At 37.2% G+C, this 576,716-nt stretch overlaps 3 protein-coding genes across 5 annotated transcripts; all 3 read right to left on the bottom strand.

Moving 5' to 3' along the window:
* Positions 1–7,842: 7,842 nt before the first annotated feature.
* Positions 7,843–202,901, bottom strand: LOC150090710 (leucine-rich repeat flightless-interacting protein 2-like). 2 transcript variants are annotated; one of them, XM_090379575.1, is made up of 13 exons: positions 202,885–202,901; positions 145,304–145,466; positions 142,724–142,810; positions 135,186–135,260; positions 129,983–130,081; positions 121,820–121,990; positions 114,276–114,368; positions 101,882–102,050; positions 73,812–73,861; positions 65,964–66,084; positions 35,533–35,612; positions 17,603–17,707; positions 7,843–8,389 (listed from the first exon to the last, which is right to left on the bottom strand). In XM_090379575.1, exons 2-13 carry the CDS (start codon positions 145,388–145,390, stop codon positions 8,282–8,284), a joined length of 1,245 nt encoding a protein of 414 aa, XP_090235701.1. In that variant the 5' UTR covers positions 145,391–145,466; positions 202,885–202,901; the 3' UTR covers positions 7,843–8,281. The 2 variants fall into 2 exon arrangements, with proteins under 2 accessions (XP_090235701.1, XP_090235692.1); XM_090379566.1 differs by having other exon boundaries at positions 202,687–202,893.
* Positions 202,902–239,489: 36,588 nt separating this feature from the next.
* LOC150090709 (26S proteasome regulatory subunit 8) lies at positions 239,490–362,368 on the bottom strand. The gene is made up of 11 exons (XM_090372340.1): positions 362,284–362,368; positions 338,423–338,494; positions 325,659–325,728; positions 293,039–293,136; positions 287,989–288,114; positions 279,209–279,370; positions 265,647–265,810; positions 260,218–260,371; positions 245,117–245,215; positions 240,961–241,158; positions 239,490–239,740 (listed from the first exon to the last, which is right to left on the bottom strand). The coding sequence occupies exons 1-11, from the start codon at positions 362,320–362,322 to the stop codon at positions 239,687–239,689; spliced, it is 1,236 nt and encodes a 411-aa protein (XP_090228466.1). The 5' UTR covers positions 362,323–362,368; the 3' UTR covers positions 239,490–239,686.
* A 22,058-nt stretch (positions 362,369–384,426) lies between these two features.
* Positions 384,427–548,766, bottom strand: Eaf (ELL-associated factor). 2 transcript variants are annotated; one of them, XM_090379546.1, is made up of 7 exons: positions 548,639–548,766; positions 458,045–458,139; positions 440,766–440,902; positions 434,102–434,424; positions 432,522–432,674; positions 391,502–391,585; positions 384,428–384,721 (listed from the first exon to the last, which is right to left on the bottom strand). In XM_090379546.1, exons 1-7 carry the CDS (start codon positions 548,742–548,744, stop codon positions 384,678–384,680), a joined length of 942 nt encoding a protein of 313 aa, XP_090235672.1. In that variant the 5' UTR covers positions 548,745–548,766; the 3' UTR covers positions 384,428–384,677. The 2 variants fall into 2 exon arrangements, with proteins under 2 accessions (XP_090235680.1, XP_090235672.1); XM_090379554.1 differs by lacking the exon at positions 432,522–432,674 and having other exon boundaries at positions 384,427–384,721.
* Between the last annotated feature and the right edge of the window lie 27,950 nt (positions 548,767–576,716).

Raw genomic sequence — 576,716 nt, 5'->3', positions numbered from 1 at the left:
CTACAGGGATGGGATACACTTAAATAGAAAGGGTGCAAGAATTTTTGCTGATGCTGTCGAGGCAGAGTTAGGTGGGTCGGAAAACTGCTAGTTGGGGAGGATACAAGGACTAATAGATTAACAGTAGCCACTGGCAGAGGTGGAAGTGATTCTTGCACTGCTTCTATTGAAATGAGCAGAAGCCTGAAAAACAAGATGCAGGATATTTCAGAGACTGATGGGAGTCATTGCAGTACAAGTAAACACATGGCTTGTGTTAGGGTAGCTAGGAATAGAAACAGGTGCATGTATACCTGCGTGTACACCAATGCTAGGAGTTTGGTAAATAAATTTGATGAATTTGAGGTATTGCTCAAAACATCAAAGGCAGATATTGTTGGGATATCAGAGACGTGGTGTCACACAGATATAAGGAATGCGGAACTGGAATTTGGGGAATACAATGTGTATAGAAAGGATAGACAGGACAGGAGGGGAAGGAGAGGTTATGCTATTAGTTAAGAAACACAAAGTCCAAGGAAGTGAAGCCAGTCGACATCGATGGACAGGGCAGTGTCGAGTCAGTTTGGTGTGACATAAGCATAGGGAAATCAAAATTGAGAGTAGGAGTGTGCTATAGGCCTAATGACTCTGATGAGTATAATAAGATATTGTACAGGGAAATAGAGTGGGCCAGTAAATCAGAGTCTTATAATGGGGGATTTTAATTTCCCAGATATTGACTGGAATTTGTGGGTTGGTCACTCGCACACTAGCAAGGCTTTTGTGGATTTATTGGATGATTGTTTTCTACATCAGCATGTTCGTGAGGCAACAAGAGGGAGCAATACTCTTGATCTGATTATCAGTAGTGATTCTTCATGCATTAAGAATCTGCAGATAAATGAACCACTAGGTGGCAGTGATCACAGTGTGTTGAAGTGGGATTTACTCAAGGAGGTAACTACCATCAGAGGTAAGGGGAAGGGTTTTTGTTTTCGTAAAGGCGACTATGATGGTCTGAGACAGTATTTAAATTCTATACAGTGGGACCAACTGATGATGTTACTAACAGCAAACTCAAAATGGGAAGCATTCAAGGAACTAATCTTGGAGGCTACCAGGCTTTACATACCAACTAAGAAATATTGTTCAAGGTTTAGGCCTAAATGGTTGTCAGATGAACTAATGAGACATGTGGCAGAGAAGAAAAATGCATGGGATACATACAAATTAACACGTGACACAGAAGCCTATGATAGATATAAGTTGGTCTGTAACCAAGTCGCAAAGGAGATTAGGCAGGCAAAGGCAGACTACGAAAAATCCTTGGCAAAGGATGCAAAGAAAAACAGAAAAGAGTTCTTTACCTATTTAAACTCAAGAAGGAAAGGGATGAATCAGATTGGTCCACTGGATATTGATGGTTCAACAGTTGAGGATCCTGCTCAGGTGGCTAACAATCTAAACGAGTATTTTGCATCGACATTCACACATGAGGAGTTATTCAGCAAGGGGAATGCCAGAGGTGTATTCAACTCTAGCAGTACGCTACAGAATCTTGAAATAACTGGGAGTAAAGTGGAGGAGAAACTGTTGAAGATAAACACAAGAAAGGCACCCGGGGTGGATGGGATCTCTCCAGTTATATTAAAGGAGGCAGCAAAGGAAGTAAGCAAACCCTTAGCCATAATTATGAGAGCTTCCTTGGACTCGGGGGAGGTACCCATAGACTGGAAATGTGCAAATGTGACCCCAATTCACAAAGGAGGATCAAAGGCTGACACAAGTAATTACAGACCTGTAGTTTAACTTCTGTTCCAGGTAAATTAATGGAGGCACTGGTTAAAGAAGCACTGCAGGATCATCTAGACAAGAATTCAGTTATAGCTCAGACGCAGCATGGTTTTGTTAAGGGCAGGTCTTGCCTGACCAATTTGATTGGATACTATGATGTAGTCACAAAAGAACTAGAGGCAGGGAATAACTTTGATATTATATATTTGGATCTTAGAAAGGGTTTTGATACTGTTGCACATGGAAGACTGCTGCACAAATTGGAGCAATGTGGCATTGGAGGCAAATTGCTGCTGCTATGGATAAGGGGATGGTTGAGTGGCAGAAGACAGAGAGTGGTAATCAATGGACACTGCTCAACGTAGACTAATGTTATTAGTGGAGTTCCTCAGGGTTCAGTGTTGGGTCCGTTGTTGTTTTCGGTGTTCATGAATGATACTGATGATGGGATATCAAGTTTAATGTCCAAGTTTGCAGATGATACAAAGGTTGGCAGGGTTGTTAAGGACACCACTGACGCTATGCTGCTGCAACAGGATCTGGAAAGGTTGAACAGATGGGCTGAGAGGTGGCAAATGAAGTTTAACATTGACAAATGTAAAGTACTACATATGGGAAACAGTAACCCCAGAGCAACGTATCAACTCTGCGGTACTACACTGACAGTGGTGGAGAATGAAAAGGACCTGGGGCTAATTGTGCCGGCAGATATGAAGTGCTCTGAGCAGTGCAGACGAGCTGCAAGAGTAGCTCATGGTGTCTTGTCAATGATATACAGGAATTTTTCTAGCAGGGATAAGGAGGTGATTATTCCCTTGTATAAGGCAATGGTTAAACCACATCTTGAGTACTGTATACAGGTCTGGAGGCCTCATTTCAAGAAGGATGTAGAGCTGCTGGAACGGGTACAGAGAAGGGCAACAAGATTAGTGAATGGAACAAAGGATTGCCCTTACGAAGAAAGGCTTAAGTTTTGCAAATTACAGAGTCTGGAGACTAGGCACCGGCGAGGTGATCTGAATGGTTTGAGTATGCTCAATGCCAATGGGATTCTTCATCTTGCTCAGAATAATCAGCCAGAGGGCATAAATTCAAATTGAGGAAGGACGGATGTCGGATAGATGTGTGGAAATTTGCCTTTGGCCAGCGGGTGGTTGGTTGGTGGAACCGACTTCCATCACTTGTTGTTGAAGTTGATAGCCTAAACAAATTTAAGGCTCAACTGGACAGGTATTTCGAGCGAACGGAGGGATGAAATGGGAGTGGTGTGTTATTTTTTTTTTTTTTTTTTTTTTTTTGGCTAATGTTGAATAAGCTTGCTTTCTTGCATCATATGCCTCTACTAATGCTAATGCTAAATCACGAATACAATCATTAATTGTATCTGGCAGTCACTGGCTTGAATTACTATCCACTCAAAGAGCATGTGCTAATAAACTCTTGTTCCTGACCACTCAGTTGCATCAGGCCTCATGTTGTCCATTTACCCAAGCCATAATGCTAAATGCTCTCATAAGTAGAGGAATTATGGACTTCTTGTAGAAGAAAATTTTAAGCCAACCAATGGCTGGCTATCCAGATGATAAACCAGAAATAGGAGTGTTTACAAAAAATTCCATGATTGAAAAAGAAGATGCAAATATACCAGCAGTGGATGAATGGATAAAAACAGTTGAAGAATTGCATAGATATTATAAGCCAGAGGATATATACATTACCGATGAGAGTAGTCCTGATCACTGAGCATTAGCCATATGCCATCAACAGTATTAACAGAGCAAATTAAAGACCAAAAGATTGGGTAACAGTTCTGGCTATGTGCAATATGACAAACTACTGATAATAATAATAATAATAATAATAATAAAAATATGAAATTTTCATTACAGGAAAGTCAAAAACTCCATCTTATTTTCAAGGTGTATGACTAACAAAATATTTTTGGAATTTTTTAAATTAATGTATTGGGGCAGGGAGTTAACTTTAAAGAAGCGGAAAACTGCTTTTCTTTTGGATAACTGCACGGCACATACAAAAATATGTCCAAGCAATATAAATCTGATTTTTTCCCCTGCAAATACAAAAATGTCATTCAACCATTAGATAAAGGAAAAAAAAAAAAAAAAACCACCATTAAAATTGTTTAAAAAAATGAATTTACTTGACGCAGTTCATATGTTAAAAAAGCATGTGATGGTATAACTGTACATACAGTTAACTACTTCCAAAAAGCAAATTTATCCAGGATGAACAAAATTATGAGAGAAAAATAGAAGAAAATGGAGATTTTGTAGAAATTACTGAAAATTAAAATAGATGAACATATAACAGCAACTATTATTTTTTCACAACGTGGTATAGCGTTTGATATTTTAATAATGACAAAAATGAGGAAGATGACCAGGAAGTGACACTGTTATCACTATCATCTTCAAAGTATGTTAGACAGGCTTTTGGTTATTTCAAGAAGAAATTTAAAAACATAATTCAAACAACTTTAGAATAGCTTGGTAATTATTATTATTATTTTTAACACATTACAAAATCATTAGACATGCTGTATTATGATTTTACAATGTATAAGATACTGTCTGTATTTTTTCATAATTTTATTTTATCAATTTTTTATTATTTTTCAGTATTGTTATTTTATTATATATACTTGTATTATTTTTCCTGATAATTCAATCAATTGTCAATTTCCAGTGTGATTCTAATAAATGAAATCTAACGTACTTGTATAAGCAAATACACAACTATTCATATAATTTTTTTGTATAATTCATATTTGTATTCCTAAAATATACATGCACTTTAAAATCACAGTGTAAAAATTCATAAAATTAGATTAACAGTAAATTATATGATAAAATGAAAACTACAGTCAGTCCTGCTATAATGCGGTACACGTGTTCCTAAAAATCTCCAAATTATGGTATTTCGCGTATTAAAAACAAACAGGGCTTATGGGAAAAATAGGGATGGGGCAGAGCATTCAAAAAAAATGTTCAGTCTGGTAAGTAAAACACCAAAAAAAAGTTAGAAACCCAATAAAATTGCTAACACAGGTTTAAACATCTTAAATTTCTAATAAATAAATAAATATTACAGTAAATATACCACTTTACCTTGACAAGATACGAAGTTTGTTTGACTGATATTTCTGTTCACTGCCATTTTCTTTTTGCATTGTAAAATTTAAAACAGTAAAAAAAAGATAAGCAGTCAATAATGATGAACATGGGAGACAAGATTATGAACACAAGGGAGACAAGATTATGAAGCTTAAAAAATAGAAATGAAGAGAAGATTCTAAAAATTTATTTACGTTTTTTATATGATTGAAGATTTCATGGAAGGGGAAACACATTTCACCATAATAAAGTAAAAACCCAGAGAATTCCAACTATTAGTATTATCGCAAATGCAGTAAGATCGAGTTTACTGCCCATTTATAATTAGATTGCACTAACTGAAAAGCCCAATAAACCAGGAACTGCAGACTGTTTTTATTGTTTTAGAGTAGTGACCTCCAGAAATGTGCTCCCCTGCTCATGCCTCATGAAATTTCTGTTCCAACAGAAAAATGTGAGCTCCTGAAAACATGAGTCAGCCTACAATTATTACATGTTACCTTGTGAATACAGCGAATGACAATAGTGTGTCTCCAATCAATACAACTACAGTGAATGGGAAATATAACTCTCACATATTTGACATCTGTAAACTTGTATGTACTACTGTGCAGGTTGCTATGTTCAGCTTGGTGCCGGGTTTCGTGTTCACCTAATGTTACTCACAGATGAAATCGTGCATGAGCCAACACGAAAATCACATTATACTCGCATTGTTCCCTAATATATCAGTCGTGTTGGAACAAATTCACATTGCGAAAATGCACATTATAGCAGAACTGATTGTATCTGATAAAAAAAAAATCTCTACTTAGCTTGAAAATTAAGCAGAATTTCTCAGTGTGATGTGATACAATATCTTTATTTTTGATATATCAGTACAGTGAGGCAGGTTTTTCAATTGCCTCTACCAAGATAGGAGAAAACTGTTACAATGTTACACAGAGCAAGTAAGTACATGCATTTGTTAAAAAAAAACCAGGACACAAGTTCAGTTTAAATAAATAGCACATTATTCTGGCATAATCAAAATTATTAGTATTAACAATCCCCCCTTCCCTCTTGGATATTGCAAAATGAACTTAAGAAAGTATGACCTCTGCTCTACAGAGTATATACATATACAGACATAAAAAAAAATAATAATTCAGGCAACAAACAATGGAAGCTCAGCATCCAGTAAAACAAACAATAAATGGCACATAAAAATGATGTGGATAGAGGAATACACATCCACAACATAACCTAAAAAAATAAAAATAAAGCAAACAGCCTTAGGAATTTCCCTTGTTCTCTATTTATAAAAGAATCCATGACTACTGTGCAATGTGGTGTTCAATTCCCTCCTAAATGATCAATCATATGGTTATATTTTGCTATCTTTATGATGAAATAACAAACTAAAAAAGCTGATTCAGAGTAAAATTTATGTATAAAAGACTTAAGAGGTTATTAACAAAGAATAGCAACAGTATTTCCACAGCAAATTTTAATGAGAAGTTAAACTAATATGAAAGTTTACCATATCAAAAAGAGAGGTGTTAAAAAAATAAACCTCCCTTGAGCATATCTTCTAGAATGAAAAACTGCTTTGTGTATTAATGAAATCTGCAACAATGTATTTTCATTCATTAATAACCAATCACATTCAGAGTTAGTATAAATCTGAATGTAACTAGCAGTCTTTACTGACTTTATCAAATGCAAAATGCTGTAAAAATATAAAAAGATTTTACATCGGGACATAAATATTACTGAGAAATCTTACTGATGAAATTCAAATGTTTCTTCTCCACAAAAGTTATATATATGCATATATATATATATATATATAAAAAAAAAAAAAAAAAAAAACGTTTTGAAGAGAAGAAATTGATTGCCAAAATTATTTAAATATCACAGATATAAAGTTTAATACAAAAGTTTTACACATTTTAAAGAAAGGTTTTAAAATTAGTGTTTCTCGTGCTTAAAGCTATAAACAAGTTACTGTAATCACATTTCTTATGTAAAATGAAATACTAACAAAATTTACTTTCAAGCAACATTTTTATATAAAATGCAGCACCATATCATCTTACATTATAGCTAAGCCCACTATTAATAGTAATACTGCATTGTGTCTAATTTTTTTTTTGTTTTAGATGTATCTCAAAAAAAATTATTACTCATAATCTTTTTTTTTTATAGAATTCATAATTTTGTGCAATCAAAGTAACTGTGGGATAAACAAGAAAAAGAGGATAGAATGGATTTTGCATGTACAACTAACATAGTTAACATTAAGCATAATTTAAGATTTTTAAACAATAGTTGAATTTACAGTATTTACAATATGCACAAGTAGCAAAAGATTTTGAATGAACTGAAACCAGAAATGTAATGAAAAAGTTGAAGGTGGTATTATCACAAAAATCTGAACCAATAAAACTACTCACTGTGTATATTACAATCCTGTAAGGAGACAGTGGGCAATAAACAAGCTGATTAGAGTTCAAGCTCTGTGTATTCAACATTCAACACAATTTATTAGGCACAATTTAACAAAAAAAAAAAAAAAAAAGAGGAACAAAAATTAAATTTATAAGTATTAATTTTAATGTAATAGCCTATCTCAATCCTTATTCTTAACAGCTTTTTGGTTATTATTACTGTATTAATGTATATATTTTTGATTGTACTCATTATTTAGGTTTATCTTACAAGCTTTTCTCTAGTATACAATGAAGAAAATATGTAACTACCCAACTTTTTTTTGTAATAACTAAAATAAAATAATGAAGAAAAATAAAATACCTTCAAATAGTAACAGTAACAACCAAGCAATTACAACACTCAAAGGTAAAGTATGACAGCCTAGTGAATGGATTAAATGAATGTTTTTTAAAAATAAATTCAGGTGGCTAAATATGTATGCTAAAGATATAGCATACTTATTTTTACTATTTCTCCAGTATTACTATAATAGTGTAGATTTTCACCAGTATTTTTAAATATTCATCCTTTGTTACAAAGGATTCCAAATATTCCACATGCATGTTTTCCCTCAACTTTAAATCAAATGTTCTGAGACTTTCAAAGCAGTGCCTTCTAATATTTGCATTATATACATTTTATAGCAGTTTTTTTACCCAATCATATGTGCATGTAGATTCACATACCTTCACATCTTTCTGCCTAAAGCTCACTTTATATTCACCAGATTCTTTTAAGTTTCTGGGAAGAACTATGGCCTATGTATTGATAGCCTCCAAATGGTCTGTCACAAGTGGATTTTTTCCCCACCCGTTCACCAATACTTTTGTTATAACAGTCGTATACTACATGTACCTGAACCTATAACTTTTTACAAAACCTGAGGGACTTAAGATTTAACTCTTGATTAAAGCATTTCTTGCAGATTTCAATTTATCTATTCTTTTCTGAAGATGAGCATTGGCTGTTTCTAGTTCCTCAATTCTTGACTGTGCTTCTCTCAACTAAAACAGAAATAAGATATTTTTAGGCTGATTGGCAACAATAGCAAGAATAATCATTGTGGGTTTAGGGATACAGATTTTTACACAGAACATTTGTGGCATTTATGTGTTTTAAAACAGTAGTCATAGCTGGGACCCATAGTGCTAATGGGTGACCAACACCACCACAAGTTGGCTAATTAACATTAAAAAAACTTCAAACAATTAGGATAGCAAAAAACACACACACATAAAATACTATTTAAGAATACAGGATGACAACTTTCCACACTTAGTCTATATCAACTGAAGGTATTGACTGGTCACCTGTCTTCTGGCAGGATGGCATACCACTGAAACACCTACAAAGGTAGTGACATTCATTTTATATGAACAGCAGATACTTCTCTTTTCAGATGTGGTGTTTATTAGAAAGCTGCACAACGCAGAAACAATTAACTGAAAAGGCAAGATAAGCTCCAATTTGAGAAAACTAAGTCCACTAGAAAACTTCTTTTCAATTTTCTTCATTTGGCTGAGGCCAGGAATGCTAAGAGAATGCTACTGTTCTAGGATACAGAGTATTTCAATTAAAAAGTACTGAGGTCTGTCTCGCTTACTTTTACATTTTGGCTATTTGCTGTTAGGAACTTGTTTTCAAATCTGGGCTGAAATTTTCGAATTTAATGTTAAAATTGGACTAAGTACTACTACTTACATTTTGCGATTTCAAAATTAAAGTTTTGCATAATCAAATGCATTTTTTTTTAAATGGGAAAGTTGTTCTGCACCCTTGGTTTAGCCTAGTAATGTCATCGGTGTAGTCCTGAAATGAACATAAACTGCTTTTATATAAAAATAATAATAAAATAATGATAATAATACAATGGTTTTACCATGAGGAGATGGGAACAACTGCAATCATATAGTTGGTATAGCTAAACATGTCCATACAATTGTTTGTTTCTTTGTTTTTTTCTTCAAATAAAATTGACTTACATTTGGCTCAAGAGTATATTGATAATGTTTGTAGACTAAACCAATGATGGGGATCAACTTTCCCATTGAGAAAAAAAAAAAAACAGCTAATTAGGCAAATTTTAAATTCAGATATTGTAAAATCTATATGGTAACACCTAGTCCAATTTTAACAACAAACTCAAAAATTTTAACCTAAATATGGCAAAAAATAATCTAAATATAAAAATATGCAAGAGAGAGACCCCCATAGTGCCTTTAAATTGAAACACTGTGTGTGTGAGTGAGTGAGTGAGTGAGTGAGAGTGAGTGAGTGAGTGAGTGAGTGAGTGAGTGAGTGAGTGAGTGAGTGAGTGAGTGAGTGAGAGAGTGAGTGAGTGAGTGAGTGAGTGAAAAGGTTACCAACAATATGCTGGAATGATTAAAATACAAATTGAACTTCACTAATTTGGTAATAAAGTTCCTAATATACTCCTTAAAAGCTGTTTTCAGATAGGAGGAAAACTAAAGCCATAACTCTATATGATGAGAAAGGAATATTTATTCCAGTGATGCGCTGTCTTTTCTTATTTGCAAATTGTGACCATATGTTTATGTATAGTATATTTACTTTGAATGAGTAAAATATTATGTTAATAACATTTATGCCACACATGGATTGTGCACCTATGATACTGTAACCCTCTTTCTAAGGTAACCTAAAACTGCTACAGTCAAACCTCCAAAATCTGGTAATCCATTATCTGGCACCAGCCATCTTCCAGTTATGCTTAGGAAAATGGGTGAATTCAGTAAAGTACCTGAGAATCAGAAACTTTAGTTCTTGTACTGGACATTCACCGAAGCAACATTACAGCTAAATGTGTAGGGTAAAAATTTTACCTCAGAGAAATTTGTTAGAACATGGAATTGTCTAATTGCTATTTGTGAACAAGAATAAATGAATCATCAGTAATAAGTGATGGATTACTCAGATTCAAGAGTCACAGATAAAGCATTAGGCTGAAATAACAATTCACTGAACAAGCAGTACTATATAAAATCAATTACAGTACAGAAGTGTAATATTTCATAAATGAAATATTTTTTACTGCATTTATGAAATAGACTTATTAGAAATTATCCTTTTAGATTTTGGGTGGTCTTATTACATTCAATAAAAAATACTGAATGTGACTACCCAAAATCTAAAATCCCTCTAATAAAAACACTAATAAATCTAGCAAGGATGTCTCAAGGCTGCTGGATTTTGAGGGGGTTTGTATGGTAGTACACAACAACCCAGTTATGTCAAACCAATTCTGCATTAATTACAAAATTAGTAAACCACACTTCTTTTGAAATGTATTCAACACTTATAAAAGTAGCAGTATTCTCCTAGGTTCCCTTTTGATATCTTTTTCCCTCTTAACACACATGCGTGCTCACTCTCTCTCAGCTGGTCCAATCATTAAAATTTGTGATACACATATGCCACAGTCTAATAGCAGCAAAAGAGTAAAATGTTCATTATAACATTTGGTGGGTATCAATTACTAAACATGAACACATACAAACATGGTTAAGTTTCCATACAATTTTGTCACATTACAATTCTAAGAAATTCTTTACAATGGTGTGAAATAATTTATTACATTTAATCATGGCATCTACTTTATTAAATGATAAATTGTGAATTATCTGAATGAATATTGCATAACCAAACTGAAAAGGCAAGCAACATTGATTTAATTACAATGATAATTCCAATATTGGAAATGAACACAACACTTAAAAACTCCTTTTCACATAGAAAAGGTAATGTCTGGTTGGTCATATATGTATATTACTGACATCTTAGTTATACAGGCATATTTTTTGTTAAATGTGTTTACAGTAGATTGCAGACTATGCTGCTCAAAACATTCTACGTTGATATTGTAAAAGAATAAGAGAAATTTACCTCAATATGATGATTGGCATTAACAGTCAGTGGATTTTTGGCTACTGTAAAGGGATAAGTATTTTGATACTTTTACCGTATTCTTTGTTAATTAACATATTACATTGTGTTTTTCAAAGATATTAAACAGGTTTAGTAGTGTTTGTTAGCTTCTTATTTTGAATTTAACTAGTGATTTTTGGAAGTTACGACTCCCGGTGTTGGCGCTAATATTGTTGAACTAGCTGCAAAATTGTAATCGATAAGAAATAGTGCAATGTATATATCTTGGACTGATAGTGTAAGCTATAATGTAAAACTAGATAACACAATAAGAAGCACTGTATTAGAAATCTGTTAGCTTATTATAGCATTATCAATTAATCAAAAATATTTATTAATCTTATTAAATTCCATTGTAAATTAAACTGTATTTAAACAGAAATCATGACCCAGACTAGAGTTGCGAAGCAAAGATCACAGACTAGCGAGAGTGCTGTGACTCGGAAGGGAGAAACAAAGGGAGTGATTCTCCAACACTTCACAGTCTCAAAAAATGTGCGAAATGTTTACTGAACTTTCTAAAATGGGACATGATCAAGCCAAGGAGGATGTCTTTGTGTGTGTGTGTGTGTGCTAGATGCCTATAGTGTCAAGAAATTTAAAGGGTAAGTGCCTTCGAAGAAATTAATATGAGGGCCAATCAAGCTCTCAGCTGCCCAGATCAATGGCAGAGCCGACTCCTGTGCATCAAGCAACAGAGGCAATCTCCAAGGCAGAATGCACTGATCCCAAAAGAACTAGTTATTGTTGGTGACACTATTATCAGGGAGACGGGAAATATACTAGGCAAGAAGGATAGGTGGAACAAGACCAGGGTATGTCTGCCAGGGGCAAAAGTTGATGATGTAGAGCAGATATCATCTTTTAAGGGCACAAAAGGTGATATTGTTGTACACATTAGAACTAATGACATTAAGAGTAAGAGATCTGCAGATTTCCTCAACAAGTACAGGTCAATTTTGAAAGAAAGTCGCGAGTTAGGGTTGAATGTGAAAGTGTCTGCAATTCTGCCCAAACACGATAGGAAGGAGTATATGATGAGAGCTTTATCGATCAATTCGGCCCTGGAGAGATTGTGCAGGGCTCAAGGAGTAGAATTTTTTTCAGGATGGTCTGTGTTTGTTGATGGGAGAGACTACTTCTACAGGGAAGGGGTACACTTAAATAGAAAGGGTGCAAGAATATTTGCTGATGCTATTGAGGCAGTGTTGGGGGGGTCGGAAAACTGCTAGCTTGGGAGATACACAGACTAAAAGTTTAACAGTGGCTGCAGGGAGAGGCAAAAGTGATTCATGCACTACTTCTACTGGAATGGGCAGCAGCACGGAAAGCAAGGCAATGGAGATTTCCAGGACTGTTGGGAGTCAGAGTGGAACAAATAAATACATGGGCTGTGTTAGAGTAACTAAGAGTAGAAACAGGTGCATGTATACTTGCATGTACACCAATGCTAGGAATACAGTTAATAAATTTGATGAGCTTGAAGTGCTAGTCAAGATATCAAAGGCAGATATTGTTGGGATATCAGACGTGGTTTTGGTTTTTTTTTTTTTTTTTTTTTTAGGAGCATTAGCAACTAAGGCCATATTGCTCCGTGAACATGCGGTGGTCATTCCTGACCTTTCCGCATCCTCCGTATTTGGTGGTGACGGGCTCGAACCCCGGTCTAATCAAGAAGCGTGTGCTACTCACTGCTGCTCCTTCCCACCTGGCTACGGAGGCGCCTATCAGACGTGGTATCACACAGATATAAGCAGTGCAGAATTGGAATTTGGGGAGTACAATGTGTACAGAAAGGATACACAGGACAGGAAGGGAGGAGGGATGATGCTGTTAGTTAAGAAACAGAAAATCTAAGGAAGCGCATCGAACTGATGTTGGTGGACAATGCAATGTTGAGTCTGTTTGGTGTGACATAAGCACTGGGAAAGAAAAAAATGAGTAGGTGTGTGTGTGTTATAGACCTAATGAATCTGATGAGTATAATGAACAATTGTGCAGGCATAGAAATAGAGTGGGTCAGTAAATCAGAATATCTTATAATGGGGGATTTTAACTTTCTAGATATTGACTGGAACTTATGGGTAGGTCAATCACACACTAGCAAGACTTTTGTGGATTTATTGGATGACTGTTTTCTACAGAAACACGTTCGAGAGGCAACCAGAGGGAGTAATACTCTTGATCTGATTATTCATGCATTAAGAATTTGCAGATAAAGGAATCACTGGGTGACAGTGATCACAATGTACTGATATGGGAATTACTTAAAGATGTAACTACCATCAAGGCTAAAGGCAAGAGCTTTTGCTTTCGTAAAGGTGGCTACAGAATTCTCGAACAGTTTTAAAATTCTGTTCAGTGGGATCAACTTATGATGTTACCAATGTTGAATTCCAAATGGGAAGACTTCAGGGACTTAATCTTTGAGGCTACTAGGCTTTTCATTCCAACTAAGAAATACTGTTCAAGGTTCAGGCCTAAATGTATGTCAGATGAATCAATGAGGATCGTGGCAGAGAAGAAAAATATATGGGATACATATAAATTATCAGGTGATACAGAAGCCTATGACAGATATAAACAAGTCTGTAATCAAGCCACAAAGGATGTTATGCAGACAAAGGCAGATTACGAGAAATCTTTGGCAAAGGATGCAAAGAAAAACAGCAAAAAGTTCTTTCTTTATGTAAACTCTAGAAGGAAAGGGATGAATCAGATTGGACCACTTAACATAGATGGGTTGACTATTGATGATCATGCTCAATTAGCTGATAAACTGAATGAGTATTTTGCATCTACATTCACACATGAGGAGTTATTCAATAAGGGGGAATGCCAGAAGTTTATCAAACTCTAACAGGGAGCTAAGTGATTTTGTAATAACTGAGAGCAAAGTGGAGGAGAAATTGTTGAAGTTAAACATAAGGAAGGCACCTAGGGTGGATGGGATCTATCTAATTATATTAAAGGAGGCAGCAAAGGAAGTACGCAAACCCTTAGCCATAATTATGAGAGCTTCCTTGGACTCAGGGGAGGTCCCCATGGACTGGAGGTGTGCAAATGTATCACCAATTCACAAAGGAGATTCAAAAGGTGACACAAGTAACTATAGACCTGTTAGTTTAACTTGTGTTCCGTGGAAAATAACGAAGTCACTGGTTAAAGAAGAATTGCAGGATCATTTAGACAAGACTGCAGTAGTAGTTAACACACGGCATGGGTTTGTTAAAGGGAGGTCTTGTCTGACCAATTTGATTGGATACTATGATGTGGTCACAAAGGAACTGAACATCAAAAATAATTTTGATATCATATACTTTGATACTGTTGCACATGGAAGACTGCTGTACAAATTGAAGAGGTATGGTATTAAGGGTAAGTTGCTACAATGGATAAAGAGGTGATTGAGTGGGAGACAACAGAGATTGGTAATCAATGGACACTGCTCTTCATGGACAAGTGTTATTAGTGAAGTTCTCCAGGGTTCGGTGCTGGGCCCATTGTTGTTTTGTGTATTCATCAATGACATCGATGAAGGTATATCAGGATTAATGTCCACGTTTGCAGATGATACAAAGGTTGGCAGGGCTGTTAACGACATTAAAGACAGTATGCTACTCCAACTAGATCTAGACAAGTTGGACAAATAGGCTGAGAAGTGGCAACTGAAGTTTAACATTGACAAATGCAAAGTACTGCATATGGGTAGCAATAACCCTAGAGAAACATACCAACTGTGTGGTACTACTCTCAGGGAAGTGGAAAGTAAGAAAGACATGGGGGTAATTGTGCAGTGAAATATGAAATTTGTTGAGCAGTGCAGACGGGCTGCCAGGGCAGGTCACGGAGTCTTGTCAATGACATATACGAATTTTGCTAGCAGGTACAGGGAGGTGATTATCCTGTCAAGGCAATGGTCAGGTCCCACCTAGAGTACTGTGTTCAGGTCTGGAGGCCTCATTTTAGGAAGGATGTAGAGTTGCTAGAACGAGTACAAAGAAGGGCAACAAGATTGGTGAGGGGAACAAAGGGGGTGCTCTTACCAAGAAAGGCTTAAGTTCTGCAAATTGCAGCACATGGAGAGTAGGCACCTGCAAGGTGATCTGATTGAGGTGAATAAGGCCTTGAATGGGTTGAGCAAGCTGAATGTTGATGGGATTCTTCCTCTTTCTCAGATTAAGAACCTGAGGGGGCATAGATTCAAATTGAGGAAAGACAGTTGTAGAATAGATGTGTGGAAATTTGCCTTTAGCCAGCAGGTGGTTGATTGGTGGAACAGACTTGCATCTTTTGTTGTGGAAGTTGATAGCCTAAATAAATTTAAGGCTGAGCTGGACAGGCATTTGGAACGAATGGAGGGGTGAAATGGGAGGGATTTTTTTTTGGCTAATGCTGCATAAGCTTGCTTTCTTGCATCATATGCCTCTACTAATACTACGTAGAACACTTTCGTATGATACTCTCCAGAAATTAAAACAAATAAAAGATTAACGCAAAAAGATGACAGTAAAAAATCAATTGAAAATAATTCAAAACACAATTAAAAAATTAAATAAAATTAATTATTATAACTGGCTATCTTGAAACTAGTCTGCAATAGATCAACACTTCATTATGTGCCATTTTCAAAGAAGCAGTAAGCAGACTCCATTAATTTTACTCAGAACTTCTTGTTTATTTCTAAATCATGGGTGATGTAACATTCCTAACAATTGATAGGTACTAGTCATCTATGTTTTATTACTAAATCACAGAGCAAGCCAAGTGTGATTTTGTAATAAAATATATAATTATTTTGTCTCTGAACTTCATACATCAAAATACAGCTTACAAAATTACTTTTAGCTTGTGCATGTGAATTTCTTAGTACTAGGTGAGTCACTAGTGGTTTGTCATATCTCAGGGTGAATGCTTTCCATCACTGGTATGCCCAAAACTATTTACCAGGTACATTCATCGTAAATAAAAATTATTTACAATAGTATACCCAAAATTAAATGTTTCTCGTAATGAAAAACCATTTTCAGACAATCTGGTCTCAGCTTGGGTTCTTAAATCTAATCCCCCAAACTTCCTATGCACCTTCTGCTAAAGAATTTTCAATGCAGAGATGATAGAAACTGAGCTAAGCTTCTCAAGACTTGATAGTCATAATTAATTACAAATCAAAGTCCATATTTTTCATTTCACAATTTTCAGGTGATAGTTTGAGTTTGTTGAATCAAGACCAAATTCATCTAAAACTGGAGTATGTATATTTTTATCATTATATATTAGCATATTACTAGTCTGAATGAAGGATTATTATTATTATTAGTAGTAGTAGTATATAGTATTATCTTATTTTAATTCCTAAAAATTATCTTTTATGGTGCCCAATTATTATCAATTAAAAGTCATTAATTCAGAAGCAAGAAGCATTTCTCCTTCAGATATCTTTCCACTACTGCTAAGTTAAAGGGAATACTTTAATTGATTAAAGACTACAACTTTTTATTTTCCCCAAGGTACTGCTAAAATCAACATTCAGTTTGAAACATTTAAAAATATGAATTTTAGCACTCAGAGAGCTGCACTTTCCTTTGCTCTCCATTTAAAAAAGATGGCACCAAATCATTAATAAATAGAATGAAAGGAATGAAATAAAATTTCACAGTGAGACTCCAAGTCAAGCAGTTTAAAATGTACTGTCTAACATATTTAAACTACTTGACTTGTCTTTTGGCATCTTGCTTTGACATTTTATTGTATTCCTTTCATTCCAATATAATAATTGGGTGCCTGTTCATTTTTAAATTGAGAGTAAAAGTTGTGGTAGTTTGTTGAGCACTAAAATTCATATTTCAAAAATTTTAAACTGTGTCGATTTTAGAATTACTTCAGGAAAAAATAAAGAGATAAGCCTTTCATTATTCAAAATATTATCAAATCTAAAGTGTACTGATCTTGTAACAGGTCTCTGAAACAGGCAACTGAAGGGAATGTATTCAATCATTAGCATAAATTTTTAATAATACTGCATGCAGAAATAGGAAAATATTTTCCTATTTAATTCACAATTAAAAGTTTGAGTTTCTGATTTTGTTATACTGGAATAACAAAAGTATGCCTAAAGTTTAGTTACTATTATAGGACTGAAGATCTCTGTAAAACATGCCATTGAAAGTCATGTTCTACACAACCTTTGATAAATAAATGCATATTGCATCTCATAACCAAAGGGCACATAGGCAGCAACATTAAAACATGAAATATTTAAAAATACTTACTTCTCTCTGAAGTTTTCTTTTTTCAGCTTTCAGTTCATCTTCTAGTTTCTCAGCATTATCTGCTGCTGTTTTATACCTTGTCACCTGACTTTCTAATCTTGACACCTGTAGAAATGAGCTTTGTTACTAAATTTTGTTCTTTTATTCTATTTTACTTTATTGGAATAAAAAATGAACATCTCAAGTAATGATAATTTGGCTCCACAACATTCCAGATGGCAGATAATAGCACAGCAGAACTAGTAGAATAGCAGACAAAAAAAAATTAAATAAATTAAAATAAACTATTCAACACAGAAAGTTGGATTGTTATTCACAAACTGAACACAAAATTTACTATGGTTACAAGTTTCAAATATATACTGCAATACTGTGTCCAAGGAGGAGTTAAAATTAGAGGTCAAAATTAGTTTGAAGGATTTACCTGTTAACATGATCTGGCCATGACCATGGAGTCTCTTATGGATTTTTCGATCGAATATGAAGTATTTAATAATTGTGTTGTACTGCTATTAAAATTAATTAAATTAAATTATAATGTCCGTATAAATTATTAAGATTATTACGATAATGATAATTATTAATGTTTGTTGATTAACTGCTTATTAAATTTAAGTTAAGGCTTTAAAATAAAATTTTAAATCTTGATTAGGACTCCCTTGATTTTCTTTTCTTTATTAAGAGGTTTGGGATATTCTTTTTCAGAGCACTTCTGGATATCTACATGGAATAGATTGCAGTAAACATCGTGGAAGTTAACTCCTTGCTTCTTGATGACTGCTGAAACATTTTATGAAATATGCCTCTAGAAGGTTTTTCTGGAGTTGGATGAATCTGTTGTTAGAACTGTGGTGTTGGAGAAATCTCATGTGGGATTTCTCTGACAAGCACAAAAGAGTATGTGCAGCTGTTTTGGACTTTTTGATTCTGTCAGGTTGAGTGTCTTGCTTATGTTCTCGTATCTTTTTGTTGAGTCTTCTATATGTTTTTCCAATGTAGGTTGAGTGGCATGAGCATTGGATAAGGTACACAGGACTTCTAGGGTTAGATAGTTGATGTTGGCCCCTGGTTAGTTTTTGTTTCAGAGATTGGGTTCCTGCATAGAATGCTGCTAACTCCTGGGATGTGTGGAATAACGAGGTTGGTCTTAGGTTTGCTTCTCTCTTCTGTGGAGGTCTGGAAACGTTTAGAGGTCTGTTGATGAAGCTGTCTGTTAATGCTGGAGGATATTGGTTCTTTAAAGCTACTGCCTTTTAGTTGAGATTTCCTGTTCCAGTAATTCCGGTTGGCTGCAAACGTTCAAGGATCTGTTAACATATGTTCTGATGATGATGGCTATTTTGGTGGAGAAATGATTTGGGGACTTGTAGTTTAGGATGCATCCTGTGTCTGTGGGTTTCCTATATGCTGTCATCTGTAGGTTGTTAGGGTTTCCTGAGATGAGGATGTCCAGGAATGGGAGTTGTCCGTTTTTCTTCTGTTTCTAAATTAAATTTGATTCTGTGCTGTTGTGGTTTTGGTGGAAGTTGGTTTTTTCCTTGATTCCAAATGAGGATGCCATCTGCACATCTGACCCAGAGCTTTGGATTGCTGAGTTGTTGATTTAGAAAATTTTCTTCCAAGTAGCCTATACACATTTCTGCCAGGAGGGGAGATAGGGTGTTGCTCATACTGAGGGCTGTGATCTGGATGTAGAAGGATCCATTATAGATGAAGTAGGATTACCTGAGAAATGGTTGATTAGATCTAAGATGTCTGATGATGTTAGGTGCTTGGTGAATGCAATGTTTATGTTCCTGTCTGGATTATCATATATGCTAGATTTGGTATTTTGCAGTAGGATCGTGGTATACATAGATCTGACATCAAAGAATACAAGGAAGTCTTCAAGTTCCATGGTTAGTCGTTGGAGTCTTTAGATGGCCTCTTCAGAGTTGTTTGTTTGTTTGTTTGTTATTTGGTTTTTAGGATCATTAGCAACTAAGGCCATATTGCTCCGGGGATATGCAGTGGTAATTCCCTGGTCTTTCCGCATCCTCCATATTTGGTGGCATGGGCCTTCAGAGTTGCTTCTGGGTAGTATGTTCTTGAAGAGCTTTGTTAATCACATAGAAATTTGTTCCCTAGGTGAAATCTTCTGTTAATAATGGGACTGATGAGGAATTCTGGTTTGTGGACTTTGTTGTTGTTGTTGCTCTGGAGGTTTAATGGCACATCAGCTGCTAAGGCTATAATGTGCCTATTCATTTATTATATTAAGACATGAGTTTTCCCTAAATCAAAAGAAAATCTGAAATCAGAAATAATTGAAAAGCCCAGTTTGCCTGAGAAAGTCAAAAAATTCAGAAATATTTGCCTTATCACCAATGAGATTTTCAAGAGTTATTGGTTTATGAAGTTTAACCAGTGAGATCAAGGATGAAGTTCTGGCTTGTTTATAATAGGGGCAGCCAATAAGAATATGTTTTACAGTCAAATTATTAGAACAATGTGTACATTGTGGTGGATCATCTCCTGTGAGTAAATGAAGGTGGGTCAGATGGGTATGTCCTATTCTTGCCCTTGAAAGGACTACTTCTTCTCGTCTCGATGTACGGATACTGGAGCGCCAAATTTTCGGATCATGTTTAAACTGAAAGAGTTTATTATTAGTCTGAGAGTGCCACAGTGCTGTCCATTGTGATAGATAGGCAAGCAGCATGAATGGTTAGTGCATAATCTGATGCTGGAACAGGGATATTGGTTAAATCAAAGGTAGTTGGATTTTTTGCAGCTTTATCGGCCAGTTCATTGCCTAAAATACCGGAATGGGCTGGAATCCAGCAAAAAGTGACCAGTTGGTTTCGTTCTTTAATTTGCAGTAATAAGCTTCTGATTTCATCTAGAACAGGGTGAACTTTATCTGAAGAATTACATAACAACGTGATTGAGCTGAGTGAATCAGTGTAAATAACTGATTTTAAGGAACTGTCAGAGCAGAGGTTTTCTAAAGCCAGTTTAACTGCATATAATTCAGCAGAAAATATACTAAAATCTGATGGAAGGGAAACTGATACAGTTGTATTCGGAAACACTGCAGCTGCTCCAACATATGAATTAGATTTAGAGCCATCTGTATAGATTGGGGAGAAATCAGAATATCTTTGAGTGTGAATTGCATGAATTTGTTTGACATTTGATGCTTGCAAAGTATTCTTTCTCCATTGACAGAGGTAAGTGTCACAGGTTGGAAGAGGAGGAGGAGTCCATGGTGGCTGAGTACATGTGGCTACTTGTTGTACGGAATGGACGGAAATATTTCAAACTTGCTCCAATTCAAGAAGGCGAAGACCAGCTGGCTTTACTATGCTATGTTTGTTTCTGTATAGGATTTCTAACGGTGGGTTGAAAAGGTATGACTGAACGGGATGAGAGGCACAACTTTGTATCTTGACAGCATATTTGAGTAACAGTGTTTTCCTGCGTAAAGTTAGTGGGGGCTCGTGAGTATCAATGTAGAGACTATGTGCTGGCGACGTTCTGAATGCTCCAATTGCAATTCTCAAAGCACTGTGCTGAATTGGATCAAGCCAGCGTAATACACTCTTTCTGGCAGAATCATAGATTGGAGCACCATAATCGAGACGGGATCTGATTAATGCCCTGTATAAACGAAGAAGGCAGGTACGATCTGCACCCCACCTTTGGGCAGATAAAGCTCTGAGTATGTTTAACTTTTTTAGACATGAAGTCCGTACATTTTTAATATGATCTAGGAAATTTAACTTGTTGTCAAGGATTAATCCAAGAAATCTGATGTTACTGGTAACCGGGACAAAGATGTTAGAAATTTGAAGTTCAGGATCTGGATGAGGTTTGCGTTGTCTACAGAAGTGGATGGCAACTGTTTTCTGCTGCGAGAGCCGACAGCCGTTCAGGCTCGCCCATTGTTGAATTTTATTAAGTGATATCTGAAGCTGTCTTTCAATAGACCTGATGTTTTGAGAATGAAAGGAGATGGAAAAGTCATCTGCATAAAGGTAAGTCTCAACTGTATTTGGAAGCTGCTTAGTGATAGAATCTATTCTCAGAGCAAAAAGAGTGGCACTCAGTACTGATCCCTGTGGAACACCTTCTTCCTGGATGAAAGTTGTGAAAAGGGCATGTTGGTATCGAACTTGAAATGATCTAGTATGTAAGAAGTTCTGCACAAATATAAGAAGATTGCCTCGTAGTCCGAGAAGGTAAAGATCACTAAGTATACCATACCGCCAGGTGGTATCAAAAGCCTTCTCTATGTCTATTGAAACCATTACTAGATGTTCATGTTTGACAAAAGCATTACGGATGGCAAATTCAGCCTTGACCATAAGATCTAGGCATGACCTGTTTTGACGAAAGCCATATTGACTATGGCTCATTAGCTGTTCCGACTCTATGATCCAGACGAGTCTTCTGTGGATAATTTTCTCAAGAATCTTGCTGAGGCAGCTTGAGAGAGATATGGGTCTATAGCTATTGGGGTTGGATGGATCTTTTCCAGGTTTCAGGAATGCCAAAACTGTAGAGTGATGCCAAGAAGTTGGAAAAACATTTTCTAAAAATATGCGATTGTAAAAGACCAGGAAGCAACGCAAAACTTGGTCATCAAGATGTTGTAGCATGACATAATAAATCCCATCTGGCCCGGCAGCACCATTGCGGGCGGTTTTAATGACATGTAAAAGTTCAGAATATTGCAGAGGTTTGTTATATGGGAAAAGACGAGCAGTTTGAAAATGAATAGGATGCTTTTCTTCAGTGTTTTTAATTCTTTGGAATGAGGTAGGATAGGCTGTTGTTGCTGAGATTTCGGCAAAAGTATTGCCCAAAGCATTAGCTATATCTGCTGGATTAGAGAGATCTTTCCCATTCCAAGAGAGGATTGGAGAAGGTATGGTAGGAAACTTACCAGAGAGCTGTCTAATTTTTTTCCATATTATTTTGGAATCAGTATTTCTGTGAAAACTGGAGGCAAAACGGGTCCAGGATTCTTTCTTTGCTTGCTTTTGTACGAAGCATGCTTTTGCCCTTAATTTCTTATAGTTAATGAGATTGACTGTGCTTGGACATTGCCGAAACAAATTCCAGGCTTTATTTTTTGCTCTCTTTGCTGTCGTGCATTTGTCATTCCACCAGTAATTATGATACTTTCGGCCCTGGGGATTTGATAGTGGTATTGTGTTTTTAGCCACATTTAGAAGATGCGACGTGATGTAATCTGTCGCATCATCAATATGTTGGAGGCGGATTTTTTCCTCATCAAGGTCGATTGATGATTGAAATTTTGCCCAGTCTGCTCGGACAAATTTCCACTTTCTGCAGGGTTGAATTGAAGGAGTCTTTGCTATCAGAAAGTTGCATACTATTGGGAAGTGGTCACTGCCCATGGGATCATTTATTACATACCACTCTATGGTTGGGACTAGTACTGGTGAACAAATTGAGAGATCTATTGCTGAAGTGTGTCCTGCTGGGAGCTGTACGTGTGTCGGTGCACCAGTATTCAGTATACTGAAATTTAGTGCCTCTAAAAAGCTTTCAATTAGTCGGCCACGTCTATCCAATTTGGGAGAGCCCCATAATGGGTGGTGTCCGTTAAAGTCCCCTAATATACAGAAAGGTGGAGGTATCTGTATAAAGAGGTCTTCAAGATCTTTTAAAGAGTAAGTACGGTTTGGTGGTAGGTAGATTGAGATAAGTGTTATTGCACTATGGAGAGTTATGCGAACAGCAACAGCTTCTATTTCAGTTTGGAGTGGGATATGTCTAGTTGGGATCTTCGATTGCTACACCACCATGGGCAGCATTAGCGGTATTTCGATCTCTTCGATAAAGGCAATAGTTCTTTATCGAAGGAGAAATTTGTGAGGTCAGGTAAGTTTCCTGTAGACAGAAGGCAGCTGGAGAAAATCGGTTAATTAGGTATTTAATATCGTCAGTGTTGCAACGAAAACCTCTGCAATTCCATTGTAAGATACTGTGGTTCATTTAGGTTTAGTTGAGGATGATTCATCAGACTGTTTTTTGTTTGAGCACTTTTTTCGGTCTTTTTTTGGGAAGCTGGGGAGCCCAGTATCCATAGTGTCATTTGCATGAAGTTCTAGTATGGGTTCTTCAAGATCTGAGTGTACGTCTACTTCCATACTATTGGTGGATGATTCAGGTTTCTTGTTGTCTTTGGTAGTTTTTAATTTTTCTTTATCATGCGAGAGTGTCCGAGTATCAGTTGGGATGCTGATTGGAGTGTTGGTCAATTCATTGGTTTTAGTTTGATGTGTGTCTTTTCCTGAATTAGATAACGCATTTTTAGCCCAATTAGCCATAGATGTGCTAGGGGGTATTGATACATCTGTTTGTACTGCTGTTGAAATAAAGCTTCGAGTGTGAGATGCATATGAACGACTGGGCATGGTCAACATAACCTGTCTGCGTGCCTCAGGGTATGTGACTTTGTGTTCAATTTTATATTTTTGAATTTTTTTCCCTGTTTTCCACATTTCACAGGATTTTGAAAATGCTGGGTGACTTTCTTTGCAGTTGGGGCAAATGGGACTTGATGCTGAACAGTCTGCTTGTGCGTGTTCCTTGGAACCACAAATAGGACAAATAGCTTCTCCTCTGCATGCTTGTTGGGAATGTCCATATTTTTGACATTTAAAACAACGAATGGGATTAGGAATATAAGCCCGAATTTGGAAGTTTAAATAGCCAGCTTTTACTGAGGATGGCAAATCTGGGGTACTGAAGGTTAAAATGATTGACCTAGTTGGGACGAGATTTCCATCTTTTTTAGTCATTATGCGTTTGGCGTTGGTTACTTTTTGATTATTCAGTTCTTGAACTAATTCCTCTTCTGATATTGTAAGTAGGTCCCATTCGGTTATAACGCCTTTCGAGGAATTTAAGGTGTTGTGTGGAGTAACAGATACTGGCAGGCCACCGAATGTCGTCGTTTTGAGCAGCCACTCGGAATGTTTGGAGTTGGATGTTTCAATTAATAGGTCTCCGGATTGCAGTCGTTTAACCATTTTTGGTGTTCCAGCAATCGATTCCAGAAATCTTTGGATGACGAATGGTGATAATTTTCTGACAGGTTGGTTGGAGAGAGAGTGTATCACCAGAAAGTTTGGCATTTCATTGCACTGCACTTCTCTTCGGAGCCTTTTTGGTTGGTTCAGGTCTTCATCATTTGTTTTATCTAGCCTTGAGTTTGAAGGCTCTAGAGGTGGATATTCATTTTTATCCATCGTTGCTCCTTTTAGCCCTGGGGGATAACTTTTCCCCCAGATTACCGGCCCCGCCACGGGGAGGCAGGAGCAGTGCCGCTCGGAGGCCAAGCGGTTGAAGTGTTAGTTGATTAGTAGAACAAGAAATATAGGAAAAAGAAAGGTGTGTTTCCTTTCTGTGTTCTAACTAGTGGTTTTCAAGTATAGAACTAGTTTTAAAGAAAAGCTGTTGATAGAAATGTAGGAACTTAAAAGGAAATAACTTCAATCACTTTACAAGAGCTCTCTATATATCACAAGAATATCGCTTGGCCTCGAAATACGCTTGGCACCCGGGGCCTTGTGGACTTTTATATTTGCAAAGAATGAGGGAGCTTTTGTTCTACATTGTTGGGGATGAGTCTGTCACTTTGACAGACTCATTCCCAGGTCTTGGTTGATCTTTTGTTCCAGAAGATTCCAGTAGTTCTGTCATGTCCTCGTTGATGTGTTTGTAGGTTTCTTGGTCTGATGTGTTCATCAATTTTCTGGTGGTAATTCTCCAGGTTTAGGATAACTGCAGCATTGCCTTTGTCTGCTTTGCTATGTGAATAGATGTGTCTTCTTTTAGAGCCTTGATAGCTGTTGCTTCCTGTCTTGTGATGTTGAATCTCCTTTGGATCTTCTTCCAGTATTTGAATTGCTTGAGAGAGTTGATGGTGGTGAGGTTGATATAGCCAACACTGCACTTCTCTCTCAAACCCCACAGAACAACAGAAGACAACAAAACACTTTTACAACAACCAACACCACATTCAAACCTTAAATTATTAATTTAAGCAACAGAACCCTTTCAACCTCTGAACAAAACTGAGGTTTTGTTCAGAGTGGGTTGTTGGTTGTGGAATTCCATAAGAGATGTAAATTTTTCATTGATTCTTTTGATTTTGTATAAGTTTAATTTGCTGTTGACGTAATTTTGTGCTTGTGTGATTTCATTCGGTGTTAAGATATTATTAAGCGTATCTATGTAAGGTTTATAATTGTGCATGTTGTTATAAATGCTTTTCCTAAGTTCTTTTATGATCCTAATAAGGAGTTTCCGCTGCATGTTGCAGATGATTTTGTTAAAGCAGTTGTTTTTAACAGGGGCTTTTAGGATTAACTAACTAACCCACAGACACAGAATGCACCCTAAACTACAAGTCCTCAAATCATTTCTCCACCAACATAGATCATCAGAATATATGTTAACAGAGCCCTGAAAGTTTGCAGCCAACCAGAATTACTAGAACAGGAAATCTAAACTATAAAGGCAATAGCTTTAAAGAACTAATATCCTCTAGCATTAACAGACAACATCATCAACAAAACTCTAAACAATGGCTTCAGACCTCCTCAGAAGAAAGACAAACCTAAGACCAATCTCATTATTCCATACATACTGGGAGTTAGCAGCATCATAACAAAAACCCTTAACATTCTCACATTCTATGCAAGAACCACCCTTATCCAATGTCACTTATGTGTACCTTATGCAATGCTCATGCAACTCAACCCACATCAGAGAAACATACAAAAGGATTGACAAAAGGATATGAGAACATAAGCAAGACACTCAACATGGCAGAATCAAAAAGTCCAAAACAGTTGCACATGCCCTTTCCTGCAGAGGCACATTGGATTTCTCTAACACCATAGTTCTAATAACAGATTCATCCTGCTCCAGAAGAACCTTCGAAGAAGCCTACTTCATAAAATGTTTCAGCAGCTCTGCAATCAACAAGAAGCTAACTTCTACGACATTTACTACAACCTATTACATATAGATATCCTGAAGAAGAAGTTCTCAGCAAAAGAAGATCCCAAACCTCTTAATATGGAAAACAAAATCCGGGGAGTCCCAGTCAAGATTTAAAATTTAATTTTAAAGTCTTAACTTAAATATAATAAGCAATTAATCAATAAACAATAATAATTATCATTATTGTAATAATCATAACAATTTTATACAAACATTGTAATTTAATTAATTTTAATTGCAGTACAACACACTCAATTTTTAAATACTTCATATTCGATCTAATAATTCATATCAGATTAAAAAGTTCAGAAATATCCATGGATGTACTCTCAAAAACCAGTTCTCAGAGCCATCCTAATCTCACTCCATAATATATCTCTGTACCCAAACTCTATCAGGTTTGCCATGCAACAACCTCCCATTGGCTACACCCTACCAATCCCAACCTATATAAACAGTCAACTCACTCCTTCCACCCCAGTCTTCCCCAAGAGATGCCACGTCTGGATCAACATTAACAGTTAAGTCCTTCTAACTAATTCTGAGAGTAACTCTAGTGAGTTTCATAAACTATATTTATTAATTTATGAGTTAATTAAATTATTCGCAAAAGTGTAATAATTATACAGCCATTATACATGTAAAGGACTAGACCATAATTAGAATACATCATAAATAATCAAATATCATTATCAAATTGAAAACTTGTAGGACCATTCCTCAAACAATATTCTATCTCCCAAGGCCTGAAGATGGGAAATAATGAGTTCCTGAAACGTAGCCATAAATAGTTTAAGTGTTTGGCAATGGGGGTGGTTCAATTCCTTTAAAATTGTATCATTTCGATAATAAATCAATTAATCTACCATGTGATATAATAGTGTAGTGTCTAACAATTCAATTACATAATAATGAACAATCACTTAGAGCCCCCCTTTCCAACCAACTATTCCATCTCATTTATCAACAACATTTTCATTAACCACTGTATTTCTTTTCAGAAAATAGATCCAATATTTACTTTATCTCATCCATATAAATATTACTAAAAAGAAACTGTGATTACACCACTTGTCACTCATTTTGGTCTGTGTTAATTGTTGGAGGGTGGAAAAATTCTTGAAAGCATCTTCAAATGGTAGTTAGCCAATCTCAAGGAGAGAGGAACTAGTCTCTCCACAAGTTATTCCAGGATTTTTAGCCCTCTCAACATGAAAACTGTCCAAGGAACAGATAAAATAGATTGGTATGACATGGATGCTGATATGTCATAAAATCAAAAAGAGCAGTAATGTAAAATGCACCAAAAGTGAGCTACCACTTGCACATCAAAATATTCTGAAATAAACAAAATGAAATTTTCCTTGCTGGCTTCTTCATTATTCTTTTGATGCTGCTTATCTTGATTTTTAATAAATCTACCTACTTGTAATGAAAGATGATATATTTCACTGCATATAGAAAAAATGTTTGTAAGAATATTTTTTGAGTTCAAATTTACTGCATGTGGTGATCCTCTGTGGAACTCTACTATAGCGTGTACCTTGGAAAAACATACAAAAAGGAATAAGTGAACCATTTAAAATTGGATACAAAAAAATTAATATTATTAAAATAAAATAAAATAGGTATTACTAAAGGCTGGAGATGTAACTCATGGCTTTTTACATCTCAATACATGAAGTTTCAATATATGAACAGCTCATAAACAAGCATAATTAAATACAATTGGGCCGTAATGCATTGCTAAGGCCCTCAAAGGTTCCAAAATACTATGACAATTTTTTTGATTAAATCACAGCTGAAAGTAAAGAAAGGAAATAAAAATGAAAAATAATAAAAAAGAAGAAAGTATTTTCACACACACACACACACTCTCTCTCTCTCTCTCTCTCTCTCTCTCTCTCTCTCTCTCTCTCTCTCTCTAATGATAAGAGAGAGAACTTTTCTCATATTTATTGAGTGAGAGATTTTGATATTAAATAAATGGAGTTACCTGCTTAATAAAAAAAAAAAAAAAAAAGAGAAACACTTCACTGCATGTAAAAAATTTAAACTTATTTCCAAAAATTAACAATCGCAAAAAACACATATACAAAACTCTATGTCAAGACCTCCTTTTTTTGAGAACCTCAACTGTAGTAGGAATAAAATGAAGACCAAAAACTGTTAAGCTGCTTACATCCCTTAATTTTAGCCAAAAGTTGTGCTAATCATTGCAAGATACAGACCACAAAATTATAAAACGAGAAATGACAGTTCAACCCGACAACCATAGATTAACCTAAAATACTATCATCAAGTCAGATTTCTCAGCTCCTGTGGTGACTATATTACAACCACATTGGCCAAGCCCTGGTTATAGTTTACTGTGAGTTAAAGAGACATAACTATATGGGATAAGCTGGTAGGCTCCATATTCTAGTATCATAATTGGAGTGGTGGTGGCTGTTTTCTTCTACACAAATTTTGCAGTGGTGTAATTTAGAATGCACAAAGGGCTATGTAAAACACAATTATGGATTGAGCCACTCTTTCTAGCTGAGTCATGTGGCGGGAGGCAGTTAAGTTTATATCTGATAAGTGTGTGGTACAAGTAAGTAGGGCATACTGACCAGCACTCAATGTTGTGGCTAAGGTTACTCAAGTATTGCTAAAGTCCAGAGTCAGACCTCAGAAATGGACACTCAGAGAGCATTATAGTACTCAGTCATAATTCTGGTTTAGATATGTTCAACTGTCAATTCCAAATCTCAGACCAAAGGTTACATTTTAAGGTGGTGTTCTGTGTATACTGAACCCAAACTGTGAGCTAAGAGCTGCTTCACCTGCTGTTTTTATATTTGGATCTGCTGTTTTTATACTTGTATAGCCTGATCTATGTGTCAACATAGTGTTACGTGCTCTAGGTTTAGACACAGTTGCTGGCTTTACTGGGAACCTTCATCCAAAGACGACAAGTGAACTAATACTTGAGAATAAGTCAGAATAGTTCAATAAGAAAGGGCTCCTGTAGAAATTGATGAATTTGAAGTGTTGGTCAAGACATCAAAGGCGGATATTATATTATGGGGATATCAGAGACGTGGTGTCACACAGATATTAGGAATGCAGAATTGGAATTTGTGGAGTACAATGTGTACAGAAGGATAGACAGGATAGGAAGGGAGGAAGTGTTATGCTGTTAATTAAGAAAAACAAAATTAAAAGAAGTGCATCCAGTTGATATAGATGAACAGTGCACTGTTGAGTCAGTTTGGTGTGACATAAGCACTGCGAAAGAAAAAATAAGAGTAGGAGTGTGTTATAAGCCTAATGACTCAAATGAGTACAATGAACAATTGTACAGAGAAATAAAGTGGGCTAGTAAATCAGAATGTTTTATAATTGGGGATTTTAACTTCCAAGATATTGACTGGAACTTGTGGGTTGGTCACTCGCACACTAGTAAGACTTTTGTGGATTTACTGAATGATTGTTTTCTGCAGCAGCATGTTCGAGAGGCAACAAGAGGGTAATACTCTTGATCTGGTTATCAGCAGTGATCATTTGTGTATTAAGAATTTGCAGATAAAGGAACCACTAGGTGGCAGTGATCACAGTGTACTGATGTGGGATTTACTTAAAGATATAATTACCTTTAAGTAAAGGAAAGGGATTTTGCTTCCATAAAGGTAACTATAGTGGTCTCAGACAGTTTTTAAATTCTGTACAGTGGGATCAACTGATGATATTATCAACAGCAAATTCTAAGTGGGAAGCATTCATACCTATTAAGAAATATTGTTCAAGGTTTAGACCTAAATGGTTATCAAATGAACTAATGAGACTCGTGACAGAGAAGAAAAATGCATGGGATGCATATAAATTATCAGGCGACGCAGAAGCCTATGGCAGATATAAGCTAGTCTGTAATCAAGTCACAAATGAGGTTAGGCAGGCAAAGGCAGATTATGAGAAATCTTTGGCAAAGGATGCTAAGAAAAACAGCAAGGATTTCTTTACTTATATAAACTCTAAAAGGAAAAGGATGAATCTGATTGGTCCACTTGGTTCGACCGTTGATGATCCTGCTCATATAGCAAACAAACTGAATGAGTATTTTGCATCTACATTCACACATGAGGTGTTATTAAGGTTTCAAAATGCCAGAAGGTTATCAAATTGTAGCAAGGTGCATAATGATTTTGTAATAACTGAGAGCAAAGTGGATGAGAAATTGTTGAAGTTAAACATAAGAAAGGCACCTGGGGTGGTTTCCATCCACCCCAGGTGCCTTTCTTATATCCAGTTATATTAAAGGAGGTGGCAAAGGAAGTAAGCAAACATTAAGCCATAATTATGAGAGCATCCATGGACTCAGGGGAGGTCCCCATGGACTGGAGGTGTGCAAATGTATCCCCAATTCACAAAGGAGGATCGAAGGGTGAAACGAGTAATTACAGACCAGTCAGCTTAACTTCTCTTCCGGGTAAAATAATGGAGTTACGGGATAAAGATGCATTGCAGGATCATCTAGACAAGACTGCAGCAATAATTCAGACACAGCATGGGTTTGTTAAGGGAAAGTCTTGTCTGACAAATTTGATTGGGTATTATTATGTGGTTACAAAGGAACTGGATGCAAAAAATAATTTTGATGTCATATACTTGGATTTCAGGAATGCTTTTGACACTGTTGCGCATGGAGGACTACTGTACAAATTGGAGAAGAATGGTATTAAGGATAAGTTGCCACAATGGATAAAAGGATGGTTGAGTGGGAGAAGACAGAGGGTGGTAATCAATGGGTGCTGCTCTTCGTGGACTAATGTTATTAGTGGAGTCCCACAGGGTTCGGTGTTGGGGCCACTGTTGTTTTGTATATTTATCAATGATATTGATGAAGGTATATCGGGCTTAGTGTCGAAGTTTGCAGATGATACAAAGGTTGGCAGGGTTGTTAATGACAGTAATGGCAGTGTGTTGCTGCAACAGGTTCTAGAAAATTTGGGCAGATGGGCTGAGAAGTGCCAACTGAAGTTTAACCTTGACAAATGCAAAGTATTGCATATGGGTAAAAGTAACCCCAGAAAAACGTACCAACTGTGCGGTACTACACTTAAGGTGGTAAAAAATGAAAAAGACCTGGGAGTAATTGTGCAGTCCGATATGAAGTTTTCTGAGCAATGCAGACAGGCTGCCAGGGCAGATCATGCAGTTTTGTCAATGATATATAGGAATTTTGCTAGCAGAGACAAGGAGGTGATTATCCCTTTGTATAAGGCAATTGTCAGGCCACCTTGAGTACTGTAGACAGGTCTGGAGGCCTCATTTAGGAAAGATGTAGAGTTGCTAGAGTACAGAGAAGGGCAACAAGATTGGTGAGAGGAACAAAGGAGTGCGCTTATGAAGAAAGGCTTAAGTTCTGCAAATTGCAATGGATGGAGACTAGGCACCTGCGTGGTGATCTGTTTGAGGTGTATCTGGCCTTGAATGGCCTGAGCACACTGAATTCTGATCGGATTCTTCCACTTGTTCAGATTACGAACCTAAGGGGGCATAAATTCAAATTAAGGAAAGATAAATGTAGAATTGATGTGCGGAAATTTGCCTTTAGCCAGCGGGTAGTTAATTGCTGGAACAATCTTCCTTCTGTCGTTGTGGAAGTTGATAGGTTAAATAAATTTAAGGAGGAACTGGACAAACATTTAGAGGGAATGGTTGTGTAAATTTTTTTTTTTTCGGCTGCTGCTGCATAAGCTCATACACTTGCTTTCTTGCATCACATGTCACTACTACTACTAATAATAATAATTGCCATATTCCAGTCATCTAAGTAATCTGTAATGAAGAAGTTGTACTTCTGGAAGGTGGGGGGGGGAAACACAAAAATAAAAAAACTACACTCAAAATACAGGATTTGAAAGAACAGTAAAATGTGAGGTGTGAATAGTGTATCTCTGCCTTTATGGTGTTGTTTATTCAGTTGCTACACGCGCGCAGCTTTGTTTATATGTATCAAGCATGCGTCCTCATTTTGTAATTGTGCTTTATTCCCTAAAAATGAGTAAAATACTTAAAAGGTGTGAAAAGGAAGAATCCTGGTGAAGACACTATAGATTCAGAGAGTAAAAGAAAAGAAATATCGATAAACAGAGGCGAACTGGGTCAAAAATTCTTACCTGGGAAAATTTGTAGTGGCCTCATACTAGCGTTTATGGCCAAAATCACACCGGCCTCCAGCACACCGGGGTTTCCCCGGTAATTCTTATGGCCAGTCCACCTCTCTCAATAGAGAAAAAATATGAAATTGTGAAACACTTTGAGTGAAATGAAAGACAATGTGATATTGCACATGCTACAAGCCTAAATGAGGCAACGCCGAGAATTACAAAGAATGCAGAGAAAATAAAAAATTTTTATAGCAGGAACAACTCAATGTGTAATTAAAATCCACTAGATCAAGACACAAAGAACTGGAAGAGATGGAATGGCTGTCATCTGTTTGGATTGAAAAATCAAACAAAAAACAAGTTTGCTTACGATAGAAGCAAAAGCATTAGCAATATTTTATTATGTAATAGTCATAATAAAATACGTAAGTATTTTATTACGATTATTTATTGTGTTTGGTAATGTTTTGGTTACAAATGCGTGTTCAACCTTGGGTGGTCGGCACCTAACCCTATTTTTCCCACAGGGCCTGTTGTTTATATTGCACGATTTTGCATTGCATGAGGGTTTCTAGGACTACAACTATCGTGCTATACGAGGACTGTCTGTACAAGCTGCGAATTTAGAAGTCCTTGCAATAACTCTTCACAGACCTTTGCAGCTAAACCTACAGATTTTATATAATTTTCAGATTTACCCGAATAGATCTTTCTTGATCAGGTATATCCTTCAGTGGAATATAACTTGAACAGCTTGATTCCATATCTGTGTGCTTTATTTGGGTATATATTGTCGGAATATCGGCCTGTCCCTCCAAAGAAAAAGAGTTTCGTCAATGACGAAATCTTGGTTGGGGAAAAATATTTTTTGATATTTCAGCTGCAAAACATCTATCAGGTGTTGTATCTTACTGAGCCTGTCCCTTGGAATAGCAGTTTCATTGGCTGAAAAGTGAATGAAGCACAACAATTCAAATCTGTTCTGAGACATAATTTTTGTTACTAAGTTATTCTTAAAGATAGGTTTGGTTGACCAGTAAGATGCAATACTCCCCAATCTAACTAGTCCCATCCACATAAGAAGCCTGAAAAACTTTCTTATCTCATCAGCAGTTGTTGGAACCCACTTTTTTAGATGACTGCCGTGAAGCTTGGGTACTCTGAATTTTCTATTCGGCATATCTGTTTGCTTCTGTTACAATAAGATTTATTACTTCTTCATCAAAAAATAATGAAAATGCCTCAAGATGAGTAATGTTTCTTGATACGTCTATTTGCAGTCTCAATTTGCCTGTAAAATAAAATCTTTTTTGGCATCCTTCATATTCAGTCGCTTCAATCTCAGGTTCCTTGGTCTTTTCAAATTGCTCATCAGTGTTTTCTTCTGCCATCCAGTCTTGAAATACTTCTTCAAGATTTTCCGGTATTTCGGTATCTCCTTCTTCATTCGAAGAAATAGCCCAGTCAGGATCTTTTACCGAATCAACAGAGTCGATATCTTCATCTTCAGAACTACTACTACTAAGATTTTAAGCGATTTCTCTCAGTTCCTCTTCTTTTAGCCATTGCTTTTTAGATTTTTTTTCTTTTTTTACAATACACTTGTACAAACTTGCGAGCGGGATTGCCATTGGTTGGCTGGGACTGTTTTAACTAATAAATATCAATGTACAAACTTGCGGAAAACACAACACATTAATAATGGGGATAATACAGTACCCTAACGAACTTGTTTTCACAAAATCTCTAACAATACTGACAAACTCATTGTGACATTCGAGTTTATTGTATGTATGCTGTAATAGCGTCACACGTGGCCAACATGGCTTCTCGAGAAATAAAGTAACCTACTGAGCCACATCGGCCATATATAAGCGATACAAAAAAAAGTCTCTTTTTTTGATATTTTAAGGGAAAAAAATGGCATAACACTGCAATTACAATATTTATTTTAGAATTACTAATCAAATTATTTACTAAATATTTTTTGGCCCTGGGGAATTTTTTTTCTTAAACTAGCTTGGCAGTCAACGTTGTTAAAAGACCATCAGCATCAACTTTATTTAGGACACAATCTCAAACTGAGAATCACTGCTTTGTTTTATCCGAGAAAGATCTTTGATTACCATGTACTCAGAAACAGGAAGCTATTCAAGTTAAGGATTGGCTGGCAACTGATGTTTCGTGCTCCATCCAAACTAACTTTGTCAGGTGGATTGAGGGAGTTCCAAAAAATATATCTAGGCTGTTGATAGCTGTAACATATTACACGGGAAGCCTGTGCAATTCTTCTAAAGCCACAATTTTTAAACTGTTTTCAGATAAAGGCTGTGAAGATTGGTTACATAGCACATCAGCTGTCAAAGATGCCAGCACTACCATAATGTTCAGCAGTTGTTGAACATTATGCAATAATGCACAGCTGCTCTGCAAAATCAGAACTATCTTGAAGATTTACACTTAGCTCTCTCTTTTGAACTTTCCTCAAATAATTATCATTGACTTTGTATCCTCTACTTCCTTAGCTTTGGTGAAGGCTGTATAAGTTGTCAGGATTTATGACAGATGCAATTAAAACCACACCATGCTTTCACGAACACTCGTTTCACTTTCATGCAATCATTACAAATAAATTCAGAAAATAGCAAGCAGTTGCATTCTTCAGATATTCACAACCTAAAAACATACAATAAAATTAACATATAATTTAAATTATATTAGAGAGAGATATAAACAGTAACTTACATTGCTCTGCAGAGTAGTTATCTCTTGTTCTGCCTTCTTTAATTTAAACTTATAGTCACTAATTTGCTTATTTGCTTCTCCTAAATGAAATGAAAAATAGAAGAAAAAAATCAATCAACTTTACATTCAGTCCTTAATTTATAATAATATTATATAATAAGAAAAAGCACAGCAACAGATTACTTATTTGAATGTGGAAACATTAAAAACCATTTTTAACTTCAGAAGTAAGGATCCACCTAGGATTGAAATCTAATGTAGATTTTTTTTCTCTCCTTTTAATTTCTGTTAAATTGGAAAATTTTAAACTTGTTTATGTTATTTGTAAATATAATAGATTTGTTATACAGACTTTATCATATGATATGCACACAAGTAGAGTAGAATCCAGTTATTTGAAACAATTGAGAATGAAGATATTTCAGATAGTTGATTTTTTTGGATAATCTATTTTAAATGTAATCTATCTAGATTATAAACAATAAGCAGGAAAATATCTAATGGGAGAAAATTACAGTAATTAGCATTTACAATTTACACATCATGTACTGTATGTGCTTACAGGTTTAAAATAATTACCAACATTTTGTTACTTGAATGATGTCAGCCACTTTTTCCACTGCAAGATTTGATACTTTTGTCAAACACATCAACTTGTTCACATTCAATTCTCCTTACGATTTGGCCCATACAGGACAATTTGAAGAGTAGTAATCACTTCACTGGCTTTTGATTTCAGTGGTACATATTCACCATAGTCATCCTTCTTCTCTTCATTTTCAATTCCAGTCTGATCTGGATTAGTATTTAATGATGAATCTCTTTTCTCATCCCTCAAAAGGTGCTAACTTGGATTGTTACAAAAAACAATCTAAACATAATGTGTAGTTCATGCTTTATCTACATTGCTTAAAATGGCCAAAGAATTTGTAATAGCATTCACTGAGCTGTACAGAGAAAATCTGTTTATGGAAAGTTAAACTGAGGAAACTATTTAAATAACAATTTAAACAATGAGGTATACCAAAAAAACTAAGAACACTGACAGGTCAGTGAAAAAAACTAAACAGCCTGTATAATTATCCATAAAATTGCTATACCAGCAGCCATGCTGATGTCACACACAAAAATTCTGTTTCAAAAAAATGTCTACAAATTGACTATTATATAATACTATGCAATGGTGAATTCTGATTTTTAAAAATTTTTAAACAATGTTTTTATACATCATATTAGTGTGGGTGTTATTATACAAAAGTAATTGAATGAAATTTACTCTTATTTGCTTCAATTATGTACAGGTAGTTCTCAATTTTACGAGTTAATTCGTTCCTAGCACGCACTCCCATAAAGCGGGAATTTATTTCCCATAGAATAATGTTAAAAATAGTAGTTACATTATCAACAATGAAATTAGTTAGCTAATTAGTTTGTTTAAACAATGATTGATTTATCCAAAGAAATGAAAACGTAGCCTGTAAAATCAAGCAAATTATAATAATAGAGAAATTATTTATGACTTACAAATGTTAAAGAATGTTTATTCTACATCATCATCATCGACTAAATGCACACTCGTTTATCACTCATTATTGGCTTGCCACTCGGTTTGTTGCACAAGAAGTCATCTTCTTCAGAAATGCTTCAAGAGGTGTTTATTTCCAAGATAATCTTCCCTTTTCTTTATAAATTTCAACAGCATGCATAAGTATTTTTTAACGGAACGCACAAATTTCAACTAACACGATTTTCGCAGAGTAACAAGTTTACGAAGTTTGAAAATTTCAATAAAGGGCAAACACATTTCACCATAATAACGTAAAAAGCCACACAATTCCAGCTATCGGTATTTTCACAAATGCGATAACATCGAGTTTACTACCCGTTTATAATTGCTTGCAGTAACAGAAAAGCCCAATAAACCGGAAAGTGCAAATTGTTTTTATTGTTTTATGGTAGTGACCTCCAGAAAAGTGCTTTAGAAAAATATCACACAAGTCATTCAAAATTGGTTCTTATAACATATGATAATTAGCATTAGCATTAGGAAAGGCACATGATGCAAGAAAGCAAGCTTATATAGCATCAGCCAAAAAGAAAACACTTATTTCACCCATCCACTCTCCCCAAATGTTTGCCAAGTTCTGCCTTGAGTCTATTTAAACTATCAACTTCTACAATGACAGATGGAAGTTTGTTCCAGCAATCAACCACCCGCTGGCTAAAGGTAAACTTCCGCACATCTATCCTACAACAGTCTTTCCTCAATTTGAATTTATGCCCTCTCAGGCGATTATTCTGAGCAAGAGAAAAAAATCCCATCAGCATTGAGCAAGCTCAAATCATTCAAGTCTTTATACACCTTAATCAGATCACCTCGCAGTTGCCCAGTCTCCAGACATGTAATTTGCAAAAACTTAGGCCTTTCTTCGTAAGAGCACAACAACCTTTGTTCCATTCACTAATCTTGTTGCCTTTCTCTGTACTCGTTCCAACAGCTCTACATCTTTCTTAAAATGAGGCCTCCAGACCTGTATACAGTACTCAAGGTGTGGTCTGACCATTGCCCTATACAAGGGGATAATCACCTCCTTATCCCGGCTAAAAAAATTCCTGTATATCATTGACAAAACACCACAAGCTACTCTTGCAGACCGTCTGCATTGCTCAGAAAACTTCATATCTACCTGCACAATTACTCCCAGTTCCTTTTCATTCTCTACCACTGTCAGTGTGGTACCACAGAGTTGATACATTACCCTGGGATTACTGCTTCCCATATGTAGTACTTTACATTTGTCCATGTTAAAAACTTCATTCGCCACCTCTCAGCCCATCTGCTCAACTTTTCTAGATCCTGTTGCAGCAGTGTACTGTCATTAGTGTCATTAACAACCCCATCATCCTTCGTATCGTCTGCAAACTTGGACATTAAGCCTGATATATCATCATCAATATCATTTATAAATACAGAAAACAACAATGGACCCAACACTGAACCCTGAGGGACTCCACTAATAACATTAGTCCACAAAGAGCAGTGTCCATTGATTACCATTCTCTGTCTTCTCCCACTCAACCATCCCTTAATCCATAGCAGCAATTTGCCTCCAATGTCACACTGCTCCAATTTGGGCAGCAGTCTTCCATGTGCAACAGTATTAAAGGCTTTTCTAAAATCTAAATATATGATATCAAAATTTTTGCTTCCAGTTCCTTTGTGACTACATCATAGTATCCAATCAAATTAGTCAGACAAGACTTCCCCTTAACAAATCCATTCTGTGTCCGAGCTATAACTGAAGTCTTGTCTAGTCCTGCTATGCTTCTTTAACCAGTGCCTCTATTAATTTTCGTGGAACAGAAGTTAAACTAACAGGTCTGTAGTTACCTGCATCTCCTTTTGATCCTCATTTGTGGATTGGGGTCACATTTGCACATCTCCAGTCCATGGGTACCTCCCTTGAGTCCAGGGAAGCTCTCATAATTATGTCTAAGGGTTTGCTTTCTTGCTTTAATGCCTCCTTTAATATAACTGGATAGATTCAATCCACCCCAGGTGCCTTTCTTGTGTTTATCTTCAACAACTTCTCCTCCACTTTACTCTCAGTTATTACAAGATTATCTAGGCTATGTATATATATTAAGTGCAATAACATCATTAATACACAGCCATTTCTGAATAAAAAGAATATTTATAAGGCAGCATCGTTTTAAGTTATATCTCATATTTTGAATACCTTCACAACGAGTTGCCATGATATTGCACTACTTCGAATAAGTAACGCTTCACCTTAGAAAAGCAAAAAAGTAGAGGGAAAGTAATAGTAGGAGTGGAAGAGGAAAAGAAACGGTGTAGAAGAATGAAAGGGACAGTAACTCCACCTCACACCACTCAGAAACTCCTCAAATAGGCAACGCTTCCCCAGTGGGGAAGACTGTTGTTACCTATTCTTGGAAACTCCAGACATCAGGAGAAGAGTAATGTTACTTATTCTCAGATAGGTACCACCACCACCACTCAGACGGCACCGTTTTAGGGCTATTTTGTATATGTGTGGGATAATAACTCGACTATCCACTTGTCCCTATTAGACTTAGAAAAGCAAAAAAGTAGAGGGAAAGTAATAGTAGGAGTGGAAGAGGAAAAGAAACAGTGCAGAAGAATGAAAGGGACAGTAACTCCTTCAACTCACACCACTCAAAAACTCCTCAAATAGGCAACGCTTCTCCAGTAGGGAAGACTGTTGTTATCTATTCTTGGAAACTCTGGACATCATCAGGCACCCCCTATTGCCGTTTCAGGGCTATTTGGCCCTTCTTCAGTGGGTGGGTAGGTACCCAAGTGATGCAATGATGGCAAAACAGTTATGAACTATAACTCCACAATATGAGAGATGCCTGATGGTATATGATGTATTTAGACTATGATGCATTTAGGGCTAAAGCCTCAAGCTGCGAGCAAATTTAGACTAGGTATATATTAAGTGCAATTAGCATCATTAATACACAGCCATTTCTGAATAAAAAGAATATTTATAAGGCGGCATCGTTTTAAGTTATATCTCATATTGTGAATACCTTCACAACGAGTTGACATGATATTGCACTACTTCGAATAAGTAATGCTTCACCTAAGGAGAAGACTAATGTTACTTATTCTCAGATAGGTATCACGACCCAGACGGCACTGTTTCAGGGATATTTGGCCCTTCTTCGGTGAATGGGTAGATACCCAAGTGATGCAATGATGTCAAAACAGTTATGAAGTATAATTCCACAATATGAGAGATGCCTTTTAAATATTCTGTTTATTCAGAAATGGCTGTGTATTAATGATGCTATTGCACTTAATATATACCTAGTCTAAATTTGCTCGCAGCTTGAAGCTTGAGCCCTAAATACATCTCAGTCTAAATACATCATATACCATCAGGCATCTCTCATATTGTGGAGTTATACTTCATAACTGTTTTGCCATCACTGCATCACTTGGGTACCTACCACCCAACGAATAGACCTGAAACGGCACCAGCCTGATGACGTCCGGAGTTTCCAAGAATAGGTAACAACAGTCTTCCCCAGTGGGGAAGCGTTGCCTATTCGAGGAGTTTGAGTTTTTGAGTGGTGTGAGTTGAAGGCGTTACTGTCCTTTTCATTCTTCTACACCGTTTATTTTCCTCTTCCACTCCTACTATTACTTTCCCTCTACCTTTTTGCTTTTCTAAGTCTAATAGGGACAAGTGGATAGTCGAGTTATTATCCCACACAAATACAAATTAGCCTGGAAATAGTGCCGTCTGGGTGGTGGTACCTATCTGAGAATAAGTAACATTAGTCTTCTCCTTTGGTGAAGCGTTACTTATTCGAAGTAGTGCAATATCATGGCAACTCGTTGTGAAGGTATTCACAATATGAGATATAACTTAAAACGATGCCGTCTTATAAATATTCTGTTTATTCAGAAATGGCTGTGTATTAATGATGCTATTGCACTTAATATATACATAGTCTAAATTTGGTCGCAGCTTGAGGCTTTAGCCCTAAATGCATCTAAGATTATTTAGCATACTGTCAGAGTTGAATACACCTCTGGCATTCCCCTCGCTGAATAACTCCTCATGTGTGCATGTCAATGCAAAATATTCATTTAGTTTGTTAGCTACCTGAGCAGGATCATTAACAGTTGAACCATCAATATCAAGTGGACCTATCTGATTCATCCCCTTCCTTCTAGAGTTTACATAAGTAAAGAACTCTTTGCTGTTTTTCTTTGCATCCCTTACCAAAGATTTCTCGTAATCTGCCTTCGCCTGCCTAACCTCCTTTGTAACTTGGTTACAGACCAACTTATTATCTATCATAGGCTTCTGTGTCACATGTTAATTTATATGTACAAATTTTTGTATACCATGCATTTTTCTTCTCTGTCACATGTCTAATTAGTTCATCTGACATCTATTTAGGCCTAAATCTTGAACAATATTTCTTTGTTGGTATGAAAAGCCTAGTAGCTTCCAAGATTAATTCTTTCAATGCTTTCCATTTTGAACTTGCTGTTGGTAACATCATCAGATGGTTCCACCGTATGGAATTTAAATACTGTCTCTGACCACCGTAGTCACCTTTACGAAAGCCAAAACCCTTCCCTTTACCCTTGATGGTAGTTACCTCTGAGTAAATCCCACTTCAGCACACTGTGATCACTGCCACCTTGTGGTTCCTTTATCTGCAGATTCTTGATGCCTGAAGAATCATTACTGATAATCAGATCAAGAGTATTACTCCCTCCAGTTACCTCCCAAACATGCTGCTGTAGAAAACAATCATCGAATAAATCCACAAGAGCCTTGCTAGTGTGTGAGTGACCAACCCACAAATTCCAGTCAATATTCGGGAAATTAAAATCCCCCATTATAAGATACTCTCATTTACTGGCCCACTCTCTTTCTCTGCACAACTGCTCATTATACTCATCAGATTCATTAGGCCTATAACACACACACCTACTCTCATTTTTTCTCTCCCAGTGCTTATGTCACACCAAACAGACTCAACATTGCATTGCCCACCAAAATCAATTGGATGCACTTCCTTAGATTTTATGTGTTTCTTAACTAACAGCATAACCCCTCCTCCCTTCTTGTCCTGTCCTGTCTATCCTTTCTGTACACATTGTACTCCCCAAATTCCAGTTCGGATAAAACGATAATGATAAAAGTGTAGTGCATTTAATGATTTGAATTGGTAACTAATACAATTTACATCATAAAAATGACCTTTTAGAGTTATATAGCGAAAATTTGAACTTCCGAGGTTGTGGAATGAATTACCAAAAAACAATGTGTTATTGGGTTCACATTACGGTATACGATGGTAACAGATTAATATCGTAAAGTGGAGTACACTGTATTGTATAACTATGCGCATGGTTTGAAATGCGGTATTTATGAATGTTTAACATTCATTTTTTTGCAATTAATGTTCATATTTTCGATTTTGTTGATACTTGATACTTGAAAAAAAAAAAACTCGTAAACCCAGGAACTCGTAAGGTGAGAACTGCTTGTATTACGTAAGTGGAACCTGGTTTTATTATATTCATATTATAGTTTTGTTTCTTACAGTTGAATATTAAACAAACCACTCTTCTTTCAGTAAAATCTGGGAAAATTTAAAAATTGAAATATTTGATAATTAATATTTCAGATAACTGGAATTTTCTTGTATACTTGTTTTGAACTATGGTGCAGCACAAAATGAATGATTAATTATATGTTGTTATTAGAATTCTAGGCATAAAATTTCTTTCACTTGCATTCAAAAATATAAATGATGTTTATTACACTACATAAGCTGAAGTTTTAATGCTGTTAGATCTGGTACAATGGCATTCCTGTTGACATTGTGATAGCATAGAGGTAATTACATGTTACCACCATTGGCACTAGAATGAAAATTAAAAGGTAAAATATGAAAGCTAGGAGTAACAATTAAATTTGTGGTAAGCTAGTTAAAAACCACCAAAGATGAATGTTTAATGTTAAACTTGTCTATACGTGACGCTTACATTTCTTAATGACTACTTCTGGAAGTTGGACATTTTTGTAGTCAAATTACCTGAAGAACCCTCTGCACCCCTATTAAAATTTGCAGATAAGCTTCTTTGCCTAGGTGGCATTCAAAATATACTGTAATCTCAAATGCACCCAATTAATGTAGTGCAGAAGTTATTTTTCATACCTTTTAACTTTAATAAACTTTACTTATCAGAATGTTTTATAATGGGGGATTTTAACTTCCAAGATATTGACTGGAACTTGTGCTTGGTCACTCACACACTAGTAAGACTTTTGTGTATTTATTGGATGATTGTTTTCTGCAGCAGCATGTTCGAGAGGCAACCAGAGAGGGTAATATTCTTGAGCTGGTTATCAGGAGTGATCATTCGTGTATTAAAAATTTGCAGATAAAGGAACCAATAGGTGGCAGATCACAGTGTACTGATGTGGGATTTACTTAAAGATATAATTACCATCAGTGGTAAAGGAAAGTATTTTTGCTTCCATAAAGGTAACTATAGTGGTCTCCGACAGTTTTTAAATTCTGTACAATGAGATCAACTGATGATGTTACCAACAGCAAATTCTAAGTGGGAAGCATTCAAGTAATTAATCGTGGAAGCTACTAAAAGTTTCACACATATTAAGAAATATTGTTTAAGGTTCGGGCCTAAATGGTTATCAAATGAACTAATGAGACTCTTGACAGAGAAGAAAAATGCATGAGATGCATATAAATTATCAGGCGACACAGAAGCCTATGGCAGATATAAGCTAGTCTGTAATCTAGTCACAAAGGAGGTTAGGCAGGCATTATGAGAAATCTTTGCCAGGGAAGGCTAAGAAAAACAGCAAGGATTTCTTTACTTATATAAACTCTAAAAGGAAAAGGATGAATCTGATTGGTCCACTTGATATCAATGGTTCGACTGTTGATGATCCTGCTCAGACAGCAAACAAACCGAATGAGTATTTTGCGTTGACATTCACACATGAGGTGTTATTAAGGTTTGAAAATGTACCAGGGTGCTTAATGATTTTGTAATAACTGAGAACAAAGTGGAGGAAAAATTGTTGAAGTTAAACATAAGAAAGGCACCTGGGATGGATGGGATCCACCCCAGGTGCCTTTCTTATATCCAGTTATATTAAAGGAGGCAACAAAGGAAGTAAGCAAACATTAAGCCATAATTATGAGAGAATCTTTGGACTCAGGGGAGGTCCACACGGACTGGAGGTGTGCAAATGTATCTCTAATTCACAAAGGGGGATCGAAGGGTGACACGAGTAATTACAGACCAGTTAGTTTAACTTCTGTTCCAGGGACAATAATGGAGTCACTGGTTAAAGATGCATTGCAGGATCATCTAGACAAGACGGCAGCAATAATTCAGACACAGCATGGGTTTGTTAAGGGAAAGTCTTGTCTGACAAATTTGATTGGGTATTATTATGTGGTTACAAAGGAACTGGATGCAAAAAATAATTTTGATGTCATATACTTGGATTTCAGGAATGCTTTTGACACTATTGTGCATGGAGGACTACTGTACAAATTGGAGAAGAATGGTATTAAGGATAAGTTGCCACAATGGATAAAAGACAGAGGTTGGTAATCAATGGGTGCTGCTCTTCGTGGACTAATGTTATTAGTGGAGTCCTACAGGGTTCGGTGTTGGGACCACTGTTGTTTTGTATATTTATCAATGATATTGATGAAGGTATATCGGGCTTAGTGTCAAAGTTTGCAGATGATACAAAGGTTGGCAGGGTTGTTAATGACAGTAATGGCAGTGTGCTGCTGCACACAGGTTCTAGAAAATTTGGGCAGATGGGCTGAGAAGTGCCAATTGAAGTTTAACCTTGACAAATGCAAAGTATTGCATATGGGTAAAAGTAACCCCAGAGAAACGTACCAACTGTGTGGTACTACACTTAAAGTGGTAGAAAATGAAAAAGACCTGGGAGTAATTGTGCAGTCCGATATGAAGTTTTCTGAGCAATGCAGACAGGCTGCCAGGGCAGGTCATGCAGTTTTGTCAATGAAAAAAAGGAATTTTGCTAGCAGAGACAAGGAGGTGATTATCCCTTTGTAAAAGGCAATTGTCAGGCCACACCTTGAGTACTGTATACAGGTCTGGAGGCCTCATTTAGGAAAGATGTAGAGTTGCTAGAGTACAGAGAAGGGCAACAAGATTGGTGAGAGGAACAAAGAAGTGCACTTATGAAGAAAGGCTTAAGTTCTGCAAATTGCAATGGATGGAGACTAGGCACCTGCGTGGTGATCTGTTTGAGGTGTATCTGGCCTTGAATGGACTGAGCACACTGAATTCTGATGGGATTCTTCCACTTGTTCAGATTACGAACCTAAGGGGGCATAAATTAAAATTAAGGAAAGACAAATGTAGAATAGGTTTTTAATGACAGTAATGGCAGTGTGCTACTGCAACAGGATCCAGAAAATTTTGGGCAGATGGGCTGAGAAGTGGCAACTGAAATTTAACATTGACAAATGCAAAGTACTGCATATGGGTATAAGTAACCCCAGAGAAACATACCAACTGTGTGGTTCTACACTTACAGTAGTAGAAAATGAAAAAGACCTGGGAGTAATTGTGCAGTCAGATATGAAGTTTTCTGAGCAATGCAGACAGGCTGCCAGGGCAGGTCATAGGGTTTTGTCAATGATATATAGGAATTTTGCTAGCAGGGAAAAAGAGGCGATTGCCCCTCTGTATAAGGCAATGGTCATTCCCTTACCTTTCCGCATCCTCCATATTTGGTGGTGACGAGCTCGAACCCGGGTCTAATCAAGAAGAGTGTGCTACACACTGCTGCTCCTTCCCACCTGGCTACAGAGGCGCCTACAGGTCTGGAGGCCTCGTTTTAGGAAGGATGTAGATTTGCTTGAGCGTGTACAGAGAAGGGCAGCAAGACTGGTGAGGGGAATGAAGGGATCCTCTTACCAAGAGAGGCTTAAGTTCTACAAATTGCAAAGGCTGGAGTCTAGGCCCCTGCGCTGTGATCTGATTGAGGTGTATAAGGCCTTGAATGGGTTGAGCACACTGTATTCTGATGGGATTCTTCCACTTGTTCAGATTACGAACCTAAGGGGGCATAAATTCAAATTAAACAGAGCAAATGATGCCTATTACAATACTTCGTAGTTTCTTAAGAGTTGTCTATGGTGTATCTACACCGATATTATGTAGATTCAAATTAAGGAGATAGATGTAGAATAGCTGTGTGGAAATTTGCCTTTAGCCAGCGGGTATTTAATTGTTGGAACAAACTTCCATCTGTCGTTGTGGAAGTTGATAGGTTAAATAAATTTAAGGAGGAACTTGACAAACATTTAGAGGGAATGGTTGTGAATTTTTTTTTTTTTTTTTGGCTGATGCTGTATAAGCTCATACACTGCTTTCTTGCATCACATGCCACTACTACGACTACTTTACTTTATCTGCTTTGCCAAACCTTGAGGATCTCAAAACATAACAAGCCAAGAAATCAAGCTGCTCTTTAGTAACTAGTTTATGAGACAAGAATGCTAACATCTATTAATAAGTATTTAACTATAAAAAAGGGCATATAATTTATACGTGGAGTGGCCACTTTACGGGTTACACCAACCTAACAGCAAGCAGGTTCCCTTTTGGTCCTCGAGAATGGGCTGATTCAACAAAGTATCAAAAGTGTGCCACAGGGATGCTGTCCATGTTGACTCAATTGCTTTCTACAGTTGTTGCACACTTGATGGTTGAAGATTTCTACTCTGAAGAGCTCATTCCATCATATCCTACAAGTGAGTGTTGAACTGGATTGAAATCTAGTGACTGAGGAGGCCATTGAAGAATTCTGAATTCACTCTGATTTTCCTGGAACCAGTCCTGTACAATTCTGGCCTTATGACGTGGCACATTATCTTGTTGCAAGAACCCATTCACAGATGGATAAAGAAATTTTACAGGAGTTCAAGTCTAAAGTCAACAAGTATTCTCTGTCTTCCGAGCCTTCAACCCACGCGTAGTACTAACTGTTACAGGTTCTAATACTCTTTGTGTTTGGCTTTTCATAAAAAAAAAAAGGTGGATAAACTGTGGCTATGAAGGAATATGCGTAATCAGAAACAATTTCTAGTTAATCTGTGGCATCCAAATTTTAATTTGCTGGAAACAAGGAGCCCAATATGTGCCACGAAAACATCCCCCCCCATGTTTTCTTTTAGCCAGCGAACTGTTGATTACTGGAACCAGTTGCCTTCACAGGTAGTTCAGGATGGTAGTTTGAAGAAATTCAAAGGTCAACTAGGTATTACCTACATGAGGAGGGAAGCACATATTTGTATTTTTAATTATCTATCTTTTTATTTTATTTTTTGACAGGTTCAACAAAGGCTTGTGGCTTCCTTGCACCATATGGCTCATACTAATACTGCCAGCCTGCATTGCTGACAACTGGCAGGATAGAGTCAGGTGCTATGCTGTTTTTGCCATATTCTCGTCTTGCCATTAGCACGTGAAACAGCAGGAACTGGGATTTGTCAGAACAGAAAATGTTTTTACAATCCTCCATTGTCCAATGCTGGTGTCCATGAGCCCATTGCATCATCTTGATTCTTTCCAACAGGAATGGAACCCAGTTTGGTTGTCAGCTGCAATACTCCATCCATGACAAGATAAGACAAGTTAGTATTAGTACAGTCAGTCCTTGTATAGCACGATAGTTGTGTTCCTAGAAACTCTTGTGCAATGCAAAATCGTGCAATATAAAACAACAGGCCCTATGGGAAAAATAGGATTAGGTGCCGACCACCCAAGATTGAACACACATTTGTAACCAAAACATTACCAAACACAATAAATAATCGTAATAAAATAATTACATATTTTATTACAACTATTACGTAATAAAATATTGCTAATGCTTTTGCTTCTATCACAAGCAAACTTCTTTATTGTTTGATTTTCTATCCAAACAGATGACAGCCGTTCCATCTCTTCCAATTCTTTGTGTCTTAATCTAATGGATTTTAATTACACTTTGAGTTGTCCCTGCTATGAAATTTTTTATTTTCTCTGCATTCTTTGTAATTCTTGGCGTTGCCTCATTTAGGCCTGTAGCATATGCAGTATCACATGGTTTTTCATTTCGCTCAAAGTGTTTCACAATTTCATATTTTTTTCTCTATCGACAGAGGCGGACTGGCCATAAGCCTTATCAGGGAAACCCCGGTGGGCCAGTGTGATTTTGGCCATAAATGCTAGTGTGAAGCCACTACAAATTTTCCTGGGTAAGAATTTTTGACTCAGTCCGCCTCTGTTTATCGATATTGCTTTTCTTTTTCTCTCTGAATCTGTAGTCTTCACCAGGATGCTTCCTTTTCACAACTTTTAAGTATTTTACTCATTTTTAGGGAATAAAGCACAATTACAAAACGAGGAGGCACGCTTGATTCACATAAACAAAGCTGTGTGCGTGTAGCAGCTGAATAAACAAAATGTAAAGGCAGAGACACACTATTAACACCTCACTAGCTCACATTTTACTAAAATATATTTCTGGGGATTACTACCATAAAATAATAAAAACAATTTCCAGTTGCGTTCCTGGTAGTAGAATCTGTTATAAACTGGTAGTAAACTCGATCTAATTGCATTTGCAATAATACTGATAGCTGGAATTTTATGTTATTATGGTGAAATGTGTTTCCCCTCCACTGATATAAAAAACATAAATACATTTTCAGAATCTTCTCTTCATTCCTATCGTGTTGCATTCAGTTGGGGTGATTCCGCATCCCACTGCCATTTCTTGTAAACACAAAGGCGAATCTTGCATAAGCGAATTCGGTTCGTGTTATATACAATATCATTCCACTATTTATAAATAGTGTATGATTGAATTTGTGTAGTGTAAACACGTGTTATACGAGGACTGACTCGTATAACACGTGTTTTTAGTCATGGCCGCATGGTGCAGGAAAGCCTATGGCTTATGCTGCACCAGCCAAAAAAAAAACCGAATAAAACAATGATAAAAAAAAAAAACTAATAATTAATAAAAGAAAAGGAAATTAAACCTATCAACCTATGCGTTTCCCTCACCCGAAGGTACTATCCAGATGTCCTTTGAATCTCCAACTGTCAGCATCTACCACCCATGTAGGCAAGTATTACAGTAATTTATAACTCGCTGGCTAAAATAAAACTTCCTGCAGTCCAATGTAAACATCTTCCCTGTAACTTGAATTTATGCCCCCTAGTTCTGGCATAATTTATAATCTTTAAAATTTCTTTCTCATTCATTTTACAGATGCCTCTCAGAGCCTTAAACACCTCAATCAAATCTCCTCTAAGGTGTCTAGTTTCCAAACTCTGCAACCCACATATTCGAAGTCTTTCTTCATAAGGACGCCCTTTTGCCGATCTCACCAGGCGAGTTATTCGTCTTTGCACCCTTTCAAGAAGCTCGATGTCTTTCTTTAGGTGTAGTCTCCATATTTGAACACAGTATTCCAAGTGTGGTCTAACAAAAGCCTTATATAATGGGATTATCACGTCCCTATCTCTACTTGCAAAAGTTCGATAGATCATCGATAGGACACCATGGGCCTGCCTTGCAACCTGTTTACAATGCTCAGAGAATTTCATGTCTGACCGTATCATAACACCCAAGTCCCTTTCCTCCAGTACTGGGTTTAGTTGAACTTCACCAAATGAATAAGTTATTTTGGGATTACTGTTTCCCAGGTGTAATACCTTACACTTTGTTTGATTAAAGCATAGCTGCCATTTTTCTGACCATTCCTGAAGTCTATCTAGGTCTCTCTGAAGAGCTCTCTGTCGCTCAGCTTGACAGTGATCATTAATTACTCTACCAATTTTAACATCATCTGCAAATTTAGACATCATGCCCTCTATTCCTTCATCAATGTTGTTTATGAAAATTAAAAACAACAGTGGTCCTAACACTGATCCTTGGGGAACCCCACTTCTTACATCAACCCAATCTGAGGAATAGCCATTTATCACAACCCTCTGCCTCCTGCCATCCTGCTATCCATCTAAGGATTTTCCCAGTGATTCCAACCTGTTCCAGCTTATAAAGCAACCGCTCATGTGGGACTGAGTCAAAAGCTTTGTTGAAATCTAAATAAACAATGTTGAAATTATTCCCTAAATCCAGCTCGTGAGTGACCATTTCAAAATAACAAACCAGATTTGTTAAACATGATTTTCACTTTACAAAACCATGCTGAGTATCCTTGAGAATTTCAAATCTATCCAAATGATCCTGAATTCCACCCTTGATCATTGCCTTCATGATTTTCCCTACCACTGAAGTCAGACTGACAGGTCGATAATTTCCCAGTTCACTCTTAGAACCACCCTTATGTATGGGAGATACATTGGCACTTTTCCAATCCAATAGAATCTCCCCAGAGTCTAGTGATGCTCACATAATTAGCCTCAATGGTTCGATGCACTCACTTGCCGCCTCCCTTAAGATTATAGGGTATATTCCATCAACTCCAGGAGCCTTACTGGCCTATAGGCTCGAAAGTTTTTTCTTTAAATAATCTTGCAAAATTTCAATATCATTAATTACATATTTTTCAACTTCGGCCCCACAATTTCCAATTGCAACAAAATGTCTTTCATCTGTAAATATCGATGCAAAATAATTGTTGAGTTCATCTACAATGGCAGCTGGTGTATTTAATACTATCCCCTTTCCCTTACGTAAAGGTCCAATCTGGTTTGTCCTGCTCTCTGCTCTTCTTAGCATTTATATATGTGAAGAATTCCTTATCCCCCCCCCCTCTTTGCTCTGTTTGCTAGCGATTTCTCATAAACTGCCTTTGCCTGTCGAACCTTTTCTGTGACTCTATTACAGATCACCTTGTAGCTGTTATAGGCTTCAGTACTTTTTATTGCTCTAACTTTTCCATGCCACCTTTTTCGCCTCAAGTAATGTGGCAACTTCACTATTCATCCAACTTGGAACCCTTCTCGTGGAGTATTTTTTTAATGGTAAATACGCATTCCAGGCGTCTGTGATTAATGTTTTAAAAGCGTACCACAGTTCAATTGTATTTGTTCTGTGTGCGATATCTACCCAGTTAATAGAGGTCATGTAGCACCTTAAGGCATCGTAATTTCCTTTTCTGAAATTAAAACCCATTAAGGCCATCTAGATTGCCTTTTACTACTGTAACCTCTCTCTTCATCATCCACCGTAGAACTCCGTGATCATTTCCTGCTACTGGTTCCTCTACTGTCAGCCCTGTTATGTCATCTGATTCATGCATGATGATGAGGTCTAGAATATTCTTTTCTCTAGTACTTTCCCTGACATGTTGATACAAATAAGTTGTCTAGTTGATTTAAAAATTTTGTTCCCCATGTTGAGTTTTCTTCCCATTTACTCCAATCAATTAGAGGCAAATTGAAATCACCCATAATAAGACATTGATGCTTACTTGCCCAATCCATTTGCATGTAGAGGCTTTCGTCATCATCTTCACAATCACATGGTCTGTAGATTACTCCTACTCGCATTATACCTTTGTTTCCAACTATCTCACACCATACAGATACACCATACTAGCACGTGAAATGTCTGAATCCGGGAAAGCTATCGTTGCACTCAGGCTGCTTCTGATAAGAAGCATTACCCCACCACCCCTTCTATCTACCCTATCCTTCCTAAATACATTAAACAAGCCGTACTGAAACTCATCATCCCCTATTTCCGGGTGGCACCATGTTTCCGTAGGCCCTATTATGTCTGCGTTACTTGTTTTAACCAGCAGTTCGAATTTGCTCATTTTATTGACGGCACTTCTAACATTACTATATAAACAATTAAGACTTACTGTTCTTGTATATTTAACCACCCTAACACAACCCTTGAAGTTTTTTAGGCTCTCTTCCCTGGCATTAGCTACCCACTCACTTTAAACGTTTCTGCCCCCAGAACATCTAGATAATATGTCCAGTTGGGGTAACAGATAAGAACTCTTCAGGTATGTGCAAGAGTTACTTTGACCAATATTATCAGAGAAACGTGTGTCAGTATTACCCACATCCCCCCTAACTAGCAGTTTCCCTGAATCTTTAAGGTATCCTCAATAATACTGGCAAAAACTTTTGCACCACCTTTGTTTAAGTGTATCCCATATTTACAAAACAAATTCCTTCTACCTACAAGTGTGGGCCAAGCTGATAGAAATTTCCCCCCTAAAGCCTTGCAGAGTCCTTCAAGTCTTGAGTTAATCCAAAAGGCTTTTAACATATAATCCCTCCTATCGTGTCTGGGCAGAATTGCAGACACAGACATTGCGGCCTAGCTCGCGGAATTTCCTCAGCATGGTCCCGTATTCTTCCAACAAATCCACATGAATAATAATATTCTCTTTACCCCCTTAAAATCGGACAATCTGTTGGTGACATCATTAATAGTTGCTCCCTGCAGACACACCCTGGTTCTACTCCACCTGTCCTTATTACAAAAAATATTCCCCGTTTCCCTGACAATAGAGTCTCCTAATAAAGCAAAGTCCTTTTGAACCAGGGTAGTTTGCACTTGGTTTTTCTGTTTTGAGGCCCGAATCGGAAGTGCATCACTTGGTAGATTGCTGGAGTCTTGAGTCCCTGACGAGCTCCCAGATGCATTATTCTCGAGGGCAAGCACCCGTTTTTTTTCAGTGACTCAAATTGTTCCATCAGCGCACCAAATTGTAATTTAAGATTGGTGCACTCCTTACATTGATCACAAAGAAAAGAATCCCCAGGTGAGCTATGGTTAGTCACCAGGTTGACCTTGGAAAACATTCCACAGGTTCCGCAACAGATTAAATCATAACTCACCCATAAATTGCCATCGGTTATTTTCGTGTGAGTCACAATACCCTGTAATGTGTTTAAGGCAGATCTCGTAATTACCATTTAATATTAGCTAAATATCAATGAAAATTAACTTTAAAAAATGATATCTATAATATTATAAAAATCAAACTGTTACATGAAAACCTATAACAAAATAATCCAACAACATATTAAATAAATCAAATATTTAAAAGCAATAATCAACAGTAATCAAATCCACTTAAATGGAGAGCTCTGACGAAGCGTGTCCGCTCACCTCAAATGCCAACCACTCACTCAATGCATGCCAATTTGTGCATTCTGAAGTGCCTCTTTAATTACTAATGTTGTATTAAGTTATTATTTGACTGACTGTAATGCTTCTGTTAAACATGTGCAAGCGTTGTCAGCCTCTGCTGGCTAGATGTTATTTGATTATTGGACCAATCTCTGAGACAGAGTTATATGAAAACCCCAGTAGGGTTGCTGTTTGAGATATTAATACTAGTGTGTCTGGTGCCATTTACCATATCATTTAAAAAGTTTCCTAAATTTTTTATTTTACCCACTCTCACATTGAACTGCACACATACTACATACCTGAATGTTGCTCACCTGTTTTATATTACATAATACAACCATGTGAGGCTGTTACTGAAGGGACAATCCATTTCATGAAAAGGGTATATACCTAATAAAGTGGCCTCTAAGTGAATGTGTGTATATAAAAGGCATTTTTAATTTGTCACTGTATAAAATAATAAAGGAACAGAAGCAAAACTCAGTGCTTTCAAAGCATCATCTTCACCTGAAAATTTGTTGTATATGAAGTTGGAGGGGGGACATAATAATAAAGAGATGCTTACATGGTATGTTCAGATGCGGACCAAGCATACAGGAACTTTGCTAATTTGTAATTTGTAATTATTTTTAAAATTACTATCAAATTCTCTTTCACAAATATTTCTATTTAAACTATAATCTAAATTTACCCCCAGGGGCTCACACCTGGTGAGTATGGGCTTGGCATACCCAGGGTCCTGAGCTGGATATCATCATTTTTCTCTTTCTTGGTGACTCCCTTCTACTTCTCTCTCTCTCTCTCTCTCTCTCAGGGTACTTGCAAATTTTTTTTAGCTGGTGCAGCATAAGCCTCAGGCTTCCTTGCACTATGTGGCTAGTAATAATAACAATAATAATAATAATAATTTAAGAATTTTTGACACCTCAAAATGAACCTCTGAAAGTAAAATGAATGGAAATTAAACAATTTCAGTACAGCCACTCCCCGACTTGCGTAAGGGTTGTGTTCCGTGGAACTCTACGCAAGTCAAATTTTACTTAAGTCAGAATTTCCTTAAATGCTTATGCAGCACTCGCAACTATGCACGCTGAATTTGATAAAGCAAGAAAGAAATGTTCGATGAACATGTAAATAGAATTATTTATTCAATTTTTTATCTCATGTGCATGAAAAATTACAGAAAGAGAGAGAATACAGGCATAACATCAGCAAGTTTTATCTTTTGGGCATTGTTGCCAGAATTAACTTTCCAGCTGATAAGCACGCTGCTGTGGCAGTTGAGGGCTGTGGAGATTTAGAAGGAGTTTTTTCCAACACATCACAAAATTTCTCTGCAGCTGTAGAATTGGTACTGGCGACTTCACTGCATACTTTAATGTTTTGGAAACCAGTGCGATGCTGAACCTATTAAATCACCCATTGCTTGCCACAAACCTGGCTTGGGGTTCGCTGTACTTATCCTTAATATCTTCGTAAATACTTCTTGCTTTTGCTTGAATGGCCATTGGACTCGGGAACTTGCTTCATCCATATTATTAATAGCTTTTCCATCTTTGATATAGCACCTGAACGCTGTTTTGTGATCACTGTTGATCTTAAATGCGTTGATCCTTTAACATGTTCTTTTATATGCACACTGTCCCTTCAAATAATATTCACTGTTGAAGCAGCGAGACCTAATTCCGTGCAACAGATGACAAACTTTGTCCTGCTTCGTACTTCTTAATTAATCATCTTCATTTCTAAATCAATTTTGTTTCATTTCCCAGCACTTGCACTTTCTGTTGGTCCCTTTCTCTTCACCATTGTAATAAGTAAATAGGAATGAAGAGAAGATTCTGAAACTTTATTTGTTTCTTATATGATTGAAGATTTCAGTGAAGGGGAACTTATTTCACCATAATACTGTTAACGTAAAAACCCCACATAATTCCAGTCATTGGTATTATCGCAAATTTAGTAAGATCAAGTTTACTACCTGTTTATAATAGATTACGCTAACAGAAAGGCCCAATAAACCCGAAAGTGCAAATTGTATTTATTGTTTTATGATAGTGCCTTCCAGAAATGTGTTTTAGAAAAATATCACAAAGGCATTCAAAATTGATTTTTATAATGGAACATATGATAACAATGAAAGGGTAGTGCAATTTCTATTATAAAAATGACCTTTTAAAGAGATAAGTAGCTTAGTTATATAGCAAAAATTTCAACTTCCGAGGTCTTGGAATGAATTACCAAGGAAACAATATGTTATTGTGTTCACATTGCGATGTTTTCACGATACCTCCAATTATTCCTATGGTATGCAAAATATGTTTCCACGATTTTTTTAAGTTTGCACTGGCTGGCAAAAACTTATGTAAAGTCAAATTTCTGTAAGTTGAGTATTACATAAGCTGATTGCCTCTACTTATGCACTTAACAATATATTGTACATACACCTTGGATAGTTACCTACAGGAGGAGGGAAATGCATAGGCTGTCTGTTTCCTTTTCTTTTATTAATTAGTTATTTTTTAAAATTTCTTCTTATTACAGTAGAGCGTCGGTTAACTGGAATAATTGATATCAGACCTCTTCCATATAGCCAAATTTTCCGGATAATCGAACGTAAGGTAAGATTAAATTTATTTAACCTTACCTTACGATTAAATTAAAATAAAAAAAAAATAAGCCAATCTCGAAAAACAGAAAAATTAGGAAGATTTTTAAATGCTCTCGGTTTTTTCGACTTACCGCTAATGAACACAGACAATTTGTGTGTCCCAGTAGCATTTGCACACACAGCAATTATAACTCACTCTTTTCTCATCTTAAAACCTGATGCAGGCATTTCTCTTTTAGTGGCTAGGGTTTTTCTTGGTAATGCTTTCCACAATAAGCACGTCTCATCAACATTATACACATTACTTTCTCTTAATTTGCTATAACTGAAGCAAACTTACTTTTAAAGGACACCGCTGCCAATTCGTCTGTAGAAATTCCTTGCCTTGAATATCTAGTTCACGTATACCGTGTCTCAGTTTAAAGTTTTTCAGACAACCTGTGCTTGCCTTAAAATCTTCATTACCTCTTAATTTTCAATTAAAATCCAATACTTTATCACACAAAATTGAGCCAGACACTAGTTCACCTAAACTACGCTTCTGAAGAAACCACAAATAAAGTGCACTCTCTAAAGCGGCATTTTCAAGTTTCAACATTGTCTTTTACCTGCTAGATCCTCCTTCACTATCCTTATGGATAGTGAAGGAGGATCTAGCACTAGATAATCAACACAAATTCTGTTATAGCATTGGAATTTTTCTTGATGTCATAAATTGTTGAAATTCCCACATTAAACTCTTTGGAGACATTTCCTAAATTTTCACCTTTTCTAATTCTATTAAAAATTTCAGTTTTTTTTTTGCAATGTTAACTCCCCGATTTACGTAATACTTGACTTACGGAAATTCAACTTTATGTAAGTTTTTGAGGGCCGGTGCAAACTTAAAATCGTGGAAATGTATTTTGCATCCCACAGGAATAAATGGAGGTATCATGAAAATATCGTAATGTGGACCCAATAACACATTGGGTTTTTTTTTTTGCAATTCGTTCCAAGTCCTTGGAAGTCAAAACTTTCGCTATATTACTAAGCTATTTATCTCTCTAAAAGGTTTTATTTATAATTGAAATTGCACTACACTTTCATCGTTATCATATGTTCCTGTTACAATAAAAACAATTTGCACTTTCTGGTTTATTGGACTTTTCTGTTAGTGCAATCAGTTATAAATGGGTAGTAAACTCGATCTTATTGCATTTGTGATAATACCGATAACTGCAATTGTGTGGGTTTTTACACTATTATGGTGAAATGTGTTCCCCTTCACTGAAATCTTCAATCATATAAAAAACTAATTTTCAGAAACGTCTCTTCATTCCTATTTACGTATTACAATGATGAAGGGAAAAGGACCAATGGAAGAGGCAAGTGCTGGCAGTGCCAGGAAACAAAACAAAATTGATTTAGAAATGAAGATGAAAATGATTAAGAGAATTAGGTCTAGCTGCTTCAACAGTGAATATTTTTTGAAGGGACAGTGCACGTATAAAAGAACACGTTAAAGGATTGAAGCATTTAAGATCGACAGTGATCTCAAAACAGCATTCACGTGCTATATCGAAGATGGAACAGCTGTTAATAATATGGATTGAAAATCAGATTCAGAAACGAGTGACCTTGAGTCTAATGATCATTCAAGCAAAAGCAACAAGTATTTATAAAGATATTAAGGATAAGTACGGCGAACCCCAACCCAAGTTCATGGCAAGCAATGGGTGGCTTAATAGGTTCAAAGATTGCGTTGGATTTCCACAACGTTAAAGTATGCGGTGACGTCGCTAGTGCCGATTCTGCAGATGCAGAGAAATTTTGTGATGTGTTGGAAAAAATTATTGATGAAGCCGGCTATTCAACGCAGCAAATTCTTAACATTGATGAGACTGCTTTGTATTGGAAAAAATGCTGGATCAAACATACATTGCCAAAGAGGAAAATACAATGCCAGGTTTCAAAGCATCAAAAGATATTGCCACGCTCTTGCTTGGGGCAAATGCAGCAGGAGATTACAGATTAAAACCACTGCTTGTGTACCATTCTGGAAATCCTCATGCATTTAAGGGCATCAATAAATCCACCCTACTCGTGCATTTCCGGTCGAACCACAGAGCATGGATAACAATATCTCTCTTTGAGGATTGGTTTAAATGCTGTTTCATTCCCGAGATTGAAAAATATTGTACAGACAACGACGTTCCTTTCAAGTATTTGCTTCTATTAGATAATGCTCCTGGACATCCTATGCATCTAGATGATTTCAATTAAAACATGAGAGTCATATTTCTACCACCAAACACGACTTCACTCATCCAACCTATGGATCAGGGTGTCATTTCGAATTTAAAAGCATACTATTCATGCATAATATTTGCTCAGATATTGTGTGCAGTAGACAATGAGAAAATTTTATGTTAAGAGACTTTTGGAAATCTTACAATATTTACCACGCCATCTTAAACATTAAGAAGGCCTGGGCAGAAATTAATAAAAGTTGTTGAAATGGCACATGGAAGAAAATATGCCCATGGCACATAAAAGGCTTTGAAGGATTTGAAAAAGATGAATCATATGAAGAGGTTACATATAAGATTGTAAAGGTTGCAGGAGCTACTTCAGTTGGAGGTTGACTTAAAGAGGAAGAAGAGAAGGAATTATCTAATGAAGAACTTATTGCCTTGCAGGCAGCGATAGCAAAAGAAGAAAATGCTGATGAAGCACAAGATGAACCAAGACACTTCATCACCAGAGAGATGGCAATGGCATTTTGTGAAACTGCATCGGCAATGGCAAGGTTTGAGAAGATAGATCCTGACAGCGAACGATTCTTAAAACTTAACAGAAGGGTGAATGATATGTTTGCTTGCTACAAAGAAATCTACGATGAAAAGAAAAAAGCCACCATCTGGTCATCCATTAATATGTTCTTTTGTAAGTGATCGAGCGGCCGATCCCTTCTAAATCTTCACCACAGCGGCGTACTATCAGCTGAAGACGTAGATTCTGTTAACGATGCTCGAGAGGTAAAACTTACTGACGTTATGCCTGTTTCCTCTCTTTTTTTTGTAATTTTATAATTTTTTTAAATTGCATGCTTTTATAATTTTTCCTGCACATGAGATAAAAAATTGAATAAATACAATAAATAATTCTATTTACATATTCGTCGAACATTTCTTTTTTGATTCAATCAATTCAGCGAGTACAGTTGCGAGTGCTGCACAAGCATGGGGGAAATTCCGACTTACGTAAAATCTGACTTGCGTAGCGTTGCACAACCCTTACGCAAGTCGGAGTTCCTGTACGTGTTTTCTTTTCATTCACATTTTACCGTAAAAAACATTGAGAAAAATAATAAATTGTAGTTTCGGGCCGATATTATTCTTACCGAATCTGGAGACAAACTAATCTGAAATTCACTCATTGTTTCCAAAAAAACCTAGTCTCTGTGATATTTTTCTACAGCACATTTCTGAAAGTCACATAGAATTCTAGAGGTCACAATCATAAAACAATAAAAACAATTTGCAGTTTTCGGTTTATTGGGCTTTTTTGTTTGTACAATCTGTTATAAATGGATAGTAAACTCGATCTTTCACTTAGTAGAATCAAAATCCGATTTGCAAAAGTGATCACTATAACTGGTGCTTATTGAACTACTGGGTTAATTGGGTTAATAAAAAAAAAAAAAAAAAAGAAGAAGAAAGATCAGCCTTTCAAATTATTCCGGATAACCGATGTTCTGCTGTATTTTATTCTCTCTCTTTTTTTTTTTGCTGGTGCAGCATAAGCCACAAGCTTCCTTGCACCATATGGCCATTGCTAATACTAATACTTGCCCTACCATTAATATCCAGACACCCCCTCCACTGACAGTTGGTATTCTACCGAAGCACCATATGTCAGACAACTATAAATATGCTTGCAGGCCTTCAGACAGTAGTACGATTGTGAAGAATACAAGATGCTGCAATCAACTAATTTAACAGACTCCCAGAACGGAATAATACTAGGCTGCCACCGTAAGTAAGCTATGATCAACAGAGTTAACAGACCTCCAGCACAGAATGATAACAGGGTGCCACATAAACAACTGATGTATGTGTGACATTTCAATGGCATTGAAGATTCCTAGGTGACTGGTGACCTGCAGTTGGAAGTAAATTGGTGCTGAAACAATCATGAAACAACCTGGAAAGTCTCTGAACTGACAGAATGTCAGAGGAGACTTCTGAAAAGAATCATCTACTTTGAAAGCAGGTTGACATTGCCACAGCACACAAGCAGGCTCTGAATAAGATGATCAGGACATATGCAAGCACTAGTATAGTGCACAGCATGGTGAATGATATAACTATAGTCAAGCAGCCATCCACAAGTGACTAATCGCCATGACTAATGCCAGACACCATCTAGCTTGGTGTAATGCCTGCCATTCTTTGAAATGACAGTTTATGGTATGTAATCTACCAGTCTAATGGTCATGACTGGGTGTGGTAGATGCCCAGAGAAAGCTATCTGCCAGATTGTATCACCCCAATTAATGAAGTTTGGTGGAGGCAGTGCAATGGTCTAGGACTGTTCTTTATAGTTTGGCACCATATGTCAGACAACTATAATCCCCCACTTCTGCTGTTTAAAACAGAGGAAAGGGGGATAAACTTAGGATGTTTAGAATGTTTATACCCCACCATGATCACTGGCTGCTTTGGACAAAACCATGAATGCTGAGACCTATCTAGCCATCCTGGACAACATGCATTACATACATTGTGGCAGCATGTTTGGGAGAGCATATAACTGAATCGGCATGACAATGCTCCACATCATACTACTCACACTGCGATGAATTGGTTTGAGGACATGAACATCAAAAAGTTGGATTAGTCAGCCAACTTTTTGCTGAGACCTTAGAGCCTACAGAGAACCTCCAATTCTTCTTTATTCCATCCTGCCATAGCTATATAAAGAATATTTGGCCACCTTTAACTAATTCAATAAATTTTTTTAAATTTACACTGAACTGTTATTTTTTTGGCTACCTTTTTTTCAAACTAAGACATAGGTATAGGTGATGATATGGAATTTTCACAGGAGTCTTATAACTTACACAACCTTTGTACCATATATTTGTCTATAAAAAATTCGGCATACTTGCATTATATGGGATATATCAATGTGCCTGACGTCATCCTTGCAAATCTAGGTTTAGTGTATTGTGTCACTTATACGTAGATTGAGAAAAATTACATTAAACCTAGATTTGCAAGAATGATGTCAGGAATATTGATATACCTCGTATAGTGCAAGTATGCCAAAAATTCTTATAAATTTAACACCACCTACCTTTATTACATATGAATACAAAGACAGCACTCATTAAATGAAATGAAAAGAAATTAACAGTCAATGAAAGATTATTCATTAGTAAACTGCAGTATGCCACAAAAAAATCTGAAGATGCTTCTTTAACGTTTGGTGAGTGCTCATTTGCAATTATTCAGAATGAAGGTATTCCATATTAAAATGCCCGTTTCAACATGTTTAGATATTTTATGAGCAAAAAACTGTAAAACTGTAATCACTATGAAATTCTTATTCTTAGGGTATTTACTGAAGGAATTTTTTTTTCCAAAAAAAAAAATAATAAATAAATAAAATAAAAGAGCTTATACTACTAATGGTCAAAATAACAGCTACCATTGATGTTAACTACTTTGGCATTTGTCTTAATCTTTTAGGTCACCCATGACTGGGTGACCTAAAAGGACAACTACTGGGCATTATTCATATTCCACAACTTAATCCTCTGCATGCATGGTAGTCCAAGGTGAAGTGTGTATGCTTTGGAAGGCAGTGCATGCTGGATCATAACAGGAAGGGGATGTTTCCAAGGGCAATCCTGTAATTTTGCTGTTGGAGACTCTAGCTCTTCAAAAGTGGTGAAGACAATGGAAAAAAATTATATTACTTCTAAGGGGGAGAACAAAACTACTTCTAAATTACTTCTAAAAAAATTAATTCTAAAGGGGAAAAAATAATATTACTTCTAGGAAAGTTACTAAAAATACAGAAATCGTTAAAATTCTTGGTGTACACAAAGCAAGTAGGTAAAAGTGAAAGAAAACAACATCAAAACTCCAAAAGCAGATAACCTCTGCCATATCAGTACTCCAGATATATATATATATAACCTAGATTTGCTAGGTTATATCCAGATATATTGATAACTCAACTTGGCCTGTTATAACGTAAGATCACTCATCGATGAAGACAGGATATTAGAGCTGGAAAAGGAATTAGAAAATGTGAATTGGAATATCATTGGTTTGGCTGAAACAAGAAGAAGGAATGAATCACTTATAAGTTTATCAAGTGGAAATCTGCTGTACACCAATGGAAACAGTGAAAGGAATGAAGGTGGAGTTGGGTTTCTGTTCCATAAAGATTTTAAAAACAACATTTTGGAATTCAAAAGTACATCACCAAGGGTGTCAAGACTAATATTCAAGATTTCTAAGAGGTACAAGCTAAAGATTATAATGATTTATGCACCAACATCGAGCCATAATGATGAAGAGGTTGAAGAAATGTACACTGAAATTGAGAGTCTTCTAGATGAGCAGAAAACCCACTACACTATTATTATGGGGGACTACAATGCTAAGGTTGGAAAAGGGCAAAACAGCACAGAAAGAGGAACTATAGGAAATTTTGGAATTGGTGAAAGAAATAAAAGAGGTGAAAGACTTGTGGAATTTGCAGAATCTCAAGGACTGTCAGTAATGAACACTTTTTTCAAGAAAAGGGTGAACAGAAAGTGGACATGGAAGAGTCCAAATGGATTAACAACTAAAGAAATCGACTTCATCCCCACTAACAGAATATATATATCGTGAATGATGTTACCGTCCTGAATAAGGTAAATGTTGGAAGTGATCACAGAATGGTAAGATGTACACTTGATATAGATGTAGGAAAGGAAAAAACTGACTCGAGTAAATAATACAAAGGTCTTTGAGATAACAGAGGAGGGGAAAAAGCAGTATGTACTGAAACTTAAGAACAAGTTTGAGCTTCTGCAGACTCCTCAGGACCAAGATATCGACGAGGAATACTACAACTTTCTGAAAGTGATAAAGCCCAAGAAACCTATAAGGAAAAAGAAATCCAAAGAAGAAAAAATTAGTCAAGAAACACTTGTCATGATGAACCGAAGACGACAAATGAAGAGCAAGAAAAACACTGACAGGGAGAAAATTGAGTATACTGAGTTATGCAAAGCCATTAGAAAGAGACTCAGAGAGGACATAAGAAGATTTAACACAAGAAAAGCAGAACAAACATTAAGGGAAAACAAAGGATTTAAATTAGCAGCCATGAGCAGTAATACAGAAAGACAAATGATACTCAAACTGAAGAATAGCGATGGTGTACTTATAAACAGCAGAGAAGGCATAATTCAAATAGCAGAAGACTACTATAGAGAATTATACAAGGAGCGAGGGAATGATGCCAGCAGTGGGGAAGATGGATTGTAAAGTAGCAACACGTACGACATACCCAATATTCTTCCTGATGAGGTAGAACATGCATGTTCTACCTCACGAAGAAAATGAAGAATCAGAAAGCCCTGGGGGAAGATGAAGTTACTGTAGAGTTGTTAAAATTGGGAGGAAGAGACATAACACAAAAACTAGCAAGGCTCTTTCTCAAAGTGCATTAGAAAAAGTGTGACGCTTAAGCAGTGGAATAATGCAATCATAGTTTTGCTGCATAAGAAAGGAGATAAATCAGAAATTGGAAATTATAGACCAATTAGCTTGTTATCCCACATCTACAAGTTGTTCACAAGGGTCATTACTAACAGATTAGAAAGAATACTTGATGAGAACCAACCGAAAGAGCAAGCTGGCTTTAGGACAGGATTCTCAACTATGGATCACCTTCACGTAATATCACAGCTAATGGAGAAAGCAAATGAATATAAAACACCATTATGCCTGGAATTTGTGGATTATGAAAAGGCATTTGACTCCATACAGCATAAGGCAATGTTTCGGGCACTGGAAAGACAAGGCATAGATACCCCATATATTATGATTTTGAAGAAAATACATGAGAGTGCTACCTCCTTTATTAGACTAGACAAAGACAGTAGGAAATTTAAAATCGAGAAAGGAGTTCGACAAGGAGACACAATATCTCCGAAGCTGTTTACTGCTGCCATTGAGGAAGCTTTCAGAAGATTAATCTGGTCGCAGAAAGGAATCAATGTGAATGGAGAGTATTTAAACCATTTACGATTTGCAGATGACATTGTTGTCATAAGCCACGATCCCAAAGAATTAGAGGAAAATCTTAATCAGTTATGCACAGTTAGTAAGGATTTTGGACTAAAGATGAATATGGCTAAAACAAAAGTAATGATGAACAAATATGCCACAGAAAGGGAAATAATGATTGAAGGAGCAGTAATTGAAAAGGTGGAGTCATATACTTATCTGGGACAAGTTATTAGCTGTAATAATGATAAATGGTGGGAAGTCAAGAGAAGAATAAATTTTGGATGGATAACATCCAGGAAATATAGTCACATACTGAAGAGCAATATCCCAGTTTGTCTGAAATGTAAAATAATGAACCAATGTATACTCCCCACCATGACTTATGGAAGTGAAACTTGGGCACTCACCAAAAGAATGGAAGAGAAGCTGAGAACTACACAGCGAAGAATGGAAGAGAAGCTGAGAACTACACAGCGAAGAATGGAACGAATTATATTGGGAATCAGACTGTTAGATAAGAAGAGAAACACATGGATTAGGCAGCAAACTCAAGTAAAGGACATTCTTATCAAAACTAAAGAACTAAAATGGTCTTGGGCAGGACGCATAGCTCGAAGACATGATGACAGATGGACTAAGAAAATAACAGAATGGTACCGAAGAGGAGCTAGAAGAAAACCTGGAAGACAAAGGCGGAGATGGATAGATGAAATTCATGAGTTTTTGGGTAGTAAATGGATGGCCAGTGCTCAAAACAGAAGGAACTGGAAAGTTGCTGGAGAGACATTCATCCTGCAGTGGATTGAAAATGGCTGCTGATGATGATGATCATCATCATCCAGATATATGCACTTATCCTGAAAGGTATTCCAAAGAGCAAAAAGAAATAAGTGTAACAGAAACAACTGGCAGAATTGCAAGAAGATTGAAGGAAATAGGTCAGAAACTGTCATTCAATTAAAAGCTAATATTCACTCAACAGCAGCAAGTACAAGCAATTATATTAAGCAGCACAGGCATCTGGATGAAACAGAGCAGCAGCAATTGCCATAGAATTTTTGAAATTGCAGCAAAACTCTGCATGCTTCATGCACAATCAAGACTGAAATTTCTCATCAGTGTGATGGTTATTCTTTCTTTTTTTTAAAAATGCCATCAGCAAGAGAGAGAGCTGTTTAATAATGGAAAATTCTTTCAACATGACTTTGCTCTGTGTAACTGAGCAAAGAAAGTTAAGATTTTTTATTGTACAAAAAATTATATCATGGGCCTGGTAATACAATAGATTTGAACTCCAGTGAAAATCTCTGTATGCCGGCTTCAAAAAAAAAAAAAAAAAAACCCCACATAACAAGAGTTAATACAGGCAATTATCAGTGTATGATATCAAGAAATACCATAACAAATTAAAAATACTTATGCATTATAAATCTTATGCATTCTCTTGGATATCTGGGAAAATGTATGATTTTAAGTGATTAATAATTTAAACAAAAAAAACATGCTATTATTCTTGTGTGTGTGTTGTTTTGTGAAAAATCAATGTTTTCTTCGGCCATTATTATCAATATGAATTTTGAAGTGCCCAAAAGCATTTATCCATAAAAAAAACAAGCATTTCTGAGTAAAAAATGCAAAAAAAATTATACTAAAATAGGACAGTTGTATTAATTTGTCTGGCACTGTATATTTGTATGATTGATGACATTTTGAGGATATCTTGTATAGCAATATTACTAAAATAACTGGTATAAAAAGAAGGAATGATAAAATAGTAATATTAAAACAACAGATGCTCACTCTGAACTTCAAGGAGTTTCATTTCTGGTCCATTCACTTGTGGACCATGAATCAGAGTCATGTGTTCCATCTTTGCTAGTTTTTGTCTTTCTTCTTCCAGATCTAGTCTTAACCTGTAAATCTGTAAATATTATTTTGATATGTTCAAATGCAGTTAGATAATAAATAAATACATAAATGTACACATACAGAGTGATTCAAAATTAAAAATATGTACTCTGAATTGCTATACATCTTAGATGTCATAATTAATTTGCATGAAAATGCTTGCATTTTATACTAGAACTTGTACTTAAATTCTCATCTGTTTCAGGTAAACTAATGATTAAGTGACAAGGAGAATAAATAACTAACATATGATTAGAGGAAAAACGTTTTGAAATTATTCGGGAAGTGTGGAAATGTTATAAAAGTCCTGCATGCACAGAATGTCAATATATTGACAAAAAGTGCTAACGCATTTGTGTCAACACTTTTGTCCCCTACTGGCATTTCCACAAAGTGAAAAGCACAAAACAGATGTGATCAATAAAAAAAGATGTGGATGAACAGAGGAAATCAAGATATACTTAAAATATTCAAGCTGGCAGAGATGCCTGCAACCAATTACCTGAAAAATTAAGACATAGTTCTCAATGAACTGCACAAGAGTTAATAAATTACAGTAGAATCTTGATTTTTCCGGGATGGATGGTAAAAAGAAATTCCCAGATAATCGATTTCCCGGTTAACCCAAAAATACAGTAAGCCCCGAACATACGTAAGAGATACGTTTCAGGACTTCTTACTTAAGTCGAATTTTACGTAACACTGGAATGACTAATAAAATATTGCTGCTATATCCCTAATATGCCAAAATTACAAAAACCACATAATGTCCTCAGAAGAATGAAGAAAAATAGTTATATATTTTTAATTAGCTCAATTAAAAACTTTATCTGGGGACAGCAGTGAAGTAGCTGGAGTGGCACATAAGAAAAGAAAACATAAAAGGAAGAAAAAACGCATGTTACTGTATTGTAAAAACTGATATGTATTTCGTACCCTTGGTTATTATAGTTGACCTTCATTGGTGCCAATCGCTTCATCACTTCTTGTATTCTGTCTTTCTCATTTATTGTATTCACCGCTGCCACTGTCAAATCTGAATTCCACGCAATACTTGTTAATGTTTTACCATTTTCATACATTCTTATTAGTTTAATTTTCTGATCCAAATTGATCGCTTTCCTTTTGTTGGTAGATATACTAGTACCGCTATCACTTATTCTCTTAGTTGGCACCATGATAACGATCAAAATTAAATTTTCTAAAAAGAACTTCACAAGGTTATCACTCCACGCGAGCTCACATTTTACTAAAGCACATTTCTGGAGATCACTGCCAAAAAACAAAAAAATTTTCACTTTCTGGGTTATTGGGCTTGTCTGTAGTGTAACCAATTATAAACGGGTAGTAAACTCGATCTTCTTGCATTTAGTACAGATAGCCAGAATTCTGTGGGCTTTTACATTATTATGGTGAAATGTGTGTCCCCTTCACTGAAATCTTCAGTCATATAAGTCCGAATCTACATAAGTTGGGGACTTACTGTATTGAAAAATGTTCAGCAACCTATGTAAAATGTATGGCGATAGATAAAAAAAGAAAAAAACTTACCACGCACTACTCACGTATCGGATACGCATTTATTTTACATCAAAATTTTGAATAATTTCAAATTTTTGTTTAATTGAAAGAACAACTTGCGTTTACCCATCACCTTCACGATTTCTAAACAAAAAAAAAAAAAAAAAAAAGTTACTATAAAAAAAAATTCCGACATCTCTGACAAATAAAGAAACAAAATTTGTCCCTTTGCAGTGCGACGGAACACAACAATTGATGCAACGCACTAAATCAAACTATACATTTGGTCCTCCTTTTTTTTTTTTGAGTGGCGGGTATGAAGACAGCGGGGATTGCAAGATAATAGGTACACTAATCTCCTAATGACGACTTATAACGCCGCTTCTTGTCACTTATTTATGATTTGCAAAATATTTGTTTATACCTATTCTAGTTATTACTTGAATTTTATGATTTGTGGTTGATTTTTTTTTGTTATTTTGGAGTCTTGAAGTGTCCCGGTTAATCCGATCCTGGTAAATCGAGAGTCTGCTGTATTCTTAAAATTTTAAAGGCCATAAAGAAGAAAGACAATCCACATCTACACATGAAATTCTGTCCGCATCACTGTCATACGAAATGTAAAGGCAAACCTACGTTCAAACTAAACAGGCAATGAACCATCACAAGTGTTCCAGGCTAACACAAACTCACACAATTCTCTTCAGAAAGATGTTAACCTGCAGGGATTACTGTCTAGAAGGGATCCATCTTAGCAGGATAATAAGATATCACAGTCTCAAGGGTACAAAAATACAGGACAAAGTTAGCTTGAAATATTAATGGGAAATACAATTACTGCAATAAGAAACATATTACTAGAGTGGTGTATCACAATACCTTTATACCAATTTCTATTTGAATACTGAATTTCCCACTGAATTTTCACACAGTGGAAAAATCACTGGAGAAGTGCTCATGAATACTCTCCAAGATCTGCAGACCTCTTTACACCTTTGAACTTTTAGATACTTGTGGGAAAGGGATGGGAGAGAAGAATAACTTAAAGATACAGTTACCAACCTGGAAAATGGTTAGATTTGTTGGGGAATATGCAACAGAAATCACATAAAATTACAAGTGATACAAATGTCACCGTATTCAAACTTGAAAAAAAGAACGGTCATGTAAGAATCTGATAGACCTCCTGAACATCTAGCCTAACTTGTAACATATCTGTTAGCTTTATTAAAAATTTGAATTTATATCTGAAAACTTTTATCAATCAAAGATTCAGAAAGAAAGATTATCCAGCTCTACATATGAAATTCTGCGAGTCACTTTCTCAGGAAATATAAAGGCAAAGCCACATTCAAACTAAACAGAACAGTGTGTATATGTGGTTTTTTTTTTTATGAAACCCCAAACACGAGGAATATTAGAACCTATAGTACTTAGCACTGTGCATGGACCAATGAAGATGAAAGAAGATACTCGTTGACATTAGAGTTGAATTTGAATTTCTGTAGATTGCAATTTTCAGGAAATATGTATGAAGAAACAGAAGCTGAATGAATAAATGAGGAAGAAGAAACAGTACACACGGGGAAATATCTATAGAAGAGGCATGTAACAGAAACAGAACATCTATGAGACAGAGAGTGGAGAGACTCTGTTAGAGATGAGTCATTAATTAACCTAACTGCCCTCTTTTGAATGGAATTTAGAAGACTGAGACACTTTGGGGGACATTGCCGCAGATGTGGGAACAATATTCCATGGTAGGGCAGATTTGTGATTTGTTTCTTCCAAACAGCAGTTCACCCTAAACAGGGTGAATTGCTGTTTGGAAAAAAACAGTAACACTGAGAGCAAAAGACACAACTCAGCTTTATAGATGCAGATGAAGCAATAATTGTAATACACCTATGCCATGAGAGAGTAGAAGTGAGGGTAATCCCCCAATAGAGATATACGATCTTGTCTAGAATCAGAATGTCATTGAAGATAAGCAAAGGAGCAGAAGAATCCTTTTTGTACGATATGACAGGAATGAGAGTTTTAGGATTGAAATAGGACTGGGGTATGTCTGCTAGTGTCAAAAGTTGATGACATTGGAGAACAGATATCTTTTAAGGGCAAAAAAGGTAATATTGTTGTACATGTTGGCAATAATGCCATTAAGAGTAGGAGATATGCAGACTTATTTAACAAGTGCAAGTCAATGTTGAAAAAAAGTTGAGAGTTAGGGTTAAATTTAAGTGTCTGAGACAAATAGGAGGGAGTATGTGATGAGAGCCTTGTCAATCAATTCGACCCCGGAGAGATTGTGCAAGGCTCATTGGGGTAGAATTATTTTTCTTAGCGTGGTCTGTGCTTGTTAATAGGTGAGACTGCTTCTACAGGGATTGGATACACTTAAATAGAAAGGGTACAAGAATATTTGCTGATCATATCGAGGCTGCTAACCTGGAGAGATTCACAGACTAATAAATTAAGAGTAGCCGCAGCCAGAGGTGAAAGTGATTCTTGCACTGCTTCTATTGGAATGAGCAGCAGACTGGAAAGCAAGGCACTGGGGATTTCATGAACTGCTGGGAGTCATCATGCAACAAGTAAATACATGGGCTGTGTTAGGGTAACTAGAAGTAAAAACAAGGTGCATATATACTTGCATGTACACCAATTCTAGGAGTATAGTAAATAAATTTGATGAATATGAAGTGCTAGTCAAGACATCAAAGTTGGATATTGTTGGGATATCAGAGACATGGTGTCACAGATAAGGAATGCAGAATTTGAATTTGGGGAGTACAATGTGTACAGAAAGGAGGAGGGGTTATGCTGTTAGTTAAGAAACACAAAATCTAAGGCAGTGCATCCAGCTGATATGAGTGGACAGTGCAATGCTGAGTAAGTTTGGTGTGACATAAACATGGGGAAAGCAAAACAGAGTAGGAGTGTGTTCAAGGCCTAATGATCCTGATGAGTACAGTGAACAACTGTACAGAGAAAGAGTGGACCAGTAAATCAGAATATCATATAATGGGGGATTTTAACTTCCCAGACATTGACTGCGACTTGTGGGTTGGTCACTTGCACACTAGCAAGACTTGTGGATATATTGGATGATTGTTTCTACAGTGGCATGTTCAAGAAGCAACCAGAGGGAGTAATACTCTTGATCTGATTATCACAGTGATTATCCATGCATTAAGAATCTGCATATAAAGGAACCACTAGGTGGCAGTGATTACAATGTATTATCCCACATATGATGTGGGATTTACTTAAAGATGTGGCTACCATCAGTGGTAAAAAGAAGAGTTTTGTTTTCGCAAACGTGACCACAGTGGTGTCAGACAGTTTTTAAATTCTATACAGCGGGACCAACTGATGATGTTATCAACAGCAAATTCTAAATGCGAAGCATTCAAGGAATTAATCTTGGAAGCTAATAAACTTTTCATACCAACTAAGAAATACCGTTCAAGGTTTAGGCCTAAATGGATGCCAGATGAACTAATGAGACTCATGGTAGAGAAGAAAAATGCATAGGAGGCACAAATTATCAGGCGACACAGAAGCCTATGGTAGGTATAAGATAACCTGTAATAAAGTCACAAAGGAGGTCAGGCAAACGAAGGCAGATTACAAGAAATCTTTGGCAAAGAATGCAAAAAAAAAAAAAAAGCAAAGAGTTCTTTACTCATGTAAACTCTAGAAGGAAGGGGATGAATCAGATTTGTCCACTTGATATCGATGGTTTGACTGTTGATGATCCTGCTTAGGTATCTGACAAACAGAATGAGTATTTTACATCTACCTTCACACATGAGGAATTCTGCAGGAAAGTGGAGGCCAAAAGTTCATGAAACTCTAACAGGGAGCTAAAAAATTTTGCAATAACTGAGAGCAAAGTGAAGGAGAAATTGTTGAAGTTAAACATAAGAAAGGCACCTGGGTTGGATGGGATCTATCCAGTTATATTAAAGGAGACAGCAAAGGAAATAACCAAGCCTTTGACCATAATTATGAGATCATCCTTGGATTCAGGGGAGCTACCCACAGACTGGAGATGTGAAACTATATTTCCCCAATTCACAAAGGGGATTCAAAGGGTAACATGAGTAATCACAGACCTGTTAGTTTAACTTCTGTTCCAGGGAAAATAATGATGTCACTGGTTAAAGATGCATTGCAAGATCATCCAGACAAGACTGCAGTTACAGTTCAGACACATCTACTTGCACAAATGTGTTACAGTCAAATCGTTCTCCTACATATTTATAACACTGTATATTCTTCATTTAAAAAAAAATTAAAAATGTAAAAAGTAAGAATGGCGCATTTTAGAAAAAGGTCATAAATCCATCAAAAATTATAACAGAGTGCATCCATAAAGTTCCTCCAAGGTTTCTGATGGATGCTGTAGACAAATGAATGTAACTGCAGACATGCAGTTTGCTGTCATTTGAATTACATTTCTCAAATTTTTGTTGCTTACCACAGTACAACTTGATATGAACACTCTTAGTTGCACAGAGTATATCCAGCCAGTAACTGATTTCGTACCATGTTCATTGCAGCGCAGTAATGCCTATCATCACAGTATCATTCATGATACTGATCGTTAGGTAATTAATTTTGGTGACCATAATGTGATTCACCAAGGCCTTAGCATATTTTCTTTAAAACTGAGATCAAACTCTCTAGCTGATTCTCAACTATCCCACTGATACTAGGGTACTGAGATCCAACTTTATGCAGTGCCTCATATTTAGCATCCGATACATTGGGTTTCCCCCTTTCACTATAATCCAGTTGTTCACCAGCATCTCATCAGTAAACTTCTAGGAAGATGGACAGACAGAGATAAGCCAACTGCTTTTCCATCTTTCTACCCAGTAATGCCTATCATCACAATATCATTCATGATACTGATCGTTGGGTAATTAATTTTGGTGACCATAATGTGATTCATCAAGGCCTTAGCATATTTCCTTTAAAACTGAGATCAAACTCTCTAGCTGAACCTCACTATCCCACTGATACTAGGGTACTGAGATCCAACTTTATGCAGTGCCTCATATTTACCATCCGATACATTGGGCTTCCCCCTTTCACTATAATCCAGTTGTTCACCAGCATCTCATGAGTAAACTTCTAGGAAGATGGACAGACAGAGATAAGCCAACTGCTTTTCCGTCTTGCTACTCAGGCATACCCTCCCTCTAACTTCTTCATGTAGGGATATGCTTAGAACATGATGCGTCTCCACCACAATTATCAGAACTCTGAAGACAGTAGTGTGATAAACCATGTCCATAACATAACACCCCATAATTTGCTTCACAGAATTTGTAGTTATTCTACTACCTGAAGACCCATATCACAAAGAGCATTGAATGGATGCTGATATGCTGCACCAAACAGTGGCAAGAAATCCATTACCAGCTGGATATACTCTGCCAACAAGGGTGCCCACATCAAGATATACTAAGTATCATATGCAATGAAATTCTGAAGGATTTACTACAAATTACAGCAAACAATATTTCTATAGTTGCATTCATCTGTCTACAGCATATATCACAAACCAGGGTGTAACTTCATGGATACTCTGTGTACACTTAAAATATTACAATAACTTAAAAACATTTAACAGTCAAATTGACTGTAGCCATAGGTCTAGTGTTAAATATGCATTGTTTCAGAAGTACTTTGAAACGGAATGGAATGGTATGCTATGGAAGATCAGTATCTTCTTACAAAGCTCAAAAGTTTTGGATATGTATCCATAGTTTCTCAGAACAAGAGCATGCGACATATCCTGGGTTTGTTTGTTATTTGGTTTTTAGGAGCATTAGCAACTAAGGCCATATTGCTCCAGGAATGTGCGGTGGTCATTCCCTGACCTTTCCACATCCTCCGTATTTGGTGGTCATGGGCTCGAACCCCGGTCTAATCAAGAAGCGTGTGCACGCACTGCTGCTCCTGCCCTCCTGGCTACGGAGGCGCCTCATATCCTGGGAAGTCTGGAAATAATCACATGGGAGAATAAATACGAAAAGTATCAAAAACACACATTTTGAAATATGGCTTATAAGAACAGAAATAATATTAAGCATTCTTTAAATGCAATAATATACAATTAATTATTATTATGTACAAAAGACAATAATTTCTTTTTTTTTTAAGTTCAAAATGCAGAAACTCTTACAGGAAATAAACACATACCTCATCCAGCAATTCTTGTTTCTCCTCTGCAAAACGCTTCAGTCGAAAATCTGGAATATAAAATAGCAATACTATTAAGAAGCTTAAAAATGTTCAGTGCACCATGGTTATGAAATCTGGATAAAAGCAAATCAAATGGAAAACATATGGTTGTAACTATGCATAACAGATAATTGAAAAAAGGGAGACATTTTTCTAGATGAGAATTTTTACTTTATTTACTTTAGCACATATATTAAAAGCTTTTAATCCTCCAGTGATCACCTAGAGTAACAAATTTTAATGGCCAAAAAATACAGCATCCAATGAAGGAATGACTTTTAGCACTTTTCAGAGGCATTATGAAAGGTGCTTAGGCATAGACATGTGGACATGTTAGGCACTTTCCTAAAAGGGCCAAAGTCTCTATGCACTAATTTCATTTACTAAAATTTATTACTACCCAAAGATTAGTTTATAAATTTAAAAAATATATATAAATAAAACAAATACAATAAAAAGAGATATATATAATAAATACGTAATAGTATATGTATCTATATACAATATTTACATTTCATTCATACAGTAGAACAAATTATATTTACAATAATTAATAAGTTTTGAATAATTACATTACAATCTAAATGACAATATTAAAATTTTGAATAAAACCGAAGTGTGTAGCATGACCAACAAAGAAGAGCCACGGCAATTTAGACTGAAGGAAATAAACAGTGGATAACACTGTCCAAAGCGTTCTGTTTCCGTCCAGACCACGCGGAGTTATGCCATGTGTAGACAGAAGTCTCTTCTTTTAAAAACCTTATTTATAAAATCTAAAAAAATCTAAAAACAATTTAAATACACTTTTATCTAAAACGAATTCTGGAAGAGAACCATCATTTAATACAAAAGTTGTTCTTTCTAATTCAGATCTAATATTCAAGTAATTATAACAGTTGAGGGCAACGTGAAGACCAGTCTCCATTGCTGCATTCACACAGATCAGAGGGAACCAAGCCAAACCAGTTCAGCCTGGACCTCAAGCCATGCCCTGTGAGGAGAGAGCATGTATTCAAACCAAGAAGGAAGATGCTAATTGTTAAACAAATATTTGTCTAAGTTGATAGGGCATTTTTTTCTGATTAACAATTTGCACTTTAACTATTAAACTGATTAACAATTTGCACATTCACACATCATGTCCTTTGTTCCGAAATAATAATAATAGGGCAGCTAGCTGTAGCCATTGCTTACGATAGGCCTAACCAATCTGGTCTCAAATTGAAGATATTTCTTGCTAGGAGCTGAAACATGGAAAAATATAAAAATTCCAAATAGTTTTATTTTACAGAACGGGCCAATTTTCTCTACTAGTGCTGCCTACCTTAAAAGAAAGAACTAATTGTTAGGATTCCATTGCACTGCTTGCACCACTCACTATATGTCCCCACGTTGCGCATGTGAGCTCATACACTCATTGCCATTCGTTACGTTTAATACATTTAGAACTCGTCATTTTATCGTTATCAACTTCAAGTTTTATTTGCATTTTGTTTTGAGGTTATTTAAGTAAGTAATTTTAAGGATTTAGAAGTATGTCACAGTCAGAACATGGAAGATGTGTCTGCCTCCCATGCTACTCTAACTGGTCATATTGAACTTACCTTGTGGCAAAGAAGAAACACGTGTTTTCGTGTTTCTGCAAATGTATTCAGAATTGGTCTGAAATGTGCATTTAAGGATCCGAAAAATTTAACATGTCACAGTATTGGCTTTCTTAGTGAGAGGTGTGTTCATTGTCAAGCCTTACATTTTAAGTGTGAAAAGTTGGGGATCATTTTCCTACATGTTGTCAAAATGGTCAAGTTTCATGGCGGGCAATCCAAATGCTTGCTTACATAAGTCCTTTATATACAGATGACAATGAACCGCCAAAAAAGTTTTGTGAAAATATAAGGCAATACAATAATGCTTTCTCTTTTGTTTCTTTTGGAGCTAATGTGAAACTGCCGTCCGGTCATGGGCCTTATGCATTTCGGATTTTGGGAGATGACAATGAATTGTCCAAAAATTTTCTTGAAAATATCAGGCAATACAAACTCTACTACCAATTGCGAAATTTTTGCAATGGGTACAGCTAGTATTATATTATATTAGTGTAGTTTTAAATTGAACATAGTTGATTTGGTATTAATGCCAGTTCTTTTAGGAGTTTTATATTGTATTTTATTGAATTTTAGTTTATTTAGCTATTATGGCTATGAGACTGAGGTCTTTCACCTGTTCCCTTCCAGATTTATCTTAGGTAGTAAATGAAAATTCTACTGATGAATAAAGTTGTAAGGGCTCTGTGGGGAAAATGACTGAAGATGATACCGAGCACAGATTATGTAATGCCAGAATTGGAAGTAGGAATAACTTGAAAGGATTCCATAAGTAGAGTGGAGTCTCAGGTTGTTTCAGAAGGAAGTCTTGTGAAAGGAAGTGCCCCAAAGAAAAAGAAAGTTAAAAAAGGAAATGATAATATGAGAACAAAGGTGAAAGATATAATTAATAAAGAATGTAGTATGCAGTCAGAACTATGTGATTCTAATAAATTGATAAAGAATCCTGATGTTACAGTATGGGGGTATGGTTGAGGGTAACAAAACAGCAGACAGTGTTAGACCAGTGAAAAGGACTATAGAGGACTTAAATAGTTCTGGAGAGGACTCTATTGATAAGATTTTGGGATTGGACTCTTTAGATAATGTGAAGATAGCTAAAAAATGAAATTGAGAGAGCTCCTTTTGCAAGAAGAATACAATGTGCCTGGTACTCTAGCAGCCCAGGTTTTTGATTTATGGGATAATCTGGAATCCACAATTACGGATTTACAGATAAAGAACAAAGCACTGAAAGCGAGAGTGCCTGCCTGGCAACCCAAAGGTCATGGTTTCGAATCCAGGCTCGGGCTTGGATCAAAGTACTGCAAAAACCTTGGGAGGTGCATTATGGCCAAAGATGCCGATGCGCCAACAACTACCAAAAAAAAAAAAAAAAAACTGGAAGCGAGGTTAGACAAAAGAGCTAAATCTAATTACGGTGACAAGAACCTTTGCACAGGTTGTCTCCAAAGAACAGTGCGTCCCTCAACAATCAAAAGTAGCCATTATTACAACGAGAAATGATAAGTACAAGAATAGTGAGGAAATTAAAAAAGACGTTTTAGACACGGTTTAACCATTAGCATTAGTAGAGGCAAATGACGCAAGAAAGCAAGCTTATGCAGCATCAGCCAAAAAAAAAAAAAAAAAAAAAACCCCTTTCCCTTCACCCCTCCGTTCGTTCGAAATACCTGTCCAGCTGAGCCTTAAATTTATTTAGGCTATCAACTTCCACAATAAGGGATGGAAGTCTGTTCCAACAACCAACTACCCGCTGGTTAAAAGCAAATTTCAGCACATCTATCCTACATCTGTCTTCCCTCAATTTGAATTTATGCCCTCTCAAGTGATTATTCTGAGCAAGAGACAGTATCCCATCAGCATTGAGCATGCTCAAACCATTCAAGGCTTTGTACACCTCTATCAGATCACCTTGCCAGTGCCTAGTCTCCAGACACTGTAATTTGCAAAACTTAAGCCTTTCTTCGTAAGAGCAACCCTTCGTTCCGTTCACTAACCTTGTTGATCTTCTTTGTACTCGTTCCAGCAGCTCTACATCCTTCTTGAAATGAGGCCTCCAAACCTGTATACAATACTCAAGGTGCAGTCTGACCATTGCCTTATACAAGGGAATAATCACCTCCCTATCCCTGCTAGAAAAATTCCTGTATATCATTGATAAGACACCATGAGCTACTCTTGCAGCTCGTCTTCACTGCTCAGAGAACTTCATATCTACCTGCACAATTACCCCAAGGTCCTTTTCATTCTCTACCACTGTCAGTGTAGTACCACAGAGTTGACACGTTGCTCTGGGGTTGCTGTTTCCCATATGTAGTACTTTACATTTGTCAATGTTAAACTTCATTTGCCACCTCGTAGCCCATCTGCTCAACCTTTCCAGATCCTGTTGCAGCAGTATAGCGTCATTAGCGTCCTTAACAACCCTGCCAACCTTTGTATTGTCTGCAAACTTGGACATTAAGCTTGAAATACCATCATCAATATTATTTATAAATACAGAAAACAACAATGGACCCAACACTGAACCCTGAGGGACTCCACTAATAACATTAGTCCACGATGAGCAGTGTCCATTAATTACCACTCTGTTTTCTGCCACTCAACCATCCCTTTATCCATAGCAATAATTTGCCACCAATGCCACACTGCTTCAATTTGTGCAGCAGTCTTCCATGTGCAACAGTATCAAAAGCCTTTCTAAGATCCAAATATATAATATCAAAGTTATTCTCTGCATCCAATTCTTTTGTAACTACATCATAGTATCCAATCAAATTGGTCAGGCAAGACCTTAACTTAACAAAACCATGCTGTGTCTGAGCTATAACTGAATTCTTGTCAAGATGATCCCGCAGTGCTTCTTTAACCAGTGCTTCCATTAATTTTCCTGGAACAGAAGTTAAACTCACAGGTCTATAATTACTTGTGTCAGCCTTTGATCCTCCTTTGTGAATTGGGGTTACATTTGCACATCTCCAGTCTGTGGGTACCTCCCCTGAGTACAAGGAAGCTCTCATAATTATGGCTAATGGATTGCTTACTTCCATTGCTGCCTCCTTTAATACAACTAGATAGATCCCATCCACCCCAGGTGCCTTTCCTGTATTTATCTTCAACAATTTCTCCTCCACTTTACTCTCAATTATTACAAGATCATCTAGCTCACTGCCAGTGTACTCCATCTATGGCATTCCCCTTCCTGAATAACTCCTCATGTGTGAATGTAGATGCAAAATATTGATTTAGTTTGTTAGCTACCTGAGCAGGATCATGAACAGTTGAACCATTGATATCAAGTGGACCAATCTGATTCATCCCCTTCCTTCTAGAGTTTACATAAGTAAAGAACTCCTTGCTGTTTTTCTTTGCATCCCTTGCCAAAGATTTCTCGTAATCTGCCTTCGCCTGCCTAACCTCCTTTGTAACTTGGTTACAGATCAACTTATATCTATCATAGGCTTCTGTGTCACATGTTAATTTATATGTATACCATGCATTTTTCTTCTCTGCCATATGTCTCATTAGTTCATCTGACATCCATTTAGGCCTAAACCTTGAACAATATTTCTTGGTTGGTATGTAAAGCCTAGTAGCTTCCAAGATAATTTCTTTGAATGCTTCCCATTTTGAGTTTGCTGTTGGTAACATCATCAGTTGGTCCCACTGTATAGAATTTAATTACTGTCTCAGACCATCGTAGTCGCCTTTATGAAAGCAATAACCCTTCCCTTTACCCCTGATGGTAGTTACCTCTTTGAGTAAATCCCACTTCAGCACACTGTGATCACTGCCACCTAGTGGTTCCTGTATCTGCAGATTCTTAATGCATGAAGAATCACTACTGATAATCAAATCAAGAGTATTGCTCCCTCTAGTTGCTTCCCGAACATGCTGATTTAGAAAACAATCATCCAATAAATCCACAAAAGCCTTGCTAGTGTGTGAGTGACCAACCCACAAATTCCAGTCAATATCTGGGAAATTAATATCCCCCATTATAAGACTCTGATTTACTGGCCCACTCTATTTCCCTGTACAGTTTCTTATTATACTCATCAGAGTCATTAGGCCTATAGCACACTTGTACTCTCAATTTTGATCTCCCAATGCTTATGTCACACCAAACTGACGTGACACTGCACTGTCCAGCGATGTGGACTGGCTTCACTTCCTTGGATTTTATGTGTTTCTTAACTAATAGCATAACCCCTCCTCCCTTCCTATCCTGTCAATCCTTTCTGTAGACGTTGTACTCCCCAAAGTTCTGCATTATTTATATCTGTGTGACACCACGTCTCTGATATCCCAACAATATCCACCTTTGATTCTTTGAACAATACCTCAAATTCATCAAATTTATTTACTAAACTCCTAGCATTAGTGTACACTCAAGTATATATGCACCTGTTCTTTTTCTTAGCTACCCTAACACAACCCTTGTGTTTACTTGTACCCCAATAACTCCCAGCAGTCTCTGAAATATCCTGCATCTTATTTTCCAAGCTGCTGCTCAGCATGTTCGAGAGGCAACCAGAGAAAGTAATACTCTTGATCTGGTTATCAGCAGTGATCATTCGTGTATTAAGAATTTGCAGATAAAGGAACCACTAGGTGGCAGTGATCACAGTGTGCTGAAGTGGGATTTACTCAAAGAGGTAACTACCGTCAGGGGTAAAGGAAAGGGTTTTTGCTTCCGTAAAGGGGAGTACAGTGGTCTCAGACAGTTTTTAAATTCTGTACAGTGGGATCGACTGACGATGTTACAAACAGTAAATTCTAAGTGGGAAGCATTCAAGGAATTAATCGTGGAAGCTACTAGACTTTTCATACCGATGAAGAAATATTGTTCAAGGTTTAGGCCTAAATGGTTATCAAATGAACTAATGAGACTCGTGACAGAGAAGAAAAATGCATGGGATGCATATAAATTATCAGGCGACGCAGAAGCCTGTAGCAGATATAAGCTAGTCTGTAATCAGGTCACAAAGGAGGTTCGGCAGGCAAAGGCGGATTACGAGAAATCTTTGGCAAAAGATGCTAAGAAAAACAGCAAGGATTTCTTTACTTATATAAACTCTAAAAGGAAGGGGCTGAATATGATTGGTCCACTTGACATCGATGGTTCGACTGTTGATGATCCTGCTCAGATAGCAAACAAACTGAATGAGTATTTTGCATCTACATTCACACGTGAGGAATCATTACAGTTTGAAAATGGAAGAAGGTTATCAAATTGTAGCAGTGTGCTTAATGATTTTGTAATAACTGAGAGCAAAGTGGAGGAGAAATTGTTGAAGTTAAACATAAGCAAGGCACCTGGGGCGGATGGGATCTATCCAGTTATATTAAAGGAGGCGGCAAAGCAACTAAGCAAACCCTTAGCCATAATTATGAGAGCATCCTTGGATTCAGGGGAGGTTCCCACGGACTGGAGATGTGCAAATGTATCCCCAATTCACAAAGGAGGTTCGAAGGGTGACACGAATAATTACAGACCAGTTAGTTTAACTTCTGTTCCGGGTAAAATAATGGAGTCACTGGTTAAAGATGCATTGCAGGATCATCTAGACAAGACTGCAGCAATAATTCAGACACAGCATGGGTTTGTTAAGGGAAAGTCTTGTCTGACAAATTTGATTGGTTATTATGATGTGGTCACAAAGGAACTGGATGCAAAAAATAATTTTGATGTCATATACTTGGATTTCAGGAAAGCTTTTGACACTGTTGCGCATGGAAGACTACTGTACAAATTGGAGCAGAATGGTATTAAGGGTAAGTTGCTACAATGGATAAAAGGATGGTTAAGTGGGAGAAGACAGAGGGTGGTAATCAATGGGTGCTGCTCTTCGTGGACTAATGTTATTAGTGGAGTCCCACAGGGTTCGGTGTTGGGTCCACTGTTGTTTTGTATATTTATCAATGATATTGATGAAGGTATATCAGGCTTAATGTCGAAGTTTGCAGATGACACGAAGGTTGGCAGGGTTGTTAATGACAGTAATGGCAGTGTGCTACTGCAACAGGATCTAGATAATTTGGGCAGATGGGCTAAGAAGTGGCAACTGAAGTTTAACCTTGACAAATGCAAAGTACTGCATATGGGTAGAAGTAACCCCAGAGAAACGTACCAACTGTGTGGTACTACACTTAAGGTGGTAGAAAATGAAAAAGACCTGGGAGTAATTGTGCAGTCAGATATGAAGTTTTCTGAGCAATGTAGACAGGCTGCTAGGGCAGGTCATGGGGTTTTGTCAATGATATATAGGAATTTTGCTAGCAGGGAAAAGGAGGTGATTGTCCCTCTGTATAAGGCAATGGTCAGGCCACGCCTTGAGTACTGCGTACAGGTCTGGAGGCCTCATTTTAGGAAGGATGTAGATTTGCTTGAGCGTGTACAGAGAAGAGCAACACGATTGGTGAGGGGAATGAAGGGATCCTCTTACCAAGAGAGGCTTAAGTTGTGCAAATTGCAGTGGCTGGAGACTAGTCACCTGCGCGGTGATCTGATTGAGGTCTATAAGGCCTTGAATGGGTTGAGCACGCTGAATTCTGATGGGATCCTCCCACTTGTTCAGAATACGAACCTACGGGGACATAAGTTCAAATTAAGAAAGGATAGATGTAGAATAGATGTGCGGAAATTTGCCTTTAGCCAGCGGGTGGTTAATTGCTGGAACAAACTTCCATCTGTCGTTGTGGAAGTTGATAGGTTAAATAAATTTAAGGAGGAACTGGACAGGCAATTGGAGGGTATGGTGTGTTTTTTTTTTTTTTTTTGCTGATGCTGCATAAGCTCCTACACTTGCTTTCTTGCATCAAGTGCCACTACTACTACTACTACTACAATAGAAGCAGTGCAAGAATCACTTTCACCTCTGCTAGTGGCTACTGTTAATCTATTAATCCTTGTATCCCCCCAATCTAGCAGTTTTCCGACCCACCTAACACTGCCTCAATAGCATCAGCAAACATTCTTGCACCCTTTCTATTTAAGTGTATCCCATCCCTGTAGAAGCAGTCTCTCTTAACAAGTACACACTAGGCTGAAAAAAATTCTACCCCTTGAGCCTTGCACAATCTTTCCAGGGCTGAATTGATCGACAGGGCTCTCATCATATACTCCCTCCTATCGTGTCTGGGCAGAATTGCAGACACTTTCAAATTCAACCCTAATTCACGGCTTTTTTTCAACAGTGACCTGTACTTGTTAAGTAATTCCGCCAGTATCCTACTCTTAATATCATTAGTGCCAACTTGTACAACTATATCACCCTTTGTGCCCATAAAAGATGATATCCGCTTTACAACGTCATCAACCTTTGCCCCTGGCAGACATACCCCGGTCCTGTTCCACCTATCCTTTTTACAAAGCATGTTTCCCGTTTCCCTGACAATAGTGTCACCAACAACTACTAGTTCCTTTGGGACCAGCGCATTCTGCCTTGGGGGTTGCCGTTGTGTTGCGCGATGCCCAAGTGCAAGCTCTGGCGTTGGTGTGGGCAGCTGAGAGCTTGATGGGCCCTCACTTTTAATCCTTCGAGGGCATCCACCCTGTCCTTCAAGCTCTCATATAGGCCCATAATAACGCTGAGTTGTCACCTGATTTCCTTACACTCCTTGCATCGCGCACATACAAAGACATCCCCCATGGCAGTATCATGTCCCGTACCTGACTGCTCCACCAACATCAAGCAAATAGTGCATTTTAAAAGGCTGTGATTATTACAGGATATAATAAACCATATTACAGGATGTAAAAGTAAAGTGTTAAAGCTGTTAGAGACAAAAAGGAAATTATTGAGGCTGATTCTAAGAATGATTTAGATAAAATTAGTGAATGTGTAGGATTTCAGGAACTTGGACTGAGTCTTGGGAAATCAAAAAAACTAAAACCAAAGCTGTTAGTGTTTGATGTAGGACATGCAGTGAGTAAACAAGAAATGTCCAAACAAATGTGGAATAGGAATTTAAGGGAGCATGGCCTTACCAAGAACAATGTTATGGAAAATGTTGCTGTGATTTCAATAAACAAGTATAAAGATGGTTATACTGTAAACTGGATCCTTGAGGCATCTGGGCAATTTTTAAAATTTTAGTTGAAAATGGTAGATTTTTCATAAATTGGGACTCCTGTTGGGTTAAGGAGATTGAACTGTCACACTGCTATATATGTATGTCTTATGGTCATATTTCAAAGTATTATAAGAATGAGAACTTTTGTAGTCGAGGACATTCTTTTAAAAACTGCCCTAAATTGACAGAACCTCATAAATGTGTTAACTGCAGCCGTAAAAAGCTTGAAGCTGGGAATTTGGCAATTCATAAGCATTTTCCAGAGTATTTAGGAACTCGGCACAATAATAAATACAAAGACATCCCCCATGGCAGTATCATGTCCCGTACCTGACTGCTCCACCAACATCAAGCAAATAGTGCATTTTAAAAGGCTGTGATTATTACAGGATATAATAAACCATATTACAGGATGTAAAAGTAAAGTGTTAAAGCTGTTAGAGACAAAAAGGAAATTATTGAGGCTGATTCTAAGAATGATTTAGATAAAATTAGTGAATGTGTAGGATTGTTTTCTGTATTTATAAATGATATTGATGATGGTATATCGGGCTTAATGTCCAAGTTTGCAGACGATACAAAGGTTGGCAGGGTTGTCAAGGACACTACTGACACTATGCTGCTGCAACAGGATCTGGAAAGGTTGAGCAGATGGGCTGAGAGGTGGCAAATGAAGTTTAACATTGACAAATGTAAAGTACTACACATGGGAAACAGCAACCCCAGAGCAACGTATCAACTCTGTGGTACTACACTGACAGTGGTAGAGAATGAAAGGGACTTGGGGGTGGTTGTGCAGGCAGATATGAAGTTCTCTGAACAGTGCAGACGGGCTGCAAGAGTAGCTCATGGAGTATTGTCAATGATATACAGGAATTTTTCCAGCAGGGATAAGGAGGTGATTATTCCATTGTATAAGGCGATGGTCAGGCCACACCTAGAGTACTGTATACAGGTCTGGAGGCCTCATTTCAAGAAGGATGTAGAGCTGCTGGAACGAGTACAGAAGGGCAACAAGATTAGTGAATGGAACAAAGGGGTGCTCTTACGAAGAAAGGCTTAAGTTTTGCAAATTACAGTGTCTGGAGACTAGGCACCAGCGAGGTGATCTGATAGAGGTGTATAAAGCCTTGAATGGTTTAAGCATGCTCAATGCTGATGGGATTCTTCCTCTAGCTCAGAAAAATCACCTGAGAGGGCATAAATTCAAATTGAGGAAAGACAGATGTAGGATAGACGTGCAGAAATTTGCCTTTAGCCAGCGGGTGGTTGGTTGGTGGAACAGACTTCCATCCCTTGTGGTGGAGGTTGATAGCCTAAATAAGTTTAAGGCTCAGCTGGACAGGTATTTTGAACGAACAGAGGGGTGAAGTGGAAGTGGGTTTTTTTTTTTTGGCTGATGCTGCATAAGCTTGCTTTCTTGCATCAAATGCCTCTACTAATGCTAATGCTAATAAAAAGAAAGTTGTTTATGAGTAATATACAGCCACTCCCCAGCTTACGTAATACTTGACTTATGGAAATTCGACTTGACGTAAGTTTTTGCCAGCCGGTGCAAACTTAAAAACCATGGAAATGTATTTTGCATGCCGCAGGAATAAATGGAGGTATCTTGAAAATATCATAATGTGAACCCAATAACACATTGTTTTTTTTTTTGTTTTTTTGGCAATTTGCTCAAAGACCTCGTAAGTTGAAATTCTCGCTATATAACTAAGCTATTTATCTCTCTAAAAGGTCCATTATTATAATGGAAATTGCACTACACTTTCATCGTCATCATATGTTCTGTTGCAAGAATCAATTTTGAACACCTTTGTGATATTTTTCTAAAACACATTTCTGGAGGTCACTACCATAAAACAATAAAAGCAATTTGCACTTACAGGTTCATTTGGGGCTCTTCTGTTAGTGCAATCTATTATAAACGGGTAGTAAACTCGATCTTATTGCATTTCCGATAATACCGATAACTGGAATTCTGTAGGTTTTTACATTACGGTATTATGGTGAAATAAGTTCCCCTTCACTGAAATCTTTGATCACATAAAAAACATAAATAAATTTTCAGAATCTTCTCTTCACTCCTATTTACTTATTACAATGGTAAAGGGAAAGGGACCAACAGAAAGTGCAAGTGCTGGGAAACGAAACAAAACTGATTTAGAAATGAAGATGATTAATTAAGACGTATGAAGCAGGACAAAGTTTTTCATCTATTGCACGGAATTAGGTCTCACTGCTTCAACAGTGATCACAAAACAGTATTCGGGTACTATATCGAAGATGGAAAAGCTATTAATAATATAGATGGAAAATCAGATTCAGAAGCAAGTGCCCCTGAGTCCAATAGCCATTCAAGCAAAAGCAAAAAGTATTTATAAATATATTAAGGATATGTATGGTGAACCCCAAGCCAAGTTCGTGGCAAGCAACAGGTGGTTTTATAGGTTCAAGCATTGCACTGGTTTCCAAAACATTCAAGTATGAGGTGAAGTCGCCAGGGCCGATTCTGCAGCTGCAGAGAAATTTTGTGATGTGTTGGAAAAAACCCCTTCTAAATCTCCAGAGCCCTCAACTTCTGCAGCGCCTTGCTTATCAGCTGGAGAGTTAATTCTGGAAACAATGCTCGAAAAGTAAAACTTGCTAACGTTATGCTTTTCTCCTTTTGTAATTTTTCTTGTGCATGAGATAAAAAAATTGAATAAATAATTCTGTTTACGTGTTCATCGAGCATTTATTTTTTGCTTCAATCAAATTTGTGAGTGCTGCATAAGCATTTATGGAAATTCCAACTTATGCAGAGTTCCGCAGAGCAACCCTTATGTAAGCCGGGGAGTGGCTGTAATTTAAAGATACTGCAGGTGAATGCCCATCATGCGAAAGATGTTCCTGCACAACTCTCTTGCGTGTCAGTGGAGGATGGATATGATGTATTACTGGTTCAGCAGTCAATATACCTATTTAGGTAAGGTTCGAGGATATCCAGCAATGCACAGAGTGATTTAAACTGGTGATATCCATATGCCACGATCACTGTGCTCAATCCGGACTTTGTTGTCACAATGATTACTTCACTTTGATTTGATTGCGGCATGTGCTGTAAAATTGGCATCCCCCACCTGCTCTGTGTATTTGGTATCCTTGTATTGTAAATATAGTGATGAAATCTAGTCTTATGTAAGTTATCTTGAATGGGTTGACATTATTCTGAATGGTAAATCAGTTGCTGCAGATTCAAGTGCTTCCTCTGCACTCTGGGGGGTGAGGATTCCGATGACAAAGGATTAATTCTGGAGGAATTGCTTTCTTCTTCTGGGTGGGGGATAATGAATGACGCGCAGCAGCTTTCAACTTTCTTCACTGTCAGGGGAGAATCATATATATGTAAGTCTGTTTTCCAGCACATGGTTGGCAATAAATTGGTAGAGTGGATGGTTTGGGAGGCTCTGGTCACCAGTGAGACCACAGATGTATCTCGTTTAAGTACTGTATCACAGATGTCTCCCAAACCTGGCATGAGATAGAGCGGTTTGCCATTAAAACTGTTAAATGCACTGTTTTTGAAGACTCTGTCAGATGGAGGATCTAGAGAATAGCACAATGGGATGAATTAAGTACTGAGAACAAGGTCAGGACTGTTACTGAAATGCTACAGGAAGCTAGTAATAAATCAATGAAGAAAAGGAAAAAATGTTCTTGAAAAGTTCCATGGTGGAATCTGGCTTTAAATGATCTTAGAAAACATGTACGTTTTATTTGGAAGCAGCACCAAAGCGCCCGTAGAGTGACTAATTGTGTTGTGGTGGAGGATTTTAGAAACATATATTGTAGTCTAAGGTCTTTGTACTCCGAGGAAATTAAAAAATGCAATCTGCTGGGAAAGTTTTGTGGAGAGAGCTGGAAATGCTGATCCCTGGAGTACAATTTGCAAGATTGTCACTAATAAAATTTTTGTTGGTGATATCATGTATAGTGTTCGGAAGGAAGGGGCAGGTGAAATGACAACCTGGTCAGGGACCATCAGGCAGATCCTATCAGAATTATTTTTAACTAATGATTTTAATTTAAATACTGTAGACCAGAAGGGAGTTTTGGAGGAGAACAGGTTGTATAATCTGGATGAGAATGATTCTTTATTTCGAGATATGGATTGGACACAGCCATGTCTCTTGTTAAAGATGGTAGGGTGCTGGGTTTGTACCTCTTGGAGACCCAGGTAATCAAAAAATTCTATGTAATGTATCCAAACATTTTACTCTATATTCATGATTCATGTTTAGAGGAAAATTTGTTCCCTAAAATTTGGAAAACTGCTGTCCTTAGAGTGATCCTAAAATATCCAGAGAAGTCCTTGAGTGAACTATCGTCATATCATCCAATTGCATTTTTACCCATAACAATGCAAGGTATGTATGAGCTTCGAACTTAATTTCAGAGAAACGGTACAGTTTTAAAATAGGCAGGTCCACAGAAGACGGCATTCGAAAACTGACAGACATGTCAGTTTTCGAATGTGCATGATTCTCAGCGATATGTCCTCGGTTTGTTCGTGGACTTTATAAGGCCACATTCGATGCCCTGTAGTAGGATAGTATCCTTCACAGGGCTAGAACCACTCTGTGTCCCGGTAATTTATACAACATTTTGAAGGATCACTTATCAGACTGCAGTGTTCTTGTCCGGTCAAAATTTGATCAAATAACATATAAAGTTCAACAGGGTTGTTCCTAGGGATCAATACTCTGCCTCTACAAGTGGACAATGGCGATGAATGAATTTTTAGAGGGGTGACTTGTGGGAATGCTACTGCCATCACCTATGCCAATGACTTTGTGTTGGTTGTCGGGTGACTCCAGGAAAGAAATCGAGGAGAAAAGTAGTATAACCTTGATCAAGTTGTTAAATTGGAGTGCCCTTCACAAGCTCACACTTCACAAGCTCACCATTTCTAAAGAAAGAACTGTGACCTTGTTATTGATGGGTAGGCTAAGCTGTTCTAGGCTGCCAGTTATCAGAAGTGGACGTGTCTCTTGGAGGAACGTCTCTAATGTTCGGTACCTGGGTTTGCATCTGGAAGAGCATCACTTTTTCACAGACTAGGTAAAATATTTGAAAGTGAAAGTTAAGCATTTATATGGCAAGCTCTAGAGGGTCATCAGGGTCAAATGGGGAATAAAGGGGTGTGCCCTAAATATGTTATACAAATGTGTTTTTGTACTCATTCTGACGTATGCCTCTGGAACATTACAAAGGTGATAATTAAAAAGTTTTAAAATTTTCAGCTCAGAGGTTTGTTCTTCTAGGTGTGACAAGGGCTTGCTGTACAGTGGCAACTGACATTTTACAGGTAATTTTGGGTAAATTACCTGCCAAATTATTGGTTATAAGATCTGGGTTGAGATATTGTCTGAGAAGAGGCATTTCCACTTAAATTTTGGACATCCGGTTGTGCTGGGTGGTGGGGGGCCGCGTTCAGTTTCTATCAGATGGCTGCTGAGAGGCAGAGAATAAATGATGAATTCATGAATATCTGGCAAGACAGATGGAACTGTTCTGAGAATGGCAGAAAGACTTGTATTTCTGCTCTCCAGCTTGACAATAAAATTTAAATTGTGGCACAGGATTCAAAATAAAACTATTTGGAATTTTTAAAATTTAAAAACTTTCTGCATACCTAGGAAGATATATCTTCAATTCGAGACCACTTTCAGCCTGATCAGTTAGGCCTATCATTCACAGTGACCGGCTCAAGAAAATGGCTTCCGTATTAATATACAGATAATATGAATACTCAAAATACCAAAATAATAAAATTCTATAATAAAACAATGGAAGGTCAGTCAGTACCAATTACATAAATATTAATATTTATGTAATTGATACTGACTCCATAAATTTAACCTCCATAAATAATATAAAATTACCCACTAATCCCAAGGTACAATTTAAAACTCTACAAGGAAAGTGAAAAACCAAAATGGCATCAACTATCTAACTCCAATATAAAAATTTCAATCCTAAATAAACACAAAATATGCAAGTATTACCAGTACAATACCCTGGTAATCACAATCTAAATCTTAAATAATTAAAACTACATTTTAATAAATTTAAACACTAACCTGAACACAAAAACCAAAATTTATAATGCACACAATCATATCAATTGTTCAACACTAAACACGATAGCCATTATCACTACCGTTATAATGGCAGCCACTATAAGGTAGTAAATTTAACCTCCAATTTCTCCACATTAACTTGCAATAAAATACTGTAACTTTACAAACAAACTCAAAAAGTCCTATAAAAAATCTTCTGCAATTTGAATAATACAAATCTTAAAAATTCCTTATTTTTCAAAGAAGCACTAAGGAGCTCACACAATGCACTTCCTCTCTCCTAGCCTCGCTGCCAGAAAAAAAGGTGTAGGCAGCAGGAAAATAATTTAAAGAGCAGCAGTCTTCAAATTAGCAGGGGTTAAATGGGATATTTCTAACATTCCATTTAATTATTTTAGCCTAATGGGGTGTGTGTGCGCGCGCGTGTGTGTGTGTTATGGAAATCCCAAACACAAAAGGTATTTAGAACGTACAGTACTTAGTGCCATGCTTAAGTTAAAGGTTGAGAAGATGAAAGATATTTCTTAACATTTTTTCTGTAGATTGTAAATTCCAAGGAACCCATGTGAAGGTAGGCTGTTCCAGAAAATGGACATTGAAGGAATAAACGAGGAAGAAGAAAAGTTGATTCTATGAGTTTGAAGTTAGATGGTAAAAGGATGATAACTGGTTGCAGCATGTATTCAGACTGGTTTGGAAGAGAGAGGAAGAATTATAGAAGCCAATTAAGAAAAATAGTGTCCATAGAAGTATCTATAGAAAAGGGAAGCAGCAGAAACAGAATGCCAATGAACCAGAGGGCAGAGAGACTCTTTAAGAGATGGATCATTAATTAACCTAACTGCCCTCTTTTGAACAAAGTCTGGAAGCCTGAGAACAGTTACAGGGGCACCACCCCAGATGTGGGAACAATATTCCATAGTAGGTGTATTTGAGATTTGTATGGAGTAGCCATTTGGGAGAAAAGTAATGCCAAGAGCAAAAGAGAAAACCCAGTTTTTTAGATGCAGAGGAAGGAAGTAATATTTGTGATGTGCTTATGGATAAGAGATCAGACTTCAGTGTAATACTTAATAGAGATATGTGATTTTGTCTAGAAATCTGAGTGTCATTGAAGATAAGTATAGGAGCAGAAGAATCCTTTTTGCAAGATACAAGGTAGGGAGTTTTAAAGGATTGGAATTAACTAAGCTATCTTTGCCTCATTGAAGAATTGCCTGGAAATCAGCATTTAAGGAACTGGAAGTGGATAAAGTTGAAGATTTTTGTGCAAGGCAAGATTTCTCAAACTGGAAGGTGGAATGCAATGTGCTATCATCAGCAAAACTATGGATAGGATTTCCAGTCAATGGATGGTCATTAATATACAAGAGGAAAAGAGTGGGAGAAAGAACCGAACCTTGGGAAACACCAGCATTAGTGGAGAAGTTAGAAGATAGAGGGCTATCTACCATCACTTGCAGTGAGCGAACAGAGAGAAAACTGGATACCCAATTACAGAAAACAGTCAGCAACAGTACATGGACAGATGATGTGCACTATCTTCAAAGATCATTGAATTCATTGATTTTTATAACATAGATCTGTGGTAGAAAAAAGTATCCAACATGTCATGATATATTTCCCATCATAATAATTTTTCCCCAAATAAATATAGACCATAAATCTTTTAGTGACTGAGAACAAAATGTTTCAAAATGCAGATACAAAATTTGTGACATTTTCTCTTGCTGCATCCATTATGGCTTGCAGCATTAGCAATTTTTATGGTTTTAGGCTCAGCTGTTTTCTCAACATTCACTATACAATAATTATGCTCAGGTACTGCAAGCTGTGACTAGGCTTGATAAGTTGATTTTTCTAGCATTTTTAACAAAATGCTGTCCCCTCACATTTTTCATAGTGTCATCACTTGCATATGAACTTGCAATTGTTTTGCATGCAGTAAAGCTTAACATGTATGAACAACATTTCTGTGACTGTCATATTAATGGAATATCTATTAGGAGTGCAATTTTCCATACTATGTGTGAAAGCATCACTGAACTTATGTTGCAGACATGATTGTTCAAGGAGAAAAACAGAGTTCATTCTGATCTACTAAATGTTGCCTGTTTTGTTGTTTACATCGTTTGCCGGTGCCATCAGCAGAATTCTTAACTGCTAGACAGAATAAAACATTCAAAACCACTGATTTCATTCAGTGTATGATACATTTACTAAATTTAAAATACACAACATAGCTTACAAAATTATGATGCTACTTTTACCCTGTATATAAATACGAGGCACATTCAAAAAGTTATTATTCTAACCTACTTCTAGTGCATATGCAATATGCTTTATGATAATGCAGTATTTTTTTTTAACAGGTAGTACGTCTTCTTATGACTGTTCCAAATCTCATTTTAATAGATCCAATTTTTTTTTTTTTTTTTTGGAGGTTATTTTGTGAAATAAGAAGTAGAAAATTTTCAAAATGGGAGAAAAAAGAACTACAGGTGGTGATAAAATACTTATCTTTGAAAGGAATGTCCGCACAGGAGGTTCATCCTGACATGGTGCAGACACTGGGGGATAAGGCTCCTGCATATTCCACTGTTATGAAGCAGCACATTTTGTTGTGGCAGGGAATCATACGATGATGCAGATTGTTTTGGAAGACCCTCCACATTTACCACTGAGGAAAACATCAACTGCATGCATGACCTAGTGATGCAAGATGGATGAATAACTGTTAGGTATAGCTGAGTTTGTATGCATTTCAATCTGCAGTGTCTATTCAATTCTGATGAAATCTCTGAAGATGAAAAAACTCAGTGCTTGATGGATCCTACGAATTAACAGATGAGCAAAAAGCATGTCGCAAACAAATATACATCACCAACTCAAACATGCTTCATGAGGAGATATGAAATTTCTGTTCTAGGACTGTTACAATGGATAAAACATGGGTTCATCACTTTGACTCAGACCCTAAAAAAACAATGTCTAATGTGGAAGCAACTATGTTCTCCACCTCCCAAGAAATTCTGTGTTGCTCTGATAGCTGGCTAGGTGATGGCATCTTTTTTTTTTTTTTTGGGATGCAGAGGGCATCATCGGCAACCCAGTCAAACCTCCCAGATTGCAAAGACTGCCATACTGGCTGTAGGATTTCAATGGCTTCAGCACCTACCCTATTCTCCAGATATTGCCCCTAGTGACTTTTGTTCCTAATTAGTTGTTCCCAAAATTGAAGAATACCATCGGTGGGAAGATGGTGTTTGTAGCTGTGGGTGCACAGTTAGAGGGCCAAGATAAATATTTTTATTTTTCTAATGGGATTAAGGCACTAGAGCATCAGTGGGAGAAGTGCCTTACAGTGGCTGGTGCTACACCAAAAAATAAAAAGGGAATCATAATGGTATGGCTTTCTTGTATATGTTAGAATATGAACTTTTTGAACTATTCTTGCAAATTAGATACATAGAAATAGGATGCATTACACAATGTTATATCAGATATTCAAAATGCCTGCTACCAGCACACATACGTGAACAGCACTGTTTCTCAATAGCCATACAGCAATACACATGTCAGCTGTAATTCTGCTTGCTTGTCATTGCATTATTATACAGAAATCCAGCAGTATTTGTGGTTTGAGCAGAGACTTTCCTTAAAATACCCCACACAAAAAAAAAAAAAAAAAAAAAGTCTAGGGGAGTGAGGTCTGGAGACCTGGGGAGGACATATTGCCATTATGGCGCCTCCGTAGCCAGGTGGGAAGGAGCAACAGTGCGTAGCACACGCTTCTTGATTAGACCGGGGTTTGAGCCCGTCACCACCAAATACGGAGGATGCGGAAAGGTCAGGGAATGACTACCACATATCTCCGGAGCAATATGGCCTTAGTTGCTAATGCTCTTAAAAACCAAACAACAACCTATTGCCATTATGACTTATTCATTGTTCAGGAAATTCACTATCCAGATAAGCATGGATATCACAGTCAAAATGTGGAGGTGCATCAACCACTAAAAGTATACGGTTCTGTCACAAAACACATTTCTCATTAAAGAAACTGCATAATTCCTAACGATCTGAGATAACTCTGGCCAGTAAAAGTACCACTGAATCTGTAATATCTGATTACATTATGTAACAAAATTTCAAAAAGGTTCAGTTTATCTGCCTTTATTTGTGTTCCTTTCTGATCTGGATATGCTTATTCCAAATATAACCTTAATTTTTCCATAGCATTATTCACAGTTTGCTCAGAAATGAAAGAAAAATAAATATGAAATTATATTATATCAGAATTATTAACAATGTAACTCCAGTACAGCACAGAGTATCAACCTTTGATACAAGTAAACAGCAAGATAAAAAAACAATAATAATAATTAATAACAAATTGTAAAGTAGAAATCCTTCTCAGGTTAATGAAAAACTTTTTCATTAAAAATGTACACTTGAAAGTCTATCTTTTGTGGTCAGTGTGATCACCCCAAACAAGGAACCAGATATAGTCATCTATCAGTGCTTCACCCCATCTTACTTAGTATCTCTTCACCATTGACTAAATTTCACCATAGAATTTCTTTCCATGGGCTTCACTAACATTACCCAGATTTGGTCTGAAAAAATCAAGTGAGACTGCAAGTAATAAAACTTAACATTCTGCATTCCATTTTTCTGTAATTTTCAATCAACTTGTCAATTAGCTCTGTAATTTTCAATCTAAATTTTATCAAGAAAGCCATTTGCTACAGGGTGAAATGACTGCTAGGCATTTCACACAGCATCAGTCGTTTTCTCTTCCATTTCTTGTGAAGCCAACATCTGCTTAATCTGGGGACCAATAAATATGCCACCTTTTAATGTTGCATCAAACAATTTAGAAACATAGACTGCATATGCTCCAAGGTATCACCGTCAGGATCCAATTCTTTAACAAACTGTGACCAGTCCCAACTTGATATGGAGTGGTGAAAGCAAGACTCTTTCTTGGAAACAAGGGACATTTTACTACATTATATGTGCCAGATTGCAACTCAATTCTGCAGATCATTCTCTTCTCCTGTAGTGTTGATCTACTGCTGTAGTGATAGAGAAAGAAAGGGAACACAGTGAAACCACCTTGCAAACCAGAAGGAACCCCAGCATCTTGAAGTCCCTGAGGTACTCATTAGCATTAGTAGAGGCATATGATGTAAGAAAGCAAGCTTATACAGCATCACCAAAAAAAAAAAAAAAAAAACCCTTCCCATTTCACCCATCCATTCACCCCAAAAGTTTGTCTTAGCCTTGAATTTACTTAAGCCGTCAACTTCCACAACGACAGATGAAAGTTTGTTCCAGCAATCAACCACCCGCTGGCTAAAGGCAAATTTCCACACATCCATTCTACGACTGTCGTTCCTCAATTTGAATTTATGTCCCCTCAGGTGCGGAATCTGAGCAAGAGGAAGAATCCCTTCAGCACTGAGCTTGCTTAAACCATTCAAGGCCTTATACACCTCAATCAGATCACCTCGCAGGTGCCTGGTCTCCAGACTCTGCAATTTGCAGAACTTAAGTCTTTCTTGGTAACAGCAACCCTTTGTTCCAGTAGCTGTACATCTTTTCTAAAATGAGGCCTCCAGATGTGTGCAGTACTCAAGGTGTGACTTGACCATTGCCTTATACAAGGGGATAATCACTTCCTTGATAATCAACTCATAGACAACCTACTATATTTATCATAGTTTATCCTAATAGAAGCTTGCATTTCTGTAGTCTTTTTTAACATAACATAAACAGTGCGTAAAAGAAATCAATGGGTGTATATTCCCATTGTGAAGCAACACAGTTTTCAAACTTTTTTTTTTTTTTGCACCAGAACAAAAAATGTGCATAAGTAATGTTTTTTTATAAGTAGAAGTCTTGTAGCTGGGATTCAGTAGATTCCACTCTTAAACAAGGTGTCACTGAACTGAGTATTGGATGTGGTCAGACTAAGCAGTTCACTAAGTCATTCAATTCTTACTGATTAGGAAAATGTGGCACATTACCTGAACAGGTTTTTGAGGTGTTATTCTCTTCACCAGATTCATCATCCAATTCTAAAGACTTCTCTGGAAGGTGGATTAGGAATTGACAGGTCTTCATTGTGTGGCACCAGAGTAATAGAGGAAGGTATGTCGGGATACATTATAGCTTTTCAATCTTCAGCATTTTTAAATTTTTATACAGCCACCATACAAAATTAGCAGTCATCACACATAACGATTGTTTGTGGGCTCTCCCCCCTGAAACCAATGCCAACAATGACACTGAGTTATGCTTCGCTGTTTTGAGCTCATGTAATATCCAAAAATGCAGAAAAAGTATGAAGATAATTTAAAACCGTGGTTTGATAGCCATAGCAAATTACAAAAAAACTTATACAAATAGTACGGACCTTTATATATCATAATACTGCTGCAGAGTGGCTAACCTCATGTACTTTTTCTAACAGAATCTCAGTTATCGGTTGATTGAACCACTGCTCATCTCAGTTGCCAAAATTATTCGCTGTATGTTTCCTTTCTCTTCAAAGGTGGTACTTGTGCATATGTCCATACTAATATTCCCTGTCAGAGACAGTAATTTGGAATCTCCTCTTTTCGATCTTCTCTGGCTTAAAATCTCTCTACCACATTCTGTCAAATTCATCTATTGTCTCTATCATTAACCCAACTCCACTAATCACTTGGAATTCTTTTACTTTCTCTCTTTGAAATTTGACTTTCTTCAGTTCAACTTTCCTAACAGTGAGGTAATTTTCACTGATGATTTTAATGTTCATAACTCCAACTGGCTTCCATTTCCTAGCCACACAGACCCAGCTGGTCAAGATGCTGAGGCTTTTGCAATTACTAATGACCTAACACAAATTGTTAATTTACCTACCAGAATACCAGACAATCCTAACCACGCAGACAACTTGGGTGACCTTTTTCTCACAAACAACTCTTCTAAGTACACGATCAAAGTAAGTGGTCTTATAGCCACCTCATATCACAACATGGTGATTGTCTCTTCTCCAATGGAACCTTTCTCTCGTGGACATTCTTAACCTAGTGTTGTTTGACATTACAAGAATGCAAAATGGGATGATCTGAGAGATTTCTTCTTTTCCTTGGTTAGACTACTGTTTCAAATCTTCTGATGTCAATGTTTGCTTGGACCATGTCAGTGAAAATCATGTCTTTTATCTAAACCTTGGTTTTCCAATAAATAAATGTGCTGCAGCTGTTCAAGAGAAGAACGTTACATATTTTAATCGACTTGCTTCCAAATCTCCAGGTTCATTTTCTGCCTATACCAAAGCTCATAACAATCGTAAATCAGTTATCAATCAGTCCAAACTAGATTTCGAACATGCTAAGAGTAGAAAACTTGTGTCTTGTCCAAGTGGCAGCCGAGCATTCTGGTCTCTTGCCAAAGCAAGATTTGCCCATATCTGTTCCCACCTCTGTCAAAACCAGATGGTTCTATTGCCACTTCAGCCAAAGATAAAGCTGACCTGCTAGCATCCTATTTTTTTTCCAACTTGTGTATTGGTGATCTTGGTAAAACACCTACCACCATTCTCAGTACTCCATTCAATGCCTCCTGTGGTCTTCCATCAGAAGGATTTTGATCAATCTTCATCCTAAGAAAGCTCCAGGTCCTGATGGTATTTCTCCACTAGTTCTTAAAACCTGTGCCCATGAACTTACTCCTGTTCTGTGTCACCTTTTTCACTTTCTTATTCCAAACATGTTTTCCTTCTGCTTGGAAATTTGCTCACATCCAGTCAGTTTCTAAAAAGGTTGACAAATCCCACCCATCCAATTATCAACTCACTGGACTTCTAATCTTTTTAAAGTAATGGGGAAATTGATTAACCACCAACTCTTAAACGATCTAGAAACCTTCCATCTGATCAACAATCACCAGTATGGATTCTGTCGGCTTCAATGTGTGGGTGATATTCTGGCTTATGTTATCCATCTATTGACAAATTCAATGGAAAAGTTTGGTGAAACTCAAGAAGTTGCCCTTGACATTTCAAAGGTTTTTGATTGTGTTTAAGCTTCCATCTCTAAATAAGCTTCTATCTTATGGTTTGCAACTGTTTTTTGTAATTGGGTATCCAGCTTTCTCTCTGACTGCTTGCTGCAGGTGATTGTAGATGGCTCTCTGTCTAAAATTCCTATATGTTCCCCAAGGTTCAGTTTTCTCCCACTCTTTTCTTCTTGTATATTAATGACCTTCTTCCATTGACCTGATCTGAAATCCTATTCATAGTTTTGCTGATGGTAGCACATTACATTTCACCTTCTAGTTTGAGAAACCTTGCCCTGCACTAACAGATTCAACTTCTCAAATATCTACTATCAATTCCTTAAATGCTGATCTCCAGATAATTCTCCAGTGGCACAAAGATAACTTAGTTTATGTCAATCCTTCAAGAAACTCAGTCATGTCTTATACTGTGCAAAAAGGATTTTTCTGCTCCTCTGCTTACCTTTGATTACACTCCGATTTCTAGGCTAAATCATATATCTCTATTAGGAATTACCCTGGCTTCTAATCTCTCTCTTTCTCCCTTGGTATAAGCATATTACAAATATCGCTTCCTCTGCATCTATAAAACTGGGTTTTCTTTTGTTCTCGGTTTTACTTTTGTTCAAACAACTGTTTACTCTGTACAAATCACAAATCCACCATACCATTAGCATTAGTAGAGGCATTTGATGCAAGAAAGCAAGCTTATGCAGCATCAGCCAAAAAAAAAAAAAAAAACCACTTCCACTTCATCCCTCTGTTCGTTCAAAATATCTGTCCAGCTGAGCCTTAAACTTATTTAGGCTATCAACTTCCACGACAAGGGATGGAAGTCTGTTCCACCAACCAACCACCCGCTGGCTAAAGGCAAATTTCCGCACGTCTATCCTACATCTGTCTTTCCTCAATTTGAATTTATGCCCTCTCAGGTGATTATTCTGAGCGAGAGGAAGAATCCCATCAGCATTGAGCATGCTCAAACCATTCAAGGCTTTATACACCTCTATCAGATCACCTCGCTGGTGCCTAGTCTCCAGACACTGTAATTTGCAAAACTTAAGCCTTTCTTCATAAAAGCACCCCTTTGTTCCATTCACTAATCTTGTTGCCCTTCTCTGTACTCGTTCCAGCAGCTCTACATCCTTCTTGAAATGAGACCTCCAGACCTGTATACAGTACTCTAGGTGTGACCTGACCATTGCCTTATACAAGGGAATAATCACCTCCTTATCCCTGCTAGAAAAATTCCTATATATCATTGACAATACACCATGAGCTACTCTTGCAGCCCATCTGCACTCTTCAGAGAACTTCATATTTGCCTGCACAACCACCCCCAGGTCCCTTTCATTCTCTACCACTGTCAGTGTAGTACCACAGAGTTGATCTGGGGTTGCTGTTTCCCATGTGTAGTACTTTACATTTGTCAATGTTAAACTTCATTTGCCACCTCTCAGCCCATCTGCTCAACCTTTCCAGATCCTGTTGCAGCAGCATAGTGTCAGTAGTGTCCTTGACAACCCTGCCTACCTTTGTATCATCTGCAAACTTCGACATTAAGCTTGATATACCCTCATCAATATCATTTATGAATACAGAAAACAATAATGGACCCAACACTGAGCCCTGAGGGACTCCACTAATAACATTAGTCCACGACGAGCAGTGTCCATTGATTACCACTCTCTGTCTTCTCCCCTTCAGCCACCCCTTTATCCACAGCAGCAATTTGCCTCCAATGCCACACTGCTCCAATTTGTGCAGCAGTCTTCCATGTGCAACAGTATCAAAAGCCTTTCTAAGATCCAAGTATATAATATCAAAGTTATTCCCTGCATCCAGTTCCTTTGTGACTGCATCATAGTATCCAATCAAATTGGTCAGGCAAGACTTCCCCTTAACAAAACCATGCTGTGTCCGAGCTATAGCTGAAGTCTTGTCTAAATGATCCTGCAGTGCTTCTTTAACTAGTGCCTCCATTAATTTTCCTGGAACAGAAGTTAAACTCACAGGTCTATAATTACTTGTGTCAGCCTTTGATCCTCTGTGAATTGGGGTGACATTTGCACATCTCCAGTCTGTGGAGATGTGCAAATGCTACCTCCCCTGAGTCCAAGGAAGCTCTCATAATTATGGCTAAGGGTTTGCTTACTTCCTTTGCTGCCTCCTTTAATATAACTGGATAAATCCCATCCACCCCAGGTGCCTTTCTTGTGTTTATCTTCAACAATTTCTCCTCCACTTTACTCTCAGTTATTACAAGATTCCCTAGCTTACTGCTAGAGTTGAATACACCTCTGGCTTTCCCCTCGCTAAATAACTCCTCATGTGTGAATGTCGATGCAAAATATTCATTTAGTTTGTTAGCTACCTGAGCAGGATCATCAACAGTTGACCCATCAATATCAAGTGGACCAATCTGATTCATCCCCTTCCTTCTAGAGTTTACATAAGTAAAGAACTCTTTGCTGTTTTTCTTTGCATCCCTTGCCAAAGATTTCTCGTAATCTGCCTTCGCCTGCCTAACCTCCTTTGTAACTTGGTTACAGATCAACTTTTAATCATTTTTTAAATGGAATATTGTTCCCACATCTGGGGTGGTACTCCTAAAACCCCTCTCTAAGGCTTCTAGATTCCAATCAAAAGAGGGCAGTTAGGTTAATTAATGACTCATTTCTAAGAGTCTCTCTCTCTCTCTCTCTCTCTCTCTCTCTCTCTCTCTCTCTCTCTCTCTCTCTCTCCACTCTCTATCTCATAGACATTCTGTTTCTGCTGTATGCATCTTTTATAGACTTCCACAGACACTGTTCTTTTGAACTGTCTTGTATAATTCCCGCTCTCTCATCCAAAGCAGTCCAAACACATGCTGCAACCAGTCAACGTCCTTTTACTGTCCAACTTCAAACTCACAGCATCACCTTTTTTTCTTCCTCATTTATTCATTCAACTTTCATTTTCTGGAACAACCTTCCTTCATATGTATTTCCTGAAAATTACAAACTACAGAAGTTCAAGTCTAATGCCAACAAATATCTTCTTTCATCTTCTCAACCTTAAAACCATGCACAATACCAAGTACTACAGGTTCTAATACCTTTCTTGTTTGGGGTTTTGATTAAAAAAAAAAAAAGTATAGTTACTGACCTTTTAAAATTCAATCATTTGCTCATTTTCTTCATTATGAACTGTTTTCATCTTTATGAAAACAGTTCATAAAATATTGAGAATTTGTCTTTGTGTTTACTTCTTGAGTTCCCAAAAAGTAAACTTTTGACATTGTCAATTTCTTATAGCAAACCCACTTCCATATCGTGGCATGAGTTACAGAGAAACCAATTTTCAGTAAAGCACTAAACATTAAATAATGCCTAGGTCCATAATCAAATCCACCCATGGTATGTATACATATAGCATCAATAAGTAATGTCACATTTTTATTTATGCCTGTAAGTTTTGGTTTTGCGACCTTCTACATAAGGGAGTAGACCACACACTTATTGTTTTCTTTGCAGTTTTCTGTGCATGCAGTAAAATATCAAAATGTAAATTTTAAAAGAAAGAATGGAAATAGGAAAATAAAGAAGTAGACAGAAGTTCACAAAGCAGAGTTTATTATGATACAGCAGTACACGAGATGTGAAAGATGACTTATATGACAAATATATGATTAAGCACAAAGGTGAACAAACAGAAGAAATATTTGTGCAAGTTAAATTTAATCACGTTAAAGGTTAGACATCTGACCTTCAACATTCTCTCTCTCTCTCTTCCCCACCCTATCTCAAGCATTTTCAACGCTTCCATTACTTACTGCTTAAACATTTTTTTCTAATATGCTGATAATATTAAACAACAATCCTCACATTTTAAGCTATCACAATTTCAGCATGAAAAAAATTGCTACGGCTCTGAGGAAAATGCTCATCCTATACACCCTACTGAGATGATAATAATGACTACTGTTCTGCAGCAACAGAGTTCAGCATGAAAAATAACAGTAAACTACATACCTTAATTTTTGGAAAATTAAGTCACTCAGAGAAATTCATTCTACAGCAACAATATCGATAAAAAAAATTTCCAGTTTTTTAAATTTCAGTTTGATAAATCATTATTGGACAACTAAAATTATTTAGTGTAAAAATTTTTTTCTCACCCAATGATCCTTCTCCAGCTTGTTCTAATAACTGGGCAGCCTGATGAGATACCAAGGCTCCCTTAGACCGAGACTTTGAATTAACCTTTTCGGGTGTACTACAAGTGCTGTTCTCTTCTGCATCTCCATTAACCAGTGCTTCACTTTCAACAAGGACTAACCCATGCTCCTAGTTTTGGGAAAAAAGTTGGTAATTATAGAGAACTTAATTATTAATACTAAGAACAAATTCTGGGAATATTTTCATTGGCTGAAGGAGGGGCAGGGGAATTACCCTAACTGAAGAACAACATACTGTTCACTAATATTTCAGAAACCAACAAAAGGCCATACTGGATGGTCAATTATCTTCAGATGCAGGGTAACTTAACTTCCATAAATGGTAAGATAAAGAAAAGCTTCTATTACATCTCTGGAAAATGGCATGTTTAGGTTGTACAATTTCAGAAGATGGATGAATATAGCTGATAGGTAAGCTAAGCTCATTTATATACATAAAGCTCCTGGTATTCATGTAATCACACAATCAGTTGCAACCATGCTGATTGCCAAAATTTAACAATGGTCACAAGTTTTTCACTATATGCTCTGTCACAAAGCAAAACATATAGTGAGAAAATGTAGAAATATTTTCCTGCAATTTTAACATTTACTATACACTGATAAACAGCAAATGGCAATTAATATACATATATCATGAAGAACAACATAGTGTTCAGCAATGAAACTGTAGATGGAATGTCAACTGTTGGATAATAGAGGCATGGCCAACTGTAATATGAACTCACAGCAATGCTGGGTACAATTAATAGCATTTTTCTGAGATGTCCTCATTAAATGAGGTGTGAAAATAGAGCATCACATACATAGTGTCGCACATACTTCTGAGATGTCTTCAATACTGATAGCCTTATTAACATGTTTGCTGCCATCTATATTTGAGAGGGTCCATTCTATGTGCCAATTTTTGGAAGGTTGCAAAATAACATCCCAAATCCTCAATATTCTGAAAATTTGTAAATAATGATTGAATAGTAAAGGTTTGCTAAAAGTGAACACTTACTTTTGTGTTGATCTGTAAAACAGAACATCAATGTAACACTACTTCGGTAGTGGTACACTGATGACTTTACTTTTAGGGTGCACATTTAATTGACTGCTTAAGAATGACCACTCCTATGTGTTACAGCATGTTTAGTGCCTCTTGATGCTTATATGTATAAAGGCAGTGAATGTATTAATGACGTCATCATTATGTTTCTGAAGAGAATATCAAAAGTTTGCAGTATAGAACTGAGGCTGGGAGATCATGTTGCTATCTCTCCATATAATACTCAAGAAGTCTGATATGAAATGCGGTTGGGCATTACTATCCTGTAAGCTGAAACTCTTCTCTACTGAACATGCATATGGTCTCACAAAGCAATATGGTGCACCTTGAAAGTATGTACAAGTGAATATGCCCAGCAAAAGAAATGCTTGCCCAAACCAGCACACGTACACTCCCTCCCATGCTAAGTATACCTTTCAATAAGGCTATCAGGAAAGTGCAGCATCCTTTGCTCTCTCTCTCTCTCTCTCTCTCTCTCTCTCTCTCTGTAAAATCACTCTTAACAGCAGAACTGGACTCATTAGTAAACAATACACACTGTCATTGAGTTTGAGGTTCATGCATTATTATAGTACATGCCACTTACACCAAATCAAGTTCTCTCTCTCTCCCCCCCATCTCTGTCTGCCTCCTGAGGTGGGAACGCACCCTTTTTTCTTTTCACTTGTTACTCGCTCTACATGATGTCATTCACACTACACAAAGGACATTCATGTATGATCAGAAGGTCTGAATACATGTGGTTGAGACAGTTTTGTCAACCTGTGTTCGTGCTAAGGGGTGAAGTTAGGTCTTCATTTGAAGTTGCTGCTTTATGTTTGCATCTTCTACTAGCAGTCTGACTGTTGGGACCTTCCACAATATTGATCAGCAACCACATTATCAACAGTGATCCACTTGGCTACATTTGTATGAGAGACTAGCCTAAAACATTCCACTGGCCCTCCAGCACATTCAGGCAGAGCATTATGTAATAGGAGGACAGAGGTGTAGTGACCATGTAATATAAATAAAATTAAGGTTCTGAAAGAATAGGTAAAAGCCAAGAATAATTTAGAAACAAAATCTCAGTAGAAATCTGAAGACTATGGCATCACAGCTGACATTTCTTCATCTTTCATTTTTTCTTTCTGTTATTACATATATGATATTTCACAATTTAGACCTTGGCTCACTCAGAGTTCTGGTGCAAACATCTCTGTAGCTGGCAAGATTTGTATTCTAATTTTAGCCATGACGGCTAAAATTAAAATAAAAAAAAATATCACCCATCATAGTTGATATTGTTTTCCATGCTAAATTTTAAATTACTTTGTCATTTCTATTTCTAATGCTTGGGATTTCTGTGATCTTGACATGTAGTTTTCTGTTGAATTATGTGATATTTTACACTATTTTATGTTAAGCTAATCTCGTGGTATATATTACCCTTTTGGTTCTAAATTACTCGTGGCTTTTGCCTGTTCTTTCAGAATTTACATTTCATTTATATTTCACAGTCGCCACATCTCCATCTTTCTGCTATATATTTTTACAGTTTTTATTTCTTTTATACTATTATTTTTTTAAAATTGTTATATTCCATCAAAATTATTGTCTGCAGCTTAGTATGTATTATTTTATTTTTTTCACAATTCACTTTTCTGATTTTTAAACAAGGGCATGAAAGGAGAGGGAAGGAAGAGATATTAGTAGAAATGGACACCAAATATAGACAAGAACACAGATATTAGAAATTTTTAAAAGTAACACATAAAGAGTACAACAATACTAGATAGTATTCATTATATTTGAATGATAAAAAGTATAAAATATCAAAAAATGCACCACATCAATTGTTTTTTCACTTTTCTGATTTTTAAAAAGGGTATGGAGCATATCTCCTATCCTTGCAGGATTGCCTTGGTAACATATTCATTATATTCGGAATATAAGGAACATAAACATAACATATCATTGTTTCCCATTTTGCACTATTTCCAACAATCTTTCAGGGATAAGAATATAGCCTCCCTAAACTCCTGTTTAAAAATTGGAAAAGTGATAATCGGGCAGTGCATAAAGGCAAACAATGTTAATTTCCTGGTTCATTCACTTTTTTGATTTTGAAACAAGGACATAGGGAAACGATATATCTCCTACCTATTGCTGCAAAGTTTCCTAGACAACACAATTCACTATATTTGAGTGCCTAATATACAGTCTGACAATAGAAAAGATTAGAACTTTTATCAGAGACAATTGGTAAATCCTAAGATTTACTGGATTTTGGACTTTTACAATAATAAGATATACAGGGTGATTCACTACCAGTGCAACAAACTTGCAAGAGGTGAAGAACAACAGTAACACTGATTAACTGAGCTCAGTATCAGGTGATTTTATACAGTATCCCGACCCAGGTACGCGCCGTAGTTCACCTGCAGTTGCTTCGATTTGCATAATGACTTGCTGGTCATAATATTTTGGCTCATCGGTGTATATTATTAATTTCACGTGGTATATGAGTGTTTATTAAATACAGTAATTAGTCTTATTCAAAAAAAGTTATTTCTGGTTAAAGTGGGGTTATAATCGAAGAAGCCTGTACCCACTGGAAAGAAACAGTTTTGAAAAAAAAAAAAAAGAAAAAAAAAAAAGAAAAAATATGGAGGACTACAAGCTGAAACACATATTCAACGTTGATGAAACAGGTCTATTTTTTAAATGTTTGCCAAACAAGACACTGACTTTTAAAGGTGATAATGTTTCGGTGGTAAAAATAGTAAGCAGAGAATTACAGCCTTGGTTGGTGCAAATATGGCTTGTAATGGAGAACTGAAGAAAGTAAACAACTTCAATGTTTCAAAGGAGTAAAGTTGTTAGAGCTGGAATACAACTACAACAAAAAATCTGGGATGACAAGTGAAATTTTTGAACAGTGGATTTTAAAGGTGAAGAGGCTTCTTTGTTCCAGGTTCCCTAATGACAGAAAAATATATATTGTCCCACCAGAAAACAGTAACTAAAATTTAATGAGAACTAAATAGGATAAGACAGGTACAAAAAAAATAAAATCAAATGACTAGAGAAGCTTTCGAGACTATGGATCTCTTCCTCAGCTATAAAATACGTAAATATGCTACATATGGAATCCAGAATGTGCCGGGCGTGATCATGCTAGACAAACAAAGAGCATGCATGAGGCAGGTGCACGTAATGCTAGAAACATTCACTGGGCAGAATTAGGTAGTTGTTGCTGCGAATGTAGGGTGCACCCATGAGGTATATGCCAGCACTTGTCACATTGTGGGACAACTGTCTCTATGACTGGGTGCATGATACAAACCAGGCATCCCTCTAAGGCCCAATGTTTTTTGCTGCAACTCACCAACATACGAGCTTTCAAAGTATATTGCCCAACTGTTGACACCTCTTGTAGGAAATACCAGCTGTATTGTTTCCAACAGTGAAGAATTCTTACACCTTGTCAAAGACCTCACTATCTCCAAGGACCAGATAATACCCTCCTTTGATGTTGTCTCCTTGTTTTCATCAGTCCCAGTACAACAAGCCATCACATGTGCACAACACTTTCTGGATAAAAATCTCGCCTTTCCCAACAGAACCTCACTATCCACAGATGTTTGTTCTGCTCTCAACTTGTGCTTGTTCAGCAGCGTGGTCATGTTTGCCAACTTCCTCTTTAAGCAAATTCACAGTCTGGCCATGGGTGCCCCAATCAGCTCTGTCATAGCAAACATTGAGATGGAGGACTGCATATTCTTAAACATAACTGTCTACGTCACCCTCTGGTACGTAGACAAACAATTATCTCCCGAGGTTCAGAAGCCCAGCTAGTGCAGCATCTCAACTCCCTAACCCTTCATACAGTTTACAATCAAATTAGAATCAAACAACACCCTCTTCTTCCTGGATGTTCTGGTGCAACATGCAAGCTCACATCTGAAAACTTCAGTCTACCAAAAACCCATGTATGGTGGCCAATTTACTAACTACAGTTCAGCGCATGCCCCCAGCCACTTACACAGTACTGGGCACACCCTACTCACCCATGCCTGGATCCATTCCAGCTCCATGGACAATAGACATAGTGAATCTTTTTAAATAAAATAATGCCCTTACAAGCTGTAGCTATCCTGCCTATGCCCTGGACAAATGTGATTTGAAAGCTCGTGAGCTTTCCGCACTCACTAGGTGCCCCAGTAGTGATGAGACGATCTCTACCACCTACATCCCATGTTATCCAGGCGTTTCAGAATGACTTTCTAAAGTGCTACATGGGCACCGGATAACGTGCTTGCAGCATCTCAGTAGAAAATTGCAGTTCCTTGTCTAGAGGATGAAAACATCTATCTCTTCCTCTTCTCTATGAAGTGGCTTGATATACTGCATCACCTGGCATGATTGTGGAAGCTGCTATGTGAGGGAAACTGCCAGGAGGATCCAGGACCGCATCACAGAGTATGGGACATCTGGTCTGCCGACTCCAAGCACCCTGCATAGCAGAACACTATTGGTCCATGCAGCACAACCTCAATCCATGGAGTGATACCGAGATCATTGAACACTAATGTCATTAGCATTAGCAGAGGCATATGATGAAGAAAGCAAGCTTATTCAGCATCAGCCAGAAAAAAAAAAAAAAAAAAAAAACCTTCCATTTCCCCCCTCCGTTTGTTCAAAATACCTGTCCAGCTGAGCCTTAAATTTATTTAGGCTATCAACTTTCACAACACAACAAGGGATGGAAGTCTGTTCCAACTACCCATTGGCTAAAGGCAAATTTCAGCACATCTATCCTACATCTGTCTTTCCTCAATTTGAATTTATGCCCTCTCAGGTGATTATTCTGAGCAAGAGGCAGAATCTCATCAGCATTGAGCATGCTCAACCCATTCAAGGCTTTATACACCTCTATCAGATCAACTTGCCAGTGCCTAGTCTCCAGACACTGTAATTTGCAAAACTTAAGCCTTTCTTTGTAAGAGCAACCCTTTGTTTCATTCAGTAACCTTGTTGCCCTTCTCTGTACTCATTCCAGCAGCTCTATATCCTTCTTGAAATGCACCTCCAGACCTGTATACAGCACTCAAGGTGTGGCCTGACCATTGCCTTATACAAGGGAATAATCACCTCCTTATCCCTGCTAGAAAAATTCCTGTATATCATTGATAAGACACCATGAGCTACTCTTGCAGCCTGCCTGCACTGCTCAGAGAACTTCATATCTGCCTGCACAATTACCCCCAGGTCCTTTTCATTCTCTACCACTGTCAGTGTAGTACCACAGAGTTGATACGTTGCTCTGGGGTTGCTGTTTCCCATATGTAGTACTTTACACTTGTCAATGTTAAACTTCATTTGCCACATCTCAGCCCATCTGCTCAACCTTTCCAGATCCTGTTGCAGCAGCATAGCACCAGTAGTGTCCTTAACAACCCTGCCAACTTTTGTATTGTCTGCAAACTTGGACATTAAGCTTGATATACCATCATCAATATTATTTATAAATACAGAAAACAATAATGGACCCAACGCTGAACCCTGAGGGACTCCACTAATAACATTAGTCCACAATGAGCAGTGTCCATTGATTACCACTCTCTGTCTTCTCCCCCTCAACCACCCCTTTATCCATAGCAGCAATTTGCCTCCAATGCCACACTGTTCCAATTTGTGCAGCAGTCTTCCATGTGCAACAGTATCAAAAGCCTTTCTAAGATCCAAATATATAATATCAAAGTTATTCCCTGCATCCAGTTCTTTTGTGACTGCATCATAGTATCCAATCAAATTGGTCAGGCAAGACTTTCCCTTAACAAAACCATGCTTTGTCCGAGCTATAACTGAAGTCTTGTATAGATGATCCTGCAGTGCTTCTTTAACCAGTGCCTCCATTAATTTTCCTGGAACAGAAGTTAAACTCACAGGTCTATAATTACTTGTGTCAGCCTTTGATCCTCCTTTGTGAATTGGGGTCACATTTGCACATCTCCAGTCAATGGGTACCTCCCCTGAGTCCAAGGAAGCTCTCATAATTATGGCTAAGGGTTTGCTTACTTCCTTTGCTGCCTCCTTTAATATAACTGGATAGATCCCATCCACCCCAGGTGCCTTTCTTGTGTTTATCTTCAACAATTTCTCCTCCACTTTACTCTCAGTTATTACAAGATTATCTAGCTTATTACCAGAGTTGAATACACCTCTGACATTGCCCTCGCTGAATAACTCCTCATGTGTGAATGTCGATGCAAAATATTCATTTAGTTTGTTAGCTACCTGAGCAGGATCATTAACAGTTGAACCATTAATATCAAGTGGACCAATCTGATTCATCCCCTTCCTTCTATTGTTTACATAAGTAAAGAACTCTTTGCTGTTTTTCTTTGCATCCCTTGCCAAAGATTTCTCGTAATCTGCCTTCGCCTGCCTAACCTCCTTTGTAACTTGGTTACAGATCAACTTGTATCTATCATAGGCTTCTGTGTCACGTGTTAATTTATAGGTATCCCATGCATTTCTCTTCTCTGCCATATGTCTCATTAGTTCATCTGACATCCATTTAGGCCTAAACCTTGAACAATGTTTCTTAGTTGGTATGTAAAGCCTAGTAGCTTCCAAGATAAGTTCTTTGAATGCTTCCCATTTTGAATTTGCTGTTAGTAACATCATCAGTTGGTCCCACTGTATAGAATTTAAATACTGTCTCAGACCATCGTAGTCTCCTTTACGAAAGCAATAACCCTTCCCTTTACCCTTGATGGTAGTTACCTCTTTGAGTAAATCCCACTTCAGCACACTGTGATCACTGCCACCTAGTGGTTCCTCTATCTGCAGATTCTTAATGCATGAAGAATCACTGCTGATAATCAAATCAAGAGTATTACTCCCTCTAGTTGCCTCTCTAACATGCTGATGTAGAAAACAATCATCCAATAAATCCACAAAGGCCTTGCTAGTGTGCGAGTGACCAACCCACAAATTCCAGTCAATATCTGGGAAATTAAAATCCCCCATTATAAGATTCTCTGATTTACTGGCCCCACTCTATTTCCCTGTACAGTTTCTTATTATACTCATCAGAGTCATTAGGCCTATAGCACACTCCTACTCTCAATTTTGATCTCCCAATGCTTATGTCACACCAAACTGACTCAACACTGCACTGTCCAGCGATGTCGAATGGCTTCACTCCCTTGGCTTTTGTGTGTTTCTTAACTAATAGCATAATCCCTCTTCCCTTTCTATCCTTTCTGTAGACGTTGTACTCCCCAAATTCCAGTTCTGCATTCCTTATATCTGTGTGACACCATGTCTCTGATATCCAAAAAATATCCACCTTTGTAGGCAGATATTGTTCGGATATCAGATTCATCAAATTTATTTACCAAACTCCTAGTATTGGTGTACACGCAAGTATACATGCACATGTTCTTTTTCTTAGCTACCCTAACACAACCCATATGTTTACTTGTACCGCAATGACTCCCAGCAGTCTCTGAAATATCCTGCATCTTGTTTTCCAGGCTTCTGCTCATTCCAATAGAAGCAGTGCAAGAATCACTTTCACCTCTGCCAGTGGCTACTGTTAATCTATTAGTCCTTGTATCCCCCCAAGCTAGCAGTTTTCCGACCCACCTAACACTGCCTCGATAGCATCAGCAAATATTTTTGCACCCTTTCTATTTAAGTGTATCCCATCCCTGTAGAAGCAGTCCCTTCTGTTAACAATACAGACCAGGCTGAAAAAAATTCTACCCCTATCATTACCATCAATGGTTGTGGCTCGAGTCACTTCATATATCTGGAAAATTCTACCTCTATCATTACCATCAACGGTTGTGGCTTGAGTCACTTCGGATGCCATAATGTCTTCAATCGCAACAGAGGTGGGAGCATGCACCCCATCACAGAGACAGTTATCTTACAATGTGACAAGCACCGGCATACACCTCATGGTGCATCCTACATTCACAGAAAGAATTACCTAGTTATGCCCAGTGAATGTTCCTAGCATTATGTGCACCTGCCTCATGCACGCTCTTTGTCTGACTGGCATGACCACGCCCGGCACATTCTTGATTTCATATGTAACATATTTATGCATTTTATAGCTGAGGAAGAGATCCATAGTCTCGAAATCTTCTGTAGTCATTCTATTTTATTATTTTTGTACCTGTCTTATTCTATTTAGTTCTCATTAAATTTTAGTTACTGTTTTCTGGTGGTACAATATATATTTTTCTGTTAATAGTGGATTTTAAATTTTGATAGAAAGATGAAATAAAACAGAAAAATCATGTTGATTGTTGACAACTGCCCTGCCCACCTTCACTTGGTAATTTCAAAACTTACAAGAGTGAAGCCTCTTTTCTTCCCTCTGAATATTTCATCTAAACTGCAGCCAATGGCCCAAGGCATTATAAAGAATCTGAAAATGCACTACCATACGTGCATACTGAAAAAAATTATACTGAGAATAGAAACCAACCAGCCTATAGATTCTGTTATAGATTTGCAGATATGCATATCCAAGTTGGTGAAAGTGTGGAGTCAAGATGTGACAGAAACGATTAAGAATTGTTTTGCAAAAGCAGGTTAAGAATTGTTTGCAAAAAACACCTGCAAAAGTACTTAACCTACAGTGGAAATGAGAGGGATGAACTACTACAACAAGATATTGAGCAATCTTGGAAAGAACTCCAATCAGTTTGATCAGTGGAGAAACTGTTCTTGACGAATTTTTAGAAGTTGATAATGATTTCATAGTATATGAATATCTGAGTGACTCCAACATTTTGGAGAGTATTCAAAAATTGTGACAATATCAATGATGTGATATTGTCACGATTGTCAAAGAAGGCAATATTAAACCATCCAAACATGAAATGTTGCAGCATTTGAAATTTTGTGTCAAGGCCTTCAGTGTGAAGAAAATGTGCCAGAAAATATATTTGAGTGTTTAAACAAATGCAAACATTTTTATGAACAGTGTACAGTTAAATCCAGTGTACAACAAAAAATAACCAAATATTTTACGAAATAATTCTTAGAAGTGTAGTAATATATTGTGCGCGTCATGTAAGTAGTCATTTTTTAATATATATATATATTAATAAATTGTTTAAAATGTTAGAAAATTTCTTCATTCCCACTTATTTCTGATTTATTTCCCATCTTTTACTGTTTTTCTGAATGTTGGAATTACAGTATTCTTCATTGTTGAAAAGGTAATATTTTTTATAGCAAAATTTCTGTTTAATGATTTTTTTCAAGCGAATGATCGATTTCGTTATATAGAGGTCTGACTATAATATAACAAGCGATTTACATAAACAGATCAATGGACTATGGCGCCTCCGTAGCCAGGTGGGAAGGAGCAGCAGTGCGTAGCACACGCTTCTTGATTAGACCCGGGTTCGAGCCCGTCACCACCGAATGCGGAAAGGTCAGGGAATGACCACCGCATATCCCGGAGCGATATGGCCTTAGTTGCTAATGCTCCTAAAAACCAAATAACAAATAACCAATGGACTATTCTGGAAAAATGCAAAGAGTTATATACTTATAAAATTACAAGCAACATGCAAATTTCACACTGTAAAGTAGTTTAGCAAAATATAAGGGAGAGATGGGGACCCTTCAACTTACAGGTTTTAATTAATGTCAACATACTAACCGAATGCAAAATACTATTTGTGAATTCAGTTAGTGATTTAGGGCAGTGTAGGAAACAGCATTCGAGTGCACACACACGTATTTGAAATTAAGAGTAGACTCCAGACCAATTGTGAGAAAGTGCAAAGTATATCGAGTATTATGATTTTGCTGAAATGCCTAATGATGATGTTGGCTTAATGCGCATGTTGAAGATTTAGTCCTGAAACCCAGGTAGCTTTCGTAAATTTGTTTGCAAAGTGGCTGCAGCGATGAACAAAACTGAATTTTGTCATAAATAACTCCAAAGTTTATGCAAGATGACTAAAGGAATATTTGGTCCAGGGAGACTTTTACTTGAAAGGGAACCATTTATAAGTAATTAATAAACACTCTAATTCGAAGGGCTGACTGACTAGTTAACAAATTTTAGACACTGTGAGAACTTGTTTAACCCTGTCACAAGTGAGTTTTCTGAACATGTGTGAGCTCTGGGTAGTGAGTTGCTGATAGGGGTGGGTCCAGTGAAGTCAGTTGCTTTATAAAACATATTTTTTTAAAAATGACAACTTCGCTTTTAGATATTATTTTGTTCTTATTTTGACTTGATTGCCTAACATTACAGTAAAATTACTATCAAATCACAATAAATAAATTAATTTAAAAAAAAAACTTCGCATAATTTTTTTTTTTTTTTGTCTCATCAATAATTCAACTTCATTAACTTCTGATTCTGAATTCCAGAGAATTTTGCTTCTGTAAGCACAAAATCAGGCAAATGATATTTGTTGCAATATTCTTTGATTTTTAAAGCAATCTGGGTGTCACTATAATAAACCATGTTGACAATTAGATGGAAACACAGATAAGAGACGACTGCATGTAATGGAAAATTAATTATGAAAAAAATAAAATGGAAAAAATAATAATAAATAATTTAAAAAATAATCATACTTTTATGGATACATTGTTTGAAGTGGCATTCAATCAAAAAGTAGATCTATGTGCATATTATGGGAAACCACACAGGAAAATTTTGATCGCCATAGGGCTCTTGAAGGGGTTAAAAATTTTGAAGGTGACTGGTCCATACCAAGTTTTCTATCAGGCACACACTAGCACTGACATTCAAATGTTCAAGAAACATAAAACAATTAAAAATCAAAACACAAACAGAAACAAACTCAAAAAAAGAGCATGATGAAAAATACAGAGCAGAATGAACTAAAATGATAATAATGGGACATCTGATGCACCCTGCACAGAGAGGATTCCTGTTTGTATCAAAATCACACAGCTTCCCTAACACATATCAATACTGATTTTATACATAATATTCAATTTTTTTTTTTATTAATATCCACCATTATATCAGTGGAATTTTTACCCACTCACAACAGCTGAGATTTATAATCAATGATACTGAGCTTATTAGAGTAAACAGGATTAAACAAAATAAATGACAATTATTCTCATAAAATTGCTTCTAAAACAACCAAAATATAATCATTCTCAAAAATTTTGCTTCAATGTGTAATTTTTAATAAACATTCCTCTACGAGGTATGCTAACTCATCAGTGATGTGTTCAGGATTATGTAATTATGAAAAACTTATTACAGACCTCTATTAACTGATCTCTTTGCTTAAGGTGTTCCTGTAAAAAGGCAATTTCTTCGTACATTGTCTTGAAATCCTTCTGCAGTTGATCAAAATCCTAGGGGTGAACAAAGTTAAGGTTCAATTACAGCAAGAATAGAAAACATTTATAATTTCTAAATATTAAATATATTAGTACAGGCCAAATGTCACAAAGAAGCCAGGCTTTTGCTACACAACACAAGTCTAACAATCTATATTTTTCATATTCTACCCAGCGTCAGAAAGTACCACTCTGACACTGCTTTTAAATTAAAGAAACAATTTTATTTCTTACCAGGTAAATGTTCACAGTTTCTATGTCTCATTTCAATATGCAATTTCTACCATGCTTTATACACCTCAATCAAACACTCTTGAGATGCTTAGTTTCCAAGTTCTGTAATGCATATATTCATAACTTTTCTTGTAAGAATGTCCCTTTAAAGCAATGGAAAAATATTCTGCTTGGATTCTTTCAGAGAGCTCAACTGCATTTGGAATATTGTGTTCATGTTTCAAGATGTGGCCACCAAACCTGAACACAATATTCCAAATGCAGTCTTGCCACTGAAATGTACAACAAAACAATAATCTCCTCCTTCTCTACCCTAAGATGCAAAGGTACAGTAAATTACTGATAAGACATTATGTGCCTTCTTGCTACCTGCTAACACTGCATATTAACTTTTATGAAATACTGCTTTTCAAATCGGATACGTTTGAAATTTATGCCCCACAATGAATATACCTTTTTGAACCACCCCATGTTGAAAAAAACGTTTTTTTTTTTCACTATATGCCATAAACTTTAAACATATATAACTCAAAATTTCACGTGTTATAATTTTTGTTCTATTCTCAGCTTCAAGTCTGAGCTGTGACAGCCACATCAAACACAGTTGCCAACTTTTGATTTTTGGAAAGTAGATTTTAAAAACAGACTTTGGACCTTAAATTAAATTTCACTTATACCATATGCATTTTATATTAAGATACAATCACAGGATCATTTACCAGTACAGTGTGCTTTCAAACATTAGTGCACCTAGGGTTTTATTGTCTGTGGATTTCTTTTTTGGATTCTGTTAACCATCATCAACTGATCATGTTGTAGACATTGCCCTCTTCAGAAATGTTGAGTGAAAGTTTTGTTTATAATAATAGCCCTATCTAGACATAGCTGTCAAGAGCAGTTCCAAAGTTTCATCAGAAAGAGAAGGTCTGAACTGATTTCCCCCCCCCCCTTGGCTGAATATCCTCTTACACTCAGCACTGCTATGAAAACTTATTAAAATGCCAAGCATGACTTGAGATATTTCAAGTTTCCATTTGCACTTGTCAATTCTGCAACAAAGGATCGCTGTACATAACTTCTTTCTTCTTTCATAACAGTTTCTGGTAGGCCCTCATGCTGAAATTAAGAGAACTCATGCTGCAATAAATCTAATGCGTGATACATTGCTTTATCTTCAATGACACCGAGAAGTACTGGGAAACATATCTAGAAAAAATTGCATATTGGAAAACAGTATGTTGCCAATTGATGAAATCTACTCTACTTTGACAGGCCTGACGTAACCGAGTGGTCAGGAGTGCGAGTGCAGTAGCACACGCTCTTTGAGGGGACAGGTGTTTAAGCCTGTGACTGCTAAATACGATTAACATTTGTACTGACTGATTTATTGTAAACTCCACTGACCTGGTGGTCGTGCTGGAGTATAAACAAGAAAATTTATAATTTATAATTGAAATCCCCGCTGACATCTATTTGTAGCTTTTATAGTTAACTTTCTCCAACAATTACCTCATATTTTTGTAATCTTCCTTCGTACAAACTGACTGAGCCACAAGATTGAAGGAAATTATTCCTGTTATTAAGCTAAGCAGCCTTTGAACTTGTTGAGCTGTTGATGAACAGATGCCACTTTTGCTGGACTGTAATTGAGCCAACTTCATCAAAAAGACTATTCCCACATGGGCAGTAGCAAAAAGAACTCAAAAACTATTTATAAACTAGAAAGAACTCGAAACTATATGCAAACACAAAGTGCCTTAGCTGTTTGTAAATACCTTGCCGAATCTAGTAAATTGCAGGAATGGAATCCTTTATCCCACACTCCACTTTAAAATCTCGTCCTTTATCTAAATCTTGGTTTTCCAATAAATGTGCTAAGGCTGTTCAAGGGAAGAATGTTGCATATCGTAATTGGCTTGTTTCTAATTCTTCAGTGTCATTTTCTGCCTACACCAAAGCTCGCAACAATTGTAAAGCAGTTATTAATCAGTCCAAACTAGAGTTTGAACAGGCTAAGAGTAGAAAACTTGCTTCTTGCTGTAATGGCAGCCGAGCATTCTGGTCTCTTTCCAAAGCTATTGGCCGCAACTTTTGCCCATCTCTGCTCCCACCTCTGTCCAAACCAGATGGTTCTGTTGTCACTTCAGCCAAGGATAAAGCTGACCTGCTAGCATCCCATTTTTCTTCCAGCTCTTGTATTAATGATCTTGGTAAAACACCTCCCACCATTCCCAACACTCTCCATTCAATGCCTCCTGTGGTCTTCCGTCAAAAGGATATCAGAAGGATTTTGATGAATCTTGATGCTAAGAAAGCACCAGGTCCTGATGGTATTTCTCCACTTGTTCTCAAAACCTGTGCTCCTGAACTTACTCCTATTCTTTGCCGCCTTTTTTCACTTTCTTATTCCAAAGGTGTTTTTCCTTCTGCTTGGAAATTTGCTCATATCCGGCCAGTTCCTAAAAAGGGTGACAAATCCCTCCCATCCAATTATCGTCCCATTGCAATTACTTCTACTCTTTCTAAAGTAATGGAGAAATCAATTAACCGCCAACTCTTAAACTACCTAGAAACCTTCTGTCTGATCAACGATCACCAGTATGGATTCCGTCAGTGTCGATCCACTGGTGATATTCTGGCTTATGTTACCCATTTATGGACTAATTCAATGGAAAGGTTCGATGAAACACAAGTAGTTGCTCTTGACATCTTAAAGGCTTTTGATCGTGTTTGGCATAAAGGTCTTCTAAACAAGCTTCCATCTTATGGTTTGCCAACTGTTTTTAGTAATTGGTTATCCAGTTTTCTCTCTGATCGCTCACTGAGGGTGATGGTAGATGGCTCTCTGTCTTCTAACTTCTCCATTAATGCCGGTGTCCCCCAAGGTTCAGTTCTTTCCCCCACTCTTTTCCTCTTGTACATTAATGACCTTCTTCCATTGACTGGAAATCCTATCCATAGTTTTGCCGATGATAGCACATTGCATTCCACTTTCCATTTTGAGAAACCTTGTCCTGCTCAATCAGCTTCTACTTCTCGAAAATCTGCTACCAATTCCTTAAATGTCGGTCTTCAGGTAATTCTCCAGTGGGGCAAAGAAAACTTAGTTGATTTCAACCCTTCTAAAACTCGGTCTTGTCTTATATCTCGCAAAAAGGATTCTTCTGCTCCTATGCTTATCTTTAGTGACACTCCGATTTCTAGGCAAAATGATATATCTCTTTTGGGGATTACCCTGACTTCTAATCTCTCTTGGCACAAGCACATTACAAATATTGCTTCCTCTGCATCTAAAAAACTTGGTTTTCTCTTTCGCTCTCGGCGTTACTTTTCTTCCAAACAGCTGCTCACTCTGTATAAATCGCAAATCCGCCCTGCCATGGAATATTGTTCCCACATCTGGGGTGGTGCCCCCAAAACCTCTCTCAGGCTTCTTGATTCCATTCAGAAGAGGGCAGTTAGTTAATTAATGATTCATCTCTAACAGAGTCTCTCCACTCGCTTTCTCATAGACGTACTGTTTCTGCTGCATGCCTCTTCTACAGATACTTCCATGGGCACTGTTCTTCTGAATTGGCTTCTATAATTCCCGCTCTCTCTTTTAAAACAGTCCGAACACGTGCCTCCACCAGCCAACATCCATTTACTGTCCAACTTCAAACCCACAGAACCAACTTTTCATCTTCCTCATTTATTCATTCAACTGCCGTTTTCTGGAACAACCTTCCTTCATATGTATTTCCTTAAAATTACAATCTACAGAAGTTCAAGTCCAATGTCAACAAATATCTTCTTTCGTCCTCTCAACCTCCCACCCAAGCACAGTACTAAGTACTATAGGTTCTAATACCTCTCGTGTTTGGGGTTCACATAAAAAAAAAAAAAAAAAAAATTCCACTTTTAGATGAAATATCAAGAGCTATGTACTGAATTTTATGAGAACTATTTTCCTGATTAAGTTATCTAATTCTCACTGATTAAGAAAATGAGAAGATTCGCTTCAGTATCCTTTTTGAAATCATGATCATAGTCTATTTTTCTGGATAAGTCTTCCACCTATGAAGTTTCTTCTAAAGAAGGTAGAATGAGAATTGGTGTCTTCACTGTGTGGCACTGCAGCAACAGAGAGTGACATGTTTCCAAAACACTTCTTCAATCTTCAGCCTTCTTATACATTGAAATGCGCCCCATACAAAAGGAGAAGTTTTGTGTTAGTTAGTAGCTATCTCCAACTTTCAGAAACTGAAAAAGGCATAGACTTCTGACTACTATATAGCTATGTAGTAGTCAGAAGTCTATGCCTACTACATAGCTATCTCTCTAATACTGATCAAAAGCTACTATAACAGATGTGAGGTACCCACATCTTTGTTTTGGTTATCTGTAGGCATTTCAAAAATATACATTATATGCACTAAAAAACCTTGTGCTTAACCTGCTTGGGATCAATGAAGTATCTAAAGACATCATAGAAATAAAGAATTGAAAAAGAGCTCAACTTGGTTTTTTTTTTTTTTTTTTTGATTTGGTAGTTGTTGGCGCATCGGCTTCTGTGGCCATATTGCACCTCCCAAGGTTTTTTTTGCAGTACTTTGATCCAAGCCCGAGGCGGGAATCGAACCCGCGACCTTTGGGTTGCCGGGCAGGTACTTTACCCACTCGGCTAGCCCGGTCGGCTCGCTCAACTTCGTCTGGTAGCTATAACAATCTGGGGAAATCAAAAAAAAAAAAACCCACCCATAATTCATATAATATACAAAGCATGGCAATAAAGCTCCTAGACCGATGCAATAAAAAGAACACAAAGTGAAGGAGCTCAAAAATGGTTTTATTTTTATTAAAAGTAATCACCACCTGACTGAATGCACTTATTACACCATTCTAAAAGTTTCTGAAAAGAGACAGCAAAGGTGAACAAAGAGATGATGCTCAGTTTGACAGGAACGTTTTTCTTTATGTCCTTGACATACTGAAATCTCCTTCCTTTGAGGGCAGTTTTTACCTTGGAAAAGAAAGTCCACTGGTGCTAGATTGAGAGAGTAGGGTGGATAGTTGACCAGTACAATGCCATGTTTCATCAGAAATTTCTTCACAACAAGTGCAAAATGGGCAGGTACACTGTGCAACAAGAACCAGCTGCCTTTCTCTTGAAACTTTCACCTCACATGGGAAATGCACTTCAACAGTCTTTGAAGTACTGTACCTGGAACGCAGCATTTACCTTCTCCCCTTCAAGTACAAATCCTTTGTGAATCACACCATTTTCCAAAAAACATGATCAACATTGCCTTGATCCTGGACTTCTGTAAACTAAATTTTTTGGGCCTTAGTAATGATTTTGAAGTCCATTTGAAGTCTGATGGTTCGTCTCTGGGTTGTACTGAAACACCCAACGCTCATCACCAGTGACAATACAGTTGAGAAAATTAGGATTGTCTTGTTACTTCTGCTCATTTGTGAGGCACAAATTTTGCCCACACCTTCCTTTTCCCTAAATCTTTACACAGAATTTGACAAATCATCTCCTTATTCATATCCAACTTATCAGCCATCATTCTGAGGATCAAACAATGATTGCTTGCCACAGTTTCTTGAACTTCTGCAACTCAGCCTTCGTTTCAAGAGGTTTATGGTTGCCCACTCTTTGGGTCATTGTGAACATCCTCATATCCATCTTTGAACCACATATATCACTCAAACACACTGGTGTGACAACGTTTTATCAACATAAAACAATTTTTAACACTTTATACATTTCTGTTGCCAATTTTCCCAGTTTAAAGCAAAATTTGATATTCGTTCATTGCTCCATTACAAAATTGGGAAACAGAATGTTAATGCTACTAATGAAACTGGTTGTTACAGGCAACTTGTCAGCTTACTAGACAATCTCTGTATCAGCATCTGTTGGAGGAAGTTTGAATTATAATGTATCATTTCCATTTATTTTCCAACTCAATGAGCATGACTGCAACAGAACCAGTCTGGAAACTATTGCCATACCTGGAACATAAAAATTGTCAAAGTTCAATGTGTGAGATTTCTTTCAAATATTGTTACTTTACAGCAAAACTAATTCCAAAACTGTGAATGAAAAATTAACTTACACAAATTTCTGATGTGCGGTATAGTTCTTATTATAGGTTTGTAGGTATAATAATGCATTTTTAAATGTATTTTACTTGACATAAGACTTGACTTTTTGCACTAATATAAAATAAAGTTTTTAAATTGAAATACATAAAAAAAAAAGACTGGATATTATACTGTTTGAAGGGATGCTGTAGGGCTTTCACTAAGGTAACTAATACCATGAGATGTTAGAACACCATGTCTGTAAATTGTGTGCATTCTATAGACAATTTGCCTGGTTTTTTTTTTGGTTTTTTTTGTAAATTAAAAAAAAAAAAAGTTTCAAGGAGAGAAAAAAGCCAAACCACCATCATCTAATTTGCCAAGAGTGGAAATGAAGCATGTAAAAGTTCCTTCCATCCCAACAGGTAGTATTCCTGAATTTTATCGAATGATATTAATCCAACCCAAGCTTTTTGAGATGGTGTGAGAGGTTAGCAATACTATTGACTATACTAACCGCCTTTGCGGTTAGTATAGTCAATAGTATTTTTTTTTTTTTTTATTCAAAAATAAAAAAGTAATAAATAAACAGTACTATTAAAAATTAATCGTTCAGAAATCTTGATGCAAGAACTCTCTAGTCAAGGAATTATAGACAATAAATTAAATTAGATGGATACAAAAGGTTTGCCTTTTAGATCTTTTTAACAAGCTAAAATAGCTATAGCTAAAAACAAAGGGAATGGTAATTTTCCAATATTGGTGCAGTGCTAAGTACAACTTTCAGAAACAATCATACTATCTATAGTAGTGTGTGTGTGTGTGTGTGTGGCTCTTCCTAACAACCATTTGGCCACACAAGGCACAAGTGGGGGAAGCTCATCCATTTAAGAAATATAAAAAATTAGCAACTGTTCAGAAATAAATGATATACAACCCATAAAATGATTCTGCTAAATGCTTAGAAGTTTAGAGTTAGATTTTTAATTTGGGAATGAACATATTAAATCCACTTTAACTAGAACCTTAGTTTTGTAACAGAAATACTAGAAAAACGTTTTTAGTTTTCAAGTTAAAATTTTTGTTTGGTGCAGTAACATGAAGGAACTTAAAATGATTACAACAGAATCATATAAATATTAAATGAGAACCCATACCCTTAACTTCTCTCGATGCTCCCTCTGAAGCTTAAGAAAATTTTCTTCCATTTCTTCAAGGTCATCTTTAAGAGTATCAACTTGGTAGGAAATTGAACATTTCTCATTATCTAGCTGAGCATTGTTAATCATTGCTTTTCTGAACTTTTCTTCCAAATCAGTCAGCTGATGCTAATGGCAAAACAGTAAAAATATTCCTTTATTTCTTAATAGGGCTTTATCTATTTTAAAATATATATTAAATCCAATATATACCCACACTTTCAAAATAGACCTTTAAGTAATAAAAATACTTAATGGCAAGGCGTTTCAAACTATTAATTACTTATTTGAAACACAAATCACTGTAAAATACACTGGAGTTCAAAAGTTAATCATTTTTATTTTTTATTTTTTAAATATAATTCAATAAATTAAGATAAATTCAGAATATAAATTTAAGCTTTGAAACATACACATCAGACAGGTTATAAAAGTACATACTGTAATAGCACCACTAATTTCTAATACAACATGGTACAAGATACACCTAATTAGGCTTTCTCTAGAATGTAATAAAGATATGTAGAATATTTGAAGTCATCATCATCATCATCATCAGCCATTTTCAATCCACTGCAGGATGAAGGCCTCTCCAGCAACTTTCCAGTTACTTCTGTTTTGAGCACTGGCCATCCATTTTCTACCCACAAACTCATTAATTTCATCTATCCATCTCCGCCTTTATCTTCCAGGTTTTCTTCTAGCTCCTCTTGGGTACCATTCTGTTATTTTCTTAGTACTTATGTCATCATGTCTTCGAGCTATGTGTGCTGCCCAAGACCATTTCAGTTCTTTAGTTTTGATAAGAATGTCCTTTACTTGAGTTTGCTGCATAATCCATGTGTTTCTCTTCTTATCTAACAGTCTGATTCCCAATATAATTCGTTCCATTCTTCGCTGTGTAGTTCTCAACTTATCTTCTATTCTTTTGGTGAGTGCCCAAGTTTCACTTGCATAAGTAATGGTGGGGAGTATACACTGGTTCATTATTTTACGTTTCAGACAAACTGGGATATTGCTCTTCAGTATGTGACTATATTTCCTGAATGCTATCCATCCAAAATTTATTATTCTCTTGACTTCCAGCCATTTATCATTATTACAGCTAATAACTTGTCCCAGATAAGTATATGACTCCACCTTTCCAATTACTGCTTCTTCAATCATTATTTCTTTTTCAGTGGCATACTTGTTCATCATTACTTTTGTTTTAGTCATATTCATTTTTAGTCCAAAATCCTTACTAACTGTGCATAACTGATTAAGATTTTCCTCATTCTTTGGGATCGTGGCTTATAACCACAATGTCATCTGCAAATCGTAAATGGTTTAGGTACTCTCCATTCACATCGACTCCTTTCTGCGACCAGTCTAATCTTCTGAAAGCTTCCTCAATGGCAGCAGTAAACAGCTTCGGAGATATTGTGTCTCCTTTCTCGATTTTAAATTTCCTACTATCTTTGTCTAGTCTAATAAAGGAGGTAGCACTCTCATATATTTTCTTCAAAATCATAATATATGGGGTATCTATGCCTTGTCTTTCCAGTGCCTGAAACATTGCCTTATGCTGTATGGAGTCAAATGCCTTTTCATAATCCACAAATGCCAGGCATAATGGTGTTTTATATTCATTTGATTTCTCTATTAGCTGTGATATTACGTGAAGGTGATCCATAGTTGAAAATCCTGTCCTAAAGCCAGCTTGCTCTTTCGGTTGATTCTCATCAAGTATTCTTTCTAATCTGTTAGTAATGACCTTTGTGAACAACTTGTAGATGTGGGATAACAAGCTAATTGGTCTATAATTTCCAATTTCTGATTTATCTCCTTTCTTATGCAGCAAAACTATGATTGCATTATTCCACTGCTTAGGCATCACACCTTTTCTAATGCACTTTGTGAAGAGCCTTGACAGTTTTTGTGTTATGTCTCTTCCTCCCAATTTTAACAACTCTACAGTAACTTCATCTTCACCCGGGGCTTTCTGATTCTTCATTTTCTTCAATGCATGTTCTACCTCATCAGGAAGAATATCGGGTATGTTGTATGTGTTGCTACTGTGCAATCCATCTTCCCCACTGCTGGCATCATTCCCTCGCTCCTTGTATAATTCTCTATAGTAGTCTTCTGCTATTTGAATTATGCCTTCTCTGCTGTTTATAAGTACACCATCGGTATTCTTCAGTTTCAGTATCATTTGTCTTTCTGTATTACTGCTTGTGGTTGCTGATTTAAATCCTTTGTTTTCCCTTAATGCTTGTTCTACTTTTCTTGTGTTAAATCTTCTTATGTCCTCTCTGAGTCTCTTTCTAATGGCTTTGCATAATTCAGTATACTCAATTTTCTCCCTGTCAGTGTTTTTCTTGCTCTTCATTTGTCGGCTTCAGTTCATCATGACAAGTGTTTCTTGACTAATTTTTTCTTCTTTGGATTTCTTTTTCCCTATAGGTTTCTTGGGCTTTATCACTTTCAGAAAGTTGTAATATTCCTCGTCGATATCTTGGTCCTGAGCAGTCTGCAGAAGCTCAAACTTGTTCTTAAGTTCCAGTACATACTGCTTTTTGTCCTCCTCTGTTATCTCAAAGACATTTGTATTATTTACTCGAGTCAGTTTTTTCCTTTCCTTTCCTACATCTATATCAAGTGTACATCTTACCATTCTGTGAGCACTTCCAACATTTACCTTATTCAGGACGGTAACATCATTCACAATATATCTTCTGTTAGTGAGGATGAAGTTGATTTCATTAGTTGTTAATCCATTTGGACTCTTCCATGTCCACTTTCTGTTCACCCTTTTCTTGAAAAAAGTGTTCATTACTGACAGTCCTTGAGATTCTGCAAATTCCACAAGTCTTTCACCTCTTTTATTTCTTTCACCAATTCCAAAATTTCCTATAGTTCCTCTTTCTGCACTGTTTTGCCTTTTTCCAACTTTAGCATTGAAGTCCCCCATAATAATAGGGCAGTGGGTTTTCTGCTCATCTAGAAGACTCTCAATTTCGGTGTACATTTCTTCAACCTCTTCATCATCATGGCTCGATGTTGGTGCATAAATCATTATAATCTTTAGCTTGTACCTCTTAGAAATCTTGAATATTAGTCTTGACACCCTTGGTGATGTACTTTTGAATTCCAAAATGTTGTTTTTAAAATCTTTATGGACCAGAAACCTAACTCCACCTTCACTCCTTTCACTGTTTCCATTGGTGTACAGCAGATTTCCACTTGATAAACTTATAAGTGATTCATTTCTTCTTCTTGTTTCAGCCAAACCAATGATATTCCAATTCACATTTTCTAATTCCTTTTCCAGCTCTAATATCCTGTCTTCACCGATGAGTGATCTTACGTTATAACAGGCCAAGTTCAGCTTCCGTGCATGGCAGCCTGGTCGTACCCAGAGATTCTTAGCACCCTCTGCTTCCACTCTGATCCTCTCGCTGCAGTAAGAGGGGGAGTGAAAGCTGCTGGGAACTGAGGGCCATTTGTTTTGTCAATTTTAGAAAATTTGAAGTAGTGGATGGCTACTGTGGGAGGATGATGGCAGGACTGTTGCAAGTTCAGGTGTCCAGAGCATTAAATACATCATGAGTAATTTTGAAGACTGCAGCAACATTAGGAGACAAGAAGGGTATCTCAAAGGAGAGTTCAGGGTCACCCAAGAGTTGCAACATACCAGGATGAATGCGAAATAGCAGATGTCCTGGGATGCAGTAACACTGAGAGATGCCATAGTGAGATGAGAGCCAAGAAACTCTCTCAAGCTTTTAACAGACAGGAACAACAATTTCAAGACAACTGTATATGGAAAGTTTCAGGAAAAGGGACTTTATAATGATGGCCCATGATGTGTTCTCCCTAACCTCCTTTCATAAGAGAATCCATCTGATTCTGCATCAAACACCAACGGGACAACATTCTCTATTTACAAATGAATCGAGATTCAGTCTTGAAACTACCTCTCGGCGTGTTCTTTCTTGAGAACACGTGAAACATGCTCCCATTCCTCTAACGTTAATGACAAGGGGGTATCTACTGTGGTGGTAGCAGTCTGGGGGAGCATCATGATGAACTGTTGTACCAATCTCTACATTTTTGAGGAGGTAGCACAGCCACTCAAATGTATAAAATGATATCCTTGAATCCTGTGAAAGGCTTTTTCAGAGGTACTAAGCCTCTGAATTTATTTTCATGGACAATGTGCTCTTCTACATAGCCAGCCAATCAAAAAATTCCTCCAAAGTGAGGAGGATACCTTTGGATGGAGTGAGCAACTAGAACTCCAGATTTGAATTAAGCATGTCTAAGATGCTTTAGGAAAATGAACTGGAAAATGCCAGAATGTCTCAGAACCCTCCATACATTAAAATTTTCTCTTATAGAGAAGTGAATTTTATTATCAGCCTTGTATGCAGAACAAGAGCTAGCTATCAGACCTTTTTAATTGTCAGTAGACATACTCTATTAAATTCCTGAATTATGGAGAAGTGACTCCCCAAGCTTTGGATAATCATGATTTTGCAATAATAGGTTGAAGATAGAAGCATATTTCTTTTCAAACTCAACAAAATTTAGCCTTGCAATAATATTCTTCCACAAAATGTCTTGTAGAATTCCATGAAGTAAAATTTTTTTGGATAACTTGGATTTTACAAGTTTGTTGACTGTAACTTAATACTACTATACATAAATAAATGGAATGAAAAAAACTTATTGAAACTTTCAATGCTAATCTGGGGATGAGGTTAAAAACATACATTTAAACTGTGCATTAGGTAATATTCTGTTAATAATCACAGGTTTCATGTGATTAGTTATTCTGTTGAAAATTAAAGGAAAATAAAACTGCCAACAGTAATAGTATGAATATATCATGAACAACATTCTCTACGTTCCTTATACATAAATAAGTTTCACGTACAAATAATAATACCAAACAGCCAAATTATTTGAACCAAATCTTTGGAAAAACAACTGTGATATATATGTTACAGTATTAGATAGGCCATGTGATAATAAAAGCATAAACAATAAAATTGTTTAGAAAGCTTGATATCTATAAAGAAGTGTAAATAAGCATAAATATACAATGCATTTATAATAAGTTATAAATGCATCGATATAAATTAATATGATATTTATATACTGAACACAAATCCATAATCAATTTTATGACTCTTTTGCCATGTATGCAGAATTTTGTGCCTGCCTGTCATACTCACCATGTCAGATAGGGGGTGGGTCTGAGGTAACGATGTATCATGTCTGTAAAATGTATAAGTTATATCGCTGTTACTCTGGCAAACTTAGAAAATATCGCTGTTACTCTGGCAAACTTAGAAAAGTCTCAATGAATTCACCAATGGGATTTGAATTTCTTTCAAAAAGGGATTTTTTTTTTTTTTTTAAATTTACTGAGTAGTGCTTCTTATACCCAAATACATCTAGCGAAAACAACACTCACAGAAAAAAGAGCAACTCACAAGTTAACTGCATATACATTTTAAGAACAATAATTAGAATTAACCTAAAATATTTTAGATACTAAACAAGTATATAAGGGCACAAATTAAAGAACACTTGGGGATGTGCTACTCTCCAATACTAAAACAAAACAACCCAAATTATAATAGTTGATGTATACACTATGATATACATGTGCAGAACCATCTAATGGCAATTTTGAAACACCATATTGATGCATTTAGTATACTGGCAAAATGATGAAAGAGAGCAAGCTTATACAGCAACAGTCAGAGGAAGAGAACACTGAGAGCAATCGATGTCACTCCCCACTTCATTTACCCATTTATTTCAAGTATTTGTCCAATCTCTCTTTAAATTTAGATAAACTTTTTATCTTCACAAGAGTAAAGGTGGGAGTTTATTCCAACCGTCAATCCCTCTTTGACTACAGGAAGATTTGCACACATCTATTCTACAATTAAGCTCTCTTAATTTAAATTTATAAATATAAAGTGTTTTGTTTACTTAAACCTTTTCTTGGCCTAAACACCTCAACTGGCTCACCCCACAGATGCCAGGTTTCTAAACCCTGCAACTTATAAAACTCAATATACCCCTTGGTGTCCTCAACTCTGTAGAATGTCCCTTGGGTTCTTTAACCAATCTTCTTGCTCTTCTCTTCTTCAATAAGTCCATATCTTTCCTTAAATAGGATTTCCATGCCCTCATGCAGTATTCAAGATGTGGCCTAACTACTTTATATAACAGAATCATTACCTCTTTATCTCTACTTATAAAGTTACTATATATAACTTACAGAAATCCACGAGCAGCCCTAGCAGCCTGTATACTCTGTTCAGAGGCTTCACATCAGATTGTATCACAGTTACTCAAGTCCTTTTCATTATCAACTATTTTGCATTTGGCATTATCTTAGTGGTGTGTTACTCCTATAGTAATGTACCCAGGTGGCATGTTACCCTATAATTACTGCTTTCCATATGCAAGACTGTACTTTCCATGTTAAATCTCAGCTACCATTTATCAGCCTATCTAAATAGTTTATATAGGTCTTGTCAAAAGTGGTATACCCTGATTAATGTCATTAAAATTTATGTATCCCATAAGGCATCACTACAACATTAATACATGAAGAGTAGTAACTACCTATAACTATTTTTGTCACTGTCACTTAACCATCCATTTATTCATAACAGCAACTTGCCCCTAATGCCACACTGCTCCAATTTATACAACAGTCATTCATGTGAATGTGAAACTTAATAAAATGTTTTACTGAAATCTAAAGTTTCACACATGCTCAAACCAAGAGTCAAACTTGAATTTCACACCTTCGTCCCAGTTAGGGTGCACATATCCAGAAGCAATGAAATGACTTTATCAGCTGGTTAAGAACTTAAACAGCATAATAAATAATAAATTTTCATTATATCAATATATGGTTTTTGATCATCATATGATCAATACATTGATTGTATTTTTACTTTTGCCATCTCTAATTCCAACTACTGCTAGCTGAAGTCTTCAGCATGGAAGTATTAAACTCCCGAGGTCTCAATTGGGAGGATGGGCTGTAAAAGAGATTAACAAAATCTGAATGCAAGTGTGAAAAATAGAAGTGAATAGAAGTGTGAAAACAATAGACCTGGTTGATATTCACTCGTACCAACTCATTCCAGGAAAATTTCAACTTAATTGCCAACACATGAGTGTTGTTAAATAGCTGCTATACCATTTGTGCCTGTACAGCCTGTTGCCACTAATTGTTAATTACCAACATAGTATGACTGTCTGTTTGTGTTTATGTGACCCACTCAGTAAATAATGTCAAAATTAATCCTTAATTACTTTAATGAAAATCTCATAATTAGTTAATTAGATTAGTCAAATATAATCTCAGCTTAACAAAACCATGGCATGATTCCTGTAATTCCCTCCTGACCAAATAATCCTATATTACACCCTTATAATTTTTCCTAGCACAGAGGTCAAACTGACAGGACTGTAGTAGATCATTTTAATCCTTTCAGCCACCACAACCATCTAGCCTACTGAAATCTCTCCTACTTTGGGCATGAGTAAATAAGATCCATATTTGAAAAACACATATGCATATTTAAAAAACATCAGATTTGACAGAAATCTTGGGGCAGGGACTTGCCATAAATCTGTAACAATTTATAACATCTGGAAAAATCAGAAAAGCTGGTAGTTATGAAAATATGGAATGAAAGGCCTAAAAACATATGGCTTAAGGCTATTTAGGCTTTATTAGTTTATGGGTTAATCTGGTCATGCCACTCACTCTTTCACAAAAATAAAATTATACTTCATATCAAAACTTAAAATATTTTTTAAAAGTTTTTTTTTTTGTTCCATTTGGGTATACCCAGTCTTAGTGTGAAATTAATTATTATTTTATTTATTTAATTCTGAGAGAAGCTAAGTTTCCTTCTCCTCTCACAATGAAATTAAAGTGTAACTATTTTATTTTCAGAAGATCCAACAGGATTTCAGACTAGTGGACTAAAGCTCACATAATGCCTAAAAAAAGTAATAAAAATAACAAATTAATTAACATACATATATTAACATAAAGGAAAATAACTAATCAAGATTATAACTTCTTACTCTCAGTTCCCTGCTGTCAACGGTGTCTGTTGAATCTTCACTGCTTCTTCTAGAACTTGCATAAGAAGATCCACCTGAGGCATAAGAGGCTGCACGAGCCTAATAAAAGCAAAAGGGATAACAAAAAGAAAAAAACCTTAGTAGATTCAATTCTGTTATGTAAGGCTATTAATATAAAGCATTTAATAAAATTTCCCAAAAATGAACAAAAATATATTTTCTGAAAATTTATGAGAGAGATAATTGTAACTCAGGAGATAAAAAAAAAACATACCTAAGTGAAGCACTAGAAGTTCTATAGTACAATAAAAAAATACAGTTAACTGAAAAGGCATGACATAAAAGAACAATGAATTTAAAAAATTATTGTAACACCAACTAATCAAAAATATTTAAAAATGAAACAAATGCTTAGTAAATAGTAGTAAAAAAAAAAAAATTAAGAAAGATAAAAATAAACTAAAAACATTAGATTAAAACTAATCAAATCAGAGGACTGATAGAGTAATTTATTAAAAGTAATTATGTTGAGCACAGCCTCTTTCTGTACTGAAAGATACAACATGAAAGACATATCAGCACTGATCATTCATGTATTAGGAATTTGCAGATAAAAGAACCACTAGGTGGCAGTGATCACAGTGTACTGACGTGGGATTTACTTAAAGATTTAACTACTATCAGGGGTAAAGGAAAGGGTTTTTGCTTCCGTAAAGGCGAGTACAGTGATCTCCGACAGTTTTTAAATTCTGTACAGTGGGATCAACTGACGATGTTACCAACAGTAAATTCTAAGTGGGAAGCATTCAAGGAATTAATCGTGGAAGCTACTAAAAGGTTCATACCTATTAAGAAATATTGTTCAAGGTTTAGGCCTAAATGGTTGTCAAATGAACTAATGAGACTCGTAACAGAGAAGAAAAATGCATGGGATGCATATAAATTTTCAGGCGACATAGAAGCCTATGGCAGATATAAGTTAATCTGTAATCAGGTCACAAAGGAGGTTCGGCAGGCGAAGGCAGATTACGAGAAATCCTTGGCAAAAGATGCTAAGAAAAACAGCAAGGATTTCTTTACTTATATAAACTCTAAAAGGAAGGGGATGAATCTGAACGGTCCACTTGACATCGATGGTTCGACTGTTGATGATCCTGCTCAGATAGCAAACAAACTGAATGAGTATTTTGCATCTACATTCACACGTGAGGAATTATTAAGGTTTGAAAATGGCAGAAGGTTATCAAATTGTAACAAGATACTTAACGATTTTGTAATAACCGAGAGCAAAGTGGAAGAGAAATTGTTGAAGTTAAACGTAAGAAAAGCACCTGGGGTGGATGGGATCTATCCAGTTATATTAAAGGAGACGGCAAAGCAACTAAGCAAACCCTTAGCCATAATTATGAGAGCATCCTTGGACTCAGGGGAGGTTCCCACAGACTGGAGATGTGCAAATGTATCCCCAATTCACAAAGGGGGATCGAAGGGTGACACGCGTAATTACAGACCAGTTAGTTTAACTTCTGTTCCGGGTAAAATAATGGAGTCGCTGGTTAAGGATGCATTGCAGGATCATCTAGACAAGACTGCAGCAATAATTCAGACACAGCATGGGTTTGTTAAGGGAAAGTCTTGTCTGACAAATTTGATAGGATATTATGATGTGGTTACAAAGGAACTGGATGCAAAAAATAATTTTGATATCATATACAGTGGTACCTTGGTTTGCGAGCATAATTCGTTCCGGAAACGTGCTCGTAATCCAAAGCACTCGTATATCAAAGCGAATTTCCCCATAAGAAATAATGGAAACCCAGATGATTTGTTCCAAAACTCAAAAATATTCATATACTGTAAAAATGATTAATACAAAATACATAACTTTTTATATTTTTAATATTTAAATTTAATATACATAAAGCAATCGAATATATTAATTATTGGGTAGGACGACTTTCACTGTCTCTAACGGAATCACTGCTATCTGTTGATTTTTTCTTTTTGTGCGACTTTAACAAGGAATCTTTCCAATGACACTTGCTTTTGCCTCCTTTTGAGGATTTCACGGAAATCAGATTCATCGCTCGCCCTATTACAAAACGAGGAGGCACGCTTGATACACATAAACAAAGCTGCGCGCGTGTAGCAACTGAATAAACAACACCATAAAGGCAGAGATACACTATTAACACCTCACATTTTACTAAAGCACATTTCTAGGGGTTACTACCATAAAACAATAAAAACAATTTCCAGTTGCGTTCCTGCTAGTGGAATCTGTTATAAACTGGTAGTAAACTCGATCTAATTGCATTTGCGGTTATACCGATAGCTGGAATTGCTGGTTTTTACGTTATTATGGTGAAATGTGTTTCCCCTTCACTGATATAAAAAACCATAAATACATTTTCAAAATCTTCTCTTCATTCCTATCGGGTTGCGTTCGGTTGGGGTGATTCTGCGTTCTACTGCCATTTCTTGTAAACACAAAGGCTAATTGTGCATAAGCGAATTCGGTTTGTGTTATATAAGATAACGTTCCCCTATTTATAAATCGTGTATGATCGAATTCGTGTAGTTTAAACACGTGTTATACGAGGACTGACTGTACTCGTATTGCAAGACCTCGCTCGTTTATCAAGTTAAAATTTATTAAAAATTTTTGCTCGTCTTGCAAAACACTCGCATACCAAGTTACTCGTAATCCAAGGTACCACTGTATTTGGATTTCAGGAAAGTTTTTGACACTGTTGCGCATGGAAGACTATTGTACAAATTGGAGCAGAATGGTATTAAGGGTAAGTTGCTACAATGGATAAAAGGATGGTTAAGTGCTAGAAGACAGAGGGTGGTAATCAATGGGTGCTGCTCTTCTTGGACTAATGTTATTAGTGGAGTCCCACAGGGTTCGGTGTTAGGTCCACTGTTGTTTTGTATATTTATCAATGATATTGATGAAGGTATATCAGGCTTAATGTCGAAGTTTGCAGATGATACAAAGGTTGGCAGGGTTGTTAATGACAGTAATGGCAGTGTGCTACTGCAACAGGATCTAGATAATTTGGGCAGATGGGCTAAGAAGTGGCAACTGAAGTTTAACCTTGACAAATGCAAAGTACTACATATGGGTAGAAGTAACCCCAGAGAAACGTACCAACTGTGTGGTACTACACTTAAGGTGGTAGAAAATGAAAAAGACCTGGGAGTAATTGTGCAGGCAGATATGAAGTTTTCTGACCAATGCAGACAGGCTGCCAGGGCAGGTCATGGGGTTTTGTCAATGATATATAGGAATTTTGCTAGCAGGGAAAAGGATGTTGTTGTTGTTGTTTGGTTTTTAGGAGCATTAGCAACTAAGGCCATATTGCTCCAGGATATGCGGTGGTCATTCCTTAACCTTTCCGCATCCTCCGTATTTGGTGGTGACGGGCTCGAACCCCGGTCTAATCAAGAAGCGTGTGCTACGCACTGCTGCTCCTTCCCACCTGGCTACGGAGGCGCCAGGGAAAAGGAGGTGATTATCCCTCTGTATAAGGCAATGGTCAGGCCACGGCTTGAGTACTGCGTACAGGTCTGGAGGCCTCATTTTAGGAAGGATGTAGATTTACTTGAGCGTGTACAGAGAAGGGCAACAAGATTGGTGAGGGGAATGAAGGGATCCTCTTACCAAGAGAGGCTTAAGTTCTGCAAATTGCAGTGGCTGGAGACTAGGCACCTGCACGGTGATCTGATGTAGAATAGATGTGAGTAGAATAGATGATGTAGAATAGAATAGATGTAGAATAGATGTGAGAATAGAATAGGTGGTGAGGTATATAAGGCCTTGAATGGGTTGAGCACGCTGAATTCTGATGGGATCCTTCCACTTGTTCAGATTACGAATCTAAGGGGGCATAAATTCAAATTAAGAAAAGACAGATGTAGAATAGATGTGCGGAAATTTTCCTTTAGCCAGCGGGTGGTTAATTGCTGGAACAAACTTCCATCTGTTGTTGTGGAAGTTGATAGGTTGAATAAATTTAAAGAGGAACTGGACAGGCATTTGGAGGGAATGGTGTGATTTTTTTTTTTTTTTTTGGCTGATGCTGCATAAGCTCATACATTTGCTTTCTTGCATCACATGCCACTACTACTACTATATCCCAAAAATGACTCAAAAATGAAAGAACAGTAAACCTTCCATAAAATGGTAAAAACCACATGATTTGTATAAATCTTCTGGGAGAACTGGAAAGGTTTGTAGGCAGGATGTAGGAGTATTTTGAACACTCAATTAGTTTCCCATGTTTAACTTTAATTGTAATTAACATTAACTAACATTAGCTATAAAGGTATTCTTTGTTTTTTCTTTTGATAACTCAACTAGGTTTATTCATTTACTTTTAAGCAAAGGTTTAACCCAACATTACAAAACAATTCCAGTTTTGCCTCTTCTTAGGGAATAAGTCACTAAGTTTAATGGACATTCCAACTAAAGAACTAAATCAACTGTGATACTGAGTGAGGGGGAAGGGGGAGAGCAGGGACATCAGTAATATGACTGCCTGGGGAACTAATTCATAAGCCACATTAAGAGAGCATATACATCATTCATATTTTTTTAACTATTATTTTAGAAAAATATTTCAAATCTAAAAAGAAAAGTAGCTAAAAATTCATATAGCATTTGCAATATTTTATACCATGAGCAGAGGCATTCAGAGAGGTAGTAAATACAAAATTGGATGCAAATGCAACCATCTCATTAACAGTTTTTAGATGAGGAAATGAAAAATTTTTTTAAATATTTTTGTAGCACTTCTTAATTGGATTTTGTAACATGGCAACATGGCATTATTACCAATAATAATGATAAGTTGCAAATTTTGTATACACTTATTTTCTTTCATATGCAAATTTATTTGAATATACACCCAGATTTTGATAAAACAGAGTCAATGCAGCTTGTATGTATGTATGTTCAGGGGAGGGGGGGGGGGATTTATAATCATTAAAATGCTGCACTACTTGAAGTTTACTAGAAAATAATTGAATGTTTTCTTTCTCAGAAAGAAAGGTATCCAATTCTATTCAAGTTAGTTTTACAATGTAATCTGAGAATGAATATTTGAATTTTTAAAAAACACAATTTTAAGTAAACTTGCATGTAATGAACAAGTTAAAAATGTTTTCAACAGCTTCAGCTCTTATATGAACTTACCACATCCCTGTTTGGTCTACTGGTTCGTGCTGGTTCATTCAAAAGCTCGTAATGACGATCACTCTGTTCATCTGCCTAAATGAAAAGTGGAAAATATTGTACCCTTACATAAAACTAACTTCATATCACATCCTACATGATGAAAAGATGGATACATTTGTAAATAAATGATAATAATCTGAAATATATGAGGGGTCTATCAAGAGGTTCTGAGATTGATGTATTTATTCAAGCATTATGAAGAGCTTTGAGCTGTGAATGAAGTGTTAACACTGCTGCCAACTCATTCGTATTGATAATAATCTTATGTGCAATTCCACTGTATATTTTTTTGTTGGTAACTGCATATGCACAATCCTATCATACCACCTTTGTTCAATCATCTTACCTATATGAAATTTAAAATTTAGCAAAACACAATATACATCCTCCCTACTCCCCCCCACCCAATTTGGTCCCTTATATGAAAGCATTCCACAACAATGGTTAAGAATTGTGTTGTCTATCTGGTTGAGACCTAGATGGGCCAAATATACTGGAACAGTGATCACTTGATTAGCAAGGGAGTGAGTTGTGGATGTAATCTGTGACTCCTATTCAATCTGATAGTTTTTGAATTATCCTGACTATTGAGAAAAGATGTGTGGATATGCATGATCATGGACTTGGCTGAGAGGCTATCTTTAAGGTATAGCTAGATGTCCAAATAATTCCTATGTAAATGAACTACCTTGTATCATGACTGTTTGATGCTAATGTTTTAATAATCCTAATGATGTTATTGTTATAAACAATTCTAGTGATGCTAATGTTTTAAATGATTTTGTCTAGCTGGGACAAAAATTGTATTTCCCTTCCTGTTTTAACCACCTATATGTATGTACGGGGCTTAGAGGAGAACAAGTATCCTGTGTGTTATCAGACACTCAGCCTAAAACACTGATGGATCCAACATCTCTCTATTACGGAAGATTTAGGAGAAATCCGGTTGACCTGCCTCCCTAAAATCCACTCATGCACACCTTCTCGATGGTAAGCCCTGTTACGTCACTTAGGTGGCAACGAACGTGTAGAGTGGTTCTCTTTAAGACGCCTGGTCAGCAAGAAAAGGAAAAGACCAAACCGTCCAGCATATGATAGCACAACAATACAAATGGCCCTCAGTCCCCAGCAGCTTTCACTCTTCCTCTTATGGCAACGAGAGGATCAGAGTGGAAGCAGAGGGTGCTAAGAATCTCTGGGTACGACCAGGCTGCCATGCACCGAAACTGAACTTGGCCTGTTATAACGTACGATCACTCATCGGTGAAGACAGGATATTAGAGCTGGAAAAGGAATTAGAAAATGTGAATTGGAATATCATCGGTTTGGCTGAAACAAGAAGAAGAAATGAATCACTTATAAGTTTATCAAGTGGAAATCTGCTGTACACCAATGGAAACAGTGAAAGGAGTGAAGGTGGAGTTGGCTTTCTGGTCCATAAAGATTTTAAAAACAACATTTTGGAATTCAAAAGTACATCACCAAGGGTGTCAAGACTAATACTCAAGATTTCTAAGAGGTACAAGCTAAAGATTATAATGATTTATGCACCAACATCGAGCCATGATGATGAAGAGGTTGAAGAAATGTACACCGAAATTGAGAGTCTTCTAGATGAGCAGAAAAATCACTACACTATTATTATGGGGGACTTCAATGCTAAGGTTGGAAAAAGGCAAAACAGCGCAGAAAGAGGAACTATAGGAAATTTTGGAATTGGTGAAAGAAATAAAAGAGGTGAAAGACTTGTGGAATTTGCAGAATCTCAAGGACTGTCTGTAATGAACACTTTTTTCAAGAAAAGGGTGAACAGAAAGTAGACATGGAAGAGTCCAAATGGATTAACAACTAATGAAATCAACTTCATCCTCACTAACAGAAGATATATTGTGAATGATGTTACCGTCCTGAATAAGGTAAATGTTGGAAGTGATCACCGAATGGTAAGATGTACACTTGATATAGATGTAGGAAAGGAAAGGAAAAAACTGACTCGAGTAAATAATACAAAGGTCTTTGAGATAACAGAGGAGGAGAAAAAGCAGTATGTACTGGAACTTAAGAACAAGTTTGAGCTTCTGCAGACTGCTCAGGACCAAGATATCGATGAGGAATACTACAACTTTCTGAAAGTGATAAAGCCCAAGAAACCTATAGGGAAACAGAAATCCAAAGAAGAAAAAATTAGTCAAGAAACACTTGTCATGATGAACTGAAGACGACAAATGAAGAGCAAGAAAAACATTGACAGGGAGAAAATTGAGTATACTGAGTTATGCAAAGCCATTAGAAAGAGACTCAGAGAGGACATAAGAAGATTTAACACAAGAAAAGTAGAATAAGCATTAAGGGAAAACAAAGGATTTAAATCAGCAGCCACGAGCAGTAATACAGAAAGACAAATGATACTGAAACTGAAGAATAGCGATGGTGTACTTATAAACAGCAGAGAAGGCATAATTCAAATAGCAGAAGACTACTATAGAGAATTATACAAGGAGCGGGGGAATGATGCCAGCAGTAGGGAAGATGGACTGAAAAGTAGCAACACATATGACATACCCGATATTCTTCCTGATGAGGTAGAACATGCATTGAAGAAAAATGAAGAATCAGAAAGCCCCAGGGGAAGATGAAGTTACTGTAGAGTTGTTAATATTGGGAGGAAGAGACATGACACAAAAACTGACAGGACTCTTCACAAAATGCATTAGAAAAGGTGTGATGCCTAAGGAGTGGAATAATACAATCATAGTTTTGCTGCATAAGAAAGGAGATAAATCAGAAATTGGAAATTATAGACCAATTAGCTTGTTATCCCACATCTATAAGTTGTTCACAAGGGTCATTACTAACAGATTAGAAAGAATACCTGATGAGAATCAACTGAAAGAGCAAGCTGGCTTTAGGACAGGATTCTCAACTATGGATCACCTTCACGTAATATCACAGCTAATGGAGAAAGAAAATGAATATAAAACACCATTATGCCTGGCATTTGTGGATTATGAAAAGGCATTTGACTCCATACAGCATAAGGCAATGTTTCAAGCACTGGAAAGACAAGGCATAGATACCCCATATATTATGATTTTGAAGAAAATATATGAGAGTGCTACCTCCTTTATTAGACTAGACAAAGACAGTAAGAAATTTAAAACTGAGAAAGGAGTTCGACAAGGAGACACTATCTCCGAAGCTGTTTACTGCTGCCCTTGAGGAAGCTTTCAGAAGATTAGACTGGTCGCAGAAAGGAGTCAATGTGAACGGAGAGTACCTAAACCATTTACGATTTGCAGATGACATTGTGGTCATAAGCTACGATCCCAAAAATTAGAGGAAAATCTTAATCAGTTATGCACAGTTAGTAAGGATTTTGGACTAAAAATGAATATGACTAAAACAAAAGTAATGATGAACAAGTATGCCACAGAAAGGGAAATAATGATTGACGGAGCAGTAATTGTAAAGGTGGAGTCATATACTTATCTGGGACAAGTTATTAGCTGTAATAATGATAAAAGGCTAGAAGCCAAGAGAAGAATAAATTTTGGATGGATAACATTCAGTAAATATAGTCACATATTGAAGAGCAATATCCCAGTTTGTCTGAAACGTAAAATAATGAACCAATGTATACTCCCCACCATGACTTATGGAAGTGAAACTTGGGCACTCACCAAAAGAATGGAAGAGAAGCTGAGAACTACACAGCAAAGAATGGAACGAATTATATTGGGATTTTTTTTTTTTTTTTTTTGATTTGGTAGTTGTTGGCGCATCGGCTTCTGTGGCCATATTGCCCCTCCCAAGGTTTTTGCAGTACTTTGATCCAAGCCCGAGGCGGGAATCGAACCCACGACCTTTGGGTTGCCGGGCAGGTACTTTACCCACTCGGCTAGCCCGGTCGGCAATTATATTGGGAATCAGACTGTTAGATAAGAAGAGAAACACATGGATTAGGCAGCAAACTCAAGTAAAGGACATTCTTATCAAAACTAAAGAACTAAAATGGTCTTGGGCAGGACACATAGCTCGAAGACATGGTGACAGATGGACTAAGAAAATAACAGAATGGTATCCAAGGGGAGCTAGAAGAAAACTTAGAAGACAAAGGCGGAGATGGATAGATGAAATTCATGAGTTTGTGGGCAGTAAATGGATGGCCAGTGCTCAAAACAGAAGGAACTGGAAAGTTGCTGGAGAGGCCTTCATCCTGCAGTGGATTGAAAATGGCTGATGATGATGATTCTACATCTGTCCTTCCTCAATTTCAATTTGTGCCCCCTTAGGTTCGTAATCTGAACAAGTGGAAGAATCCCATCAGAATTCAGCATGCTCAACCCATTCATGTATTTTTTGAAGTCTTGTCAGTTTCTGTGTCATGTCTCTTCCTCCCAATTTTAACAACTCTATAGTAACTTCTTCACCTGGGGTTTTCTGATTCATTTTCTTCAATCCATGTTCTACCTCATCAGGAAGGCTATCGGGTATGTTGTATATGTTACCAACTTGTGATCCATATTCTCCACTGCTTGCATCATTTCCTTGCTCCTCATATAATTCTTTATAGTAGTCTTCTGCTATTTGAATTATGCCTTCTCTGCTATTTATAAGTACACCATCACTATTCTTCAGTTTCAATATCATTTGTCTTTCTGTATTACTTGTATTACTGCTCATGACTGCTGATTTAAGTCCTTTGTTTTCCCTTAATGCTTGTTCTACTTTTCTTGTGTTAAATCTTCTTATGTCCTCTCTGAATCTCTTTCTAAGGAGTCTCTTTCTAAGGAGACTCGATATACTCAATTTTGTCCTTGTCAGTGTTTATTTTGCTCTTCATTTGTTGTCTTCGGTTCATCATGACAAGTGTTTTTCGACTAATTTTTTCTTCTTTAGATTTCTTTTTACCTATAGGTTTCTTGGGCTTTATCACTTTCAGAAAGTTGTTGTATACCTCATCGATATCTTGGTCCTGAAAGGTCTGTAGACAATCAAACTTGTTCTTAAGTTCCAGTACATACTGCTTTTTCTCCTCTTCTGTTATCTCAAAGGCCTTCGAATTATTTACTCAAGTCAGTTTTTTCTTCCTTTTCATACATTTATATCAAGTGTGCATCTTACCATTCTGTGATCACATCCAACATTTACCTTGTTCATGATGAACATTGTTCAGTAAGTTACTGAAACACATTATCATATCTCAAAAGTGTAAAAATTGCCTCAACAAATTTTTCTGCATGTGTAGCTGCTTCCTAAATAAATCACAATGGTATACAATCATGATGGACATTCAGAAAATTTACCAGTTATACTTTGGCTGTCGTCTAGATGACCAGAATAAGGCTTGGGCACCATAAGTTACTTGTACTGCTTGTCTGAATGGATTATATGACTTGTTGAACAAATGAAAAAGTTGATGCTGTTTAGCAACCTGTGATATGGAGGGAGCAAAAGACCACAATGGTAATTGACACCTTTTGTACTTTTTTTTTTTTTTGTCAGTTGTTGGCGCATCAGCTTCTGTGGCCATAATGCACCTCCCAAAGTTTTTGCATTTTACTCTGATCCAAGCCCGAGGCGTGATTCGAACCCACGACCTTTGGGTTGCAGGGCAGGCACTTTACCCACCTGGCTAGCCCGGTCGGCTTCCTTTTGTACTATGAGCGTAACTGGATTCACAGTGAAAAATAAGTGCAAGATTGTTTATCTGAACCTGGATTCAGCAATGATGGTAGTACATCCACAGCAAGGACTAGATTTTTCAGAAGAAAAAAATGGAATGCAATGAAAATGTGATTGGCAGAGACCTGAGAAATGAGTACACACTTGATGAAAAGACATCAAAACTTTAACTGTTTACCCAAGATGAGCTGAAAGACCTCATTAGAGATCTAGCTCACTCCAAAAATAAAGATGACCTTCTCACTTCCAAAGCACAATCACTTGGTTATGAAGAATGTCAGTATCTCACTATAGAAAAATAAACCAAGTTTAGCCTCAATATATTAATACAGTTTTTTAATTGTAAACAGTGGGATCAACTGATGATGTTAAAAACAGCAAATTCTAAATGCGAAACCTTCAAGGAATTAGTGTTGAAGCTACTAGGCTTTTCATACTAACAATGAAATACTGTTCAAGATTTAGACCTAAATGGATGTCAGATGAACTAGTGAGGCTCGTGGAAGAGAAGAAAAATGCATGGGATGCATATAAATTATCAGATGATACAGAAGGCTACAGCAGATATAAGCTAGTCTGTAATCAAGTCACAAGGGAGGTTAGGCAAGCGAAGGCTGATTACGAGAAATCCTTGGCAAAGGATACAAAGAAAACAACAAAGATTTCTTTATTGATGTAAACTCTAGAAGGAAAGGGATGAACCAGATTGGTCCACTTGATATTGATGGTTCAACTGTTGATGATGATGCTGCTCAGATAGCTGACAAACTGAATGAATATTTTGCATCTATATTCACACATGAGGAATTCTGTAAGGAAGGGGAGGACAGAAGTTTACTAAACTCTAATAAGGGGCTAAATGATTTTATAACGGAGAGCAAAGTGGAGGAGAAATTGTTGAAGTTAAACACCCGGGGTGGATTCCATCCACCCCGGGTGTTTAACTGGAGTTTTTTTTTTTTTTTTTTTGTTAGTTGTTGGCGCATCAACTTCTGTGGCCATAATACACCTCCCAAAGTTTTTGCATTTTACACTGATCCCAGCTCGAGGCGGGATTCGAACCCACAACTTTTGGGTTGCTAGGCAGGCATTTTACCCACCTGGCTAGCCCAGTCGGCCGCATTAAGTCAATGGAAAATTGGTACTAAGGTTTTTGTAATAAACGTATGTTGGACAAGACTACTGCTGGATATTTTATCATGACATTCTGGACAAAGTGTACAAAAGAAATCATTCACACAACATTTTTAAATTGTACATATCTTTTTTATAATAGTGAACTGTATTATTTTAATTATGCTTATAAAAGTGTGTTGGATTTAATCTGTAAAATTAATAAAAATGTAATTGTAACCAGTCTCATATGTTTTGTAATGAAATCATTTTAATTAACTTGTACTGATATTGTCAGCAGTCATATAACAAAAACTACATATGCCGGAAAAAACCAAGAACATTTTGAAATCAGTGCACAAAAGCGGTCTAGGAAAGTGTTTACATCTTCAATGATTAAAAAAAAAAAAAAAAAAAAACCAGAAAAAAAAAAGTTTCATTTTGTTGCCCACTGTAATCAGCAGAGACATAATCAGGAGTTTACCGTATTTAAAGTTAAGTTACATATTAAATAAATTCTGGAAGAGCATATAATCTCCTGTGCTTTCATGCAGAAATAAAATAAATATCCTACATGAAGAATTAAATTATCTCTAAAGAATTATATAATGGAAATAATCAAAATATTTAACTTTTAATTAAAAAATATACTTATCAAATCTTAAAATATTTAAAATTCTTTGCCAATCATATCTTACTTCTTTCTGCTGCTTTTCCAATTCTTTCATACGAATTTCACGAGCTTCTGCTCGTGCTTGCCTTCTTGCAGCTAAGCGAGCTTCAGCCTAGCAAATAACATTAATTTCAGAGAAAAAAATATAACTTTACAAAGAAATATTACTTGAAAATTAATTTTTGAAAAGGACCTGTCTCTTAACATTAAATACTACCAAACAAGAAAAGTCATTCTTCTTACAATTGCGTAGAGCCTTATAGACTTCACTCAGGTGCCCTCTGAGGTGCCTGATTGCCAAGCTCTGTAGTCCACACAAAGTCACTCCTTGTACAGGTGCCCTTTTGTGATTTCTTTTTTTTTAGGTGCAGTCACCATCACGACATGGTATTCCTAATGTATTTTTGCAGTTTCCTTATATAGGAGAATACAGCCTCCTTATCTTTACAAACAAATGTTCAATAAATCATTGGACACCATGGGCTTTCCTTGCCAGCTATCTCAACTGTTTGGAGAAATTAATGTGCAACTGTATCATAACTCTTAAATCCCTTTCCAATCAACTGTTTTTTAATTCAACCCCAACAACTGTATAAGTTTTTTTGGAGTTGCTATTACGAAGTGTAAGATCTTGCATTTGGCTTCATTAAAACATAGCTGCCACTTTTCTGACTATCCTTGAAGCCTATCCAAGTTATCCTGAAGGAACACTGCTTGATGCTGATCATTAACCACTCTCCCAATCTTTGTATCATCTGCAAATTTACAGATGTTGTCGATTGCAGATAGCCAATTCTATACTGTACATAAAAACAAGAATTTCATCATTTTAGAGAGGCTATTTTTTTTATCGGGGTTATTATAAAACTGGTTAAGTAAATAGAAAGTCCCATATTTTCATTGTCAAGACCTGTTTCAAAATTAAAAAATATTCTTCTTTGGTTACCATGATTTCAGGAAAAGATTTTTGAATTTCCTACTTAATAACATCTAATTTTGTCCTTATGTGTTGATTTATTTTCAACCCAGTTCAGCGTGAACCTTTGCACAATGGCTGCCATAATGTGATAGCCTCTTGTTTTTTTTTTAAATTATTATTTATTGAAGGAACTTGCAAATCTAAATATAAAGAAATATTTACACTTTTGACATTAAAATTAACTAAAACTAAAATTCATAAAAAAATAAAATAAAAAATGGGGGAGGAAACTTCCTGCAATATTGTTAAAGACAGATTATTTGCATAAATTTCAAGAAAAATGCATGTTTGCAGGTATGACTATAATTTTGTTCCCAACAATCACAAGCATTAACAATTAATTCACTATTCACAATATGAGATATAACTTAAAACGATGCCGCCTTATAAATATTCTGTTTATTCAGAAATGGCTGTGTATTAATGATGCTATCGCACTTAATATATACATAATAATAATCCTTAAAAATTGGAAATATGGTACAGACTCTGGATTTTAATAAAAATTTAATTTGATATAAAATGAATAACCATTACATTTAAATTTTTAACCACTACATTACATAATTCAGAAAGAGTAATTTTATAAATTTTTATTTTTTAATATGATTTATAGTTTTATTTCTTTCATTAAGGAATAATTTATTTATTAATAATAGACATCATTATTCTCTACTATGAAAAAAAAAAAAAATAAAATCAAGAACATCACTAAAATAGTGTATTTTTTAGATGAGTATAGTAATTATACTATAGTCCTCTAAAAAATATATTATTGCAACTACATATTCATAAATTTCATTTATGAATATTTAAAAGCAAGATAAATTAAACATATGAGAGTGAACAAATAGCAATCATTTAAAATATTGATATTAGGCAACATTCTAAAAGATCACAAAGCATAATAATAATAATTATTTATTTATAGCTTAAAATTTGTCATCTGTGCTGTTTTAAACTTAAATTTTATGATCCAATCTAAAGATCTATATCTATAATTCAAGAGCTAGTATTTTAACTTAAATCATATGAATTTATATTTATCATACCTTGTGGAGAGGCTGCAGACTACCAGCTGATTTCCATTAAAATTCAATATAAAGGATAAATTCAAAAGGAATTTAAAATGACAATCAGTAAACTTTTGTTGTTATTATAGATTTTCTTTCATGAGTATGAAAATATCTGGATGCTAGATATGTAAACTTTAGTTACATAATAATATAAAAGTTTCCTTCATAAGAAATAAATATTTCCCAAATGATGAAATTCAGTAAAAAGGCTATGACCTGACAGTAATGATCTTGTGGTATTTAAGAATTCTATTTCCATTTCAAAAAACTAGAAAAATATTACTACTGTACAATTAAATATTAGATAACCTATATAACAATTTATTATGGAATTACTTATGAATACACCACAAATTTTAGTCAACCAAAATATCTCAAAAAAAAAAAAAAAAAAAATATATATATATATATATATATATATATATATATATATATATATATATATATATATATAATTCAAAAATTAATCATATAATTTAATCAAATATATTTTTAAAAATGCAACAATGAAATATTCAAAAAAAGAAACAAATCTATAAATTAAACTTACCTCACGAGCAATCTGATCTAATGCCTGATCTTCCGCTGAATAAAGTTTAGTTGTAACTCTTCGACGACCACTACTAGGAGTAGCCATGATAATTCACTGCCCAATGGCTTAGAATAATTATTAATTCAGTTCAGTGCAAAAATTGCATCTGTGGCTTTACTACCTGTGAAAAACATAAATAAGTAAAATATAAATCAGGGCTAAACAAAAAATGCAAGACAACTTCATGATTTATTTCTATATTAAGAGAAGGCCAAGCATTTTTTTTTTTTTTTTTAAGGTGAAAAACTGTTCAGAAAAGTCAGGAACAATGGAATAATCTAAAGAAAAAAATATATAGAACACACATACATACAATATGCTAGTAAGGCTCCTGCATTTGTGACTGAAAACAACAGGATGTTAAACAACAGATGTTAATGCAACATATACCTAAGAATTTGCATTCCATATCATGAGGAAAATGGGAGTACAGGTACTAGGGGAAATGAAATTGGAGTAGTATAAAGATCTGCATTTCACATATCCATGATGCAATAAAAATGCATATATGAACGAAACACAATCAACTACATGATTAAAAGTAAAAACACTACCATTTCCACAAAACAGATTTATGATAGAGTAAATATATAGAACTCAAAAATGTAAATCTAAATAATTAGATAATGATGTCATTAGTTTATTACAAATAATTTCAGTTTATATATATATATATACAGTAGTTACAATTCTAGCTGTTAAAAAGAAATAATTTTTAAAATTATACTATAAGAATTAAATAAAAAAAAAAATTCTTTGTAGCAGTTATTACTGTACACAATATTTCAATTAGAATTATTTAGCTTATTATTAAACTGTTACATGGTAACAAATCAATAAGCTAAATATCTAAACATTTTAAATACACTAAATACACAAGTAAAAATACTTGTGTATGTGAGGAAGGGGTATTTAAAATTTCAGAATGTTAAGAAATATTGAAATATATGAATATTTCAAGATTACTCATATTTCAATATTTCTGGAAAAGATCAGGCAAAATTTGAAAAAGTGCATTCAAATATTACACATACTTCCAGCATAAACTGACTAAAAAATTTTAGGATCCAACTGAAACTTTTTGGAACCAGCATCAAATGATTACAATAATCACTTCGTACCAGCACGATGTGATCAGGTCCATTCTACCTTGAGTTCTGGAACCTATGTTAGTCCTTTTGCTGGTTATGTAATAATATTTTGGGTTTACTTTTACGTAAATCACTACATATCTACATTTTGTTTTAATTTAAGCTTTTACAATTTGCAAATGCTTTGTAACACTGCACTCCCACATCATTTTAAAAGTGTTCCTTTGTGTTTTACCAATGTTTTACATATTTAATAATTGAATATTTCAACAAGCATTACATTTCAGGTGCATTAGAGAATAGGAATAATTGATGATTTATAAAATAATAATAAAAAAAAAGCAAGAAAGCAAGGACTTCTATACACAAGAGTATGGCAACAAATGTAAGATCTAATGCTTGGGCTACAATATACAGTATACGAATAGCCTTTGCGATATATGTGAAAATTGTATACAGTAAAAAAAATATAGTACATCGATTGCTCATATGATGTGTATGCAAAAAAGAAATAACAGTACCTTTCTATTGGCCTGATTTTAATGAAATTTTGGGGTGCTTTACAAAACTTTTTAAGTCAAATATAACATTTCATGAAAATCCATCCACTGAGAGTCAGTTATTACATGCTGATGGATGAACAAAGAAATAATACTTGTCAGATTTCTATTGGTTCATTTTAATGAAATTTGGGATGACTTAAGTCTCTCTAAAAGAGCTAAATAAAAGATTTAATCAATATCTATCTACTGGGAGGGGCTTAGAGGGGAACAGGTATGCCGTGTGTTATCAGATACTCAGTCTAAAACACTTATGGATCCAATATCTTTCTATTACAGAAGATTTAGAAGTCCGGGTGGCCTGCCTCCCTAAAATCCACACTTGCACACCTTCCCGATGGTAAGCCCTGTTACGTCACTTAGGTGGCAACGAACATGTAGAGTGGTTGTCTTAAAGACGCCTGATCAGTGTGAAGAGGAAAAGACCAAACCCTCCAACACATGACAGCACAATGAAACAAATGGCCCTCAGTTCCCAGCAGCTCTCACTCCCCCTCTTATGGTAGCGAGAGGATCGGAGTGGAAGCAGAGGGTGCTACGAATCTCTGGGTACGACCGGGCTGCCATGCACGGAAACTGAACTTGGCCTGTTACAACATAAGATCGCTCCTCAGTGAAGATAGGATATTAGAGCTGGAAAAGGACTTAGAAAATGTGAATTGTAATATCATCTATTTGGCTGAAACAAGAAGAAATGAATCACTTATAAGTTTATCAAGTGGAAATCTGCTGTACAATGAAAACAGTGAAAGCAGCGAAGGTGGAGGTAGCTTTCTGGTCCATAAAGATATAAAAAACAACATTTTGGAATTCAAAAGTACATCACCAAGGGTGTCAAGACTAATACTCAGGATTTCTAAGAGGTATAAGCTAAAGGTTATAATGATTTATGCACCAACATCGAGCTGTGGTGATGAAGCGGTTGAAGGAATGTACAACGAAATTGAGTCTTCTAGATGAGCAGAAAACCCACTACACTATCATTATGGGAGACTTCAAAGCTAAGGTTGGAAAGAGACAAAACAAGGCAGAAAGGGGAACTATAGGAAATTTTGGAATTGATGAAAGAAATGAAAGACTTGTGGAATTTGCAGAATCTTGAGGATTGTCAATAATGAACACTTTTATCAAGAAAAGGGTGAACAGTAAGTGGACAGGGAAAAGTCCAAATGGATTAACAACTAATAAAATCGATTTCATCGTCACTAACAGAAGATATATCGTGAATGATGTTACCGTCCTGAACGAGGTAAATGTTGGAAGTGATCACAGAATGGTAAGATGCACACTTCATACAGATGTAAGAAAAGAAAGGAAAAAACTGACTCGAGTAAATAACAGGGTCTTTGAGATAACAGAAGAGGAGAAAAGGCAGTATGTACTGGAACTTAAGAACAAGTTTGAGCTTCTGCAGAATACTCAGGACCAAGATATCGACGAGGAATATTACAACTTTCTGAAAGTGATAAAGCCCAAGAAACCTATAAGAAAAAAGAAATCAAAGAAGAAAAAATTAGTCAAGAAACACTTCTCATGATAAATCGAAGACAACAAATGAAGAGCAAGATAAACACTGACAAGGAGAAAACTGAATATACTGAGTTATGCAAAGCCATTAGAAAGAGACTCAGAGAGGACATGAGAAGATTTAACACAAGAAAAGTAGAACAAGCATTAAGGGAAAACAAAGGACTTAAATCAGCAGCCATGAACAGTAATACAGAAAGACAACTGAAACTGAAGAATAGCAATGGTGTATTTATAAATAGCAGAGAAGGCATAATTCAAATAGCAGAAGACTACTATAGAGAATGCGAGGGAATGATGCCAGCAGTGGGGAAGATGGATGGCAAATTAGTAACATGTATGACATACCTGATATTCTTCCTGATGAGGTAGAACATGCATTGAAGAAAAATGAAGAATCAGAAAGCCCCAGGGGAAGATGAAGTTACTGTAGAGTTGTTAATATTGGGAGGGAGAGACATGACACAAAAACTGACAGGACTCTTCACAAAATGCATTAGAAAAGGTGTGATGCCTAAGGAGTGGAATAATACAATCATAGTTTTGCTACATAAGAAAGGAGATAAATCAGAAATTGGAAATTATAGACCAATTAGCTTGTTATCCCACATCTACAAGTTGTTCACAAGGGTCATTACTAACAGATTATAAATAATACTTGATCAGAATCAACTGAAAGAGCAAGCTGGATTTAGGATAGGATTCTCAACTATGGATCACCTTCATGTAATATCACAGCTAATGGAGAAAGAAAATGAATATAAAACACCATTATGCCTGGCATTTGTGGATTATGAAAAGGCATTTGACTCCATACAGCATAAGGCAATGTTTCATGCACTGGAAAGACAAGGCATAGACACCCCATATATTATGATTTTGAAGAAAATACGAGAACGCTACCTCCTTTATTAGACTAGACAAAGACAGTAGCAAATTTAAAATTGAGAAAGGAGTTCGAGAAGGAGACACAATATCTCTGAAGTTGTTTACTGCTGCCCTTGAGGAAGCTTTCAAAAGATTAATCTGGTCGCAGAAAGGAGTCAATGTGAATGGAGAGTATCTAAACCATTTATGATTTGCAGATGACATTGTGGTCATAAGCCACGATCCCAAATAATTACAGGAAAATCTCAATCAGTTATGCACAGTTAGTAAGGATTTTGAACTAAAGATGAATATGGCTAAACAAAAGTAATGATGAACAAGTATGCCACAGAAAGGGACATAATGATTGAAGGAGCAGTAATTGAAAAGGTGGAGTCATATACTTATCTGGGACAAGTTATTAGCTGCAATAATGATAAATGGCTGGAAGTCAAGAGAAGAATAAATTTTGGATGGATAGCATTCAGGAAATATAGTCACATACTGAAGAGCAATATCCCAGTTTGTCTGAAACGTAAAATAATGAACCAACATATACTTCCCACCATAACTTATGGAAGTGAAACTTGGGCACTCACCAAAAGAATGGAAGAGAAGCTGAGAAATACACAGCAAAGAATGGAACAAATTATATTGGGAATCAGACTGTTAGATAAGAAGAGAAACACATGGATTAGACAACAAACTCAAGTAAAGGACATTCTTATCAAAACTAAAGAACTAAAATCGTGTTGGGTAGGACACATAGCTCGAAGGCATAATGACAGATGGACTAAGAAAATAATAGAATGGTACCCAAGAGGAGCTAGAAGAAAACAGCAGAGATGGATAGATGAAATTCATGAGTCTGTGGGTAGTAAATGGATGGCAATTGCACAAAACAGAAGGAACTGGAAAGTTGCTGGAGAGGCCTTCATCCTGCAGTGGGAAAATGGCTGATGATGATGATCTACTGGGAGTCATATTATTACATGAACAAAGAAATAATAATTAAGGGATTCCTAATAATAATGAAATTTGGGATGGCTTGACAAATTTTCATCATCATCATTCTACTCTTCTGGTTGGCATGGGTTGAGTCCCTATTTAGATATCGACCTCAATTGTTGTCGGTCTCTTGAATCTTACATCATTTGTTGATAGCTCTGAAAGCCTGTGTTTTCCTTTAGGCATTGGAGCCATTCTCTTTTGGGTCTTCCTGGTGGAATCTTATCTGAAATTCTTCCTGTCAGTACTACATTTGACAGCCTGTGTTGTTTCATCTGGTTCACATGTCTAAACCACTGAAGTTGTTTTTTGCACATCTGCTGCATCCAAATTTAGATCTTTTCTTACTTGTTCGTTTGTTTTATGTTCTCTCCAATTTGTTTTATTGATTTTTCTTAGACATCTCATTTCAAATGCCATTATTTTTTGCCTTTCTTTCTTATTTATTCTCCATGTCTCTGATCCATAAGTTGCTGTGGGTATGATGACAGTTTCATATAGTTTAATTTTTAGACTATTTGAAATTTTATCGCTCTTCTATATGTTTTTGAGTTTATTAATGTTTATCCATCTGATGTTCAGTCTGTAATTAATTTGGCCAATATTACTCCGGTTTCCAGTTATTAGAGAGCCCGGGTATACAAATTTTTGTACCTGTTCTATTTGTTGATTTTGAATGTTTATGTCTTCTATTTTTTTCTGATTTGCATTACTTTGGTTTTATTTATATTAATATTAATTCCATAACTGTTGCTAGCTTTATTGATGTTTGTTAATATTTTTTTTAATTGTGCTTTGGTTTCTGTTAAAATCACAATATCCGCATATTTTATGTGGTTCATATTTTTTCTATTATTATTGTGCCTCTTTTTTCTTCAATTGATTTCATTAGTTCTTCTAGGTAGATATTAAATAGATATGGAGATAAAGGGCATCCCTGCATGTCTCCTTTCTCTATTTCAAATTTCTCTGTTTTAAGGTTGTTGAATTTTACTATTGCTCTTGTATTTTTGTAGAAATATTTTACAAACAATTATTTCTTGATCAAGTGAGATTTTCTGTGGTTGCTTTATTAAATTTTCTCTGTTTACAGAGTCAAATGCCTGCTTGAAATCAATGAAGCACAGATAAAGAGATTTCTTCTTATTCCAATATTTTTCTGCAATGATGTTTAGTGTGAATTTGTCTTTTCTAAATTTGAATCTGTTGTTTCTAAATCCTGCTTGTTCTTCCCCTATTGTTTCTTCATATATTTTAAGTATCCTATTTTGTAAGAGATATAAGATATATGGTTTAAAGGAGTAATGGGTCTATAATCCTGACAATTTTCTTTATCTCCTTTTTTGTGTACAGGTACTATTATTCCATTTTTCCAGTCTTTTGGTATATCACCTGTAAATAAAATTAGATTAAAGAATTGTTATGTTGTTGTTGTTGTTATTTGGTTTTTAGGAGCATTAGCAACTAAGGCCATATTGCTCCGGGGATATGCGGTGGTCATTCCCTGACCTTTCCGTATCCTCCGTGTTTAAAGAATTGTGTGAGGTGTTTTAACATTGCATCGCCTCAGAATTTCCATAGTTCTACTTGGAAACCATCATTTTTGGGTGCCTTGTCATTCTTTATTTGGCTAATTGCTTTCTCAACTTCTTTTGTTATCGAGGATGCTTTATCTCTTCTATTATCTAAGACAAGAGCGTTTTTTCTTTCCCCTTTGAACAGGGCTTGGCAATATTCTTTCCATTTTTTTAAAAAATTTCTTGCGTGTTTCCCATTTTTATATTGTTTTTATTTTTCACCATCAGTGTTTTAGGGATGTATGTTTTAGAGAGTTCCTTTAAAACCCAGTAAGTTGTTTTAGAATCGTGGCATTTATTTGCCTCTTTGCACTTTGCTTTATCTTCCAACCATTTCCTTTTCACAGCTTTACATAGATTGTCTATTTTGTTTTTTATGGTTTTATATTTTTCCCTTTTTTCTTGACTATTTTCTTTGTTTAGGAGGTTTTTCATTTGTCTTTTTTTCCATCCATACATCTAAAATTTCTTCTGTAATTAAAGGATTATTTGGTTTTCGTTTAGTTCCTGAGGTTTCTAAAGCTGCACCTTTAGTCATTTGTTTAGTTGTCTCCCATATATTTTCCACAGATGAATAGTTTATAACTTTTAATTTTTCTTGTAGTGTTTTCCCATAAACTTCCTTTATTTTGTCTTCTTGACTCGTGATATATTTAATGTTGCTCTACTGTTCTTTGAATTTTTAAATTTCCATTTAATTGTTGCTGCTAATTGTTCGTGATCAGTGTCAAAATCTGTACTTCTAAGAGTTTTAATATTTTGAATGGATTAATTCCAGTTGTTATTTCTTAAAATGTAGTCGATGCAGCAGTTTTTTGTATTTCCATCTGGTGATGTCCATGTATATTTATGTTGGAATTTGTGGTAGAACAGTGTGTTGGTGATGAGTAGTTTGTTTTCTTTGCAAAAGTTCATCTCCTTGCTCATTTCTATCTCCTATCCCAAATTTTCCTAATACATCGCTGAAGTCTGTCGAAAAGCCTCCAACTTTTGAGTTAAAGTCTCCCATTATTATTAAAATATCTTTTTTGTTTGTGTTATTATGGTTTCTTGTAGGTCTGAATAGAAGGAAGCTGTCTCTGTGTCATCATGTGAGGAGTCCAGGGCATATACCTAGATTATTTTTATGAAGATACCTTTTTCTTTACCTTTTATTCTTAAACTTATCATCCTTAAGCTGTGTGGGTGAATTTCTATTATTGAATTTAATAGTTATTTCTTTACAATGAAAGCAACTTCTTCTCTATGTATGTTGTCTTTTCTCCCTGAGTAAAATATTCTTCCTTCTGTCATATCCAATGTTCCTTCTTCTGTCCAATGTGTCTCTGACATTCCTACAATATCCCATTCAATCTTTTTCAATTCTTCTTCTACCAATTTTATTTTCCCGGGCTAGTAAAGTGATCTTATGTAAAGTGAAATTATTTTACAAGGGCAAAATATAAAATTATGGAAATCCATCCGTTAGGAGTCAAATTATTATGTGCAAATGGATGGACAAGGCAAAGACAATAAGTCCCTTTATGCATATATGCTAGCAAGCTAAAAACTGATGAAAATGTTTGAATTACACCTCACTGCCTTCAACTGCATATAAGTGAATTTAAAATTAGCCATATAGTGCAAAGAAACCACAGCTTCTAGTGCACACTGGCAAAACCTCTCTTAGGCTTCTTGATTCCATTCAGAAGAGGGCAGTTAGGTTAATTAATGATTCATCTCTAACAAAGTCTCTCCACTCACTGTCTCATAGACGTACTGTTTCTACTGCATGCCTCTTCTACAGATATTTCCATGGGCACTGTTCTTCTGAATTGGCTTCTATAATTCCCGCTCTCTCTTTCAAAACAGTCCGAACACATGCTGCCACCAGCCAACATCCATTTACTGTCCAACTTCAAACTCACAGAACCAACTTTTCATCTTCCTCGTTTATTCATTCAACTGCTGTTTTCTGGAACAACCTTCCTTCATAAATATTTCCTGAAAATTACAGTCTACAGAAGTTCAAGTCCAATGTCAAAAAATATCTTCTTTCTTCTTCTCAAGCTCCAATCCAAGCACAGTACTAAGTACTATAGGTTCTAATACCTCTCGTGTTTGGGTTTTACATAAAAAAAAAAAAAAAAAAACCCTCTAGGCCTGAGAGGGTGTCATAGGAGAGTGAAGAGGATCTGCCAGTTTGGGTGTTCTGACATAGACACAATTTTATATATACAGTTTAATATACATTGTTGTCTTCTTATAAAGGGAGGTAATTTATGTGCTTCAGCACATAGACTATGTACGGAGATGTGCAGAATGCCCCTAGAGAAACTGCAGTTATGAGCATTAGCAGTGGCATATGATGCAAGAAGGTAAGCTTATACAGAAACAGCAAAAAAAAACAAAATAATAAAACTCCTTCCCATTTCAACAATCCATCCCTCCAACAGTTTGTGTCTAGTTTTTTCTTTAATGTATTTAAACTATCAACTTCCACAACAGATGGAAGTTTGTTCTGGCAATCAACTGATCACTGGCTAAAGGCAAACTTCCACACATCTATTCTGAAACCGTGCTTCCTCAATTTGAATTTATGCCCCCTCGTGTGGTCTGAGCAAGAGGAAGAACCCATCTGCATTGTTTGCTCAAACCATTCAAAGCCTTAAACATCTTCAGATCATCTCGCAGGTTCCTAGTCTCCAGATGCTGCAATTGGCAGAACTGAAGCCTTTCTTGATCAGAGAACGTCTTTCTTCCCTTCCCCAATCTACCAGCCCTTCTCAGTACTTGTTCCAGCGGCTCTACGTCCTTCCTAAAATGAGATCTCCAGACCTGTAATGTGATACTCAAGTGGCCTGCCCATTGCCTTATACAATATGATAATCACATCCTTATCCCTGCTAGCAAAATTCCTATATATCATTGACAAAAACTCATGAGCTGTCCTGGCAGCCTGCCTGCACTGCTCAGAGAACTTTACATTTGACTGCACAATTACCCCCAAGTCTTTTTCATTTTCCACAACTCTGAGTGTAGTACCACAGAGTTGGCATGTTACTCTAGAGTTACTGCTGCCTATATGCAATACATTGCATTTATCAATGTTAAACTTCAGTTGCCATTTCTCAGCCCATCTGTCTAACTCATCTAGATCCAGTTGCAGTAAGCATACCGTCATTACTGTCATTAATCAACCTGCCAACCTTTATATCAACTGCAAACTTGGACATTAAGCATGATATGCCTTCATCAATATCATTGATAAATACAGAAAACAAAAAAAGGCATGCACACACGCACTGAACCCTGGGGAAATCCACTAATAACATTAGTCCATGAAGAACAGAGAACATTACTCCACTGATCAGCACTCTGTCTTCTCCCATTCAACCATCATTTTATCCACTGCAGCAACTTGCCCTTAATGCCACACTGCTCCAATTTGTGCACTAGTCTTTTATGGGCAACACTATCAAAAGCTTTCCTGAAATCCAAGTATATGATATCAAAATTATTTTTTGCATCCAGTTCCTTTGTGACCAGATTGTAGTATAGTGTCAGAATGCTCAAACAAGATTTCCCCTTAACAAACCCCATGCAGTTTCTGAAGTATAACTGCAGTCTTGTGTAAACGATTCTGAATTAACTCTTTAACCAGTGGCTCCATTGTTTTACCTGGAATAGAAGTTAAACTAACAGGCCTAAATTACTTGTGTTCTCCCTCTGTGAATTGTGGATAAAATCTCACTTTTCCAATCCACGGGGAACTCCCGAATTCAAGGATGCTTTCATAATTATGGCTTAGAGTTTGCTCACTTCCTTTGCTATCCCCCCCTTAATACAACCGGATAGATCCCATCTGCCCAAAGTCTTCTTATGTTTAACTTCAACAATTTCTCTTCCACTTTCCTCTCACAGTTATTACAAAATCATTTAGCTCCCTGTTAGAGTTTGACATATTTCTGGCCTCCACATCCCTAAAGAATTCCTCACATGTGAATGTAGATGCAGAATACTTATTTGGTTTCTCAGCAGTCTGAGCAGGATAATCGACAGTCGAACCATCGATGTCAAGTAGACAAATCTGATTCATTCCCTTTCTTTGAGTGTTTACATAAGTAAAGAAGTCTTTGCTGTTTTTCTTTGCATCCTTTGTCAAAGTCTTCTCGTAATCTGCCTTTGCTTACCTAATATGCTTTGGGACTTGATTTCAGGCTGGTTTATATCTACCATTGGCTTATGTGCCACCTGACAATTCATATGTATCCGATGCATTTTTCTTCTCTGCCCCGAGTCTCATTAGTTCATCTGACATCCATGTAGACCTATACTTTGAACAGTATTTCTTGATATGAAAAGCCTAGTAGCTTCTATGATTAATTCCTTGAATGTTTCCCATTTAGAATTTGCTGATGGTAACATCACCAGTTGTTCCCACTGTATAGAATTTAAAAACTGTCTGAGACCATTGTAGTCACCTTTACAAAAGCAAAATCACTTCCCTTTACTCTTGATGGCAGCAATAGCTTTCAATAAATCGAACATCAACACACTGTGATCACTTCCATCTAGTTCTTTTATCTGCAGATTCTTAATGCATGAATAATCACTGCTGATAATCAGATCAGCAATATTACTCCCTCTGATTGCCTCTCTTACATGCTGCTATAGAAAACAGTCATCCAATAAAACCATAAGTCTTGCTAATGTGAAAGGTTAAAATCTCCCAATGTAAGTCATTCCGATTTACTGGCCTACTCTATTTCTCTGTACAGGTGACCCCCGGTTAACATTGATAATCTGTTCCGAAAAACAGAGCGCTAAGTGAATCCGTGCTAAGCGAGCACCACATTCCCATAAGGTAACATATATTGTGAGTTGCGGTCGGTGCCATATGATATTTCCTAATCAATAATAAACAGTAGTGAAAAGATGCACAAATATCGATCAAAATATTTAATATTCAAATATTTGTAAATATAAAATATTCTGCATTACATAGGTATATAATTATGTGGTAACTACTTACGTATCAAAATTAAACTTAAAATTCCAATTAAAATCATGAATTTAATTGATCTAAATTGATTTAATTTAATTGATGAATTTAATCAAGAAAAATGTGTCGATTTTGGGTTGAACTTTGGCCCTCTTCCAAATAAACTAAAAGGGGTATTAATTTTAAATCCCCCGCAGCGTTACCATCCAACAATAAAGTCACCCGAACCTTTGCCGCTTTGAAACCTGGCATGTTTTTTTCTTCTTTCAATATGAAATTTCTTTTAGGCATTCGTTTCCACAAAAGTCCTGCTTCATCTGTGTTAAAAACTTGTTGAGAAGTATAACACATAATATCCCTCTTCAATAATTTTAACAAGTTCTTTTTTGAAAGTTTCGGCTCCTTCTGCACTTGCAGCTTCTCCCTGGATTTTAAATCTATTCAACCAGCCCTTACTAGTTTTAAATGGTTCCACATTTTTTTTTTTTTTAGGTGAGTTTTCTTCAGATCATCATATTGGCTAATCTCTCTCTCTCTCTCTCTCTCTCTCTCTCTTTTTTTTTTTTTTTTTAATAATATTTAACTTCACTGAATTCTGCATTGGATATTATCTTCAATAAAATTAAAGTCTTTCCATTTCAATCCTAATAGCCATACTAGTCCTAGTTGCTTGCAGTGGAACAGCTTTCTTTCCCGCTGCTAAAATTTATTTTTTTTTTTATAATTGTTCTTACAGTTAAACTTGCAAGTCCTAAATTATGGTACACATCCGCTTGTCTTTGATTCGCTTCAAAACGTCTAATTTAATTTTCAAATTCAGTCTTTTTCTTATATTTATAGTCTTCGTACTGCGCCCAGACTGTTGCTTTTTCATTCCTATCGGTCATTATTAGCTCTTCGAAAATGTAACTGCATTGGTTACATTAATTATGATACAATGCTCAAGTAAACTGTCCATTACGTACGATGTCTAATACTGTACTGAGTGATGACTAGACTTCGGATAAATGCGTATAACGCAAATATTACAAGCAATATACTTGATCATTTAAAATGTTGATCTCGGAACTCCATAGCAAGTCACTGTACTGCAATAAATTAGCATGCGAGAAATTTTCACTGAGCGTGGGAAAATTTCTCAAGTCAGCGTGGGAAATGTTTTAATTCTTTTTTGCTATTCATTTTCAAGCTATTGACTCCATCAAATGAAACGATTTCGTTAAATATGCCAAAAATGCAATCTGTAAAAGAGCGTTATAGTGATCTGTGACAGCATTATAGTCAGATACGGGTTATAATATAAGAACAGCGTTATAACGAATCAGTGTAAAGTGAACCGTGTTATAACGGGGGCCTGCTGTACTGTTGTTTGTTGTACTCACCAGAGTCATTAGGCTTATAACACACTCTTACTGTAATTTTTGCTTTTCTAGCACTTATTTCACACCAAACTGACTCAACATTACACTGGCCACCCATGTCAACTAGATGCACTGCTTTACTAAACAAATAACCAGTCTCCCCTCCTATCCTGTCTGGCCTTTCTATATACAATGTATTCCTCCTATTCAAATTCTGCATCTCTGATATCTGAGTGACACCACATCTCTGAAATCCCAATAATGGCCACATTGATGTCGTGAACAGCACTTCAAATTTATTTACTATGCTCCTAGCATCGGTGTACATGCAAGTATACATGCAGCTGTTCTTACTCTTGGTTATACAAATACAGCCCATGTATTTACTTGTTCCATAAGAACTCTCAGCAGTCTTAGAAATCCACAGCAACTTGCTTTACAGGCCACTGTCTATAGTGAATGGGGTCAAGCCAGTGGAAGACACTGGGTAATGCTGAACTGTACATTGGTGCTCCATAGTCTAGTTTAGATCTTTTCAGGGTGATAAGGACTCTATATAACCATAACAAGGTAAGGTGATTGGCTCCCCACCTACTTGCTGAGAGAACCAGGATGATGTTTATCTTTTGCTGAAATAATGTTCTTAGCTTTTTAATGTGCTCTGAAATGGTAGGTTTTGGGTTTAATATGATACCTAAGAACTATATGCTAGTGTATACTGTTAATGGTTGTCCACTGAGTTGCAGTTCTCAATTTGGATGAAAGTTACATTGATGGCAAAAATGGATGCACATTTTTTGGAGACAAAGTTGAAACCATTGACAAATCTTAGTTATTGCCCCTTGTAATTGTCCATTGACAGTATGCATGTTCTTCAGAAAGAATTTTTCTCTGAAAGACAAGCAGTATAATTTACCTTTTCTACTACTCGTGTAGATCTATCTCTCTCAACATCTAGGAACAGTGCTGTGGGAATGGATGGAATTCACTCCTCAGTTATAACACAAAATACCTAGGTCTACAGTGTTGTAGCAACTCTAGGATTTGTATGGCAGTTATATTAACTGCAGTTATAAAAAAGTAGCCTTCAGCATGAAGCCTTTGGAACTCCCTCTTCTTGAGAGAAGTCTTGGGACAATGACATTTTGAAGTGAACTTGGAAGGCGCATTCGTGCAGGAAGTTTTAGATGAAGATCAGCAAGTTTCTGCAAAGCTCATGGCAATGTAATTTGTGGTGTATCCCTACTTTTATATGGAATTATGTTTTACCGATGTCTTAGCAAACATTACTAATGCTCCAATCTTAGGAATGCATTCTGAACAGTATCCTCTATTCTTACTACTATATTCAGTACTGATCTATTTCATATAATAAATTATGAAGAATGGAGACGGCAAAAGTTTTGTAGATATCAACAGCAGACCATGGTTTACCATCTATTTGAGAATTTTGCAAAGAAAAAAAGGTCAAGGTGATGAACTTTTGTCTTTGCAAAATTAAGGTCAAGGCTTATTGTTACCAGAGTTCATCAGATCTTGACCCAATTTGGGGAAGGCAAGTACTGCAGCACGATGCCATTTAGATTAAGAAGTAACTGTAATGATTCAATAATTAATTCTTCTTATCAATAAGGAGTGAATTCCATCCATTCCCACAGCAATGTGCCTAGATGTTAAGAGAGATCTACATGGGTAGTAGAAAGGTAAGTTAACTGCTTGTCTCTTTCAGAGAAAAATTGTCTTTCTGAATTGGTTTTGTATCTTCAGAAGGCTGATGCAAAGTTTTTCTGCTGATGTTTCAGCAAAGGTCTCCCTTAAAATGTTGATAATTTGTGAGGGATCAGCAATACTCTGAGCCCGCCATTCTACAACAGCCAGAGGGGAAGTAATCAGATATTTACCGTTCATATTCCTCGGTGTTTTCCAAATTTTCTGGTATTTATCACTTATTTTCCTGGGCATTTTCCAAATTGTGTGTAGGGGTTGTAGTACTTCATTTATGGCTGAAGTGAAACTATCCAATCAGCCTTTTTATTGCTCATCTAACATACCTTGATTGAGTGAGTTTATACTGACTAATAAGTTTAGTTGTAGTTGGATTATGACAAAAGGTAATGCAAGCTTTATTTTGTTCTTTTTTAACTGCACAGTACTTCAAACTCTACCAGATTTTTGGGTGTACTTAAAAGTTATGATGGTAATTTTGGTATGGCTTTTTCAGTTGCATGCAATATATTGACAAATGCAGAGTAATGCATATGGGTAGCAATAACTCAAGAAAAACGTACCAACTGTTTGGTACTACACTCAGGGAAGTGGAAAGTGAAAAAGACATGGGGGTAATTGTACAGTCAAATATGAAGTTCGCTGAGCAGTGCAGACAGGCTGCCAGGGCAGGTCATGGAGTCTTGTCAATGATATATGGGAATTTTGCTAGCAGGGACAGGAAGGTGATTATTCCTCATTATGTACAAACTACCTACTCTAGGCCACACCTGGGTAGGTAGTTTGTACATAATGAGGCCTCCAGACCTGTACACAGGTCTGGAGGCCTCATTTTAGGGAGGATGTAGAGTTGCTAGAACGAGTACACAGAAGGGCAACAAATTTGGTGAGGGGAACAAAGTGATGCTCTTACCAAGAAAGACTTAAGATTGCAAATTGCAGTGCCTGGAGAGTAGGCACCTGCGAGGTGATCTGATTGAGGTGTATAAGGCCTTGAATGGGTTGAGCAAGCTGAATGCTGATGGGATTCTTCCTCTTGCTCAGACTAAGAACCTGAGGAGGCACAGTTTAAAATTGAAGAAAGATAGTTGTAGAATAGATGTGCGGAAATTTGCCTTCAGGCAGTGAGTAGTTGATTGGTGGAACAGGCTTCCATCTTTTGTTGTGGAAGTTAATAGTCTAAATAAATTTAAGGCTGACATTTGAAACAAATGGAGGGATGAAATGGGGTTTTTTTGGTTTTTTTTTGGCTGATGATGCATAAGCTCTTTGTTGCATCGTATGCCTCTACTAATGCTAATGCTAATATTTTTTGCATGACATACTCAATCACTTCATCACTTGGAGGCTGTTGAATTATTTGTGGGTCAAGTGTCACTAATGTTTATAGGTTGGGCAATCTGCTTTTTCAGTGAGCCATTGTGAATTTTTATTATTATTGAAAAACAGGTACTGTGTAGATGGTTGTTGGTTATCTTCTACTTTAGAATAGGATACAGAGTTGCTGAGCAGATGGTCAATTTTATTTCAGTATTTGTTCCAGAGGAAGGTGAACATACATAGGTGACCCATCATTTTGAAGAAGATTACTATTTAAAAATGTGCAATCCATGTGCTTATTACCCCATAGAAGATGTAGAAAGGTGTAGGTAGTTTGAGCGATGATATTATCTAGCTCATTTTGTTGGATGGTATAATTTGGTGGCATACACAAAGAGCCGATTGTAAAATGGATATTAACAGCTATTTGAACTGCTGCTCCCTCTAGGGAAGAGTTCAGTAAAAGTTTCAGCTGGAACATGTGGATTTGTTAGAATTGCTACACCAGTGCGAGTAGTGTTTTGAAAGATTATCCTTTCTAAAGACATTTTCTAAACGTGTAAACTATGATGGGGCAAATTTTAAACTCTGCTACACAGACTTTTCTACTTGATAAATTGTTTTTCTTTTGTTTTTTTTAATCCATTTGCTCAAAATCAGAAGTTCAGTTATTATCCGTGTTTATTTGATATGGAAGATGTAATTATTTCTTACATGCTCCCTCTAGGGAAGAGTTCAGTAAAAGTTTCAGCTGGAACATGTGGATTTGTTAGAATTGCTACACCAGTGCGAGTAGTGTTTTGAAAGATTATCCTTTCTAAAGACATTTTCTAAACGTGTAAACTATGATGGGGCAAATTTTAAACTCTGCTACACAGACTTTTCTACTTGATAAATTGTTTTTCTTTTGTTTTTTTTAATCCATTTGCTCAAAATCAGAAGTTCAGTTATTATCCGTGTTTATTTGATATGGAAGATGTAATTATTTCTTACATGGCCTTCAATATTGCTTAGCAAATTGAAATTCAAAGTAAGAGTTGACTATGGCCATTGTTCAGTGAATCAATATAAGAACAATTTTTATTAGAAGTTTTTATTGTCTATAATTTATTTATTTTTAATAATACAAATGTGATCATATAATGCAATTCTATCATACAATCAGAGCCGGTCCAAACTATGTGAGAGCTGGGCAGTCTACCTGGGCACTGATGCTTTGGGGCCGCATGACACTGAGGGTGTAGAGGTTTGAGAAGGTGTATATGCTACGTGGAAGGTGGAAAACGAAAGATTTGGGGAAAGATGTGGAGGCTCTTTCTCTGTTCCTTTCTTTCTCTATAGTGCAGTAAACAGTTGAAAATGCATCAGTCAGTTTGTTGTTGTATTACAGTGATTAATGATAATAATTAGTGTACTAGTAACGCAATAGAATTTATTTACCTTGCTAACTATAAATTTATTTTTAGACTATCCCCAATGGCTACCAAAAAATTACCTGGAGCCCAAATTTGAAAAAGACAATAAAAAAATATTAGAATATCAAAAGCATCCAAAACTCTTGAAATACCTGAAAACTACCCATGTTGAATCCTCTTCCATTGTGCTCGCTGAAAACGAAAGAAAGAAAGAGATGCAAATAATGAGTGTACACTCCATCGATCATGGGGATAAAAACATTCAAGACATTGTTGATGTTATATTTAATAAGGAAATAAGTTGCATTTCCTTATTAAATTGGACAGTGATAAAAATGTACATGTTGTAAATATCAAAAATGAAATGTGCGATTTGGATTTTAACTTTAATAAAGAAGGCAATCTTGAAATAGACATTTCAAAGCGAAATGGCAACATAAGCCTTTGGCCTGACAAATCACCACTTCCTGAATCCGACCATAAAAAGGACCATGTGCTGTGAGACATGATTTTAATTTCCCGAAAGATTCTACTAATTGCAACTTCTCTGTTTCAATGTGCTATAGGAAAATTAGCAATGGTAAAAATATTTAAGAAGATGGTTAGTTTATTCTGAGAGCATAAATGCAGTGTTTTGCCTCTACTGTAAGCTTTTTGATGATTTAAATGGAAGTAGTTTAGCAAAGAAGGGAATGAGTGTTTGGAAACATCTGAATGAATACTTAATATCACACGAAAACTTCCCCATCACTTGAAATGCTATAAAATGTAGCTTTAAACTGATGTTGTTTGGTTTTTAGGAGCATTAGCAACTAAGGCCATATTGCTCCAGGATATGCGGTGGTCATTCCTTAACCTTTCCGCATCCTCCGTATTTGGTGGTGACGGGCTCGAACCCCGGTCTAATCAAGAAGCGTGTGCTACGCACTGCTGCTCCTTCCCACCTGGCTACGGAGGCGCCGCTTTAAACTGAGCCACATTTTATATGCAAATAGCTAAGAAAAATGAAAGAAGTCATTGGAGAAGTGTGCTAGAAAGGTTAATAAGTAGAACCCTATATTTGGTCGAAAACAATTTAGCTTTTCGTGGCTCTTCAGATCGTTTATTTCCGCCACATAACAGTAATTTTCTAAGCTTTGTTGAACTGGTAGGCAAATATGATTTGGTCATGAGTGAATATCTACATCAAATAACATCCGCTGAAACCCACGTTCATTACTGCGATAAAACAGTCCAAAATGAGTTGATTGATGTGCTTGGAGACTTTACTCTTAAAAATATACTAGAAAGAGCTAGGAAAGGGAAATATTTTAGTATAATTGTAGATTGTACTCCTGATGTTAAGTCTTATTGAACAACTTTCCATGACAATAAGATTTGCTGACATCGATTATGTTAAAATTAAAGAACGTTTTCTTGCTTACCAACTAATCACTGATTCATTTGGAAAGGGAATTTATGAATCTATAGTGCAAATTTTGGAAGATTTTCAATTGGATTTAACTAATTTCAGAGTTCAGGGGTATAATAATGGTGTCAACATGTGAGTACAAGTGAGAATTTCAAGTAGCTATCCGAAAGCATTTTTAATGTTACGCGGATGCCATTCTCTAAATTTGGTAATTGGGGACAGCATCTTATGTTCAGTGTCTCCGAAAAGTTTTGGGGTTATTCAAAGAATTTGTGTTGTTTTCAAGTTCAGTTGTTAGATGGCAATTACTGAAAAAATATTAAACAGTTAACTCCTAAACCACTATGTGATTCCAGGTGGGAAAGTAAAATTGACTTGTGTTAAGGCTATAAAAAATGAAGTTTTAGGAGTGAGAGATGCCTTAATTGAGTTAGCAGAAATGCCTTCTATTGAACCTGTAGTTGTTTCTGAAGCAGAATCTCTTGTGGAAAAGGTCAAAGAGTTTAATTTTTTAGTAACACTTCGTATTTGGAATTAAATTTTATTTAAAGTTAATTTGATAAGCAAATCGATGCAGAGCTCAGAATTGGAGCTGAGCACTACAGTTATGCTATTAGAAAACTGTACAGAACTTTTAAAGAAATATCGGGACTTGGGTTATATGACAGCATTGAAATCGACAAAAGAATTGGCAATAAGACTAGGAGTGGTCCCCGAATTTAAGATATCCACATTTAGGGAGGGAAATGATTTTTCCAACCGCAAATCGCGAAAGGAAATTTCTACAAATGAAAAAAACGGAAAATATTTTTAAAATCATTGTTTTTAATGTGGTCGTATCATGTCACTATCAGAACAATTCATGCAAATAAAAGAATATAATGATACCTGGGGATTTTCGTACAACATTAAAAAAAATGTAAACCATGATGATCTATTGAGAAGGTGTAATGCACTTGAAATTAAATTAAGTGATAAAAGTGAGTGTGATGTAAATAGTGAAGATTTGTGTCAGGAAATTGAGATGCTGATAAGGCTTTTGCCTGATAAAGACTTAAGTATTTTGAAATTTATAAATAACAATAAATTACAAGATACGTTGCCAAATTTATGGGTAGCATTGAGAGTTATGCCGACAATTCCACTAACTGTAGCAAGTGGAGAAAGGAGTTTTAGCAAATTAAAGCTAATTAAAACATATTTGCGATCAACAATGTTGCAGGCAAGATTAACAATTCATTTGCAATACTATCAATTGAAAATGATGTGGCTGCAAATTTGGATTTTACCGATGTCATTAATAAATTTTCTGATATAAAATCAAGGAAAGGAATGCATTAAAGGAATTTCGTTTGCCACTCGATAAAACTATGACATTTGGTGTTAATAATAAAAATTCTTCTTAAATTTTTGTTTTGTATTTTTAAATGTTGTTTGTTTATTATTTGGTTTTTAGGAGCATTAGCAACTAAGGCCATATTGCTCCGGGGATATGCGGTGGTCATTCCCTGACCTTTCCGCATCCTCCGTATTAGGTGGTCATGGGCTTGAACCCCGGTCTAATCAAGAAGCGTGTGCTACGCACTGCTGCTCCTGCCCACCTGGCTACGGAGGCGCTGTATTTTTAAATAGATTTGATGTAACTTGTTGTAATGTAATGCAAAATCTATATTTATTCTGTAAGCATCTACTATTAAGTATTGTCAAGTGTCAGTCTGTCTCCAAATCCTTCCAATTCCAGATGGGATACCGATTTGAAATTTAGTATAAATATGTGATTGGCTACAATCCTATGTGCATCCCATTTTTTTCACATGAGCCGCTGAAATTTAATTATACAAACTGTTATTATTATATAAATTAAAGGCAAGTGCAACCTGCTGGTAGTATTTTGATAAATGTACTTATAAAAAATTGACTCTTTGTAAAATTTTTATTGTTAATATTTTATTATGACAATTAAAACATTATAAATATTCTGGTTGTTTTTTTGTATTTATATTTGTCTTTTTAACTTTTCTCTAGCAGTTTTAGTGGTCTAGTAGTGTAGTTTTATTATATCCATATTCTTAGTTTTGTATGGTATTTCTAAATTAAATTTTGATTAAAATCATGCCACACACTAGAGTAGCAAAAATTAGTGGAAATGCTTTGGCTCGGGGAGAACAACTCTTGTTGTTGTTATTTGATTTTTAGGAGCATTAGCAACTAAGGCCATATTGCTCCGGGGATATGCAGTGTCATTCCCTGACCTTTCCGCATCTTCCGTATTTGGTGGTCACAGTCGAACCCCGGTCTAATGAAGAAGCATGTGCTACGCACTGCTGCTCCTGCCCACCTGACTACGGAGGCACCGGGGGGGGGGGGGGATTGCCTATAGATTGAAGATGTGAAAATGTCCCTCCTATTCACAAAAGGGAATCAAGGGGAAAAGCAGATAATTACAGACCTGCAAGCATGACACCAGTTTCAGAGAAAACAGAATCGGTTGTTATAGAGAAAATAATAGTAGTGTCAAGACAATCCTGCATAACGGCAGAATCATCTTGACATGAATGCAATTATATCAAAATCTCAACACAGTTGTTTTAAGGCTGTTATGATACAACAGAAATAGATGCAAAAAATAAGACTTCAAATAAAGCTTTTGACACTGTTCCACATAAAAGACTGCTATATAATATCAGTGTAGATACACCATAGTTCACCCATAAATTAAACTACTTACATAGTGCGAAAGGCATCGTTTTTAATTGTATCTCATATTGTAGCTACCTTCACAACGAGACACCAAGTATTGCACTACTTCAAATAAGTAACGTTTCTATAGTAGAGAAGACTAATGTTATTTATAATGTCTTCTCTACTAGAGAAGCATTACTTATTCGAAGTAGTGCAATACTTCGTGTCTCATTGTGAAGGTAGCCACAATATGACATACAATTAAAAACGATGCCTTTCACACTACGTAAGTCGTTTCATTTATGGGTGAACTATAGTGTATCTACACCAATATTATATAGTTAATTTAAACCCATATCATATTATGCCTTGTACATTTAATCTTCAAATAAAAGACTGCTGTACAAATTAGAGCAGTGTATCACTGGCAGCAAGTCACTGCTATAGATAAAGGGAGGGTTGACTGGGAGAAGACAGAGTAGTTATCAATGAACACTGCTCGTCGTGGTCTAATGTTATTAGTGCATTCCCACAAGTTCAGTGCTGGGCTCATTGTTGTTTTCTGTATTTACTAATGATATTGATAAAGATATATCAGACTCAATATCTAAGTTTGCAGATGATATAAAGGTTGGCAGGGTGTTTTGTGACACCCTGCCAATGAAGATATGCTACTGCAAGATGTAGAAAAGTTAGGCAGATGGGTTGAGTATTAGCAATTGAAATTTAACACTGACAAATGAAAGGTATGGCACATGGGTAGCAGCAGCAGGGGCAGCTCTAGGCTTAGGCACAAGAGGCACCAGCCTAGGGGCGTAATGGCTTTGGGGCGCCAACATCGTAAAAAAAAAGTAATAGTATTAAAGAGGACCAGAGAGTCGAAGTGTTGGTGGTACGAGCAGTGCCCCCCAAAAGTCATATTGCAAGGGGCGTCGTTTTGATCAAAAATTTTATTTTTGGGGCGCCTATTTTACATTTCGCACCAAACTCCGTTTTATCACGCTACAGTTCTGAACCAGTCTGGGGCATTCAATAAACTAGAAAAATTAAATAACCAGTTAATCAATTAATTATTAGTTAACTAAGCAGTTAACTGGATTAATAGGTCTTTGAAAACTAATTTATACATGCCTATTAAACAGGAGGTACTGCTAACGCTTTGCCCTGTATAATAGTCTGCGAACTGGATGGAATAATATGAAAAGTAGACTGGAAACAAGTTGTAATGATGTAATTAAAACACTTCTGCAATATATTTTATTACTGTTACAATAAATGATTCTAAGCAAAGTATTTATTTTGGGGAGACTCTTGCTCTTTTATGGACCAAACACTACTATTTACAACATTATGAATTGTTTGTTATCTTGATGTTAAAGGTCGCTACCAAAGAATATGAGTGGGGTATGAAGAAATGAAAGATAACGCTGCCCTTTACTAACAAGTTTTGCCTGTTATTATTGTCCTTTGCCCTGTATACTTGTTGCAATTTTAAAATAATTTTAGTTCTCAAGCAAGTAGGAACCTACTAAATTGTATAGAAGAGTAAATGAAACTGTACAAAGAATTTACTTTTTGAAATGCTGAATGTTCTATATGCACTTTTTTGGCAATAACTATAAACTGCTTTTAACAATAAAGAATTTTATGATGCCTGTCTTGTCTTACAAGGCATTGATAGCTAAATCATCCAGACTGAGGCTAGAATGTTATTCCCCACAATCAATGTTCGTAACTGTATTCGAAACTGCAATTTATTAAAACTCATTTGAGAACAACTATGAGTCAGGAAAGATTAGACGGTTTAACAATATTATCGATTGAACGAGATATTTTAAAAGAAAAATTGATAAATTTTGCGACAGTAAAAGCCAGAAAAGTTTTAATTTAGTTAAAAAATTGTTTTTTGCTACGATTTTCAATAATTATTCTTATACTTTATAGACACAGCTTATATACTTTATTTAAGAAGATGATTTTTTTTTGCTTTGTTTTTGCGAAATTATTACATTTATTATTATTATACACCTATTTTATAAGTATAATTTTAAATATTTTATTCAAGAATTTTTTGCTTAGTTTTCGAATAATTTATTGTTGTTATATACCTTTTGTAAATAAAAGTTTGTAAATTTAATTTTATGTAAGATTTTTTAAATATGTTCTATTACGACATGCCCTTCTGTAAAATTTATAAAGCTTAAAAATTTTAAATAAAAAAAAAAAATTATCAGGCACTGAAAACCAAACTGACCTAGGTGCACCACATGCCCTCAAGCCAGCCCCGGGTAGCAGTAATCTCAGAGTAACATACCAACTGTATGGTACTACACTCAGGATAGTAGAAAATGAAAAGGACCTGGGAGTAATTGAGCAGTCAAATATGAAATTCTCTGAACAATGAAGACAGGCTGCTGCCAGCTCATGGGGTTTCTTCAATAATATACAGGAATTCTGCTAACAGGGATAAGGATATGATTATCCCATTGTAAAAGGCAATGGCCAAGCCACATCTTCATACAGGTTTGAAGGCCTCATTTTAGGAAGGTTGTAGAGCTGCCAGAACATGTACAGAGAAAGGCAATGAGATTGGTGAAGGGACCAAAGGGGTGCTCTTATAAAGAAAGGCTTCAGTTCAACAAACTGCAGCATCTGGAAGCTAAGCACTTGCAAGGTGATCTGATTGAGGTGTTAGATTTTGAATGGCTTAAGCAAACTCAGTGATGATGAAATTCTCCCTCTTGCTCACATGAGGGGACATAAATTTAAACTGAGGAAGGATGGTTGCAGGACAGATGTGCAGAAGTTTGCCTTCAGCCAACAGGTGGTTGACTGCTAGAACAAACTTCCATCTGTTGTTGTGGAAGTGAATAGTTTTGATAAATTCAAAGAAGAACTAGACAAAATATTGGATGAGATGGATAAGTGAAATGTATTTTATTATTTTTTTTTTGGTTGATGCTATAAAAGCTTGCTTTCTTCCATCATTTGGCATAATAGTAATACTTGTGACGTCACTTCCTTTTTTTTCCTGAACAACATTATTATAATTTCTATATCAGTGAATGCAGATCTTTCCATTTCAATAACTCAGTTCAAACTGAAACTCTGATCGTTGCTACCGCCAATGGCAGGCCAATTACAGTGGTTCAACTGCTGATAGAGTAGCATCCCAAAATTGTTATTTAAAACAGCACATTTTAAATGCTCAAGGAGCTATAGCCACAGTCTTAAATTTATTTTACAGATGAAACCAATTTAAAATGTAATTCATAATTAAAATAAATTTATAAGGATTATTTTCCAGGACATAAAAAAAGACTATTTTACTACTTCTAAAATTTTTAAGTCTCATTTCCTATCTGGTTGGTGTTTACAAGAATACTGTTCAAATTTAATCCTTAGTTCTGCCTAATGCAGTTTACATTTTACAAATCACAAACAAGTGATTAAAACAGCATAAATTGTTTTAATCACTTGTGAATTTTCCAGCTCTGCATACCTCCATTAGTTTGAATTATTTTGCCTTGAATCTCAAAGCAATAATAATAATGGCAAAACTTATCAATGGTCCATTCATCATTGAAGATGATCCTTCCAAAGTGCCTTGTAGCATATTCTATAAATGCAAACATTAGCATCTTGTTTTGACAAATTCTGTCACTTATTGCAGCCATCATCATGCAACTACTTCGAACACACAGGAGGAAAATTTACTAATAATTCTGATGACAGAATTATTAGTCAATTTTCCTCCTGTGTTTGTTTGCCTTGGTGCCAAAAGTCACAGGGGACTTAATGACTCTATTGGTAATATTGAACATCCTACGAAGGTGTAAAAACAAACAACACATGCCACGTTGTCAACATTTTGCCTAATGCCTTAGTATTACCATTAAAAATGCAGTTCTTCAGCTTGGGTATGTATGAATTACAAAGGACAACACATCAAAATTTCTTCATTAACAGTGCCCACAGTTATAAATCTAGAACCAGTGCTATCTACTCTTATAATGACTTTCAAATTTTTTTTGCATAATCTCCACAGTATATCAACCAAATATTAACTATCACTGTCAATCTGTTTTCTTATGGATGATTCAGAATAGGTGAAATTAAATTATAGCCAGCCACCCTTATAAGATTAGGCAACCTCATCATACACAATAAATTTCACAATTATTCTATCATGCAGAGCTAAGTTCCAGTCAACCCTTCCCCATCTCTTCCAATCATACAATATGATTGATGACTTTTGAGGTTATGATGGACATCATGGCGAGATCCAATCTTCCTTACATTAAGCTCTAAAATGGTGTTCACAGGCCAGCCGCTAGTTAGTACATCAGACTGAACCTATTCTTAACTCTTTAAAACGACGCCCCTTGCAATATGACTTTTGGGGGAGCAGTGCCCCCCAAAAGTCATATTGCAAGGGGCGTCGTTTTGATCAAAAATTTTATTTTTGGGGCGCCTATTTTACATTTCGCACCAAACTCCGTTTTATCACGCTACAGTTCTGAACCAGTCTGGGGCATTCAATAAACTAGAAAAATTAAATAACCAGTTAATCAATTAATTATTAGTTAACTAAGCAGTTAACTGGATTAATAGGTCTTTGAAAACTAATTTATACATGCCTATTAAACAGGAGGTACTGCTAACGCTTTGCCCTGTATAATAGTCTGCGAACTGGATGGAATAATATGAAAAGTAGACTGGAAACAAGTTGTAATGATGTAATTAAAACACTTCTGCAATATATTTTATTACTGTTACAATAAATGATTCTAAGCAAAGTATTTATTTTGGGGAGACTCTTGCTCTTTTATGGACCAAACACTACTATTTACAACATTATGAATTGTTTGTTATCTTGATGTTAAAGGTCGCTACCAAAGAATATGAGTGGGGTATGAAGAAATGAAAGATAACGCTGCCCTTTACTAACAAGTTTTGCCTGTTATTATTGTCCTTTGCCCTGTATACTTGTTGCAATTTTAAAATAATTTTAGTTCTCAAGCAAGTAGGAACCTACTAAATTGTATAGAAGAGTAAATGAAACTGTACAAAGAATTTACTTTTTGAAATGCTGAATGTTCTATATGCACTTTTTTGGCAATAACTATAAACTGCTTTTAACAATAAAGAATTTTATGATGCCTGTCTTGTCTTACAAGGCATTGATAGCTAAATCATCCAGACTGAGGCTAGAATGTTATTCCCCACAATCAATGTTCGTAACTGTATTCGAAACTGCAATTTATTAAAACTCATTTGAGAACAACTATGAGTCAGGAAAGATTAGACGGTTTAACAATATTATCGATTGAACGAGATATTTTAAAAGAAAAATTGATAAATTTTGCGACAGTAAAAGCCAGAAAAGTTTTAATTTAGTTAAAAAATTGTTTTTTGCTACGATTTTCAATAATTATTCTTATACTTTATAGACACAGCTTATATACTTTATTTAAGAAGATGATTTTTTTTTGCTTTGTTTTTGCGAAATTATTACATTTATTATTATTATACACCTATTTTATAAGTATAATTTTAAATATTTTATTCAAGAATTTTTTGCTTAGTTTTCGAATAATTTATTGTTGTTATATACCTTTTGTAAATAAAAGTTTGTAAATTTAATTTTATGTAAGATTTTTTAAATATGTTCTATTACGACATGCCCTTCTGTAAAATTTATAAAGCTTAAAAATTTTAAATAAAAAAAAAAAATTATCAGGCACTGAAAACCAAACTGACCTAGGTGCACCACATGCCCTCAAGCCAGCCCCGGGTAGCAGTAATCTCAGAGTAACATACCAACTGTATGGTACTACACTCAGGATAGTAGAAAATGAAAAGGACCTGGGAGTAATTGAGCAGTCAAATATGAAATTCTCTGAACAATGAAGACAGGCTGCTGCCAGCTCATGGGGTTTCTTCAATAATATACAGGAATTCTGCTAACAGGGATAAGGATATGATTATCCCATTGTAAAAGGCAATGGCCAAGCCACATCTTCATACAGGTTTGAAGGCCTCATTTTAGGAAGGTTGTAGAGCTGCCAGAACATGTACAGAGAAAGGCAATGAGATTGGTGAAGGGACCAAAGGGGTGCTCTTATAAAGAAAGGCTTCAGTTCAACAAACTGCAGCATCTGGAAGCTAAGCACTTGCAAGGTGATCTGATTGAGGTGTTAGATTTTGAATGGCTTAAGCAAACTCAGTGATGATGAAATTCTCCCTCTTGCTCACATGAGGGGACATAAATTTAAACTGAGGAAGGATGGTTGCAGGACAGATGTGCAGAAGTTTGCCTTCAGCCAACAGGTGGTTGACTGCTAGAACAAACTTCCATCTGTTGTTGTGGAAGTGAATAGTTTTGATAAATTCAAAGAAGAACTAGACAAAATATTGGATGAGATGGATAAGTGAAATGTATTTTATTATTTTTTTTTTGGTTGATGCTATAAAAGCTTGCTTTCTTCCATCATTTGGCATAATAGTAATACTTGTGACGTCACTTCCTTTTTTTTCCTGAACAACATTATTATAATTTCTATATCAGTGAATGCAGATCTTTCCATTTCAATAACTCAGTTCAAACTGAAACTCTGATCGTTGCTACCGCCAATGGCAGGCCAATTACAGTGGTTCAACTGCTGATAGAGTAGCATCCCAAAATTGTTATTTAAAACAGCACATTTTAAATGCTCAAGGAGCTATAGCCACAGTCTTAAATTTATTTTACAGATGAAACCAATTTAAAATGTAATTCATAATTAAAATAAATTTATAAGGATTATTTTCCAGGACATAAAAAAAGACTATTTTACTACTTCTAAAATTTTTAAGTCTCATTTCCTATCTGGTTGGTGTTTACAAGAATACTGTTCAAATTTAATCCTTAGTTCTGCCTAATGCAGTTTACATTTTACAAATCACAAACAAGTGATTAAAACAGCATAAATTGTTTTAATCACTTGTGAATTTTCCAGCTCTGCATACCTCCATTAGTTTGAATTATTTTGCCTTGAATCTCAAAGCAATAATAATAATGGCAAAACTTATCAATGGTCCATTCATCATTGAAGATGATCCTTCCAAAGTGCCTTGTAGCATATTCTATAAATGCAAACATTAGCATCTTGTTTTGACAAATTCTGTCACTTATTGCAGCCATCATCATGCAACTACTTCGAACACACAGGAGGAAAATTTACTAATAATTCTGATGACAGAATTATTAGTCAATTTTCCTCCTGTGTTTGTTTGCCTTGGTGCCAAAAGTCACAGGGGACTTAATGACTCTATTGGTAATATTGAACATCCTACGAAGGTGTAAAAACAAACAACACATGCCACGTTGTCAACATTTTGCCTAATGCCTTAGTATTACCATTAAAAATGCAGTTCTTCAGCTTGGGTATGTATGAATTACAAAGGACAACACATCAAAATTTCTTCATTAACAGTGCCCACAGTTATAAATCTAGAACCAGTGCTATCTACTCTTATAATGACTTTCAAAATTTTTTTGCATAATCTCCACAGTATATCAACCAAATATTAACTATCACTGTCAATCTGTTTTCTTATGGATGATTCAGAATAGGTGAAATTAAATTATAGCCAGCCACCCTTATAAGATTAGGCAACCTCATCATACACAATAAATTTCACAATTATTCTATCATGCAGAGCTAAGTTCCAGTCAACCCTTCCCCATCTCTTCCAATCATACAATATGATTGATGACTTTTGAGGTTATGATGGACATCATGGCGAGATCCAATCTTCCTTACATTAAGCTCTAAAATGGTGTTCACAGGCCAGCCGCTAGTTAGTACATCAGACTGAACCTATTCTTAACTCTCTGGAAGGCTTCCGGATCAGCTAGTGTATAATCTTGCTGCCTCTACTCTGCCAGATAGTGACTGGAGGGAGTCCGAGTAGTGTGCATGCGGAGGGCATTGTCAAGGCCATGTTATGTCCAGGATCTGGGTATATATTCTTACCATGTGCATGCCATATCCAAAAATTTCATTACTTCACACAGCATGCCCCCCCCCCCACTTTTTCTTAATATTAAATACACCATGAATTGTCAAACTAATAGAGTAAGCTTATCTGAGAAAAGATCTAAACCTCCCAAACACTTCCTAGTTCATCTCACAAATATACGTAGTCTCAGTTCTAATCTCAATGATTTCCATTTCCACTTGCAGCCTGCCAAACCCCATGTATTTTTTCTGACAGAATCTCAGTTATTGGTTAATTCAACTACTGCTCATCTCAGTTGCCAAAATTATTCACTGTAGGATTCCTTTCACCTCAAAGGTGGTACTTGTGCATATGTCCATTCCGATATTCCGTCAGAGACTTGGTAATTTGGAATCTCCTCTTTTCGATCTTCTCTGGCTTAAAATCTCTCTACCTCATTCTGTAAAATTCATCTGTTGTCTCTACCATTCTCCCAATTCCACTAATCACTTGGAGCTCTTTGACTTCCTCTCTTTGCAACTTGACTTTCTCCAGTCCAACTTTCCTAACAGTGAGGTAATTTTCCTTGGTGATTTTAATGTTCACAGCTCCAGCTGGCTTCCATTTCCTAGTCACACCGACCCGGCTGGTCAAGATGCTGAGGCTTTTGCAATTACTAATGACCTTACCTACCAGAATACTAGACAATCCTATCCATACAGCCAACACACTTGATCTTTTTCTCACAAACAACCCTTCTAAGTATATGGCCGAAGTGAGTGGCCCTTTAGGCACCTCAGATCACAACTTGGTGATTTTCTCTTCCCCAATGGAGTCTTTATCTCATGGTTATTCCCAACCTCGTGTTGTTTGGCATTACAAGAATGCAAAATGGAATGACCTAAGAGATTTCTTTTCTTCTTTTCCTTGGTCGAATTACTGTTTCAAAACTTCTGATGTCAATGTTTGCTCAGATCGTGTCAGTGAAATTATTCTAGTAGGAATGGAATCCTTTATTCCAAACCCCACTTTAAAATCTCATCCTTTATCTAAACCTTGGTTTTCCAATAAATATGATAAGGCTGTTCAAGAGAAGAATGTTGCATATCGTAATTGGCTTGTTTCCAATTCTTCAGTTTCATTTTCTGCCTATATCAAATCTCAAAACAATTGTAAAGCAGTTATTAACTAACTAGATTTTGAACAGGCTAAGAGTAGAAAACTTGCTTCTTGCCTTAACTGTAGCCAAGCATTCTGGTCTCTTGCCAAAGCTATTGGCCACAACTTTTGCCCATCTCTGCTCCCACCTCAGTCAAAACCAGATGGTTCTGTTGTCACTTCAGAGGATAAAGCTGACCTGCTAGCATCCCATTTTTCTTCCAACTCATATTATTAATGATCTTGGTAAAACACCTCCCACCATTCCCAACACGCTCCATTCAATGCCTCCTGTGGCCTTCTGTCAAAAGGATGTCAGAAGGATTTTGCTGAATCTTGATGCTAAGAAAGCTTCAGGTCCCGATGGTATTTCTCCACTTGTTCTCAAAACCTGTGCTCCTGTTCTTTGCTGCCTTTTTTTTCTGCTTGGAAATTTGCCCATATCCAGCCAGTTCCTAAAAAGGTTGATAAATCCCTCCCACCGAATTATTGTCCAATTGCAATTACTTCTACTCTTTCTAAAGTAAAGGAGATATCAATTAACTGTCAACTCTTAAACTACCTAGAAACCTTCCAGAAACCTGATCAACAATCGCCAGTATGGATTCCATCAGTGTCGATCCACTGGTGATATTCTGGTTTATGTTATCCATTTATGGACAAATTCAATGGAAAAGTTCAGCGAAACACAAGTTGCTCTTGACATCTCAAAGGCTTTCAATCGTGTTTGGCTTAAAGGTCTTCTAAACAAGCTTCTAGCTCATGGTTTGCCAACTGTTTTTTGTAATTGGTTATCAAGTTTTCTCTCTGATTGCTCGCTGAGGGTGATGGTAGATGACACTCTGTCTTCTAACTTCTCCACTAATGCTGGTATCCCCCAAGGTTCAGTTCTTTCCCCCACTCTTTTCCTCCTGTATATTAATGACCTTCTTCCATTAACTTGAAATCCTATCCATAGTTTTGCCAATGACAGAACATTGCATTGCACTTTCCAGTTCAAGAACCTTGTCCTGCTCAATTAGCTTCAACTTCTCAAATATCCCCTACCAATTCCTTAAATGCCAATCTCCAGGTAATTCTCCAATGGGACAAAGATAACTTAGTTGATTTCAATCCTTCTAAAACTCAGTCTTGTCTTATATCTCGCAAAAACGATTCTTCTGCTCCTATGCTTATCTTTTGTGATACTCCGATTTTTACGCAAGATGATATATTTCTTTTCGGGATTACCCTGACTTCTAATCTCTCTCTTGGCACAAGCACATTACAAATATTGCTTCCTCTACATCTAAAAACTTGGTTTTCTCTTTCGCTCTCAGTGTTACTTTTGTTCCAAACAGCTGTTCACTCTGTACAAATCGCAAATCTGCCCTACCATGGAATATTGTTCCCACATCTGGAGCAGTGCCCCCAAAACCTCTCTCAGGCTTCTAGATTCCATTCAGAAGAGGGCAGTTGGGTTAATTGATGACTCATCTCTAACAGTCTCTCCACTTGTTGTGTCATAGATGTACTGTTTCTGCTGCATGCCTTCTTTATGAATACTTCCATGGGCACTGTTCTTCTGAATTGGCTTCTATAATTCCTGCTCTCCCTTTCAAAACAGTCCAAAAACGTGCTGTCACCAGTCAATATCCATTTACTGTCCAACTTCAAATTCACAGAACCAACTTTTCATCTTCTTCGTTTATTCATTCAACTGCCGTTTTCTGCAGCAACCTTCCTTCACATGTATTTCCTGAAAATTTCAGTCTACAGCAGTTCAAGTCTAATGTCAACAAATATCTTCTTTCATCTTCTCAACCTCCAACCCAAGCAGAGTACTAAGTACTATAGGTTCTAATACCTCTCGTGTTTGGGGTTTTCATATAAAAAAAAAAAAAAAATTAACCTAAATGGAATCTAGAAGCCCAAGAAAGGTTTTGGGACAAATTTGAATAATATGAATATTGTTCCCAGATGTGGGAACAATATTCCCTAGTAGGGTGGATTTGCAATTTGTACATAGAGAACAGCTGTTTAGAAGAAAAGCAAAGTAAAGCCAGATTTTTAGATGCAGAGGAAGCAATATTTGTAATGCGTTAATGCCAAGAGAGATTAGAAATCAGTTTCATCAAACATAAGCATTAAGAGTATAAAAATCCTTTTTGCAAGATATAAGACAGGACTGAGTTTTAGAAGGATTGAAATCAACTGAGATATCTTTACCCCACTGGAGAATTACCTGGAGATCAGCATTTAAGGAATTGGTAATGAATATTCGAGAAATTGAAGCTGTTTATGCAGAGCAAGGTTTCTCAAACTGGAAGGTGAAATGAAATGTGCTGTCATCAGCAAAACCATGGATAGGATTTCTGGTCAATGGAAGGTCATTAATATACAAGAGGAAATGAGTGGGAGAAAGAACTGAACCCCAGCATTAGTGGAGAAGTTAGAAGACAGAGATCCATCTACCATCACCTGAAGTGAGTGGTCACAGAGAAAACTGGATACTCAATTACAAAAAACAGCAGTTGGCAAACCATAAGATGGAATCTTATTTAGAAGACCGAGCCTTTGAAATGTCAAGTGCAACTGCTTGAGTTTCACCAAACCTTTCCGTTGAATTTGTCCAAAGATTGACCAATTCATCCAAATTTACAGCAACAACCGACTAACTGGTTAAAATAAATTTATTAAAATAAATAAATGATATATACATAAAATCAAATGGAAATAAAATAAGATAAAAGCGTTAAAATATAATATAATAAAAGCATTAAAATACACAGAAGCTTTCGAGATGAAGTGCCTCAAAAGCTTCATCAGCTGATGAAGAGGCACTTCGTCTCAAAAGCTTCTGTGTATTTTAACGCTTAATCTTATTGTATTTTAAAGCATTTATGAGAGACAAAGTGCCTCTTCATCTCGAAAGCTTTTGTGTATTTTAATGATTTTATTATATTATATTTTAACACTTATCTTATTTTATCTCTGTTTTATTTTATGTATACATAATTTTTTTATTTTAATAAATTTATTATAACCAGTTAGTTGGCCATCACTAGAAACTTGGATGATATTCAACCGAAGTGCAAGGCCTGTTTTCCAATAGACAAATTCAACGGAAAAGCCAGAAATCTAAAACATGAGAATTCGAAGAAACATATTGATAATATGATTTCACTATTGCTTTTAGGAAGCATAAATATAAAAGAACAGCTTAGTGAGGCCTACAGACTTTCGATCTACAAACATAACAGAAAAGTTACCAAGAATCGTGAGGTATTATCTAAAATAATAGAGTGCATTAAATTTTGTGGACAGTTTGAAATTCCTTTAGGTGGACATGACGAAAAAGACGATTCTAAAAATCCAGGGTTATTCAGAGATTAATAAATTTTGCCTGTACATTATATTCCAATTTAAAGAATCGTTTAGAAAGTAATGCAGCATTTAAAAGCATTTCAAAAACTATTCAGAATGATATTCTTGACTGTCTGTTGCAAATATGCTGGGATGAAATAAAAAGAGAAATTAAAGAAGCTTCATTTGTAGCTGTCAGGGCTGATGACACAACAGATGTTTCAGAACATATACAAATGGTAATTGTTCTGAGATATGAACTGAATGGAGACATTTTTGAGGTTTTTACACTCCAGAAATCCAGAATATCAAAGTGCATTCTAGATCTGTTAGACATAATCCTCAAAGGAAATACTCAAAAACTGGTTGCTCAGACATTTGATGGTACAAGTGTGATGAAAGGCAAGAAAGGGGGAGTTCAGGCTAAAATAAAAGTGTACAAAAATGCACATTTTATTCACTGCTATCACACTAACTGAATCAGATGATGAGAAATGTAGCAAGTAGTAGCTGAGATTCAAGAATATTCTTTTCGAACCTCGTGCCAATACCAACATTTTTCTTGAGATCACCACAGCGTCTCTGTTCCCAGAAAGCATATGGACAGCAGTATTGCCCGACCTTTCCCTACAAGATGAAACTTCAATATACGCACCCTGAACACTGTTTATGAAAATACACAGTTGTAAGATATAGATCTTACAAAATTAAATAAGAATATTTGTTTTGCTAAAAGTAAGGTTAAAGTCTGAAGAACGCTAGATTTAGTAATGGGCAGTATTAAGCGTGAGAATTAAGAATAGTAGCAAAGGGGTAAACAAGTAATTCAAATAATGCAAGAGAGCAAACAGGGAGAGCAGGAATAGGTAAAGGGGTGCCATTTGAGAACGGGCGTGAAGGGGTTGCTTAAGGAAGAACAATAGGATGTAAAACGGGATTATACGAAGCACCTCCTTTGATCTATGACACCGTTAGAACCAAAACAGGAAATGAGTGGACATCCAGCGTTCACGTAAAAATAAAATGGCATCAGGCTGACTGATATTTGGGCGTTCGGATACATTTAGAGAGAAGAGTGTGAAATGAAAATGAGTGTTTTTGGAGGTTGCTGGTGGACATGAAAGGGCCATTTGCCTGTGATAAAAAAAAATAAGAAGGTTTGAGAAAAAGGTTGGTTTGCGTGCTGGGGAGACAGCTTGAGAGAATTGTGTTAGCAAATAGAAAGGAAGAAAAAAAAAAAAAAGAGGATGGAGACTGGTTGGAGTCCTTGGGGGGGAGGCGTGCCAAATTTGAGGGGAAGAGTGAAGTTCGGGGAGAGAGAAATGGAGAGAAGAGCATTATGTGTGGTGTGGTCTAAGGGGAGAGGGTCGTGAGTTGCGGGTTGAAATAGAGGTAGGCGAATTTGGTAATGTAGGCCATTGTGAAGAGTCTGAAGGAAACCTCGCGAAGGAACTGCTCATGGGTTCTAGTGCCGACCGCAGAGAATGAGCCAAGTATGTACTCCTGTGACTATATCGTCTACACAAGAAGGTGCGTCATGTCAAGTGTTCCCCAGAAGTGAATGCATGCCTGTCAGCCTCGAAGGAAAACCGGAGTGCCCCCAGAAGTGAGCGTAAGCCTGTCTGCCTCAAAGGAAAACCTGAACACAAGGACATTGGAAGTAGCGGCAATTTTAGAAAGTAAGTCTGTTCCTTGTTTCTCTATTGAATCCTGAACTCAAGGACTCATAACCTAGCTCTGTAAGCAAGTGAGTGATGGTCCTGGTAAAAGAAAGGAACATTCCTGTTGTTAATGATTATGACTAAATGTAAGGGTGGTTCAGGAGTAGTAAAATCAAAGTAATAATATAAAGGAATTAGCAAAGAAATTATATTTATAATAGTACTGCAAGGATAGGTTAAACTGTCATTAAATTAGGCCAAGTGCCAAACAAGGTAACATATCAGATGACGTGTAAGGAGAAATAAATTTTATTAACAGAAAAACCTCATGAGTAAAGAGGGATGACTAATATGATAACTTGGGTGACTAAGATGTTATTAAGGTGGAATGGGTGACCTATAGGGAATGTTATTGAGATAAGAGGGTACCAGATGTAATACGCTTCATGTGTTAGAGGCTAGAAACAAAGATTCTAAAGGAGTAATAAGAGCTGAAGTAAATATTATTGATGTAAGAGAAAGACAGAAAGAAATTGGTAAGGTAAGAGAATGATTGAGTAATCATTGTGGAGTCAATTTTATGTAAAATACACCACTGATACAAACTGATGTTAATAATTCGCATATTGAGAAGAGAGGGAGATAGTGTAGTGTGTTGTAGCATGGTTTACATATGTATATGGGAATTGCGATGCTTGTATGTAATTATTTGTTTATTTTATGTAAATGCTGTATTTATGTAAATGTTGCTGTATGCTCATTAAAGGTTTGTAAATCAATGTGTGGCTTTAATGTTCTGCTAATAACCGCTTTGCACACCCTAAAAATTGGTAGTCAGATTTGTGTATGTGGGGGGTGATAAAGACGTCAATAGGGTGTTCAGCAAATTTCAAATTTTAGTTAAGTTAATAAGAGTATTGCACATAATAAAATAAAGAAAAAAATAAAATAAAATACACACATTCCCCCCCCCCCCAGTGTTTATGAAAATTTTGAATCACGAAAAAAAGTGCATGGAGGAACTACAAGCGACAACAAACACAGATAAGATGATTTCAGAAGTAACTGGAATTTTGCACATCTTGAGTAATGAAAAATTCGAGTTCTGGTTAGAACTTTTCCATCAGATAATGCCTCACGTGGAAGTTATTTATAATCAAATGCAATCTCACGAAACTGAGGCAGTTAAAATACATGAATATATAGGAAACTTGAAGAATGCCATTCTAAAAATCAGGAATTCAATGTACTGTGAAAATCCTTCAAAAACACTCATGATCGAAGTGAAGGAAGTATGAGCCTATATAAGTGTTGACATTGGTGAGAGATTCTTTTACAAAGCAATTAATTGCTGCTAAATTGTTTAACAAGGAGAACTTTGTTATTTTTCATCCAAAAATGCCCATGGAAGAGGTATGGGAGACTACTGAGGCATATCCCATGATTGAAAGAGAAAAACTTCTTACGGAATTACAAGTTTTCTATAGGAGACGTGACACAATTACTGCAAATTAACTGACTTGCTGAAATTTATTTCAGAAAATAATCTAGCTGAAGTTCTTAGAGAACTTACAAAACTCATAAAAGTTCAAGTCTGTTAATGGTAAATGTCTAGTTAATGTTTTGTAGTATTTTTAACTTGCTTATTATTATTACTGTGTATGTAATAATTAATGGAGGCACTGGTTAAAGAAGCACTGCAGGATCATCAAGACAAGACTTCAGTTATAGCTCAGACACAGCATGGTTTTGTTAAGGGGAAGTCTTGCCTGACCAATTTGATTGGATACTATGATGCAGTCACAAAAGAACTGGATGCAGGGAATAACTTTGATATTATATACTTGGATCTTAGAAAGGCTTTTGATACTGTTGCACATGGAAGACTGCTGCACAAATTGGAGCAGTGTGGCACTGGAGGCAAATTGCTGCTATGGATAAAGGGGTGGTTGAGGGGGAGAAGACAGAGAGTGGTAATCAATGGACACTGCTCATCGTGGACTAATGTTATTAGTGGAGTCCCTCAGGATTCAGTATTGGGTCCTTTATTGTTTTCTGTATTTATAAATGATATTGATGATGGTATATCAAGCTTAATGTCCAAGTTTGCAGATGATACGAAGGTTGGCAGGGTTGTCAAGGACACTACTGACACTATGCTGCTGCAACAAGAGCTGGAAAGGTTGAGCAGATGGGCTGAGAGGTGGCAAATGAAGTTTAACATTGACAAATGTAAAGTACTACATACAGGAAACAGCAACCCCAGAGCAACGTATCAACTCTGTGGTACTACACTGACAGTGGTAGAGAATGAAAGGGACCTGGGTGTGGTTGTGCAGGCAGATATGAAGTTCTCTGAGCAGTGCAGACGGGCTGCAAGAGTAGCTCATGGTGAATTGTCAATGATATATAGGAATTTTTCTAGCAGGGATAAGGAGGTGATTATTCCCTTGTATAAGGCAATGGTCAGGCCACACCTAGAGTACTGTATACAGGCCTGGAGACCTCATTTCAAGAAGGATGTAGAGCTGCTGGAACGAGTACAGAGAAGGGCAACAAGATTAGTGAATGGAACAAAGGGGTGCTCTTACGAAGAAAGGCTTAAGTTTTGTGAATTACAGTGTCTGGAGACTAGGCAGCAGTGAGGTGATCTGATAGAGGTGTACAAAGCCTTGAATGGTTTGAGCATGCTCAATGCTGATGGGATTCTTCCTCTTGCTCAGAATAATCACCTGAGAGGGCATAAATTCAAATTGAGGAAAGACAGATGTAGGATAGATGTGCGGAAATTTGCCTTTAGCCAGTGGGTGGTTGGTAGGTGGAACAGACTTCCATCCCTTGTCGTGGAAGTTGATAGCCTAAATAAGTTTAAGACTCGGCTGGACAGGTATTTCGAACGAACAGAGGGGTGAAGTGGAAGTGGTTATTTTTTATTTATTTATTTTACTTTAATTTTTTTGGCTGATGCCGCATTAGCTTGCTTTCTTGCATCAAATGCCTCTACTAATGCTAATGTCTATATGTCTTATAACCAAGGCAATTTAAATGTAACTTTAAGATGCAGCACCCCCAAACATTAGTCACGAGCTGCCACCGGAACTGAGACCATGCATATTTGTGAAATGAATGAGGAAGTATTTAGATCTTTTCGCATATAAGTTTGTTCTATTAGTTTGACAATTCATGATGTATTCAGTAGTAAGAAAAGGTGAGGTGGACATGAAGTAATGAAATTGTTTGATATGCCGTACACATGGCAAGAATATACCCAGTTCCTTGACATAACATGGTCTCAATTCCCCCCACATACACACTGCTTCAAATCCCTCCAGTCACTATGTGGCAAAGCAGAGGCAGCAAGATTATACACTAGCTGATCCAGAAGCCTATTAGAGAGTTACCAATAGGTTACCTAGTGAAAGATACCAATAGGTTACCTCACGAAAGTTACCAATAGGTTATATAGGACTATCTAGCAAACGGGTGGCAAACTCTGTTTTACAGCTGTACCCTCAAAATGTAAGGAAAATTGGATCTTACTATGATAAGATCTTTATTGTACAGTACATCGGTACACGCAGGTACCACGACCATACAATACCCTTCACGGCACCATGCCAGGGGTTAGAGTTCACTTTAACAATCAGTGACATCCACAAGAAAATATCCACAAAATGAACAGAATTTAACAATCAATCATAACCTCAAAAGACATCAATCACACTGCACGACGGAATGATGGGAGAGTTGCCGGAGCTTTGCTCTGGGGGGTGGTAAACATGGGTTTCACCATTTCAAGCTTCCGATAAGTAAAGTGGTATAATTCAAGGGTTGATGAGAGTCGTCTACCGGCTACTACTGCTTCGTAACACAGAGGAGGTGGAATTCCTGTGTGGTGTGGGCACCACACTTCGACCCCTACTTACATTGGTTCGCAACTGGGTGGTCACCTCCAGTATGCTAGGAGCCATATTTTTGGACTTGCACATGGGGTTTATACCCAGGGTTACTAACAGTCCCACAATCATGAAGGTGTAAGCAGAGGATTTGGCTGTCACAGACCAACTGGACATTGCCGAAATTAGGTCCACTTGACGTGAGTGTCACAAGAATATCAGTTCCATCAGCCTTTTAGACTCCCAGGTAGCAAGCACAGCTTGGCAAATCTTAGAGAGAATGTCTGCAACAGCCTCAAGGGTCAATATATATTTGTGCAAAAATATATATGAAATAAACTGTAAATATATTCATGTCTTCTAACCCTAAGCCTTAAAGTTGACCTTAAAATCTTACATGATTTTTTTATGCTCTATATATTCCACTTATACAGTGGAATATATGGTACCTTGTTTTTTGAATAATGTACTCAGCTGTATCTATATGAACAAATTTTTTTCCAAAATTTATGCAACGTTTTGAATTTAGCAAAACTACTCTTAACTAAATCAGAGTAGGCAGAGAGAGAGAGAGAGAGAGAGAGAGAGAGAGACAAGTGATTGTTGCACTGCTTCTACTAAGATGTAGAAGCAGCGCATTGGGGGGCGCTGACTCTCTTTAGAAAATACAGCTGCGAGTTACAGGCTCTGAAAAAAACGATAAGTGTTTGCTTTTTATTTACATAATTGTTATTTTATATTGTACTTAATACGTAGTCTTATAGTTCTAATTACGCTGGTTATTTTTATTTTAATTTATATAAACAGTTTTTGTAGATATACGTAATACTTTATAAAACCGTTAGTCCGTTCGAATCTTGCAGGCATTGTTTTTTGTTTATAGTGATAGGGAATTCAAATTTTTAATTGAGGTAGCTAGGTAGCTCTAACGTATAATTATAGAAACAGTAATACGCTTCACTGTTTCTATTAGATAGCGTAGTATTGACATTTAATTTAATTTAATTTATTGATCTTATTAATTTAAAATATCATGCCCCAAACCAGAGCAGCAAAGCAACGGGCACAAAGTGGCAGGAGTGCTGTGACTCGTGGGAGAACTGAGGGGGGCGATTCTCCAACGCATCACAGCCTAAAAAAATGTGCAACTTGTGAAATGTTTGCCGAACTATCTGGAACGGAACATGATATTGCCATGGGGGATGTCTTTGTGTGTGCACGATGTAAGAAGTGTAAGGAAATCAGGCGACAACTCAGCGTTGTTATGGACCTATATGAGAGTTTGAAGGACAGGGTGGATGCCCTCAAAACATCTAAATTGAGGGGCCCATCAGGCTCTCAGCTGCCCACATCGACGCCAGAGCTTGCACTTGGTCATCACGCAACACAGCGGCAACCCCCAACGCAGATTGCGCTGGTCCCAAAGGAACTAGTAGTTGTTGGTGACTCTATTGTCAGGGAAACGGGAAATATATTGTGTAAAAAGGATAGGTGGAACAGGACCAGGGTATGTCTGCCAGGGGCAAAGGTTGATGACGTTGTAGAGCAGATATCATCTTTTAGGGGCACAAAAGGTGATATAGTTGTACACGTTGGCACTAATGATATTAAGAGTAGGAGACCGGCGGAATTACTTAGCAAGTACAGGTCACTGTTGAAAAAAAGCCGTTAAATAGGGTTGAATTTGAAAGTGTCTGCAATTCTGCCCAGACACGATAGGAGGGAGTATATGATGAGAGCCTTGTCGATCAATTCGGCCCTGGAAAGATTGTGCAAGGCTCAAGGGATAGAATTTTTTTCAGCCTGGACTGTACTTGTTAACAGGAGAGACTGCTTCTACAGGGATGGGATACACTTAAATAGAAAGGGTGCAAGAATATTTGCTGATGCTATCGAGGCAGTGTTAGGTGGGTCGGAAAACTGATAGCTTGGGGGGATACAAGGACTAATATTTTAACAGTAGCCATAGGCAGAGGTGAAGGTGATTCTTGCACAACTTCTATTAGAATAAGTAGCGACCTGGAGCGAGGGGTGTTGGGGGTTTCGGGGACGGATGGCAGTCATCGTGAAACAGGTGGGTATATGGGATGTGTTAGAGTAATTAAGAATAGGTGCATGTATACTTGCATGTATACCAATGCTAGAAGTATAGTAAATAAATTTGATGAATTTGAAGTGTTGGTCAAGACATCAAAGGCGGATATTGTTGGGATATCAGAGAGTTGGTGTCACACAGATATAAGGAATGCCGAACTGGAATTTGGGGAGTACAATGTGTACAGAAAGGATAGACAGGATAGGAAGGGAGGAGGTGTTATGCTGTTAATAAAAAAAAACAAAATCAAAAGAAGTGCATCCAGTTGATATAGATGAACAGTGCACTGTTGAGTCAGTTTGGTGTGACATAAGCACTGCGAAAGCAAAAATAAGAGTAGGAGTGTGTTATAGGCCTAATGACTTGAATGAGTACAATAAACAATTGTACAGAGAAATAGAGTGGGCTAGTAAATCGGAATATCTTATAATGGGGGATTTTAACTTCCCAGATATTGACTGGAACTCGTGGGTTGGGCACTCACACACTAGTCAGACTTTTGTGGATTTATTGGATGATTGTTTTCTGCAGCAGCATGTTCGAGAGGCAACCAGAGAAAGTAATACTCTTGATCTGGTTATCAGCAGTGATTGAATTTGCAGATAAAAGAACCACTAGGTGGCAGTGATCACAGTGTACTGACGTGGGATTTACTTAAAGATTTAACTACTATCAGGGGTAAAGGAAAGGGGTTTTGCTTCCGTAAAGGTGAGTACAGTGGTCTCAGACAGTTTTTAAATTCTGTACAGTGGGATCAACTGACGATGTTGCCAACAGTAAATTCTAAGTGGGAAGCATTCAAGGAATTAATCGTGGAAGCTACTAAAAGGTTCATACCTATTAAGAAATATTGTTCAAGGTTTAGGCCTAAATGGTTGTCAAATGAACTAATGAGACTCGTAACAGAGAAGAAAAATGCATGGGATGCATATAAATTATCAAGCAACTCAGAAGCATATGGCAGATATAAGTTAATCTGTAATCAGGTCACAAAGGAGGTTCGGCAGGCGAAGGCAGATTACGAGAAATCCTTGGCAAAAGATGCTAAGAAAAACAGCAAGGATTTCTTTACTTATATAAACTCTAAAAGGAAGGGGATGAATCTGATCGGTCCACTTGACATCGATGGTTCGACTGTTGATGATCCTGCTCAGATAGCAAACAAACTGAATGAGTATTTTGCATCTACATTCACACGTGAGGAATTATTAAGGTTTGAAAATGGCAGAAGGTTATCAAATTGTAGCAGTGTGCTTAATGATTTTGTAATAACCGAGAGCAAAGTGGAAGAGAAATTGTTGAAGTTAAACGTAAGAAAAGCACCTGGGGTGGATGGGATCTATCCAGTTATATTAAAGGAGACGGCAAAGCAACTAAGCAAACCCTTAACCATAATTATGAGAGCATCCTTGGACTCAGTGGAGGTTCCCATGGACTGGAGATGTGCAAATGTATCCCCAAATCACAAAGGGGGATTGAAGGGTGACACGAGTAATTACAGACCAGTTAGTTTAACTTCTGTTCCGGGTAAAATAATGGAGTCGCTGGTTAAGGATGCATTGCAGGATCATCTAGACAAGACTGCAGCAATAATTCAGACACAGCATGGGTTTGTTAAGGGAAAGTTTTGTCTGACAAATTTTATAGGATATTATGATGTCGTTACAAAGGAACTGGATGCAAAAAATAATTTTGATATCGTATATTTGGATTTCAGGAAAGCTTTTGACACTGTTGCGCATGTAAGACTATTGTACAAATTGGAGCAGAATGGTATTAGGGGTAAGTTGCTACAATGGATAAAAGGATGGTTAAGTGCTAGAAGACAGAGGGTGGTAATCAATGGGTGCTGCTCTTCTTGGACTAATGTTATTAGTGGAGTCCCACAGGGTTCGGTGTTAGGTCCACTGTTGTTTTGTATATTTATCAATGATATTGATGAAGGTATATCAGGCTTAGTGTCGAAGTTTGCAGATGATACAAAGGTTGGCAGGGTTGTTAATGACAGTAATGGCAGTGTGCTACTGCAACAGGATCTAGATAATTCGGGCAGATGGGCTAAGAAGTGGTAACTGAAGTTTAACCTTGACAAATGTAAAGTACTACATATGGGTAGAAGTAACCCCAGAGAAACGTACCAACTGTGTGGTACTACACTTAAGGTGGCAGAAAATGAAAAAGACCTGGGAGTAATTGTGCAGGTAGATATGAAGTTTTCTGAGCAATGCAGACAGGCTGCCAGGGCAGGTCATGGGGTTTTGTCAATGATATATAGGAATTTTGCTAGCAGGGAAAAGGAGGTGATTATCCCTCTGTATAAGGCAATGGTCAGGCCACGGCTTGAGTACTGCGTACAGGTCTGGAGGCCTCATTTTAGGAAGGATGTAGATTTACTTGAGCGTGTACAGAGAAGGGCAACAAGATTGGTGAGGGGAATGAAGGGATCCTCTTACCAAGAGAGGCTTAAGTTCTGCAAATTGCAGTGGCTGGAGACTAGGCACCTGCGCGGTGATCTGATTGAGGTATATAAGGCCTTGAATGTGTTGAGCACGCTGAATTCTGATGGGATCCTTCCACTTGTTCAGATTACGAATCTAAGGGGGCATAAATTCAAATTAAGAAAAGACAGATGTAGAATAGATGTGCGGAAATTTTCCTTTAGCCAGCGGGTGGTTAATTGCTGGAACAAACTTCCATCTGTTGTTGTGGAAGTTGATAGGTTGAATAAATTTAAAGAGGAACTGGACAGGCATTTGGAGGGAATGGTGTGATTTTTTTTTTTTTTTTTTTTTTTTTGGCTGATGCTGCATAAGCTCATACATTTGCTTTCTTGCATCACATGCCACTACTACTACTACTACTATGTCAGAGATTACAAGCAGTGTCAGAGATTACAAGCAGTGATGTACAAGCGATGTGAGCAAGCGAGATGTCAGAGATTACAAGCAGTGCTGGGGATTTTCACGGAACAAGTAAATACATGGTGTGCATTAGGGTTACTAAGAGTAAAAACAGTTCCATGTATGCTAGGAGCATAGTAAACAAATTTCTTGATTAATTTGACTTACTGGTTAAGTAAGTCAAATTAATCATTAATACTGTTCAAAGTTTAGGCCAAAATGGATCAGATGAACTAATGCGACTCGTGGCAGAGAAAAAAAAATTTATACTAAGAAAAATTGTTGAAGTTAAACATAAGAAAGGCAGCTGGGGTGGATGGGCTCTATCCGGTTATGTTAAAGGAGGTGGCAAAGAAAGTAAGCAAACCCTTAGCCATAATTATGAGAGCATCCTTGGATTGAGGTGAGGTCCCACGACTGGAGATGTGCAAATATATCCCCAATTCACAAAGGGGGATAAAAGGATGACACACCTGTTAGTCTAACTTCTGTTCTGGGGAAAATAATGGAGTCATTGGTTAAAGAAGCATTGCAGAATCATCTAGACAAGACTGCAGTAATAATTCAGACAACATGGGTTTGTTAAGGGGAAGTCTTGTCTGACCAATTTGATTTTTTTTTTTTTTTTTTTTTTTTTTTATGAAAAACCCCAAACACGAAAGGTATCAAAACCTATAGTACTTAGTACCGTGCATGGGTTGAAGGAGAAGTATGGGGGGGGGGGGGGGCGGAAACTTTGCTCTAGAGACTAAACATGGGTTTCACCACTCCAAGCCTCCAATAAGCAAAGTGAATTTTGGATACTACGTTGTGGTTACAAAGGAACTGGATGCAAAAAATAATTTTGATATCATATACTTGGATTTCTGGAAAGCTTTTGATACTGTAGCACATGGAAGACTGCTATACAAATTGGAGCAGTATGGCATTAAGCGCAACTTGCTACAATGGATAAAGGGATGATTGAGTAGAAGACGACAGAGTGGTGATAAATGCACACTGCTCTTTGTGGACTAATGTTATTAGTGGAGTCCCCCAGGGTTCGGTTTTGGCTGATGCTGTATAAGCTTGCTTTCTTGAATCATATGCCTCTACTAATGCCAAAGTTATGAAATGCAGACATTGAAAGGATATCACAAATATAGTAAGACATGAGGGATGCAGAATTTCAGAATCTGAGGGGTATACAGTATGTACAGAAATAACTTTCTTTTTTTTTTTGGCTTTCCTTTCTGTGAAAGCAGTCCAGAGACAATACTATGGAAACTCCACTATGTGTACGTAAAGATGCTGTACATATATTTCAAGTGGTAAATATATTTCAATGTAGTATTGTGTTATGCTGTTTATAATGAGTGATTGACCTCTTAACCCAGTCAGCAGAAGAGTATACCACCCACTAGTTCCGTCCTTGTCAACAGGCAGGACAGTTATTCTCCTTAGTTAAGAAGCACACAGGATCTATTGCAATGCACCCAGTCGAAGTGGTGGGCCAGTGCAATGTTGAATCAGTTTGGTGTGACAGCCCTGAAAAACAAAAATGAGAGCTGGGGTGTGTTATAGGCCTCTGTATAGTAAACAACTATGCAGACAAATGCAATGGGCGGGTAAATCAGAATGTCTTATAATGGGGGATTTTAACTTTCCAGATAGTGACTGGAACTTCTGTATTGGAAACTCACACAGTGGCAAGGCTTTTCTGGGATTACCGCAAGACTACACTGGCATATTAGAGAGGTAACAAGTGAAAGCAATACTCCAGATCAGATTACACTGGTCGGCAAAAAAACATTTTCTTCGCTCCCTGTTAAAATTCATGGTGATTTGAGGTTGCTGAATTTAAATATGGCAACCATATTGCTGTAATACCTACCACTTTTAAGGGAGAAGGGATTAAAGTCAAAAACTAAGTTTCTAGTAAAAAAAAAAAAAATTCATATATTTTAAGAAAATGTTACATACAGTACTAAATATTGAACAATGGGTCTATTAACCTTATTCTATTTACAAAAATGTTTGTCTGATAACAAAACATTAATTTTGTCATTTTTTTGTATTTTATAATCGTCCATTGGTGTCTCCCATACAAGATTCCAATAGTAGTTTGCAAACATATTTGGATTCCATTTTTCCTGGTATCTTTTTTTCCATTTGAGAAATATTTTGGTGAAACCTTTCACTGTGTTTATCGGAGACCATTAACAAATTTTCAGGGGAAAAAAAAAGCCCAAATGGAAATGCAGGATATGAAGCTTTAACGACATGTTGCATCCCAAACCTCTGTATGCTAAAATTAGCTCATCCACAATTTCACTGTAATTTTGTGATTTCTCAAATTGTCTAAAAAGTTCTGGCAGACATTTTCGAATGCCTTCCAGGCTCTTATATTTGCAGCATTTATTTTTTTAGTAAATTCTTGGTAGAGCAGTTTGATTTGAGAACCACAAAACTTCCCTCTTTTATCTTGGCCTCACTGATTCGAGGAAACTTTGCTTCAAACAGGAAAATCTTTGTTTTTTCCATCACTTTCACAAATATTTTTTATCAAACCTAGCTTGATATGCAATGGAGGTAAATAGATTTTTGACTTATCTACCAAAGGAGGATGTGCTACATTTTTCTGGCCTGGTGTAGTTTCTGAACAGTCAGGCCATTTTTTAACCATGTAGTGGCAATTCTTCATTTGGCTGTCCCACTTGCATAAAAAGCAGCAGTATTTAGTGTATCTACCTTGCAACCCAGTCAGCAAAGCTGCCACTTTTAGGTCAGCACAGATATTCCATTTGTATTCTTGATAGCATACTTTTTTTCAAAAGAACCTGTAGGTTCTTGTATGTTTCCTTCATGTGAACTGCATAGGCCAATGGTATAGATGGATACTTATTTCCATTATGGAGTAAAACTGCTTTCAAACTGACCTTGGATGAATAAATGAAAAGTCTCCACTGCTCGGAGACGTGCTCCAGATGTAACTCTTTCATTAATTCCTGGGCATTGTTACAATAAAGCAAAGCACCATCCATGGAGTAATAGTTCTTTATGTTAGAGTGCCTCTTCCTATAAAAAGTCACCTCAATACCCTTTTCAAGAATATTCCATTACTGAAGCAGTAATCCTAGTAAATGAGCTTTGGTTTTGGAGAGGTCCAAATCTCTGACAAAATCGTTCAATTCTGCCTGAGTGATTAGCTGCGGCATTGCAGTATCAAGAGTTGAAAAGTCTGGATCTGTACTCATTCTCGATTCTGTATCTTCTGGAGACTCCTTTTCCCATCCTGAATCAGAGTCAAGTCCACAAATTTCTGGTGACTGGCTCTGGTATTGTATCATCGTGAGGAACTGGCCTTAGAGCAGGTGTGTTGAAATACTCTATGCTTGTATTTCCCAGAAAAACCAAAAATATTTGTCATGGAAAAGTAACAATCGTTTATGTGGTCTCGAGGTTCCCACCATATTACTGGAACAGCAAAAGGCATCGATTTATGACTACCTCTAAGCCAGCCTGTTAATGTCCTTGACATTAGCTTCAGGAAATCTTTGGAACCCATACTTTACTTTAATCTCCGACTTTACATCCAAAACAGAGTTCATAGCTTTTCTCACAAGTTGTGACAGTGGCTTCTGCTGCAATTTTAATACTACTTCTGCACAAATGTAGCAAACGCAATCGGGCTTATTTGGGCAAGAATGCGACATATTTCATGTACAGTTGAGGTGGGCACACATAAGAACAAAATTAAGAAATTATAGATTTCTATTTATAATTTAAACACAGTTTGTACTTGTGCACAGAATACTTGTTTATAAACACTTAATTCACTAAAACACTTGTTCACTTTGTTCACTACTCGCTCTCTGAAACGTACACTTTTGGCAATATGAAAATGCTTGCTTGGTGTGGAATCCACTCAATATATACTGGTAGAGAAGTTTCTAGAAGGCTCAATGTTTTTAGAGAACTCCGTTGAAGATTCTAGAACCTTCCAGAAACATCCTGTCCTTTCTTCTACACATATCAATATTCCAGAACATTCCGAAACATTCTTGAATGTTGTATAAAGCTCCTGAACATTCTATAAAAAAATTAAAAAGATATAAAATAGATGGAAAAGATTATTAAACCAACTACAGGTCTTGGTTTTCAGTCATTAACCAATGATATTTAAAAACTGAGGGTGGTGAGAACTTTTTAAGCACATATCTGAGTTTTTGAACATATTTCCTACAAGAATCTGTCAAAATTATTTCAAGGAGTAAATTAAGGCAGACTAGTGTTATCTGTAGCAACATTTCATGCATAAGAATTTGCATATAAAAGAATCAAGTGGTGGCAGCAATCACAAGTGTACTGATGTTGTATTTGCTTAAAGATGCAACTACTGTCAAGGGCAAAGGCTTTAATTTTGCGTTTTGTAAAAGCGACTACAATTGTCTCAGACAATTTTAAATTCTATTCAGTGGGACCAACTGATACAACAGCAAATTCTAAACCAGCAGCAGAGAAGAAAAATACATGGAATGTACATAAATTATCATGGGATGGAAAAACCTATAGTAGGTATCACGTCGCAAAGTGGGCTGGGCATGGTAATATAGATTATGAGACATCTCTGACGAAGAAATGTAGAAAAGAGTTCTGTAACTTATACAAACTCTAGAAAGAAAGGGATGAATCACACTAGTCTGCTAGATATGAATGGTATCTATCGCTGATGATCCTACTCAGATTGCTGACAAACTGAATAGATATTTAGCATCTACAATCATACATGGGAAACTTTTTAGCAATAGGGATACTACAAGTTTATCAAATTTTAACAGTGAGCTAAATGATTTTGTGATAACTGAGAGAAAGTTGAAATTGTTGAAGTTAAATAAAAAAAAGGATCAGAGGTGGATGGTATCTATCCAATTATATTAAGGAAAGTAGCAAGGGGATAAACAAACTTTTGGCTATAATTATGAGAGAAATCTTAGATTCAGGGGCAGTCCCTATGGACTGGAGATGTACAAATGTATCCCCAATTCAAAAAGAGGGATAAAAGAGCAAGTAATTACAGACCCTTAAGAATGACATCTGTTCAGGTGGTAGATGACTTTCATCAACCGGTGAAATACCACCACTTTGCTTATTGGAGGCTTGAAGTGGTGAATCCCATGTTTAGTCTCTAGAGCAAAGTTTCCGGCATCCCCCTCTCCCCATACTTCTCCTTCAACCCATGCACGGTACTAAGTACTATAGGTTTTGATACCTTTCGTGTTTGGGGTTTTCATAAAAAAAAATAAATAATAAATAATGAAGCCAATAGTTAAAGTAACACAAGGCCATTAGACAGGAATGCAGTTATACCTTAAGTAACTTAGAGGGGAACAGGCATTCTGTGCGCAAGCAGACATTGTCTAAAACATTTTTGGATCCAATATCTTTCTATTTCAGAAGATTTAGGAGAAATCTGGTTGGCCTGCCTCCCTAAAAATCCACTCATGCACAACTTCTCAATGGTAAGCCCTGTTACGCCACTTAGGTGGCAACGAATGTGTAGAGTGGTTCTCTTCAAGATGCCTGATCAGCGTGAAGAGGAAAAGACCAAACCCTCTAGCACATGACAGCATGATGAAACAAATGGTCTTCAGTCCCCAGCGGCTTTCACTCCCCCTCTTACAGCAGTGAGAGGATCAGAGTGGAAGCAGAGGGTGTTAAGAATCTCTGGGTACGACCAGGCTGCCATGCACGGAAACTGAACTTGGCCTGTTACAACATAAGATCGCTCATCAGTGAAGATAGGATATTAGAGCTGGAAAAGGAATTAGAATATCATCTGTTTGGCTGAAACAAGCAGAAGAAATGAATCACTTATAAGTTTATCAAGTGGAAATCTGCTGTACACCAAAGGAAACAGTGAAAGGAGTGAAGGTGAAGTTGGCTTTCTGGTCCATAAAGATATAAAAAAACAACATTTTGGAATTAAAAAGTACATCACCAAGGGTGTCAAGACTACTACTCAGGATTTCTAAGCGGAACAAGCTAAAGGTTATAATAATTTATGTACCAACATCGAGCCATGATGACGATGAAGAGGTTGAAGAAATGTAAACCAAAATTGAAAGTCTTCTAGATCAGCAGAAAACCCACTACACTATCATTACGGGGTATTTCAATGCTAAGGTTGGAAGGAGAGAAAAGAGCGCAGAAAGGGGAACTATAGGAAATTTTGGAATTGGTGAAAGAAATGAAAGATTTGTGGAATTTGCAGAATCTCGAGGAATGTCAGTAATGAACACTTTTTTTCAAGAAAAGAGTGACAGAAAGTGAACATGGAGGAGCCCACATGGATTAACAACTAATGAAATCAACTTCATCCTCACTAGCAGAAATATCCAGAATGATGTTACCATCTTGAACAAGTTAAATGTTGGAAGTGATCACAGAATGGTAAGATGCACACTTGATATATATGTAAGAAAAGAAAGGAAAACAACTGACTCGAGTAAATAATACGAAGGTCTTTGAGATAACATCTCTCTCTCTCCGGGGTAACTCAGAAATTTTTTTTTTTTTTTTGGCTGGTGTAGCAAAAGCCTCAGGCTTCCTTGAACTACACACTAATAATAATAATAATAATAATAACAGAAGAGGAGAGAAAAAGGAGTATTTACTGGAACTTAAGAACACATCTGAGCTTCTGCAAACTGTTCAGGATCAAGATATCGACAAGGAATACTACAACTTTCTGAAAGTGATAAAACCCAAGAAACCTATAGGTAAAAAGAAATCCAAAGAAGAAAAAATTAGTCAAGAAACACTTGTCATGATGAACCGAAGACGACAAATGAGGAGCAAGATAAACACCAACAAGGATAAAATGGAGTATACCGAGTTATGCAAAGCAATTAGAAAGAGACTCATAGAGGACATAAGGTTTAACAAAAGAAAAGTAGAACAAGCATTAAGGAAAAACAAAGGACTTAAATCAGCAACCATGAGCAGGAATACAGAAAGACAAATGACACTGAAACTTTTTTTTTTTTTATCGTATGATGTGAGCAATACACGAAGGAACCAGTTTTTTTCTGCTTCCTTCGTGTATCGTGGCCATGAAATCCAACCGGATAGTGCAGCACCATCATGATACCCAAGCCCAAGGCAGGATTTGAACCCGCGAACTTTGAGTTGCCAGGCAGACACTTTACCCACCTGGCTAGTCTGGTCGGGATACTGAAACTGAAGAATAGCGATGGTGTACTTATAAATAGCAGAGAATGCATAATTCAAATAGCAGAAGACTACTGTAGAGAATTATACAAGGAGCGAGGGGATGATGTCAAAAATGGATCACAAATTAGTAACACATACGACATACCTGATATCTTTACCGATGAGTTGGAACATGCATTGAAGAAAATGAAGAATCGGAAATCCCCAGGGGAAGATGAAGCTACTGTAGAGTTGTTAAAACTGAGAGGAAGAGACATGACACAGAAACTGGCAAGCCTCTTCACAAAATGCATTAGAAAAGGTGTGATGCCTAAGCAGTGGAATAATGCAGTCATAGTTTTGCTGCATAAGAAAGGAGATAAATTGGAAATTATAGACCAATTAGCTTGTTGTTCCACATCTACAAGTTCTTCACAAGGGTTATTACTGACAGATTAGAAAGAATACTTGATGAGAATCAACTGAAAGAGCAAGCTGGCTTTATGACAGGATTCTCAAATATGGATCACCTTCAAGTAATATCACAGCTAATGGAGAAAGTAAATGAATATAAAACACCATTACGCCTGGCATTTGTGGATTATGAAAAAACATTTGACTCCATATAGCATAAGGCAATGTTTCGGGCACTGGAAAGACAAGGCATAGATACCCCATATATTATGATTTTGAAGAAAATATATGAGAACGCTACCTCCTTTATTAGACTAGACAAAGACAGTAAGAAATTTAAAATTGAGAAAGGAGTTCAACAAGCACACAATATCTCCGAAGTTGTTTACTGCTGCCCTTGAGGAAGCTTTCAGAAGATTAGACTGGTAGCAGAAAGGAGTCAATGTGAATAGAGGGTTCCTCCTAAACCATTTACGATTTGCAGATGACATTGTAATCATAAGCCATGATCCCAAAGAATTAGAGGAAAATCTTAATCAGTTATGCAGAGTTAGTAAGGATTTCAGACTAAAGATGAACATGGCTAAAACAAAAGAAATGAACAATTATGCCACAGAAAAGGTTATAATGATTGAAGGAACAGTAATTGAAAAGGTGGATTCATATACTTATCTGGAACAAGTCATTAGCTGTAATAATGATAAATGGCTGGAAGTCAAGAAAAGAATAAATTTCGGATGGATAGCATTCATGAAATATAGTCACATACTGAGGAGCAATATCCCAATTTGTCTGAAACGTAAAATAATGAACCAATGTATACTCCCCACCATGACCTATGGAAGTGAAACTTGGGCACTTACCAAAAGAATGGAAGAGAAGCTGGGAACTACACAGTGAAGAATGGAACAAATTATATTAAGAATCAGCATGTTAGATAAGAAGAGAAGCACGTGGATTAGGCAGGAAACTCAAGTAATGGACATCCTTATTAACTAAACGTAAAATGGTCTTGGGCAGGACACCTAGTTCGAAGACATGATGACAGATAGACTAAGAAAATAACAGAATGGTACCCGAGAGTAGCTAGAAGAAAACCTGGAAGACAATGACAGATATGGTCAGATGAAATTCATGAGTTTGTGGGTAGAAAATGGATGGCCATTGCACAAAACAGAAGGAACTGGAAAGTTGCTGGAGAGGCCTTCGTCCTGCAGTGGATTGATAATGGCTGATGATGCAGGTTTTTTTTTGTTAGTTTTTGGCGCTTTGGCTTCTGTGACCATAATGCACCTCCCAAAAGTTTTTGCATTTTGCCCTGATCCAAGCCCGAGGCGGGATTCAAACCCGCAACCTTTGGGTTGCCAGGCAGTCACTTTACCCACCTGGCTAGCCCGGTCGGCTATGATGCAGTTATAAAGTAGTCTAAGGATGGATTTGTTAAAGGGCAATCGGGTCTGACCAACATGATTGGATACCATCACACAGAACAAAGGAACTGGATACAAAAAATAATTTTGATATCATATACTAAATTTCAGAAAAGCTTTTTATACTGTTCCATATTAAAGACTGCTATACAAATTGGAGCAGTGTTGCATTAGAAACAAGTTACTGTTATGGATAAAGGTTTGGTTTAGTGGGAAAAGACAGGAAGTGGTTAACAATGGGCATCGCTCTTCTTCAACTAATATTATTAGTGGAGTCCCTCAGGGTTCAGTGCTGGGCCATTGTTTTTTCTCTATTTATTAATGATATTGATGAAGGCATATTGGGTTTAGTTCTATAGTTTGCAGATGATATAAAGGTGGCATGAAAGTAATCAGAGTATGCTACTACAACAAAATATAGAAAAATTAGCAAGATGGGCTGAGAAGTGACAAATGAAGTTTAAAATTGATAAATGCAAGGTACTGCATATGGGTAGCAGTAATTCCAGAAAAACATATTATATGGTACAACACTCTGAGTAATGGAGAATGAAAAAGAGCTGGGGGTGATTGTGCAGTCACTCATTAAGTTCTCTGAGTGGTGCAGAAGGGCTGCTAAGACAGTTCATGGGGTTTCGGCAATGGTATAAGAAATTTTTCTAGCAGGGATAGGGGTGATTATTCCACTGCATAAGGCAATAGTTATGCCACATCTTGAGTAGTGATTACAGGTATAAAAGCCTCATTTGCAAAAGGATGTAGAGAAGAGAAGAGAAAAGAAATTAGTGGGGGGAAACAAAAGAGCACTCTTACCAAGAAAGACTTCAGTTTTTCAAATTCCAGCATCTGGACAACAGGCACCTACAAGGAGATCTGATTGAGGTGTTTAATGCTTTAAATGAGCTAAATGGTGATGATATCCTCTTTCCTATTTAGACAAAACAAGAGGAAGCATAAATTTAAATTGAGGAAGGATGATTGCAGGCTAGATGTGTGGAAATTTTCTTTCAGCAGTGGTTAGTTGATTGCTAGAAAAAAAATTCCATCTGACATTGTGGAAGTGGGTAGTTTGAACAAATTTAAGAAAGACCTAGAAAAATTATGGAAGGGGATGGCCAGGTGATGTGGGAAGCGCGATTTTTTTTGCAGTATAAGCTTGCTTTCTTGCATCATTTGTCACTACTAATACATTTAAATCTACTTACATAAAGCATATCTGTAGAGAGAAGTTTATTAAACATATATTATGACAACATGCACTAAAAATGCATAATGGAAGATATAAATTTATAACTACATAAGAGTTCAACACTAAATCTGTGGTGTTCTCAGATTTAATGATGAATTCTCATGTTGTCAACTCCAATTCAAGTTTGTTGCTTTCACTTTGGGTTGGTTGGCTAATTACAATACATTTACACAACAGTAACTAAGACTATTGTGTACTGTGGCTCAATATAGATAAGTGGTCAAATGAAAACACATGAGTATTTGAGTGGGTCATGGTTTGAGCCCACATGACTGCTAAATAAGCTTAACACTTATATTCATCATCAAAATAATTAACTGTAAACTTCTCTGACCTAGGGGCTGTGACAGAGTATAAACAAGTACATATTCCTGTGTTTATAAAAGTATAATTTCTGAAGGATGGTGTTTTTAAGATTCACTGTGAAATCAACTAAAATTTTACAATGGAGAAATTGAATGTTATGCAGCAGCAAGTGCCTCTGCCTGAGGCTAATTAACTCAAAATACCAAATATAAACCATAGTAAAAGTTTCTCCAGCCACCAATCATCGGATCTGAACTTGAAACTTTTTCTCAAGACAGGCAATGGCTAAACTAGCTAAGTAGATACAAATACACTGATGTTTGTGGTCTTCCACCAAGAAAAAAAATTTATAAACTAGGAGCATGCTTTTTTTTTTTTTAAGTTTTCATAATAGAGGAAGAAAAGTCTAAAACAACGTATGCTTTCCAGTAAATACTTCCCACAGGAAAACTACTTTTTAAGTGTTAATACCATTTTATTACCTCTAAATATCCACTTGCTTTTCTAGATTCCTAATCACTCCCTTCAAGTAAAACTCTCCCAAGTCTCTATGTATATAACTAGAAATTTAAAAATAAAAAAATAAATACAAGGTTAAAGATTTTCTACATCCTTAAAGGGAAGCAAATGTCAAATGAGTTGCTAATAAAACTTTATTTAAAATCGTCAATATGATATTTAGCATTAGTTTTTGTAATGCCAAATGGTGCAAGGAAGCAAGCATACATAACATTATCTACAAAAAAAGAAAATTATGCACATTGTCTGCTCATCCTCTAATAATTTGTCTAATCCTCCCATGAATTTATTCAAACTTCCACAATATCAGATGGAAGACTGTTCCAACAACCAAACTCTCAATTTGTGCCCCTTTATGTGTGCGATCTGAGAAAGAGTATGGATGTCTTCAGCATTTGTTTAACGAATTCATTTAAAGACTTAAATATTTCAATCAGGTCTCCTTGCAGGCAGCTGATTTCCAGAACTGATTAGTTCTTGTCTGTATAGCTTTCTTTAGTTTCCCAAATAACTGGGCATAAAGGATTAATTTCTTAAGGAAACCATCTACTAAGAATCATATTTCCATTTCTCTGAAGTGTAACTTCAGAGAAATGGAAATATGATTCTTATGAAATATGAAATCCTTCATTTATAATATAATATACCTGAATCCTTCATTTATAATATCCTCCTAAATTTATAATATGTAAATAACTGCATTTGGTCACAAAATGGTTGGATTTATTATTTTAGATTTATTTTAGGTAAATCTAAAATAATTCACTTCAACTTGAAAACTTCAACCATAATACTAGAAAGAGAACTAAAAGGTGAGATGCTATCATTTGATTCTCAAGGAATCAAAACTGAAGAATACAAATTAAAAGTAGACTCTTACACTTTATATAAAAAAATAAAAAAAATGTCATCATAAAAACTAAATAAAATTCACTGTCATTCATTTTAAAATCATTGCCACTGAAACAAAAACAATAATAAAAAAATACAAAAGATTAAAAACTAATTGTATTAAAAATAAGTTTATTGCTTTCGTTGAAGAATTTTTAATGATTCCTAACAGAAGAATAAATGATCGCCCCCCCTCCCCCCCACTTCAAATTAAAGGAAGTTATCTGCAATTTTATTCTTATAAAGATATGTCACACTGATTCGAATTACTCCTAAATAATGATCTCCTAATAAGGTCATGTGTTTCGGTGAGTAATTAACTTTTGGGTCCTGTACACCCACCAAATCAATAGAAAAAACGTAAGCGGAGGGCTGATAAATTTTTAAATGCACACGTGAACCCCACTTTTTCCCCCCTCTTTTTGAAAAACCTATCCATAAAAGCTTAAACTAAAAAGAGGTCCTCACCTAAAGTACGATCTTCTATAAACTCAGCGTTACAGTCACTACAGTTTCACTCAATTTTAAAAGAAAGCTCGATTACAATTGAGGTTTTGTCAATTACATAATCCGAAGCCATGCATCCCGTTGGTGGCATCCCATAAAGAATGTAATCTCACGTGTGCCCCAGATTCACACTTAAATTAATTAAAGAGTATATTGTCCATTAGGCCTACCAGACAGGTGCTACGCTTAAAATAATAATAAAAACAGTAACAGTGTAGGGGAAACTACCAACAGTTGCCAACTTCAGATACGACAGACTTACTTTTGTTTAAAAAAACCATTTTTAATATATTAGGATAGTGTTCTAGTTGACACATATCTAGGACTTATCAGGAACCAAAGACCGAAAGATCTAGATTGACTTTAAACAGCACCATCATAACCAGGAAATCACATAACAAAATTCTTTAATTTCTTCGAAAACCACAAAGCACCATCACTCGTTTTACTCACTACCTACCACGAGACCCGGATGATCCCGAAACGGAAGTGAGTGCCGGACCAATTGTTCATTGCTATACAGTACAATGTAGTTCATTTCTCTAATACTGTAGTTTTAAGCTTCATGCTTTGCCTTCGAAGGAATGTAGAACTTTTAATTGAAATGTGATCATTGAAACATATAATAATAATGACTATATAATAAAAAACATCCGGTGTAATTCGTAATATTTTTCATTAGATAAATGTGCAACAATAAGTTTGTTTTGCAAAGGTACAATAACACGCATAGAAAGCAAGGGAAACACTCACATAAAGAGATTCTGAAAAAAATACGCAAAGTGAAGTAGTTAAATTTTGGATGTGAATGAAACCTGCAGTAAAGTTAATTTGGTCATTTATGATAACTGTTAAGCAATGAGACATCATCATATACCAGTAACACTAACAGTGGCGAAACTAAAAATTCTTACCCCACCCCCGACAAACTGCCTAAAGGCTCCGACGTGATCTTTAACAACCAAACCAGATCAGAGCTGTAAAACTCTCTGGCACCTCGGTTTCCCTACGGTAGAAGACCTGGAGGTATGGTAGTTTTGACACTGAACACTGCATTGCTGGAATGCAGAGAAAAAATCTTCCGGTTCCGCTGGGCCCGACTGTAAGAAAACTAGACTCAAAGATGAGGGAAAAACTTTATACCAAATCTCTCTAGCTTTTTAGAGGAATTGAACGTCGTCTGCAATGAAGGAAAAAAGTGGCCAACGCCCGCGCATGAACTACACCACACACACATACAAGAACAAAAATACCCTGCAGACTGAAGAAAGCACAATCTACAAAACACGTACCAGCGTGGCTAGCATAGCCATTTTGATCGTTGTCCTTTCAAATCGTGAGTAAATGGCAGAAATTAATATAGGGTGGGACAAGTGGGCACTTTGTACCAAAGCATCAAAATCGGGCGCAAATGTATTGGATTTAAAATTAATACAATGCATATACAGTATATATATATATATATATATATATATATATTGCTACATTTTAGCTTCGAAATACCGCAAATTGAAAGAGCGAGACGCATTTTTCATTATTTTTTATTGTTAACTTAACCCCAGGGGCTCACATCTAAAATCTGGTGAATATGGGCTTGGCACACCCTGGGTTCTGAGTTGGATATCATCATTCTTCTCTTTCTTGGTGATTCCCTTCTACTTCTCTCTCTCTCTCTCTCTCTCTCTCTCTCTCTCTCTCTCTCAGGGTAATTCAAAAAAAATTTTTTTTGGTTGATACAGCATAAGCTTCCTAGCACCGTATGGCTAATAATAACAATAATATTTATTTATTGGGTAGAGGGCGCGAAATTTTTATTATGATGGGGCAGGAATATCTAGTTATAGCTCTGGTAAAAGGCCTATGTTTCAATCCCGTATATCGACGGGAGGAAGTTTTAATGGCTTTTTTTCATACCTGGACCGAATTAATCGAACTCAGTCGGAATTTGAATGGTTTTTTCTCATTGAAACTCATGTTTTTTCGTTCAGCCTCAAAGAGACAAACCGAACTTAATAATATGTATTATTAAAGACACAATATATATGAGACCTCATGGCCACAGCTACCTTGGCGCTCAGCAATCAAAGAAAATATGAAAAAATTCTGAGTTCGAATACCATGAAGTCTTTTATTTATTATTATTTTTTTTCCCTCCACACTGTGGCCAAATTAATAGATTATGTGTAAAGGTCGCAGGATTTTCAGAAATTCGGGATTTTCATCCAGAAAAGTAAGCAACGACATTAGAATACAGTTACCAAATTTGCAAAAGTCTAAAATACCAGAATCAAGCATTGGGCTATAAATTATACGTTCATGCAACTAAATAAATGTGTTGGGCTATATGAGCCGTTTTGGGCGAGTTAATTCAATTTCATATGAAATTTTACTGTATTCTGCAAATATTTTTCATTTGGAATAAAAACAAAAAAAAAAAAAAAAAATAAGACACCACTGTATAAAGAAGGGCTACGTGAGTTTATAATTTGCTATTCGGTTGGTGATGTCGTTTGATTTATGCATGACCTTTTAACAACCATGTTGTCAACCTTCATAAGGCGATGAAGCATGGGCATATTATATGCCCATGCTTCATAACCTTATCTTTTCCTATGCTGGTTCTAAACCAAACAAAATATCAGATTATAGAGATGTGAATTCAGGTAACACCAAAAGATATTTGTCATAGAAGAGATTATTGTATGCCACACTCAACAAACAACATTGATATTTTCTATGAATTAGGGTACTATTCGTAGAAAGGTAGAGGTATTATTTTCTAAATGAGAGGCCTATTGTATTTTTTCAAATACCCCGCTTGACTTTTCAAAAATAGAACTAGCAATTTGAATTCGCGACTTATTAGCATTAGCATTAGCATTAGTAGAGGCATATGATGCAAGAAAGCATGCTTATTCAGCATCAGCCAAAAAAAAAAAAAAAAAACACACCACTCCCATTTCACCCCTCCGTTCGTTCGAAATACCTGTCCAGTTGAGCCTTAAATTTGTTTAGGCTATCAACTTTAACAACAAGTGATGGAAGTTCGTTCCACCACCCAACCACCCGCTGGCCAAAGGCAAATTTCCGCACATCTATCCGACATCCGTCCTTCCTCAATTTGAATTTATGCCCTCTGAGGTGATTATTTTGAGCAAGATGAAGAATCCCATTGGCATTGAGCATGCTCAAACCATTCAAAGCCTTATACACCTCTATCAGATCACCTCGCCGGTGCCTAGTCTCCAGACTCTGTAATTTGCAAAACTTAAGCCTTTCTTCGTAAGAGCAACCCTTTGTTCCATTCACTAATCTTGTTGCCCTTCTCTGTACCCGTTCCAGCAGCTCTACATCCTTCTTGAAATGAGGCCTCCAGACCTGTATCCAGTACTCAAGGTGTGGCCTAACCATTGCCTTATACAAGGGAATAATTACCTCCTTATCCCTGCTAGAAACTTCCTGTATATCATTGACAAGACACCATGAGCTACTCTTGCAGCTCGTCTGCACTGCTCAGAGAATTTCATATCTGCCTGCACAATTACCCCCAGGTCCTTTTCATTCTCCACCACTGTCAGTGTAGTACCACAGAGTTGATACGTTGCTCTGGGGTTACTGTTTCCCATATGCAGTACTTTACATTTGTCAATGTTAAACTTCATTTGCCACCTCTCAGCCCATCTGTTCAACCTTTCCAGATCCTGTTGCAGCAGCATAGCGTCAGTAGTGTCCTTAACAACCCTGCCAACCTTTGTATCATTTGCAAACTTGGACATTAAACTTGATATCCCATCACCAATATCATTCATAAACACCGAAAACAACAACGGACCCAACACTGAACCCTGAGGAACTCCACTAATAACATTAGTCCACATTGAGCAGTGTCCATTGATTACCACTCTCTGTCTTCTGCCACTCAACCATCCCCTTATCCACAGCAGCAATTTGCCTCCAATGTCACACTGCTCCAATTTGTGCAGCAGTCTTCCATGTGCAACAGTATCAAAAGCCTTTCTAAGATCCAAATATATAATATCAAAGTTATTCCCTGCATCCAGTTCTTTTGTGACTACATCATAGTATCCAATCAAATTGGTCAGGCAAGACCTGCCCTTAACAAAACCATGCTGCGTCTGAGCTATAACTGAATTCTTGTCTAGATGATCCTGCAGTGCTTCTTTAACTAGTGCCTCCATTAATTTACCTGGAACAGAAGTTAAACTAACAGGTCTATAATTACTTGTGTCAGCCTTTGATCCTCCTTTGCGAATTGGGGTTACATTTGCACATCTCCAGTCTATGGGTACCTCTCCTGAGTCCAAAGAAGCTCTCATAATTATGGCTAGGGATTTGCTTACTTCCTTTGCTGCCTCCTTTAATATAACTGGATAGATCCCATCCACCCCAGGTGCCTTTTTTATGTTTATCCTCAACAATCTCTCCTCCACGTTCCTCTCAGTTATTACAAAATCATCCAGCTCACTGCCAATGTTTACTTTACCTACATCATTCTCCTTCCTGAATAACTTTTTTTTTTTTTTTTTTTTGATTTGGTAGTTGTTGGCGCATCGGCTTCTGTGGCCATATTGCACCTCCCAAGGTTTTTTGCAGTACTTTGATCCAAACCCGAGGCGGGAATCGAACCCGCGACCTTTGGGTTGCCGGGCAGGTACTTTACCCTGAATAACTCCTCATGCGTGAATGTAGATGCAAAATACTTGTTTAGATTGTTAGCCACCTGAGCAGGATCCTCAACTGTTGAACCATCAATATCCACTGGACCAATCTGATTCATCCCTTTCCTTCTTGAGTTTAAATAGGTAAAGAACTCTTTTCTGTTTTTCTTTGCATCCCTTGCCAAGGATTTGGGAATTTGATCCGAAGCGTGAGATTTCTCTTAAGGGTACGACCGGTAGAGCGATTTAAAGGAAGGAATTTTTATTAACTTCACCGTTTTTATTCTCCCGTCTACAGCATTCTAAAAGAAGTATTTCGTTGATATAAAACGTTATTAGAACGTAGGTATAGCTTAGCTTAATTATCAGTCATCATCAGTTTTAATTATCATCAGTCAATAAAACGTTATTATAACGTTACTTGGAATATTACTTTGCATAAAACGTTAGTATTAGAGTCCTTCTTTCGGAAGTGAACGTTCTTGTTTCTTATTGACACGCACGATTCATTGAAATATCAAGAGGAGAGGAGGGTTTAAGCTCCAAAACAACTGAGGATAGGAGGCGTCAATATATTTTGTCTATAAATTGCGTGTTTTGGAATAAAAACAAAAAAAGGTAAGTCACCACTGTATAAAGATAGGTAACTTGAGTTTATAATTTGCTACTCGGTTGGTGATGTCGTATGATTTATGCGCGGCCTTTTGACAACCCTGCTAATCTCGTCTGAGACACACTACTCAGCACGTTGCGAAAAAAGCGATAAAATTCCTTTCTTCGTAGCCAGGATTCTAACTTAGGTCTTTTATATCCGATGGTTACATTCACTGTGCTACCTACAAGAGCCAGATATCAGAATAATGCGATTTATGACGGAAATAAAATAGATAACAGCACGAATGTCGTTTGTTGCTCAGTGGAAATGAAAGGCAGTGAGTAATTGAGCAAATTCATTTGCCACCTTCTTTCATCCATAATAGATATTTCTAGTTCACTTTTCGTGCAGCCTGGGATTTTTTCTAAGTTTTTTTTTTTTTTATGTAAACCCCAAACACGAGAGGTATTAGAACCAATAGTACTTAGTACCGTGCTTGGGTTGGAGGTTGAGAAGACGAAAGAAGATATTTGTTGACATTGGACTTGAACTTCTGTAGACTGTAATTTTCCAGGAATACGTATGAAGGAAGGTTGTTCCAGAAAATGGCAGTTGAATGAATAAACGAGGAAGATGAAAAGTTGGTTCTGTGAGTTTGGAGTTGGACATTATATGGTTGTTGGCTGGTGGCGGCACGTGTTCGGACTATTTTGAAAGAGAGAGCGGGAATTATTGAAGCTAATTCAAAGAACAGTGCCCATGGAAGTATCTGTAGAAGAGGCATGCAGCAGAAACAGTACGTCTATGAGACAGCGAGTGGAGAGACTTTGTTAAAGATGAATCATTAATTAACCTAACTGCCCTCTTCTGAATGGAATCAAGAAGCCTGAGAGAGGTTTTGGGGGCACCAGCCCAGTTGTGGGAACAATATTCCATGGCAGGGCGGATTAGCGGATTTATACAGAGTGAGCAGCTGTTTGGAAGAAAAGTAACGCCGAGAGCGAAAGAGAAAACCAAGTTTTTTAGATGCAGAGGAAGCAATATTTGTAATGTGCTTGTGCCAAGAGAGATTAGAAGTCAGGGTAATCCCCAAAAGAGATATATCATTTTGCCTAGAAATCGGAGTGTCACTAAAGATAAGCATAGGAGCAGAAGAATCCTTTTTGCGAGATATAAGACAAGACTGAGTTTTAGAAGGATTGAAATCAACTAAGTTGTCTTTGCCCCACTGGAGAATTACCTGAAGATCGACATTTAAGGAATTGGTAGCAGATTTTCGAGAAGTTGAAGCTGATTGAGCAGGACAAGGTTTCTTAAAATGGAAAGTGGAATGCAATGTGCTATCATCGGCAAAACTATGGATAGGATTTCCAGTCAATGGAAGAAGGGCATTAATATACAAGAGGAAAAGAGTGGGGGAAAGAACTGAACCTTGGGGGACACCGGCATTAGTGGAGAAGTTAGAAGACAAAGAGCCATCTACCATCACCCTCAGTGAGTGATCAGAGAGAAAACTGGATAACCAATTACTAAAAACAGTTGGCAGACCATAAGATGGAAGCTTGTTTAGAAGACCTTTATGCCAAACACGATCGAAAGCCTTTGAGATATGAGTATTGTTTTGCTGGCTAGTCTGATGCTGTTGTACGGCTGATCGCCATACAAACATAAGTAATGATTATCTAAGTTTGGCATCATTTACATGAGTTCTAAAGGCATGTGGCCATGATCTTTCACAGTTAGTCAAAAACAGAAAATAAATCAAGATGCATTAAAAATTGGATATCGCGTTGCTGGTAGAAATAAAATTCTAATTATTGTTTCCTTTGGGGTGCGCTGTTTATTCAAGGGCTCAGTGCATAGTTCTAATTTTTTTTTGAGTGCGCGAATGAGTATTGTTTTGCTGGCTAGTCTGATGCTGTTGTACGGCTGATCGCCATACAAAAATAAGTAATGATTATAATCATTAATAATAATGAAAATTACGTATCATTTTTGCAAGTGAATTGGAAAATGAACAATTTAATAACAGATACCAAATACTATTAGTTTGAATAGTTTTACAAATATAAGATTAGCTTTATGGAAACCATTTTTGACAGTTTTTCCAAGAAATTTTATAAACCAGAGTGAACAATAAGAAAATAATCCTTATACACCTTCTACACTTCCTTTAACGACAGTAAGACAATTTGAGCTCTTATAAGTTAGGGTTAGGAGGTACATTTTTCCCGAAAAATAATACCTTCGAATTGTTTATTCTGTGATACTTACAAGTTTTCTTGCTCATATGGCTCCAAACAAATAAAACAATTTGTATTCTACTAATATAAATTGCGAAACCTTTATGAGAAGGAGTCCCCAGTAGGCTAGAACCCAGGTGCGGCCATGTTTGGCTACATTCTAGAATTTAGTGAAGAATGGTACTTCCAAAACCACAACTCAAGAGCGGGGTATTCGACAAAATATGGCAATTAGCAACAAATGACAATCATAAAATATTACTGTGTGATATGACCTAAGTGAAACTGGCCTCTTTTCGCGTAGAGAAGTAGCAATGTTTTTGATTAGCATTGGGGCTGAAATCATTACCATATGTATTGCTGTCCCTCTGCTTATTAGATTAAAATGTTTCTGGTGGTGGCGGCACGTGTTCGGACTATTTTGAAAGAGAGAGCAGGAATTATTGAAGCCAATTCAAAGAACAGTGCCCATGGAAGTATCTGTAGAAGAGGCATGCAGCAGAAACAGTACATCTATGAGACAGCGAGTGGAGAGACTTTGTTAAAGATGAATCATTAATTAACCTAACTGCCCTCTTCTGAATGGAATCAAGAAGCCTGAGAGAGGTTTTGGGGGCACCAGCCCAGTTGTGGGAACAATATTCCATGGCAGGGCGGATTAGCGGATTTATACAGAGTGAGCAGCTGTTTGGAAGAAAACCAAGTTTTTTCATGCCCAGATAGTAGACCCTGTCCACTATCTGGGCATGTTCTAACTAAACCAGAAGAGTTCTCCAAGAAAGATAATCAGCAGATTAGCTTGGTAGGAAAAATACCCATTGAAAGAAATAATGAGCAAATTCGGATTTAAGCTGTCCCTCAGGAGAGACAGAAAAAAAACCGAATTATTATATTAAGGCCACCCGTAATTTCTTATATATATATATATATATATATATACCCGTTTATTTATTATGTCTGTAAATTGCGTGTGTTCTCTGGTCAATTTATCTATTTTTCTGGGGGAAAAATCTTGCTTCTATGCTTGAGACCGACTAACCTAGCCCCGGAGCAAAAAAAGCCCACTAAAGTTCCTCGCGTTATCGACCGGATTCGAACCCGGGCCTTTTTTACCTGGTGTGGGGAGGAGGCCGACGATACCACTGTGCCACATACGCCGACGCTGTATTCAATACAATAGAACTGATCGCGGAGTTGTGGGAAAACACCTTGCCGCTTGATCCTAAACACTATGTATACTAGCTGCAAGGCTGCAGCTAGTTCGCTGCAGCCCTCATGGGTAGCAGAGTTGGTAGGATCGCGCCGTCCTCCCCACACTCGGTGGAAAAGCCCTGAGTTCGAATCCCGTCGATGACGGGAGGAATTTTTATGGGTCTTTTTCACAACGTGGCTGAGTTAGTCGGTCTCAGGCAAAGGTAGCATGGTTCTTCGTCTAGCAAACAGAAAATCGACCTCAGAACACCGCAATTTACAGACAATTTACATGAAGCAACATGGCGTTAGTCGCCAATGCTCCTAAATCCCAATAACAACAACTAGTTCACTAGTTAAACTACTACCGCTCTTAGAACAGTGGTTATAACAGTCTTTCTACACTCGGCGAATAGGGGAAACCCTGGAGCCCGCCAAAAAAAATAATAAAATACTTTGAACTTTGAAAAAAAAAAAAAAAAAAAAAAAGTCTTTCTACACTGTATGGAAAAAAGTTTAGTTCGAATTCCATGAATCAATGACACGAAAAATTGTTATGGACTTCTTGCGCAGCATGGCTGAGTTAATCTGTCTCAAGGGATGGTTGCATGGTACTTTCTCTGAAACTTGGATATTCGTCCAGTACACAGCAAACAGACTAAAGAAAACACTCAATTACAGACACGATGTACAGATATCTCATAGCCCTAGTTGCTCTGGCGATTAGCACATAGCTTACCAAATATAATCTAACATTACTTAATCGGCTTAAACTAGAACGTCTTGTTTCAACTCTCAATTATTGTTCCACAACATCCCAAAGATATCCACTTGGATACAAATTTATGCTCTAGGCTTGAAATGTCAGGTTCAATATTTTATTCGCTTTAAATCACTGTTTATAAGTGACAATTCTGTGTGTCAGAAAATTTATAATTTCCTAGCACAATCTGTCAACTTCCATCTGTCGTTGTGGAAGTTGATAGGTTGAATAAATTTAAGGAGGAACTAGACAGGCATTTGGAGGGAATGGTGTGATTTTTTTTTTTTTTTTTTGGCTGATGCTGTATAAGCTCATACACTTGCTTTCTTGCATCACATGCCACTACTACTACTACATAATTGTCACTTTCATACAGAAATGCCCCATCGCCAAAAAAATTGTCGCATTGTAAGTAAGTCAGAATTGCACACAATATAATAAATGAGAACTGCATTCATGGTCTCATTGATGAGAGGTGGGAGTCAAAATCTAAGCCACCATTTTTTATCCCTGTAACTCGCATTTTTGTTCCAACAAACAGAAATTCGACCACAGAAGATAGGCAATTTACAAACAGTATATAAGAAGCAATATGGCCTCAGCTATTGATGCTCCTAAAATCCTATTACTACTACTAACACCTAGCTAAAACAGGTACATGCCATCACACTACCATCACCAAACTTCGTTGCGGGCACAATAGAATCTCGGCGAAACTATTCCTTGGGCATAGGCTACACCAAACTGCATCCTCATGATGCACAATTTTTATGTGCATAAATAATTAGATAATTTATATTAATTTTAAAAAAACTCCGTTCACTCCAGGCAACGAAACTAGTAAAGTTAAAAAATTCTTAATACAACCACTACATTTGGAAAAGTATCTGTAAAATCGATTTTAAAAATATATTATAAAACTTCAAATGGAATAATATTGTCTTCAAATTTGAAGAACACTAAATTCTTCAGATAATGCTAAACCATCAATATCGGATTCATTACAATCAATGTCAATTAACTTTATATGTAAATGATTTAATAAATCGTAGTGTGACCATTTTTTTTAAATTCAGAAATATTATAAAACATTTTACATGTTGTTTCATATTTGTAAACCTTTCAATTAACAAGGAAACTGTTGTGTCCATAATTTGAAAAAATTAAATAAATAAATAATTAATTTTGAAATTTAGTTGCAGATCCTGAATATCGAAGTTTGCAAACGATACAAAGTTGGCAGGATTATTAATGATAGTAATGACAGTATGCTACTGCAACAGGATCTAGAAAAGTTGGGCAGATGGACTGAGAAGTGGCAATTGAAGTTTAACATTGTTAAATGCAAAGTACTGCATACGGGTAGAAGTCACCCCAGAGAAACGTACCAACTGTGCGATACTACACTCAGGGTTATAGAGAATGAAAAAGACCTCGGGATAATTGTGCAGTCAGATATTATTGTTTTGGGATTTATTAGGCGCATCGGCACCTGTGGCCATAGTGCGCCAGTCAGATATTAAGTTTCCTGAGCAGTGCAGACAGGCTGCAAGAGCAGGTCATGGGGTCGTGTCAATGTTATACAGGAATTTTGGTAGCAGGGACAAGGAGGTAATTATCCATTTCTATAAGGCAATGGTCAGGCCATGCTTTGAGTACTGCGTACAGGTCTGCAGCCCTCATTTTAGGAAGTAGTGTTGTTAGAACGGGAAGAGAGAAGGGCAAAAAGATTTGTGAGGAGAACGAAGGGGTGCTCTCACCAAGAAAGGCTAAAATTCCGAAAATTGTACTGTCTGGAGGCACCTGCGAAGTGATCTGATTGAGGTGTTTAAGGCCTTGAATGGGGTGAGCAGGCTCAATGCTCAACGAACCTGAGGGGGTATAAATTCATATTGCGAAAAGACAGTTATTGAATGGATGATCGGAAATTTGCCTTTAGTCAAAGGGTAGTACTGCTGGAACAAACTTTCATCTGTCGTTGTAGAAGTTGATGGCACAATATAGCAATGATTTAATTTATCAGTACTCCCCTCATGTCTGCGCGGTCGCACAGTGATATCGCCATTTTCTTCCCACACAGGGTTGGTTGGTTGGTTTAGATTTTATTGGCGCATTAACAACTAAGGCTATAATGGGCCAAGACCAGTCCCACACTGGGTGGAAAAGGCCTGGGTTTGAATCCCGTGGATGACGCGAGGAATTTTAATGGGCTGTTTCACTCCGTGGCTGGATTAGTCGGTGTCAGGCGTAGCTCGCAGGGTTTTTTTTCGTCAGGCAAATCGACCTGAGAACACACGCAATTTACAGACAGAAGTACGGGTAACCCTAATATAATAATACTCACCTCACTACATAAATTAAGCCATTGCTATATTATTGAGTAATGAATACGGTACTTTATTAAGCTTTACTATAAATTTTTCATTGGACTTTAGCTTAAATAAACTCAAGGAAGAACTGGACAAACTTTTAGAGCGAATGATTGTGTGAAATTGAAAATTTTTATTTTCGGCTGATGCTGTATAAGCTTGCTTCCTTGCATCATATGTCTGCCTCTACTAATGCAAATGCTTCTTCTTCACTTTCACAATTGAAATGATGTTTTTTCAATCTTTTTCCTTACAGCGCTTATTTTGGAAACGAACCTTCAATTCTATTGATAGCAGCCATATTATTAGCCGAATCGAGAATTTTTTTGGAATGCTTTTTTTGAAATATTCCATGACATTTTGTAGACATTCAAGAGCGCTTCGTGTATATGCGAATCCTTTTTTTTTTTTTTTTTTTTGAACGTTTTACTTACCGAATTAATTTTATTCAAAATATTAATCTTATTATTATCTACAGTGATTATAGCAAAATATTTAGCTTCTGTATTTATTTCTAGTATTTTATCTGTAATATTTTGTGAAATGTACTTGATCACCCAAATAATGCACGATATTTTTCGATTGAGATTTCTGAATACGGCGAATATGTTCTGCCACAGCTTAATCAAATTTAGCAATTGTTTCAGTAAGTTTTAAAGCTATCATTTTCATATAAATCTTTCGAATATCCCCTGAACACTATACATTGCCTTGCTAAAAACAGTATCATATACTGTATATTATTCTAGCTGAACTCAAGAACATACACTGGTGTTCAAAGAATGTGCATCACCCCTTAAAATTGTAATTGTCTTCCGAATAATATAAGTATATGGTAATATTTCTTACAGATTGCATCAGATAAGATTGACAAGCGTAGGTGATGACGTAATATTGCATCAACTGTTACTTTCAGCTGTATAAGCACGCTCTGCAAGAGTTGCGATCATTCCTTAGTTGTGTCAGGATGGCGAGTTGCCTGCAGTTGACGCTACGAAGAAAAGAAAGAGTGCTATTGTTGCTATACGTAAGAAAGGAAAGATGTTCTTCCCGTCATATTACTTATAGAGTGTCTTGTAATCAGTCGACAGTGAGCAGATTTCTTTCCAAACTCAAGAGTAGTGGTTCTGCTGATAGGAAAAAAAGGAACCGGAAGCAAATAAGTCTCTACTGGGAGAAACAGGACCGCGTTTTGAAGCGCTTATGCCTTAAAAACCGTCTGAGCTTAAAGAGAGAATGGGAACATACAGGAGTGGTAGCAAGTGCAGTAGCAGTCAGAATACGCCTCTTCAAAAATGGACACTTGTAGCCCATCTTGAAGCCTCTTCTCACGCAAAAAATGAAAAAAAGACCGATAGTTTGGTGTAAGGAGCATATCAAATGTATTTATGTATTTAACTGTCGAAGACAATTAAATACACATGGACATGGACATACATCCATCTTCATTTTTTTTTTTGCAAGTATTATTTAGCATATAATACTATATTCTCCTAAATGGCCTGTTAGTGTAAGTGTGTGTAATGTGTTTTAAAGTGAAACAGGCTACTCTGCCACCAGGTGATAGTCCATTGGGAAATTACCACCTGGTGCCCATCATTGGCATGAGGAGTTGAGCCTCGGTCTACTAACTCTGACGATGCATATAGTACCTAGATCCCACACCTACCAGTGGATGTGCAAGGTTGGTGGATGCCACCAGTCCCACTCCTGGGCTGCCCACACCCAAGAACCAGCGGAAAAAAAAAAAAAAAAAAACCACCAACTAGGAGAACACCTCTTACTAATGAGGGGAACAATCCCACCTCATGGTCATTCCACAAAGCTTGCAAAAAAAAAAAAAAATAAATAAATAATAATAGTAATAATTCTCCCCCCGAGACCCCTATCCATCCAGAGAAAGAGAGAGGGGGAAAAAAGGTGTACAGGTGTTTACTCAGCGTTAGTAATCACAGGTATACACCTCCTTTTATTAAATGACAAACTGCAAAACAGTTGAAATGCCACAAAATTCCTTTCATTAAACAGCCAAATTAATTCGGAAACCTGAATAAAATTAGGTAAGAAATTAAATAAGTCTAATCTAAATTCGTCATTCAAATTGCATTTATATAAGATATGGTCCCATGTTTCCAACCTTCCACAAACACAGTAAGGATCTTCCACTAAACCAAATTGTTGCAACTTACTTTTTAAGGAACCATGCCCCATAATCAACTGGGTGACACCAACTGATAATGTTACCAAACAGCAAATTCAAAATGGGAAGCATACAAAGAATTAATCTTGGAAGCTACTAGGCTTTTCATACCAACAAAGAAATATTGTTCAAGATTTAGGCCTAAATGGATGTCAAATGAACTCATTAGACATGTGACAGAGAAATAAAATGCATGGGATACATATAAATTAACATGTGACACAGCAGCCTATAATACATATAATCTGGTCTGTAACCAAGTTACAAAGGAGGTTATGCAGGCAAAGGCAGATTACGAGAAATCTTTGGCAAAGGATGCAAAGAAAAACAGCAAAGAGTTCTTTACTTATGTAAACTGTAGAAGGAAGGGGATGAATCAGATTGGTCCACTTGATATCGATGGGTCAACTGTTGATGATCCTGCTCAGGTAGCTAACAAAATAAATGAATATTTTGCATCGACATTCACACATGAGGAGTTATTCAGCGAGGGGAAAGCCAGAGGTGTATTCAACTCTAGCAGTAAGCTAGAGAATCGTGTAATAACTGAGAGTAATGTGGAGGCGAAATTGTTGAAGATAAACACAAGAAAGGCACTTAGGGTGTATGGAATCTATCCAGTTATATTAAAGGAGGCAGCAAAGGAAGTAAGCAAACCCTTCGCCATAATTATGAGAGTTTCCTTGGACTCAGGGGAGGTACCCATGGACTGGAGATGTGCAAATGTGACGCCAAACCACAAAGGAGGATCAAAGGGAGTCATAGGTAATTACAGACCTGTTAGTTTAATTTCTGTTCCACGGAAATTAATGGAGGCACTGGTTAAAGAAGCATTGCAGGATCATCTATACAAGACTTCAGTTATAGCTTGGACACAGCATGGCTTTGTTAAGGGGAAGTCTTGTCTGACTAATTTGAGTGGATATTATGATGTAGTCACAAAGGAACTGGATGCAAAGAATAAATTTGATATCATACATTTGCAGAGTCTGCTGACGAGGCTAGTAGGGGTCAGACGTGTTCAAAGCCGCTAAGTGGATTTTTCTTATTTATTGATTTGAAATTATTGTTTTTCTAAAACTTTTGATTTAAATTTAGTAGTATAGCATTATTTTTGTGATATTTCTGATTAATCTGGTGTATTTATTCTTTACTCGGCCTTGTAATTGCATAAAAGTATCGGTAAGGGTATCAAATCCACGTGTTACAAGTTACAACTCCGCTGAACGAGAAGTTTTTTTAGCCAAATTTAGCCGCTTATTGAATATCTTTTACATCAAATTATTTTTTCTAAGTAGCTTATAGACCTAGTAAGGATCGTTGGTTTATTCTGAATTGGGACAGCGAGATTTGAAAGTTAATTAATACTTAAGTGTCCATAGATTACCGTTCGTAACTTCCGCCTTTGTCTTGTCATACGATCGTTATATATCGAACCTAGATAGCGTTAGTATAGTATACGTTATAATATTTTCAGCGATCGGTAAAATCTATTAAACTTGTTCAACTTCGTTGGCATTTAAATTGCACTTTTAACTAAATACATATACCGACTTAGATTACAAACGTAACATAATTAATTAATATATAACTGATACGGAAGTTATATAAAGGGAACTCGGAGATAATTAATACTTGACTGATTGATTAATACTTGACGCTAAAAATATGGGAAACTACACATGGGAAACAGCAACCCCAGAGCAACGTATCAACTCTGTGGTACAACACTGACAGTGGTAGAGAATGAAAGGGACTTGGGGGTGGTTGTGCAGGCAGATATGAAGTTCTCTGAGCAGTGCAGACGGGCTGCAAGAGTAGCTCATGGAGTATTGTCAATGATATACAGGAATTTTTCCAGCAGGGATAAGGAGGTGATTATTCCATTGTATAAGGCGATGGTCAGGCCACACCTAGAGTACTGTATACAGGTCTGGAGGCCTCATTTCAAGAAGGATGTAGAGCTGCTGGAACGAGTACAGAGAAGGGCAACAAGATTAGTGAATGGAACAAAGGGGTGCTCTTACGAAGAAAGGCTTAAGTTTTGCAAATTACAGTGTCTGGAGACTAGGCACCAGCGAGGTGATCTGATAGAGGTGTATAAAGCCTTGAATGGTTTAAGCATGCTCAATGCTGATGGGATTCTTCCTCTAGCTCAGAAAAATCACCTGAGAGGGCATAAATTCAAATTGAGGAAAGACAGATGTAGGATAGACGTGCGGAAATTTGCCTTTAGCCAGCGGGTGGTTGGTTGGTGGAACAGACTTCCATCCCTTGTGGTGGAGGTTGATAGTCTAAATAAGTTTAAGGCTCAGCTGGACATGTATTTTGAACGAACAGGGGGGTGAAGTGGAAGGGGTTTTTTTTTTTTTTGGCTGATGCTACATAAGCTTGCTTTCTTGCATCAAATGCCTCTACTAATGCTAATGCTAATATATATCCCGTTATAGCTGTGTTGGGAGATAAGTTAGGGTTATAAACTGAAATTGAAATTTTATTTAAATTAAAAGTAATCATGACTCTGACCAGAGCAGCAAAACAAAAGGCTCAAGCTAATAGCAGTAGTAGTAGTGGCACTTGATGCAAGAAAGCAAGTGTAGGAGCTTATGCAGCATCAGCCAAAAAAAAAAAAAAAAAAATCACACCATACCCTCCAATTGCCTGTCCAGTTCCTCCTTAAATTTATTTAACCTATCAACTTCCACAACGACAGATGGAAGTTTGTTCCAGCAATTAACCACCCGCTGGCTAAAGGCAAATTTCCGCACATCTATTCTACATCTATCCTTTCTTAATTTAAACTTATGTCCCCGTAGGTTCGTATTCTGAACAAGTGGGAGGATCCCATCAGAATTCAGCGTGCTCAACCCATTCAAGGCCTTATAGACCTCAATCAGATCACCGCGCAGGTGCCTAGTCTCCAGCCACTGCAATTTGCAGAACTTAAGTCTCTCTTGGTAAGAGGATCCCTTCATTCCCCTCACCAATCGTGTTGCTCTTCTCTGTACACGCTCAAGCAAATCTACATCCTTCCTAAAATGAGGCCTCCAGACCTGTACGCAGTACTCAAGGCGTGGCCTGACCATTGCCTTATACAGAGGGACAATCACCTCCTTTTCCCTGCTAGCAAAATTCCTATATATCATTGACAAAACCCCATGACCTGCCCTAGCAGCCTGTCTACATTGCTCAGAAAACTTCATATCTGACTGCACAATTACTCCCAGGTCTTTCTCATTTTCTACCACCTTAAGTGTAGTACCACACAGTTGGTACGTTTCTCTGGGGTTACTTCTACCCATATGCAGTACTTTGCATTTGTCAAGGTTAAACTTCAGTTGCCACTTCTTAGCCCATCTGCCCAAATTATCTAGATCCTGTTGCAGTAGCGCACTGCCATTACTGTCATTAACAACCCTGCCAACCTTCGTGTCATCTGCAAACTTCGACATTAAGCCTGATATACCTTCATCAATATCATTGATAAATATACAAAACAACAGTGGACCCAACACCGAACCCTGTGGGACTCCACTAATAACATTAGTCCACGAAGAGCAGCACCCATTGATTACCACCCTCTGTCTTCTCCCACTTAACCATCCTTCTATCCATTGTAGCAACTTACCCTTAATACCATTCTGCTCCAATTTGTACAGTAGTCTTCCATGCGCAACAGTGTCAAAAGCTTTCCTGAAATCCAAGTATATGATATCAAAATTATTTTTTGCATCCAGTTCCTTTGTGACCACATCATAATAACCAATCAAATTTGTCAGACAAGACTTTCCCTTAACAAACCCATGCTCTGTCTGAATTATTGCTGCAGTCTTGTCTAGATGATCCTGCAATGCATCTTTAACCAGTGACTCCATTATTTTACCCGGAACAGAAGTTAAAGTAACTGGTCTGTAATTATTCGTGTCACCCTTCGAACCTCCTTTGTGAATTGGGGATACATTTGCACATCTCCAGTCCGTGGGAACCTCCCCTGAATCCAAGGATGCTCTCATAATTATGGCTAAGGGTTTGCTTAGTTGCTTTGCCGCCTCCTTTAATATAACTGGATAGATCCCATCCGCCATCTGAATTCAGCGCCATCTGAATTCAGATGGCGCTGAATCTCTTTAAAAGTTACAGCTATCAGTTACAGGCTCTGCAAAAACGATAAGTGTTTATCTGTTATTTACATGATTGTTATTTTATATTGTACTTAATACGTAGTCATATAGTTATAGTTACGCTGGTTATTTTTTATTTTTAATTTAGATAAAGAGTTTTTGTGGATTTTACTTACGATAGGTAAAACCGTTATTTCGTTCCATTTTTGTAGCCATTGTTTTTGGATATAGTGGTAGGGAATTCAAATTTTTTAATTGAGGTAGCTAGGTAGCTCTAACGCATAATTATATAGTAATACGCTTCACTGTTTCTATTTAATAGTTTCTATTCAAATACTACTGACATTTAATTTATTGATTTTTTTTTTAATTTAAACTACCATGCCCCAAACTAGAGCAGCAAAGCAACGGGCACAAAGTGGCAGGAGTGCTGTGATTCGGGGGAGAACTGAGGGGGGCAATTCTCCAACGCATCACAGCCTAAAGAAATGTGCAACTTGTGAAATGTTTGCCGAACTCTCTGGAACGGAACATGATATTGCCATGGGGGATGTCTTTGTGTGTGCGCGATGCAAGGAGTGTATCGAAATCAGGCAACAACTCAGCGTTCTTATGGGCCTATATGAGAGCTTGAAGGACAGGGTGGATGCCCTCGAAGGAAGTAAATTGAGGGGCCCATCAAGCTCTCAGCTGCCCACATCAACGCCAGAGCTTGCACTTGGTCATCACGCAACACAGCGGCAACCCCTAAGGCAGAATGCGCTGGTCCCACAGGAACTAGTTGTTGTTGGTGACTCTATTGTCAGGGAAACGGGGAACATCCTTTGTAAAAAGGATAGGTGGAACAGGACCAGGGTATGTCTGCCAGGGGCAAAGGTTGATGACGTTGTAGAGCGGATATCATCTTTCAAGGGCACAAAAGGTGATATAGTTGTACACGTTGGCACTAATGATATTAAGAGTAGGAGACCGGCGGAATTACTCAACAAGTACAGGTCACTGTTGAAAAAAAGCCGTGAAATAGGGTTGAATTTGAAAGTGTCTGCAATTCTGCCCAGACACGATAGGAGGGAGTATATGATGAGAGCCTTGTCGATCAATTCGGCCCTGGAAGGATTGTGCAAGGCTCAAGGGGTAGAATTTTTTTCAGCCTGGACTGTACTTGTTAACAGGAGAGATTGCTTCTACAGGGATGGGATACACTTAAATAGAAAGGGTGCAAGAATATTTGCTGATGCTATCGAGGCAGTGTTAGGTGGGTCGGAAAACTGCTAGTTTGGGGGGATACAAAGACTAATAGTTTAACAGTAACCGCAGGCAGAGGTGAAGGTGATTCTTGCACAACTTCTATTAGAATAAGAAGCGACCTGGAGCGAGGGGTGTTGGGGGTTTCAGGGACGGATGGCAGTCATCATGGAATAGTTGGGTATTTGGGATGTGTTAGGGTAAAAAGGAATAGGCATAGGAGCATGTATGCTTGCATGTATACCAATGCTAGAAGTATAGTAAATAAATTTGATGAATTTGAAGTGTTGGTCAAGACATCAAAGGCGGATATTGTTGGGATAGCAGAGACGTGGTGTCACAAAGATATAAGGAATGCAGAACTGGAATTTGGGGAGTACAATGTGTACAGAAAGGATAGACAGGACAGAAAGGGAGGGGGTGTTATACTGTTAATTAAGAAAAACATAAAATCAAAGGAAGTGCACCCAGTTAATATAGATGAACAGTGCTCTGTTGAGTCAGTTTGGTGCGAGATAAGCACTGCGAAAGGAAAAATAAGGGTAGGAGTGTGTTATAGGCCTAATGACTTGAATGAGTACAATGAACAATTGTACAGAGAAATAGAGTGGGCCAGTAAATCTGAATGTCTTATAATGGGGGATTTTAACTTCCCAGATATTGACTGGAACTTGTGGGTTGGTCACTCACACACCAGTCAGACTTTTGTGGATTTATTGGATGATTGTTTTCTGCAGCAGCATGTTCGAGAGGCAACCAGAGAAAGTAACACTCTTGATCTGGTTATCAGCAGTGATCATTCGTGTATTAAGAATTTGCAGATAAAGGAACCACTAGGTGGCAGTGATCACAGTGTGCTGAAGTGGGATTTACTCAAAGAGGTAACTACCGTCAGGGGTAAAGGAAAGGGTTTTTGCTTCCGTAAAGGGGAGTACAGTGGTCTCAAACAGTTTTTAAATTCTGTACAGTGGGATCAACTGACGATGTTACCAACAGTAAATTCTAAGTGGGAAGCATTCAAGGAATTAATCGTGGAAGCTACTAGACTTTATATACCGATTAAGAAATATCGTTCAAGGTTTAGGCCTAAATGGTTATCAAATGAACTAATGAGACTCGTGACAGAGAAGAAAAATGCATGGGATGCATATAAATTATCAGGTGACGCAGAAGCCTGTGGCAGATATAAGCTAGTCTGTAATCAGGTCACAAAGGAGGTTCGGCAGGCGAAGGCGGATTACGAGAAATCTTTGGCAAAAGATGCTAAGAAAAACAGCAAGGATTTCTTTACTTATATAAACTCTAAAAGGAAGGGGATGAATATGATTGGTCCACTTGACATCGATGGTTCGACTGTTGATGATCCTGCTCAGATAGCAAACAAACTGAATGAGTATTTTGCATCTACATTCACACGTGAGGAATTATTACAGTTTGAAAATGGAAGAAGGTTATCAAATTGTAGCAGTGTGCTTAATGATTTTGTAATAACTGAGAGCAAAGTGGAGGAGAAATTGTTGAAGTTAAACATAAGAAAGGCACCTGGGGTGGATGGGATCTATCCAGTTATTTTAAAGGAGGCGGCAAAGCAACTAAGCAAACCCTTAGCCATAATTATGAGAGCATCCTTGGACTCAGGGGAGGTTCCCATGGACTGGAGATGTGCAAATGTGTCCCCAATTCACAAAGGTGGATCGAAGGGTGACACGAGTAATTACAGACCAGTTAGTTTAACTTCTGTTCCGGGTAAAATAATGGAGTCACTGGTTAAAGATGCATTGCAGGATCATCTAGACAAGACTGCAGCAATAATTCAAACACAGCATGGGTTTGTTAAGGGAAAGTCTTGTCTGACAAATTTGATTGGTTATTATGATGTGGTCACAAAGGAACTGGATGCGAAAAATAATTTTGATATCATATACTTGGATTTCAGGAAAGCTTTTGACACTGTTGCGCATGGAAGACTACTGTACAAATTGGAGCAGAATGGTATTAAGGGTAAGTTGCTACAATGGATAAAAGGATGGTTAAGTGGGAGAAGACAGAGGGTGGTAATCAATGGGTGCTGCTCTTCGTGGACTAATGTTATTAGTGGAGTCCCACAGGGTTCGGTGTTGGGTCCACTGTTGTTTTGTGTATTTATCAATGATATTGATGAAGGTATATCAGGCTTAATGTCGAAGTTTGCAGATGACACAAAGGTTGGCAGGGTTGTTAATGACAGTAATGGCAGTGTGCTACTGCAACAGGATCTAGATAATTTGGGCAGATGGGCTAAGAAGTGGCAACTGAAGTTCAACCTTGACAAATGCAAAGTACTGCATATGGGTAGAAGTAACCCCAGAGAAACGTACCAACTGTGTGGTACTACACTTAAGGTGGTAGAAAATGAAAAAGACCTGGGAGTAATTGTGCAGTCAGATATGAAGTTTTCTGAGCAATGCAGACAGGCTGCTAGGGCAGGTCATGGGGTTTTGTCAATGATATATAGGAATTTTGCTAGCAGGGAAAAGGAGGTGATTGTCCCTCTGTATAAGGCAATGGTCAGGCCACGCCTTGAGTATTGCGTACAAGTCTGGAGGCCTCATTTTAGGAAGGATGTAGATTTGCTTGAGCGTGTACAGAGAAGAGCAACACGATTGGTGAGGGGAATGAAGGGATTCTCTTACCAAGAGAGACTTAAGTTCTGCAAATTGCAGTGGCTGGAGACTAGGCACCTGCGCGGTGATCTGATTGAGGTCTATAAGGCCTTGAATGGGTTGAGCACGCTGAATTCTGATGGGATCCTTCCACTTGTTCAGATTACGAACCTACGGGGACATAAGTTCAAATTAAGAAAGGATAGATGTAGAATAGATGTGCGGAAATTTGCCTTAGCCAGCGGGTGGTTAATTGCTGGAACAAACTTCCATCTGTCGTTGTGGAAGTTGATAGGTTAAATAAATTTAAGGAGGAACTGGACAGGCATTTGGAGGGAATGGTGTGATGATTTTTTTTTTTTTTTTTTTTTTTGGCTGATGCTGCATAAGCTCCTACACTTGCTTTCTTGCATCATGTGCCACTACTACTACTACTACTACTACTACTACTACTGCCCCAGGTGCCTTTCTTATGTTTAACTTCAACAATTTCTCCTCCACTTTGCTCTCAGTTATTACAAAATCATTAAGCACACTGCTACAATTTGGTAACCTTCTTCCATTTTCAAACTGTAATGATTCCTCACGTGTGAATGTAGATGCAAAATACTCATTCAGTTTGTTTGCTATCTGAGCAGGATCATCAACAGTCGAACCATCGATGTCAAGTGGACCAATCATATTCAGCCCCTTCCTTTTAGAGTTTATATAAGTAAAGAAATCCTTGCTGTTTTTCTTAGCATCTTTTGCCAAAGATTTCTCGTAATCCGCCTTTGCCTGCCGAACCTCCTTTGTGACCTGATTACAGACTAGCTTATATCTGCTACAGGCTTCTGCGTCGCCTGATAATTTATATGCATCCCATGCATTTTTCTTCTCTGTCACGAGTCTCATTAGTTCATTTGATAACCATTTAGGCCTAAACCTTGAACAATATTTCTTCTTCGGTATGAAAAGTCTAGTAGCTTCCACGATTAATTCCTTGAATGCTTCCCACTTAGAATTTACTGTTTGTAACATCGTCAGTCGATCCCACTGTACAGAATTTAAAAACTGTCTGAGACCACTGTACTCCCCTTTACGGAAGCAAAAACCCTTTCCTTTACCCCTGACGGTAGTTACCTCTTTGAGTAAATCCCACTTCAGCACACTGTGTTCACTGCCACCTAGTGGTTCCTTTATCTGCAAATTCTTAGTACACGAATGATCACTGCTGATAACCAGATCAAGAGTATTACTTTCTCTGGTTGCCTCTCGAACATGCTGCTGCAGAAAACAATCATCCAATAAATCCGCAAAAGTCTGACTAGTGTGTGAGTGACCAACCCACAAGTTCCAGTCAATATCTGGGAAGTTAAAATCCCCCATTATAAGACATTCTGATTTACTGGCCCACTCTATTTCTCTGTACAATTGTTCATTGTACTCATTCGAGTCATTAGGCCTATATCACACTCCTACTCTTATCTTTGCTTTTGCAGTGCTTATGTCACACCAAACTGACTCAACAGTGCACTGTCCATCTATATCAACTGGATGCACTTCTTTTGATTTTATGTTTTTCTTAATTAACAGCATAACACCTCCTCCCTTTCTGTCCTGTCTATCCTTTCTGTACACATTGTACTCCCCAAAATCCAGTTCTGCATTCCTTATATCTTTGTGACACCACGTCTCTGCTATCCCAACAATATCCGCCTTTGATGTCTTGACCAACACTTCAAATTCATCAAATTTATTTACTATACTTGTAGCATTGGTATACATGCAAGCATACATGCTCCTATGCCTATTCCTTGTTACCCTAACACATCCCATATACCCAACTATTCCAGGATGACTGCCATCCGTCCCTGAAACCCCCAACACCCCTCGCTCCAGGTCGCTTCTTATTCTAATAGAAGTTGTGCAAGAATCACCTTCACCTCTGCCTGCGGTTACTGTTAAACTATCAGTCTTTGTATCCCCCCAAGCTAGCAGTTTTCCGACCCACCTAACACTGCCTCGATAGCATCAGCAAATATTCTTGCACCCTTTCTATTTAAGTGTAGCCCATCCCTGTAGAAGCAATCTCTCCTGTTAACAAGTACAGTCCAGGCTGAAAAAAATTCTACCCCTTGAGCCTTGCACAATCTTTCCAGGGCCGAATTGATCGACAAGGCTCTCATCATATACTCCCTCCTATCGTGTCTGGGCAGAATTGCAGACACTTTCAAATTCAACCCTAATTCTCGGCTTTTTTTCAACAGTGACCTGTACTTGTTGAGTAATTCTGCCGGTCTCCTACTCTTAATATCATTAGTGCCAACGTGTACAACTATATCACCTTTTGTGCCCTTGAAAGTTGATATCCGCTCTACAACGTCATCAACCTTTGCCCCTGGCAGACATACCCTGGTCCTGTTCCACCTATCCTTTTTTCATAGCATGTTCCCCGTTTCCCTGACAATAGAGTCACCAACAACTAATAGTTCCTGTGGGACCAGCGCATTCTGCCTTGGGGGTTGCCGCTGTGTTGCGTGATGACCAGGTGCAAGCTCTGGCGTTGATGTGAGCAGCTGAGAGCTTGATGGGCCCCTCAATTTATTTCCTTCGAGGGCATCCACCCTGTCCTTCAAACTCTCATATAGGCCCATAACAACGCTGAGTTGTCGCCTGATTTCCTTACACTCCTTACATCGCGCACACACAAAGACATCCCCCATGGCAATATCATGTTCCGTTCCAGAGAGTTCGGCAAACATTTCACAAGCTGCACATTTTTTTAGGCTGTGACGTTTTTTTTGGGAGTGTTTTTTTTTTTTTTTTTTTTGGCTGATGCTGCATAAGCTTGCTTTCTTGCATCAAATGCCTCTACTAATGCTAATGCTAATTTGGATCTTTTGATACTGTTGCACATGGAAGACTGCTGCACAAATTGGAGCAATCTGGCATTGGAGGCAAATTGCTGCTAGAGATAAAGGGGTGGTTGAGGGAATCAATGGACACTGCTCATGGTGGACGAATGTTATTATGGAGTCCCTCAGGGTTCAGTGTTGGGTCCATTGTTGTTTTCTGTATTTATAAATGATCATGGTATATCAGGCTTTATGTCCAAGTTTGCCGACGATACGAAGGTTGGCAGGGTTGTTAATGACACTAAAGTATACTGCTGCAACAGGATCTAAAAAAGTCGAGCAGATGGGCTGAGAGGTGGCATCTGAAGTTTAACATTGATAAATGTAAAGTACTACATATGAGCAGCAGTAATCCCAGAATAACGTATCAACTCTATGGTACCACACTGACAGTGGTAGAGAATGAAAAGGACCTGGGGATAATTGTGCAGGCAGATATGAAATTTTCTGAGCAGTGCAGACGGTCTGCAAGAGTAGCTCCTGGAGTCTTGTCTAGGATATATAGGAATTTTTCTAGCAGGGATAAGGAGGTGATTATCCATTTGTATAAGGCAAAGGTCAGACCACACCTTGAGTACTGTGTACGGGTCTGGAGTCCTCATTTTAAGAAGGGTGTAGAGCTGTTGGAACGAGTACAGAGAAGGGCAACAAGATTAGTGAATGAAACAAAGGGTTGCTATTACGAAGAAAGGCTTAAGTTTTGCAAATTACAGTGCCTGGAGACTAGGCACCTGCGAAGTGATCTGTTTGAGGTGTATAAAGTCTTGAATGGGTTGAGCATGCTCAATGCTGATGCGATTCCTCCTCTTGCTCAGAATAATCACCTGAGAGGGCATAAATTCCAATTGTTGTAGGATAGATGTGCGGAAGTTTGCCTTTAGCCAGCGGGTGGTTGATTGCTGGAACAAACTTCCATCTGTTGTAGAAGTTGAAAGCTTAAATAGATTTAAGGCAGAACTTGACAAACATTTGGAGCGAGTGGATGGGTGAAATAAGGTTTTTTTTTTTTTTTGGCTGGTGCTATATAAGGTTTTTGTATCAATAGTATTAGCATTAACATTAGTAGAGGCATATGGTGCAAGAAAGCAAGCTTATGCAGCATCAGCCAAAAAAAAAACCCTTCCAGTTCACCCCTCCGTTCGAAAAAAACCTGTCCAGCTGAGCCTTACATTTATTTAGGCTATCAACTTCCGTAACAAGGGATGGAAGTCTGTTCCACCAACCAACTACCCGCTGGATAAAGGCAAATTTCCGCACATCTATCCTACATCAGTCTTTCCTCTGTCTGAATTTATGCCCACTCAGGTGGTTATTCTGAGCAAGAAGAAGAGTCCCATCGGCATTGAGCATGCTCAAACCATTCAAGGCTTTATACACCTCTATTAGATCACCTCGCCGGTGCCCAGTCTCCAGACACTGTAATTTGCAGAACTTAAGCCTTTCTTCATAAGAGAAACCCTTTCTTCCATTCACTAATCTTGTTGCCCTTCTCTTTACTCGTTCCAGCAGCTCTACATCCTTCATATGCCTTTGCTAATGCTAATCAAATATGAGCATTCCATACTTGGATAAAACCAGCAATGCAATTTATTAAAATTAAATTCGACACTAGGTATAAATAAATAAGTTACCTTACCAGTGGTACTGGAATATCAACGGTCCTGCCATAATTTAATTAATTTCACCAAAATTTTTCTTCCATTTGCTAATTGCAGAAGAAACTTCATTAGTAATCCCCACAAATGTAATTTGTTTTCCCTTACGTATAAAATAACAAAAAGCTCTGTACAAGACTGCTAAATCCAGAGGCACCTGTAGAGCATAAGTCGAAACGGTCTTACAAACACGCAAAATAGTTAGCATTATTCTTTTGATAGATAATAGCTTTTGTTTAAATTTTACAATGACAGAACGAAAGTACCAGATTGATGCAGCATATGCCACAGTCGGAATAAAAATAGCTTTATAATATAGATACAAAATGCGTTTACCTAATCCCCAATCTTTTCTGGTAATCCTAACTATAGAGGCTGTGTAATTTTATTTTCCTACATAAATAATTCAAATGTTGTGAACACAATAACTTATCATCTAAGATAACCCCTAAATATTTTACCTGAGAAACAAGAGGAAGTTGTTTACTGTTTACTAATAATCGAGGTGGTCTGTTGTAGTCTGTTTCCTTTTAGTATCATATGATAGTTTTAGTAGATGAAATTTTTAGTTTTTTTAATGTAGCCCAGTCAGTAAAATCCTGAATATCCTCCATTCTACTTTCTAAGACTACTCTAGATCTCCCTGTCATGCACAAAACCGAATCATTGGAATAAGCCACCTTATAACAATTAGGGATTATTCTACTTAATCACTGGTTTAAGACCAGATTCCATAAAATAGGACCCAACACAGACCCCTGTGGACAACCGCGATCAATAACTCTATTAAATGTTAGGATCTTATAATAATCTGACTATCCATTAAATAACTTTTAATAATTTGATATAACAAATCAGGACAATTTAATTCTCTTAATGAAAAAAAAAGAGCACTTTGATACCGAACAGTATCAAATACTCCTTCGAAATCTATGAACAATGCTAGCACATATTTCTCACTAGAATTTACACAAAAATTAATCAAATCATGTATGACATCCTCTGTTGAACTATTTCTCTTAAAGCCATACTGATATTTAAAATGAAGATTTTCTTCATTGAACAATTTCTCTAGCCACAACAATCTTTCCGGTATTTTGTCCAAATTTGCTAACAAAGAAATGGGTCTATAATCAGGATCAGTGAACAAGTTGCCAGATTTTTGTAATAATTTTAAGAGAGCAATTTTCCAAAATCCTGGAAAATCTCCTTTCAATAAACACTTGTTATACATATTAACCATTATTTCTGGACAAAACTTAAAAAAAACTTTTTAACACAATTATTTTCAATCATGTCTAAACCTGGTGTTTTATATCCTCAACCCTAGAACATATAAATTTCACTTCATCAATATTAAATAACTCCATCTCAGATGATCCAGTATACTGTTCATTCCCCTGTTTAATTTGTTGCTGCTGTACACTATCTTCCCCACAGTTGTCATTCAGAAATAAAGTACTAGTAGCAATTGTAGCGTACCAATCAATAGGCTCAATATCATTTGAATACACAGTATTAATTAAATGATTAACATTCAACTTGTTTCTGAACTTCCCCCATGGCTCACAATTTCCAGCATATCAAATGGACCCCCGAGCAGTGGAAGTCGGTTATTTTCTCGGATGAGAAGAAATTCAACCTGCATGGCTGACAAACGATTCGCCATAGAAGTGGTGAAGAATACCATCCAGACTGTATGTGTCTACAGTGAAATTCCCTAACAGCCAAATGATATGGGTGTGCATTTCGTATCACTTGCAGTTTATAAAAGGCTCCATAAATGCCAATGGATACCTGGCTATATTGGAAGGCAAATTGCTGCCAACCATTAGAGACCATTTCAACCTGAATGTTTCAAGACGACTCTGCTCTCAGGCAAGCGAGGACTGATGAGGTGATTCCCCTCCCCCCAAGTTGTTTCCCGACAATTTGATGTTTTTTGCATTAATTTTATGACTTTTTAGTATCAGGTGCTCTTCTTATTAGCGGGGGTAGCAGCCCCAAGAGAGAGAGAGAGAGAAAAAAAAAAAGAAAAAAAAAAAGCATTTCTGTTGAGGTGGACGAGCAATTCTCATTGTTAATGCACGTGAAATCACCTAGTAATGTACAGGCAAGAAGGATTATTGGTTGTGTTAATTTTTGTTAGCTATTTCAAAAAAATTGCTTTTTTTCTTCATTGCAGCTCCAACATATTGTGATTTCACATGACATTGCCCAGTAACATGCAGATGGGATAATGCAATGAGTGAGGGGGGGGGGTGCTTTCACATCCTATCACTGCCTTCTTCCTCTTTCCAGCTGAAGTATGGCGTTGTACCAATGTTCTGGAGGATAACCCTGTGAAATATAAATATGAAACTCAAATCCAGATAAGCAAATTAACGTGTCTTCAATTTCAAGTACTGTATTTATTTCAAATGAATTATTTGCTTGCCTTGAATACAGGTTGACGTTAACCAATCAGATGGCCAGTGCTAGCCATATGATTGGTTAACTTCTAGGTATATGGGACAGGCAGTTGGATAGGTTTTACAAGTACTACTAAGTTGCAGGAGGGTAAACCTGCAACTTAGTGGATTTGGCTTTTAATTAGTGCTTGTAGCATTAATTGCCTGAAGGCCAGAGGTGCAAACAATGCGTTCCCAGTTCTCTTTTAATCTATTCATTATACGGAAATTTTGTTCTGTCTACAGGAACTATTTTAAATGGGAAAATTTGCTAAATAGAAAATTTCGCTATAAAGACGTTTGTTAAACAGGTCCAACTTGTACATGTCAAAAAGTTTTGGCACCCTCCTGAACTGCCACCCATAAGCAAAGCTTCACTCGCCTACCCACTTGCGGTGGCACTGCTGGTAGAAACCAAGTCTCCATATCTTCTAGCTGAGGTGCAGCATACAATACGAGCATATCTAAGTAATTTGAGCAGATTTTTTTGTTAGAAAAATGGCAGTCACTGGCTGAAGGACAGTATGCACGTTTCCTTGGGACTGTCACTCTTGTTTATGAAATGCGTGATTTTCAAATCCCTATGTGCTACAACTGTGTTAACTATACTAGACATTTGGAATGTCGCTTCATCAATGAAAATTATTTTCCAGAAAGTGCTAATCTTCGTCTATATGATTGGGAATGTGAACGGTGAATTTCGGTGAGGCTTAATTTCCTGGACGATTTGCACTTTGAAAGCATCAATTTTCAATCTCTTGTGAACCACCCTATACAATGTTACTCACAGTACTTGCAGCTGCAGGCTTGCCCAGCATATTGACTTTGTAAGACTTCAGGTAAACACTTCCTGAATTTCCAAAATTATCTAAAAATACACTAGGCCTACCGACTCCAGCACACCAACAATTTCTTTAAACTGTCTGTCTGGTTTTTAGGGGCATTAGCAACTAAGGCCATGTTGCTCCAGAGGGATATGCGGTGGTCATTCCCTGACCTTTCCGCATCCTCCGTATTTGGTGATCACGGGCTCGAACCCATTTCTTTAAACAGTTTCAACCATTGCTTCACTGATTGTTCCATAGGTGGATCCTGAAATTCTCATAGAAAACGCTCTTTAGTCACTGGAGATTTATCCCACAACAGCATGCATTGCTTCCTCCTGACTGTTGCTATTTTAGCAGTTATGTTGCAATGCTTGATGGGATGAGAGAAAAAAAGACTCACTGAAGTTGCTTTGATAATTTTAAGGTACTATTTTTTAATAAAAAAAATTTATATACTTCTCCAAATTGTTTTACAAAATTCTGGAAACCTGCTGTGAAAGGCATTGGTTGCTGTCTTGAACAGTGATGTATATGCTTTTCAGCTTTTAGTCAGAAAGCTATTGCCATGATTTTAAGCAGGCTAAACAAATGAAAAATACAAAGCAGAGTTTATGTTGATTAAGGTTTCTATCCTAATTTATTACACATCTCAATAGAGCAGGCAGTTTTCAATTGTAGTGTGCAATATGGTGGATGTATGGTATGGCATATCTTTAGCCTTTTGAAAATGAACACCTTGAAATGAGGACCCCAGAAAAACAGGTATCATTATTTTTCCTGCCTACAGATAGCACTAAATTTTGTTTATGAACCAGGATACTTCCATTGCACTGATGCAATTTGTATTTAGGTTAAAAATGGTGCACCCTCAGCCAGGACCGTACAAATGGGGTGAATTGGATGCACTGCACCAGGGCCTATGACCTAGGGGACCCCCCAATAGTGGGAGTCAGTCTCAACATAAACGAGGCCCATTAAGACCTTTTGCATCTGGGCCACCAAGTTCCTTTGCACGGCCCTGCCCTCAGCTCATTCTTGCCAGTTGAAATTGGAAAATTTTACAAACTGGAACTCGTTTTTATAAACAGGTGTCCCACTTTAATAATCAAATATGCCAGCCTTTTTCCCCCAACAAATTATAAAACTCCAGGCAAGTCAATTTATAATGTTGCTTGCAGAGTTGTTTCCACTGTAGATTTAAATTTGATTTTATCGTAATATTCATTCCACCTTGGTATGAAATGAAAGTTAAAAAAAAATATATATATGTGGGTATTGGCACACAGAGACAGATGTGGTAGTGGTTAGCCCTAGTTGCACAATAATTTTGCTTCAACCTTTTTTTTTATCTGCAGTATTAACATACTAAAATCTCTGACTAGTGCAAATCGCCACCTAGAAAAGTGCACTTGAGTTCGCCCAGCATGACCTAAGCAGTCTACTTGATTACATTTTTGTTCTCTTAGCAACATTAATGAAAAGTGATACAGTTTAGGAAAAAAATGTGCAAAACTTGCACTTTTTTATCATTCAGTGGAACATGCAGGTTATTTGGTGTATGGAAATGAGGGCCATTTCAAATTGGCATGCTGCATTCTTGACTTATGAATACATTTGATTACAAAAGAGTATTCACTTTTATTTTTTTTAGTGCTGTGACAGGGCCAAGGCTCAATGCTTTTATAGGCAGCCAGCACCACTGTTCAGGGAAAAATAGTCAGATTTTGAAGAATTTGCATCACAGCCATGTTAACATGGAAGTCATTGCTTACAGGAAGCAGCTCACAGGGGCAACAAACTATTTTACTGGGACCTTTTCATGTAGTGAGAGGTTTGCATTTCAGCTGAAGGAGATTACACCTTGTTTCTGTCAGTAGTGGTAATATTGATTATATAATTGCTCAGTTTACATATACAGGAATACTTTGCATAGTGCAATTAATTTTTTCCAAAAAAAAAAAAAAACCACGCTGATCGAGGTATTATTAGTATGTATTTTAATGTAATGCATTCCAAGAATTTGATTATATGGGTTGAGTATCAAAAATGTGTTTGTTTACCATAAATTGATGCACATGAAGTTGTTGCAAAAAAAGAAATTAAAATGATAAAAATGAAAAATACTAGTAAGTACAGTACAAATGATTTTTATTGGAGTATGTACATACCAAAAGAATATAAGTGAAGCATGTACTGTATTTTTATCTTGAAAAATAACTGATCAGCTTAGTTTGCAATTTTTTTTTTTAAATACATCTATTTATAACATCGAATGTCATTTTGCAACGCCTGCCTTACTTTCATACCTCGTTCAAATCTAGAACTCTCAGCGCCATTACATTCCTTCTTTCCATTCATTTGTGTATAAAGATGTAACGTCTTTAAAAAATAATCTTTAATAAAAAATACACAGCAAAAAATATTTGTACAGGTTACGCACAGCAAACGACCTCGCCGCTTGGAATTTAGACTGTTTACTAATGTATGAATGCTAGCAGTCTGTATACAATGGGAGTTGCTACAACAGTCAGCATGGCCTTGAATCCATAACGCACTGGTCTACGTGCTGGCATATCAAATGTATTGGTGCATAATGTAGTTAAATTTTTTTTTCAATTTGTAAACCGCACTATAGTGAAACTTGGGCTGTTTAAAACTGCGCTATGCGAGGTATTCCTGTATACAAATTTTCATGAATAAAAAGCTCAAAGCTTACCAAAAAAAAAAAAAAAAAAAAAGATTTTCATTTCATTCAAGCTTTTATCAGCATGGCCACCATGCCATGCATTCAAATTAGTCATTCTGGCAATGTTGTTTAATGTTCATTCCATCATTCTTCATTATAAAATCGAATTATGCATATGCTAACAGAGAAAAATAAAATATTTGATACTCTATTTTTAATCTATAAATATAAAATACTTTGCCATGATTTTTGGTGTGAAAACAGCATAAGACACTAATAAACAGTACAAGCAAACAGAACATAGTTTTCAACAATACTATATTACATTCTTTTACTTCAAATGTGTGAAATATCAATGTGGCTATTTATTAAAGTAATCTTAATTGACATGCTAAATTAACAAAATTATATATTATAATTTAGCTACTTATATTTCATTCAGAACAATTTCTTGAAAAATCAGGCCAATTCCAGAAACAATGCTTTAAATCTCTGTAGCGCTACTGGTGATTGGATCTCCAAGAAATTTTCTGGTGGGACCAGAGCAGTAGGAGCTATGCTAAATATTTCCATCTACTCTCATTTTTCAGAATCATACTTTGCATCTCAATGCAGTGTATTATTACAGAAATTGACAATCTGCTTTTCAATTCAATTATTTCTGATCTTTTAAGTTTATATTTTAGTGCACACATGGCAATTTTTTTTTAGTGAATTTTGCAGTTTTAATCAGGAAACTGACAATCTACATCCCATTTAAAAAAAAAAAAAAAAAAAAAAAAAAATATATATATATATATAGAAAAAAACAAGGAAAATTTCTCAACATTGGGGTTAGTTTCTCTGCTCTCACATGGTGACTCCATTTTCTACGATCTTTAACAATTAACTGGAATTAACGTTACTGCCAATGGGAGTGGCCACTATATTTACTACTGTATAGTTGATGTGATACCACTCTTACTACCTTAATGTAACAGCCATTCTTTGTCTGTTTAGTACTATGCTGAAAATTGACAATCTCACAAATGAGATTCTTTGGATTCCAGGGAGATCCCAATTCACAATGGTGGATCAAATGGTGAAGTGATTGTAATGAGACCTATAAGCTCAAGTTCTGTTCCAGGGAAAATAATGGAATCAGTGTTTAAAAATGTAATGCAGAAAAAAAAAAAAAAAAAAAAAAACACTAATAAAAGTTCATCATATCATTGATGTAATTTTGACTCTGGCCTTTTCTATTTTGTGTGAGTGGACTATGAATGCCTTTTCCTTTCAAAACATACCATACAGTTTAAAGTATATGTTGAAAGGGCAAAAAGTGAAAAATTTTGCATAATCATTCATTGAAGTTCCAATATCTAGCATTGTTTGCAATACCTTTTCCACAATAGATAACTTAATTTTCTTTTAGGCAATATAGAAGCAAATACAAATGGCAAACTAATCTTGTTCACAAATAGCAATTAAAGAATTCTGTGACTTAATTTCTCGATATTATTAAAACTTTCAGTAAAATCTTATGGCTCTGAGGTAAAATCTCCACCCTGTATAATAAGCACTGCCATATTGCTTTGGTAAATGGCCAATACAAGAACTAAATTCTTAAGTTCTAATTTGCGAGTGGTGTCAGATTTGGAAGGCTGGACTGTATAATATAATAGTTTTCTGTGCAGATTGACTTAAAGGGGATGATACTGATATATTAAACAGATGATTTTTTTATAATTACACATACACAGGATCCAGCAAAAAAAAAAAAAAAAAAAAAAAAATACAGAAATTTTGTTTTGCTATTAAAACATGCATTGAAATCTTAAAATTTATTATATCATTACATATAAAAATGAATGTTTAGCTTTTTTTTTTTTTTTTTTTTTTTTTGTCACTTCTTTCAAATTAAAGGATAATGTATCAAATTTCATAATGTAGAAATGGAGAGTGACTGAACTCATGCTGGTTTAAATGGTTTTTAACAATAAAATTTCAAATAAAGTGCCATTATTGAGCAACAGAATCCATGAACTGTACACTACAGATTTCACCCACAAGCTAATGTATGGGGTACAGTTAAAGGCAAGAAGTGTAATAGGTCTGTACTTTTTCCCAAGGATAATCAAGGTTTCATTAACTTATTTCAACAGTAGTGAAAGTAAAAGAAACTCTTACACAATCCAGTAACGTTGTGCTTTCAAAAAGATTGAGCTACAATACGTATACTGTGCAAAGTGTTCTCAAGATTAATTTTGTATAATAGAGAATGGCAACCATGATCTAACTCTGGATTCAGTGATAGAAAATGTTGCTATTAGAGCACCAATGCATAACAATTCAATAATTTAAAACTGATTTTGTATATACCGTGTTTTAATAAATTTAAGATTACACTGTTTTTATAGCAAAAAAGTGATTAGTATTAGTAATGGCCACATGGTGCAAGGAAGCCTATGGCTTATGCTGCATGAGCCAAAAAATTAATAAGAAAATAAAAAAAATAATAATAATTAATAAGAGAAAAGGAAATAGACAACCTATGCATTTCCTCCCTCCTCCCGAAGGTAATTATCCGGCTGACCTTTGAATTTCCCGAAACTGTCAGCCTCTACCACCCATGTAGGTAACTTGTTCCAGTAATTTATAACTCGCTGGCTAAAATAAAACTTCCTGCAATCATCTCCCTCCCCCTCATAACTTGAAATTACGGTCCATTGTTCTAGAATCATTTATAACTGCGAAAATTTCATCGTAATCCATTTCCTTATGCCTCTCAAAGCCTTAAACATCTCAATCAAGTCTCCTCTAAGGTGCCCAGTTTCCAGTCTTTGGACCCTTTCAAGTAGCACAATGTCTTTCTTTAGGTGTGTTCTCCACACTTGAACAAAGTATTCCAAGTGTGGTCTAACAATAACCTTATATAATGGGATTACGAGTCCTTATCTCTACTAGCAATTGTTTGATAAATCATTGATAGGACACTATGGGCCTTCCTTGCAACCAGTCTACAATGCTCAGAGAATTTCTTGTCTGACTGTATTGTAATACCCAAGTCCCTTTGAAGAAGCTCTGCTTGGCAGTGATCATTATCTACTCTACCAATCTTTACATCTGCAAATTTAGACATCATGACCTCTATCCCTTCATCGATGTCATTTATGAAAATCAAAAACAACAGTAATCCTAATTAGCATTAGTAGAGGCATACGATGCAAGAAAGCAATCTTATGCACCTTCAGTCAAAAAAAAAACAAAACAAAAAAAAAAACGCTCCCATCTCATCCCCCCATTCCAAATACCTGTCTAGCTCAGCCTTACATTTATTTAGGCTATCAACTTCCACAACAAATGATGGAAGCACCAAACAACTACCCGTTGGCTAAAGGCAAACTTCCGTACATCTATCCTACAATCGTCTTTCCTCAATTTGAATTTATGCTCTCTCAGGTGATTATTTTGAGCAAGAAGAATTACATCAGCATTGAGCATGCCTCAAACCATTCAGGGCTTTATACACCTCAATCAGATTACCTCACAGGTGCCTAGTCTCCAAACACTGTAATCTGCAAAACTTAAGCCGTTCTTTGTAAGAGCAACCTTTCGTTCCATTCACTAATCTTGTTGCCCTTCTCTGTACTCGTTCCAACAGCTCTACATCCTTCCTAATACTGATCCTTGTGGAACTCCACTTCTTACATCAACCCAATCTGAGGAATAACTATTTATCACAGCCCTCTGCCTCCTGCCCCAAAGCCATCCAGCAATCCATCTAAGGACTTTAATTCCAACCTGTTCCAACTTACAAAGTGACCACTCATGTGGGAGTGAGTCAAATGCTTTGTTGAAATCCAAATAAACAATGTTGAAATTATTCCCCAAGTACAGCTCTTGAGCGATCCTGTAAAAATAGCTAGCCAGATTAGTTAAACATTAGAAAACATTTTTCCCTTTAGAAAACCATGCTGAGTATCCTTCAGAATTCCATTTCTATATAAATGATCCTGAATTCCATCCTTGGTCAATGTCTCCACGATTTTTCCAATTACTGAAGTTAGACTAACCGGATGGTAATTTCCAACTTCACTCTTAGAACCGCCCTTATGTATTGGCACTTTTCCAATTCAACGGAATCACTCCCGAGTCCAGTGATGCTCTCATAATTAGCCTCAATGGTTCAGTGCATTCACTTGCCGCCTCCCTTAAGATTATAGGGTATATGCCATCAACCCCAATTCCTGGGGTTGATGGCATACTGGCCTGTAGGCTTGAAAGTTTTTTTCATTAAATAAACACGTGAAATTTACACATCATTAATTACATTTTTTTCAACTTCACTCCTATAATATCTCATTGGCAACAAAGGGTTTTTATTTATTATTAATATTTTAGAAAATATTGAGAAAAAAAACAAACAAACATGGGACTATGCATAACAGCATCCTCACTTAGGAACTGGGTCAATATATTTACTGCTCATGCATTCCATGTACGAAATTATTGGGTCTGAGGATAAATCAAATATTTATTTACAGATACTGCTACTTAAACCCCCATAAACTGCAATTCAAACTCTGATATAACATTTTACTTCATACAGAAGTACTCTGTACTTTTGTACAGACAAAACAAAGAATGCAGTACTTAAATATTCTAATGTGAAAATATGTAGTTTTTATTGTATTTGTTGGCAATAACAAAATACATCTTATTTCCATAGCTTCTTTATAGACATATTCTTCTCTGCATCCTTCTGCATTACCTACAAATAGTGGAGTATATTTGTTAAAAATACAATATTGACATTTAATTAAAAACTTATTAAAATATTATATATTTAATGTTACTTTTTATAAAGTTACATATTTGTTTATAGTTCATTTTAAGAAGTAAATTCTTAATTATACAGGGTCAGTGAAAAGTCCCTGTGCACCTGTACTTGCACCATGCTGAAATTGGAAAAGTCCCATACATTAACACAGCAGTTTATTAACATGTTTAGGGAAATCTGATCAATTGCATGAAAACTACAACTGGCCTCGAGTTCCCAGTGTCCCTTCAATATTCTTCCCCATAAACTAATACATATATTTAACAAACAATACTGTATATATATATATATATATATATATATATATATATTACATTATGCATGTAATGTATATATTGGCACTGCAATGGCACTAGCCTATAAATTTCTTATATTAATTATTATCAACATAATATAATAACATATAATATACATATATTTCCTTAAAATAGCTTGATGGTTTGTATTGTTAATTCTCTTTTCACATTGGAATGATTTTAATGAAGGAACAGCTTCCTGCTCTTCAAGTTTTATTTTCTTATGGACAAGTAAATAAGGCAGGCAAAACTTTAGGGTTGAACTTGTCCCATTTTAAATCATACAGATTGGTGTTCTAAATTGTAAACCTAGATATTTATTGCATATTAACCCTCTAGGTTAAAATTAGGTTTTGGTGCATTTATAAATACTTTTCTCAGCAAAGTTTAGATAGAAAATGGTTTTTTTTTTTTTTTTTTTAAATAAAAAGCAAATGATAAAGAATCTGAACAGTAATTTTTAATTTATTTTGGCTTAATGTTATATTTCCTTAAAATAGATTGAGTTTAATTTATTTCAGAATAAGATAAGATACATCAATATCAATAATTTAAGGAATTATTGATATTGCTACAACTGGACACTGATTGGATAAAGCTTTGTGAAAAAAAAAAAATTTTTGCACCAAGCTTTATCCCGTCCTAAGTAACTTTCAAAATCTTCCTGAATAAACCCCCCCCCCCTGCCTAAAAGGAATAGAATAGTACAGCTTTTGCCACACACCAAACTATATGAGGAATGTAGGAGCCTCTTACTGGCTATATAATAATTAGAATGTAAAAGCCTATAATAAGGTACCAAATAAAAAAAGTGCAGTGGGGATGGAGAGGGGGGGAAGACAAACTAGAACTTACTTTAGCAACTGCCATTTCAAAGTCTTCTTGGGTTACATGCACCCTTCTTTCCCGTAGCGCATACATTCCTGCTTCTGTACACACTCCTTTAACTTCTGCACCAGATGCACCTGGCATCATTTCTGCTATTTTTCTGAGATTAATTCCTCGTGTTAAATTCATTTTGCGTGAATGTATTTTCAAGATATCCAAACGTGCCTAAGAGAATAAATCAAGAGAAAAGCATATGTTAGTAACATAACATAGTAAAACCTCATAAATCTTGCAGCATCGTAACCCAGCACAAGCCATAATTTTGAATTTTTTTTTTTGAAGGTTACACACAAAACTTAAGTATTCAGGGATAATTCATTATTTTTAATCAGATAACACGGTCACTCTGATTCCTATAATCTTTACAGAATGACAGTTGGCAGCATTAAGCCAAAAATGTTAGATCGGGCTAGCATATAACATACTTGCCTAAGAAATAAAGGTCATTAGCTCAAACTGCTGCTTCCAGTATGGGTATTGCCCATTACTTTTTTTATTTTAATTGGAAATATAAATGGTGTGATATGATTTCAGCAATCAAACCAAAACTAATATACTATAAACTAGTATTGAAAGCCTCTCAAAATGAATGATTTTACATGCTGTAAATACAACAATGACAGTTGCAAAACAGAAAAACTGGTCTTTGGAAATTACTAACAGGACATAATGCATAATTTTTAGCACCAGCAGTGATCTCCCCCCCCCCCCATTTTCTTTTTAAGTCTGGCAGCCAACTCCTCCTCTGGCCTTGTATGGTCAACTAGCCTCAGAAATATTCAACAAAAAGGACTGGAATTTTCAAAATTACAGATTATTCAGGTTTTACTTCATACTTAATAATAAGAAATAAAGTTTAAGCTCCCCCCCACCCCTGCACAACTTTTGTTGTACTAAATGTGGAAAAGAAGACTGCTATAACAGCCTGTTATAGAAGTGTCACATTTTAAACAAATAACAGAATAACCTTTCAGTGATGTTATGTGTATAAAATTAGTGCCTCTTAAAGGTAACATGGTTAAAGAAGGTTGTTTTATCTCTAGTATTAAAACCATTGTGTTAATCATGGTAGCTTAAATTCTTCTCAAAATACATAAGCCCTCAAATATTGCTATTTCATTTCACAGGCCATAACTTTTCTTATATTAAATTATTAAGGTTTGCTTTCTTTATAGCATAGCATTTAATATAAAACTGCCATCTTCTTCTTCTTTAATGCTGCCGAATGGCGTTTGCGACTTTGTTTTGATATTGTTCTCTGTCTAGCGCTGCGTGTAGAATTTGTGCTGTTGTCATGGGAAGCCAGGTGTTGATGTTATCTAGCCATGCCATTTTTGGTCTGCCTGGGCGTTTCTTGCCCTCGATCTTTCCCTCCAGAATGAGTGGTAGTAGGTGATATTTTTGTTGGTTCCTAGCGATGTGACCTAGGTATTTGCATTTCCTGCTGATGATGGTTTTGAGCAGGTCCCGTTCCGTGTGCATGTCCTGCAGGACCTGTGCGTTGGTTATCTTGGCTGTCCACGGAATTTTCAGCATTCTTCGGTAGAGCCACATTTCGAAGGCCTGGAGCTTTTTTGTAGTGGCTGATGTTAGAGTCCAGGTTTCTACACCGTAGAGCAGTATTGGCCAGATGTAGCATTTCAATGTGCGTAATTTGAGCATGATGTTCAAGCTTCTGTCGGTGAGGAGGGTTCTCCATTTGGTGAATGCCTGCCTGGCTTGTTCAATTCTGCTTTTGATTTCGGCCTCATGGTTCAGCTGGTCATCAATGAGTACTCCGAGATACTCGAAGCGGTGTATTTGTTCTAAATTTTCGTTGTTTAGTTTGATCGTGATTTTGCTAGAAGTCCTGCTGACCTTCATCACCTTTGTTTTCTTTTTGTTGATTCGTAGCCCCCATGTTTGGCTTTCTATGTCCACTTCGTTCAAGATGGTCTGTAAATCTTGTTCTGAATCCGCTATTAGTGCTGTGTCATCGGCATATCTTAAGTTATTGATGTAGTGTCCGTTAACTTTTATGCCGATGTTCTTGTCAGCCAGTGTTTGGTCGAAGATCATTTCCGAATAGATGTTAAAAAGAATGGGAGATAATGGACAGCCTTGCCGGACGCCTTTTTTTATTGGAATTGGGTCTGTCAGATCGTTGTCATAGCGAAGCCGGGCTGTTTGATTCCAATAGAGAGTTGTAATAAAGTTGATATCATTGTTTTCAGGCCCAAGTTTTCTCAGTCGGTCAATTAGGCGGTCGTGGTCTACTGAATCGAAGGCTTTCTCGTAGTCAATAAAACATATATACACGTCTTTTTGATGTTCATAGCACCTTTGTAGCAATATTTGTAAACAGAAAATTGCTTCTCTGGTGCCTAGTCCCCTGCAGAACCCGAACTGTGTTTCCTAGTGCACTTTCGCACTTACATCTTATCCTTTGCTGAATCACCTTGAGGAAGACTTTTAGCACCTGGCTCATTAGACTGATCAGCCTGAAGTCTTCGCACTTCCGGCTGGTAGCCTTTTTTGGTAGGGCCACAAAGATGGACTGGAGCCATTCGGATGGAATGTCGTTGTTGTTGTAGATTTGATTGAACCATTTCGTTAGTTGTTGGATGTTGCTGTAGTCTAGTTGTTTCAGCAGTTCCACATGAATCTGATCAGGTCCACAGGCCTTGCCTGGCTTTGTTATTCGGATGGCATGTTCCACTTCAGATGTTAATATGTGGAGATTGTCTTCCTGTGTTCGTTGTTGCGTTTCTGCCGGTTTTCTGTTGGTGCTGAACAGATTGTATATATAGCTCTTCCAGGTGTCGAGTTTGGCTTGTTTGCTTAGTATAGGTTGATTGTTGTCCGTATATAAACTTGGGATAGGAGCCGGTTTGTAGATGTTTCCAGCTTCTTTAAGCTTCTTGTGCAGGTTATAGTTGTCATTTTTCTTGATTAGGTCTTCGATTTCTGCACACTGATCTTCCATCCATTTTTCCTTTGCCTTCCGGATTTCCTGTTTGATCTTTTGTTGTATTTCTTTGTATTTTTCCCGGTTGTTGTTGCTTTTGAATATTCTCCGTTCATCCATTAGGTCTAGTATGTGCTGGGTCATCCACCGTTGTTTCTTTTTCGACGCCTGATGTCCTAGCAGGGTTTCTGCTGTTTCATTGATGCACTGTTTGAGTGAACGCCCGAATGCTTGCACGTCTGTTGTTACTGCTTCGATCGATCGGATTGTAGTGTGAAACTGCCATGTTTCACATATACCTGTTTCATTATTTACAAACTGAGACAACTAACTGATAAGAGCACATTAAAGTCTTGAAACAGGTGGGCTCAACACTGTAAAAACAAATAACTGAATAATCTTTCGGTTTATGTTATTCATTTAAAAGTAGTACTTCAAGTATTACAAGCAGAGCATTACTTATGATATTTAAAATTCTGCTAGCCACAAAATACACACAACAGTCACCCATTCTAACAATTTATTTAATAGGCTATATAATTTTTATATTAAATTATCAAAGTGGAATTTTAAAACAATATTACTTTAAATTGGGCAAGGAACTGAACAGAGACCAAGAAAACAGAGTAGCCCATTAAAAGTACCTCAAAGTACTCGCTGTTAACTTGAACACAAAATCTAGATGAAGACAGATGGAGCTTCACATAGATAATTTAAAAAAATAATAATAACAAATAAAGACGATAACATACAATATTTATCCTGAATTTTATTCAGGTCATTTCTGATGACTTATGTACACGCATGCTTGTTTCTCAGGTTTGGGGAAAGGGGGGAACGAACAGTTTGTTCACATTAAAAAAGTCACCATCTATACATCAATGTAGGTAATGACCTTTCAGATTATACCGTATGTTTAAGAAAAATATTTTTTATAAAATACTGTGATAAATTTGAAATGACATTATCATACAATGTTATTTAGGTTATACAGAATGCTACAAACCTACAAAATGTTTTATGTAAGTTAAGTGTTCATGTAGTTGTTATAAGATAGCAATAACAAGTGATGTTATAGCATCTAAATAATAAGAATAATTTCATGTACAGTCATTCAGATAATATTCATACATGCTTAAATACATAACATATAAAAGCTTCAAAGGGAGAGTTTACCTCTTCGTTTGGTGGAGGAAACTCTATTTTCCTGTCAATTCGCCCAGGTCTTAACAAAGCTGGATCAAGGATATCAATTCGATTTGTAGCCATAATAACCTGCAATATATCAAATTATGAGGGAGAATTCAAATTTGATCTAGTTTTTTTTCTTTTTTTTTTTTTGTTAAAGAAATCATATAAGTGAGAGTTCATTAAAAAACATCAATTGTTTGGTTTGTAACCATAGTAGTTTAACACCCACATCAGTATAAAATAAGTGGAGCATAAGTTTCATTTGATAAAAGGCCTCAAAAATTCAGAGGCTTCAAGTAGAGTATGGGTTATCTTATCTGTCAGCTTTTGACATCTGAATGCCGCAAATTATTCAAGGAGAGTTACAAATATATATGAAGAAAAAAAAAAAAAAAAGCAATTTCAGCAACACCAGTCAGAAGCTGATGAATTCATACAAGTGTGAAACTCAATTTACTGACACCGTGATCTGTAACAACCAAGGATTCAGTAAATTTAGCAAATGATTATATAAATAGCTGCAAGAACAATATACTACTTCTAAATGAGAAATTTCAAAGGAAAAGAGGATTCCCCCCCCCACTGTACTACTGTCACTGATGAGACATGTTACTCATCACTTTACACCTAAGCAAAAATCTTTAATGGTACCAAAGCTTTTCATTCATACGTGTATTATTTATTTTATCTGTATTAGTGTGTTAGCAGGCTGATCTGCATGCTGTGTAGACCGAAAACCTCAACTCTCTCAGTCTGAGATTGGCTAATTACAGCCTTAATTGAAGAATACTAGAAATTCCTTCAGCTCCTGATAGGAATTGAATCCAGACTTCTCCACAGGAGTTGGAGACTGATGTGGTGTGCTGACCAAACTGCCATGGAAGATGGCGCCTAGAAAAACACACTCCGGTACAAAACTTGGAATGCATAGTCATCTCCAAATGAAAGATTCAAAAGCACAGCCTCACAGCAACAAGGTACTGGCCATCTTGTTTTGGAATACAAAATGTGTTAATCATGTCAATTTCCTAAAAGGCCATATATTTAACACTGATTACTTACTCTGAAACCAGCTCTAAGAAAGAAGTAACCAAGTCATTTGTTTAAAAGCAAATGTTACTCATCTTTAGAAGAGTAACAAAAGGCAAGATGTCGACATTTGTTTGCTTCACTACAATATGTATCCACATATGACTGATCTAATACTGATTAAATTGGGACAAGATATTTTTCCCCAGACTCCTTACAACCAGATCTGTTCCCTGCAGCTTCCACCTGCTTGTGCCAGTGAAACACAGGAAGAGGTAAGAAAATAAAGTTCAAAACTGAAGTGAAAATTGCTTGTGGCATTTAAAAAATGGTGTTGATATTAAATGAAATATTCCTTCAGAGTTTTAATGTGAATGTAATTTTTCAGCATTAACTGTATGAATAATAATAATGCCAGCCACAAGGAAGCTCCTAGATACACTGTCATTGAACATGTTCCTCCCTCACATGGCAATGCCACCCTGCAGCACACCTTCTCAAACTGTTCAGTAAGGGAAACCCCCGACCATAACTGAGAACTTCCTCATGTCTGATCACTGCCATGATATCATTGCAGGCACCTAAGGATGAACGTACGCAAGTACAAACTACAAACACTGCCAGGAGAGTATACAATCCAAAATACATCAATATTAGAAAAGTTACTACCCTTTTCCAACTTTATCCATAGAACATACTGGCTGAGCTTAACATCAATGAGGCTGCCTAGTGGCTTTCGAGATGGATGGAATTCATTGCAAGGTCTGCAATGTCCAAAATATGCATCCTCAGTCCTTCAAAGCCATGGTGGAATGACCTCCTGACTAAGGCCTTGAAGGAAAAACAGGCAGCCCATGCCTCCTACAAGAAGTCATCTTCACAAGACTCATATGTCAAATTTTCCAAAGCAAGGATGGATTTCCAGAAGAGTAAACAATCAGCTATTGACAATTTCATGAATGGCCGGCTATCCAGGGAAAAACGTGAGGTCCACAAGTCATACTTGCACCCCTCTGTCTTTAGATATCTAGGAATGGTGTGAGCACATGCTGCATTTTAAGCGAGATCACTGCGTGTTTGAAGCATATCCTTGGAACAAAGCGCTTAACGTTTCTCCACCTACTTGTAATACAGAAATTTCTGAAGAACAGCTAATAAAAATAATAAATTCACTACCTGACAAGTCCACCACGGGAATTGACGCAATACCTCTTTTTAGTCTAAAAATTGCTTCTTATTTCATCAGCAAAGCGCTCACTCAACTCTATAACAAAGTACTCAAATATGCATGGGTGCCTTCAAGCTGGTTGTTGTACAGAGTCGCGGCAGTTCCAAAGAAGCCTCATGCGAAAACACCGGCTAACACAATTGCCTCTCCTTTCCTGAAATGCCCCAAGAAGTGCACCTATAACGATGTAGCACTCGCAATCTTTGTGCATAGGCCCAAACATAGCCATTATGTCATGCCTAACAAATCTACTATAACCTGCCTACAGTCCTTATCACAGAAAATACTTCCCGCCTGGAATGACAACGAAGATCTTCAACACCATTTTTCTGGACATGAAATTTGTTTTTAACTCAGTCCAAATCACGCCCCTTCTTGCCTTACTTAAAAGATTCTACGGGATATCCGGAAATATGCTCAAGATCCTCAATAATCTGCTATCTAGGAGAATGCTTCACTTCACAGGCAATGGCATTACAGTCTGTAAAAGCATGCGGGTAGGATCCCACAAGGTGGTTCTCTCTCAGCCTTGCTATTTGCAGCAATATTCGTTTCACTAATGGATCAAATTCCAGCATTCCTATCATATGCTGATGATATTGTATGTTACTTGCCATGCAAATGCTGTGTTGGTGATGCACAAGCAAGACAAATCTCTGAATCTGTAAACAGCTACCTAAATACATTCTGTAAGTATGCCAAATTTTTTGGCCTGTCAGTTAATACAGAAGTCAAACTACCTCATCTTTACTCCAAGTTAGATCACTTCTGCTGATACTGCATCTTCTCTACGTTTGGAATTGGCAGGAAATGTTCCGACTTCCTAGGAATATGACACTATCTGTGGCACAGATAGTGTCATATTCCTAGGAGTAATTCTTAATACCAACCTCGCCTATAAACAACAAATTCAAACTCAGTATTCCAAAGCTCCGAGAGCCTTGTGGGGAATGAAAATACATCTGTGCAAAATGCAAAATAAGCAAATAATCAGGAAATACCTTGCAACTTACTTCTGTAGTGTGCTCTCCTATGCAGTGGAAGTTTGGTCTGTGGCACCACCTACCAGCCTCAGGAAACTATGGGGAATGGAGTATGCGCAGGTACTATAGTACATCCTGGGTCTGCTGGGAAGGCTTAGTGCTTTATAATGAATTGTTGATGCAGCACTACTTATGTTGAGGAAGGCAGCAGATTCTGCCGAAAGATTCAGTTTCATAGTAGTACAGGTTTAACGATTTTAATCTATACTTTACAGTCGATTTCTTATTTATTTTATTTTATTTGTAATTTTATTTCACTTATTTTTATAAAGTTATAATTGGTCAGAGTTGGCAGCATAAATTATGGATAGATTTCCTGACCATAGAGGCCTTTTTAGTGAACTATGGGTCCTCAAATTCTGGGTGCCAAAGTGGGCCAACTTGTGGTCGCACCAGATCTACACGACATCTAAGTCTGCACTCTGCTCCACCCTGCAATACATGCCCACAGTCCATAGAGCCCATGTGCTAAAAATAAAGGCATTCTTTCATCTGTGCTCAGCTAAGCTTGATCACATCAACATCTGGAATACGGTTGGCTGGCAGTTGCCAGGCAGCCATCTCCACAGTACCCCCCCCTTTGTGCTCAAGACTCCAGAGATTACAGAATTTCAAGCGACATTTCCCAAATGCAACTCTGGACACACTCAACTTGCTCAACATCAACCTGTGGTCTATTGACAATACATATCGCGCTGGCATCTTGGCCAATCTTAGTTGGCTGATGTCATTTCATGTTATGCTCAACCTGTAGTCCTTTTTTGTTATTATTTAATTTTTTTTTCTAATAAAAAAATCACTTTTATAAACGTAATGTAAGATTCCTCTGGCTTTCTGTTTAAGGATTAACTATTGTATACGATTTATGCTAATAAAGAATCTTATTATTATTATAATATGTACAGATTTTTAGTAGTTCATTTTAGCGAAATTGCTTTTAAGTGAAAAGAAATCTATTTAAATGAAAGTGATGGGAAAGGGTTTGAGAATAGTGCCTTTTTGACCTTTTTTTTTTTTTTGTTTGGCTGTGGAATCCTGCAAATCTAAATATCTAAAACCAAAGAAAAAAAAATTGGCAGATTTGTAGACCCTCTAGGATCCCAAATTTTAGTGTGGCAGTCCAAGAAAGGCCGACGTAGCCTAGTGGTCAGGCACACGGGTGCATAAGTACACGTGCCTTAAGTGACCGTGGTTCAAGCCTGTGACTGCTGAATATGGTGCTGTTTCTTGTAATTGTGAACTCCTTTAACTGTTTGGTTGTCCCGGAGTATAAACAGAAAATTTATTTATTTAATAGCTGGTTTTGATCAAGCATCCAAGACAAAATTATATAATGCAATTCCGAAGATTAATTCAAGTAGGACACTGCACTCTTTATATTAGGATTCAATCCTGCCTTGATTAATCCAAGTACCGACAGCATGTATAATAAGTTTCAGAAGTAATTACAAAGTTAGCAGTAGAGAGAAAATCAGGAACTTGAGTATCTCGTGAACTGCGAAGTGTGCACTAGTGATTCGGGTACCAGAACAGAACAGTGAAGTGCATACTATTCGGGCCGAAGGAGATTTAGTTTCATTGGGAGACTATTGTCAGAGAAACAGGTAATAGTTTAGTAATAAAGATAGCTGGACTACAATCAGGGTGTCTGCTAGGGGCAACAACTGACAATGTTACCAACAGTTTGTTATATTTTATAAAGAGAGCATTATTACTCATGTGGAGATATACGACCATGATGAAATAATGATACGAGTCAGAATGTGTATGGTATTTGCAATTCTGTCTAGACACACTAGGAAGGATTTTAAGCTGAGAGCCTTGTAGTTTAACTCAAGACTTGTGGGAATCTGCAAGGCTTTGGGGACGGGGAGGGTCTTTTAGCAGCATGGCCTGCACGTGAACAAAGGTGGTGCAAGGGTTTTTGCCAGTATCATTAAGGATACCTTAAGGGTTCAGGGAAACTGCTAGTTGGTGGGGAGGAGAAGGGTAATACAAGCACACGTTTATCTGATGAGATGGGTCAAAGTAATGCTTGCACACATCAAGAATTTTTGTTTGTTACCAAAACAGCTGATGTTGGCAAGATGTTCTGTGGGTGTAATATTCCAAAAGAGTGGAAGATAAAGCTGAGGAAACAAGCCTAAATAACTTTGAGGGATGAATCAAGGTAGTAAACTATAGAAGAATAATTAGTTTTAACTGTGCCTACAATAATGTACGGAAAGTTGACAATAAGATGGTCAAATTTAAACTCCTGCTTAGGACTACAATGCTGATATTGTAGGGATAAACAGAAATGTGGTGCCACCCAGAAAGTAGAGATGAGTTCCACCGTAGTATGTATAATGTATTTAGGGAAGACAGGAAAGATATAAACGGTGTGATGAGGACCTGCTTCTCATCAAAAACAGCCCAAGCATAAAAGAACTTTTCCTGAGCCAGAAGTTATACCTGCCAGCACAGAACTGGTGTGGTGTAATGTGATTAATAGAGGTTTAGACTAGACTAGACTGTAGGAAGTTTTCTTTTAGCCAGCAAGTGTTGATTACTGGAACAAATTGCCTCCACAGGTAGTTGGGGGAAAGTTTGAAGAAATTCAAAAGTCAACTGGATAGTTACCTATGTGAGGAGGAAAGTGCACAACTGTATTTTCTTATCTAATTTTTACTTTTTCTTTTGGTCAGTGCAGCAAAAGCCTGTGGCTTCCTTGCACTACATGGTTAATACTAATAAAATAATCCAGCTCAAAAGATATGAATGCCTTTGGAGTAAAGAAAGACTATCTTATGTCAAATGGTCAAATTTAGGGAGCCTATAAAGAGGTTTAGAGCCTATAACAGAGTCCAGCAAACTCAAGTGGAAAACGTAGCTGTCTCAAGCAAGGATAAAAGCTAAAAGTAAGTGCGTTGACAAGACATTAAGAACACTGGAGCAGGAGGACGTTGAAGTTACATTCACAAATGATACATGCAACTGTATCATTAAAGTTTTACATGCATAAGTTTCATTAAGAATTACAAATGAAAGGTTGAAAAAGGTGACTATAGGTTTAAGGATAAAGTTATAGTTGTTTATATGTTAAAGCTTAGAAGCCTGGTCAATTATTGTTTATGATACAGCATTAATTATTTCTGAATAACTATAAGGTAAAATTCTGATAATAGCAGTACATTATGATAGGTATACCCATTATTATGTATGCATATATATATAATTACATACGAGATGCTAGCCAAAAGTTCCCGAAATGTATTTATAAAATAAATTAGACTCACACTGGGTCTTATTCACCACCGTCACCTTTGAAGTAATCCCCTTGAGAGGGTAAACAGTGCTTCTCCCATGATTTGAATGCATTCTGAAAGTCCTCCGTCACGGTGTTCAGCACTGCCTGCGATTCGGTTTGGATATCCTCTACACTGTCAAATCTTCAGTTTGATTTTCATTCTTGGGAAGAGGAAGAAATCGCAGGGGGCTAAGTCTGGCTAATAGGGGAGTGGTGACGATTGTCATGTTGTTGGATGCCAAAAACTGCACCACAGCGAGGTGTTGTCATAATGAAAGACCAAGTTCTCTGTGCCCCACTTCTCTGGACATTTCCTCCTGACTGCTTCTGCTAACTGCCTGAGGAAGTCACAGTAGAACTTTGCATTGACAGTCTGGCCAGGAGGGATAAATCAAGTCTGTACTAGACGTAGTTCCTGCACAACATTCAAATTTCTGTAACAATTGGTTAGCACCTCGTATGCGAGAATTTAAGGTAGCACAGATTCTGAGTGAGAGAGCCAGTAAGAAAATCTGCATAGGAGTTATGGTATTAGGATTGTCAGGAAACATTTCTTTTATATACAATACATGAATATTGATGAAATATGGTTCAACAGAGAGAGTAATATGCATAAGCTAATGTGGAATTGTAAAGAGATATATTGATAGAATTGTGATATAATTTACGGAATGAATGCATAAATTGGTCACAAGTACATACTAATTTTTGTTTCATTAAATTTGTTTTTGATGCGTACGTGTCTTTGGCGGCACCTACCAAATTTTGGATGGTCAAATTGTCACAATTTTGTGACGCGGAAATGATGTTTCCGTTTCATAACAAAGAAAAATGGAGTTGGAAGAGCAGATCGTGACAAGGATCATGGGAAGTAATCTTGCAGATCACCTTCTAAATTTCAGATAGCAGCAAAATCAATTAATTGATAGCAATACAGGTCGACCATCACTAATCTGGCAGTGTTGGGACCTGTGGGGTGCTGGATTAATGAGTTTGCCGGATCACTGGTGGTTATTTTAGCACATAGTTTACCCAACGGCTAACAACCTCATTCTACCTTTAACACGTTGACTGCCTAGCTAAAAAATTCCCCAGGGTCCAAAAAAATATTTGGCAAATAATTTTATTAGTAATTCTAAAATAAATATTGCAATGTCAGTGTTGTTTTTTCACTTAAAATATAAAAAAAAAAAAAAATTTTTTTTATGTTGCATATATGTGGCCAACATGGTCCGGTAGGTTACTTTATTTCTTGAGAAGCCATGCCGGCCACATACGTGTGATGCTACTACGGCATACATATGAAGGTCGTTTGTGATTAGTTTATTGCATGCGTGGCAAGCGCTGCAATAAAATAAACTCTCGAACGTCGCAATAAGTTTGTAAGTATTGTTAGAGATTTTGTGAAAACAAGTTCGTTAGAGCACTGTATTATCCATCATATTGTGTTGTGTTTTTCTGCAGGTTTGTACAAGTGTGTTGTAAAAAAAAAAAAAAATCTAAAAAGGAATGGCTTAAAGAAAATTACTGAAATAAGAGAAACTGAGAGAAATTGCTGGAATTTACAATTATGCAGAGTTAAACTTCTCACAGACACACCACTGTAGACTTTTTCAGAAGTTCTACTTTATCTGTCAAGGACAATGTATGGTGTTTGCACTTTACACCACGAGAGGCACTCCTTTATGCACTGGAATCATGGCTGGGGCTAAATGTGAGCAGGTTATAATAATAATAAATGCAGAAAAACAAGTGGGAATGGCTTACCAGTGTTTATAAGTTCGCGCCAACAGCTGATGCTGCAATCAACCACACCAAAGCAGTAGCGGCAGGTCGTTGCGCCGACCCGGGAAATTTGAAATTACATTTGTGGAAATTATGTCTGAATTAGCGGTGGAACTGGATTACCGGTGGTCAGATCAATACTACCAAGCTCTGATTTTGCAACACACACACACACACACACACACACACACAGAGAGAGAGAGAGAGAGAGAGAGAGAATCTTTTTAAATGATCTTTTTGAGAAAAAATTATTTAACACTGCAGATTATTACTATTCAGCATTAATTAGCATTCAGAACCCAGGTGTATTAAACTTGAAAAATATATTCTTTATGCAATGATAAAATATACTTTCAGTATACCTTTATTCAGACTGAAAAAAATCTGAATTACAACTGAATTCAGGCTTTATTATAAAGAGAATAAAATTTAAAAATAAGTACCATTCTCCACATAAATATTACAAAAAATTCTTTATACACGGGTTCTTATTTTACATTAGTATTGCATCATTATAATGTTACAACAGTATTACATTAGTACTGGGTTTTTTTTTTTTTTTTTTTTCTTCTTGTTAGTTGTTGGCGCAACGACTTCTGTGGCCGTATTGCACCTCCCAAGGTTTTTGCATTTTCTACTCTGATCCAAGCCCGAGGCAGGATTCGAACCCGCGACCTTTGGGTTGCCAGGCAGGTGCTTAATCCACCTGGCTAGCCCGGGCGGCATTAGTACTGTGTGTCAAGCTGGGGAATGGAAGCATTTCCTGAGCTTTCTAGACTTCAAGAATCCCAGAGTGACTTGAAGTGTCAATTTTTCAGGACCTGAGTTAATTATACCTATTTTTGTAATTACTTAGCATCAACAATCAAAGTGTTTTACTCAAAATTCAATTGGAGAGAAGGGTTTATTTTTTAATTTAAATTTAACTAAATTTCCATATGTGCCTTTCACATAAGCAGTTGCAAGTTACCAATCTGCTATTTTGTTTTACAACAGAGAACATTCCAGATAAAGAGAAGAGTTAAACATTTTATCTTGAAGAGTTAATCATGTAATGCAATTATCAAGTTGCCATTAGTTGAAGTTATTTCTTCTTTAGTTTTCTGACCTTAAGGGCTACAGTTGTAGCATAGCAGAAAACTGCTGATGTCTCCCCACTGAGACAAAGCTTAAGGGGAAAGAAAAAAAAAAAAAAAAAAGCTGCACATGTATGTGAAGACATCTTCAATGAAAATCAGAACCGTTTTAAAATCAAACAGTTAGAACCAAAGTTAAGAATGATGTAACTTTTATGCTCAACCCCGCTACGTACTCTACCAAACCAATGTTAGTGACTGAGTTTTAGCATCATTTAGGAAGTAGAGCGTCAGCATAAGCTTGTGCCTGCTACTTTCTAAATTGTATTGCATTTTCATTACCAACTGGTTTTACTTCAGTCCGACGAACGATGCAGCATTTTATGTGCATGCCCGCCACTTACTCTACCAAACCAACGTTAGTGCCTGCATTAGCGTCGTTTAGGAAGTTATACAATTTGTGCCATTTCCATTTCAAATTTTCATGATAAATTGGTTTTACTTCAGTCTGAAATTTAGTACGTGTTGCCAAAGATGTTTTCACATCAACAAGACGGGACATCTTGCTCGAATTCATCCACAATAGGAACTCAGTTATCTCACTCAACTGCCAAAGCCTATGGGCACACCATGCTGACCTCACCGACACTGTTACACAGCAATGTCAAATCTTGCTGCTATAATAACAAGAGTCAGCATCCTGAACTTTGATTGCATGGTTAAATTCAAGCATGAAACCAAATGAACTGCTGGAGTCACAATATATCACAAGATGAACAAGGTACACATTGTTACACCATACTTAGATGTCATCTATCGACAAACCAAAAAGTCACTGTTTGGCCAGTTGGCGATATATGTACAGCGAGTGCTTGTTGCCCAATAGCCAAGTGATACTTACAATGGTTGTCTATTTCTCCTAACAGTGACATATTGACTTCATTCATTTTGTTTTGCTGCCATACTCGTACCAGCATATCCACAATCATGAGCAGCATATCGCATACCCATGATCGTGAGCAGCGATTTCAACATTAACTTTGGATTGGAAGAAAATAAACCATCAATTACTTTCCTGCAAGAAATGTTCAATCTAACTCTCAACACTAATCACTCAATTTCAACTACAAGATTGGGTACTTCAATTGACACTGTTTTTCAGAGACATTTAGATACTTTGCAATCGCAAGTATACTTTAGTTATCATAAATCCATTGTATCGTGTCTTCCAGCTGAAACTATGGAAATTTGTGAATGATCAATAAAATATTTATAATACAAAAGCTCTTTTATTTTGTAATCAATATAGTTAGTCCTCTACTTACGTAAGCCCAAGTTATGTAACTTCGGACTTACGTAAATTTTTTGGTAAAATCGTAAAGGTACTTTCTGTATAATTTTTAAGAGTTTCAGTCGAATGAAGGAACAATAAGTACAAGTTTTTATTTTCGTTCCCATACAAAAACTACATTGGATAATAACTTGTGGCGTAAGTTGAATCTAGAGTAAACATTTCATTGCCTGCTTTAAAAATTCTGAAGAAATATTCAACATGTTTGAGACAGATGAACTACATTGGAGCACTTCAGAGAAACTCTCACAACATTCATGCCTTGTGGACTATGTCCCATAGGCTATTTCTTCGGAGAATTACACTCTAGCCCTTTGTCTCTACATCCTTTCCTTCCTTTCTTTCTGGATTTCAGAGTTACGCAAAACTCTACTTACGTTAGAAATCGTGGAACATATCTATTACGTATGTCGGGGGCAGACTGTATATACAAATCAAAATACCTAAAAGAAATGTGAAGATTAGTAACTTTTATGGAAATAATGTCCTTTGCATCATTTCTCTCTCGCATTTTCGCCACATTACTTGTCTTTTACTTACACTACAGAATCAAAGTTAGTGTCATTTAGGAAGTGACGCAATTTTTGTAATTTCCACATCACATTTTTGTGGCATATTGGTTTTACTTCAGTCCAAAATTTAGTAGGTGTTGCTAAAGATTTTTTCACATAAAAAAAAAAATAAAAATAAATAAAATATCAATGACAATTCTGTTATAGGGTCGTTTATAAAAGAAAGCAATAAAAGCTGAAGATGGCCTTCATTAAAACAAAGAAATGACGTGACAAAGGGAAAAAATAAAAGAAAAACTGCATTATAATGCAGTTTTAGCATCGTGAAGTTATTTGCTACACAAGTTACACTCTTAATTTCCTTGAAATTCAACATAATAAGCCAACCAGAAATGGAAGAGTATGAAACTTGTCCAGTTTGGGATGCATATTTGGAAGTATTAGGCACTTAGAAGTTGATATGTGGCTAACAATCCATGTTCAAGTGTGCAAAAGTGGTCCATTGCATTTAGGCTTTCATGCTTGGTAACTGTAAAATGCCAGTAACTAAACAACATACTGATGTAAAATTTCTGGGCTAGAAGGCAGTTTGCACTTCAGAAGTGCAAACTGCCTTCTAGCATATAAATGGCTTTCTAGATTGTTTAACAACTTTCCAACTGATGGCTTGTTTGTTTGTTTTGTTTGTTTGTATTTTATTGGCGCATCAGCGACAGAGGCTATAATGCGCCAAGCACAGGTACCATAAAAATTTAAGCTCTCGGTGACCTAATCGGTTAGGCCACCACGTCACGGTATATAATAACAAACAGCTAAAAAAGAGATAACAATAACGTATACACTTTAGATACAATTAAAAACATTTATTAATTTAAAATAGCTAAAAATAGCAGACACATGGTCATTGTCGGATAACATCTGACTGAGTGTATACGGCTCAGTCAGATGATTAAAAACGCTAGAACGGATATTGCTAAAATCTGGACAGTCGATTAAAAGGTGTCTAAATGATAAAATTGTGCCACAAGACTCACACATAGGAGGGTCATCAGCCCTCAGCAGAAACGAATGTGTCAAATGACTATGTCCCAACTGATGGCATAATTATTTGGCTTCTCAACACTGTTTCAAAGGTAATGTTATTTAAAGGCATGCACATTCACTCATTTCATTTAAAAAAAAAAAAAAAAAAGGGTAATTTGAAGAACATTTTTGAATGTACAAAGGCAGGTCAATACATAATGCACAATTATTCACACATGTGAGTAAGGAAGAGGGGAGAATTTATGTACACTTGTGATAGCAATTACTCATTAAAACACCTAATATAATTTTTCTGGTGGTTTTAAGATCTGAAGAGAGGGATGAACACAGTGACAGCCATTTCCTGCAACAGTGTGTGATGGAGTTCCTGTTCAAACTGAGTTATCAGTCAGCCACATCTCTCCACTGAAAACCCCTGGCAGTCTACAGGAACCAAACAATCGATCAAAGCAATGTCCAGAGTGGCTCCAAGGATTTGGGGAAGGTGATTTTGACATCAGAGACAAACCAAGAGCCAGTAAACCAACATCCGTCACAAATGGTGAAAGCAAAGAATCATTGACCTAGTCATTTGAAATGACAGATGCATAACTACCAGACAAGTGATGGATGCTGCAAAAATGTAAAAGGGAAGTGTTTTGACTATAATCAACAGACTGGGGTACAGAAAAATTAGTTCTCAGTGGGGGCCTAAGTTGCTTACATGAGAGATAATGGCTGCGAGGAAAATCTTCTGGAGGTTTGGTGCTGGTAGTCCCGAGTGCTTTAAATGGGTCATCACATGTGATGAAACATGGCTCTTCCATTATGACCCACAAACCAAATGACAATCCGTGAAATCGACACACCCAACATCACCTGTAAACAAAAGGCCAAAACTTTCCAAATCATCAAAAAAACTTATGGCCCTTTTTCTGGTATCAAAATGGCATTATTTTTATTGATTTCTCAGAAAGTGGAACAACCATCAACAAAGAAAGATACTGCTTGTCCCTGGCTTAATAGAGCTCTGAAAACCAAGAGACCTGAACTGAATCAGTAAGACAGTTTCGTCAGGATAATGCAAGATAGCATACAGCACAGATGACACTGTCAAAGACTGCTCAGCTGGGGTGAATCAATGTCTCACCCACGCTATAAGCTCTGACTATGCCCCATCAGATTTTTTCATGTTTGGTAGACTGTAGATATATATGCATGGTAAGATGTTTGAGAGTGATATGAAACTCATTTCTGACATTAAACATTTGTGTGAACATCAGCCTCCTGATTTTTACCAAAGTGCATCCATTGATGCAAAGAACAGTGGAGAAAATGTGTGGTGGTTTTTACACTGAGTGATATTTTCAAAGTTAAAAGATTGTATTTTATGTATGAGAAATATGATCACAACATATCAGATAATAAAGATGTTACAGCTTATAGTGTTTTACTTATTGACATGCCCTTGTACTACACAGGTATAGTATTTAATTAAAATGTACTTCAAGTTTGATGTAGTTTCTCCAATGATAGAATTCAAAGATGACTTGAGAAACACTACCATATTAGTTGTGACTAATACCTGATACTATTTAGATTTAGGAATTACATACTTCTTACCTAAGATTCCAATTAATTTTTATTTTTATTATTATATTAAATATTTTAATTACAATATTTTCTACAAAATGTCCTTTCAAATCACATCAGAAAATTGTTGCTAGACAACAGCAAAACTTAGAAGGAGGACTATAACTCAACTGTACATAGTGTTTTACTGTTTAAATTATATCATAGTATACCATACAGTAATATCTGAAAATTTTATTGCATATACTCAATCGTGGCATATATTTGGAGCTGGTTGCTAGCAGATTAAAATACTGCCAATACCTGCTTGTGTTAGATAAACAAAGTGAAAGTGAGAAAATGAAGTACAAATTCAGTGTTCTGATGAACAAGACTGAAGACCTGAGAAAAAGAGTTAATGCCCTGAACAACATTAAAGCATGGGGCTCATCAGGTACTCAATGGTCCAACAATACTAGTTCCTGATCCTGTGCATTTGCTGTAGCAAGAGATCACCAGGAACAGAAGGTGCTGGTCCCACAGAGCTTGAAATCCCGTGGCAACTTGACTCTGAGAAACAAGGAAATAATATGTAACAATGCAGAAGACTAGGGTATATCTTCCAGAGGCAAAAATTAACAATACTGGGGCTTGTTTGTTTGTTTTGTTTTGTTTTTATTGGCGCATTAGCTACGGAGGCTATAATGCGCCAAGACCAAGTCGTATATAAAAAATTTTTAAACTTTCAGTGACCTACATAGTTAGGTCACTACCAATACTGGGGCAATCATAGGACAGATAATATTATTATATATGCTGGTACTAATATTAAACACAAGCAACCTGAAACTTTTTCTTTTTAAGATGATGAAAGTTGTCTTTTTTTTTTTTTTTTTTTGTCTGCAACTGACAGAAGACATGGGAATCTCTTCTGTCAATAAACAGATACTCTTGAATAGAAGCAGTGCAGAATACTGCCACATGAAATAATTGTAATACTTTTAAGATGATAACAATTAAATGACTAATATTTAGTTAAATAACATAGGTAACAATAATATGACACTAAATTAAATTCAACAATATTTGTAAATAATCATTTTTCTTAATAATTAACCAACAAGAAAATTAAATATTTTGCTAACTTCAGTATTACTTAATGTAAATAAACAACATACTTTAATATTTTTTGTGGCCTCAAAACCATCAAGTTGATTTAAAAGTTCTAGCATTGTCCTTTGAACTTCACTGTCACCTCCAGATCCAGCATCAATCCGTGATGATCCTATAGAATCTATTTCATCCATGAAGATGATTGATGGTGCATGCTCCCTAATAAAAAAACAGATAATATAAATTGAATATTTTATTCATATTAATCCAAGATGCTTTGAATTTTTTTTTGAATGGCAATAAAAAAAAAAAAAAAATAATACTTAATAAAAATCTAACTAGTTTTCTATAACGTCAGTGGTGTACTTCTCACGATTTTCCATTAAAAAACTAAAAAACAGGTGGGCTGGCATTCAGTATCTGTTCCCCCAAAACTTTTGTTAATCTGACCCAAAAAAAAAAAAAAAAAAAAAAAGTATGTATATATGTGCGAGTAACTGGGTATATGTATGAGTAACTTTTTAACTGGGGGAGGGGGAAGAGAAATCCTGTTAGAGATATATAACAGAAGTGTTTCATCCATTGCCTTTGGGAAAACAAGATGTCAGCTACTCAAATAAACATTGCTCATTTAAAACTTGATTACAGACTGTAATCAAGTTTTAAAATACACAGAAGGGAGTCCTAGGGTGCCTCGACAATGGTATTTTTATTTCTGTAAATAAAGAAATAACTACACAGCTTGTATAATTAAAAGCATGAGAAACTCAATTCTGCATTTAGTAAAGTACCCAGCAGAGATTAATGATGAAAGTGACATAAAAGTAGACAAGATTTTTAACCAAAATAGTTTCATAAACCGCAAGATAACACTAATCAAAATGAGGTATCCATTCCCAGGTCAGTAATAAGTGGTAGACGATTAAACAGAATCCATATATTTTGATGTGCATGCCCTCATCTACAATCAGCTAGGCATATGGACGACACAAAAGGCAGTCAGACCAGAATGAAGGTGAATATTTCTCATTCATCTTGTGGTACTGGACTAAGTTTAATACTTTAAGGAATACAAAACTGTATTTCCATTATTTTTTATTTCAACTGCCTCATTGAGGCAGTTGGGAAAAAAAAAAAAAAAAAACAGAAGCCAAATTAAGCATCATGCCATTAGAATTCATGTGTTTATATAGTATTTTATTATGGAGAGTTCATTGTAAAGTGATCCAATCGTAAAGCAGGCATCCACTGTACTATGCATCCATTCATCATCAAACCATACTTAGCTGTACTGCTAACAATACAGCTAAGTACAGCAAATAGTGTTCAATATAAATTACCATCTTGAAAAAAGACGGTCAATAAAATTGGTACAGGCTGGCCTTGATTAATTTGTCCTGCAAGTGCAGGACGAATTAATCAAGGCCATTTCTGTTTTAATCAAAACAGAAATGCATTAATCGAATATTATAATCAATAGGAAAAATTAATTGGTTCTTGACCTTCAGAGGAATGTCCATAAAGAATTTTAAAAATACCATTTAAATAACTTTTTAACTGTATACCAAGTAAAAGATAATGAAAATAATTATAGAATTATGTTTATTGCATAAAACAGTGGTTCCCAAACTGCACCGTGAAATATTTTGAATTTGAGGGAAACAGTGATAATCTACATCTGTCGGAGACTGTGCAAAATATTAGCTCGAGGTAGTTAACAGTTTCAACATTAATTATTAAGTTGTTTGGATCTAACTACTTAATAAATGGAACTGTTAGGTATTTCTTTTGGCCTAGGAACACAGTGAAAAAATTACTGAGACACTAAAGGCACTGTGAACCGAGAAAGTTTGGGAACCTCTGGCATAAAATACACAATGAAGAAACTATTTGTTAAGGAAATATTTGAATAGTGTTGGCTTTCTTTTTTTTCATCAATCAATTTCTGATAGCCAACAACATTTCTTCTCTAGACCCTATCAAAATAAATATCACAGAGAATCTCAAACCTTTTGTTTGAGGTTCTCTGCGACGCGAAAGATTTCATCTAGTGCATTTAAAAATTCTAATTTTTAAATGCAAGTGACTATTAGTGGAAGACAAACAAGTAACACGTCTTCTTCCGATGGTTAATGGAACAAACTGAGGCCGGCAGCGGGCAAAATCTTGTTTATTGCCCGTCCGATGTGCAGTAAGTTTAGTGCACGATTCAAATCTTTTTCAACTATCATATAAAAAAAAAAAAAAAAAAAAAAAAATCGCGTTAACTACATCTTATATAGCACAATTTAAAAAAATAAAAAAAAAAATTCTAATACAAGGCACAATTTCTGTATGTAAGAAGCTGAGGGAAAACATCATGAATAAATTAAGCCAAAAAAGTAAAAGGATCTGACTGGTTAAAAATAAATTCAATTTCCTTTATTTTGACTGAATCAAGTGAGAGTATCCATACCTAATTACTGCATTACATCTCAATTTATGCCACATACTCTTCAATAATGTCTTGCACCCCTTGCTCAAGACTGGACCAGAGCTCCCACTTACAAATTAAAAAAAAAAAAACTTAGATTGCAACTTAAATAAACCCAAAAAAAACCCCCTAAGTTTTCATCATATAGTATAGCAACACAAATAAGATAAAACTTACCATGCATAAATATCTTTTATTTAATTGTAATCAGAATTTATCCCATTCAGTTCCCTCCAGATTTATTTTTTGAAGTTCTTTCATTTTTTTTCAAACGTTCTTCGTATCTTTTATGACAAGTTCCTTGTATGACTTCTTTTACCAATTCTGATTTAGGTTTCCATGTATAGCAATTGATTAGATCTATTTATAGCCTGTTTTGCCATTAGTCGATCTTTCACAGTTTCTGGTTTAAGGGAGTTTGTGGCTTGTTTTTATATGGTTTACTTGGGAGAAGATTCTTTCTATGCTTGCCGAAGAGTGAGGTAAAATAGTTAGACTGGTCATAAAGTTAGATAAAATCTTATATTTAGAATTATTAAAGCCATCTTTTACATTACGTAACAGATACCAAAACTCAGGGATGGTTTTGTAGGAGAGGTCTAAATCTTGATTTAAACGAAATGATCTTCATTCATCATCTAGAAGATCTATTTTGTCTTCAGAAATAAGGTGAGGGAACTGCATTGCTAAATGGAAAATTGAGGATGGCAATTTGGCATGATCATGTATCACTGCTGGGTCAAGAACAATGAGACTGGCAATACTTCCATAGTCATTTAGAGGAAATCTTTTTCTGATTTTCATACAAAGTTCAACAAGAAATTTTAAACAATCATTTTTAAACCTGCTTTCACTGTAACCAAGTGGTGTTGAATTTAATAAGGCCATACAACGGCCTCCCAAATATATTTTATTCAGAGGCTTATGATTTATTGCATTGCTTGGATCAATTTCAACCAGTTTGCACGAGGTAATGACTTCTTTTATGAAAAAACTAAGAATATTTTTATACTCAATTGAAACCATTGAATGAAGTAAGTGCAATCTGAAATGCTCAGATTGAAATTCAATATTCAGGCAGTTTATTTTCTCCAGTACATATCCTAAAAACAACATATGCTTAGTTTCTTTGGTGATCATAGTATTGTAAATATTCTCTCCACCATAGATTTTGTCAATTTTTGATCGAGACCGAATATAAAGAACTAACGCATCCCACTGCTCAATAATAATTTTTATTACATTGCCACGGGATAACTAACGTGTTTGTGCTAATCTGGGGATTTTATGCTTAGCAGTATCTACAACATCTTGAACTCTTAATCTTTTACTACTATGGGAAAAATAACAAGAGATATCTGTTATAAATATTTCTAGATATGATGGTAGTATGACTGAATGACTAGCACATAATGCAAAAGAATGGCAAACACATCCATTATAAATACTGATGGTACATCCTTTTTTAGCAATGACTGGCACCCACTCTTAGTACCCATCATAGTGACATAATTATCACTTCCAAAGCCAACGAGATTACTTATTTGAATGTTTTTTTCCTATGAAAAGATCTTTTACAGCTTGATAAAGCCCTTCTGAAGTACCATTTTGGACACAAACAGTGTCAAGTAACACATCTACAACATCAAGTTTTTGAATATCAAAATATCTAACAACAACAGCTAGAACTTGCGATAAAGATAAATCTATACTTTCATCTATTATCATTGAAAACTTGTTGTTTCTGCATATGTTAGAAATGTATATTTTTTCATGATAGACTATGCCATCTTGTATAAGATAAGAGACTTTAGTCGCCTTCATCTGAACTTGTTTTGCAATATTTCTATCATGAAATGCTTTCTTACATGCTTCTAGAAGGTGATCACATTGGGCAAATGGAATATTACGCTCAGAAATGAGTGCAGCAATTGTTAACTCTGCCTTTGCTAATTCTTCATTCTCCATAGGTTTACTTTTTGTGAAGAACGTGTCTAACGTTGAACTTGTCTTAGCAATATTTGCACTTTTTTTATGTTTAACTGTATTTTTATGTGCTAGTAACATCGATTTATTGGCATTCTTTAATTTCATTTCACAACAAATACCGTAAGACGCACCTTTCTCATTACTGTCTTCTTTCAATCAATCCTTTAATTCCGGATCTTCTAACCATTCATTTCTAAAATTTTGAGTATACCACCGTTTACTCATCTTTCTCTGTGGGGAACAAGTTTCCGACATTGTGGGCAATTTGTGGGTATGGCTAGTTAGCAGTTATCTTATTTAAAAATGTTCTATAAAATAAAAAATAAAGCACTAATCCATTAACATAAAATAGAAATAGTCACTACAATTTAAATTTATTATATCACTGTATGTAGTACACGCATAAATGTAAAAATCACACCAAATAATGCAATAATACCACGAACGATCACGAAAGACTGTGCAGTAAAGACCGCCTTCTGCCTGCTCAATAGGCTGCGCATACATGTTAGTAACACTAATGAAAACCATAGTGTAGAACCCTGTGAAAACTTTGAAATCCTTTTACATTTGTAGTATTTTGTACAAGCACTTGAAATATTACAAATTATGATCAGTATTGTTAGAATATACAATTAAGAAAATTGTAACCTGTTATTAAATGTATTAAATTTTATTGTATTTACAAGAAATAAAAATAAATTTTGACTTAAAATTAAAAATTACCAAAAAAAACCCAGATAATGAGATATTTTTGTGAAAAAAAAACCTATCAACCCATATGACAATCAAAAAACCGAGGCATGGGAGCTCTGGACTGGACCGGTGGAATACAGGCTAAAAGGTATAATTTTCACGAGCTTTTAATTGATCAATAAAGCCTTTAAGGCCTAGAAAAAATGACTGTGCGAGTGGCAGTCTTTGGATGAAAGAGTTTGCTATGTGACGACATAAGGATTTTATTTATGAAGAGGTAGGAGGTCTCTCACAGGATTTTAGTTTGATTTCAAGTAGCACTTTATTTTTACTCACCTAGCCATGACAAAAAGTTCTCTAACCATTCTAGAACCTTCACCAATGAATTTCTGCACAAGTTCTGATCCTGATACCCGAATAAAGGTGCAATCAGTGTGATGGGCAACAGCTCTAGCCAGCAAAGTTTTTCCAGTACCTGGTGGACCATACAGTAAAACACCCTAAAAGTATTTTATTTTAAGATTTTGTACACTTAATGGGCATTACTTAAGAAAAAAAAATAAGTAAGATGCCATTAACTTAACTTTTTTTTTTTACAAATTTATTATATTTTTAAATCTATTATTATTTTTAAAAATTAAAAATCTATATTCTCAGCTGAATATAGACCTAATTACCAGTAATAAATTATACACAGGCAAAAATCACACACATATATTATAAAAATACATATATATATATATATATATTTTTTTTATAACATCTTCACACCGAGTTTATCATACCATGAGTGGTTTGCTCTACAAGTCTCAGTATAAATTGTTTTTATTTCTGTTTTTATTTCCCCCTTTCATTTTATTTCCTTAATACTAAAACTGATTCAATGCTGAGCTGTGAGAGTAGAGAATACATAAACACCACCTCATAAATGTAAAAAAATAAGTTGCATCACTTGTTTTTCCCCAAAACAAAAAAGATAACCTTAAAATTATTTTATTTTAAAGTACAGCAGACTCTATTTACCAGGACACTTCAAGATTCCAAAAAAAAAAAAAAAAACCAACCAACCAGAAATCATAAAATTCAAGTAATAACTGAATAGGTATAAACAGATGTTTCACAGCAAAGTCGTAAACAGACAAGAAGCGGCGTTTATAAGTCGGTATTGGAAGATTTGAGTGCCTATTATTCTTGCAACCCCCAACCCCTAAAAAAAAAAAAAAAAAAAGAGAAAGACCAAATGTTTAGTTTGTTTTAGTGTGTCGCATTGTCGTGTTCTGTCGCACCACAAAAGGACAAATTTTGTTTTGTCAGGAACGTCCGAATTTTTTTAATAGCATTTTTTTTTTTTTGTTTAGAAATTGCAAAAATGATGGACAAACGCAAGAGTTGTGCTTTCAATTAAATAAAAACTTGAAATTATTCAAATGTTTGAAAACTGTGCATCTGTTAAATCCCAATGAAACAATGTTGGTGACCAAACCATACACGAAATTGTAAAAAATAAAGGGAAGCTATTAGATTTAAAATCAACATTGTAAAAAATAAATGTGTGTCCAATATTCACTACTCGCACATTGGACACGCAAGTAGTGCATGCATGGTAAGTTTTTTTATCTATCGTCATACGTTTTACGTAGATTGCTGAACATTTTTCGAAACAGTAAGTCCCTGACTTGCGTAGCTTTGAACTTACATTATTCATATTTTTTTTATATGATTGAAGATTTCAGTGAAGGGGAGACATTTCACCATAATAACGCAAAAACCCACAGAATTCCAGCCATCAGTATTATTGCAAATGCAGAGAAGATAAGAGTTTACCACCAGTTTATAATGAATTGCACTAACAGAAAAGCCTAGTAACCCAGAAAGTGCAAATTGTTTATGGCAATGACCTCCAGAAATGTGCTTTAGTAAAATGTGAGCTCGCATGGGGTGATAGTGAGTTTGCCTTAACCCTGTGCAGTTCTTTTCAGAAAATTTAATTTTGACTGTTATCATGGTGCTGATTAAGAGAATAAGTGACAGCAGTACTAGTAAATTTATCAAGAAAAGAAAAGCTATCGATTTGGATCAGAAAATTAAAATAATAAGGAGGTATGAAAATGGCCAAACATTAACAATTATCACGTGGAATTCAGATTTGTCAGTGGCAACGGTGAACACAATAAAGGAGAAAAACAGAATACAAGAAGTGGTTGGCATTAATGAAGTTCAGCTATAATAACCAAAGCTACGAAATACAAATCGGTTTTTACAGTACAAAAACTATATAATATCAGTGTAAAAACACCATAGACAAAAGACAGTACAAAATCATGTGTTTTTTCTTCCTTTTATGTTTCCTTTTCTTATGTGCCACTCTGGCTACTTCACCGCTGTCCACAGATAAAGTTTTTAATTGAACTAATTAAAAATACATAACTATTTTTCATCTGAGGATATTGTGGTTTTAAAAATTTTGTCATATCAGGGATGTAGCAGCAATATTTTATTTGGCATTCCCGAGTTACGTAAAACTAGACTATGTAAGAATTTCTGGAACGTATCTCTTACGTACGTCGGGGACTTGCTGTATTTTTGGATTAACCGGCAAATCGATTATCCGGGAATTTTTTTTAACCATCTATCCCAGAAAAATCTAGAGTCTACTGTATAATGTATATTTTGAGTTATACCACTGTAGAGAAGACAAAACCTCCAATTTAAAATTGATTCTATTTTGTAAATTATTGAAATAAAATTAATAGCTAAAAATGAAAGTTGTAGCACTTGTCAGTTAAGAATTCTTTAATTGAAAAGTACAGTAAAATCTTGTTAATATGAAGTACATGCCATTCTCCTTTGTAATAAACAAATATACTTACATAGAAAAGGATATGCTTTTCTATTACAAAATTCGGTTAATATGTATTACAAAGTTAGTTTTCGCCATGTGAGAAATAAATATTAATTTTGTATGTTTAATACAAATCTTAGCACAGCTGTCCAATTACTACATCTATTAATGCCTCTGGCCATATGGTTCCCTGCTTCCCAAAGGATGGCACTGACTTGTTAGAAATTATTTTTGTGTAAACAAAACCAGTTTATAGTAGCTACAACATGTAAGTGCATTCTGAAAAACATGTTAACTTAACAAAAGAATAAAAACAGTTTTTCTAAGTTGCTTACAAACACTCCCTCACTCTCCACGGGATTAAGGTCAGTTGCAATTGTCACGCCAGTTCAAAGAATCTTTTGCTACAGTATACGGTAATCTATTTTTTGTACCATTTTATCTTAGCTGGCAAATTAGATGCATGATACTGGAGCAGCGATAAAAAACAGGAAACTAATTCCTGGTTCAAAACACAAGGAGCTTGAAACTAAACATTTCAAGTGGTACCAACAAATGCATGCCTCTAATTTGCCAATATCAGGTCCAATTTTCCAAGAAAAGGCAAATTATCTGGCTCAGCAACATGGAATTAGCAACTTCAAATTCAGCAGTGACTGGCTCCAAAAATTTAAAGACAGTAATAACTTGGTTTTGTGAAATGTTTGCGGCGAGTCTGGATTAGTCGACAAGGAAAAGGCTACAGACTGGTTATGTTCTGTCGGTCCATTCTTGAAAAATATGAGGCAAAGGATATTTTTAATCTTGATGAGACAGGCTTATTTTATAATTTGCTGCCAAACAAAACATTTGCTGTTCGAGGAGAGTCTTGTCATGGTGGAAAATTAAGTAAACAAAGCTCACTATTCAGTTATGCTGCAATTCAAACAGCAATACAAAACTATGTCCACTGCCGATTGTTTTCCAAGCCAAGATGTTTTAAAGAAGTTAACCAACTTCCCTGTGATTATGTAGCCAATACATGTGCTTGGCTTACGGTCAAAATTTTTCAGTCTTGGTTATCAAAAGTGGACAGAAGAATGGCTACAGAAAAAAGGAACATTTTGATGATTCTAGATCATTGTACAGCACATTCTGCCGAGACACTTAAGTTGACAAATACACGGCTGTTGTTTGTAACCTCCCATTACCATCTGAAACTGAGTGGTCACGAGCAGGAGTGCGGTAGTATACACTCTTTGAGTAGACCAGGGATCAAGCCCCTGATCTACTGTACAAGATACAGTCAATCTACCAACCTGCACTGGATCAGCATGGCAGATTATGGTCCACTTCCCTCAACATGAATTGTTGAGGAGGCTTCCATCCTGCAGTGGGTGATAATGGCTGCAGTTTACTTTTTTTTTTTTTTTTTCCAGTTTTTTTTTACCACCAGTTTTATGCAGCCACTGGATCAAGGCGTTACTTATAACCACAGGCGAGCATACAGAGCCTGCCTAATAAGGTACTTGATTCTCAACATAGGAGGGAGGGAGAGAACAATTTGCAGCTAAATTGTAATGTCTTGAAAGCTATCTGTAAGCTTGTTATTGCTTGGGACAGTATTGCATCAAGTGTAATAATCAACTACTTCAGAAAGAGTGGCTCTAGAGAGAATATCATTTAAAAACACTCCAGCAGACAAATGTTGGTTGGTTGGTTGTTGGGTTTTATTGGCGCATTAGCAACTAAGGCTATAATGCACCAAAACCAGGCAGACAAATGTGTTAGCAACACTGAGGAATGAGGGAATTTGAAGGAGCTATGGATTTTGTTGGCAAATTTAAAGAGTTTGTGAAGGCACATGTAGTTTCTACTACAGCAACACAACACCAGAAGAGCTGCTAAGCACCAAGCAAAATTATGTTTTTGTTGCCAGCGACAGCAAAAGTGAAGAAGCACACATACTACCATCTAAAAAAGATGCCCAAAATGCAATGAGCATAATAGAGTATGTGTTGGCCTGCAGTACCGTTGATAAACAAACAGTTATTGCATTTTATAATGCCTGTGCTGTAGTTAAAAATGCATATAGGACAAAAACTGTGCAAACTTTGGATTCTTTCTTTAAATTAGATTAATTTATCAAAAAGTTAGATTTGTATGTCTATTTGTATGTAAGGAGAATTCTTTTACTGTGATACTAAAATAATGTATATATCAAAATATACTGGTGTTCAAAGAAATAAAGTGCATCACCCCTTAAAATTGTAATTGTCATCTGAATAACATAAGTATATGGCTATATTTCTTACATACTGCATCAGATAAGATTAACATGCATAGGTGATGACATAATATTGCATCAGCTGTTACTTTCAGCTATATCTGCATGCTCTGCAAGAGTTGCAGTCATTCCATGCTTTTGTCAGGATTGTGAGTTACATGCAGCTGACACCACGAAGAAAGAGTGCTATTGTTGCTTTACGTGAGGAAGGATGTTCTTCCCGTCATATTGCTTATAGAGTGCTTGTAATCAGTCGACAGAGAGTAGATTTCTTTCCAAACTTAAGAATACTGGTTCTGCTGACAGGAAAAAAAAGGAACCGGACACAAACATGTCTCTATGCCAAAACAGGACCATGTTTTGAAGCGCTTATGCCTTAAAAACAGTAAAGCTTCTTCGTCTGAGCTGAAAAGAGAATGGGAAGAACATATTCCCAGAAGAATGGGAAGAAGTAGCAAGTGCAGTAACAGTCAGAAGACGCCTCTTCAAAAATGGACTTGTAGCCCGTCATCCTAAGAAGAAGCCCCTCCTCACAGAAAAAATGAAAAAGGCCAGATTAATTTAGTGTAAGGAGCATGTCAGTTATTTTCTCGCACGAGAAGGAATTCAACCTGCATGGCTGTGATGGGAGACACGATTTGCCGTAGAAGTGAAGAATACCATCCATACTGTATGGTGTCTACAGTGAAATTCCCTACCAGCTAAATGATATGGGGGTGCATTTCATATCACCTGCAGTTTATAAAAGATTCCGTAAATGCCAATGGATACCTCGCAATTTTGGAAAGCAAATTGCTGCCAAACATTAGAGACCATTTCAACCAGCCAAGTAACTGCATCTTTCAGGATGACTCTTGCTCCTTGTCATCGGGCGAAAAGTGTAAGTAGGCACTTCTGTAGTTACTTTAACTTCATTTCTGCATTAGAGGGTTGACAGTAATGTGTTTACATTTGTTACAGGTGAAAAAAATGGTCCATTACAACTGTTAGCTGGCCAGGAAACAGCCCAGACCTGAATCCTATAGAGAACGGTTGGCATGCATTGTGTGGAATCTGCAGTTGGCAGAAAGAAAGAAACCAAAGACCCTTTATGAACTTCAGGAAGCCATAATTCATGTTTGGAACCCAGAACTATCAGTTGATTATCTTCAAAAATTGATCTTGTCAATGCCTCTACGGTGTGCTACTGTCATCAGGGCCAGACACAGTTCAACTAAATATTAGTTTTCACCTGGTGAACTTTTCATTTTGTTTTCTATTTAAAATGATAAAATGAAGCAAACTGAGGGCTTCTGATAACATTTTAGCCATAATTGTTGTTTACCAAGACTTGTATAAAGGTTGCAAATTCTCATTTTGGAATATTTTGAGAGCATCTGTCAAATATTACTTAGCTCGCCTTAACCATTAATAAATATCTTTTGTTTATATTTCTATTTGTGATGCTAGTCATTAATGTAACATACCATTGCAAAAAAGGGTTAGAAATGTGAAATTCCTAGGTGATGCACTTTCTTTGAACACCAGTGTATATACTGTACAATATTTTCATTTCTGTTAATTGCTTTTCTCTTAGTTTATCTTACAAATAAAATAAAATCTTTAAAGAGTGTGTTAATCCTACTGTATTGTTAGACAAGGCTTTTGTTTTTTATTATTTTTTATTTTAATTATTTTATTTTATTAATTTATTTTTTTATTTATTTTTAATATTAATATTTATTATTATTATTCATAGATATATAGCATGTGCCAAAAAAAATAAAAAATAAATAAATAAAAATAATAAAAAAATAATAAAGGTAAAATTTTGACATTTCGAGGGACGTTACTACAAACCTTGTTATTACAAAATGTGAAAATTTAGGTCCCTTGAACTTTCTGTTAACGATTCTATTGTAATCTCATATATAGAAATAACACGGAAAAAAATTTAAAGTGAAGATAATTAACAAACCAAACAAAATATAACATATCTACAATGTATCAGAATTGATAAAAAGTATGTAAAAAAAAAAAAAAAAAAGATTTTAGCAATAGCTTCATGGTTTGGGAGGAGTCCTAAATCATGAAGTAAAAAAATGAAACTGTTAAGGCAATTTTATTAACTTTTATAATGTATATAACATTTATAAGCAATGACTGCAATGAAGGAAATACATAATTTTATTTACTTTTTTTGTCAATTTGGGAAACTATTGCTTTCAGAAAAATAGAAATTATCACTGAAACATTTTGGATCTAGTTCATAAAGAGATCTTTCACATAAGTCTGTTAGTAGTAAAAGTTCTACCTGCTGTGTCCTGGTACATGAATAAAGCTCAAGGTACTAATGTTTTTTTTTTAACCTGTTTTTAATGAAAGCGATTGCAAAGGAATATGACAAACCAAATCAGTGTGATAAGATTAACCAATTATGGTTAATCATGACGTTATCATTTAGACTCAGGAGACTTCCTAGACTGGAGAAGTGTAATATTTAACCAAACCACAAGGGTCGGTGGAAGTGGGGGGGCAAAGATGCAATGGATAACTATACACTGGTCAGTTTTACTTCGGTGGCTTGAGTGTATGCAATTTATGATCAAAGGTGCATTACAGGATTATCTTGAGAAGCATAATATCTTAAATGGATCACAAGGCTTTGTAAATGGAAAAAAATCTTATGGTTATTATTATTATGTTATTATTTGGTGGTCACGGGCTCGAACCCTAGTCTGATCAAGAAGGGTGTGCTACGCACTGCTGCTCCTGCCCACCTGGCTACGGAGGCACCAAAATCTCATGGAGCCAAACTGATAAATTACTATGACATGGTCACATAGCAGTTAGACAAAAAATAATTTTTGATATTATAAATTTAGACTTCCAACATTTGACATGGTTCCATGTGGAGTGTGCTGTACAAGATGGAGAATATTGGGATTATGGGAAACATCCTGGGGGGGGGGGGGGTTGCTGTGAAATGGATGAAACACAGGAGGCATTATATTTCTGTTTAATTTCTCCTGTTTTCGGGATAAGCAGTGTGATCTTTGCACTCTGACACGTTGTCAGTTCTGAACCGGTACAGTCTTTAGAGCCACATCTGTCACACATGGCTATTCCCCCACACGCTGTCTGGGAATGCCCAAATTTCTGATACTTGATTCAATGTAATGCAATTTGAATATACAGTACTGTGCTTCTGTTAAAGGTTTTGGCATATTGATATCAAAATCAGGTTTCAGGTTTAGATGACATTGCTATTTCTTCTGATAGCAATTCTCTTGATTCCAGACTCCTCTAAATCCACTATCCATTTCAACTTCTATAATGCTAGCAGCAACCCAACTAAGAGTTGACTTGTTAGTGTGCCAAGTGTCATGTGGGGATATCATGATTGAAAGTTTTCTGAAACTTTACACATTCAATAGTTTTCAGTGTTTTTCCTACCATTTGCTCCTGGAAGAATGTATAATTAGAAACATTAGGGCTACAGGAGAATTTGTTTCTGTTCTTTGTCTTTATGCACTATTGATAATGTCTTCCACTTCAACTTGAGGTTTTTAATGCTGCTCATTAAATTTTTTTTTTAGTCTAGGGAGACTGCTTTTTTTACCCAGAGCTTGTCATTTAGGGACCAAAGTGCAGAAAATAAAAAGTTAGTAAAAAGAAACAGGTTAATATACATTAAATCAAAAATTAAGTTTACAAACTTAGGAAAACTTTTAAACAACTTATACAGAAAGAAGAGCTTGATATATTACTGAAAGAGCTGTAATCACTGATACAATTACTGGCAACTATTTGGTACATCTACCCTTTTCACAAAACTGAGTACTCTTTCAGTAAGAGCATTACATGTTTGTGTAATGCAATATAAGGCAGGTGGAGAGATATGTAGGGATGCAGTTCATTACAAGGATGGGCAATACAAAAGATTTAACTTCGAATACTGCATGGTAGCTAGCACCAGACATGCCAGTATGAGTATCTCTAAAACTGCATCCCTAAAGGGATATCAGCACATCACTGTGTCTTCTGATTGATCCAATAACCAAATAACATCCAGCAATTGGCAACCATGTGTTTGGAAATGGCTTGTGATGCTAGAGACTGTCAATGGAGGCTGACAAGATTTGTGCAGGCTAACAGAAAGGTTAGTCAGTTAAATAACAACCCTGTACAACAGCATTAACTGAACAGTAATCTGAAATGCACAACTTGTGCCTTGTTAAAGATGGGATATTACAGCCACCAACTCAACTGAGATCCAATCATGTCAGCAAAAAAAAAAAAAAAAGGTACAGTTAACAATGGCCTCAGGAATAACAATACTGGAGAACTGGAAAACACTGACAAGTCCGACGAATCCTGGTTCCTGTTGTTTCCCATGAAACGAGGACCAAGGACATGACAAAAACAGAATGGGGAATCCATTAGACAAATCCTACCCATCAGACAAATCCTACCCAGGAGCTTAGAGGGGAACAGGTATCCTGTGTGTTATCAGACACTCAGCCTAAAACACTGATGGATCCAATATCTCTCTATTACAGAAGATTTAGGAGAAGTCCGGTTGGCCTGCCTCTCTAAAATCCACTCATGCACACCTTCTCGATGGTAAGCCCTGTTACGTCACTTAGGTGGCAACGAACGTGTAGAGTGGTTCTCTTCAAGACGCCTGGTCAGCGTGAGGAGGAAAAGACCAAACCCTCCAGCAATGAGAGCACAACAATACAAATGGCCCTCAGTCCCCAGCAGCTTTCACTCTCCCTCTTACGGCAGCGAGAGGATCAGAGTGGAAGCAGAGGGTGCTAAGAATCTCTGGGTACGACCAGGCTGCCATGCACGGAAATTGAACTTGGCCTGTTATAACGTACGATCACTCATCGGTGAAGACAGGATATTAGAGCTGGAAAAGGAATTAGAAAATGTGAATTGGAATATCATCGGTTTGGCTGAAACAAGAAGAAGAAATGAATCACTTATAAGTTTATCAAGTGGAAATCTGCTGTACACCAATGGAAACAGTGAAAGGAGTGAAGGTGGAGTTGGGTTTCTGGTCCATAAAGATTTTAAAAACAACATTTTGGAATTCAAAAGTACGTCACCAAGGGTGACGAGACTAATACTCAAGATTTCTAAGAGGTACAAGCTAAAGATTATAATGATTTATGCACCAACATCGAGCCATGATGATGAAGAGGTTGAAGAAATGTACACTGAAATTGAGAGTCTTCTAGATGAGCAGAAAACCCACTACACTATTATTATGGGGGACTTCAATGCTAAGGTTGGAAAAAGGCAAAACAGCGCAGAAAGAGGAACTATAGGAAATTTTGGAATTGGTGAAAGAAATAAAAGAGGTGAAAGACTTGTGGAATTTGCAGAATCTCAAGGAATGTCAGTAATGAACACTTTTTTCAAGAAAAGGGTGAACAGAAAGTGGACATGGAAGAGTCCAAATGGATTAACAACTAATGAAATCGACTTCATCCTCACTAACAGAAGATATATTGTGAATGATGTTACCGTCCTGAATAAGGTAAATGTTGGAAGTGATCACAGAATGGTAAGATGTACACTTGATATAGATGTAGGAAAGGAAAGGAAAAAACTGACTCGAGTAAATAATACAAAGGTCTTTGAAATAACAGAGGAGGAGAAAAAGCAGTATGTACTGGAACTGAAGAACAAGTTTGAGCTTCTGCAGACTGCTCAGGACCAAGATATCGACGAGGAATATTACAACTTTCTGAAAGTGATAAAGCCCAAGAAACTTATAGGGAAACAGAAATCCAAAGAAGAAAAAATTAGTCAAGAAACACTTGTCATGATGAACCAAAGACAACAAATGAAGAGCAAGAAAAACACTGACAGGGAGAAAATTGAGTATACTGAGTTATGCAAAGCCATTAGAAAGAGACTCAGAGAGGACATAAGAAGATTTAACACAAGAAAAGTAGAACAAGCATTAAGGGAAAACAAAGGATTTAAATCAGCAGCCATGAGCAGTAATACAGAAAGACAAATGATACTGAAACTGAAGAATAGCGATGATGTACTTATAAACAGCAGAGAAGGCATAATTCAAATAGCAGAAGACTACTATAGAGAATTATACAAGGAGCGAGGGAATGATACCAGCAGTGGGGAAGATGGATTGCAAAGTAGCAACACATACGACATACCCGGTATTCTTCCTGATGAGGTAGAACATGCATTGAAGAAAATGAAGAATCGGAAAGCCCCAGGGGAAGATGAAGTTACTGTAGAGTTGTTAAAATTGGGAGGAAGAGACATAACACAAAAACTGGCAAGGCTCTTCACAAAGTTCATTAGAAAAGGTGTGATGCCTAAGCAGTGGAATAATGCAATCATAGTTTTGCTGCATAAGAAAGGAGATAAATCAGAAATTGGAAATTATAGACCAATTAGCTTGTTATCCCATATCTACAAGTTGTTCACAAGGGTCATTACTAACAGATTAGAAAGAATACTTGATGAGAATCAACCGAAAGAGCAAGCTGGCTTTAGGACAGGATTCTCAACTATGGATCACCTTCACGTAATATCACAGCTAATGGAGAAAGCAAATGAATATAAAACACCATTATGCCTGGCATTCGTGGATTATGAAAAGGCATTTGACTCCATACAGCATAAGGCAATGTTTCGGGCATTGGAAAGACAAGGCATAGATACTCCATATATTATGATCTTGAAGAAAATATATGAGAGTGCTACATCCTTTATTAGACTAGACAAAGACAGTAGCAAATTTAAAATCGAGAAAGGAGTCCGACAAGGAAACACAATATCTCCGAAGCTGTTTACTGCTGCCCTTGAGGAAGCTTTCAGAAGATTAGACTGGTCGCAGAAAGGAGTCAATGTGAACGGAGAGTACCTAAACCATTTACGATTTGCAGATGACATTGTGGTCATAAGCCACGATCCCAAAGAATTAGAGGAAAATCTTAATCAGTTATGCACAGGTAGTAAGGATTTTGGACTAAAGATGAATATGGCTAAAACAAAAGTAATGATGAACAAGTATGCCACGGAAAGGGAAATAATGATTGAAGGAGCAGTAATTGAAAAGATGGAGTCATATACTTATCTGGGACAAGTTATTAGCTGTAATAATGATAAATGGCTGGAAGTCAAGAGAAGAATAAATTTTGGATGGATAGCATTCAGGAAATATAGTCACATACTGAAGAGCAATATCCCAGTTTGTCTGAAACGTAAAATAATGAACCAATGTATACTCCCCACCATGACTTATGGAAGTGAAACTTGGGCACTCACCAAAAGAATGGAAGAGAAGCTAAGAACTACACAGCGAAGAATGGAACGAATTATATTGGGAATCAGACTGTTAGATAAGAAGAGAAACACATGGATTAGGCAGCAAACTCAAGTAAAGGACATTCTTATCAAAACTAAAGAACTAAAATGGTCTTGGGCAGGACACATAGCTAGAAGACATGATGACAGATGGACTAAGAAAATAACAGAATGGTACCCAAGAGGAGCTAGAAGAAAACCTGGAAGACAAAGGCGGAGATGGATAGATGAAATTCATGAGTTTGAGTAGTAAATGGATGGCCAGTGCTCAAAACAGAAGGAACTGGAAAGTTGCTGGAGAGGCCTTCATCCTGCAGTGGATTGAAAATGGCTGATGATGATGATGATGACCCAGTGTCAACAATGCAGATTGAAGGTATAATGGTGTGTTGAGTTTTTTTTTTTTTTTTTTTTATGAAAACCCCCAAATACGAAAGGCATCAAAACCTATAGCATTTAGTACCGTGCATGGGTTGAAGGAGAAGTATGGGGGGAGGGGGAGGGGGATGCCGGAAACTTTGCTCTAGAGACTAAACATGGGTTTCACCACTTCAAGCCTCCAATAAGCAAAGTGGTGGTATTTCACATAGTGCACAGTGGGATTTTTTGAGAATTCAACAGGGAATTCTAGAAACCATTTCTGACCAGGACATCCATTTATGGCTACAATGCATCCAATTATTACTAAGTTCTTCCAACAGGATAATACACCATGACACAAGGTCAGAATTGTACAGAACTGATTTCAGAAACATTACTGAATTTAGCTTACTGCAGTGGTCTTCCCAGTCACCAGATTTCTATTCAATTGAGTACCTGTGGGATGAGCTCTTCAAAGTAGAGATCCACAACCACCCAATTTAAAATAACTGTGGGAAGCAGTTGAGCCAACACTTGACATCTCATTGAGCCCAGGCCATAACAAATCCAGTCTGGTTTGAGAGCTAAGGAAGGGGCGGGGATCTACTCGCTATTAGGTAGGTGTACCTAATAATGTGGCAACTACACTGGTGCTTGGGACCACACATGGAAAAACTGTAATAGATTGGGGGGGGGGAAGAGAGAGAGAGAGAAGACAGAAAGAATGACAGAATAAGAAACAGATTAAGAAAGTACATAATGACAGTAACTTCTTGGTTGCGGTGACAATTTATCTAAGCAGAAAACTCGAAACAAATTAAACATTGTGCTGATGCAAGTCAGTCCTAAGAAGTTCCAAAAGAAATTTACACTTTCGATCTGCCAACCCACACTGGACTAGCATGGCAGATTATGGTCCATTTCCCTCAACATGAATTGTTGAGGAGGCTTTCATCCTGCAGTGGGTTGATGATGGCTGCAGTTTACTTTTTTTTTTATGTCCCCCCCCCCCTCTTGTAAGTTATATCATTCAACAACCAATTAAGATTGAAACAGAAGTATTCACAAAATATTATTTACACAATACACACATACTTTTGGTTGAGCAATTCCAAGTGCTTCAAATAACTCAGGATGTTTCACTGGCAATTCAATGACTTCTTTTATTTCTTTAATTTGTTTGTCTAAACCACCAACCATTTCATACGTTGAGTCTGGCACTTTTTCCACCATCATAAGACTGACAAGTGGATCCACCTAAATGAATAAGGTAAAACAGAGTCAAACATTCATATTAAAAAACATACAGCAAATAATGAATCCAATTCCAAAATCAGTCACCTTTTATTATTATTTATATAGAATAATGGTAATTATTCTAATAACTTTGATTAGAAATGTATAACTAAAAGCGAATGATCAGAACATTCGTTCTGGTATGCCAAGGTAACCAAGTGTTTATAAAATAAAGCAAGTATAGGCTCAACAATAAATGCTATAAATATGCAGTTAGTATGTATCATATGCTTTTCTTTCTTATAAGAGAGAATATAACAAAATTTTCTTGAATGTAATTTTCTTACATTTATTTTTTTCTAATTTGGTTAAAACATTTATCCTTCCTAATATGTAATAAACAAATTAAACTGAGGGAGGTCCTTTACCCACTGTAAAGTGAATAAAGTGCCTCTCTTAGTCTTCACCTTTCCAAAGACTAAGTATACATACTTTAAAATTAAATGTTTTTTAAATAATATTCAAATGCATATGTTATGAGTATGTAATTGTAATATATAAATGCTATAAGACATAAATAAAGTGAACTTGTGTATACGATTTTGGTTGGTTTCCAAGTTACATGAAACTTCAACTTAGATTTTTGGAACGGAATTCTTACATAAGTCAGGGAGTGCCTGTATAGATGCTATTAAAATTTGTGTGTTTAAAATTGAAATATTATGTGTGGTTGGGCTCAGGTAACACTTATTTTGTAGTGTTATTTGTAAAATGACAATGAGTCTTCAAAAGATATGTTATCAATCTGCTACATCAGAATTCATATATCCTTTAAGTTGGATATGCAGATCAAAAATGTGTATTTTGAAATGCCCCTTAATGCAATAGTAAATTCCATAGGTGAATAGGTGTTATTGCAAGAACTGATGGCATCATGGCATGAGAAATGCAGCAAATGGGAGAAAATTGCTGCTTTCATACAAGAAAAGTCACTACCAAAAGACAAGGTAAGATGTGATCATCAAAACACAAGATCAAGGTGGATGGGCAATGCTTTGATCAATGCTAACCACAAACGCTTGATCCAAATAATTGGATCAAGTGTTTATGGAAGAAATGTCCATAAGTGCTATTCATTACCACAGAATGCTTATTTTAGAGAGCTACCGTTTACAACAGAAGTAAAAAAAACATCCTCAAAAGAATAAATATGGGTCAACTCAACATCCCTGGAGAGTTGACATTAATGCTACAACCACTGGATATTTGTCTAAATTGGCCATTTTAAATGTCACACTGAAAAACAATACACACAATGAATGGCTGCTGGAAATCATAGTTCACACCAATAGAAAAATCAAGACAAAAAAAAAAAAATGCATGGGCATGTATTTTGCTTATACTGGTTGAAAAGAGTTTCATGAAGCCTAATTTCTCAAGGTCTTAACAACAGTGGCATATCCTGATTCCTGCTGTTAACAACCTTTTATCATCAGTAAAAGTAGACAAACTTCATATACCTTTATCATCAGTAAAAGTAGACAAACTTCATATACCTTCATCCATATCGCTAATAATATTGAAAACAGCAATAATAAGGAGGTCCAGCACTGAACCCCAAAGGATTCCACTAATACCAATGGTACAGGAAGAGCAGTTCCCATTAATAACAACCCTTGGCCTTCTGCCACCCAGTCATCACTTTATCCACAGGTTTAATATTCCCCTAATTCCAAAGTGCTCCAATATGTACAACAGTTTTTCATGTGGAAAAAGATTAGAACCAATTCCCAATATCAACAGGACCCTGTTTTTTGCCTGTTTCCTCGTCTCTCAACTAAGATTAAATTATTTGGTTTCAGATGAAGATTGCAAGTTTTTGTTCCCATCCAGACAAGCAAAACCAACCTGCAAACTCAATAACTATATCCCAATGGCCAAAAAATTAGCTAAACATGTTTGGTGGTCATTTATCATTTGAAAGAACCTTTATCCCAAGACTGCCACCTGGGTTTCTGCCCATATGCAGCTTAGTTCTCAGGCAATGATGTGTCATAACCACAATATATGGTTAGTATTATTATTAACAAATTAGTGACTTATCACAAATCATTTCTTTCAACTCTAACAAAGACATTAATTAGAACAGAATGACCATTTGGCCTTGCAGCAGGTATGGCATCTACACCCCCACCACGAGGAGGTAGGTCACCTTATCTAGCAATTGGATATCGTTCAAACCATAAACGTGATAAATTCATCAAACACTTCTAATGTTTGAGCCAACTCAACCAAAGTTACTCTGGAGAGGGTGAATACCCCCCTCCCCCCAAAGCCTCGCTTGGAGGCCATCATAATTAGAGCATTCCAGAACAATGTGGCCTGTCTCCAGCTCTCCACAAGAGCAGAGATCTGAGGTAACCAACCCCAACTGGTGCAGCCTTGACCTCAGGCCATGTTTAGTCAGGACAGAACAGACCACCAGTCCAAACTGGAGCCAAGGCTTGCACTGGCTCAGGGTATGCACAGAGGGGATAAAGGAGTACAAATGCCTTTCCTTTTTCAGAGATAGACACCATATGGCAGACCTAATGGACTATCTCATTATTAATCCGCCTCCACTCAGTTATGTTAAAGGCCGCATCCATCTGCCCAGGACCAGACGCTGAACCTTAGGTGGGCCTTGGCAACCTGCAGGTTATCCGGCTACCAGCTAACACACAACATCACTGTCCCATCCCAGAGGCCTTGGTTATTCCCAGAAGAGCAGGCCTCTGTGCAGAGTGAAGGATCTGACGGACACAAGAGTGCTCGACTCTCCCTCCCGAAGCCCCAGCTGCATATGTCAGGATTGGGCCAAAGATGTTATCATAAAGGAGGCGGAGGGCTCCTCCTTTAATGCCCCAATTCACGCGGGTGACTCACAGGAGCCTGGCATATGCCTGCTTCACCTTCTCTTGAAAGTAACTGCCATGGGCCAGAAATGTCAGCCACTCTTCCAGGTAAACCCCCAGAGTGACAAACGGGCGGTCCTGACTGTAACTATACCCTAATAGCCAAAAAATTAGCTAAACATGTTTAGTGGCCAATTGAAAGAACCTTTATCCCAAGACTGCCACCTGGGCTTCCGTGGGTGACTCGTGGAGCCTGGCATATGCTACTTCACCTTCTCTTGCAAGTAACTGCCATGGGCCAGAAATGTCAGCCACTCTTCCAGGTAAACCCCCAGAGTGACAAACGGGCGGTCCTGACTGTAACTATACCCTAATAGCCAAAAAATTAGCTAAACATGTTTAGTGGCCAATTGAAAGAACCTTTATCCCAAGACTGCCACCTGGGCTTCCGTGGGTGACTCGTGGAGCCTGGCATATGCTACTTCACCTTCTCTTGCAAGTAAATGGCATGCACCAGAAACTTCAGCGACTCTTCCAGGTACCCCCCCCCCCCCGATACAGAACCTTCTGTTCTACTTGAATGGAGAAATCCACAGAGCGACAAATTGGTGGCCCTGACTGTAACCATACCCCAATAGCCAAAAAAATTAGCCAATTTGGTTGCTATTAGTAGCAAATAAATCTAGCAGCTGTGAAAATGAACCAAGTTTTTTGTTTCTGCAAAATTGCTGCAGTCCTCAAGGACTGGCACAACTTTTGACAAAGGTACAGCAAGATGAACTCTCAATATGAAACTTGTTAACCTATCAGCAAGATTTATTCATTTGTATTCAGGATCAGGAAAAATAAATATTTGAAGACTACTGATTTGTGAAAATGAAAAATCATCATCTTGTAGAGCTTTGTTTACATACACAATAGTTGCAAGTTGGATTTTCATAACCTGGGGAGAAAGCCAGTAATTTATCATCTCTTGTGATTTTTAAATTTGTGTTGCTTCAATATAAATAGTATTAACCATTTATATTTAACATATGGATAAAAAGATATGTACTGTTAATTATTAAGATTCTTAGCAAAGCTTATTACCTTAGTACTCACCTCTAGATCCATATTGGTTAGGGTTAAATTTACATAAAGGAAAGTAAAGAGAGTAAAAGTATAAAGTAAAAGTTCCAAATTATATTGGGAACTTTTAATTAAATTTTTGTAGGAGTTCATCGATGGTGGTTTTATTGCTTAGGGATGTGCAATCTTTTAATGTAGAGTCTATGATCAATAATTCTCGTAGTATAAAGTGATACAATATATCAGATGGAAACACGCTAGCATCCTATGACTTATCACTTTATACTAATGTAAACGTCGATTACACACTACAAAAATTACGGGAATATTGACCATAGACTCTACACTAAAAGATCGCATGTCCCTAAACATCAACAGTATCCTAGAATTAACTAGCCTTTTTAGTTAGAGCAAAACATTTTCGGTTTGGGAAGAAAATATACGAACAAGTATATGGCCTTTCAATGAATGGGTTTGGGCATTTCTGCCCCACTTTCAGAAATTTATCTTGCCACCACTGAAAACCAAAAAACCAACTATAGGAGAAGTTTGTACCTGGGTGAAAAGATCCTGGGATAATATCAAGTTGAGATCGTTTTCAAGTCATTTAAGAAGTGTGGCATTTCAAATACCATAGATGGAACTGAGGATGAGACAATATATGAAGACAGTGATTCGTCATCAGACACAGATGAGGACAAGCTAATGGACGGGAGTTTTGACAGTGATGAGTTGTATGAATTTTATGATGAATAAAACTTGAGTTCAATAACTTTATGTAATACTTTTTTTTTTTTTCAAATTTCGGGCCCCAAAATTAAGGTGCGTCTTATACATGGGGAAAACACTTTCCTTCTAAGATTAAATTATTCATGCGATATGCAGATGACGTATTAATTATAAGCAATAAAACCACCATCAATGAACTCCTACAAAAATTTAATTCCATCCACAACAGCCTAAAATATACTTTGGAACTAGAAAAAAATAATAGTATTAATTTTCTAAATCTGACTGTATATAATCCGATAACAAACTTAAAATGTGAACATACAGGAAAAAGACACAACAGGGAAATTCCTACATTTTCATTCCCACCACCCCTACAACACAAAAAAAAAAAAAAAAAATATCAGTATTATACAACCAAATTTATAATGTGATCAAATACAATCATTCACAAGATTTGACTACAGAACTACTATACCTAACAAAAACCTTTATAGCTAGAAAACACCCCAAACAGTTAATTCAAGAAACCATATTAGCTGTAAAAGAAAAAATTAATAATCCTCGCATTGATAACATTAGTACTGATCATACACAAAATACAATAGTCACACTTCCGTATCATAGCCAATTTGCACCTCAGCTCCAGAATATTTTCAGAGGGACAAACATTACACTGATTTTTTCATCATATAATAAACTAAGTACTTTTTTCAGCAAATACAGGGAAACATATAAATACAATATTCAAGACATAAACATATAATATACCTTATAAAATGCCAATCCGGATGTAATGCATGCTACATAGGTAGCACCACCACAAAATATGGAACTTCCAGAAGAGCCAACACGAGAGCATACTATCATAATAGTTTCAAATTAGTCCAACCAGGAACTGAACTCAGTCAGCACGTACACTCTTTTAATCATGATCCATTAATAGATAACACAATTACACTAATTAAACTTAAATCAAATTATAAGATATTCCAGTACAAAGCCCTAGCTATAGAATGGTTCCGCCAAAATAGCTCATACAAATCAAATTTCCACTTGTTTAAATTGATGAATCCTGGGTACATGGGTACTACGATACTATAAATCAACACTTACAACTCATGACGACGTCGTCGAAAGCTACTCGTCCAGCTCTTGGTTTTTTCAAACACGTGAATCTTCTTCATAATTTTAAAATGACAACCAGGAAAAAGTGGTGCACTTCCTCTTCCTAGAGACATGTTTTTAAATTAATTAATATATTAATATAATTGGGAACTTTTACTTTATACTTTTACTCTCTTTACTTTCCTTTATGTAAATTTAACCCTAACCAATATGGATCTAGTGGTAATAAGCTTTGCTAAGAATCTTAACAGATAATCAATAGTACTTCAAGCTTTCAGCTGTAAAATTAGTCATTAGTACTGTTAATTAAGAGTCCATCAGATATCACGAATTTGGGTGATAATGGCTGCCTTGGGAAGTGGTACATGAATTTAACAGTAATGAGTAAGGTAAACATTGGTATTTTCACCTCAATCGCATGACGTGAAAATACTCATCAACTAACTTTTTGCAGGTGGCACCCAGTTCTTAAATTTTTTGAGAGAGTGGCCTACAATAATATGCTATACATGGAATAACAATGCAGAATATCAAATTACTTATCAAACCATATATATGCACACCTCAGGATTCAAATATAATGGTGGTACCTCACTGCACACAAACAATATGTGTACATTACTTGGTGATCACTGAATTATGACCACCCCACTGCTCTAAGTTAGAGCAGTGCTAATTTCCATCTGGTCGTGCAAGTCAAAGTGATAAAGTAGCAGTTATGGGATGTAATAAAGATATCATATAGTTTAAAATGGCATGATTGTGAGAACTTGTGCATTCAAGGTGAGGTGGATGTTTGCAGTGTGTGAAGGGTGCAGCACGTTGTACAGGCCGAATGGCAGGTCACTGCGTGACAGTTGGCACCGCAATAGAATATGGAGAATGCGAGAATAATATCCCAAATGATGATAAACTGCAAACTTAGATGTATGGGGTTCCACAGCAGACGACCCAAGAGACAGTCTTCTCACTGCCAATCATAATCGACAGCAAATGGTGTGGTGTGGTGTCAATAACATGCTATCTGGAAGAGTCCAAATACCTAGTACAACATGTTGACAGACACTTTCGTGTGTAGTGTGCAAATAACCAAGTTCATGGACCCATTGTGCATTGGGCCCAGCGGAATTGGGGGGAAACCCCGGAGCCACGTTGCAATTAACACTATATGCATAGGGCCCAATATGCCTGGGCATGGGTTGCTTAATATGTGGCATGTTTTCTGGCAAGAATTAAGACCTCTAGTGTGTCTGGACTAATATTTCACTGGTGAGATCTACTGGCAGCTCTTAAGGAGACCATGTGTACCCTGCCATGTTGCATTTTTAACCAGAGAGAAATGGGATCTTACAAGACTATAATGTGCTGTCATTGGACCTGCACTGTGCACAACTAGTTTGAGGAAAGAAGTAAAGATATCACCCATCTTGACTGGCCTCCAAATTCATTTGACCACAATCCAATTAAACATCTGTGGGATGTTTTGGAACAGAAAGTGAGGCGTATAGACATGCAACAGTCATCTATTCTGACACTGTGGAAAGCCTTGTAGAAGCATAGCTACAGATCTCTATGGATGTCTTCAGGCATCTAGGGTAGTCAATGCCCAGGCAAATAGTAGCTGCTTTCTGCAAATGGTGGACCAACATGGTATTATGTAGGTGATCATAATTCAGTGATCACTCAATGCAAAGTGCAAGAGTCGCAATCCATGGCAATTGGGGTTGCTAATTATGCAACCAACTGAAATCATTTATAGAAAATAATCTGCTTAGAATGTTCATTCTAAATATTTTAATTAATGTCACAAAGTAGCTGTTTCCTAATTCTGAATCTCATTACTCATATGGAAGAGACTCCATACTATTTGGCACCTCCGTAGCCAGGTGAGCAGAAGCAGCAGTGCGTAGCATATGCTTCTTGATTAGACCGGGTTTCGAGCCCGTGACCACCAAATATGGAGGATGTGGAAAGGTCAGGGAATGACCACTGCATATCCTCGGAGCAATATGGTCTTAGTTGCTAATGCTCCTAAAAAAAAAAAAAAAAAACCCAAATAACTCCATACTGTATTGAAACAGTACAGTACACCATCCAAAGATGGCATTTACTGGGTACTGAAAAATGAAAGATTAAAAAAATTAAGAGAACTGCTTAAAAAGGTCCTTGTAAAAAAAAAAAAGTTAGAAATGGAGAAAGTATTTTGATATTGAGAGTAGTTAACAGGATAGGCTCATTCTTAATTACCAGTATCTTTATTATTATTATATAACAATACATAAGTTAAAACACAAAAAATGCATTTACCACTAGCAAAATGATCACATTTCAATATGTGATATTCTAGCAATGGCAAGAAAGTAACCTAATGCTCTTCAAATACCATCATCTCCAAAATACTCAATGTAGAGAAAACATAATAATGGAGTGGGGGAGACATCACTATGTGAATGAGATGCCTACTACAAAAGAACTAAAAAAAAATCTTAATTGCTATACAAAGCAGTATGTAAAAGCAGAAAAAATTTCCAAGTTTGCACTGAGACTCAATATTAACTTTTTTTTCACATCCATAAATCACCTGAAATGAACTTTTAAAAGTAAAAATAAAATTTGAATGTATATTATAAAAAAAGAAAAAAAAAAAACAAACAAGTAAAATATATTGCACACATTATGAGTAACAATATAGTTACTTGTAGCAATAATAAAAATAGTGACCTCTCAGACTTTGTTATTAAGGGATGTGTAAAACAATTATAAATCACCACAATTATTGATAAGAGGAAATGCTGTTTTAATAAAATGAAACAGACATACCTTATTAGGAAGAATTTTATGGAGTGTGTAGCTATCATTCCTTAATGCGACTCTGCTATTTGCAGTAACATCATTAATATCAATATTTTTATCAATGTCTACAACAAACTTTCCTTCTGGATGAACCTAAATAAAAATAAAATGGTATTGCTTTAAGAAAATTTTAATTTTAATTTTAAAAATTGAAAAAAGCCAAAACATTGCTGTGTCACAGAAAATACCACTGCAGAATGCTTGAATCCATCCTGAATTAGAAATGTATCATAACATAACCTTTTTATTTTCACTGTAGTGCTAATCATTACTAATCATTAATTGGTTGAATCTGTCCAGAATTGGTGGCACAACTAACCTAACCATTTTTTTTTTTCATTGGAGTGGCACCCTGTTCTTAAATTTAGTCAAAAAATTTATAAATCCAAGTTTTATAATAAAAATTAATTGTATTTTTGTTTGTTTTCATATATGTTAACTTTTTACATATTTCCTTTTAAATTTCATGTACATTCAAAAAAAAGAGATATTAAAAGCATTTTAAAAAAATAAGTGCATTATTAAATATACCCAACAGAAATAACTTCCTGTTTGTGAATATATAAGTAGAGTGTAGTGTGATGCAAAATTTTAGTGTCTTTAAAAGCATGTCACAGCAACAAAAAGGTTGAGAAACCTACAATACAGAAAACTCAGACTTTTTGTCTCTAATGTGCTCTGACCACATTAGCTCTTGCTGTGACTCATATCTTTCAACACAGTGCAAAGAATGTTTTTAACTATTTTAAAATTTATTTTATTAACATTACAAATGATGAAAGCAGTTAGGATGGAACTAAGACTACAGCTAATCATTATCATACCATGCAATAAAAATTTCTCTCACACCACAAATTGGTCTCAAAATAAGAAAACACATTTGTGCAGTAATGCATAAAGAACTAGAATACCAATAATTGGAACCCCAAACCTGAATAGGTGTTGCACTAAAAAAATTTCAAAAACAAGTGTCTCAATAAGCAGAATAAAATATGTATCCAGGATGCAGAAGACATTAACCAAGAAATGCCAGGTTGCTTTAAGGTATGTATTTGACCTGACAGCAACTTTTTTTGAATGCCTATTATAAATAAAAACATACCCTTGCATTTAAATGAGATAAATTAATTTTCCATTTCACAGTGCCTGCTCACTACACATATCATTTGCACAAACTGATGTTTAACTCTTCAATGATATATTTTTTAAGGAATGTAAACTACTGCTTCAACCCCTCTACCTTCTGGAATTTTCGTAACTTAGTTTGAAATTTCTCTGAAAATTAGCATTAGGATTAGTAGAGGCACATGATACAAGAAAGCAAGCTTTTACAGCAACAGCCAAAAAAAAAAAAAAAAACCCCTTCCCATTTCACTGATCCATCTGTTCCAAATGTTTGTCTAGATTTGCCTTGAATTTATTTAAGCTATTAAACTTCCACAACAGATGGAAGTTTGTCCCACTGGCTAAAGGCAAACATCTGCACATCTATTCTATAACTATTTTTCCTCAGTTTGAATCTATGCTCCCTCAGGTTTGTAATCTGAGCAAGAGGAAAAATCCCATCAGCACTGAGCCTGTTCAATCCATCAATACACTTCAATCAGATTGCCTTGCAGTTACCTAGTCTCCAGAAGCTGCTTTTTGCAGAACTTAAAGCCTTTCTTCATAAGAGCACTATTTGTTATCTTCACCAGTCTTGCTGCCCTTCTCTGTACTCATTCTAGCAACTCTACATCCTTCCTAAAATGAGGCTTCCAGACCTGTATGCAGTACTCAAGGTGATTTTTCAATGTTAGACTTCAGTTGCCACTTCTCAGCCCATCTACCCAACTTTTCCAGATCCTGTTGCAGCATCATACTATTATTAACAACTCTGCCAACCATTGTATCATATGCAAACTTCGACATTCAGCCTGAAATACCTTCATCAATATCATTGCTAAATACACAAAACAACAATAGACCCAACAACAAACCTTGAGGGACACCACCAATAACATTAGTGTACGTAGAGCAGTATCCATTGATCACCACTCTGTCTTCTCCCACTCAACCATTCTTTTATCAATTGTAGCAACTTGCCCTTAATGTCATGCTGCTCCAATTTGTATAGCAGTCTTTTATGGGCAACAGTATCAAAAGCTTTCCTGAAATCCAAGTATATGATATCGCAATTATTTTTTGCATCCAGTTCTTTTGTGACCACATCATAGTATCCAATCAAATTTGTCAGACAAGACTTCCCCCTGACAAATCCAAGCTGTGTCCAAGCTATAACTGAAGTCTTGTCTAGATGATCCCTTTAACTGGTTAAAGAAACATTGTCCAATGTTTCTTTAACCAGTGACTCCATTATTTTCCCTGGAACAGAAGTCAAACCAACAGAACTGTAATTACTCTTATCACCCTTTGATCCCTTTGTCAGTTGGAGATACATTTTCAAATCCCCAGTCCATGGGGACTTTTCCCAAGTCCAAGGATGCTGTCATAATTATGGCTAAGGGTTTGCTTACTTCCTTTGCCTCCTTCCTTCAATATAACTGGATAGATCCCATCTACCCCAAGTGTCTCTTATATCTTATGTTTAACTTCAACAATTTCTCCTCCACTTTGCTCTCAGTTATTACAAAATCATTTAACTCCCTGTTAGAGTTTGATAAACATCTGGCCCTCTCCTCCTTGAATAACTCTTCACGTGTGAATGTAGATGCAAAATACTCATTTAGTTCAGCAGCTATCTGAGGATGATCATCTACAGTCAAACTGTTGATATCAAGTGGACCAATCTGATTCATCCCCTTCCTTTTAGAGTTTATAAGAGAGAGAGAGAGAGAGAGAGAGAGAGAGAGAGAGAGAGAGAGAGAGAGAGAGAGAGATTAAAGAAGTGTTTGCGCATCCTTTACCAAAGATTTTTCATAATCTGCCTTCGCTTGCCTCCATTGTGACTTGATTACAGACTGGCTTGTAACTACCATAGGCTTGTGTTGCCCGACAATTTATGTGCATTCCATGCATTTTTCTTCTCTGCCACGAGTCTCGGTTCATCTGAGATTCATTTGGGCCTAAGCATAGAGCAGTATTTCTTAGATGGAACATAAAGCCTAGTAACTTCCAAAAGGACTGATTACTTCCCATTCGGAATTTTCTGTTGGTAACATCATTAGTTGGTCCCATTGTATAGAATCTAAAAAATCTGAGACCACTGTAGTCGCCTTTACGAAAGCAAAAACCCTTCACTTTACCCCTGATGGTAGTTACATCTTTAAGTAAATCCCACATCAATACACTGTGATCACTGCCTCCTAGTGGTTCCTTTATCTTCAAATCCTTAATGCATGAATTAATCAGATCAAGGGTGTTACTCCTTGTTGCCTCTCTAACACACTGCTGTAGAAAATAATCATCCAATAAACCCACAAAAGCCTTGCTAGTGTGCGAGTGATCAACTACAAGTTCCATCCTATATCTGGGAAGTTAAAATCCCACATTATAAGACACTCTGATTTATTGGCCCACTATTTCTCTGTATAATTGTTGATTGTACTCATCAGTCATTAGACCTACAACAAACTCCTACCCTCATTTTTCCTTTCCCAGTGCTTATATCACACCAAACTGAGTCAACATTGTATTGTCCATCTATGCCAACTGGATGCACTTCCTTAGATTTTGTGTGTTTAACTAACAGCATAACCCCCCTCCCTTCCTATCCTTTCTGTACACATTGTACTCCCCAAATTCCAATTCTGCATCCCTTATATCTGAGTGACACCATGTCTCTGATATCCCAACAATATCCACCTTGGTTGTCTTAACCAGCACTTCAAATTCATCAAATTTATTTACTCCCAGCATTGGTGTATATGCAAGTATACATGCACCTGTTCTTACTCTTAGTTACTCTAACACAGCCCATGCATTTACTTGTTTTTATCTGTATATTTATTTATAGTTTGAAGTAGAGGTTAAAAATTTCTCAGATATACATTTAATCTTCCTAATTTTTTCTCATTTAGATGGTTATTCATTTTAGACCTAATTTTTCCTTATTTCTATGCTAATATTTCTCTTATACACTTCATAAACTGCAAAAGAAATTTTGTAGTTTATCAAGTATTGGAATATTCAATTAGATGAGCAAGGTTTTCTATTTAATTTGAATTAACCTTATATAAATCCAACAAATAAAAAGTTTACTTAAAAATGAAACGGAGTCAAGTATTGTTATAGTAGTAGTGGCATGTGATGCAAGAAAGTTTATGTATGAGCTTATGCAGCATCAGCCAAAAAAAATAATAAAATAAAAATAAATAAATAAAAAAAAATCACATCATTCCCTCCAAATGCCTGTCCAGTTCCTCCTTAAATTTATTTAACCTATCAACTTCCACAATGACAGATTGTAGTTTGTTCCAGCAATTAACCAACTGCTGGCTAAAGGCAAATTAATTTCCGCAAATTTCTGTCTTTTCTTAATTTGAATTTGTGCCCCTTTAGGTTCATAATCGAACAAGTGGAAGGATACCATCAGAATTCAGCATGCTCAACCCAATTTCACATATCCATTCAAGGCCTTATACACCCCAATCAGATCACCGTGCAGGTGCCTAGTCTCCAGCCACTGCAATTTGCAGAATACTGTTATTTTCAGAATACAGTTACGATACCCATATTATGTTTTTCCTACAAGATATCACAATTATTGTGATATGTAGGAAAATTGGTCTTAATTAAATGAGAAAATATACTAATTTTTAATGATATGAATTATAAAAGTATTAATCCAGATGGAACAGGAAGCACAAAACACAGAAGAATGAAAATAATAATTAAGGTAATAATTTCAATATGCTTTCTTTCTACAAATTTATATACACTGCTCAAATATGTTAGTGTGGACAGAATATTTTTAAATGAGAGAAAAATAAAAATTCCAACTAAGTGATTGTAACTTTCTGGCTCATTTTTCCCCACACAACTTAACTAATAACAATGTCTTACAATATGATCCTACCTTAACAAGAACCTTCTTTTTGTCCATGGGCTTTACAACCTCACCTACATAGGAGCCCTGTTCTTGAAGCAGTTGTAGTTCTTCACGTAGCATACGTACTGCAGAAAAAAAAAAAAAAAAGATAAATTGTTTAATGACAGAGTCTAGATGGCTATTAATAGTCAAGCATGAATGCAAAGTTATAAACATGTGAGTATTCATACTAGATGTTACGGAACTATGGTAGCTAAATTAAAAACTGGATTAATAACTAAAAACAGTTATAAAAGTTAATTTTACATAAACAGAACGTGTCAGAAGTGTGCAAGCTCCAAAAATTTATCTAAGAAAAAAATGATGGAAACAGGCTATTTGCCTGTAGTCATCTTAATATGTTCATAAGAAATACTATCCTGAAAATTGCACACCAATATTAGGTTTGATCAGAGTTCCATAAGTGAGTTAATAATTTTTAACAGCATATAAAAGTCTGATCAGGGCATACATCTTTTGAGCATTCACACACTAAGTTCTAACTTGTCATTTAGATGCTAGTACTCTTTTCTCTCTCATTTATCACACGTACTGAAAATAACAAAATTTAAACGCGTGAATGTTAAATTTTTCTGTAAATTTGCAATGCCAGCTACAGAAACACATCTTATTGCAGTTTACAGAGATTATGCTATCAGAAAAAAAAAAAAAAATAAAGTGATTTCAAAGGTATCATAAAGCAAATTTTTTTCTTGAAGATGAAAATGTGTGTGGTGTGAAGCAGTTGGATGCAAAGGTAAATTGGGAGTAGGGGTATGCTGGAAGATTATGAAGGGTATAACAAGAGCCTCTACATGCATATGGAATGGGCAAGCAAGTGCAAATTATCTTATCATAAGGCCGTTTCAATTTATTCCTTATTGATTGTAGCAAGTAAGAAGAAGGCTTACCATAGTGGACAATTTTTATATAAACTAGATTATATTAATGTAGTAGTAGTTGTAGTGATGGAGGCATGTGATGCAAGAAAGCAAGTGTATCAGCTTATGTAGCATCAGCCCAAAAAAAAAAAAAAAAAAAAAACAACCCAATTTCACATATCCATTCCCTCTAAAAGTTGGTCCAGTTCCTCCCTGAATTTATTTAAGCTATTAACTTCCACAACAACAGACAGAAGTTTGTTCCAGCAATCAACTCTACCCACTGACTAAAAGCACATTTCCACCCATCTCTTCTACCACTGCCTTTCCTCAATTTGAATTCATGCCCCCTCAAATTTGTAATCTGAGCAGGTGGAAGAATTCCATCAGAATTTAGTGTGTTCAGCCCATTCAAGGCCTTATACACCTTGCAGATGGCTAGTCTTCAGCCACTGCAATTTGCAGAACTTAAGCCTTTCTTGGTAAGAGGATCCCCTCTTTGAACAAAGGGATCCCTTTGTTCCCCTTACCAATCTTGTTGCCCTTCTCTGTACATGCTCAAGCAACTCAATCTCCTTCCTAAAATAGGCCTTCAGACCTACACGCAGCTCAAGGCATGGCCCGACCATTGCCTTATTCAAAGGGATAATCACTTCCTTTTCCCTATAGCACAATTCCTGCATATCATTGATATCCCATGACCTGCTCTGGCAGCCTATCTGCATTGCTCAAAAAACTTCATATCTGACTGCACAGTACGTTTCTCTGGGATTAATTCTATTCATATGCAGTACTCTGCATTTGTCAATGTCAAACTTCAGTTGCCACTTCTCAGCCCCTCTGCCCAAATTTTCTAGATTTGATTTGATTTTTGTGGTGCAGAAACAGCAAGGTTATAGTGTGCCATGAAAAGGTTAAAATTCAAGAGAAATAAGACTAGTAACTTTTAAAAAAGGTTACTTCGTCGAAAAGTGCATATATATATATATATATATATATATATATATATATACACACACACACACACACACATACACACACATATCAATAAATAAAATCAGTACAATGATAAAAGCAAATTGTATATTTCATATGAGTGTATATATATTAACCAATTTTAAAAATTTAAAAACTGCTGACACATTGTCATTGTCATTTAAAATCTGACTGAGTGTATATGGCTCAGTCAGATGGGTAAAAGCAGTAAGAAGAGCATTTCTAAAACTGGTACAATCACATAAAATATGTTGAATGGATAAAATGGTGTCGCACTGATCACACATAGGAGGGTCATCAGCCCTCAGTAAAAAGGAGTGTGTAACATGACAGTGTCCTATGCGGAGCCGAACAAGAACAACTTCCTCTTTGCGATCCCTACATAAGCTGAACCGCCAAGGATGGATCACACGCTTAATTCGATGTGGTTTGTTTAGTAATCAGACAATGCCACGAATCTTGCCACTGAGATTGTAAGTAACTACGGATCACTTGCCTGTAGTCTGTATAGGGGACTAACAGGTCAAGATTATCCGCCAGAGCTGACGATTTGGCTGCAGTTTCAGCCAAATCATTTCCTCTAATCCCGATGTGACTGGAGATCCAGCAGATATCGAATCCACTTGCATAGAGGCTGTATATTATCTACTGAATTCGGGACACGGTTGGATGATTAGTGTGTGACACCGCTGATAAAGCCTGTAGTGCACTTACTGAATCGGCATATATAATACACCATTGGTATCTGTGTTTTCTTATGTGATCTAGGGCTAACTCTATAGCATGTAAATGCTGCAGTCAAGGGGTATCTGCTCTGATATGGTATTATCTGGAAAAACAGCAGCAGATCCCACATACGATTGTGACTTCGGGCAGTCTGTGTAAACTGGCAAGAAGTCAGACTGTTCTGCACGGTGTTGTGAATAGAGCTGAAAGTAGACAGAAGATGGAGTATTACACTTCATCGCAATCTTAAGCAAGAAGTCACATGCTGGTGTTTGCGCATGCCAGGGTAGGGGCTCCTTTGGTGATTGAGCAACCTTGAAAGATGTTAAGCTCATTGAGTAGCTCTTGAACATGAATGCCGAATGGGCGATTGGTGGTCCGTCGCATGTTATAAAGATTTTCCCATCGTGGCTCAAAAATGGATGTCTACGTGGGGTGGTCTGGCAGGGACTTCAGCTTGAAGACATATTGTAGAGACAACTGCATTTGTCGAAGCAACAAGGGTGGTTCATTTGCTTCAAGATACAGACTTTGGACAGGCGACGATGTTCTGAATGCACCAGTAGTAATACGAATGGCTTGATGATGGATAGGGTCAAGCCAACAAACCACTATTTCTGGCAGATGATATACCTGAGACCCATAATCTAATTTTGAGCATACAAGTGCATGGTACAGATGGAGTAGAGTGCATCAATTTGCACCCCAAGAGGTAGAAGAGAGAGAGTAGAGAATGTTAAGCCCTCTCATGCACTTTGTGCGTAGCTGACGTATGTATTGGACAAATGTCAGCTTTTTGTCAAAAATGAGTCCCAAGAATTTCATCTCTGATAAAACTGGAATGGTGCTTTGTCCAAGTCGTAATTCAGGCTCAGGGTGGAGGTTACGTTTGTGACAAAAATGGACACAAACAGTCTTCTCCGGTGAGAACCTGAAACCATTGGCTGTGGCCCAGGAGTTGACTGTCAACAGCTTGTTGCAGTTGTCTCTCAATAACCCTCATATTGCACAATTGAGAAAATATGCTGAAGTCATCGACACAGAGTGCATTGTTTATAGTTGGAGGAAGTTGTCTCTGAAAGAGAATTTATTTTAATGGCAAAAAGCGTGACACTTAAGACAGATCCTTGTGGTACCCCCTCCTTTTAGCAAAAGGGCCGGAAAAGGGTGGATCCTACACGAACTTGGAAATAACGGCAGAATAAAATTTTTTTAATAAAAATGGGAAGGTGACCTCTCAGACCGAGGTTGTAAAGGTCTTTTAAAATACCAAATCTCCAAGTTGTGTCATACGCTTTTTCCATGTCAAAGAAGATGGACACCAAGTGTTCTCTTTTTAGGAAAGCATCTCGGATAGATGTTTCCAGTCTAATTAAGTGGTCCAGTGTGGACCTGTTTCTTCGGAAGCCGCACTGAAAGTGGGAGAGAAGGTCATTCGATTCTAAATATCATAAGAGACAAGCAATCACCATTCTCTCCAATATTTTGCACAGACAGCTAGTCAGAGCAATAGGAAGATAGTATTTTGGAGATTTAGGATTCTTTCCTGGCTTGGCAAAAGCAAGAATAGTTCCTTTGCTCCAGGTATTTTAGGTATCTGGAAAATGCTCTTCAAGAAAGATTCTGTTGTACAGGAAGGGCAGAAGGGCCGTGGACTCTGGTGAAAGATGTTTGATCATTTCATAATGGATGTTGTCTGGTCCAACAGCGGTAGACTTTGTACAGGCAATTGCTGTTTTCAGCTCGTGGATAGTAAATGGCCCATTATATTGGGTGGGAATACTTCGATATGAATTAAGGCCTGTTTTTCAGTGTTGTGCTTCAATAGCAGAAACTCTGAGGAGTAAGACTATGTTAGATAATGTTTCCCCAAGCACATTGGCTATTGCAGTAGAGTCTGCAATAGTACATCCATTATATTTCAGGACCAATGAGGGGTGTACTGTGTATTTTCCCTTCATTTTTCTGGATTTTTTTCCAGAGAACCTTAGGGCTGAAAATTTCTAGATCCTGTTGCAGTAGCACACTGCCATTAACAACCCTGCCAACCTTTGTATCATCTGCAAACTTCAACATTAAGCATAATATACCTTCTTCAATATCATTGATAAATATACAAAACAGCAATGGGCTCAACGCCGAACCCTGGGGGACTCCACTAATAACATTAGTCCACGAAGAGCAGTGTCCACTGATTACCACTCTCTCTTCTCCCACTCAACCACCCTTTTATCCATTGTAGCAACTTACCCTTAATACCACACTGCTCCAATTTGTACAGTAGTCTTCCATGCACAACAGTGTCAAAAGCTTTGCTAAAATCGAAGTATATGATATCAAAATTATTTTTTTGCAACCAGTTCTTTTGTAACCAAATCACAGTATCCAATAAAATTTGTCAGACAAGACTTTCCCTTAACAAACCCATGCTGTCTGAATTATTACTGCAGCCTTGACTAGATGATCCTGCAATGCATCTTTAACCAGTGACTCCATTATTGTCCCTGGAACAGAAGTTAAAGTAACTGGACTGTAATTACTCATGTCACCCTTAGATCCCCCTTTGTGAATTGGGGATACATTTGCACATCTCCAGTCCGTGGTCCGTGGGGACTTCCCGAGTCCAAGGATGTGCTCATAATTATGGCTAAGGGTTTGCTTACTTCCTTTGCTCTTTCCTTCAATATAACTGGATAGATCTCATCCTCCCCAGGTGCCTTTTTTATGTTTAACTTCAACAATTTCTTCTCCACTTTGCTCTCAGTTATTACAAAATCATTAGCACCCTGTTAGTTTGATAAACTTCTAGCATTTTTTCCATTAATAGCTCCTCATGTGTGAATGCAGATGCAAAATACTCATTCAAATTATTAGCTATCTGAGCAGGATCGTCAACAGTTGAACCATCAATATCAAGTGGACCAATCTGATTCAACCCCTGCTACAGTTTATACAAGTAAAGAAGTCCTTACTGTTTTTCTTAGCATCCTTTTTCAAAGATTTTTCCTAATCAGCCTTCGCTTGCCTAACCTCCTTTGTGACTTGATTACAGACTAGCTTATATCTGCCATAGGCTTCTGTGTCACCTGATAATTTATATGCATCTCATGCATTTTTCTTGTCTGCGACGAGTCTCATTAGTTCACCTGACATCCATTTAGGCCTAAACTTTAAACAATATTTTTTAATTAGTATGAAAAGCCTAGTAGCTTCCATGATTAGTTCCTTTAATGTAGTAGTAGTGGCACTTGATGCAAGAAAGCAAGTGTAGGAGCATATGCAGCATCAGCCAAAAAAAAAAAAAAAAAAAATCACACCATACCCTCCAGTTCCTCCTTAAATTTATTTAACCTATCAACTTCCACAACGACAGATGGAAGTTTGTTCCAGCAATTAACCACCCGCTGGCTAAAGGCAAATTTCCGCACATCTATTCTACATCTATCCTTTCTTAATTTGAACTTATGTCCCCGTAGGTTCGTATTCTGAACAAGTGGGAGGATCCCATCAGAATTCAGCGTGCTCAACCCATTCAAGGCCTTATAGACCTCAATCAGATCACCGCGCAGGTGCCTAGTCTCCAGCCACTGCAATTTGCAGAACTTAAGCCTCTCTTGGTAAGAGGATCCCTTCATTCCCCTCACCAATCGTGTTGCTCTTCTCTGTACACGCTCAAGCAAATCTACATCCTTCCTAAAATGAGGCCTCCAGCCCTGTACGCAGTACTCAAGGCGTGGCCTGACCATTGCCTTATACAGAGGGACAATCACCTCCTTTTCCCTGCTAGCAAAATTCCTATATATCATTGACAAAACCCCATGACCTGCCCTAGCAGCCTGTCTACATTGCTCAGAAAACTTCATATCTGACTGCACAATTACTCCCAGGTCTTTTTCATTTTCTACCACCTTAAGTGTATTACCACACAGTTGGTACGTTTCTCTGGGGTTACTTCTACCCATATGCAGTACTTTGCATTTGTCAAGGTTAAACTTCAGTTGCCACTTCTTAGCCCATCTGCCCAAATTATCTAGATCCTGTTGCAGTAGCACACTGCCATTACTGTCATTAACAACCCTGCCAACCTTCGTGTCATCTGCAAACTTCGACATTAAGCCTGATATACCTTCATCAATATCATTGATAAATAAACAAAACAACAGTGGACCCAACACCGAACCCTGTGGGACTCCACTAATAACATTAGTCCACGAAGAGCAGCACCCATTGATTACCACCCTCTGTCTTCTCCCACTTAACCATCCTTTTATCCATTGTAGCAACTTACCCTTAATACCATTCTGCTCCAATTTGTACAGTAGTCTTTCATGCGCAACAGTGTCAAAAGCTTTCCTGAAATCCAAGTATATGATATCAAAATTATTTTTTGCATCCAGTTCCTTTGTGACCACATCATAATAACCAATGGATAATGTTATGGATAATCCTTTAGTTACAAGGTAAAATGACAAAAAGATCGGAAACCTAAGGTATCGGAACTTACCTCCCAACTGCTTATGTATTAATGAAAATGAACGTTCAATTTTGCTGTAAATTTGGAAAGTCAGCTAAAGAAACTCTTATTACAGTTTATGTTATTAAAAAAAAGTAAAGTGATTTCAAAGAAACCCATATGCCAAGCATTGAGAAAGGTACACTTTCTTCTACGCAATCTAAATTTTAGATAGTTATAATTTCCACACCTCTTTAATCATTTCATCCATTAATACAGTCTGTCCTCGACATACACTACAGGCCTTCTTAAGTAAGTTGAGTTTTGCTTACCTCGGGAATGACTAGTAAAATACTGCTGCTATATCCCTGATATGCCAAAATTACAAAAACCACGTATCTCAGAAGAATGAAGAACTATGGTTATATAGTCCGGGTACATGCAAACAGGTGAAGTTTTTTATGGCTCCAGCTAAGAGAAGTTTTTCTTGAATTTTTGCTTTTTTATTGACTTAAATTGGCATATTAATTTATTTTTTAGAAGTGCTTTATAATTCCTAGTAACAATACTTAGTTTAATTTGAACTTAGAGATTTTGTAGGTTATTACTTAGTATCGGTAAGGGTATCTTACTGTGGCTCAGGGAAGAACTCCAGGGACGGTTGTCCTCTGAATCAGCCTTTTGAAATGCACTGCTTGTTTGATGTTTGTGGATCAATCAGGAACGGGACATCATATTGCAAAGTGAATGTCTTTGTGTGTGCACGATGTAAGGAGTGTGAGGAAATCAGGTGCCAATTCAACATTGTTATGGACCTATATGAGAGCTTGAAGGACAGGTTGGATGCCCTCAAAGGATTTAAACTGAAGGATCCATCAATCTCTTAGCTGCCTTCATCAATGCCAGAGCTTGCATTTGAACACCATGCAACACAGTGGCAACCCCCAAGGCAGAATGTACTGGTCCCAAAGGAGCTAGTTGTTGTCGGTGATTCTATTGCCAGGGAAACGGGGAACATATTGTGCGAAAAGGATAGGTGGAACAGGACACAAAAGATGATCATTGTACACATTGGCACTAATGATATTACGAGTAGGTGACTGGCTGAATTACTTAACAAGTACAGGTCAATGTTGAAAAAAAAAAAGCCACGAATTAGGGTTGAATTTGAAAGTGGCTGCAATTCTGTTCAGACATGATAGGAGGGAATATATGATGAGAGCCTTGTCAATCAATTTGGACCTGGAGAGATTGTGCAAGGCTCAAGGTGTAGAATTTTTCTCAGCCTGGTCTGTGCTTGTTAAAAGGAAAGACTGCTTCAACAGGGATGGAATACACTTAAATAGAAAGGGTGCAAGAATATTTGCTGATGCTATCGAGAGAGAGTTAGGTGGGTTGGAAAACTGCTAGCTTGGAGTTACATGGACTAATAGATTAACAGTAGCCGCTGGCAGAGGTGAAAGTGATTCATGCACGAATTCTACTGAAATGAGCAGCAGCCTGGAAAACAAGGTGCATGGGATTCCTGAGACTGCTGGGAGTCGTTGCGGAATAGATAATACATGGGCCATGTTAGGGTAACTAAGATTAGGAACAGGTGCATGTATACCAATGCCAGGAGTTTGGAAAATAAATTTGATGAATTTAAGGCGTTGCTCAAAACTTCGAAGCCAGATATTGTTGGAATAACAGAGACGTGGTGTCACAGAGATATAAGGAATGAAGAACTGGAATCTGGGGAGTACAATGTGTACAGGAAGGATAGACAGGATAGGACGGGAGGAGTGGTTATGTTATTGGTTAAGAAACTCAAAGTCCAAGGAAGTACAGCCAGTCGATATGGTTGGACAGTGCAGTGTCGAGTCAGATTGGTGTGACATAAGTACTGGGAAAGCAAAATTGAGTAGGAGTGTGTTATAGGCCTAATGACTCTGATGAGTATAATACGAAATTGTACAGGGAAATAGAGTGGGCCAGTAAATCAGAGAGTCTTATAATGGGGGATTTTAATTTCCCACATACTGACTGGAATTGTGGGTTGGTCACTTACACACTAGCAATGCTTTTGTGGATTTATTGGATGATTGTTTTCTACAGCAGCATGTTCGGGAGGCAACTAGAGGGAGTAATACTCTTGATCTGATTATCAGTAGTGATTCTTCACGCATTAAGAATCTGCAGATAAAGGAATCACTAGGTGGCAGTGAGCACAGTGTGCTGAAGTGGGATTTACTCAAAGAGGCAACTACCATCAGGGGTAAAGGGAAGCGTTTTTGCTTTTGTAAAGGTAGACTACTGTGGTCTGAGACAGTATTTAAATTCTATACAGTGGGACCAACTAATGATGTTACCAACAGCAAATTCAAAATGGGAAGCATTCAAAGAACTTATCTTGGAAGCTACTAGGCTTTACATACCAACTAAGAAATATTGTTCAAGGTTTAGGCCTAAGTGGATGTCAGATGAACTAATGAGACATATGGCAGAGAAGAAAAATGCATGGGATACATATAAATTAACAGGGACATGGAAGCCTACGATAGATATCAGCTGGTCTGTAACCAAGTCATAAAGGAGGTTAGGCAGGCAAAGGCAGATTAGGAGAAATCTTTGGCAAAGGATACAAAGAAAAACAGCAAAGAGTTCTTTTACTTATGTAAACTCTAGAAGGAAGGGGAATGAAACAGATCGGTCCACTTGATGTTGATGCTTCAACTGTTAATGATCCTGTTCAGGTAGCTAATAAACTAAATGAATATTTTGCATCTACATTCACACATGGAGTTATTCAGGGAGGGGAATGCCAGAGATGTATTAAAATCTGGCAGTAAGCCAGATACTCTTGTAATAACTGAGAGTAAAGTGGAGGAGAAATAGTTGAAGATAAACATAAGTAAGGCACCTGGGGTGGAAGGGATCTACCTAAATATCATATATTTGGATCTTAGAAAGCTTTTGATACTGTTGCACATGGAAGACTGCACAAATTGGAGCAGTATGGCATTGGAGGCAAATTGCTGCTATGGATAGATAAAGGGATGCTTGAGTGGGAGAAGACAGAGTGGTAATCGATGGACAATGCTCTTCGTGGACTAATGTTATTAGTGGAGTCCCTCAGGGTTCAGTGTTGGGTCCATTGTTGTTTTCTGTATTTATTAATGATATTGATGATGGTATATATCACACTTAATGTCCAAGTTTGCAGGTGATACAAATGTTGGCAGGGTTGCTAATGACACTAATGACAGTACACTGGTATAACAGGATCTAGAAAAGTTGAGCAGGTGGGCTGAGAGGTGGCAAACTGAAGTTTAACATTGACAAATTTAAAGTACTGCATATGGGAAACAGTAACCCCGGAGTAACGTATCAACTGTGTGGTACTACACAGACAGTGGTAGAGTGTAAAGGACCTGGGGGTAATTGTGCAAGCAGATATGAAGTTTTCTCAGCAGTGCAGACGGTCTGCAAGTGTAGCTCATGGTGTTTTGTCAATGATATACAGAAATTTTTCTAGCAGGGATAAGGAAGTGATTATCCCCTTGTATAAGGCAATGGTCAGGCCGCACCTTGAGTACTGTATACATGTCTGGAGGCCTCATTTTAAGAAGGATGTAAGGTGCTGGAATTAGTACAGAGAAGGGCAAGAAGATTAGTGAATGGAACAAAGGATTGCTCTTACGAAGAAAGGCTTAAACTTTTCAAAATACAGTGTCTGGAGTAGGGCTCACAATACTAGTCAAAATATTAATACCGGTATTTTGTTACTTTTAATTTATGAAACCGGGATACCAGAGTATACCACAAAAAAAAACAGAAACATTTTTTGCAATAAAGTAAGGAAAAAACAAGTAATTACTTGAGTTCACATTTTAAATCAAACTTTAATCATAATAATAAATATTCTAGCAAAAATTATTAAACATACAGTTATTCTAAAAACAAAAAAATATGCACCCACACTACTGTCTGAATAAAGTGAGCTCTTAAGAAACTCAATAGTGTTATCGTTTAAACTAATCTAATTTTGGTACATATTAATTAGTGACAGAAAACATCCTTTTGGATTCTGTGCTGGTTGGTGCTTTGTACTGAGATAGTCGTAGACTATTTGCTTAGTGAAGAAATCAATTCTAAGTTGGGGGGGGGGTTATTTATTGACTTAATTTTTATTTTCCTGTACCTTTAGTATTGCCATCAGTCGCCATTGTTATGATATTCGTATAACAGCTCCCATCAAGCACTAAGCCCAACAAGACACCTGACTGCATTAAAAAATGAAAATTTCCAGGAGCTGAGGGATATTCCCCCCCCCCACAAGTATGTACTGTGTATTATATATATTATGCGTGAGCTGTCATTTTCTCAAGAGCAATGACACAAATATAAAACAAGTCATTTATCACACAAATCTACTTACAATACATAACTGGTGTTCATTTACATCTAATCTATTCATTTTTTCTCATTTAATCTGTTAATACAAAGGGTACTAGGAAAGTTTTGCAATATGACGCAACAATGAATCACAGGAAGCTGCTTGTTGCTGCATGTTGAGACATGTTCATACGTGCATAGTAGCCGCCGCGCCAAGTTGATGGGCTCAGTTATTCATTAGTAGTGAGAGTGTAAAGTGCTTGCGATGGCATCGTGGTCACGAAATGAGATAAGGACAGTTTTGCGGTATAATTTCATGCGTGGTTTAACCATAGACCAGTGCTTAGAAGAAATGACTCTTGCACTAGATGATGATTGTCCACATCGTACAACGATATTCAGGTGGTATAGAGAATTCCAAAGGGAAAATTTCACTCTGGAGGATTCTGAGAGGCCGGGAAGGCCACGAACGTCAGTTATGGAGGAAAACGTTACTGCTGTGAGGAAAATGCTTGACGAAAACAGGCGAGTGATCTACCAACAGATAGAGGATACTTTGGGCCTAAATGCACCAGCAATTCGTTCGATTCTGCAAGATCATTTGCACGTGAAGAAACTTTGTTCTCTCTGGGTGCCGCATCAACTGACTGAAGAGCAGATGACACGACGTGTGACTTGGTGCCGGGAGATGTTAAAAAAGTTTGATAAGGGACAATCTCGGTATGTGAACAACATCGTGACAGGTGACGAGACTTGGCTGTACTATTACGATCTGCCGACCAAGGCTCAAAACAAAGTTTGGGTTTTTGATGATGACGACACACCCGTAATTGTCAGAAAATCCCGATCTGTAAAGAAGAAAATGATATCTGTATTTTTCAAATCGAGTGGAATTGTGGAACGTGTCGTTTTGGACACGCAGAAGACAGTCACAGCTAAGTGGTATACTGAACAATGCCTGCCTAAAGTCATTGGATCTATGAAGGACCTGCGGCCAAAGTCAAGAATGGACACCTGGTACCTCCATCACGAAAATGCTCCAGCTCACCGCGCCAAAGCCTGCACCGAATATTTGACCACGACAGGACTGAAACTTCTCGAGCACCGTCCCTACAGTCCAGACCTTGCTCCCTGCGACTTTGCACTGTTCCCGCATGTGAAAATGAAGCTAAAAGGGAAGCGGTTTTCCAGTGATGAGAACCTTCTATGGGCTTGGGACAACGAGTGTGCTTTACTCCCTAGTGAAACTTGGCAGAACTGGTTTAAAGATTGGTTTCGGAGGATGGAGAGGTGTATTGAATGTAGAGGAAATTACTTTGAAAAAATTAAATAAACAAAGCTGTATTGCAAAACTTTCCTAGTACCCTTTGTATATGCTATCATTCCCATAAAATTTCTCTCAATTAATAATCAACTCTCTCTCTCTCTCTCTCTCTCTCTCTCTCTCTCTCTCTCTCTCCAGCTTCAAACACTAAACTAATTCAAATCTTAATCACTTCCTCATATTTCTCTTAATCACCAAGATCAATCTCTTCACATGTTGTTTGTTTGTTATTTGGTTTTTAGGAGCATTAGCAACTAAGGCCATATTGCTCCGGGATATGCAGTGGTCATTCCTTGACCTTTCCGCATCCTCCGTATTTGGTGGTGACGGGCTCGAACCCCGGTCTAATCAAGAAGCGTGTGCTACGCACTGCTGCTCCTTCCCACCTGGCTACGGAGGCGCCAGTGAATCTCTTCACAACAGCAACCCATAAGTTGCTAACATAATACTAACGTTTCTATGTAATTTCTCTTAATTTAGCAATATCAATTTTCTTTACAACTTCAACCAATAAACCAACTCAATACTCAACATTTCCTTATTTCTCATGTTTCTTCAACCTTACTCTAAAATAATCTCCCACTTTAAGTACTATTTTCAAAACAACACAGTTCAGAGAACTTTTCTTTCACGGTGGGATTCCTTTGTGCGGGTTTCTTCCACGGAGTGCAGTGATGTGTCTCTCTCTCTTCTTAGTTGAACTCTGCATCTCTGCTGTATAGCTCTTCCATTACTGTCTTATTTCGAGAACAGTTCTCTGTTAATAGTGAAGGAAATTACCACAGCAGTAGCAGAAGCCAAGGCACTACCTGACTGGCTTGTTATTCAACTTTCGGATTAACTTCTGGCACAGGAACATGCCCAGCGGAACCCTTCACTGCTGGACACTCCCAGAACCGGACCGAACCCAGATCGACCACTGGAAGTCTGAAATGCCTCCGAACAACAACCACCACAAACCCCTCTTTTGGTGCAAGCACCTTATTTATTTCCTTCTAATTTATTTATTTATTGAATTGATTGCAAGTTAGAATCGCCCCTCGTAATATTTTATACGCAAGCTTATGTGCAAATTCCAGAGGGGTTTGCACATATTTACGTATCTCCCCCCATCTAATTTAAACCTGACCTAATCACGGTGTTAGTCTTTAAACTCACTCTTCTTCTTTTGGTGGGAAAAACAGAATATTTTTCACAGACAACGAAACGCTTTCATCTTTTACCTCTACATCATCTGTTCACAATACCTTTGAACTGCTCCATACTGACATCCTTTCCCAAAATGCACTAAGTGTCACATCCTCAAGTAGTGGTGTAACAGAGGGATTAAACCATTGTTCAGAAGCTTTTAATTTTAACCCTTCCACACTTGCCATACCATTGTTCACCATATTCCTTAACTACCCTACCAGGCCTCCTGCCACTAATGGAAATATATCCATAATGATGTTTTCGTTATTCCTTAAGTTCTTTATTTCCACGCACACTATACTTACTAACAGAAATATATTTGTAAGATTTTTATGTCTTACAGTTCCAGGACGTTTTCTGGTTCCGTTGCATTTATTCTGTGTATAACAATCCCTCATTTGCAAATTCAGCAGTATTGACGCTTTATTGTTGTCGATTTTATAACCTTTACGTGAATAAACCATGGATAATTATTTTTAAATTAGTACCAAAAAACCGGTATTATTGTATCACCGGGATTTGAATACTGGAAAAAAATGACCGGGATCCTGGGATTCCGGAATCTCAGTATTGTAAGCCCTAGTCTGGAGATTAGGCACCTGCAAGGTGATCTGATTGAGGTGTATAAAGCCTTGAATGGTTTGAGTATGCTCAATGCTGATGGGATTCTTCTTCTTGTTCAGAATAATTGCCCGAGAGGGCATAAATTCAAATTGAGGACACAGTTGTAGGACAGATGTGTGGAAGTTTGCCTTTAGCCAGCGGGTGGGTGATTGCAGGAACAAACTTCCATCTGTCATTGTAGAAGTTCATAGCTTAAATAGATTCAAGGCAGAACTAGACAAACATCTGGAGCAAGTGGATGGGTGAAATGGGAAGGGTACATGTTTTTTTGGCTGATGCTATATAAGCTTGCTTTTTCGCATCATGTGCCTTTGCTAATGCTATAACAATTAAAAACTTTATCCGTGGGCAAGAGCAGTGAAATAGTACTGCTTCCACTTATTCTCTTAGGCGGCATCTAGATAATGGTCAAAATGAAATTTTCTGTAAAGACCTTGACAGGTTAAGTTATAAGAGATGCTGTCACAGCTTACGACATGTGAATGAAGTACACACTACACAATGATAATTTGATGCGAAGTCATTGAAAATGGTTGGACAACGTGAATTTATTAAACTTCACCACAATAACCTGATGCATAACAAATATTACACACAAAATGCAAACAAAAGCTCCCACTTCACTCTCAAACAAAACTGAACCGACTACAATAAAGAAAGAAAGGAAGGAAGGAAGGAAAGGATGTGGAGGCAAAGGGCTAGAGTGCAATTCTCCAAAGAAATAGCCGATGGGACAGTCCACGTGGCTTGGAGGTCGTGGGGGTTTCTCTGAAGTGCTTCAACGTAGTTCATCTGTCTCAAACACGTTATCGAATATTTCTTCAGAATTTTGAAAAAATATTCCAGCAGAAAATGAAATGTTAACTCTGGTTACACTGCAGGTTATCCAACATAGTTTGTATGGGAACAAAAATAAAAAAACTTTACTTATTGTTGCTCCATTTGACTGACACTTAAATTATACAGAAAGTATATTTTCTGTATACTTATTTTTTACTTACTTAAAAAAATTTACGTAAGTCTGAAGTTACATAACTTGGGCTTACGTAAGTCGGGGACTAACTGTACATAAGTAGTTGGAAGATAAATTCCAATATTTTTGGTTTCCCGTCTTTTTATTGTTATAAACTAGATTATTTACATCAGGATGTTAGAGAAAATCCTCGAGGTAAAAATACTCTAGACCTGGTCATTATACACAAACCATTGTGGTGACCAAGGAGGTGCAGGAGGTAACCAAGCAGTCTTTAGTTGGAATATGGAGAAAAAGGTTGCAGTTATTAAGAGTAAAAGCATGGCATTAAATTTCAGGAAGCGGACACAGACAGAATTATGGAATATCTTTAAAGCAATGATCACAGAAGCTATGAATGTATATAAACCATTAAGAAAATACAGCAAGAGGATGCCAAGATGGATGAACACAAACCTGGCCAGTCTAATAGGGCAGAAAGATGGCATGGGACAGTTACAAAGCAATGAAAAGGACTGGACCCCACAACAATTACAATTTATTTGTAATACAGCACAACCTCGATATAATGTACCTCTTCATACCGCGGGTATGATCATGTCCCCCAAAACAAATTACAAAAAAAAGTAGTACAATAAAACATCGATTATCCTTGGTAATTCGGGGACGGTGGAGACCGGATGATTGAAAAACACAGTAAATCAAAATTAAGTTTTTATTTGTTTAAATAACTTCCAAAACACATAAAAACATAAGATATTACATACATCTAACAACAATAATACTTTTTTTTTTTTTTTTTTTGTAGCATTATTTTTTTTTTTTTGTGTCCATGAATTTGTAAAATTTCAATATGATTTATATCTTGACTTTGCACAAATTTAAGTAATGTCTCTGCAACTGTTAGGGGGTTCATTAAAACTTACTTTGCAAGCTGGCTGTAGTTCCCCATAATTGTCCCCGTCAGGTCCTGTCGTAGGCACTTTGGATTAAGTCATAGTCAATCATTTTATTGCAGCCGGGTTCATTTCTAAAGTTTTATTTGAGTCTCCCACTTCCAAGTTATTTTCAGCGATTACAAAGTCATCGGGCAATATTTTTTTAAATGATTTTATAATTGTTTTGCTTTTAACTTCCACGCACGCAGTAAAAATGTTACAGATAGCATCCTTAATTGTTAGTGACTTCCAAAATAAAAGCGTATTCCTTTCTTTGGTGATAAAAGTCCATCATCTAGGCTTTCTATACAATCATTTCATGCTCTCAATCACCCCCTGGTCCATAGATTGTACCAGTGGTGTTACGTTGGGTGGAAGATAAATGGTGACCATATCGCCATTTTCTGCAGATAGTTTTTCCAATGGAGGATGGGATGGAGCATTATCTAATAACAAAATTGCTTTGTGGAGGAGACCTTTATGAGACAAATTTTTTAACATGAGGAATGAATTTATCTGTCCACCACTTTTCGAATATATCCCTAAGTCATCCACGCAGATCAGTGATTATAATAATCTGTTGGAATATTAGTAGTGTCCAAAAATAAAAGAGGATTGTTTTTTTTCCCACTATGGTTAATTGTAATTTGTAAATAGCATATGCACAGCATATATTTGTTATCCTGTCTTTGCTAATTTTATATCCTGGTGCATTTCTTTCTTGTACAGACTCCAACGTGCAAATGGGAATTACTAGCCAATAAGTCCCGTCTCATCTGCATTGTAAATTTGCGATGGCACAAGACCCTTTTCTTTAACAATCATAGCTAATTTCAACACAAATTATCTGCACTGAGCTTTTCACCCTGTATCTCTAGTTCTCTTATACCATGCCAGTCTTTAAATCGTTTCAATCAACCAGATGAAAATGTAGGTGTTTCGGGTATTTCTAACTTGTCAAAAAAATATTTTGCCTCGCTTAAAATCATTGGTCTAGATATTGGAGTTTTTTCAGCCCCTTGTTGTAAAAACCACTTTATCATTACACTTTCAAGTTGTTCATTTGTAGCACCTTTGAGCAATTTTCTTTGAAGCACAAGCAAATGTGTCACATTTAGAAACAAATTTATCTGTATTGGGCTGGTTTTTAAGGTTTTTAATGATGTCCGTACAGTTTGCTGGCCAATTTGCTTTTGGGGGGAAAATTTCTATCAGCTTGGCCCACACTTGTAGGTAGAAGGAATCTGTTTTGTAGAGATGGGATACATTTAAACACAGGTGGTGCAAGAGTTTATACCAGTATTGCTGAGGATACCTTAAAGGTTCAGGGAAACTGCTAGTTTTGGGGGAGACGAGAGTGATATAGATATGCGTTTATCTGATAATATTGGTCAAAGTAAAGCTTGCACATACCTCAAGAGTTCTTGTTTGTTACCACAACAGAACATATTAGCAAGATGTTTTGAGGGAAATGTTCAAATGAGTTGGGTAGCTAATACCAGGGAAGCGAGTTAAAATAACTTTAAGGGGTGTATCAGGATATTTAACTTCATAAGAACACTAAGTCTTAATTGTTTATACAGTAATGCCAGAAGTTTCTTCGATTAAATGAGTGAATTCGAACTACTGATCAGGACAAGTAACACTGACATAATAGGGCTTATGGAAACATGGTGCCACCAGGAGATAGAGGATGACGAGTTTTAGTATGGCATGTATAACACATTTAGGAAGATAGAAGAGTTGGTGGGGTCATGCTTCTTATCAAAAGAAGCCTGAGCGCAACGAAAGCTTTCCCGGATTCAGATGTTTCGCATGCCAGTATAGAATCTGTATGATGTGAGATAGTTGGAAGCAAAGGTATAACGAGAGTGGGAGTAATCTACAGGCCAGGTATTTGTGAAGATTATGATGAGAGCTTCTACATGCAAATGGAATGAGCAAGTAAGCATCAATGTCTTATTATAGGTGATTTTAATTTGCCTCTAATTGATAGGAGAAAACGGGAAGGAAACTCGACATTGGGGGACTAAAATTAAAATTTTTAGTTATTTGTATCAACATGCAAGGAAAAGTACTAGGGAAAAGAATACTCTAGGCCTCATCAACACCCATGAACCAGATGACATAATAGGGCTGACAGTACAGGAACCAGTAGCAGGAAGTGATCACCAAGTTCTATGGGGGGGGGGGACGATGAATAGGGAGGTAGCAGAAGTTAAAGGCAAAGAATGGGTTATAATTTCAGGAAAGGAAATTACGATGGTTTAAGACGCTATGTGACCTCTATTAACTGGGTAGCTAGCTATCTCACAGAGAGTGAATACAGTTGAATTATGGTATACCTTTAAAACAATAATCACAGAAGCCTTGAATGCTTATATACCATTTAAAAAAAAAAAAAAAAAACTCCACAAGGAGAATTCCAAGTTGGATGAATAATGAAGTTTCTAGATTACTTGAGCTGAAAAAGACAGTATGGAAAAGTTACAGAGCAAAAAAAAAGTACTGAAGCCTATAACAGCTACAAAGTGATCTGTAATAGTGGCACAGAAAGGTTAGGCTGGACCCCTGTGTAATAGATGTGGAATAGTAGTAGATACCCCAGCTGAAGTTGCAGAGTAACTCAACAGTTACTTTGTATCGATATTTACAGAAGAAAAACCCTTTACATCAATGAGAAATTTTAGGGGTAAAGTTGAAAAAAAAAATGTAATTAATGATGTTGAAATTTCACATGCTTATTTAATGAAAAAACTTCTGAGCCTACAGGCCAGCAAGGCTCCTGGGGTTGATGGAATATACCCTATAATCTTAAGGGAGGCAGCAAGTGAGTGCATTGAACCACTGAGACTAATTATGAAAGCATCACTGGACTTGGGAGTGATTCCGTTGGATTGGAAAAGTGCCACTGTATCTCCAATACACAAGGGTGGTTCTAAGAGTGAAATGGGAAATTACCAGCAGGTTAGTCTAACTTCAGTAGTATGGAAAATCATGGAGACAACAATCAAGGATGGAATTCAGGACCATTTAAATAGAAATAGAATTCTGAAGGATACTCAGCATGGTTTTGTAAAGGGAAAATCATGTTTAACCAATATGGTTAGCTATTTTGATAGGGTCACTCAAGAACTGCACTTGGGGAATAATTTTGGGATTGTTTATTTGGATTGATTTCAGCAAAGCATCTGACTCAGTCCAACATGAGCAGTTACTTTATAAGTTGGAACAACACAGGAAAAATTCTTAGATGAATAGCTGGGTGGCTTCAGGGGAGGAGGCAGAAGACTGTGATAAATGGATATGTCTCAGATTTGGTTGATGTAAGAAGTGGGGGTTCAACAAGGAACAGTATTAGGACCACAGTTGTTTTTGATTTTCAAAAATTGACATCGATGAAGGGATAGATTGCATAATGTCTAAATTTGTATATAACATAAAACTTGGTAAAGTAGTTAATGATCACCGCCGAGCAGAGCTTCTTCAGAGTGACCTAGATAGACTTCAGGGTGGGTAAAAAAAAAATGGCAGCTATGCTTTAATTCAGCAAAGTGTAAGTTATTGCACCTGGGAAAGTTGTTTGTTTGTTTGTTTGGTTTTTAGGAGCATTAGCAACTAAGGCCATATTGCTCCGGGGATATGCGATGGTCATTCCCTGACCTTTCCGCACCCTCCGTATTTGGTGGTCACAGGTTCGAACCCCGGTCTAATCAAGAAGTGTGTGCTACGCGCTGCTGCTCCTGCCCAGAGGGCTAAGGAAGTGCCCCCGGGGAATAGTAACCCCAAAATAACTTACACATTTGGAGTTGAACTAAAGTTGGTAGTGGAGGAAAGAGACTTAAGTATTACAATACAGTCAGACAAAGTTCTCCGAGCACTGTAGATTGGTTGCAAGGAAGGCCCATGGTGTCCTATCACTGATTTATTGAACCACAGGTGGCAGTGATCACAGTGTGCTGAAGTGAGATTTACTCAAAGAGGTAACTACCATCAGGGGTAGAGGGAAGGGCTATTGCTTTCATAAAGGCGACTACGATGGTCTGAGACAGTATTTAAATTCTATACAGTGGGACCAACTGATGATGTTACCAACAGCAAATTCAAAATGGGAAGCATTCAAAGAACTTATCTTGGAAGCTACTAGGCTTTACATACCAACTAAGAAATATTATTCACAGTTTAGGCCTAAATGGATGTCAGATGAACTAATGAGACACATTGCAGAGAAAAAAAATGCATGGGATACATATAAATTAACACGTGACACAGAAGCCTATGATAGATATAAGTTGATCTATAACGAAGTTACAAAGGAGGTTAGGCAGGCGAAGGCAGATTACGAGAAATCTTTGGCAAAGGATGCAAAGAAAAACAGCAAAGTTCCTTACTTATGTAAACTCTAGAAGGAAAGGGATGAATCAGATTGGTCCACTTAACATGGATGGTTCAACTGTTGATGATCCTGCTCAGGTAGCTAACAAACTAAATGAATATTTTGCATCGACATTCACACATGAGGAGTTATTCAGCAAGGTGAATGCCACAGATGTATTCAACTCTGGCAGTAACCTAGATAATCTTGTAATAACTGAGAGTAAAGTGGAGGAGAAATTGTTGAAGATAAACACAAGAAAGGCACCTGGGGTGGATTGGATCTATCCAGTTATATTAAAGGAGGCAGCAAAGGAAGTAAGCAAATCCTTAGCCATAATTATGAGAGCTTCCTTGGACTCAGGGGAGGCACCCATAGACTGGAGATGTGCAAATGTGATCCCAATTCACAAAGGAGGATCAAAGTAATTATAGACCTGCGAGTTTAACTTCTGTTCCAGGAAAATTAATGGAGGCACTGGTTAAAGAAGCACTGCAGGATCATCTAGACAAGACTTCAGTTATAGCTCGGACACAGCATGGTTTTGTTAAGGGGAAGTCTTGCCTGACCAATTTGATTGGATACTATGATGCAGTCACAAAAGAACTGGATGCAGGGAATAACTTTGATATTATATACTTGGATCTTAGAAAGGCTTTTGATACTGTTGCACATGTAAGACTGCTTCGCAAATTGGAGCAGTGTGGCATTGGAGGCAAATTGTTGCTATGGATAAAGGGGTGGTGAGGGGGAGAAGACAGAGAATGGTAATCAATGGACACTGCTCATCGTGCACTAATGTTATTAGTGGAGTCCCTCAGGGTTCAGTGTTGGGTCCATTATTGTTTTCTGTATTTATAAATAATATTGATGATTGTATATCAAGCTTAATGTCCAAGTTTGCAGACGATACAAAGGTTGGCAGGGTTGTTAAGGACACTACTGACGCTATTCTGCTGCAACAGGACCTGGAAAGGTTGAGCAGATGGGCTGAGAGGTGGAAAATGAAGTTTAACATTGACAAATGTAAAGTACTACATATAGGAAACAGCAACCCCAGAGCAACGTATCAACTCTGTGGTACTACACTGACAGTGGTAGAGAATGAAAAGGCCCTGGGGGTAATTGTGCAGGCAGATATGAAGTTCTCTAAGCAGTGCAAATAGGCTGCAAGAGTAGCTCATGGTGTCTTGTCAATGATATACAGGAATTTTTCTAGCAGGGATAAGGTGATTATTCCCTTGTATAAGGCAATGGTCAGTCCATACCTTCAGTACTGTATACAGGTCTGGAGGCCTCATTTCAAGAAGGATGTAGAGCTGCCTGGAACGAGTACAGAGAAGGGCAACAAGATTAATGAATGGAACAACGGGTTGCTCTTACGAAGAAAGGCTTAAGTTTTGCAAATTAGTGTCTGGGGACTAGGCACCGGTGAGGTGATCTGACAGAGGTGTATACTGGAGTACTACCAGTGTGCTACTGGAGTACTACCAAACTCAGAAAGATTGTATATAATGAAAAGGAGTTGGAAATAGCTATATGATGACATAGGTGGTAGATGACTCTCATCAACCGGTGCAATACCACCAATTTGCTTACTGGAGGCTTGAAGTGGTGGAACCCATGTTTAGTCAACAGAGCAAAGTTCTGGTCAACCCTCCCCATCTCTTCTATCATGCAGTACGATTGATGTCTTTTGAGATTATGATGAACACCATGGAAAGATCCAAATTTCCTTACATTTCGAGGATACAGCTATAAAATGGTGGTCGCAGGCCAGCCGCTAGCTAGTACATCGGACTGAACTTATTGTAACTCTCTAGAAAGCTTCTGGATCAGCTAGCGTATAACCTTGCTGCCTCTACTCTGCCAGATAGTGACTGGAGGGAGTCCTAGTAGTGTGTATGGGGGGGGGGGAAGCATTGTCAAGGTCATGTTATGTCAAGGATCTGGGGATATTCTTACCATGTGTACACCACATCCAAAAATTTCATTACTTCATACAGCATGTCCCCACCCCTACTTTTTCTTACTACTGAACACACCATGAATTGTCAAACTAATACAGCAAACTTATCTGCAAAAAGATCTAAACCGCCCAAACACTTACCAGTTCATTTTACAAATATATGTGGCCTCAGTTCTAATCTCACTGATGCCCATTTCCACATAGTTTGCCAAATCATATGTACTTTTTCTGACAGAATCTGTTATCTGTTGATTTAACTACTGCTCATCTCAGTTGTCCAATTTATTCGCTGTAAGATTCCTTTCGCCTCAAAGGTGGTACTTGTGCATATGTCCATTTTGATATTCCTTGTCAGAGCTTGGCAATTTGGAATCTCCTCTTTTCAATCTTCACCTCATTCTGTCAAATTCATCTGTTCTCTCAACCATTCTCCAAACTCCACTAATCGCTTGGAACTCTGACGTCCTCTCTTTGCAATTTGACTTTCTCCAGTCCAGCTTTCCTAACAGTGAGGTAATTTTCCTTGGTGATTTTTATGTTCACAACTCCAGCTGGCTTCTATTTCCTAGTCACACAGATCCAGCTGGTCGAGATGCTCAGGCTTCTGCAATTACTAATTACCTTGCACAGATTGTTCATTTACCTACCAGAATACCAGACAATCCTAACCATACAGCCAATACACTTGATCTTTTTCTCACAAACAACCCTTCTAAGAACACGGTCGAAGTGAATGGTCCTTTAGGCACCTCAGATAACAACTTGGCGATTGTCTCTTCTCCAATGGAGCCTTTATCTCATAGCTATTCCCAACCTCGTGTTGTTTGACATTACAAGAATGCCAAAATGGGGATGACCTGCGAGATTTCTTTTCTTCTTTCCCTTGGTTGGATTACTGTTTCAAAAATTCTGATGTCAACGTTTGCACAGATTATGTCAGTGAAATTATTCTTGTAGGAACGGAATCCTTTATTTCCAATAAATTTGCTAAGGCTGTTCAAGAGAACAATGTTGCATATCATAATTAGCTGGTTTCCAATTCTTCGGTTTCATTTTCTGCCCACATCAAATCTCACAACAATTGTAAAGCAGCTATTAATTAGTCCACACTAGATTTTAAACAGGCTAAGAGCAGAAAATTTGCTTCTTGCCCTAATGGTAGCCGAGCATTCTGGTCACTTGCCAAAGCTATTGGGCGCAACTTTTGCCCATCTCTGCTCCCATCTCTGTCAAAACACGATGATTCTATTGACCCTTCACCCAAGGATAAAGCTGACCTGCTAGCATCCCATTTGTCTTCCAACTCGTGTATTAATGATCTTGGCAAAACATCTCGCACCATTCCCAGCATGCTCCATTCAATGCCTCCTGTGGTCTTCCGTCAAAACGATTTTGACAAATCTTGATGCTAAGAAAGCTCCAGGTCCTGGTGGTATTTCTCCACTTGTTCTCAAAACCTGCACTCCTGAACTTACTCAAGATCTTTGTCACCTTTTTTCACTTTCTTATTCCAAAGGTGTTTTTCCTTCTGTTTGGAAATTTGCTCATATCCAGCCAGTTCCAAAAAAAGGGTGACAAATCCCTCCCATCCAATTATTGTCCCATTGCAATTATTTCTACTCTTTCTAAAGTAATGTAGAAATCAGTTAACCACCAACTCTTAACTATCTAGAAACCTTCCGTCTGATCAACGATTGCCAATATGGATTTCATCAGTGTCGATCCACTGGTGATATTCTGGCTTACATTACCCATTTATGGACAAATTCAATGGAAAAGTTTGGTGAAACACAAGCAGCTGCTCTCAACATCTTGAAGGCTTTCAATCGTGTTTGGCATAAAGGTCTTCTAAACAGGCTTCCATCTTATGGTTTGCCAACTGTTTTTTATAAGTGGTTATCTAGTTTTCTCTCTGACCGCTCACCGAGAGTGATGGTAGAAGGCTCTGTCTTTAAAACTTCTCTACTAATGCTGGTGTCCCCCAAGGTTCAGTTCTTTCCCCCACTCTTTTCTGTTTGTATATTAATGACCTTCTTCCATTGACTGGAAATCCTATCCATAGTTTTGCTGATGATAGAACATTGCATTCCACTTTCCCGTTAGAGAAACCTTGCATTGCTCAATCAGCTTCAACTTCTCGAATATCTGCTACCAATTCCTTAAATGCTGATCTCCAGGTAACTCTCCAGTGGGGCAAAGACAACTTAGTTGATTTCAATCCTTCTAAAGCTCACCACTGTCTTATATCTTGCAAAAAGGATTCTGCTCCTATGCTTACCTTTGGTGACACTCCGATTTCTAAGCAAGATTGCCCTGACTTCTAATCTCTCTTGGCACAAGCAGATTAAAAATATTAGTAGTAGTAGTAGTGGCACTTGATGCAAGAAAGCAAGTGTAGGAGCTTATGCAGCATCAGCCAAACAAAAAAAAAAAAAAAAAAAAAAAAAAAAATCACACCATACCCTCCAGTTCCTCCTTAAATTTATTTAACCTATCAACTTCCACAACGACAGATGGAAGTTTGTTCCAGCAATTAACCACCCGCTGGCTAAAGGCAAATTTCCGCACATCTATTCTACATCTATCCTTTCTTAACTTGAACTTATGTCCCCGTAGGTTCGTATTCTGAACAAGTGGGAGGATCCCATCAGAATTCAGCGTGCTCAACCCATTCAAGGCCTTATAGACCTCAATCAGATCACCGCGCAGGTGCCTAGTCTCCAGCCACTGCAATTTGCAGAACTAAAGTCTCTCTTGGTAAGAGGATCCCTTCATTCCCCTCACCAATCGTGTTGCTCTTCTCTGTACACGCTCAAGCAAATCTACATCCTTCCTAAAATGAGGCCTCCAGACCTGTACGCAGTACTCAAGGCGTGGCCTGACCATTGCCTTATACAGAGGGACAATCACCTCCTTTTCCCTGCTAGCAAAATTCCTATATATCATTGACAAAACCCCATGACCTGCCCTAGCAGCCTGTCTACATTGCTCAGAAAACTTCATATCTGACTGCACAATTACTCCCAGGTCTTTTTCATTTTCTACCACCTTAAGTGTAGTACCACACAGTTGGTACGTTTCTCTGGGGTTACTTCTACCCATATGCAGTACTTTGCATTTGTCAAGGTTAAACTTCAGTTGCCACTTCTTAGCCCATCTGCCCAAATTATCTAGATCCTGTTGCAGTAGCACACTGCCATTACTGTCATTAACAACCCTGCCAACCTTCGTGTCATCTGCAAACTTCGACATTAAGCCTGATATACCTTCATCAATATCATTGATAAATATACAAAACAACAGTGGACCCAACACCGAACCCTGTGGGACTCCACTAATAACATTAGTCCACGAAGAGCAGCACCCATTGATTACCACCCTCTGTCTTCTCCCACTTAACCATCCTTTTATCCATTGTAGCAACTTACCCTTAATACCATTCTGCTCCAATTTGTACAGTAGTCTTCCATGCGCAACAGTGTCAAAAGCTTTCCTGAAATCCAAGTATATGATATCAAAATTATTTTTTGCATCCAGTTCCTTTGTGACCACATCATAATAACCAATCAAATTTGTCAGACAAGACTTTCCCTTAACAAACCCATGCTGTGTCTGAATTATTGCTGCAGTCTTGTCTAGATGATCCTGCAATGCATCTTTAACCAGTGACTCCATTATTTTACCCGGAACAGAAGTTAAACTAACTGGTCTGTAATTATTCGTGTCACCCTTCGAACCTCCTTTGTGAATTGGGGATACATTTGCACATCTCCAGTCCGTGGGAACCTCCCCTGAATCCAAGGATGCTCTCATAATTATGGCTAAGGGTTTGCTTAGTTGCTTTGCCGCCTCCTTTAATATAACTGGATAGATCCCATCCGCCCCAGGTGCCTTTCTTATGTTTAACTTCAACAATTTCTCCTCCACTTTGCTCTCAGTTATTACAAAATCATTAAGCACACTGCTACAATTTGATAACCTTCTTCCATTTTCAAACTGTAATGATTCCTCACGTGTGAATGTAGATGCAAAATACTCATTCAGTTTGTTTGCTATCTGAGCAGGATCATCAACAGTCGAACCATCGATGTCAAGTGGACCAATCATATTCAGCCCCTTCCTTTTAGAGTTTATATAAGTAAAGAAATCCTTGCTGTTTTTCTTAGCATCTTTTGCCAAAGATTTCTCGTAATCCGCCTTTGCCTGCCGAACCTCCTTTGTGACCTGATTACAGACTAGCTTATATCTGCTACAGGCTTCTGCGTCGCCTGATAATTTATATGCATCCCATGCATTTTTCTTCTCTGTCACGAGTCTCATTAGTTCATTTGATAACCATTTAGGCCTAAACCTTGAACAATATTTCTTCATCGGTATGAAAAGTCTAGTAGCTTCCACGATTAATTCCTTGAATGCTTCCCACTTAGAATTTACTGTTTGTAACATCGTCAGTCGATCCCACTGTACAGAATTTAAAAACTGTCTGAGACCACTGTACTCCCCTTTATGGAAGCAAAAACCCTTTCCTTTACCCCTGACGGTAGTTACCTCTTTGAGTAAATCCCACTTCAGCACACTGTGATCACTGCCACCTAGTGGTTCCTTTATCTGCAAATTCTTAATACACGAATGATCACTGCTGATAACCAGATCAAGAGTATTACTTTCTCTGGTTGCCTCTCGAACATGCTGCTGCAGAAAACAATCATCCAATAAATCCACAAAAGTCTGACTAGTGTGTGAGTGACCAACCCACAAGTTCCAGTCAATATCTGGGAAGTTAAAATCCCCCATTATAAGACATTCTGATTTACTGGCCCACTCTATTTCTCTGTACAATTGTTCATTGTACTCATTCGAGTCATTAGGCCTATAACACACTCCTACTCTTATCTTTGCTTTTGCAGTGCTTATGTCACACCAAACTGACTCAACAGTGCACTGTCCATCTATATCAACTGGATGCACTTCTTTTGATTTTGTTTTTCTTAATTAACAGCATAACACCTCCTCCCTTTCTGTCCTGTCTATCCTTTCTGTACACATTGTACTCCCCAAATTCCAGTTCTGCATTCCTTATATCTTTGTGACACCACGTCTCTGCTATCCCAACAATATCCGCCTTTGATGTCTTGACCAACACTTCAAATTCATCAAATTTATTTACTATACTTCTAGCATTGGTATACATGCAAGCATACATGCTCCTATGCCTATTCCTTGTTACCCTAACACATCCTATATACCCAACTATTCCAGGATGACTGCCATCCGTCCCTGAAACCCCCAACACCCCTCGCTCCAGGTCGCTTCTTATTCTAATAGAAGTTGTGCAAGAATCACCTTCACCTCTGCCTGCGGTTACTGTTAAACTATTAGTCTTTGTATCCCCCCAAGCTAGCAGTTTTCCGACCCACCTAACACTGCCTCGATAGCATCAGCAAATATTCTTGCACCCTTTCTATTTAAGTGTATCCCATCCCTGTAGAAGCAATCTCTCCTGTTAACAAGTACAGTCCAGGCTGAAAAAAATTCTACCCCTTGAGCCTTGCACAATCTTTCCAGGGCCGAATTGATCGACAAGGCTCTCATCATATACTCCTTCCTATCGTGTCTGGGCAGAATTGCAGACACTTTCAAATTCAACCCTAATTCTCGGCTTTTTTTCAACAGTGACCTGTACTTGTTGAGTAATTCTGCCGGTCTCCTACTCTTAATATCATTAGTGCCAAAGTGTACAACTATATCACCTTTTGTGCCCTTGAAAGATGATATCCGCTCTACAACGTCATCAACCTTTGCCCCTGGCAGACATACCCTGGTCCTGTTCCACCTATCCTTTTTACATAGCATGTTCCCCGTTTCCCTGAATAGAGTCACCAACAACTAATAGTTTCTGTGGGACCAGCGCATTCTGCCTTGGGGGTTGCCGCTGTGTTGCGTGATGACCAGGTGCAAGCTCTGGCATTGATGTGGGCAGCTGAGAGCTTGATGGGCCCCTCAATTTATTTCCTTCGAGGGCATCCACCCTGTCCTTCAAACTCTCATATAGGCCCATAACAACGCTGAGTTGTCGCCTGATTTCCTTACACTCCTTACATCGTGCACACACAAAGACATCCCCCATGGCAATATCATGTTCCGTTCCAGAGAGTTCGGCAAACATTTCACAAGTTGCACATTTTTTTAGGCTGTGATGCGTTGGAGAATCGCCCCCCCTCAGTTCTCCCCTGAGTCACAACACTCCTGCCACTTTGTGCCCGTTGCTTTGCTGCTCTAGTTCGGGGCATGGTAGTTTAAATTAATAAAATCAATAAATTAAATGTCAGTAGTATTTGAATAGAAACTATGAAATAGAAACAGTGAAGCGTATTACTATATAATTATGCGTTAGAGCTACCTCAATTAAAAAATTTGAATTCCCTACAAAAACTTTGAATTCCCTATATACAAAAACAATGGCTACAAAAATCGAACAAAAATAACGGTTTTACCTATCGTAAGTAAAATCCACAAAACTCTTTATCTAAATTAAAATAAAAAATAACCAGCGTAACTATAACTATATGACTACGTATTAAGTACAATATAAAACAACAATCATGTAAATAAAAGGCAAACACTTATCGTTTTTGCGGAGCCTGTAACTGTCAGCTGTAACTTTTAAAAAATTGCTTCCTCTGCATCTAAAAAACTTGGTTTTCTCTTTCACTCTGTGTTATTTTTCTTCCAAACAGCTGTTTGCTCTGTACAAATTGCAAATCTGCCCTATCATGGAATATTGTTCCCACATCTGGGGCAGTGCCACCAAAACCTCTCTCAGGCTTCTAGACTCCATTAAGATGAGGGCAGTTAGGTTAATTAATGACTCGTCTCTAACAGATTATCCACTCTGTTCTCTCATCAACCTGTGCAATACCACCACTTTGCTTATTGGAGGCTTGAAGTGGTGAAACCCATGTTTAGTCTCTAGAGCAAAGTTTCCGGTACCCCCCTCCCCCCATATTTCTCCTTCAACCCATGCACGGTACCAAGTACTATAGGTTTTGATACCTTTCATGTTTGGGAATTTCATTAAAAAAAAAAACCTTCTGTTTCTGCTGCATGCTTTTTTTTTTTTTTTTTTAACAGATACTTCCATGGGCACTATTCTTCTGAATTGGCTTCTATAATTCCCACTCTTTCTTTCAAAACAGTTTGAACCCATGCCACCACCAGCCAACATCCATTTACTGTCCAACTTCAAACCCACAGAACCAACTTTTCATCTTCCTCGTTTATTCATTCATACGTATTTCCTGAAAATTACAGTCTACAGAAGTTCAAGTCTAATGGCAACAAATATCTTCTTATGTCTTCTCAACCTCCAAACCCATGCACAGTACTAAGTACTATAGGTTCTAAAACCTCTCGTGTTTTGGGTTTTCATAAGAAAAAAAAAAAAGCTTTCTCGATATATAGGAATTTATTCAGTAGACAAGGATGTTATTATTGCATTACATAAATGCCACAGCTCCATCTTGAATACTGCACCATAGCTTGAAGACTACATTTCAGGAAATATGTGGACTGTTGGAATGAACATAGAGAGGAGAAATAAGATTAGTTAAGGGCACAATGTGGCATTCTATCAAGAATTCAAGTTTTGCAAGCTACACTATCTGAACAGAAATCTGTACCAGATTTCTGTACAGTGATCAGATTGAAGTGTTTAAAGACTTGAAAGGCCTCCATATACTAAATCCAAGAGAATTTATGCATAGTCATGTGACATTATAAAATTAATAAGAGGAGTTTACCTCAATATAGTGCGTAGAACACTTCCGTATGATACCCTCCAGAAATTAAAACGGAAAAAACGAAAAAAATCGACAACTTACCGGTACATTAAAGTAAAATATAAATAATTAAATAATCAATTTAACACAATTCAAAATCAATTTAAAACAATTAAAATTCAAATTAACGCAATTAAAAGAATCTAACAAAAATATTCGAAACGATTTTCCTTCCTGAAGCTGACAATGCTTTTCGACCGACTGTCGTGATTACAGGAATGAAAATTACCGAATCAGGCTAAACCTGCAACTTAAATAGTGATTATATGTCTTCGCGCATGCAGGTCCACGCATCGGAGATCAAATATGGCCGCCGAACATTAACAGAATTATCGTGTAATTTAATTTCAACGGTTTCTGCAATTAATAGTCGCGTATAATTACGTTGAACGTTAAGTATTTTGGCCTCGTTAAATAAAAAAGTATGTTTTTCGTTAATGGCATGAAAGGCTAATTCTGACGCTGCTGAACGAGAAGCACGAACTGAGGCTTCGTGTTGATTTACACGAATATTAAGAGAAAACTGCGTCGAACCTTGGTAAGACGAGTCGCAATCAGTATGAGTATTACAGCTCTGATTGGCGCCTCCGTAGCCAGGTGGGAAGGAGCAGCAGTGCGTAGCACATGCTTCTTGATTAGACCGGGGTTCGAGCCCGTCACCACCAAATACGGAGGATGCGGAAAGGTCAGGGAATGACCACCGCATATCCCGGAGCAATATGGCCTTAGTTGCTAATGCTCCTAAATAACAAACACACACAAACACACACACACAGCTCTGATTCATACTATCTAATAGTCATGTGACATACTCAAGAGAGCAAGATTTAAATTGTGAAGAAATAATTGTGGACTGGATGCCTAAAAATTCCTTTAGTCAAAGAGCAACTGACTGTTGGAATAAACTCCCATCTACTCTTGTGGAAGATGGAAGTATATATAACTTTGAGGGTGGATGAGTACTTGAAAGAAATAGGCAAACAAAAGGAGGAAAGGTGACATTTGTTACTTTATTTTTTTGGCTGGTTCTACAAAGGTTTGTTTCCTTGCATCATTTTGCTAATATTAATACTCAAGCACCACCTAACATAATAAATTCTAGGTTACAAATAGAAAAAAAAAAAAAAAAAAAACTTTTTTATTTGTAACCTAGAATTTATTATGTTAGGTGGTGCTTGATAAAGTTTTTTTTTATTTGTCGGGTATTTTTGAGAAATTCAATCCAGGAACTTTTCAATCTTTCCTGTATTACAGTTTTACACACCATGACAAAAAAAAAATAATAATAAAAATAAATAAATGAATAATAAATTGTGTTACAGGCAATAAATTGTGCTTCAGGGAGCAAAAGATTTAAGTTTAAGCAACATAAATAGCAGTTGAGGATATCAACACTTAAGGGGACGCTGAAATTACTGTACAAAGGACAAAATTTTAAGAGCTAACAGTAAAATACCTTGTAAATAAGTGTCTCAAAGTTAGTTAATTCATAAAAAAAAAAAAAAAAAAAAAACTGTTCTGTGCAGGAATTTCTATAAATAGTATTAATTTATTGTTAATTAATAAATTAATTAGTTATGTAAACCCCTCTAAGCTTGCTGTACTGGAGTTGTCTTTGCTTTACTGGATGACAATAAATGATTTTAAACATTATTTTATATCATGCATGTTGCCAAAAATATTCTCACTGATTACCCTAAAAAAGAGAAATCTGCTCCTAACTATAACTAGCTTTTAACTTTGGTGCTCAGATAGACCTAATGTGCTCCTAAATTAAATTAATAAAAAAAAGACTGGCTACTAATGGGTTGAAACTTCTTTTGATGATAAAAATATCACAGCAAGCAAATTAGTCCATTGTGCATTATATATAATTAAAAATATATGAAACTAGTATGTAAAATTTAATAAAATTACATAAATTTTATAAAAAGAACACTGACCTTTGGCATTAAGTTCATTCCTCTGTGCTTGAAGACGTCGCAAATTTTGTGTTTTCTCAGTAACAACTAACTATAAGAAAACAGTAATAAGCCAAATTTTATAGCTGCATAAATCTTAAGGGAATTTTGACAAATGCAATTTTATATTAATATTTAATCATATACATTGATTCATTCATTCCAAGATTCAGATTCTTGGCTGCAAAAGAATTGCACTTGTTTTCTAAAATGTGAGTTACCTAAATTCTGATAAAATACACAAGTTAAGTGATACAACACATACTATAAAAATACCCACATATAACGCTTTCTTTAATCCCAGTGGCATGTACAAGTTGCTAAGTTCGGTGTTTATATCATATCAAATATATCTGACCTATCAAATAGGTGAGCACTAATAAGTGTAGTACGTGGAAGTGCATGCCTTGGAGACAGCAAGATAAACCATGCTTCTATTTAGCACTATGCCACAAATTAAAGGGGGGGGGGGAAGAAAATATCTCATTAATATTTTAACTCTAGCTGAATGGAAGAGGAGGGGGATCTAGAATAAATTTGCCAACCTACTCTTTTACTCCATCAATAGCTACTGTGACATTCCATCACCATCCACAAAGGCTGCATATGCTGACATTCCCATCTCCATTCCTCTCCATAGTTCACACTTCCCACTGATTCTAAATAAAGCATCAGTTTCATCTCCTCATAAACCAATTGTGTGAATAGCCCAAAACCACAGTCTCTACTTGATTTACATCACAAGCACATTACCATACTATACAGAATCTCAATTACTTGAGGTGGCTGTGAAATAAATTTTCAGTATTGCAAACTGGTTAACAACCAAGTTTGCAATACAGCAAAATATCATTACAATAAACTTCTCAGATGTGCACAAATCACTGAATAGTAACCAAACTGTTGTTATTGTTATTTAGTTTTTAGGAGCATTAGCAACTAAGGCCATATTGCTCCGGAGATATGTGGTGGTAATTCCCTGACCTTTCCGCATCCTCCGTATTTGGTGGTCACAGGCTCGAACCCCGGTCTAATCAAGAAGCGTGTGCTACGCACTGCTGCTCCTGTCCACCTGGCTACGGAGGCGCCAGTACCAAACTGATGTTCTAATTAATGCTGCTCAAAATTATTTCAAAAGTTCTCTTTAATTGTACAAATAAGTTCTGCTGTACTTTTTTTTAAAAATATATAGAGGTAGTAATTTCCACTATTTTACTTAAATATCAACTTTAAAATCGATAAATAAAAGTGACAAAATATGAGTAAAAACATTTTTTCAAAGTGTTCTCATAAAATTTTAATAAACCACATATACATATAGGATTTAGGGCTAAAAAGCCTCAGACTGGAGAAGAGTTTACTCATAAGTTATAACTTTTGGCAATAGAATCATTACATAACATCTCATATTGTGAATTTTTTCACTAGTTGCCTATTTCTTTATACCTTGAACAAGGTAACACTTCCCCAGTAGAGGAAACTACTGTTACTTATTCTCAGTGGGTACCACCACCCAAATGGCCATTACTTATTTGAGGTGTAATGAGATAAGTAACTTGTTGTGAAGGAATTAACAATATGAGATGTTACATAATGATGCAGCTGCACAACTTCAATTGGTTTACTTATAGAAATGATGCTATCGCACTAACTTATATGATGGTAAACTCTTCTCGCAGCTCGAGGCTTTTTAGCCCTAAATCCTATACATATAAAACTATACTCCACCTGGCATCTCTCATAATGTGGAATTAATTCACAACTGGGTTGCCAGCTGTTATACCATTGGGGTACCTACCAAATCACCAATGAGGGGGGCCAAACAGCCCTCACTGACACACACTGTACTATAGTCCTACAATGCCACAAATGCCCTGGATGATCCACCTGCAGTCTTCATGGGTTGCTACCAAAATTTTTGCGACATTTTCCAGGGTAGTGCTTGATGACGGATGCCCAGAGCAATCGTCATCATCAACTGACATTCAGCCGTTTTTGAAACGGCGAAATCAGTAGTAGGTCTGTGCATGGCCTAAAGCATTATCACCAAGAGCTTGTTTCAACTTGTTATGGGTTTCTGCTGCTGTATTGTTAAGAAGAAAACAAAACTTGATGAAGCCACAAGTCCATACTAGACAGTTGCCATGCAACATTCAAATTTCAGGAATATTTGGTAGCATCCTTATGTGCTTTTCCCATCAGGACATCCAGCAGAGCCAAGAAAATTCTGGGGTGCTGCCTGAGAATAAGTATAATGAGATATAGGCAACATGTGCTATGAAGGAATTCACAATGAGATGTTATGTAATGATTTTTTTTTTTTTTTGTTTTCTTTTTGTAGTTGGCGCATAGGCTTCTGTGGCCATAATGCACCTCCCAAGGTTTTTGCAGTATTTTGATCCAAGCCAGAGGCGGGAATCGAACCCGCGACCTTTGGGTTGCCAGGCAGGCACTTTACCCACCCGGCTAGCCCGGTCGGCATTTTATGTAATGATACTGCTGCACAAATTCAATTGGTGATTGGTTTACTGTGTTTAGAAATAATGCTATTGCACTAACTTATGTGATAGTAAACCACATATTTAAAAATATAATAAAGAGTTACTTTTCATATGTTAATATGTCAATTTTTGGTTTTAGTGTTCAACTTTGTTTTTTGCATTAAGTTGAGTTACAATATTAATTCTAATGCTTTTGCTGAAGTGAACTGCTTGTAGGAATGTTTTTAGTGCAAACATGAAAATAAAAATAAAATGCATATTATATTTTCTTTGATTTGAGATTTTTTTTTTTTTTTTTTTTAAAGCTTCACTAATTGAGCATAATTCAAAAACATGGAAACTGTAGCAGAGGTATAATACTGAATTTGGTTGCTGCATCTTTAAAAACTTTCATTTTTTAAAAATAATTATTTGTAAAATTAAAACATTACCATATCCCATCGAAGGGATAATTGCAAACCGCAACAAAGTTTGCTAAAGAAGCATCAACTGTTCTCTACATGCAAGTAAAATTAAAACTTAATTTTCTTGGCTCTGCTGGATGTCCTGATGGGAAAAGCAAATAAGAAGTGCTGCCCAAATATTTCTGAAATTTGAATGTTGCACGAAAACTATGTCTAGTATGGACTTGTGGCTTCATCAAGTTTTGTTTTCTTCTTAACAATACAGCAGCAGAAACCCATAACAAGTTGAAACAAGCTTTTGGTGATAATGCTTTAGGCCATACACAGACGTACAACTGGTTTCACCATTTTAAAAACGGTTGTATGTCAGTTGATGATGACAACCACCCTGGACGTCCATCATCAAGCACTACCCTGGAAAATGTCGCAAAAATTTGGGCAGCAACCCATGAAGACCGCAGGTGGATCATCCAGGACATTTGTGGCATTGTAGGACTATAGTACAGCACGTGTCAGCGGATTTTATCAGATGAGTTGAACACGAGGATTGTGGCCAAGTTCATGCCAAGGTTAGTGAGAGAAGACCAAAAGCAGCATCGCATGAAAGTTAGCAGAGATCTTTAAAAATGGGCCAGGAATGATCAAAACTTCCTTTCTACAGTTGTCACTGGTGACAAGAGTTGGGTATATGGGTATGACCCAGAAACCAAGCAACGATCATCCTAGTGGAAGAGCTCATCTTCGCCCCAACCGAAGAAAGCCCGACAAGTGAGGAGCAATGTGAAGTCCATGCTGATCTGTTTTTTGGACATTGATGGGATTATCCATAAGGAATTCATCCCTCCTGGACAGACTGTCAAAGCAAAGTTCTACTGCGGCATCCTGGTGCAGTAGAGGGAAGCTGTCAGGAGGAAACATCCAGAAGTGGCAGACACTGGGTCCTTCATCATGACAACGTGCCGGCCCACACATCTCCTGCTGTGGTGCAGTTTTTGGCATCCTACAACATGACAATCTTCCCCAACCCCCCACTTATTTTCCAAACTTAGCCCCTGCAACTTCTTCCTCTTCCCAAGAATGAAAATAAAGCTGAAGGGCCAAAAATTTGACAGCGTAGAGGATATACAAACCGAATCGCAGGCAGTACTGAACCCTATAATGAAGGACTTTCGGGATGCATTCAAATCATGGGAGAAGTGCTGGGATCTGTTTTATGCTCTCAAGGGGACTACTTCGAAGGTGATGGTGGCAAATAAGACAAATAAGTCTAATTTTTTTTATAAATACATTTCGGGAAAGTTTGATTAGCACCTCGTATATATGAGAGATGTGTTGGCAATACTAAGAGCAAAAACAGGCACATATGAAACTAATGTTAGGAGTATAATAAAGAAATTTGATGAACTGGTTAAATCATCATATGTGAACACTGTATGGATGTGGGAAACCTTGTACCACTGGACATAAGTGGATATGGAATTTGAATATGAGTACAATTTGTACAGAAAGCACTTGAGCTATGCTCTTGGTTAAGAAATACACAGAATTTAAGGTAAAGCACCCAGCTGAAGTGGGTGATCAGTATAACGTTGAGTCAGCTTGGTACTCTATATAAGCACTCGGAAAACGAAGAGTAGGAGCATGTTACAGGCTAAATGACTGCTGAAATGAGTACAAGGAAAATCTGTACAGCAAATAGAGTGGGCCAGTAAATCAGAATGTCTTATAATATGAGATTTTAACTTTCCAGAAGACGACTGGAACTTTTGGGATGGTCACCGTTTTTGCATATGTAAGGAGTTTCTTACATATACAAAATGGGTGTTTCTGGATATACTGGATGACTCTTTTCTGCACCAGAATGTTAGAGAAGTAACGAGACAAAGAAAAATACTCCTGACTTAATTATCAGCAATGTCTCTTTATGCATTAACAATTTCCAGATAAAGAAACCACTAGGTGGCACTAATCACAGTGCACTGATATGGAATTTACTTAAAAATATAACTGCTACCAATGTTAACAACTGCAAATTCCATATGGGAAGCATTCAGGAAAGTAACTATAGGCTACTAAGCTTTTCATACAAAGATCTTGTTCAACGTTTAGATCTAAATGGATGGCAGAAGAACTGATAAAGTAGCAATAGGCAAGAAAAATTCATGAGATGATAATAAATTATCAGGGGACACAAAAACCTGTAGTAAGTACAATGCAGTTTGTAACCAAGTCGGAAGCCATGGCAGATTACAAAAGTCTTTGGCTAAGAATGCAAAAAAAAAAAAAAAAAAATTAGAAATGAATTCTTTGCTTATGTTAACACAAGAAGGAAAGGGATGAACCACATTGTCAATAGTTGGAATGAAGTTCTCAATGTTTGTATTCAATCTTATTTAGTATAGGCTTGTTATCAATCTTATTTAGTACAGTAAATACTCTGCCTTTACAGACCTCAATTTAACCAATGAAAAATAAAATCTGACTGGCATCAGAGTGTATTTCTGAATATGCTTGTCAGACAGGAAAAACCAGCAATTCATGAGTCATGGCAGCTGACAGCAAGCATTTAGTCTATTTATAGATATGCATGCAATGACATTGTTAAGTGATTGGTGGTGTCATGTTCCTTTACTGTAACTTTACTTACAACATATAATCACATCCGTAAAGAAAACTAGTGAAAAGATAAATCATGTTCATTTGAGTGTTATGCAGAAGTTAAAGCTGTTAGAGATGTTAGACTGACGTGTTTGTTTCCCATGTCTGTGTTGAGCATTGCATAAAAAACAGTGTCATATACAGTTAAACAGCAAGGCCAAGCTTAAGGATCTTTTAGGAGTCTTACATCAGTATGTCAACTTCAGCTTCTCAGCTCTGACTGAAACTTTTTCCAAGCATGATCAAGTAAAATATCTTCTACTATGTAATACAGGGTGTCCCATAACGAATTGCACTTTTGAAAAAATTATAATGAAAAAAAAAAAATATATATATATATATATATCTGATAATTAAAATAAATCTGATATTTAAAATAAAATAAAAACATCAGCCAGTAGTACGGCAAAAATGTAGAGTGAAACGTAACGTAAATGTAACGTAAAAATGTAGAGCAAAACGTTGATTTGTATGACGATTGAAATGCAGCGATTCCATGACCATTATTGGCCTCGTGGTCCTCTGTCGATATGGGGCATAATGGTCAGTCTATCATTTTATATTTTAGTTTTTGTAGTTCCTTTAACCCCTTTTTGGTGATATTTCACGTCTTTTGGAACAGGTACCTTCGAGGGGGTACCGCTAAATTATTTATAATTGGCATTATTTTAAATTTACATCGTTTTTATTAATTGGGTTTAATTGGCTAAATTATACAGGGGATTATCGACTACTTTTTGTCTTATTATCTTTACTTTCCCTTCCCCGTTTGTTTATTTTATATTATTTTACGTTACGCTCTACATTTTTGCCGTACTACTGGAGTATAATAAAGAAATTTTGATGTTTTTATTTTATTTTATATATCAGATTTATTTGGGCTTCCTGTGGAGGATGTGCATTTGCTGCCTCTAATGATAGCTTTATGTAACTAATATGTAAATAATATTTATGAGTCAATGCAGTTGCAAGCAATCATGCAATGCACCCATAATGTCTATAATATTACGGATAATATAAAGAAAATAAATCCAACAGTAATACCATCAGGGACCTAAGACAACGCAAAAAAAAAAAAAAAAAAAAAATTATTATCGCTTTACCCGAGCCACAACTTATATCTTGTAATGTCTTTAAACTGTCCTACACTCTTTATTTTTATTTCTCCGAAATTATTAGGGTAATCCGAGGACGTAGGAGAAACTATTTCTTATCTATACCACTATTTTTCGCCTTTGTGGAGTTCAGGTTCTATTATTCCTACTCCTTTAGTTTTTCTTCTTACTATCTGCATGTTTCTCTATGCATTAATTTAATTTAATTATTTATTTTTACCGTATCCATCACATAGGGGGCACCACATTATTTTGACGACTATTACATTATGTCCTAGATACGGTCAATATGTAGTATGTATTATATATTTAATCTTATTTTAATCATTAAATTACGTTCTCTGTCGGGTCAACGATGATTAATATATGCTTACATTTATATTTTACTTATATTTCTTACCTTTGATTCTAATATTTCTAAATTTTATTATCATCTTTCGATTTATTTAAATTTGATTTATTTTCGGCCTATACCGGTTCATATTTGGTTTAGATTTAAATTACTTAGCATATATTGATCATCACAGAAACAGAGAACCTTGTCGTTTTTTGCCTTCATTCTGGGTGGTTGGCCCCAGTTGACGTCATCTAGATTGTCGGTAAAAAGCGATAATTTTTTTTTTTTTTTTTTGCGTTGTCTTAGGTCCCTGATGGTATTATTGTTGGATTTATTTTCTTTATATTATCCATAATATTATATATATATATATATATATATATATATATATATTAAAAAAATTTATTTATGAAAGATATTCTACACTTAATGGAAAATTATTCTCTAAAAATCATATCATCAAGATGATGTCCCTCATGACGACAATACTCTTCAAACCTAACTCTCAAATTTTCGAAGATGCAATGATACATTGCTGGCGGAATGCTTGCGATTTCGTGGTGGATATTTTCTTTTAATTGCTCCCTTGTTGTTTGATTATTGGAGTAAACACAGCTCTTGAGGTATCTGCACAAACAAAAATCAAGTGGGGATAAATCAGTACTTCTTGGAGGCCAGTTGATGTCACCTCTACGTGAAATGAGTTTTTCTGGGAACAGTTTGCGAACCACTGGTAATGTTGCATTTGATGTGTGACAAGTCGCCCATCTTGCTGAAACCATGTCCTGATATTGTATCCTGGAAATTCCCGCAGTTGTGGGGTCAGAAAATCTCTCACTATTTGAACATAGCATGCAGAATTAACCATTACAGCATGGCCACGCAAGTCCACAAAGAAGTACGGGCCGATTATTCCAGAAGCTGACACTGCAGCCCAAACAGTAACTTTAGGACAATGCAGTGCTTTCTGGTGTTTTAGTTTTGGATTATTCTCACTCCAATAATAACAGTTTTGTTTGTTTACGTGTCTATTCAAATGAAAATGAGTCTCAACGAAAAAAATGTTGCCAAATTCGGTAAATCTTTTGAACATTTCATTGGTGTAATTTACCATTGCAATGAAGTCAGACTCTTAAATCTTGAACCAAGTGGATTTTGTAAGGGTGAAGAGTCAAATCGTTCTTCAATATTCGGGTACTGATGTTCGAGCCAAGTTTAATTCTGCAGCACGCTTCCGAACTTATTGGTGTGGATCCTCGCATATTGAAACATTTATGTGCTCCATATTCTCATCACTTCTTGAAGTTCTTGGACAGCCAGGCAGTCATTGATTTACTGTTGAACCAGTTTCTTCAAATCTCTTGACCCACGATTTGATCAGATTTACACTTGGACTTTCATTAATGTCACGTAAATTGTAGTGATCACGAAATCTATGTCTAACAGTAATGATTGAATTATTGTTTTGGTAAAACATACATACACAAACACACACTCTGGTCCACGAAGCGATCCATTGCTACTAAATTTCTGAGAACTGGTTAACGGTAGGGACTAGCAGCACACTCAAAAGTGCAATTCATTATGGGATACCCTGTATATGTCAACCAATAAAGTTAAGGTAAATAAAAAGTTTTTTTTTTCTTTAAATTGTTAACTTTATTTTACTGTTTCTAATACAGATTAGAGTACAGTAAATCCCCGCTATTCGCGGTCGCTGATTTAATATAAAGTGAAACCTAAAAAAAAAGTGAATTTTAAAGTGCCGTGAACATTTTCTGCCATAAAAAAAAACATGGGCGTGGCTAAAATTATCTTTCCCGGTCAAAACAGCGCTCAGTGGGTGGGGGTGGGGGGAAGAGGGGTGACAAAATCGCGAGCGTGGATATTTCTCGCTAATCCTTGTTCAGTATGTGTTATGCGCTTGTCATGGAAGGTTTCGTCGTTTGCTTTTAATTTATATGCTTATAAATTGATATGCTTACAAAAGTGATAAATCTACTGTCTTGCAGTGTAAAACAGACTTTCGAGTGTGTTAACAGAACAAAGTGATATTATTGTGGGCAAGTTCTTTCTAACCCTTGTTATTCATATGGCTATGAATAACAAGGGAAATGTGAAAAGATCAAAGGTGATGACATTAGCGAATAAAATTCAGTTATTAGACAAAATTTCTAATGGTGAAAGTGTCTCCTCAGTGGCAAAACATTATAAAATCAATGAGTCAACGGTACGATCAATCAAAAAATCGGAAGAAAAAAATCCACCGTAGTGTCCGTGAAAACGTGCTAATTGCTTCAAAAATTTCCTCTGTAACTCGTGATGTTAAATTAGAAAAAATAGAAAAAGCTTTAAATCTGTGGATAGAAGACCTAACTCAAAATAAAATTCAGTTAAGTTCACTTATTCGAGAAAAGGCAAAACTCCTTTATCAACACTTTAGCGAAACTGGTGTAGTACTGGCAGGATAAGTTTTTTAGCTAGCAAAGGCACTGGATTGAAAGATTTGTTTGAAATTTCTAATAAATATTACATTTAATATTAAATTGTTTCTTATTTTCATTTCGATGCCTTATGCTTGCATTTCACTATGTACTGTCTATGTACATAGTCATATCATGAAAGTACATATAATACATACACATACAAAATTTTAGACTAGTTTTTCTTATATATTTCATACTTTGGAACAGAACCCCTTTATTACTATGGGAGCCATAACTCAGTATTCGCGGTATTTCTCAGGAACGTAACCCCTGCGAATAGCGGGGGTTTACTGTATCCCCAATCTGGAAACCTCCAAAAACAGAAACTTTTTGAAAAATACTCGAAAGTTCTGGAAACTGGGAGAACTGGCAGGAAACATCTGTGACACGCTGTGTTGACATCAGTAAAGCGCCAATTATCATCAATGCAAGGCGTCTATGTCCATTGCTCACCATTTGTTTAGTTTATTCTCTGCTCTGTGGTGCAAAGATATTGTTGAAAATGTCAAAAAAACCTGATACCCTGGGTAACAGTGATAAGAAGAGGAAGCATTTAAGTTTATTTATAGAACAGAAAGTGAATTTGTTGAAGAAGCTGGGCAGCAGTGTAAGTGTGAGACGTCTTACAGAAGAGTTTGATGTTGGAATAACACCATCTATGACCTGAAGAAAGAGAAGGTTGTTGTTATTTTGGTTTTTTAGGTGCATTAGCAACTAAGGCCATATTGCTCCAGGGATATGCGGTGGTCATTCCCTGACCTTTCCGCATCCTCCATATTTGGGAGTCACAGGCTCGAACCCCGGTCTAATCAAGAAGCGTGTGCTATGCACTGTTGCTCCTGCCCACCTGGCTAAGGAGGGGCTAAGAAAGAGAAGGATAAACTATTCAAGTTCTATGATGAAAGTGATAAACAGAAGTTAATGAAAAATAGAAAAACACTGCATAAAGCTAAAAATGAAGATCTCGATTGTGTTTTGAAAGTGTGGATCTGTCAGCGTCGCAGTGAACACATGCCACTAACTGGTCAGCTGATCATGGAATGAGCAAAGATCTATCATAAAGAACTAAAAATTTAAGTGAACTGTGAATATTATTCAATAGGCCAGGTACAGTAATTCAAGAAAAGCCACTGCATTAAATTTTTAAAGATTTGTGATGATAAAGCATCTGCTGATCAAGAGGCAGTGCAAAAATTCATTGACGAGTTTGCCAAGGTCATCGTTGATGAAAATCTGACAGCAGAACAAGTTTATAATGCTGATGATACATCACTGTTTAGACTTTATTGCCACAGGAAGACACTAACTACAGCTGATGAAACAATCCCAACAGGAATTAAGGATTGCCAAGGACAGATTAACTATACTGGAATGTACTAATGCAGCAGCCATGCATAAGTATAAACTTGCTGTGATAGGCTAAAGCTTGCATCCTCACTGTTTTAGAGGAATGAATTTCTTACTAGTCCATTATTATGCTAACAAAAATGGTATGGATCACCAGGAACATCTTTTCTGATTGGTTTCACAAACATTTTGTGCCAGCAGCTCATGCTCCCTGCTGGAAAGCTAGACTGGATGATGATTGCAAGATTTTGTTATTTCTTGACAACTGTTCTACTCATCCTCCAGCTGAAATGTTCATCAAAAATAATGTTTATGCTATGTACTTTGCCCCAAACATGACTTCATTAATTCAGCCAGGGTATCCTTAGATCGATGAAGTGTAAATATAAAAACACTTTCTTGAACAGCATGCTGATAGCAGTGAACAGAGGCGTGGGTGTGGAAGGTTTCCAGGAGTTTAACACGAAGGATGCCATATATGCTGTTGCAAACGCTTGGGCCTCAATGACTAAAGACAGTTTTGCATGCCTGGCACAACCTCTGGCCTGAAACTATGCTCAGTGGTGATGACGAAGAAGCTATGATTTTGAGAAAAAGATGTCTGAACTCCTTACATATGCAAAAACAGTGCCTTTGGAGTCAGTAAGCTGGAAGAAGTGGATATCGAAGAAGTCTTTAACATTGGTGAGGCTCCAGTTATTCATTCAATGACTGATGATGAAATAGCAGAAATATTTTGAATCAAGGTGATCACGGTAAAAGTTGTTGTTGTTGTTGTTTGGTTTTTAGGAGCATTAGCAACTAAGGCCATATTGCTCCAGGATATGCGGCGGTCATTCCTTAACCTTTCCGCATCCTCCGTATTTGGTGGTGACGGGCTCGAACCCCGGTCTAATCAAGAAGCGTGTGCTACGCACTGCTGCTCCTTCCCACCTGGCTACGGAGGCGCCTACGGTAAAAGTGACAATGACATTGTTAGCACTGCAGTAAAAGTGTCTATAGATGACATGTGGAAAAAGTGTGGTGAACTCATTGAAGGACTAGAGCAGCCAGGGTGTTTTTATAACAGCACAAGAAATAATGTCAGTTTTTAAAATAAGAGACTTCTACAACAAAAACCTTTGTTAATGAGGCAAATGACTCTGGAAGAAACATTTAGAAATTCCATTCAGCACAATGTCTCCTCATCCCTGAAGGACCCAGTTCCTGGTGCCTCAACCGCTTGCAACATTCCTTCTCAAGATGGTAAATAAAAAGGAATTTTTTTTGCATGAAATATAAATTTTAATATTTGTTGCATTTATATTCTTTTGGAAACAGAGACCATTTTTTTGGTAAATAAAATAGAATTTTTTGCATGAAATCTAAATTTTATTTCCACCTTACTTCAAACCCACCATGCCAAAATCCAAAAAATTTCTCGCCCCAAGAATTTCGGATTAGGGATACTCAACCTGTGCATACATATACAGAGTAACTTTATATTTTCAATTGTGGGACACAAATGGTCTCAAAAAGACTTTCCATTTAACAGATCCCCTTCCAACTCATTATTCTGTAAAATAGAGGGTTTATTGTATAGCACTAGACACTGCAAAAGTGATTTGGATGCTGGATAACATTCAAAAATATGCACTTTTTTCTCAGGTAAACCCATATCACACACTGTGATAGTTAATGCAATTCTGCTTCTCTAATAACACTGCTATCACAAAAAAAAAAAAAAAAAAAACCTACCTTATGCCATCTGTCTAAAAATCTCATGCCATATCTGATGACATTACATGCTCTGTTATTTGCCACAGTTATCTCAGTACACATTGCTAGTTAATGGATTGCCCGATAAATGGATAACACTATTCTGCAATCAAATTAAGCTAAAACTAAATTTTACTTGCCTGTAGCTCTTCAATTTTAGTAATATAGTACTGTTTCAAGCCTTCTCCCTTACTCTGCTCATCTATGTCCATCTGAATAAGAAATAAAAATACAATGATTAATATATCATTAATATTAACATCATAGCATTCAATAAAACTGATTTAAAATATTTTGTTATAAAATCAAAATATTAATCCAAAAGAAAAATATGTTTATACAAGAATATTCCAAAAAATTTCCAGTTTAAAGAATATGATTCAATCAATCAATGTTCACAACACATTTAAGCTATGATTAGAATTCAAAGGATACAAATATAATCCCAGATTTCTGCCAGTGAAGTTGGCTATTCAATTGTAAGCAATATTTAAAACAAACACACCACTTCTCAATTTAGCATTTTAGCCTATAAATTATACAGGAAATTTATATCTTATTTGTTAGGCCTTCAGAGGGCTTTCCCATGCTATCAGAAAGAACAAAGAAACTGAATTCCTGGAGATAAAAACTATTGTCGATGCAGATCCAAAACAAGAACTCCAGCGTACTTGGCAGGAACTTGTTTCCCTCCGGCAAATCCGTTGGGATGATTCCACCAAAGGCAGTACTACCAAGCTATTTCTACCTAGTGTCTCCTACCTCAACAAATAAAGACTTGGCTGGTTCTTCCCTAATTTATATACTACCTTTCTTCTGACAGCACATGGGTCTTTCAAAAAGAGACTTCAGGACTTGAGGCTTGTAAACGATGCCCATTGTGAATGTGGAGAACTGGAGGACTAGCACCATGTAATGCATTCGTGTAACATCTACCTGGACCTACATAATCAACGCCGTTACTGGATCTAAATTTAACCGCACTTATTCTGGAGAGCAACCAGTTAAAATCAAAAGAAGCGTTTTTAGCAGGTATGCCTCAGCAGTCTTCAAAAGGTGTTGGTATCATCTCTCCACGTGTGATCCCACAACATAGACATCCAGACCAGATGTTCCTGAAACTGCTATGATCTTTCCTCATACCTGCTCTTCCCTCATCACCAGCCACTGTCACAACTAAATGAACACCTAACTGGACATCTTCCTCATAGGAATGATGGCACTGAACTGACAGCAATTCAACTCACCCACTTCCCATTGTACCTACCCAACTTTGCAGACCTCCCTTGTTCTACAAGCTGTCTTCCTTTCCCTGGCCTTCGGTGGGCTCCCAGACCAGGGACGATTCCTACTTCTCCCTTCCCACCTCTTCTTTCTGCTGGAGGATGCCTTCTTTCCTCATCACCCTCCTTTTGCCTACTTTGACTCCACCACTTGTACTATCTCTCCCCCCTTTTATATTTATGTATTATTATTTTTATTTGGTCTCTGTCCAGAAAGCCTAGACGACCCTGGCAGAGATCAGCCAGAGTATGAGGGCAGCGTGGCTCACCTCCCAGTGGTGGCAGGCAATGTAGGGTCTCACTACGGGCCCTGAAGCAAAGTAGCCAGAGACACAACAGAACATAACACAATACTGCATAAACCAGACACTACACTTTTTTCTGGCTTATGCAGTAGTTCTGCATTCCATCACAGAGTACATATGACATATGTGAGAAACCACAGGTGGCACCTAACCCTAAATACTATGCCACTATCTTATTTGTTAGGTTAAAAAATAAATTTAAAAAAGGTTGAGTTTTAGATTCAGTGGTCACTTCAATATATTTAAACTAAAAATTTATTTATTTAAATCTGGTCAATATTAAGTATTTTAAGGATATATACCAACACCTATCTAGACTGATAATTACAGGAGAAGACAGGACAAATACAAGAGAAAGAAACAGTTTGTACAATAATATTATGATTAAATGAATACAGCATATAGCAATTGGGAATAGTATTTGTTGTAATGAATACAAGTAGATCACTAAAAAAAAATCTTTTTCAAAAAAAAAAAAAGAAAAAAAAGAAAGCCCAACGCATTTGTGTTGAAACTTCCATTAGTCTGTGAGATCTAATTGAATGAAAACTAGTTTCTAATCTACCTAAAATTGCAAGTCGTATATAAAAACTGACTGACCTAAGCTAGTCCTTGTAGTTAGTTTTTGCAGTGCAATCTTTTAAATAATAAAAAAAAATTAAGACATTTCATTATTTTAAATTAATTTTAAAGAAATATTTTAAAAAATATTTTTTTTTTATAAAAAATATATAGCAAACACAGCAGCGTGTGCCCAGCAATTTTTTGCTTCATTAAGTGATGTCATTCATTCATAGGGAATATTCTAACAAGGAAAAATTTCTGATTAAATTTTTTGCTTTTAAGTTTCTCTGACAAGAAAATTTTTATCCAATTCCCTTTCCTGAAAGAGTATGGGATCAAAAAAAATTTCCCAATGATCAAAGTATGAATGGCAAAATTGGAAATTGAATTTTGACACAGAATCAAAATACATAAAGTAAATAGTAAATTTATATTTTTCTTTCACATGCGCAGGAAAATCTTTATCAACTGACCAAAAAATCCCCTCTTTTTTAGACTTGCTGCAGCTTCGTTTTTATACATTAACTTTTTTTTCTTTTTTTTTAATTCTTTATTTTCTTTAGGTGAACTGGAGTATCGTTTACTTAAAGGCTTTAAATTCCTCCTTAGGGGTAGACCTCATGAAACTTGCTTTTCTCACCCACTCATAGCCTCCATCTTCAACACCCATTTCCTTCCAACTTTGAACCAAAAGTTTTTGGTTTCCCTCTCTCCTCAATACACATCCAGCTCAATTTAGTCTGATCCTTACTAACCAATCCAACACATCAGCAACTCCTAATCTGTCTGTGGATGTACGTTATCCCCACCAACCATAACATTAGCATTCTCATCACATCTCACCTTTCTTTTTCAACATCAAGGTTTCTGCCCCATATAGCAAAACTAGCCTCATCATAGTCTTAGATCTTCATCTTTAACATTGTAAGCATTCTTTTATCACACAACACCCACTAACTCACTATTTCATCCAAGCACTTCAACTCTTAAATCTCCAGAAGAATGCAGTCCCATTCTACATAGCTTTCAGATGTTTAAGCTTATCTGCTCTGTCTGCTTGACATTCAATCTACATCTATCCCACATTTCCAAACATTTAACCCAACTTGAAAGGTGTATTATCTATAAAAATATTAGTGAGTTTAACATATCCATTGTCAAGAAGTTGCTTGTCATGATGTAAAAAAAATTAGTCTGGGCTCATATAGCTTTCAAATAATTCAGTACTTTCAAACCTTATATCATATTGCATGTGTGTGTGTGGTTTAGGTCACACACAAACAAACAGTAATAGGTTGTGTTCATACTATTATTAAATTATTAAACTAAATTGTTTTTTTCTTTATGCGGTATTTATAAACCTGAAATTTTTAGTTAAAAATGAGGAAACTCCCAATAAAAATTATGAATTATTACAAGAAACTTATGGAAAGTCTACAATATTAAAGAGATAAGTTTGAGTGTTTCAAATGATTTTCTGAAGGATAAAAAAAAACATCCATGATGATTCCAGTCTGGCTGCCCAAAAATGTTGAAAATGTGAGGAAATTTGTTTATACTGATTGAAGCATGAGAATCAGAATGATAACAGAAGTAATTGAGGACAGATAAACAGAATGTTTGTTTTAAATATCAGCCTTGATATGAAGATCTGTGCAAAGATAGTATCTATATATTGTTATTTGGTTTTTAGGAGCATTAGCAACTAAGGCCATATTGCTCCGGGATATGCGGTGGTCATTCCCTGAATGACCTTTCCGCATCCTCCGTATTTGGTGGTGACGGGCTCGAACCCCGGTCTAATCAAGAAGCGTATGCTACGCACTGCTGCTCCTTCCCACCTGGCTACGGAGGCGCCAAGATAGTATCTAAATACTTGACTTGCAACGAATAAATGAGGTGGAAAAAAACAAAAAAAAAAAAAAAAAAAACTTTAATATGATTCCAAATGAAAAAGCGGAGCAAACAGCAATGAGTTCTTCAAGACTTAAAAAGGATTGGCAAATCAAAATTCAAGACCATGTTCATTTTCTTTGATAAAAAATACAAAAGTATTGTCCATTCAGAAATTGTTCCCCAAGGCCAATGTCAATTAGACATTTTACTTTTGGGCTTTAGAGCATTTGATGAATGGTGTTGCACCAAAGGGATAAACTGGTGACACAAGTGGGTATTACATTGTAATGTGCCAAACCCACACTTATCAATGTGAAAATTTGATGGGGGGGAGAAAAAGGCTCCTTCAGATGGAAGAGCCACCCTCACACTAATTTTAAATTTAATCATACATACACTAATTTTGCTTCATCTAACATCCTATTCCCGAGTATCAAAATTTCATAGAAAGGGACACAATATGGATCTTTGTAGAAGTTCAATATATACAGAAGGCACAAAATTCATACCAGTGATTGAGTCTGTTTCCAATCACAGAAGAAGAGAATGCCCTCATACAGAGTTGCACAAGGAAACTACTTTGTAAACATAACATAATTAAAAATTTAATTTTAAGTTACTCAAAGTAATTCCTGGAACTTTCTAGCTGCATTACATAAGTATACATAAGATGGCCTTTTCATTTGTAAAAGTTTGTCAAGGGGGGGTTATTGCTGGTTTTCTTTTTTTTTTTTTTTTTTGTTTGAGATGGCAATTACCCAAAAACCTTTGCCTATCAGAATGTCTAAATTTATACCAATTTCAAAGTGGTCACAAACCAAGCCTGATGATAAAATTCTTATCAAAATACTAGTAAATTCCTCTGAACTGTGGTTGTGCCAAAGCTTGCTCGCTCTCTCTCGCTTTTTTTTTTTTTTTTTTTTAATCCCCTGTCAATGACCATAATGGGACATATGCCACAACTGTTGTTAATCTGGTATATCAATAAAGATTATCACATCACTGAGAGAACAGCTAGTTTTACAAAACTGACACTAAGTCATGCATAATATATGTTCATGTTTCTCACCTCTAAACATGGCATTTTGAACTACAGCACATCCACAACCTCTCCTGGCTAATGCAGTGGTCATTACTGATATACTTCTACACTGCATAGAGGTAGCAGGGGTTGGAATCTTCTCAAAAAGGAAGCATTTATTATTATGATTTTTTCTTACACCAAGTTGGTCAAATGGTTCCCCTTTGGAAGAGGTTCACATCCAGCAAATAGGTAACATAGAACACACAATTTATAGGTACAATACAATGATGCTTCATAGACTTAGTTGCTTTGGTGCAAAAAAAGAAATAACATCTCCACAGACTCAAGACATCGCTAATGGAACTACTAAGAGAATATCTCCAAATGTGTAAAGTCCATTGTGGCTAAAAGTAATATATTGCTTAATGACATTATCCCTCTATTCAGAACCAAATGACAACAGTGATTTAGTAGTCTATAATAAAACATTCAGCATAAACACCTGAAGAAGAGAAAATGGTTTTCTTTTTTATCAGTTAGGGGAAAGGCAGACAACCTTTTGCACTGTGAGTTAATTCAAAAATAAACAAGTTCTTGAGACAGATTTTTGAGAAGTAAATCTCTATTTTAAAATATATTTTTTTTATTATTAAAAACACATTAGGAGGTACATAAAAAATTGAAGTAAACCTAAAAACTAAATCAGGCAATTAATTAATGAGATTTCTGGTACTGGAAATCTGTTTTAGTTGTAAAAATTTTATAAGCAAATATAACATGTACTTAATATAATTTAACAATATGATTTATTATGATACTTAGGTTTTTATAGGTATGATAACAATCACAATGCAATACTAAAGGAAATGCAAGAACAGCATAATGCAGCTGGTCGGCAGAGCATGTGCTATAACATAGGTTTTCAAGCTGGGCTCTGCACGAACTTACTAGGATTCCATGAGAGAGAGATAGAGAGAGAGAGAGAGACAGAGTGTGTGTGTGTGTGTGTGTGTGTGTGTGTGTGTGTGTGTGTGTGTGTGTGTGTGTGTGTGTGTGTAAAACAGGAAAATGTGCTATTAAGGGCTTTACAGCATAAGAGCAACTAAAGGCCATAATGCACAAAACAAAAAGTTTATAAGTAACAGCTCAACATAAAATCAAGGGTATAGATAAGCATTAGCATAGGCACATGATGTTATTTGTTATTTGGTTTTTTTTAGGAGCATTAGCAACTAAGGCCATATTGCTCCAGGATATGCGGTGGTCATTCCCTGACCTTTCTGCATCCTCCATATTTGGTGGTGACGGGCTCGAACCCCGGTCTAATCAAGAAGTGTGTGCTACTCACTGTTGCTCCTTCCCACCTGGCTAAAGAAGGCGCCGGCACATGATGCAAGAGAAAGCAAGCTTATATAGCATCAGCCAAAAAAAAAAAAAAAAAAACCCGCCCTTATTTCACATATCCACTCGCTCCAAATGTTTGTTAAGTTCTGCCTTGAATCTATGTAAGCTATCAACTTCTAAGACAGATGGAAGTTTGTTCCAGCAATCAACCACCGCTGGCTAAAGGCAAACTTCCACACATTTAGCCTACAACTGTCTTTCCTCAATTTGAATTTATGCCCTCTCAGGTGATTATTCTGAGCAAGAGGAAGAATCCCACCAGCATTGAGCATGCTCAAACCATTCAAGACTTTATACACCTCAATCAGATCACCTTGCACGTGCCTAGTCTCCAGACACTGTAATTTGCAAAACTTAAGCATTTCTTTGTAAGAGCAACCCTTTGTTCCATTCACTCATCTTGTTGCCCTTCTCTGTACTCATTCCAACAGCTCTACATCCTTCTTAAAATGCAGCCTCCAGACCTATATACAGTACTCAAGGTGTGGCCTGACCATTGACTTATACAAGGGGATAATCACCTCCTTATCCCTGCTAGAAAAATTCCTGTATATCATTGACAAGACACCATGAGCTACTCTTGCAGCCTATCTGCACTGCTAAGAAAACTTCATATCTGCCTGCACAATTACCCCCAGGTCCTTTTCATTCTCTACCACTGTCAGTGTAGTACCACAGAGTTGATACGTTACTCTAGGATTATTGCTTCCCATACGTAGTACTTTACATTTGTCAAATGTTAAACTTCATTTGCCACCTCTCAGACCAACTGCTCAACTTTTCTAGATCCTGTTGCAGCAGTGTACTGTCATTAACAACACTGCCAACCTTTGTATCGTCTGCAAACTTGGACATTAAGCCTGATATACCATTATTTATAAATACAGAAAACAACAATGGACTAAACACTGAACCCTGAGGGACTCCACTAATAACATTTGTCCACGAAGAGCAGTGTCCATTGATTACCACTCTGTCTTCTCCCACTCAACATTCCCTTTATCCATAGAAACAATTTGCCTCCAATACCACACTGCTCCAATTTGTGCAGCAGTCTTCCAGGCCTCCGTAGCCGAGTGGGCAGGAGCGGGAGTGCAGTAGCACACGCTCTTTGAGTAGACCGGGGTTCAAGCCCCTGACTGCTGAATACGGTCGATCTGCCAACCCGCACTGGACCAGCGCGGCAGATTATGGTCCATTTCCCTCAGCATGAATTGTTGAGGAGGCTTCCATCCTGCAGTGGGTTGATAATGGCTGCACTTTACTTTTTTTTTTTTACTTCCATATGCAACAGTATCAAAGGCTTTTCTAAGATCCAAAAATATGATATCAAAGTTATTCTTTGCATCCAGTTCCTTTGTGACTACATCATAGTATCCAATCAAATTAGTCAGACAAGACTTCCCCTTAACAAACCCATGCTGTGTCAGAGCCATAACTGAAGTCTTGTCTAAATGATGCTGCAATGCTTCTTTAACCAGTGCCTCCATTAATTTCCGTGGAACAGAAGTCAAACTAACAGGTCTGTAATTACCTGTGTCTCCCTTTTAGCATTTAGCATTAGTAGAGGCATTTGATGCAAGAAAGCAAGCTTATGCAGCATCAGCCAAAAAAAAAAAAAACCCACTTCCACTTCACCCCTCTGTTCGTTCAAAATACCTGTCCAGCTGAGCCTTAAACTTATTTAGGCTATCAACCTCCACCACAAGGGATGGAAGTCTGTTCCACCAACCAACCACCCGCTGGCTAAAGGCAAATTTCCGCACGTCTATCCTACATCTGTCTTTCCTCAATTTGAATTTATGCCCTCTCAGGTGATTTTTCTGAGCTAGAGGAAGAATCCCATCAGCATTGAGCATGCTTAAACCATTCAAGGCTTTATACACCTCTATCAGATCACCTCGCTGGTGCCTAGTCTCCAGACACTGTAATTTGCAAAACTTAAGCCTTTCTTCGTAAGAGCACCCCTTTGTTCCATTCACTAATCTTGTTGCCCTTCTCTGTACTCGTTCCAGCAGCTCTACATCCTTCTTGAAATGAGGTCTCCAGACCTGTATACAGTACTCTAGGTGTGGCCTGACCATCGCCTTATACAATGGAATAATCACCTCCTTATCCCTGCTGGAAAAATTCCTGTATATCATTGACAATACTCCATGAGCTACTCTTGCACCCGTCTGCACTGCTCAGAGAACTTCATATCTGCCTGCACAACCACCCCCAAGTCCCTTTCATTCTCTACCACTGTCAGTGTAGTACCACAGAGTTGATACGTTGCTCTGGGGTTGCTGTTTCCCATGTGTAGTACTTTACATTTATCAATGTTAAACTTCATTTGCCACCTCAGCCCATCTGCTCAACCTTTCCAGATCCTGTTGCAGCAGCATAGTGTCAGTAGTGTCCTTGACAACCCTGCCAACCTTTGTATCGTCTGCAAACTTGGACATTAAGCCCGATATACCATCATCAATATCATTTATAAATACAGAAAACAATAATGGACCCAACACTGAGCCCTGAGGGACTCCACTAATAACATCAGTCCACGATGAGCAGTGTCCATTGATTATGGCAGTGTCCACGATGAGCAGTGTCCATTGCTTCTTTAACCAGTGCCTCCATTAATTTCCGTGGAACAGAAGTCAAACTAACAGGTCTGTAATTACCTGTGTCTCCCTTTGATCCTCCTTTGTGGATTGGGGTCACATTTGCACATCTCCAGTCCATGGGTACCTCCCCTGAGTCCAGGGAAGTTCTCATAATTATGTATAAGGGTTTGCTTACTTCCTTTGCCGCCTCCTTTAATATAACTGGATAGATTCCATCCACCCCAGGTGCATTTGTGTTTATCTTCAATTTTCCCTCCACTTTACTCTCAGTTATTACAAGATTATCTAGCTTACTGCCAGAGGTGAATACACCTCTGGCATTCCCCACCCTGAATAACTTCTCATGTGTGAATGTTGATACAAAATGTTCATTCAGTTTGTTAGCTACCTGAGCAGGATCATCAACAGTTGAACCATCGATATCAAGTGGACCAATCTGATTCATCCCATTCCTTCTAGAGTTTACATAAGTAAAGAACTCTTTGCTGTTTTTCTTTGCATCCTTTGCCAAAGATTTCTCATAATCTGCCTTCACCTGCCTAACCTCCTTTGTAACTTGGTTACAAACCAGCTTACATCTAACATAGGCTTCTGTGTCACATGTTAATTTATATGTATCCCATGCATTTTTCTTCTCTGTCACATGTCTAATTAGTTCATCTGACATCCATTTAGGCTTAAATCTTGAACAATATTTCTTTGTTGGTATGAAAAGCCTGGTGACTTCCAAGATTAATTCTTTGAATGCTTCCCATTTTGAATTTGCTGTTGGTAATATCATCAGTTGGTTCCACCGTATAGAATTTAAATACTGTCTCAGACCACCGTAGTCACCTTTACAAAAACAAAAACCCTTCCCTTTACCCTTGATGGTAGGTACCTCTTTGAATAAATCCCACTTCAGCACAGTGTGATCACTGCCACCTAGTGGTTCCTTTATCTGCAGATTCTTGATGCATGAAGAATCACTACTGATAATCAGATCAAGAGAATTACTCCATCTAGTTGCCTGCTGAACATGCTGCTGTAGAGAAAAAAAAAAAAAAAAAAAAAACCTTCCAATAAATTCACAAAAGCTTTGCTAAAGTGAGTGAACAACCCATAAATTCCAGTCAATATCTGGGAAATTAAAATCGCCCATTATAAGAGACTAATTTACTAGCCCACTACTTCTCTGCACAATTGCTCATTATACTCATCAGATTCATTAGGCCTATAACATACCTATTCTCAATTTTCCTTTCCCAGTGCTTATGTCACACCAAACAGACTCAACATTGCATTGTCCACCAACAACAACTGGATGCACCTCCTTAGATTTTATGTTTCTTAACTAACAGCATAACCCCTCCTCCCCTGTCTATCCTTTCTGTACACATTGTACTCCCCAAATTCCAGTTCTTCACTTCTTATGTCTGTGTGACACCATGTTTCTGATATCCCAACAATATCTGCCTTCGATGTCTTGATTAGCACTTTAAGCTCACTGAATTTATTAACTTTACTCCTAGCATTGGTGTACATGCAAGTATACATGCACCTGTTCCTATTCTTAGTTACCCTAACACAGCCCATGTATTTACTTGTTCCACTATGACTCCCAGCAGTCCTGGAAATTCCCATTGCCTTGCTTTCCAGGTTGCTGCCCAACTGTATTTCAACAGAAGTAGTGGAAGAATCACTTTTACCTCTGCCAGCGGCTACTGTTAATCTATTAGTCTGCGTATCTCCTCCCAAGCTAGCAGTTTTCCGACCCACCTAACTCTGCCTCGATAGCATCAGCAAATATTCTTGCACCCTTTCTATTTAAGTGTATCCATCCCTTGTCCTGTTCAATCTATCCTTTTTGCACAATATGTTCCCCGTTTCCCTGACAATAGAGTCACCTACAACAACTAGTTCCTTTGGGACCAGTGCATTCTGCCCTGGGGATTGCCACTGTTTTGCATGATGTTCAACTGCAAGCTCTGGCATTGATGTGGGCAGCTGAGAGCTTGATGGGCCCCTCAATATAAATCCTTCAAGGGCATCCACCCTGTCCTTCAAGCTCTCATATAAGCCCATAACAATGCCGAGTTGGCACCTGATTTCCTTGCACTCCTTGCATCATGCACACACAAAGACATTTCCCTTGGCAATATCATGTCCCATTCCTGATTGCTCCACAAATATCAAACAAGCAGTGCATTTCAATAGACTGTGATTCAGAGGACAACCGCCCCCCACCACCAGTTCTCCCCTGAGCCATAGCACTTCCACCAGTTTGAGCCTTTTGCTTTGCTGCTCTGGTCTGAGTCATGATTTCTATTTAAGTTCAATAAAATTTCAATACAAAATATAACCCTAAATCTATATCCCCAATGCAGTTATAACACTATGTATTTTGGTATTGAATATTATCTCCAATTTACGTTATGTGAGTTTCTTATCCCCTGTCAACTTATATGTATTAATTTATGATGTTATAATAACTAGGTCGCTATATTTATTTAGTTAAAAAAGTACAATTCAATTGACAATGAAATTTAATAAGATTAATAAATTTTATTGATTAACTGATACTACTATACTCCATCTTATAACAATGGCAGCAAGTTACAAATGGTTAATCTATGGACACGAGGTATTATTAAATTTCTAAATCACGCTATCTAAATTCAAAATAAACCACGGAGCTTGGCTAGGTCTATCAGCTACTTAGAAAATAATTTAATCTAACAATGTCAATAAAGCGGCTAAGTATAATTAAAAACTTTTCGATCGCGGGAGCTGCAAAACCTGTCCACACGTAGATTTGATACCCTTACCAATACTAAGTAATAACTTACAAAATCTGTCTAAATTCAATTTAAACTAAAGTATTGTTACTAGGAATATAAAGCAACTCTAAAAAATAAATTAATATTCCAATTTAAGTCAATAAAAAAGCAAAAACTTCTCTATTTGCTGGAGCCGTAAAAATTTCGCCTGTTCACATGTACTCTCGCACCCACAGTCCACAGGAAATAGTACCAAATCTTATTATAGCAGAAGATAAATTTCATGAAGGTTGATACCAAGTCAAAGCTAAAACTGTCATTCAGGTTTTGTTTCATAGTAAGATCACTTTGTGCTGTTTCTCAATGAAAATTGAGTGCCTAACTTGGTTGTATAGAGGACAGTCAATGATATATCAGGCTATAGTAAGCTGTGTATGACAGTGAGTGAAGACTGGTGAGTCAGGTAGTAGGGGGGAGAAGGAGAGGAGAGATGGTTGATTTTTATAATCCATTTTTTTATGTTTGTCTTTTAACAAAAGAGGTACAAATAAAAAAAAAAAATTGAAGTGTTTGAGATACACCAACAATATTTTAATATAGGTTAAAAAATAGATTCTGAACAGTCTAAAAAGCAGTGGTTTTTTAAGTGTGCTCTTTTGAACTCTGGCTGTGCAAAGGGATCCCACACATTCTGCAAAAGCTCAATTTTTCATTCAGCTTTTAATCTGCATACATATTATTATTTTTAATTGACTTAATTATTACTGTTTTTAAAGACACTATGGCTCAATATAGTTTTAGATTTGTACAGGGTTCTGCAGCTTAAAAAAAAAAAAAAAAAGCATTGCACTTTGAGATGCCATTATTTAAAAAAAATAAAAATTCTATACTCCAATACCACATAGTAGAGTGGGAGTAGTATTGGAGTATAGAATTTCAGACACTCATTTTAGAAGTTCAGATGGCCTGCCTCCCTTAACTAAAACCACTCGTGCACACCTTCTCGATAGCACAAGCCCTGTTATGCCACTTTGGTGGCAACGAACGTCTAGAGTTGTTTTCTTCAAGATGCCTGGTCAGTGTAAAGAGGAAAAGACCAAACCCTCCAGCACATGACAACACGACAAAACAAATGGCCCTCAGTCCCCAGTGGCTTTCACTTCCCCTCTTACAGCAATGAAAGGATCACAGCAAAAGCAGAGGGTGCTAAGAATCTCTGGGTACAACCAGGCTGCTGTGCACGGATTGGCATGTTACAGTTTTTTTTTTTTTTTTTTTTTGATTTGGTAGTTGTTGGCGCATCGGCTTCTGTGGCCATATTGCACCTCCCAAGGTTTTTGCAGTACTCTGATCCAAGCCCGAGGCGGGAATCGAACCCGCGACCTTTGGGTTGCCGGGCAGGTACTTTACCCACTCGGCTAGCCCGGTCGGCGGCATGTTACAGTGCAAGATTGCTCATCAGTGAAGGTAGGATATTAGAGCTGGAAAAGGAATTAGAAAATGTGAACTGGAATATCATCGGCTTGGCTGAAACAAGAAGAAATGAATTGCTTATAAGTTTATCAAGTGGAAACTTCCTGTACACCAATGGAAACAGCAAAAAGAGCAAAGGTGGAGTTGGCTTTCTGGTCCATAAAGATATAAAAAACAACATTTTGTAATTCAAAATGTACATCACCAAGGGTGTCAAGACTACTACTCAGGATTTCTAAGAGGTACAGCCTAAGGGTTATAATGATATATGCACCAACATTGAACCGTGATGAAGAGGTTGAAGGTACACTGAAATTGAGACTTCTAGATAAACAGAAAACTCACTACATCATTATTATGGGGGACTTCAATGCTAAGATTGGAAAGAAACAAAACAGTGCAGAAAGGGAAACTATAGGAAATTTTGGAATTGGTGAAAGAAATGAAAGACTTGTGGAATTTGCAGAATCTCAAGGAATGTCAGTAATGAACACTTATTTCAAGAAAAGGGTGAACAGAAAGTGGAATCATGGAAAAGCCCAAATGAATTAACAATTAATGAAATTGACTTTATCCCCACTAAGAGAAGATATATTGTGCACGATGCTACTGCTCTGTGTGTGTGTGTGTGTGTGTGTGTGTGTGTGTGTGTGTGTGTGTGTGTGTGTGTGTGTGTGTGCGCAAGCATCCCATTTCCTCTCCCAGCAGACGGTTTAAGATGATGCCAACTGCAGGAAAGATGACAACTATCTTTTAGAATGTGCAGGGGGAGTCATTTTGGTCCAACAGTGTGATGACCAATTCATCCAACAATGTGATGACCAATGTTGCAGCATATCAGGCTACGTTGACCAGCCTGAAGACTACTATTTGCTGAAAGATCTGGATTGCTGTCAAAAGGAAGTGCTGCTGTTATATGATTATAAATCACTGTCCTGTAAAATAGGAATTTGTCCTTTAAAATAAGAATTACATTTAGCCAAAGTACACCACTGAATTTATTGCAAATTAAACAACCAATCTTCATGATTTATGAGTAATATCAACAATAGAGAAAAACAAGCAACAAAATTCAAAGAAGTTATGGTATTAGAATTTCAATTCGTATAATTTTATTTGTTAGAAATTTAATTATTAAACACTTTCATATATATACAGCCACTCCGACTTATGTAAGGGTTGCGTTCCACGAAACTCTACATGTCGAATTTTACGTAAGTAAGAATTTCCCTAAATGCTTATGCAGCACTCGCAACTATGCTTGCTGAATTTGATTGAAACAAAAAAGAAATGTTCGACGAACATGTAAATAGAATTATTTATTCAATTTATTTTATCTTATGCACAGGAAAAATTACAAAGTGTACAAAATTACAAAAACAGAGAGGAGACATACATAACGTCAGCAAGTTTTACCTTTCGACAGCAGCCTGCAACTGTACAATTCTTGAAACTGATTTCTACCACCATTGCATTATCTAGCTCTTACACCAAAAATCATCCCCATCATCTCCAAGTATCAAGTCTTGCTATGGCCATATACATATAATTTGCAGTACTAATTTTTCTTATTTCTATTGTTTAAAAATTGCATTTCTATATTTTCCAACACAACTGGAATGTAAATACCCCCCCCCCACATGATTCTTGTAGTCCTATCAAGACAACCTGGAAAGCAACCTGAAGGGGATTACAAGTTCACCTAAGGAACCCCCACGGGACATGTAATATCAACAATATGGGCTGCACTGAGACTAAGAGCACAAACAGACACATACTTTATAGTCAAATAGTAAATAAACCTGAAATAAAAAAAGTAAAGTGCAGCCATTATCAACCCACTGCAGGATGGAAGCCTCCTCAACAATTCATGTTGAGGGAAATGGACCATAATCTGCCACGCTGGTCCAGTGCAGGTTGGCAGATCGACCATATTCAGCAGTCAGTTGCTTGAACCCCGGTCTACTCAAAGAGCGTGTGCTACTGCATTCCCGCTCCTGCCCACTCGGCTATACTGGTTGTCATCAAATGAAGACAAGAATATCAAAAATATAGAGACCCTGACATATGAGACGTATAATTTGAATACAATAAGTATTCAAATAATATGTACAGAAAGTAGAAGTGGGTGAGGAGGAGGGTTACGGCCTTGGTGCCTATAGACATGGGTTGTGAGTGTTGAACCATCTAGTGTGATAAACTCTAGGAAAGAAAAACTGGAGTAGAGATATTATAGTTGCAAAATCACTGTAATGAGTATAACAAACAAGTATCAACACTAAACCAGATGTCCTATTGTGCAGTATTTAAAAAAAATTTTCAGATACTGACTGCAACTTGTGTTTGGTCACTTGCTCTGGATTTACTTAATGACTGGTTTCTATACCAACATATTAGGGATGAAACAAGAAAAAGCTATACAGTAAACTCTCGATTTAATGGGCTAATAGGGGGAAGGGGTGTCTGTTAATGCTGAAAGTCCATTAAATCGAATGTAACTGGGGGGGGATTTTTTTTCTGTAGCCCACATAATCAGTCTTTCCTGGTCCTCCTGCCGATCTCATAATTCAAGTTGCCCATCTTTGGACCCTTTCAAGCTCAATGTCTTTTTTTCAGATGAAATCTCCATACTTGAATACAGTATTCCAAATGTGGTCTTATGATTGACTTATACAGTGGAATTATGACCTCCCTATCTCTACAGGATAATATCTGATAAATCATTGATACGACACCACGGGCTTTCATGGCTGCCTGTTCAGAAAACTTCATATCTGCCCGTATTGTTAACTCCCAGATCCCTTTTCTCCCCCACTGTTTTCAATCAAACCCAAACAAGTGTATAATTTATTTGAAGGTTGCTATTCCCCATATGTAAGACCTTGCATTCAGCAGCATTAAAATATAGCAACCACTTTTCTGACCATCTTTGAAATCTTGGCAATGATCATTAATGACGCTGCTAATCTTTATGCCATGTACAAATTTTGTCAATGTCATTTATAAAAATGAGAAACTACAGTGGCCCAAGGACTGATACTTGAGGGACCCCACTCCTGATGTTACACCAATCTGAAGAACATCCATTAATCACAACCCTCTGCCTTCTGTCCTGCAGCAACCCAACAATCCATCTTAGAATCTTAGCAGTAACCCCAACCTGTTTCAAGTTTATATAGCAGCATCTCATAAGAGAAAGAGACAAATGCTTTGCTAAAATCCAAATAAACTAGGTCAAAATTGTTCCCTACATCTAATTCATGAGTAACTGTGTCAAAATAGCCTACTAAGATAAACATGGTTTTCCCTTAACAAACCCACATTGTGTGTGCCCTTCAGAATGCCATATCTATCTAAATGTTCCTGGATTGCACTCTTAATCATTACCTCTAAGATTTTTCCTACCACTGATGTCAGACTAATTGGTCTGTAATTACCAGCTTCACTCTTAAAACGGCTTTTATGTATTGGCGATACATTGGCACTTCTCCAATCCAAAGGAATATCATTCCCCCCACCACAGATTCCAAAAATTCCCTCATAATTAATCTCAATGATTCAATATATCACATTCCCTTGTGCTGTCCCTCAAAATTACAGGGTAAAAGTAAAGTAAGTAAAGTGCAGCCATTATCAACCCACTGCAGGATGGAAGCCTCCTCAACAATTCATGCTGAGGGAAATGGACCATAATCTGCCACGCTGGTCCAGTGCGGGTTGGCAGATCGACCGTATTCAGCAGTCAGGGGCTTGAACCCCGGTCTACTCAAAGAGCGTGTGTTACTGCACGCCCGCTCCTGCCCACTCGGCTACGGTGGCCGTCTATACCATTAACTCCGGGAGTATTACTTGCCTATATGCTCAAAAGTTTTTCCGATAAACAGTCATCTGTAATTACGACATCACTAATTTCATGTGGCTCAGCCTCACTTGCATAGCCTCTTCTCAGCAAGAAGGGGCTTTCATCAGTAAAGACTGATGCAAAGTACCTATTCAATTCAACCACTACATCAGCTGGGTTATCTAACACTTTCCCACACCCAGTGCACAAGGATCTGATTAGCTTTCTTCTTCATTGTACTCAACTATATGAAAAATTCCTTGCCTCCATTCTTTGCTCCCTTAGATAATGCTTTCTCATATGCAGCCTTTGCCTCCCTGACCTTATTTGTGGTGCTATTACAGATCAACTTGTACCTGTTGTAGGCTTCAGTACTTTTCATCACTCTGTAACTGTCCCACGCTATCTTTTTCTGCTCTATTTGACCAGCCAGCTCCACATTGATCCATTTCAGCATTCTCCTCCTGTAATATTTTCTTAAAAAGGTATGTATGCATTCATAGCATCTTTGATTTTTGCTTTAATAATATTCCATAATTCAAATGTATTCATCATCCCACAGCAATTTGCCCAATTCACAGATGGCACATAGCACCTTAAACTGTCAATGTCACTTCTACTGAAGTTAAAACCCATGTCTTTACCTTTAACTATTACATTTTCCTTCATCTTTCAAATGACAATTGCATGATCACTTCTTGACAATGGTTCCTGTACTTGAAGCCCAGTGGTGTCATCTGATTCGTTAGTAATTATGAGGTGAAAAATATTCTCACCCCTATTACTTCATTTAACACTCTGGTACAAATAAATAATGTATTGTCCTCAGTATTTGGCAACATTACTATAGCCACATAATATTGCCACATTCTTATATTTAATTTTAAGTGTAAAAAACTATAAATATATAATTTAATTCTGGTAACAAAAAATTAAATTCTATTTCAAAAATTGTATCAGTGCTACTAAGCTGTTGTACAGAACTTGAGGGCCACAACCTTGTGAGAATGAATGCAGTTCATTCTCTCACCTTCAGCATTTTATCTTTTTTTTTTTTGGCTTATAGCCCAAAAAAAAGTTGGATGCTGCTGAACTAAGGTACTGTTCAGGTCTTACTTAAATGGTTGTCATATGAGACTAGTGATAGAAATGAAAAGTACATGAAATAATTATAAATTATCAGGGGACACAGAAACCAATAGTAAGTATAAACTAAGGGCAAGGAGAAAGCCACATAAGGCAGATTAATGGAAGACTAGCTAAGAATGAAAAGAAAAGTAATAAAATTCTTTGCTTATATATACAATGGCAAAAACACTAGAAGGAAAGGGGTGAACCACATACGCTCACTGGATATGAATGGCATAACTACCAATGATTCTGTTCAGGTTACTAACAAACTGAATAAATATTTTGTATCTATATTCACACATGAAGATTTTAGAAAGGAGAATACCAGAAGTATACCTAATTCTAACCTGGATTTAAATGATTTTATGATATTCTGGATTCCAAACAAGTGAAAATGAAGTAGAAGAAAGGACTGCAATAGAAACATTCCCTTTTCACAAACATTCACTGATCTGGAAATTACTGATGCTGTCCTAATGTGACAGTGAAGGGTAGTGATAACAGCAAAGTGTGGTGCATCATAGCCTTAGTTGCTAATGCACCAATAAAACCAAACGACCAACCAACAGCAAAGTGCCATTTCATGGGAATAGAAAAAGTGACCATGGCCAAGATTACTTCCTGTTGTGATGATCTGATTAACATTATGGAGAAAATAACATTTATTACTGAGGAGGAAATAATGTAGCCATATACACTAAAAGACAAATATGTGAAAGAACAGTGTAAACAAAGTAATCAGACAAAACTGCAAGATGTTTTTAAGAAAAGACCCATTTGCATTATCCTCTCCTTTACTCCCTGCAGTATCAGTAATCATGAACTATATTTCTCTGTTGATCAGCAAATTCTATACCACAAATAAAATTTTATTATTGTATAAGGGGTGCCTGACCTTCCTTATCACCATATGTGATAAGGAAGGCCAGGCATTTTGCTGCATCAGCACATACTTTTGCAGTTCCTTCATAAATAAACATGTTATTAGTTGATTTTTTTTTTTTTTTGCAAGTATTTAAATATTTAACATATTCCTTGTTGTTGTTGGGTTTAACGACACATAGGCTACCTGGACCATATTGTGTCTTCTAATGGTGAATATGAAATAACTATATTTTATGATATATTTCTATCCGGTTTAAGAAAGTAAATAGTTCTTTTTTATTAGGATCATCTCCCAGAATCTGCAATAAATTTATTGATAACTGTGTTTTAGCAATTGATTTAAAAGTATCTAAGCGGATGTTCTGAAAGTGGGAACAGTCCACTAACAAATGGCGAATGGTCAGTTGTACTTGATATGATGTATATTGTGGAGCGCTGTCATTAGTTAATAGATATAGGTGAGTGAGATGAGTATGCCCAATCCTGAGCCTTCCTAAAATTGTTTCTTCTCGTCTGCTTTTCTAGAAGCTGGAGGGCCACAGCTTTGGTTCTGGATTGAGCTGATGATGGGAAAATGGTCACTGTGGAATGGATCATTCAACACCAACCATTCCATACTTGGAAACAGAGATGCTGAACATATAGATAAGTCTATGGCAGATGTTGTACCTGTAGGTAATTGAACATAAGTTGGAGAGCCAGTGTTTAATACAGTCAGATTATGGTTATCTAGGAATGTTTCAATTAATTTGCCTCTCTTATCCATAGCGGAGGATCCCCACAATGGATGGTGACCGTTGAAATCATCGAGTAAACAGACAGGAGGTGGCAGTTGTGTTAAAAGGTTGTCAAGTTCAGTCTGGGAACAAGGATAATTATGTGGTATGTAAACAGATGCAAGGGTTAATGATATTCCCATTGCTAACCTAACTGCTACAACTTCTAGGGAAATTTCTAGTTGGAGATGTCTTGATGGTATGGTAATTTTGACAAGAATACCTACCCCTCCACGAGAAGAAGAGTCAGAATCCCTGTCTCACCTAAACATAGTATAGGTTTTGAATTTGAGTGAAACTTTTGGTGATAAAAATGTTTCCTGTAAGCATACTCCTAATGCGTTAGTTTGAATGAGTAATCATTCAGGTCATCTATATTACTGCGTAATCCTCTGCAGTTCCATTGTAGGAATTTGTTCATTGCATGGGTTTATTTGAGGAAGATTGATCTGACTGTTTTTTCTGAGGTTTCTGTCTGCTTAGTTTTGATTTTTCATTTCTGGGAAAGGTTGGGCGTCCTGTGTCTATGGTATCATTGGCATGTAATTCTAGTACTGTCTTCATCTTCTGACTGAACCTCCATTTCCATGTTGCTATAGCGTGGTTTCATTGTCTTTGATTTTCAACACTAACAGATTTTGTTCTTTCGGGCAAGGTTGATATGGCATCAGTTGGGATACTGATTGGCATGCTGCTGGTTTCATTAACTGTAGATTTTTTATTGCATGTTAGCATAGTTTTGGCCCAGGTGGCAAATGAAATGTTTGGTTCTATGGAGACATCTGTTTGAGTTGAAATTGACCGGCTGTTTTTAGTGACTGATGTGTATGATCGGCTAGGTATGGTTAACAGTATTTGCTTCCTTGCTTCAGGGTATGTGACTTTATGCTCCACCTTATATTTCTGGATTTGTTTGCCTGTTTTCCAAAGGTCACATGCTTTAGAAAAGGTAGGATGGCTTCCTTTACAGTTAGAGCAAGTAGGAGTGGCAGCTATACAGTCTCCTTGGGAATGCTCCTTAGAGCCACAAATAGGACACAGCATCGCCTCGACATGCCGTCTGAGAATTGCCATACTTCTGGCACTTGAAGCAGCGAATGGGATTTGGGATGTAGGGCCGAATCTTGCAGTTTAAATAACCTGCTTTAACAGAAGATGGAAGAGTGAGTACTAAATGTCAAAATGATGGACCTGGTTGGCACCAGGTTGCCATCTTTTTTGGTCATTATTCTCCGCACACGAGTCACTTTTTGTTCCCTGAATTCTTGTATTATCTCTTCTTCTGACACAGATAGCAAGTCCCATTCGCTGATAATGCCTCTAGAGGTGTTAAGAGTGTTATGGAGTGTAACTGACGCTGGAATACTGTTAAATGATGTTAATTTTAACAGCTTCTCCGAGTGAGTTGTCTTAGAAGTTTCAATTAGAAGGTCTCCAGACTGGAGACACTTAACCATTTTAGGAGATCCACAAACCGATTCTAAACATTTCTGTATAAGAAAAGGCGATAGTTTGCCAACAGGTTGCATGGATAATGAGTGCATTATAAGAAATGCTGGCACGTCATTATTCTGATTTTCCATCCTTAGTCGCTTCGGACGATTGGAGTCATGGTCGTTGTCAGGAATTTTTGATCTCGAACTCGAGGGCTCTAACAGTGGATAGTTACTTATATCCATGTCGGCTCCGAGGGTTTGTCTTTACTACCCAGGTTACCGGCCCCGCCACGGGGAGGCAGGAGTAATGCCACGAGGTGACCAAGCGGCTATTAGTTGTATTAATAATAAAGAAAATGAAACAGAAAGGTTTCTTTCCTTTCTGAGCCTTTGCCTACTTCTTGTAGAACGAAAGAGCTACTTAAATATAAAATGACGAAAACAGTATTCGGAAATAAACAGAATATATACAATGGCAAAAACTCTTTAGATAGCTCGCTTTGAGAAACACACTGAGATCGGTTGGCCATGGAACGCTTGGCACCCGGGACCAACACATTCCTTGCATTTACATAAGATTCCTGTCATGTAAATACTTGCCCTATTGCTTTGGAATTGTGTATGGGTCAAGATTCAGAGACTGGTACCCTTCCAGAATGCTAGCAATACGGGCATGATTGACAGGTTCTGACCCCGCCCAGTGTCATGTGATCTACTGAACATTTCGAAACATCTGGCAAAGTGTGCAAAGCAGCGTGTGTCACCTGTGCCATGTACCTCCTGGAACTGGAAACACGAGGCACAGTAAGCACACAGTTCGGTAGTGTTTGGAATGGTTTGGTAAGGCTGACTGGTGATTAGGAAAAATATAAAAAGGAAACTGTGTTTATTGTTCTCGAGTAAATAATAATTCCAGGGGTGTGGAGGCTGGAGACCCCACAGAAATGTGGGTCTGGGTGCAGTAGCCTCCAGGAAAAAAAATAATAAAAAATTAATTAATTAATAAAAGTGACTTAGCTCTGTGATTGGCTGATTAAGATTATATCATTCCCAGGCTCACATGGCACCGGTGGTCAGCACGTGGTGAAATTCACTATTCACTTTGTGGTAATTGCTTCATTTGTGCAGGTGTCCTGTTGCTTGTTGCCGTGAAATCTCCTTTGTCCCAGGTATTTTCCTTGTATTTTTTATTATTTTTTTTTTTTGTTTATTTATTTTTTTTTTTGGCCATTCCCTGACCTTTCCCCATCCTCCGTATTTGGTGGGCACGGGCTCGAACCCCGGTCCAATCAAGAAGCATGTGCTACGCACTGCTGCTCCTGCCCACCTGGCTATGGAGGCGCCTGTGCGGAAGTGTGCCAGACAGAAAGTGGTATGATAGGAGGAGTGAATGTTATTGTTGAGATAGGTGAGAGCAAGTCTGATAAAAGGAGTATAATAGAGGTAAAAGAGTGAATGGGAAATGGGTGTTTGGTGGGGTTTAACGGGGTACAGGAAAGTGTTTTTTCCGGGTCATTGAAAATAGGAGTAAAGATGTTCCCTAAGACTTTTATATGGCCCGATACCATCATAGTATCGGACTGCTGGAAGTCTTATATCTGTCTGGAAGACGAAGGGTTTAAACATCTCTGTAAACCACTCAATTCATTTCAGCGACCTGGAAACAGGGGCAAACACTAACACAATCGAGGGGACATGGAACATCATTAAACGACAACTATCATTAAGCAAAGTCAATGATCAATTAGATTCCTACCTCGGAGAGTACATGTGGCGAAGGAAACATTCCGGCAGCAGTGATCTTATCCTGTGTCGTGCATGCTCAGTCAAGTCTGAAATGCTCATCAGAATATGTGGACTGGCAGATACGGAGTGTCGTGCATGCTCCACGACAATTCACAGCACAGACTGGCAGATAGAGTGAGTGTTGCACATGCTCAGCAAGTCAGAACTGCCCGTCAGAATATGATTCACAACAGGTTGGAGTTGGCGGTGACTTACAGGCTGAACGTGACTCACAACACTAAAGTGCAGGATTACCAGATTTTTTGCCTGTCTTCTGTTTTTGGCATCCCGGATGAGAGGCCCTGCTATCCCATGCCTTAATCCAGCACTGCGGGCTAAGATCAATCGAAAGGGATACCCGCTTATAAATATTAATCCAAAAGAATTTTGCGAGAAGAGCGGAATTACTGAAAGGTTTCATATGAATTACGATGTTCTAATACCTGTAATGTTTAAATAAAACATTAGGCGATTTCCAATTTCTCAATTCACGTAGAAGAATGAAGATTATTACGAAACACAAACGTTGCTAAGTCCAATCAGCAAAAATCCACATCGTGGCGTCATGTTAAGCACAGCAAACCGAAGGACAACCCCAGGTGAACCCAATAATCCTTAATTCGATCCTAAATTGACATTTACGTTATCCCGAAGCACAAAGTTACTAGATATTCACAAGGGGGGAAAAAAAAAAAAAAAAAGAATTTTGCAGAAAAACAACTGACTTCCAAAGTAAAGTCAATACATACCAATTCATAAAAGTTACCCATATTCTCAAATATATATTTTCACCACAACAGCTTCTTTCAACTTTCAAAAACAACACTTACTTGCTCTTTTTCAGACGCAACCATATTAATAGTCTTCATGACAAATCAAAATCATTAGGCGCCCCCTACTTCAAAAGATTAAGTGACAGGTTTGCTATTGAGAGTATCAATAAAAAATAGGGTTGCTCAATTAATATGATACAATAAATAATAATAATATTATTATTATGTTTTTATTATTTTTTTTATTAATCATAGGGTGCAAGGAAGCCAGATGCTTATGCTGCACCAGTCAAAAATAAATAAAAATAAATAAAAAATTCCCGTGTTACCCTCAGAGAAAGAGGGGTAGTCAGAAGTAGAAGGGAATCACGAAGAAAGCAAGGAAGCTAAGAATGATAAAATCCATCTCAGAACCCTGGGTTTGCCAAGCCCATATTCACCAGATATGATCCCCTGGGGTACGACTGTTGGAATAAATTTACTTTTAGTGGAAGTTGATATATTGAATAAATTTATAGAAGTTTTATAAGCTTGCATCTTTACACCATTTCATTACTATTATTTCTCCTTGATGCGGTCGCAGTTACGAATACTGGTACTAACGGCACAGGGTAGTTGTTATGTCCGGTGTTACTGTTGGTTGAGTAACTCTCTGACTATCCTACAAGTGTTGAAGATTGCAACATTCTGGAGTTCTTTGTAGGTGTTCTGTGGGAGGCCTATTGCTGTTAGGCTCTTATGTAGAGCCCTTGGTACCATACCTTGGTACCTTAGTGGTTGACAAAATGATCAGGATGGTCGTTACTCTTTTGCCTTTGCCACATCTCTTTGCCTCCTGTTTTACGTCTATGTACTTCCTCATATTTTTCTCTTGGGTTTTCTGGAAGATGCCAGTGTTAGGCACCACTATGCCAATCAGATAGGTAGCTTTTCCTTCTTGTGGCCAAGGATTATGTTCAGTCTGTCGTGTGGGATTGTCTTGCTCGTTATTATTGCGCGGTCCCAGCACAGCTTGTACTTCTGTACTGCTTTTACTTCTATGTACTTCCTGATCTTTTCATCTTGGGTTTTCTGAAAGTTGCCAGTGTTAGGCACCAGTATGCCGATCAGATAGGTAGCTTTTCCTTCTTGTGACCAAGGATTATATCCAGTCTCTTGTGTTGGATTGTCTTGTTCGTTATTATTGCGCAGTCCCAGTACAGCTTGTGGATTGGGGTCTCTAGTATGGCCTGTGGTTCTTACTTGTAATAAGGTACATTTCCCTTAATCAACTGGTATTTCCTCGGCTTCTCGCTATCTTGTGGTGTATTAGCTTGACTACCTGGTCGTGTCTACGAGTATACTTCGTGTGGGTGTTCATCCTGCATCCTGCATTGATGTGTTGGTTACTAATATTTTTAATTATTATTTTTTTTTCTCCTTTATGGGTTTTTTTCTGCTTTTGATGGGTTCTGGTACAAAGAGCATGGAGTGGGTGGTTGTGTCTGGTTACTATTATTATTGTATTTATTACTGATTGAAATGGTGAGTATGGGCTTGGCACACCCAGGGTCCTGAGCTGGATATCAGCATTCATCTTTTCCTTGGTGATTGACTTGTACCTCTCTCTCTCTCTCTCTCTCTCTCTCTCTCTCTCTCTCTCTCAGGGTAACTCATCAGTCTTTTTTTTGTTGGCTGGTGCAGAATAAGCCTAAAACTTCCTTGCACCATACGGCTAATAGTAATAATGATAATAATAACAACAACCACCCTGTGTACATGGTAGCGATACCTGTCACGAGGTGGAATCCCCAATCAGGGAGAAATAATATAATAATAATAAAGGGCGCGATGGCCCAGTGGTTAAAACACTGGGCTACCAGCCTGATGGACCCGAGTTCGAATAGCGGAAGCGAACTTGCAGATTGTGGCGCCATCCGGCATCACTCCCGAGAACTACGACTGGACATAAGTCAAAGCTAAACAGGTCCACTTCCACAGATGGATGAAGTCGCAGAGAAATATTAATCATTCTGCATCGAGTGTTGGCCAGGATAAAGTCACTCGCATTCAGAACTTAGACAGAAGGCTCTGTTCGAAAAATCTGAGACGGTCTCCCAAGGAAGACGGTGGAGCAAGGGGCGCTGTCCTCCCGTATGGTTACCACAAGAGAAGGGCAATACCATCCAGCCCCACCAACTGGAAGTTCTTCCTGCACAACTGCACTAGTGACTACCCAGGGAGAAAACGCCAAAGCATGAAGTGGAGTGTAGAAATGAATACGTACATCATGCAAGCATACTACGAAATAATCAAGCTTGAGACCGATATGGCAACTTACAACAGAATATTGCAAGGTCACCGAACAGCGAATAGCGGACCAGAGAAGGACCATCGTCACGAAGAATCTGATAGCTCCTGCAATCTTGGAAAAAATCAAGCAGGACATGAGCGATCAACTAAAAAGGAGAAAGAGCAGGAAGAAATACAACCCACAGCAACAGAAGTGGAAAGAGACAAGGTCATAATATCTAGAACAGAGGACTAGTGGAATAAGGCCCTAACAGAATTCGAGGGAATGGACCGCACAAATATCACGTGATACCGAAGCAGAAGCCGAATAGAACCTTGCGGTGAGTCACAGACCACCTCATTCGGCACGTAATAACGCATAACCTCCACAGCAATGGTGCAACACTGGAGGCCGTCCACACAGCCGTGTATTGTGCTACAGTAGCAGCCACGAGAATTAATGGAAGAACAACGGGAAACCAGCAGTAAAAGAACCGAAAAGAGAAGGAACCGCCAGTGTTCTTGGGAAAGAAGACTTCAGCAGAAGATAGAAGAATTCAGAGTCAAGATAGGCCAATTGACCCAGTACCAACGGGGTAATATGAGTAAGAAATTAATTGAAAAAGTGAAGATTCATCCTCAAGAGCGACAGCGTCCACAGTTCAAGGTTCAGTGTGTTGAGGGTAAAACGGTACCAGGGATTTCTCCTGCATGGTCCGATGTCTATAGGCTATCTACCAAGTTTGCAGTTAATAAGTTAAATTTGACAGCGTCCGCAGCAAACATGAGACAAAAAACCAGAGAATACTTGGACACATTGAAGCAGAACCTCCTTGCACTCAGCAAGAGACTACGCCGATACAAAGACAGCTCCCAGAGGTAAATAAACAACCGAATCTTCGATGAGGACCAAAGAGGCTTCTACAGGAGCCTCAGAGAAGACGGGAAAGAAGGGAACTGCAACTGCCCACCCGAGCAGAAGGCAATTGAGGAGTTCTGGGGAAACATATGGAACAGGGAAGTAAGAGACACGGCAGAGCCCCCTGGATAGAACCAGAACGCAAGAAAACAAAGGACCTACAAGAAATGAGAGGGTGGGAGATTCGGGAAGAAGAAGTAAAACAGACGATCAAGAACTCTCACAACTGCGAAATCCAGGAATAGATAACGGCCACAAGAACTGGTACAAGAAGCTCACTTGCACACACAAGCACCTCGCAGAGCAGTCAGTTCACCCGAATGATAAGGCACCCGGAGACAATCCAGAAGTTTTTCACTCAAGGAATCACATATCTGACGGCTAAAGATGAAGATACAAGAAACCCGGCGAAATACAGGCCGATCACCTACCTCCCAACAGTGTACAAGATCCTGATCAGCTGCATAACCAGGGAGATATCAGACCACTTGGAGGGCTAGAACATAATGGCCAAACAGCAGAAAGGATGCAAGCGGCTGAGCAAAGAATGCAAGGAGCATAATTGCTCCTTGCATCTTGCACCATGGTTAATACCATAGATGCCGCGGTTATGGAGCAAGCCTACAAGAAGCGCCGCAACATGTGCACAGCCTACATCGATTACTGCAAGGCCTTCGACTCAGTGCCTCATAGCTGCCTAATAGAGGCACTGAACATCTACAAAGTCAATCCTATAGTGACAAACTTCCTAGGAGAAACGATGGCAAAATTGAGTACCACCATTAAGGTCGAAAACATCAGAACCAGGCCGATGCCCTGAGCCCATTGTGGTTCTGTCTAGCACTTAATCTGCAATCCACCATGCTCAACAGTAGTAAGTATGGATATCACCTCAAAAAAGGAAGGAAGAACCTGTACACCCTCACCCACCTGATGTTCATGAATGACATCAAGCCCTAGAACCGAGAAGGAACCGAGAAGCACCTCTAGCAACTACTGCAGTTAACCGAAGAATTCAGCAATGATATTAGGATGGAATTGGTCTAAAAAAATGCAAGACCCACGATTGCACCAGGGAAAATTAGTCAACCGAAACTACCGGCTGCAGACTGGTAAAGAGATCGAAGCCATGGCAGAGGGAGAGGCTACAAATAGTTGGATGCAGGCTCAGCAGTTGCAGCATAGAGAAATTAAGGCCTGCCTGACCGAAAAATATCATCAGAGACTCAGAAGCCTGCTGAAAGTAAAGCTAAACGGAGGGAACACAGTTAAAGCCGTAAACATCTATGCAGTCCCAGTGCTAACATACTCCTTCGGGATCATAGATTGGGCTAACACCGAGCTGAAGGATATCATGAGGAAGACAAGGACAGTGATGACCAGGAGTCGCCAAAACCACCAGAAATCTACCGTGAAAAGACTGACAATTTCCCGGAAAGAAGGAGGAAGGGGGCCTGATAGACCTCATTGAGTAACAGAAGACAGCGATAGTTAACCTGAAGGATTACTTTAAGAAACACAGAGCAGCACTCCATAAGGAAGATGGACAAACGGTAACCCCACTAAACCTAAGCGAGGAGTCCCCCCAACCAGGAAGCACAAACGAAGCTAGAAAGATGGGCAAAGAAGATACTCCATGGCAGACACTTCAATGATCTCCATCAAGTTCACACAGATAAAATTACTTCCAATGCATGGCTCACAAGCGGGACTCCCCTCCCCGCGACTGAAGGATTCATGGTTGTAATCCAAGACTAGGTAATCACCCCCAGAAACTATAGAAAATACATCGCCAAGGAGCCCGGATTGTCCGATGACACATGTCGACGATGCCACCTGACCTCAGAAACGATCCAACACATCACCACTGGGTGCAAGGTGATTACTCAGACTGAGTACACTCATAGACACGACCAGGTAGCCAGGATAATACATCAGAGGCTAGCAAGGAAATACCAGTTAATCGAAGAAAGTGTACCGAACTACAAGTATAGAGTACCCCAACCCGGACTGGGACCGCGCCATAATAACGGATAGGACAATCTCGCACAACAGACCGGATATAACCCTTGTGGACAAGAAGGAAAAGACTACCGATATGATTGACATAGCGGTACCGAACACTGGCAACCTGCAGAAAACCCATGGGGAAAAAATCAGGAAGTACGCGAACCGAACCTAAGACAGGAGATCAAAGAGTGTGGCATATGCAACAAGTAACGGCCATCCCGATCATCGTGTCAACCACAGGTATGGTGCCAAAGTCCCCAACATAACAGCAATAGGTCTTCCAGCAGAAACATACAAGGAACACCAGAAAGTCGCAATTCTGAACACCTGTAGAACAGTCAGAGAGTTCCTCGACCAACAGTAACAGCAGAGATAACAACAACCACCCTGTCTACTTGATAGCAATACCCGTCACGTGGTGGAACCCCGAATCAGGAAGAAATAGTATTACGGATATACCTCAAAGAAGGAAGGAAGAACCTGTTCACCCTCACCCACCTGATCTACATGGATGACATGAAGCTCTACGCGGGAACCGAGAAGCACCTCCAGATCACCGAAGAATTCAGCAATGATATTAGGATGGAATTTGGTCTAGACAAATGCAAGACCCAGAAAATTAGTCAAGCGAAATTAACAGCTGCGGATTGGTAAAGAGATCGAAGCCATGACAGAGGGAGAGGCCTACAAATAGTTGGGAATGATGCAGGTTCAGCAGTTACAGCACAAAGAAATTAAGGCCTACCTGACCGAAAAACCATCAGAGGCTCAGAAACCTGCTGAAAGCAAAGCTGAAGGGGAAATCTCCTTAAGAAATCCACGAGGAGATGACTGCTATGTATAAGGATGAAGCCCCATCCTGTGGTATTGTAAAGCATTGGCATAGACAGTTTAGGTGTGGTTGAACATCAGTAGAATCAGAGCACATTCCAGGTCGTCTCCGTTCAGCCATTGATGACAGCACGATCAGAAAAGTGGAGTCGTTAATCACGGAAGATCGTCGGATATGTCTGTGCGAATTGTCCCAGGTGTAGATTAGCGTGGGCTCTGTTGAAACAGTCCTTCATGACATACTCCATTTACAGAAATTTAGAGCAAGATGGATTCCCCGATTATCGACTGGTTTCCAGAAGTCTGATCAACAGTAGAAATCACAAGCGTTGTTAGCGTGTGCCAAAAAAATGCATATCTGGGTGCGAGCTTAGCCTGTGCAGTCATTGCTCCTTAAAGCTCTTCAAACAGAGAAGTTTTTCCTGATTTATTTTCTGCTTTATTAGTTTAAATTGTCATATTAACTTATTTTCTAGAGTAGCTTTATATTCCTAGTTACGATACTTAGTTTAAAGTTTAACTTAGACAGAGATTTCGTAGATATTACTTAGTATCGGTAACGGTATCAAATCCACGTGTCACAAATTGAACGAGAGGTCTTTTAACCAAATTTAGTCGATTTATTAACCAATTGTTATATCAATTTATCTTCTATAAGTAGATTATAGACTTAGTCAGGATCCTTAGTTTATTCTAAATTGAGATAGCGAGATTTCGAAGCTAATCAATACTTACGAGTCCGTAGAAATACCGTTCGTGATTTCCCGCCATTTTTACACGATAGCATAAGCTTAGTGTAGTATACTGCATAATATAATATTGTCAATTAATCAGTAAATCTATTAATCTTGATAAATTTTATTGTCAATTATATTGTATTTTTAACTCTATAAATATATATAACGACTTAATCGTAACAAATAATTAATACATAACTATAGTGGTACACGTGATACGGAAGTTGTATAAAGGGAACACTAGATACCGAAAAAAAAAAAAAAATATATATATATATATAACATAACTGTTTTGGGATATAACTTAAGGATTTAATTTTTGTTTTAAATTTTATTGAATTAAATTGGAATCATGACTCTGACCAGAGCAGCAAAGCAAAAGGCTCAAGCTAATGGGAGTGCTGTGGTTCAGGGGAGAACTGAGGGGGACAGTTGCCCTCTGAATCACAGTCTATTAAAATGCACTGTTTGCTTGATGTTTGCGGAGCAGTCGGGTACGGGACATGATACTGCCAAGGGGGATGTCTTTGTGTGTGCACGATGTAAGGAGTGCAAGGAAATCAGGCAACAACTCAGCGTTGTTATGGGCCTTTATGAGACTTGAAGGACAGGGTGGATGCCCTCTAAGGAAATAAATTGAGGGGCCCATCAAGCTCTCCGCTGCCCACATCAACGCCAGAGCTTGCACTTGGTCATCAGGCAACACAGGGGCAGCCCCCTAGGCAGAATGCGCTGGTCCCACAGGAACTAGTAGTTGTTGGTGACTCTATTGTCAGGGAAACGGGGAACATGCTTTGTAAAAAGGATAGGTGGAATAGGAATAGGGTATGTCTGCCAGGGGCAAAGGTTGATGACGTTGTAGAGCGGATATCATCTTTTAAGGGCACAAAAGGTGATATAGTTGTACACGTTGGCACTAATGATATTAAGAGTAGGAGACCGGCGGAATTACTTAGCAAGTACAGGTCACTCTTGAAAAAAAGCCGTGAATTAGGGTTGAACTTGAAAGTGTCTGCAATTCTGCCCAGACACGATAGGAGGGAGTATATGATGTGAGCCTTGTCGATCAATTCGGCCCTGGAAAGATTGTGCAAGGCTCAAGGGGTAGAATTTTTTTCAGCCTGGACTGCACTTGTTAACAGGAGAGATTGCTTCTACAGGGATGGGATACACTTAAATAGAAAGGGTGCAAGAATTTTTGCTGATGCTGTCGAGGCAGTGTTAGGCGGGTCGGAAAACTGCTAGTTGGGGGGGATACAAGGACTAATAGATTAACAGTAGCCACTGGCAGAGGTGGAAGTGATTCTTGCACTGCTTCTATTCAAATGAGCAGAAGTCTGAAAAACAAGATGCAGGATATTTCAGAGACTGCTGGTAGTCATTGCGTTACAAGTAAACACATGGGTTGTGTTAGGATAGCTAAGAATAGAAACAGGTGCATGTATACCTGCGTGTACACCAGTGCTAGGAGTTTGGTAAATAAATTTGATGAATTTGAGGTATTGCTCAAAACATCAAAGGCAGATATTGTTGGGATATCAGAGACGTGGTGTCACACAGATATAAGTAATGCGGAACTGGAATTTGGGGAATACAATGTATATAGAAAGGATAGACAGGACAGGAGGGGAGGAGGGGTTATGTTATTAATTAAGAAACACATAAAGTCAAAGGAAGTGAAGCCAGTTGACATCGATGGACAGGGCAGTGTCGAGTCAGTTTGGTGTGACATAAGCATAGGGAAATCAAAATTGAGAGTAGGAGTGTGCTATAGGCCTAACGACTCTGATGAGTATAATAATATATTGTACAGGGAAATAGAGTGGGCCAGTAAATCAGAGAGTCTTATAATGGGGGATTTTAATTTCCCAGATATTGACTGGAATTTGTGGGTTGGTCACTCGCACACTAGCAAGGCTTTTGTGGATTTATTGGATGATTGTTTTCTACATCAGCATGTTCGTGAGGCAACAAGAGGGAGCAATACTCTTGATCTGATTATCAGTAGTGATTCTTCATGCATTAAGAACCTGCAGATAAATGAACCACTAGGTGGCAGTGATCACAGTGTGTTGAAGTGGGATTTACTCAAGGAGGTAACTACCATCAGAGGTAAAGGGAAGGGTTTTTGTTTTCGTAAAGGCGACTATGATGGTCTGAGACAGTATTTAAATTCTATACAGTGGGACCAACTGATGATGTTACCAACAGCAAACTCAAAATGGGAAGCATTCAAGGAACTAATCTTGGTGGCTACCAGGCTTTACATACCAACTAAGAAATATTGTTAAAGGTTTAGGCCTAAATGGTTGTCAGATGGACTAATGAGACATGTGGCAGAGAAGAAAAATGCATGGGATACATACAAATTAATGGGTGACATGGAAGCCTATGATAGATATAAGTTGGTCTGTAACCAAGTCACAAAGGAGATTAGGCAGGCAAAGGCAGACTACGAAAAATCCTTGGCAAAGGATGCAAAGAAAAACAGAAAGGAGTTCTTTACATACTTGAACTCGAGAAGGAAAGGGATGAATCAGATTGGTCCACTGGATATTGATGGTTCAACAGTTGAGGATCCTGCTCAAGTGGCTAACAATCTAAACGAGTATTTTGCATCTACATTCACGCATGAGGAGTTATTCAGGAAGGAGAATGATGTAGGTAAAGTAAACATTGGCAGTGAGCTGGATGATTTTGTAATAACTGAGAGGAAAGTGGAGGAGAGATTGTTGAGGATAAACATAAAAAAGGCACCTGGGGTGGATGGGATCTATCCAGTTATATTAAAGGAGGCAGCAAAGGAAGTATGCAAACCCCTAGCCATAATTATGAGAGCTTCTTTGGACTCAGGGGAGGTACCCATAGACTGGAGATATGCAAATGTAACCCCAATTCACAAAGGAGGATCAAAGGCTGACACAAGTAATTATAGACCTGTTAGTTTAACTTCTGTTCCAGGTAAATTAATGGAGGCACTGGTTAAAGAAGCACTGCAGGATCATCTAGACAAGAATTCAGTTATAGCTCAGACGCAGCATGGTTTTGTTAAGGGCAGGTCTTGCCTGAACAATTTGATTGGATACTATGATGTAGTCACAAAAGAACTGGATGCAGGGAATAACTTTGATATTATATATTTGGATCTTAGAAAGGCTTTTGATACTGTTGCACATGGAAGACTGCTGCACAAATTGGAGCAGTGTGGCACTGGAGGCAAATTGCTGCTATGGATAAGGGGATGGTTGAGTGGCAGAAGACAGAGAGTGGTAATCAATGGACACTGCTCAACGTGGACTAATGTTATTAGTGGAGTTCCTCAGGGTTCAGTGTTGGGTCCGTTGTTGTTTTCGGTGTTTATGAATGATATTGATGATGGGATATCAAGTTTAATGTCTAAGTTTGCAGATGATACAAAGGTTGGCAGGGTCGTTAAGGACACTACTGACGCTATGCTGCTGCAACAGGATCTGGAAAGGTTGAACAGATGGGCTGAGAGGTGGCAAATGAAGTTTAACATTGACAAATGTAAAGTACTACATATGGGTAACAGTAACCCCAGAGCAATGTATCAACTCTGCGGTACTACACTGAAAGTGGTGGAGAATGAAAAGGACCTGGGGGTAATTGTGCAGGCAGATATGAAGTTCTCTGAGCAGTGCAGACGAGCTGCAAGAGTAGCTCATGGTGTCTTGTCAATGATATACAGGAATTTTTCTAGCAGGGATAAGGAGGTGATTATTCCCTTGTATAAGGCAATGGTTAGGCCACATCTTGAGTACTGTATACAGGTCTGGAGGCCTCATTTCAAGAAGGATGTAGAGCTGCTGGAACGGGTACAGAGAAGGGCAACAAGATTAGTAAATGGAACAAAGGGTTGCTCTTACGAAGAAAGGCTTAAGTTTTGCAAATTACAGAGTCTGGAGACTAGGCACCGGCGAGGTGATCTGATAGAGGTGTATAAGGCTTTGAATGGTTTGAGCATGCTCAATGCCAATGGGATTCTTCATCTTTCTCAGAATAATCACCTCAGAGGGCATAAATTCAAATTGAGGAAGGACGGATGTCGGATAGATGTGCGGAAATTTGCCTTTGGCCAGCGGGTGGTTGGTTGGTGGAACCGACTTCCACTTGTTGTTGAAGTTGATAGCCTAAACAAATTTAAAGCTCAACTGGACAGGTATTTCGAACGAACGGAGGGGTGAAATGGGAGAGGGTTTTTTTTTTTTTTTTTTTGGCTGATGCTGAATAAGCTTGCTTTCTTGCATCATATGCCTCTACTAATGCTAATGCTAAATGAGGAAGACTTTTTCTCTCATCTAATCACTCAGGATGAAAGTTGGATACACCATTTCGACCCTGAAAGTGAAAAAAGCAGTCCATGGAATGGCGACGTCATGGTTTCCCCCCAACCCCCAAGAACGCAATGGTCCAAGCGTCAGCAGGAAAGATCTTGCTGAGTGTTTTGGGATGAGAAGGCATAATAATGACTGATTGCCTGCCGAAAGGTAGAATAATTACAGGTGCCTATTATGCCAACTTACTCACAAAATTACGGGAGAAAATCAAAACATGTAGGAGTGGTAAGCTTTCCAAAAATGTGAGAATGCCTCAAGACAATGCCCCAGTTCACACTTCTGAAATTGCAACAACACAAGCGGCCCCTTGTGGATATGAAATACTGCCCCATCCAGCCTACTCATCCGATCTTGCACCATCGGATTTCGTTTCTTTCCCTCAAATCATTTCTTCGATGTACCCGCTTCCCTGACGAGACACTCATTTTTACAACAGAGTCATGGTTCAAAGACCAACTCACTTCTACAAAAACGGTATCCGTAGCGCTATCCGATTGGAAAAATGTGTAAATCTGCACGGTGGCTACGTAGAGGAGGAATAAAACCTGTGTGAAGAATCAACAGACTAGCACCTCTGCAGCTAGCTCAGGGCGATTCTTTATTGAACCACCCTTGTATAACGCTGAAAGTGTAGTGCAATTTTCATTATAAAAATGATCTTTTAGAGAGATTTAGAAACTACCTCTTAAAGAGATTTAGAAATGACCTTTCAGAGAGTTAGTTGTATAGCAAAAATTTCAATTTCTGAGGTCTTAGAAAGAATTACCAAGAAAAAAACAAAACAAAAGTGTTATTGGGTTCGCATTACGATATTTTCACAATACCTCCATTTATTCCTACGGGATGCAAAATTCGTTTCCACGATTTGTTTAAGTTTGCACCGGCCAGCAAAAACTTATGTAAAGTCGAATTTCCGTAAGTCGAGTATTACCTAAGCCGGGAAGCTGTAATTTAGTGTAAAGTACACTGGCAATTACTTTGATTTTATAAGTCACTTTAAATTACTAAAGCTTAATTTTAACCTTTTCCATATTCAAAAAATGAAATATTACTATGTACAGTACCTACATAAACAAGGCTCAAGTACAAATGTTTGTATAACGTTTAAGAAATTGGTTATTTTTAGCAGTCATTATATTTCTGATGCGAAGAGCAAGTTTATTACCACAAACACAACACAAAATACTTTTTTTTTGTGCTAATATGTATACATTTAGCAACTTCTAAAGCAGACTGTATCATACACTTAAACTGGGGATAGCCTTTCACTTTTCATCATCAAACACTTCAAAACTGATATACTGTATCACTTTTTAATTATGCTACAGCAGGGAGAAAAAAACAGAAAGAGGACTAGTGAGTGACCTTGAACACAAACTGGATATTCAGCTGCTATCACATCATGAGCTACATCCATGTAATCAGCAAACGAGGCTTCAAAATTTACCTGCTCTTTAAAATTTGCACCTTTCATGTTCTGACATCAGAACTTCCTAATTCCTTCCAATTTTTTAAAAATCTTTCTCCTTCATCTTCATATATATTCCAGCCTTTTCAAAACAGCTAGAAAGTGCTTATAAGGCCATTCCATGCCATGTTTCATCTAGCTCCATAACATAATGCAGAAATGATTGACAAAATAATATCAATATAGGATGACACATTTACAGAAACTGACTTATAGATAAAAAAAAAAAAAAAAAAAAAAAAAAAAAAAAAGAAATTTAAAGGGAAGAAAGGCCCCTCTCCCCATAAAATGAATTCATTTCAAATTATGCATGTTTGACTTAGATATTTCACTCTCTCTCTCTCTCCATTAAAAATGTTTTCCTCCTAGTGATTCGAGCCAATGGGAGAAGAGGGCAAGGCAATTATGTCACTACAAATACAATTATTGACAACTACCTCCACAATGTTCACCAACATTGTTCACTTGCTTCACTTTTTTGTATATTAATGAATATTGTGTATTTTGTAAATATTTAAAATTTTTTTGTATAGCTTGTAAATATTTTTGTCCTGCTCTTTCGGATGCAACAATATTCCTCATGCATTATGGACCCTGAAGTAAAAGGTCTTTTCCTAAGTGACCTATGTAAACACAGGTAAATAATTAGTGGGCTAAAATCTATTATTTGGGTCCCACTTGTCTCCGTGCAGTGGGTGTGGTCATAGTTTGTTATTTGGTTTTTAGGAGCATTAGCAACTAAGGCCATATTGCACCGGGATATGTGGTGGCCATTCCCTGAATGACCTTTCCGCATCCTCCATATTTGGTGGTGACGGGCTCGAACCCCGGTCTAATCAAGAAGCGTGTGCTACGCACTGCTGCTCCTTCCCACCTGGCTACGGAGGCGCCCATGTGTGGTCATAGAATGGAGTGATTGTATGGTCAAGTTCTGTGATAGTGATTATTGTAAATGTGTTTAGTTTGATCATTTTGTCGATTAGGTAGGGTGTTTATCCTTTCATCTTGCTGTTTTAAAATCTGAAAACTAGTTCTCCCGATTTTAAAACAGCGGCAAGTGGGGGGGGGATAAACACACTATGCATGTCAACCTAGGAGAAAAGTGGGCAGGGCTAAACAGTGAGTGGCATCTGCCAATTGCTACCTTCTTTCTGACTTTTAGTCGAAGTATGGAGTGGTACTCAAGATCTGAATTTTTACCAGGCCTTTTCCTAAATGTCCTATGTAAATGCAGGTAATTACATAGTAATATTTATTTGACATTGAGAATGCTGCACACTACAAATTCACAGGCAAATAATTACATATTAGATATCGTTAAATGCGTTTCGATGTCTTTTACGCAGAAAATATTTGACTCACTCTGTCATACCTCTACATATTACATAGAAAAGCATGCTTGGGGCTGACGAGCAAAGCAAGCAGGAGACAGAGCCCACTAGTAATCATTTATTATTTTTATCAAGTTAAAGCACCTACTTCATATATTTTCAGGAATGATTTTCTTGAAAGCTAAATAGGGCTAATAACCTGTAAAGGAGTTACCTCTATATACCTTTCACTAGTTATAATGATCGTTAAGTAATGATGACTCACATTGCCATTGTTTCTCATTCTAGCTTTTACCTATCAAGATTTGAATTACCAAAGTAGCCCATTTGCTTGATGGGTATAAAATACTGGGTGATGATGATTGCTGTTTCACCTATATATTAACTTCTCATGATGCCATCTTGTGGTATGATTAAGCATATGCATGTTTATTGCAAGGATAAAAATGTGAAATACTTGTGATGTTTGGAAGAACAATTACAGGTTCCTGTTACGCCAACTTACAAAATTACGGGAGAAAATCAAAACATGTAGATGTGGTATGCTGTCCAAAGTGTGAGAATGCCTCAAGACAATGCCCAAATCAGACCCGGAAGCAAAATTCTGGGCGATTTGAACTCCCCCTTGTATTTCTATAAATTAATGATGCTTGTTTTACACAGGGCTACAATCTTATGATGCAATAGTGACGACTCTTTCATTATTGCTACGTAAAGCAGACCACCATTTGCTTGTAAATGTTATTATTACTGTAAAAATATATCTACTAAAGATTAATCTGTTTTAAATATTGTTTGCCAGCATTAGGGTTCCCGGAAAAAGCATAAACATTTCCCGAGAAATTCAGATTTTTGTTTTTTTTAATATACAAACTGCTATGTAGCTTATTTTAAAATGCTTAATTTTTATTTAAATATAGTTGAAAATAACCATTTCATTTTCTTTATCTAATTTCATCATCTGTATTAATGTCCAATCAGAAAAATACTACTTTCGCCACAAGGATGCCGATAATTCCTCGGCAAAATTGTGTATTCCTTAAGTTCGTCATAATTCAGTCCCTCTGTGGGTCAGTGCATGCACAGCATGAAGTCACAGTTAAGTGTTAATTGTCACTTAATTGCTTTACATAAATTAAAGCTCTTATCTATGGAAGGATGGATGTCCAAAAATTGCCGAAGATTCACTGGTGTTCAGAGAAAGTGCATCACCTAGGAATTTCACATTTCTAATACTTTTTTTCACAATGGTATATTACATTAATGACTAGCATCACAAATAGAAATATAAACAAAAGATATTTATTAATAGTTAAGGCAAAGCTAAGTAATATTTTACAGGTGCTCTCAAAATACTCCAAAATGAGCATTTGCAACCTTTATACAACAGTTTTGGTAAACACAACAATTATGGCTGAAACGTTATCAGAAGCCCTAAATCTGCTTCAGTTTATCATTTTAAATGGAAAATAAAATTAAAAGGTCACCAGGTGCAAACTAATATTTAGTTGAACCGCCTCTGGCCCTGATGACAGCAGCACACCATCGAGGCATTGACAAGATCAATTTCTGAAGATAAACTGATAGTTCGTGATTCCAAACACCAATTATGGTTTCCTCAAGTTCATGAAGGGTCTTTGGTTTCTTTCTGGCAACTGCAGATTCCACACGATGCCAACAGTTCTCTATAGGATTCAGGTCTGGGCTGTTTCCTGGCCAGCTAAGAGTTGTAATGGACCATTCTTCCATTTTTTCACCTATAAAAAATGTAAACAAATTACTGTTGAACCTCTAAAGCAGAAATGAAGCTAAAGTAACTACAGAAGTGCTGACTTACACTTTTTGCCCGATGATAAGGAGCAGAGTCGTCCTGAAAGATGTAGTTATTTGGCAGGTTGAAATGGTCTCTAATTGGTTGGCAGCAGTTTGCCTTCCAATATAGCCAGGAATCCATTGGCATTTACAGAGTCTTTTATAAACTGCAGGTGACCTACTCGGCAATACGAAATGCACCCCTATATCATTTGGCTGGTAGGGAGTTTCACTGTAGACACCATACAGTCAATTCTTCACATCTACGGCAAATCATCAGAGTCGTGCAGGTTAAATTTCTTCTCATCAGATTTTTTTTTTGATTTGGTAGTTGTTGGCGCATCGGCTTCTGTGGCCATATTGCACCTCCCAAGGTTTTTGCAGTACTTTGATCCAAGCCCGAGGTGGGAATCGAACCCGCGACCTTTGGGTTGCCGGGCGGGTACTTTACGCACTCGGCTAGCCCGGTCAGCTTCTCATTCGAGAAAATAACTGACATCCACTGCTCGGGGGTGCATTTGACATGCTCCTTACACAGAATTAATCAGGCCTTTTTCATTTTTTCGTGTGAGGAGGGGCTTCTTCTTAGGATGACGGGCTACAAGTCCATTTTTGAAAAAGCGTCTTCTGATTGTTACTGCACTTGCTACTACTCCCGTTATGTTCTTCCCATTCTCTTTTCAGCTCAGATGAAGAAGCTTTATGGTTTTTAAGGCATAACCACTTCAAAACGTGGTCCTGTTTCACCCAGTAGAGACTTGTTTGCGTCCGGTTCCTTTTTCCTATCAGCAGAACCGGTATTCTTGAGTTTGGAAAGAAATCTACTCACTATTGACTGATAACAAGACACTATAAGCAATATGACGGGAAGAACTTCCTTTCTCATGTAAAGCAACAATAGCACTCTTCCTTCATGGTGTCAACTGCACATAACTCACCATCCTGACACAAGCAAGGAATGACTGCAACTCTTGGAGAGCATGCTTATATAGCTGAAAGTAACAGTTGATGCAATATTATGTCATCACCTACACGTGTCAATCTTATCTGATGCAATCTGTAAGAAATATTACCACATATGTTATTCAGATAACTGCAATTTTAAGGGGTGATGCACTTTCTTTGAACACCAGTGTATATTTAACTGCTTAAGATCTCTGCGACTTGCAGTTGAAGCAATAAGTAACCATAAAGCAAATCTACTAACAAGTGAAGGAATTTTTAGATTCTCTTTCATAATTCGGAAAAACAAAATTCTATTTTTAGTAATAAAGTTTTAAAGGAAATTAAACAGCAGCTTTTTGAGCATAGAGATAAAATCTTTGTGTCCCTTATCAGCTATTTAAGCAATACAAATAAATTAAATGAGGTTAATAACGATTTTTTTTTTTTTTTTTTTTTTTTTTGCTATGGCAAATAAAAACGAAATTACGTGATCTGCAAAATCAATAATGGAACGAATTTGCAAAGAAAAGTATTTCAACAGAAAATAATAAAAACAAAGAAATGGAAAATTTGGAACCCAGGGAATTAGAGGTGGATCTAAAAACAGAGTTAGTGAAAGATACATCTACTTCAATGGCAAAAGCAGAGCCAATCCAATCAGATAACGTATTTTCATTGTGAAGAAGTGAGATTAATTTATATGAAGCAACATGTACACTGACACCGAATCTAAAAATTTTATTAGATGCCCGGCTAACAACTAGACCTACTTCAATCCAAAATGAAAGAAATTTTTCTACTTCAGGCTTATTTAAAACTAAGCAATTAATGCACGGTGTTTTTAAAATTTCATTTTAACATTAATTGTAAATGTTAATATTAGTTTTCCTTATTATTTGCTTTGTTTCAGTATTAGTGTTTAAGAATACACGTAAAGAATAATATTGCCTATCTGTATGCTGTACCAATATAATCAAATTTACTGTTTACATCCATCAAACTACGTGTATACTTTTTAATACCTAACTGTCATTAAATTTTAGTTTTTACTTATACACCACAATGTACAGTTCTTTATTATAGTGCTTTATGACTAGAATAAGGACAAAAATTCTTATCAAAGAGATAGCAAATATTTAATCAATAAAATTTAATTTTCGGGAATACCAATTTCCTGTTCCTGGTTCCCAAAGATAAAAAAAAATGTCGGGAATTTAGAAACCCTAGCCAGCATGTATTTTTAAGTCTACAGGAATTAAACCATGATATGTATTATTAAACAATATTATAACTGTGCATTTAATTATTGTACTTACTAACATAAATGGGTTTGTTCAATTTAGTAACCTGTAGCAATAAGCATCTTCATAAATTAATAGCTTACAATACAAATTTTATTCCTGCTTCCTGAGTCAAGGTTGTACTGTACAGACAGATAAATATATTTATTTAATGTTCAACTGAAAGTTTTCCTCAATTCTTGCACTGAAAATAATTGTCCCCCATGCTTTTTTTTCATGTTATAGCTCAAGAATTTTTAAAATTTGCAAAAAGGTGCCCCACCCTTTAATTTTTTATTTTGAATAAATTGGTATTCTTGTGTACTGTAAACCCCCCCCCACCATTTCCCAGCAGCTTTCAAAGTGATATTTTAGCATTTTTATTCTGGATATGTATTACTAAGCACCTTAATATCTGCATATACAGGGTGTTTCCAGTAAAAAAAACAGAAAAAAAGATGGGCTGGGAGTTAATATATACAAGCTAATTTTAATTATTTGTATGGTCAGTATATAATCACATTGTGATTACAATAATCACACTAAAATATACAAATATAAGAAGAAAGAAAAAAAAAAAAGGGGGGGATATTCTGTATAACAATACTTTCAATTCTTTTTAACTTATTAAAAATTTCATTTTTTTTAAACTTATACAACTAATATACAGTAAACCCCCGATATTCGCGGTCACTGATTTAATATAAAACCTTAAAAAATGTGAATTTTAAAGCCCTGTGAACATTTTCCACTATAAAAAACACATGGGCATGGCTAAAATTATCTTTCCCAGTCAAAACGGCGCTCAGTGGGTGGGGGGGGAGAGGGGTGACAAAATCGCGAGCGTGGATGTTTCTCGCTAATCCTTGTTCAGTATGTGTTATGCGCTTGTCATGGAAGGTTTCGTCGTTTGCTTTTAATTTATACGCTTATAAATTGAATAAATTTATCAATTTATAAATTGATACGCTTACAAAAGTGATAAATCAACCTTTTGCGGCGTAAAACAGACTTTTTCAAGCATGTTAACGGAAGAAAGTGACTTTATTGTGGACAAGTTCTTTGTAACCCATACAATAATATGGCTACGAATAACAAGGGAAGTGTGAAAAGATCAAAGAAGGTGATGACATTAGCGAATAAAATTGAGTTATTAGACAATTTCTAATGGTGAAAGTGTCTTCTCCGTGGCAAAACATTATAAAATCAATGAGTCAACGGTACGATCAATCAAAAAATCGGAAGAAAAAATCCTCCGTAGTGTCCATGAAAACACGCTAATCGCTTCAAAAATTTGCTCTGTAACTCGTGATGTTAAATTAGAAAAAATGGAAAGGCTTTAAATCTGTGGATAGAAGACCGAACTCAAAATAAAATTCCGTTAAGTTCACTCGTCATTCGTGAAAAGGCAAAACTCGTTTATCAACAATTTAGCGAAACTGGTGATAGCACTGGCGGGATAAGTTTTTTAGCTAGCAAAGGCGATAGCTAAAAAAACGCTGGTTTGAAAGGTTTAAAAACGCTAATTTTAAATATTAGATTTAATATTAAATTGTTTCTTATTTTTATTTCAATGCGATATGCTTGCATTTCACTATGTACTGTCTATGTACATAGTCATATTATGAAGGTACATATAATACATACATAGGCAAAATTTTAGACTAGTTTTTTTTATATATTTCATACTTTGGAACGGAACCCCTTTATTACTATGGGAGCCATAACTCAGTATTCGCATTTTCGGTATTTGCGGCATTTCACAGGAACGTAACCCCCGGAATAGCGGGGGTTTACTATATTTTCTGTTTGTGGTATGCTTTTGCATGTTAGATGAGTCTTTGAATATCATCCAGTATGCAATAAATTAAAAACATTGTGTAATAGAAAAAATTTTCAAAGTATAAACAGAAATGGAAATATGCAAATAATAAAACAAGGATGATTCTGTTTGTAGGTGATAAATAATTCCTTTCATATAAAATAATAAGATATACAAACATTATTAAACAAACAAAACCACCACGCAATGACAAAGTTATGCTTAGTTAGCAGCACAAACCAATCAAATTAAATAATGTTACTTTCTCATGGAACAAAAAGAAATTTATCCCTTAATTGCAAATGAGAGGTGTATTGTATCCTACATCATTTTATTTTAAGTGTCAGTTGAAATGAAAGGTATTTGTTGTTCAATATATATATGGAGGCTACAATATTAACATTGTTATCTATATGACAATTCAGTCATAAATGGTATCAACCCAATGACATTTTTTCCATATGATCTATAATGCCAAATGTAATAATTAAAAATATAATGCAAACAATTAAAAATGCCAATGGGATTGTCAATTTTTCTTATTATCGAAGATCAGAAAGAAAAACCATTAGAGAATATGATACACTGATGGATTTTTAAAAATGAAAACATTAAGAACTGAAATCATTTGATGTTTCAATTCAGAATCAAATTTTGCAACCTGATTTGGAATAAAATGCTAAATTTTTAAGTCTACAGTTATCCCCCCCCCCCCCCCACTAAATCTACATTTAAAACTCCATATTAAAGTTTGGAATGTTGTGAGTTTTAATAGTGAAAATGAAAAGTGTATGGTGAGGGGTTCAACAGCAAGAGTGATTAATTAATTACACTTGTTTGGCATTATCATATGGTTAATATAAATGTAAAGTTACTAATCCAATGACTAGCTATGTATCTTCAATGTGAAATTATTTATATCACATATTAAGGCATATTTACAGAATCAGATATTAGCAAGTATCAGAAGTAGAAAAAATACTTCTGTCACAATGTTCCAAATTTGCAACTAACAGCATACTATAACAGTACTGACTGATTTTACAAAATAGCAGACTATTGTATAAATCATAGCTTATCAAACAGTGTGTTAAAAAGTTGGAATTGAAGAGCAAGAATTGCCTTACTTGACCTTCCTGGATATTTTAAATTATAACAAAAATTTTCCTATTTAATTGAAAATCTGATTGCTCCCTCTCTCCCAGCGGCCAAAAGCATACACTGTATAATGCAACTATAAGGATAACTGTAACAAGCTATTAATTATATAATAATAATAATAATAATAATAATAATAATAAAAATAATAATAATTGGATTTTAAATACATTCACGAAGTCATCTACATATTTTTTTTTTTTTTTTTAAATGAAAACATATATGATATAACTCAAAAATGACAACATAGAAATTAATCTGAAGAAGCTTTACAGTTACTAGGTTTGGTTAACTAGTTTACTCTATAACATACAGAATGGGAGACATCTCAGATGGGACTTCATCTTGTTTTCAGTGACTCAACTGAAACTAAAATACTGAGGTAGGATCTTGACTTTTCAGCTATTAAATTAGATGGCACTGAAGATAAGATAATGTATCCATCTTTGAATATGCAAAATTTATAACTTGAAAGCATTCATAATATAGAAATCAGTTTTAATTACGGTAAACTTAAAAATTATGCAAAATTTCTTTAAGTATTTTTTCATGAATTTACAAATTCTATTAGCAAAAAAAAACCATTAGCATAATTAAAATTTATTTTTAAGACCATTACAAATAAGTTGTAGTAGCAGTAAATGGATCCAACAGACTTCTAGTTCAAAGTTAATGAACTTCAGGCAATATATTAAAAGAAACACCAACAGTATAGGTAGATATCTTAGTTACATAAAATAAAGTTTTTATAATTACTAAATTAAATTTTCTGAAGTGGCAAAAAAATTAAATATTTTGAAGGTTTGCCAATACTTCAATTTTTATATAGAAAAGTACAAATTCTAAGTACAGTTACATATTGATATATAAATATCACATTTGGAGAACATTTTAACTATTTATTATAAACATGAATCTAACCATGAAAACCATTTTCATTACAACTTTCTTTAAAAGAGTTTTATTTTCAAGTAATATTTATACTAATTAATAAACAGCCACTTAATGAATAAAAGATTACAGTATATAGTTACAATCACTTAATTTTTAGAAGCAAACCAAACATTTATACAGAATAAATAGGGAAAAGTTTTTCCAATCATTTTTCAATGAAATGAACAAAACATGTTATAATAGTACTTTTCTCCTCGTATATATATATATTTTTTATGTACAAAATACTTGTCTGAATGGCACAAAGAATCATTAGGAAAACCATTTTAAGCATCAAGTATTTTGAATATCTGATATTCTCCACTGACAAGTTTTTGATGGGCAAAAAACCTTCAGAGGTTATACTACATATAGCTCATATAACTTAGTTTGATTTGATAGTTAAATGTTGCTTACAAGAAAGACAAAACTGTCAATTTTCAAATACTCTCATCAACCAGCAAAATTACAATACGGCAATTTTCCACAAAAACGTTATCACAATAGTGATAATAGATAGAGGAGACTGTAAATGCCAGAGACAATAGACAAACTTAGTTTACAACAAGTGACAATTTAATCACTGTCGCTTTCGGATTCACTTAATTCCAGGTCCTTTCCTGTAAAGAAAGAAAGAAATTAACAATAGTCTAACATGGGAAAGTAAAATCAAAATGTGCTTTTACTTTCAGAAATATAAAACTTGTTTTCATTCCTTAACCTGTTCAGCAATGAGTTTCCTGCTAAGGACAAGACTCTGTGGAGTGAGAACGTGCTTGAAATCTTGGAGTTTTGTGAAAATGAAAACTTTGTACAGAAATGCTTTTAAATGTTAATTTATTTTTATTCTGATTCAATTGGAGTACAATTAGAGTCAAAAATCAAACCAGAATATATATATATATATATATATATATATATATATATATATATATAAAGTGGATAAAAAAGTAGCAACTTTTTTTAAGCAATAATAAACTCTACTTCTATTTGTTAATTAATTTCATCAACTTATGAATCTAAATTCCAGAGAATTTTTCCAATTTCAGTTTTTTCATCAATGTTCTCTAATTTTCACAAAGCTCAGACGAGGTGAAGACAGTCCTTTTAGGGGTAGAAGTTCTAACGGTAACCTTTCTGTGCAACCCGGTACAGTCTGGGATTGTTTCTCTACAGGCTAAGAGGTGCGCGCTCTGAGAATAAAATCCTGCTCCAGAGTTGCTTTCTTGTAAGCCTGAGATAAGCATGTAGGATGTTACAGACCCTATTTAAGGTCTACCTGGATGCAGTACTAGCACAATGGAACGCTTTGTGTGAGCTATGGGAATTGAGATTGGAGACAGTGTCATTCATTCATTCACTATTATTTGCTGATGACCAAGTGATAATTGCTCAGGAACGAGATGAAACTAAATTCGTGATGAGGAAATTGGTTGATGTTCACAGCATGGGAGGCCTTAAAGTTAATTTTAGAGAGTATTTGATGGAGAAGGCAGAGACTTAGACCTCTTAGTTGGCAAATTCAAGGCAGTAGATCACTTCAAATATTTGAGATCTATTATTCATAAGTCAGGAATGTGTGAGAAAGATATAGATGATCGTATTACTCAGGCCCACACTATTATTAGGCAACTGAGTGGTGTGTGTGGAGTGCAGACACTTGACAGGAAAACAAGATGATACTCCAAATGACAGTAGAGTGTTTTGATGTATGATGGGGAAGGACAGACGTTGTGTGCAAGGCAGAAGCTGTATAAAAGCTGTGGAGATGGATGGTTTACAAGGAGTCTGTGCATGTCTCACCTTCAAAGAGTTTGGAATGAGACCATCATGGAGAGATTGAATTTGCAAGAAAATGTGGTGGATTGCTTGAAAGGTCAATCTTTGCAATCAATTCATCACCCTCTTAGGAGAGATGGCCTAAGAGGGTGATGAAATGGATGCTGCAGGGAAAACTGAAAAGGGGATGGCCTCGACTTATGCGGAAAGGAGCAGTAGTGGAGGTGATGCAAGCCAGAGGATCGCACAAAGGTTCCTGGGATGACCGTTCACAATGGAGAAGGGGATTACAAAGCAACTGCTTTGTAATTCCCTTCAAATGCCTTCAAAATAAAAAAAGTTCTCCAATTTTCAAGGCTATTTTCATAGTTGGAAACACTGCTAAAAAGATGATGGTATACTGAAAAATTAAGATGTTTGTACATAATCAAAAAAATTATTTGAACGTAGTTGAAATGGCCTTGAAAAATTAGATAAATATAAGTGCTCTCCCAGACTTAAGTCTGGGAGAGCAGTTATATGAAAAACGTAGGCCTATATATCTACTTGTGAAAGGGTTAAGCAGGTACTCCCCATAAACATGTCATGTAGGACTCCACACTGTGTTTTGTAATCCAATTTTAAAAGGCTTATTAAACACATGATATTATATACTTATTCTGTGTTTAACAGCAAGAAAGTAATGAGAAAATAAAAAAATAAATAAATAATGATGCACGGGGCAACACATTTATTGACTATCTCTATTAAAATAGCCATCAAGGAACCAAATATATTTATTACAGCATTCATATAAAATCTGAAAAGATGGAGCACCCAAGTGCCGACCAATTTGATGTTCATCAAGTTCTGTTGAACATAAGCAAATGTGCCAAATTGGTGAGGTTTAACTTAAGAAACAGAAAAATGTCTGCTCTGGAGAATATAGTGGGCAATTGATCAATGCAACATCCCTTTTTTTTTGGTTAAAAATATCCTTACATTTATTGTCTGTGTGAATGAGCACTCTCTCCCACAAAAGCCACCAACCATAACATTCAAAATCAGCCACACTCTTGATTCTTGCAACAAACTTTTCAATGCCTGTAGGTAGTTATTCACTATTGACTAGAAAAACCAATTTGTTTAAAAAGGACAAATTATTTAATCTCACCTTGAGTCAAGATCTGAATAAATATTTTCATACTGCATATTCCTTCTGGCATGAATTCCTTGTGGATTATTTTTTGGAATGAAAGAATGTAATCAGCATGGTTTGGATGTGTAACATCTGAAAACTAATTTTTTTTTTTGTCTTGGTAAGCTGTTTAATTGCCATTCTGCATTCTGTATTTTTGTCTCAGGATAGTACTGCAAACACAATGACTTGTCTCCAGTAATGATGTTCAGAAAACCAGATTCACTGTTAGCTGTTTACACAGAAACTTTGCAGAATCCAGTCATTTGAGGTTTTCCTCTTTCTCTTTCCAGAGTTTGTGGTAATCACCGACCTTATCGATTCCTTTTTTAGCATTTAGTTCACTTGTTATCATTCTGAGTGTAAATCTGTGGTCTTTTGCAAGTAAACTGCATATATTTTCCACCAATTCTGAGGTAAAGGTCATTTTCAGCCATCTACTGTGTCATCTTCCACCTCTCTGCCCTCTTTCAAATGCTTCAAAAAAAAAAAAAAAAAAAAAAAACATTTTATGCTTGGGATAAAGCTTCATCCATAGGGCTGAATGCTTGCATGTGGCAGCATTCCCCTATAAATTCATTCACACTATTCACTTCTCCTATTCCCAGATGCATACACTAGAATGAAAGATAACCCCTCTTTGCTGTTACCTGTCCTCTGCAATAGTGCGTTTAGGGCTAATGCCTCAGGCTGCAAGAAAGTCAAGACTATGTATAAGTTAAGTGCAAATGCATCATTAATACACAGCCAATACTAAATTAGAAAAATATTTGCAAAGGCAGCATCGTTTTAAGTTATATCTCATATTGTGAATACCTTCACAACGAGTTGCCATGATATTGCACGCTTCACCTAATGGAGAAGACTAATATTACTTATTCTCAGTGGGTACCACCACCCAGATGGCACCGTTTCAGGGCTATTTGGCCCTTCTTCGGTGGGTGGGTGGGTAGCCAAATGATGCAATGATGGCAAAACAGTTATGAAGTATAACTCCACAATATGAGAGATGCCGGATGGTGTATGATGTATTAAGACTATAGTGTGTTTAGGGCTAATGCCCCACGCTGCGAGAAAGTCAGATGTGAGATGCATTTGCACTTAACTTATACATAGTCTTGACTTTTTTGCAGCCTGAGGCATTAACCCTAAACGCACTATAGTCTTAATACATCATACACCATCAGGCATCTCTCATATTGTGGAGTTATACTTCGTAACTGTTTTGCCATCATTGCATCACTTGGGTACCTACCCACCCACCCACCGAAGAAGGGCCAAATAGCCCTGAAACAGTGCCGTCTGGGTGGTGGTATCCACTGAAAATAAGTAACGTTAGTCTTCTCCTTTAGGTGAAGCGTTACTTATTCGAAGTAGTGCAATATCATGGCAACTCGTGAAGGAATTCACAATATGAGATATAACTTAAAATGATGCCACCTTTGCAAATATTTTACTAATTTAGTATTCGCTGTGTATTAATGATGCATTCACACTTAACTTATACATAGTCTGCAATTAAAAATGGGCCGTGCTGGGAGCATGTGTTGTTTTGCTTTCAGTATATCATCAATGGGTTCATCCTCTAGTGAACTCATGGCTATCAGGAGTTTTCCCATATAAATTTTCAAAATATAGTGAAATGTTAGTATAATAAATTCATGCAGGTTAACACAATATATTCTTTATAACAAAATTATTTTGTTAGTCAAAGGCAGTAAGGTAAAAAATAAATAAATAAAACAAGTTGCATATTGTAAAAATAATTACAACAGAATTTATTAATTTATTACTTATTAAATGCAATTTTTTTATATCTTTTTAATGATTATTTACAAATATCTGAAAATTGTGCTTTTTTTCACTTGTTATTTTAAATAGAGCAAAACTTTTATTAATTCTGCCTGTGGTGGTGGGGGGGAGGTGACATTATAAATACAAAGGGTACTAGGAAAGTTTTGCAATATGACGCAACAATGAATCACAGGAAGCTGCTTGTTGCTGCATGTTGAGACATGTTCATACGTGCATAGTAGCCGCCGCGCCAAGTCGATGGGCTCAGTTATTCATTAGTAGTGAGAGTGTAAAGTGCTTGCGATGGCATCGTGGTCACGAAATGAGATAAGGACAGTTTTGCGGTATAATTTTGTGCGTGGTTTAACCATAGACCAGTGCTTAGAAGAAATGACTCTTGCACTAGATGATGATTGTCCACATCGTACAACGATATTCAGGTGGTATAGAGAATTCCAAAGGGGAAATTTCACTCTGGAGGATTCTGAGAGGCCGGGAAGGCCACGAACGTCAGTTACGGAGGAAAATGTTACTGCTGTGAGGAAAATGCTTGACGAAAACAGGCGAGTGACCTACCAACAGATAGAGGATACTTTGGGCCTAAATGCACCAGCAATTCGTTCGATTCTGCAAGATCATTTGCACGTGAAGAAACTTTGTTCTCTCTGGGTGCCGCATCAACTGACTGAAGAGCAGATGACATGACGTGTGACTTGGTGCCGGGAGATGTTAAAAAAGTTTGATAAGGGACAATCTCGGTATGTGAACAACATCGTGACAGGTGACGAGACTTGGCTGTACTATTACGATCTGCCGACCAAGGCTCAAAACAAAGTTTGGGTCTTTCATGATGACGACACACCCGTAATTGTCAGAAAATCCCGATCTGTAAAGAAGAAAATGATAGCTGTATTTTTCAAATCGAGTGGAATTGCGGAACGTGTCGTTTTGGACACGCAGAAGACAGTCACAGCTAAGTGGTATACTGAACAACGCCTGCCTAAAGTCATTGGATCTATGAAGAACCTGCGGCCAAAGTCAAGAATGGACACCTGGTACCTCCATCACGAAAATGCTCCAGCTCACCGCGCCAAAGCCTGCACCGAATATTTGACCACGACAGGACTGAAACTTCTCGAGCACCCTCCCTACAATCCAGACCTTGCTCCCTGCGACTTTGCACTGTTCCCGCATGTGAAAATGAAGCTAAAAGGGAGGCGGTTTTACAGTGATGCGGACCTTCTACGGGCTTGGGACAACGAGTGTGCTTTACTCCCTAGTGAAACTTGGCGGAACTGGTTTAAAGATTGGTTTCGGAAGATGGAGAGGTGTATTGAATGTAGAGGAAATTACTTTGAAAAAATTAAATAAACAAAGCTGTATTGCAAAACTTTCCTAGTACCCTTTGTATATATATATATATATATATATATATATTAAAAAAAAAACAAACAAACGGTTGCTACTTATTTGTAACTTTTTAGTCTGATATCCTTGAAAAGATGTCATATTATATATTACAATGATATTATCACTAATTTTTTTTTTGAATTATGCAGACAATGATTTCCTTCATTTCAACTTTTATGCAGCACACTGACTTGGTAATTATTGTTTGCTATAATAAATGGCAGATACTGTAAATACTTTTTTCTTTTATATTCATGTATGGATGTTATGTTTTTTAGTTAATTAAAATTAGTTTTTAATTAGTTGCAATAACTGCAGAAAATTTTGAAAATGTTTAAATTTATTTACATTTGAATGAACATGCACACAATATTGTGTGTGTGTGTAATTAGGACAAAGAATATAATGGGGCACCTCATTTGAAATGTCCCACTGTATTTTCTAATAATTAAATTTTTTAAATAAAATCTTTTGACTTAACTTTTATTACTTTGAAGAGAAAGAATGAAAATACGCTCAGTTTATTATAACATAAATGTGTTGTGGAAGAAACATTTTTAGTTTAGAAAGTTAGCTAGTAACACAGTGAATTACAAGAAATAGGGAATAACAAAACAGCTTAAAATGAGGACTGTTTCCTGCCAAAACAAACAAATCAGCAGGGTTGAAATCACTCATTCAGAACAAAAGGGATGAATTAATGTGCATATGAAACAAAACTTATGCCACTGAAAATTTTAAGCTTATTTTATTTACCTGCATAGGAATCATTTGCACGCATAGCTGAAGTTTGTATAAAGGGAATCATTAAACAGCCAATATTGTGAAATCCTCTGCAAGGCGATTCCTACTACTCATACACTGAATAAGTACCACTTCCCCAAAAGAGAAGTCAAAGATATCCTATATTCATGTAGGATATCTTTGACTTCTCTATATACAGAAACAATATATGTGCACTAGCTTTTATGTCTAATGAAATATCTTGTAGTTTGAGGCACTGCAACCTAAAAATTTGAGCTTATTATTTAGATATTTCAATTTCAGTTTACCTTCCACAGTACAAAAGTAGGAATCGGATTTTGAAAACAAAAATTATACCGAAAAAAGGGGGGGGGGAATAAATAAATAAATGATATTCTAACCTTATTTAGAGAGATCCATACAATCAATTAAGCAAGCAAAAGACAAAGAAAAAAATTCAAAATAGTAAATACATCAAAAGTACCATAATACTTACTTAACTGACTAAACTTTGGCATATTAGGTAAAGTATTTGTTGATTGACTACTACCAGAATTTCTTACTGAACCATTTGCCTGATCTGTTAAAAAAAAATAATAGTAAATAAATAAAAAATAAAGCAAAAGAATAACAACAAAATATATAATAAAATTCTACACTGATTTCAAGTTATTCTATAAATATTATTATAATATGCATTCTGAACATAATTTTGATATGGCAATTAAATATTTAATATGGTAACATTACTTTTAACTAAATAAGAATTACGGAATAATATGCACATATACTACTAAGAAAATAGAGAAAGATGTCAAGATGAATGAATACAGAGCTGGCCAGTTCAATTTTTTTTTTTTTTTTTTTTTTTTGGTAGTTGTTGGAGCATCGGCTTCTGTGGCCATAATGCACCTCCCAAGGTTTTTGAAATACTTTGATCCAAGCCTGAGGCGGGATTTGAACCCGCAACCTTTGGGTTGCTAGGCAGGTACTTTACCCACCCGGCTAGCCCGGTCAGCGGCCAGTTCAATAAAATAGATGGCATATAAAAATCACAAAGAAATGAAAAGTGTTGAAGCCCACAACAATTTCATATTCAATTAACAGCTATGTCAAAATAAATAACAGTACCATAGAAAAGTTTAGGCTGGCAAAAGCTGAGTATGAGAAATCACTGACTAAGAGAGCAAAGAATGGGGACAAGCAGTTTTCATGTTTACATGGGCTGTGTTAGGGTTAACTAAGAGTAGAAACAGGTGCATGTATACTTCCATGTACACCAATGCTAGGAGCATAGTTAATAAATTTGATGAGCTTGAAGTGCTAGTCAAGACATCAAAAGCAGATATTGTTGGGATATCAGAGACATGGTGTCACACAGACATAAGCAGTGCAGAACTGGAATTTGGGGAGTACTTGTTGTTATTTGGTTTTTAGGAGCATTAGCAACTAAGGCCATATTGCTTTGGGGATATGCGGTGGTCATTCCCTGACCTTTCCACATCCTTCATATTTGGTGGCTCACGGGCTTCAACCCCAGTCTAATCAAGAAGCATGTGCTACGCACCGCAGCTCCTGCCCACCTGGCTACGGAGGCACCTTTGGGGAGTACAATGTGTACAGAAAGGATAGACAGGACAGGAAGGGAGGAGGGGGTTATGCTGTTAGTTAAGAAACACACAAAATCTAAGGACGTGCATCCAATTGATGTTGGTGTTGAGTCTGTTTGGTGTGACATAAGCACTGGGAGAGAAAAAATGAGAGTAGGTGTGTGTGTTATAGGCCTAATGAATCTGATGAGTATAATGAGCAATTGTGCAGAGAAATAGAGTGGTCGAGTAAATTAGAGTGTCTTATAAAGGGGGATTTTAATTTCCCAGATATTGACTGGAATTTGTGGGTTGGTCACTCACACACTAGCAAGGCTTTTGTGGATTTATTGAATAATTGTTTTCTACAGCAGCATGTTCGGGAGGCAACTAGAGGGAGTAATACTCTTGATCTGATTATCAGTAATGATTTTCATGCATCAAGAATCTGCAGATAAAGGTAGTGATCACAGTGTGCTGAAGTGGGATTTACTCAAAGAGGTAACTACCATCAAGGGTAAAGGGAAGTGTTTTTACTTTCGTAAAGGTGACTACGGTGGTCTGAGACAGTAATTAAATCCTATACGGTGGAACCAACTGATGATGTTAGCAACAGCAAATTAAAAATAGGAAGCATTCAAAGAATTAATCTTGGAAGCTACTAGGCTTTTCAGCCTAAATGGATGTCAGATGAACTAATTAGACATGTGACAGAGAAGAAAAATGCATGGGATACATACAAATTAACATGTGACACAGAAGCCTCTGATAGATATAAGCTCTTCTGTAACCAAGTTACAAAGGAGGTTAAGCAGGCGAAGGCAGATTACGGGAAATCTTTGGCAAAGGATGCAAAGGAAAATAGCAAAGAGTTCTTTACTTATGTAAACTCTAGAAGGAAGGGGATGAATCAGATTGGTCCAATTGATATCGATGGTTCAACTGTTGATGAGACTGCTCAGGTAGCTAACAAACTAAATGAATATTTTGCATCAACATTCACACGAGGAGTTATTCAGGGAGGGGAATGCCAGAGGTGTATTCAACTCTGGCAGTAAGCTAGATAATCTTGTAATAACTGAGAGTAAAGTGGAGGAGAAATTGTTGAAGATAAACACAAGAAAGGCACCTGGGTTGGATGGAATCTATCCAGTTATATTAAAGGAGGCGACAAAGGAAGTAAGCAAACCCTTAGTCATAATTATGAAAACTTCCTTGGATTCAGAGGAGGTCCCCATGGACTGGAAAAGTGCAAATGTGAACCCCCAATTCACAAAGGGGGTTCAAAGGTCGACACGAGTAATTACAGACCTGTGAGTTTAACTTCTGTTCCAGGAAAATTAATGGAGGCACTGGTTAAAGAAGCACTGCAGGATCATCTAGACAAGAATGCAGTTATAGTTCAGACACAAAATGGGTTTGTTAAGAGGAAGTCATGATTGGCAAATCTGATTGGCTACTATGATGTGGTCACAAAGGAACTGGATGCAAAAAATAACTTTGATATCATATACTTGGATTTTAGGAAAACTTTTGATATTGTTGCACATGGAAGACTACTATACAAATTGGAGCAGTATGGCATTCAGGGCAAGTTGCTATGGATAAGGGGATGGTTGAGTGGGAGAAGACAGAGAGTGGTAATCAATGGACACTGCTCTTCATGGACTAATGTTATTAGTGGAGTCCCCCCAGGGTTCGGTGTTGGGCCTTGTTTTCTGTATTTATCAATGATATTGATGATGGTATATCAGGCTTAATGTCCAAATTTGCAGACGATATGAAGGTTGACAGGGTTGTTAATGACACTGACAGTACACTGCTGCAACAGGATCTAGAAAAGTTGAGCAGATGTGGTGAGAGGTGGCAAATGAAGTTTAACATTGACAAATGTAAAGTACTACATATGAAAAGCAGTAATCCCAGAGTAACGTATCAACTCTGTGGTACCACACTGACAGTGGTAGAGAATGAAAAGGACCTGGGGGTAATTGTGCAGGCAGATATGAAGTTTTCAGAGCAGTGCAGATAGTCTGCAAGAGTAGCTCATGGTGTCTTGTCTAGGATATATAGGAATTTTTCTAGCAGGGATAAGGAGGTGATTATCCCCTTTTATAAGGCAATTGTCAGACACACCTTGAGTACTGTATACAGGTCTGCAGCCAATTGGTATCTTAGTCTGTGATTAATGCTACCCATATGCAAAATTTACATTTACTAATGTTAAACCTCAATTGCCATTTTTCAGTCCATCTGTCTAATTTTTCTAGGTCTTGGCTGCAATAGCATATCCTGATTTTTGTCATTAACCATTACATCATTTTAAGGAGGATGTAGAGCTGTTGGAACGAGTACAGAGAATGGCAACAAGATTAGTGAATGGAACAAAGGGTTTCTCTTATGAAGAAAGGCTTAAGTTTTGCAAATTAGTGTCTGGAGACTAGGCACCTGGAAGGTTATCTAATTGAGATGTATAAAGCCTTGAATGGTTTGAGCATGCTCAATGCTGACGGGATTCTTCCTCTTGCTCAGAATAATCACCTGAGAGGGCATAAATTCAAATTGAGGAAAGACGGTTGTAGGATAGATGTGTGCTGAAGTTTGCCTTTAGCCAGCAGGTGGTTGATTGCTGGAACAAACTTCCATCTGTCGTAGAAGTTGATAGCTTAAAGATTCAAGGCAGAACTTGACAAACATTTGGAGCGGGTGGATGGGTGAAATAAGGGTTTTTTTTTTTTTTGGCTGATGCTATATAAGCTTGCTTTCTTGCTAATGTATGTATGTAAATACAAAAGAGAAAATAAATCAGACCGAGTCATTATGTAAATGGATGCATAGAAATCTTATAAAACCAGCTGATGAACTGAACAGGTACTCAGCATAAATGTTTACAAATGAAAAACCCTTCACAGTGAGGCCAAGCTGTATAAGTGAGGCAGAGCAGTCTGAATTTACAGCAACTGATAATTAGTAAAACCCTTAAGCTTAAAGGCAGTTGATGCCACATATCCATTAAATTTGAAGCAGGCAGTAAAAGAGTATACTGAACTTTTAAGGTTAATTACGAGGGTATCACTGGACTTGGGAGAGATTTCTGCAGATCGCTGAAGTACCAATGTATTATCAATACATAAAGGCAGTTCTAAGAGTCAAGTTGGTAACTACACATCAGTTTATGTGACTTAAGTAGTAGGGGAAATCGGGAGGCAATGATAAAGAGTGCAATACAGAGAAATTTAGATAAAAAGGAATTTGAATTTAGATTTACTTGGATTTTTTTTTTTTTTTTTAGCAAAGCATCTGAATCAGTCCCTCATGGAAGGTTCCTATATAAAGCTGGAACAGGCTGGAATCGCATGTAAGATTCCAGGTGGATCACAGGGTGGCTGTGGGGTAGAAGCAAGAGGGTTTGTTGTTAATGGTTACTCTTCAAATTAGACTAATGTTAAAACTGAGATCCCAAGAATCTGTTCTGTTTTCTGATTTTCTTAAATAATATCAATGAAAGGGTAACGGGTGTGATGTCAAAATTAGGGAAATGATGATTGAGAAGAATGAGAGAGAGGTTAATGATCAGTGCTGAGCATCACTCCTTTAGGATGGCTTGTATAGGCTTCAAGGATAGTCAGAAATGTGGCAGCTATGTTTCAATGCAGTAAAATGCAACATCTTACATTTGGAGAATAGCAACCCTAAAATAACTTATACACTTATTGGGATAGAATTAAAAACAGTAGAGGAAGAAAGGGATTTAGGAATTACAGTATCATCAGATATGAAATTCTCTGGGCAGTATAGGCAAGTGGCAAGGAAGGTTCATAGTGTCCCATTGATGACTTATTGAATATTTGCTTGTAGAGATAGGGAGGTCATAATCCCAATGTATATGGCAATTGTAAGACTGCACTTGGAATACATTCTCCATACTTAGTTATCTAATGTATGGAGAACACACTAGAAAAAAGCCACTGGGCTTTCTGAAAGGATCCAGAGATGGGCAATCTACATGGTGAAATATAAAAAAGGGGCCCCATAGGAGGAAAGATTTCAAATTTATGGCTTACAAAGCTTGGCAACAGGGCATCTTAGCGGGAACCCGACTGAAGTTTATAAGGTTTTGAGAGGTGATAAAATAAATAAGATGAAATTTTCTCTGTTATAAATGATTCTAGAATTAGGAGCCATAAATACAAATTACAGGAAAGAGGTTTAGACTGGATTGTAGGAGGTTTCCTTTTAGCCAGTGAGTTAGTACTACTAGTAGCAAATAATACAAGGAAGCAAGCTTAAAAACCCACCTTATCTGGCCGTCCCCTCTAACAATTTGTCTAATTTTTCCTTAAATTTATTCAAATAATCCACTTCCACAGCACCAGATGGAAATTTGTTTCAACAATCAATTACTCTCTGACTGAAAGCAAATTATCACACATCTATCCTGCAACTAAACTGAAGTTACCTTATGTCTGTTGTCTGGGCAACAGAATAATGATGCTATCAGTATTCAGTTTACTCAATCCATTTAGAGCCTTAAACACTTCAGTCAGTCAGAGCCTTAAACACTTCTTCAGCCCAAAAAAAAAAAAAAAAAAAAAAAAATTTTGTCAATGATATATAAGAATTTTGCTAGCAGGGAAAAGGAGGTGATTATCCCTCTGTATAAGGCAATGGTCAGGCCACGCCTTGAGTACTGCGTACAGGTCTGGAGGCCTCATTTTAGGAAGGATGTAGATTTACTTGAGCGTGTACAGAGAAGGGCAACAAGATTGGTGAGGGGAATGAAGGGATCCTCTTACCAAGAGAGGCTTAAGTTCTGCAAATTGCAGTGGCTGGAGACTAGGCACCTGCATGGTGATCTGATTGAGGTATATAAGGCCTTGAATGGGTTGAGCACACTGAATTCTGATGGGATCCTTCCACTTGTTCAGATTACGAACCTAAGGGGGCATAAATTCAAATTAAGAAAAGACAGATGTAGAATAGATGTGCGGAAATTTGCCTTTAGCCAGCGGGTGGTTAATCGCTGGAACAAACTTCCATCTGTCGTTGTGGAAGTTGATAGGTTGAATAAATTTAAGGAGGAACTGGACAGGCATTTGGAGGGAATGGTGCGATTTTTTTTTTTTTTTTTTTTTTTTTTGGCTGATGCTGCATAAGTTCATACACATGCTTTCTTGCATCACATGTCACCACTACTACTACGACTTTTTTTTTTTTTTTTTAATCCACAAGGTTTTATATGTTTATTCTAGGAAACAAACCAGAATACCAATCATTTTAACTCAGTTTAAAAACAGGAGTCATCTGTGAGGTACTGCATATCCAACTTAGCAAAAAGTGGCACACTGCATCTTTCACAAATACTTTGTGAAAAGTGCGAAATATCACTTCAGAAAAAAACTTGATATATATCTAAATATCAAAAAAAAAACTTGATATATATCTGAATATAAAAAAAAAACTAGATATATATCCAAGGTCTAGAAAGAGTTTCAGTCATTAATCTTCAGCACAAAAAAAAAAAATAAAATAAAATAATAAATAAAATAAATAAATAAACCCACATACGGTTGTGGTTTCCGCAAATTCGACACAACCACTACTAGGCTAATATAATTAGTACCAATGTGTGCATCAGCTTTTGTGCCATTAAAAGATGATAACTACTCTATGTCATTAACTTTTAGCTGTGGAAGACAAACCCTGTTTCTATCTCACCTATCCTTTTTGCACAATATATTGCCCATTCCCTTGACAACAGTCACCCACAATAGCTACTTCCTATGGGACCAGTGCTTCCTGCCATTAGTTGTTGTTATTTTGGTTTTTAGGAGCATTAGCAACTAAGGCCATATTGCTCCGGGATATGCGGTGGTCATTCCCTGACCTTTCCGCATCCTCCGTATTTGGTGGTGACGGGCTCGAACCCCGGTCTAATCAAGAAGCGTGTGCTACGCACTGCTGCTCCTTCCCACCTGGCTACGGCCTGCCATTAGGGTTGTTTCTGTGTTGTCTGATGCACGAGTGTAGGCTCTAGAACTGATCTGGGCAGCTGAGTATTTGTTCTTAAATTTTGTACATGGCCATCAGAATGCAAAGTTTGAGTTTAATCTCTTCACTTTGCATCAAAAACTCACAAAGATAACCCCCATCCTCTCTGGCTACATCATATCCCAATGCTTAAGCAATGCACTCTTAATTTGCAATTAACTGCCCTATACCAGTCCTGCTACTTCGAGCTCTTTGCTTTGCTGCTCTAGTTGGAGGCATGATTTTAGTTATTATTTAAATTAAAAATACTTCCTTAAACTAAAATATGCAAGTATACAATAAAAATACTATTCCCTGGTTATGAGACAATAATACACAAATGCACTATATGGCTAATAATTTTAATCAAAAAGTTAGAAAAAACTAATAACAATAAAAAAAAAAAAATCTATTTAGCCATCACAAATGTCTCCAACTCAGTTAATACAGGGTGTTTCATAAAGGACGCAACAGGTATTATAGGAATTTTAACAAATCACACAAAAGGGAAATAAATTACATATACTTTTACCTTTACAACGAAAGAAATTACACAACCTTTACAAGTGTTGGAAATGGTTTCCACTCACCTGGATGCAGGTGTGTACCTTTTTCATGACATTTGCAGCCACCTTACGTAATGTTTGCTATCTCTTTTTCAATGTTAGCCTTCAATTTGTCAAGAGTATGAGAATTGTTTTGAAACACTTCACCTTTTAATTGTCCCCAAATGAAAAAATCTGGAGGAATAAGATCTAGAGACCTTGGGAGCCACAAGTTTTTTGAGATCAAGCGAACTCCAAAAAATTCCTATAACATGGCCATCACTTCATTTGCTGTATGGCAAATTGCACGATCTTGTTGAAACCAACTTTCTTGTCCATTCACCTCCAACAATGCAATGAACTGTTGGATTATGTCACGATCTTCTCCATCCACAGTTCTGTCCAAAAATATAGGCCCTATAACACGACGGCACAAGATGGCACACCAAACCCCAATTTTCAGGGTATGTAATGATCATTTGTGATACGCATGTGGGTTTTCACTGCTCCATTTTCAGCTGTTCTGACTATTCACATAACCATCCAAGTGGAACCAAGCCTCGTCACGAAAATAAACACGATCCAACACCTCAATTCCATTTTCATCAACAAAAGAATGAAACCAACGACAATACCATACACGTTTTTCATGGTCAACTTCTTTGTAGCCCTGAAAACAGTAGTTGGTGACAGTCCAGTTTGAGCAGATAACTTCCTAAGCGATTTTCTTGGTGAGCAGGTTAAACATTCATTTAGATCATCCAGAATGTTTGCAATCAACAGTGATGGCTGGCCTAGGCTCTTTTTGTCCTCTACACTCCCAGTCTCATGACATTTTGCAATTATACGCGATACTGTTGACTTGTTAGGAACAAACGACCAAGGAAATTTCATCTGAAACGTCTTGCGTTTATAAGATTTATATGCGAAGTAAGACTCCACAATAAACACATGCTTATTCTTGGAAAAACTACAGGGCTGATAACACAACAGACTGGATGCCTGACTGAGACTAATGAACGTCACATCACGGTCATTCAACTGCTTACCTGGGGTAACCTTGGGTGCAGTGCTGCCACCGACACTTCAAACTTGACATAACATTTGCCTGCCTGTAAGTTCTACCTTCTTCATTTTAGGGTTGCATCCTTTATGAAACACCCTGTACATGCACAATGTTAATTACTGGAACAAGCTGCCTCCATGGGTAGCTGAAGCTGACAGCTTGGGTAAATTCAAAGGTCAGCTGGATAGTTACCTACAAAAGGAGGGAAACAATAGTTCCCCCCATATTTTATTATTATTACTGTTGGTCGAGAAACTCTCTTAATACTACACAGATGTTCCAGGATCACAGCTTTCTGGAGTTCCATGTAAATGTTCTTTGGGAGGCCAACTGCTGCTAGGTTCTTATGGAGGCTTCTTTGCACTATGCCAATGGTTGACACAGCGATCAGGATGGTAATTACTTGCTCCATATGCCATATTTCTTTGATTTTCTGTCTTAGGTCTGTGTACTTCCTGATCTTATCCTCAGGTTTTCTGGAGGTTGCTGGTGTTAGGCACCACCATGTTGAGAAGGTAGGTAGCACTTTTGTTCTCATAAAAGAGAATCTTTTTGCTGTTATTATGGCATAGTCCCAGTATAGTTTGTATAGGGGTCTCTAGAACAGCCTGAGGTTTGTACTTATAATTCAGTACACTTTCTTTGATCTGGTATTTTTACACTAGCTTCTGATGTATTGTCCTGGTAACCTGGTTGCTGTTTGTTTGTTATTTGGTTTTTAGGAGCATTAGCAACTAAGGCCATATTGCTCCAGGGATATGCGGTGGTCATTCCCTGACCTTTCCGCATCCTCCGTATTTGGTGATCACAGGCTCGAACCTCGGTCTAATCAAGAAGCGTGTACTACGCACTGCTGCTCTTGCCCACCTGGCTACGGAGGCACCTAAGCTGGTTGCTTAGTACAACTTAGTTATTTGTTTTTAGGAGCATTAGCAACTAAGGCCATATTGCTCCGGGGATATGCGGTGGTCATTCCCTGACCTTTCCACATCCTCCGTATTTGGTGGTGATGGGCTCGAACCCTAGTCTAATCAAGAAGCGTCTGCTACGCACTGCTGCTCCTTCCCACCTGGCTATGGAGGCGCCCTAAGCTAAGCTGGTTGCATATGTGCATGTACTCCATTCGGGTGATCATCCTGTGGTGATATGTTGGATTGTTTCTGCAGCCAAGTGGCATCGCCAATGTGTATAATCTGTCACTCCAAGGTCCTTGGAAATGTATTTCCTGGAGTTGATTATACCTGGTCTTACATGGTCAGCATGAATTCTTTGTTCTCAGGGAAGAGCTATGTGTGAGCCATGCATTGGAAGCATCTTATCTATTTGTGACCTATTTGTGAGCCATGCATTGGAAGCATCTTATCTATCTGTGACCTATTTGTGAGCCATGCATTGGAAGCATCTTATCTATGTAGCCTTGATGGAAGTCATTGTAGTATCTGCCATGGAGTGCCTTCTTTGCCTATCCTTTTGTCTTTGCTTCTTTTGTCTGTTAAAGTTGAGTGCTGTTTGCCATTTGGCTATTTTTCTTAAGGCTTGGTAGATCGGTGCTGTGTTTTCCTGGATGTAATCCTGCAGGCTCTTAATCACCATACTCTCTTGTTCAGTGTGGTCAATTCAATTCCTTCCCCCTTCTTTCAAGGCTATGGTCAGTGCTTGATGGCTGACTTTGGGTGATGTTGGTCATCATTATCCTGGTCGATTCTGTAATCTCCTCCAGCTTGGTGTTGGTCCAATCTATGATTCTGAAAGTGTATGTTAGTACTGGGACTGTGTAAGTGTTTATGGCTGTGACCGTGTTCCAGCCATTCAGCTTCGATTTTAGCAGGCTCTGATGGTATTTCTTAGTCAGGCAGGCCTTGATCGCCTTGTGTTTTAACTAGTGAGCCTACATCATGCCCAGATATTTGTAGGTTTCTCCCTCTGTCATGGCCTCTTCAGTAGAACTTAGCTGGCAGTTTTAGCCAACTGGCTTTCTTTGATCCAGTCCATGAGTCTTGCATTTGTCTAGGCCAAATTGCATCCTGATGTCAATGCTGAACACTCTGGTGATCCTAAGTAGCTGTTGGAATTGATTTTTGGTTGATGCACAGAGTTTGATGGCATCCATGTACATCAGGTGAGAGAGGGCATACAGGTTCTTCCTCCCTTTGTTTAGGGTATATCCATACTTGCTTATGATGAGCACAGTGGATTTACTGTTAGACAGAACAGCAACGGGCTCAGGGAGATTCTCTAGAATATTCTTCATCTAATGGTGATCGGTCTCGTTGTGATGTTCTCAGCTCAGTTGTGATGTTCTGTTATCCCATTGGTAGTGATTCGGTTGACCCATCTTCATTCTTATTTCTTCTGCTACAGCCTTCTTTTCTAGGCTCGTGGTTCGTCTTTGATTTTATTTTCTTTGATTCAGTCGGTCCATCTTCATTCTTATTTCTTCTGCTACAGCCTTCATTTCTAGGTGGTGGTTCGTCTTTGATTTTATTTTCTGTTGGTTTCTGGTTTCTCTTCCTTTCATCCCGGTGGCTGCTAGAGTGGCACAGTAAATGGCTGTGCAGATGATGTCTAGTGTTACCTCATTGTTGTTGAGGTATTATTTGCCAATTGAGGTGGTGTGTGACTTGCCACAGGATTCTGTTTGTTCTTTCCTTTGGCAATTATTATTATTCTTACTATTATTTTATTTATGGCTGGTGCAGCAAAAGCCCATGGATTCCTTGCATTATACTGCTAATACTAATAAGAGTGATGACTTTTTAATAAAGATAGGCATGCTCCCTACCTAGTTTTTCAAATTTTACTATATAAATCTCCATGTAGAATAACTAGTTTTAAATTAACAAAATCATGTTTTCTAATATACAGCAGCATTGAAATCGCAACAAACAGCATTGTTATATATGACATCACACAGGAAGACTGAATGTCAACAGAAGGGCTCTGCACAAACTAAAGCTGTCTCTTAAAATCAGGGATTCAAGTGAATCCTCTCAGCAGTGTTTGCCAAGTGTGTGGGCTCAGAGGATTGAGTTCACGTGAACAAATTTCATGCTAGCAGCCAGCTTTGTCATGAAAGCTCCTTTGGACTTCACTGCCCAATAATCCAGTGAAATTATCAAAAATCAAATCTGAATTAAAAAATAAATAATTTATTTTGTGATGTCAAAGCATCCTCTACATTCATTCCTGCATCACTTGGTTTCATCAACTTCTTGGTTTAATTCTAGATATTTTAGAGGATTTTGACTTATGTAAAATGATCTACTCTGCCCCAAACTTTCAAAGCTATTTTTAAGCTAGCATCTATTATAAACAAATACACCTACAATTACTTGTAAACAAAGATGAGAGATGGCAGCACTTTAGCATTAGTAGAGGCATATGATGCAAAAAAGCAAGCTTATATAGCATCAGTCAAAAAAAAACCCACCTTCCCATTTCACTCTAAATGCTTGTGTAGTTCTGCCTTGAACTTATTTAAGTAATCGATCTCCTCTACGACAGATGGAAGTTTGTCCCAACTGTCACCCACCCGCTCACTAAAGGCATATTTTTGCACATCTATTTTACAATTGTCTTTCCTTAATTTGAATTTGTCCCCTCAGGTGAGTAATCTAAGCAAGAGGAAGAATCTCATAAGCATTGAGCTTGCTCAAACCATTCAAGGCCCTATACACCTCAATTTGCAGAACTTAACAATGCCTTTCTTGGTAACAGCAACCTTTTATTCCATTCACCAATCCCGTTGCCCTTCTCTGTACTCGTTCCAGCAGCTCTACATCCTTCCTAAAATTAGGCCTCCAGACTTGTATGCAGTAGTCAAAGTGTGGCCTGACCATTGCTTTATACAAGGGGACAATCACCTCCCTATCCCCACTAGCAAAATTCCTGTATATCATTGACTAGGCCTGACGCAGCCGAGTGGTCAGGAGCGAGAGTGCATAGCACGTGTTCCTTGAGTGGACCGGGGTTCAAGCCCATGACTACTAAATACGATAAATATTTGTATTGACAATTTATTGTAAACTCTACTGACTTAGTTGTCGTGCCAGAGTATAAACAGAAAAAAAAATATATATATATATTATTTATTTATTTAGACACCATGAGTTACTCTTGTAGCCTGTCTGCACTGCTCAGAAAACTTCGTGTCTAACTGCGTACCCCAGGTCCTTTTCATTCTCCACTATCCTGAGTGTATTACCACACAGTTGGTATGTTACTCTGGGGTTAACTGCTACCAATATTTGTCAATGTTAAATTTCAGTTGCCACCTCTCAGCCTATCTGCTAAAACTTTTCTAGATTCTGTTGCAGTAGTGTACTATCATTACTGTCATTAACAACGCTGCCAACCTTTGTATCATCTGCAAACTTCAACAAGGGTTTTTTCATCTGTACAGATTTTTCATCTGTAAATTTTATGCTGAGTACGTGTTCAGTTCATCAGCTGGTTTTATAAGATTTCTATGCATCCATTTACACAATGACTCTGTCTGATTCATTTTCTCTTTTGTATTTACATACATACATACATACATTAGCAAGAAAGCAAGCTTATATAGCATCAGCCAAAAAAAAAAAAAAAAAACCCTTATTTCACCCATCCACTCGCTCCAAATGTTTGTCAAGTTCTGCCTTGAATCTATTTAAGCTATCAACTTCTACGACAGATGGAAGTTTGTTCCAGCAATCAACCACCTGCTGGCTAAAGGCAAACCTCCGCACATCTATCCTACAACTGTCTTTCCTCAATTTGAATTTATGCCCTCTCAGGCGATTATTCTGAGCAAGAGGAAGAATCCTGTTAGCATTGAGCATGCTCAAACCATTCAAGGCTTTATACACCTCAATCAGATAACTCGCAGGTGCCTAGTCTTCAGACACTGTAATTTGCAAAACTTAAGCCTTTCTTCATAAGAGAAACCCTTTGTTCCATTCACTAATCTTGTTGCCCTTCTCTGTACTCGTTCCAACAGCTCTACATCCTCCTTAAAATGATGTAGTGGTTAATGACAGAAATCAGGATATACTATTGCAGCAAGACCTAGAAAAATTACAGATGGACTGAAAAATGGCAATTGAGGTTTAACATTAGTAAATGTAAATTTTGCATATGGGTAGCATTAATCACAGACTAAGATACCAATTGGCTGCAGACCTGTATACAGTTCTCAAGGTGTGGTCTGACCATTGCCTTATATAAGGGGATAATCACCTCCTTATCCCTGCTAGAAAAATTCCTGTATATCCTTGACAAGACACCATGAGTTACTCTTGCAGACTATCTGCACTGCTCTGAAAACTTCATATCTGCCTGCACAATTACCCCCAGGTCCTTTTCATTCTCTACCACTGTCAGTGTGGTACCACAGAGTTGATACGTTACTCTGGGATTACTGCTTTTCATATGTAGTACTTTACATTTGTCAATGTTAAACTTCATTTGCCACCTCTCACCACATCTGCTCAACTTTTCTAGATCCTGTTGCAGCAGTGTACTGTCAGTGTCATTAACAACCCTGTCAACCTTCATATTGTCTGCAAATTTGGACATTAAGCCTGATATACCATCATCAATATCATTGATAAATACAGAAAACAAGGCCCAACACCGAACCATGGGGGGACTCCACTAATAACATTAGTCCATGAAGAGCAGTGTCCATTGATTACCACTCTCTGTCTTCTCCCACTCAACCATCCCCTTATCCATAGCAACTTGCCCTGAATGCCATACTGCTCCAATTTGTATAGTAGTCTTCCATGTGCAACAATATCAAAAGTTTTCCTAAAATCCAAGTATATGATATCAAAGTTATTTTTTGCATCCAGTTCCTTTGTGACCACATCATAGTAGCCAATCAGATTTGCCAATCATGACTTCCTCTTAACAAACCCATTTTGTGTCTGAACTATAACTGCATTCTTGTCTAGATGATCCTGCAGTGCTTCTTTAACCAGTGCCTCCATTAATTTTCCTGGAACAGAAGTTAAACTCACAGGTCTGTAATTACTCGTGTCGACCTTTGAACCCCCTTTGTGAATTGGGGGTTCACATTTGCACTTTTCCAGTCCATGGGGACCTCCTCTGAATCCAAGGAAGTTTTCATAATTATGACTAAGGGTTTGCTTACTTCCTTTGTTGCCTCCTTTAATAATCAATTAGGGACTTACTGGAAGATTTCAAAACAATCCATTTATGAGCAGGCAAATTATCTTGAAATGCAATTGCTATGACAGTTAAAAATGTATATAAATATTCCTCAGTGCTCATACATGAAAATGTTATATATATGATGTACTCTGAAAAGGGTTAATTAGAAGCTTAATTTACTATTTTTCTTTTTACGCTGATAGTAGACCCTTTAATGCAGTGTTATTCAGATGGTGTTACACATCCTGTTGGAGTATAGTAGGGTCTTTTCAGGGTACATGCTGGCATATGAAATAAGCTTTGTGGGAAACTAATTTTTTAATATCCATATGATAAATTTATTTTTTTTATTAACCATGCATCTGGTTTAGTTCATTAATTATTGGTATTATACACAAGTATCTCAAATGTATTTAGGAAACAAATTTTGTAGGGAAATAATTATGGAGGAAAGGGAATGCAATATTATTCAGAAAAATTGTAAGGGGGCATTAGCAAAAAAAGGTTCAATACCATTGTATTAGTATATTGTAATCCAGGCGGTTAAGTGTGATGAACTTTTATTGCAAAAAGTTAAACAAGTATGTCTGTGTTCCCTTTTCAGCCTGCTCAGTGAGATTATCACAATAATGACAGCTTTGTGATCAATAAGGAAATATAACAGTACATGTATAACCTTATATGTTGATTGTGGGTTTTACGTAGTGAGAGCAGTGGTCTCTATGGTGACAGTATCACTCTCACCACAGAGATCTCATCATGAGCCAAAAGAAGTCATGATTATCAATTATGTGGGCATTTTTCTCATACCTAGGCTTTTAAACTATTTTCCCAGTACTTTGTGACAGTATAATAGTTTTGTCACTTGTCTGGAAAGGTCTGGGCTTGAGTCCCACCATAACCTGGAGGAATTTCTAAAGAGTTATTCAATCAGGACTGTAGTTAATTCTATGCAGAAGAGGGCCCCACCAAGCTATTTTGGGATTTTCAACCCACACAACATGTAAATCAGCCATGAACATACACACTTGTATAGACATAATACACTTGCACAATATGGTCTAAGCTGGTGATGTGCCTAAAACATAATGTCAAACCATTTTCCCATTCACTGAATTAATTTTAAAATTTTTTAAAACAATTTTTAAAAATATAAAAAATAAATAAATTTTAAAAAATCAGCATTAAATGTTTAATTGAACAAGTGACCCTATTTACTAACAGATACTAGTAAGATATTTTTGACAAAATGCCTTTAAAATACACTGCAATTTAAAAAAATAACATAGGTTTGAAACTGAGTGAAAGACTAACTATTCGGGTCTCAGTCCTGAGGACCTGGTTGTTAACACGTTTCATAATGAACCGTTAGTGCTGCCACTGATGAGTGGCATTATGAATCCCTACATGCAGATGGAATGGGCAAGCAAAATGTATTATTATGAGTGTCTTCAATCTGTCCCTATTGATTGGAATAAGAACTCGCCACGGGGAACAAAATTTTAAAATAAACTAGATTATTATTTGTATCAGCATGTTAAAGGTAATACTAGGGATAAGAATATTCTTGACCTTATCGTTACTCATGAATAAGATGTCATCACAGGGCTTATACTACAGAGACCATTGGCAGGTAGCAATCACTCAGTCATTAGTTGGAAGACGAAGAAAGATGTTGCAGTAGTTAAAGGTAAAGGCATGGGTTTTAATTGCAGATAAGGGGACTACGGCAGTTTAAGGCACTACATCTATTAATTGGACGGATTGCAGAGTGAGGGCAAATACACTTCAATTATGGAATACCTTTAAAATCCTTTAAAATTCAAAAGCCAGGAATGCATACATACCATTAAAAAAATATTGCAGGATGAGGATGCTGAGATGGATGAATGCAGAGCTGGCTGGTCAAACAGAGCAGAAAAAGATAGCATGGGATAGTTACATGGCAATGAAAAATACTGACACTAACAATAGCTACAAGTTGATTTGTAATAGTACCACAGATAAACATAGAGAGGCCAAGGCTGCACACAAGAAAGCACTGGCTAAGAGAGCAAAGATAAGGAATTTTTCATGCATGTGAATACAAGTAAGAACTGAACAGGCTGTTATCACAAGTTATTTTTGTGAAAACAGAGGAGAAACTTTCAAAACTAAAAATAAGCAAAGCACCTAGGACTGATGAAATCTATCCAAATATATTAAGAAAAGCAGCAAAATAGGTAGGCTGAACTTTAGCTATAATGATGAGAGCATCTTCGGATTTGAGGGATGTTCCTACAGACCAGAAATATGCAAAACATCTCTCCTATTCAAAAAGGGAGTTCGAAAGGTGAGGTGAATAATTACAGGCCTGCAATTACTCAATTTACACTTTGAACTGAGTAATTATAGAATGGTAAGTTTGACTTCTATGCCAGGGAAAATAATGGATTCAATATTTAAAGTAATGAAAGGTCACCTTGACAGAAATGTATCTATATGGTAATCACGGTATGGATTTAACAGGTTTGTTTCCAGAATGCAAACCTGTGTCAAAATGAACTGCAATTTTGTGCCTTGATACAACTGTGTCCATTCAATTGTGGTCAATAAATTTGGGGGCTGTAAAAGCAAAGAATAACTGTTCAATGGTGGCACACTGATTGAATCACGGGCTATTTGCATTACAGCTGGGAGTTTGCTTAGAGTCAATCACACTGTCTAGAGATCGCTATAAAGGTTACTTCGTCCGTAATTTCATATATTCTTTGCTTATGTTGAAGTTATTTTATATAGTTAAGTAGTTTTTACAAGAAAAAATAACATTTTTTTGAAGATTATATTATGCTTGCTGAATTTTAATTCTTTAGGTTGCAAGGCCACCTTAGCATGGTGATGGCAGCTTTTCATCATCAAAGTCCTGGTCCTCTTCATGATCTCTGAGAGTACTAAAAAAAGATGTATAGTTGGTTCACAGTTTCATATGTTCTTTGCTTATGTTGAAGTTATCTGGTTTAGTATTTTCCACAAGAAGAAAAAGTAAAATTTTTTGAAAATTATACTTTCTAAATTTTAATTCTTTAGTTTGTGGGAAAAAAGCAATCCTTGATATGTGCGTTTACTGATAAAATTTTATGTAAAAAGTGTTTTCCATTAAAATGTTACTCTAAAGGATTGTCAAAACTGATTGACAGCCTGGGACATCAGGACTGAAAAGGAACAGGGTTGGACAGTATGCTGAAGTTGATCACATTGAATCAGCTCTTTATAATAAGTCATCTGATACTGAAATAGAATACGTTTCAAGTGGTGCGGACTCTGAATCTCTTTCGGATGCACCTCTTGACATTAGGATGCTACAAACAATAGATGTTAGCATTACTTAGAGTGATGATCCTTCACAAACAAAATCCTTTCCATTTACTAAAAAGCAGTGCCTACTTGTTCCAGTGCCCCAAAAGAAGTGTCCTAAGGCACACACACACCTAAAGGACTCTCGCAAATATAAGCGGCAGTGAATGTGTTAAGAGGTGATCTTTCTGACCAATCTAATCAGCTATTATGAGGAAGACACAAAGAAACTAGATGCAAAAAAGATTTTACATCATATACTTAGATTTTTGAAGAGCTTCTGATACCATTCCACATGAATGATTGCTCGATTAACTGGAAAAGTGTGACACTGAGGCAAGTTACTGCTATGGAAAACAAAATGGCTAAATGGTAGAAGATAGAGCAGTTATAAAGAGCTTCTGCTTTTCACAAACTAATGTGATGAGTAGAGGTCCCACAAGGTATGGTTTTTACTGACTTTAATATTTATTAATGATATTGTAGGCATAAAGTTTTAAGTCTAAATCTGCTGATGGTACATAGGTCATCAGGGCAGTTAATGACAGTAATCAGAAAATGTCACTTTCAACAAAATGCACTGGGATATCACTATTAATATACACTCAGTGATCACTAATACCATGTTGGGTCACTATTCACACAGATAACAGCTGCTGTTCACCTGGGCATTGACTCCACCAGATGTCTGAAGAGATCTGCAGCCATGCTTCCACAGATGATGGCTGCATGTCAATACGCCTCACTTCTCATTCCAAACATTCCAGAGGTGTTCAAATGGATTGAAGTCAGGTGAATCTGAAGGGTGATATAGGGTAATCAAGTTGTGTGATATTATCACTGTGTTCCTCAAACCACTCATGCACAGTGCAGGCCTAATGTCATGGTGCACTATTATCTTGGAAGATCCCATTTCTTTCTGGAAATAATACAATGTGGCAGGGTGTGCACATGGTCTTCCAAGAGCTGCTGTAGACCTCGCCAATGAAACATTGGTCCATATGCACCAGGGGTCAAAGTTCTTGCCAGCAAAACATGCCCCATATTAAGCAACCACTACCAGCTGCCTGGATAGTAGGCACAGTGTATGATTGGTCCACATACTCGTGCTGCTTGCACCACACACGAAAGCGTCCACTGGTATGTTGTGCCGGGTATTTGGACTCATCCAACCAACTTACTCATTTCCAGTCTTCCCGTGTTCAACATGTTATTGACATCACAGCATTTGGGGTCATTGATGATTTATAGTAACATTGATAAATGAAATGTAGTGCATTTGGAAGTAGTAATTCAAGAATAACATACCATGTAAGCAATAAGGAAGAAGCAAGTAAGAGGGAAAAAGGGGGGGGGGTAATTGTAGGGTCAGAGGTATTGAACAGCTAATGTGGCTCTGTTAAAGACATCTGTTAATCACCTCTTTGTCACTGCTAACAAGAAATTTGTTAGCAGTGCCAAAGAGGTGATTATCCTTTCACATATATAAAGACATGGCTAGGTCAGATCTTGAACAGTGCATACAGGTTTGGAAAGGCAGGGATGTAGAGCTATTGAAAAGGGTGCAGAGAGGAGCAGTAACATTATTTAGGGACAGAAAAGGGCATTCTATAATATATGAGCTGTGTTAGTGTAACTAAGATTAAAACATCTGCAGGTAGACAAATGTTAGGTGCATAGTTAATAAATTTGAAGTACTGTAGCAAATGGAGAATTGATGCAGAATGTGGGGGGGGAATATGTTCTTAAGTAGTAGTAGTAATGATGGTAATGGATGCAAGAAAGCAAGTGTATATAGCATCAGGCAAAGAAAAAAAAAAGTTCACCCATCTGTACCCTCCAAGAATGTCTAGTTCTCCCTTGAATTTATTCAACCCATCCACTTCCACAACAACAGATGGTAGCCTGTTCCAACAACCAATCTTGTTGTTGTTGTTATTTGGTTTTTAGGAGCATTAGCAACTAAGGCCATATTGATCCGGGGATATGATGTGGTCATTCCCTGACCTTTCCGCATCCTCCGTATTTGGTGGCTCACGGGCTCGAACCCTGGTCTAATCAAGAAGCATGTGCTAAGCACTGCTGCTCCTGCCCACCTGGCTACGGAGGCGCCATAACAACCAATCAACCACCCACTGGCTGAAGGCAAACTTCCAAACATCTATCCCACAACCATCTTTATTTTATGCCCCCATGTGTGTAGTCTCAGCAAGTGGAAGGATACCATTAACATTCGGCTTACTCAATTCATTCAGGCTCTAAACACCACAATCAGATCTCCCTGCAGGTGCCTAGTTTCGAGGCGGTGCAATTTGCAGAGCTGAAGCCTTTCTAGGTAAGAGAACCCTTTCGTTTCCTTCACCAATCTGGTTGCCCTTCTCTGCACCTGTTCCAGCAGACCTGTATAAAGTACTCCAGATACAGCCTAACCATGGCCTTACACAAAGGGATAATCACCTTATCCTGTATATCATTGACAAACCCACATGAGCTATCCAGGCAGCATGTCTGTACTGCTAAAAGAATCTCCTGTCTGACTGTACAATTAATTGCAGATCTTTTTCATTGTCCACTAACCTGACTGTTGTACAACAACAGCTGATAAGTTACTCTGGGGTTACTGCTACCCATGTGCAGTTACCTTGCATTTGTCAATGTTAAACTTCAACTGCTATTTATATTCTGCCAGCTAAGGGTTAAGCCCATCGACCCAATTTTCCTAGATCTTGTTGCAATAGCTCACACTGATGACTGTTCTTAACCACTGCCAACCTTTCTATCATCTGCAAACTTAGATATCAAACCTAATATACCTTCATCAATATCACTGATAAATATAGAAAACAACAATGGACCCAGCACCCAACCTTGGGGAACTCAACTAATAACATTAGTCCACGAAGAGCAGTGCCCATTCATAACCACTCTATCCTCTTCCACTTGATCATCCTTTTATCCATAGCAGTAACTTGCCCTTAATGCTGCATTGCTCCAGTTTGTACAGCAGTCTTTCATGAGCAACAGTATCAAAAGCCTGCCTGAAATCCGAGAATATGATGTAAAAATTATTTCTTGCATCCAGTTCCTTGGTCACTGCATCATAGTAATCTATGATTACTAGACAAAACCGCCCCTTGAAAAATCCATGCCGTGATTGCAGTATAATTGCATGCCTGTCCAAATGATCCTTCATTACTTCTTTAACTAGCGATTCCATTAATTTTCCTGGAACAGATGTTAAGCTAACAGGCCTATAATTACTCATGTGGCAAATTGGAGATATATTCACATTTCTCCAGTTCATAGGGACCTTCCTCGAATCCAAGGATGCTCTCATAATTACAGCTAAGGGTTTGCTTACATCCTTTGCTGCTTCCCTTAATATTACTAGATAGATTCCATCTACCCCTGGTGCCTTTTTTTATGTCCATCCTCAACAATTTCTCCTCCACTTTCTTTCAAGTTATCACAAAGCCATTTAGCTTCTCGTTAGAGTTTGATAAACTTCTTGCATCCCCTATTCTAAACAATGTGTGAATGTAGATGCAAAATACCTATTCAATTTGTCTGCAACCTGAGCAGAGCCATCAAAACAACCACAGACATCAAATGGCCCACTGTGATTAACACCTTCCTTCTAAGTTAATATAAGCATAGAAGTCTTTGCTGTTTTTCTTTGCATTCTTTGCCAGAGACGTCTCAATTTGCCTAACCTCCTTTGTGACTTTATTACAGACTACTTTATATCTATCAGAGGCTTGTGTATCACATGAAAATTTATATGTATCCTATGCACATTTCTGCCACGTCTCAACAGTTCATCTGATATCCATTTTGGTCTAAGCCTCAAACAGTATGTCTTTATTAGTATGAAAATCCTAGTAGTTTTTGATTATTTCCTTGAATACTTCCCATTTAGAATTTTCTGTTGGTAACATCATTAGATGGTCCCACAGCACACAATTTAAAAACTGTCTGAGACCACTGTAGTCACCCTTATGACAGCAAAAGCCTTTCTCTTTACCCTTGACAGTAGTTATGTGTTTAATTGAATTCCACATTAGTACACTGTGATCGCTGCCACCCAGTGGGCCTTTTACCTGCAGATTCTTAATGCTATTTTGGTTTTTTTTTTTTTTTTTTTTTAGGAGCATTAGTAACTAAGGCCATATTGCTCCAGGAATATGCGGTGGTCATTCCCTGACCTTTCCGCATTCTCCGTATTTGGTGGTGACGGGCTCGAACCCCGGTCTAATCAAGAAGCGTGTTCTACGCACTGCTGCTCCTTCCCACCTGGCTACGGAGGCGCCTGCAGATTCTTAATGCACGAAGAATCACTGCTGATAACCAGATCAAGAGTACTGCTTCCTCTTGTTGCCTCTCTAACATGCTGCTGTAGAAAACAGTCATCCAAGAAATCCACAAAAGTATTGCTAGTGTGTAAGTGATCAACCCACAAATTCCAGTCAGCATCCGGAAAGTTAATACCCCCCATTATGAGACATTCTGATTTGCTGGCCCACTGCATTTTCCTGTATAGCTATTTGGTATAGTCATCAGAGTCATAATGGCCTATAACATTTTCCTACCCTCAATTTTGTTTTCTCTGTGCTTATATCAACACCAAACTGATTCAACATTGCATTCGTCACCCAAGTCAACTGATTGCATTGCCTTAGATTTAACCTTCTTAACTAAAAGCATAACTCCTCCATCTCTCCTCTGTCTTTTCTGTATATGGTAAACCCCCGCTGTTCGCGGTATCTGTATTCGCAGTTTCGCGGTCGCTGATTTAATATAAAATGAAAACTAAAAAAATGTGAATTTTAAAGTGCCATGAACATTTTCCGCCATAAAGAAACATGGGTGTGGCTAAAATTATCTTCACCGGTCAAAACAGCGCTCGATGCGCGAGGTCACAAAATCACGAGCGTGGATGTTTCTCGCTAATCCTTGTTCAATATGTGTTATGCTCTTCTCGTGGAAGGTTTTGTCGTTTGCTTTTAATTTATATGCTTATAAATTGAATAAATTTATCAATTTATATGCTACAAAAGTGATTTACACGTTTTGCAGTGTAAAACAGACTTTTTCGAGTGTGTTAATGGAAGAAAGTGACTTTATTGTAGACAAGTTCTTTCTAACCCGTACAAAATGATATTAAGAGTAGGAGACCGGCGGAATTACTTAGCAAGTACAGGTCACTGTTGAAAAAAAGCTGTGAATTAGGGTTGAATTTGAAAGTGTCTGCAATTCTGCCCAGACACGATAGGAGGGAGTATATGATGAGAGCCTTGTCGATCAATTCGGCCCTGGAGGGATTGTGCAAGGCTCAAGGGGTAGAATTTTTTTCAGCATGGACTGTACTTGTTAACAGGAGAGATTGCTTCTACAGGGATGGGATACACTTAAATAGAAAGGGTGCAACAATTTTTGCTGATGCTGTTGAGGCAGAGTTAGGTGGGTCGGAAAACTGCTAGTTGGGGGGGATACAAGGACTAATAGATTAACAGTAGCCACTGGCAGAGGTGGAAGTGATTCTTGCACTGCTTCTATTGAAATGAGCAGAAGCCTGAAAAACAAGATGCAGGATATTTCAGAGACTGCTGGGAGTCATTGCGGTACAAGTAAACACATGGGTTGTGTTAGGGTAGCCAAGAATAGAAACAGGTGCATGTATACCTGCGTGTACACCAATGCTAGGAGTTTGGTAAATAAATTTGATGAATTTGAGGTATTGCTCAAAACAACAAAGGCAGATATTGTTGGGATATCAGAGACGTGGTGTCACACAGATATAAGGAATGCGGAACTGGAATTTGGGGAATACAATGTGTATAGAAAGGACAGAGAGGACTGGAGGGGTTATGCTATTAGTTAAGAAACACATACAGTCCAAGGAAGTGAAGCCAGTCGACATCGATGGACAGGGCAGTGTCGAGTCAGTTTGGTGTGACATAAGCATAGGGAAATCAAAATTGAGAGTAGGCGTGTGCTATAGGCCTAATGACTCTGATGAGTATAATAAGATATTGTACAGGGAAATAGAGTGGGCCAGTAAATCAGAGAGTCTTATAATGGGGGATTTTAATTTCCCAGATATTGACTGGAATTTGTGGATTGGTCACTCGCACACTAGCAAGGCTTTTGTGGATTTATTGGATGATTGTTTTCTACATCAGCATGTTCGTGAGGCAACAAGAGGGAGCAATACTCTTGATCTGATTATCAGTAGTGATTCTTCATGCATTAAGAATCTGCAGATAAATGAACCACTAGGTGGCAGTGATCACAGTGTGTTGAAGTGGGATTTACTCAAGGAGGTAACTACCATCAGAGGTAAAGGGAAGGGTTTTTGTTTTCGTAAAGGCGACTATGATGGTCTGAGACAGTATTTAAATTCTATACAGTGGGACCAACTGATGATGTTACCAACAGCAAACTCAAAATGGGAAGCATTCAAGGAACTAAACTTGGAGGCTAACAGGCTTTACATACCAACTAAGAAATATTGTTCAAGGTTTAGGCCTAAATGGTTGTCAGATGAACTAATGAGACATGTGGCAGAGAAGAAAAATGCATGGGATACATACAAATTAATGGGTGACATTGAAGCCTATGATAGATATAAGTTGGTCTGTAACCAAGTCACAAAGGAGATTAGGTAGGCAAAGGCAGACTACGAAAAATACTTGGCAAAGGATGCAAAGAAAAACAGAAAAGAGTTCTTTACATATTTAAACTCAAGAAGGAAAGGGATGAATCAGATTGGTCCACTGGTTATTGATGGTTCAACAGTTGAGGATCCTGCTCAGGTGGCTACCAATCTAAACGAGTATTTTGCATCTACATTCACGCATGAGGAGTTATTCAGGAAGGAGAATGATGTAGGTAAAGTAAACATTGGCAGTGAGCTGGATGATTTTGTAATAACTGAGAGGAAAGTGGAGGAGAGATTGTTGAGGATAAACATAAAAAAGGCACCTGGGGTGGATGGGATCTATCCAGTTATATTAAAGGAGGCAGCAAAGGAGGTAAGCAAACCCCTAGCCATAATTATGAGAGCTTCTTTGGACTCAGGGGAGGTACCCATAGACTGGAGATGTGCAAATGTAACCCCAATTCACAAAGGAGGATCAAAGGCTGACACAAGTAATTATAGACCTGTTAGTTTAAACTTCTGTTCCAGGTAAATTAATGGAGGCACTGGTTAAAGAAGCACTGCAGGATCATCTAGACAAGAATTCAGTTATAGCTCAGACGCAGCATGGTTTTTTTAAGGACAGGTCTTGCCTGACCAATCTGATTGGATACTATGATGTAGTCACAAAGAACTGGATGCAGGGAATAACTTTGATATTATATATTTGGATCTTAGAAAGGCTTTTGATACTGTTGCGCATGGAAGACTGCTGCACAAATTGGAGCAGTGTAGCATTGGAGGCAAATTGCTGCTATGGATAAGGGGATGGTTGAGTGGCAGAAGACAGAGAGTGGTAATCAATGGACACTGCTCAACGTGGACTAATGTTATTAGTGGAGTTCCTCAGGGTTCAGTGTTGGGTCCGTTGTTGTTTTCGGTGCTTATGAATGATATTGATGATGGGATATCAAGTTTAATGTCCAAGTTTGCAGATGATACAAAGGTTGGCAGGGTTGTTAAGGACACCACTGACGCTATGCTGCTGCAACAGGATCTGGAAAGGTTGAACAGATGGGCTGAGAAGTGGCAAATGAAGTTTAACACTGACAAATGTAAAGTACTACATATGGGAAACAGTAACCCCAGAGCAACGTATCAACTCTGCGGTACTACACTGACAGTGGTGGAGAATGAAAAGGACCTGGGGGTAATTGTGCAGGCAGATATGAAGTTCTCTGAGCAGTGCAGACGAGCTGCAAGAGTAGCTCATGGTGTCTTGTCAATGATATACAGGAATTTTTCTAGCAGGGATAAGCAGGTGATTATTCCCTTGTATAAGGCAATGGTTAGGCCACATCTTGAGTACTGTATACAGGTCTGGAGGCCTCATTTCAAGAAGGATGTAGATCTGCTGGAACGGGTACAGAGAAGGGCAACAAGATTAGTGAATGGAACAAAGGGTTGCTCTTATGAAGAAAGGCTTCTGGACAGGTATTTCGAGCGAACGGAGGGGTGAAATGGGAGTGGTGTGTTTTTTTTTTTTTTTTGGCTGATGCTCAATAAGCTTGCTTTCTTGCATCATATGCCTCTACTAATGCTAATGCTAAAAATATGGCTACGAATAACAAGGGAAATGTGAAAAGATCAAAGAAGATGATGACATTAGCAAATAAAATTGAGTTATTAGATAAAATTTCTAATGGTGAAAGTGTCTCCTCAGTGGCAAAACATTATAAAATCAATGAGTCAACGATACGATCAATCAAGAAATCGGAAGAAAAACATCTGACGTAGTGTCTGTGAAAACGTGCTGATTGCTTCAAAAATTTGCTCTGTAACTCATGATGTTAAAAAAAAAAAAAAAAAAAAAAATGGAAAAAGCTTTAAACCTGTGGATAGAAGACCGAACTCAAAATAAAATTCCGTTAAGTTCACTTATTTGTGAAAAGGCAAAACTACTTTATCAACACTTTAGCGAAAATGGTGATAGCACTGGTGGGATAAGTTTTTTAGCTAGCAAAGGCACTGGTTTGAAAGATTTGTTTGAAATTTCTAATAAATATTACATTTAATATTAAATTGTTTCTTATTTTCATTTCGATGCCATATGCTTGCATTTCACTATGTACATACTCATATTATGAAGGTACATAGACAAAATTTTAGACTAGTTTTTCTTATCTATTTCATACTTTGGAACGCAACTCCTTTATTACTATGGGAGCCATAACTCAGTATTCGCGTTTTCGGTATTCGCGGCATTTCTCAGAAACGTAATCCCCGCAAATAGCAGGGGTTTACTATACATTGTACTCTCTTTTTAAAGTTTAGCATCACTTATATCTGAGTGACATTATGTCTCCGCTATTCCCACAATGACAGCATTTCATGAGTTGATCAGTATTTCAAATTCATCAAATTTATTTACAATGCTCCTAGCATTAGTGTACATGCAAGTATACAGGGTGTCTCAAAAATATTGGTACAAACGTTTAGGGGAGGTAGGTACAATCTAAAGGAATGTGAATCGCATAGGAACTCATAACCGGAAACATCACGGGAAAGTAGTAGCAGAGGCACAAGAAGCAGAAATGACACAAGACAGTAATTAGTGGCAAACATTTATTTGACATAATATTAACAATGGAGTACGAGATGGATGCATTTCATGATGTTACAACAGATGCTCGAAGGTTCCACCATGAGACACGATGCATGCGTGACACCGACGCAGCATGGATTGGCGGACACAGTCGAACACACCTGGAGTTTCTTTGACAGTAGTAGCAGCGCAGACAAGTCTTGCCCCGAGATCCATTTCCGTCTCCACAGGCGATTCATACACGACAGATTTAAGAGCCCCCCACAGAAAGAAATCAAGGCTCAATAAATCAGGTGAGCGTGGGGCCAGGCAACGGGTCCACCACAGCCAATCCATCGACGCCCAAAACGCCTGTTCAAATGGTCATGAACAAACCTTCCATAATGGGCAGGCGGCCCATCATGTTGAAACTAAATGTTGCATCTCACATTTGCTGGAACATCGACAAGTAACCCTGGTAGAACTTGTTCAAGAAAGATCCGATATTTTAGCAGAGTTCATGTGGGATGGTAACAGGTATGGGCCAACTAAGCAGTCACCGACCATACCTGCCCACACATTTATTGTGAAGCGATGTTGTGCCACATGGGGGGCACACACCGTGCACACCTGGTTATCGTGAGCCCACACTGAGCATTGTGCTGATTGAATAAGCCTTCCTGAGTGAAATAAGCCTCATCCGTGAACAAAACATAGGCTGGAAAATTCAAGTCTTAAACACTTTCTTGGAGAAACCACTGCGCAAAAGCCACATGTACAGGATGATCTTGGGGGAGCAGTAACTGAACCCTTCGGAGATGAAAGGGGTGTGAGGAATTGCGGTGCTAGACACGATGTACACTGCAACAAGACACTCCTAAAGCAGAGGCAACGGCACATGTACTGGTAGGATTATTCTGAACGGCATTCAACACACTTTCTTCCATGGCGGGAGTTCGTGTCGAACGTGGTCTGCCCACACTACTCCTGTTACCTCTAAATGACCCATAATCGCACAAATTTTGATGCACACGCGCAAACAAACTGTGGTACGGTACATGTCTGTCTGGGAAGCGTTCTCAATAATTTCGTTGAGCGGCTCGTCCATTGCCCTCTGCTAATCCATACACTAGGTGCATGTCTGCCAGCTCACAGTTCATATATCGATGCATGCTCTTCATGTGGCGACTACTGCTTGAATAAGTAAACCAGAAATTTTCCCTCTCATGAACTGATGAACAGCAGTCTACCAACTTACGGTGACATTTCTGGTTATGGGTTCCTATGCGATTCACATTCTGTTAGATGTTATCTACCTCCCCTAAACGTTTGTACCAATATTTTTGAGACACCCTGTATATGCACATGTTCTTACTTTAAGTTACCCTAACACAGCCCATGTATTCATCTGTTCCATGATGACCCACAGCAGGGCCTGAAATTTCAGATACTTTGCTTTCCACACTGCTGTATGTACCAATAGCAGCAATGCAAGAATCACTTTCACCACTGTCTGTGGTGTAATTAACCTATTAGTCTGTGTATCCCCCACAAGCTAGCAGTTATCTCACCCAACTATCACTGCCTCGATAGCATTAGCAAATATTCTTGCAACCCTTCTACTGAAGTGTATCCCATCCCTGTAACAGTCTCTCCTGTTAACAAACACAGATCAAGCTGCGAAAATTTCTACCCCCACGAGCCTTGCACTTTTCTCTCCAGGGCTGAATTGATTGACAAGCCTTTCAACATATACTCCCTCCTATCGTGTCTGGGCAGAATTGCAAACACTTTCATCAAATTCAGTTGTAACTCTTGACTTTTTCCCAACAATGTCCTGCACAAGCACATTACAAATATTGCTTCTTCTGCATCTAAAAAACTTGGTTTTCTCTTTCGCTCTCGGCGTTACTTTTCTTCCATACAGCTGCTCACTCTGTATAAATCGCAAATCCGCCCTGCATGGAATATTGCTCCCACATCTGGGGTGGTGCCCCCAAAACCTCTCTTAGGCTTAATGATTCCATTCAGAAGAGGACAGTTAGGTTAATTAATGATTCATCTCTAACAGTCTCTCCACTCGCTGTCTCATAGACATACTGTTTCTGCTGCATGCCTTTTCTACAGATACTTCCATGGGCACTATTCTTCTGAATTGGCTTCTATAATTCCCACTCTCTCTCTCTCTCTCTTCTCTTTCAAAAACAGTCCGAACATGTGCCGCCACCAGCCAACATCTACTAACTGTCCAACTTCAAACTCACAGAACAAATTTTTCATCTTCCTCGTTTATTCATTCAACAGCCATTTTTCTGGAACAACCTTCCTTCATACGTATTTCCTGAAAATTTCAATTTACAGAAGTTCAAGTCCAATGTCAACAAATATCTTCTTTAATCTTCTCAACCTTCTCAACCCAAGCACGGTACTAAGTACTATAGGCTCTAATACCTCTCGTGTTTGGGGTTTACATAAAAAAAAAAAAAAAAAAAAAACCTTGTTGTCATCAAATTTTTTACTCTTAATATCATTAGTGCCAATGTGTACAACATTACCTTTTGTGCCCTAACAGATGATAGATATCTTGCTCTACAACATCTCTATTTTTGCTCCTGCAGACATAACCTGGTCCTATTTCACCTATCCTTCTTGCACAACATACTTCTGGTTTCACTGACATAAGAGTCACAGACATTAACTAAGTGTTTTAGTAGCCAGGTGGGAAGGAACAGCAGTGCATAGCACACACTTCTTGATTAGACCGGGGTTCGAGCCCGTTACCACAAAATACGGAGGATGCAAACAGGTCAAGGGAATGACCACCACATATTCCCGGAGCAATATGGCCTTAGTTGCTAATGCTCCTAAAAACAAAATAACAACAACAACAACAATAACTAACACTTGTGGGACCAGCACATTCTGCCTTGAAGATTGTCACTGTGTTGTCTGATGCACACAAGTGAGGTCTGGCATTGATTTGGGCAGTTAAAAGCTTGATGGGTCCCCCATTTTAATTCCTTCAAGGGCATCTACCCTACTCTTCAAACTCTCAAACACACACACACACACACATCAGAATGCTGAGTTGTTGCCTAATTTCTTCACACCCTCTGCACCTAGTGCATCTGTCACCCCCATCACCCTCCTTTGCTGGATTACATCCTGTTTCAGATAGGCCTCCAAACAATTCACAAGTTGCACATTTTTTTAGGTTATGATGCACTGGAGAATCGCCACTTAGGTTCTCTCCCAAACCACAGCACCCCCGCTACTCTGTGGCATGATTTCTGTTTAAATACAATTTAATTGATTAACAATTAAAATTAATGATTAATAAATTTTATTGATTAATTGACAATACTACACTAAGCTAATAGATTCCTAAATGCAGTGATATGTATTACCCTTTTATATTATACCTTACGCCGTCAAGTTCGAGATATACGTTACACTATACTGTAACGTATATCTGATGATGTTACCAACAGCAAATTCTAAACGGGAAGCATTCTGGGAAGTAATCGTAGAAGTTACGCACTAAAAAGTAAAAATTCCTTAGCTAAACACAAAGATATAGGCCCAACAAGTGATTAGAACATTCGAGCTACTTATTTATCACAATTAAAACCCTACTATTACCCTACACTACTTGTTACGTGCTACGATATTTGTGCCAAAAGACCAATATAATAGCAGTACAAGTAGTAAGTCGTAAATTAGAAAAATCACTAGTTAAATTTAAAAAATAAGCTAAGGAATGTGACTAAGACTATTTAAACTATTTGTAAAAGACAATTTAATGTTAATCAAAAAGATGGTAAAAATTTCCAAAAAACTTATACGTTCCCACAAGAAAAAAATTCTGCATCCTGGCACTTATAATCTCCAGCTCAAACTATACAAGTACATTAAATCTAAGGCAGTTCATCCAGTCGACATGGATGGCCAGTGCGATTCTTAGCCAGTTTGGTGTGACATAAGCACTCGGAAAACAAAAATGAGAAGAGGAGTGTGTTGTTACCGGCCAAATAACTGTGAGAGTATAACAAACAACTATACAGAGAAACAGAGTGGTCCAGTAAATCAGAATCTCTTACAATGGGGAATTTTAACTTTCTAGATACTGAATGGAACTTGTGGATTGGTCAATCACACACACACTAGCAAGACTTTTGTGGTTTACTGGATGACTGTTTTATACAGCAGCATATAAGTGAGGCAACAAGAGAAACAATGGTCTTGATCTGATTATCAGCAACGATTCTTCATGCATTAAGAATCTGCAGGTAAAAGACCCTTTGAGTGGCACTGATCAGTGTGCTGACGTGGAATTTACTTAAAGATACAACTACTATCAAGGGTAAAGGAAAGGGCTTTTGCTTTCATAAGGGTGACTACAGTGGTCTCAGACAGTTTAAATTCTATACAGTAGGACCATCTGATGATGTTACCAACAGCAAATTCTAAATGGGAAGCATTCTGGGAAGTAATCACAGAAGTTACACGGCTCATCCAAACTGATAAGGCTTGTGGCAGAGATGAAAAATGCATGGGATGCTTATAAATTATCAGGTGATACAAAAGCCTATGGTAGACAAACTAGTCTGTAATCAAGTCACAAAGGAGGTTAGGCAAGCTAAGGCATATTGCGAGAAGTGTCTGGCAAAGAATGCCAAGAAAAGCAGCAAAGACTTCGTTACTTAAATTAACAGTAGAAGGAAGAGGTTAAATCACATTGGTCCACTTGATATCAATGGTTTAACTATTGATGATCCTGCTCAGATTACTGACAAACTGAATAGGTATTTTGCATTTACTAGCATGCATGATCAGTTCTTTAGAGAGGGGAATGCCAGAAGTTCATCAAAATCTAACAGAGAGCAAGATGATTTTGTGATAAATGAGAGAAAAGTGGAAAAGAAATTGTTAAAACTTGACATAAAAAAGAGGCAGCAAAGAAGGTAAGCAAACCCTTTGCCGCAATTACGAGAGCATCTATAGATTCAGGAGAGGTCCTTGTGGACTGGAGATGTGAAAATGTATCCCCAATTCATAAAGGAGGATCAAAAGGTGACGTGAGTTATTACAGACCTGTTAGCTTAACTTCTGATCCAGTGAACATAATGGAGTCTCTGGTTAAAGGAGTAATGCAAGACCATCTAAACAGGAATACAATTATACTGGAGTCACAGCATGGATTTGTTAAAGGGTGATCTTGTCTGATCAAACACTATGAAGTAACAAAGCAACTGGATGCAAAAAATAATCTCGATATCACATACTCTTATTTCAGAAAAGCTTTTAATACTTTCGGCCATAAACGAATGCTGCTCAAACATTGGTGCAGTGTGGCATTAAGAGCAAATTACTATTCTGGATAAAGGGATTGTTGAGTGAAAGGGAGGACAGAGTGGTTACTAATGAACACTGCACTTCACGGATTAATCTTAAAGTTGCCCAAGGTTCAGTGCTTAGCCAATTGTTGTTTTCAATACTTACTGATATTTATCAAGAATTCCTGTTTGTTACCACAACAGCCACCAATGTTGGTTAAATGTTCTTATGGTAGCAATGTTTCAAATGAGCAGGACGATAAAGATAGCGAAACAAGCCTAAATAACTTCAAGGGGCGTGTCAGGGTAGTAAACTATAGAAGAATACCTAGTATTAACTGTGTCTTCAGCAGTGTCGGGATTGTTGTCTTCAATACAATAGCTGAATTTTAACTCGTGATTAGGACAATTAATGCTGACATAATAGGGATAACAGAACTGTAGTGCCACCTGGAAATTGGGGATAATGAGTTACACTATGGTATATATAACGTATTTAAGAAAGATAGGGAAGACAGAAAGGGGTGGTGGTGCTTTGTTTCTTATCAAAAGCAGCCTGAGCATGAAAAGAGCTTCTGCTGAGACTGAAGTTATGTCTGTCAGCATAGAATCTGTGTAGTGAGTTAGCTGGAAGCAAAGGAGCAATTAGCGTAGGAGTAACCTACAGGCCAGAGGATTGCGAAGAGTATGACAAGCTTCTCTACACGCAGATGAAATGGTCGAGCAAGTGCAAATGTCTTATTATGTGTGAATTCAATCTGCCCCAGCTTGATTGAAATAATGGGAGGGAAACTCACCTTGGGGAAAAATTTTTTTAAATAAACTAGATTATTATTTGTAACAGCATTGTTGAAGAAAATACTAGGAGTGAGAATATTCATGACCTCATGATTACTCATGAATCAGATGACATCACAAGGCTTAAAATACAGGAAACATTGGCAGGTAGTAATCATGCTGTACTCAGTTGGAAGAAAGAAAGACACTGCAGTAGTTAAAAGGTAAAGGCATGGGTTTTATTTTAGAAGAGAGGACTTTGTCAGTTTAAGGCACTACGGCATCTATTAAATGGGTGGATTGCAGAGGAGAGAGAGGGCAAATACACTTGAATTATGGAATGGGTTTAAAACAAAAATTACAGAAGCCATGAATGCGAGAATGGATGAACGCAGAGCTGACTGGTCAAGCAGAGCAGAAAAAGATAGCATCTGATAGTTAAAGTGATGAAGAGTACTGAAGCCTACAACAGCTACATGTTAATTTGTAATAATACCACAGTTATGGTTAGAGAGGCCAAGGCTGCACATAAGAAAGCACTAGCTACGAGAGCAAAGAATGGGGACAAGGAATTTTTCATGTATGTGAATACAAGGAAGAAAAAAGTGAATCAGATCAGACCCTTATGCACTGGGTGTGGGAAAGTTTTATAAACCCAGCTGATGTTGCAGACGAATTGAACAGGTACTTTTTGTGCCTGGACTGAACAGAAACCCTTCACGCTGAGAAGAGGCTGTGTAAATGAGTCATATGAAATTAGTGATTTCAAAATTACAGATGACTACTTATTAGAAAAAGTTTTGGTGCTTAAGTGCAAGCAAGACTCCTGGAGTTAATGGCATATACCCAATAATTTTGAGGAAGGCTGCCAGGGAGTGTACTGAACCACTGAAGCTAATTATGAGGGTATCTTTGGACTTGGGAGAGATTCCTCTGGATTGGAAAAGCGCTAATGTATCACTGGCACTTTTCCAATTTTTTTTCAGGGTTTTGTAAATGATATACAGGAACTTTGTTAGCAGGGATAAGGAGGTGATTATTGAATTGTACAAGGTAATGGTTAGACCACATCTTGAGTACTGCATAGAAGTATGGAGGCCTAATTTCAGGAAGAATCTTCTGGAATAAGTGCAGAGAAGGGCAATGAGATTGGTGAAGGGAACAAAAGGGTAGTCTTGCTGAGAAAGGCTTCAGTTGTGCAAATTGCTGCATCTGGAGGCTAGATACCTGCAAGGTGATCTGATTGAGCAAGCCAAATGCTGATGGAATTCTTGCTCAGACTACACACACACACACACACACAAGGGAGCATAAATCCAAATTGAGAAAGGATGATTGTAGGATAGATGTGCAGAGGTTTGTCTTTAGCCAGCAGGTGGTTGATTGTTGGAACAAACTTCCATCTGTTGTTGTGGAAGTGGGTAGTTTGAATAATAATGAAGGAAGAACTAGACAAATTATTGGAGTGGATCGACAAGTGATGTGGAAGGTTTTTTTTTTTTTTTTTTTTTTTTGCTGATGTTTTAAGTCTGCCTTCATATGCCACTGCTACTACTACTACTACTAATAATAATAATAATAATAATAATTTATATTTGGTTAGACAGTAACTGATTATTGCAACAAACCTCTACCCGTTATTGTGATGTAGGTAGTTTGATAAATTTACTGGACTGGGAAATTTATTAGATGTGGTGGGCAAATGAATTGGGCATATTTTTTCTGTATTTCCTCATTAGCTTGCTTTCTTGCATCATTCTGCCATTAGTAATACCAACTGAACAATTCTCATATAATATTAACCAATCATGTTTAATTATTTATTAATACTATTTTGTGGCTATTTTGATAGCAGTAGTTCTTAATGACTATAAAAAGTGCAGCCTTGTGTTAGTTGACTCACTAGGAACTGTTTAGATATTAAAAACCAAAAAAAAAAAAAAAAAAAAAAAAAAAAAATGCATTTGAAATCAGCACAAAAAATGCATTAAAGCAAATATCGAAAGTTGCTTGAATAAATGCCTGGTTACAGATTGTCTGACATACCAAAAAAAAAAAAAAAAAAAAAAAAGGATGCATTCAGGATTTTGTTATTATATATTTCTATGTAAACTTTCTCTTGTTTCCCCACCTCCATTAGGGTATTTATTAGTGGAAAGCAATATTATGAATTAAATTTAAATGTTAATATAATATACAGGAAATGCAGTTAAAATATAAAACTAACACTTGCAATGTGTAACTGGGAACAACCTGGAGAAAGAACATAAGAAGTATTTATTTTCTTTCATAGAGTTGTATATCAGCACCTTTAGTTTAAGGTACTATTACTCTTTTCAATATAATAATTTTAGTGTTTCTGTGTTTATACTAAAGAGGAATAATCAACCATTAAATGAATTTTTAACAGAAAGAGTTAAATAATACTATAATTTTTTTTTTAATTGAGTAAATAATATCATCTTTAAGTTTACTTAAAGTGCACCTTAATGAATTGATAATTTACTGATAATAAACAATTACAATTATTACCCAGATTCTTTGCATGATATAGTGGTAATTATTATGACAATTACACATAAAAAAAAAAACCGATGGTCAGTAATATTCCATAGGTACATACCTAATTTCTTCATGTTCTAATACCAGATCTCAATTTTGCTGAATCCCTATATATTCTCCTTCATGGCCGAATTGGTAGTACTTTGTTTAAATCCCACTGGTGGGTACAGATTTTCAGCTTATTGCTAATTACTGAAAATAGCTGGTCTGACCTATTTGGAAAATTCCACTTTCCCATCCCACAAAAACAAAGCTTATCTTAAAATATAGGCAACTTTTAGGAATACACAATTCAAATTCAACCCAGCCAACAGGGATCAGCAACTTGAGGTTAATGTTGTGGCAAATCAACCAGTACAAGACAGAACAAATATCCCCTTTATCCAGCAGTAAAGCACAATACTGGTTAAGAGAAGGAAGAAATCACTATAACGGGGAGAGAAAAAAAAAAAAAAACACTTCAAATACCCTTTTAAGGACAAATTTAGTTGGCATTAATAAACATTTCAAAGTAACATCTTAGAAATATAAATTTATTAATGGTTTTACTAAAATCCCTTGGTTAATTGTTTTAATAAAAATCTCATGCTTACTGTTTTAAAAAAAAAATCATAATTAAAGTAATTTAAGAGCAAGATTATAATAGCATCAGTATTAGCTCACAGCAATACACTGAAAATGTTGCATGAAATCAACAAACAATATGAATGAGTTGTATATTTTCGTAATACAGTCCATTCCAGTTATTTGGGATGCATCGGGACTAGTGCATTTTGGCCCGATTAAGCAACTGCCCCAATTATCCAAAGTTTCACGTAAATAGTTAAAAATACAATGTACCCTCCCCTTTACAATCGGTTCACTGTACAATTAAATCACACTACGACGAACTCAACATAGTAAAGTACCGTTCACTATACGATGTGCAATAAGCGCCAGTCATTGTGATCACGTTTGTGAACAGAATTTTAATTCTATTAAACAGCAATTCTAATTAGCGAAAACAGGAGGAATATTATCCACAGGCTATAAAAGCAAAGATATATTAAGCACAAATTTACCCTTTATTACCTTACCAATTAAAAAATTAAACGATATGTGAAAATCGGAAGAATATACTGATAATCGGAATAATTAATACGTACTGTAATATGTACATACGAACTAGTTGACATTTGTGGGTGGGGGTTAAAATTTAAAACAGTAAAAAGATAGCAATCAATAACAAAGAACACGGAACACACAAATTGCAAGTAACACAATATGCGCAAGTGAGAACAGAGTAACGAGTTACAAAGCTTTAAAAATAGGAATGAAGATCTGAAAATTAATTTTTTTATATGATTGAAGATTTCATGGAAGTGTAAGCACATTTCGCCATAATAACCCACAGAATTCCAGCTGTCAGTATTATCACAAATTCAGTAAGATCGAGTTTACTGTCCGTTTATGATAGATTTCACTAACAGAAAAGTCCAATAATCCCAAAGACCACTAACAGAAAAGCCCAGGTGACTGCTAATTGTTTTTGTTTTATGGTTGTGACCCAGAATTTCGACCGAATCACGCCAAATCACAGAGACAATCGTAGAGTAATCTCCAGTGCTGCGGTCTCCTGCCCAGATTAAACGGCATGCTGTCCCAGTTAAGCGAAGTAAACCCTGGCTATTTCCTCGATTGGTTTCTGTTTTTTAAGATTTGCCCCAAATAAATGGTTGCCCCGATTAACTGGTGGCCCAAATAACCGGAATCCATTGTATATTATTTTTGTAATATATGAATGAGTTGTATTTTTGACTGTAAATGATCATTCTCAGATAGCTACCAAACTGAGTATTTTGCATCTACATTCACACATGAGAAGTTATTCAAGGAGGAGAGGGCCAGAAGGTTATCAAACTCTAACAGGGAGTTAAATGATTTTGTAATAACTGAGATCAAAGTGGAGAAGAAATTGATGAAGTTAAATATAAGAAAGGCACCTGGGGAGGATGGGATCTATCTAGTTATACTGAAGGAGGTGGCAAAGGAAGTAAGCAAACCCTAAGCCATAATTATGAGCATCCTTGGACTTGGGAGAAGTCGCCACGGACTGGAGATGTGCAAATGTATCTCCAATTCACAAAGGGTGACACGAGTAATTACAGACCTGTTAGTTTGACTTCTGTTATTGTTATTATTATTTTTGGTGCAATGGTTGCTCAGGCCATATTGCACCTATCAGTGATGTGGAAGATACTCATGATGACTGTTTTGCAAACAGTCAGAAATGATCATATAAGTTTATCCGTTTGAGAAAGAAGAAAAATTCTATGGGGTTGGTATCACATTACCTATGATATGACAGAGCTTCAAAGATTCTTTAAGATTAGGAAGAAAACTGAATGAGAGTTGCCGGGCACAGAATGTGCTTCGTTGTGAGTTGAGAATTGCAGTGTGTACACTGTGGAGGATCATTGACTGTGAGGAGAAATAGGTGAGTAATGTGACGGCGACCAATTCTTGCTCTGGCTAGGATTATTGACTTCTGTTCCAGGGAAAATAATGAAGTCACCGGTTAAAGAAGCATTGCAGGATCATCTAGACAAGACTGCAGTAATAATTCAGACAGCATGGATTTGACTGGATAATATGAAGTGGTCACAAAGGAATTGGATGCAAAAAATAATTTTTATATCATATTTTTGGATTTCAGGAAAGCTTTTGATACTGTTGCACATGGAAGACTACTGTACAAATTGGAGCAGTGTGGCATTAAGGGCAAGTTGCTACAATGGATAAAAAGATGGCTGAGTGGGAGAACACAGAGAGTGGTAATCAATGGATACTGCTCTTCGTGGACTAATATTATTAGTGGTATCCCCCCCCCCAGGGTTCGGTGTTGGTTCCATTGTTGTTCTGTATTTATCAATGATATTGAGGATGGTATATCAAGCTTAATGTCAAACTTTGCAGATGATACAAAAGGTTAAGAGGGTTGTTAATAACAGTAATGACAGTATGCTGCTGCAACATAATCTGGAAAAGTTGGGCATATGGGCTGAGAAGTGGCAACTGAAATTTAACATTGAAAAATGCAAAGTACTGCATATGAGTAGCAGTAACTCCAGAGAAAAGGTACCAACTATGTGGTGTTACACTCATGATAGTGGAGAATGAAAGAGATCTAGGGGTAATTGCGCAGTCAGATATGAAGTTTTCTGAGCAGTGCAAGGCTGCCAGAGTAGGTCATGGGGTCTTGTCAATGATATACAGGAATTTTGCAAGCAGGGATAAGGAAGTGATTATCCCCTTGTATAAGGCACTGGTCAGGCAACACCTTGAGTACTGTGTACACACCTTGAGGTTTGGAAGCCTCATTTTAGTAAGGATGTAGAGTTCCTAGAACGAATACAGAGAAGGGCAACAAGACTGATGAGGGGAACAAAGGGTGCTCTTACAAAGAAAGGCTTAAGTTCTGCAAACTGCTGCATCTGAAGACTAGGCACCTGTGAGGCAATCTGATTGAGGTATATAAGGCCTTGAATAGATTGAGCAAGCTCAATGCTGATGGGATTTTTCCTCTTGCTCAGATTACAAACCTGAGGGGCATAAACTGAAATTGAGGAAAGGCAGTTGTTGAATAGATGTGTGGAAGTTTGCCTTTAGCCAGCAGGTAGTTGATTGCTGGAACAAACTTCCATCTGTTGTTATCTAAGTTGACAGCTTAAACAAGGCAGAACTAGACAAACATTCGGAACGAACGAATGGATGGATGAAATGGGAAGGGTTTTTTTTTTTTTTTTGGCTGATGCTGTATAAGCTTGCATCATATGCCTCTACTAATGCTAATATGACTTAGTTGTTCCCAGTATTAGTTCAAAAATCATAACTAATATTTTATTATATGTTATTAGTGAAATGGATAATTGTAGTAAATACAATTTTTTGAAAATTATGAAACTAAAGTATCACTATATAATGCAAACTACTTTCAAGCAATGAATGGTGTAACAAAATATAACTATTCCAGAAGCCCAAAGCATAAAAAAATTTTGAATTAGTATTTAAAAATGCTGAAGGAACTTAAACTGATTTACACCAATTAACACTTGGTAGCTTGGACAGATTGGATTCCCCCCCTCCCAAGAAAACTATGCAATTTCCTAACAATAGCAGATGCGAATGAGTCCAAAGTATTTAGTATAGTTAAGGTTTACCTTTATAATATCCTTTGTAGAAGAAAAAAAATTAAAGAGGAAGAAAAAAAAATTTATAATCCATTACAGAAAGAACTATTTCAAACAACTGCAAAATGAAGAATGCTAATCAGGTAAAAATATTTATAAAAAAAAAACCATTTGCACAAATTTAATATAAACAAACACAATTACTTTATAAATGCAGACTGTGAAGTATTATTTATACCTATCTCAGCTAGTGTCACACAAGATTAATTTCTGAAGCATAAAGGAAATGAAATAATTGCTGCCGCAATTTCAAGGTGGGAGCCCTGTAAGAATAAGCTAAACTAAATCAACAATGAAAAAAGCACAGCAACTGGAAAGAAAGTTTGCCTGACTAAAAGATATATATGTCTAAGAAAGAATGGCAGAGTAAAAACTGAATACTTTAATGTAAAGGAGCCAGCATATATGTTATATACAAATCAAGAATAAACCAATGAATCTCATTCAACCTACCTATAGCAATTATTTATTCTTATAACACATCTAATGAACACATTAAAAACAATTTGAATTAATAAATACAAGAAAAGCTGACCTCACTAATGATGGGAATGATGTATATACATATATACATACAAAATGTGGGGATTCCATTCCAAAATAGACTCCATTTCCCATATACATGGGCCTTGATTTAAAGTACAATAAACTGAATGACTGCTACAATACCTTGCGAAGGCTGCCAACTTGGCCTCTGCAAAGTCTCATGTTCAGATTCAGAATCACTTGAATCAGAACTAGAGCTTCCACTACTGCCAGATCCACTGGATTCATCACTAGATGACTCAGATAATACCCCAACATCTGGTGTATCTTCCATGTCTAAAAGATTTAAAACACGCAAGTTTTATTATAATTGTGTAAGATAATTATTAAATTTTTTTTCAATGCACTATGTTTAATTTGCTGAAAAGCATCAAAGCCTTTATATCATATGAGAGTCTTTTATAATTCTCCTTTCTTGATTACATCTATGTTTTGTGATATTTATATTGAAAGAGAATGTACCAGGACTGTTATTATTTATGATCCTCTGCTATTTCAAGAGGAAGTATTATTATGCTCCTAAGTATTATAATTTGAGATGCAATTCTCTAGTGCAAGATCATTAAAAACTATTACTATGATCAAAGAATTTAAAAGATAAAAATTGACCACAGCAAAATTGTAGATCTACAAGGAAAGAAAAGTTAAACTAGTCAAAATACAATTTTTTAGTACTGCCAAATGCATTATTTCTGAAATAAGAAACGCAAAGGATTTTTGTAATTTTTATGATTCCTTTTGTGTCTGATATGTTCACAAAACACATATGCTTTCTTCATTTTAGCTCTTATAACCTAAAAGTTAAGCAAAATTCCTTTAATGTAAAGAGCTTTTGGTTGCTTCTACTTATTTACATCAGATATTTTAGGTACAGAGCAAATACTAGCAGAATGATGCTATAAAACTGCTTTGAACTATAAGCAATGAGCTACCTTTCTTCAATGACTGCATATTCCTCTATAAAGTTTATTCATTTTCATGACAATCAGGCATCACAGCAACTAAATTTAGTGTACTGTAGTAGTAAATAGAGATTAGGTGGGCTGAAAACAATGGCAATCTAAGTCTATTTACATTTTATGGAGCATATTCACATATAGTAATGCAACTCTGCTCAAGCAGCCTAAGTTTTATAGATCTCAATTGCATGTTTATGCTTGATCCTGCCATTGTATGAAATCAAATGGTTCAAGTACATGTATACATAATATGTTAATGAAAAAGTATCCACTGTAAGGTAGATGATAGTGCTCACACAAATTATAAAATCACATCCTCTATGTCCATGTTGCAGGGAAGGCAGCTTGATAATTTGGAAAGCATCTATAATGTGGGCATGCCAAGGAGGAGGCTGCAGGACTAACTTCTCAAATGAGGGAGAAAAGAAAAATTTTCTGTAGATCAAGAAGTGATTCTGAATCTTGGGCACCCAACTATGTACCTGATCTTTAATATAAAGTTTTGAGTAATATTCAAATTGACAATATCTGATAAAATTAAAAGTTCTTTAAAAAATAATTTAAATTTAGCTAACTATATTATATAAGAGCATAACCTCTTAAATGAAGAACCATGTAATATACAATTAATAAATAAATACATCACAATGTCAGCTCAATGTTAAAAATTACAAAATACTCAGATTTTTAAGCAAAAGTATTTATCACGATTCTGCCATAATGATATTAAAATAAAATATCTACCTGCACTATCTCTGTGAGCTGTGACTGTTGTGGTTACATCCCGTGATGAATGTGCACTTCTGCAGTTATTACTAGGAGGAGGAACAAGACATGGCATTGAGGGACTTGGTTGACTGGGAGGACTTCGATGATTATGAAGAGGACTCTTTGGATGGGGAGAATTCCTCTGACTGGGAGAGTTATGATTATGGCTAGACCAGAGAGACTTCTGATTAGGAGATAATGAGGTTTTTTGGGTTGGAGAATGCTTAGAAGATGGAGATAACTTTTTTGGATTGTGATCCACAGGTGTATTTGACCTAATTTTGCTACTGCCTTCAGCTCTATAAAAGAAGACAAAGAATTATGCAATTGCTATACCCTTTCAGTTCCAATTTCATCCAATTTTGACATGCCAATATTTCTAAATGGAGAGAAGTTATTAAAGGTATTTCATGTCACAATCATGACATTAAATTGCTTCTTTACTAATCTTATAGTACATTAGAGTATATAAATTCAGTTAGTATATTAATCCTACTTTATGAATCACAGATTTTCCAAGAGTTATTACTCTTTAATAAATTTATTATAACCATAATTATAAATGCAGTGATTTTAGTAGTAGTAAATAAATAAGAGGAGTTTACCTCAATATCGTACGTGGAACACTTCCGTATGATACCCTCCAGAAATTAAAACGGAAAAAACGAAAAAAATCGCAACTTACCGGTACATAAAAGTAAAATATAAATAATCAATTTAACACAATACAAAAACAATTAAAATTCAAATTAACGCAATTAAAAGAATCCAACCAAAAAATTCAAAACGATTTTCCTTCCTGAAGCTGACAATGCTTTTCGACCGGCTGTCGTGATCACAGGAACGAAGAATTTTCGTTCCTGTGATCACGACAGCCGGTCGAAAAGCACTGTCAGCTTCAGGAAGGAAAATCGTTTTGAATTTTTTGGTTGGATTCTTTTAATTGCGTTAATTTGAATTTTAATTGTTTTTGTATTGTGTTAAATTGATTATTTATATTTTACTTTTATGTACCGGTAAGTTGCGATTTTTTTCGTTTTTTCCGTTTTAATTTCTGGAGGGTATCATACGGAAGTGTTCCACGTACGATATTGAGGTAAACTCCTCTTATTTATTTACTAATATTATTATCAACGTAGAACATATTGAGTATTACATCTCTGATTCATACTATCTAAATGCAGTGATTATAATTACTCATTACTACATTCTTTACTTTATCACATGTTCAAAATGCAAGAACTCTGTCTGGGATAGCAAATTGTGCTAGCAGAGTGAACAACAAATTCTAAAATCAAAGAGCATGGAAAGTTTGCTAAACGTATCACAGCTGAAAACAGAGTGATCTTAATGGAGTCAGAACAATGCTGTAGATGGCTGTTGACAACAGAACTTTTGAAGCAAAGAAATAAAAGGGAAGGCCAAACTGCTCTTTAATGAAACAAAGGGCATTATTTATATTGTAATGGAAAGCAAAGATCTACCTCAATACAATAAAAGCTGAAACCAATAAATATACATTCAATGACAAAATTAAATTTCTTGTTCAAAATTAAAAATTAAAATTAATTTTTTAATTAATTAATTAACATTTCTTGTTCAAAATTAAATTTCTTTAAAAATTAAAAATCAACTAAAATTTTTAACAAATTAAAATGTAAAAATAAGTAGATTTAAGAAATTAAAATTCAATGAAGCAAGTGGCATGAACCCTTGGAAATTGCAAAGACACAATGCAGAAAAAGAGAGGAAGAAAAAAAGGCTTGTACTGAAGTGAAGATGGATAAGAAGTTAGAGTACAATTCTGTCAGCAGGTGTCAGATGAAATTACAAACAATAAAGACAATTTTATAGCAATAGCTATGTGTACTCCGGAGAGAGTTAAGAATATACAGATCACTGCAGAGCAGTGATCTGTATATTCTTAATATCACATGATCAACAGTTTTCTCACAGAGAAAGTGGCGATAGAACTCCAATTTCATTTCTTAATTTTCCTGATCTATTTCATCAAGATAGATTAATCTCGTAACTATCTTAATGAAACTTACTTCCAGTTAGGTTACAAAAAGCTACTAGGCTTTTCATACCAACAAATAAATATTGTTCAAGATTTAGGCCTAAATGGATGTCAGATGATTAGACATGTGACAGAGAAGAAAAATGCATGGGATACATAAATTAACATATGACACAGAAGCCTATGTGATAGATATAAGCTGGTCTGTAACCAAGTTACAAAGGAGGTTAGGCAGGCGAAGGCAGATTACGAGAAATCTTTGGCAAAGGATGCAAAGAAAAACAGCAAAGAGTTCTTTACTTATGTAAACTCTAGAAGGAAGGGGATGAATCAGATTGGTCCACTTGATATCGATCGTTCAACTGTTGATGATCCTACTCAGGTAGTTAACAAACTAAATGAATATTCTGCATCGACATTCACACGAGGAGTTATTCAGGGAGGGGAATGCCAGAGGTGTATTCACCTCTGGCAGTAAGCTAGATAATCTTGTAATAGCTGAGAGTAAAGTGGAGGAGAAATTGTTGAAGATAAACATAAAAAAAGGCACTGCAGGGGGGGGGGGGGATCTATCCAGTTAAGAAAAGCAAGCAAACCCTTAACCATAATTATGAGAGCTTCCCTGGATTCAGGAGAGGTATCCATGGACTGGAGATGTGCAAATGTGACCCCCAATTCACAAAGGAGAATCAAAGGGTGACAAGTAATTGTAGACCTGTTAGTTTAACTTCTGTTCCAGGAAAATTAATGGAGGCACTGGTTAAAGAAGCACTGCAGGATCATCTAGACAAGACTTCAGTTATAGCTCAGACACAGCATGGTTTTGTTAAGGGAAAGTCTTGCCTGACCAATTTGATTGGATACTATGATGTGGTCACAAAGGAACTGGAGCAGGGAATAACCTTGATATCATATATTTGGATTTTGGAATGGCTTTTGATACTGTTGCACATGGAAGACTGCTGAACAAATTGGAGCAGTGTGGCATTGGAGGCAAATTACTGCTATGGATAAAGGGATGGTTAAGTGGGAGAAGACAGAGTGGTAATCAATGGACACTGCTGATCGTGGAGTCCCTCAGGGTTCAGTGTTGGATCCATTGTTGTTTTCTGTATTTATAAATGATATTGATGATGGGATATCAAGCTTAACATCCAAATTTGCAGACGATACGAAGGTTGGCAGAATTGTTAAGGACACTAATACGCTGCTGGAACAGGATCTAGAAAAGTTGAACAGATGGGCTGAGAGGTGGCAAATGAAGTTTAATACTGACATATGTTAAGTATTACATATGGGAAGCAGTAACCCCAGAATGAAGTATCAACTCTGTGGTACTACACTGACAGTGGTAGAGAATGAAAAGGACTTGGGGGTAATTGTGCAGACAGATATTAAGTTTTTTGAGCAGTGCAGACGGTCTGCAAGAGTAGCTCATAGTGCCTTGTCAATGATATAGAGGAATTTTTCTAACAAGGATAAGGAGGTGATTATCCCCTTGTATAAGGCAGTGGTCAGGCCACACCTTGAGTACTGTATACAGGTCTGGAGGCCTCATTTTAAGAAGGATGTAGAGCTGTTGGAACGAGTACAGAGAAGGGCAACAAGATTAGTGAATTGAACAAAGGGTTGCTCTTACAAAGAAAGGCTTAAATTTTGCAAATTACAGTGTCTGGAGACTAGGCACCTGAGAGGTGATTTGATTGAGGTGTATAAAGCCTTGAATGGTTTGAGCATTATCAATGCTGATGGGATTCTTCCTCTTGCTCAGAATAATCACCTGAGAGGGCATAAATTCAAATTGAGAAAAGACAGATGTAGGATAGATGTGCAGAAGTTTGCCTTTAGCCAGCGGGTAGTTGGTTGGTGGAACAGATTTCTATCCTTTATTGTGGAAGTTGATAGCCTAAATAAATTTAAGGCTGAGCTGGACAGGTATTTGGAACAAATGGAGGAGTGAAATGGGAGCGGTTTTTTTTTTTTTTTTTTTTTTGGCTGATGCTGCATAAGCTTGCTTTCTTGTATCATATGCCTCTACTAATGCTAATGCTAACCCACTGTCAGCAAGGAATTAACACCTCTCCCTCAATGTGATAGTTGTTTCTGACTCTGTAGCATACTGAAAATTGTGATTCTTTCAATTAAGTTAATATTAAATGTTATGTATCTTTTTTAATGTTTTTTTTCAATGGAGTTTAAGAAATTAAGTATTCCCCCCACCCCCCACATCTAAAATGGATTTGAATGAAAAAACTAGTGTTCACATTGAAAACAACTTTGTGTGAGCTTTAAGAAAAAAAAAAATAAAAAAGAAGTGGTGGAAACACTCCATTAGTTACATTGTATAGTTTTTGACATGTTTAATTAAAATTAAGTTTGGTTCTTGTCATAAATTCAATTTTATATTTTTAACAGATGTTTTAGTGGTGTGTATAAATTACTCAATGTACATTATAATAATATTTTATTCATACTTATACATTATAATAACATTTTAATACATTGTAGTTCGTTATTAATATATGTTTTTAAAATACATTTGATTTGACGGACTTTTGGCAATAGCAGACATCCCTTTCTCCAATTAGTCCATTAAATCAAGGGGCTACTGAAATAAATTTTTTTTTTTAGTCATTTTGGATGTAAATAACTCTAAAAATGCCAAGAAGTGTATGTTATTAGTACAGTTTCAGCACAGCAGCAAGTACTTAATACAATAGTTATATGTTCAACTGGCTTCAAAAAGCATCTTACATTAATAAGCTGCTTAACTACATATGTTTTAAAGAAAAAAAAAAATGTTCCCGTAGAACTTATCTCAAATTACATTATACAGTAAGCACAGTAATATACTGTCACAAAAAATAACATTTTAAAAAAATTTCACTATTATAAAAATATTGTCATGTCCTGGGCCAAACTCCCTTATTAACACATTTGCTGCACCTATATTTGAGAGAGTGCATCCAATGTGCCATACTTTTATAATGTTATTATTTCAGAAATAAAAACAATCTGAAAATTTGTAAATACTGGTTAAAAAGAAAGTCAGGAATTCATAGCTAAAAGCAAACATTTACTTTTGGGCTGAGCAGTAAATCAGAATGAAACTCAATTTTATCAAACGTTTACCTCAATATAAGCAAAAAACAAATAAAAATGTGCACCAAATTATAAACAAAATCAAATTGCTGATGCTAATAGCCCAGAGTTAAAGCAGCATGCTGATAGAATCTAGCGGTTTATTTTGCGTGCCTTTACTTTTACAGTACTCATATATTGACCACTTAAGAATGATCCTATGTGCATTAAGGCACAGCACTTGTATTACCATTCAACACTTATACATGTCAGATACAGTGAACACATTAATATGCTCTATAAATCTTGTTTAAGCCAAATGGTTCTGTTGAAAATTCATTAAGCTGAATTATTCTCAAAGTCTGTCTATGCCTAAAACGTATTTGTTTAAACATGAGAAAATTATGAATGACACCATATAATGACCCTCATATTGGAAAATGACTACGGAAGAATTCAAATGAAGAATAAAATCTCTTAAGTTTTAAAAGCCGAGGCAAAAGAATCCAGTTTCACATCCTCTTTTTCCATTCTGAATGTTTATGCTGAAATCCAATTTGGTATGGTATACCAGAACATTTCCACACCCAGATCAAGCAATGTGAGGTGATGCAGTCTGTGGGATAAGGAATTCACACATCTACTTATTTTTCATAATGTTTTTTTTAATAGTGAAGGAGATGGGGGAGGAAGAGAAAGAAAAGAAAAACAAAACAACTGAAGAAAACTGTCTGTTCATCTATCAAAAAGGGGGGGGGGATGAAAACTTCAATTAGCAATCTAATCTAACTTAGTGCAGTTTGAATCCGTACATTTTCTAATGCACTAAAGTTCAATTTTTGTATTAATATGCACAAAAAAAAAAAAAAAAAAAAATTATTGTCATTAAGCAACAGAAAACGTAATAAAACAAACGACATATTAATACATGCAAAGAAATGATAGTTACATGTACTGTAACATGTTTCTGAACATATATTTTTACTTTTGTAATAAGCATTTTTTCATTTTATTTATTTATTACTGATTTTAAAATAAAGATGAATTTGCAACTTTTATGTATTAGAAAAGTACAATAACAATGTTCATTATAAAAAAAATTTCAGTACAAGAAAATTATTCATAGCCCACCTACAAATAAAATAATTTTCTGATACATTCCTTATAAAATTTCTACAGTGAAATAATTTATGTAAGTCCTTGAAGAGTTCCTTATAAGTAGAATTCACTATACATAAGATAAGTGTTGCACATGAGATTGTTTTTTTTTTTTTTTTTTTTTTTATATATTTGCTTGCACTTTATTTTTAGCTGGAATAGTTAAAAAGGAATGCAGCTTAATTAAAGCAATTTCTGTGATCTTGAAACTCCATTATATAACAGTATACTTTTAAGATATGTTTTTATAATAAAAAATTGCCTTATACACAATAAGAACATAAATCTTCATAATGGCAAGTATTTTCAAATGATTTTTCAAGTATTACAAAGACATCAAAGAAAAATAACAAATGGTAAGTGAACAATGAAGAACATTACCTTGTTTTCTTTAGCTGGATATTATAACTAAGTTTTTCTAATGTAATTTCACCAGTTGTGTGATCAATAATAAGAACGCATTCTTTCTGGTATGGCTTTTTAGAGCCTTTGAACACTGTATTGGCTGTTCCTGATCCCTATAAAAATGAAAAATAATTAGCTGGAAGAAAAGTCAATTACATTACGATACAGCTTAACTAGATATATATAATCAGCAACAAATTTTATTTCTGATATTTGGCTAACTGTAATTTAATGAGTAAAATTTAATAGATAATTTCTCAGGCTTTACGCTATCCTGTACTTAATCATCTTTTTATAATTAGATGTATGCATAAAGTGTGATCAAAAAGTTCGGAAACTTAAAATTCGGGAATTGATAAAGCTTGCCAGCTATTCAGATTGTTCTCCTTTGGAGTAGGCTCCTCAACATTGTATACACCAATTCCAATGCTTGTGCAACTTCTGCATTCCTGAGAGGCTTCTTTTGGAATTGCTAATAGTTCTGAATAATTTCCTCAAATAATTCAGAATATTACCTTATGCAAAGGTCTGACCACTGCCTTATACAAATGAATAATCAGCTCCTTATCTCTGCTAGCAAAATTCCTGTATATCACTGACAAAACCCCATGAGCTGTCCTGGCAGCCTGTATGCACTGCTCAGAGAACTTCAATTACCCCCAGGTCTTTTCATTCTCCACACCCTGAGTGGAGAATATGTGTAGCACCACACAGATGGTATGTTACTCTGGGAGTTACTGTTACCCATATGCAGTACTTTGCATTTGTCAATGTTAAACTTCAGTTGCCACCTCTCAGCCCATCTACCTAACTTTTATAAATCCTGTTGCAGTAGCATACTGTTATTACTGTCCTTAAACCCTGCAACCTTTGTATCATCTGTAAACTTAGACATTAACCCTGATATGCATTCATCAATATCACTGATAAATTTGATAATATAGAAAAGAACAATGGGCCCAACACTGGGGGACTCCACTAATAACATTACACCACGAAGAACAGCATTCATTGATTCTCCCACTCAACCATTCCATTATCCATAGCAGCAACTTGCACTTAATGCCATACTGCTCCAATCTGTACAGTAGTCTTCCATGTGTAACAGTATCAAAAGCTTTCCTGAAATTCAAGTATGTGATATCAAAATTATTTTTTGCATCCAGTTCCTTTGTGACCACATTGTAGAATCTAATAAAATTTCTCAGACACGATTTTCCCTTAACAAACCCATGCTGTGTCTGAATATTAACAGCAGTCTTGTCCAGATGATCCTGTATTACTTCTTTAACAAGCGACTCCATTATTTTCCCTGGAACAGAAGTTAAACTAACAGGTCTATAATTACTCGTGTCACCCTTTGTGAACTGGGGATACATTTGCACATCTCCAGTCTGTGGAGATCTCCCCTGAATCCAAGGATGCTCTCATAATTATGGTTTGCATACTTCCTTTATTGCCTCCCTTAATATAATTGGACAGATTCCATTCATCCCAGGTGCCTTTCTTATGTTCAAGTTCAATAATTTCTCTTCCACTTTCCTCTAAGTTATTACAAAATCATTTAGCTCTCTGTTAGAGCATGATAAACTTCTGGCCTCCACTTCCCTAAAGAATTCCTCACGTGTGAATGTAGATGCAAAATACTCATTCAGTTTGTCAGCAACCTGACAAGATCATCGACAGTCGAACCATCGATATCAAGTGGATCCTAGCCAACAAAACAATTTTTTTTGTGTCTCCAGAGAAAAAGTTGCAGATTCTAAAGGAAACTGATCTACTGATTTCAAAATAATGTCTCAATCACATCTTCATTGAAAGATGTGCTAAAATTTCAGTAACCTGATAAACAAATTTCAAAATAATACATATTCTAACTAAAAAAAAAAAAAAAAAAAAAATTTATTCATTTTAAACTACTTTAACAAACATTTAATGTACTAAATACATTCCTTAGAAATGTTTGCCACTACTTAAAGTTTTTCTTATAATACATTTTTCTTTCTCTCTTAAGAAACAACCAGCAGTGATCTCCCATCACGGCAGTATCACAGTGACCTTGGTACTGCTTTTCCACTGTGGATGTGTTCTGATGAAATCATTTCCCTTACTCATCACTTACAAATTTTGAGGAAAAAAAACTGGGATGGGAATGAAGAAAATTAATTTTCCAAGATATTTGGCAGAAAATATCTAAACACTACAGTAACGTTCACACCAAATAGTCAGAATTTTGTTTCCTTATTCCAAAAAATCCATACACAACTGCTTTAAACAATTTCCAAGCTGCTAGTCTTGGAAATTGTTTAAAGCCTAAAATCTTTGAGGAGTTTTTATCATCTTTGAGGAGTTTATTTGAGGCCCAATGAAAATTCCTTCTTTCAGTTTTGCATCTGTTAAATTGGGAAATGCTTCCCTCAGTGCAGCAGAATCCACTTTCTTCTTTATCCAGAGCCTTAACAAAATCCTTCATTAATCCAAGCTTTATATGCAAAGGTGGCAGGTGAATCTTTTTTGGTTCAACCAGTGGAATATTTTTTATATTCCATCTCTCTGGTAAAAACTCTTCCCTCTTCTCTCACTGCTATACAATCTCTTGTTGTACAACTGTCCTACAAAAATATAAAATGACAGTATTTTGCGAGATCTCCCTGTGGACCAATAAGTAATTCAATTACCTTAAGATCAACATAGACTTTCCAAGCAAAGTCATGGTATTTTATTGCGTTCAGGATCTTGGATATACGTTTCTTCATATGTTTCTTTTCAAGCTAACAGTATGAAGTAGATGAACTCATGGGAATGAATTTTCACTGTGCAGCAAAACTCCTTTCAAACTTAATTTTTAGGCATCAATTAATACATGCCATTCATGAGGATTGCATTTAATGTCCAGTTTATTCAGAAGACAGAAACGCATAGAACCTTCCATGGTGAAATACAATTGAACTTGATAACAAGATCATGGCTATAACGAGCAAAATGCCATAATGATTTTAATTTACGCGTATTCGCATACAGTGGCTCACTCATATCAAGCATACTACACGGATATACGGTACAAATTTTGGTAACTATGCAGACATGTAAACATTCTTAATTGCTCAGGTAGTCGAAAAAATCCTATTCTTGGAAAAGATAAAAATGAAAGGGGCAACTTAGCTCTTATGGCCACCTGCATCAGATTAGGGGCCAGTTTATGACCTAACCTTGTCCTTTGTAATGCATTGTCGTTCTGCTTATAATTTCTATGGTCATATTATGTTTATAGATTGTCTTGTATTCACTGAACCATAAATTTATTTCGGGACTTCTAAGAATTTTGGAAACGACAGTTGTTTGTAAGCAGGTCACTTTACTGTCATTTTAAAGTAAAATCAGTTAGAAATGAACCCTTCCTTCGGAAACATGTCTACTAACAAAAGAAAGTGTCTCTTGATTTGCGAAAAAGTAGAAATTATTCACGAGTTAGAATGTGGTGCAAAAAATGAAGCGTGTGAAAAGTTCTTTGTCCTCTTCAACAGTATCGACATTGTGGAAGAATAAACATGTTTACATAGATGAAAAGAACTGAAAAAAATAAAAATAAAATAATAATAATAAAAAAAAAATTTAGAAAGTGCAAGGTCACAAACAATGAAACATTGCTTCAGTGGTGTACTATACACAGAAGTGCTGGATTTTCAATAGATGGTCCAATCTTGAAGGCTCAAGCAGAAAAATCACACTTGAGCGACGATTTTGTATACAATGGTTGGCTGGATCAATTTAAAAACCGATATATTGTTTATACAAAATTAATGGAGAATTTCAATCTGCAGATCCAATAATGGCAAATGAATGGATTGACCGTGTTTGGGCAGAAATCAGAAAAGATTTCAATGACAAAGACATCTACAATGTTGACAAAACAGGACTTTTTTATAATTTGCCACCTGTCAACACATTTAAATTCAAAGAGGAAAAATGCATTGGTGGAAAAAAATCAAAGACTTGCTTGATGCGCAAATATGACAGGAACTGATTTAAAAAAAAAAAAAAAAAAATCTTATCAGAAAATCGTTAAAACCTCAATGTTTCAAAAACCAAGGAAACTTCCTGTTATTATTTGGTTTTTTTTTTTTTTTTTTTTAGGAGCATTAGCAACTAAGGCCATATTGCTCCGGGATATGCAGTGGTCATTCCCTGACCTTTCCGCATCCTCCGTATTTGGTGGTGATGGGCTCGAACACCGGTCTAATCAAGAAGCGTGTGCTATGCACTGCTGCTCCTTCCCACCTGGTTACAGAGGTGCCTGAAACTTCCTGTGGATTACACTGTAAACAAGAAAGCTTGGATGACTTTGGATATTTTTCAGCAATAAATAAATGTTGGAATAAGGAGCTATTCAAAAAGAAGAAAAATATTTTACTGTTAGTTGATAACTGTCCTGCACATCCCCAGATTCAAAATTTGTCCAACATTAAGCTATTTTTTTTTTGTCTCCCCCAATGAGACATCAATTTTACAACCGATGGACATGGGTGTAATCAAGGGTTTGAAAGGATTTCATAAAATATTTATAGTTCTACATCTAATCAGTCAAATAGAACAGAAACTTAACGAGTCTATATCAATATTAGAGGTCATAAATTTATTGAATGATGGGTGGAACAACATTACTTCAACAACCATATCGAATTGCTTCAAGAAATCAAAATTAGATTCCTATCGTAGATGAAGATGATGAAAATGAAGAAAACAACTTACCATTATCCGAATGGTTGCTATGCAATAACATTGTAGGTTTTAATAATAATGTCGATGAATTTGTGCAAGTCAACAACTTGTTAACTAGTGGACTTCCTACAGAGAGTGACATTGTAGATGCTGTGCTCAACAAAAACGATGATAAAGATGATTGCAATGATTATATGATGACAAGTGAAAGTGAATCGAAATCAGTGCTGACAATCTCTGAAGCTCAAGGACACATTAGTCAAATTTTTTGAAGGAACCGAGGCAAATAATGACTTTTAACACGTTGAGTGTTTTAAGGGGAACTTTGAGAAATATCAAAGTGAAATCATTAAAACAAAGATCAATTTTAACATTCATAAATAAAAAGACTAATTGAAATAGTTTATTATTAATTAGTACTGTTTTGTTTTTAATTACAGAGAAATAAATTGTGTAGTATTAAGTATATGGTTTTAAAATTACAAAAAAATAAATTGTGCTTAATATTAAGTGTATTGTAATTTATACAAGCATATTAATATAAATAATATGTAGGTATAAACTAATATTTTTTTCTCTAATATTGCTTTTGTTTTTTGAATCTATCTTTTTATCAAGTTATTGAGAATTAAACAAAATAGGAGGTAGATTTAAATTCATCAATGATATAGTGAGTAATGGTTATAACAAGGAAATTTTGTCAGTCCCTTGATGCTTGTTATAACCAAGTTAGACTACTTTGATAGCACTGTGATGTTTTTGTCATATTGTAATTTTAGTATCTGCTTCAAGTAACTTTCACTCTTGTAACCTAGAACCAAGGAGTTCTGTTTATATAAGTTTAAATCATAAACTAAGTCATTCAACTCTTTTTGCTTAATTAAGTGTGGCACATTATAGTGCACATTAATTTTCTGGTTGGTAGCCCAAATCTGCTGAAATGGATGGTCCAGCAAAGTCTGCAAGGTAAGATTCCTTGTTATATTTACCACTGCTACCTTCATCAAATGATTTTGAGATCTGGTATTGGCAGGCTCTTCATTTTTTATCATTTTTGTTTTCTTCTACACATTGCAAAAAAATACTGTCCACTGATAATTGTTCTCTATGAGATTCAAGGACTTCTTTGATATCTGCTGGTTCCAGTTCTTCAAATCCCTCTCCGCTAATCATTTTGCCAATTCTAACAATCTCAACTACCTCCAGTATATCAAACATGGCTTCTTTAGTGCAGCTTTGTGGCCACAGCTTTTTCCACACTGCATTCATTGTTGAGTTCTTAACTTCACCCCACATGAACTCAATATTTTTTACAGTATCAAGAATGTTATAATTCCGCCAATATTCTCAAATTGAAAGACTGCCTATTCCATCAGTAGCTTCTACCAATTGTAAAATAGATCTTTTTAGGTAATAAAGTTTAAAGGAAGCTATAACACCTTGGTCCATCAACCGACTTAATGAACTTGTATTCGCTGGAAAAAAGGTAACTTTCACATTTGGGTACAGATCAAACAAATGTGCAGGATGACTGGGCACATTATCAAGAATGAGCAAAATTTGAATGCCATGTTCTTTTTCAGGCAATATCTTTTTGTTTCGACACAAAAGCAATTTAAAAACCAGTCCTCGAAGATTTTAGCTATCATCCAGGCTTTTTTGTTCAATTTCTAATGAACTGATAAGGAGCTTTTTGATATTCCTTTAAAAGCACATGGATTTTCTGACATATAAATTAGAAGAGGTTTGCACTTAAAGTCACCCTCTGCATTGCCACATAACAAGTGTTAACTTATTTTTTGCAGCTTTGAAACTTGGGGCAGTTTTCTCTTCTTTTGAAATGAATGTTTGGCTTGGCATACGGTTCCAAAATAAGTCGGTCTCATCAGCATAAACACTTGCTAGATGGGCCTCAATTGCAATAATATCCTTTAAAGTTTTTGGATACAAAGAAGCAGCTTCCGTTTCTGCTCTTGCTGCTTCACATTTTAGATTGTGAAGACACTGAAGTTTTTATTTTTTATTTTAAAACCAACCCTTACTGGCCTGAAAGATGTCTGCATTAGATGGACCGGCTTCTTCTTGTAAGCGATTAAAAATTTGCAGAGCTTTGGCACGAATAATATCTGAACTAAGAGGCATTCTTTTTTTTTATTAAGATCTTCTATCCAGAAAGAAAGTAATTTTTCAGTTTTTTCCATTATAGGATTTCTAACTTTTGTAGCCAATGATGCAAAACAGTTAAGTGAATTTTAATTTTCTGCTAGATTCATTTATGCTGTATTTCTTGGCCAATGTCACAATCTTTTTGCCATTTTCTAACTCCTTAACGATTTTTAATTTTTCCTCTAAATTAAAAAAAAAAAATTTTTTTTGTTGAAGCTTTCTTCATTTTAGGCACTAATTAAACACTTTATATAGACAAGAAATATTAAATCAGCAAAAGCAATGCTTACCGATTAAAACACATTATGACATTGCATGAACCAGAAAAAGATTGTCTGAACAGCTAACACAGGATAACTGATGAAGGGGGTTCCCGAATGAGGAAGTTATTTCAAAAATAACTAGACAAACACACAACTGTTTGTTGCTGTTTGGTTATAAGATTCAGTTTTGAATGCCTTTGTGATATTTTTCTAAAGCACATTTCTAGAGGTCACGACCATAAAACAAAAATAATTTGCACTTTCCGGTTTATTGGGCTTTTCTGTTAGAGCAATCTATTATAAACGGGTAGAAAACTATCTTATTGCATTTGCGATAATACCGATAGCTGGAATTCTGTGGGATTTTACATTATTATGGTGAAATGTGTTTCTCCTTCAATCATGTAAAAAACAAATAAATTTTCAAAATCTGCTCTTCATTCCTATTTTTGAAGCTTTGTAAACAAAAATCATGCCGATAACAAAACTTTCCGTGCAATCTAAAATTTAGGTAGTAAATACCTGGCTGCGCAATAGTGAAACTGCACAAATCGAAGGATGACACAGGCAAGGGACATGATCTGACAGACTTTGAAAAAAAAAAAGATGATTGTTGAGTACTAATTAGAGGGTGGCAGTATTATAGAAACTGAACCTTGTGGGCTGTTTGCAGAGTGCTATTTAAGGTGTTCCAAGCATGGATGGAGAGCAGACAAAGGAGTCGCCCGGGTAAATGGCGGGCGACAATGTTTGTAGTGAACATAAGCTATCCCACCCTGTGCAAACCAATAGATGGAAATTGGTGGAACAAATGGCTGACCATGGATTTTAACCTATGGACAACCAGCAATGTTTCCAAGACATTGATCCAAGAACCCTCCTTTGTACAGGTCACCTGGTGTAGTCACCTAGTCAAGGTGGCGAAGGTTACTTGGCTCCTCCATCAAGGACTGTTGCAGATCTACAGAAGACAATCCTGACAACATACCTTCTACAACATTCGAAGCTTTATAGAGTCCATGCTTTGCAGTGTGGTGGCAAGAGAACATACCTACTAATAGGTAGGCAGTCATAATGATTTGACTGAACAGTGTAATTCCTTATTTCTAACTCTGGGTTTAGGATAGATTACCGAGTCTCTCAGACTGACCAATTAAGGGTCGATGGCTTTCTTTCTTATATATCATTGTCCAGCTAAGGTAAAGTCAACATGAGAACGACAAGAAACGTAGGATAACTTACATGGAAAATTAGTTTCCCGACACCAGATTCTAGTGCTGCTCGCTCGGTAAACAGACAGTAGGTGTTATCGGTCTGGAGCTGAAATCGAGAAGGATATATTGATTGACAGTAGGTGAGGTAAACGATGAAATGATTGGTGGTGGGTGTGACAGAGGACAAGCTACTGTGTAGTCACTGGTTGGCATTATAATGTGTATTTATGAGTAAAGAATGGTGCATAATAGTTTTATAATGAATGGTAAACAGGTAATAGTAGCGATGAATCTTTTAAACATGGAAGAAATTTGTAAGGAAAATAAAATGTTGGTTGATAAAAACTAAATTAATAAAAGTTTCGTTCTGTTCATTTTTATGTTCTTCATTATGTTTTTTTTCTCATTATTAAAAGCAAATTTTTGGAGTTTGTGATTGTTTTTACTATACTGTTGATTTAGATCTGGTTACAAAAAAAGGAAAAAGTTTCTTTATTTTTCGTAACCTGACCTTAGGAAATAATAGAAACGGTTTCCTTATATTTAGTGACCTAACCTGAAACGTTAGGTTAGGAAATAATATAAGAAAAGAAAGAAAGATTATATATATATAAAAAATGAATAGCTGTTGAGGTGTTGATTGACATTATGATACGTGTGTATCCGCATGAGTGTCTTTAAAAATAAAAGTACAGTAATAAAAATAATAATAATATTTTGTTAATAAACAATTTATGCGCTAGCCCACTTTGGGAGGGGTTCAAGCTCCCATGGGTTTCAAGTGGAGGTAACCTGACCTTTTTTACCATTATGGAAAGCGTTCAAGTAGGGCATGTTACCATTAGTGCTTCTGAGTGCTACTAAAATGATATTAACCCGATGTTATGTGTTGTGTTCGCGCACCAATCAGTGCATCGTTTGCCACGCCTACCTGTCAATCAATATATCATTCAACTTTTCTCCAGACTGATAACACCTACCACCTGTTTATTGAGCGAGCAGCACTAGAGTAATTTTCTAGCGCTGCTCGCTCGAAAATTACGTGGAAAACTAATTTTCTGCATAAGTTATCCGACGTTTCTCATCATTCTCGTGTTGGCTTTCTTTACCTTCGCCCATTGTCCTTCTCTTACTAGTTTGGACATCCTAACCACCAAGAGGAGTTAGAGCATATAATTAAGGGCCTGGCATTGAAATTGGAATGAGATACTCATTATGAAGGTAATTATTGTGGAATAAAAGTTTTTTTTAATTGTAGTTCACCCTGACTGGGCCTAGAGATATGATCATGGAATACACTTCTTGAGATGCCAAAGTAAACGATTTCTAACTCATCTTAAAGTATGCATCAGTAGGAAATGAAGATTCCTATAGTATGGCACAAGCAATGATGTCATAATAATTTTACTTACACAAAGTCACAACAAAGGTTACAAACACTAAAAGTTTCCACATTATCACTGAACTCCAATGAACATTAAGACGGTGATTTCTCATGGATTATAGGCATAAAAAAAAAGATTCCTACAGCACTCATTAAATCACCAACAATACTGCTGATAGAAATGAAATCTACTATTGGCAAACTCAAAGATTAGTCTGGCCACATTCTCAGGATCTTGTACACAGAACCACTAGAAGTCATACCCAGGGTCCTGAGCTGGATATCATCATTCTTCTCTTTCTTGGCAATTCCTTTCTACCTCTCTCTCTCTCTCTCTCTCTCTCTCTCTCTCTCTCTCTCTCTCTCGGTAACTCAGGAATTTTTTTTGGCTGGTGCAGCATAAGCCTCAGGCTTCCTTGCACTCTATTGCTAAATAATAATAATAATATACTTATATCAAAACATATACAGTGGAATCTTGTTAATACAAAGTTCAACCGACCTAAATTTTCAGGTTTTGTAATAACGAGGTTCCCCAAAAGCATCAAAATTATTTTATTTTTTTTTTTTTTTTTTTTGGAACATACTGTATATCTAAGAACTGTACAATAATAATATCAAAAATACATTAATAAAATAAAAACAAAAACCTTCTCTAACAATACAGTAATAGGAATAATATATTTTTTAAAGATTTTATTTTATTTGTAAGATACACTAAGAGAAAAGCAATATTAACGGAAATGAAAATATTGTACAGTATATATTTTGATATATACAATATTTTAGTATCACAGTAAAAAGAATTACAATCTTAATATAAAAGGAGCCATAGAAACCATTAACTTTTTAATAAATTACAATGTTGTTTGCACAGTTTTTGTCCTATATGCATTTTTAATTACAGCACAGACGTTATCAAATGCAATAGTTGTTTATTTATCAACGTTACTGCAGGCCAACACATTCTCTCTTACGTTCAATGGATTTTGGGCATCTTTTTAGATGGCAGTGTGCGCGCTTCTTCACTTTCACTGATAACAAAAACATCATCGTTTTGTTTGGTACCCAGCAGCTCTTCTGGTGTTGGCGTTGCAGTGGTAGCAACTTCATCATCCACCTTCACACACTCGTCAAATTCGCCAGCAAAATCCATATGCTCCTTCAAATTCCTACATTCCTCAATGTTGCTATCACATTTGTCTGCTGGAACTTTTTTTTTCGATGATGTTCTCTCCAAAGCAACTCTTTCTGAAGCAGTTGATTATTACACTTGATGTAATACTTTCCCAAGCAATAACAAGATTACGGATAGCATCCAAGACGTTCCAATTTGGCTGCAAATTGTTCCCTCCTTCTATGTTGCGGATCAAGTACATTATCAGGCAGGCTCTATATGCCCTCTTGAAGTTATAAATAATGCCTTGATCCAGTGGTTGCATTAAACTGGTGATATTGGGGGGTAAAAACAACAGCTGTATATTTGTCAACTTAAATATCTCGGCAGAATGTGCTGTACAGTCTAGAATCAACAAAATGTTCCTTTTTTCTGAAGCCATTCTTCTGTCCAATTTTGATAACCATGACTGAAAAATGTTTAACGTAAGCCAGCACTTCTATTGGCCTCATAATCACAGGGAAGTTGGTTAACTGCTTTAAAACATCTTGGCTTGGAAAACTTACCAATCAAAAGTGGGCGTAGTTTTGTACTGCCATCTGAATTGCAGCATAACAGAACAGTGAGTCTTTGTTTACTAAATTTTCCACCATGACAAGACTCTCCTCAAACCGCAAATGTTTTGTTTGGCAAAAAATTATAAAATAAACCTGTCCCAGTCTGTAGACTTTTCTTTGTCAACTAATCCAGACTCACCGCAAACATTTTGTGAAACCACGTTATTCCTGTCTTTAAATCTTTGGAGCCGGCCACTGCTGCATTGGAAGACGTTAATACCATGTTGCCGAGCTAGATAATTTGCCTTTTCTTGCAAAATCGGACCTGATATTGGCAAATTAGATGCACGCATTTGTTGGTACCACTCGAAAAGTTTTGTTTCAAGCTCTTCGTGTTTTGCACCACGAATTCGTTTCCTGTTTTTCATCGCTGCTCCAGTGTCACACACTTCAATTTTTTTTCGGTTTTCAGTATTGTAGATAAAGTAGGTAATGGGATGTTGTATTCCTTTGCAATGTCCATTTTGCTTCTTTCCATCCTATCAGCCTCTTGTATAATTTTTAGTTTAATTTCCTGGCTTAATCCTGTCTGTCTACGTTTTGTCGTCATAACACTGCTAGATGAGATTTAATATAAACAAATTTTTAATTAATTTAAAGACAAGTTCTGAAAAAGACATCAGCTCAGATAAAATGCAACAAAAAATAGATTGCTAGATATGATAGCAAAAGACTCTTTGAACTGGGGTAACACTTGCAATTGACCTTATTCCTGTGGAGAGCGAGGGAGTGCACGTAAACAACTTAGAAAAACTTTTTATTCTTTTGTTAATTTAACAACTCATCCTTCAGAAAGATGTTTTTCAGAGTGCACTTGACATTGTAGCTAACATAAACTGCTTTTGTTTACACAATACTAAAGTAATTTCTAACAAGTCAGTGCCATCCTTTTGGGAAGTAGGGAGCCAGATGGCCGGGGCAATAATTGGATCACTCTGCCAAGATTTGTATTAAACATACAAAATGACAATATTTATTTCTCACGGGGTGAAAAAGAACTTTGTAATACATATTAACCGAATTTTGTAATAAATGAATATATTTATTATATTCATTTATTACTCAGGGGAATGGTATGTGCTTCATATAAACGAGTACTTTGTATAAACCGAGTTTGTATTAACGAGATTTTGCTGTACATTCCCATAATCAATTAAAACTTGGAATGGAAATGAGAGAGAGAGGGGTTGCTGAATAAAACAAAGTTTTAAAACCATTTCGGTTATGGAATTTCATATTAAAATTGGAGGAAATGGACACATACTATATCTATTTCATCAATTGATGTCTACAAATTGATGTCTGAAAAAGAACTTTGTAATACATATTAACCGAATTTTGTAATAAATTAATATATTTACATAGAAAAGCCTATCCTTTCTCAGGGGAATGGTATGTGCTTCATATAAACTGAGTTTGTATTAACGAGATTTTGCTGTACATTCCCATAATCGATTAAAACTTGGAATGGAAATGAGAGAGAAGAAATATTCTTGAAAACTGAATGGAGTAAAATTGCAACACAGTACAGCCTCAAATATTACAGCAGCAACCACTTTTATTTTCAACAGAGAGACATGGTAAAATAATGATTAACTGCTCCAGAAACAAATGTTTTTGTCCCATTAAGACTGATTATTAAGAAAATCATTTACTTTTCATACCATACCCACTAATAGAACTTACTGAAGAATCAATAACTGCAAGCTGCAAAAACATAACACTGATTTTAATGTTATTGTTGTTATGTTGTTGTTGTTATTTGGTTTTTAGGAGCATTAGCAACTAAGGCCATATTGCTCCGGTGCGGTGGTCATTCCCTGACCTTTCCGCATCCTCCGTATTTGATGGTGACGGGCTCAAACCCCGGTCTAATCAAGAAGCGTGTGCTACGCACTGCTGCTCCTTCCCACCTGGCTACGGAGGCGCCAAGATTTTAATGTGGATACATCATACAGCTTACCACATAGTATTCTTATAAATGATCAGAAACAAGTACAGGATATACCTTTGGATATCTGATTACCATCAAATGTGCTAGTAACTCTTATGTCAACCATTTATGAAATATTATGCCAGGCACCGTATATAATGAATATACTATAACTTCCTGAAAAATTTTTTGTATCTTGTCAGATTTTGTATGCCAATCAAAATTGTCTGGAATTAGTGGAACAATTCTGCAGAGTAATGAGTAGGAGTTTTCCATGTGGTATGCATTGCTTGTTCATTCTTGCTTCCATTGGAAAGAAGATGTGCAGGTCTACATGATCTTGCAAAAGAAACCAGAGTGCCCACCCAGAGGGCCAATCAACAGCACTCTGGTGGGCACTCAATATAAAAGTATGGATTACACGTGCAAAAGACTGTTTATGAAGGCCTTCTCTATCTCCAATGGAAAAGATTTCAAGAAGGGTTTGAAAAAAATCCATGCCAATGAAGTACTGTAATAAGTACTTACTCTTATTACTGTGACTGGAGAAACAATCCATATTCAAAGAATCAATCATTATTTAACACTAATAAGCTATTGATCCAAGTTCAGAAATAGTAATAAACTATTATCTATATTTGTTGATTCAATTACTGAATTCTCGTTTATTTCTTGATGTAAATACATTAGAGATATTCACATTTAATTAATTTGTTTGAGTTTACATTAATATATTTACACTCACTTATCTTCAATATTTACTAAAGCACTAGTTCCTATACTGTTAACATATTACTATATGTGAAATATTTAGTTTCCCATTTTTGCCACTGTTGTAACACAACAAGCAAGAACATGACTGCATAGCAATATAGATGGGAGGGAGAGAAGAAAAATTAAATAAGCAAGCTTTGTAATCTTTACTTTGAGCACGAGATAATCATTCACAATGGCAAGTCATTATCAAGTTATCGGTAAAGGTAGTGGGATATATGTATCTTCAGTGTAGTAACAACTATCTGGTACTACACTCAGGGAAGTGGAAAGTGAAAAAGACATGGGGGTAATTGTGCAGTCAAATATGAAATTCGCTGAGCAGTGCAGACGGGCTGCCAGGGCAGGTCATGGAGTCTTGTCAATGATATATAGGAATTTTGCTAGCAGAGACAGGGAGGTAATTATCCCATTATACAAGGCAATGGTCAGGCCACACCTAGAGTACTGTGTACAGGTCTGGAAGCCTCATTTTAGGAAAGATGTCGAGTTGCTAGAACGAGTACAGAGAAGGGCAACAAGGTTGGTGAGAGGAACAAAGGGATGCTCTTACCAAGAAAGGATTAAGTTCTGTAAATTGCAGTGCCTGGAGAGTAGGCACCTGCAAGGTGATCTAATTGAGGTGTATAAGGCCTTGAATGGGTTGAGCAGGCTGAATGCTGATGGGATTCCTCTTCTTGCTCAGATTAAGAACCTGAGGGGGCACAGTTTCAAATTGAGGAAAGACAGTTGTAGAATAGATGTGCGGAAATTTGCCTTTAGCCAGTGGATAGTTGATTGGTGGAACAGACTTCCATCTTTTGTTGTGGAAGTTCTACCTCTCTCTCTCTCTCTCTCTCTACCTCTCTCTCTCTCTCTCTCTCTCTCTCTCTCTCTCAGGTTAATTCAGAAATTTTTTTTTTGGCTGGTGCAGCATAAGCCTCAGGATTCCTTGCACCATATGGCTAATAATAATAATAATAAGTTGATAGCATAAATAAATTTAAGGCTGAATTGGACAGGCATTTGGAACGAATGGAAGGGATTTTTTTTTTTTTTTTTTTTTTTGGCTGTTGCTGCATAAGCTTGCTTTCTTACATCATATGCCTCAACTAATGCTAATATTTCTACAAGTCTAAATAAGCTTTCCGTCAGTTTGGCAATCAGCGAGTTGAAATATATAATTTGAAACATACTACAGAATAAGTTTCATTACTATTCTTCAAATGTTTTAGGGTGGGGCAAGTATGATGCAAAAAGATTCAGTTTTCCCTTGATTCAGCAACAACAATAAAACATTAAGTGTGTTTGTTTCTTTGGCAATAATTATCAAGGTAATAAAAAAATAAAAACATTTCTAAAACAATGAAAACAAAGTCTTCATTGTTTTGGAAATCCAACCGTAGCACACTGTAGAAATAAAAGAAATATTGGAAACTTTAATATTTGAAAAGGTGACCAAGTTATCAAGTGTCATAATTAAAGGAGAAGAATTATACTGATGCCAAGAGTAATTTATTTTGCAAGAAAGAATCTCAGAAAAATTTCTGAGAGAAGAAAAATTAAATAAGCAAGCTTTGTAATCTTTACTTTGAGCACGAGAATAAATATACAAGGACAATTTTTCAACAACAGCACTTATCGGTGTTTACATTATTTACAAATGTTTCAAGATTTTATAAGCTGTTATTTAAATTTAACTTTTTTTTTTTTTTTTTAAGGAGCATTAGCAACTAAGGCCATATTGCTCTGGGGATATGTGGTGGTCATTCCCTAACCTTTCTGCATCCTCCGTATTTGGTGGTCAAGGGCTCGAACCCCGGTCTAATCAAGAAGCGTGTGCTACGCATTGCTGCTCCTGCCCACCCGGCTACGGAGGCGCCATTTAACTGTTGTAATAGCCTTGGCTAGTCATCTTAGTTTTAAGTTTATTTATTTGTTGACAGCCACTTGTAGTAATTTGTTAGAGTTAACAGTTGTTGAAACTTATTGGACTGTGCTAAATTTAAATTACCAATACAGCAAAATTAAAGATTTGTTCCTTTTTTGCAAGTTCTTGTCTGAATCATTTAATGGTAACTGAATATATCAATCGTTTGAATGAACAAAAAATGAAACTTAAGAGTTTCACACTTGTATTTGTAGGGTGCCTAATCAGTTATGACAGAACAGCAGATTCACCTTATGTCTTTTAAAACACAAATAAACACTTAAATCTTTAAGGGCACAGTAACTTATTGGAACCTATAATTTATCATTTCACCATTCTTTGCAAATGGTTGCTACTCTTGATCTTCTATATTTGAATTGTTTTAAAGGCGAAGCAAAACAATTGATAATGCCTGATGTCTGCATGCAGATATTAAGGGGTTTTTTTTTTTTTACTATTACTGCATAAATGTGGCAAGTTAAGGAAGAGAGCCAAAGTGGTTTTCTTCTTCATTCAAATTTAGTTTTGAGTTTTCTTCTTTTGAAACAAAGTACACACACCACCCTCAACATTAACACAATTAAAAGACATGTAATCAAAAGTTGCATTACAGCCAAATCATTAAACAGTGAGTGAACTGTTGGAACATAAATGTTACATTAGATTTTAGCCTCTAGAGTGGGATACTCATATAAACAATTGGCTTAACTAAACTAAATAAAAATTTGCAAAAATGAGTTGTAAATATACAAATATACTGGCTCTAAAGTCCATCATGTATTTTTGCATTTCCTAGTCGGGTATATTTTTACAAGCATTTTAGATCTGAAAAATGTCTTCATGCCTTTTCAACTGAGATCAACTATATTTCTCCATAGCATAACACTTCTTTGCTATCATTTGTCAGGATAATGACCTCAGGCTTTGAATTATGAAAATGGCGTCATGCAGTTTCTAAGTCCCAATAAAACGTTGTGTATTAGCAAACAATAAATTTAATATACATGCGACAGGAATTAATACAGAAAATTGTGCAATAGCTTTAGAATTAAGCATGCAATGTTATTGGGCTAGACAGTAACTTATCTGTGTGGCATTTTCTTAAAATAAAGTGATAAAATTTCAGAATGAAGCACATGCTTCATATAGGTATAATTACCTCAATATGAGGTACTGTTACTGTAACTTGGTTGGCTTCTCCAATGTCCAATGTAGCCATCTTGGTAGTGTCAACAGAAGCTGGTTTAAAATCATCTAGTACAAAAATCAGGAGAGTTGTAAAAAAAATATAAGTTTTTAAAATAAAATTTTAAAAGACTAAAAATATTTACAAATTGTTATAAAAATCAAAACAAACTCTTCAAATTTAGGTGAAAAGCTGGATATGTCAATTTGTTTAAAGAAAACCTTATTTAAAAAATCCTATAGAAAAGAACTGATCACTGAAACTTGAAGATATCAATCACAAATTTTGCTTTTATTGTGTAAGGTAGTGCAGTAACCGTGAAGCTACCGCCACAATGAAATTCATATCACAGTTTTCAGAGATAAGTGCCTTTGTACAGGACTTTAAGCACTTTAATCAGACTTCCATAAATGACGAATGGAGATATGCTGGGCCATTATTATACATAAACTCTTCAAGGCTTATAAATAAGGTTCCAAAATAAAAGTACAGTATTCTACTTCTGTGAATAACATCCAGATCAACTGGCAAAATTTTCTGCATAATCGAAGGTATAATTAAATAAATTCTGTTATAATGCATAAGGTAAAAGAAAGACTTTAAATAGCTTGAAAAAAAATTTAATTAAAAATAAAAAATTCACCATTTACATATGTATATTCGAATATGTATTTTACTGCAAATTTTATACGAAAAAAAAAAATAAAGTAAATTTTTTTTAAACAATGTATGATCGCTTTTTGTTTCGTTTGAGGTTAACGTTTTTTTTTCCTACTGCGAAATCTCTCAAGTTTCTTAATAATATCGATTTGATTATATCGCATTCTTTCTGGTTTTCTGCCCATTTAAGTGCTGTTTCTTTTCGTTGATACTGGCATTAGCAAAGACACATGATGCAAGAAAGCAAGCTTGTATAGCATCAGCCAAAAAAAAACTCATTTCACCCATCCACTCAGTCCAAATGTTGGTCTAGTTCTGTCTTGAATCTATTTAAGCTATCAACTTCTACAACTACAGATGGAAGTTTGTTCTGGCAATCAACCTCACTGGCTAAATGCAAACTTCCACTCATCTATCCTACAACTGTCTTTCTTCAATTTAAATTTATGCCCTCTCAGGCGATTATTCTGAGCAAGATGAAAAATCCCATGAGCACTGAGCATGCTCAAACCATTCAAGGCTTTATACACCTCAATCAGATCATCTTGCAGGTGCCTAGTCTCCAGACACTATAATTTGCAAAACTTAAGCCTTTCTTCATAAGAGCAACGCTTTGTTCCATTCACTAACCTTGTTGCCCTTCTCTGTACTCGTTCCAGCAGTGTTAAAATGAAGCCTCCAGACCTGTATACAGTTACTCCATGAGTGATAAGAGTTCAGTCAATCTCTTCCGTGAACCCAGTTTTCCCTTACATATTTTGCTCTCTTCATTTCATATTATGTTTAGTTTAACTCCAGATTCGATAAGAATAATATCATCCTGAAACCGTGCGATTTATTATTTTTCTCAGTTTTTTTATGGTAAAATGTAAAAACTAAATACAAGCAGTTCTCGCTTTACAAGTTTTTTTTTTTTTTTTTTTCAAAGTATCAACAAAATTGAAAATATGAACATTAATTGCAAAAAAATGAATGTTAAACATTCATAAATACCGTATTTCAAACCACACGCATAGCTATACAATACAGTGTACCCAGCTTTACAATATTAATCCATTCCAGAGACACCATCGTATTGTGAAAATATAATGTGAACCCAATAACACACTGTTTTTTGGTAATTCATTCCACAACCTCGGAAGTTGAAATTTTCACTATATAACTCTCTAAAAGGTTGTTTTTATAGTGCAAATTGTATTAGTTACCAATTCAAATCACTAAAATCTTATGAAGAAAGGCTTAAGTTTTGCAAATTTGCAAATTATAGTGTCTGGAGACTAGGCACCTGCGAGATGATCTGATTGAGGTTTTTGTATAAAGCCTTGAATGGTTTGAGCATGCTCAGTGCTCATGGGATTTTTCATCTTGCTCAGAATAATCGCCTGAGAGGACATAAATTTAAACTGAGGAAAGACAGTTGTAGGAAAGATGAGTGGAAGTTTGCATTTAGCCAGTGTGAGGTTGATTGCCAGAACAAACTTCCATCTGTAGTTGTAGAAGTTGACAGCTTAAATAGAAACCCATTAGTACTAATTCAACATTTCAGCAGATATACAACATAAAAAAAAACAAGACAGGAATACTCTCATAGCATAATAAACATTTGTCTCAAATACTACCATTAATAAAAAAAAAAAAAAAAAAAAGCAGAAAAATCAGCCTTTTAAACTTTCAAATTATTCTGGAATACTGATGACGTTCTGGTTTTTTTGTTTGTTTGTTATTTGGTTTTTAGGAGCATTAGCAACTAAGGCCATATTGCTCCGGTATGCGGTGGTCATTCCCTGACCTTTCCATATCCTCCGTATTTGGTGGTGACGGGCTCGAAGCCCGGTCTAATCAAGAAGCGTGTGCTACGCACTGCTGCTCCTTCCCACCTGGCTACGGAGGCCCCTACGACGTTCTGGATAACTGACGTTCTACTGTGCATCAAAGTAACACACAAATATTGCAGAAAAACATAAAACATTCAACTTCCAACCAAAATATTGACGCTAGAGAAAAACCAATAACACTAGGATTCAGCACACAATAAACAGTAAATATATACTTGTTACATAGTGGTGCCAATCTCCAATGAGGGTTCCTCGTTCAACACTGCATGAAACTATACACAAGAGATTCCCTTTGCCTACTTATAAAGCTCAATAACAACAACATGCCACTGCATTTTGCAACCATACAAAGTTCAAATTTATACCAGATGAGGATGACCTCCTCTAACATGATGTAACAATAACAAGATATTTCATTTCTATGGCACATTTTATGGTCTCAGAGGCAGCTGTAGATCTTAGTCAGGTGATGGTAGCTAAGACTATCCCCTTGAGAAGTTAAATGCTTATGAAACTAACATTCAAGTCACACTTGGGAGTCAGTACAACAAATTTTGACAATGCCAATCTTTATGTGCCAGCCAAATGTGCGGTTTGCACAACTGCACAGAGGACTGTTGGAACTGAATATATCTTCCACATCAGAGTATTCATAATAATATGAATGCCTAGTCTACTGGAAATTACTATTCACGTGCAAAACATAAGTGAAGGGGTGAAATAAATTTGGCATTCGCACACCAAAATCATCTACCACCTATTTTTGCCTAACAGTTTAGTCATTCCTACAGAGTAACGACTAAGCTGAAACGAAAGTTTCTCTTATGAAAGTGGTGCAATATCACCACTTTGCATAACAGAAACTCAAAGTGGCCACAGCCATATTTGGCTTAGAGAAGAAAGCTCTGACCTCTCACATCATGCACTATGTCATGCCTTTTGAAATTATGATGGGCATCATGGTAACATGCAACATTGCTTATACCACAAGATAACAGCTTTAAAATGGTTTTTACAGCTCATCCATCACCAACAGGTTTGGTAAGAACCTACTGGTAATGCTCTAGGATGAACCTGAATCAATTAGTAAATATTTCCAGATATCACTGGAAAGAATCCAAGTTGTTTGTGGAAGGAGCACTTCAGAAGCTACACTATGTTAAGATGTTACTACCTTATAGTGTGTGTATAAGCATACCTAAAAACTTCACTTCCCATAATGTTTCTTCCAACTTTTACCTCTCCTAGATTAATTATGCCCCAGATTAGAGCAGCAAAGCAACTTGCACAAAGTGGCAAAAGTGCTGTGATTTGCAGGAGAACCGTAGGGGACGATTCACCAACAAATGTGCAAAATGCAACATTTTCACGGATCTCCCTCAAACAGGACATGATCTAACCATGGAGGATGTCTTTGTGTGTGCTAGGTGCAGAGAATGTGAAGAAATTAGGCATCAACTCAGCATTCCGATGGGCATCTATGAGAGCTTGAAGAGTCATGCGGATGCCCTCGAAGGAACTAAAATGGGGAGCCCTTCAAGTTCTCAACTCAATGCCAGAGCACACTTATGCACCAGGCAACACAGTGGCAACCTTCAGGGCAGAATGCGCTGGTGCCACAGGAGCTAGTTATTGTTGGTTACTCAATTGTCAAGGAAATATATTGTGCAAAAAGGATAGGTGGAAAAGGACCAGGGTATGTCTGCCAGGGGCAAAAGTGATGACATTGTAAAGCACATATCTTTTAAGGGCACAAAAGGTGATACTATTGTACATGTTGGCACTAATGACATTAAGTGTAGGAGCCCTGCGGATTTACCAAGCAAGTACAAGTGAATGCTGAAACAAAAGTCGCTAGTTAGGGTTAAATTTGAAAGTGTCTGCAATCTTGCCTAGACGATAGGAGGGAGTATATGATGAGAGCCTTGTCAATCAATTCCTATAGAGACAGATTGTGCAGGGCTCATGGGGTAGAATTTTGCTCAGCATGATCTATGCTTGTTAACAGGGGAGATTGCTTCTACAGGGATGGGATACACTTAAACAGAAAGGGTGTAAGAAGATTTGCTGATGCTATCGAGGCAATGTTAGGTGGGTCAGAAAACTACTAGATTGGAGGGGGACTCAGAGACTAATAGATTAACAGTAGCCGCAGGCAGAGGTGGAAATGATTCTTGCACTGCTTCTATGCTACACGGTCTCTGTTAGAAAAATTAAGAGTAAGAACAGGTGCATGTATACTTGCATGTACACTAATGCTAGGAGTATAGTAAATAAATTTGATGAATCTGAAGTGCTGGTTAAGACATCCAAGGCAGACATTGTTGGAATATCAGAGATGTGCCACTCAGATGTAAGGGATGCAGAACTGGAATTTGGGGAGTACAATGGGTACAGAAAGGGAGGAGTTATGCTGTTAGTTAAGAAACACATAAAATCTAAGGAAGTGCATTCAGTTGACATAGATGGACAGTGCAATGCTAAGTCAGTTTGGTGTGATATAAGCATTGGGAAAGCAAAAATGAGGGTAGGAGTTTGTAATAGGCCTAATGACTGATGAGTACAATGAACAATTATACAGAGAAATAGAGTGGGCTAGTAAATCAGTGTCTTATAATAGGGGATTTTAACTTCCCAGATATAGACTGTAACTTGTGGGTTGGTCACTCGCAGACTAGCAAGGATTTTGTGGATTTATTGGATGATTGTTTTCTATAGCAGCATGTTAGGGAGGCAACAAGAGGGAGTAACAACACTCGATCTAATTATCAGCAGTGATTATTTATGCATTAAGAATTTACACCTAAACGAACCACTAGGCGGCAGTAATCACAGTGTAGTGATATGGGATTTCATTAAAGATATAAATACCATCAGGGGTAAAGGGAAGGGTTTTTGCTTTTGTAAAGGAGACTACAGTGGCCTCAGAGGATTTTTTAGGTTCTATACACTGGTACCAACTGATGATGTTACCAACAGCAAATTCTAAATAAGAAGCATTCAAGGAAGTAATTTTGGAAGCTACTAGGCTTTTTGTTATAACTAAATAATACTGTTCTAGGTTTAGGCCCAAATGGATGTCAGATGAACTAATGAGACTCATGGCAGAGAAGAAAAATTCATGGGATGTACATAAATTGTCAGGCGACACAAAAGCCTATGGTAGATACAAGCTAGTCTGTAATCAAGTCACAAAGGAGGTTAGGCAAGCGAAGGCAGATTATGAAAAATCTTTGGCAAAGGATGCAAAGAAAAACAGCAGACTTCTTTACTAATATAAACTCTAAAAGGTAGGGGATGAATCAAATTGGTCCACTTGATATCAATGGTTTGACTGTAGATGATCATTCTCAGATAGCTGCCGAACTAAATGAGTATTTTGCATCTACATTTACACAAGGAATTATTCAAGGAGGAAAGGGTCAGATGCTTATAACTGACAGCAAAGAGGAGGAGAAATTGTTGAAGTTAAACATAAGAAAGGCACCTGGGGTAGATGGGATCTATCCAGTTATATTAAAGGAGATGACAAAAGAAGTAAGCAAACCCTTAAGCCATAATTATGAGAGCATCGTTGGACTCGGGAAGAAATTCCAACAGACTGGAGATGTGAAAATGTATCTCCAATTCACAAAGAGGGATCAAAGGGTAACACGAGAAAAAAATAGACCTGTTAATTTGACTTCTGTTCCAGAGAAAATAATGGGATCACTGGTTAAAGAAGCATTTAAGGATATCTATACAAGACAGCAGTAATAATTCAGACACAGCATGTGTTTGTCAAGGGGAAGGCCAATTTGATTGGATATTATGATGTGGTCACAAAGAAACTGGATGCAAAAAATAATTTTGATATCATATACTTACATTCAGGGATAGCTTTTGATACTGTTTCACGTGGAAGATTACTCTACAAATTGGAGTAGTATGGCATTAAGGGCAAGTTGCTACAATGAATAAAAGGATGGTTGAGTGGGAGAAGACAGAGTGGTAATCAATTGGTACTGCTCTACGTGGACTAATGTTATTAGTGGTGTCCCTCAGGGTTCAGTGTTGGGCTTTTTGCTGTTTTGTATATTTATCAATGATATTTATGAAGGTATAACAAGCTTAATGTTAAAGTTTGCAGATGATACAAAGGTTGGCAGGGTTGTTAATAACAGTATGCTGCTGCAACAGGATTTGGAAAAGTTGGGCAGATGGGCTGAGAAGTGGCAACTGAAGTTTAAAATTGACAAATGCAAAGTACTGCATATGGGTAGCAGTAACCCCAAAGAAATGTACCAACTGGGTGGTACTACACTCAGGGTAGTGGAGAATGAAAGAGACCTGGGGGTGATTGTGCAGTCAGATATGAAGTTTTCTGAACAGTGCAGACAGGCTGCCAGAGTAGGTCATGGGGTCTTGTCAATGATATACAGGAATTTTGTGAGCAGGGATAAGGTGATTATCCCCTTGTATAAGGCAATATTCAGGCCACACCTTGAGCACTGCATACAGGTCTGGAAGCCTCATTTTAACCCCTTCCAGGAACATTTTTTTCCTGAAAATGTGCATAACATATAGACTTTTTTTTTATTTATTTTACAGATTAAAAGTATGCATCATGTGAATACTCATTGTATAGTTTTTTGTGTTTTTTATAAATTTTTTAGTAGAAAATACATGGGAGTAATTAACTCATTTGGGCTATCCCGAGTTATCTCATGTATGCCAAAAAGTGTGCAAATCATACAGATTTTTTTAATAAATTAGTGCTTGAGCTAAAAGAAAGGAACAGAAAAACTCTTCACTACTCATTATATAAATAAATTTAAAAAATAAAGTGGAACGCACAAGCAGTAACCTCTCCCCACAAGTGATAATCGCGAACTAACTACATTCTAACACATGGCCGCCATAAGTGGATAGGCGAGGTAAGCGTCGTTTACGGGCTGCAGTTCAAGAGAGTGCCGAAATATTTTTCGATATTGTTTTCTAATTGGTTAACGCTTATCAGTATTCAGCATTTAGGACGGAAAATTTTATTTTGCTTACTGGCAGCACATAGGAACGCAAGACATTCTTCTAACATTACTGTATAAGTAATGTCAGGTATAAGTATTACTGTATAAGTAAATATAAGTAAAATGAAAGCCAATCGTCTGCTGCCAGGTATAAGAAAATTTTGCCAGACAAAATTAGCCATATAAATACCGGAGAAAATAGGTTTCGATCGTAAATTTGGAGGTATTATTGTTTGCTTCGGGTATTATTGTATATGGAGATATCGCGTAGTTCCAAATAACTTTTAAAACTTAAAACGAGATATCTTGGGATAATCCATGAATGGGTTAAGAAGGATGTAGAGTTGCTACATCCTTCTTAACCCATTCAGAGTACAGAGAAGGGTAACAAGACTGGTGAAGGGAACATAGGGTGCTCTTATGAAGAAAAAGGCTTAAGTTCTGCAAATTGTAGCTTCTGGAGACTAGGCACCTGCATGGTGATCTGACTGAGGTGTATAAGGCCTTGAATGGATTGAGCAGGCTCAATGCTGATGGGATTCTTCCTCTTGCTCAGATTATAAACCTGAGGGGGAATAGATTCAAACTGAGGAAAGTTGTAGAATAGATGTGTGGAAGTTTGTCTTTAGCCAGCAGGTAGTTGATTGCTAGAACAAACATCCATCTGTTGTTGTGTAAGTGGAACTTAAATAAATCCAAGGCACAATTAGACAAACATTTGGAATGAATGGATTCCAAACGAGCAATATCAGTGACTTCTGTAGATTCATTTAATTGTAAAGAAAAGGCCACACAATTAGCAATATGAGCGCATAATCATTTGTTCGTATTTTAACTAATTTTTTTGATGCGTCACATGACATTATTTCGAGATAATTGCAGATCTTGAACGGCACTTTTAATTTCATGTTTGTTCTTAAAATTTTCAAAAAGAGAACCTGTTATTTCTAAAAATGTCTTTGATGAATTGACCATCAGAAAATGGTTTACATTCATTTTTTTGCAAGATGACTTACTTTAAATGATGCTACAGTTACTGCTTTAGTTTGTAAATTAGGTGTCACAAAGAAATTTTGTTGCACAAATAATCTGGATTTAAGTTCTTTTAATTTATTTTTTCTAAGGTCGCTATTAGGTGGAAAATCTGATTGGTATTTACCATGGAGTGCGTTGAAGTGTCTTTCTAAATTTTCTTTTTTGGGTATAGCCACGGAAGCATTGAAAACCAAACAACATTTTTCTTTTATCATTACAAAAAAGTATTCTAGTTCCCAGTCTTGATGAAAATGATACATTTTACTCTTTTTCGTAGTATTCATTTTAAATCAAATTAACGTATTAGTACTGTCCAGTTATTAATATTAAGTAAGCTAAATAAGAATTTGACACACACATTATGCTCTCCACAACATAACTGCATTAATTTTCACTATATGAGCCTAGTGGCTGCACGGCGACAAGAGTAGTCATGTGAAATAATAATAATAATAATAATAATAATAATATTTAGATTTTGACATTATTTTTTATATATATTTAAAATTTGTCGTGATCGACCAAAATTAAAGCCGTGATTGACTTGTTGGCCACCCTTGCACTAGCTAATCTAGATGCCTCCTAGAGGGTTACCAAAAGGTTCGGTCTGGTGGATTACCTAGTGGCCACCCTGCGAATGCCATTTTAAAACTGTCTTAGAGAGAGTCTCTATTAGTAAATGTATGTTGAATTCTGAATAAATCTCTAAATCTACTTTTCCCAGCACTTCAAGGGATTGACAAGTCCTCTATAAAATTTCCTTATTATCAAGCAACATATTTAAGGGGGGGGGGGGAGAATTCCAAAAAAAAAAAAAAAAACACCATGTTGCAAATGAGTGGTCAATAAAATCACAATCTTATCCTGCAGTTCAGCACCATGGGAGATATTCAGGTTAATCAGAGCATCAAATCTAAAATTATAAATAATTCAACTATAGCATTGATAAGATGAAGTATGCTATGTCCACTTCCACAATAAAATCCATACTCAGTGAAAGATCAATAAGTTCAATATTAAGATCAATATTAAGAGTAGGAGAACGGCAGAATTACTTAACAAGTACAGGTCACTGTTGAACAAAAGCCGAGAATTAGGGTTGAATTTGAAAGTGTCTGCAATTCTGCCCAGACACGATAGGAGGGAGTATATGATGAGAGCCCTGTCGATCAATTCGGCCCTGGAAAGACTGTGCAAGGCTCAAGGGGTAGAATTTTTTTCAGCCTGGACTGTACTTGTTAACAGGAGAGATTGCTTCTACAGGGATGGGATACACTTAAATAGAAAGGGTGCAAGAATATTTGCTGATGCTATCGAGGCAGTGTTAGGTGGGTCGGAAAACTGCTAGCTTGGGGGGAGACAAAGACCAATAGATTGACAGTAGCCACTGGCAGAGGTGAAAGAGATTCTTGCACTGCTTCTATTAGAATGAGCAGAAGCCTGAAAAACAAGATGCATGGTATTTCAGAGACTGCTGGGAGCCATTGTGGTACAAGTAAACACATGGGTTGTGTTAGGGTAGCTAAGAATAGAAACAGGTGCAGGTATACTTGCGTGTACACCAATGCTAGGAGTTTAGTAAATAAATTTGATGAATTTGAGGTATTGCTCAAAACATCGAAGGCAGATATTGTTGGGATATCAGAGACGTGGTGTCACACAGATATAAGGGATGCGGAACTGCAATTTGGGGAGTACAACGTCTACAGAAAGGATAGACAGGATAGGAAGGGGGGAGGTGTTATGCTATTAGTTAAGAAACACATAAAAACCAAGGAAGTGAAGCCAGTCGACATCGCTGGACAGTGCAGTGTGGAGTCAGTTTGGTGTGACATAAGCATTGGGAGATCAAAATTGAGAGTAGGAGTGTGCTATAGGCCTAATGACTCTGATGAGTATAATAAGGAACTGTACAGGGAAATAGAGTGGGCCAGTAAATCAGAGTGTCTTATAATGGGAGATTTTAATTTCCCAGATATTGACTGGAATTTGGGGGCTGGATACTCACACACTAGCAGGGCTTTTGTGGATTTATTGGATGATTGTTTTCTACATCAGCATGTTCGGGAGGCAACTAGAGGGAGTAATACTCTTGATTTGATTATCAGCAGTGATTCTTCATGCATTAAGAATCTGCAGATAAATGAACCACTAGGTGGCAGTGATCACAGTGTGCTGAAGTGGGATTTACTCAAAGAGGTAACTACCATTAGGGGTAAAGGGAAGGGTTATTGCTTCCGTAAAGGCGACTACGATGGACTGAGACAGTATTTAAATTCTATACAGTGGGACCAACTGATGATGTTACCAACAGCAAATTCAAAATGGGAAGCATTCAAAGAACTTATCTTGGAAGCTACTAGGCTTTACATACCAACTAAGAAATATTGTTCAAGGTTTAGGCCAAAATGGATGTCAGATGAACTAATGAGGCATATGGCAGAGAAGAAAAATGCATGGGATACTTACAAATTAACACATGACACAGAAGCCTATGATAGATACAAGTGGATATGCAACCAAGTTACAAAGGAGGTTAGGCAGGCGAAGGCAGATTACGAGAAATCCTTGGCAAGGGATGCAAAGAAAAACAGCAAAGAGTTCTTTACTTATGTAAACTCTAGAAGGAAAGGGATGAATCAGATTGGTCCACTTGATATTGATGGGTCAAGTGTTGAGGATCCTGCTCAGGTGGCTAACAAACTAAATGAATATTTTGCATCGACATTCACACATGAGGAGTTATTCAGCGAGGGGAATGCCAGAGGTGTATTCAACTCTAGCAGTAAGTTACAGAATCTTGAAATAACTGGGAGTAAAGTGGAGGAGAAACTGTTGAAGATAAACACAAGAAAGGCACCCGGGGTGGATGGGATCTATCCAGTTATATTAAAGGAGGCAGCAAAGGAAGTAAGCAAACCCTTAGCCATAATTATGAGAGCTTCCTTGGACTCAGGGGAGGTACCCATAGACTGGAAATGTGCAAATGTGACCCCAATTCACAAAGGAGGATCAAAGGCTGACACAAGTAATTATAGACCTGTGAGCTTGACTTCTGTTCCAGGAAAATTAATGGAGGCACTGGTTAAAGACGCACTGCAGGATCATTTAGACAAGACTTCAGTTATAGCTCAGACACAGCATGGTTTTGTTAAGGGGAAGTCTTGCCTGACCAACTTGATTGGATACTATGATGCAGTCACAAAAGAACTGGATGCAGGGAATAACTTTGATATTATATACTTGGATCTTAGAAAGGCTTTTGATACTGTTGCACATGGAAGACTGCTACACAAATTGGAGCAGTGTGACATTGGAGGCAAATTGCTGCTATGGATAAAGGGGTGGTTGAGGGGGAGAAGACAGAGAGTGGTAATCAATGGACACTGCTCATCGTGGACTGATGTTATTAGTGGAGTCCCTCAGGGCTCAGTGTTGGGTCCATTATTGTTTTCTGTATTTATAAATGATATTGATGATGGTATATCGGGATTAATGTCCAAGTTTACAGACGATACAAAGGTTGGCAGGGTTGTCAAGGACACTACTGACACTATGCTTCTGCAACAGGATCTGGAAAGGTTGAGCAGATGGGCTGAGAGGTGGCAAATGAAGTTTAACATTGACAAATGTAAAGTACTACACATGGGAAACAGCAACCCCAGAGCAACGTATCAACTCTATGGTACAACACTGACAGTGGTAGAGAATGAAAGGGACTTGGGGGTGGTTGTGCAGGCAGATATGAAGTTCTCTGAGCAGTGCAGACGGGCTGCAAGAGTAGCTCATGGAGTATTGTCAATGATATACAGGAATTTTTCCAGCAGGGATAAGGAGGTGATTATTCCATTGTATAAGGCGATGGTCAGGCCACACCTAGAGTACTGTATACAGGTCTGGAGGCCTCATTTCAAGAAGGATGTAGAGCTGCTGGAACGAGTACAGAGAAGGGCAACAAGATTAGTGAATGGAACAAAGGGGTGCTCTTACGAAGAAAGGCTTAAGTTTTGCAAATTACAGTGTCTGGAGACTAGGCACCAGCGAGGTGATCTGATAGAGGTGTATAAAGCCTTGAATGGTTTAAGCATGCTCAATGCTGATGGGATTCTTCCTCTAGCTCAGAATAATCACCTGAGAGGGCATAAATTCAAATTGAGGAAAGACAGATGTAGGATAGACGTGCGGAAATTTGCCTTTAGCCAGCGGGTGGTTGGTTGGTGGAACAGACTTCCATCCCTTGTGGTGGAGGTTGATAGCCTAAATAAGTTTAAGGCTCAGCTGGACAGGTATTTTGAACGAACAGAGGGGTGAAGTGGAAGTGGTTTTTTTTTTTTTTTTTTTTGGCTGATGCTGCATAAGCTTGCTTTCTTGCATCAAATGCCTCTACTAATGTTACTGCTTATACATAATATATTATACATAATAATTACATAATAAAATACTGCTTATACATAATATATTTTAAAAACCTCACATTATAATTATGATATGCTGAAGAGTTTATAATTAACTGTAATTGTAAAATACTAAATTAAAGAACTTTCACCTGAACTATTGTTACAGTTCCTCAAATTAAATAATCTCTTATCACTTGTGGTCACATTTGCCGGCATGATTAAAGTGATGGAGGCGATGCACAGAGTCCAATTAGTTGGGAAAACGGCAGAAGCTGGTGCATGAACTTGACATGCCGTCCAAGCGTTTCCAATTGCAATCCTTGCATGCGTAAAAATGCTCAAAAAGAGGTATCATGAACACACTTTACGAATTATTCATAGATTTCGAAGGAGCATTTGATACTGTATGGTATCCAAGTGTTCTTTTGTCATTAAGAGAATTAAGTTGTCCCGATTTGTTATACCAAATTATTAAAAGTTATTTAATGGATAGGCGGATTATTATAAGATCCCAACATCTAACATTTAATAGAGTTATTGATCACAGTTGTCCACAGGGATCTGTGCTGGGTCCTATTTTATGGAATCTGGTCTTAAACCAGTGGTTAAGTAGAATGATTCCTAATTGTTATAAGGTGGCTTATGCTGATGATTTGGTTTTGTGCGTGACAGGGAGATCTAGAGCAGTCTTAGAAAGTAGAATGGAGGTTATTGTTCAGGATTTGACTGATTGCACTACATTAAACAAACTAAAAATTTCATCTACTAAAACTGTCATGATGTTATTAAAAGGAAAATTAGACTACAACAGACCATCTCGATTATTAGTAAACAATAAACAAATTTCTCTCGTTTCCCAGGTAAAATATTTAGGGGTTATCTTAGATGATAAGTTATTGTTTTCACAACATTTGAATTATTTAAGTAGGAAAATAAAAAATTACACTGCTTCTATAGTTAGGGTTACCAGAAAAGATTGGGGATTAGGTAAACGCATTTTGTATCTATATTATAAAGCTATTTTTATTCTGATTGTGTCATATGCTGCATCAATCTGGTACGTTCGTACTATCAATGTAAAATTTAAACAAAAACTATTATCAATACAAAGAATAATGTTGTTAACTATTTTGCGTGTTTGTAAGACCGTTTCGACTAATGCTCTACAGGTGATTGTGGGAGTATTGCCTTTGGATTTAACAGTCGTGTATAGAGCTTTTTGTTATTTTATAAGAAAAGGAATACAAATTACATTTCTGGGGATTACTAATGAAGTTTCTTCTGCAGTCAGCAAACAGAAGAAAGAAATTTTGGTGAAATTAATTAAATTATGGCAGGACCGTTGGGATTCCAGTAGTACCGGTAGGGTAACTTATTTATTTATACCTAGTGTCGAATTTAATTTTAATAACAAATTGCACTGCTGGTTTTATCCAAGTATAAATAAATAAATTTTCTGTTTATACTCTGGGACGACCAAACGGTCAGAGGAGTTCGCAAGATAGAAAGAATACAAGAAATAGCACTGTATTCAGCAGTCACGGGCTTGAACCCCGGTCACTCAAGGCACGTGTACTTATGCACCCGCACGCCTGACCACTAGGCTACGGCATGCTCATATTTGATTACGGGGCATGGTTCCTTAAAAAGTAAGTTGCATCAATTTGGTTTAGTGGAAGATCCTTACTGTGTTTGTGGAAGGTTGGAAACATGGGATCATATCTTCATATGAATGCAATTTGTATGACGAATTTAGATTAGACTTATTTAATTTGGTACCTAATTTTATTAGGGGTTCTGAATTAATTTGGCTGTCTAATGAAAGGAATTTTGAAAATTTTCAACGGTTTTGCAGGTTGACATTTAATAAAAAGTAGTATACCTGTGGTTACTAACACTGACTAAAGACTTGTACCTTTTTTTTTTTTTTTTTTTCTCTTCTCCTCTGGATGGATAGCATTCTGTCTTGGGGGGGGGGGGGAGAGATTTTTTTTTTTTTTTTTTTTTCAAGCTTTGTGGAATGCCCATGAGACGGAATTGTTGCACTCACTAGTAAGAAGTATTCTTCCTAGTTGGTGCATGTTTTTTTTTTTTTTTTTTTGCTAGCTCTTGGGTGTGGGCAGCCCAGGTGCAGGACTGCTGGCACCCACCAGTCTTGCATACTTACTGTGGGTGCAGGATCTAGGTGCAATATGCACCGCCAGAATTAGTAGACCCAGGCTTAACTCCTCGTGCCAGGGGTGGGCACCAGGTGGTAATTGCCCAATGGACTATCACCTGGTGGAAGAGTAGCCTGTTTCACTTTATAACACATTACACACACGTGTACACACTAACACTTACAAGCCATTATGAGAACGTGGTATTATATGCTAAATTGGTGGAGATGGATGCATGTCTGGGCCACCCTTCGACGATTAAATAAATACATACATACACCTTATGAATAAGTAGATGCTGAGCTGATATGAATATTTTAACGTTACAAGCTTTATTTAGGGCTTTTTTTTTTTTTTGATAAAACTTTAGATTAGGGTGCACCCTCTAGACTGTCGGCAAGGAAAAGAGGAAGAAGGCAGTAATTGACATGCTTAACCGCTTTGGTTAGTGTTCGTTACGGTGTTTATCCCCACCTTGCCACTGTTTTAAAATTGTAAACTCGTTTTCCTATTTTAAAACAGCGGGAGGGGGGGGATAAACACCCTAAGACCAGGGGCTCACATCTGGTGAGTGTGGGCTTGGAAAACCCAGGGTCCTGAGCTGGTTATCAGCATTCTCCTCTTTCTTGCTTTCTTGGTGATTCCCTGTTACTTCTGACTCTCTCAGGGTAATGCGGGATTTTTTTTTTTTTTGGCTGGTGCAGCATAAGCCTCGGGCTTCCTTGCACCATATGGCTAATAATAATAAAAAATAATAAGACTGAGGCAGTCTGGAGGGTACACCCTAATTAAAAGTTTGGCCGGTTTTTTTTTTTTTTTTTTTTTTTTTAACATTCAAAAAACAATAACCGTTTCTGTTAACTAGTGGCAATCTTTTGCATAAATTCTTAAAATAACAAAAATTAAAAACTTTTTATTTTACTTTTTTGGTTCGTTTTAAGCAAATCCTTTTCTTTGTTCCTATTTTTTGCTACCCTCGAATTTTCTACCGTAGTCTGCAGCCTAGGTAGCCTTTGCCTTGATCCTATTTTACTGCATAAAAAAAAAAAAAAAAACATTATTTAAAATTCAAACAAAACCAACCCCGCATTTCGATCTCTCCAGATACTCTTGCACATTAAGAATGGCCTCTAACGAAAATCTACAACGCAATGGGCATGAGTTTACAAGCAGTGGTGAGATCCAATTTTAACATAATAGAAAACTGTCCTAGCGAGTTCGATTAAAAAAAAAGTTGGGGGGGGGAGGCAGTCAACGACATACTACTGGAAATAACCTAATTAAATGGATACTGTATACAGCAGTACACGGCCACCAACTGTAACTTCGACTTCATTCCTAAACATTAATTACTACTTTAACAATTATGTTTAAAGATGAAATCTAAATTACAGCACCTGTTTTAAGCTAATCTTATCAATAAATATCAAATGCCAAACTCAAGTATAAATAAACTAGTCCTGCAAAATTCACTGTTTAAAACGAATATCACCGACCTACATTTCGCACGTGCACTGCGCCTTGCATAAGTAGGTCACTGACTGCTATCACTACGCCTCAACTTTCTCGTAACTAGTCTGGTTACTGTTGCTGAAAGTTGTTTTAAGACAATCCTAAATTACCGTAACGAGTGACGAAGTTCAAGTCATGCAAAGAAAGGGAAGCGATATAATAAGATACCAAGAAAAAAAATAATAACAAAAGCTATGGCCAATGCTATCAAGAATTACCAGAATAGCAATCTTTTGCTAAACTTACTTTATGAAAATCAATGGAACTGATTTCTGTTCTTTCCAGTCAGTGAAAAGCGACTATGCGGTGCGTGGCTCTCTTCAACAAACTAATTATCGTAATTCAGTTAGTAAACAGACCCTTACCTTAGCCGCAAACCCCTTCTCTTTCCGGAGTTCATTCTTCAATTCTTCGAAACGGCAGTAACCCTTCCTGAAGGTTACTGGACTAACCTGTAACCAGGGATCCTTCCCAAAGGTGGTGGTGGTGGGTCTTCTAACTTAGCAATAGAAAATGGCACACAGAGAAATACTCTAACCTACCATTAAAATCCGCATACCCTCTTGTTGATAACTGACCACGTCCTACAACTATAAATACTGTAGTAGGCATGCGAGAAGACGTTGCACAAATGTGAATAAAAGTTGACGAAATCGATGGAGTTAACAGAATTCCAGCACGGAATGATAATAGGGTGTCACGTAAGCAATCGGTCTGTGTCATTTCAACGGCACTGAATATCCCTGTCGACAATTTCCGATGTGATCTGCACGTGGAAGCGGAGTGGCGCTGAAACCGTTAGGAAACGACTCTGAAAACTTCCGAAGCTGACGGAATCGTCTGCTCAGAACGCAGGTCTGCTCTGCCGCAGCGCACAGGCCCTCAGTGAGACGACTAGGATGTCAGCACTAGTACATAATACGGGTTACCACGGTAGTACACCAGTCTACAAGCTACTAATCACACCAACGAATGCTAAATGCCGTCTAACTTGGTGTAAGGCTAATCGTTCTTGTACCATAGACCAATGGAAAACTGTTTTGGAGTAACCAGTCACGGTATATGGCCTACCATCTGACTGTCGTGCTTGGTGTGGCAGATTCCATAGAAAGCTAACTGCCAGACTGTATCGTCCCGACAATGAAATAAGGCGGACAGCGTGATATACTGGGGCCGTTTTTCATGGTTTGGCCATGGAAGTTTTCAGAGTAATAACTTCCATGGCCAAATACTATGAATGCTGAGGTCTATCCACCAATTCTGCTGCTATATATAACGTTATAACAGCATATCGGGGTAGGCCCATAGCAGTATCAGATGGACAACACTCAGCGTCATAATGCTCGCATTGTAGGGGACTAGTTTGAAGACATGAGCGTCGAAAAGCTGAGCTGGCTAGCCCACAGCACCGACTTCAACCCTATAACGAACCTCTAGGTTGAACTGGTTCGTTCGGTGCGTATGAGGTAAGAATATCCACACACAAAAAAAAAAAAAAAAAAGTTAAAATGGACGATGCTTTGAAGGCCGAATGGCGAAAAATATGGGAGGGCACTTAAAAAAAAAAAAAAACTGATGGAGAGTATTCCATATAACTAGAACCTTTAACTTTTACATAAAAGCTAAAGGTTCATAAAGCACACGTTATTATTTTCCTATAAATAAAGATAGATAGATAAGACAATGTATGCATTGTATATATATGTTACAAACCTGCATTTATGAATAAATAGATGCTGACATGAACAAAAAAAAAATGGTGCTAATACAGGCACTTTAAGAAGTGCTGTATAACCAATCTTTTCGGCTAGTCGCCTTTTGCATTTTTAAAAATTGAACAGCGTCAAAAAATAAATATATACTTATAAACTGCTTCTTAGATTATTTTCTGTTTTATATAATATCTGCAATTAGTCATATAGTAAAGAATGTTCAATTTTCCAAAGAAAAAAATAAATATTTATGAACATCAATTAATTCTGTTTAATATATCCGCTTCTTTCTTGGAGGAAGACGTGTATAAAAAAACTAATTCTAATGAAAAACAGTGCTCTCATTGTAAACTTTATATGCAAAACTTCGCAAAAAAAAAAAGGCCAAAAAAACCAATCATTTAATAAAGACCACGCTTTCAAAGTTCGAATTAAGAGCTAACTACTCTTAATTGTAACTGCAACATACGCTGCACTTTTTTTTATTTTTATTCTGAATTACAGTAATCAAATGAATTAGGTGTGAATAGCAGTTGCGAAAAAACGCTGCGTTTTTTTGTTTTAATTATTATTCAAACAAGTTCTATTGATTGAATGGAGGTTTCCGCTATTTTATTTGATATGAATTAGTTGAAAAAAGAAAATTACTAACAAAAGATTATATTTAAGATATAATAATATTATATTTTAAGATTATAACAACTTATAACGTACAGGCTCGATGCAATGCACTAACTTGTATGTCTAGTAAGTTTTGCGTACTCTCAGGCACCGTTTGGCAACTCTCATATCGTGAGTTAATTTCACAACTGGACTGTCAATCGTTATACCACCAGGTACCTACCAACTGATGAAGGGCCAAATAGTTCTGAAACGGCCATTTTTCTTCCTCTCCTACTATCGCCTTTCTATGTCTAATAGAGACAAAGATGTGGATAAGGGTGTTTATTATCCCATACCATTTACAAAACGGCCGTTTTGGCGGTATCCACTGAGAATGAAAAGAGGTAACAGTCTTCTATATTGGGAAAGCGTTACTTAATCGAGCGAGTGCAAGTAATATGGATTTTTTTTTTTTTTTTCCTCCTTTCTTTCGAGGTAAACTTTGGTCGCCTGCTTTCTTCCTACTAATTCTTAAGCTTTTCTCCGGATTTTAGGAGCATGTCTTGAAACATTGCAAGGCATTACATCCCTACATATACAACCTGGAATGGCCGTCTGGGTGGTAGTATCAATGGAGAATAAGCTACAATAGTCTTCTCTACTGGGGAAGCGTTACTTATTCGACGTATAAACAAGCAACTCGTTGTGAAGGCATCCACAATGAGATATAAATAAAAGATGCCAAGTAATCAACTTCGGTTGACTTCCTAGGTACTGACTTAGTGCAATGCATTAACTTATGTATATTTTAATATTATAATTAAGATTTATAAGCAGACTTGGATTTATTTTCGTTTAATAAAAACTATTTTGGTAGTACAGCCAGGGGAAATTCAAATTCTTGAAACATTAATTTTATTTTAGAAATATTAGTTAATAATACTACTATGTTTTTCAAACGCACATTCTCTGGAAAATGTGTTTCTGGTTCGCAGGTGACAAATGACCTTACCTCGGTAAGGTCAGTTGGCGCATTGCTATGGCAGGCCGCGCATTAGGCAGCCCTGCTTTAGAACAAACTGGGTTCTGTGATATTTTCAGTGTGAGAGGCTATTTTAATGAAGCTTTGAGATTGCCAATATTCTTATGCAAAAAAAAAAAAATTACAAAAGATTCAGAACTGTCATCAGCATATCACGCAAAAATGTTTGGCTCCGCTCCGGACCCCTTTTCATTTTTAGCTTTACGTGTGAACCCGAGATAAAATATCATTGTGTTTTATTTCTCTAGGCAAAATGCTGTAACGAAACAAAAGTATTTCAAACCCACCTTCCAAATTTTTGCGCTCCATGTTTCTAAATTAAAAATCTATCCTGTTTGGGCGTGATCCGTTCGATACAGAAATCATTTATACAGGGTGTCTCAAAAATACACGGCATAACTTCAGGAATGAGTTCCTCATATATAGACAATAAAAATATTTTATATCAACATAGTTCCGGAAATGCTTGGTTCCTGAGTTATTAACCGAAATGTCTTATCTCCCGCAGGTGATTTCCTTCATCACAAGATACTGACGGAATCTGGTGGTTTTCCATTTGGACCATGTACTCCAAATCAGGAGCAAGTGGATATGCACTTCATGTACGGTTTGGCGAACGGCAATGCTCTGGAGGCTCGTCGTTTGTACCACGAAAGGTTCCCAGAACGAAGATGCCCGAACAGGAAAACGTTTGAAGGTATCCATCTCCGCCTTTGTGAACATGGGACCTTTACACCTCGTGCTGCCGACAGAGGACGACCAAGATCCACGACTCCGGAAGTAGAGGAGGAGATTTTGGATGTTGTGCATGCCACTCCTGGAATCAGCACACGCAGAATAGCAATGCAACTGGCTGTTCAACTGTATGATGAATACCCGTTGGAGATGGTAAGGAACTGTATCCTTACCATCTGATCTGCAAAGGGGTACGACGATGCCAACGGGAATTTGGCATCGTCTTCGCGAGTCCATGAGACGTCGATGTGATGCCTGTATTCAAGCAGAAGGTGGACATTTTGAACAATTACTATAAGGTGATGTGAACAGTTAAGTGTCAAAACTCGGAAACCACGCATTTCCGGAACTATGTTGATAAAAATATTTTTATTATCTACATATGAGGAACTCATTCCTGAAGTTATGCCGTGCATTTTTGAGACACCCTGTATATCGGCTTCGAGAAATGCTTTCCAGGAGAGAGAGAAAGAGCGCATCTCTAACAGCTTAAGCTCTCAAAATTGTGGCGAGCCGCCTTGTACCCATCCCCCAATGTAACTCATTCGTGTCACACAATGAGCAACAGAGTCCACTTCTAGCGGGCACCCTCCCCCAGGAGTTCGCAGGCCACTGGCGTAGTAGTTTTCGCCCTTTCAAAACTATTACTAATTTGGGGGTTTTCAAAGGGTGTTCGACATTATATTAGTTTTTAATTTATTGTTAATAATTACAGTTTCGTATAAGATTTAGATTTTCAAAAGAGTTCCTCGGCAAAAAATAAATAATAATAATAAATAAATATGGAAAAATAAGAATATGGTTTCTCCAACATCAGTCATACCTGCATCTGTTTAGTTATCATTTTCACAGTAAGCAACCATTACAATACAGTATTTGTAAAAACAAATTTTGCTGGAGGGTCGGATTTTCATATACAGTACTCTGTATATAACAAACTGACCGAATTGGAGTAACATCAGTATACTACACAGAGAAAAACGATTCGAGTGTCTTTCAACTTTCATAGTGCTCACACCAAGGTGAAGGTAAACTGTTGAGCAGATCCATCGTCTCTCAACCTTATTTTAAAAATGAGCATGAGACGTTTAGTGATTTAGGTCCCCAAGACTATCAAAATTCGGCATTAAGCATGAGTCGTCATAGAAAAAAAATTTGCAACACATTGAAAACTATGTTGCACAATGTAGTTGTAGCGAAGTGTTGTAAATAGAGGCCGACTTGATACACTGGTATATCAGTGTATCGTTAAGGCAATAATTCAGACACAGCATGGGTTTGTTAAGGGAAAGTCTTGTCTGACAAATTTGATAGGATATTATGATGTGGTTACAAAGGAACTGGATGCAAAAAATAATTTTGATATCATATATTTGGATTTCAGGAAAGCTTTTGACACTGTTGCGCATGGAAGACTATTGTACAAATTGGAGCAGAATGGTATTAAGGATAAGTTGCTACAATCGATAAAAGGATGGTTATGTGCGAGAAGACAGAGGGTGGTAATCAATGGGTGCTGCTCTTCTTGGACTAATGTTATTAGTGGAGTCCCACAGGATTCGGTGTTGGGTCCACTGTTGTTTTGTATATTTACCAATGATATTGATGAAGGTATATCAGGCTTAGTGTCGAAGTTTGCAGATGATACAAAGGTTGGCAGGGTTGTTAATGACAGTAATGGCAGTGTGCTACTGCAACAGGATCTAGATAATTTGGGCAGATGGGCTAAGAAGTGGCAACTGAAGTTGAACCTTGACAAATGCAAAGTACTGCATATGGGTAGAAGTAACCCCAGAGAAACGTACCAACTGTGTGGTACTACACTTAAGGTGGTAGAAAATGAAAAAGACCTGGGAGTAATTGTGCAGTCAGATATGAAGTTTTCTGAGCAATGCAGACAGGCTGCCAGGGCAGGTCATGGGGTTTTGTCAATGATATATAGGGATTTTGCTAGCAGGGAAAAGGAGGTGATTATCCCTCTGTATAAGGCAATGGTCAGGCCACACCTTGAGTACTGCGTACAGGTCTGGAGGCCTCATTTTAGGAAGGATGTAGATTTACTTGAGCGTGTACAGAGAAGGGCAACAAGATTGGTAAGGGGAATGAAGGGATCCTCTTCCCAAGAGAGGCTTAAGTTCTGCAAATTGCAGTGGCTGGAGACTAGGCACCTGCGCGGTGATCTGATTGAGGTGTATAAGGCCTTGAATGGGTTCAGCACGCTGAATTCTGATGGGATCCTTCCACTTGTTCAGATTACGAACCTAAGGGGGCATAAATTCAAATTAAGAAAGGACAGATGTAGAATAGATGTGCGGAAATTTGCCTTTAGGCAGCGGGTGGTTAATTGCTGGAACAAACTTCCATCTGTCGTTGTAGAAGTTGATAGGTTGAATAAATTTAAGGAAGAACTGGACAGGCATTTGGAGGGAATGGTGCGATTTTTTTTTTTTTTTTTTTTTGGCTGATGCTGCATAAGCTCATACATTTGCTTTCTTGCATCACATGCCACTACTACTAACTACATCGACTGTCATTGTAATTTAAGTTTTAAATCCACTTTGTGATAATGTGCAACTTAAAAAAAAATCAGTTTAAGCATGTTTTAGTTAACATTCACTTAAATGTTAATTTTGCTTATTTTTTAAAGTATCTCAAAGAAGTGGATTAATTTTAAACCAACCTCGGCCTCCTGGGCAGAGAAAAAAAAAAAAAAAATGACAAGCCTTAATGACAACAAACCGTTAAAATTAATGCGCACTGAGGTGTATATTCACTTGTAACGTCATAGCCTATGAAGTCTAACCACTTTTACCGGTATAAAGCATGCATCTCGTTCCGTCTTCCGCTAAAACACGAACTAATTTATTCCAAGGTACTGACTGTGTAAAAAAAAAAAAAAAAAAAAAAAAAGAACCGGTAAGAAGAAAAGGCGGGGATACAAAAACCAGCTAAGGAATGGGAAGGGGGGAAGGGAGAGAATGAAAGCACAAAAAAGTAGAGCACAAAGAGGCAAGCAGCAGACCGACTATGCACTTCAGCTGGTTCTTCGAGGGAAAATTATAGAACCTGACCTAATTCACCACAGTCCTAATAATCCGAGAAAGACATGGAACAAAAATGAGGAAGAGGGAACTGTTCGGCTCCAAAAGCTAAAGTATTATGAACTTTATGAAGTCACAACCTTCGAACTCAAGGCCAGGCGAAACAAGTCATGCCTGTCTGATGACTGTTGAAGTAAAATCTGTCGTGAAACTGTGCGAGAATAAATTTCTGCGTGTGCATGAAAAACTAGACTGTCTTGTAAACGGCAGGCAAATTCAACCTCATGGTGTGTGTGTGTGTGTGTGTGTGTGTGTGCGCGTGCGCTTGTTTTCTGCATCTTTTACGGCAATATCACTGATTCATAACAGGAATGAGAGGTTCTAAAAAATATTCATTAAGTGGAAAATAATTTGCACAATAACATGCGGGGGAGTGACTTATGCTGGCTATAGAAAAAAATATTCCAGTTTCAAACTAAAAAATTACCCAAGTGAAGACTAAAAAATTCCGTTTATTAGCTGTGATAATTATAAGCTTGCCCTCAGGAAACTAATGGAACAGTTATAGGGGCTTGCATTGTATGAGTGGATGTAAAATCACGGAACCCAAACTACACTTTCCTTTTTTCTGTTAATTTTATACTCCCCCCTTTCTCTTAAGCTACAGGAAGATTATGAATGAGCGAAAGTTACATATGCACATCTCCTGTTACACTCGCGGGAACTACTTAAAATATCGTTGATGAGCAGACCTGCTGTGTGAGGTCACAATGCGTTATAATAGTTGTTGAAAGTACAGTACTCGTCATTCAGTGCTAAATAAGCTTGAACCAGACGAAACCTTCTCGGCGACTCGGTCCTAGAAAATGTTGGCAATTAACTCGGTGACGGCGTACTTTAATTCTTCAGATGGGTGTGGACTATTCACAAATGCATGCTCGGCTTAGTTTGCGGGCCTAAGGCAGAACGCCGACAATGGGTGCTCCCTCTGGTGGGGACTACAGTTTATGTCAAACCCAGCTTAACCCTTTCCGATCCACTATCACTTGCAACGGTGAAATATTTTGTCCAAAATTTTGCTTTAAAATGAGCGAGAGCAGAATCTTTGTAAATAGCACTGGCAACAGCAGAATAATAAATTGCTAATTCCATATAAATAAAAATAATAATAAATACAGATTTAAGTAATATCAATCAATCAATTAGTATTCAATTATTGCATTAAGTCAATACAGAGTAATTAAGTCAACAGTCCGCCACAAATAGTAGAAAGCTACAAGATTGCTTAGCCCTGTTAAAGCCATAAACAATGGGGGATGACATAAGCAAGAAGCTAAAATTTGAGAACTACTAAAAACAATATATACTGAAGCTAAGAACATGTAATATATGTAGAAAGCGGAAGGAAGTTTTTGCTAGTCTATTTCATAGTTGTCTTTAAAAATAAAATAATAATAAAAAAAACTTAGCCAAGTGTTTCTTGTTAGTACTGTAATTAGCTAAATCAATAATGAAAGTACTTTGTTCCGCTGCCCAGAGTCTGTTATTGATGGGAATTAGTGGGGGTTTAATTCTAATTTATATTCGGGAAATTTTCCGTCCTATAAGGGAATACATCCCCGGATAATCTGCCCGAATTAGTTTGGCAAGAACTAAAATTTTCATTCTAATACAAACAAGAAATTCTTATATAATCAGGGCATTCCATCGTGAACGTTCTGGATCTGGCAGGTTCAAAGTTAGATTTAACGAACGTCAGCGCAGAAACCAATATTCAAGAAGAATCTTTTTGACGTTAGAACAGCCCAGATGAGAATGCGCAATACAGCCAAAGCAGCTCTTGCACCATAAAACCACAAACAACAACCAGATGGGAGAGGCGTATAAAATATTTGGTTTGAGCAATTTGATAAAAGAATCTAATTATTATACTAGCTCTCGTTTTAGGTACCAAACTGCTTTATTATAAAAATATATAATCTATTGCTGTACTGTAGCTAGAGCTTTTGCCGCCCCTCTCAATACATACCAAAAATACTACAAAAAATCAAAACGACGTATAGGGAAATAAATTAAAACACTATTTTTGAAGTAAAACTAATTTCAACATTCTAAAATGTTATTTTTCTTGCTTTTTCTATTAAGTAATAAAAATTACTAAGTTAACATAAATAAAAGAATCGTCGAAAAATAAAATTGTCTCTCACGTGAAAAGTGCCGCCCCCCTCCTAGCTACGCCACTGATTTATTGGACAAATACAGAGCAAACGATTCCTCCCGCACTACCATCGTAGTTTCATCTATGGTGTATCTACACCGATATTATATAGATATTAAAAACTCTTACTCTTAACGTATTATGCCTTGTGCATTTAGTTATTTTTAAGTATACTAATAACGTACATAGAAAGGAGGTGGGGGAGAGAAAAACGCCGTTTTTGTAGTCAGCGCTTCGGTTTATACTATTCTTTTTTTTTTTTTTTTTTTTTTTTGCCTCCTTGCGCGATTTACGCACTTGCTGTGGAAGTGATAACGTAACATCCCGATTTGTTCTTGAACTCCGACACGTTGTTTTTGTGGCTGGTTACTGATTTTGCTTTTACAATTCGTATGGTTGCCGGTGTAGTTAACTCAGTGTGAAAGTGCTGTATCTGTACTCCTACCAATGGTGGTGGTAGTAGTGGCATGTGATGCAAGAAAGCAAGTGTATGAGCTTATGCAGCATCAGCCAAAAAAAAAAAAAAAAATATCACACCATTGCCTCCAAATGCCTGTCCAGTTCCTCCTTAAATTTATTCAACCTATCAACTTCCACAACGACAGATGGAAGTTGGTTCCAGCAATTAACCACCCGCTGGCTAAAGGCAAATTTCCGCACATCTATTCTACAGCTGTCTTTTCTTAATTTGAATTTATGCCCCCTTAGGTTCGTAATCTGAACAAGTGAAAGGATCCCATCAGAATTCAGCGTGCTCAACCCATTCAAGGCCTTATATACCTCAATCAGATCACCGCGCAGGTGCCTAGTCTCCAGCCACTGCAATTTACAGAACTTAAGCTTCTCTTGAAAAGAGGATCCCTTCATTCCCCTCACCAATCTTGTTGCCCTTCTCTGTACACGCTCAAGTAAATCTACATCCTTCCTAAAATGAGGCCTCCAGACCTGTACGCAGTACTCAAGGCGTGGCCTGACCATTGCCTTATACAGAGGGATAATCACCTCCTTTTCCCTAGTAGGACTGAAGCATTAATATTTTCTTGATTATTCATTTTAATATATTTTTTTTATTTTAATGGTTTGTGTGATTTCCAGAAACGTAATTTTCTCGAACAGTGCACAGTCAAATAAGTATTTCAAATTGCTTTATTTTAATATTTTCTTTCTGTCCAAGTACACTTTCCGCCCTGCATCAATAAAGAACGCTGAAAAGCATGCATTCCTATTTCTTTGGTTATCATTATCACTTTAAGCGGGTCCAAAAGCGATCACAATAAGCAGCATCCACTGTAGTTTTAATAATCAGCAAAAGTAAATATGGAGTTAGGGGAACCATTTGAGAATACGAAGGTAGGAATTGAAAATGAAATCGGGTTATAAGTGATTTGGAAATCAGATTAAAAGATTTAATATAAGAAATTAAATGTGTCAAAGAAAAATCTGAGATTGTTCAGCCACAAGAGGAGAAACCTAAATTGTGATGCTCTTGACATAATCTGTATTTAAAGCACAAAAAATTTGCATTCTTGATATTCTAAGCTAACAACTAATAAACAAATCTTGCGAACTTTACTTAATGCAAAATCGTAATAACTTCATTATCGTCCAATTTTCTGCAAAAATAACTTTCAATCGAAAAAAAAAAAAAAAAGCAAAAAAAAAAAAAAAAAGGCAAGTTGTCAACCTGCACTTGAAGTTATGCTACACTGAAAAGAAAATTCAGAGATAATCCAATTATTAGTAAACAATTTATAGACCATACATAGTAAAATGTATTTCCTTCATAAAAGGTTTGTTGTTATGTTTGTTATTTGGTTTTTAGGAGCATTAGCAACTAAGGCCATATTGCTTTACGAAAGGTATTATATCGCTGAATGCAAGGCAGCGAAGTGTAGTTATCTCTATTTCTCTTACTATTTTGTGCGTATTTTCACAGTTGGACAAGGTAGTTTTTTTTCTGACAAGGTAGTTTTTTTTTTTTTTTTTATTGGAGCGCCGGGACCAAGGCAACTACCTCGCTTCACCTTGCCCTAAGGACAGGTCTGCAAACTGCCAGCTCTAAGACATCATTCCTACAGAGAGAGAGAGGTAAAGTCTGGTGATAGAGAAAAATGCAATGCACTTTTCTTTATCTAAGTTCTTTCAGTTCACAAACAACGTGAACCTCTAAGCAGTTTTATCAGCAGGAACTATAGGAAATGCCCATTTCACTTGATAATTTTCTGAGTGATTTGTTCGGACTCGACATTTTAAGCTTGCCGATAAGCGGTTTTTCGCTTTCTAAATTCCTGTCTAGCTTCTAAAAATGAACTGAGTTTGAAATATCGCTCCACAACAAAGGTGGGTAGGATAATACCAAGGCTTCAACTACTAATTACGCATTTTCTGAAACTGGAATTAATTTCTATAAATGTTTATATTGACAGTTAAATACAACAATCCAACAACTGTTACATAAAACTAATAACATTATTAATTTATGGTGATAATGTTAAATAATGAGGTTGATACAAAATCATAAGAAAGCAATACACAAAAATCGAATATTAGTAAAAATTAATATTTTTACAATTGATATTAAAATCCCGTATCTCTACAGGTGTATTGCCGGTCCTCTTTTCTTCAAGGAAAAGAACTGAAGTTTATTACCAACAACTCATATACTGTTTACTTAAGTTCTATGAGCAGTGCACAAAAGGCTGCTAGAACAACCCTTGTGGTTCTGTCAATGATATACAGCAGACCTGGCCAACCTGCGGGCCGCCAGATGATTTTTATACTACTCATTACACAAGTGGAAAATCATTCACTACCTTGCATGCACTAGACATGATAAATAACGAGAAATGTAATAGTAGACCAGCTGTACTTCCCCGAATCCCCGCCACTCCTTTCCTTCTTCGAAAAGAAAACTTTACAAATGGAATTGATTTACAGTGCAACAATGAATCAAAATCCATTCATGCAACATCAAAAATCAACTTTTACAACACGTATATGACACAGAAAAGTATCCCAAATTAAAATTTTTTTGCAAAAAAAATTTGAGCGCTTTCGGATCAGCATAACTTTGTGAAATTTCTTTTCAAAAATGAAATTTGTTAAAAGTAAATCTCGAGCTTCAATAACAGATGAATATCTGGAAAATTAATTAAGATGTGCAACTACCAATATTCAAGTAGATTTTAAAAAATTGAGTGATCGCAAAGAAAAGCAAATATCTCATCGATGAAGATATATAATAAAAATGAACGTATAAAATAAATTTTATGGCATTTGATTTTTAAAGATTGGTTTATTTTATGTGGCCCAAGGTAAATTGTCTATGAAGTCTTGGGTTGGCCAGGCTTGATATACAGGACAATGAGGAGATTATCCACTGTATAATTATTATTAGCCATACGGTTCAAGGGGACCCTGAACCGTATAGGGACCTTGGTAAACCCAGGGTCCCATACGGGACCCTGGGTTTACCAAGGTCCCCATACTCACCAGATGTGGCCACATCTTGAGTACTGCACACAGGTCTAAGTCTTATTAATGCTTATTAATAAGTGGTTTTCAACCGGGATGCCGCAACAGCATTCTTGGAGTTGTTGCGGATCACCACAAATTTTTTAAAATTTTGTGGTGATCTATAATTGATCTCTATATAAAGAATAAAATTATTATATAGGTATATATTAAAAGGTCGAAAAACCAATGTGTTATGTATTTATTTTGGCCTAGGGGTGCCGTGAAAAAATTACTGGGACACTAAGGGCGTCGTGAACCGAGAAAGTTTGGGAACCTCTGATCTATTGGAACGGGTGCACAGAAGAGCAATCACGTTGGTGAAAAACACAAATGGTTACTCTTACCACAAAAGTATTCGGTCCTGCAAATTGTAGCGCTTGGAACTAGCGTCACTTGCGAGGAGACCTGATTGAAGGTGTTTAAGGCTTTAAATAGATTGAATAAACTTTATGATGGTATTCTACAACTTTCTCAGCCAACACACCGCAAAGGGACAAACTCAAAAAGGATGGCTACAGGATAAATGTGCGAAAATCTGCTTTCAGCCAGAGCCTGGTGTTAAAATGGATAGTTTGAATAAATTTAAGGAAGAATTAGACATATTATTAGAGGGGGATGAATAGCTGAGATGAATAGTTTTTTTTTTTTTTTTTTTGGCTGATGCTGTATAGGCTTGCATCATTTGCCACTACTAATATGGTAAGCTGGAAAGCCTGACGCCATAACAGCGGCAACTTCATTTCCGCTTAGCATTCATTTGAACCTCTGTGCATTTCGCTGTTCTCCCCATATATCCATCATATAACTTCACAGATAATTTTATGAATCAGAGTACTGTTTTCGCTTTCCATGATATTTATTTTATATCAGTATACGTCATGCATTTATTTGAAACTTCGAATAAAATTGGAAATGTATAATTCCTAAATACTGTACTTGGTATCTCCAATTTCTTGGCTGTTGGATAATGTTGTAGCGGGTGGGAAGGGGGATGGTTATCTACCCCGGGCCGAATACTGAGGGGCACTTAGAACTGGAGTCCAAGGGCCCCATGGTAGGGTTATTTATCTCAGCCAGCGCTAATTTGCATGTTATGTGGTATGAAAAACCGCAACAACTCACATGGAAAACTGCACTCCTTTCAACTGAGATCGGCTAACCAGCCTCAACTACTCTTCTCCATTCACTGACGGAAACCGTACCCAAATCCTCGCCAAACGAGGGAGAGGTGATGCGATATATCGTGCCCACTAAACTACCACATGAGTCAGCTGATTGCCATAGAATGAAAATGAGAACCAGTTTCTCTTGCTGACTACATGGCAAATTTATGGCAGAAAGTTATACTGCCCACTGGAAAAGTGTAGCTGAATTTGTCAGCTCTTGTGGAATGGGAAGCTCGCATAATGGAGGAAAATTCCTGGTCAGTGGCAGAAGGGATAATAGGATTACAAATTACTTAATGTAAAGAAATTTGAGAACTTCTAATCTTTATTCGTAAATGTTGGGTATTCCCTGGGACCATTGTTCAAAATTTGCTATGGTGACAAGTTGGTCATATCAGTTGCTGGAAGCATGGCTGATTTTGGATATAAAACAGCTCCCAAGGTCACGTACTACTCAGATTTCTTTAACAATGGACCAAGAAAATATTCCACGTACAGGAACAAAAGTTCAGTATGCTACTCCAACTGGATCTAGATAAGTTGGGAAATTGGGCTGAGAAGTGGCAACTGAAGTTTAACATTGACATATGCAAAGTACTGCATACGGGTAGGAATAATCGAAGAGAACCGTACCAACTGTGTGGTACTACACGCAGGGAAGTGGAAAGTGAAAAAGACCTGGGGGTAATTCTGTAGTCAAATATGAAGTTCGCTGAGCAGTGCAGACTAGCTGCTAGGGCAGGTCATGGAGTCTTGTCAATGATATATAGGAATTTTGCTAGAAGTGACAGGGAGGTGATTATCCCGTTATACAAGGCAATGGTCAGGCCACACCTAGAGTACTGTGTACAGGTCTGGAGGCCTCATTTTAGGACGGAATTAGAGTTGCTAGAACAAGTAAAAGCAGAAAAGCAGGGCAACAAGATTGGTGAGGGGAACAAAGGGGTGCTCTTACCAATAAAGACTTAAGTTCTGCAAATTGCAGTGCCTGAAGAGTATACACCTGCAATGTGATCTGATCGAGATTTATAAGGCCTTGAACGGGTTGAGCAAGCTGAATGCTGATGGGATTCTTCCTCTTGCTCAGACTAAAAACCTGAGGGTGCAGTTTCAAATAGAGGAAAGATAGTTGTAGAATAGATGTGCGAAAGTTGCCTTTAGCCAGCAGGTAGTTGATTGGTGGAACAGGCTTCCATCTTTTGTTGTGGAAGCTAAAGGCCTAAATAAATTTAAGGCTGACTGAGCTGGACAGGCATTTGGAACAAATGGAGGGGTGAAATGGGAGGATTTTTTTTTGGCTGATGCTGCATAAGCTTGCTTTCTTGAATCGTGTGCCTCTACTAATGCTAATGCAATTCAGAAATAATGATGGCAGCAGAAATAAAATGAAGCATTTATTGAAACTTTTTCTCTGTGCGTCATCTCCCAATAGAGGTCGGCGACCATCAACAGCAAATGTCTCAATCTCTGGTAGCTTTGAAGAGCTACAGCTGCTCAGTGTTCAGTCCCATCTAATTCTTGATGTTATGTAGCCATAATATTTGACTTCTCCCAAGGATTTCTTCTTTCTTCCATTCTTTACTCAATAATTAGCCATGGAATTGCATATTGTTGTTCCGCATCAGGTGTCCAAGACATGCCATTTTTATTTTAAAGTTTTTTGGCAATTCACAGGTTTTTCCAATTCTCTGTAGGACAAAGCAATTAAGTTATTCAAAAGAAATGATTGTCCATAACAATTTGATGGACAGGGAGATGTAGTAAGAGAAGAGACTTTTCCCAGTGAGGACGCAGTGTAAAAATGAAGATGCCCAAAACATGGGGTATATTTTCAGATTTTAACTGTTAACTGTGATACTTTATTTTTAGGTTAGGGACATTTGGTAATTAGAAACCTACAATCCAGAAATGACAAATTTTGAAATTACTGCACCACAATCGAAGCCTTGTTACAGGGACTGCATGACAAGTCACATTGTACAACATCCTTTTTTCTTCTTTTTTTATGGATCATTATGCTACTGAGCAAGCGGAGTGTTTTCTTTTAACTGCAATTAAAAACTTATCTCATCCAAGGTTTACTAACTGCACGATTGTGATCGGCCCAGAGTGTAAAATCGCTTGTTCTCAACGATGACTCATTACAAACGCTGGATTTAATAGCTAGAGGCCTTAAAAAATTAGTGTGTGTGGCCTGTACTGCCAGTAATTGCATTAGTTCAGATTCCTTGGGGTGCTGGGGCAAACATGGCACGTCACCCTGGTGAATATAGATTAGCATTAGCAGAGGTATATTATGCAAGAAAGCAAGCTTATACAAATTCAGCAAAAAAAAAAAAAAAAAAAACATTTCCAATTTTACCCACCCATCCATTTGCTTCATAAGTTTGTCCAGTTCTTCTTTGAATTTATTTAAGCTATCAACTTCCACAACTACAGATGGAAGTTTGTTCCAGCAATCAACCACCCACTGGCTAAAGGCAAATTTCCAGACATCTATTCTACAACTGTCTTTCCACAATTTGAATTTATTTCCCCTCAAATGTGTAATCTGAGCAAGAGTCCCACCAGCATTAAACTTGCTTAAACCATTCAAGGCCTTATACAGCTCATTCAGATCACCTGACAGGGCCTAATCTCCAGATGCTGCAATTAGCATAGGCACATGATGCAAAAAAGCAAGCTTATATAGCATCAGCCAAAAAAAAAAAAACACATACCCTTCTCATTTCACCCATCCACTCGCTCCAAATGTTTGTCTAGTTCGCCTTGAATCTATTTAAGCTATTAACTTCTACAACAACAGATGGAAGTTTGTTCCAGCAATCAACCACATGCTGGCTAAAGGCACACTTCTGCACATCTAACCTACAACTGTCTTTCCTCAATTTGAATTTATGCCATCTCAGGTGATTATTCTGAGAAAGGAAGAATCCCTCAGCATTTAGTTGTCAGTGATAGAGAATGAAAAGGACCTGGGGGTAAGAGAATGAATGAATATAGTACCACACAGTTGATACATTACTCTGGAGTTACTGCTTCCCATATGCAGTACTTTACATTTGTCAACGTTAAACTTCAGTTGCCACCTCTCAGCCCATCTACTCAACTTTTCTTGATCCTGTTGCAGCAGTCTACGAAGAGCAGTGTCCATTGATTACCACTCTGTCTTCTCCCACTCAACCATCCCTTTATCCATAGCAGCAATTTGCCTCCAGTTTGTGCAGCATTCTTCCATGTGCATCAGTATCAAGACTTTCTAGGGTCCAAATACTGAATATGATATCAAAGTTATTCCCTGCATCCAGTTCCTTTGTGACCACATCATAATATCCAATCAAATTGGTCAGACAAGACTTCCCCTTAACAAAACCATGCTGTGTCCGAGCTATAACTGAAGTCTTGTCTAGATGATCCTGCAGTGCTTCTTTAACCAGTGCCTCCATTAATTTCCCTGGAATTTGAAGAACATTAGCCTTCCTTGGTAAGAGCACCCTTTGTTCCCCCTCACAAATTTTGCAGCCATTCTCTGTACTCATTCCAGCAGCTCTACATCCCTCCTAAAATGATGTTTCCAGACCTCTATGCAGTACCCAAGGTTTGGCCTGACCATCACCTTATACAAAGGGATAATTACCTCCATATCTCTGCTAACAAAGTTTCTGTATATCATTCATAAGACTCCGTGACCTGCTCTGGCAGGCCATCTGCACTGCTCAGAAAACTTCATACCTGCCTTCACAATTACCCTCAGGTCTTTTTCATTCTTTACCACTCTGAGTGTAGTTCCACACAGTTGGTACATTTCTCTGGGGTTACTTCTACCCAAATGCAGTCTACGAATTACTTTGCATTTGTCAATGTTAAACTTCAGTTGCCACCTCTCAGCCCATCTGTCCAATGTTTTTAGAACTTTTTGCAGCAGTGTACTTTCATTAACAACCCTGCCAACCTTTTGTAACGTCTGCAAACTTGGGCATTAAGCCTGATATACCTTCATTAATATCACTGATAAATATAAAAAAAACAACAACGAGTCCAACACTAAACTCTGGGGAACTCCACTAATAATATTAGTCCACAAACAGAAGCATCCATTGATTACTACTCTGTCTTCTCAGGCTGAAGCATCCCTTTATACCTAGCAGCAATTTTCCCTTAATGCCATACTGCTCCAATTTGTACAGCAGTCTTCCATGTGCAACAGTATCAAAAGCTTTACTGAAATCCAAGTATATGATATCAAAATTATTTTTTGCCTCCAGTTCCTTGGACACCATCATAGTATCCAATCAAACTGGTCATACAAGACTTCCACTTAACTAACCCATGTTGTCTGAACAATAACTGCAATGTTGTCTAAATGTTCGCGCAATGCTTCTTTAAGCAGTGTCTGTATTATTTTCCCGGGAAGGAATAGAGGTTATACTAATAGGTCTGTAATTACTCATGTCACCCTTTGATTCCCCTTTGTGAATTGAGGATACATTTGCACATCTCCAGACTGTGGGGACCTCTCCTGAATTCAAGGTGCTCTCAATAATGGCTAAGGGTTTGCTTACTTCATTTGCTGCCTCCTTTAATATAATTGGATACATTCCATCCACCCTAGGTGCCTTTCTTATGTTTAACTTCAATTTCTCCTCCTCTTATATACTTATCAAAGTTATGAGGCCTATAATATACTCCTGCTCTCATTTTTGCTTTCCCAGTGCTTCATCATCATCCATTTTCAGTCCACTGCAGGATGAAGGCCTCTCCAGCAACTTTCCAGTTCCTTCTGTTTTGAGCACTGGCCATCCATTTACTACTCAAAAACTCATGAATTTCATCTATCCATCTCCGCCTTTGTCTTCCAGGTTTTCTTCTAGCTCCTCTTGGGTACCATTCTGTTATTTTCTTAGTCCATCTGTCATCATGTCTTCGAGCTATGTGTCCTGCCCAAGACCATTTTAGTTCTTTAGTTTTGATAAGAATGTCCTTTACTTGAGTTTGCTGCCTAATCCATGTGTTTCTCTTCTTATCTAACAGTCTGATTCCCAATATAATTCGTTCCGTTCTTCGCTGTGTAGTTCTTAGCTTCTCTTCCATTCTTTTGGTGAGTGCCCAAGTTTCACTTCCATAAGTCATGGTGGGGAGTATACACTGATTCATTATTTTACGTTTCAGACAAACTGGGATATTGCTCTTCAGTATGTGACTATATTTCCTGAATGCTATCCATCCAAAATTTATTCTTCTCTTGACTTCCAGCCATTTATCATTATTACAGCTAATGACTTGTCCCAGATAAGTATATGACTCCACCTTTTCAATTACTGCTCCTTCAATCATTATTTCCCTTTCCGTGGCATACTTGTTCATCATTACTTTTGTTTTAGCCATATTCATCTTTAGTCCAAAATCCTTACTAACTGTGCATAACTGATTAAGATTTTCCTCTAATTCTTTGGGATCCTGGCTTATGACCACAATGCCATCTGCAAATCGTAAATGGTTTAGGTACTCTCCGTTCACACTGACTCCTTTCTGCGACCAGTCTAATCTTCTGAAAGCTTCCTCAAGGGCAGCAGTAAACAGCTTCGGAGATATTGTGTTTCCTTGTCGAACTCCTTTCTCGATTTTAAATTTGCTACTGTCTTTGTCTAGTCTAATAAAGGATGTAGCACTCTCATATATTTTCTTCAAGATCATAATATATGGAGTATCTATGCCTTGTCTTTCCAATGCCCGAAACATTGCCTTATGCTGTATGGAGTCAAATGCCTTTTCATAATCCACGAATGCCAGGCATAATGGTGTTTTATATTCATTTGCTTTCTCCATTAGCTGTGATATTACGTGAAGGTGATCCATAGTTGAGAATCCTGTCCTAAAGCCAGCTTGCTCTTTTGGTTGATTCTCATCAAGTATTCTTTCTAATCTGTTAGTAATGACCCTTGTGAACAACTTGTAGATATGGGATAACAAGCTAATTGGTCTATAATTTGCAATTTCTGATTTATCTCCTTTCTTATGCAGCAAAACTATGATTGCATTATTCCACTGCATAGGCATCACACCTTTTCTAATGCACTTTGTGAAGAGCCTTGCCAGTTTTTGTGTTATGTCTCTTCCTCCCAATTTTAACAACTCTACAGTAACTTCATCTTCCCCCGGGGCTTTCCGATTCTTCATTTTCTTCAATGCATGTTCTACCTCATCAGGAAGAATATCGGGTATGTCGTATGTGTTGCTACTTTGCAATCCATCTTCCCCACTGCTGGTATCATTCCCTCGCTCCTTGTATAATTCTCTATAGTAGTCTTCTGCTATTTGAATTATGCCTTCTCTGCTGTTTATAAGTACACCGTCGCTATTCTTCAGTTTCAGTATCATTTGTCTTTCTGTATTACTGCTCATGACTGTTGATTTAAATCCTTTGTTTTCCCTTAATGCTTGTTCTACTTTTCTTGTGTTAATTCTTCTTATGTCCTCTCTGAGTCTCTTTCTAATGGCTTTGCATAACTCAGTATACTCAATTTTCTCCCTGTCAGTGTTTTTCTTGCTCTTCATTTGTTGTCTTTGGTTCATCATGACAAGTGTTTCTTGACTAATTTTTTCTTCTTTGGATTTCTGTTTCCCTATAGGTTTCTTGGGCTTTATCACTTTCAGAAAGTTGTAATATTCCTCGTCGATATCTTGGTCCTGAGCAGTCTGCAGAAGCTCAAACTTGTTCTTAAGTTCCAGTACATACTGCTTTTTCTCCTCCTCTGTTATTTCAAAGACCTTTGTATTATTTACTCGAGTCAGTTTTTTCCTTTCCTTTCCTACATCTATATCAAGTGTACATCTTACCATTCTGTGATCACTTCCAACATTTACCTTATTCAGGACGGTAACATCATTCACAATATATCTTCTGTTAGTGAGGATGAAGTCGATTTCATTAGTTGTTAATCCATTTGGACTCTTCCATGTCCACTTTCTGTTCACCCTTTTCTTGATAAAAGTGTTCATTACTGACATTCCTTGAGATTCTGCAAATTCCACAAGTCTTTCACCTCTTATTTCTTTCACCAGTTCCAAAATTTCCTATAGTTCCTCTTTCTGCGCTGTTTAGCCTTTTTCCAACCTTAGCATTGAAGTCCCCCATAATAATAGTGTAGTGGGTTTTCTGCTCATCTAGAAGACTCAATTTCAGTGTACATTTCTTCAACCTCTTCATCATCATGGCTCGATGTTGGTGCATAAATCATTATAATCTTTAGCTTGTACCTCTTAGAAATCTTGAGTATTAGTCTTGAGTATTGAAATCTTGAGTATTAGTATTAGTCCCAGTGCTTATGTCACACTAAACTGATTCAACATGGCAATGTCCAGCCATTTCAACTAGATGCACTGCTTTAGATATCAACCCATGTCAAATGGAAGCAGTGCATTGATTGCACTGAAGTTACTGTCTTTTAACCAAAAATATGAAGCAGAATTAAAGGAATAATTATCATTAAGCAATTTTCCAACATTATTTTCTTTAATTTTGAAAATACACTCTAGAAAATAATCTTAGCATCACTTTTTAAAAGATTACCATTGCTTGGTTTGGAGGGGGGAAAATTGCGACTGAAGAGAAGCAATGTTTATAGAGAGCAGTTATGCCTAACAAATCTGGTAACTCTGGAATACGATCACCAGATTATTTCAAGATCTTGGGTGATTATTAAAAAAGTGGTGACTCTATATCACAGTCGGTGATTCTATTGTCATGGAAATAAGAAATATGTTGCGCAAGAAGGATAGGTGAAATGGGACCAGGGTATGCTTGCAAGGGACAAAAGTAGATGACAAGGGCACAAAATGTGATACTGTTGTACACATTGGTGCTAATGATATGAAGAGTAGGAGATTATTATTATTATTATTATTATGAAAGCTTCCTTAACAAGTACAGGGCAATGTTCGGAATAAGAAGTGTTACCATTGAATTTGAACATGTCTGCAATTCTGCCTGGACACAATAGGAGGAAGTATATGTTGAGAGCCTTGTCAATCGTTTCAACCCAGGAGAGATTGGCAAGGCTCATGGGGCAGAAATTTTCACAGTGTGGTCCGTGCTGTTAACAGAAGAGACTTATTAAAGGGATGGGATACATTTCAATAGAAGGGATGCTATCAAGGCAGTAATAGGTGGGCCAAAAACTGCTAGCTTGTGGACATACACAGACTAATAGATTAACTAGAGTCGCAGGCAGAGATGAAAGTGATTCTTGCACTGCTACTATTGGTACATGCAGCAGCCTGGAAAGCAAAGTGTTTGGGACTTCAGGCCCTGCTGTGGGTCATCATGGAACAAATAAATATATGGGCTGTGTTAGGATAACTAAGTGTATATATACTTGCACATACACTAATGCTAGGAGCATTGTAAATAAATTTAATGAATTTGAAGTATTGATTAAGTCACTAAAAGCAGACATTGTAGGAATAGTGGAGACGTGGTGTCACTCAGACAAAAGTGATGCTGAATTTGAATACAGGGAGTACAACGTATACAGGAAAGAGAGGAAGGGTGGAGGAATTATGCTCTTGGTTAAGAAGCATATTAAATCCAAGGCAGTGGATTGAACTGACATGGCAAGTGCAAGGTAAAGTCAGTTTGGTGTGACAAAAGGACCAAAGAAAACAAAATTGAGAGGAGGAGTGTTTTATAGGCTTAATGACTGTGATGAGTATACCAAACAACTATACAAAGAAATAGAAGGCCAGCAAATCAGAATGTCTCATAATGGTGGATTTTAATTTTCTACATGTTGACATGAATTTGTGGGTTGGTCACTCAAACTAGCAAGACTTTTGTGGATTTCTTGGATAACGGTTTTCTACAGCAACATGTTAGAGAGGCAACAAGAGGAAGCATTACTATTGATCTGTTATCAACAGTGATTCTTCATGTATTAAGAATCTGCAGGTAAAAGATCCACTGTGTAGTAGCAATCACAGTGTATTAATGCAGAATTTAATCAAAGACATAACTACTGTCAAGGGTAAATGGAAAGGCTTACTTTCATAAGGGTGACAACAGCGGTCTCACAGTTTTTAAATTCTATGCAGTGGGACCAACTGATGATGTTAACAACAAATTCAAAATAGGAGTATTCGGGGAAGTAATCAAAGAAGATGCTAGGCTTTTCATACCAACGAAGAAACACTGTTCAGGAATTAGACCTAAATGGATGTCTGATGAACTATTGAGACACACAGCACAGAAGAAAAAGTACATATGATGCATATAAATTATCAGGTGATGCAGATGTCTATGGTAGATATAGTCTTCAATCAAGTCACAAAGCTAAAGCAGATGAACTGTCTCTGGCAAAGACTTCTATGCTTATATTAACAGTAGAAGGAAGAGGTTGAATCATATTGGGCTACTTGATGACTGTGGGATAACTGTTGATGACCCTGCTCAGGTTGCAGACAAATTGAATAGGTATTTTGCATCTACAATCACACACTATGAATTCTTTAAGGAAGGGGATGCAAGAAATTTATCAAACTCTAATGAGGAGCTAAATTACTTTGCAATAACTGAAAGGAGAGTGGAAATTAAATTGAAGTAGAACATAAAAAATGAATCTGGGTTAAATGAGATTTATCCAATCATTAAGGGAAGGAACAAAGGAGGTAACAAAGTTATAGCCAGAATTATGAGAACTTCTTTGGATTTAGGGGAGATCCCCATGGGCAGGCATGCAATTAAACTACAATCACAGCATGGATTTGTTATGGGGGTGGTCTTGTCGAACCGATCTAACACATTACTATGATGCAGTGGCCAAGAAACTGGATGCAAAAAATAATTTTGACATCATATACATGGATTTCTGGAAGACTTTTGATACTATGCACATAAAATACTGCTGTACAAACTGGAGCAATGTGGCATTAAGGGCAAGTTACTGCTATGGATGAAGGGATGGTTGAGTGGAAGAAGACAGAGTAGTTATCAACTATTCAGTAAAGTGGAGTTCCCCAGGGTTTATTGCTGGGCACATTGTTTTCAATATTTATCAATGATACTATATAAGTCTTCATCAGTATATCAGGCTTAAATGTTTAAGTTTTCAGATGACACAAAGGTTGACAGGGTGGTTAATGACAGTCACCAGGGCAAGCTACTACAACAAGATCTTGGAAAATTGGGTTGATGGGCTGAGAAATGGCAGAAGTTTAAAACTGACAAATGCAAGTTACTGCATAGGTATAGCAGTAACCCCAGAGTAACTTATCAACTGGGTACTACACCCAGGGTAGTGGAGAATGAAAAAAAAACCTGGGGGTAACTGTGCAGTCAGACATGAAATTCTTTGAGTAGTGTAGATATGTTGCCATGACAGCTCATGTGTGCTTATCAATAATATATAGAAACTCTGCTAGCACGGATTAGGTGACTATCCCTTTGTATAATGAGTTGGGCCACATCTCAAGTACTGTATACAGATCTGGAGGCCTCACTTTAGGAAGGATGCAGATCTGCTGGAACAGTGCAGAGAAGGGCAATCAGATGGTGAAGGGAACAAAAGAGTGCTCTTACCTAGATTTGAAGTGAAGGTGGTACTAGACCAGTTCCTAGCCTCAAGAAACCTAAGTGCATCCCACGTCTAGGCACCTGCAAGATGATCTGATTGAGGTGTATAGAGTCATGAATGGATTGAGTCCGGTGAATGTTAATGGCATTCTTCCACTTGCTGAGACTACACACGAGAGGGCATAAATTCAAAGTTGAGGAAGGATGGTTGCAAGATAGATGTGCGGAAGTTCGCCTTTAGCCAATGGGTTGTTGATTGTTGGACAGGCTTTCCATCTGTTGTGTAAATGGATGGGTTGAATAAATTCCATTAAGAACTAGACAAATTCTTGGAAGTTGTGGATGGGAGAGCTGAGTAGGGGTTTTTTTTTTTTTGGCTGATACTATATAAGCTTGCTTTCTTGCATTATTTGCCATTACTAGTACTACAGTAAGGACAAAAAAATTACTGTATAAGTGTAACCTCCCGTCAGAAAAGAGTAACATGGATACATGAAAGTCTTACAGTGCAGTTATGCCATACAATAAAAATAAACCATACAGTGACAAACCAATGCCCAGTGTTAAGGGTAGTTAAATTTCCTTCAAAATTAGTTACTATAAATAAGAAAATCTGACAGAAGTAAAAAAAAAAAAAAAAAAAAAAAAATACTACTCAGTAAAGAAATTTCATAAAGGGTATGTTACCGTGCAAAATATTTAATTTATTATTATTATTACTAGCCATATGGTACAAGGAAGCCTGAAGCTTATGCTGCACCAGCCAAAAAAAATTCCCAAGTTACCCTGAGAGAGAGAGAGGTGCACAAAAGTAGAAAGGAATCACCAAGAAAGAGAAGAATGATGATATCCAGCTCAGGACCCTGGGTGTGCCAAACCCATACTCACCAGATGTGAGTCGCCGGGGTTATTGGTATAAAAGGACAGATTAGAAAAAAATAAAATAAAGGGATAAGCAATTAGACCCAACATAACAATGAGTCATACAATAACTAAATAAAAGACAGCTTCAGAAATCCAAACCATATCTAATGAGAATTAGCTCTATTTGCTGGGAGAAACAGTGATTCTCCTTGCTGATGTGTCACCACATGGAAAATTTATGACAGTAAGTTATACTAACTGCTGGCAAGCACAGTTGCCTGGGATGCATTTCAAAAATCCAAAACATAAAACAATTTTATTTAGTAATTTGTGAATATATGGGTACATTGACAAAATTACCCAAAAAAGTTTATATGCCATCAAACTTGAAAAAAAAAAAAAAATAAATAAATAAATGCTAAGGAAAGTAGCCCTATTTCACCTAGAAATTTCTTTAATTTTTCTTTAAATTACAGAAACTTTCAGTTGCACAAGGTTAGACAGAATTCTGTTAATACACACACACACACACACACACACACACACACACACACACACACACACACACACACACACACACACACACACACACTTAGTCAAAAATTAATTTAACACAGGAATGAACACACATCACATTTTGCACAAACATGAAGCAATAAAAAAAAATTTAATGCTATACTTTTCCAATTAAAAAATAAATTAATAATGTATATCAAAATTAAATAACACAAAAGAGGAATACTAATGACTCTGACTGATGTAATTCTAATAGATATTTAAATTTCTAAGTTCTCCTATTCTGGTGTGCAAAATATAAACAACTATATGATTAAATATCTTAATGAGGCCTGGTTTGCAGCCATGGTAATTTATAAAGCTTGTCTTTCTAAAATTGTCCCTATAAGAATAAACATTTTTTGCCCATAACTAATCGTATTCTCTTTTTGCTGAGCTCTTTTCAGTGGACCTAATTCAACCAACAGGCAAAACTGTCAACCAAAATACCAACAGTTCAAAATGCCTACATAGTCAAAATGCTAGAAATTTGAAAGACCAAGCATCTCAAAACACTGACAGGTTCAAAATGCCAACAGCAGTAAAATGCCAAAAGGTCAATCACTAAACTGTTAAAATGCTGACAGCTTATAGTACAAAACTATTGAACCGTTATGTAAAATGCATCTATCATTAATCATTAACCCCAGGAGCTCACATCTGGTGAGTATGGGCTTGGGTCCTGAGCTGGATATCATTATTCTTCTCTCTCTCTCTCTCTCTCTCTCTCTCTCTCTCTCTCTCTCTCTCTCTCTCTCTCTCTCTCTCTCTCTCTCTCTCTCTCTCTCTCTCTCAGGGTAGCTTTGGAATTTTTTTTTGGCTGGTGCAGCATAAGCCTCAGGCTTCCTTGCACCATATGGTTAATAATAATAATAATAATAATAATTTAAATAAAATTTCTGACAGGAAGTTGTGTAAGCATTATTACATCTTCCCCATCCATGAAACCACCACTGTGTGACCCCATCCCCTTTCAGTGGCAATTTGGCATTACTAATCATAGTGCAACAATGTACTCCTTCTACAATATCCAGTTTCACTAGTTACAAAGGTACCTTAGGAATTTTCATAAAACTTTAACTGCCTTTAAGAGGAGGAAATACAGATGTACTGCACAAAAGATGACTGTGCCACCACAAATATAATAAAAGCATTCAAATGTGCTCTTCTCATGGTCCTTATGTAATAAAATATTCTTTATTAAGATAAAAAAAAAAACTGGAATTAAGATAACATCCAGTTGGTTATGCAAATCTTTGTATTTCTAGCGACAGTATATCTTTCTATAGAACAGCGTTTTCCAAACTGTGTTCTGCAGAACACTAGTGTTCCATGAGATGTGAACAAGTGTTCCATGAAAAATCGTAATTAATAATTAAAAAAATAATAAAATAAAATAAAGAAATTTTGCATATTTGTAGCATACATCACTTTTGTATCATTATAATGTTTAACAATTTTTTTTGGTTATTAATATACTGGTGTAGACTAATAATCACCACGGAACACTATTTTGGCGGGCTTTTGCATAGAGAAGTATGTGTAGAGATAATGACATCTACGAAAATGTAGTAACATAGTGGTCTAATATGCCATTTTTGTATGCGATTTAGTCTGGAGTACACGGGTTGAAGGAGAGGGGGAAGTGAACCGATACCATAACTAAACTCACTTCTTGTAGAATTTTTTTTTGATAATTATCAGTATTTTGAAATATTATTATTAAAATAAATGACCATGGATTTGTGGTTGAAAAAAGGAACTTTAAAATGAGAGTACTTCTTGTACTGAAACTGTGGTCAATGAAAACGAACACAATATTGTCAACACTTCATAGTGAGGATGAACAATTGCAGTCTTTTGTTCCCTAAAAATCCGAAGTGAAAAAACAGAACACATCTAATAAAAGACAAAAACAAAAGTATGATGACAGTTATTTGAATTTCAGCTTCACATGTGTTGGAAATAAAGATGCTCCTGATGCACAGTGTCATATGTAATAAAATATTAGCAAACAGTTCTTTGGATCCTGCTAAACTTGTGTTCTGCAAATATATTGTGAGATGAAAAGTGTTCAATGACTGAAAAAGTTTGGGAAACACTGCTATAGAATATGGAAGGGGAAGGTCTCTGGACTTCTATAAAGGATTTATCCAGCAGCAGCATATCACCATAAGTTTTAGCCTGTCTTAGACTGTTGGTATTCCCTGTGGCATTCTCATTATTTGGTGTTTTGACTATGCTGGTAAGTGTCAGAGTTTTGATACATTTTGGTAGACTTGAATTTTGTTACATATTTTAGGTGTCAGTGTTTTGATAGAGTTGGAGTCTTGAAGTGCTCACATTTTGCATATTTTGAGGTGTGGGCTTTCATTCATTCACCATTTCAATATGCTGATGTAACATGTTGGCATTTTAACTGTCTCCATATTGGTGATCAGCACTGACCTTTCCAGCAGGACTACATGCAATGAAATATTTCAAAACCTATATACAATTCTCAAGGTGCAACCAAAACCACTGCTCTATTCAATGAGCAATGGCTATGAATTTTCTCAGCAATGCAAACAGGTTGCTAAGACAGAGCATGGAATATCCTAGCAGCCTGTTTGCATTACTGAGAAAATTCATATCCGATTATATCATCGTCCCTAAAAGTTTAGTTTTCACGTTCAACTATCATAAATTTTCATTACTTCCCAAGAAGTAATTTATGTGAAGGTTTGAAACAATAATTAGTGAGTAAGTAACATTAAAATGCATAACCCTGATTTCATCAACTTCAAAATTTTGAAGATATGCAAAGTTATGTGCAATGCAGTCACACCTTCAAAACTGTTTTAGTAATAAGTTTATTCCAATTACAATTATTCGATTCTAACCATAACATAAAACAATGAAAGTAAGAATCGTGGAAATTATGAAAGTATGATACACAAAGTTTTACTTAAAAAAAAAAAGACATTTTCTGTTTATTTTGTATATTCAACGAATGCTAAATGCTAACCTCAACAATTATTGCTAGTACCTCAACATAGTAACTCTCCCCAAATAACTGCTTGTTTATTGAAAGAAGCGATTTCGTGTTCCTGGAACAGAATCAATGCTTTGTAACCAGACGGCTGTTTTGGCACAAAAGTTTAAAGCTTTATCTTCATGTAAGCATAGTTTCAGAATTTAAAGTGATGGCAAAAAAGATGTTAAAATTTACAAGGTATACAAGTGTATAAAATATAATCATAAACCCAGTATTTTTCTTATGCTAAACATATGTCAACTTCCCAGGTAAGTCCAAAAAGAGAAAAAGGAAAATGTTTTTCCAAGTTCATAGTTGCTATTTTCCAAAAATATCACATACTACTCTATTTATCAACACTGAGTAACCTTGTCCCACTTATCCATTACTCCACTCAATGCCTGAGTCTACCAAACAAGTCAGCTACTACTGTACAAGCAATCCTATTAACTGATGTATTCCGGACACTTTATTTCACTGTATAAGTTAAGAGATCGGAAGATTCAAAGTGACCACATACTCACACAACAAGAAAATTCCTGAATAATCACACATTTATAATATAACTATTAAAATAACTAAAGAAGTTTAAGTCAGAACAGCTAAAAAAAACAAGTTGTTAAACATGTTCTTATAGCATGAGAAAAACTAGTTATTTTTTCCTAGAAAAAGATATTCCAAACCTCTACAATTTTTATACATGCTATAGAGTCACTGCCATGAACCAAAGGACCTTGAGCACAACATTTTCAAATCCATTCTAAAGTATGACCTAAAATTTTATTCCTAACACAGAAAACAATTCTTAAGATAAGATACACTTATTCTAATTTTCTACAGTATATTGATATTGTAATCCTATATTAGAAATTTGAAAATAAATAAACAGTAAACAGATAAAATTTTTAGAGAGAGAGCCAAGAGACAAACATGCATACACATCTCCCTAGGCATACAACAAAATATTACTGGGTAGTTTTGAGAAGAATCATTGAATTCAAAAGTCAAGAATATAAGTCAAATGAAGCTAAAGAAACAGATAAAACATTACTCTATTAGATAGATAAAACATTACATCATACTTGATATAATAAAATAACTGAGAAAATTCATAGAAGGATGGAGGAATAACCTAAGTTAAGCAAAAGCTTTTCTTTTTTCTTCCCCTGAAAAGTGAGTGATTTAGCACATCTCTGAAACAGAATACTGTGTGGCCTGATAATCCTTTTACTTGAAAATGTATTAAGTATTTTTCTTGTAGTTGAAGTTAAATACTTTTGTAAAATTTAATAGTACTATTATTTAGTCTGAGACCAATGGTTGTCCTAAAACATGACATACTAGAAAATTAACTTAGTTTGCATAAAAAAAAAAAAAAAAAAAGCAGGAACTTTTGATTTTGAAACTAGAAGTTAAAAGTTGCCATTAAATAATAAAATTAAGTGCACAGAAATGAGGAAGGGAATTCTTTGCTTACACTAATGCTAAAAGGAAAGGGATAAATCACATTTGTCCATGTGATATGAATGCCATAACTACCGATGACCCTATATTGGTTACTGACACTACATTTATAGTTTTTGGAGATGAGTACACCAGATATCCGTCTAATAATAACTGAAATTAAATGATTTTATCACATTTGAAAGGAAGCTGAAAGAGAAACTGCTACAGTTAGTAGTTTCTCTTCCAAGCAGCAAAAGAAGTAGTCGAACATTCAGTTATAACACTGTTTACAGAGAGTACCCTTGTTGTACTGGTCATAGACAGCATCCTTGGAAAGGAAGCCCTTAAAAATAGAAGTGCAAATATATCTCCTATTCACAAGGGTGAAGTGAACTACAGACCTATAAAGTTTGACTTCTGTGCCAGCTAAAAATAATAGTCAATAGTTAAAGTAATGCAGGAGCTCCTTAATACGAGTGGAGCTATAAGGCCTCACAAGACTGATCTGTTAAAAGGAGCTCACACAAAAATAAGCTGATTAGCTGCCATGAGGTCATCACAAAACTGGAGGAAAAGAATAATTTTGACATCATATACTGTACTTCAATTTCAGTAAAGCCTTTGACACTGTTCTACATGGACAACATGTTTTTTAAATTGGAAAAATCTGGAATTAGGAGAAAGGCTATTACTAGGAATAAAGGGATGGTTAAGTGGCAGTTAAAAATTGCTGCTGCCCTTCATGGACTAATGTTGCCAGTGGGTATCACAGGGATCGATGTTGAAGCCCATTACTAATATTTAGAATGTAAGAATATTTCAAGTTTGATGTCTAAGTTTGTTGATGATACAAAGGTGAGGAGGTTAGTTAACCTTATCCTTTATGAGTGCGTCGAACATGAAGAGGTTCTTGAAAGTGAGATTTCCACTATGGCTGGCTGTGTGGAGTGCATTTTTCATAGAATTTTTAAATCATAGCTTGTGATTATTTTGACTTGTCTGCCCAACATTAGGTTGAAATTATCACCAAAATCAAATCAGATATTTTCTTAAAAACCACAAAAAAAAAAATTTTAAAAATTTGTGGTTATTATTTTTTACTGCATGTTACCTTTTATATCTATTATAATTTAAATTTCTGGATCATTTTTAAACTCAAATCAGATAACAATGGTCAACAAGTGCAATCACTTCCTTTGCTTTTCAAAGTTATTTTCAAGTTAGCATCTTTTTGAACCGTATTAATATCTTTATTGCAGGCAGTGAATGATTACATGATTGCCTGATGCAATAATACCCATAACAGTGACAATGCTAGTATCTACTATTAATAAGAAACATAGATGACAGTACCTTCTGGAAGATTTTAAAACAATTTTTTTTATGTGTAAAAGACACATTTTGAATGGTATATCAAATGACCTTAGAAAATATAAATTTAAAATACTTTTGAACAGATTAATGACATTAATCAGGGTATGCTACTTCAATAAGATTTAGATAAACTGCAGATAGGATGAAAAATAGCAACTTAGGATTGTAAACACAAGGTACAACATTTGGGCAGGAATCATCCTAGAGCAGCATACCACTTGAGCAGCACCAAGATGAAGTTCTCTGAGCAGTGCAAACAGGCTGATAAGAACAATTCATAGGATTCTGTTAATGACGTACAGAAACTCTGCCAGCACACCTGCAAGCTTCTGGGGCAAAACGTGAAAAAAAACGAGGTCTTTGTAAAGTTTACACTGCACTATAAATTAAATTTCACTGCCAAATTAAAATACATCTGTGGGACTGTTTATCAATAAGAAAAGTGTATTTTGGAATGTGCATGAAATGTGTATTTCAAAGTTGTGTTTATAATAATGGCACTGCTATTCAGATTTGGCTGTCAAGAGCATTTCCAAAGTTTCACCAGAAAGAGAAGCTCTGAATTCAGTTTTTTCCCCACATCTGATTAAATATCTCTGACACTCAGCACTGCTAAGAAGAATTATTAAAATGCCAAGAATGACTTAAGATAATTTGTTATACTTTACACTTCCTTATACACTTATCAGTTCCTGATCAAGGACCACTGTACATCAATTTTGTCTGGTAGGTTTTCAGAAGAAAAAATGACTGATCTGATGCTGAAAAACTTTTTTTTTTGAAACTTAACCTCAAAAAATTTCAAATTAGAAAATGATGCTTGTTTGTTATTTGGTTTTTAGGAGCATTAGCAACTAAGGCCATATTGCGCTGGGGATATGCAGTGGTCATTCCCTGACCTTTCCGCAGGGAATGACCACCGTATTTGGTGGTGATGGGCTCGAACCCTGGTCTAATCAAGAAGCGTGTGCTATGCACTGCTGCTGCTCCTTCCCACCTGGCTACGGAGGCGCCTAGAAAGAAAGAAAATGATGCACTGAAAATTGATGAAATCTGTACTACCTCAGCAGTTATAATAAATTTTTTTCATCAATGGAAACTTTTGGGCCATATAGTCATATGCACTTGTTTGTTTGTCATTTGGTTTTTAGGAGCATTAGCATCCTCCGTATTTGGTGGTCACAGGCTCCGGTCTAATCAAGAAGCGTGTGCTACCCATTGCTGCTCCTGCCCACCTGGCTACAGAGGCGCCTGCACATGCACTTCCTCGATGAACAAAAACATAATCTTCTCTTGTTTTGAACTCTCCATGACCATGGAGGTAAAATAACACAGGTCATGGAGAGGACAAACCAGGATGATTCTAAGCCAGAATTGTTCTTTTACTTTAGTCTGCTATGGTAATAAAGTTCAACATGTAAGGAGAAGATTTTTAAAAAATATTGGTATAATAAATTTGCATGTAATGTTCTTCAAAACATCTGGGAGCAATAACCACAGTACATGGATGTGGAGTATGTTGTATTGAAGAGTTGTTTGACTTTCAAATGTTAGAATAACATTTAAAATAAACAAAAAAAAAAAGCAAATTGCTGTATTCAAGCCAGATATCCAACTTTAAACAGACTTTCTGCATGAATGAGGATAATGTTCCCATAATTATCAGCCTGCTTGTCCTGTTTAAGATTTCTTTTACCAAGATTTTGAAATTTAGAAGTACTTTTGAGTTCAGCAATTTGTCCTCCTTCAAAACATTTGGATCATGAACTGGATTTGAACATGTCAGAGCCATTCACTAATGATCACCTGTTTTACTTTTCAATCTGGTAATCTTTGAAAAGGTCTCATATTGATTTTCTCATCACTTCTAACCTCATTTTTAAAGAGACTTGCCAAAGATTATCACTGTTCTACCTGTAAATTTAACCAAAGACAGAGCCAACACAATTAAAAGTATTTCTTGACTAAATGTATGAGTATGAAAGAGTTAGTTTATGCATGGTTAATGTACATACATTATTTCTACTACCCATGTAGTATGAATGCCCCGTTTAATTATCTCATTGTGGATACCTTCACAACGAGTGGCCGAGGCATTGCACTGCTTTGAATAAGTAACGATTCACAAGTGGAGAAGACTAATGTTACTTATTCTCAGAGGATACGACCACCCAGATGGCACCATTTCAAAGCTTGTTGGCTTACTCATTAGCATTAGTTGAGGCATATGTGGTGTGGCCTGACCATTGCCTTCATTGGTGGACATTGCAGACTTATACTTAATAACTGTTTTTTTTTTTTTTTTTGTGCGTCTGTATTTCTTGTTCTTTTTTGCAGTCTCCAGGATTCCCCCTCCACATGCTGCTGTATCATCTGTACTAGGCAAATTCCAAAGCTGGCTGTTCAAGTGTAATGTAAGTTTGCAAGTGTTATGTTTATTGTGTGTCAGCACCTGGCGACTTCGCAGCCAGGGGGCAGCAGACAGCTGGTCGACTGGTCTCCTGCCTCCCAACCTCAGCCACATGGAGGCGCACCAGAAACTATCCAGGATGGATCTCGCACACGACTTTCCAGAAAATTCTAGAGAAGTCCAAAAGAAACACTGAACAGAAGAGGAAATAGTTGAAGAGTGAGGTAAAAAGGAGTGGGGGAGAGTACACAGAAAGGTAGGGGAATAAAGGAGGAGACATCCCCAAGAAAAGTAGAAGTTACAAGATCAGTGAAAGAAAGTAAAAGCAAAGAAAGTCTGGACAGTGGTGTCTGTTAATCCCGCCCCCGAAGGGGTCAGCAGAAGGGAACCACCTCAGGCTACTAAGGTTAGCTGGTCTAAGAGGTTTGTCTATTAGCATTAGCAGAGGCATATGATGCAAGAAAGCAAGCTTATGCAGCATCAGCCAAAAAAAAAAAAAAAACCACTTCAATTTCACCGCTCCGTTCGTTCGAAATACCTGTCCGGCTGAGCCTTAAATTTATTTAGGCTATCAACTTCCACAACAAGGGATGGAAGTCTGTTCCACCAACCAATTACCCACTGGCTAAAGGCAAATTTCTGCACATCTATCCTACATCTGTCTTTCCTCAATTTAAATTTATGCCCTCTCAGGTGATTATTCTGAGCAAGAGGAAGAATGACATCAGCATTGAGCATGCTCAAACCATTCAAGGCTTTATACACCTCTATCAGATCACCTCACCGATGCCTAGTCTCCAGACACTGTAATTTGCAAAACTTAAGCCTTTCTTCGTAAGAGCAACCCTTTATTCCATTCACTAATCTTGTTGCCCTTCTCTGTACTCGTGCCAGCAGCTCTACATCCTTCTTGAAATGAGGCCTCCAGACCTGTATACAGTACTCAAGGTGTGTCCTGACCATTGCCTTATACAAGGGAATAATCACCTCCTTATCCCTGCTAGAAAAATTCCTGTATATCATTGACAAGACACCATGAGCTACTCTTGCAGGCCGTCTGCAATGCTCAGAAAACTTCATATCTGACTGCACAATTACCCCCCAGGTCCTTTTCATTCTCTACCACTGTCAGTGTAGTACCACAGAGTTGATACGTTGCTCTGGGGTTGCTGTTTCCCATATGTTGTACTTTACATTTGTCAAGGTTAAACTTCATTTGCCAGCTCTCAGCCCATCTACTCAACCTTTCCAGATCTAGTTGCAGCAGCATAGCATCAGTAGTGTCCTTAACAACCCTGCCAACCTTTGTATCATCTTCAAACTTGGACATTAAGCTTGATATACCATCATCAATATTATTTATAAATACAGAAAACAATAATGGACCCAACACTGAATCCTGAGGGACTCCACTAATAACATTAGTCCACGATGATAGTGTCCATTGATTACCACTCTGTCTTTTCCTCTAAACCACCTCTTTATCCATAGTAGCAATTTTCCTTCAATGCCACACTGCTCCAATTTGTGCAACAGTATCAAAAGCCTTTCTAAGATCCGAATGTATAATATCAAAGTTATTCCCTGCATCCAGTTCTTTTGTGACTGCATCATAGTATCCAATCAAATTGGTCAGGCAAGACTTTCCCTTAACAAACCCATGCTGTGTTTGAGCTATAATTGAAGTCTTGTCTAGATGATCCTACAGTGCTTCTTTAACCAGTGCTTCCATTAATTTTCCTGGAACAGAAGTTAAACTCACAGGTCTATAATTACTTGTGTCAGCCTTTGATCCTCCTTTGTGAATTGGGGTCACATTTTCACATCTCCAGTCTATGGGCACCTCCCCTGAGTCCAAGGAAGCTCTCATAATTATGGCTAAGGGTTTGTTTACTTCCTTTGCTGCCTCCTTTAATATAACTGGATAGATCCCATCCACCCAAGGTGCCTTTCTTGTGTTTATCTTCAACAATTTCACCTCCACTTTACTCTCAGTTATCACAAGATTATCTAGCTTACTGCCAGAGTTGAAAACACCTCTGGCATTCCCCTCGCTGAATATCTCCTCATGTGTGAATGTTGATGCAAAATATTCATTTAGGGTGTTAGCTACCTGAGCAGGATCATCAACAGTTGAACCACCGATATCAAGTGGACCAATCTGATTCATCCCCTTCCTTCTAGAGTTTACATAAGTAAAGAACTCTTTGCTGTTTTTCTTTGCATCCTTTGCCAAAGATTTCTCGTAATCTGCCTTCGCCTGCCTAACCTCCTTTGTGACTTGATTACAGACTAGTTTATATCTGCCATAGGCTTCTGTGTCGCCTGATAATTTATATGGATCCCATGCATTTTTATTCTCTGCCATATGTCTCATTAGTTCATCTGACATTCATTTAGGCCTGAACCTTGAACAATATTTATTAGTTGGTATGTAAAGCCTAGTAGCTTCCAAGATAAGTTCTTTGAATGCTTCCCATTTTGAATTTGCTGTTGGTAACATCATCAGTTGGTCCCACTGTATAGAATTTAAATACTGTCTCAGACCATCGTAGTCGCCTTTGCGAAAGCAAAAACCCTTCCCTTTACCCATGATGGTAGTTACCTCTTTGAGTAAATCCCACTTCAGCACACTGTGATCACTGCCGCCACCTAGTGGTTCCTTTATCTGCATATTCTTAATGCATGAAGAATCACTACTGATAATCAAATCAAGAGTATTACTCCCTCTAGTTGCCTCCCAAACATGCTGATGTAGAAAACAATCATCCAATAAATCTACAAAAGCCTTGCTAGTGTGTGAGTGACCAACCCACAAATTCCGGTCAATATCTGGGAAATTAAAATCCCCCATTATAAAACTCTCTGATTTACTGGCCCACTCTATTTCCCTGTACAGTTTCTTATTATACTCATCAGAGTCATTAGGCCTATAGCCCACTCCTACTCTCAATTTTGATCTCCCAATGCTTATGTTACACCAAACTGACTCTACACTGCACTGTCCAGCGATGCCGACTGGCTTCACTTCCTTGGATTTTGTGTTTCTTAACTAATAGCATAAACCCTGCTCCCTTCCTACCGTGTCTATCTTCCCGCTCTGAGCCAAGCATCAGAACCAGCAAAGGACCCAACCCAGTTGGATTGCTGAATAAGCAGGGGAGAGCAGTTCATGGAGGGTTCCCACCTGTGGAGGTAGTGGTCAACAATTGATAAGACTGGGTGATCTGAAGTGGATCAAAATTCCAGTCCAGTGAGCAGAGAGTCCGGGTGTGTCATTATTATTATTTTTAGCCCTATGGTGCAAGGAAGCCAGAGGCTTATGATGCACCAGCCAAAAAAAATTCCCGAGTTACCCTGAGAGTGAGATTGTAATTTGTAATTTGGTTTTTAGGAGCATTAGCAGCTAAGGCCATATTGCTCCGGGGATATGCGGTGGTCATTCCCTGACCTTTCCGCATCCTCCATATTTGGTGGTGACGGGCTTGAACCCTGGTCTAATCAAGAAGCGTGTGCTACGCACTCCTGCTCCTTCCCACCTGGCTACGGAGGCGCCCCCCTGAGAGTGAGAGAAGTAGAAAGGAATCACCAAGAAAGAGAAGAATGATGATTTCCAGCTGAGGACCCTGGGTTTGCCAAGCCCATACACGCCAGATGTGAGCCTATGGGTGGTGACGTCTCAGGTCAGTATCTTTGTGGATCAATGTTTGTATTGGAGTCTGCCGGTTGGTAAGCACAATTAATATGGACAGAGAAGGCTGTCTATGTGGGTATCTAAGCTTTTCAGATGTAATCCAGTTCAGGTGGGTCTCTTCAGCTAGTGTTTGTCACATCCATGTGGAAAAGGCAGGTATATCCTCTGTAAAGACACAGAATATCCAGGGGAATTCATTCAGAGCTTTGTGGTGTTGTTCAGCATCAGATGACTTCTTTTGAAGACTTTGTTGGCATAATGTGAGAAAGCAATGTAGCTTTCCCTGGTGTCTAACAAAGAGGGTGCTTCTTGAAGTGAATAAACTTCAGTTAGCAACTGAAGTGGTTGCCATAGACCAGCATAGTGCGAACATTCTAGTAGTATGTGCTCTGCTGTTTCCTGGGAACGTGCAATAGGGAGTTTGAGAGAGATGAAAGCTATGCAGCTTGGCATTCAGGCTACCGTCTCCATTAAGGATATATGCTGCATATAGTTCTGGGTTGAACCAGGAGAGGAAATGTTTATTAAGCTCCCTGACTAAAGGGATGAAGTGGAATATGGTTCTACCAAGTTGGCTATTGTTCCAGTTCTGCTGCCAAATTTGGAAAAACTGGGCACGGATCCTCCTCATTTCAGTTGTCGGTGCGACGGTCAAGTCCAAAGAGACTCCATTTATTTCTGCTGGATTTCCAATTCTCAAGGTGATATTTGAGATATGAATGCATAATCTCTAGGTGGATGGGCAATTTTCCACAAATAGCTTGCAGTGCCGGAGTGGAGACAGTTCAGCAGGCTCTGAACACTGTTAGGAGGATTATCCTCTGTGATTGAGTTAGCTTTTTCCGGACAGACTTGTTCACAATGCAGTGTCCCCATGCACCAGCACCAAAGGTCAGAATAGGCAGGAACAGAGATTCGTAGTAGATCCGGAGAGTACGGGGTTTAGGACTATCCACGTGATTCTAACCATCTTCTCAGTTATATTCTTGATTTTTTCTTTGATGAAGTCACAATGCAGTATGAAAGAGTTGTTGTCATCCAGTACTACTCCTAGGTATTTGTATATTCCAGTGTATTTGATCTGGGCATGTCTGTACTTTACTGTTGGTGGTCACCTGGTGTTCATTGTACGCTTGATGAGCATTTTTTGAGTCTTGGTGATGGTGGAGACTGTTAGTTTGTTTACTTCACACCACTTTGAAAGTTCATCCAAGATGCTGTTGGCAGCAGTCTCAAGTTGAAATCTGGAGTTTCCATACACTACAATGGCAAGATCATCAGCGTAAGCCAGCTTGACAGTGTTGATGTTGGTTCTTTTCAACCATTTATCAAAAACAGCATTCCAGAAGGAGAGGCCCTAGGACAGGGCCCTGAGGGCATCCTCTGGTAATGGGCCTGTTTAGCTGGGAGTGGGTGGTTCTGACAATGAGACTTCTGTTGTCAAGGTAACTGGACATGAGTAGGTATATGGGTTTGGACACCGCAGCCTCCCTGAACCTCTCCAGGACACTTTGCTACCAAAGGGTGTCAAAGGCCCCTTTGAAAACTACAGAGGCAAGCATTTTTCATATCTGTATTTCTTGCAGCAAGGAGAGCATGAATTGCCTCCTCCATTGGGTTGTCGCTACTGCAATAACAGGGTACCTGCCCACCCAGTGGTGTAGCCAGGTTTTGAAAAGAGGGGGAGTGAAGGGATAAAATAGGCTTCAATTGTTTGTTTGAATGTCATTTTTTTGGTTTTCATTCCTATTCCAGTTAAGAAAATTCAGCCAAAAAAAAACAAAACAAAACTTCTAATTTCACCCATCCATTCGCTCTAAATGTTTGTCTAGTTCTACCTTAAATCTATTTAAGCTATCAACTTCTACAACAGCAGACAGAAGTTTGTTCCAGCAATCAACCACATGCTTGCTAAAGGCAAACTTCTGCACATCTATCCTACAACTGTCTTTCCTCAATTTGAATTTATGCCCCCTCAGGTAATTATTCTGAGCAAGATGAAGAATCCCATTAGCATTGAGCATGCTCAAACCATTCAAGGCTTTATACACCTCAATCATATCTTCTCGCAGGTGCCTAGTCTCTGGATGCTGCACTTTATAGAACTTAAGTCTTTCTTTGTAAGAGCGACCCTTTGTTCCATTCATTAATCTTGTTGCCCTTCTCTGCACTTGCACTATCAGCTCTACATCCTTCCTAAAATTAGGCCTCTAGACCTGTATACAGTACTCAAGATTGTGGCCTGACCATTGCCTTATACAAGGGGATAATCACCTCCTTATCCCTGCTTGAAAAATTCCAGCATATCATTGACAATAAGTCATGACCTGCTCTGCCAGCCTATAAACACTGATCAAAAAACTTCATATCTGACTGCACAATTACTACCAGATCTTTTTCATTTTAAATCACTAAGTGTAGTACCAAACAGTTGGCACGTTACTCTGGGATTACTTCTACCTATATGCAGTACAGTAAACCCCCGCTATTCGCGGGGGTTACGTTCCTGAGAAATGTCGCGCATACTGAAAACGCGAATACTGAGTTATGGCTCCCATAGTAATAAAGAGGTTCCGTTCCAAAGTATGAAATATATAAGAAAAACTAGTCTAAAATTTTGTCAATGTATGTATTATATGTACTTTCATAATATGACTATGTACATAGACAGTACATAGTGAAATGCAAGCATAAGGTATCGAAATGAAAATAAGAAACAATTTAATATTAAATGTAATATTTATTAGAAATTTCAAACAAATCTTTGAAACCAGCACCTTTGCCAGCTAAAAAACCTATCCCGCCAGTGCTATCACCAGTTTTACTAAAGTGTTGATAAAGAAGTGTTGCCTTTTCACGAATGATGAGTGAACTTAACGGAATTTCATTTTGAGTTCAGTCTTCTATCCACAGATTTAAAGCTTTTTCCATTTTTTTCTAATTTAACATCACGAGTTAGAGAGCAAATCTTTGAAGCAATTAGCACGTTTTCACGGACACTATGGCGGATTTTTTCTTCCGATTTTTTGATTGATACCGTTGACTCATTGATTTTATAATGTTTTGCCACTGAAGAGAGACACTTTCACAATTAGAAATTTTGTCTAATAACTCAATTTTATTCGCTAATGTCATCACCTTCTTTGATCTTTTCACATTTCCCTTGTTATTCGTAGCCATATTTTTGTACGGGTTAGAAAGAACTTGTCCACAATAAAGGCACTTTCTTCCGTTAACACACTCGAAAAAGTCTGTTTGACACTGCAAAACGGGAGATTTATCACTTTTGTAAGCATATCAATTTATAAATTGATAAATTTATAAGCATATAAATTAAAAGCAAATGACCAAACTTTCCATGACAAGCGCATAACACATACTGAACAAGGATTAGCGAGAAACATCCACGCTCACGATTTTGTCACCCCTCTCCCCCCACCCACTGGACGCTGTTTTGACCGGGAAAGATAATTTTAGCCACGTTTTTTTTATGGCGGAAAATATTCACAGCGCTTTAAAATTCACATTTTTTAAAGTTTCATTTTATATTAAATCACCGATCGCGAATACAGATACCGCGAATAGCGGGGGTTTACTGTACTTTACATTTGTCAATGTTAAACTTCAGTTGCCACCTCTCAGTCCATCTGACAACTTTTCTAGATCCTGTTGCAGCGATGAACTGTCATTAACAACCCCGCTAACCTTCTTATCATTTTCAAACTGGGACATTAAGCTTGATATACCATCCTCAATATCATTAATGAATACAGAAAATAACAATGGAACCAACACTGAGCCCTGAGGGACTCCACTAATAGCAGTGTGCATTGATTACCACTCTGTTTTTTCCCACTCAACCATTCCTTTATCCATAGCAGCAATTTGCCTCCAATGCCACACTGCTCCAATTTGTGCAGCAGTCTTCCATGTGCAACAGTATCAAAAGCCTTTCTAAGACCCAAATATATGATATCAAAGATTCCCTGCATCCAGTTCCTTTGTGACCACAACATAGTATCCGATCAAATTGGTCAGAGAAGACTTCACCTTTAACAAAACCATGCTGTGTCCAAGCTATAACTGAAGTCTTGTCTAAATGATCCGGCAATGCTTCTTTAACCAGTGCCTCCATTAATTTCCGTGGAACAGAAGTTAAACTAACAAGTCTGTAATTACTTATGTCTCCCTTTGATCTTCCTTTGTGAATTGGGGTCACATTTGCAGATCTCCAGTCCATGGGTACCACCCGAGTTCAAGGAAGCTCTCATAATTAAATGGTTAAGGGTTTGCTTACTTCCTTTAATATAACTGGATAGATCCCATGCACCCCAGGTGCCTTTCTTATGTTTATCTTCAACAATTTCTCCTCCACTTTGCTCTCAGTTATTACACAATCATCTAGCTTAATGCCAGAACTTAATTCACCTCTGGCAATTCCCTCCATGAATGACTCCTCATGTGTGAATGTAGATGCAAAATACTCATTCAGATTGTCAGCTATCTGAGCAGGATCAACAGTTAAACCATCGATATCCAGTGGACCAATATGATTCATCCCCTTCCTTTTAGAGTTTACATAAGTAAAGAACTCTGTTGTATTTCTTTGCATCCTTTGCCAGCCTAACCTCCTTTGTGACTTGGTTACAGACCGCTTATATCTATCATGGGTTTCCGTGTCACTCAATAATTCACGGCTGTCTTTCAACAGTGACCTGTACTTGCAAAGTAATTCCACCGGGCTCCTACTCTTAATATCATTAGTGCCAACATGTACAACAATAGCACAAAACTATTAAAAGATGATATCTGCTCTACAAAGTGATCAACCTTTGCCCCTGGCAGACATACCCTGGTCCTGTTCCACCTATCCTTTTTGCACAATATGTTCCCCGTTTCCCTGACAATAAAGTCACTGACAACTACTAGTTCCTGAGGCACCAGCGCATTCTGTCTTGGAGGCTGCCGCTGTGTTGCATGATGTTCAAGTGCAAGCTCTGGCATTGATGTGGGCAGCTGAGAGCTTGATGGGCCCCTCAACTTCAATCTTTGAGGGCATCCGCCCTATCCTTCAAGCTCTCATATAGGTCCATAATAACGCTGAGTTGTCGTCCGATTTCCTCACACTCCTTACGTGCCTTGGAGGTTGCCACTGTGTTTCATGATGTTCAAGTGCAGGCTCTGGCGTTGATGTGGGCAGCTGAGAGCTTGATGGGCCCCCTCAATTTCAATCCTTCGAGGGCATCCACCCTGTCCTTCAAGCTCTCATATAGGCCCATAACAACGCTGAGTTGTCACCCGATTTCCTCACACTGCTTACATCGTGCACACACAAAGACATTGACCTTGGCAATATAATGTCCCATCCCTGATTGCTCCATAAACATCAAACAAGCAGTACATTTCAAAAGGCTGTGATTCAGAGGACAACTGCCCCCCTCAGTTCTCCCTGAGCCACAGTACTTCCATTAGTTTGAGCCTTTTGCTTTGCTGCTCTGGTCTAAGTCATGATTTCGATTCAATTTTGATTCAAAATCATCATATAAATGCTAAATCTATTTTGCATTTCTTTTCATGCACTGCACACTGTTCTTATGCTTATTTGTTCACAAATATCTGATTGCATTACATTTACAGCCATCTGTAACTGAAAAATCACATTTACATATGTTATACATTCTTTTTCAGATTTTATGATATGTGGAAAAACTTGTATCTCTTGAAATTATTAGCTATACAATGCAAGGAAGCCTGAGGCTTATGTCTGCACCAGCCAAAAAAAATTTTCCGAGTTACCCTGAGTGAGAGAGTCAAAATAAGAAGGGAATCACCAGTTCAGGACCCTGGATGTGCCTAGCCCATACCCACCAGATTATGTCATATTTCTTTCATATCTTACTGAAAAGCATTGTTAATTAGCTTCATCACAAAAGTCTGATGAAAGTGCAACTCCCCGCTTAAAGCAAGGATTGCATCGTGTGGAACTCTGTGCAAGTTGAATTTTACATAAATCTGAATTTCCCTAAATGCTTATGCAGCACTCGGAAATATGCTCGCTGAATTTGATTGAAACAAAAAAGAAATATTCAATGAAAATGTAAAAGAGAATTATTTATTTCTTTTACTCAATTATTTCAAGTACTCAATTTTCTGTTCCATGCACAGGAAAAATTACAAACATGTTCAAAATTGTAGAATTAAAATATTACAGAAAGAGAGAGGAGACAGGCATAATGTCAGCAAGTTTTACCTTTCGAGGATTGTTACCAGAACTGTCCAGCTGATAAGCAAGCTGCTGCTGAAGTTGAGGGCTGTGGAGAGTTAGAAGGGGTTTTTCCAACACCCCAAAATTTATCTGCAGTTGCAGAATCGGCACTGGCGACTTCACCGCATTTTGGAAACTAGTACAATGCTTGAACCTGTTAAACCACCCGTTGCTTGCCACGAACTTGGCTTGGGGTTTGCCGTACTTATCCTTAATATCTTCATAAATAATTCTTGCTTTTGCTTGAATGGCCATTGGACTTGGGGACACTTACTTCTGAATCTGATTTTCCATCCATATTATATTAATAGCTTTTCCATCTTCGATATAGTACCTGAACGCTGTTTTGTGATCTCCGTTGACCTTAAATGCGTTGATACTTTAACATGTTCTTTTATACGTGCACACTCCCTTAAAATAGTTAGTTAGTTAGTTAGTTAGTTAGTTGAGTTTTATTGGCGCATCAGCAACTTAGGCTATAATGCGCCAAAACTTTGTCAGCAAAATTAGTAAAACATTCAGTGACCTAATGAATTAGGTCACTAAGTCAGAGTATAAAAACAATTATAAACTGTAAAAGACAAATATCTGTAAACGAGTAACAATAGTAAACCTTAGAATAATAAGATTTTTTTTTTTTTTTTTTTAAATACGAGTAAAAAGGTTTACTGTTTTTAGGAAACTAAAAATAGCAGACACATGGTCATTGTCGGATAAAATCTGACTGAGTGTATACGGCTCAGTCAGATGGTTAAAAGCGGTATAACGAGCATTTCTAAAATTGGTACAGTCACATAAAATATGTTTGATGGATAAAATGGTGTCGCACTGCTCGCACATAGGAGGGTCATCAGCCCTCAGCAAAAAGGCGTGTGTTAGATGACAGTGTCCTATGCGGAGCCGAGCAAGAACAACTTCCTCTTTGCGATCCCTGCGTAAGCTGGACCGCCATGGATGGATCATAGGCTTAATTCGACATAGTTTGTTTGTAGTAATCAGTCGATGCCACGAATCTTGCCACTGAGATTGTAGGTTACTACGGATCACTTGCCTGTAGTCTGTATAGGGGACTAACAGGTCAAGATTATCCGTCAGGGCTGCCGATTTGGCTGCAGTGTCAGCCAAATCATTTCCTCTAATCCCGATGTGACTGGGAATCCAGCAGAATCGGATATCGAATCCACTTACAAAGAGGCTGTATATTATCTGCTGGATTCGGGACAGGGTTGGATGATTATTGTGTGACATCGCTGATAAAGCCTGTAGTGCACTCATTGAGTCGGCATATATAATACTCCGTTGGTAACGGTGTTTTCTTATGTGATCTAGAGCTAACTCTATGGCATGCAGCTCTGCAGTGTAAATGCTGCAGTCAAGGGGTATCTGCTCTGATACGGTATTATTTGGAAAGACAGCAGCAGATCCCACATACGATTCTGACTTCGAGCCGTCTGTGTAAACTGGCAAGAAGTCAGAATGTTCTGCACGGTGTTGTGAATAGAGCTGAAGGTAGACAGAGGCTGGAGTATTAGACTTCGTCGCAAGTTTGAGCGAGAAGTCACATGCTGGTGTTTGTGCATGCCAGGGTGGAAGGGGCTCCTTTGGTGATCGAGCGACCTTGTCTACCGAGATGTTAAGCTCATTGAGTAGCTCTTGAACACGAATGCCGAATGGGCGATTGGTGGTCCGCCGTGTGTTATAAAGATTTTCCCATCGTGGCTCGAAAACGGATGTCCACGTGGGATGGTCCGGCAGGAACTTCAGCTTGAAGGCATATTGTAGAGACAACTGCATTCGTCGAAGCGACAACGATGGTTCATTTGCTTCGACATACAGACTTTGGACAGGTGATGTTCGGAATGCACCAGTAGCGATTCGAATGGCTTGGTGATGGATGGGGTCAAGCCAACGAACGGCGCTATTTCTGGCAGATGCATACACCTGAGACCCATAATCTAATTTTGAGCGTACAAGTGCACGGTACAGACGTAGTAGAGTGCATCGGTCTGCACCCCAAGAGGTAGAAGAGAGAGAGCGGAGGATGTTAAGCCCTCTCGTACACTTCGTACGTAGCTGACGAATGTGTTGAACAAATGTCAACTTTTTGTCAAAAATGAGTCCCAGGAATTTTGCCTCTGATACGACTGGGATGGTGCTTTGTCCAAGTCGTAATTCAGGCTCAGGGTGGAGGTTACGTTTGCGACAAAAATGGACGCAAACGGTCTTCTCCGGTGAGAACCTGAAACCACTGGCCGTGGCCCAGATGTTAACACGGTCAATAGCTTGTTGCAGTTGTCTCTCAATAACCCTCATATTGCATGATTGAGAGAATATGCTGAAGTCATCGACATAGAGTGCACTGTTTACAGTTGGAGGAAGTTGTTCTGAAATAGAATTTATTTTAATGGCAAAAAGCGTAACACTTAAGACAGATCCTTGTGGTACCCCCTCCTCTTGGCAAAAAGGCCGCGAAAGGGAGGATCCTACACGAACTTGGAAATAACGGCAGGATAAAAAATTTTTAATAAAAATGGGAAGGTGGCCTCTCAGACCGAGATTGTATAGGTCTCTTAAAATACCAAATCTCCAAGTTGTGTCGTACGCTTTTTCCATGTCAAAGAACACCGACACCAAATGTTCTCTTTTTAGGAAAGCATCTCGGATAGATGTTTCCAGTCTAACTAAGTGGTCCAATGTGGACCTATTTCTTCGGAAGCCGCACTGAAAGCGGGAGAGAAGGTCATTCGACTCTAAATACCATAGGAGCCGAGCATTGACCATTCTCTCCAATATTTTGCACAGACAGCTGGTCAGAGCAATAGGACGATAGTTTTTTGGATATTTAGGATCCTTTCCTGGCTTAGCAAAAGCAAGAATAGTTGCCTTGCGCCAGGTTTCCGGAAAGTGCTCCTCGAGGAAGATTCTGTTGTACAGGAGGAGCAGACGGTCCATGGATTCTGGTGAAAGATGTTTGATCATTTCATAATGGATGTTATCTGGTCCAACAGCGGTAGCCTTTGTACGGGCGAGTGCTGTTTTCAGCTCATGGATATTAAATGGCCCATTGTATGGGTGGGATCCCTTCGATGTGAATTTAAGGGCCTGCTGTTCAGCGTTGCGCTTTAGGACCAGAAACTCTGGGGAGTAAGATGATGTTGCGGAGATTTTAGAAAAAGTTTCCCCAAGAGCATTCGCTATTGCAGTAAAGTCTGCAATAGTACATCCATTATATTCAAGGACCGATGAGGGGTGCGCTGTGTATTTTCCCTTCATTTTCCGGATTTTATCCCAGACTACCTTAGAGTTGGTAGACTGGTTAATAGATGATGTAAAACGGATCCACGATTCCTTTTGACTCTGACGACGGATGTAGCGTGCTTTGGCTCGTGCACGTTTAAAGGCTATAAGGTTGGTCGTGGTAGGATATCGACGGAATATCCCCCACGCTTTGTTTTGAGCCTTTTTTGCTGTTGTGCAATGTGAATTCCACCAAGGTTTGGGAAATGGTGGAAACCGGGCTGATGTTTTTGGGACAGCGTTAGCAGCTGCGTGGACTATGATTTCTGTGATGTACCTTACTGCGTCATTGATCGGCTCTTGACTGACTGTGCTAAGATCGAAATTTGCCTGTTGTTGGAAGGCAGTCCAGTCAGCCTGATCAATCTTCCACCGTGGTAACCTAAAAGGAAGACATGGTCTCCCACTGTATAACAAGGTTATCACAGGGAAGTGATCGCTTCCGTATGGATTCTCCTCCACTTCCCAAGTGAGTGAAGGGAGTAGAGAAGGGGAGCAGATAGAGAGATCAATGGCAGAAAAGGTACGGGTAGGCATGTGGAAGAAGGTGTTTGTTCCAGTATTTAGAAGGGAAAGGTCATTGTCATTGAGCATACGCTCTATGACTCGTCCCCTTCCGTTGATGTTGGCACTACCCCACAGGGTGTTATGTCCATTCATATCCCCGAGAAGTAAGAAAGGGGGAGGCAACTGTGTTAGAAGATCATCAAGGTCTGCCTGGGAGATGTCGGTCCCAGGTGGCAAATAGATAGAGCACACAGTTAATAAAAATCCCACCGTAAGGCGAATTGCAACAGCCTCTATGCTAGTTGTAATTAGTAAGGGCTGCACTGGGGTCTGGTTACCCACAAGGATAGCCACTCCCCCATGTACAGAGCCATCCGCAATTCTGTCCTTACGATAAATTGTGGTGTTATGCATCGTGGGATCATCATTTGCCTTTAGATATGTCTCCTGCAAGCAAAAGCAAACTGGCTCGTGCTTTTGCAGGAGGGCCTTGATGTCATCAATATTTCGCCGGAATCCACGACAATTCCATTGTAGGAATTTACCCATTATTTTGGCTTGGTGGGTCCATCAGGCGGCTTCCGAGGTGCTGAGGGCTTACTTTTATCAGTCTTGGATTTATCTTTTTTGGGGAAGAATGGACGCTGTCCCGTGTCCATTTCCTCCTCCGCAAAGAGTTCCAAGACTGAATCTTCGGGTACCTCCTTCTGCTCGACATCCATCTTTTCTTGGGTACTAGGAGGGACTTCCCCTTTCTTATTCTTTTCTTTCATAATTACCTTTGGAACTTGTGGAGCATTAGGAGGTACCGATATAGGAGTGGCAGCTGATTGGTCCTTTTGTGCAGGTTTTTGAGAGCTTAAGAGATACCGCGCGATGGGAGTGAAAGACTCCTTTGGAGGAATGGTCATGTCCGTCTGAGTTCCGACGGAACATCTCCCTGCTACCTTCTGGGCGTAGGTAGGTTTGTTGATATTCAGGGGTTTGACCGATTTCCTTGCCTCCTGGTATGATATATTTAGCTCTGCCTTCAGCCGTTGAATTTCTTTTTCTTCTTTCCACCTCTGGCATGCTCGTGAATAGGCCGGGTGTTCGCCTTCACAGTTAATACAGGTGGGTTTTGCGGCTGAACATGCTGTTGTTTCGTGGTCCTTTGCACCGCATCGAGCGCATGCAAGGACTCCACGGCAGGCCATTTGAGAATGTCCATACTTCTGGCATTTGAAACACCGTAAAGGGTTCGGAATGTATGGACGCACTGAACAGTTGATGTATCCAGCTTTAATCTCATCAGGAGGTTTAGGAGTGTTAAAAGTCAGGATAACGCTCCTGGTTTTAACAATTTTTCCATCCCTTCGCGCAGTGATTCTCTTGACGGCAATGACTCCCTGTGGTTTTAATTCGGAGCAGATTTCCTCCTCGTATACGTCGAGAAGGTCCCACTCCGAAATGACACCTCTAGATGAATTGAGTGTTCTGTGTGGTGTCACTGTTATAGGGATTCCTCCGATTGATGTTGTTCGGAGTAGGTGTTCTGATTGCCTGTCATTTTTAGTTTCAATTAAGAGGTCTCCAGAACGGAGCCTCTTAACTGACTTGGGTGAACCTGCTAACCCATCCAACCCTTTTTGGATAAAGAAGGGTGACATTTTTCCAATCGGTTTTTCACTTGTTGAGTGCATGATTAAGAACCTTGGGACTGGCCCTGATGGTAGTTCGGTTCGCTGCCTCTTATTAGCAGTAATGCTATCTGGATCTTTCTCAATAGTTTCAGATAGGGACCGGGTTGGGGCCCCTGAAGAAGTTAGTTTATCAGGATTCATGTAGTTTATTAAATTGTTCAGTGCCCGGGCTCCCCACCCACCACGGAGCCCAAAGGGACGCCCACTACCCGGCATGCAATAAATGCGCTCGGGAGTGGGACGCCAGGGCTACCCAGACACTATACCCGCACCGCCGCCAGCCTGAATCCTGTCCCTCGGACCATGAGGGTAGGGGCGTGGCATTGACACGGTTGACCCTCGCAGGCGAGCCTACTAGCCGATTGATCCTAGCCGGGCCTTCCAGGACCACCCGTCTTGTCGAAGCAGGGGCCAAAGTGGTGTATTGAAGCTGGGCCCCTCAACCACCAGGATCCCCCTTTCCGAATTTCCACGGGTCGCAGCGCACGGCAAACACGCCGGATTCCATTGATGTAAGCCCGGAACCTAGGCTGTGGGCGTTGGATCCCAGTGATGCTAGTCTGGAAGTCCAGCAGCGTCACTGGGAGGTCCCCTCACCACGTACAGGTGCCCACGTCGAGGGGCCCTTAAAATAGTATTCACTGTTGAAGCAGTGAGACCTAATTCCATGCAATAGATAACAAATGTCCTGCTTCTTACTTCTTAATTAATCATCTTCATTTCTAAATCAATTTTGTTTTGTTTCCTAGCACTGCCAGTACTTGCACTTTCCGTTGGTCCCTTTTCCTTCACCATTGTAATAAGTAAATAGGAATGAAGAGAAGATTCTGAAAATTTATTTGTTTTTTATGATTGAAGATTGCAGTGAAGGGGAACTCATTTCACCGTAATATTGTAACATACAAACCCACAGAATTCCAGTTATTGGTATCATCGCAAATGCAATAAGACTGAGTTTATTACCCATTTCTATTAGATTGCATTAACAGAGAAGCCCAATTAACCAGAAAGTGCAAATTGTTTTCATTGTTTTATGGTTGTGACCTCCAGAAATGTGCTTTAGAAAAATATTAACAAAGGCATTCAAAACTGATTCTTATAATGGAAAATAATATGATAGCGATGAAAGGGTAGTGAAATTTCCGTTTTAAAAATAACCTTTTAGAGAGATAAATAGCTTAGTTAGATAGCAAAAATTTCAACTTCCAAGGTATTGGAACGAATTACCAAAAAAAAAAAAAAAACGTGTTATTGGATTCACATTACGATATTTTCAAGATACAGGCCTCCATAGCCGAGTGGGCAGGAGCGGGAGTGCAGTAGCACACGCTCTTTGAGTAGACCGGGGTTCAAGCCCCTGACTGCTGAATACGGTCGATCTGCCAACCCACACTGGACCAGCGTGGCAGATTATGGTCCATTTCCCTCAGCATGAATTGTTGAGGAGGCTTCCATCCTGCAGTGGGTTGATAATGGCTGCACTTTACTTTACTTTTACCTCCATTTATTCCTACTGGATGCAAAATACGTTTCCATGATTTTTTTAAGTTTGCACTGGCTAGCAAAAACTTACGTAAAGTCAAATTTCCGTAAGTCGAGTATTACGTAAGCTGGGGAGTGCCTGTAGTGGCAAATGATGCAAAAAGCAAGCTTACACAGTATAAACAAAAAAAAAAAAAAAAAACTCCCACTTCACCTGTCTGTCCCTTCCAATAGTTTCTCCAATTATTGCACATTTGAGAACTATTATCCTGTGTTTCTATTTTGAAATATAGACTAGCACATCTAACATCCAAATCATTAACAAAAATAATCAGAAAATCAAATTTTAAAAAATTTAAATTTCAACAATTGTACTATTTTTTGCAAGAGGGAAAAATTGAGTTTTTGCAGAAGGAAACTCCATTACCAACTACACCAACTACATTATAATTGTGAGATGGAGAAGGGGTTAAATTAGCTTGATTTCTTGCATCATATGCCTCCACTAATTGAGTAAAACAGACAGATTTCCAGTCATAATTCAGAGGGCTGGCAGCGTACCATAAAGCAGCGTTTCCCAAACTTTCTGAGCCCACGCCTCCCTTGACCTGTAAAATTTTCCCGGCACCTCCTTTGAAGTAAAACATCCATAATTATGCAATTTCTAGTTCTTCAGCAAAACTGGAGTTTCTCCTATTGTGTGTGGTTTTTTACATTTCGCGATTCTGTAAGAAACTTGGTACGCTAGCAATGCATTTGATGGAACAGAAACTATTTTTTTGAAGGTTTGCTTTTGTTTATTAAACTCATGAATATATTTTTTTATTCATATGTTATGTTATGAAAATTACATTTTTGTTAAACTTTTCGCGCCTCCTTTTGCACTAGTTCGCGCCTCCCAGTTTGGAAATCGCTGCCATAAAGCAATGGTTGGTTGGTTGTTTTAGGATTTTATGGCACATTAGCGTCAAAGGCTATAATGTGCGAAGTCAAATAAATCAATGGCTAGGCCACAACATTTATATTGTGTACAGGTTTGGAAATCACATTTTAGGAAGAACCAAAAATGGGGAATTCTGTTGGAAGGAGTGCAGCAAAAAGCAATATGATTAGTTAGCGGTATAAATGGATATTTTTAACTAGAAAGGTTGACATTTTGTAAATTGCAGTATCTGGAAACTAGGAGTTTGCAGGTTGTCTAAGACCAATTGAAGTCTAAGATTTTAAAAGGTTAAGTAAATTTAACCCTTTTAACATCTTTCCTCTTTCACAGATGCACATCATACAAGAGCCAAATTTATATTGAAAAAGGATGGCAGAAAAGATATTCAGATCTTATGTAAACAGAGATTGATAGTTGAATAAAACCTTGACTTTTGTAGAAGTGAGTATGCTGAATTAAAAAAAAAAAAAAAAAAGGTTTAGACAACAAAATTATGAATACCTGAACATGCAGATTGTTGTTACATTTATCCATGGGGCAGTCATTAAGTATTTAACCTATAAATATTTGAGTTAGGAATTAAAACTTTGTTGGAAATTTCATCCTTCTTTATGTAGGTACTTTCTAGAGCTACACATTTTGACCATGCAGATAAGCTCTTTCAGGCCTCTTGAATATAACTCACTTTGAGCAGAAAACCAAGCTTCCACTTCATTAATTACTTCCTCATCAGTCTGAAATCTGTATCCCTATAATGGTTTCTTCATTTTAGGGATGAGGAAGAAGTCTGAAGGTTAGAGGTCAGAAGAATATAGTGTGTTTATTCTCCTGACCTCTAAAAAACCACACTCAACTGCATCATTTCATTATATATTAGCAAAGGCACATGATGCAAGAAAGCAAGCTTATATAGCATCAGCCCAAAAAGAAAAAAAAACAAAACAAAACACACCTTCTCATTTCACCCATCCACCGGCTCCAAATGTTTGTCAAGTTCTGCCTTGAATCTATTTAAGCTATCTAAAGTGCCTGCCTAGCAACCCAAAGGTTGCGGGTTCGAATCCCGCCTCGGGCTTGGATCAAAGTACTGCAAAAACCTTGGAGGTGCATTATGACCACAGAAGCCCATGCGCCAACAACTACCAAAAAAAAAAAAAAAAAATTTAAGCTATCAACTTCTACAACAACAGATGGAAGTTTGTTCCAGTAATCAACCACACGCTGGCTAAAGGCAAACTTCCGTACATCTAACCTACAACTGTCTTTCCTCAATTTGAATTTATGCCCTCTCAGGCAATTATTTTGAGCAAGAGGAAGAATCCCATCAGCTTTGTGCATGCTCAAACCATTCAAGGCTTTATACACCTCTATCAGACCACCTCGCAGATGTCTAGTCTCCAGACACTGTAATTTGCAAAACTTAAGCCTTTCTTCATAACACCAACCCTTTGTTCCATTCACTAATCTTGTTACCCTTCTCTGTACTCATTAAAATACCTCTACATCCTTCTTAAAATGAGGCCTCCAGACCTGTATACAGTACTCAAGGTGCAGCCTGACCATTGCCTTATACAAGGGGATAATCACCTCCTTATCTCTACTAGAAAAATTCCTGTATATCATTGACAAGACACCGTGTTATTTATTTTTTATTTTTTGGTTTTTAGGAGCATTAGCAACTAAGGCCATATTGCTCCGGGATATGCGGTGGTCATTCCCTGACCTTTCCGCATCCTCCGTATTTGGTACAATACACCATGAGCTACTCTTGCAGACTGCCTGCACTACACAGAAAACTTCGTATCTGCCTGGATAATTACTCCCAGGGGACTAAGCTCAAGATTCACTACTGACACTGAATTGTCAATTCTTTTGCACCACCTTTTGTTTGTAGTGATCTGTTCAATTCAATAATTGGCATTGTTTTAATTGTATCTCATATTGTGAATCAACCTTCACAACGAGTTGTGAACTTCATATGTATGAGATTCACAATATGTATCACTAATGAATCTGATGAGTATAATGAGCAATTGTGCAGAGAAACAGAGTGGTCCAGTAAATCAGAATATCTTATAATGGGAGATTTTAACTTTCCAGATATTGACTGGAACTTAGTTTGTTCACTCGCACACTAGCAAGACTTTTTTGGATTTATTGGATAACTGTTTTCTACAGCAGCATGTTCAAGAGGCAACTAGAGGGAGTAATACTCCTGATCTGATTACCAGCAGCGATTATTCATGCATTAAGAATTTGCAGATAAAGGAACCACTGGGTGACAGTGATCACAATGTACTGATGTGGGAATTATTTGAAGATGTAACTACCATCATGGCTAAAGGGAAGGGCTTTTGCTTTCATAAAGGTGACTACAGGGATCTTGGACAGTTTTTAAATTCTATACAGTGGGATCAACTGATGATGTTACCAATGTTGAATTCTAAATGGGAAACCATCAGGGACTTAATTTTGGAGGCTACCAGGCTTTTCATTCCAACTAAGAAATACTGTTCAAGGTTTAGGCCTAAATGGACGTCATATGAACTAATGAGGCTCGTGGCAGAGAAGAAAAATTTATGGGATGCATATAAAGTATCAGGTGACACAGAAGCCTATGGCAGATATAAACTAGTCTATAATCAAGTCACAAAGGAGGTTAGGCAGGCGAAGTCAGATTACAAGAAATCTTTGGCAAAGGATGCAAATAAAAACAGTAAAGAGTTCTTTACTTATGTAACCTCTAGAAGGAAAGGGATGAATCAGGTTGGACCACTTAACATAGATGGGTTGACTATTGATGATCATGCTCAGGTAGTTGATAAACTGAATGAGTATTTTGCATCTATATTCACACAGGAGTTATTCAATGAGGGGAGTGCCAGAGGTTTATCAAACTCTAACAAGGAGCTAAGTGATTTTGTAATAACTGAGAGCAAATTGGAGGAGAAATTGAAGTTAAACATAAAAAAGGCAACTTGGATGAATAGGATCTATCCAGTTATATTAAAAAAGAGGCAGCAAAGGAAGTAAGCAAACAAGCCATAATTATGAGAGCATCTATGGATTCAGGGGAGGTCCCCATGGACTGGAGTTGTACAAATGTATCAGCAATTCACAAAGGGGGTTCAAAAGGTGACACAAGTAACTATAGACCTGTTAGTTTAACTTGTGTTCTGGGGAAAATAATGGATTCAATGGTTAAAGAAGCATTGCAGGATCATCTAGACAAGACTGCAGTAATAGTTAAGACAGCATAGGTTTGTTAAAGGGCGGTCTTGTCTGACAAATTTTGACTGGATACTATGATGTGGTCACGAAGGAACTGAATGTCAAAAATAATTTTAATTTCATATACTTGGATTTCAGGAAAGCTTTTGATACAGTTGCACATGGAAGACTGCCGTACAAATTGGACAGGTATGGCATTAAGGGTAAGTTGCTACAATCAATAAAGGGATGGTTGAGTGGGGGATGGCAGATAGTGGTATTCAATGGACAAATTCATGGAGTGGCTTTTCATGGACAAATGTTATTAGTGGAGTTCTCCAGGGTTCGGTGTTGGGCCATTGTTATTTTTTACATTTATTAATGATATTGATGAAGGTATATCAGGTTTAATGTCCAAGTTTGCAGATGATACATATACAGATGATACAAGTTTGCAGATGATGACAACTGAAGTTTAACATTGACAAATGCAAAGTACTGCATATGAGTAGCAATAACCGAAGAGAACCGTAGCAACTGTGTGGTACTACACTCAGGGAACTGGAAAGTGAAAAAGACCTGGGGGTAATTGTGTAGTCAAATATGAAGTTTGCTGAGAAATGCAGACAGGCTGCCAGGGCAAGTCATGGAGTCTTGTCAATGATATATAGGAATTTTGCTAACAGGGAGACGACTATCCTGTTATACAAGGCAATGGTCACATCACGCCTAGAGTACTGTGTACAGGTCTGGAGACCTCATTTTAGGAAGGATGTAGAGTTGCTAGAACGCGTACAAAGAAGAGCAACAAGATTGGTGAGGGGAACAAAGGGGTGCTCTTAGCAAGAAAGGCTTAAGTTCTGCAAATTGCAGTGCCTGGAGAGTAGGCACCTGCAGGGTGATCTGATTGAGGTGTATAAGGCCTTGAATGTGTTGAGCAAGGTGAATGCTGATGGGATTCTTCCTCTTGCTTAGATTAAGAACCTGAGGGGGGCACAGATTCAAATTGAGGAAAGGCAGTTGTAGGATAGATGTGTGGAAATTTGCCTTTAGCCAGCGAGTAGTTGATTGGTGGAACAGACTTGCATCTTTTGTTGTGGAAGTTGACAGCATAAATAAATTTAAGGCTGAATTTGACAGGCATTTGGAACGAATGGAGGGGTGAAACGGGAGGGTTTGTTTTTTTTTTTTTGGCTGATACTGCATAAGCTTGTTTTCTTGCATCATATGACTCTACTAATGCAATGTATCTCATATCGATACAACATAACTGAGTTGTCACTACTGCAACAACAGGGTACCTGCCCACCCAGCGATGAGTAAGCCAAGGAGCTTCGAAATGGTGCTGGCTGGGTGGTGGTGGTGGTATTCACCGAGAATAAGTAACATTAGTCTTCTCCACTGGTGAGGAATTACTTATTCAAAGCAGTGCAATACCTCGGCAACTTGTTGTGAAAGTTAATTCACAATACAAGATACAATTAAATATATAAGTAAATAAATAGTAGCTGCAGAGAAGAGAAAAGAAAGATAGAATAGAAAACAAAGGTAAAAAAACAGCTGCAGAGAAAAAAAAAATTAAGTAGTTACATAACCAATTATATTGTTATATAATGTACAATCCCGGCATTTCAACTGGAATGCCAACATCACTGAAAGCTTAGCATATATCAAATTAAGACTGCCTAGTGAAAACTACAAAATACACAATAAGTATGCATGTCTCCCTGTCACCAATCTTCTGAATGGTAGCTGCTTTGTACTTAGAAATTTGTAAATACTGGGAAACAAAATGTTCCTTACTGAAATTCAATGGTTTTTTTGTCATCTTTTACAAACACCATTGTGCTATCGATAGATATGGTACCATCACCAAAACAGGTTAAGTGAATTATCCAATATCTGGTTTAAAAATACACTCACTTATGGAATCATTCTTTGCAGATAACAGAAAATAAATGTCTACTGAAGCAAAAGGTGCTGGACTAAACTAACAAATGTTAAACAATGATAGAAAAGAGCATCTTGAAGCCAAGCTCAGTAGGTGCCGGTCCCAAGCCTGGGTAAATGGTGAGGGTTGGTGTCAGGAAGGGCGTCCGGCCATAAAAAAACTATGCCAAAACAAAAGAAAATGATAGAATGACAGAAAATAGATGTGGAATGGGTAGAGTGTACCCCATAAGCGACGCGCAGTCACGTCTCCCGGAAACTGTGAGAAAAGGGTCAGGGCTACCGAACAAAGGATGGGTTCGGTTAAGAAAGTTAGTCCAGCCAGAGAAGAAGAGGATGAAAAGTGTTAGAATAGGAACATTGGTATGATGAATGGAAAGAGTAGAGAGATTGTGGATTTGATGCAAAGAAGAAGAGTGAAGATCCTATGCCTACAAGAGACAAGATGGAAGGGAAATAAAGCAAACGAGCTCGGTGAAGGGTACAAGTTGTTCTTTAGGGGAGCGATGAGAGAGGAAGAAATAGAGTAGATATTGTAGTTGATAAGGAGTTAAAAGATAAAGATGGAGTGTGTTAGATTAACAGAAGGAGTGATAGGATTATGAGCTTCAAACTGGAAGTGGGTGGACACTTGACCACAATAGTATGTGCATATGCCCCACAAGTAGGATGCGGGGAAGAAGAAAAGGACAGTTTTTGGATGGAAATGGATCAAGTGGTCAGGGCAATACCTGAGAAAGAGAGGTATTGCCATAATCATTTCTTCACTCCTTCTGTTAACTTCACACACTCCATCTTTTAACTCCTTATCAACTACAATACCTGCTCCATTTCTTCCTCTCTCATCCATTCCCCTAAAGAACAACTAGTATCCTTCGCCAAGCTCTTTTGCTTTATTTCCCTTCCAATTGTCTCTTGTAAGCATAGGATCTTCACTCTTCTTCTTTGCATAAAATCCACAATCTCTCTATGGAAGGTGGAGTACTGGGGAAAGAAATAACGGGGAGAGGATAGTAGAACACGCAGTCGCATTCGACCTGGCAATAGTTAACACCTACTTTGAAAAGAAAGAAAGCCAGCTGATAACATACAAGAGTGGGGAAAGGACAAGCCAGATTGACTATATCATGTGCCGTAGGAGGCATCTAAAGGAAATGAGGAACAGCAAGGTGGTAAACGGAGAAAATGTGTCTGCACAACACAGATTGCTTGTGGTCGATTGGGAGGTTGCAGTGGACAAAAGTAAGAAATATTCAAGACAGAGGGAGAAAAGGATAAAATGGTGGCGATTGAAAGAGGATTTGAGGAAGGAGTTTAGGGAAAAGGTGCTAAAAGGAATAAAGTTACCAGAAGACGTGGAAAAGTGGTGGAAGTTAAATAGTTGTATCATAAGGAAAGTTGGAGAAGAGTTGTTGGGAAAAACATCAGGAAAGGGGGTGTCGGAGGGAAAGGAGGCTTGGTGCTGGAATGAGGAAGTGCAATCAGTGATAAAACAAAAGGAGATGAAGAAAAGATGGGATTTAACAGGTAGTCAGGAAGATAAAGAAGCATATAAATTAACAAATAAGGAGGGGAAAAAAAGGGCTGTGGCAATAGCAATGGCAAGGGCAGTGGACGAGGCCTATGGGGAACTGAAAAGGGAAGATGGAGATAGGCAATTGATGAGAATAGCCAAAGCGAGAGACAAGGCATCAAAGGACTTCTCATCAATAAAACAGATAAAAGATGAGTGGTTATACAAGACCAGGAGAAGGTTAAGGAAGGATGGAAAGACTATTTTAAGAAGTTATTAAATGAGGAAACCCAAGGGCATTGTGTGAGGATGGAGGGACAAATGAAAGAGTAGTGGAAGGCATAAGCAGGAAAGAAGTGGAAAGCACACTCAGAAAAATGAAGAGGGGGAAAGCAGTAGGTGTTGATCAGATACCAGTAGAGGTATGGAGAAGTTTGGGAGAAGAAGGGATCAATATCCTATGGGACTTTATGGAAAAACTGTGGCAGCAGGAGAGGATACCCGATGAGTGGAGGGAAAGTATACTTGTGCCAATCTATAAAGGAAAGGGTGATGTGCAGGAATGTGGGAACTACAGGGGAATAAAGTTAATGTCTCATTCAATGAATGATCTGGGAAAGAATTGTGGAAGGAAGGATAAGGCAGGAGACGGAAATAGGAAAGGAACAGTTTGGTTTCATGCCGGGAAGAGGAACAACAGATGCGGTCTTTGCTTTAAGGCAGGTGATGGAAAGATCCCGGGAGTTGCAAGTAGAGATGCACATGGTGTTCATAGACCTGGAAAAAGCATATGATAGAATGCCCAGACAAGAGGTATGGAGATGCATGAGGAAGAAGGGTGCATCAGAAAAGTACGTAAGGCTTGTGAAGGAAATGTACGAGGGAGCGGTGACTCAGGTTAAGAGTAGTGTAAGTATGACTGAGGGATTCTCTGTAGAAGTTGGACTGCACCAGGGATCAGCTCTTAGCCCATATCTGTTTGATCTGGTAATGGATGTGTTGGTGAGAGAAGTGAAGAGTAGAGCACCATAGAGTATGCTGTTCGCGGCTGTGCAAACCATCCCAAGGAAAGGTAGAGAAGAAATTGGAGGAATGGAGGAAAGCATTGGAAGAGAGAGAGGCATGAGGATAAGTAGAACAAAGACAGAATATATGGTACTGAATGGAGAAGATGAGTTATATAAAACTGCAGGAGGAAAAGCTACCATCAGTTTCAAAATTTAAGTATCTGGGATCGAACGTTGAGAGGGAAGGAGGATTGAGTGCAGAAATACAGCATAGAGTGCAATGTGGATGGTTGAACTGGAGAAAGATGAGTGGGGTGCTGTGTGATAAGAAAGTAAATTGTAGAATGAAGGGAAGAGTGTATAAAACTGCGGTTAGACCTACATTGATGTACGGTGCTGAGACATGGGCGATTACAAGGGCCCAGGAGAAGAAGATGGAAGTGGCAGAGATGAGGATGCTAAGATGGATGTGTGGTGTGACGAGGAAGGACAGGATAAGAAATGACTACATCATTTCTTATCCTGTCCTCCTTAAATTTAAACAGATAAAACAGATAAACCAGGAATCTAGGTTGAGGTGGCTTGAACATGTGGAACGAAGAAGTGAGAAGTATGTGGGGAAGAGGGGTGAAAAGTTGGAGGTGATAGGGAAGAGGGGGAGACCTAAGCTGAGATGGAAGAACAAGGTGGCAGAGGATTTAAAAGAGAGAGGATGGAGGAGAGAGGAAGCCCAGGATAGGGAGGAATGGAGGAAAAGAATTAAGGAGGGAAATACCGACCCCATATAAACGTGGGAAGAAGGCGAAGATAAAGAAGAGAAAATGAACATCTTGATACTGCTCGTTTCTATCATTTATGCAGTCTGAAATACCCATAAATGAAAAATGCAAAGTGTCACCAGAACTGAGAAATGTGATATTTACCATACTTCTCAGTACTGGTGACAATAAGTGTGGAGAATATTAAGACAGCTTTTCTGTTTCCCATGTTTGTTATTTAAAACAGATTTTTTTTTCCAGTCTCAGAAAAGAAACTTAAGAAATGCATTCTACTTCTGACATGATCAATCATGTATGTTAACAAATATCTATTTAATCAGAAAATGTCTCATATGTTTATAGAAACATGTACAATTTCCTTTAACTACTTTGAGATTTAATTTAAGCAATTTAAGACAAATGTTTTTTTACAAAAAATTTTAAAAAAACTTATTTTTGTCTTAAAATTGTTAGACAATTTCTGAAAACACAAATTGACTGTAAGTATTTTGCTTGAATATGAGCTTTAACAATTACCCATTTCATCCATGGAACCACTTGTGTAAATTGGGGAGATATTTGCACATCACAGCAATCATTTATGCAGTATGCATAAATCTGCTGGGATTTCAGTTGAGTCCAGAAATGCATCCATTATTATAAACAGGTTTTTGGCAATTTATCGTACCACTTCCTTTTATCACTAGATAAATCCTTATCCATGCTGCTTTTTCTTTTTTTGCATTCAAGTTGAAAATTTAGCAGTTATCTGGTGGACCAACAGTACAATCAAACAAAATAATAAAAAAAAAAAAAAAAAAAGAAAAGAAAACACCAACATGGACTGGATTGATTTGGTTTAATTTCTTCATCCTAGTGTTACATATGGATAAAATTCTTTATTATTGCACTTTTCCCATCTTGCTAAATTATTTCAAATTCTAAGTATGTCAACTTAATTTATATGTGTAATAACATTTAGTGACTCTTGATAACTTGGAACAGACTGCCATCCCTTGTGGTGGAGGTTGATAGCCTAAATAAGTTTAAGGCTCAGCTGGACAGGTATTTTGAACGAACAGAGGGGTGAAGTGGAAGTGGGTTTTTTTTTTTTTTTTTGGCTGATGCTGCATAAGCTTGCTTTCTTGCATCAAATGCCTCTACTAATGCTAATGCTAACTTATATTCATACCATATACCATGCAACTTCCTTTTTTGTTACTAACTTCTGTTCATTCATTATCCACTTTGGTATAGGTCTGAAAATAGCATTTAAAGATATAAAAATATGAGCAGTATCTAGAGTTACTTCACCGAACATTAACTTTTAGCATTTGTACTTGTTAGATTCATTAATATTCCTCACTGAAAAGAATTCAAATGATGCTTAAGGCCATCATGGTTTCACATGCAAAAATTAAAACCCCACCTTTAACCTTCACAACGGCTCTCTTTAAATATGTTCCTTATAAATTATGTTATCAATGCAAGTCTTTTATAAAAATTAAGTCAAGAATGTGGCATCTCTTAACATGCTGACATAAGAAGCAATCTAATCAACCTGAAAAGTGACACTATGAGCAACCCACTGGCAAGTGCCAGTCTATCTTTGGAGAATTAAAGCTCTGTGATAATACATTAAAACTCTACATAAACAGTCATGGTGCCTCCGTAGCCAGGTGGGCAGGAGCAGCAGTGCGTAACACACGCTTCTTGATTAGACCAGGCTTCAAGCCTGTGACCACCAAATACGGAGGATGCGGAAAGGTCAAGGAATGACCACCGCATATCCCCGGAGCAATATGGCCTTAGTTGCTAATGCTTCTAAAAACCAAACAACATAAACTGCCATCATATTCATCACACTTTATTTCGTCTATAACATTCCACAATCTTGTTTTTGCTTTCTCATCACTTACACGTTGCACCTGATTAAATTAATATCTTGACAGTTCTCGCCTATTCTATATAATTTTCTTGAATTTGCATACATTGGAATTAAAAACATAATATTAGCCTTCTGCCCTCCAACATGGGTCTTTTCTTTTTTTGGAAAATGTGTTAGTATTCATACATATCAACAGGGCATGTTCATCCACACTTGTTCCAAACTGTTAACATTTTTCAAGGTTAAATCATGCTTTGAAGAAAATTTGCTATTGATTTAGTATTTAATGCATTTCATGCAATAGTCACATATGTACTGCTTGAAAAAAAACTTGTTTTTCTTTCCTTTCTACTAGTTTTTTTAGCCAGTTTATTAATCTTTTGCACATAGCAAATTAATAAACTGTCAAAAGCCAGTTTATTAATTTGCACTTGTGATACTAGTCCAAAATGTTTGCCAAAATTTTTTCTATCCAAAAGGTTTGAAAAATATTGCTGTAACCAAAATAGTTGTGATGGATATAATAAACATCTATACTGCTGATGTTTCAGTGTTGATAACTTATTAGACCAGAAATTTATACAAATGTGAGAAAATGGGAGACAAAAATTGATGTTTAGGGCACTACATAAAATCTACAGATTAATCTTCAGAAATTGCCATTAAAATTTCAAAATGAACTTCTTTGTTCCTTTTTGAAACTAGGTATCCAGTTCCCTCTCTCTCTCTCTCTCTCTCTCTCTCTCTCTCTCTCTCTCTCTCTCTCTCTCTCATGTTTGTGATGGCATATGGCTCTCTTCCTTGAAACTTCTTAATCAACACCGAAGTACTTCAAGATTTCATTCTTTTCTTTTGTATATCAATGACCTCTTTTCAAAATAAAAAACAGTTCATAGCTTTTCTGATGAAAGTACACTACATTCTTCTTTCTTGTTTGACAAACCTTTGCATTAGCATAATAATTTATGCTTTTATTTTAAATTCCAGTCTCCAGATCTTTGAAAAGAATCATCATCATCAGCCATTTTCAATCCACTGCAGGATGAAGGCCTCTCCAGCAACTTTCCAGTTCCTGTTTTGTGCAATGGCCATCCATTTACTACCCACAAACTCATGAATTTCATCTATCCATCTCCGTCGTTGCCTTCTAGGTTTTCTTCAGCTCCTCTTGGGTACCATTCTGTTATTCTTAGTCCATCTGTCATCGTGTCTTCGAGCTATGTGTGCTGCCCAAGACCATTTTAGTTCTTCAGTTTTTGATAAGAATGTCCTTTACTTGAGTTTGCTGCCTAATCCATGTGTTTCTCTTCTTATCTAACAGTCTGATCCCCAATATAATTCGTTCCATTCTTCGCTGTGTAGTTCTCAGCTTCTCTTCCATTCTTTTGGTGAGTGCCCAAGTTTCGCTTCCATAAGTCATGGTGGGTAGCATACTTTAGTTCATTATTTTACATTTCAGACAAATTGGAAATTGCTCCTCAGTATGTGACTATATACTGAGGAAATTGCTCCTCAGTATGTGACTATATACTCCTCAGTATGTGACTATATACTGATGGATAGCTAGCATTCAGAAAACTGTTTTCTGAATGCTAGCTATCTATCCAAAATTTATTCTTCTCTTGACTTCCAGCCATTTATCATTATTACAGCTGATGACTTGTCCCAAATAAGTATATGACTCCACCTTTTCCATTACTGCTCCTTCAATGATTATATCCCTTTCTATGGCATACTTGTTCATCATTACTTTTATTTTAGCCATATTCATCTTTAGTCCAAACTCCTTACTAACTCTGCATAACTGATAAAGATTTTCTTCTAATTCTTTGGGATCCTGGCTTATGAATACAATGTCATCTGCAAAACGTATATAGTTTAGGTACTCTCCATTCACATTGACTCCTTTCTGCAACCAGTCTAACCTTCTGAAAGCTTCAAGGGTAGCAGTAAACAACTTTGGAGATTAGCATTAGTAGAGGCATTTGATGCAAGAAAGCAAGCTTATGCAGCATCAGCCAAAAAAAATAAATAAAAAATAACCACTTCCGCTTCACCCCTCTGTTCGTTCGAAATACCTGTCCAGCTGAGCCTTAAACTTATTTAGGCTATCAACTTCCACGACAAGGGATGGAAGTCTGTTCCATCAACCAACCACCTGCTGGCTAAAGGCAAATTTCCTCACGTCTATCCTACATCTGTCTTTCCTCAATTTGAATTTATGCCCTCTCAGGTGATTATTCTGAGCAAGAGGAAGAATCCCATCAGCATTGAGCATGCTCAAACCATTCATTCAAGGCTTTATACACCTCTATCAGATCACCTCGTTGGTGCCTAGTCTCCAGACACTGTAATTTGCAAAACTTAAGCCTTTCTTCGTAAGAGCACCCCTTTGTTCCATTCACCAATCTTGTTGCCCTTCTCTGTACTCGTTCCACCATCTCTACATCCTTCTTGAAATGAGGCCTCCAGACCTGTATACAGTACTCTAGGTGTGGCCTGACCATTGCCTTATACAAGGGAATAATCACCTCCTTATCCCTGCTAGAAAAATTCCTATATATCATCGACAATACACCATGAGCTACTCTTGCAGCCCGTCAAACTTCATATCTGCCTGCACAACCACCCCCAGGTCCCTTTTATTCTCTACCACTGTCAGTGTAGTACCACAGAATTGATACGTTGCTCTGGGGTTGCTGTTTCCCATATGTAGTACTTTACATTTGTCACCTCTCAGCCCATCTGCTCAACTTTTCCAGATCCTGTTGCAGTAGCATAGTGTCAGTAGTGTCCTTGCCAACCTTCGTATCGTCTGCAAACTTGGACATTAAGCTTGATATACCATCATCAATATCATTTATAAATACAGAAAACAATAATGGACCCAATACTGAATCCTGAGGGACTCCACTAATAACATTAGTCCACGATGAGCAGTGTCCATTGATTACCGCTCTGTCTTCTCCCCCTCAACCACCCCTTTATCCATAGCAGCAATTTGTCTCCAATGCCACACTGCTCCAATTTATGCAGCAGTCTTCCATGTGCAACAGTATCAAAAACCTTTCTAAGATCCAAGTATATAATATCAAAGTTATTCCCTGCATCCAGTTCTTTTGTGACGGCATCATAGTATCCAATCAAATTGGTCAGCCAAGACTTCACCTTAACAAAACCATGCTGTGTCTGAGCTATAACTGAAGTCTTGTCTAGATGATCCTGCAGTGCTTCTTTAACCAGTGCCTCCATTAATTTTGCAGGAACAGAAGTTAAACTAACAGGCCTATAATTACTTGTGTCGCCCTTTGATCCTCCTTTGTGAATTGGGGTCACATTTGCACATCTCCAGTCCATGGGTACTTCCCCTGAGTCCAAGGAAGCTCTCATAATTATGGCTAAGGGTTTGCTTCCTTTGATGCCTCCTTTAATATAACCGGATAGATCCCATCCACCCCAGGTGCTTTCTTGTATTTATCTTCAACAATTTCTCCTCCACTTTACTCTCAGTTATTACAAGATTCTCTAGCTTACTGTCAGAGTTGAATACACCTCTGGCATTTCCCTCGCTGAATAACTCCTCATGTGTGAATGTCGATGCAAAATATTCATTTAGTTTGTTAGCTACCTGAGCAGGATTATCAATAGTTGACCCATCAAAATCAAGTGGACCAATCTGATTCATCCCCTTCCTTCTAGAGTTTACATAAGTAAAGAACTCTTTGCTGTTTTTCTTTGCATCCCTTGCCAAAGTTTTCTCGTAATCTGCCTTCGCCTGCCTAACCTCCTTTGTAACTTGGTTACAGATCAACTTGTATCATCATAGGCTTCTATGTCACGTGTTAATTTGTATGCATCCCATGCATTTTTCTTCTCTGCCATATGTCTCATTAGTTCATCTGACATCCACTTAGGCCTAAACCTTGAACAATATTTCTTAGTTGGTATGTAAAGCCTAGTAGCTTCCAAGATATGTTCTTTGAATGCTTCCCATTTTGAATTTGCTGTTGGTAACATCATCAGTTGGTCCCACTGTATAGAATTTAAATACTGTCTCAGTCCATCATAGTCGCCTTTACGAAAGCAATAACCCTTCCCTTTACCCCTAATGGTAGTTACCTCTTTGAGTAAATCCCACTTCAGCACACTGTGATCACTGCCACCTAGTGGTTCATTTACCTGCAGATTCTTAATGCATGAAGAATCACTGCTGATAATCGAATCAAGAGTATTACTCCCTCTAGTTGCCTCCCAAACATGCTGATGTAGAAAACAATCATCCAATAAATCCACAAAAGCCTTGCTAGTGTGTGAGTGACCAGCCCCCAAATTCCAGTCAATATCTGAGAAATTAAAATCCCCCATTATAAGACTCTCTGATTTACTGGCCAACTCTATTTCCCTGTACAATTTCTTATTATACTCATCAGAGTCATTAGGCCAAAGCACACTCCTACTCTCAATTTTGATCTCCCAATGCTTGTGTCACACCAAACTGACTCAACACTGCACTGTCCAGCAATGTTGACTGGCTTCACTTCCTTGGATTATATGTATTTCTTAACTAATAGCATAACCCCTCCTCCCTTCCGATCCTGTCTATCCCTTCTGTAGACATTGTACTCCCCAAATTCCAGTTCTGCATTCCTTATATCTGTGTGACACCACGTTTTTGAAATCACCACAATATCTGCCTTTGATGTTTTGAGCAATACCTCAAATTTATCAAGTTTATTTACTAAACTCCTAGCATTGGTGTACACGCAAGTATACATGCACCTGTTCTTTTTCTTAGCTACCCTAACACAACCCATGTGTTTACTTGTACCCCAATGATTCCCAGCAGTCTCTGAAATATCCTGCATCTTATTTTTCAGACTGCGGCTCATTCCAATAGAAGTAGTGTAAGAATCACTTTCACCCCTGCCAATGGCTACTATTAATCTATTAGTCCTTGTATCCCCCCACTCTAGCGGTTTTCCGACGCACCTAACACTGCCTCGATAGCATCAGCAAACATTCTTGCACCCTTTCTATTTAAGTGTATCCTATCCCTGTAGAAGCAGTTTCTCCTGTTAACAAGTACAGACCAGACTGAAAAAAATTCTACCCCTTGAGCCTTGCACAATCTTTCCAGGGCCGAATTGATCGACAGGGCTCTCATCATATACTCCCTCCTATCGTGTCTGGGCAGAATTGCAGGCACTTTCAAATTCAACCCTAATTCACGGCTTTTTTTCAACAGTGACCTGTACTTGTTAAGTAATTCCGCCAGTCTCCTACTCTTAATATCATTAGTGCCAACGTGTACACCTATATCGCCTTTTGTGCCCTTAAAGAGATATTGTCTCACCTTGTCAAACTCCTTTCTCGATTTTAAATTTGCTACTGTCTTTGTCTAGTATAATAAAGGAAGTAGCGTTCTCATATATTTTCTTCAAAATCATAATATATGGGGTATCTATGCCTTGTCTTTCCAGTGCTCGAAACATTGTCTTATGCTGTATGGAGTCAAATGCTTTTTCATAATCCACAAATACCAGGCATAATGGTGTTTTATATTCATTTGCTTTCTCCATCAGCTGTAATATTACGTGAAGGTGATCCATAGTTGAGAATCCTGTCCTAAAGCCAGCTTGCTCTTTCGGTTGATTATCATCCGGTATTTTTTTTCTAATCTGTCAGTAATAACCCTTGTGAAGAACATGTAGATGTGGAAAAACAAGCTAATTGGTCTATAATTTCCAATTTATCTCCTTTCTTATGCAGCAAAACTATGATTGCATTACTCCATTCCTTAGGCATCACACCTTTTCTAATGCATTTTGTGAAGAGGCTTGCCAGTTTCTGTGTCATGTCTCTTCCTCCCAATTTTAACAACTCTACAGTAACTTCATCTTCCCCGGGGCTTTCTGATTCTTCATTTTCTTCAATGCATGTTCCACCTCATCAGGAAGGATATCGGGTATGTCATATATGTTACTAATCTGCGATTCATCTTCCCCACTGCTGGCATCATTCCCTCACTCCTTGTATAATTCTCTATTAGTCTTCTGTTATTTGAATTATGCCTTCTCTGCTATTTATAAGTGAAATTGAAAAGAATGTGATTAATTATTTAGAGGAATAAGAAAAAAATGTTTATGTGATAAAAACGGTTTATCTTGTTGTGAGAGCAACATAATTTCCAAACCCTACACAGTAATAAAACACACTAACGTTTATATAAATATGTTTCCAGCGTTCATTTGCATCCAATTCTTTTGTATACATACCAACTGCATACCTATTAGTTGTAGCTTGCACATATCTTTCTGTGAGAACCCCAACAACTATAATAACTGTACACACTATCACATATACTGACAGTTATGTAGTATTTTTTACAGGTGGAAAGCAGTATGCGATTGATCAGATTTTTGCTTAACTACAATGACAACAAGATGCAGGTGTGGAATTTGTTAGTTTTATAAAACATTACACTGCCAAGTAAACATACTGACTTCTTTTAAGAATAATTAGAAATAAGAACTTGATTAAATCATCTCTATTTGGCTAAACTAATTTGACATCACAGTTTCATTAAAATAAATTAGGTAGTAGTAGTAATAGTGGCATGTGATGCAAAAAAACAAGCGTACGAGTTTATGCAGCATCAGCCAAAAAAAATTCACACAACCATTCCCTCTAAATGTTTGTCCAGTTCCTCCTTAAATTTATTTAACCTTTCAACTTCCATGACAGGTGGAAGTTTGTTCCGGCGATTAACCACTCTCTGGCTAAAGGCAAATTTCAGCACATCCATTCTACATGTCTTTCTTCAATTTGAATTTATGCCCCCTTAAGTTTGTAATCTGAACAAGTGGAAGAATCCCATCAGAATTCAGCATGCTCAACCCATTCAAGGCCTCGTACACCTCAATCAGATCACCTCGCAGGTACCTAGTCTCCAGCCGCTGCAATTTGCAGAACTTAAGCCTCTCTTGGTAAGAGGATCCCTTCATTCCCCTCACCAATCTCGTTGCCCTTCTCTGTACACACTCAAGCAAATCTACATCCTTCCTAAAATGAGGCCTCCAGATCCGTACGCAGTACTCAAGGTGTGGCCTGACCATTGCCTTATAAAGAGGGACAATCACCTCCTTTTCCCTGCTAGCAAAATTCCTGTATATCATTGACAAAACCCCATGACCTGCCCTGGCATCCTGTCTACATTGCTCAGAAATGTAGACAGGCTACATTGCTCAGAAAACTTCATATCTGACTGCACAATTACTCCCAGTTCTTTTTCATTTTCTACCACGTTAAGTGTAGTACCACACAGTTGGTATGTTCCACTGGGGTTACTTCTGCCTATATGCAGTACTTTGCATTTGTCAATATTAAACTTCAGTTGCCACTTCTCAGCATATCTTCCCAAATTTTCAAGATCCTGTTGCAGTAGCACACTGTCATTAACAACCCTGCCAACATTTGTATCATCTGAAAACTTCGACAATAAGCCTGATATACATTAGCATTAGTAGAGGCATATGATGCAAGAAAGCAAGCTTATTCAGCATCAGCCAAAAAAAAAAAAAACACACACCACTCCCATTTCACCCCTCCGTTCGTTCGAAATACCTGTCCAGTTGAGCTTTAAATTTGTTTAGGCTATCAACTTCAACAACAAGTGATGGAAGTCGGTTCCACCAACCAACCACCTGCTGGCCAAAGGCAAATTTCCGCACATCTATCCGACATCCGTCCTTCCTCAATTTGAATTTATGCCCTCTGAGGTGATTATTCTGAGCAAGATGAAGAGTCCCATTGGCATTGAGCATGCTCAAACCATTCAAAGCCTTATACACCTCTATCAGATCACCTCGCTGGTGCCTAGTCTCCAGACACTGTAATTTGCAAAACTTAAGCCTTTCTTCGTAAGAGCAACCCTTTGTTCCATTCACTAATCTTGTTGCCCTTCTCTGTACCCGTTCCAGCAGCTCTACATCCTTCTTGAAATGAGGCCTCCAGACCTGTATACAGTACTCAAGATGTGGCCTAACCATTGCCTTATACAAGGGAATAATCACCTGCTTATCCCTGCTAGAAAAATTCCTGTATATTATTGACAAGACACCATGAGCTACTCTTGCAGCTCGTCTGCACTGCTCAGAGAACTTCATATCTGCCTGCACAATTACCCCCAGGTCCTTTTCATTCTCCACCACTGTCAGTGTAGTACCACAGAGTTGATACGTTGCTCTGGGGTTACTGTTTCCCATATGTAGTAATTTACATTTGTCAATGTTAAACTTCATTTGCCACCTCTCAGCCCATCTGTTCAACCTTTCCAGATCCTGTTGCAGCAGCATAGCGTCAGTGGTGTCCTTAACAACCCTGCCAACCTTTGTATCATCTGCAAACTTGGACATTAAACTTGATATCCCATCATCAATATCATTCATAAACACCGAAAATAACAACGGACCCAACACTGAACCCTGAGGAACTCCACTAATAACATTAGTCCACGTTGAGCAGTGTCCATTGATTACCACTCTCTGTTTTCTGCCACTCAACCATCCCCTTATCCATAGCAGCAATTTGCCTCCAATGCCACACTGCTCCAATTTGTGCAGCAGTCTTCCATGTGCAACAGTATCAAAAGCCTTTCTAAGATCCAAATATATAATATCAAAGTTATTCCCTGCATCCAGTTCTTTTGTGACTACATCATAGAATCCAATCAAATTGGTCAGGCAAGACCTGCCCTTAACAAAACCATGCTGCGTCTGAGCTATAACTGAATTCTTGTCTAGATGATCCTGCAGTGCTTCTTTAACCAGTGCCTCCATTAATTTACCTGGAACAGAAGTTAAACTAACAGGTCTATAGTTACTTGTGTCAGCCTTTGATCCTCCTTTGTGAATTGGGATTACATTTGCACATCTCCAGTCTATGGGTACCTCCCCTGAGTCCAAAGAAGCTCTCATAATTATGGCTAGGGGTTTGCTTACTTCCTTTGCTGCCTCCTTTAATATAACTGGATAGATCCCATCCACCCCAGGTGCCTTTTTTATGTTTATCCTCAACAATCTCTCCTCCACTTTCCTCTCAGTTATTACAAAATCATCCAGCTCACTGCCAATGTTTACTTTACCTACATCATTCTCCTTCCTGAATAACTCCTCATGCGTGAATGTAGATGCAAAATACTCGTTTAGATTGTTAGCCACCTGAGCAGGATCCTCAACTGTTGAACCATCAATATCCAGTGGACCAATCTGATTCATCCCTTTCCTTCTTGAGTTTAAATATGTAAAGAACTCTTTTCTGTTTTTCTTTGCATCCTTTGCCAAGTATTTTTCGTAGTCTGCCTTTGCCTGCCTAATCTCCTTTGTGACTTGGTTACAGACCAACTTATATCTATCATAGGCTTCAATGTCACCCATTAATTTGTATGTATCCCATGCATTTTTCTTCTCTGCCACATGTCTCATTAGTTCATCTGACAACCATTTAGGCCTAAACCTTGAACAATATTTCTTAGTTGGTATGTAAAGCCTGGTAGCCTCCAAGATTAGTTCCTTGATATACTTTCATCAATGTCTGATAAATATATAAAACAACATTGGACCCAACACCGAATCCTGTGGGACTCCACTGATAACATTAGTCCATGAATAAGGTGAGGAAAAACAACTCATCAATAGCAACAATACACAGAAAGCACTGGGAGCCAACTTCAATAAATTTGTGATCTGTGACTGTTACCTTGACATTATATATATATATATATATATATATATATTTTTTTTTTTTATTTATTTTTTTTATTGTCATTTTTGTTAGATATTAAGATGTATCACAAAAGTATCGAATTTTGGCAAAGTGAATCATATTGTTATTGCTTCCATTCCAACAGAAAGTATAATTTTGGTAAGGGTTCTGAAATGTTCTAAAGGCCATTCAAAGTGAAGGAAATGAATTTTCCACTTCCTCTGCTCATTTAAACTCACAACAACAGCATCAGTTTTCATCAAAGTGTTCTAGAATGTGTTAATCTTTCTAGTTAATCTTTGATGAAAAGTGAAAACATTTCAAAGTGTTCTATAATGTGTTCTAGACACAACAGCAGCTGCCATTCTAGAATGTGTTCTAGAATGGCAGCTGCTGTGGTGTCAATCATGATAAGTGAAACATAGCAAGAGAACTTCAGCCACATCACACAAACTAATCACATAAGATCTTCAGCAAGGTAGCAATTCTTTTCCTACAGCAATAAAAAGTTTTCTAAACTTGCCATATCAAAAACTCCATCCATCAAAGTTAATTTTAATAATTTGTGAATGTGTAATTAGGAGTTTTTTTTTTTTTTTTTTTTGATTTGGTAGTTGTTGGCGCATCGGCTTCTGTGGCCATATTGCACCTCCCAAGGTTTTTGCAGTACTTTGATCCAAGCCCGAGGCGGGAATCGAACCCGCGACCTTTGGGTTGCCGGGCAGGTATTTTACCCACTCGGCTAGCCCGGTCGGCGTAATTAGGAGTAACAATTAAGTTTCACTAATAAGAATGGTAATCATCTGATAACAACGATATTAAGGAAATTTTATTTTTATATATTTTTTTAACAAAATGCACTTTATTTTAATATGCAGCCTTTACTGAGAGTCAATGGTCTAACAGTTTTAAGAAATACAAGCAGTGAACTTGAAAAATTAGACAAACTTCTTTGAACTACTTGAAATAATGACTGGCTCAGGCCAGCCTGCAAGGTTTAAACTGCATAAGAAAAAGCTATGGTCTAAATACTTAAAATAAACTGTGTCCACAAGTCGCTTTGGTACTAAACTACTTGGCATATTAACTTTTCAGCAAGCCAACTGTTTAAAAGTGGAGCAATATCAATACAACTTGTGGAAACACGAAGCTTTCTAATAACTAAATACTGTACTTGGTATCAGAAAGTAAGTACTAAGCCTAGGCCGGGAGAAGAGAGGGGGGGAAGGAAAAGGCCAAACCTTGCTTTTCACTATAATTAGCAGGGTATTAAAATTCAAAGGTTAGATAGATAAAAAGTTGCTCGACAAAAATGAAATATTCTCGAATTGTCTGGAATGCCTCTCTACTTAGTTTTCACGTTCACGATCAAGGTCACATTACAGGAACCATTAATTAGCAAAGTTTGCTAACAAAGGTAGGAGATAATTTGTAGTGAAGTTGTTTATACACAACTGCAGCTCATTCGAAAATAAAAATAATAAATATTTTATGGTAACTGAAGAAATAAGCGCAACCTCATTCAATTTGCAATATGGATTTTGGGAAAGTTATTTTGCTAACTTTTTTATGTATAAAACACGCCTGTTCAGAAACTTGATAAATGTCTTAATAAAACCTGCCTGCATTTTTAAATCGTTACATCACTAGATGCTAAAAGTTATTTCAACCAAAATACAGAATGTACAATGCATGTCAGTATTTCAATGGCAAAGACAAGCATACATATGTTACACTTACATCTGATGGAATGAAATGCCGAATTTCCGCTGCTCCCAAAACTTCGTCCTAAACGAAATTCTTTCCTTTCATTTCCCAAACCTAACCTGTCTGCTATGCTTGTCATTTCAACTAAAATACTTAAAAAAAAAAAAAAAAAAAAAAACACTTCGGAGAAATATGATGATTAAATGATACTGCAGGCTTGTTTCTGACTGAAGAGTAGACTATATGTCGGACAAATGCAGTTTCTCACTAATTTCATCCGAGTTAAAAATTCACTCCAACACAATATTAGTTTACTGTTTATGGAGTTTTCACTAATTATTATTTCCCCCTAAGGTCGGATTCGATAACTTCTAGTCCACCCTCGAAAAAATCTAACTGTACCTCATTCATAACCCAACTCACTTTTCTCACTACTGCTACACGTATGACGAACGTAAAGGCGCTTTAGCGACAAGGGCTATTCTAACGCATGCGTAACTGTTCCTTTAGTATAGGTAAATACATAGGAGTTGAATTTGGTTTTTAACTCATATCATAGTGAGAGAAGTGCTTCAACAGCGGGAAATTCAAAGTATATTTATCTGTACAATCAGGGCCAGCTGTAAAATTCAGAATCATTTACATGAATAGATAGCAGTGTTTCTTTTGTAAGCCCGATAAGTCTTGTTTTCTCACGAGCAAATTTATAATTGAGCACAGCAACTGTGCTCAATCCATCCTGAGCTGGATATCATCATACTTCCCTTTCTTGGTGATTCCTTTCTACTTCTCTCTCTCTCTCAGGGTAATAGGGGGGAAAAAATTTTTTTTTTTTTGACCGGTGCAGCATAAGTCTCAGGCTTCCTTGCACCATATGGCTAATGATAATAATAATAATAATAATAATAATAATAACATACGGAATACAGTTGAACAACATGAACAAAATCCAAATTATATTATATGCTGATGATCAAGTTATAATTGCAAAATCGGAAGGTGAATTACAAATAGCAGCTAACGAACTGAATAAAATAGGCAAAAAGTACGAAATGAAAATCTCTACCTCAAAAACAAAATCAAACCACAAAATGATTATGTGGAAAAAACATACAAGGAGTCAAAATTGTTATTGATGACAAATTAATAGAATAAATATCTGATTTCACCTATTTAGGAAATTTAATATCAAATGAAGGGAAAGTCATCCACACTGAACTACAAAAATATAATAAAATGAACATAACGATTAAACGCAACTTCGGAAAACAAATGACAACTGAAACAAAATTACGACTGCCCAACATCACTTAAAAATCAGCCCTCTTCTACAGCTGTGAGACTTGGATCATAAATAAGAAAGATGCAGACAAAGTAGAAGCAGAAAAAAAAATGAGATTTAGATATTCGTGAAAAGAAAAAAAAAAGAAATTTAGATATTCGTGAGAAATTAAAAATTAAAAGTAGAAAACACAGTAAATTACATAAAATGGTATCAGAAAAATGGATCTGCCACATAGAAAGAATGAATCTAGACTGGATCCCAAAATTAGCCTTTAACTACAAACCTACAGACAAGAGAGATGTGGGTCAATCAAGACACCTCCAAGAGCTACAACGGAATAGGTCTTAAACAGTAGCGGATTAAGATCGGTTGAGGCCCCGGGCGCAGAAGAAAATATTGGGCCCCTTAAAAAAGAGAGAGAGACAGGGAAAATAAAAATACATGTTAACCATTTTTTAAAATAAATAAAAAATATTATGTACTATTAATGTTTTATTTCCGATAAAATTTGAATATAATATATGTATAATATAATTAATAATAGTATAATAATAATCACAAAGTTTTGAACTAATAGTTGAACATATTAGTTCAACTAATTTGTTGGGATTTTGCGTGGGCCCTTCAGAAGTCGGGGCCCAGGGCGTCCAGACAACACACATACTCTTGCTCAGACAACACACATGAGGGAGCATAAATTCAAATTGAGAAAGGTTCATTGCAAATTTCGGTTTGTCTTGCTGGCGCAAGACAAACCAAAATTTGTTGGTGGAACAAACCTCCACCTCTTGTTCAAGTGGGTAGGTCGAATAAATTCAAGGAAGAACTATTATTAGAGACAAATTATTGGAGGGAATAGACAGGTGATGTGGAAAGGTTTTTTTTTTTTAATTTTATTTTTTGGCCGCTGCTCTTTACAAAAATTATGCCAGAAAGTAAACTTAAAAGCATGCTTTCTTGCATGCTTTTTAAGTTAGATGGTTCAACTGTTGATGATCCTGCTCAGGTAGCTAACAAACTAAATGAGTATTTTGCATCTACATTCACACACGAGGAGTTATTCAGGGAGGGGAATGCCAGAGGTGTATTAAACTCTGGAAGTAAGCTAGATAATCTTGTAATAACTGAGAGTAAAGTGGAGGAGAAATTGTTGAAGATAAACATAAGAAAAGCAACTGGGGTGGATGGAATCTATCCAGTTATATTAAAGGAGGCAACAAAGGAAGTAAACAAACCCTTAGCCATAATTATGAGAACTTCCTTGGACTCGGGGGAGGTACCCATAGACTGGAGATGTGCAAATGTGACCCCAGTTCACAAAGGAGGATCAAAGGCTGACACAAGTAATTATAGACCTGTTAGTTTAACTTCTGTTCCAGAGAAATTAATGGAGACACTGGTTAAAGAAGCATTGCAGGATCATCTAGACAAGACTTCAGTTATAGCTCGGACACAGCATGGGTTTGTTAAAGGGCAAGTCTTGTCTGACCAATTTGATTAGATACTCTGATGTAGTTATAAAGGAACTGGATGCAAAGAATAACTTTGATATCATATATTTGGATCTTAAAAAGGCCTTTGATACTGTTGCACATAAAAGACTACTGCACAGATTGGAGCAGTGTAGCATTGGAGGCAAATTGCTGCTATAGTTAAAGGGATGGTTAAGTGGGAGAAGACAGAGAGTGGTAATCAATGGACACTGCTCTTTGTGGACAAATGTTATTAGTGGACTTCTCCAGGGTTCGGTGGTGGGCCCATTGTTGTTTTGTGCATTCATCAATGATATTTATTTTGCTCAATGCTACTAGTTACTTTGGAATAAATTTATTAAATTTCAAATGGTAAAAACACAGATATTAATTATATGTGCAAATTAAAAGATTTGTTAATTATTATGCAGAGGTGGAAAAGCATTTTGTGCACAAAGAGACGTTCAATTAACGAAATAAATTGCAATCAATTTCAACGTTTTGAAACTGCTTTGAGGAATTTTCAAGTCATATTATAGCAACTTGTGTTGAAAATGGAAATCTAAAGCAGATTCGAAGCGTTGATATTAATTGCAATTTTATTTTGTTAAGTGGAGGTTTTGTGTATAAAATCTTTCTTGCCAACCCTTGTAACAGTGAATAAACTGTTAATTTGCAACTATACATGGAACCTGCGTCGTTTTTTTTTTTTTTTCCTTTTGAAATTTAATGATTAATTTCTGCCTAATTAACTTCCACATTCTCCACCGAAATACAAAGTTTAATTATTTATTCATAAGTCTTATACAGAATGAATTATTTGATATATGAACCAGAGCTATAATACTCAATACGTTCTACGCTTTATTAATATTTGTAAAAGAATAAGAGTTTATGAATATGATACGTAGAACACTTCCCCATGATACTCTCCAGAAATTAAAACGAAAACGTTTTTTAATTGTTTTCGTTTTTATTTCCGGAGAGTATCATACGGAAGTGTTCTAGTATCATACTGAGGTAAACTCTTATTCTTTTACACAGAATGAATTATTATATGTACTAAAAATTGGGTTGACACATGTCTCACTTTCCAAATTAATGTTCCGCAGGCTTTCCCGATATAGTGTGCTTGCCGGACAACTTTCATCCCAGAATAATTAAGATACTCAACTCTTGCTATTACTCAACAATCAAAGTGTATGAAACGGTTTCCGGACAAACTCGTTACTAACATTAGCAATTTTGTAAGATTACTTTAGATTATGTTCATTCCAAGTGTATTTATTTAATGTTCGTCCTCATACACAGCCCAGATGGTATAGTCACCATCCTCTCACACCGGACGGAAAAGACCTGAATTCGAACCCAGTCAGTGACGCAACAAATTTTATGGCCCTTTTTCGCAAGGTGGCTGAGTTAGTCGGTTTCAGGCGAGTGTAGCATGGTTTTTCTCAGAAATTCGGGATTTTTCGTCCAGCAAACAGTAAATCGATACACGCAATTTACAGACATATACGGCGCGATATGGCTTAAGTTGCTGCTGCACCTAAAACCCTACAACAACCAACCAATCCCCACACTGGATGGAAAAGACTTGAGTTCGAATCCCATCAATGACGCGAGGAATTTGTATGTGCCTTTGTCACAATTTCGCGAAGTTAGTCGGTCTCAGGCGAGGGTAACATGGTTTTCTCTCCCGAAACTCGAGTTTTTCGCCTAGCAAACCGAAAGCCGACCTCCGAACACACAGAATTTATAGACATCATCTATATGGCACAATATGTTCTAAATGGCTGAAGCGCCTTAAACCCTACAATAACAACAACTTCTTGCACACCAACTACCAAGAGATTCCCGAACACAGGGTCAGTGTTAAAGTTTAGGGTTCCCCTAATGTTCCTAGCTAGGACTAAGGGATTAGGGACCTATTCAATCAGCGACCTGGGCATGTTGAAATACCACCTCTCCCCTAAGGATCTGTCCTGCTAGCGGATGCAGAGTTTAGTTTTTTTATTTCTGTGATTCATGGATATCCTATCAATCAATGCCAGATTTAGATAGTCTGCAGGTAAAACATACTTATCTTAGGATATTATGTCTCGTGGAGACATAATACCGTACAACGGGATTGTACGATTTCGAGCGGGAAGTATTTGTAGCAGTTGTTGTTGTGTTTTGGCACATCAGCAACGTAGGCCACGTTGCGATGTCTATAAATTGCTTGTTCTGTGGTTGATTTACTGTTTGCTGGACGAAAAACCATGTTATCCTCTACTAAGATCGACTAACTCAGCCAAGTTGCTGTGAAAAAGGCATATAAAAATTCCTCACATCATTAAGAGGATTTGAAACCCGTAGAAACCGTGTCAATGCATCCTAGTAAAACTGGACTTGCTAGTAACTGTCATGGGTCAAGGGTATCTATTCTTAGTGATTTTATTGTAGCCACCCTCCTTTTTGGATTTTAAAATGTGACAACCCTAATTCAAAACCATTTCATATTTCCTATTCTCATATACGGGGTCATCGAAAAAGGTGTCCGCGATTTCCCTTTTAATTATCTTCGGAAATATTTCATCGATTGCTGTGATCGTAGCAGCAAACAGTGAGGTAGCTCACTAAGTTTTATTTGACACCTCAACAATGACCTTGGGTGCGCCATAAGTGTACGCAGCCACTCAATCTCATTTAACACGGGACTAACAAATTCAGTACATCTGGGACGGTCTTCAGGTTTGATTTCGTGTTTGAGTTGAATCTTGTATGCATGCAGTCTCAGTCGCTTATGAAGCACATTATCTGGTTCTTTTTATCTGTTAGAAACATTACTGCAGGGATAAATATTTTAGTAACTAAACGTGTAGTGGTTGTATCCCATCTGATTTGCCAAACATGTATAAATTCATTATAGCATCCCGCCTTTTCTTTTTTAATATCAGCTTCAGTGTTGATAGTAATTCCAAAAATTTGTGCTCTTATCCGATTCAGAATACAATAACGTAACCCCGTGAAAGCCACCATCAAATCAAGAGGTAGTAGTCATATGGGTTGCAGCTCCACTTGCTACACTGTGTTCTTCAGGAGACTGTTTCCGACTTTTCGAAACACCTCTCTATCTAAGACCTGAATGCGAGTGACTTTATCCTGCACCAAACTCCATGCAGGCCCTCGTGGGTAGCATAGTTGGTAGAAGTGTCGTCCTCCACACGCCGGATGAAAAAGACTTGAGTTCGAGTCCCCGTCAATGATGGGAAGATTATTTTTATGAACCTTATTCAAAACTTGGCAGAATTAGTCGATCTCGGGCGATGATAGCATGGTTTATGCTCCCGGAAACTTCGGTTTATAGTCCGATAAAAAGAATAACGACCTCAGAACATATGCAATTTACAGATAATATACACGGAGTAATATGGTCTTAGTTGCTGATGCTCCTAAAATCCTACAATAGCAACAACAACTCGATGTACTATGTTCATTACGTCTCTTTGACATTATCATCCGTTTATGGAGGTGGACCTGTTCAGCTTCGGTTTGCGTCAAGTTGTGGTGTTAGTTCTTTGGAGTGACACCAACCGTTGCCACCATCTACTTCAGCTGGCGCTTTGACCTTTGGACGGTAGTCCGCTGAAGTGACTTTCCCCAATTTTTAAAAATTATTATTATTTATTACAATTATTATTATGCTGGTTTTCCTGCGTAACGCACCCGCATTCACTTCCGCGAAGGCAGGACTAGAACCTAAATCCATCATAATGGTAGTGTCCTTTTATTATAATATAATATAATATAATATAATATAATTATTAGTCTATAAAAGTCCTTTTTGGGTCGGAATAAGTATATATAGTGTTCTAGCAATCACCCACTGAACGGAGAGGTGAAATTTTTCAACAGAAGGAAAGTTTACACTTGTATAAACTACATGAAGTGGTTGGAAAAAGAAGGATGACTGTGAAACATAACTAAGATGATAAGTCTTGTTTCAGATATAAAATTTTCCTAACTCAATTATATATGATTTGGTTAACCAAATCAATTATATTTGATTAGAGAATTATCAGCTGAAAAACTTCGAAAAACCAGCGAGACGATATGTCTAATTTACAGGACTAAAGCGAGTTTTGAAAAAAGAAATAAGTTGATGGAGTGGAAATAGAGGTTGTGTGACCTATATAAAGAAAGGATGGGAAAAATATACGTGAAAAAGGAAGAAACAAATTCGTTCGACCGGCGACACCTCGTCTCTTCGAGGAAAGCTAGAAGGCACTCTAGCGGACGAAGGAGAAATTTCGATAACCGAGGCACAACCGAAATACTGAAATGAGTAACTGCAGAAGTTGGTTTTGTAATCTGCAAAATCAATAATAATAGCTGTCCTGGAATTGATAACCTCGAGGGCATTTTTATTAAGCGACTACACAAACTCTATCCATCTGTCTTTGCCACAATGTATAATAAATGCTTGAACGAGGCAACTCTTCCTGTCCTTTGGAAGACGGCATTGTTAAAATTAATTCCCAAACTTGGTACTTCTATCTCTGCTAAGGCCTATTGTCCTATTGCGTTATTGTCCAACTTGGGTAAAACTCTTGAGCGACTTATTGCTGCCCGTCTAGATTGTCTATTTACTGAAGCTCATTAAAGTCCTCTGACCAGTTTGGCTTTCGTACAGGCTGTGGAACTGAGGAGGCCTTGGTTGTACTTCTCTCCAGAGTAAACAACTGCACTTTTAAATATGCTATGGCTATTTTCGTAGATTCCTCTGCAGCCTTTGACTCCCTTTGGTGGGACAGCTTCTTTGCTCGCCTCTGGGCTGCTCGATGCTCCTCACAACTCTACAACTTAGCCTGCAACTACTTTCTCCACCGTTCTGTACAAGTCATTTCTGGAACTCAGCAACTTAGTTGTTCTGTCTCTCGAGGATGCCCACAAGGTTCGGTGCTTGGTCGACTCGTCTGAGATTTCTTTCTAGATGAGTGGCTTCGTTCAACTCCCGATGCTTCTAAGATAGCATATGCCGATGATCTAACCCTTCTTGTCCTTGGTAATTCTCGTGCTTCTTTGGAAAGTACTGCCAGTAGCATTATGAATGATCTGTGCTCTTGGTCCGCTATTAATAAACTTACCATTTCTCCTAACAAGACTAAGCTTCTTTATCTTAAGGGCAACCTTAACATTTTCAGCCCTCCGATTGTTAAACTTTTTGGTCGTTCTCTCTCCATGGTTGACTCGCATAAATTTTTGGGTATTATTCTAGATCGCAAGTTAAACTTTTAGAAACACATCTTGCACCTTCATGATAAAATAGCCAAGTATACATCTATGCTTGTCCGTCTTTTGCATCAATCCTGGGGTATTAACCATCATACCCTTCGTCTTTTGTACAAAGTGGTGTTTGTTCCGGTTTGTACCTATGGCACTGGCGCCTGGTTTTGGTACACTAAGAAGATTGCTCCAAAAGAAACTCTCCTCTATCCAAAAACTATCTATGCTCTTAATGATGAGTGCTACCTGTCGCAGATGTGAGAAATCACAGGTGGCGCCTGACCCTAACACTATGTCGCGCCAGCTGGTTAGAGAGACCATAGTTTTCCAGTATATAAAAACTTTATATATTGTTATTCTTGGTAAGTAATTTGAATACAAGGATCCAGACCAGAAGAATAACTTGAAAGAAGATAAATTCAAATTGGAGTGATACAAAATATTTTAATTTCAGGGAAGACTGGAATATTATTTTGAATTATATATTTTGTGTGTACTGTTTCATTCATCAACACCACACTATGGATTCTAGTGTATCATCTCTGTTTGATTCTGATGGGTACTTGTCTTCGTCGATTGCATATAAGCCTACTAAATCAGCTGGGGAAAAACATCCCATAATATTAAAAATAACAAGAAGTGATCAGGATAATTCGGCAGATGATAAATCTATTTCATCTGCTTCTGATCCCAGTTCTGACCTGGATAAAAATCCAAATCAAAACAAAGATCAAAGCAAAGACACAGTTGCCAACGCTTTCGCTAATGTACAAGAATTCGTGCAAAATACATCATTCACTGAATGATGTATTTTGCACGAATTTTGCATGATTGGACCTTGCGGAGTCTTTAGATACCTCGGTGGTACTTTCAACAATGACCAACATTAAACACGCACTCGGAGAATTTTTATCTGCAGATAGCAGCAAAGTCACGAAGGAAGCCTCAAACTATATACATCGTTTGTGGTCAGACCTGGAGTCACTTACGAATGCATCATTGATCGACAATGAACGATTGAAAGTAAAAACCTCAGAATTACAAATACGCACTGAGATTTTTCACCATCTAATCAAGGACCAACCCAAACAGCATACCTTTGTTGAAGCAGTTAGAGGATCAACTGCTGCTGCAGCAGGCATTCAACGTACTGAAAATATTGTATATAAACCTAGAGGAGAAGATGAACAATTACAACATAATTTTTCTCAACTTCCTTTGGACGAAGGTGTTATTCCCCCATCAAAAAAATAAATTTAATGACCCTAAAAACATCATTATATTGAGACCGAATGCCGATTCTGAAATTTCATCCAGTCAGGATATTAGAATTAAAGTGACAGAGGTGTTCAAAAAAGAACATCGAGATATTAAAATCAAAAATATGAGGTTAATAAGAAACAAAGGTCTCTTAATTGAAACTACTAATCCCATGGATGCAAATAAAATTAGCAAAATCACACAGCTAACAAATGCAGGTTTGTCTATGGACAAACCACGGTTACTAGACCTAACGGTTTTAATTTACGTGTGCCGAAAGAATATACAAGGGAGGACATATTAGAAGATTTGTTTATAAAGAACCTAAAAGATCATGGGTTTCAACCAGAGGAAATTAAAAAAGGTACAACGTTCAGATTTAGTTGAGGCTCTGGAAATAAAATAACAAACTGGGTAATCGGATTCACCCCCCAAATTTTTAAACGCTTAATACAGAATGATCCTATCTTTCTTGGCTTCCCTTCACATAAATTCCGTCGTTTCACAGTGGTTACAAAATGTTTCCGTTGTCTGGCCTATGGCCATTCAGCTATAAATTGCACACATAAGACCGCGTCTTAGGGCCACTGTGGAGGCGGTGGATATGTGTTTGCTGAATGCACACACAGGAAAGAACCCCCTCGGTGTGTCAATTTTAAAAGACGCAACAGAGATTGTCAGCATTCAGTCCGAGACAATAACTGTCCTGAGTATAAAAGAGCTGTTGAACTAGTAAACCAAAAAACTCATAATGAATAATACGGCCACTACAAATTTTTCTAACGTTGTGGGTGTGAATTTTGAGGGTATAAAAATATTGCAAATAAACTGCCAGCGTTCACGAGTGGTCATGGATGAAGTAAGAGTGGCGATGATTGAAAATAATTATGATCTTATATGTTTTCAAGAACCTTGTTATTCGACTCAAGCAGAGGGCTTGATTCACAGGGTTATGGGATTCCCGTTATCCCTCAGAATTGTTCATTCTAAAGAAACTCGCCCTAAAACTGCAATAGCAATATGCAATCATGAATTAGTAGTGACAACCATCTCGGGAGAGTGTACAGACACTGTAACTTGTCTTTTGATCTCGTCTCCAATTATTACTTTTCATCTAGTTTCTCTGTATTGCCCTCGGTCAGCAGATATTCAAACGTCCTTACATCAGCTGGATCGTATATGCACAAAACTTGCTTCAGGGAATTTAATTATATGCGCTGATTTAAATGCCAAATCATCTTTTTGGCACAGCAGAATTTCAGACAATAGAGGCTCTGCTGTGGAAGATTTAATATTGTCCTACAATTCAGTAGTTCAAAATTTGCCAAACAGACCTTACACATTCTCGTCCTTAAATGGAACATCAAACATTGATGCAACTATCACCTCTGTTAAACTGGACGGGCAGATAACTAATTGGAATTTTCTACCATCACTTATTAACAGTGATCATAACGCTATAGTATTCAGTATCAAACCCACAGTTAGAAATGCGGATCTAGAGCTGGCGGACTTGAGAAGATATTCCATGGAAAAAATTAAATGTGACAAGTTTAAGAATTTTCTAAATTTGTTCTTTCGTCCTGAGGTGGCTTCTACTTTAAATTCCTTATCTGCCATAGAATATTCAAACTATGTTTAGTCACACTTATTCCTTGCTATGAGCTACTCTGCTAAACGTAAACAATCCAGACGCCCATCTTCCCCTGGTGGACTTTGGAACTTACTCCATTAAGAACCCAAACCATGAATGCTAGGAAAACTTACCAACGAAACAGGCACCTGGGACAGACACCGATGTCCAGAGACTGAAACAACAATACAATGATCTAAGGAAAAGGCTATATAAAGCCGTCGCAGATGCAAAAATTGAATGTTGGCAAAACTTTGTTCATAACACGGGAAACACCGAACCGTGGGGTCTAGTGTACAAGATTTCCAGGAACAAGTTAATCTCCGGAGACATATACAAACACTGTTATAGTGGACGGACAAGAAACTACCGACTGGTACTCTACTGTTGGTACTATTGTAAATAAGCTTTTTCCTCAAGACAATCCAGAGGATGATTCTCCCGAACAAGCAGAAATTAGGAGAGACAATCAACAATATATTGGAACATGTGACGTCAATCCTTTTACTCTTGTTGAAATAGGAACAGCTGTTTCCAAACTAAACAGTAAAAAATGTCCAGGGATGGATCTGATAGAAAACCAGACAATAGTCAAATTTTATGACCTATTTCCCAATATCCTCCTCAATCTCATGAACAAGTGTTATAACGAGGGAATTTTTCCAAGACTGTGGAAGATTGTCCTATTTAAAGTTTTACATAAGCCTGGGAAGTCGACATCTAATCCCAGGCCATACAGACCAATCTCCCTATTGGCACACTTGGGGAAACTTTTTGAAAGGCTGCTCTTTCCAAGAATACAAAAAACGTTACAGGATAACCATCTATGTTAAATTAATGAGTTCGGGTTTAAAAAAGTTTCTTCAACAGAAGAAGCCATTGCCACCCTCAAGAACTATGTAGGCGCCTCTGTAGCTAGGTGGGAAGGAGCAGCAGTGCATAGCACACGCTTCTTGATTAGACCGGGGTTCGAGCCTGTCACCACCAAATACGGAGGATGCGGAAAGGTCAGGGAATGACCATCGCATTTCTCGGAGCAATATGGCCTTAGTTGCTAATGCTCCTAAAAACCAAACAACAAAAGAACTATGTAGAAAACTCCCAAGCTAAGTACGTGTTGGCAGTGTTTATTGACTTTGAGGGGGCTTTTGACACGGTATGGTGGGAGAGTGCCCTTGTGGCACTGAGCTTGGGAAGATGTGACAACTATACTTGTAGAATCATCAGGTCCTACTTCCAAGACAGATCCATCAGAATTTGTGCTAAACACCTAGTGTATTCAGTTACCGTTTCCAGGGGATGCCCTCAGGGGGCGGTACTGGGGCCTCTCCTCTGGAACGCAGTCTTAGATCAGTGGATGACGAAATACCACGAGGAGGCTATGAAAATCGCTCACGCCGACGACTTAGTAATTGCTGTAGAGGGCCGTTCGAGGAGGATACTCGAGGAAAAAATGCAAATTATATTAAATGATCTATTTGTATAGACCAAACTTAACAAACTAAAAATATCACCAACAAAGACCAAATTTATGACCTTCAAAGCTTATTTTAACTATAATCGACCTCCTAAGATCTTGGTAGACTCTCAAATCCTATATGTATCCCAAAACAAATATTTAGGCATCCTAATCGATGATAAATTAAGCTTTCTGCCACATGTATGTAAACTTAGAGATAAAATAAGGAATTTTACTGCCTCAATAATAAGAATATCAAGGAAAGAATGGGGACTTAGTAACAGAATCTTGTTTTTGTATTATAAAACAATATTTCTGCCAATAGTTTCATATGCTGCAACCATTTGGTATCACAGAGTCATAACGGTTAAAATGAAAATGAAACTTATTTCTCTTCAAAGATCCATGTTATTGTCTGTTTTAAATTCCCCTAGAACTGTATTAAAGAATGCATTACAAGTCTTAGCCGGAACCATTCCCCTAGATCTGTATATCGTATTCAAGGGGAAGACAGGTCCGCTTAGAAAAGGTTTGGCTTCGGAACTAATGGGAATAACATCTGATCCAGTGAACGAGTCAAACAAGAAAAGAAAAGATTGTGGGAACATCTGACATCTGTGTGGCAGGATCAGTGGAATGCCAGCGAACATGAAACTGTTACGAGGCAATTTATAACCAAAATGGACTTTACTGCCGCCAAGGAAATAAATCCTTGGTTTGCTCCTTCGATGAATACAACGTACTTATTAACGGGATATGGATCCCTCAGAGCCAAGTTACATGAACGTGGACTTGAGCCAGACCTTTGCACTTGTGGGGGTGTGGAAACTTGGTCTCATGTTTTATTTGACTGCCCACAGTATCTTCAGGCACGTTTAGAGTTGTTTAGCAGTGTATGTGATCTGACAGAAGACATTGGTAGAAAGCTGTAGGAATTTTAATGCTTTACAAACATTTTCAGTGACTGTTTTTAAAAGAAGACTAGAAATAATATCCCTTCACCTAGGAGGAAATTAGATGAAGGATGTACAGATGAATTATTAAAGTCCCAGTGGTCTTCTCCGTTCTGTGCCAGCATGTCTTAAAACTCTTCTTCAGTTGGTTCTCTTCTAGTTGCTGAAGACTTCTAATTATTCTTTTTCCCGAGAGTCCTAACTTGTGTATGATTTGGAATTCCAATGACAGTCCATAGGTAAGAAAATGTAGTTCATATCTATATGGTCACAGATCTAGATGTCACTTAAGACCACACAAGGTATAACTCCAAAAGTTTCAGAAGAAGTTATGCTTGTAAACTATGTTTCCATCTAGTTCCTTAGTTTTTAATTTCAGGTATCACGCACCAGAATCAATCAACATTCTTATGAGAATCCTGTTAACGCCCGACAGTCCCTGTATATTCTCCCATTAGAGTTCTATCGAAGCATCCGATCTGCGACTTCCAACCAGGGAAGACTACTGGAACTGACTTCTTTATTAATTGAAATCAAACTGGACAGTTCAACTTGTGACTTCATTTGAAAATAAGAAAATGTACTGAGAATTATTGAACTGTGGTGAAAAAGACTAAGACTAGGAAATCATGTATATATGTTAATATAATTGTTACAATTGTTTTGCTAGTACATCCTCCTAGCCTTGGTAAGGGCAACCTGGGAGCGGGATTGCAGGCACTCGCCAGTATTGCACTCCCTCTGGCAGGTGTGAGATTTTCGGTGGTAATAACACCGGTACAGGAGGACTGTTGACCCAGGCCCGGTGCAAGGGATGGGCACCGGGCAGCAGCTGCCCATACGTTGGCTGCACCTTGGTGGCATAATAGCCTGACACAAACAAAACAACACACATACACTGACTTTTAAGGCCCATTATGCAGAGTTTCTGCACCATAACAGAGTACAAAGGTGGAGATGGGCTAAGGCCTAGGAGCCACCTCGATAATAAAACACACACACAGTACCTTGATTACCATTATATAGAATGGATATATATATATATATGATAATGTCTATAAAACTGTATATAATCTTGTATATAAATTGTTTATATCATGAGAATGTACATAAAATTGTGTGTAAATAAATGGAAAATGTCGTGCTGTCTCGACAGCTGTGCTCCAAGTTTTAAACGGTTGCCTACCTCTGGATCTCCAAATCGCTTATCGAGATTTTTGCTATTATCTTAGACATGCCATTCCAGTTTACTTCACTGTTAATATCCACTGCGATCCTAAGACCGAAAAAACTCGTTGCTGGAACCACCTGGTTCAACTCTGGCAAGATCGATGGTTTTCTTCTTCAAAAGGTATGGTCACAAGAAAATTTATTCCGTGTCCTTTGCCTTAGAAATGTCTATTCTAAAATGGTCCTCTTTCTAACTGGTCATGGTTCCCTTCGTGCTAAACTTGCTATGTTTAATCTGTTTGATTCTCCCCTCTCTAACTGTGGCAGCCCAGAAGACCAGCAGCATGTTCATTTCACCTGTCCATATTACTTGGATCTTCGTCGGCCTCTGTCTACTCTGTGTCAACCATTCTCCACAGGCAATGAGTCTTCTCTCTTGGACTCCAAAGAAAATTTCATCTTCTACAAGATTTTGCACATAAAGACTTTGCCAGACATTAGCATTAGTAGAGGCATATGATGCAAGAAAGCAAGCTTATGCAGCATCAGCCAAAAAAAAAAAAAAAAAAAAAGACGTGGACAAATCATCAGTAGTGCCCCAATTTCAGGAACTACTCCTATTCCAGCTCTACCACCAGTCTTGACCAGCATCTTTATCATCGCCATCTCGTGATACCACCACTATCGTCCCTACCACCATTTTTTTAGCTCAAGTACCATCTTCACTACCATCTTCAAATTGGACAGTTGGTTAACAAATGTGTACGACGCCGAATGACATCACTGTGTCTTCTTGATTTCTATTTCCTGTTAACCTCAGGCTCGTCCTGAGGCGGGGCCCACATCCTTACACTGGTGCAGGATGATTTTTTTTTTAATTATTATTTTTCCCATTTTATTAACTTATCTTTATTTTTACTGAATTTTATTTTTATTTTTTTTACTTATTTTTATCTTTAATTTTTTTATTATTTTTTAAAAATTTATTGTTAAAATTAAAGTTGTTTGCTCATATTTTGAATGATTTCGACATTCAGTACGTAACACTCGAGGTTTGCTGCGGATCGCGCTCAGTTGTGGCCCGCCTCCTCGCGGCGTAAACGGGTATCAGGACGCACCACCCGGGTGCTTGTTGGTTCCTGATAGCAAAGCGGCCAGAAACAACTAAACAAACACATACATGGCACAAACATAGCAGTACACACATTTCTGGCCTTTCTGCAGAGTTTTTGTAACATCACAGTGTACCATGGCAGAGTTGTACTAGCGTTTGGGAGCCGCCTTACATAAGATACTATACATGTCGACATGAAATGAGAAAATGTTTGTGCAGGTATCGCAGTGGTATCATCCCCATCCTCCCTACTCCGGGTGGAAAAGGCCGGGTTCGAATCCCGTAGATAATGCAAGGAACTTCAATGGGCTTTTTCACTCTGTGGCTGAGTTAGTCGGTCTCAGGCGTAGATAGCAATGATTTTCCTCCCTAGAAACTGGGGTTTTTTCGTCCAGCAAAACAAGCAAATTGACCAGACAATATGCGCAATTTACATACACAATACACATGGGTATATGTAAAAAATTACAGGGTGACCCTAATAAAATAGTTTGGTTTGAGGTGAGTAACTCTTCACCATGACAACCCATAAGCAAACATCTTTTTGACCAGCATAGCTGTGAGAAATAATAAACCTTAAAAAATAATATAAATATCCACAGACAGCGGCTACGGTGGGGACAGCTTATCCAATATTTTTTTTTCAGTCCTCACATATAAATATACGGATAGTCAACGTCCACAAAGTGCTTGCAATGCTTCGTTGACAACTTGGCGAAATGCTGTCTTTTTTTTTTTTTTTGCATGTACTTAAGGAACAGTCATATTTTGCGAATATTAATAAAATATTCGCATAGTGTTTTCGAAAGAAGGGAGTGAGATTTCATTGATGCGGTGGGAATGAATAGTGGACAGAGTGTGTTTATTAGGCGGTGCCTGTGGTTCCCACAGAACCGCACTTAGTGGCGTTGGGAATATATAAGACTCTGCAAAGCCAAGGAGCCTGAGTTATGTGGGGTACCTTAAGTTATGTGTTGTTCATCTGGCCACTAAGTTGGGGGGGGAGAGAGAGAGAGAGAATAAAAGTGTCTAAGCGTGAATAAGGCAGACTTCGAAGCTCTTCTGAGGCAGCAGCATGCTGGAGAGCATGAACTATGTCGTTGACAGGTGGTCTATTCTTCCAAATGAACAAAGTCGGTGATGTTTCATCCACGAGGAAGGGGGGGGGGTTATGAAATTCTGTGGAAGGTAAACCGGCAAACCGGGTTGTGGCAAAATCTGTAGTGCCCTGCAGCATTGGCAAGCTGAAGTGGCTATACGGGTACATTTTTGAATTGCTGGCTTCTCCTTATGCAAAATTCATTACCCTAACCTTAATATAATTACGATTATGTACAGTTTGGTTACGGAAATTGACTGAAGTACGAAATGAAAATACAGTATACCGAAGCTGGCTAAATGCCGTATAGCTACCGCAAACTGGCAACGTCGTTAGTGTTGCTGCGGCAATTTCTGTGGCGCGCTGCAGTTTCTACAGTCAGGGCTGGCCCCAAAATTTGTGGAAACCTGTTCAAGAATTATGTGCTCGAAATTTTACAGGGAGTTTTTGTTTTATTTTATTTTATTTTATTTTATTTTATCAAATTTTGCAGTAATTAAGGAATACATAATTTTATATTATACTGAACAAAAATTTTAAATAGGAATAATATTTAATACAGTAATTAACTCTTTTAATTCTAATTTAACTCTTTATTATTTAATTCTTTAATTTATCATTAATTCTTTAACAATTACAGTCATCTCATAAAAACAAGAACATGAATAAATAATAATAGGAACCAATAATCAGACATTTACATATTATAAAAGCAATTATTGCACACAAATATTGTTTAGATAATTACAAAATATTTCTAGCCCTTTTGGCTGCAAAGTCATTAATTATGTCGGCATAACCAATTTTTTTGCTGTTATTTTCAATGGAATTAACTGATAGTGAAGTTAGTCTATGTTCGATGTCAAATGAAACACATTGAGAATGAAGTATACGCTCTGCTTCTAGCAATTCTCAAGGCGACTCACACAAACGGTCTTGGAGTGACGATAATGTGGATAAGGCGGCAGTAGGCTTGTTGACAGAAATGCGGAAAATACGCGGATGATATTATTATTTAGACCATTTGAGCGCAGTGTCCTGTTCGACAGAACCGATTAAACATACTTGTGGCCGAGTCCTGGCTACAATACTTAGTCGAAAGATCTATAACAGTCTATGATCTAGGCTGTTATAGATTTTTGAGAACGTTTTTATACTGCTATGTTTGTGTATGGAGTTGACTAGAGGCTTGAATGGCGTTTAGTAGCATTTAAAACTCTCATATTTGGGCTACTCGAGAACGAATTTATGAACCTATGTTTAAAATGTCCATAATGAGTTAGAAGATAAATTTTCGGGTAGATGGGAATACCATACTATCTAAGCCTGTGACCAACTAACTCAGTCACAGAGTGAAAAAAGCCCATAAAAGTTTCCCCCGTGATTGGCGGCATTCGAACCAGAGAATTTACAAGGTGTGGGAAGGACAGTGATTATAATCACTATGCTACCTACTCAGGCATTCATAGTGGACAATAGTATGTAAGGCAGTGGCAATGGTTTCCACAATAGGGCACTTAGGTGCATTGCAAAGAGGCGTGACTCTGAAAAGCCAGATGAGCGCAAGTAACTTTGGGTACTGTCAATGGGTTGGTGTTTTATCTGTTGTTCATCCGGCCTCTTATTTACTGGGAGGCACACGATCACCAAAGATCCGTCCATGGTATGAGCAGATAGTGATATCTGCTGGGATTGCTGTAGGCAGAAACAGGGGAAAGCCCCAAATTAGGAGAAGGATGGACACAGTGGAAAAACCAGAATCAAGGGTAAAGGCAAAAGGGAGACAAAAAGAAATTCCCCGAGGCGAGTAGGAGCTAGGAAAAATCTATAGTAGGTGGGATACCCTCTAGAACGGAGAGAGTAAAATTGCCTAAGTGTAAAAATTAGATAGGGTCCAGCATCGGAATGTCTTCCACCTGGCATGCTAGACCAGCAAGTAGATGTCCCACCCCAAAGGGAATTAGGAGTGCAGGTCACTGACCTATTCATCCCACTCAGGGATTTTAGCATTTTTCATATCCGTCAGTGTCCCCAGGTGGAAGAACCCAGTCTCCGAGGCAACTGTCTGCAATGTATCCCGTCTGGAATAATCACGCTAGCAAGAGTCGAGGTCGGGTCGTGATGAAGTTCGCCAGATTAGAGACTTCCATCCTTGGAGTTCATTGTGATATATCTGGTTCCAGCAGCTGGATATTCCATTATGGTTATTGTGTTAGGGCTACCAAGGAGTTCCTTATACATCTGATCACCTTGGTAGCAGAGGCGGATTTAACGGCGGGCGCAGCCTGACTTCTGAAGGGCCCACGCAAAATCCCAACAAATTAGTTGAACATATTAGTTCAAAACTTTCTGATTATTATGCTATTATTAATTATATTATATTTAAATTTTATTGGAAATAAAACATTAATAGTACATAATATTTTTTATTTATTGAAAAAAAAATGGTTAACATATATTTTTATTTTCCCTGTCTCTTTTTTTTAAGGGGCCCAATATTTTCTTCTGCGCCCGGGGCCACAACCGACCTTAATCCGCTCCTGCTTGGTAGCATTGTTAGGTAAGGCGAGGAAGGCAGACATTTAATAATATAGTTATGGAAACCATTTTCGCCGTTGTTCCTGTTATTGCACGTTTTTTAGTTCATTTGCGACTCAGACTATATTGTGCCATACAAAAAACAATTATATTTTAGGATCACCTAGAATTTCTCCCATATATGTATTGTGGCTATAAATTGCATGTGTTCTCTGGTCAATCCTCCTATTTGCTGGACGGGAAAACTTTGCTGCCTACGCCTGAGACCGACGAACTCAGCCACGGAGTGAAAAAAGTCCATTAAAATTTCCTGGCACCAACGATGGGATTCTTACCCGAGCCTTTCCCACCTGGTGTGGGAGGGCGCTGTGCTACTCGTGCAGTAGTCATAGTCCGTGCATATAGCATAGTTATAACTGTGCTCTCCATACCGTGTGGAAAAGGCCCAGATTCGAATGATGCGAGTAACTTTTACGGGCTTTGTTCACTTCCTGGCTGAGTTAGTCGGTTTGACACGTGGACAGTCATGTGCTTTCCCCGGAAACTCGAATTTTACGTCCAGCAAAACAGGCAACTCGACCAGATAACACACGCAATTTGTGGCATATTACACACTGGAAGATGAGTTGGTTTCGGAGTCCTATGACAATTTTTTTTTTATATATTGAGCTGTACAGGGAATGGACATTATAATGAAAACACCTTGATAAGTCACATAACCATATAAGTAATATGGTCTTGAGCCACCATTTGCTTTTAAAACACGGGTATTCTACGTGCAATCAATTCAAACAAATTTTGAACTCTCTTAAGTCGAATGGTTGTTCATTCTTCATGGAGAAACGTTTGAATCTCCTTGAGTGATGAAGGTGGAAGAAATCACCTTCTCCTCTCTCGAAATATGTCCACAATGGCTCAATAATAAATGTTATAGATATTTTAAAAATATAGTCTGGTGATTGTGCAGGCCATGGGAGATGCTTATCATCGGTTTAATGTTCCTCGAACCAGATTGGACACACCTGGCTTTGTGTATCGAAGCAATATCATCTAGAAACATGGCATCATTTTTGGGAAAAAAATATTTGCACCATGGGATTAACCTAGTCATTAAGAATTCACCCTTTCAGGGTGATGGTAGGACCCTAAGAACAGCAAGATATTACTACCTAAATCATTGTTGATGCTCCTCCAAATTTGCCAGTTAGCACAAGAGTCAGGATGATGTGCCTTTTGGCATTTTCCAAAAGTAAACTCTACTTGATTTTGGAAAATGTGTGAACGATTATTCGTTTGAAATGTTTCATCAAGTGTTTATGCTCTTTACACTGTTGCATACTCTGTCCAGCATTGCAAACTGTAACGAGTGGCTTGGCATTAACAGCTGTGCTATAAATTTAGTTTTATGAAATTCTAAGAACTGTTTTTCTACAAACTGGATTGTTGAGAATCACAATAAGTTCTGCAGTTAATTTTTTCAGTTGTTGGCATACTCTTTTAGTAAGCTTCGATTTCCTGTCACAATTCCTGGTATCAGATTGTTTTTCCATACTTGGTGAATGCAGACATCACTTTCTAGTTGCTTTGAATAAATTAAATGAATGAGCAGTTTTGGTTACCGATGGAAGTGCATTAAAAATTAGCATTAGCAAAGGCATACGATGCCAGAAACCAAGCTTATGTGCAGCATCAGCCTACCCCCCCCCTCCATTCATTCAAAATGCGTCCAGCTGAGCCTTAAATTTATTTAGGCTTTTAGTTTCCACAACAAAAGATGGAAGTCTATTCCACCAATCGACCACCCACTGGCTAAATGCAAATTTCCGCTCATCTGTTCAACTGTCTTTCCTCAATTTGAATCTATGCCTCCTCAGTTTCTTAATCTGAGCAAGAGGAAGAATCCATCAGCATTCAGCTTGCTCAACACATTCAAGGCCTTATACACCTCAATCTGGAGAGTAGACACCTTGCAGGTGTCTACTCTCCAGGTGCTGCAATTTGCAGAACTTAAGCCTTTCTTGGTAAGAGCACCCCTTTGTTCCCCTTCTTTGTACTCGTTTTAGCAATCCTACATCCTTCCTAAAATGAGGGCTCCAGACCTGTACACAGTACTCTAGGCATGGCCTGACCATTGCCTTGTAATCAATCCTTGTAGAAAAATTCCTACATCATTGACAAGACTCCATGACCTGCCCTCACAGCCCATCTGCACTGCTCAGCAAACTTCATATTTGACTGCAGAATTACCCCCAGGCCTTTCCCACTTTTCTGAGTGTAGTACTATACAGTTGGTGTGTCTCTCTTGGGTTATTGCTATGCATACACAGTACTTTGCATTTCTCAATGTTAAACTTCAGTTGCCACTTCTCAAGCCCATTTGCCCTTGTCTAGATCCAGTTGGAGTAGCATACTGTCATTAAAACTGTGCCAACCATGATCCTGCAATGCTTCTTTAACCAGTGACTCCATTGTTTTCCCTGGAACACAAGTTAAACTAACAGGTCTATAGTTAGTTGTGTCACCTTTTGAACATCCTTTGTGAATTGGCGATACATTTGCACACCTCCAGTCCACGGAGACCTGCCCCATGTCCAAGGAAGCTCTCATAATTATGATTAAAGGTTTGCTTTCCTCCTTTAATATAACTGGATAGATCCTGTCAACCCTAGGTGCCTTCGTTATGTTTAACTTTGATAAACTTCTGGCATTCCCTCTCATTGAATAGCTTCTCATGCATGGATGTAGATGCAAAATACTCAGTTTATCAGTTACCTGAGCATGATCAATAGTCAACCCATCTGTGAAGTGGCCCAATCTGATTCATCCCTTTCTCTAGAGTTTACATAAGTAAAGGGCAATGGAAGGGCTTTGGCAATGGATGCAAAGCTCTTTGCATCCATTGCCAAAGATTTCTCGTAATCTGCCTTCGCCTGCTTAACCTCCTTGATTACAAACAAGCTTATATCTGCCATAGGCTTGTGTCACCTGATAATTTATATGCATCCCATACATTTTTCTTCTCTGCCACGAGCCACATTAATTCATCCGACATCCATTACGCCTGAAACTTGAACAGTATTTCTTAGTTGGAATGAAAAGCCTGGTACTCTCCAAGATTAAATCCCCGAAGGCTTCCCATTTGGAATTCAATGTTGGTTGTTCCCACTGTATCACCTTTACGAAAGCAAAAGCCCTTCGCTTTAGCTTGATGGCAGTTATATCTTTAAGTAATTCCCCATATCAGTGCATTGTGATCACTGTCAACCAGTGGTTCCTTTATCTGCAAATTCTTAATGCAAGAATAATGACTGCTGATAATCAGATCAAGAGTATCATTCCCTCTGGTTGCCTCTCAAATATAATGCTGTGAAAATAGTCATCAAATAAATCTGAAAAAGTCTTGCTAGTGTGCAACCCACAAGTTCCTGTCAATATCTGGAAAGTTAAAATCCCCCATTTAGAAATCAGACGTCGGTCATTTTTGCTTTATTTATTTTTTCTAAATAAACGTTAGCCTTTGTCTCTCCTCCAAAGAACTACTTGCAAGAATAAAAAAAAATCTTCACTGCTGTTGTAATGTTTTAGGGGTATCAGCAACTATGGCCATATTGGCTGTAAATCCCTGTTCTCTGTATTGTATGTAAATTGCATGTGTTCTGTGGTCGATTTTCTGGATGACCATCCTGAGCCATGTGAAAAACACCATAGAAATCATCACTGCATGTTCATTAATTTGCCACAGTACCATTACAAAAACAATTTCATATCAGATGTTTCCATTAATTTATCAATCTCCAGTATATACTATTTAAATTCTCTGAACTCTGGTTGTTCTGCCTGTTTTCTGGACAAAACACCAGCTTACAGAATGGAAGGAAAAAAAAAAAAAAAAAAAACATGAAACCTTTCTTGAGAACTCAACAATGTGAGAGAAAAAAAAAAGCCCATAAATATTCCTCATATCATTGACCAGATTGGAATCAGAGATTTTCCTTGCAGTGTGGAGAGGATGATGCTTATATACACTGGGCTGTCCACGAATCTATTTTGAGCATAGTGAGTAATGGCCAAAAGCCCAACAGGGAGATATAATGCAGATATATCATAAATTCCCATTACGATTTGGAAGCCATTCAGGATGACAAAAATAACGCTCTTGTAGACATCAGTACAAAGTCCATTATACCATACCCTGAGTGGACAGAAATCATGGGATACCTACCTAGTGTAACAGGTAGGCTCACCTTTCGCCAGATAAGGGCAGTCACACAGTGAGGCATTGAGTTCACGAATTCGTTCCACAGGTATTTCCATCCATACTTGCTAAAACGCTGTCCATAATTCCATCACATTCCTGGGTGGAGAATCCAAATCTTCCCAAAGATGGTCCAGGGTTCATGTCTGAACAGGGTGGCCATTCCATGGTGGTAAAATCTACAGAATGCTCTTCAAATTATGTTTAGTCAACACAGCTTTGTGGGGAATCGCACTGTACTGCTGGACCAGTCCATTGTCCCCTCACCAATCACACTTCACGACTATGAAGGGATACAGATGGTCTGCAAAGATGGACATAACCTGGACCACAGATGCAGCTAGAAGTAGCACAGGTCCCGTGTGACACATGAACACGCCCTAGAATATTACTGACCGTCCAGCTGGCCGAACAGTTCCCTCCTGACATGGGTGCATAGCTTTGTGCAGTTTCCACAAGATACTGCTCAAAATAACTGGAAACAAGACCCGTCTCTAATCATTCAAGGTCCAGTTGTTATTTGGTTTTTAGGAGCATTAGCAACTAAGGCCATATTGCTCCGGTCATTCCCTGACCTTTCCGAATCCTCCATATTTGGTGGTGACGGGCTCGAACCTTGGTCTAATCAAGAAGCGTGTCAGCTCCCATAACCTATTGTGGCTAGTGATCACCTGATAGTCATGGTGGAGACATTTCTGGCACCTACCTTGTTGAAGTCAGTGGTGATTTATGCCACTGTTGACTGAAACAATGCGAGACAGACGTCAATGGCCACGTTCATCAACCACTTTTCTCTGCCTACGATGAGATGTTATTCCGGAAATAGCGTATTCCTGATACTCTTGAACGAGGATAGTGCAATTTCTGTACCACCTCTGTAATGGTGACTGATGCATTGGGCACCCACCACCCTTACGACTCTTACAAAGTCGGTCAACTCACGTTCATCCATACTAACATTGAATTACCATCTACGTGAATGCAGTGTACCTATATACCTGCCAAGCAGTGGAATTGTCCACTAGTGGATACCTGCCAAGCAGTGGGCGGGGATGACAGTGCTGAATTGCCCAGGAACCAGGTATCCTATAAATTCCATCCTTTCAGTATATATGATGTGTTTTTTGGGGCAGTGTTTAGAAGCATATAATACAGCTGCACACAGATTTATAAAATTGACTCATCCACCCACCTAACCAGTCAATAATATACAAGCATTATAGATATCAAATGCAAATAACATATATAAAAAATAATATCATATTAACTGGTTATGCAAATTAATATTCATACCCCAACATTTATAGGTTTATAAAGCAGCCACTTACAAATTTTTTAATGAATTTGTTTTTCTCCCACTGGTCAAATATAGTGCAGGGTGATCATTTTAAAGAATGCACAAAAATGTGAATAACATTGAATAAAAGAAATATCAACCTACCTAATCTTTTAGATATTTAAAAGGTAACCACTTTTTTTCAATGGCAGCACAAACAGAAATGTTTTTGTAATGTTATTTTGTTCAGTTTGTAGTACTATCAAAAAAAAAAAGTGGTCCTACACTTTTTTCTACTTATTTTGTTGACTACACTGAAAGGACAGAATTCCTGGACAATGTGACACCCCTCTCACTAGTGGACGAACCAACTGCTTAGCAGGTACACAGATACACTGTATTCACGTAGATGATAATTTGATGTCAGTATGGATAAATGTGAGTTAACTGACTTTAACAATTCATTGTGGACAGCGTGGGTGGAGAAAGGTGGACGAACGTGGCTGTTGACGTGTCTCGCATTGTTTCAGGCAACCTGAGAGCAACAGTGGCACAAATTGCCAACTTCAACAAGGGAGGTGCCAGAATTGTCTCCACCAAGACCATTAGGCAATTTTTAGCCACAATAGGTTATGGGAGCTGCCGACCCACAGAGTCTCATTGCTAACATGACAACACAGGACTCTACACCTCAACTGGCCAAAAGAACATCAGCACTGGACCTTGGATGACCGGAGATGGGTCTCTCGGTCAGATGAGTCCCACATCGTTATTTTGAGAGGACAGGAGGGTGCGTATCTGGTGAAAACTGCACAAAGCTATGCACCCGTGATGTCAACAAGGAACTATTCAGATAGATGGATGGTTGGTAATGGTCTGGGGTGTTCAACTGGCACAAGGGATCTCTGGTGTCTAGATGCATCTCTGAACAGTTCACAGGTTGTGTTCATCCTTGCAGATGATTTGCATTCCTTCATGGTCATCGTGCACCCACAGGGCAATGGACTTTTCCAGCAGGACGATGTGCTTCCCCACAGAGCCGTGGTGACTAGAACATGGTTCACAGAGCATTCCGCAGATTTTACTACCATGGAATGGCCTTCCTGTTCACTGGACATGAACCCTGTGGATCATCTTTGGAAAAGGCCGTTCAAGCTTTGGATCCTCCACCCAGGGATGTGACAGAATTATGAACAGTGGTGGAACAAGCATGAATGGAAATGCCTGTGGAACGCTTTTGTGAACTAGTGGATTCAATGTCTCACCATGTGACTGCCATTATCTGGGCAAAAGGTGGGCCTACTCTTTACTAGGTAAGTATCCCATGAATCCTGCCCATTCAGTGCATATGTTTTAAGGAAAGTCTAGAAAGTGCAGGACCACTTTTTTTTTTTATTTATTTTTTATGGTACCACAAACATTCGATTTAAGTTTTCATAATAACGTTATTCCCAAAAACATATTCACCAAAGTAAGATTAGAAAGTGCAGGATCCTCGCCACCTGGCACATGATGAAATGAAGACAAACTCAAATAGTGGTTGAATGCCAATCTGCAAGACAGACCAATTATTATCAAAGTAATTTACATCCACATAGGCCATGAGATGATTAGCATTAGCAGAGGCACGTAATGCAAGAAATCAAGCTTATACAGCATCAGCCAATAAACTTTCCCATTTCATCCATTCATTTGTTCCAAAAGTTTGTCCACTTCTTCCTTGAATTTATTTAAGCCATCAACTTCCACGACAAATGGAAGTTTGTTTCAGCAATCAACTACCTGCTGGGTAAAGGAAAATTTCTACACATCTATTTGACAACTCTTTCCTCAATTTTGGTTTATGTCCCCCCCCACCCAGGGTTGTAATCTGAGCAAGAGGAAGAATCCCATTAGAATTGAGCCTGCAAAATCCATTCAAGACCTTATGCACCTCAATCAGATCACCTTGCAGGTGCCTAGTCTCCAGATGCTGCAATTTGCAGAACTCAAGTCTTTTTTTGTTAAGAGCACCCCTGTGCTCCCCTCACCAATCTCTCTGCACTCGTTCCAGCAGCTCTAACATCCTTCCTAAAATGAAGCTTCCAGGCCTGTATGCAGTACTGAAGGTGTGGCATTACCATTGCCTTATACAAGGAGATAATCACCTCTTTATCCCTGCTTGCAAAATTCTTGTATATCATTGACAAGACTCCATGACCTATTCTGGCAGACTGTCTGCACTGTCCAGAAATAGACATCTTTCCATAGTTTATTATGCAATTAGATATACGAGTGAAGTAAATTTTATGTAAACTGTTTAGCAGAGAATCAGTTGACCTCATAAATACATCTAAAACCATCCCCTACAGTGCCACTTCTGATAAGATTAAGTGAAACTACCTTCTCTGAAAGAGTATTTCAGAGTTCCTAAAATACTGACTCAGCAAAGAAAAAAATTTGGCTTTAAAATATGAAGCAATGGAAGTGTCATTATGACCTTTCATCCCCAGCTTTACTACTAGTAAAATTATTGTACGGTTAGCAACAAACTTCATACTGTAACTTAAAAGATTTCAATGACACTGGATTATCTTGTGTGAAATAAAAAATAAAATAAAATAACTTATTTTTCACACCCCTGCTGGCAGGTTAAGGTTTGTCAAACAGCATTATAATGCACATTCAGAATTACAGAACTTTACTGCAATCAAAGGGCACACAGAAAACGACCAATGGAAAAAAGTAAATTTTTTTTTTTTTTTTTTTTATGAAAATCCCAAACACGAAAGGTATCAAAACCTATAGTACTTAGTACCGTGCATGGGTTGAAGGAAAAGTATGGGGGGAGGGGGATGCCGGAAACTTTGCTCTAGAGACTAAACATGGGTTTCACCACTTCAAGCCTCCAATAAGCAAAGTGGTGGTATTTCGCCGGTTGATGAAAGTCATCTACCACCTGGACAAATAACTGAAAATATTAAGTTAATGCTATTTTTATTTCGGCCAACCACTGCATAATCCTTCTTCAAGAGGAGTGTTTCCATTTATAATGGATTTCCTCAGCCTACAAGAAATTTTTTGGTAGGAATTTCATTCCACCACAAAATGCAGTTCAAGGTGTCTTGGTCAGTTAAACCTCTGGCTGTCATGCACATCTGTACACCATCCATGTCCTCCTAGGTATTCTTCTTCCTGGAGGTATCCTTTCCAGGATAGCATTTGGATATCTGGTTTCTTGCATCCATTTTACATGTACATTCCATGTTAAATGCCTTTCTAAAACCATAGTAAACGGGGGGGGGGGGCATAGTCCATGGCAAAAACCCCACTTCAATACTTATCAA

This window comes from Mastigoproctus giganteus, chromosome 1 (genome assembly GCF_048544385.1).
Source record: "Mastigoproctus giganteus isolate SK-2022 chromosome 1, ASM4854438v1, whole genome shotgun sequence".
Taxonomy (NCBI): Eukaryota; Metazoa; Arthropoda; class Arachnida; order Uropygi; family Thelyphonidae; genus Mastigoproctus; species Mastigoproctus giganteus.
Note: the sequence above shows the minus strand (reverse complement) of the source record. Positions and strands in the feature narration are given on the sequence as shown.

Excerpts from the sequence above, each read along its gene's own strand:
- LOC150090710 (XM_090379575.1), bottom strand. The coding sequence starts at position 145,390 with ATGGCTACTCCTAGTAGTGGTCGTCGAAGAGTTACAACTAAACTTTAT. Across the intron at positions 142,811-145,303 it reads TAGATCAGATTGCTCGTGAG|GCTGAAGCTCGCTTAGCTGC; the intron begins GTAAGTTTAATT and ends GTTATTTGCTAG. Across the intron at positions 17,708-35,532 it reads TAACTACTCTGCAGAGCAAT|GTGTCAAGATTAGAAAGTCA; the intron begins GTAAGTTACTGT and ends TCATTTCTACAG.
- LOC150090709 (XM_090372340.1), bottom strand. The coding sequence starts at position 362,322 with ATGAAGACTATTAATATGGTTGCGTCTGAAAAAGAGCAA. Across the intron at positions 279,371-287,988 it reads ATAAAATTCTTCCTAATAAG|GTGGATCCACTTGTCAGTCT; the intron begins GTATGTCTGTTT and ends TTATTCATTTAG. Across the intron at positions 239,741-240,960 it reads TTGAAATGGCAGTTGCTAAA|GTAATGCAGAAGGATGCAGA; the intron begins GTAAGTTCTAGT and ends CACTATTTGTAG.
- Eaf (XM_090379546.1), bottom strand. The coding sequence starts at position 548,744 with ATGACAAGCATAGCAGACAGGTTAGGTTTGGGAAATGAAAGGAAAGAA. Across the intron at positions 432,675-434,101 it reads AGCTCACAGAGATAGTGCAG|ACATGGAAGATACACCAGAT; the intron begins GTAGATATTTTA and ends TAAATCTTTTAG. Across the intron at positions 384,722-391,501 it reads GCCAAAGTTTAGTCAGTTAA|GAAAGGACCTGGAATTAAGT; the intron begins GTAAGTATTATG and ends CTTTCTTTACAG.